Source organism: Vanacampus margaritifer, chromosome 13, assembly GCF_051991255.1.
Source record: "Vanacampus margaritifer isolate UIUO_Vmar chromosome 13, RoL_Vmar_1.0, whole genome shotgun sequence".
NCBI classification, from domain to species: domain Eukaryota; kingdom Metazoa; phylum Chordata; class Actinopteri; order Syngnathiformes; family Syngnathidae; genus Vanacampus; species Vanacampus margaritifer.
Window position 1 is genome coordinate 19,238,554 of NC_135444.1, and position 576,716 is coordinate 19,815,269.

Sequence of the window (576,716 nt, forward strand, 5' to 3'; positions counted from 1 at the left end):
AAGGTGAAACTGAAATCCACCGTGGCTGCCCTCGCCTACTGGTCTCGTCCATCTCAAGCATCATCGGAGACTCGCCCTCACATAGGCGCTCCCCCCCCCCCCCCCCCCCCCTTCCACGACTCGACAAATCAGCAGATCTGCAGCCTGTCAGCAGTAATGAATAGAGGGCTGTCTGCAGCTGCGGTTGCCAGCAGCGGCACAGATGGCTGCTGGCGGACTGGTTCGAGTGCTTGGTCGACATCGTCCAGGGCAAATGCAATGGACGTTGTTTTGTTTTCAAGTTGCTCATGTCTTGGCTGTGAGTGCGATTAACAAGTGATCAAACACAAATGTCGGGTTAAGCCCTGTTTTTGAACCTTGGGCGCCACATCCCGGCAGATTACGCCAACCTTACCGGCGTCCCGGTTTTTTGTCATGTGTATATTAATCACACAGTGATTTATACAATAAACCTATCAAAAGGAATTAAATTTTTTAAATTACAGTAAAATTACTTCCAAATTCACATTTGCATATTGAAGCATTCCGTTTTTTAATTTTGAAATTCTGGTCACCCGAGAATTTGTCCCAGGGGAATAAAAAAAAAATAATAATAATAATTTGCTCTTGTGTGAAGCTTTCCCTATCATAAAATGTAATGTGATGGTGAGTCACATTGCAAAAGTGTGACACTTTTTGCTGTTCAAATATATTAAATTATTAAATAAATAAATGGCAAGTGAACATTTCCAGTTTACAAAATCTGGATGTGAGAATTGGGCCAGGTGAGAAAAAAAACGTAAGCGCAAACAGGTGAATATGCCCATGACAACATCTGTCGCGTGTGTTCAAATGTATGATTGTGGATGTTTCCTTTGGATTCCATAAATAAGCACTGGTAAAACTGTGGCGAACAAGATGGAGATCAAATGTGTAAAATGGTTGCGTCTCCAAAGATTATCATTCCTTGTGAGAGAACCCAAGGTCACTATGCATCCAAGTTGGATTTGAAATTTAAATACCTTGGGAAAATATATCAAAATGGCTTGGAAATATAACAGTATCATCTCTTATTGCTGAAGCTGCCATCTGAGTTGAAGTCGATTAATTCCATTTCATTCCAATCTGTCAAAAAAAAAAAAATCCCTCAAACTGCTATTTTTTGACACTTCATAAAGAAGAGTTACACAAATACTCCTTATGTTTTGAAAGACTTAATTTGTGACAGTAATGAGGGGGAAAATATCTTCTGGCCTGATGAAAGCATGAGCACATTCATGGCGGGGCTGCCATCTGCCTCATCTCTTTAATTAAAACAGAAAAAGATGTGCTCTTAACACAAAGCGTTTGAATTTCCAATATATTTGTATCTCTTCATACTCGACTATGCTCTGCCAACACTGCGCATCTAAACAACCAATGAAAACATATTTATGACATCGAGTTTTTAACATTTGGCCGCTCCATTTGACAACGTGAAGATGGGCACGCCAACCAATAATAATGATGATGGACTATAAAGGTGGCACATTGATAACATTATGTTGTGTGTAAACTTGAAATACAATTGACTAAATATGCTCCTGCAAATTAAACGGCTGACTGCTGGCTACTAAAAAATGTCGATTATTATGCTATAATATGATGCTAAATTGATCCACCGGCTGCTGTTTGAGACACCAAGTAACAGAGCACTTGACTGTAAATTCTAACATAATTTCCAAAATTCGGATAGCTGCAGTTTACAGTGAATCTCACACCGCTAATGCAATTAATAAGTGCGATGATAATGACAGCAATATGTGAAGCAGTCCTGCTGACTGCAACTCTGGAGGCAGGAGCAGCTGCAGCGCGAGAGAGAGAAACTGCAGAGTTAGGAATAACCATTAACATGATATGAAAATGAACAGATGGAGATAAGGAGGGGGAGGGAGGATTTCAATGCATCATGGGAACTCCCCTGACACTTTCCGCCACATGCGTGCATATATAGGAGGATTCGACTGTAGCACTAACCTGTGCAAAAGCCACAGACAGTAGATGTAGTCGGCAAGTTATACATTGATAATTTGATTTGGGCTCAGACGTGTCAGGTAGGAGTCACGTTACGCATTTAGATGAAATGGCAAAAATCACTGGGGGCAAACAGAAACGCTAACGCCGTTGACAAGTTAAGCTTCACATTAGTTTCAGCGCTGACAAAAGTCTCACTGTGACAAAGTGTTTGATTTTGATTAAAATTGCTTGAGCGTGTGGAAGCAGAGCACATCTAGTGTATAACAAGAAAAAAAAAAAAATCCCTCTTCGTTTGGAAGGCAGTTTTTTATGGAGGTAAATATGGTGCAAAAGTCACTTGTATCTGTAGAAAAATATATAAATTTGTATGTGTAAAAGTCGATATTTGTACCTGTAAAAAAAAATTGTACTTAAAAAAAATTTAACCATAAAAAAAAATTCACCCGTAGAAAAAAAATGTTAAATTCGTATCTGTAAAAGTTGTGTTTTTTAAACAAAAAAAACTAATACTGAAACTAACAAAACTAAACAAAAACTAAGCATAAAAAAAACGAAAACAGAACCACCTTGAAAACTAATTAAAACTACCTAAATAAAAAAACTAACAAACTTGTAAATTTTTTATTGTACTTTTTAAAAAATTAACCGTAAAAAAAAAATGTGCCTGTAGAAAAAAATCTAAATTAGTATCTGTAAAAGTTGTGATTTGTACCTGTAAAAAAATAAAGAATGAAATTGGACTTTTAAAAAAAATAACCGTAAAAAAAAATCTAAATTAGTATCTGTAAAAGTTGTGATTTGTACCTGTAAAAAAATAAATAATGAAATTGGACTTTTAAAAAAAATAACCGTAAAAAAAATGTACCTGTAGAAAAAAATCTAAATTAGTATCTGTAAAAGTTGTGATTTGTACCTGTAAAAAAATAAATAATGAAATTGGACTTTTAAAAAAAATAACCGTAAAAAAAATGTACCTGTAGAAAAAAATCTAAATTAGTATCTGTAAAAGTTGTGATTTGTACCTGTAAAAAAATAAATAATGAAATTGGACTTTTAAAAAAAATTACCGTAAGAAAAATGTACCTGTAGAAAAAAATCTAAATTAGTATCTGTAAAAGTTGTGATTTGTACCTGTAAAAAAATAAATAATGAAATTGGACTTTTAAAAAAAATAACCGTAAAAAAAATGTACCTGTAGAAAAAAATCTAAATTAGTATCTGTAAAAGTTGTGATTTGTACCTGTAAAAAAATAAATAATGAAATTGGACTTTTAAAAAAAATTACCGTAAGAAAAATGTACCTGTAGAAAAAAATCTAAATTAGTATCTGTAAAAGTTGTGATTTGTACCTGTAAAAAAATAAATAATGAAATTGGACTTTTAAAAAAAATAACCGTAAAAAAAATGTACCTGTAGAAAAAAATCGAAATTAGTATCTGTAAAAGTTGTGATTTGTACCTGTAAAAAAATAAATAATGAAATTGGACTTTTAAAAAAAATAACCGTAAAAAAAATGTACCTGTAGAAAAAAATCTAAATTAGTATCTGTAAAAGTTGTGATTTGTACCTGTAAAAAAATAAATAATGAAATTGGACTTTTAAAAAAAATAACCGTAAAAAAATGTACCTGTAGAAAAAAATCTAAATTAGTATCTGTAAAAGTTGTGATTTGTACCTGTAAAAAATAAAATTTAACTTAAAAAAAAAATGTAACCGTAAAAAAAAATTCACCCGTAGAAAAAAAATGTTAAATTCGTATCTGTAAAAGTTGTGTTTTTTTAAACAAAAAAAACACTAATACTGAAACTAACAAAACTAAACAAAAACTAAGCATAGAAAAAAAAACGAAAACAGAACCACCTTGAAAACTAATTAAAACTACCTAAATAAAAAAACTAACAAACTCAAAACGAAATAAAAACGAACTAAAATGAAAATTCCAAAGCTATAGTAACCCTGGTGTCTGCAGGTATAGTTCACATATTTCATTTCAAGTTGAAGCTAGCCCCAAGGAACTGAAACATGTGTTCCATTTGGTGAGGATGACTTTGTGCCATTATTGTGAAGATTCCTTGTTCAAACGGTTCCAGTATTACCAGACATAAGGCAGGAGTCTTTTATTTCCCATGAGCCACTGCTCAGCCTCGCCTCCAGTAATAAGCAATAAGTCCTCTATTATATCTATTGAACTCATTTGTCACCAGTCGGGGAAATGGCCAATCAATAAAGTTAAAAGCCTTCACCTTCCCTGACAAGAATAACAGCTATGCAGTGATTCTCAACTGGTGGGTCGGGACCCAAAAGTGGGCCGCGGAGCCATTTTGGCTAGGTCGACGACAGGTGTTAAAAAAATTGCACGGGGTCTTTGGTTTACGTTGCTACGACATTTGACATTTTGAGGTTCCATTTTCACACGATACGAGAAGATGGGCTTTCATTGGAATGTTGTCATTTTTTGTTTTGAATACAAAAATGTCATTTTGTCTTCAGTCCTGCGCTAGGAATTGATAGATATTGTAACATTTTTAATACTTCCTTTTATTTTATTAACCATTGTTACACATTATTAACATTTTAATTCTTTATATTAACCTTGTCGAAATGTTTTGTGTCCTGTGCAGAGCAGATGGTGTTGATTTCGGTATAATCTGACCTAAACTGGGTCATACTATTTAGTCTAAAAAAGTTCCTTCTCAGCGCTTTGTGCGAAAACACATTTGGTCCTTGAGAACAGAATCTGTTTTGAACACCCACACCTGACTGTTTTCACCATCGCTCACGGAAAAGTACCAGAGAGTATGTTTTGTCTACAAATGAAAGAGAGGAGGTCTTTTCAACTATAAGAAACCGTTGTGCACGCGGAAGAGCCACATTTGACGCTCTGAATCCCACGATGTTTAAGTGATGATTAGAGGCAGTTATTTGTCCAGAGATTCTCTGTTTTTATTAAAATCATTTTTGCAAAGGTGTATTTTTCTTACATTAAATCTATCTTCATTTTTGGAACACGCAAAGAGGACAAAATTCATATATTCCTCTTCAGAAGGAACAGAGGTGGGCACTTTCGTCTCTCCGTTGGCCGTGTCGATGACGGGTGCCCGCATTTTTGGCGAGTGCTTTATGACGCAAAGCCTAAAAAAAAAATACACGGGCTGAGCACAGACTGGAGCCGGTATTTGTCCGTCGAGCCGGCTCAGTACAGACGGTCCTTGTGAATCCGTGTATATCTCCGGGGGTCGGCGGAGGGACAAGAGTGCTCACATATGGGACGTGGTGTTTCAATTTATTTGACCAAATGTGGAAGTTGGTTGCCTATGTAAAAAAAAGTTCACAAGAGTTGAGAACCGATTAGTGGTCCCCAACCACTTTGTACTCCCGGTTTATTAATTATTTGAGGGTAAACAATATTTTATTTTGAAAAGTGACCGGATTCTCTCTGTTACAATTACTAATAGCAACAAAAAAATTATGACATATTTCTAATATTTGTAATTTATTTGACCAAATGTGGAAGTTGGTTGCCTATGTAAAAAAAAGTTCACAAGAGTTGAGAACCGATTAGTGGTCCCCAACCACTTTGTACTCCCGGTTTATTAATTATTTGAGGGTAAACAATATTTTATTTTGAAAAGTGACCGGAGTCTCTCTGTTACAATTACTAATAGCAACAAAAAAATTATGACATATTTCTAATATTTCTAATTTATTTGACCAAATGTGGAAGTTGGTTTCCTATGTAAAAAAAAGTTCACAAGAGTTGAGAACCGATTAGTGGTTCCCAACCACTTTGTACTCCCGGTTTATTAATTATTTGACGGTAAACAATATTTTATTTTGAAAAGTGACCGGATTCTCTCTGTTACAATTACTAATAGCAACAAAAAAAAATATGACATATTTCTAATGTGTTTCTGGCTAAATTGAGTAAAAACAAACAAATATTCTGTATTTGTTTTGTATGTAGCTACTAGTTTTTAGCTGTTAGCTTTTTGTCTGTTTTCCAAACCCAACAAGTGTTTGTTATGTGGAAAGTAATATTCTGTGGTTACATGACCAATTTCTCGAGAGGAGTCATGTTAAAGCCGAGACGTAAAGGGAGCTTGTCAGGGCTGACTGAATTAACGCGTAGGAGGCTGATAGTGAAGGCAGGCACGTCTCGACTTCGCACACTCTTTCTCTGGGGACTTAACATACTTCTGTCAACCATCCTTCCTGTACCATTATGGACCTTAGAGAGCTGTACTCCCTTCCTGCTTTGGACCTACAGGAAAATCTGAGCTGAATTGTTACTAATTAAATACTGTATATAATTTATCTTCTTTTTTTATGCTGTCATCTGTATCTTTGAATTATACTAACCAGGCCAATAGTTATATCTTTAAATAATGTTGTTTTTCATTTTATTATTTTTTTACCTTGGTAATGGCAGTGACTTTCTTGGTTCCCAAAGAAACAGGTCTGATTTTACAGATTAGCATGAAACTCGGGAGGGCTGGAGAGCCCCTGCTGCATGAATGGCAGCTCAGCCAATATTGACTTTTGTTGCAACCTTTTCATGCAGTGAGAGTTGATTCGACAGTTCACTTGTAATGGAAGGCTGCTCGATTAAAGCTACTTTCATAAGACATCTGTTAAAGAATGGCTTTTATGCGATGGATTTTTATTTTTATTTTTTTTGCAGGTGCATGAGGAAAGATGTGAGCCTGAAATTAGGTTTGGATTCGGTTGTTATCAAGAGTCTGCTTAGACTACGAGCCTCTGATTTCATCATATTCGCTAAAGTTTAAATTGAGTGTAAACGGCTATTTTAAAAATGTAATTAAAAAAACACCTTTTTAAAACTTCATTCAAGTTATAATTTGCACTATTAACAATAAAATATTTAGGATACAGCTTACTTGTCTATGGCATTTTTTATTACGGTGTTTATTTTTGTCCCATATACTTTTAATGCTATTTATCTTATCTTCAAATATTTTTTAATAATATTCTTTCTTTGCAATTCTCTTTTTTTTTTTTTACAGTATTTTTTTTTATAATTTTCTATTACTAAACTCAATCACTCCCAGCCATTTTCACTGAAGCAACCCCCTTCACTCCCGGCTGACCCACAGAATATTGTGTTCTATTGCTATAAAAACATGGAATCTACCAAAAGAAAGATTAGAGTCTCTTCTTTCATCATGAAAAAAAAGTATATTTATATCTGTTTCCGTTTTTGCAGCAATTAGCATTAGAATATAGCTAAGTTTTATCATTATTCACAAATCTGTTGAAAGCATTGGGGAAAAGAGCTTTTTGCAACATGGCCCCGGTTGATCTCTTATGCTCTGTTGCCAACTGCTGGGCGTTTTTTTTGTAATAACATTGGTTTAAGTGACCTCTGCAGGTCAGAGGCTGCATCAAAGCCTTCTCTTTTTATGCTCGAGCATAAAAAAATAAAAATAAACGTATTGATATGTTTTTGGGACCATGACAATATTTAAAAATAGAACATTTTTATACGTTTTTGGGAGCAAATTAATTAATTTAAAGAATTTTCTTTTAATTATTCGTTTTACAAACATTTTGAAGAGCTTCTATTAACAAAAGATGAATCATAGAGCTAATTATGTATTGACAGTACAGATAGGGTTTATGCCGGTATTAGATGAGAGCTCACAGATTTCCAGTTGTAGATGTAGGCGGTATTGATATGACATATGGGGCATGAGAAAACATCCTTTGGCAAGCTGTCAGTCTGGATATTTTATAGGTTGATAACATGTGGATTTGAGACGTTTGGCTCATATGGCTTACGGGCAAAGTCAAAAAAATGTTCCCGATGATGTGATGTCAAGATTCACATCCGACTGATTGATTGAGGTTTGAGGAAATGCGCTCAACGTGTTCACAGTGCTTTTGGTGAATCCGTCCTTCGATGTGTTCATGAGACGTTGAGAGGAAAGGAGTGTGGATACTTCAGAGGCTGTTGGCAATGATGAATTATTTGATTGCACTCGTGTAGTTCGGCCACATCTCTTAATCATTGGAATCAGAATCATTTTTGGCAGCGCATGTAAAAACACACAAGGGATTTGCCGTCAGATGTTTGTTCGCACTAAGCTAATATGACAAAAATAATATTTTTGCAGACGAACATAGCTTGGCGCAATTTAAAACATTGTCGGCTTTGAGCGCTGTTGTGGGTGTGGACACCGCCCTTTAAAATTGGCATACCAAAGGTGGTCTTGATAGAAATCGACATACCTAAAATGGGCCTAAGATGCATCACATGCATTTGAGATGGCTTAAAAGCATTCTTCAAAATAGCTCTGCTGGCCAAGCTGATTAATTACCTTTCCCAACTCAAGATAATACCTTGGAACCTCTGCCCATTACTCTAAACCGGTGGCAGAGATCACTTGTTCTCTTTTGATTAATTAATAGAGACCCAAGGGTTCAACATTGGCGAGTTGATCCTTTGCAACCTGGCACTTCATTGTTAAAGCTGCCCTTGAAGCACACACGAGTCCGCTGAGGATGCTCGAGGTTGAGAAAATGATGCAGAAGTTAGTTGTTATGTCGGCTGTGACGGCAAACGCCTGGAGCTGCATTAGAGGCAGGCAAGTCCTCTCGCTTCAACATCTAACTTTGATCCTTTCACACTTGACTCCTCTGAGTGAATATGAGATTATTTGGAATGCATAATATACATAAATACATTTTGTTATGTTGACGGGGAAAATATTTGAAACAGCTCTGAGCATGTTGCAGTGTTGCCACTACATTACATTATATATATACATATATATCTCACATATTTAACATTTTGCATCACACTCCACAAATATAGATTTGTCTTTATTTTAAAACACAAACCCCAGCGAATCAATTTCTGCTTCCGCAATGTGCGCTTCCACCGCCCTGAATTCAAAGGGGACCCGCTTCGATTGGCCGGGAGTCGGCTGCGTTCCATCCCACAGCAACGCACAATATTCTATTCTATCTGGGCTAGTCAAGCACAATTCCAAAAGTAAGAAAACTCCACTAATGTGCACAATTCGACTGAGCTTTGTGCTAGACTTGTGCTGGGCACGAAAAACAGGGCCCAAAGAGGAATCAGAATGCCATGAGATGAGCATGTCAGTCCATTTGCCTTTATCTATGATTCAGACTAACTTTCACAAAGCCCTCTAATTCATTTTGACATAGTGACAGCACATGCCATGAAGCTGCGTGCATTCATATAGTTAGTAAAGTTTTACTCCCATGAGGTTTGATGCTCTAACATCAGATCGATGCAGTGAAAACTCTCACGTCAAAAAAAAAAAAAAACACCAGCAGAGACATGTCAAAAGAGATGATTTTTCCTGAGCTTGTTTGAGGTTCCCCGCGTAAAGGAAATGTTGCAATCTTTGAAACCGAGTCAAATTTTGTGCATCAGAAGTGCAATCAGGTCACGGAAATGGGCCTGCTCCTCTTATCTTTGATCATAACTCTTGAAAAATCTGGCGTCAGTGTGTGTGTGTGTGTGTGTTGCAATAGAACACACCTTTTTTTCACCTCCTTTGATGCTGCAAGGCTTCATCCATCCAACCATCTATCCATCTTATGTACCGACTCTCCTCACTAGAGTCACGGGTGTGTTAAGAGTCTATTGCAGCTGGTTGTCAGGGTTTTGTGGTGTGGAGGTAGCAGAGTGTTAAATGTGTTCACAAAAGGACAAGTCGTCGTGTGGAATTAGCAGATGCTAAAATATAGGGCTGCTTGATTATGAAGAAAATATTAATCGCGATCATTTTGGTAATAATTGGAATCACGATTAGGGCGATCATTTATTTTTTGGTACTTAACAACAAAAGGTTTAAAAGTAAGAATTATTAAGACAAATCTTTGAAACGCTATAATTATGCAAGTTCATTTTGGATGAAACTCATTTTATTAAATTAGTTATTTTAAAAAAAAAAAAAAAAAAGTACAAATGTATGAATTTAAACAACTCAAAATTATTATGTTGATTTTGTAATGGTGGAGTGTAAAAATTGAAATTGTAATGGAATTTTGATTAATTACACAGCCCTCCTAAAATAACAATGGCCAAAAATAAGAAACGGGTTAAAGTAAAGAAACACTGGGACGAAACTCAGAAAACGACACACACACACACACACACACACACACACACACACACACACACACATACAAAAAAAAAAAAAAAAAAGGGAGAACAATGATGATGACATGTCAAATGATCAATACTGAGCTCTCCCCGAAAGAAAAAAGAAGAAAAAAAAAAAAAGAAAACGACACATAACACAATACAAACAATGAACCAACCAAGACTGAAATAAATCAGAGCACTAAATACATGCAAACAGACAAGACTACGAGGCACACCTGGACAAGACACGAGTGGAAAAGAAATCCTTCTGAAAAAAATGTGCTGTGAAAAACAGGCAAAACAAAAAACGAAATCTAATCAAAACAAGATCGCAGTCGTGCTCAAACGAACTGAGGTTGGGCTCGTCCGATAGCAACTCTCATCCTTCTTCTATTTTATATTTTACAGTAGAAGCAATTCTACTGATCTATTTTGCACTTTACAGCACCTGCCAATTAAATTATTTTATAGTATTTTTTTTAGAGCATAAGAGAGGTTCTGATCGCAAACTTCCTTATTCCAAAAATCTGTTGGGCTTTGTTTGACTTATTAAATAGCACGTCTACAGGGCTCTCCATTCACTTCCAACAAATATACAGACGCTCCCCTACTTACGAACATTCGAGTTCCGAACAACGGTATATACGAACATGTCAAAAAATGTTCGGAAAGAGATGCTGTAAGTTCGATTTTTTATTGCGCACCTTTTTCCGAGTACTGTAGTGCTTCTTTCCGCCGCTAATACCGACGCTTGGCGCTGTGAGAGCTCACCCAGCATTGGAGGCTCAGCAACGTGTCGAGGAGGAGGAAGAAGAAGAAGAAACGCCTGTCGCTCATAGATAAAGCCATCGCACTCTTCGAGCAGCAAGACCCAAATATTGAACGTTGCACAAAGGTTGCAAATCGATTGAATGATGCCATACAGTGCTACCGCATCATTTATGATGAAAAAAGAAGAAAACTGTGCAATCGTCGTTAGATCGCTTCTTTCAGCCAGTTTCTAGTAAATCCTCCAAGGAAGATACTCATCAACCCTCATCTTCTTCTCCGCGACCCTCAACTTCTTCCTACATTGAAGTTACGGAGGAGGAAGTAACTTTTGAAGCCCATTCCAGCGACGACGAAGAACCTCTCATGATATAAAATCCTCCTCCTCCTCCATCAAATCCTTAAGCATCGAGTACATCTTCCAAAAGTAAGTTAGACTTCATTTTATTTATCTTATTACGTACATGTACATACGGTGTGTGTGTCTCTCGCTCTCTCTCTCTAACATACGTAGTACAGTACTGTACGTATTCTCTTTAAACATCAATTATAATACAAAATATAGCACTGAAGCAACTTACAGGGATGTGATTTGACCAAAGTGAAATTATCTGAAAATTTAGCCGGGGGTCTGGGGGCCGCTGGCACCCAGCTAGGTCCAGGGCAGTGCCCTGGTGGGGGGGACAAGGGGGGCATAGCCCCCCGGAGCTCATGGGTTTTCCGTGTTTTTAAGTACTTTCAATGCACTCACATGACAAAGAAATAGACAAAACAACAGCATCATTTTTCAATGTATATTGAACTATCCCATATAAAATGGCAGTTTTAGTCAACTCAAAATCAGTCACATTCAAAAACATTGGACTGCCTTTGCTTTTAAAAACTATCACTGAGAATATCATCATATCTAACTAATGTGATTACTAAGTTAACACATAAATAATGTTGAAGAGTTCAAATTTCATGAACAAATAATTGTATCATGACCAAATGAAAAGTAACTCATATTAGAGCATACCACAAATGTCTTTGTTATAGCAGAAGATGTTATCTGTCGGAGTCATGTGCATACACAATGAACTACTACTACTAATAAAAAAATAAAAAAATAAATAAAAAAATAAAAAATAAAAAAAATCGATTTTTTTTTTGGGGGGGGAGATAAAAAAAAAAGCGGAATTCCGCGAATTAGCGGAAAAATCACATCCCTGTATAATGTGCCAAGCGACAGGAACACAAAATTCTTAGCACCTGCCTCTTCCGCACATTGGAGTGTCATTACAGTGCAGACTGACAGAGACTTTTATGCTGCTCCCAACACCCTCTGTCATTAAACCCAGTGCCCTGCAAAGCCATTATCAAACAATAAAGCTTTAATTGTGCTGTTGCTCAGAGGAAGGTGGTGAATTGATTATGAAAGGTCCTGAAGAAAGCGCTGTGGTACTGAGCAACAAAAGGATGGGCGTCTACAACACAATTCCACAATAATACAAGCTAAATGGGCAGCAGTTAACTTCCTTGTTTATGCGACTTGAATCTTTTGCTTCAATGGATTCAGAGTTTGTGTCACCAAAAATGTATGTGGGAAAACAAGACCAAAAGGGAAAAGTGTACGCACCTCTCCAAACAAACAGATCAAGTCAAGTTCAACTTTTGTAGATTTAGAAGAAGAGGAAGAAGAACAGTTTCTTCACGCTCCAGAGGAACATCATAGAAAAAAATCATTTTTCAGTATGTTTAGTATATGAAGCATCAAAAGTGCATGTCAATGTCACACCCCAGAGACGCAGTAATGAAATGTTTGTTGACAAAAATCATTCAAACATAACATACCGACTGATTTGGGAATGTGCAAGTGCTCATTTTTGTATCAAAACAGGAAAGAAAAGAACGTTTTTCCACTTATACAATTATAACCAACCAGTACTAAGAGGACTATGTTGCCCTTGTCCCACCATACAATGCTGAATATTAGAAGGTAAGTTGACACTCTTAAAATTGCTGGGTAAAAAAGTTAGCCAAATTGGATGAAATAGCTAACCTAGCGCTGCGTCCAAAAGGAATTTCATCAAAATGTACTGTATCAGTTCAAAAATATTTTTCTTCTTAACTGTTTGTTTTGTTAAACAATTGTAACGTTGGCCACCTTGTGACGGCGCATAGGTCAAAACGTGTTGACATGTATCAGATCTTGTTTCCATCGCCAAAATTCTCATTTTCCTTTTTTCCATACGCTTCAAAATCCACCGCCTCGAAGCATAAAAACCGAATTTGCGAATTTTGGGCCCTTTTTTGAATTTCTAGCGTTTCCATTCAATTTTGTTTTGGCATTTCTTGAAAATCCATATAAAAATGGGTGGATGGAAACCCCACTAGTGACTCAGTCGAGTTGTACAATAAAGCAATGAGCAGTATTATTGACCTTTTGTGCTCCTGTTAGAAGTGGAACCATCCCTTTCTCGCACTGCTCGCTCTGATTTATAAGTGAACTACGACAAATGGAAAATTGTCCCATCAAGAATCGATACGAACTTTCTGGTCTCACCGTTTACAAGCCAGCCTCTCTTGAGTAACACAAGGCTTGTCTAGAGTTTCAAAACAGAAACAATCCCTCACATATTATTCAGCCATGGCTGATTCCAAGCTTTTCCATACCATTAGCCATCTTTTGAAAAGGCCACCCACTCATAGAAAATACAATAGAACACTGCAATAAATTCCTGACCTTTTTCTAACAAAAATCTACTCAGCTCGCTCTGTCCTTCATCCACCACTGCCCCTGACTGTCTGTCCGTATTCCAAACAAATCACAGAGCCCTTTATTGCTTCACAGCGCAATGTCGAAAATACCATCAGATATGTGAAATCTTTCATCTGTGATCTCAATGTTCTTTCCGACAGCGATATTAAAAGCAAACATCTCTGCCATAGGTTTAATACCACCAAATAAAAAGCCCACCCTTGAGCCAGCCGTATAACCTGTATACAGGGCCCATGTCAAATCTCCCAAACCTCGCCAAAGTCTTTGAAAAACTTGGCAGCCACTTTCAGCATTACCTCAAGCACAAGAAACTTGAAAAATGTCAGTCTGGATTTCACTCTGCTCACGGCTGCTGTGGCTCAAGTCTAAAAAAAAAAAAAAAAATTCCTGAAGTCATCAGACACGAGTTAACCTTCACAGTCTCTTTCTGTTGGACTTCGCTGCCTTTGACACATTGGCAGTGTACTCAACTGATTTGCATCTTACCTCACAGTTGAACGGAACAGCTCTTATTGGACTATGCAAGAGGCACAACCTCTGGGGTTGCCTAGTTGGTCAGTCCTCTATTTCATCTTTGAACGTCTTCGATATTAGGAGGTTGGTGTTGGATGAACAGAACCAGAATGATGCGCTCTACGAACAATTTCCACTTTTACCTGGAAGAAGTATTATAACTGGTTTGGTGGCCCTACGCTGAAAGTTATTCGTGTGGAAGATCGTCAGAACTTTAGCATTAGTGCAATGGAGAGAGATAAAAAAAAACAATAAGAGCACGGGTCCGAAGGAGAAACTAATGACAGAGGAGGTTGTCATGAACTCATTCACTCCCAAACATTTTCACTGAAGCAACCCCCTTCACTCCTGGCTGTTTTACTGTATTTTGACAGATTTTGCAAGGCCCACAGAATAATATTTTTTTAAAAAAAGTATATTTGTATCTGTTTCCGTTTTTTGCAGCAATTAGCATTAGAATATAGCTAAGTTTCATCCTCATTCACAAACCTGTTGAAAACACTGACAAAAAGAGCTTGTTGCAACATGGCACTGGTTGATCTCTTATACTCTGCTGCCACCCGCTGGCCGTTTTTTGCAATAATCCTTTAAGCGTCCCTCTTCAGTTCAGAGGCTGCATAAAAGTCTTCTGTATGCTCTAGCATAAAAAATAAAAAAATAATTAAAAAAACATAAATACGTTTTTGGGACATGGTAATATTTAAAATAGAAAATGTTTATACATTTTTGGGAGCAAAGGAGTTAAATGTTTTTTTAACTTTCGAAAGGAGGACGTTTCCATTGACAGACTGCAGCAGAAGACTGTCATCAATCTCCTTGAGGATGTAAGGGTTCTTTAGACTCAAAGGATGAAAGTATGATGGACCTGCAGCAATATAGTATACAAGCAACAAAAAAAACAGTGGCTGAAGACAACAGGCGCAATACTTGCTGCAGTCTAAAGGGATTCCTCCAGACTGTAGCAATACTGAGTCATGCCACCGACTGCCAAGGAGAAAAACAAGAAACAAAGCAATTATGTTGAAGGTTTATCAACACAGACCATAAAAGGGAACCGAAAGAAAAGGAGCCTTTCAAGGATCAAACACTAAATAATGAACACATCTCTTAAACAACATGCCCAGGAAGCACTTGAAGCAATGCAACAAATTGAACTAATAAACCAAACAGCTCACATGAGGAAAGTTATTGGAAAGATACAAAGATATACAAACATAACAGGCATGTCAATGCTCACTCAATTAAAGCAGGAGATCATTAAAAAGATAAGCGATTATTACAAACTGGAACCGGAAACATTTCAATAAACTGATTGCAATTTACAGAATTTGGAATATGAAGCAATAACTTTTTCAATTATATCTAACCGTAGAACATACAAGCAAAATTGCACAGCCCTAAAGAAAACTTAAGACAATAAAGTTTAAAGCTATTCAATATAACCATTTGAGCTTCATAAATCAACAGCCCATAGACAAACAAAAAAAAGATTTTGAGCTAAAAAATAATAATAAAAGACATCAACCATGACATCCTAATTGACAAAGTAGAACAATATGGCGCAAAGCAAATCAAAAGATGACAACGATGCTTGGTGCAGGTGGACGGTGTGCGCATTGAAAGGGTTCATGAAATGAAATGAGAGTCATCACAACACATAATTCAATCTGGAAAATAACAACTATAAGACAGCATCGGTAACCGGTGACTCTTGTGGAAGAAGAAAAAAGTTACCAAAGCTTGTGGAAAAGTTCCCAAAAGAGTACAAGTAGAACCTAATACAGTTGCAAAAGGTCTTACTTTACTTGTCACCCTTAAACTTGTGTCCATGCAGTCAGCATATAGCTTGTTTTTTTTTCGTCTGTATTTCCACATTTGCATCTACGAAATTCAACTGCAAAAGCACCACCAATAACGGCATACACAATCTGTCAACCTAACGTCATCATATTATTACGTTTTAGTACTGCCAGCGCACATGAAGGCTCACAATTAAGACTACAAAAGTACGAAATAACTGACAACAAAATAACACGCTATTTAGAAACCGAGGCTGACTTGCAGAAAGCGAGATGTGATTTGATGGGGCAATTAAGAGGCGGGAAACTGTGAAGGTGACACAAAAATATACTGAAGCAAGACAAAACAAAAACAAAATATTCCGACTAGAAATCAACTGGATGCAATGAGTATTCAAACATTAACTCATTCACTGCCATTGACGGCTATAGACGTCCAAAAAATATTTTAACTATTAGTTTAACATTTTTTTCCACTTTTGTTAAAAGTATGAAAACGTAGAATTTTTTTAATTGTATATTTAGAACAGATTAAAGTTAATTGAGATTGAGTTAACTAGTGAAGTCATGTGATTAATTAAAATTAAACATTTTAATCGCACGACGCCGCCAATTATTAATATATATATTTTTTTTTAAATCGCGTCAGGCAATTATTATTTTTTAATTGTAATTAATCACATGACTTCAATAGTAAAAACATGTTAAACTAATAGAAATAGTTCAAATGAATTTTTGTTGTCTATAGCCGTCGATGGCAGTGAATGAGTTAACAATGCAAAATGTATGTGCTCAGTTCAGCTGATTTCATTTTAAGATCGGCAGGAAGCATTGTTGAAGAAAATCATCAATTCATATTTGTATTTCAATTTGTATAAATTGAAATACAGTCAAGCCCTTTGTACCAGAGATGACCTATTTGGAGCATACTTGCAGGTAAATTTGACGTTGGCTGCATATTCAAGACTTCATTTTCAGGATAATGAAAGAGCGTGCTCTAATTTGCAGCTGACTTTACACTCTTAAAGCCTTTTATTGTAGTGCTACAGGCGTTAGAGCAGCCCAAATGCACTCTTGTAAAAGTGTGAATTACTCTTGAAAAACAATAACATGTGCAACTGCAAATCCTCCTGTGACCTTTTCAAAATTGTACTTCACCAATTCTCTGGTAATCCTGTGGCTAGAAGGGGCGGAGAGGAAGATAAGCAACTAACCCTCTCTGATTGATACGGAGAGATAGTTGATATGAAGTAGGCTAATCCTCGCTTGAAATTTGCTAGCCCTTTTATAACAATAATAATGCGTCGGATTTATATATTGCTTTTCTAGACACTCAAAGACACTTTACAATGGCATGGATACATTATTCATGCACACATTCACACTGTGCTGGCGGTAAGCTATTTATGTGTGTTACGTCATGTGTTAAAGGCTTTAAAAGCAAAGACGATACTGTATTGGCACACGAGTAAGGGTGCGGCAATTAACCGGTTTTACGATTAACCGTGGTTTTTAAAACGCAAGGATTAAATAACCGTAGCCGTTCAACAACACCGGTTATTTCCGCTCACGTGCGGCGCAAAATGAGCCATGCGGCGTAGTTCATAGCTCTTTTGTTTCCGCACGGCACAACAATAAAGGGCTCGGCTTTGAACGCTGCCAGGGGAGAGTTGCGTACCCGACGGCTGTGGGTGGGGTTCCGAGGCGGCCAGGACCAGGTTGAGTGGACGTGGGGGAAAAGTAGGCCAAAACGAGGCGGCGGCGAGCGTGAAGGAGGCCTTTTTTACTTTCAGCTATTTATTGTTATTAAAAATACAAATTTTCAAAGAATGCTGATGTGATTTTTTTTTTATGTCTACAATAATAACTGTAAAAAATGTAAAACCGTGTTTTTTTTTTCTCAGACTATAATCGTACACCAAAATCTGAAACCGTTGCACCACTACACGCGAGATAACAGAATGTTGTCCGTTTATTTTTCATGCTTTGGAGTTTGTAATAATTTACAGATTCAATAGTAGTAATGGGAATTACACTTAATGAAATGAGTTTTACACACAGCAGCAACTATTTTTTCAATTAATTGTACCTCATTTGTTTTTTTTTCCTTTAGGAACAACCTCGCTGAATTCAGCTATTGATCAAGGCAGTAACTCGCCCGTTCTAACAACTCATTTATCACACACAAGATTTTAGCCCGCTTGGCCACGTTTACAAACACAAAGTCAATTTATTCTAATCAGTTAACACACAGACAGCTCATCACGAAAATATGTGAAAATTGATAACACAAGAAAATTGGAGCCATTGACAGAGAACTGATGACGGAGGTCAACAATGGTTGGTAATTTTGTTTTAGGTCAACCCAGCAAGAACACCGTCATGCTCATTTCTTGCGTTCGATTGGTGCATTGATTCAAAATGTGTGACTTTTTCTCCCCAGCAACCTCTGTCAAGTATTATCAGTGTCTTGGAATACTGATAAGAAAAGAGTTCGACGTACAGTTGTGATGCAGTGAGTACACGCAAAAGTCTATGTCTGTTTGTATTTACATACTGCAGTGCGGTATCTGTATCTGAGCTCAGCACTATGCCAGTGTGTCAGATAGCAACTGCCAATGCATGTTGACACCGAAATCCATGAAGGCTGATACATTGATAGCGTATAATGAAGCGATAGCTTGAAAGGCTAATCAAGGTGTTTGCATGTAGGCTTGCTTCTACTGTTAGAAGGTCTTTTGGAGGCTTAAAGTTCTGGCTGGATTAAATAGTCTTAATTACACGGTCTACTTGTTGTGTTTGTTTATCATAGCCTCATTAGAATTGTGTTGGGAGGAGTAAATAGCAAGCGGAAGAATTGGCATCTTTGAACAAAGCCTATGTAGCAACATGCCAGTTGCAATCACCGCTAACAGCACTCAGACACACAAAGTCAATACCTCTTGGCGGTTACAGAAAGTCTGTAACCGGCAGTTGTTGTTGTTGTTTTTTTAAAGGGAGGACACAAATCCAGAGTTTAGGTTTAAATGGGAAAGCACTTTAAGAATAGATGTTATTTTTAATATCAGCATTGAGCATTACGGTGTTCTCTTATGAAGAAATGATTTTTTTTGGGGGGGGGGGGTGCATTTTTCCATTGGATATCATTCGTTCCACTTTTCCATCTGAATGAATGGAAGGTACTTTCAGATAACACTTTTCCTTATAAATTTCAACAAACTCAAGTGTTTTTTTTATTCATTTACAGTATCTTTCAACTACAACTAATACTTAGTAATTTTTACATATTTTATCTTTCAATTGACTTCATAAGCATTCAGCTTAGCATTCAGCTATTAGCATTCAGTTTTCAACATTCCCACGCAATTTCAGCAGAAATTGCACTTAGTCTCGTCCATACGTAGTATTTTTGTGTCATTAAGCAATGTTTATATATATATATATACACAGTATATATATATATATATAACCGTATATACACGTATATGGTATACCGTATAAAACCGTATACTGTATACCATACATACCGTACATACGGCATACTATATATATATATATATATATATATATATATATATATATATATATATATAACCGTATATACACGTATATGGTATACTGTATATAACCGTATATACCGTACATACCGTACACACGGCATACTATATATATATATATATAACCGTATATACACGTATATGGTATACTGTATATAACCGTATTTACCGTACATACCGTACATACGGCATACTACATATATATATATATATATATATATATATATATATATATATATATATATATATATATATATATATATATATATATATGTATATACATACAAATTGTCAATGAGGACGAATATATCGAGGTACCACCATGGGAGTGTGATCAGTGGCCTAGATGTGCCAGGTTGGCCAAGCAAAGTTTTTGTCCATAACTAATGAATAACAGAGGTGGAAATTTACTGTAGCCAATTGCTGTGGAGATGTGATCATCCACCCTGAACACATCACACTGCTCTGCCGGAGTGTAATAATGCTTGGTAGATGGCTGCCATTATGACCTTTGCGCTGAACAGCAGAACACTGTGAGCCACGTGAAATCAAATTACCGCTGCAGAGGAGGTTCGCTCTTCTCACCCCACGTTTCCGGCTTCTTTCTCTTTTCTCATTTTGCTGTTTGCGTTCTCTGCTGCCGCTCCCCTCCATCCTTCCTCCTTCAATCTCGTTCCCCCCCTTGACTCTGGAAAAGCAAGCAGGAAATTATAGAACGTGCGACAAACATTCTGAGATCTCATAAATTCAATATATTAATATTGCCCGGACTAGCCAAAAGTGCTTGTGAGTGCATTCAGTGAGTCCATAAGTCACAACATTGTCACAGAGGCGACGGTGATGCATGAGGACAACAACACTCAGTTCATTCCGGAGCAGGTATTCTTTGTCAGATAAGCAAAACTTTAAATCCTTCTGCTGGCCTAATGCGTTTTTAATGCAGCCACATGACTTATGTTGCTGTCAGTGGGTCGGCCTTATAGGGATGCTAGGATGCTTGTGGGCGGCAGACAGGGACCAGGAAAGGCGACAAAGATTAATCTGTGTGTTGCAGAAGCATCACACATTTTATCAGGGCTGCACTGACTGTGGGCCACTCAAGGGAATGCAGGAAGAAGACAAAAAAAAAAACGGGAGCCAAACTTGTCAAAACCGGAGGATAAATGGACGGAATTACCGTGATATTTATTCTATTATGTGTAATGTGTCTGGCACTAGGCTGAGGTAAATCATTTTTGTTTGCTATTTAGCTAAGTCTAACTGTAATAAGAGTCAGCATGTATGACAAAAATATCGGAATCAGCAACAGTTTGGTCTGTCCGCTTAATTGGATCGTTGAATGGCCTGATTTTTAGGCACATACTGTCTGTAATAGGTCAAAAAGTATGAAGGACCAAAACTGCCAAATTAAAAAAATAAATACATGAATAAAAAAATAAAAAATGATTTAAAAAATATAATTCACGAATTAAATAAATTTTTTCCCCCACTTGTAATCATTTATTTATTCATTTACTTACTTTTAATTTTGGCAGTTTTGGTCCTCCATAAAAAAAAATATGTCGGAGTCGGCAGTAAAATTCAACCCCTGAAATGTTTTTGATTTGATTTTTTGATTTTTTTATTACGAGTTTAAGTTGTCATGCCAATTTCTTATGGGTGGGCACTGCTATATATATATATATATATATATATATATGGTGTCAGTTGATTACATTTTTTATTGTAATTAATCGTATGACTACAATAGTTAACTCACGATTAATCGCAAATTTATATCTGTTCTAAATGTACAATAAAATGTTATACGATGAATGAAAACACTTTTTCTCATTCTGATTACTTTTTTTTTTTTCTCATTCTGCAGTAAGTCGTGGTCTACCATTGCCAACTACTACAGCAATCGGAATGAGAAAAGCCATTTAAATAGATTTCTGGTAACTATTTCGGACAATTTTGATATATCAACACGTTTGATATGCAGTATGCAAAGGTCTACATTTTAAAGCTACTACATAAGTCATAATAAAAAAATTAAAAAAATAAAAATCTGTTATTTGATTTATGGTGATTTGTGCTGCATTAACCATCCTGGATTATGTATTTTGTGGACGATCCCTAATGCAGACGGTAAGAGAAATACAGCATCTAGGGACATGCTGTAATCTTTTGAAAAACTCGTGAAGCAGATCAATGCTAAAAGTGAGGGCATTTCTCAAAGATCTACAGGTAAGCGTGAAAATATGGTGTTGGGACGATGTTTATGTCTGGTAGGAAATGAAGCCTTGTGCAGGCATAGGAGGTCTTCTTGCAGTTAATTGTATTTGCTCGGCCGATAAATTGGCCCTGTGGTCTGAAGAAAGCTGGTCAAGCTGCCACGGAAAGGTCACATGTGCTTGGGGGGAGCAAATATCGTGCTGCAAGCTACGTGAGGTTTACTAAAGTCCGATTTTAGTTTGCTGCAGCAGGATGACCATTTGCAAATTCAAATCCACTCGTTTTGAAAGAGTCATTTTGACCTAGCAACAGTGGGAATTTTTTTTGATTTTGATGCCATGACACCTTGAAGCTTTGAGCTAAATTGGTGACTGCATGTACAATATGTGAAACTATTAATTGAATATTTAATGTCAAACAAGAACATTCAAATTTCTTCAAAAAAACGTAAACATTTGTCTGGTTCTGCCATTATTTTTTTTATTTCTGCAGGTTTTGAGTGAAAGGCTGCTTTTTAAAGTAATGTGGGTGCCATTTATTTCTATTTTTAACAAAGAAAAGTATCTTATGCTATTATTTTTGTTGTTTTGCTCTTATTTCTCTCGGCCAGTCTTGTACTCCCAGGCTAGGCTGCAGATAAATTGCTGCATTCCCATTAGTGACAAATGCAAACTGTTGTGCTGCGACATTTGCAGGTAGCAATCTTTATAATAGTGGTCTTGTGTTGTTATTTCCCCCCTTTGTTAACCCCTTAACAGGTCTCACTGCGACCAAAGCTATTTCTGTAATCAACATGCGTTGTTTTACCTTCAGGCTATTTGGACTGTTGGTTGTTGCAAGCATTCTCTTCAGTTCAGAGGCTGCATCATCAAAGCTTTCTGTAGGCTTTAGCATAAATTTAAACATTTGGAAAAAAACGTATAAACACGTCTTTGGGAGCATGTTAATATTTTAAATTAGTTAATAATCGAGTAATCATTTGGAGCCATTTTTTTTTTTTTTTATTAAAAATGGTTCAAATCCTCTAACTTCACCATTTCAACAGTAATTGTTCACTGATTTCTTGAGTCCTTCATTTAACCAAAATAAGACATTTGCAAACATCTGTTTTTACTTGACCGGTAACATAGTCAAACATCAATCCCCCATTTTTTTAACCACTACACAAATACAAAGTAAGAAATAAACACCCATCACTGGTTAATAAACAGTAATCAGAGTAATGCAAAATTAAAATGAATCAGATTAGTTGATTAATCGATTGAATAATCAAAAGATTAATCAATTCTAAAAATATTCAATAGTGACAGCACTACTCAAAACACAAAATGACCAAACCATCAGGCATGTAAAAATAAAATAAAAAATCTTTAGTTTTGAGTCACATTGTTGAATTTTGTCTGGCTTGAGTCTGAAGTTTGTGTTTTGAGATGCTCGTACGGAATCATAATCAGCCCCCATGTAAGCACATGAATGCTTTATTGATACATGAAAACACAAAATGACTGTCGAAGGGACGTGTATGTAGTAAACAAGTTGTCAGTATGACATTGCTGGAGGCATGACTCTCCATTACCAAAATAGATCCTTGTTATTTCCGGTTTGCCATCAAATCACATCACAAGTGCCTAGTAGCAGGGAGGCCCAATTGTCATGCAATCTGTGTAGAAAATCATCATGACCTTTAAAGAGTTTCACATGGAGGCAAAAGGGGCACATGCAATACAAGGTGACTGTCTATATTATAAGCAAAGCAGGAAAATAATACACAGTTCACATATTGGCCAAAAAAATCGGAATTGACCTGCGATGTGACATTGCCTAAAGCAAATCCGACCCGGATAGAAGGTGGATATAAATCAGATATGTTGTTTTGAGTAACATTATTGACATAAATATACTTTTTTCTTGATGAAAGAAGAGGCTCTTATCTTTCTTTTGGTAGGTTCCATTTTTTATAGCAATAGAACACAATATTCTGTGGGCCTTGCAAAATCAGTCAAAATCCAGTAAAACAGCCGGGAGCGAAGGGGGTTGCTTCACTGAAAATGGCTGGGAGTGAATGAGTTAGTTGAGATTGAGGAGCGTTGTCACATTTCCACAAAAAATGTTTTACCTCCTCCTGCCTCGCTCCTTTGTCATTCTGAAATGAGCCTCGACACGTGGGGCCATATTTACTTCACTGTGCCATTTTTTTTTGTTTGTTTTTTTGTGCGGATCACTCAACACGGTGTCACAGATGCATTCCGTTCACATTAGAAATCACAAATGTGTTTGTATTGTGAGCAAGAACATAAAAAGATAGGGTTTAACAAAAAAATTCTAATTGGGCATTGTGTTCTGCAGTGTGAAAAGCAGATAATCTACGAAATACAAACAATATTACAAATTAGATCTAAAATGTAAAAGCCACATACAAAAAAAAAAAAAAATATATATATATATATATATATATATGTGTGTATATGTATATATATTAAATAAAAAAAAAAGAGAAAGAAAAAAAAATAAAATGTAAAAGCCTTTTTTTTTTTTTTTTTTACAAATTGTAATCACCTTTGTGCCCAACATGAAATGCATATCGACACCTTCTTAAAATAAATTAATACATTTTAAAAAATCCGATTTTTCAGGAAACACAAAAAAAAAGGCATAAAAACAATTGCAAAGAAATGACAGGCAATTATTTGATTTTTGGTTGTGTGAATATATCACACTCTTGTTTACCAATTACTGATTTATCATACAGTATTATTTACATATATACAAGTCCTTATAAGAATGGCAATATCACATAATAATGTATATGTGTTTATTTTTTAATGTCATTGACAATAAAATTATTTGATGTGTCCTATCGCAACTGTTTTCCAAACGTACTATGGCATTAATATGCCTCTTGGTAAAATGACATAATTGTTTAAAGCTTTTGTCCTCATCTCAGGACATTAAAATGACACTTGGTCACATATGACGGCGATCCCTGTAAAGATTGTGTTTTTAATTAAATTATTTCACGGTAGTAAATAAGGCCTGTTTTTGTAGAGCTACTTAGTGTCGCCCCCGTGTTCTTGGTTATATAAAATCCTATGTATAATTTAGCACGATTCAAAGTGAATAGTAATTAGCCCAGACCTGGTTTGATGTTGCAACTGGGGCCTGTTAAATTGATGCCGTGGAATAACTGAGACCAAAACCGAGTCGGTTCAAACCTGCTCATTTATTCATGTGAGGCTCATCAGCAGTATATTTGCTCAAAACTTTGCTTCCTTTTATCCCCACGGTCCTCAAGTGCTATATTTATGTGTTGGTATATGCAATTTTAAATTTGGAAAGTGGGGATACTCAGATATCAAAAAGTGTATGAGTGCAAGTTTTGCTTTCCTACAAATATGCAAAAAAGGATCATTAGCGATGCCCCTAAATGAAGCCATTAAAAAAAAAAAAGCAATCATAATTATAGCTGTAGAACGACACTTTTATAAAAAAAAAAAATCGTTGTTACTTTTATTAAGAGCTAAAAAGTTTAACTGAATGTTTTAAATGATACAGAGTAAATAAATAGCTAGTGAAATTTTTAAAGATGGAGAAGCTCTCATGGTTGCGGCCGCACATGGTGTTCATATTTGTCATCTCTATATGCAATACATTGAGAATAGAAAAGTTTATGGGGGGGAAAAAAAGCAATTCACAATGCAAAATGGTTGCACTTTATAGCAACTAAACCCGGGGACACGTTGATATTTAATCAAAAGTAATCATGTTAGGAGGCCACAAATTTAATGTGCACTAGAGTATTCAAAGACATGCACAATATGAAATGCAATGTGGTGGACTATTTGTGAATCTCAAATATTTTACTCCCTCATATTAGCTGTTTGCTAATCTGCAAATTGTATATTGGCAAGACTGTTGAAGGGATTTGCTTGGGGACAGTTCCAGTGACTGACAATAATGAGAAATAGTAAAAAAAAAAATAAAAAAAAAAAAGTACTGCAAAACGTCTTCATATTTTACTTGCCTGGTAAAACAACAAAAAATAAAAGGTCAGTGGGGGGAGCTACTACATAAAACACGCTCCATCAACTTCCCATAGATGCTCAAGTTAAAACATCTGCTTCGGTATTTTAAAGGGTACTAGACAAAGTAATTGCGTGGGAATGCTGCTAGCTGAATGCTAAGATTTGAATGCAAGTGCTTATGAAGTAAATTGAAAGATAAATTACTAAAGTACTAAAATGTGGTCCAAGTGGGGTTTGAACCAAGGCACTCTGTGGCAAAAGGCAATTTGATCTAACAACTGAGCTAACGTGACTTGTCTGAAATCATAGCACTTGTTTTGAACCTTCTAATGCTGAAAGCTAGCATGCGTTTAATCATTTCAGTGAAATCATAATGCATTGCCTGATATGGTAGTCAGTTGGCATGCATGCAAAATGACCACGGATACATTTGCAATGTGCAGTCGGAGGTGGGATTCTTAGACTCTGTGCGGCTCTAAATTAGCGGTGAGCGCCACAAATGTGTTGCTAGGAACCCTCAAAAATCTTCCATATGATTTTACGTACATATATCTTGCTTATTATTATTTAAAATAAGAACTACATGTTTGGTTGTAGTTCACAAAGTCACAGTGGAAAGTGAGTATTTTGCTGACTCATCCAACCTGCCTCCCATTTTGATTTTATGAAGATACCTGCCGTAATTGTTGACATGGAACATTGAAACCTTCGCCTCAGCAAAATGTCGGCGCTCCGTTTGCTGTACTGTCTTTGGGCAACATGTTACCCTGGTAACTGAATAATGAGCAGAGAGAGAAGAGGGATCTTGCAGGCCGACAAATATGGAGAGAATTTCTGCTTTGGAGAAGCCAGACTGGAAGCTCAAATCATCAGAGATCAAACCACAGTGATATGAGCCTTCAAACGATCCACCCAAAGAGACAGGAGGCATTTGAGGGCTAAAATCAACAGTGGCGTTTAAATCGGGATTTTTTTGGGGGGGGGGGGGGGGGCAAAGCCTCAAGAGAGGACTTTGCTTGTTTGCACACCCTCTGTCTTGTCGTTCTTACAGTCTGTCAATTATTAATTGACTAGGGCATCCATTTTTGGTAGCCCCGCCCCTTTCCCCGGAAACAGGAAATTATTCCACGTCCACCCAACGGACACGACTATAAATACAGTATCATCGTTTGTCTATAAAATTGTGCACTCTCACAATGAAAGCTCCACTGCCACCTACTGTAGTGGATGTGCAATTACAATTTATTCTGGTGTGGCAATAAATAAATAAATAAATAAAAACTGGGGGAAAAAAAAATACAAAATAAATAAATAAATGTTTCCTGGGGTCACACGCACCCTTCCTGATCTGCTAGCCCCTCCAGCAGCAACACCAAAGAAGACAACCATCTGCAGTGGACTCGTACCAAACAAATAAACTCCCAGTGAACCCTCACGATGGATTTTTGTTTAACGACATGACTCATTAAATGCTGCCGGCTCTGACTGTTGCGCAGGCTGCTCCTTCCTCATAAACAACGCAGCTGAGATAGAAGAGCGACTACACCCACCCATCTGTATGGAATCGATGAAAAACAGCTGGACACCACTGCCTACGGACCGACCCACAACAGTTTGCGTAGTTTTGAGTAGCGGTACTTGCGTGTACTTGGAAGTCAAAATAAGCGCTAGCGTAACAGACTGGCGGGTCTGCGAATGACTAAATATTTACAGAAACAAGTCAAACTGGCAAGATTCTTCACATTATGAACCGTTCGTTGCATTTTATTATTTTTTTTATTTTTAGAGCTCAGTATTGTTCATCTCTCCTTTTTAAAAAATTTTAAAAAAAAAGTTTTTTTTCTTTCTTTTTTTTTTTAAATATATATACATATATATACATATATATATATATATATATATACATATATATATATATATATATTTTTTTGTATGTGGGTGAGCATGTGCATGTGCGTGCGTGCGTGTGTGCGTGTGTGTATTCATCAGTTCACCTAAAGCCCATTAAAAAAAAATCCCATACTAATAATATAATATAATAATAAATTGCCAAATGCAGAAACATCAATGTAAGTTATCACGATGTAGTGGCTCTCGCTAACAAAAAGAATTAAGTAACCAGAATTAGGTTAAAAAAATTCTATATACGTAGACCATGTTTCTATAAATTTTGATATTTGGTTTTTATTTGAGGCAGATATTTTTTCCATTTTCCATCCCGCTCGTTGCATTTAATGTTTCAAAGACGGAATAAGCTGCGAGGCCTTGGAGGCGTGTTTTAAACAGACTGAAGAGACAACCTTCAGATGAAGCTCAATAGTCGTATTAGGTTGAGTTTAATGGTCAGATTCTAAAGTACAAGGATAATGATACGGTACGTACTTTAAAGAAAATCAAAAGACAAGGGTAAATCAAAAGCCGGAATGAAAGACTGACTTAATGTGAACTTTGTCACAAGTGTCTTAAATTACTGTTGATATGCTGGCATTAGAGGGTTTGGACCATTATGAATAAATAAATAAATAAATGGCTCCAAGCGATTACTCAGTTATTGAAATAGTTGTGAATTAATTTGATAATCGATTACTTGGCAATGAATTGATTATTTTTTACATATCTACAAACAAGCGGGAATGAAAAAATATATATATTTAGCAACTTCATCTCTAGACTCTCAAACAATAATCTTTATGTACCATTTAAATGGGAACATGCTAAACTAGTTAGAGGACATTTTAATTGGTCATTTGTATCAATGCTTTGTAATGAGTTGTGTCTGCTTGCCTTTGTAACAACATTCCATATCAGGAGTCAGACTTCTGGTTATGCGTTTCCTGGCACTAAGCTAGTTAACCCCCCCACCCCCACCACCCCTCCTCCCCCCATCTCCCTATTGACTTTGTAATTAAATTTCCTTGCCCATTATTTCTTCAACTGATTTGGCGTATATAGTTTATCTGTCACTCTAATGGGGTTTTCCTCCACCCCACGGGTGTATGAATGAAATTCAAATGAAAGTATTCAATGCTACTGCACATGGAAGACTAATGAATACAAGGGGAAATTAATTTGCAGGGACGAGAAAGTGACTTAGAGAAAAGAGGTCAACTTCTTTTGTGTGACGAAATGCTTTGTTTTTGTTGCGCTTACTTTCGGGTGCCACGGTGGTAATGTGCAGGATGCTAGAAATTGCAGTGTTGATTGTAGATTGCATTGTAACTTTACATGGACTAGCATTAGCTGCACTTCCACATAAAGATATTTTGTGTGCCGATCACCCGCCTGGACGCCAACATGTTCATTTTGGGAGAAGTCAGAAGACGTGTTTTTAATCAATTCAGAGAACGTTAACTCCCAAAACAAGCTTTAGAGTAAAGTTTAAATGCTGCTAATGCAAGTAAATTATATTGGGTGCTGAGTGAATGTGATGCATTTATTTATCTTAATTAAATCATTAAACAATTACTTTAATTATGCGAGGTTTAATTGGATGCTGTAATGTCCTTTGGGAATTGACTTTTGTTCATCCTTTTGTTTGTGTTTCTTCTCCTTATTTTTGTTGATCTTGCGTTGAAAATCCCCTGTTTGTCCATCATTTATATTTAGGAGCTGGTCTTTTTTTTTTTTCTCCCGAGATTTCTGCTGCCTTTGTCTGTATCCTTGCTCTCGCTGTCTCTGAAGTGCTTGATGATCTATAATTCTTTGCAAGAGCACTTCAGATGTATGAAGTTCAATAGATTTTACAGAATTGCTGCTGCTGCAATATGGTTGCGCTGTCAAAGGAATTCCAGCAAAGGACATTGACAATGTGAATCTGGCTTTTCGATATTCCGTTTTTATTGTGTAGGAATTTATAAGTAACTCTAAACTTTTCTGTCTTGCCTGGGGGCAGCCGAGGCCAAGTGGTTGAGATTGTCCCCTGCCACCGTGGGGACCCCGGTTTAGCTCCCACAACATCAGGCTGATACACTACTGCCGTGTCCTTGAGCAAGCACTCTAAAAACAGTTGGGTCGAAAATAACCCAACTGGGTCAAAAATGGACTGATCATCTATTTGGGTCAATTTGACCCAACTTTGAGTCAAAACTGGGTCATTTTGTATAAAACAACCCAGAAAGTTAATCTACTTGGGTCAGTTTGACCTGCTTTTGTGTCAAAAATGGAGGCATTTTCTATAAAAAAAAAACAAAAAAACAAGCAAGCAAACCTTGGGTTAATTTGACTTAAAAAAAAAATTGTTAGTTTTTTTTGTACCCAAAAAAAAAAAAAAAAAAAGTCATTTTGTGTAAAACAACCCAGAAAAATTGCCCCAACATTCTGGGTCGCCCCCCCCGCCCAAATAAAATTGGGTCAGATCCTCTACTTGGGTCAATTTGACCCAACTTTGAGTTAAAACTGGGTCATTTTGTATAAAACAACCCAGAAAGTTAATCTACTTGGGTCAGTTTGACCTGCTTTTGTGTCAAAAATGGAGGCATTTTCTATTAAAAAAAAAAAAAAAAACAAGCAAGCAAACCTTGGGTTAATTTGACTTAAAAAAAAATTGTTAGTTTTTTTTGCACCCAAAAAAAAAAAAAAAAAAAGTCATTTTGTGTAAAACAACCCAGAAAAATTGCCCCAACTTTCTAGGTCGTCCCCCCGCCCAAATAAAATTGGGTCAGATCCTCTACTTGGGTCAATTTGACCCAACTTTGGGTAAACAACAAAAAAAAAGGGTAATTTTGTATAAAACAACCCAGAAAGTTCATCTACTTGGGTCAGAACTTGGGTTTATTTGACTCAACTTTCTCTTTTGTTTTTGTTTGTTTTTTTCACCCCAAAAAAAGGTCATTTTGTGTTTGGAAAAAATAAAAATAAAAAACAGAAAAATAGACCCAACTTTCTGGGTTGTTTTGTCCCCCCAAAAAATAAGGAAATATCATTTTGTGTAAAACAACCCAGAAAAATTGCCCCAACTTTCTGGGTCGTCCCCCCGCCCAAATAAAATTGGGTCAGATCCTCTACTTGGGTCAATTTGACCCAACTTTAGGTAAACAACAAAAAAAGGGTAATTTTGTATAAAACAACACAGAAAGTTCATCTACTTGGGTCAGGTTTATTTGACTCAACTTTCTCTTTTGTTTTTGTTTGTTTTTTTCACCCCCAAAAAAGGTCATCTTGTATTTGGAAAAAATAAAAATAAAAAACAGAAAAATAGACCCAACTTTCTGGGTTGTTTTGCCCCCCCCCCCCCCAAAAAAAAGAAGGAAATATCATTTTGTATAAAACAACCCAGAAAGTTGAGTCAGATCCTCTACTTGAGTCACTTTGACCCAACTTGGGGTTAAAAAAAAGAAGAAGAAAAAAAAAGATAATTTTGTATAAAACAACACTGAAAGTCAAATTGACCAATAAAGTGGATCAGCCAATTATTGATCCATATTTGGGTTACTTTTGACCCAACTGTTTTTAGAGTGAGACATCAATACACCAAAGCGTGCTTAACTAGTCACAGTATTTGTGTGCTGTGCATTTTTATTTGTCGGTAAAACCGCCAATTGAAAGCGTTATTAAAACCACACCAATATAACTTGCAGTAGCATTATTTGAATGGGGGTGGTGGAAATCAATTTCCAGAACTCAAATTGCAACAGTGGAAAATTAACAGGACATCAAATGTCTTAAAAATATTACAACATTAAAACAAGTACAGTTGAATTGGACAGATAGCAAAATAGCATATATCATTTATGAATGCGCACATCCTGCAGCTGCTCACAGTGGAGGGCTGCTAATGCAACAGTGGAAATTCAGCACCTGAGACAGCAACTGTCACAAATTGCTCCCCAAGAGAAGAGGGCAGTCTTGTAAAATCTGCAGACACGGACATGGTCAGTGAACCACAAACAGCCAAGAGGAGGCGGGTCAAGGAGAGACGCTACGCAGTTTTCATGAACATTGTGCTCGCTTTTCTTGAACTCTCGCACAAAGTATGTGAACATTCTCATTTCGCTCGGGTTGCTGTAGCAAAAAAGGCTGAAAGAAAGAGAAAGGCAGTACTACCCAATACTCCATTCTGATTCTGTTTTACAGTATTCCTGATTTTGAACAACTGCTTTAAATTGCTGCTTTTTGTAAATTGTAACATATCAAGCAACATAACTCGATCTTGGCACTGAATGTTCAGATTCTCATGGACTTCGTAAGTCGTTTTTTGGCATTTAATGAATTGACTAAAACATTCATATTACAAATGCTCATTAGTTTCATACCCCTGACGCACAGAGAGAAAACGGTAATGAAGGTCTACCAGAGTCAAAAGTTGTGCTACATCATCTGCGCTCCAAACTGAAAGCATCAATAAGGCCACTTTGCGTTTTGTGTCAGGAAGTCATTCCGAAAATGTATATCACCTGCTGATCCTATTTAGCCGTCACAAGGGCCTGTTTACTGTCATGTACTTGTGCCCCCACCCCACCCCACTCCATACACACGCACACTATTTAGAATGCCAATGAGTGCTGTGCTGTCTGTATCTTACCTTGCATTACCTTGGACTGGATCGAACGCAACATCCAGTTGGTCTTGAAAATGTCAAAATGCTCTAAAATGGCTGCAGGTGAATGACCTCACCATTGTAGAAATAAAATAAAATAGGACAGGAATTAGAATTGTTTAGGATCATTGCAGTAAAAGAGGAAATATTACCGTCGACATTTTTTTTTAATTACTTTTAATTTTAAACATATTAAGAATTGACAACTTTGTTTAAAAATTATAACAAAAATTGCAGGGAGTTTCCAGGGTCTATAGCGTGTGTTAAGCTGAATTAAAAACTAAGCAAGAAAATAGTTCCATAAAATTTTATTTATTTATTTTATTTATTTTAAATTAAAGGTGTAGAGAGTTCCCAGTGTTAGCATCATTTTTTTTTTTTTAAATAAGTGGAAATTTAAATAACTATATAACTGAAAAGTTAATGTTACTGCACACTTGCCACTTCACACTTTTAATAAAATCAACTAAAACTAAAACTAAAACTACGTTCACAAGCATTCACCACTGCCAGATTTATCGGCCTTCAGATTCGCAAAAAGGCCGATGCCGATATTTGTCAAAATACCAATTATCAGCACCGATAATCGGTCTATCTCTATTTATTATCATTATTCAAATTTATTTTGCTAATAATCCATTTTCTAGAGTAAGATGGATCCTATTCCCAGCTGGCAAATTACAGTATTCAGGTAACCTATTGAGTTATACAACTCTTCTACGTTGCATGCTTGAACACGAATGAGTGTGCGAGACGAGTCAGCCATTATACAGCTGCTTTAATCTCGCACTTGACGCATGCACAACCCATTCACTCAACACTGACCACATTGATATTTTGATTTTGTAGCAATGCTGCATATCAAAGGAAGGCTTTCTTCACTTCCCATTTATAATTAAAGGATAAACTACCTGCGCTTTAATGTACATCAAAAGGGTTTTTTGTTGATAGGGCTTGTGTAACATTAAATATAGATGACCCTTTGCTTTAATGAACAAGAACAAGCCTTGGGGCTTTCTGTTGAAAGTCTCACTTCAAAGTTTATTCACTGGTGTAATGGACCTCTCGTCGGTTCATCTGACATGAGCAAAAAAAAAAAAAAAAGAACTTCAGAGAGAATCGAAACATTTCCAAAATTCAGCTTGAGAGCGTTCAACCCAAAGGTGTGTGCATCGCTAACAACACTGAAGTTGAGTTTGGAGAAAGTCACAATATAGTGGTTGGGCAAGATGAGGAGGGCTCTTACATTGGTAAGAACAGGGTTTAAAGCAACACTAAGGAACTTTCAGTTTATGTTGGTTATGGCGGCGCCATATGGACAAAAGAGGTAAAGTTATGCCTGAAGGAAGACCACATTTCCCATGAGGACAAGCGCATTGCATTCGCTCACGCCAGCAAGTGCAGGCCGGGCCAATGTTTATCCTTGACTGTCCTTTTACATAGCACCTTTCTTACTAAGGGTGTCGCCGAGTTACAATAATTTTATATTAAAATTAGCAAAACATCAATCCACAAACAGAAACAAACCAAAACACAATCACAAGTGTTACTAGTAACAGCAACAAAGCATGATAGGAAAGCCACCTACGATTACCGTTGCTCACTTCAAGTTAGCATCAGTCAGCTCAGTAGTGCATCAGAAGTGGTGAGAATACATTTCAAAATAAGAGTACAGTGTTGCCTTGCCTTAATTTTGCTGGTTTAAATTAATTTGGTAAGTGCGTCTTGTGAAGTGTAAAATGTTTTATCCTTTTTAATGTAAATTTGCTTATTGGTTTCTTTTTGTCTTTTTTTTTTTTTTTTGCCCATTTCATGTATATACATACTTGCTCAAATAAACAATGATCATGCTCTTCTTGTAAGAGCATGAAATTGTAAATTACTTTTTTGAACAAATGCAATATGAATATGAATATATTTTACATTGATATATAAACTGTAAAATTGTGTATGTTCATTAAAATGTGAACTAAAGTGAGCCGGTTTGAGCTCTAAAATTCCAGGGCTGAAAATGAGTCCCCAGTCCGGCCCTGCTTTAAATTAAATATAGTCGCAATAGTCATAGTAATGACCATAATTGTGCTTATTTTTCTTATACATATATTACCGGTAGTTTATTGATTGCTAGCGGTATAATTTCTTTCTATACAATATGTGTTGTTTATTTATTCACATACAGTTGGCATCCACATCTACATACTGTATACAGTATTTGTTATTCATGCACAGTTGACTGAACCACATGCGCTTTTTGCTCACTCTCATTACCTGATTCTGTAAATATGTATGTACACACTATGTAGCCATTTTTTATTTGACGTGCTGCTGTGCGCTTACTGTAATTGGATTGCTCCTGGCAAGTTATTAATGACAACAGCCACCTTGAATAATATGAATAAATACAATAACTAGAAATACGCATGCACATGGCTTGTCCTCTAATTAATGTGATGGCTTCTCTGCCACTTATTCATGATTACCGCCGCCGTGCACAATACTGTATAATTGAACTCTGGAATCCTAATAGGGAGGACAATGACATCTTCACAGATTTCATTAAACTTCGGAAGTGAAATGAAGTGACGGCGTGGCTAAATGCTAAAAAATGCTAGCAGGCGAGTCCGATGTTAGCCGAACGCTAACGACTTGAGGCTAGCCGATGCGAGCCTTAGCACATTCATTACAGTGACGAGGAACATAGGAAGCGACACAGTGAAACTTAATCATCACATTATTATGTCCAATAATACACAGACATTAACTGTGTGCTAACAACAACTTTTTTCCACACAAGTTAACAAACGCCATTACATTTTGCAGTACTGCAATGTTACTGAAGTAATACTTGTCGGAATATGCCTAGCTAATGGTGAATGATATTTTAAATCATTTGTTTTGTTTTTTCACCCCCATTTATTAATTAATTGTTGGTTAGCAATTATCCATAGCCTCCTACTGTGTATTTATACTGTAAATGCAGTAATAGCTTTTAATAGTTTTTTTTTGTTGTATGACTGGAGAATTCAACGAAGCGCATTCTAATGAGAATTAATGTTACACGAATGCGTAGTCGTTCTGCGGTAGACCCCTCAGCACTCTCTGAATTAAAGAGCCATTAATTTTCTCTAACCTCGGCACAAACATTAACTTTGAGCAGGATGAGGATCAATTGAAGACACTTTAGCAGAGGTGGCTGCTTTACTCTCAGCAGCCACTTCAAATTGAAGTGATACCTAATTCTTAAATAATTTCCTGAAATTATTAATTGGGGGCAAAAGAATCACTTGTATTTTTGTGTGAATTTTCGCAACGTGGTATATCAAACAGTCTTTTTTTATTATTATTTTTTAAATGCAGTATGTAGACAACATTGGTGGGGGGAGCACATTTTCTGTCAATTTGTTTACGCATCTACTGTATTTGCTTTCATGACTTTAAGCTAGGATTCAATTTCCTTTCATGAACGAAAGCTTCAACGAAAGGAGAATGGTAAGAACAATCGCAACAGATCTGCCTCTTATTGGCTCAAATTCAAAAACCAAGGTGAAGGAACTGAAAGCTTTAAAGACATCATTTCACTAAAAGTATGTCATGGGCTGGCTTCAGGTCAGCTGATGGTAAATGTAAGACCTATAATTTCAGTAACCGTTTGGAAACAGACAGAAAACGTGTGTGGCTGTGCACTTTTTGAGTGCTTTGATAAGCTCTGAGACACGTTGGGGAGCCTCTGTCTTTGTCTGGCAGTAATGGCTGATTAGTGGCAGAGCTCATCCCAAAGCATTGTGAAAGGTTCCCCTCCTGATACCGAGGACGTGTCTTATCTGAGCTGTCAAAGCGCCATCGACTGGCATGCAGACACTTCAGGGGGAGATCCAAGTACATAACGGCTAACAACGTGCCCTGCTGCGCCTGTTTGTAAGATGCTTTTCTGTTACTATAGTAGAAGCATTATCCTGCTAGTCTGAAAGCTCAAAAACATGGGACAATCTGGGAGTGGTTAGCCATATTGTTTCCTATGAAAGATGTACAGACGCTCCCCACCTTACGAACGAGTTACGTTGCGGACGATCGTTCGTAAGGTGAATTTGTTCGTAAGTTGCTTCAGTGCTATATTTTGTATTATAATTTATGTTTAAAGCCTATATAAGTATATTGAAGGTTTATATAAGTATGTTTAAGGCTTGTACAAGTAACCTGCATTGGTTTGTACTGAAAAAACTTTTAATAAAATGGAGAGAATACATACAGTATGTTAGAGAGAGAGAGCGAAAGACACACACACACAGTATGTACATGTACGTAATAAGATAAATAAAATGAAGTTTAACTTACTTTTGGAAGATGTACTCGATGCTTAAGGAGATGATGGAGGAGGAGGAAGAGGAGGATTTTATATCATGAGAGATTCTTCGTCGTCGCTGGAATCGGCTTCAAAAGTTATTTCCTGCTTCATGGGGACCGGCGTTTCTTCCTCCTCCTCCTCCTCGCCACGTTGCTCAGCCTCCAATGAGCTCTCACAGCGCCAATCGTCGGTATTAGCGGCGGAAAGAAGCACTACGCGCAATACAAAATCTAACTTACAGCATTTCTTTCCGAACATTTTTCGACATACTGTACGCGCAGAAATGTTCGTATGTACCGTTGTTCGTAACTCGAATGTTCGTAAGTAGGGGGAGCGTCTGTAATTCCAATTATGCGTTGTAAAAGAAGTTGTACCTACGCATTCACTACCATTGACCAGGGATGTGATTTGACCAAAGTGAAATTATCTGAAAATTTAGCCGGGGGTCTGGGGGCCGCTGGCACCCAGCTAGGTCCAGGAATGCTTTTTAAGTACTTTCAATGCACTCACATGACAAAGAAATAGACAAAAGAACAGCATAAATTTTCAATGTATATTGAACTATCCCATATAAAATGGCAGTTTTAGTCAACTCAAAATCAGTCACATTCAAAAACATTGGACTGCCTTTGCTTTTAAAAACTATCACTGAGAATATCATCATATCTAACTAATGTGATTACTAAGTTAACACATAAATAATGTTGAAGAGTTCAAATTTCATGAACAAATAATTGTATCATGACCAAATGAAAAGTAACTCATATTGGAGCATACCACAAATGTCTTTGTTATAGCAGAAGATGTTATCTGTCGGAGTCATGTGCATACACAATGAACTACAAAAAAAAAAATCGGATTTTTTTTTTTTTTTTGGAGGGAGATAAAAAAAAGCGGAATTCCGCGAATTAGCGGAAAAATCACATCCCTGCATTGACAGATATTAGACATCAAATCCAGAGCCGCCGTGTTTTCAACAAAATTGTGATTGGTTGAGGACCCAAGAGGCAAGGCAGGATTGCACACAAAAACATCTGGACAAGACACAAGTGGCTATGGCCCTGTCCAGACAAAAAAGCAAAGCCGGCTTCGTTCCTCAAACAAATCTCGTACGCACGGAAGCATTTCAAGACTTGCGTGTGTCCAAAAGGAAGACGCTGAGGACGTTTAACGGCTGTAATGCATATGCCAAGTCTGGGGTGGCGCTGTAGCGCAGCCACAGGGGAGTTAACGGAAAGCGTAGAAGAAGTGACAATGGCGGGTGATTCAAGTACAACACCGCTTGTTGAACGCGGGAATAAAGAAGCTAAATATTTTTGCTGCAAAAGCATAAGCAAGCTAAGGAGGCTGCGCAAAATGACTACGACGGGGTGTGAAGGGTTGTTTTTCTATTTGTGATTTGTGCAACTGGGAACCATTTGAGGGTGCAAGCTCCAACATACCCGTGACCCTTTTGTGAGGATACATACATCAAATGAATGGATGGATGCATTTTATAATCATGATTGAGGTTTGGAGTCAGACAGTATAATCGCAAGCTAAATACAAAGAAATGTGCATTGTTTTGTTCTTTGCCATTTGCTGCATGATGTAATGCAGCTGCTTGTCTTTCACCCCTTATTACCGAATGCACTACTTTTCTGGAGTCTGATGATATATGGGGACCTAAATATGAGACTCCACTTCTAAAAAAAAAAAATGTTCCTCTGGCAAAGCAGACCATGAAAAATGTGGGTTTTGCTCACTATTTGGGTGTATTTATAGCACTTAAGCTAAGGTCTGTCTGGCTATATGCCGAGCCAGTGCCTCTCGTTAGAGCCTCCAAGAAAATATTACTCATTACTGTACATCTTGTAGGTCATAATGCCGACGAGGCTACTTGGAAAATAGGTGAAAGTGCATTCAAACCACTACAGATATAAAAAATAAAAATAAAAAGGGGGAAAAAAAAAAGCTCTTATAGGTCTCTGGTGTGTGTGTATATATATATATATATATATATATATATATATATATATATATATATATTATATATATATATCTTATATATTATATATATATATATATATATATATATATATATATATATATATATACACACACACAATTATATACACTTTGTCCCAATTTATAGTATAGTTAAGAATTTGCTTTGTTTACGCACATTTGTGTTTTAACACATTTGAATGCGAGGTTCTCTGCTGCTGTAAAATGGTGTAGGTTGCCTTCTAATTACGTATCCTTGCAATGAATATTTCATGCACTGTTCTCATTCACTTTTGAAAGGCAACTAATTTGCTGCATAAATATTTGATGTGGATCTTTCATATTCCTTCCGCCCACATTTCAATTAACTGCAGAATGTATATTTTGGTTCACAAGTTACACCTCCGCCATGTAACCTGTTCTCATTATCCTTGCGTGTGTATTTTTATTTTTTTATACTGCCTTAAAACACAAAGTAAACATTTAGATTTTCAATTGAATAAAGTTTTAAATTGATCACGTTCAGCATATTGTACGCAAAACATAACATTTCAAATAACGCTGTGACAAGTGACCGCAGCTTTATATGAACATTGTGCGGCGTTTTCCCATCCTTTGATCCCACTTGTGTCGCTTTGCTTCGCCAAAGAGCGTGCGGCAACTGCACCTCATCAATCACACTGGGAGTAATCACACATATATTGCAGCAAATTGCCAAGGAGGAGCACGATCAATGTAAAGCAAATTTAACCGAGGGACTGAAATGACAAAGATGAAACAAGTGGCGCACAATTGGATATTAATTTCAATTATGAGAAAAGCCTTTATAGTGAAAGGCTTTGTTGGCATATTCTACCTCACAAGATTTGAATATGGTGTCCTCTTATGGAAAAATAATCAATTCATGCATATAATCTAGGCTTTTACAGTCACCACAGTGCACTGAAGATGATGATGAAGAGAAGAGAATTATGCATTGGCTATTATAATTGTCTATTCACTTGTGTTATATTGCAATAAAATCTCGTGAATAGCACTCGTGGGTATTAGATAGGTGGCGTAAAAAGAAACGCAAATGATTCACATTATTTAGACATTTGCGAGTACCTCGGGTGTGTAAACAAAAAACAAAAGAATTACTGATTCATAGCACATTTTATAAACAATGTAACTCAATATGCTTGCTTCCCATATTGTAATTAAAACTACAACATTTTAAATCAGTTATAGTGTGAAAGCGATTTAAAAGCAAAGTAAAGAAATACAAAATAGCTTACTAAAATGACTAAAAGAGAGTACAGTACAAGAACAAGATTTTGGAAAACACAATTTTAAAATGACTATAAAAAGACCTTAATCATATGTATGGGAAAATAGCATAGTTGTTAAGATGGTTGTAAAAGCATTTACACATTACAGCATTACTTCTCAATTATTTTCTGTTACGTAAGCACCCCAACCCCCAAAGGAAGAAGACAACATTTCGCATCCACCCAATCCTCCGCCGTGACTATAAATTATGACAGTTGTCTAGAAAATTGTTATAAGTACACCTCTGCATAACATTTTTAACCCTATTTACTTGAAACATGAACAAATATAGATACAGACGCTCCCCTACTTACGAACATTCGAGTTACGAACAACGGTACATACGAACATTTCTGCGCGTACAGTATGTCGAAAAATGTTCGGAAAGAAATGCTGTAAGTTAGATTTTGTATTGCGCGTAGTGCTTCTTTCCGCCGCTAATACCGACGATTGGCGCTGTGAGAGCTCATTGGAGGCTGAGCAACGTGGCGAGGAGGAGGAGGAGGAAGAAAACGCCGGTCCCCATGAAGCAGGAAATAACTTTTGAAGCCGATTCCAGCGACGACGAAGAATCTCTCATGATATAAAATCCTCCTCTTCCTCCTCCTCCATCATCTCCTTAAGCATCGAGTACATCTTCCAAAAGTAAGTTAACTCTTTGACTGCCAAAAACGTTAAATGACGTTTAGTAAAATCCTATGGAGGAGTGCCAAAGACGTTGAAAGACGTTTTTTTTCAAAACAGAGGTGAAACTAACCATTTTCTATTGATGATTACTGAAAAACGGAATAAGGTAGAAACAAACTTTCTTTTCTGATGAAAGATGAGAGTCCAATCTTTCATTTGGTAGTATGTGTGTTTCCATAGTCCAAACACATAATTTTCTGTGGACCTTGAAAGATCAGTCAAAAATGCTTAAATCGGCTGGCACCCACGGCATCCCTTTTCTGAAAACGTCTGGCAGTCAAAGAGTTAAACTTCATTTTATTTATCTTATTACGTACATGTACATACTGTGTGTGTGTCTTTCGCTCTCTCTCTCTAACATACGTAGTACAGTACAGTACTGTACGTATTTCTCTCCATTTTATTAAAAGTTTTTTTCAGTACAAACCAATGCAGGTTACTTGTACAAGCCTTAAACATACTTATATAAACCTTCAATATACTTATATAGGCTTTAAACATAAATTATAATACAAAATATAGCACTGAAAAAACTTACGAACAAATTCACCTTACGAACGATCGTCCGGAACGTAACTCGTTCGTAAGGTGGGGAGCGTCTGTATAAACAAAGTAAAAAAAAGTAAATTAAATAAGTAAATCGTTCAAGTAAATAAGACTTAACCCCGTAAGGCCAAACGCATCAAATCAAATACAAGACATTTTGAGCCCTCTATTTCATGAGTATAATATACCCCCCATTAAAACCCTGACGCAGACACGTGACACATGCATTGCACGGATAATCCATTAGAGGGCAGTATCACCCAGCTGATGGCTTTTCCAGATCTTTTTCAAGATCGCCCCAATTGAGAAAAGAGAGACACTTATACTTCTTAATAGTAATTCAGATTTTTTTGAAATACTAATATGTTTGATATGTCTGTTTATCATTATATTTCTGACAGTTATAAATGTACGAATTTAAAGCATTGTATTAAAATATGACACAAATTAAGTCATGTGGAAGTTGATTTTCACAAATCTTTTGTTTGTTTAAAAGGACCAATAATTGTGGCGGCTCAGGGTGTAGAGACGGTCGTTCAGTAACCAGAAGGTCAGCTGTTTGATCCCCGCCCTGCCCAAGTCATGTGTCGTTGTGTACTTGGGCAAGGCACTTCACACATTGCCTCCAGTGCTAATCACTAGTGATGGGAAAAATGAAGCCTCATGAAGCACTTGTGATATTTTTTGACTCCTCTAGATGGCACTATTGGTTTAAAAAGGCAGTGGAAATGTAATACATTTTCATTGCACTAGCCTTTATATTTGAACCAAGAGCACCATCTAGAGGAGTAAAAAAAATAGTAAAAGTGCTTCATGAGGCTTCATTTTCCCATCTCTACTAATCACAGTGGCGTATGGAAGGTGCGAGTGTTTGGTGGTGGTCGGAGGGGCCACTGGCAGCCACGCTTCCGTCAGCCTGCCCCAGGGCAGCTGTGGCTACTTAACTCTTTGACTGCCAAAAACGTTAAATAACGTTTAGTAAAATCCTATGGAGGAGTGCCAAAGACGTTAAAATACGTTTGTTTCAAAACAGAGGTGAAACTAACCATTTTCTATTGTTGATTACTGAAAAACGGAATAAGGTAGAAACAAACTTTTTTTTCTGATGAAAGATGAGAGTCCAATCTTTCATTTGGTAGTATGTGTGTTTCCATAGTCCAAACACATAATTTTCTGTGGACCTTGAAAGATCAGTCAAAATGCTTAAATCGGCTGGCACCCACGGCATCCCTTTTCTGAAAACGTCTGGCAGTCAAAGAGTTAAGTAGCTTACCGCCACCACAGTGTGAATGTATGAGTGCATGAATAATGTGTCCATTCCATTGTAATGCGTCTTTGAGTGTCTAGAAAAGCACTATACAAATCTGATGCATTATTATTATTATTATAAATACTCTATTTACAAAGAATCTGAATTGTCTCTCATGTTAATCACGATTCAGGCTTTTTAGGGTTAATAATAAATGCTACTCTGCTCTTAAAAAACACTATCAGTAGAAGACTGGCAGGCAGTACGTAAAAGTCCGTAATTTCACGGTGAGCCAGCTGCTTTGGAGGCTAACCAAAGTGTGAACAGAAGCGAGCCATCCTCCCTATCTGTGACAAGCCACTGAACCCCGACCAGTTGAAGTGATCTTTGCTAGCGCCGAGGTCTAGCCCCACTCCGATCTGAAAAAGTCTGTTGATGGGACTATGTCACGATAATGAAGTTAGGGCCAGAGATGCCTGTCTTAGTGAGTGAGTGATGGCCCGAGGCCCTCTGCCAACACTCTCATTCATCATAGTGATGATGGTTCTCTCCCACCCGTCTCTCGCTCTCTCTTTCTCTCTTTCTCTTCTACGCCACGTCTCCCCATCTGTCCCTCTTGTTCTCCAGTCCCAATTGCTGGATTTGCATTCATACCCTTTAGGCTGTTCATTAACACTTGATGAATGCTGCTATGTAAAAAAAAAGGTTCCCTTAAAGTCATTTAGTTTGTGAGTCATTAGAATTCCAAGCACCACACGCACAACCCCTCGCCGTATCCATGTCAGCTCCAAACAGGTACATGGAGTTGTCAAAGCAGCTCCTATGTCAGACATCAACGATTTTGCACCTTGGTGAATGTGGGAAATGTGCAGGGTATCATCACATTTCAGCTTCATGTAACACGGAGCCATTAAAAATTGAAATGGGCCCAGAGTGTTATCACTGAAATGTTCCCCAGACGACACATCATCTCCGTTTACACCCACCTGGATGCCACAGTCGCTCTATTTTCTCCACTTTCCTTTGACTGCTTTTTGGGACTAATACAACCAGATTTTTGCACTTTGCAGGAGCAACACCAAATACAATACAATAACCTGTAAACTCTTGATTACATTACAGTTGTCATCTGCCATTGTAGACCCGCTGCAGACTTCTGATGCTTTAGATAACAGCCACAAGAATGAAAATCATTTTGGGCTCATTAGAGTCTTGGGTTACCCCTTGTTCAATTACAGGTTTCCACATTTGAACAAGATGAAACACTCTGCATCACAAGCTTATTAACAAGTCGTGCGCTCATAGTGATCGGCTGATTTGCAGAACTTTAACCAGATAGAAGATTGATTGAGGCAATGAGACCTTTTGATGATGAAAATAAATATTCAATTATAGTTGCATCTAAAATGACCTTTACTCTCTCCCTCTGCTCCGATTAGCTCGCTCATTAGAAAATTGCTTTGATGTTTAACTTTTTGTAAATAATTCAAGTCTGCCATTTGTTGACGACCAGTCCAGAGTGTAAACTGCCTCTCGCCCCAACATTAACTCTTTTACTGCCAAAGACGTTAAATGACGTTCTGCAAAAACCTACGGAGGAGCGCCAAAGACGTTAAAAGACGTCCTCCCATTTTTATTTATTTATTTTTTGAAACGGGTGCTGGGAAGGCTTGCGGAGCTCTCCTGAAAGTTTTAAGCAGGTTTTTTGAGCCTAATGACTATTTTTGGCCCCTAGAGGGCAGCGATGACTCTCTTTTGACAAGATCGGGTGGGCGTCAGTAGAGGCGGAGCTAGAGCGTTGAGCAGGAGATCAGAATGGAAAACAAAGGAAAAATGGCGGCCGGTCGCGAGGAGCTAACGCCAGAGCCGTTTTTTTCAAAGACCAAAAGCATCGCTGAAAAAGCACATTGTTGACGACGATGATCATCATCGATGATGAAGATGAGGGTGGTGACTCTGTGGTTGAGAAGCATTGACGCGGCAGTAGAAGACGTTAGATGGAGCTAGATGGAGGAGGGAACGGGCAATGGCGAGCGTTTGCAAGCAGCTCTACACTTACAAGACGAAAGGCATCGACCAACGCTAAAATAGTACATTGATGACGACGGTGATCATCCTCGATGATGATGAAGGTGAATCCGAGCTTGACGGCGAAATTGGAACCGCTGACGCGGCGGCTATGACGGTGTCGTAACGCGGAACGCAACCGAGCACGCACAGGCGGACGTTCGATCGGACGACGGAGAGTGCCCCGAGTCCAATGCATATTCATCGGAGGAAGTGTGTACAGTCTGCTACTTGCTTTTTATTCCCCGGAAAAAAAGGCCGTCAAGAAAGTGTAACGTTTGCACGCAAAACGGACCAATGTGAAAGTGAAAGTAAACTGTTGTGCGAGTCCTGGCGTCTCCTTGCACGCAGGAGAGCGTTACAAAAGGAAAAACTGTATTTGAAACATCCACATAATTGTAAGTAGTACCACAGTTGCACACATTTGTAAATAGTTTGCGAAATTGTTTTGTCAAATTGTTACACTGTTGAATGGAAATAAACGTATTTTGCAATCAAAAAACACTTTTTCATTGTTGGTGAAATCGTTTTACAGAAGTAAAGCACTATTTAGGTGTTTGTGGCATCATTCATGGACAAAAAGAAGTGTACAATTCACTATCGTTTCACAAAAAGCTCTTTTTCTCCGTTTTTTGTTTCAAAAGAGAGAATTTCGGTGAAAGTAACCATTTTCTATTGTTGATTACTGAAGAACGGAATAAGGTAGAAACAAACTTTTTTTTCTGATGAAAGCTGAGAGTCCAATCTTTCATTTGGTAGTATGTGTGTTTCCATAGTCCAAACACAACATTTTCTGTGGACCTTGAAAGATCACTCAAAATGCTTAAATCGGTTGGCACTGGCGACAACCCGTTTTTGAAAACGTCTGGCAGTCAAAGAGTTAATGGGATTGGCCAAGCGGTATAGAAAATGCATGTATGGATACATAAATAAAGTCTTTCATTATCTAAGCACACTGAATGGTAGGTTAACTTTATAGGGGAGCGTGGGGTTGCCAATTTTTACTTAAAGTGTTTTTTTTACGCAAGGGGATTACAGGAATGCCTCCAACTAAAATATGTTGATACAGTTTAGGATGTTGCGCATCCCTGGGAGCAATCACTTTAGATCTTCAATACAAACTGTTTGACAAATGTAGCTTTAGAAGGAAAAAAAAAAGTGATTTTGTGGAACAACTTGCCCCCAGTGCGGGGTAGGTTGTGCCATTAATCAGAATTTAGTAAGGTAAAATTATGCCATTGATAATTGAAGTAAAAAAGATCATTTGAATCTCACAAATGATATTGCTATATAAAAGGAAGACTTGAGGAGGAGTTGAAACCCTGTCTGCATTCCTTTTGTATCTGGTGGCATGATGGATTTTGGTCAAAAATTAAGAATGGCACATACTTTTAGTGATCAAATGTAAGAATACAGTTTACAACAACAATAAAATACAATAAAGTAATATAGAGTAAATAATCTTAATTTAGGGAAGTTGTACCATTGGCACAAACCTTAACCTTAATCATAGAAATTTTACTTTGGAGGGCAAAAACATGTTTTTGGAACTTATATGTGCTTACCTCTCAAGCCATATGTCTCCCTTTTTTTTACCGGGTGAGCGAAATGGATGTCTCTTCAAAAATATTATTATTATAATATTATAATATGACCAACTTCTTCTATGGTTTTCTAAATAACAGGGGTGGAACTAATTGCCCCTTGGCACAAATTACCCCACTGTCCCCAACAGTCAGATAAAGCGATAGCGGTATCACAATTTGCCGTTTTACGTAAAGGTCACGAAACAGTGCATCAGTGAGTGTGTGAGTGTATGAGTGACACTCTCACAAAAACGGTATGAGTCACATGAACTGGCGCATTCACTTCAGGCATCCTGAGACATAACATTCACGAGAATACAAAGAAAGACAGCGATCAAATCAACTGTATGTGCCCACTACCCACACAGGTAGTAATCAATCTGAAAGACATGCGAAATGACCAATTGCCAGTGTGCCCATATTTGGAAGTGCTGATGTAGCAGGCTACCAGGAAGTTAAAAAAAAACCTCACCAAGATGTATATTTCATTGTTGAGCAGCAGAGAAAAAGAACGGCTCATCGGGAACTTGAGCTACTGTAGTGGCTGGGGTTGCATTAAGCATCCACTAGATGGAGCTTACTTAACCAATATCGATCCACATATAAGGCGCATTGGTTTATAAGGTGCACTGTAGGTTTTTGAGAAAATTAAAGGCTTTTAGGTGTGCCTTATAGTGCGGAAACTATGGTGCAATATCTGCAGGTAAAATCATCAAAACTGTAAAGATCTCAGGATGCTGTAATCTAAAAATCTAATTTTAAAAAAATCTGTAACCCGAGGAAGGTTTTGCATAAGCAATCAAGCAGCACTATTACAATCTGACAGATGGGGGACGCTACTGCAACGCCAAGGAACGATTATACTGTATATATATATATATATATACAGACGCTCCCCTACTTACGAACATTCGAGTTGCGAACAACGGTACATACGAACATTTCTGCGCGTACAGTATGTCGAAAAATGTTCGGAAAGAAATGCTGTAAGTTTGATTTTGTATTGCGCGTAGTGCTTCTTTCCGCCGCTAATACCGACGATTGGCGCTGTGAGAGCTCATTGGAGGCTGAGCAACGTGGCGAGGAGGAGGAGGAAGAAAACGCCGGTCCCCATGAAGCAGGAAATAACTTTTGAAGCCGATTCCAGCGACGACGAAGAATCTCTCATGATATAAAATCCTCCTCTTCCTCCTCCTCCATCATCTCCTTAAGCATCGAGTACATCTTCCAAAAGTAAGTTAAACTTCATTTTATTTATCTTATTATGTACATGTACATACTTTGTGTGTGTGTCTCTCGCTCTCTCTCTCTAACATACGTAGTACAGTACAGTACTGTATGTATTCTCTCCATTTTATTAATTTTTTTTCAGTACAAACCAATGCAGGTTACTTGTACAAGCCTTAAACATACTTATATAAACCTTCAATATACTTACATAGGCTTTAAACATAAATTATAATACAAAATATATCACTGAAGCAACTTACGAACAAATTCACCTTACGAACGATCGTCCGGAACGTAACTCGTTCGTAAGGTGGGGAGCGTCTGTATTGCCAAGACTAAACGCTTTAAGTTAATTGGTTGGTGCTTCAATAAAATATTTCTTTAAGCCAGTGATTACCATAGCATTTTTAGGGGGAGTGTTTTGTATAACACCTCTATCAAGTAGAGCAGTTTAAGATAATAGCTAGCCTAGCTTCTTTCGGATTAAACCACATGAAATGTGTCAAATCTGATGATTTTCGCAATTGAAATTGTCACTTCTGACGATCCGGGCCTAACTTTGAAATCTTACTTGATCAAACCGTTTGAATCATCTTTCCGAAAGACTGCGCAGCCTCGACGACATATTTTATGTATGACATAAGGCGCATATGGGAAGATTTCTATTTTAAGCGCTTGGTGCACTCGGTTGCTCACAAGGAGGATGTTTGTTTTTCCAGTGCGACTAAAAGAGTCTCTTTGAATCCCCAGAGGACACGCAGGCTTCCACTCTTCTTGCTTTGATATTGATGCAACTTGATGTTCACATCTGTGTATCTGTAAGGCATGTTTTTCTCTGGCTGGTTTCTTCCAGTACAATATACTGTATACTGTACTTCAATTTTCCTTGCTGGTCCAAATACAGTTATAGTATAATCTTGTTGCTGCAAATGCGCAGGATTTACTGGAGCATGCTAACATTAAAATCTCAGCGGTACTTTGGCTGCTCTTGTTTTTTTTATCCTAAGGAACAATTTTTCACAAACACATTTAAGAGTTCTATAACTAGACATGTCAATGATAAAGGATAAACATTTACAGAGAATATGATGTAGCAGTTGTGTAATTGTAGATTGAAACAGGGATGTGATTTGACCAAAGTGAAATTATCTGAAAATTTAGCCGGGGGTCTGGGGGCCGCTGGCACCCAGCTAGGTCCAGGGTCCGTGTTTTTAAGTACTTTCAATGCACTCACATGACAAAGAAATAGACAAAACAACAGCATCATTTTTCAATGTATATTGAACTATCCCATATAAAATGGCAGTTTTAGTCAACTCAAAATCAGTCACATTCAAAAACATTGGACTGCCTTTGCTTTTAAAAACTATCACTGAGAATATCATCATATCTAACTAATGTGATTACTAAGTTAACACATAAATAATGTTGAAGAGTTCAAATTTCATGAACAAATAATTGTATCATGACCAAATGAAAAGTAACTCATATTAGAGCATACCACAAATGTCTTTGTTATAGCAGAAGATGTTATCTGTCGGAGTCATGTGCATACACAATGAACTACTAAAAAAAAAAAAAAAAAAAAAAAAAAAAATCGGATTTTTTTTTTTGGGGGGGGGGGAAGATAAAAAAAAAGCGGAATTCCACGAATTAGCGGAAAAATCACATCCCTGTTGAAAGCACACAACCATGGCCTTAATAAAAGACATTTATCTGCAAAGAGTCCATAAAGTGACAATTAAAATAAACGTGACCAGTGATAGCGATAATGAGCCGACAAAGACTGAAAAAGCAGAGAACTAAATGCAAACATACTGACGAGACGACGAGGAACACCTGGACAAGTGAACGAGGGAGCTGATTGAAAGTCACAATTTACCGGACTGACGAGAGCAGGTGGACACAATAACCTAACGAGACACACAAGCAGAAAGATACACGGGCAGAACATGACAAAACTAAGGCCTCGTCAACGCGAAAGCCTGTTTCAATGTATCCGCAAAGGTTTCTTACCGTTAGGGCAGTTCGATTAAACAGCGGCGCCGTTTCAAAGCTTGAAACCGATCACTTTTAGAGCCGGGCTCCAGAGTGGAACGATTTCAAAACGCGCCCCCGTACAGTACGTTCCAATGTGGACACCATATGCGGGATACTCCTTCAGTGATGACGTAGTGGTCGCGGCACGATGACGACACATTGTTGTAGTTTGATGACGTATGCTCCAATTCTCGCATAACCAATGGTGGATAGCCGTGTTGTAGTCGTTTTGCGCAAGCTCCTTCGCTTTTACAGCAAAATAATTTGCGGGATGTTGTTGTACTTGAATCACCCGCCATTGTCACTTCTCCTGTGTTCGTCTCACTGACCTGTATATACTACTGGAAAGCCCATAACCCATGCACGCACTTGCAAGCAGTTGAAGCGAAAGGGCGGCCATTTTACTCCCATCTCGCGAGCAGACTACAAACGATATATTGACGTACAGATTAGACATGTAGAGCTTGTAGGCTAGTATATATATAGATAGATAGATAGATAGACAGGATTGTATGCCGAGAAACTTTTCTTGGGAAGAGTAATATGGCGGCCTCGCGGCTTGATTCTTCTTCTACTCTTTCCGTTAACTCCCTGTGGCTGCGCTACAGCGCCACTCCAGACTTGGCATATACATTACAGCCGTTCTCAGCCTCTTCTTTTGGCCACACGCATGTCTTGAAAACGTTTCTGTATGTACAAGATTCTTTGGGGAACAAAGCCGGCTTTGCTGCCTAAATCTAATCCAGACCAACTCAACGAGAAAGCAGATCATTGTAATTGTGACTTTGCAACAAAAGGAAAAAGTGGATCACTGTTGCGCACCACTGATCTTATAACATATTGAGTATGACGTCTTCTTACAAACCTAGAGTTCATTTTCAGCCATTTTAACTTTTAAAATGACATTCTAGGTTGAGTCCAACTATTCAGACACGCACAAGATTTATACTGTATCCCCTGTCAGCAGATTGGTTCTAAGAATAACCCATTTGCGTCATGCTTCACTAACATTGGATTGACTGACTATAGGGAAAATTCAGTTATCCCAACATCTCTGTTATGTCAATGCATTGAGAAAGAATAGAGACAGATTAAAGAGATTCCAACATTTCTGTCTCAAGTAATCCCTTTTACTCCCTTGCAGGGTTCCAACCCCCTTAGCTGACCTCTTCACTTTTGTTCTTTCGCTTACCTCTTCAAACTTAATACTGATTTCCAGAGACCTGACTGTGCATATAACCCTCTGTGGCGTAATAAGCCCCTGATAAGTAGTCTTTCTCCTCTCCTCTGGGGGCTCAGTGTTTGAATTTCTGCCTCTGACCTTTCTCTGAGAAGCGGGGTTCTTCCCTGTGAAAGAGCTCGGCCCAAAGCTCCCATTCAGTGACCCATCCCAGAGAGCCGCTCCAAGCTGACAGGATCAGAAGAAGAAGCACTAAGCTCGAGGGAACAGAAAATTCTGCGCATGTTCAGACTGGTGAGCAGGAACGAGACTCCCCACCAACTCAAGTTTTCTTTTCTCTTTGTCTTCTGGGGAATTGTTACAGTAAACACGTCCAGTCAGACGTGTATCTGCGTAGATATAAACCAAATTCCCCGTAGATGTGTCTTTTCTTATTCTGTTGTCCACTGACAGGTAGAATGCGCTTATCACAAGGTGGTGCTGCAAAATTTCAACCTGTGCCAAATCTGTTCTACTGAAGAAACACTGACTTGGATGAACTTTTTGCCCAAACCAAAAGCCAGACAATAGAAACTCCCTTCTGTCCTAATGACGTCGGCATCGTATTAGATCCCTGTTCACTTGCCTTTCCTGACTTAAGACAGTAAGCAGCTCAGCCATGCCCAAAATGGCCTCTGAGAGGACAAAGCATGCCAACAACCACTTTTCTTTTTCCAATTAGCTTCAAGATGAAGTGAAAGTGAGAATTCATTAAATATAAGGGTAAGAGGACTTATTGACTACGTTTACATGCTGTCAATATTCAGGTTATGGTCAAAATTCCGGTTTCTGATAACCCGTTTACATGCGTGAGCATAAAGGGTTACTCTCGGTCATCGTGCTCAATTGAAATACCCCATTTGAAAGTGCGACACATCGTCATTTCCGATTTTAACTTTCGACATTCAAAAAAAGACATAGACGCTCCCCACCTTACGAACGAGTTACGTTCCGGACGATCGTTCGTAAGGTGAATTTGTTCGTAAGTTGCTTCAGTGCTATATTTTGTATTATAATTTATGTTTAAAGCCTATATAAGTATATTGAAGGTTTATATAAGTATGTTTAAGGCTTGTACAAGTAACCTGCATTGGTTTGTACTGAAAAAAATTTAATAAAATGGAGAGAATACGTACAGTACTGTACTGTACTACGTATGTTAGAGAGAGAGAGAGCGAGAGACACACACACAGTATGTACATGTACGTAATAAGATAAATAAAATGAAGTTTAACTTACTTTTGGAAGATGTACTCGATGCTTAAGGAGATGATGGAGGAGGAAGAGGAGGATTTTATATCATGAGAGATTCTTCGTCGTCGCTGGAATCGGCTTCAAAAGTTATTTCCTGCTTCATGGGGACCGGCGTTTCTTCCTCCTCCTCCTCCTCGCCACGTTGCTCAGCCTCCAATGAGCTCTCACAGCGAGAATCGTCGGTATTAGCGGCGGAAAGAAGCACTACGCGCAATACAAAATCTAACTTACAGCATTTCTTTCCGAACATTTTTCGACATACCGTACGCGCAGAAATGTTCGTATGTACCGTTGTTCGTAACTCGAATGTTCGTAAGTAGGGGAGCGTCTGTATATCTCTGTCACTCACCACGCTACAGTAGTCGATTTCCTCCTCGCTCCAAAAGTGTGGTCATGTTTGTTGACCTCTGATTGAGTATTTGCAGTTGATTACATGCCTGAAGCACGGACTTATATATAAGTATATATGTGTGTGTATAGATACACACTGTGGCGTTTTCAGAAAAAAATTAAAATGCCACAGAGAACGCAATGTATTCAAAGAGGCTCTTTTAGTGAGTGGGACGGCGCTGGACATACAAATCGTTCCTGTACTAAGAAGAAGAAGAAGAAGACGTATGGTGCAAGCCAATGCCTCGTTCATTCGAGGTATTCCAAACATGTTTATATGAACAAGAATTCCGATTACGAAAGGGGTAACCGTGGTCTGAGCACATTCTGGGTGTTGCACGTGTCTTTTAAAACCCGTATATTGTCCATATTCAGGTTTTTAAAGCGTTTTGGACCGCATGTAAATGTACTCATTGACATTAAGTCAACTAATTTCCTGATGTATAACGACATTGAAATTGTTTTGTTTAAGGTTATGTGATGTGTACCTTACAAACAACGATACATTTGCACTCTTACGACGTTTTTTTTCTCCCAGTGGGATTTAGATTCAAGTGAACCAACTTTGAAAAAGTCCGAATAAAATAGCAAGTTTTCAATTTCCTATCATTCAAGAGAACGATGCTTTATTTTTATGAGCACGGACTGGAGATTCCATGTTCAGATTTAGTAATGCGTTCCCAAAGAACTCTTGCCTCCAGCTCAAAAGGCCGGGAGAAAGTTAAGCAGAAAGAACAGAACTTTCTGAGCCCTGAAATATATATTTTTTTTATTTGAAATAGTGAAAATTCATGAGGACAGACTTGCAGCATTGCTATGCAAGTAACACCGAGAGAGCAGCAGTGAACGCTGTGAGGAAATGTCAAAATCTTAACGTAAAATTTGAGGGAAAACAGGACAGGATTAGGCAGGATAAGAGAAATGTGAGTGCCGTTACGGTATAAGTATGCAAATAAGCATGCGGTAGCACATCTGACTCACAGTAGAGAGCCTGGGTTTGATGCCCTCGCTTATTTAATTGTGAGGCAAGAAGTGAGGCAGACAAACATTTGTGAATGTAGCTGTGTGTGTGTTTGTTAGCATAGGTAGGTGAAGGATTGTAACTGCATATTCGAGAGAGAAAAAATGATACGACTCATAGCAATGATGGAAAAATAACTAAATAATAATTTTAATGTTTTTATTTTTTTTAATGTACTGTATAAGAAAAAGGGACACGGTCCCAACAGCTCATTTATGTCAAAGGTACTCTGATGCAAAAACAAATGCAAGATTTGGATTCCTTGTGATTACTCCTTTCCAAGGATACTTTTGTTGGTCTTTGAAGTGGGACCAGTGGTTGCTAAGAAAATTTGAAATTCTGCGGCCACGCCTATTTTTGCTAAAAAGTCAAACCGGTTTTTGTTCCACCTCAAATGATGCCACAATTAATTGACATGCCACCGACTTATCACAATCAGAATTCTGGTTTGAGAAACCATTTGTCAGTGAACGCGTCTTTAACTCATTTGCTCCCAAAAACATATAAATATGTTCTATTTTAAATGTTTTAAGTGTCCCAAAGATGTTTTTTTAATGCAAGAGCATACAGAAGGATTTGAGGCAGCCTCACAACTGCAAAGAAGGGTTGAAGCAATGGTAGTTATTACACAAAAGGCCAGCAGGTGGCAGCAGAGCAAAAGAGGGCCATGTTGGGAAAAAAAGCTCATTTACCCACAGTTCTAAATAGATTTGTGAATAATGATCAAACTTAGCTATATTTTAATGCTAATTGCTGCAAAACGTAAACAGATAGAAATATACTTTTTTTTCCTGATGAAAGAAGAGACTAATTTTTCTTCTGGTAGGTTCCATGTTTTTATAGCAATAGAACACAATATACTGTGGGCCTTGAAAAATCTGTCAAAATCCGGTAAAACAGCCGGGAGTGAAGGGGATTGCTTCAGTGAAATTGGATGGGAGTGAATGAGTTAATTGTGCTGTATTGTTTTGCCTGAGTACACCAGCCACACAATAAGCATCTCTCACAAGATCTCAAAAAGGTGTGTACCCAGCTAAAGATGGCGGCGTCTGTTCTAGTGCCTCAGGTTGCTCTGCAATGTTTATCAGCCCACTGACGTGTGGCAGACATGACACCACCAGCAGGCTGCCATTTTTGCTCCTCCACCCACAAGCCTGCTATCACTCGATTGTCAAGTCCACAGAGGCACAACTTCCTTTTTCAAAGCCGCTATAGAAACATTCATGGTGAATTTTTAGATTTACACGTTTTCACATCATTGTGTCAAGTCACAGAAAGGCAGAATTTATAGTAATTTTACAACTGGATAACACTGGCATGCTGCATATTTATCAGGTTCTCGTTCTTCTGTCTCCCATCTGTCATCATAATCTATCCCAAAGTTTTTTTTGTTTTTTATTTTCGTCTTTGTCTATTTACAGATGATTGTTCATGAATTAAGACTCCCTAGTGCTTTTTCATTATCCACAATTGGACTGTGAGGGGAAAAAAACGGGACTGAACTCTGCAGCAACCTCCCGTTTCATCGCTCTGAATCATTCATTAGAAGAAAAAAGCAGTGGGAGGCCAAGCTGCATGGAAACAGTGTACGATTGGCGTGGAGCAGTCTTGTGTATCAACAGGGCTTTGTTTCTTGACAGGCAAATGTGAGGATAAAAGATGTGCTTGAACAAAAAAATGAGGATTGAGTGCAGAAAAGCCGCTGATGGCAAAGGAGAGGTATGAATATGGTGAGGGGACCAAAATAGGGCTGGATTATGTAGTTGTTCATATTTTGTTAATTGGACACTATTTTAAATGGTTTTGGGGGGTTTCCCCCATTGTTTTCTTCTTCTGAGAGCTCAGGATTATTCATTTGGCAGACTTCCCGAGTCAACATGTTATCATGGCTCTTTTTTTTTTGTGTGTGTGTGCGTTTGTGCATGCAAGTTTGTGCTCTTTAATTCACCTGAGACCTGTTATAAATCCAAGACCCTTCACCTTTAACCGTATTCTGTTCCGCTGTGGGTTTAGACATCTCTGATCATTTCATTGAGTCAACAAGCTCTGATTATCCTGGCAGACCAAGATAACATGCAAATTTCAGCACCGTCCCAACAATCATCCGCTGAGGCTCCTTGCGGGCATTAGGCTGTCTTCACTCAACGTTCACAAAGAACCTAACCAAGCCAACTCGAATTCTAAATGACAGAATAAAGGCCTGTATGACAAAATAGGAGTGCCTAGACAAACGAAGAGTGACTTATAGCATAGCAATTGACAACATTCTCATCAGAAGGGACATTTGCATAAGACTAAAAAAAAAAAAAAAACGAAAAATTGCTAACACATCATCAAAGATTATAATCCTAAAGGGCATAGCAAGTGTATAGCAGCTACAAAATAAAAATACAGTAGCTAGACAAATATAAGACTGACCAGTACCTCATCATCATGAGGTACAACCAGTGACGTGCCGTCAGGGCAGGCAAGGTAGGCACTGCCTGACCAAGGCTGAAATGGGGCCATTTAGCTCTTTGACTGCCAAAAACGTTAAATAACGTTTAGTAAAATTCTATGGATGAGTGCCAAAGACGTTAAAAGACGTTTTTTTTTTCAAAACAGGCGAAACTAACCATTTTCTATTGTTGATTACTGAAAAACGGAATAAGGTAGAAACAAACTTTTTTTTTTCGGATGAAAGAAGAGAGTCCAATCTTTCATTTGGTAGTATGTGTGTTTCCATAGTCCAAACACATAATTTTTTGTGGACCTTGAAAGATCAGTCGAAAATGCTTAAATCGGCTGGCACCCACGGCATCCCTTTTCTGAAAACGTCTGGCAGTCAAAGAGTTAAGTTCTTCTATTTATTTAAATTATTTTTGAATTTCAGATAGCCTACACTGCCTGTATAAGTTTGAAAGTGGCAACATTTGGTGATTTTCATAGTTCAATTAAAAATGACTCATGACTCACTCTTCTGGCCTGCAGGCAAAAATGCTGCAAAATTCTCCCTGCTGAAGGCACACGGCTCCGATGCCTTTACCAGCCCTTTCAGAGTAACGATGTGTGTTCGCTCACGCATGGTCCGTTTCCAAAAACAAAACTTCTTTACGCACATAGGCAGATCGCTACGCCGCCTTTTTATGTCGCTGTATTATTCCTATGCGAACGTACGTTCGCACAGTGTATTCGTGAATTCAAAACCCATCGCACAGTGTGGCGGTAAGATGACGCCACTCTGGAGAATATAAAAAACTATTTTCATGCCTTTCATTTGAGGAAAAACATCAGCTTTTGAAGGATGGGACACCAACGCCTTAGCTACCAGATCTTCAGCAAAGTAGGGGAAAGAGAATTATTCGTACTTTTCACAAAGAATGGTGCAAAAGGAAAAATTGCCCTTGTGAATGTGCTTCGATGAACTGTGTGTTACGTTACATAATGTTTGGTATTGCAATTGCTAGCTTGATTTTGTGAGGAATTAGGCTGTTTTACAGGGACATATCCCCTTTATATTACATCCTTTCCGGGCGTCCGGACAGGTTTTATAAATGAATGAAATTGTCTGTTTTTTGTGTTGCGACAAATGGGTGCACAGCAACGTGTTTACCGTAACGGGCAGACACACAATAGGCAGATGGTGGCCCAGAACTTTAGTTAAGTGGCAAAGCATTGAGCTGCTGTCCCGGAGGCAATGGGTACGAACCCCGATCGCCCCAGTAAGTTAAAAAAATATACGGAGTCATACGTTAAAATCATTTAATGTGTGGCATCTTGGAGTAAACTAAGTATCATTTAACTCATTCACAGCCATTGACGGCTATAGAAGTCAAAAATTCATTTTTAACTATTTCTATTAGTTAATTTTTTTCCCCCCACTTTTGTTAAGAGTAAAAAAAAAAAAATGTACATTTAGACCAGATATAAAATTTGTGATTAATAATGAGTTAACTATTGAAGTCATGCGATTAATTACAATTAAAAATTGTAATCGCCTGACGCCCTAATTTAAATTAAAAAAATTGGGGGGAAAAAGAATTTTAAAAATGAAAAAAAAAAAAGATTATTAAAAATTAAGTTTTTGAAAAAAGATAATTTAAAAAAATAAAAAATATATTAGAAATTAGGTCGTCAGGCAATTAATTTTTTCAATTGTAATTAATCACATTACTTCAATAGTTAACTCACGATTAATCACAAATTTTATATGTGTTCTAAATGTACAATAAAAACTTTTTTTTCTAGATTTTCATACTTTTGTCAAAAATTGGAAAAAATGTTAAACTAACAGAAATAGTTCAAAGGAATTTTTGACGTCTAAAGCCTTCAATGGCAGTGAATGAGTTAAGTATCTCGGTCGGGCCAATTGTCCTCTTTTTTTGGAAATGTAAATATGGTCACCCTCGGATACGTTGTACACACAGCTTCCGACACACAAATTTGTAATTGGTGTGTGCGTCTCAGTTTACGCCAGCCTGCCTATACAAGCCTAGAGCTCACTGCACGTCACTGGGTACAACATAATACAAGACTAAACATACTATACTGCAATTTACAGTGAAAATGTATCGTTCCCTCAAAATAAGTCAAAACACAGCCAAATGAACCCTCTGGTAACAAAAGTGAGCACAGCCCTAAGTGAAACTGTGAGTTAAGTTTGTGTTCTCACTTTGTGACAAACTGTTTCTTTCTTCGTTCAGGCAGTCGCTAATTAGCTTCCACATGATTTGAACCTTGCCAGCAGAATTTATGCTAATGGTGTGTATGCACACAAGATGAGAGCAAGCCGAATGGTAATGGCACAAATCTTCCATACTGTGTTAGAAGTTTCCCTTGATAGTCCCAATTGTCTTGGGAATGGTCCCCATTTAAAGCTTATGTCATTAATAATGTTCTTGTAAATATACAACAAATGATAAAATTCAAAATCAGGTTGTTTTGCTTGGTTTTCTACTTAACAGTAGTGATTGAATTGTTGGTTCAGACTATCAGACATCTGGAGCTTGTCCTCAAGAGGCTTATGTGTGCAACTTAGCGAGCCACTACAGTTCCATCTTGTCAAGCAATACCATTTATTTCCCCAAGAGGCCAAAAAGAACTTCGACCCAGACCAGACACTCTACAGAGGAAACTCATTTCAGCCTCTTCTATCTGCCATCTCGGGCGACAGTGTTTTCTCCATTTGGTTGGGCGGTTCATTTTCCCAAATCAATAGAGAAGACCACAGTTTCTCTCACTTGGCTGAGCGCACATTCTGTCTGTTGGTAAGACAGGTTAGTTAAATTCGACTTGAAGTGTTTTGTTGGGATGTGGAAAAAAAGAAATTCATATCAATAATAATAATAAAAGGCAGCTAGAAAATATTCTCCAGTTTTAGTAAACAGTTTGTTTAACTAGTTCAAGTAATCAGTACATTACTTTTAATGTCAGGTAATCCGTCCAGTAATTTACTTTTTCAAGGTTAGCTTGGCAACACTGTAAATTGCTAAAACAACATATTGAGAGCTAAAACAATACAACGCAGGGTCAATCTAGAGTCCTCAACTAACCTTTAATGTATGTGTTTTATCATTCAGGAGAAAACGTGACCGCATTACACAGGAAGGCCCGGATTCAAACCACAGCCTCGGGGCTGTGATGCGGATGTGCTAACCAGTCGACATCATGACGCCCCAGGCATTGCCATCCATTCATTTTTCTCAATATTCAATCAAAGCTCTGCAGCTGAACCAAATAGCTTCAAGTCAATTAAAAAAAAAAAATGTAACCCCTTTCCTGTCCAGCATACCTAAATAGGGGGTGATCCATCCATCCATCCATTTTCTTAACCGCTAGTCCTGATTGTAGGCTTGCCATTATTTTCTTAAGGATCACTTCTGTCCTCTAGTGGAGGAATGTGGAAATTAAGCATATAGCAACTTTTCCACAAGAGTTAATGAATGGCACAGTATGTTGTTGATTTATTTATTTGTATTTTTTACATGGCAACTAACAAACTGGTCCATCAACGTGTGTTTGCTGGCTATTAGCAGCTCAGAACCTCTGGAGGTCATTGCTGACAAATTCCTTGTGCAACCGTGTCCTTTTGGAAGTGCATTTGTCCATGCTGAAGACACATCAAATATTCATGAAATAGCAGCTATTGACCTGTAAGTGTTTTGTGTGACTGGCTTTCTATAGATTGATGTCTGCTGTTGTGAAGGTCTTTTATGTGTCCTTCTATGGACGCTATCCCAGAGAAGGAAATATCATTGCTTAGTTTTATCTCTCGGTAGGTAAACATATCTGCGGCTGTTGGATTTGTGATCTCCATTATGTAACTAGTGTCAGCAGGCTTGGGAGGGGCAAATACAAGATTGATGACACTATAAGACGATGATATACATATTCAAGATGTAACATTAGCTATTCCTTCTCCAGTCCTATAAGATGGGACACGGACAAAGAGACAGTGTGTGTTAATTTTGTCAACAAAAACTAAACAAAAAAAATTTCATCAACACACATTTTTCACCGGACTAAAACCTAGACTAGATTAGACTAAAACCCTCATTAATAATAACTGGGACTAAAGCAGTATGCGTTTTCGTCAACTAATTTTTGACAAGACAAAAATGTACTGGACTAAACTCTATGGACGAAAATTTGCTGAAATTTTTTAAATCTTGTCTCTGCTAATCTGTCACTGTGACACTGTCATGTGACACACCCCATTTCAAATCTGCAGCTAGTGAGTACAACATGCACAAAGCACATGGGACGGACAGGAAATGTATTTACAGTGAAAAGTGTTTAAAAAAAACAACAACCGTAAATTATAGTTAGAACATAACATTAACTCATTAACTGCCATTGACGGCTATAGACGTCCAAAATTCATTTGAACTATTTCTATTAGTTTAACTTTTTTTTCCCACTTTTGTTAATATGAAAACCTCAATTTTTTTTTTATTGTATTAGAACAGATATAAAATTTGTGATTAATCGTGAGTGAACTCATAAAGTCATGCGATTAATTACCATTTAAAAAATTAATTGCCTGACGCCCCTAATTTTTAATAACCTTTTTCTTATATAAAAAAAAATATTATTAAAAATAAAATAAAAATATTAAAAAAGAAAAGATTATTAAAAATAAAATAAAAATATTAAAAAAGAAAAGATTATTAAAAATAAAATAAAAATATTAAAAAAGAAAAGATTATTAAAAATAAAATAAAAATATTAAAAAAGAAAAGATTATTAAAAATAAAATAAAAATATTAAAAAAGAAATGATTATTAAAAATAAAATAAAAATATTAAAAAAGAAATGATTATTAAAAAATAGGGGCATCAGGCAATTAAAATTTGTAATCATAATTAATCGCATGACTTCACTAATTAACTCACGATTAATCACAGTTTTTATATCTGTTCTAAATGCACAAAAAAAAAATCCAGGTTTTCATACTCTTGTTAACAAAAATGGAAAAATATGTTAAACTAATAAGAAATAGTTCAAATGAAATTTGACGTCCATAGCTGTCAATGGCAGTGAATGAGTTAAACCAACGGCTATAACGTTCCAACAATAGTGTTTATCCAACCGCTAACTAATGCCGGCTAATTAACTACTCATGCATGAAGCCATAGTGGTCACTTGTTGATATACTGTAAAGTAATTGAGTGTCACTGTCAAGTTGTTTTTAATCAAAAAGATGAGAGCAAATTTTATGTGAAATGGTTTTGGATCCGAAATATTCAACATAATCTGCTGACAAAAAATATACAGGGGTGAAATGATTGTCCTGACTAAAACTATATGAATAAAATTATGTTTTATAGTCGACTAAAAATGGACTAAATGAAAACAGGATGAGGTTGGCTATAAAAACTAACATGCGTGATTGAAACTGGACTGAAACAGACTAAATTTAAAAATGGCGGATAAAATGAACACTACCTCAGAAACAATCAATCTTGTTACTAAAATAAAACTGCACAAAAAAAAAAAAAAAAAAGAGCTCTGTCCCAAAGTTTGCTCATTATTCTCCGTCTTAATCCTGACAACATCTGAAATCGCCAGGGAAGATTCCAACTCAAATAATTCACTAGACTTTAAAATTGACTATATTTCCATTTCCAAGAAGTCCATCACAATAAAAACATTATGTCTTCAAGTTCTGACCAACTGACTCACAGATCCCGAGAGCAGGGGAATGATTAGCAGTTTGGGCAATATTGGTTTATTCTGTGACACAACTAGTCAAAACATGCTTTACCGAAAACTCCATTTTCATCATTGCATTGCTCAAACAACCTTGTGGCGTTTCAAGATTAAATTCCGACGTGCAATTCATCCAACGTTCATAATTTTGTAAAAGATGTGAATAATGTAGCAGTAATCATACATTTGGCCACACAAGCAAACTTATGCGTCCTACTTCTTTCATTCTGTAAATCAGCAACACATTCAATGCTGAACTTTAACGAGAATATTGATCTCTGCCAATGATTACCAAGAGGGCAAAACAAAGGCAAATAAACAAAACCATACGGTTCCAAAATGGAGCAAACGATTAACTGCATTTAAAACCAGTGGGGTTTGTGTCATGACATTTAAAACTTTTTATTGAACTGTTGGATGAATGTTTGTAACATATGCAAATAGTGTGCAATGTTCAGGCGTTAAAGAATCATTCACCATGAAATGTGTCATTTAAGGTGATCTGTATCCCTTTTCTGCGTATGTATTTGTGTATGGATGAGTGTGTGGATCACATTCCTTCCTCTTTTTCCCTGTGACTGTCAGATTGGACACAACGGAGGACTTGCGTAAATATATTGCACAATCACTTTTTTTTTTTTGCAGCGTAATCCACCGTCTAATCTTTCTACGAATACTGATGTCCTGCAGTCTCCATTTTTAGTTGTGTTTGGTGGTTGAGAGTGAAGAAGACAAAATGAACACAATAACCCAAAGCTGTGTCCTATTATTGTGGATGCATGCGGTGACCTTTGTGAAATGTCAAGGTAAGACAAAACCAGCATACAAATAGATTCATGTAGGTTCAAGTCACTTGTGTTGCTATGATCTTTGTTTGAGATTGTGTTGGTGGAATTACAAGCGTGTTAATGGATTATTTGACTTTTGTCTTGCAGATTGTACACTTGACGATTTTAGGAATGGTCCCCTGCACAATTCGACTTTTGACACGACAAATATGGAAAGCAGCTATAAAAATAAGCAGGTAGTGAGAGTGAGCTGCGCTGCTGGCTACGTTGGATTTTTCAGAATCACCTGTGAAGATGGAACGTGGGTGTCTACTAGTAGGCCATGTGAACGTAAGATACCGTATTCTGCTATACTTTCATGTATTTACCATATTTGTTACGTACAAAGTTACGTACAGAGTTATTACAAGGTTATATTTAACAGGGATGTGATTTGACCAAAGTAAAATTATCTGAAAATTTAGCCGGGGGTCTGGGGGCCGCCGGCACCCAGCTAGGTCCAGGGCAGTGCCCTGGTGGGGGGACACGGGGGGCAAAGCCCCCCGGAGCTCATGGGTTTTCCGTGTTTTTAAGTACTTTCAATGCACTCACATGACAAAGAAATAGACAAAACAACAGCATAAATTTTCAATGTATATTGAACTATCCCATATAAAATGGCAACATTTTTTAGTTTAGTTTTTATTTTTAACATTTAGTCAACTCAAAATCAGTCACATTCAAAAACATTGGACTGTCTTTGCTTTTAAAAACTATCACTGAGAATATCATCATATCTAACTAATGTGATTACTAAGTTAACACATAAATAATGTTGAAGAGTTCAAATTTCATGAACAAATAATTGTATCATGACCAAATGAAAAGTAACTCATATTAGAGCATACCACAAATGTCTTTGTTATAGCAGAAGATGTTATCTGTCGGAGTCATGTGCATACATCACTGTTTTACAAAATGAAAGCAGTTATTTGCAAATGTGAAAATTACACACAAAAAATAGATCAATTCAAAATAAACATGACATTCAAATGATTCATGGAGTATCAAAATAATTGCAAATTAATTTGACATTGGTTAATTGTTGAGTAATCAAATAATCGTTGCACCGCCACACCCAATCGAACGGAATCAAATCGTAATCCTACTGAACCGAACCGAACTGAATCGTTCCATTTTAAAATCGAACCGTCCCTGTAACGGATCGCACCTCATGTATCGAGATGCGTATCGAATCATCATGCTTGGACAGATTTACACCCCTACTTTCCTGAACATCAATTTCACTCTTTGTTTGTTTAATAATTTCACAAAACGACTTTTTTATTTCTTTCCTTTGCTTTTAAATGTATCTTTTGGATGTAAATATGCCTAAATGTTGTCCAAGTCTGTCCTTTTTGTAATTTTAAAAGGCTCCTTTTGTTCTCATTGCTTTGCATAATGTCTTCAGTTGTTGGGTTGGTTTATGCCTTTAGATGTTGTGCGAAGCACTTTGAGTTGCCTTGTGTATGAAATGTGCTTTATAAATAAAGTTGCCTTGCCTTGCTACAATCAATGTTTTGTAATCTGGTAGTACTGGTATGCTATGTTTCTTACTACAACCTTACATCAAAGTAAAAAGGACATTAGCACACATTTTTGTCCGGTATACTATTACTATACAATATACGGTACGCATTAAATCTCTCTCTTTCTGGCTCTTCCTTGCATATTTAAGCAAAACCGTGTGGTCACCCTGGTGAATCCCAGCATGCAATGTTTAAATTGGAGTTTGGCGCCGATTTCGTCTTTGGCTCACAAGTCAAGTACACTTGCCACGTAGGGTATGCAATTATTAATAATTCAGTTTACTATACATTTACTTCTCATTAAATCATGTCTGTGTTGTACTTCTTGCAGTTATCAAATGGTCAGTCGGATCAACTACCGACGTTGCATGTCAAATGGGTGGAGCGGCTATATTCCAGTCTGTCAAGGTACAGGCTTGCAATCATGGAGCTACTCCCAAGTGTGCTCGTCAAGTGTCATGAAAGTGAAGCTTTCAATTACGTGATTTCTTTCAGCAATAAGCTGCCCCATTATCACCGTGGATAGCAATGTTGAAGTGATCGGGAAGCTAGAAGACGCAAACTTTGGCAACGTGGTTCGATTTAGTTGCAAGGATAGAAATGAAATCCTAACTGGTTCATCCGAGATGTCCTGTGATGAAAAAGGAAAGTGGAACAATGGTCCTCCAATATGTGAAGGTACATTTGCGCTAAAACAGAAAAGCTCCTTAACAACTGCTGACCATGGCAAAACATTTAACATGTTCTCACATCTCTATAAAAAAAAAAAAAGTGTTGTTGTATAAGGGTTTCTACAGATATCAGCAAATCTAATTTAATGTTGTTTTTAATGCAACAAAAAATTCATCTAATGCCCATGAAGTACTACTGCATGTTCACACATGCACACACATACACATACTGTTTATACATCATGTCAGTGGATAACATTTTTTAATCGTCATTAATTACATGATTTCCATAGTAAACTCGTGATTAATCGCAAATTAATTGCATGTTACATGTGTTCAAATTTACAATAAAATATATGTTTCAAGTTTTTATTACTCTTGTAAATTAACATAAAAGTGGGCAACTTTGGTGGCCAAATAACATTTTTGTTGTATTTTGTAATTTATTGATACACTAATTTTAGAGTCAGTATCTCATAAAGTTTTTTAAAGTTAAAAAGATATACTACACGGTTAAAAGCATTGGCAAACATTTGAGTCATAGATTTGTGTTGAGGCAATTTATTGCCAGTAGGTGGCATTAGAGTTTAATGTTGGATGTTGGTGACTTCTGTCTTTCTTTTTAAATTCAGAGCAATTGATATTTGAAACATGACGCAACTCGTGGACTCCAAGCCATTTTGTTTATCGTAAATTACAACTAGTCACCATTCCCCACAAATAAATATATTTTTATCCTATTTATTTTAGCTAAATTGTGTTATAGTGACTCCTTTCCAAAATGTTGGATGTAAAATTAAGCATGGACGTTTTTATATAAATTGTATTTACATTTTTAATGCCTCTGGGCATCATATTAAATGCTTTTAAAACCCATTTAAGGTCTTAATTTAAGGAAAATCTATTGAAAGTAGCACTAAGGAACTTTTCAACCTTAATAACATTTTATCATAACACTTCTGATGAAACATTGACCTAAAATTAGTTGAATGGTACATTTGCCATGGCCTGAGGGGGTCTGTATCATTTCTACTGACACTAAGCAACTTTGAGGAAGTTGGTAGGAACACTGCCACTCAAAAAACTACAAATGTGCCCACTGCTTTATGGCATACTGTACGTCACTTCCCCCTTTCCACATTCGTTATAAAGATGAAGTCAATTTGAATGTCGCCGCACGATTACTGCTTTCCTGGCAGAAGCTGCAAAGCAACTGAAAAATTTTGTCTGAGGAGACAAAAAAGAAAAAAAGAAGACGGGAAGCTACCCAGATAAAAGGACAGTCAAGGATCAACATTGGCCAGGCTTTCACTCGCTGGCATGAGCTTAAAAAGAACCCAGACACAATACGCTTGTCCTCATGGGAAATGTGGTCTTCCTTCAGGCATAACATTACCACTTTTGTCCATATAGTGCCGCCATAATCAACGTAAACTGAAAGTTCCTTAGTGTTGCTTTAATGACTTAATGACTCGTGGAGACCCTGTAAAGATTAGTAAAAACGGTTTGTGTAATTTCACAGTTGAATCTGCTGTCATTGTATTGTCTTTTCAAGTAAATATTTCAGGATATTTGTCTCTTTGTTTTCTTCATCACCAGCGGTCAAATGCGCAGCGCCACTGATTGAAAATGGTTTTGTGCCTAGAACCGTCCACGAGTACAAAGAACATGATATTCTGTATTATCAATGTGATCCCAAATACAAGTATGTGTCAGACAGACCTTCAACATGCTCAAAAATTGGAATCAGAGCCGAGTGGAACCCCAGACCCGAATGTGAATGTAAGAGTTACTGCTTCAGCTTGTGCTAACACAATGACAAGTATTGCCTGGCATCCCTTCAGTTATGTTACAAATGAAATAAACATATTATTTGCTAAATGTTCCTACCATTGCAGTGATTAAATGCCAAGTGTCGCTGCCAGCCATTAGCGGAACCAGCTACACACCTGCTCAAGCATCCTTGTTTTCATCTGGTGCCAGGCTAACTGTCACATGTGGAGACGGTTACTGGATTGAAACTCAACAGCAGACCTCAGCAGTATCAACATGCAAAGATGATGGACAATGGACCATTCGACCAATATGTCAAGGTAGAGTAAATTTTCATGCTGGTGCTGTCATTACAAATTCTTTGAACTCCAAAAACAAGTCGTGATGATGATGATGATGCTCTTGTCTTGGTGACTAAATATCTCCAATGTGTGTTTTTTTTTTCCAGAGGTGACCTGCAGTTGGCAAGAGCACTCAAGTGTATGGTGGTGGAATCGCAATCGGGGTGAAGCAACATTGGGTACTACTGTTAGCTACAGCTGTAGAAGTGGATACAAGAGAACAAGCAGCTCCTCACTGCTCAAATGCACCAGAGATGGCTGGATACCAGATCCACCCTGCCAAGGTAACGCCGATGTGCATGATTACAGTACTCATGTCTGTTGTACTAAAAAAATGACCATTCAATTTGATGCTGGTTTTTGAAAGAGAAATTCCATGTTTTTTTTAAGTACTTGGGAAAAAATGCCTTCCCTCTCAGTGCGTTATGTCAGTCTTCACTTTTTGTGCTCCTTCTGTATCAACCACTCAGCTCCCTTCAGCCTCTCTGGTCCAGGCGTCATTTATTCATGGTTGTCAGAGGAGTAATAGAACCTAACTGTATGTAATCAAGAGGGGGAATACATATCGAGTAAATTAAGTGCATCTCTCTCTCTTTTTTTCCTCAGAAATGACATGTGACCGTAGTGATATCCAGAGTGCAAAGCTTGTAAGTGGCAAGCAAACATACACATCGGGTGAAAGGGCCCATTTTGAATGCAAAGCTTCCCAAGATTCATTTGATCTATATTGTTATGAAAATGGTTGGGAAGGAAATGTGCCTTGTCCAGGTAAGGAATACTAAGATTTAGTTTGTTTTGACTCCATGTGAGATTGTTGAAAAGGCTTTTTTTTTTAAATCTTCTGAATTGAACAGCAATAATGAGAGTTTCAGCATTGCATAAAACAGTTTCCCATGTTGAGGAAACCCATTCAATGGACACAGGTCAGTTTTTTTTAATCAGCTATTCATTTGACTCGTTCCAGAACACCAATGTAAACAACTTGACCTCAGCAATGCGGACATTAAAAGCAATAAAAAGGACTATTACAGCAAAAATGAACATGTCCAATACACATGTTCAAATGATCCTGACAGAAATTTCACTGCCACCTGTGATTGGAATGGCTGGACCGGCATTCTGAACTGTTCAGGTAAAAAAAAAAAACATGCTCATGAAGGTTAAAAATGTGCTCTGACTGCCCTGGATTTTGATCAGATGGGATTCTTCTTTTCGTGGCTACAACAGAGTGTCTGCAACCGGAGGTGCTCCATGGCTTTGTTGTGGGTCCCTTACATGACACAGTCTACTATACGTGCAATCAAGGTTTTAAACTTGCCTCTAAAGGCTGGTGGGGTGTAGCGCAATGCATCGATGGACAGTGGTTTGGACTGCAAGAATGTGTGGGTAAGGGTTAACACCACTCAGTGTTAAGCACCTTTACAAACTTGAACCATAACTCATTTGCTCCCACAAACGTAAAATTACATTCTATTTTAAATATTACCATGGTCCCAAAGACATATTTACATATTTTTAAAAATGTTTTTTTATGCTAGACCATACAGAAGGCTTTGATGCAACCTCTGAACTGAAGAGGGATGCTTGAAGAATGGTAGTTATTACAAAAACGGCCAGCAGGTGGTAGCAGAGTATAATACATCAAAAACGGCCAGCAGGTGGCAGCAGAGTATAAGAGATCAACCAGGGCTATGTTGCAAAAAGCTTTCCCCACTGTTTTAAACAGATTTGTGAATAATGATGAAACTTAGCTATATTCTAATTCTAATTGCTGCAAAACGAAAACAGATTTTTTTTTTTCCTAATGAAAGAAGAGACTAATCTTTCCGTGTTTTTATCGCAATAGAACAGGATATCCTGTGGGCCTTGCAAAATCAGTCAAAATCCTGTAGAACAGCCGGCAGCGAAGGGGGTTGCTTCAGTGAAAATGGCTGGGAGTGAATGAGTTAATGACAATAGTGTAAAAGAAAATTGAGAATTAAATTTTTGTATCTGATCCTACCCTAATCTTACCCACATGCATGCCAACATTTATGCAGCTTTTTTACATTTGGTCGCTGTTTTCGTCAATCTAACATTTAAATGTGTTTCTAATGCAGCAAACGATAATTGTGTGGAAATACCTATGATTGCTCATGCCACTATCAAACACCAAATTAAGATAAATGGACAAGAAGATAGCCTCCAGATTATGTGCAAGGAGGGATACCAACCTCAGATTGAACGCTTAATGTGTGTGAAAGGAAAATGGGATTCCGATGGATTAGCCTTTGACTCAATCTGCACTAGTGAGTACAAACAAGTCATTTTTTTATAGTAAAAGTGAACCTACAGCATTTAAAAAAAAAAAAGTTCAATGTTTTTGCTGAAATTTCACAATATAATTGCCTATATGTCCTGCAGTTGTTGCTGGAACCTGCAATCCCCCTCCCAAAATTGAGAATGCCGTCATTTCGACTCCATTTCAGAGACAATACTTGCCTGACTCTAAATTAACTTTCAAGTGCCGCGAGCAATATATGATGGAAGGAAAAGACACAAGCACATGTGAAAATGGCCAATGGGACATAGAGGACATCAAGTGTATACGTAAGTGAAAGATGAGCATGAAATCAAAAAAAGAGATCATCCATAACTAATTGGTAGGCACTTTTTAGGGTTTCCATTGTCCGAAGACTTGTACAAAGTGCTATTTTTTTCACACTTGAGAATATCCTTCACTTCAAGTGCTGCATTGTTCCGACTTAAATTGCATCACACTGCCAAAAAATACAGTGCAAAGTGTACACTTTTTAGACATTCATTCATCTAAATTCTCAAGAGAATAATAGGCTGTCAACTTTTAACACCGCACCAAGCAAGCAAGCTCTAACTTGATGTTATCTTTCTTGTGTTTTCAGCATACTGCTCCAAGCCCAAACATGCGGAACTAATCATGACCTTCACTGACAATAAAGAAAAATATGTCAATGGTGACGTCGTAGAGTATAACTGTATCAACCCAGGTGGAAAAAGTGGAGGTTCTGCAACTTGTGTAAATGGCACGTGGAGTGAACCAATTAGATGTGAAGGTAAGGAGAACGCGTGAGTGACTTCTCCATCAGCAATTATAGTTTGGGAGGCATATGCATCACTTAAGTTGTTGTTCTTTTGAAGTACAAAGTAAACACCAATCACTGGTTAATAAACAGAAATCAGGGAAAATGCTTTTGTAACTTTAATGCAAAATTTAAATGAATCAGATTAGTCGATTAAATAATCGGTTGATTAATCGATTGTAAAAATATTCGATAGTGAAAGCAATAATTGTAACTAAGTACAGCGTGTGGAGGTGACACTGTGGGTGACAGTGGCTGATTTAGAAACATCCCTTTATTTTAGATAGCTGACAATACTTGAAGATAACCAACATTAACGTTAGCAAAATGATCATGAACATGAACTAAGATTCAGCTAGCATGTAGTAGAGTAGCCTTTCTTCATGATTAATAAAATCTCAGTAATAAATCATAACCATAAATCAAACCTGGCTTTATATATTTTTTTTTCTTCTCTTTCTTTTTTTCCCTCTCCGAGAAAAAAAAAAAACTGGCTTTATAAAATGAAGCCTAAAACAAAAACACTTTATGCTGTAATATTAAGTGACATCAATTTAGGTACAGGTTGTCCCTGAAGTTTACCCACGGGTTGATTTACGAAATTCTTGTGTAAATAGAATTTGTTCTCATTCCGGGATTGCTTAGTACACAAGTCCATTTTACGATGGACTTAGCACTCTTTCAGGCATGGATCCAGGATTTTTTTTTGCTCTGCTTGGGAAAAAAAAAGGGGGGCTCGACCGATAGAGGGACTGAGATAATCATTTATAAATACTGGTATATTTTGGAATACCAAATAAAATGCTGGAAGTTCTTAACTAGGTCTACAGGATTCCTGATGGCTATGGACTGAAAGTGAATTAATCATCAGATAATGTTGTTTGTTTTATGTGCAGATTTTCATAGTTGAATCGGTATAGTTCCTCAAATCCGTCTCAAAGTGTGGCATTTGTGAGTCAATAGGAATATTATACCATGTTTCTTTCCTTCTGCCCATGAAAATCTAATTATCTGTTGCTAAATTGTTTCTTGTGGATCTTGTTTTGCTCTTTCTTGAGATGTTGGTCAGCCTTTCAGTACGCATTTGGTGCAAAGACAGTCAGGATATTGATTACGATTGTGCCACAGTTGCCGTGGGTAAACTGTTGTTCTTCATTGCAGTGAAACCATGTCCACTTCCTGAAGACACTCCAAATGGCAATTATCAAATTATAGAGGGTGACGACTTTGTTTTCGGGGCAATTATTAAATACTTTTGCAACCCGGGGTAGGTGGATGAAGACAAATTCCTAAAAACATATTTAATAATTTTGCATGAAGATATTTTTAGGACGATTAATATTATCGTTAACACTCTCCTCTCCTCTCAACTCTTATTAGCTATCAAATGGTGAGTAAGATTGATACCAGGACGTGTTTGGGGAACAAATGGTCCGGCCACGTGCCAACATGTGAACGTAAGTTTTAGTAATTTAGGATCAGCTTGCTTTCGCTGATGATAAGTACAGTACAGGGCAACAGTTTGGACACGCTTCCCTAATGAATGCATTTGCTTTATTCTCATGAGTGGTTACTTTGTAGATTCTCACTGAAGGCATCAAAACTATGTATGAACTCATGTGGAGTTATGTACTTAACAAGAAAAAAGGTGGAATAACTGAAAACATGTTTTATATTATAGATTCATCAAAATAGCCATTCTTTGCTCTGGTTACTTTTTTGCATACTCTTGGCATTCTTACCTTTGGGAACTCCTTAAAGACTGTTGGAAAACCCTTTCAGGTGACTGCCTTTTGAAGCTCATCGAGAGAATGCCAAGAAATGTGCAAAAAAAAAAAGTCATCAGCGAAAAGGGTGGCTATTTATTTATATATATTTTTTCACCTTTTTTGTTAAGTACATAACACCAAATGTGTTCGTTAGTTGTCATAGTTGTCGTCATAGTTTTGATGCCTTCAGTGAGAATCTACAATGTAAATAGTAGGGGTGGAAATCTTTGACTGTCTCACGATTCAATTCCGATTTTTGGGCCTGCGATTTGATTCAGAATCGATTATTTTATTAAATTTTTTTCAAAATGATTTAATTGACAATGATTTCTGCTTCAATTTATAGATGTGCAAAGAATTGTCAGGATCTACTCCAGTCTGACTCGCTGACTAGCTAATTAGCGCGCTACTCGCGGCACTTTTATCACTCAAAAGAACGGCTATTCATACAAAACGCTTCAGGAATGTATACAGAGAAGCATCTTAAAAATACTCATCGGCATATGCTCTTCCTACACTGCAAAAAAACAACTTTTATTGGAATAACTTGATTGTGATTTTTTCCTTCTACTCTCTAACGTAGACTTAACAGTGTATCAGAACCACAAAGCCCCTAAGTGGCCAAATTGTGTACAACATGATCAGCGCTCCAAATAAAGGCGCGCACAAACAAGGGCAAGACAGAATAAAATTATTTAAATAAAATTGATTTTGGGACATTTAAAATTGATTCTTATTCAATTCTTATGAGAATCGTTTTTTTAAAGACACCAGTAGTAAATAATCATGAAAATAAAGCAAATGTATTTGAATGAGAAGGTGTGTACAAACTTTTGGCCTGTACTGTACTATGCATGATTAGAGAAAACCTATTTTTGAAGCAAAATGTATTGAATTTATGGAATCTACGAATGTCATAAGAAGCCGAGATGTTCAGATTTTTTTTTTTAAAGCACTTTAGTGTTACAAGTTAAAATTACACATAGGCAACCAAAACAACATAATTTCCAGCAGACAATAAACAATGACATCAAAGTCAAAGATATCTTGTATGTTAAAAATCAGGCACAATTTTGTCTGCCCTTTTGTTGAGCTGGCTAACTTGTTATGTCTGTACAGCTAAGAGATGTCCCCAACCGCCTGAACAGGACGGGATCACAATCGAAGGTTTAAAAGACAATGAAGAGGGCTTCCTTCCTCAAAACTTCATCACATTCAGCTGCAACGATCCTGGGAAGCAACTGAGTGGCAGGTCAACAGTAGTATGCGGTCAAGATGGACTTTGGGAGATGTCGTTCCCATATTGTGAAGGTAACCGTCACACAATATATGTTTATATGGTACAAGTTTATGCATAATTGATTGTGAATGTAACAATCACTCACCAACCGCAACATCAAGCTCATACAATTGATCTTTTATGAACGCTAAGTATGCTGAACCTCTGTATTCATTTCGATAATATTGCTCATCTTTTTTCCCCCCCAGACATTTCTTGTAAAGTTGAAGCGCTTGACCCTCACCTTAGCGTCGACAACGTGCCACCGCGGAATCAAGCAGTACGGATTGGACACAAAATAAGATTCCGCTGCAGTGATGAATATGCTTTGGTTGGATTTGAAGAAAATGAATGTTTGCCAAATGGGCAGTGGGACAAACTTTTCCCAACTTGCACAAGTAAGATCCTATTCCCATATTCAAGAATGCAAAAACCTATCAAATTTTAAGTAACGACACAATGGATCCTTCAAAGTCAGGAAGCGTGGAACTGCCAACGTGAGGTAAAAAAAAATTTCACTGGAGAGTACGTTAGAACGTATTTGCGAGTACTTTGGAGAGTAGTACGGTCCAACATACTCGCAAACACGTTTCAACATACGTACTTGCGAGTACGTTCGAACGTACTTGTAGGCTAATTGCTACAAACATAGCATTAGTACTGTCACTATCGAATATTTTTAGAATCGATTAATCTATCCATTATTCAATTGATTAACCAACTACTGTTATTATTACTACTTTTACTACTATTACTGTTTACTAACCAGTGATTGGTGTTTCTTTCGTACTTCGTATTCATACAGTCATTAAAAAAAGGGGGATTGATGTTGTACTATGTTACCAGTTCGGTCATTGTTTTCCAAAGTAAAAACAGATGTTTGTAAATGTCGTATTTAGGTTTAACACAGAATATAATCAGTCTTCTTTCATGAAGGATTACAGAAATCAGTGAACAATTACTGCTGGTATGCTGAAATCAGAGCATATTTTCCCATAAGGGTATTAATTGCGCATGTGCGAGTTCGGTTATTAAATCTTGACTTCCTGCTATAATCTGGAAGCCCAACGAGGTTGAATTGAGGCCAGTGCATGAGCGCACTTGCCAAAGCAAAAATCGGGTCCCCATTGTCTACATTGTCATAATTATATTATCAGATTTTGTGCCCCATAATTGATACAGAAATGTGTACAGTTTACTGAACAAACACCCACGAAATCTTTGTTGAAATTTAAACTGTATGGATAATTCACTTCAGTCTTGTATTTGACTACTACTGTACAGTACTATGTCTGAAGTCTGATTTACATTTTTTTTTCTTCTCCTGAGAATAGAACTATGCCAGATCACACATATACCTGCTACTATACGCTTGGACACTTATCTACAAGGCACACAAGCAAGACAAGGACAAAAGTTGACGTTTTCTTGCCACACGCGTAATCAGGTGCTTCAAGGCAAGGCAGAGGTTGAATGTCTTCCAAATGGGCAGTGGAGCGATCCTTTTCCAACTTGTGCAGGTAATATTGCCTTTTTCAATAGCCACGGAATTAACACAAACCAAACTTTTGACATTTGTGCTGTACTCAATGCTTAGGGGTTTCAGATTTTGGTGTACAATTATAGTCTGAGAGAAAAAAAAATGGGTTTTTTTCGGTTATGCATATTGACATAAAAAGAAATCACATCAGCATTCTTTCAAAATGTTTATTTAGTAATTTACTAAGCCCTCGTATGGAAAATGCCCAATATTTGGCTTTTTGTTTTTTATTAATATTAATATCAAATATAAAGCATATGAAGAAGAAAAAAAATCACTGAAAGAGCTGAAATTGCACCCAATTTTCCAAAACATGTTGAAATTCAAAAAGGCACCGTTCAAAAATTCTCAAATTATTATTGTCATTATTATGTGGAAACAATTTTTTATAGTGCACATAAGTGAAAATGTCCAAATATTGGCCCATTGACTCCCATTATGAATAAAAAATAATAATTTTTTTGATGCACTGTACACCTGATGTGTTATAATGCATTTTCTGCAATTACCCAATATATCACTGGGGCATCAACTAAACATAGACATTTTTTGGGGGGGGGGCTTTATAGTCATAAAAGCCTTAATACACCAGATGGCGCTAGACAGCTAATTATCCTTTTTGGTTGAGCTGACTGAAGTGCTTCCTATGTCCCCATTCTTGTACCAAAACAAGAAAGCATGGTTGGGATCGAGAGCTCAGGCCTGTGAGCGTGTGTGGACGCAGTAACAGTGTGTGCGCACGTGCGCGAATATTCCAATTTGAACGTGTGTGTGTGCGTGCGTGTGTGAATTGGAAAAAGACCAGGCAAACTGTCAGTGCAAGATATGAAGTGTAAAATGACAATATTTTTTTTTGCCCCCGACACCGCCACCCCTAACCCAAAAATGGTGGCAAATCCAGGTCCAGAAAGTAAAAACCCTGACAGTTTGGCTTTAGGCCCTGCTAGCTATTAGCTAGCTCCGTAGCAGGTAAACGAGCACCATGGCAGCTAGCTGTGGCAGGGTTTTTACTTTCTGGACCTCACCTCTGTCCCACAGTGGAAAAAAACACCAAAATAAACAGCAATGGTGTTAAATGTTGGTGCCTTCTTGTGCCGTGATGGCGTACTCTCTGGATTTGCTCATTGCCAAAATTCTGTCACCGAGCTTGACAGTTACTTTCATTTTGTATTTTGCCTTGATATTATTTGTTAGCTGTGAAGCTATTGTAAATCACCATGCCGAAAGAAAAGAGAAAAAAAAAAGGAGTTGAGTGAAAAGTGTATTGTTTTCGTGCAATTCCATTATGGAGTAATGAGGGGAATATTGGGTATAGAATGACTGGCGAGGGAAAAATGAAAGTGGTATTACTACTTTCTGAATCTACTGTAAATAAAGATGCACCAGTACACTGACCATCTATAGTTCTCCCAATTCTTCTAGGGGTCCCAAATCTTCTAGGGGGTTTGCGATGTGGGCAGCCACCGTACCTTGCTGGCGGGGACACCACATCGTCCTCCCAATCCAGTTACCAACATAATGAGAGGGTGGAGTACATTTGCAAGCAATACTATGTAATGGAAGGGCGAAACTACAAGACCTGCGAGAACGGGGAATGGGTTGGACAGCTGAAATGCCTCAGTAAGTCTCAAATTCACTCAAGGTCAACACGTTCATGCAAATGAATAAATCAAGCTCAAATGATAAATGAACTTGTATGATGACTATGAATGATACCTTTTCTTGCAGAGCCCTGCACCGTGAATAAAGAACTCATGAGCAGACACAACATTCAATTCAAACACTCGCGTGACAAGAAGATGTACTCTGAACATGATGATACCATCGAGTTCAGCTGTGTGTGGCGAAGAATACACGACGGCATACTGGGTATGCGACAGAAGTGCATCGATGGAGAAATAGAACTGCCCACCTGCCAGTAGCTGTTTTTTTGGGGGGGTGTCGAGACGGATGAATGTCATAAAATTGAGTCAATAATCATCATCCATTGTCTGCAGTATGTCGGTGCCTTTTCTGCTTATTTCTAATAAAAGGTTATTCGTCTGTTGCATCCACAAGCTAACATGCTACGGACACAGAGCGCTCAGATACATGTAAGGTCTCATACGCATTTACCAAATCCTTCTTTGGGAAAAGGCCTTTCCCAAATTGTTCTCACAAATTCAGATGCAGAAAATTGTCTAAACTGTATTCCACAAAAATAAAAATGTAAATCACTGTAGCTATTGTGAAAAATCGATAGAAGTTGAGCTATGTTCCATGGTTGCTTTGCTCCATTCCGCCACAAAAAAAAGCAATGCTTGACTTTCATTACATTTTTAGCGCCGTTTTAATATTCTTTGTACCAGAAAAATACCACCAAAAATACCATTTAGAGTCAATGTGGGTCAAGGGCAGCGGTGGGAGGACTAGGTATAAGAAAAAAAAAAGGGAAAAAAAGCAATATTTACGTAATTTTGCTTGGGGAAATAAAAGTATACATCACAAATCACAAACACAAAAATATGCTACAGAAGTAAATGTAACAAAAGTTTTTTTATTTCAAAATAATTTGCTCCCGTGAGGACTTTGGAGTTATATTATTGAACTTGACCTTACCTTAACACAGGACGGGGTTTCTGTGATGTTGCTGGAACGTAAAAGTTTCCATTGATTGATGCATCCATCTTGTGTTTTGTCACATTTCTTTCTGCATCCATCTTGTGTTTGCGAACGGTGAGGTGGTAAATAGTTCTGACCCTATCCAAAACCTTAGGATGTTTCATAACCTCCTAGAAAAGGACAAAAGAAAGGTTTGTACACAACTTCAAAATTTAGAACATCATTGTTTTTTTTAAGAAGACCAGACCTCGGCACGGCATTTGTCTTGCAGGAACAGAGCCAGAAGAAAGCAGGCTTTGGTGAATATGCCGCCAACTTTGTCTGCTACTTTATCTCCTGCTTTCTCTCTCTGTATCTCAGGATCGGGTCTACCAAAGTCTCCACTGAGTTTTCCACAATACACGACCTCCATGGTTTTGTGGTACTGTTGAAGACAGAATGCATAGTAACAGGCGATGAGACATTTTGCTTTTCCGTGCTGCACCTGGCAGTAATGAAGATGGTTAGCCTGAGATTTGACATTAAATTGCATAATTTTTTTTAAATTTGCATAAAAAAGTCAAACAATCAAAGTTCACATCGTAATCCACACAGATTTTTTTCATTTTTTCCTCACTAAAAATGAAACAAAAGGCTCTTGACTTTAAGTGCATATTAATTTGATTGGATTTTGAATTTAAGAAATACGCAGATAAGAAATGTTGCAAATCAGTAATTATGCAGCTTGCCATGGCTGATATTGACTGTGTGAGTGACTAATATTACTGTGGATGCTCAGTTCAACCAACGGTGTAAAATTAGAGCTGTCACTATAAAATCTTTTAAAATCGATTATCCTATTGATTCCTCCATCAAATAATCAACCCCTCGCCACCATCCCCTGAAATTTGAGCTTTAAAAAAAACTAACAAATATTTTTTCTTTCTTTCTTCTTTTGTGTTAATCCTTAAAGTTGAACGCGAGTTGAATTGAGTGAATATTATTATCTTTTGAGCAGGAGCATTATTAAACACCAAAGATTAGCCTATGCTAAACCTTGAGCATTAGCATTAGCGTGCTAGTGTTTACCATTTAAGGTAGACAAACATTAACCATCTTTTAGTTCACAAACATGCTGTTGGGTCTGATATTACAGATCCCCTTAGTTACCGACCGTGCACAAAGGAAAAACGAGGCAGAGGCTGTGCTTTGTTTCAATGCAACCGCGGCTGGGGAGAGAAGGGGAGACGTGAGACGTTAACTCACGCTCGGCTCTCCACAGTGTCAACATAATCCTCTACGCGTAGTAAGTTAGATTGATACATCTGGGCCACGAACATACGGGCGACTAACCTCTTAGACATTGGGACAATACAGCAGGAACAAATAACACATAATAAGATAAACATTATAATGATCACAAGGAAGGGGCCCAAAATTTTAAGGAGAACCTGGGACCAGGAGCCAGAGAATAACCAGTCTAACCAGCCAGGGGTAACCTGGTCTTCACGTGCCATGGTATCCCTAAGGTTCTTCTTCTTTTTGACAAGAATCAGGGGGTAATCCCTTATCTGAGTTCGGTGACCTTTTTGCAGTGACTCTGGTGGATCCACGTCTCTCTCTCAGCGATTTTGAGAGCGGTGGGTGTGGTCAGGAGAACAACGAATGGGCCGTCCCAGCGTGGGCTCGACCATGTTTTCCTTTTTATCACCTTCACCAACACCAGGTCACCCGGGGTCACCGTCTCCTGTGCAGGGGGAAGAGAGGTAGAGGGCAGATCATTTGCTCTTGACACAGTCCGTTCTTTAAACAAGTCACATAACCATTTAGTCAGTGGATCTGCCTCTCCTGTTTTGTCTGACCATGGCTGATTTTCCCATAAGGGGAGCACAAAGGGTCTGCCTGTTACTGCCTCAAAGGGCGTGATCCCTTGTGGGTTTGGCGTTATTCTCATGTAAGTTTTTACTAGAGATAAACACTCAGGCCATGGTTTTTTGGTTTCTTCCATGGTCTTTTTGAGTCTTAGTTTAATAGTACCGTTGGTCCGTTCAACTAAGCCTGCGCTCTGTGGATGGTATGTGGTGGTGTATGGGTGTTTACAAATAGCTTTAGCTACTGTGAGGGCGTTTGGATGTTTTGAAGGAACAAGTTCAACCCATTTAGTTAGTGAGTCTACTAACACTAAACAGTACTTGTGCTGAACACTTCTGTGTAGTTCAATAAAGTCCATGTGTAAAACTTCAAATGGGTAGGAGCCCACTGGGCATTTCCCTCTCTGTGGTCTTAAGTTTCCCTGAGCATTGTGACGACAACACACCATACATGACCTACAAAAAGTTTTAAAATAGGTTTGTAAGCCCTGTGGTATTGTCATTGTCTGTTCTACCATAGATATCATCCCTCCTGTTGAGACATGGGACTTCCCATGACTCAATGTGGCTACTGCGTGGAACAGACTGCGGGGGATGACTGGTCGGTCTTCTTTGTGGTAGAGGCCTTCTGGGGTGAGTTCAATGTTCATCATTTTCCATAGTGTTTTTTCTTTGTCTGGAGCGTTGTTTTGCATGTCAATTAGTACTTGTTTTGGAATGTTGTTGTGTTGTTGTGTTTCTTTGTGGTTGGCGAGCATGACGATCTTTGTTTTGACTTGGCCTGCTTGTTTGGCTGCCAAATCTGCTTTAGCATTTCCTACAGAAACGGCGTCTTTTGCTAAGGTGTGAGCTTTGCATTTGCATACTGCTATTTTGGAGGGTAGCAGTACAGCGGCCAAAAGGTCAGTGAGTAATTTGGCGTGTTGAACAGGTTTTCCTGTTGATGTTTTCATTCCTCGTCGAGCCCACATGGCGGCAAAGATGTGCAATGTCGAGTGGGCATATTGGCTGTCGGTCCAAATTGTTACTGCTTTGTCTTTGAATAATTTACATGCTTCTGTTAGCGTGATGAGTTCTGCTGCTTGTGCTGACAGATTTCCTATTAATCATCCGCTCTTCAGTGTCTTTTGTTGTGTGACCACAGCATAGCCTGTGTTGGTGTTGCCTAGTTCATCTTTGCTTGAGGAACCATCTACAAACACTGCTTCTCCTTCTTGTAAGGGTGTGTCTAACAAATCTCTTCTTGGTTTGCAGATTTCCTCGGTGGCTTCTGTGCAACTGTGTGGTGTCCCATCTGTCTCCACTGGGAGGAGACTTGCAGGATTGAGAGTGCTGCATCTCTTGATGGTAAGATGGGGTTGGGACAACAGTACAGCTGTTAGGCCAAGATGTCTTGCTGGTGAGAGAAATGACATTTTTTGTTTGAGTCAAAAGAACATCTACTGAGTGTGTTACTAGTAGAGTGGTGGGATGGAACAACACCAATTCGGCGGATGCTTGGACAGCCATTGCTGCGGCACACACTGATTGGACACACTAGGGCAGGGCTCTGGCGACAGCATCAAGTTTCTTTGAGTAGTAGGCCACTGGCCGCATTTGTGTACCATGTTGTTGGAGTAGGACGGATGTCATGAATCCGTCTTTGCAGTCCACTGTTTGGGTGAACAGTTTCTTGTAGTCGGGTAGGCCCAAGGGGCCTGTGCTTGTGATGGTCTGTTTTATCTGATTGAACTTCTCATTAGCTTCTTTCGTCCATGTGATGGGATCGGCCAGGGCGATGTCTTCTTGGTAAATTAAATCCACCAGTGGTTGCGTTATTTCGGCAAAGTCCAGAACCCATAGACGGCAAAAGTTCACTAGGCCTAGGAAGGCCATCATCTGTCTTTTGGTCTTTGGTTTGGGGGCATCAAGGATAGCTTGTTTCCGATCAGAGGTTAGTTTTCTTCCTTCTGCCGATATGATGTGACCTAAGAAAACTACTTCGGTCTGAGTCCACTGTAGTTTGGTCAGTGAGGCTTTGTTTCCTGTCTTTGCCAGGTGTTGACACAGTTTCACTGCTTCTTCTTGATTTTCTTCTTTGGTTGGACTGGCGATGAGAATGTCATCTACGTAAATCAAGATTTGAGTGGTTTCACTGTGTTCATGGAGGCTCAGACAGTTGTTGATTTCTTGAGAGAAAATGGTGGGGCTCTCTGCATAGCCTTGGGGTAGTCTCGTATAGGTGTACTTCTTTTGATTAAAGGTGAAACCAAACCAATGACGGGCAGACTCGTGCAATGGGATGGAAAAGAAGGCGTTGCTTAGATCAATTACTGTGAACCATTTCTTGATTAAATTGACTGTACCGTCCACTAGTCCATCCAGGAATGTTGCCCGCAGTAATGTTTGGTATGTGCTTTGTGCCTCAGTGCTTTCTTCGATGCCACCATGTAGTTTCAGTACGTCTTGGAGGCGGTCCACATATTTTTGTGCGCTTTCTTCAGGTTCTTGGCGGCATTGGCGGACTTTAGTTAAATCAGGTGGTTTCTTGAACACTGCGATGGCTCTTTCTAAAAGAGTATTTAGGGCGTTGTCTAGTTCTTGGCCTGGTTGGTAGACCTGGCCTCTTCCGACTCGATGTCCTGCGGTCAGACGTAGGACGCTTAGTAATTCATTGCCATTGAGGTGATAGGATCCATGTAGTTCTCTAATTGCAGCTGCCCATTTTTCAACGTTATCTTCAATGGGAGGAACTGATGCGCATGCGGCTACTTTTTCTTCTTCAGTCCATGGGCGATAGAGCAGCAAGGTCTGTGGATGGGCGGGTTGGCCAGGGTTTGGCATTCCATAAGCTGGGTTGGCTACAGCTACCATGGGATATGCTGCCACCTGCTGGATGTCTGGGTATAATTTTGTTGTTGCAGCCAGGACGTCTGCTGTTGGTTTGTTTGATCTTGTACGGCTTCCAATAGGAGGGGAGGCTACGTCCCCAAAACTCGTGGAGGTGGAGTTTGTGGAGGAGGTAGACGGGGTAGGCGGTTCCCGCTGTTGGTTGACGTTTACTTCCTCTTCTGGATCATTTTGCTGTTGCACTTCAGCTGGTGCATTTTTCTTTCTGTCTTTTCCTTTTTTCTTTTCTCACTTTCCAAAATGCTTTCTGCCCTCATTTTACACTGTTTTATCCACACTTCAACAGCACGTAGTTGTGCTTCCAATTTTTCTACATTCTTTCCCTTTTTAATCTTCTTTGCTCTTTTCTCCACTAAACTTTTCTTAACTTCCTCTTTGTTCCTGACATCTCTCAAAGACGGGTTAAAATCATACTTGGTCACCCAGGATTCCAGATACTTGCACGCATTAGCGTCAAAGCTTGCAATAAACTTAACATCCTGGTGTTGTTCTATTTCTTTTCTCAATGACTGGCCCATTGTTTCTACTCCGGAGCGGGCAGCAGTTACTCCCTTTCCTTATCACACACACACACACACACACACACACACACACACACACACACACACACATACACACACACACACACACACTCTTTTCTGTGGTGCACCATTTTCTAATTTAAAACCATAGGCGATTATTTTTAATCGCAGTCAGTTCTGTTCTGACCTGATAAATCTTAGTTATATTGAACACAGATATTTTGGTAAACAATGAGTGGGGAGGTGTAAATTATTACGTATTTACGGCAACGTTTAATTTCCTCTACCCGGGCACCTGAAAACTACACTTTTATTTAACAAGTTAAAAAATAGTCAATAAAAGTATTATGGATCTCATCTAATAAAACCGTGATCCCTTTGATGCCCGGATCATATATACCATGGGTTTTTCTATCTTCACGGGCCAACGCCCAAGCGCTTTGCTTTTACTCCCCACTTTTCTATTTTATGTTACTTCTACAGTATATTTAGTGTTCCTTTTTCAAACTTTTGTGTAAATCGTGATAATTAAACAGCTTAATACCTGTTAGTCCTCGGTGCCGGTCTGGTTCGCAGGACCCGGTGTCCGGGCGAACGGCCGGGGCCGGAGCGGGGAGACCCGTCCCGTAAGGGGAGACGCTGTCGACAGATTCTCGGTGTCCTCGGTTCGGCGGCGGTCGTCCGTCCAGATGCAGGTCCCGGGTTTCGGCACCAGTTAAATGTTGGGTCTGATATTACAGATCCCCTTAGTTACCGACCGTGCACAAAGGAAAAACGAGGCAGAGGCTGTGCTTTGTTTCAATGCAACCGCGGCTGGGGAGAGAAGGGGAGACGTGAGACGTTAACTCACGCTCGGCTCCGTCCGACTCCCTCTCCTCCCCCGGCCACAAGTCGCTTTTATTACAGTTAAGTTTCAGTTTCGTTTCATATAAACATGGCTAAGTTTCTGTTTTCATATGTCATGGAAAAACACAGAACAGTTTGAGCAAGTTGAGCCGCGCCTTAGGCGCCGCCTCTAAACGACAGTTGATAATATAAAAACATAAAAATATATACAGGATATTCTTTAAAATACACATAATGTTAAGACTACTGTTTTAAGCAACTTCACACATGCACACATTATTATATCAACATTACACGTGTAATTGAGTCTTAAAACTCACTTAAATATGACGCTTTAAGTTCCATAAGTAAATGACTGGAGCTGCCTGTGTTAGCTACAATGAGCTAACTTCCTGCGGTGTGTCTGCAAAAAATGTCCGTGAAAAACATGGACATCATCCTACTTCCAGCAGCGCCTTGAGGAAGACATTTCCAGGTGGACCTATTTTTAAAATCGACTTATCCGATGAATTGGTCGACTTTGTCACAGAAGTGACATATTATCTGAAACTAGCAGCCCCAGAAAAGATTTGAATGGATGCTACAAGAGCAGCAGTTGAAACTTTCTTCAATGGAAGAATGGAAACGTAAAGGGTCACGAGCTAAACTTCTGTGCCGCCAACACAGATCAGCACTGTATTTGAACGCTCCGCAAGTGAGATATCTAAAATGCTGATCTACTTTTCTCTTAATAAATAAATAAAGAAATAAATACCTCATTAAAAAAAAAAAGGTTTTATAAGCGGTTCGGAAAATGGATAGGTGAAGGGCAATAATAACACACACACAAATTTAGCCTCAGACGTGTCATTTAAGGTGATCTGATCTGTTTCCTGTGTGTGCGCATATGTTTGCGTATTGGTGATTGGTGCTCTTCTCTTCCTTTCCTGGGACTGTTAGATTGGAAACAACGGAGGACTTGTGTAAATATATTGTGCAATCACTATTTTGCAATATAATCCATTCCACAGTCTAATCTTTCAACGTACTGATGTCCTACAGTCTACATTTTTAAATGTGTTCGGTCGGCGGTTGAGAGTGAAGAAAACAAAATGAACACAATAACTCAAAGCTGTGTCCTCTTATTGTGGATGCATTCGTTGACCTTTGGGAAATGTCAAGGTAAGACCAAAACTAGCATCTAATAAGATTAGAAATTGATGATGTAATGGTAATGAGTTACTTTTGTTCTCTTTGTGAACGTCTTCAGTTGTTCTGTTTGTTAAAGCTTTGAGAAGTTGTGCTTTTAGCAAATCATCGTTTTATTTGCTCAATGTCCCTACCACTGCAGTGATTAAATGCAAAGTGTTGGAGCCAGACAATAGGGGAACCAGATACGAACCTGCTTCCAAATTGTCGTTTTTGCCTGGTGCCAGTCTGACTGTCGCATGTGGAGACGGTTACTGGATTTCAACTCCCCAGCAGACCTCAGCAGTATCAACATGCAAAGATGACGGACAATGGACCATTTCACCAATATGCCAAGGTAAAGTACATTTTCATGCTGGTGTCCTAACAAATGATACATTTGAATTAAAAAACAAGTCATAATAATGATGATGATGATGTAGAATAATTTTTGCCACTGGTGCAAGCAACTTTTTTTTCTTTGCTAATAAAAGCAAGTTAGGTGCACCCAAATTTTCCGCTGCATTGCATTCAACAATGCAGTTTTCTATACCTTTCGTACATTTTACACTTTTTAAAAAACATATTTAAAACTCTTAGTGCTCTGAAATACTACGGACAACTGAGACAGACACACTACACACTCGCACCCATCGACGGGAACGCGCAACCGAGGGGCACAAGGGCGGAAGCGCAAGCAGCGGCCCACACGTCGCAAACGGCAACCGGAAACAGCGCCGGAAGTCCCGCCTCCTCTGAAGCATGCAGTGTTGCCTCGTTTTCCGCTGGGGTTAGGTTCCAAAAAAATTCCTGCGATAAATGAAATCCGCAAAGTAGTTAGCGTTGTTTTACATTTATTATAAATGTTTTCCCCTCACCACTTTTCTCATCGAGGCATTTACATTTTCTCACATTTCTCTCTTGTTTAAACATTCTCAATGTTCAAATCTTTAGAAATTTTATAAAATAGGTACATTACTGTTAAAAAAAAAAACATGCAAAATTGCACACAAAACATGTGCGATATAGCGAGGCCGCGAACCGAGTTATAGCGAGGGGACACTGTAACCCCATTGGGAGTGTGATTCACTCACATACACCTTTCAAGATTATGACTGCAATTTATCAAACAGTTTCTCATATTTTCCCAGCTGTGTTTTTGTTAAACCATGTTTGTTTGTTTGACTCTAGCACGGACCATTTGTCTCCTTTTTTATTTATCATGATTATTGGCCTCGATTTGCTCATCATTGTCACAATTTTGTCACCGAGCTCTTCAAACAGATACTTTGATTTTGGCTTGTATTTTGCCTTGATATGCTTTGTTGGCTGTGGCAGATTGAGTATAGCATGGCTGTTTGGGGAATAAATGAAAGTGGTATTACTACTTCCTGAATCTACTGTAAATAAAGATGCACCAGTGCAATGACCGTCTATATTTCTCCCAATTCTTGTAGCACCATTGCAATGTGGGCAGCCACCGTACCTTGCTGGCGGGGACACCACATCGTCCTCTCAATTCAGTTACCAACATAATGAGAGGGTTGAGTACAATTGCCAGGCATACTATGTAATGGAAGGGCAAAACTACAAGACCTGCAAGAACGGGGAATGGGTTGGACAGCTGAAATGCCTCAGTAAGTCTCAGACTCACACAAGGTCAACACGTTCATGCAAATGAATAAATCAAGCTCAATTGATAAATGAACTTGTATGATGACTATATTGTCATGAAAATGGTTGGCAAGGACATGTGTCTTGTCCAGGTAAGGAATACTAAGATTTAGTTTGTTTTGACTCCATGTGGGAATGTTGAAAAGGCTTTCTTAAAAAATCTTCTGAATTGAACAGCAATAATGAGAGTTTCAGCATTGCATAAAACAGTTTCCCATGTTGAGGAAACCCATTCAATGGACACAGGTCAGTTTTTTTTAATCAGCTATTCATTTGACTCGTTCCAGAACACCAATGTAAACAACTTGACCTCAGCAATGCGGAGATTATCAGCAATAAAAAGGACTATTACAGCAAAGATGAACATGTCCAATACACATGTTCAAATGATCCTGAGAGAAAATTCACTGCCACCTGTGATTTGAATGGCTGGACCGGCATTCTGAACTGTTCAGGTAAAAAAAAAAACATGCTCATGAAGGTTAAAAATGTGCTCGGACTACCTTGGATTTTTATCGGATGGGATTCTTCTTTTCGTGGCTACAACAGAGTGTCTGCAACCGGAGGTGCTCCATGGCTTTGTTGTGGGTCCCTTACATGACACAGTCTACTATACGTGCAATCAAGGTTTTAAACTTGCCTCTAAAGGCTGGTGGGGTGTAGCGCAATGCATCGATGGACAGTGGTTTGGACTGCAAGAATGTGTGGGTAAGGGTTAACACCACTCAGTGTTAAGCACCTTTAAAAACTTGAACCATAACTCATTTGCTCCCACAAACGTAAAATTACATTCTATTTTAAATATTACCATGGTCCCAAAGACATATTTACATATTTTTAAAAATGTTTTTTTATGCTAGACCATACAGAAGGCTTTGATGCAACCTCTGAACTGAAGAGGGATGCTTGAAGAATGGTAGTTATTACAAAAACGGCCAGCAGGTGGTAGCAGAGTATAATACATCAAAAACGGCCAGCAGGTGGCAGCAGAGTATAAGATATCAACCAGGGCCATTATGCAAAAAGCTTTCCCCACTGTTTTAAACAGATTTGTGAATAATGATGAAACTTAGCTATATTCTAATTCTAATTGCTGCAAAACGAAAACAGATTTTATTTTCCTAATGAAAGAAGAGACTAATCTTTCCGTGTTTTTATCGCAATAGAACAGGATATTCTGTGGGCCTTGCAAAATCAGTCAAAATCCTGTAGAACAGCCGGTAGCGAAGGGGGTTGCTTCAGTGAAAATGGCTGGGAGTGAATGAGTTAATGACAATAGTGTAAAAGAAAATTGAGAATTAAATTTTTGTATCTGATCCTACCCTAATCTTACCCACATGCATGCCATCATTATGCAGCTTGATTTTTACATTTGGTCGCTGTTTTCGTCAATCTAACATTTAAATGTGTTTCTATTGCAGCAAACGATAATTGTGTGGAAATGCCTGTGATTGCTCATGCCACTATCAAACACCAAATTAAGATAAATGGACAAGAAGATAGCCTCCAGATTATGTGCAAGGAGGGATACCAACCTCAGATTGACCGCTTAATGTGTGTGAAAGGAAAATGGGATTCCAATGGATTAGCCTTTGACTCAATCTGCACTTGTGAGTACAAACAAGTCATTTTTTAAGTAGTAAGTAGTAGTAGTTAGTAAAAGTGAACCTACAGCATATTAAAAAAAAAGTTCAATGTTTTTGCTGAAATTTCACAATATAATTGCCTATATGTCCTGCAGTTGTTGCTGGAACCTGCAATCCCCCTACCAAAATTGAGAATGCCGTCATTTCGACTCCATTTCAGAGACAATACTTGCCTGACTCTAAATTAACTTTCAAGTGCCGCGAGCAATATATGATGGAAGGAAAAGACACAAGCACATGTGAAAATGGCCAATGGGACATAGAGGACATCAAGTGTATACGTAAGTGAAAGATGAGCATGAAATCAAAAAAAGAGATCATCCATAACTAATTGGTAGGCACTTTTTAGGGTTTCCATTGTCCGAAGACTTGTACAAAGTGCTATTTTTTTCACACTTGAGAATATCCTTCACTTCAAGTGCTGCATTGTTCCGACTTAAATTGCATCACACTGCCAAAAAATACAGTGCAAAGTGTACACTTTTTAGACATTCATTCATCTAAATTCTCAAGAGAATAATAGGCTGTCAACTTTTAACACCGCACCAAGCAAGCAAGCTCTAACTTGATGTTATCTTTCTTGTGTTTTCAGCATACTGCTCCAAGCCCAAACATGCGGAACTAATCATGACCTTCACTGACAATAAAGAAAAATATGTCAATGGTGACGTCGTAGAGTATAACTGTATCAACCCAGGTGGAAAAAGTGGACGTTCTGCAACTTGTTTAAATGGCATGTGGAGTGAACCAATTAAATGTGAAGGTAAGGAGAACGCGTGAGTGACTTCTCCATCAGCAATTATAGTTTGGGAGGCATATGCATCACTTAAATTGTTGTTCTTTTGAAGTACAAAGTAAACACCAATCACTGGTTAATAAACACAGGGATGTGATTTTTCCGCTAATTCGCGGAATTCCGCTTTTTTTTTATCTCCCCCCCAAAAAAAAAAAATTCAGATTTTATTTTTTATTTTTTTTTTAGTAGTTCATTGTGTATGCACATGACTCCGACAGATAACATCTTCTGCTATAACAAAGACATTTGTGGTATGCTCTAATATGAGTTACTTTTCATTTGGTCATGATACAATTATTTGTTCATGAAATTTGAACTCTTCAACATTATTTATGTGTTAACTCACATTAGTTAGATATGATGATATTCTCAGTGATAGTTTTTAAAAGCAAAGGCAGTCCAATGTTTTTGAATGTGACTGATTTTGAGTTGACTAAAACTGCCATTTTATATGGGATAGTTTAATATACATTGAAAATTTATGCTGTTGTTTTGTCTATTTCTTTGTCATGTGAGTGCATTGAAAGTACTTAAAAACACGGAAAACCCATGAGCTACGGGGGGCTACGCCCCCCTTGTCCCCCCCTGGACCTAGCTGGGTGCCAGCGGCCCCCAGACCCCCGGCTAAATTTTCAGATAATTTCACTTTGGTCAAATCACATCCCTGTAAACAGTAATCAGGGAAAATGCTTTTGTAACTTTATTGCAAAATTTAAATGAATCAGATTAGTCGATTAAATAATCGGTTGATTAATCGATTGTAAAAATATTCGATAGTGAAAGCAATAATTGTAACTAAGTACAGCGTGTGGAGGTGACACTGTGGGTGACAGTGGCTGATTTAGAAACATCCCTTTATTTTAGATAGCTGACAATACTTGAAGATAACCAACATTAACGTTAGCAAAATGATCATGAACATGAACTAAGATTCAGCTAGCATGTAGTAGAGTAGCCTTTCTTCATGATTAATAAAATCTCAGTAATAAATGATAAACATAAATCAAACCTGGCTTTATATATTTTTTTTTCTTCTCTTTCTTTTTTTCCCTTTTTTTCCCTCTCCGAGAAAAAAATAAATACCTAGCTTTATAAAATGAAGCCTAAAACAAAAACACGTTATGCTGTAATATTAAGTGACATCAATTTAGGTACAGGTTGTCCCTGAAGTTTACCCACGGGTTGATTTACGAAATTCTTGTGTAAATAGAATTTGTTCTCATTCCGGGATTGCTTAGTACACAAGTCCATTTTACGATGGACTTAGCACTCTTTCAGGCATGGATCCAGGATTTTTTTTGCTCTGCTTGGGAAAAAAAAAGGGGGGCTCGACCGATAGAGGGACTGAGAAAATCATTTATAAATACTGGTATATTTTGGAATACCAAATAAAATGCTGCAAGTTCTTAACTAGGTCTACAGGATTCCTGATGGCTATGGACTGAAAGTGAATTAATCATCAGATAATGTTGTTTGTTTTATGTGCAGATTTTCATAGTTGAATCGGTATAGTTCCTCAAATCCGTCTCAAAGTGTGGCATTTGTGAGTCAATAGGAATATTATACCATGTTTCTTTCCTTCTGCCCATGAAAATCTAATTATCTGTTGCTAAATTGTTTCTTGTGGATCTTGTTTTGCTCTTTCTTGAGATGTTGGTCAGCCTTTCAGTACGCATTTGGTGCAAAGACAGTCAGGATATTGATTACGATTGTGCCACAGTTGCCGTGGGTAAACTGTTGTTCTTCATTGCAGTGAAACCATGTCCAATTCCTGAAGACACTCCAAATGGCAATTATCAAATTATAGAGGGTGACGACCTTGTTTTCGGGGCAATTATTAAATACTTTTGCAACCCGGGGTATGTGGATGAAGACAAATTCCTAAAAACATATTTAATAATTTTGCATGAAGATATTTTTAGGACGATTAATATTATCGTTAACACTCTCCTCTCCTCTCAACTCTTATTAGCTATCAAATGGTGAGTAAGATTGATACCAGGACGTGTTTGGGGAACAAATGGTCCGGCCACGTGCCAACATGTGAACGTAAGTTTTAGTAATTTAGCATCAGCTTGCTTTCGCTGATGATAAGTACAGTACAGGGCAACAGTTTGGACACGCTTCCCTAATGAATGCATTTGCTTTATTCTCATGAGTGGTTACTTTGTAGATTCTCACTGAAGGCATCAAAACTATGTATGAACTCATGTGGAGTTATGTACTTAACAAGAAAAAAGGTGGAATAACTGAAAACATGTTTTATATTATAGATTCATCAAAATAGCCATTCTTTGCTCTGGTTACTTTTTTGCATACTCTTGGCATTCTTACCTTTGGGAACTCCTTAAAGACTGTTGGAAAACCCTTTCAGGTGACTGCCTTTTGAAGCTCATCGAGAGAATGCCAAGAAATGTGCAAAAAAAAAAGTCATCAGCGAAAAGGGTGGCTATTTATTTATATATATTTTTTCACCTTTTTTGTTAAGTACATAACACCAAATGTGTTCGTTAGTTGTCATAGTTGTCGTCATAGTTTTGATGCCTTCAGTGAGAATCTACAATGTAAATAGTAGGGGTGGAAATCTTTGACTGTCTCACGATTCAATTCCGATTTTTGGGCCTGCGATTTGATTCAGAATCGATTATTTTATTAAATTTTTTTCAAAATGATTTAATTGACAATGATTTCTGCTTCAATTTATAGATGTGCAAAGAATTGTCAGGATCTACTCCAGTCTGACTCGCTGACTAGCTAATTAGCGCGCTACTCGCGGCACTTTTATCACTCAAAAGAACGGCTATTCATACAAAACGCTTCAGGAATGTATACAGAGAAGCATCTTAAAAATACTCATCGGCATATGCTCTTCCTACACTGCAAAAAAACAACTTTTATTGGAATAACTTGATTGTGATTTTTTCCTTCTACTCTCTAACGTAGACTTAACAGTGTATCAGAACCACAAAGCCCCTAAGTGGCCAAATTGTGTACAACATGATCAGCGCTCCAAATAAAGGCGCGCACAAACAAGGGCAAGACAGAATAAAATTATTTAAATAAAATTGATTTTGGGACATTTAAAATTGATTCTTATTCAATTCTTATGAGAATCGTTTTTTTAAAGACACCAGTAGTAAATAATCATGAAAATAAAGCAAATGTATTTGAATGAGAAGGTGTGTACAAACTTTTGGCCTGTACTGTACTATGCATGATTAGAGAAAACCTATTTTTGAAGCAAAATGTATTGAATTTATGGAATCTACGAATGTCATAAGAAGCCGAGATGTTCAGATTTTTTTTTTTAAAGCACTTTAGTGTTACAAGTTAAAATTACACATAGGCAACCAAAACAACATAATTTCCAGCAGACAATAAACAATGACATCAAAGTCAAAGATATCTTGTATGTTAAAAATCAGGCACAATTTTGTCTGCCCTTTTGTTGAGCTGGCTAACTTGTTATGTCTGTACAGCTAAGAGATGTCCCCAACCGCCTGAACAGGACGGGATCACAATCGAAGGTTTAAAAGACAATGAAGGGGGCTTCCTTCCTCAAAACTTCATCACATTCAGCTGCAACGATCCTGGGAAGCAACTGATTGGCAGGTCAAAAGTAGTATGCGGTCAAGATGGACTTTGGGAGAAGTCGTTCCCATATTGTGAAGGTAACCGTCACACAATATATGTTTATATGGTACAAGTTTATGCATAATTGATTGTGAATGTAACAATCACTCACCAACCGCAACATCAAGCTCATACAATTGATCTTTTATGAACGCTAAGTATGCTGAACCTCTGTATTCATTTCGATAATATTGCTCATCTTTTTTCCCCCCCAGACATTTCTTGTAAAGTTGAAGCGCTTGACCCTCACCTTAGCGTCGACGTGTCACCGCGGAATCAAGCAGTACGGATTGGAAACAAAATAAGATTCCGCTGCAGTGATGAATATGCTTTGGTTGGATTTGAAGAAAATGAATGTTTGCCAAATGGGCAGTGGGACAAACTTTTCCCAACTTGCACAAGTAAGATCCTATTCCCATATTCAAGAATGCAAAAACCTATCAAATTTTAAGTAACGACACAATGGATCCTTCAAAGTCAGGAAGCGTGGAACTGCCAACGTGAGGTAAAAAAAAATTTCACTGGAGAGTACGTTAGAACGTATTTGCGAGTACTTTGGAGAGTAGTACGGTCCAACATACTCGCAAACACGTTTTAACATACGTACTTGCGAGTACGTTCGAACGTACTTGTAGGCTAATTGCTACAAACATAGCATTAGTACTGTCACTATCGAATATTTTTAGAATCGATTAATCTATCCATTATTCAATTGATTAACCAACTACTGTTATTATTACTACTTTTACTACTATTACTGTTTACTAACCAGTGATTGGTGTTTCTTTCGTACTTCGTATTCATACAGTCATTAAAAAAAGGGGGATTGATGTTGTACTATGTTACCAGTTCGGTCATTGTTTTCCAAAGTAAAAACAGATGTTTGTAAATGTCGTATTTAGGTTTAACACAGAATATAATCAGTCTTCTTTCATGAAGGATTACAGAAATCAGTGAACAATTACTGCTGGTATGCTGAAATCAGAGCATATTTTCCCATAAGGGTATTAATTGCGCATGTGCGAGTTCGGTTATTAAATCTTGACTTCCTGCCATAATCTGGAAGCCCAACGAGGTTGAATTGAGGCCAGTGCATGAGCGCACTTGCCAAAGCAAAAATCGGGTCCCCATTGTCTACATTGTCATAATTATATTATCAGATTTTGTGCCCCATAATTGATACAGAAATGTGTACAGTTTACTGAACAAACACCCACGAAATCTTTGTTGAAATTTAAACTGTATGGATAATTCACTTCAGTCTTGTATTTGACTACTACTGTACAGTACTATGTCTGAAGTCTGATTTACATTTTTTTTTCTTCTCCTGAGAATAGAACTATGCCAGCTCACACATATACCTGCTACTATACGCTTGGACACTTATCTACAAGGCACACAAGCAAGACAAGGACAAAAGTTGATGTTTTCTTGCCACACGCGTAATCAGGTGCTTCAAGGCAAGGCAGAGGTTGAATGTCTTCCAAATGGGCAGTGGAGCGATCCTTTTCCAACTTGTGCAGGTAATATTGCCTTTTTCAATAGCCACGGAGTTAACACAAACCAAACTTTTGACATTTGTGCTGTACTCAATGCTTAGGGGTTTCAGATTTTGGTGTACAATTATAGTCTGAGAGAAAAAAAAAATGATTTTTTTTCGGTTATGCATATTGACATAAAAAGAAATCACATCAGCATTCTTTCAAAATGTTTATTTAGTAATTTACTAAGCCCTCGTATGGAAAATGCCCAATATTTGGCTTTTTGTTTTTTATTAATATTAATATCAAATATAAAGCATATGAAGAAGAAAAAAAATCACTGAAAGAGCTGAAATTGCACCCAATTTTCCAAAACATGTTGAAATTCAAAAAGGCACCGTCCAAAAATTCTCAAATTATTATTGTCATTATTATGTGGAAACAATTTTTTATAGTGCACATAAGTGAAAATGTCCAAATATTGGCCCATTGACTCCCATTATGAATAAAAAATAATAATTTTTTTGATGCACTGTACACCTGATGTGTTATAATGCATTTTCTGCAATTACCCAATATATCACTGGGGCATCAACTAAACATAGACATTTTTGGGGGGGGGCTTTATAGTCATAAAAGCCTTAATACACCAGATGGCGCTAGACAGCTAATTATCCTTTTTGGTTGAGCTGACTGAAGTGCTTCCTATGTCCCCATTCTTGTACCAAAACAAGAAAGCATGGTTGGGATCGAGAGCTCAGGCCTGTGAGCGTGTGTGGACGCAGTAACAGTGTGTGCGCACGTGCGCGAATATTCCAATTTGAACGTGTGTGTGTGCGTGCGTGTGTGAATTGGAAAAAGACCAGGCAAACTGTCAGTGCAAGATATGAAGTGTAAAATGACAATATATTTTTTTGCCCCCGACACCGCCACCCCTAACCCAAAAATGGTGGCAAATCCAGGTCCAGAAAGTAAAAACCCTGACAGTTTGGCTTTAGGCCCTGCTAGCTATTAGCTAGCTCCGTAGCAGGTAAACGAGCACCATGGCAGCTAGCTGTGGCAGGGTTTTTACTTTCTGGACCTCACCTCTGTCCCACAGTGGAAAAAAACACCAAAATAAACAGCAATGGTGTTAAATGTTGGTGCCTTCTTGTGCCGTGATGGCGTACTCTCTGGATTTGCTCATTGCCAAAATTCTGTCACCAAGCTTGACAGTTACTTTAATTTTGTATTTTGCCTTGATATTATTTGTTAGCTGTGAAGCTATTGTAAATCACCATGCCGAAAGAAAAGAGAAAAAAAAAAAGGAGTTGAGTGAAAAGTGTATTGTTTTCGTGCAATTCCATTATGGAGTAATGAGGGGAATATTGGGTATAGAATGACTGGCGAGGGAAAAATTAAAGTGGTATTACTACTTTCTGAATCTACTGTAAATAAAGATGCACCAGTACACTGACCATCTATAGTTCTCCCAATTCTTCTAGGGGTCCCAAATCTTCTAGGGGGTTTGCGATGTGGGCAGCCACCGTACCTTGATGGCGGGGACACCACATCGTCCTCCCAATTCAGTTACCAACATAATGAGAGGGTGGAGTACATTTGCAAGCAATACTATGTAATGGAAGGGCGAAACTACAAGACCTGCGAGAACGGGGAATGGGTTGGACAGCTGAAATGCCTCAGTAAGTCTCAAATTCACTCAAGGTCAACACGTTCATGCAAATGAATAAATCAAGCTCAAATGATAAATGAACTTGTATGATGACTATGAATGATACCTTTTCTTGCAGAGCCCTGCACCGTGAATAAAGAACTCATGAGCAGACACAACATTCAATTCAAACACTCGCGTGACAAGAAGATATACTCTGAACATGATGATACCATCGAGTTCAGGTGTGTGTGGCGAAGAATACACGACGGCATACTGAGTATGCGACAGAAGTGCATCGATGGAGAAATAGAACTGCCCACCTGCGAGTAGCTGTTTTTTTTTGGGGGGTGTCGAGACGGATGAATGTCATAAAATTGAGTCAATAATCATCATCCATTGTCTGCAGTATGTCGGTGCCTTTTCTGCTTATTTCTAATAAAAGGTTATTCGTCTGTTGCATCCACAAGCTAACATGCTACGGACACAGAGCGCTCAGATACATGTAAGGTCTCATACGCATTTACCAAATCCTTCTTTGGGAAAAGGCCTTTCCCAAATTGTTCTCACAAATTCAGATGCAGAAAATTGTCTAAACTGTATTCCCCAAAAATAAAAATGTAAATCACTGTAGCTATTGTGAAAAATCGATAGAAGTTGAGCTATGTTCCATGGTTGCTTTGCTCCATTCCGCCACAAAAAAAAGCAATGCTTGACTTTCATTACATTTTTAGCGCCGTTTTAATATTCTTTGTACCAGAAAAATACCACCAAAAATACCATTTAGAGTCAATGTGGGTCAAGGGCAGCGGTGGGAGGACTAGGTATAAGAAAAAAAAAAAGGGAAAAAAAAGCAATATTTACGTAATTTTGCTTGGGGAAATAAAAGTATACATCACAAATCACAAACACAAAAATATGCTACAGAAGTAAATGTAACAAAAGTTTTTTTATTTCAAAATAATTTGCTCCCGTGAGGACTTTGGAGTTATATTATTGAACTTGACCTTACCTTAACACAGGACGGGGTTTCTGTGATGTTGCTGGAACGTAAAAGTTTCCATTGATTGATGCATCCATCTTGTGTTTTGTCACATTTCTTTCTGCATCCATCTTGTGTTTGCGAACGGTGAGGTGGTAAATAGTTCTGACCCTATCCAAAACCTTAGGATGTTTCATAACCTCCTAGAAAAGGACAAAAGAAAGGTTTGTACACAACTTCAAAATTTAGAACATCATTGTTTTTTTTAAGAAGACCAGACCTCGGCACGGCATTTGTCTTGCAGGAACAGAGCCAGAAGAAAGCAGGCTTTGGTGAATATGCCGCCAACTTTGTCTGCTACTTTATCGCCTGCTTTCTCTCTCTGTATGTCAGGATCGGGTCTACCAAAGTCTCCACTGAGTTTTCCACAATACACGACCTCCATGGTTTTGTGGTACTGTTGAAGACAGAATGCATAGTAACAGGCGATGAGACATTTTGCTTTTCCGTGCTGCACCTGGCAGTAATGAAGATGGTTAGCCTGAGATTTGACATTAAATTGCATAATTTTTTTTAAATTTGCATAAAAAAGTCAAACAATCAAAGTTCACATCGTAATCCACACAGATTTGTTTCCTTTTTTCCTCACTAAAAATGAAATAAAAGGCTCTTGACTTTAAGTGCATATTAATTTGATTGTATTTTGAATTTAAGAAATACGCAGATAAGAAATGTTGCAAATCAGTAATTATGCAGCTTGCCATGGCTGATATTGACTGTGTGAGTGACTAATATTACTGTGGATGATCAGTTCAACCAACGGTGTAAAATTAGAGCTGTCACTATAAAATCTTTTAAAATCGATTATCCTATTGATTCCTCCATCAAATAATCAACCCCTCGCCACCATCCCCTGAAATTTGAGCTTTAAAAAAAACTAACAAATATTTTTTCTTTCTTTCTTCGTTTGTGTTAATCCTTAAAGTTGAACGCGAGTTGAATTGAGTGAATATTATCTTTTGAGCAGGAGCATTATTAAACACCAAAGATTAGCCTATGCTAAACCTTGAGCATTAGCATTAGCGTGCTAGTGTTTACCATTTAAGGTAGACAAACATTAACCATCATTTAGTTCACAAACATGCACACATTATTATATCAACATTACACGTGTAATTGAGTCTTAAAACTCACTTAAATATGACGCTTTAAGTTCCATAAGTGAATGACTGGAGCTGCCTGTGTTAGCTACAATGAGCTAACTTCCTGCGGTGTGTCTGCAAAAAATGTCCGTGAAAAACATGGACATCATCCTACTTCCAGCAGCGCCTTGAGGAAGACATTTCCAGGTGGACCTATTTTTCAAATCGACTTATCCCATGAATTGGTCGACTTTGTCACAGAAGTGACATATTATCTGAAACTAGCAGCCCCAGAAAAGATTTGAATGGATGCTACAAGAGCAGCAGTTGAAACTTTCTTCAATGGAAGAATGGAAACGTAAAGGGTCACGAGCTAAACTTCTGTGCCGCCAACACAGATCAGCACTGTATTTGAACGCTCCGCAAGTGAGATATCTAAAATGCTGATCTACTTTTCTCTTAATAAATAAATAAAGAAATAAATACCTCATTAAAAAAAAAAGGTTTTATAAGCGGTTCGGAAAATGGATAGGTGAAGGGCAATAATAACACACACACAAATTTAGCCTCAGACGTGTCATTTAAGGTGATCTGATCTGTTTCCTGTGTGTGCGCATATGTTTGCGTATTGGTGATTGTGTGGCTCTCATTACGTCCTCTTCTCTTCCTTTCCTGGGACTGTCAGATTGGAAACAACGGAGGACTTGTGTAAATATATTGTGCAATCACTATTTTGCAATATAATCGATTCCACAGTCTAATCTTTCAACGTACTGATGTCCTACAGTCTACATTTTTAAATGTGTTCGGTTGGCGGTTGAGAGTGAAGAAAACAAAATGAACACAATAACTCAAAGCTGTGTCCTCTTATTGTGGATGCATTCGTTGACCTTTGGGAAATGTCAAGGTAAGACCAAAACTAGCATCTAATAAGATTAGAAATTGATGATGTAATGGTAATGAGCTACTTTTGTTCTCTTTGTGAACGTCTTCAGTTGTTCTGTTTGTTAAAGCTTTGAGAAGTTGTGCTTTTAGCAAATCATCGTTTTATTTGCTCAATGTCCCTACCATTGCAGTGAGTAAATGCAAAGTGTCGCTGCCAGCCATTAGCGGAACCAGCTACACACCCGCTCAAGCATCCTTGTTTTCACCTGGTGCCAGGCTAACTGTCACATGTGGAGACGGTTACTGGATTGAAACTCAACAGCAGACCTCAGCAGTATCAACATGCAACGATGATGGACAATGGACCATTCGACCAATATGTCAAGGTAGAGTAAATTTTCATGCTGGTGCTGTCATTACAAATTCTTTGAACTACAAAAACAAGTCGTGATGATGATGATGATGATGCTCTTGTCTTGGTGACTAAATATCTCCAATGTGTGTTTTTTTTTTCCAGAGGTGACCTGTAGTAGGGAAAAGCACTCAAGTGTATGGTGGTGGAATCGCAATCGGGGTGAAGCAACATTGGGTACTACTGTTAGCTACAGATGTAGAAGTGGATACAAGAGAACAAGCAGCTCCTCACTGCTCAAATGCACCAGAGATGGCTGGATACCAGATCCACCCTGCCAAGGTAACGCCGATGTGCATGATTACAGTACTCATGTCTGTTGTACTAAAAAAATGACCATTCAATTTGATGCTGGTTTTTGAAAGAGAAATTCCATGTTTTTTTTAAGTACTTGGGAAAAAATGCCTTCCCTCTCAGTGCGTTATGTCAGTCTTCACTTTTTGTGCTCCTTCTGTATCAACCACTCAGCTCCCTTCAGCCTCTCTGGTGCAGGCGTCATTTATTCATGGTTGTCAGAGGAGTAATAAAACCTAACTGTATGTAATCAAGAGGGGGAATACATATCGAGTAAATTAAGTGCATCTCTCTCTCTTTTTTTCCTCAGAAATGACATGTGACCGTAGTGATATCCAGAGTGCAAAGCTTGTAAGTGGCAAGCAAACATACACATCGGGTGAAAGGGCCCATTTTGAATGCAAAGCTTCCCAAGATTCATTTGATCTATATTGTTATGAAAATGGTTGGGAAGGACATGTGCCTTGTCCAGGTAAGGAATACTAAGATTTAGTTTGTTTTGACTCCATGTGAGAATGTTGAAAAGGCTTTTTTTTTTTTAAATCTTCTGAATTGAACAGCAATAATGAGAGTTTCAGCATTGCATAAAACAGTTTCCCATGTTGAGGAAACCCATTCAATGGACACAGGTCAGTTTTTTTTAATCAGCTATTCATTTGACTGGTTCCAGAACACCAATGTAAACAACTTGACCTCAGCAATGCGGACATTAAAAGCAATAAAAAGGACTATTACAGCAAAAATGAACATGTCCAATACACATGTTCAAATGATCCTGACAGAAAATTCACTGCCACCTGTGATTGGAATGGCTGGACCGGCATTCTGAACTGTTCAGGTAAAAAAAAAAACATGCTCATGAAGGTTAAAAATGTGCTCTGACTGCCTTGGATTTTGATCGGATGGGATTCTTCTTTTCGTGGCTACAACAGAGTGTCTGCAACCGGAGGTGCTCCATGGCTTTGTTGTGGGTCCCTTACATGACACAGTCTACTATACGTGCAATCAAGGTTTTAAACTTGCCTCTAAAGGCTGGTGGGGTGTAGCGCAATGCATCGATGGACAGTGGTTTGGACTGCAAGAATGTGTGGGTAAGGGTTAACACCACTCAGTGTTAAGCACCTTTACAAACTTGAACCATAACTCATTTGCTCCCACAAACGTAAAATTACATTCTATTTTAAATATTACCATGGTCCCAAAGACATATGTACATATTTTTAAAAATGTTTTTTTATGCTAGACCATACAGAAGGCTTTGATGCAACTTCTGAACTGAAGAGGGATGCTTGAAGAATGGTAGTTATTACAAAAACGGCCAGCAGGTGGTAGCAGAGTATAATACATCAAAAACGGCCAGCAGGTGGCAGCAGAGTATAAGAGATCAACCAGGGCCATGTTGCAAAAAGCTTTCCCCACTGTTTTAAACAGATTTGTGAATAATGATGAAACTTAGCTATATTCTAATTCTAATTGCTGCAAAACGAAAACTGATTTTTTTTTTTCCTAATGAAAGAAGAGACTAATCTTTCCGTGTTTTTATCGCAATAGAACAGGATATTCTGTGGGCCTTGCAAAATCAGTCAAAATCCTGTAGAACAGCCGGCAGCGAAGGGGGTTGCTTCAGTGAAAATGGCTGGGAGTGAATGAGTTAATGACAATAGTGTAAAAGAAAATTGAGAATTAAATTTTTGTATCTGATCCTACCCTAATCTTACCCACATGCATGCCATCATTATGCAGCTTGATTTTTACATTTGGTCGCTGTTTTCGTCAATCTAACATTTAAATGTGTTTCTAATGCAGCAAACGATAATTGTGTGGAAATACCTATGATTGCTCATGCCACTATCAAACACCAAATTAAGATAAATGGACAAGAAGATAGCCTCCAGATTATGTGCAAGGAGGGATACCAACCTCAGATTGAACGCTTAATGTGTGTGAAAGGAAAATGGGATTCCGATGGATTAGCCTTTGACTCAATCTGCACTAGTGAGTACAAACAAGTCATTTTTTTATAGTAAAAGTGAACCTACAGCATTTAAAAAAAAAAAAGTTCAATGTTTTTGCTGAAATTTCACAATATAATTGCCTATATGTCCTGCAGTTGTTGCTGGAACCTGCAATCCCCCTACCAAAATTGAGAATGCCGTCATTTGGACTCCATTTCAGAGACAATACTTGCCTGACTCTAAATTAACTTTCAAGTGCCGCGAGCAATATATGATGGAAGGAAAAGACACAAGCACATGTGAAAATGGCCAATGGGACATAGAGGACATCAAGTGTATACGTAAGTGAAAGATGAGCATGAAATCAAAAAAAGAGATCATCCATAACTAATTGGTAGGCACTTTTTAGGGTTTCCATTGTCCGAAGACTTGTACAAAGTGCTATTTTTTTCACACTTGAGAATATCCTTCACTTCAAGTGCTGCATTGTTCCGACTTAAATTGCATCACACTGCCAAAAAATACAGTGCAAAGTGTACACTTTTTAGACATTCATTCATCTAAATTCTCAAGAGAATAATAGGCTGTCAACTTTTAACACCGCACCAAGCAAGCAAGCTCTAACTTGATGTTATCTTTCTTGTGTTTTCAGCATACTGCTCCAAGCCCAAACATGCGGAACTAATCATGACCTTCACTGACAATAAAGAAAAATATGTCAATGGTGACGTCGTAGAGTATAACTGTATCAACCCAGGTGGAAAAAGTGGAGGTTCTGCAACTTGTGTAAATGGCACGTGGAGTGAACCAATTAAATGTGAAGGTAAGGAGAACGCGTGAGTGACTTCTCCATCAGCAATTATAGTTTGGGAGGCATATGCATCACTTAAGTTGTTGTTCTTTTGAAGTACAAAGTAAACACCAATCACTGGTTAATAAACAGAAATCAGGGAAAATGCTTTTGTAACTTTAATGCAAAATTTAAATGAATCAGATTATTCGATTAAATAATCGGTTGATTAATCGATTGTAAAAATATTCGATAGTGAAAGCAATAATTGTAACTAAGTACAGCGTGTGGAGGTGACACTGTGGGTGACAGTGGCTGATTTAGAAACATCCCTTTATTTTAGATAGCTGACAATACTTGAAGATAACCAACATTAACGTTAGCAAAATGATCATGAACATGAACTAAGATTCAGCTAGCATGTAGTAGAGTAGCCTTTCTTCATGATTAATAAAATCTCAGTAATAAATGATAACCATAAATCAAACCTGGCTTTATATATATATTTTTTCTTCTCTTTCTTTTTTTCCCTTTTTTTCCCTCTCCGAGAAAAAAATAAATACCTGGCTTTATAAAATGAAGCCTAAAACAAAAACACGTTATGCTGTAATATTAAGTGACATCAATTTAGGTACAGGTTGTCCCTGAAGTTTACCCACGAAATTCTTGTGTAAATAGAATTTGTTCTCATTCCGGGATTGCTTAGTACACAAGTCCATTTTACGATGGACTTAGCACTCTTTCAGGCATGGATCCAGGATTTTTTTTGCTCTGCTTGGGAAAAAAAAAGGGGGGCTCGACCGATAGAGGGACTGATATTATATTTTCCCATAAGGGTATTAATTGCGCATGTGCGAGTTCGGTTATTAAATCTTGACTTCCTGCCATAATCTGGAAGCCCAACGAGGTTGAATTGAGGCCAGTGCATGAGCGCACTTGCCAAAGCAAAAATCGGGTCCCCATTGTCTACATTGTCATAATTATATTATCAGATTTTGTGCCCCATAATTGATACAGAAATGTGTACAGTTTACTGAACAAACACCCACGAAATCTTTGTTGAAATTTAAACTGTATGGATAATTCACTTCAGTCTTGTATTTGACTACTACTGTACAGTACTATGTCTGAAGTCTGATTTACATTTTTTTTTCTTCTCCTGAGAATAGAACTATGCCAGCTCACACATATACCTGCTACTATACGCTTGGACACTTATCTACAAGGCACACAAGCAAGACAAGGACAAAAGTTGACGTTTTCTTGCCACACGCGTAATCAGGTGCTTCAAGGCAAGGCAGAGGTTGAATGTCTTCCAAATGGGCAGTGGAGCAATCCTTTTCCAACTTGTGCAGGTAATATTGCCTTTTTCAATAGCCACGGAATTAACACAAACCAAACTTTTGACATTTGTGCTGTACTCAATGCTTAGGGGTTTCAGATTTTGGTGTACAATTATAGTCTGAGAGAAAAAAAAATGATTTTTTTCGGTTATGCATATTGACATAAAAAGAAATCACATCAGCATTCTTTCAAAATGTTTATTTAGTAATTTACTAAGCCCTCGTATGGAAAATGCCCAATATTTGGCTTTTTGTTTTTTATTAATATTAATATCAAATATAAAGCATATGAAGAAGAAAAAAAATCACTGAAAGAGCTGAAATTGCACCCAATTTTCCAAAACATGTTGAAATTCAAAAAGGCACCGTTCAAAAATTCTCAAATTATTATTGTCATTATTATGTGGAAACAATTTTTTATAGTGCACATAAGTGAAAATGTCCAAATATTGGCCCATTGACTCCCATTATGAATAAAAAATAATAATTTTTTTGATGCACTGTACACCTGATGTGTTATAATGCATTTTCTGCAATTACCCAATATATCACTGGGGCATCAACTAAACATAGACATTTTTTTGGGGGGGGGGCTTTATAGTCATAAAAGCCTTAATACACCAGATGGCGCTAGACAGCTAATTATCCTTTTTGGTTGAGCTGACTGAAGTGCTTCCTATGTCCCCATTCTTGTACCAAAACAAGAAAGCATGGTTGGGATCGAGAGCTCAGGCCTGTGAGCGTGTGTGGACGCAGTAACAGTGTGTGCGCACGTGCGCGAATATTCCAATTTGAACGTGTGTGTGTGCGTGCGTGTGTGAATTGGAAAAAGACCAGGCAAACTGTCAGTGCAAGATATGAAGTGTAAAATGACAATATTTTTTTTTGCCCCCGACACCGCCACCCCTAACCCAAAAATGGTGGCAAATCCAGGTCCAGAAAGTAAAAACCCTGACAGTTTGGCTTTAGGCCCTGCTAGCTATTAGCTAGCTCCGTAGCAGGTAAACGAGCACCATGGCAGCTAGCTGTGGCAGGGTTTTTACTTTCTGGACCTCACCTCTGTCCCACAGCGGAAAAAAACACCAAAATAAACAGCAATGAGAAAATCATTTATAAATACTGGTATATTTTGGAATACCAAATAAAATGCTGGAAGTTCTTAACTAGGTCTACAGGATTCCTGATGGCTATGGACTGAAAGTGAATTAATCATCAGATAATGTTGTTTGTTTTATGTGCAGATTTTCATAGTTGAATCGGTATAGTTCCTCAAATCCGTCTCAAAGTGTGGCATTTGTGAGTCAATAGGAATATTATACCATGTTTCTTTCCTTCTGCCCATGAAAATCTAATTATCTGTTGCTAAATTGTTGCTTGTGGATCTTGTTTTGCTCTTTCTTGAGATGTTGGTCAGCCTTTCAGTACGCATTTGGTGCAAAGACAGTCAGGATATTGATTACGATTGTGCCACAGTTGCCGTGGGTAAACTGTTGTTCTTCATTGCAGTGAAACCATGTCCACTTCCTGAAGACACTCCAAATGGCAATTATCGAATTAAAGAGGGTGACGACCTTGTTTCCGGGGCAATTATTAAATACTCTTGTAACCCGGGGTAGGTGGATGAAGACAAATTCCTAAAAACATATTTAATAATTTTGCATGAAGATATTTTTAGGACGATTAATATTATCGTTAACACTCTCCTCTCCTCTCAACTCTTATTAGCTATCAAATGGTGAGTAAGATTGATACCAGGACGTGTTTGGGGAACAAATGGTCCGGCCACGTGCCAACATGTGAACGTAAGTTTTAGTAATTTAGGATCAGCTTGCTTTCGCTGATGATAAGTACAGTACAGGGCAACAGTTTGGACACGCTTCCCTAATGAATGCATTTGCTTTATTCTCATGAGTGGTTACTTTGTAGATTCTCACTGAAGGCATCAAAACTATGTATGAACTCATGTGGAGTTATGTACTTAACAAGAAAAAAGGTGGAATAACTGAAAACATGTTTTATATTATAGATTCATCAAAATAGCCATTCTTTGCTCTGGTTACTTTTTTGCATACTCTTGGCATTCTTACCTTTGGGAACTCCTTAAAGACTGTTGGAAAACCCTTTCAGGTGACTGCCTTTTGAAGCTCATCGAGAGAATGCCAAGAAATGTGCAAAAAAAAAAGTCATCAGCGAAAAGGGTGGCTATTTATTTATATATATTTTTTCACCTTTTTTGTTAAGTACATAACACCAAATGTGTTCGTTAGTTGTCATAGTTGTCGTCATAGTTTTGATGCCTTCAGTGAGAATCTACAATGTAAATAGTAGGGGTGGAAATCTTTGACTGTCTCACGATTCAATTCCGATTTTTGGGCCTGCGATTTGATTCAGAATCGATTATTTTATTAAATTTTTTTCAAAATGATTTAATTGACAATGATTTCTGCTTCAATTTATAGATGTGCAAAGAATTGTCAGGATCTACTCCAGTCTGACTCGCTGACTAGCTAATTAGCGCGCTACTCGCGGCACTTTTATCACTCAAAAGAACGGCTATTCATACAAAACGCTTCAGGAATGTATACAGAGAAGCATCTTAAAAATACTCATCGGCATATGCTCTTCCTACACTGCAAAAAAACAACTTTTATTGGAATAACTTGATTGTGACTTTTTCCTTCTACTCTCTAACGTAGACTTAACAGTGTATCAGAACCACAAAGCCCCTAAGTGGCCAAATTGTGTACAACATGATCAGCGCTCCAAATAAAGGCGCGCACAAACAAGGGCAAGACAGAATAAAATTATTTAAATAAAATTGATTTTGGGACATTTAAAATTGATTCTTATTCAATTCTTATGAGAATCGTTTTTTTAAAGACACCAGTAGTAAATAATCATGAAAATAAAGCAAATGTATTTGAATGAGAAGGTGTGTACAAACTTTTGGCCTGTACTGTACTATGCATGATTAGAGAAAACCTATTTTTGAAGCAAAATGTATTGAATTTATGGAATCTACGAATGTCATAAGAAGCCGAGATGTTCAGATTTTTTTTTTTAAAGCACTTTAGTGTTACAAGTTAAAATTACACATAGGCAACCAAAACAACATAATTTCCAGCAGACAATAAACAATGACATCAAAGTCAAAGATATCTTGTATGTTAAAAATCAGGCACAATTTTGTCTGCCCTTTTGTTGAGCTGGCTAACTTGTTATGTCTGTACAGCTAAGAGATGTCCCCAACCGCCTGAACAGGACGGGATCACAATCGAAGGTTTAAAAGACAATGAAGAGGGCGTCCTTCCTCAAAACTTCATCACATTCAGCTGCAACGATCCTGGGAAGCAACTGATTGGCAGGTCAACAGTAGTATGCGGTCAAGATGGACTTTGGGAGAAGTCGTTCCCATATTGTGAAGGTAACCGTCACACAATATATGTTTATATGGTACAAGTTTATGCATAATTGATTGTGAATGTAACAATCACTCACCAACCGCAACATCAAGCTCATACAATTGATTTTTTATGAACGCTAAGTATGCTGAACCTCTGTATTCATTTCGATAATATTGCTCATCTTTTTTCCCCCCCAGACATTTCTTGTAAAGTTGAAGCGCTTGACCCTCACCTTAGCGTCGACAACGTGCCACCGCGGAATCAAGCAGTACGGATTGGACACAAAATAAGATTCCGCTGCAGTGATGAATATGCTTTGGTTGGATTTGAAGAAAATGAATGTTTGCCAAATGGGCAGTGGCACAAACGTTTCCCAACTTGCACAAGTAAGATCCTATTCCCATATTCAAGAATGCAAAAACCTATCAAATTTTAAGTAACGACACAATGGATCCTTCAAAGTCAGGAAGCGTGGAACTGCCAACGTGAGGTAAAAAAAAATTTCACTGGAGAGTACGTTAGAACGTATTTGCGAGTACTTTGGAGAGTAGTACGGTCCAACATACTCGCAAACACGTTTTAACATACTCACAAGTACGTTCGAACGTACTTGCGAGTACGTTCGAACGTACTTGCGAGTACGTTCGAACGTACTTGTAGGCTAATTGCTACAAACATAGCATTAGTACTGTCACTATCGAATATTTTTAGAATCGATTAATCTATCCATTATTCAATTGATTAACCAACTACTGTTATTATTACTACTTTTACTACTATTACTGTTTACTAACCAGTGATTGGTGTTTCTTTCGTACTTCGTATTCATACAGTCATTAAAAAAAGGGGGATTGATGTTGTACTATGTTACCAGTTCGGTCATTGTTTTCCAAAGTAAAAACAGATGTTTGTAAATGTCGTATTTAGGTTTAACACAGAATATAATCAGTCTTCTTTCATGAAGGATTACAGAAATCAGTGAACAATTACTGCTGGTATGCTGAAATCAGAGCATATTTTCCCATAAGGGTATTAATTGCGCATGTGCGAGTTCGGTTATTAAATCTTGACTTCCTGCCATAATCTGGAAGCCCAACGAGGTTGAATTGAGGCCAGTGCATGAGCGCACTTGCCAAAGCAAAAATCGGGTCCCCATTGTCTACATTGTCATAATTATATTATCAGATTTTGTGCCCCATAATTGATACAGAAATGTGTACAGTTTACTGAACAAACACCCACGAAATCTTTGTTGAAATTTAAACTGTATGGATAATTCACTTCAGTCTTGTATTTGACTACTACTGTACAGTACTATGTCTGATGTCTGATTTACATTTTTTTTTCTTCTCCTGAGAATAGAACTATGCCAGCTCACACATATACCTGCTACTATACGCTTGGACACTTATCTACAAGGCACACAAGCAAGACAAGGACAAAAGTTGACGTTTTCTTGCCACACGCGTAATCAGGTGCTTCAAGGCAAGGCAGAGGTTGAATGTCTTCCAAATGGGCAGTGGAGCGATCCTTTTCCAACTTGTGCAGGTAATATTGCCTTTTTCAATAGCCACGGAATTAACACAAACCAAACTTTTGACATTTGTGCTGTACTCAATGCTTAGGGGTTTCAGATTTTGGTGTACAATTATAGTCTGAGAGAAAAAAAAAATGATTTTTTTTCGGTTATGCATATTGACATAAAAAGAAATCACATCAGCATTCTTTCAAAATGTTTATTTAGTAATTTACTAAGCCCTCGTATGGAAAATGCCCAATATTTGGCTTTTTGTTTTTTATTAATATTAATATCAAATATAAAGCATATGAAGAAGAAAAAAAATCACTGAAAGAGGTGAAATTGCACCCAATTTTCCAAAACATGTTGAAATTCAAAAAGGCACCGTCCAAAAATTCTCAAATTATTATTGTCATTATTATGTGGAAACAATTTTTTATAGTGCACATAAGTGAAAATGTCCAAATATTGGCCCATTGACTCCCATTATGAATAAAAAATAATAATTTTTTTGATGCACTGTACACCTGATGTGTTATAATGCATTTTCTGCAATTACCCAATATATCACTGGGGCATCAACTAAACATAGACATTTTTTTTGGGGGGGGGGGGCTTTATAGTCATAAAAGCCTTAATACACCAGATGGCGCTAGACAGCTAATTATCCTTTTTGGTTGAGCTGACTGAAGTGCTTCCTATGTCCCCATTCTTATACCAAAACAAGAAAGCACGGTTGGGATCGAGAGCTCAGGCCTGTGAGCGTGTGTGGACGCAGTAACAGTGTGTGCGCACGTGCGCGAATATTCCAATTTGAACGTGTGTGTGTGCGTGCGTGTGTGAATTGGAAAAAGACCAGGCAAACTGTCAGTGCAAGATATGAAGTGTAAAATGACAATATTTTTTTTTGCCCCCGACACCGCCACCCCTAACCCAAAAATGGTGGCAAATCCAGGTCCAGAAAGTAAAAACCCTGACAGTTTGGCTTTAGGCCCTGCTAGCTATTAGCTAGCTCCGTAGCAGGTAAACGAGCACCATGGCAGCTAGCTGTGGCAGGGTTTTTACTTTCTGGACCTCACCTCTGTCCCACAGCGGAAAAAAACACCAAAATAAACAGCAATGGTGTTAAATGTTGGTGCCTTCTTGTGCCGTGATGGCGTACTCTCTGGATTTGCTCATTGCCAAAATTCTGTCACCGAGCTTGACAGTTACTTTCATTTTGTATTTTGCCTTGATATTATTTGTTAGCTGTGAAGCTATTGTAAATCACCATGCCGAAAGAAAAGAGAGAAAAAAAAGTGAGTTGAGTGAAAAGTGTATTGTTTTCGTGCAATTCCATTATGGAGTAATGAGGGGAATATTGGGTATAGAATGACTGGCGAGGGAAAAATGATAGTGGTATTACTACTTTCTGAATCTACTGTAAATAAAGATGCACCAGTACACTGACCATCTATAGTTCTCCCAATTCTTCTAGGGGTCCCAAATCTTCTAGGGGGTTTGCGATGTGGGCAGCCACCGTACCTTGATGGCGGGGACACCACATTGTCCTCCCAATTCAGTTACCAACATAATGAGAGGGTGGAGTACATTTGCAAGCAATACTATGTAATGGAAGGGCGAAACTACAAGACCTGCGAGAACGGGGAATGGGTTGGACAGCTGAAATGCCTCAGTAAGTCTCAGATTCACTCAAGGTCAACACGTTCATGCAAATGAATAAATCAAGCTCAAATGATAAATGAACTTGTATGATGACTATGAATGATACCTTTTCTTGCAGAGCCCTGCACCGTGAATGAAGAACTCATGAGCAGACACAACATTCAATTCAAACACTCGCGTGACAAGAAGATATACTCTGAACATAATGATACCATCGAGTTCAGGTGTGGGAGGCGAACAAGACACGACGGCATACTGGGTATGCGACAGACGTGCATCGATGGAGAAATAGAACTGCCCACCTGCGAGTAGCTGTTTTTTTTTGGGGGGTGTCGAGACGGATGAATGTCATAAAATTGAGTCAATAATCATCATCCATTGTCTGCAGTATGTCGGTGCCTTTTCTGCTTATTTCTAATAAAAGGTTATTCGTCTGTTGCATCCACAAGCTAACATGCTACGGACACAGAGCGCTCAGATACATGTAAGGTCTCATACGCATTTACCAAATCCTTCTTTGGGAAAAGGCCTTTCCCAAATTGTTCTCACAAATTCAGATGCAGAAAATTGTCTAAACTGTATTCCCCAAAAATAAAAATGTAAATCACTGTAGCTATTGTGAAAAATCGATAGAAGTTGAGCTATGTTCCATGGTTGCTTTGCTCCATTCCGCCACAAAAAAAAAGCAATGCTTGACTTTTATTACATTTTTAGCACCGTTTTAATATTCTTTGTACCAGAAAAATACCATTTAGGGTCAATGTGGGTCAAGGGCAGCGGTGGGAGGACTAGGTATAAGAAAAAAAAAAGGGAAAAAAAGTAATATTTACGTAATTTTGCTTGGGGAAATAAAAGTATACATCACAAATCACAAACACAAAAATATGCTACAGAAGTAAATGTAACAAAAGTTTTTTTATTTCAAAATAATTTGCTCCCGTGAGGACTTTGGAGTTATATTATTGAACTTGACCTTACCTTAACACAGGACGGGGTTTCTGTGATGTTGCTGGAACGTAGAAGTTTCCATTGATTGATGCATCCATTTTGTGTTTTGTCACATTTCTTTCTGCATCCATCTTGTGTTTGCGAACGGTGAGGTGGTAAATAGTTCTGACCCTATCCAAAACCTTAGGATGTTTCATAACCTCCTAGAAAAGGACAAAAGAAAGGTTTGTACACAACTTCAAAATTTAGAACATCATTGTTTTTTTTAAGAAGACCAGACCTCGGCACGGCATTTGTCTTGCAGGAACAGAGCCAGAAGAAAGCAGGCTTTGGTGAATATGCCGCCAACTTTGTCTGCTACTTTATCTCCTGCTTTCTCTCTCTGTATGTCAGGATCGGGTCTACCAAAGTCTCCACTGAGTTTTCCACAATACACGACCTCCATGGTTTTGTGGTACTGTTGAAGACAGAATGCATAGTAACAGGCGATGAGACATTTTGATTTTCCGTGCTGCACCTGGCAGTAATGAAGATGGTTAGCCTGAGATTTGACATTAAATTGCATAATTTTTTTTAAATTTGCATAAAAAAGTCAAACAATCAAAGTTCACATCGTAATCCACACAGATTTGTTTCCTTTTTTCCTCACTAAAAATGAAATAAAAGGCTCTTGACTTTAAGTGCATATTAATTTGATTGTATTTTGAATTTAAGAAATACGCAGATAAGAAATGTTGCAAATCAGTAATTATGCAGCTTGCCATGGCTGATATTGACTGTGTGAGTGACTAATATTACTGTGGATGCTCAGTTCAACCAACGGTGTAAAATTAGAGCTGTCACTATAAAATCTTTTAAAATCGATTATCCTATTGATTCCTCCATCAAATAATCAACCCCTCGCCACCATCCCCTGAAATTTGAGCTTTAAAAAAAACTAACAAATATTTTTTCTTTCTTTCTTCTTTTGTGTTAATCCTTAAAGTTGAACGCGAGTTGAATTGAGTGAATATTATTATCTTTTGAGCAGGAGCATTATTAAACACCAAAGATTAGCCTATGCTAAACCTTGAGCATTAGCATTAGCGTGCTAGTGTTTACCATTTAAGGTAGACAAACATTAACCATCTTTTAGTTCACAAACATGCACACATTATTATATCAACATTACACGTGTAATTGAGTCTTAAAACTCACTTAAATATGACGCTTTAAGTTCCATAAGTAAATGACTGGAGCTGCCTGTGTTAGCTACAATGAGCTAACTTCCTGCGGTGTGTCAGCAAAAAATGTCCGTGAAAAACATGGACATCATCCTACTTCCAGCAGCGCCTTGAGGAAGACATTTCCAGGTGGACCTATTTTTAAAATCGACTTATCCCATGAATTGGTCGACTTTGTCACAGAAGTGACATATTATCTGAAACTAGCAGCCCCAGAAAAGATTTGAATGGATGCTACAAGAGCAGCAGTTGAAACTTCCTTCAATGGAAGAATGGAAACGTAAAGGGTCACGAGCTAAACTTCTGTGACTCCAACACAGATCAGCACTGTATTTGAACGCTCAGCAAGTGAGATATCTAAAATGCTGATCTACTTTTTTCTTAATAAATAAATAAATAAATAAATAAATAAATAAATAAATACCTCATTTTAAAAAAATAATAATAATTTTATAAGCGATTCGGAAAATGGATAGGTGAAGGGCAATAATAACACGCACACAAATTTAGCCTCAGACGTGTCATTTAAGGTGATCTGATCTGTTTCCTGTGTGTGCGCATATGTTTGCGTATTGGTGATTGTGTGGCTCTCATTACGTCCTCTTCTCTTCCTTTCCTGGAACTGTCAGATTGGAAACAACGGAGGACTTGTGTAAATATATTGTGCAATCACTATTTTGCAATATAATCCATTCCACAGTCTAATCTTTCAACGTACTGATGTCCTACAGTCTACATTTTTAAATGTGTTCGGTCGGCGGTTGAGAGTGAAGAAAACAAAATGAACACAATAACTCAAAGCTGTGTCCTCTTATTGTGGATGCATTCGTTGACCTTTGGGAAATGTCAAGGTAAGACCAAAACTAGCATCTAATAAGATTAGAAATTGATGATGTAATGGTAATGAGCTACTTTTGTTCTCTTTGTGAACATCTTCAGTTGTTCTGTTTGTTAAAGCTTTGAGAAGTTGTGCTTTTAGCAAATCATCGTTTTATTTGCTCAATGTCCCTACCATTGCAGTGAGTAAATGCAAAGTGTCGCTGCCAGCCATTAGCGGAACCAGCTACACACCCGCTCAAGCATCCTTGTTTTCACCTGGTGCCAGGCTAACTGTCACATGTGGAGACGGTTACTGGATTGAAACTCAACAGCAGACCTCAGCAGTATCAACATGCAACGATGATGGACAATGGACCATTCGACCAATATGTCAAGGTAGAGTAAATTTTCATGCTGGTGCTGTCATTACAAATTCTTTGAACTCCAAAAACAAGTTGTGATGATGATGATGATGATGCTCTTGTCTTGGTGACTAAATATCTCCAATGTGTGTTTTTTTTTCCAGAGGTGACCTGTAGTAGGGAAAAGCACTCAAGTGTATGGTGGTGGAATCTCAATCGGGGTGAAGCAACATTTGGTACTACTGTTAGCTACCTCTGTAGAAGTGGATACAAGAGAACAAGCAGCTCCTCACTGCTCAAATGCACCAGAGATGGCTGGATACCAGATCCACCCTGCCAAGGTAACGCCGATGTGCATGATTACAGTACTCATGTCTGTTGTACTAAAAAAATGACCATTCAATTTGATGCTGGTTTTTGAAAGAGAAATTCCATGTTTTTTTTAAGTACTTGGGAAAAAATGCCTTCCCTCTCAGTGCGTTATGTCAGTCTTCACTTTTTGTGCTCCTTCTGTATCAACCACTCAGCTCCCTTCAGCCTCTCTGGTGCAGGCGTCATTTATTCATGGTTGTCAGAGGAGTAATAAAACCTAACTGTATGTAATCAAGAGGGGGAATACATATCGAGTAAATTAAGTGCATCTCTCTCTCTTTTTTTCCTCAGAAATGACATGTGACCGTAGTGATATCCAGAGTGCAAAGCTTGTAAGTGGCAAGCAAACATACACATCGGGTGAATGGGCCCATTTTGAATGCAAAGCTTCCCAAGATTCATTTCATCTATATTGTAATGAAAATGGTTGGGAAGGACATGTGCCTTGTCCAGGTAAGGAATACTAAGATTTAGTTTGTTTTGACTCCATGTGAGAATGTTGAAAAGGCTTTTTTTTTTTAAATCTTCTGAATTGAACAGCAATAATGAGAGTTTCAGCATTGCATAAAACAGTTTCCCATGTTGAGGAAACCCATTCAATGGACACAGGTCAGTTTTTTTTAATCAGCTATTCATTTGACTCGTTCCAGAACCCCAATGTAAACAACTTGACCTCAGCAATGCGGACATTAAAAGCAATAAAAAGGACTATTACAGCAAAAATGAACATGTCCAATACACATGTTCAAATGATCCTGACAGAAATTTCACTGCCACCTGTGATTTGAATGGCTGGACCGGCATTCTGAACTGTTCAGGTAAAAAAAAAAAAAACATGCTCATGAAGGTTAAAAATGTGCTCGGACTACCTTGGATTTTTATCGGATGGGATTCTTCTTTTCGTGGCTACAACAGAGTGTCTGCAACCGGAGGTGCGCCATGGCTTTGTTGTGGGTCCCTTACATGACACAGTCTACTATACGTGCAATCAAGGTTTTAAACTTGCCTCTAAAGGCTGGTGGGGTGTAGCGCAATGCATCGATGGACAGTGGTTTGGACTGCAAGAATGTGTGGGTAAGGGTTAACACCACTCAGTGTTAAGCACCTTTACAAACTTGAACCATAACTCATTTGCTCCCACAAACGTAAAATTACATTCTATTGTAAATATTACCATGGTCCCAAAGACATATGTACATATTTTTAAAAATGTATTTTTATGCTAGACCATACAGAAGGCTTTGATGCAACTTCTGAACTGAAGAGGGATGCTTGAAGAATGGTAGTTATTACAAAAACGGCCAGCAGGTGGTAGCAGAGTATAATACATCAAAAACGGCCAGCAGGTGGCAGCAGAGTATAAGAGATCAACCAGGGCCATGTTGCAAAAAGCTTTCCCCACTGTTTTAAACAGATTTGTGAATAATGATGAAACTTAGCTATATTCTAATTCTAATTGCTGCAAAACGAAAACAGATTTTTTTTTTTCCTAATGAAAGAAGAGACTAATCTTTCCGTGTTTTTATCGCAATAGAACAGGATATCCTGTGGGCCTTGCAAAATCAGTCAAAATCCTGTAGAACAGCCGGCAGCGAAGGGGGTTGCTTCAGTGAAAATGGCTGGGAGTGAATGAGTTAATGACAATAGTGTAAAAGAAAATTGAGAATTAAATTTTTGTATCTGATCCTACCCTAATCTTACCCACATGCATGCCAACATTTATGCAGCTTTTTTACATTTGGTTGCTGTTTTCGTCAATCTAACATTTAAATGTGTTTCTAATGCAGCAAACGATAATTGTGTGGAAATGCCTGTGATTGCTCATGCCACTATCAAACACCAAATTAAGATAAATGGACAAGAAGATAGCCTCCAGATTATGTGCAAGGAGGGATACCAACCTCAGATTGACCGCTTAATGTGTGTGAAAGGAAAATGGGATTCCAATGGATTAGCCTTTGACTCAATCTGCACTTGTGAGTACAAACAAGTCATTTTTTAAGTAGTAAGTAGTAGTAGTTAGTAAAAGTGAACCTACAGCATTTAAAAAAAAAAAAGTTCAATGTTTTTGCTGAAATTTCACAATATAATTGCCTATATGTCCTGCAGTTGTTGCTGGAACCTGCAATCCGCCTACCAAAATTGAGAATGCCGTCATTTGGACTCCATTTCAGAGACAATACTTGCCTGACTCTAAAGTAACTTTCAAGTGCCGCGAGCAATATTTGATGGAAGGAAAAGACACAAGCACATGTCAAAATGGCCACTGGGACATAGAGGACATCAAGTGTATACGTAAGTGAAAGATGAGCATGAAATCAAAAAAAGAGATCATCCATAACTAATTGGTAGGCACTTTTTAGGGTTTCCATTGTCCGAAGACTTGTACAAAGTGCTATTTTTTTCACACTTGAGAATATCCTTCACTTCAAGTGCTGCATTGTTCCGACTTAAATTGCATCACACTGCCAAAAAATACAGTGCAAAGTGTACACTTTTTAGACATTCATTCATCTAAATTCTCAAGAGAATAATAGGCTGTCAACTTTTAACACCGCACCAAGCAAGCAAGCTCTAACTTGATGTTATCTTTCTTGTGTTTTCAGCATACTGCTCCAAGCCCAAACATGCGGAACTAATCATGACCTTCACTGACAATAAAGAAAAATATGTCAATGGTGACGTCGTAGAGTATAACTGTATCAACCCAGGTGGAAAAAGTGGAGGTTCTGCAACTTGTTTAAATGGCATGTGGAGTGAACCAATTAAATGTGAAGGTAAGGAGAACGCGTGAGTGACTTCTCCATCAGCAATTATAGTTTGGGAGGCATATGCATCACTTAAATTGTTGTTCTTTTGAAGTACAAAGTAAACACCAATCACTGGTTAATAAACACAGGGATGTGATTTTTCCGCTAATTCGCGGAATTCCGCTTTTTTTTTATCTCCCCCCCAAAAAAAAAAATTCTGATTTTATTTTTTTTTTTTTTTTTAGTAGTTCATTGTGTATGCACATGACTCCGACAGATAACATCTTCTTCTATAACAAAGACATTTGTGGTATGCTCTAATATGAGTTACTTTTCATTTGGTCATGATACAATTATTTGTTCATGAAATTTGAACTCTTCAACATTATTTATGTGTTAACTCACATTAGTTAGATATGATGATATTCTCAGTGATAGTTTTTAAAAGCAAAGGCAGTCCAATGTTTTTGAATGTGACTGATTTTGAGTTGACTAAAACTGCCATTTTATATGGGATAGTTTAATATACATTGAAAATTTATGCTGTTGTTTTGTCTATTTCTTTGTCATGTGAGTGCATTGAAAGTACTTAAAAACACGGAAAACCCATGAGCTACGGGGGGCTACGCCCCCCTTGTCCCCCCCTGGACCTAGCTGGGTGCCAGCGGCCCCCAGACCCCCGGCTAAATTTTCAGATAATTTCACTTTGGTCAAATCACATCCCTGTAAACAGTAATCAGGGAAAATGCTTTTGTAACTTTATTGCAAAATTTAAATGAATCAGATTAGTCGATTAAATAATCGGTTGATTAATCGATTGTAAAAATATTCGATAGTGAAAGCAATAATTGTAACTAAGTACAGCGTGTGGAGGTGACACTGTGGGTGACAGTGGCTGATTTAGAAACATCCCTTTATTTTAGATAGCTGACAATACTTGAAGATAACCAACATTAACGTTAGCAAAATGATCATGAACATGAACTAAGATTCAGCTAGCATGTAGTAGAGTAGCCTTTCTTCATGATTAATAAAATCTCAGTAATAAATGATAAACATAAATCAAACCTGGCTTTATATATATATTTTTTCTTCTCTTTCTTTTTTTCCCTTTTTTTTCCCCTCTCCGAGAAAAAAAAAACTGGCTTTATAAAATGAAGCCTAAAACAAAAACACTTTATGGTGTAAAGTGACATCAATTTAGGTACAGGTTGTCCCTGAAGTTTACCCACGGGTTGATTTACGAAATTCTTGTGTAAATAGAATTTGTTCTCATTCCGGGATTGCTTAGTACACAAGTCCATTTTACGATGGACTTAGCACTCTTTCAGGCATGGATCCAGGATTTTTTTTTGCTCTGCTTGGGAAAAAAAAAGGGGGGCTCGACCGATAGAGGGACTGAGATAATCATTTATAAATACTGGTATATTTTGGAATACCAAATAAAATGCTGGAAGTTCTTAACTAGGTCTACAGGATTCCTGATGGCTATGGACTGAAAGTGAATTAATCATCAGATAATGTTGTTTGTTTTATGTGCAGATTTTCATAGTTGAATCGGTATAGTTCCTCAAATCCGTCTCAAAGTGTGGCATTTGTGAGTCAATAGGAATATTATACCATGCGTGCGCGAATATTCCAATTTGAACGTGTGTGTGTGCGTGCGTGTGTGAATTGGAAAAAGACCAGGCAAACTGTCAGTGCAAGATATGAAGTGTAAAATGACAATATTTTTTTTTGCCCCCGACACCGCCACCCCTAACCCAAAAATGGTGGCAAATCCAGGTCCAGAAAGTAAAAACCCTGACAGTTTGGCTTTAGGCCCTGCTAGCTATTAGCTAGCTCCGTAGCAGGTAAACGAGCACCATGGCAGCTAGCTGTGGCAGGGTTTTTACTTTCTGGACCTCACCTCTGTCCCACAGCGGAAAAAAACACCAAAATAAACAGCAATGAGAAAATCATTTATAAATACTGGTATATTTTGGAATACCAAATAAAATGCTGGAAGTTCTTAACTAGGTCTACAGGATTCCTGATGGCTATGGACTGAAAGTGAATTAATCATCAGATAATGTTGTTTGTTTTATGTGCAGATTTTCATAGTTGAATCGGTATAGTTCCTCAAATCCGTCTCAAAGTGTGGCATTTGTGAGTCAATAGGAATATTATACCATGTTTCTTTCCTTCTGCCCATGAAAATCTAATTATCTGTTGCTAAATTGTTGCTTGTGGATCTTGTTTTGCTCTTTCTTGAGATGTTGGTCAGCCTTTCAGTACGCATTTGGTGCAAAGACAGTCAGGATATTGATTACGATTGTGCCACAGTTGCCGTGGGTAAACTGTTGTTCTTCATTGCAGTGAAACCATGTCCACTTCCTGAAGACACTCCAAATGGCAATTATCAAATTAAAGAGGGTGACGACCTTGTTTTCGGGGCAATTATTAAATACTTTTGCAACCCGGGGTAGGTGGATGAAGACAAATTCATAAAAACATATTTAATAATTTTGCATGAAGATATTTTTAGGACGATTAATATTATCGTTAACACTCTCCTCTCCTCTCAACTCTTTTTAGCTATCAAATGGTGAGTAAGATTGATACCAGGACGTGTTTGGGGAACAAATGGTCCGGCCACGTGCCAACATGTGAACGTAAGTTTTAGTAATTTAGCATCAGCTTGCTTTCGCTGATGATAAGTACAGTACAGGGCAACAGTTTGGACACGCTTCCCTAATGAATGCATTTGCTTTATTCTCATGAGTGGTTACTTTGTAGATTCTCACTGAAGGCATCAAAACTATGTATGAACTCATGTGGAGTTATGTACTTAACAAGAAAAAAGGTGGAATAACTGAAAACATGTTTTATATTATAGATTCATCAAAATAGCCATTCTTTGCTCTGGTTACTTTTTTGCATACTCTTGGCATTCTTACCTTTGGGAACTCCTTAAAGACTGTTGGAAAACCCTTTCAGGTGACTGCCTTTTGAAGCTCATCGAGAGAATGCCAAGAAATGTGCAAAAAAAAAAGTCATCAGCGAAAAGGGTGGCTATTTATTTATATATATTTTTTCACCTTTTTTGTTAAGTACATAACACCAAATGTGTTCGTTAGTTGTCATAGTTGTCGTCATAGTTTTGATGCCTTCAGTGAGAATCTACAATGTAAATAGTAGGGGTGGAAATCTTTGACTGTCTCACGATTCAATTCCGATTTTTGGGCCTGCGATTTGATTCAGAATCGATTATTTTATTTTATTTTTTTCAAAATGATTTAATTGACAATGATTTCTGCTTCAATTTATAGATGTGCAAAGAATTGTCAGGATCTACTCCAGTCTGACTCGCTGACTAGCTAATTAGCGCGCTACTCGCGGCACTTTTATCACTCAAAAGAACGGCTATTCATACAAAACGCTTCAGGAATGTACACAGAGAAGCATCTTAAAAATACTCATCGGCATATGCTCTTCCTACACTGCAAAAAAACAACTTTTATTGGAATAACTTGATTGTGACTTTTTCCTTCTACTCTCTAACGTAGACTTAACAGTGTATCAGAACCACAAAGCCCCTAAGTGGCCAAATTGTGTACAACATGATCAGCGCTCCAAATAAAGGCGCGCACAAACAAGGGCAAGACAGAATAAAATTATTTAAATAAAATTGATTTTGGGACATTTAAAATTGATTCTTATTCAATTCTTATGAGAATCGTTTTTTTAAAGACACCAGTAGTAAATAATCATGAAAATAAAGCAAATGTATTTGAATGAGAAGGTGTGTACAAACTTTTGGCCTGTACTGTACTATGCATGATTAGAGAAAACCTATTTTTGAAGCAAAATGTATTGAATTTATGGAATCTACGAATGTCATAAGAAGCCGAGATATTCAGATTTTTTTTTTTAAAGCACTTTAGTGTTACAAGTTAAAATTACACATAGGCAACCAAAACAACATAATTTCCAGCAGACAATAAACAATGACATCAAAGTCAAAGATATCTTGTATGTTAAAAATCAGGCACAATTTTGTCTGCCCTTTTGTTGAGCTGGCTAACTTGTTATGTCTGTACAGCTAAGAGATGTCCCCAACCGCCTGAACAGGACGGGATCACAATCGAAGGTTTAAAAGACAATGAAGAGGGCGTCCTTCCTCAAAACTTCATCACATTCAGCTGCAACGATCCTGGGAAGCAACTGATTGGCAGGTCAACAGTAGTATGCGGTCAAGATGGACTTTGGGAGAAGTCGTTCCCATATTGTGAAGGTAACCGTCACACAATATATGTTTATATGGTACAAGTTTATGCATAATTGATTGTGAATGTAACAATCACTCACCAACCGCAACATCAAGCTCATACAATTGATTTTTTATGAACGCTAAGTATGCTGAACCTCTGTATTCATTTCGATAATATTGCTCATCTTTTTTCCCCCCCAGACATTTCTTGTAAAGTTGAAGCGCTTGACCCTCACCTTAGCGTCGACAACGTGCCACCGCGGAATCAAGCAGTACGGATTGGACACAAAATAAGATTCCGCTGCAGTGATGAATATGCTTTGGTTGGATTTGAAGAAAATGAATGTTTGCCAAATGGGCAGTGGGACAAACTTTTCCCAACTTGCACAAGTAAGGTCCTATTCCCATATTCAAGAATGCAAAAACCTATCAAATTTTAAGTAACGACACAATGGATCCTTCAAAGTCAGGAAGCGTGGAACTGCCAACGTGAGGTAAAAATTAATTTCACTGGAGAGTACGTTAGAACGTATTTGCGAGTACTTTGGAGAGTAGTACGGTCCAACATACTCGCAAACACGTTTTAACATACTCACAAGTACGTTCGAACGTACTTGCGAGTACGTTCGAACGTACTTGTAGGCTAATTGCTACAAACATAGCATTAGTACTGTCACAATCGAATATTTTTAGAATCGATTAATCTATCCATTATTCAATTGATTAACCAACTACTGTTATTATTACTACTTTTACTACTATTACTGTTTACTAACCAGTGATTGGTGTTTCTTTCGTACTTCGTATTCATACAGTCATTAAAAAAAGGGGGATTGATGTTGTACTATGTTACCAGTTCGGTCATTGTTTTCCAAAGTAAAAACAGATGTTTGTAAATGTCGTATTTAGGTTTAACACAGAATATAATCAGTCTTCTTTCATGAAGGATTACAGAAATCAGTGAACAATTACTGCTGGTATGCTGAAATCAGAGCATATTTTCCCATAAGGGTATTAATTGCGCATGTGCGAGTTCGGTTATTAAATCTTGACTTCCTGCCATAATCTGGAAGCCCAACGAGGTTGAATTGAGGCCAGTGCATGAGCGCACTTGCCAAAGCAAAAATCGGGTCCCCATTGTCTACATTGTCATAATTATATTATCAGATTTTGTGCCCCATAATTGATACAGAAATGTGTACAGTTTACTGAACAAACACCCACGAAATCTTTGTTGAAATTTAAACTGTATGGATAATTCACTTCAGTCTTGTATTTGACTACTACTGTACAGTACTATGTCTGAAGTCTGATTTACATTTTTTTTTCTTCTCCTGAGAATAGAACTATGCCAGCTCACACATATACCTGCTACTATACGCTTGGACACTTATCTACAAGGCACACAAGCAAGACAAGGACAAAAGTTGACGTTTTCTTGCCACACGCGTAATCAGGTGCTTCAAGGCAAGGCAGAGGTTGAATGTCTTCCAAATGGGCAGTGGAGCAATCCTTTTCCAACTTGTGCAGGTAATATTGCCTTTTTCAATAGCCACGGAATTAACACAAACCAAACTTTTGACATTTGTGCTGTACTCAATGCTTAGGGGTTTCAGATTTTGGTGTACAATTATAGTCTGAGAGAAAAAAAAATGATTTTTTTCGGTTATGCATATTGACATAAAAAGAAATCACATCAGCATTCTTTCAAAATGTTTATTTAGTAATTTACTAAGCCCTCGTATGGAAAATGCCCAATATTTGGCTTTTTGTTTTTTATTAATATTAATATCAAATATAAAGCATATGAAGAAGAAAAAAAATCACTGAAAGAGCTGAAATTGCACCCAATTTTCCAAAACATGTTGAAATTCAAAAAGGCACCGTTCAAAAATTCTCAAATTATTATTGTCATTATTATGTGGAAACAATTTTTTATAGTGCACATAAGTGAAAATGTCCAAATATTGGCCCATTGACTCCCATTATGAATAAAAAATAATAATTTTTTTGATGCACTGTACACCTGATGTGTTATAATGCATTTTCTGCAATTACCCAATATATCACTGGGGCATCAACTAAACATAGACATTTTTTTGGGGGGGGGGCTTTATAGTCATAAAAGCCTTAATACACCAGATGGCGCTAGACAGCTAATTATCCTTTTTGGTTGAGCTGACTGAAGTGCTTCCTATGTCCCCATTCTTGTACCAAAACAAGAAAGCATGGTTGGGATCGAGAGCTCAGGCCTGTGAGCGTGTGTGGACGCAGTAACAGTGTGTGCGCACGTGCGCGAATATTCCAATTTGAACGTGTGTGTGTGCGTGCGTGTGTGAATTGGAAAAAGACCAGGCAAACTGTCAGTGCAAGATATGAAGTGTAAAATGACAATATTTTTTTTTGCCCCCGACACCGCCACCCCTAACCCAAAAATGGTGGCAAATCCAGGTCCAGAAAGTAAAAACCCTGACAGTTTGGCTTTAGGCCCTGCTAGCTATTAGCTAGCTCCGTAGCAGGTAAACGAGCACCATGGCAGCTAGCTGTGGCAGGGTTTTTACTTTCTGGACCTCACCTCTGTCCCACAGCGGAAAAAAACACCAAAATAAACAGCAATGGTGTTAAATGTTGGTGCCTTCTTGTGCCGTGATGGCGTACTCTCTGGATTTGCTCATTGCCAAAATTCTGTCACCGAGCTTGACAGTTACTTTCATTTTGTATTTTGCCTTGATATTATTTGTTAGCTGTGAAGCTATTGTAAATCACCATGCCGAAAGAAAAGAGAGAAAAAAAAGTGAGTTGAGTGAAAAGTGTATTGTTTTCGTGCAATTCCATTATGGAGTAATGAGGGGAATATTGGGTATAGAATGACTGGCGAGGGAAAAATGATAGTGGTATTACTACTTTCTGAATCTACTGTAAATAAAGATGCACCAGTACACTGACCATCTATAGTTCTCCCAATTCTTCTAGGGGGTTTGCGATGTGGGCAGCCACCGTACCTTGATGGCGGGGACACCACATCGTCCTCCCAATTCAGTTACCAACATAATGAGAGGGTGGAGTACATTTGCAAGCAATACTATGTAATGGAAGGGCGAAACTACAAGACCTGCGAGAACGGGGAATGGGTTGGACAGCTGAAATGCCTCAGTAAGTCTCAAATTCACTCAAGGTCAACACGTTCATGCAAATGAATAAATCAAGCTCAAATGATAAATGAACTTGTATGATGACTATGAATGATACCTTTTCTTGCAGAGCCCTGCACCGTGAATAAAGAACTCATGAGCAGACACAACATTCAATTCAAATACTTGCGTGACGATAAGATATACTCTGAACATGATGATGCCATCGAGTTCAAGTGTGTGTGGCGAACAAGACACGACGGCATACTGGATATGCGACAGAAGTGCATCGATGGAGAAATAGAACTGCCCACCTGCCAGTAGCTGTTTTTTTGGGGGGGTGTCGAGACGGATGAATGTCATAAAATTGAGTCAATAATCATCATCCATTGTCTGCAGTATGTCGGTGCCTTTTCTGCTTATTTCTAATAAAAGGTTATTCGTCTGTTGCATCCACAAGCTAACATGCTACGGACACAGAGCGCTCAGATACATGTAAGGTCTCATACGCATTTACCAAATCCTTCTTTGGGAAAAGGCCTTTCCCAAATTGTTCTCACAAATTCAGATGCAGAAAATTGTCTAAACTGTATTCCCCAAAAATAAAAATTTAAATCACTGTAGCTATTGTGATAAATCGAGGAAGTTGAGCTATGTTCCATGGTTGCTTTGCTCCATTCCGCCACAAAAAAAAAGCAATGCTTGACTTTTATTACATTTTTGGCACCGTTTTAATATTCTTTGTACCAGAAAAATACCATTTAGGGTCAATGTGGGTCAAGGGCAGCGGTGGGAGGACTAGGTATAAGAAAAAAAAAGGGAAAAAAAGCAATATTTACGTAATTTTGCTTGGGGAAATAAAAGTATACATCACAAATCACAAACACAAAAATATGCTACAGAAGTAAATGTAACAAAAGTTTTTTTATTTCAAAATAATTTGCTCCCGTGAGGACTTTGGAGTTATATTATTGAACTTGACCTTACCTTAACACAGGACGGGGTTTCTGTGATGTTGCTGGGACGTAGAAGTTTCCATTGATTGATGCATCCATCTTGTGTTTTGTCACATTTCTTTCTGCATCCATCTTGTGTTTGCGAACGGTGAGGTGGTAAATAGTTCTGACCCTATCCAAAACCTTAGGATGTTTCATAACCTCCTAGAAAAGGACAAAATAAAGGTTTGTACACAACTTCAAAATTTAGAACATCATTGTTTTTTTTAAGAAGACCAGACCTCGGCACGGCATTTGTCTTGCAGGAACAGAGCCAGAAGAAAGCAGGCTTTGGTGAATATGCCGCCAACTTTCTCTGCTACTTTATCTCCTGCTTTCTCTCTGTATCTCAGGATCGGGTCTACCAAAGTCTCCACTGAGTTTTCCACAATACACGACCTCCATGGTTTTGTGGTACTGTTGAAGACAGAATGCATAGTAACAGGCGATGAGACATTTTGATTTTCCGTGCGGCACCTGGCAGTAATGAAGATGGTTAGCCTGAGATTTGACATTAAATTGCATAATTTTTTTTAAATTTGCATAAAAAAGTCAAACAATCAAAGTTCACATCGTAATCCACACAGATTTTTTTCCATTTTTCCTCACTAAAAATGAAATAAAAGGCTCTTGACTTTAAGTGCATATTAATTTGATTGTATTTTGAATTTAAGAAATATGCAGATAAGAAATGTTGCAAATCAGTAATTATGCAGCTTGCCATGGCTGATATTGACTGTGTGAGTGACTAATATTACTGTGGATGATCAGTTCGACCAACGGTGTAAAATTAGCTGTCACTATAAAATCTTTTAAAATCGATTATCCTATTGATTCCTCCATCAAATAATCAACCCCTCGCCACCATCCCCTGAAATTTGAGCTTTAAAAAAAACTAACAAATATTTTTTCTTTCTTTCTTCTTTTGTGTTAATCCTTAAAGTTGAACGCGAGTTGAATTGAGTGAATATTATTATCTTTTGAGCAGGAGCATTATTAAACACCAAAGATTAGCCTATGCTAAACCTTGAGCATTAGCATTAGCGTGCTAGTGTTTACCATTTAAGGTAGACAAACATTAACCATCTTTTAGTTCACAAACATGCTGTTGGGTCTGATATTACAGATCCCCTTAGTTACCGACCGTGCACAAAGGAAAAACGAGGCAGAGGCTGTGCTTTGTTTCAATGCAACCGCGGCTGGGGAGAGAAGGGGAGACGTGAGACGTTAACTCACGCTCGGCTCTCCACAGTGTCAACATAATCCTCTACGCGTAGTAAGTTATATTGATACATCTGGGCCACGAACATACGGGCGACTAACCTCTTAGACATTGGGACAATACAGCAGGAACAAATAACACATAATAAGATAAACATTATAATGATCACAAGGAAGGGGCCCAAAATTTTAAGGAGAACCTGGGACCAGGAGCCAGAGAATAACCAGTCTAACCAGCCAGGGGTAACCTGGTCTTCACGTGCCATGGTATCCCTAAGGTTCTTCTTCTTTTTGACAAGAATCAGGGGGTAATCCCTTATCTGAGTTTGGTGACCTTTTTGCAGTGACTCTGGTGGATCCACGTCTCTCTCTCAGCGATTTTGAGAGCGGTGGGTGTGGTCAGGAGAACAACGAATGGGCCGTCCCAGCGTGGGCTCGACCATGTTTTCCTTTTTATCACCTTCACCAACACCAGGTCACCCGGGGTCACCGTCTCCTGTGCAGGGGGAAGAGAGGTAGAGGGCAGATCATTTGCTCTTGACACAGTCCGTTCTTTAAACAAGTCACATAACCATTTAGTCAGTGGATCTGCCTCTCCTGTTTTGTCTGACCATGGCTGATTTTCCCATAAGGGGAGCACAAAGGGTCTGCCTGTTACTGCCTCAAAGGGCGTGATCCCTTGTGGGTTTGGCGTTATTCTCATGTAAGTTTTTACTAGAGATAAACACTCAGGCCATGGTTTTTTGGTTTCTTCCATGGTCTTTTTGAGTCTTAGTTTAATAGTACCGTTGGTCCGTTCAACTAAGCCTGCGCTCTGTGGATGGTATGTGGTGGTGTATGGGTGTTTACAAATAGCTTTAGCTACTGTGAGGGCGTTTGGATGTTTTGAAGGAACAAGTTCAACCCATTTAGTTAGTGAGTCTACTAACACTAAACAGTACTTGTGCTGACCACTTCTGTGTAGTTCAATAAAGTCCATGTGTAAAACTTCAAATGGGTAGGAGCCCACTGGGCATTTCCCTCTCTGTGGTCTTAAGTTTCCCTGAGCATTGTGACGACAACACACCATACATGACCTACAAAAAGTTTTAAAATAGGTTTGTAAGCCCTGTGGTATTGTCATTGTCTGTTCTACCATAGATATCATCCCTCCTGTTGAGACATGGGACTTCCCATGACTCAATGTGGCTACTGCGTGGAACAGACTGCGGGGGATGACTGGTCGGTCTTCTTTGTGGTAGAGGCCTTCTGGGGTGAGTTCAATGTTCATCATTTTCCATAGTGTTTTTTCTTTGTCTGGAGCGTTGTTTTGCATGTCAATTAGTACTTGTTTTGGAATGTTGTTGTGTTGTTGTGTTTCTTTGTGGTTGGCGAGCATGACGATCTTTGTTTTGACTTGGCCTGCTTGTTTGGCTGCCAAATCTGCTTTAGCATTTCCTACAGAAACGGCGTCTTTTGCTAAGGTGTGAGCTTTGCATTTGCATACTGCTATTTTGGAGGGTAGCAGTACAGCGGCCAAAAGGTCAGTGAGTAATTTGGCGTGTTGAACAGGTTTTCCTGTTGATGTTTTCATTCCTCGTCGAGCCCACATGGCGGCAAAGATGTGCAATGTCGAGTGGGCATATTGGCTGTCGGTCCAAATTGTTACTGCTTTGTCTTTGAATAATTTACATGCTTCTGTTAGCGCGATGAGTTCTGCTGCTTGTGCTGACAGATTTCCTATTAATCATCCGCTCTTCAGTGTCTTTTGTTGTGTGACCACAGCATAGCCTGTGTTGGTGTTGCCTAGTTCATCTTTGCTTGAGGAACCATCTACAAACACTGCTTCTCCTTCTTGTAAGGGTGTGTCTAACAAATCTCTTCTTGGTTTGCAGATTTCCTCGGTGGCTTCTGTGCAACTGTGTGGTGTCCCATCTGTCTCCACTGGGAGGAGACTTGCAGGATTGAGAGTGCTGCATCTCTTGATGGTAAGATGGGGTTGGGACAACAGTACAGCTGTTAGGCCAAGATGTCTTGCTGGTGAGAGAAATGACATTTTTTGTTTGAGTCAAAAGAACATCTACTGAGTGTGTTACTAGTAGAGTGGTGGGATGGAACAACACCAATTCGGCGGATGCTTGGACAGCCATTGCTGCGGCACACACTGCTTGGACACACTGGGGCAGGGCTCTGGCGACAGCATCAAGTTTCTTTGAGTAGTAGGCCACTGGCCGCATTTGTGTACCATGTTGTTGGAGTAGGACGGATGTCATGAATCCGTCTTTGCAGTCCACTGTTTGGGTGAACAGTTTCTTGTAGTCGGGTAGGCCCAAGGGGCCTGTGCTTGTGATGGTCTGTTTTATCTGATTGAACTTCTCATTAGCTTCTTTCGTCCATGTGATGGGATCGGCCAGGGCGATGTCTTCTTGGTAAATTAAATCCACCAGTGGTTGCGTTATTTCGGCGAAGTCCAGAACCCATAGACGGCAAAAGTTCACTAGGCCTAGGAAGGCCATCATCTGTCTTTTGGTCTTTGGTTTGGGGGCATCAAGGATAGCTTGTTTCCGATCAGAGGTTAGTTTTCTTCCTTCTGCCGATATGATGTGACCTAAGAAAACTACTTCGGTCTGAGTCCACTGTAGTTTGGTCAGTGAGGCTTTGTTTCCTGTCTTTGCCAGGTGTTGACACAGTTTCACTGCTTCTTCTTGATTTTCTTCTTTGGTTGGACTGGCGATGAGAATGTCATCTACGTAAATCAAGATTTGAGTGGTTTCACTGTGTTCATGGAGGCTCAGACAGTTGTTGATTTCTTGAGAGAAAATGGTGGGGCTCTCTGCATAGCCTTGGGGTAGTCTCGTATAGGTGTACATCTTTTGATTAAAGGTGAAACCAAACCAATGACGGGCAGACTCGTGCAATGGGATGGAAAAGAAGGCGTTGCTTAGATCAATTACTGTGAACCATTTCTTGATGAAATTGACTGTACCGTCCACTAGTCCATCCAGGAATGTTGCCCGCAGTAATGTTTGGTATGTGCTTTGTGCCTCAGTGCTTTCTTCGATGCCACCATGTAGTTTCAGTACGTCTTGGAGGCGGTCCACATATTTTTGTGCGCTTTCTTCAGGTTCTTGGCGGCATTGGCGGACTTTAGTTAAATCAGGTGGTTTCTTGAACACTGCGATGGCTCTTTCTAAAAGAGTATTTAGGGCGTTGTCTAGTTCTTGGCCTGGTTGGTAGACCTGGCCTCTTCCGACTCGATGTCCTGCGGTCAGACGTAGGACGCTTAGTAATTCATTGCCATTGAGGTGATAGGATCCATGTAGTTCTCTAATTGCAGCTGCCCATTTTTCAACGTTATCTTCAATGGGAGGAACTGATGCGCATGCGGCTACTCTTTCTTCTTCAGTCCATGGGCGATAGAGCAGCAAGGTCTGTGGATGGGCGGGTTGGCCAGGGTTTGGCATTCCATAAGCTGGGTTGGCTACAGCTACCATGGGATATGCTGCCACCTGCTGGATGTCTGGGTATAATTTTGTTGTTGCAGCCAGGACGTCTGCTGTTGGTTTGTTTGATCTTGTACGGCTTCCAATAGGAGGGGAGGCTCCGTCCCCAAAACTCGTGGAGGTGGAGTTTGGGGAGGAGGTAGACGGGGTAGGCGGTTCCCGCTGTTGGTTGACGTTTACTTCCTCTTCTGGATCATTTTGCTGTTGCACTTCAGCTGGTGCATTTTTCTTTCTGTCTTTTCCTTTTTTCTTTTCTCACTTTCCAAAATGCTTTCTGCCCTCATTTTACACTGTTTTATCCACACTTCAACAGCACGTAGTTGTGCTTCCAATTTTTCTACATTCTTTCCCTTTTTAATCTTCTTTGCTCTTTTCTCCACTAAACTTTTCTTAACTTCCTCTTTGTTCCGGACATCTCTCAAAGACGGGTTAAAATCATACTTGGTCACCCAGGATTCCAGATACTTGCACGCATTAGCGTCAAAGCTTGCAATAAACTTAACATCCTGGTGTTGTTCTATTTCTTTTCTCAATGACCGGCCCATTGTTTCTACTCCGGAGCGGGCAGCAGTTACTCCCTTTCCTTATCACACACACACACACACACACACACACACACACACACACACACACACACACACACACACACACACACACACACACACACACACACACACACACACACACAAACACACACACACACACACACACACACTCTTTTCTGTGGTGCACCATTTTCTAATTTAAAACCATAGGCGATTATTTTTAATCGCAGTCAGTTCTGTTCTGACCTGATAAATCTTAGTTATATTGAACACAGATATTTTGGTAAACAATGAGTGGGGAGGTGTAAATTATTACGTATTTACAACAACGTTTAATTTCCTCTACCCGGGCACCCGAAAACTACACTTTTATTTAACAAGTTAAAAACTAGTCAATAAAAGTATTATGGATCTCATCTAATAAAACCGTGATCCCTTTGATGCCCGGATCATATATACCATGGGTTTTTCTATCTTCACGGGCCAACGCCCAAGCGCTTTGCTTTTACTCCCCACTTTTCTATTTTATGTTACTTCTACAGTATATTTAGTGTTCCTTTTTCAAACTTTTGTGTAAATCGTGATAATTAAACAGCATAATACCTGTTAGTCCTCGGTGCCGGTCTGGTTCGCAGGACCCGGTGTCCGGGCGAACGGCCGGGGCCGGAGCGGGGAGACCCGTCCCGCAAGGGGAGACGCTGTCGACAGATTCTCGGTGTCCTCGGTTCGGCGGCGGTCGTCCGTCCAGATGCAGGTCCCGGGTTTCGGCACCAGTTAAATGTTGGGTCTGATATTACAGATCCCCTTAGTTACCGACCGTGCACAAAGGAAAAACGAGGCAGAGGCTGTGCTTTGTTTCAATGCAACCGCGGCTGGGGAGAGAAGGGGAGACGTGAGACGTTAACTCACGCTCGGCTCCGTCCGACTCCCTCTCCTCCCCCGGCCACAAGTCGCTTTTATTACAGTTAAGTTTCAGTTTCGTTTCATATAAACATGGTTAAGTTTCTGTTTTCATATGTCATGGAAAAACACAGAACAGTTTGAGCAAGTTGAGCCGCGCCTTAGGCGCCGCCTCTAAACGACAGTTGATAATATAAAAACATAAAAATATATACAGGATATTCTTTAAAATACACATAATGTTAAGACTACTGTTTTAAGCAACTTCACACATGCACACATTATTATATCAACATTACACGTGTAATTGAGTCTTAAAACTCACTTAAATATGACGCTTTAAGTTCCATAAGTAAATGACTGGAGCTGCCTGTGTTAGCTACAATGAGCTAACTTCCTGCGGTGTGTCTGCAAAAAATGTCCGTGAAAAACATGGACATCATCCTACTTCCAGCAGCGCCTTGAGGAAGACATTTCCAGGTGGACCTATTTTTAAAATCGACTTATCCGATGAATTGGTCGACTTTGTCACAGAAGTGACATATTATCTGAAACTAGCAGCCCCAGAAAAGATTTGAATGGATGCTACAAGAGCAGCAGTTGAAACTTTCTCAATGGAAGAATGGAAACGTAAAGGGTCACGAGCTAAACTTCTGTGCCGCCAACACAGATCAGCACTGTATTTGAACGCTCCGCAAGTGAGATATCTAAAATGCTGATCTACTTTTCTCTTAATAAATAAATAAAGAAATAAATACCTCATTAAAAAAAAAAAGGTTTTATAAGCGGTTCGGAAAATGGATAGGTGAAGGGCAATAATAACACACACACAAATTTAGCCTCAGACGTGTCATTTAAGGTGATCTGATCTGTTTCCTGTGTGTGCGCATATGTTTGCGTATTGGTGATTGTGTGGCTCTCATTACGTCCTCTTCTCTTCCTTTCCTGGGACTGTTAGATTGGAAACAACGGAGGACTTGTGTAAATATATTGTGCAATCACTATTTTGCAATATAATCCATTCCAGTCTAATCTTTCAACGTACTGATGTCCTACAGTCTACATTTTTAAATGTGTTCGGTCGGCGGTTGAGAGTGAAGAAAACAAAATGAACACAATAACCCAAAGCTGTGTCCTATTATTGTGGATGCATTCGTTGACCTTTGGGAAATGTCAAGGTAAGACCAAAACTAGCATCTAATAAGATTAGAAATTGATGATGTAATGGTAATGAGTTACTTTTGTTCTCTTTGTGAACGTCTTCAGTTGTTCTGTTTGTTAAAGCTTTGAGAAGTTGTGCTTTTAGCAAATCATCGTTTTATTTGCTCAATGTCCCTACCACTGCAGTGATTAAATGCAAAGTGTTGGAGCCAGACAATAGGGGAACCAGATACGAACCTGCTTCCAAATTGTCGTTTTTGCCTGGTGCCAGTCTGACTGTCGCATGTGGAGACGGTTACTGGATTTCAACTCCCCAGCAGACCTCAGCAGTATCAACATGCAAAGATGACGGACAATGGACCATTTCACCAATATGCCAAGGTAAAGTACATTTTCATGCTGGTGTCCTAACAAATGATACATTTGAATTAAAAAACAAGTCATCATAATGATGATGATGATGTAGAATAATTTTTGCCACTGGTGCAAGCAACTTTTTTTTCTTTGCTGATAAAAGCAAGTTAGGTGCACCCAAATTTTCCGCTGCATTGCATTCAACAATGCAGTTTTCTATACCTTTCGTACATTTTACACTTTTTAAAAAACATATTTAAAACTCTTAGTGCTCTGAAATACTACGGACAACTGAGACAGACACACTACACACTCGCACCCATCGACGGGAACGCGCAACCGAGGGGCACAAGGGCGGAAGCGCAAGCAGCGGCCCACACGTCGCAAACGGCAACCGGAAACAGCGCCGGAAGTCCCGCCTCCTCTGAAGCATGCAGTGTTGCCTCGTTTTCCGCTGGGGTTAGGTTCCAAAAAAATTCCTGCGATAAATGAAATCCGCAAAGTAGTTAGCGTTGTTTTACATTTATTATAAATGTTTTCCCCTCACCACTTTTCTCATCGAGGCATTTACATTTTCTCACATTTCTCTCTTGTTTAAACATTCTCAATGTTCAAATCTTTAGAAATTTTATAAAATAGGTACATTACTGTTAAAAAAAAAACCATGCAAAATTGCACACAAAACATGTGCGATATAGCGAGGCCGCGAACCGAGTTATAGCGAGGGGACACTGTAACCCCATTGGGAGTGTGATTCACTCACATACACCTTTCAAGATTATGACTGCAATTTATCAAACAGTTTCTCATATTTTCCCAGCTGTGTTTTTGTTAAACCATGTTTGTTTGTTTGACTCTAGCACGGACCATTTGTCTCCTTTTTTATTTATCATGATTATTGGCCTCGATTTGCTCATCATTGTCACAATTTTGTCACCGAGCTCTTCAAACAGATACTTTGATTTTGGCTTGTATTTTGCCTTGATATGCTTTGTTGGCTGTGGCAGATTGAGTATAGCATGGCTGTTTGGGGAATAAATGAAAGTGGTATTACTACTTCCTGAATCTACTGTAAATAAAGATGCACCAGTGCAATGACCGTCTATATTTCTCCCAATTCTTGTAGCACCATTGCAATGTGGGCAGCCACCGTACCTTGCTGGCGGGGACACCACATCGTCCTCTCAATTCAGTTACCAACATAATGAGAGGGTTGAGTACAATTGCCAGGCATACTATGTAATGGAAGGGCAAAACTACAAGACCTGCAAGAACGGGGAATGGGTTGGAGAGCTGAAATGCCTCAGTAAGTCTCAGACTCACACAAGGTCAACACGTTCATGCAAATGAATAAATCAAGCTCAATTGATAAATGAACTTGTATGATGACTATATTGTCATGAAAATGGTTGGCAAGGACATGTGTCTTGTCCAGGTAAGGAATACTAAGATTTAGTTTGTTTTGACTCCATGTGGGAATGTTGAAAAGGCTTTCTTAAAAAATCTTCTGAATTGAACAGCAATAATGAGAGTTTCAGCATTGCATAAAACAGTTTCCCATGTGGAGGAAACCCATTCAATGGACACAGGTCAGTTTTTTTTAATCAGCTATTCATTTGACTCGTTCCAGAACACCAATGTAAACAACTTGACAATTCTTGTGTAAATAGAATTTGTTCTCATTCCGGGATTGCTTAGTACACAAGTCCATTTTACGATGGACTTAGCACTCTTTCAGGCATGGATCCAGGATTTTTTTTGCTCTGCTTGGGAAAAAAAAAGGGGGGCTCGACCGATAGAGGGACTGAGAAAATCATTTATAAATACTGGTATATTTTGGAATACCAAATAAAATGCTGGAAGTTCTTAACTAGGTCTACAGGATTCCTGATGGCTATGGACTGAAAGTGAATTAATCATCAGATAATGTTGTTTGTTTTATGTGCAGATTTTCATAGTTGAATCGGTATAGTTCCTCAAATCCGTCTCAAAGTGTGGCATTTGTGAGTCAATAGGAATATTATACCATGTTTCTTTCCTTCTGCCCATGAAAATCTAATTATCTGTTGCTAAATTGTTGCTTGTGGATCTTGTTTTGCTCTTTCTTGAGATGTTGGTCAGCCTTTCAGTACGCATTTGGTGCAAAGACAGTCAGGATATTGATTACGATTGTGCCACAGTTGCCGTGGGTAAACTGTTGTTCTTCATTGCAGTGAAACCATGTCCACTTCCTGAAGACACTCCAAATGGCAATTATCGAATTAAAGAGGGTGACGACCTTGTTTCCGGGGCAATTATTAAATACTCTTGTAACCCGGGGTAGGTGGATGAAGACAAATTCCTAAAAACATATTTAATAATTTTGCATGAAGATATTTTTAGGACGATTAATATTATCGTTAACACTCTCCTCTCCTCTCAACTCTTTTTAGCTATCAAATGGTGAGTAAGATTGATACCAGGACGTGTTTGGGGAACAAATGGTCCGGCCACGTGCCAACATGTGAACGTAAGTTTTAGTAATTTAGCATCAGCTTGCTTTCGCTGATGATAAGTACAGTACAGGGCAACAGTTTGGACACACTTCCCTAATGAATGCATTTGCTTTATTCTCATGAGTGGTTACTTTGTAGATTCTCACTGAAGGCATCAAAACTATGTATGAACTCATGTGGAGTTATGTACTTAACAAGAAAAAAGGTGGAATAACTGAAAACATGTTTTATATTATAGATTCATCAAAATAGCCATTCTTTGCTCTGGTTACTTTTTTGCATACTCTTGGCATTCTTACCTTTGGGAACTCCTTAAAGACTGTTGGAAAACCCTTTCAGGTGACTGCCTTTTGAAGCTCATCGAGAGAATGCCAAGAAATGTGCAAAAAAAAACTGCGGAAAAAAACACCAAAAAAAAACAGCAATGGTGTTAAATGTTGGTGCCTTCTTGTGCCGTGATGGCGTACTCTCTCGATTTGCTCATTGCCAAAATTCTGTCACCGAGCTTGACAGTTACTTTAATTTTGTATTTTGCCTTGATATTATTTGTTAGCTGTGAAGCTATTGTAAATCCCCATGCCGAAAGAAAAGAGAGAAAAAAAAGTGAGTTGAGTGAAAAGTGTATTGTTTTCGTGCAATTCCATTATGGAATAATGAGGGGAATATTGGGTATAGAATGACTGGCGAGGGAAAAATGATAGTGGTATTACTACTTTCTGAATCTACTGTAAATAAAGATGCACCAGTACACTGACCATCTATAGTTCTCCCAATTCTTCTAGGGGTCCCAATTCTTCTAGGGGGTTTGCCATGTGGGCAGCCACCGTACCTTGATGGCGGGGACACCACATCATCCTCCCAATTCAGTTACCAACATAATGAGAGGGTGGAGTACATTTGCAAGCAATACTATGTAATGGAAGGGCGAAACTACAAGACCTGCGAGAACGGGGAATGGGTTGGACAGCTGAAATGCCTCAGTAAGTCTCAGATTCACTCAAGGTCAACACGTTCATGCAAATGAATAAATTAAGCTCAAATGATAAATGAACTTGTATGATGACTATGAATGATACCTTTTCTTGCAGAGCCCTGCACCGTGAATAAAGAACTCATGAGCAGACACAACATTCAATTCAAACACTCGCGTGACAATAAGATATACTTTGAACATGATGATACCATCGAGTTCAGGTGTGTGTTGCGAACAAGACACGACGGCATACTGGGTATGCGACAGAAGTGCATCGATGGAGAAATAGAACTGCCCACCTGCGAGTAGCTGTTTTTTTGGGGGGGTGTCGAGACGGATGAATGTCATAAAATTGAGTCAATAATCATCATCCATTGTCTGCAGTATGTCGGTGCCTTTTCTGCTTATTTCTAATAAAAGGTTATTCGTCTGTTGCATCCACAAGCTAACATGCTACGGACACAGAGCGCTCAGATACATGTAAGGTCTCATACGCATTTACCAAATCCTTCTTTGGGAAAAGGCCTTTCCCAAATTGTTCTCACAAATTCAGATGCAGAAAATTGTCTAAACTGTATTCCCCAAAAATAAAAATTTAAATCACTGTAGCTATTGTGAAAAATCGAGGAAGTTGAGCTATGTTCCATGGTTGCTTTGCTCCATTCCGCCACAAAAAAAAAGCAATGCTTGACTTTTATTACATTTTTAGCACCGTTTTAATATTCTTTGTACCAGAAAAATACCATTTAGGGTCAATGTGGGTCAAGGGCAGCGGTGGGAGGACTAGGTATAAGAAAAAAAAAAGGGAAAAAAAGCAATATTTACGTAATTTTGCTTGGGGAAATAAAAGTATACATCACAAATCACAAACACAAAAATATGCTACAGAAGTAAATGTAACAAAAGTTTTTTTATTTCAAAATAATTTGCTCCCGTGAGGACTTTGGAGTTATATTATTGAACTTGACCTTACCTTAACACAGGACGGGGTTTCTGTGATGTTGCTGGGACGTAGAAGTTTCCATTGATTGATGCATCCATCTTGTGTTTTGTCACATTTCTTTCTGCATCCATCTTGTGTTTGCGAACGGTGAGGTGGTAAATAGTTCTGACCCTATCCAAAACCTTAGGATGTTTCATAACCTCCTAGAAAAGGACAAAAGAAAGGTTTGTACACAACTTCAAAATTTAGAACATCATTGTTTTTTTTAAGAAGACCAGACCTCGGCACGGCATTTGTCTTGCAGGAACAGAGCCAGAAGAAAGCAGGCTTTGGTGAATATGCCGCCAACTTTGTCTGCTACTTTATCTCCTGCTTTCTCTCTCTGTATCTCAGGATCGGGTCTACCAAAGTCTCCACTGAGTTTTCCACAATACACGACCTCCATGGTTTTGTGGTACTGTTGAAGACAGAATGCATAGTAACAGGCGATGAGACATTTTGATTTTCCGTGCTGCACCTGGCAGTAATGAAGATGGTTAGCCTGAGATTTGACATTAAATTGCATAATTTTTTTTAAATTTGCATAAAAAAGTCAAACAATCAAAGTTCACATCGTAATCCACACAGATTTTTTTCCTTTTTTCCTCACTAAAAATGAAATAAAAGGCTCTTGACTTTAAGTGCATATTAATTTGATTGTATTTTGAATTTAAGAAATACGCAGATAAGAAATGTTGCAAATCAGTAATTATGCAGCTTGCCATGGCTGATATTGACTGTGTGAGTGACTAATATTACTGTGGATGATCAGTTCAACCAACGGTGTAAAATTAGAGCTGTCACTATAAAATCTTTTAAAATCGATTATCCTATTGATTCCTCCATCAAATAATCAACCCCTCGCCACCATCCCCTGAAATTTGAGCTTTAAAAAAAACTAACAAATATTTTTTCTTTCTTTCTTCTTTTGTGTTAATCCTTAAAGTTGAACGCGAGTTGAATTGAGTGAATATTATCTTTTGAGCAGGAGCATTATTAAACACCAAAGATTAGCCTATGCTAAACCTTGAGCATTAGCATTAGCGTGCTAGTGTTTACCATTTAAGGTAGACAAACATTAACCATCTTTTAGTTCACAAACATGCCTTAGGCGCCGCCTCTAAACGACAGTTGATAATATAAAAACATAAAAATATATACAGGATATTCTTTAAAATACACATAATGTTAAGACTACTGTTTTAAGCAACTTCACATTCCCTCCTGTTGTGGATTTAAAAGGACATCAGTAAATACTAAAACAATTAAGTTTTCTCAGTATTACTTCATTAATAGATTCACAACATTTGAACCATTCTCAGGAAATGGCGAAAACCCTTAACTTAAAGGGAAAAAATTCCATAACTCCCCCACCGCACGGTGACGAGAACCTCTTGGTCTGAGAATGGAACTGAATTTGAAGTTAGGAAAACACAATAAGATGAGGGTCACACTTTTGTGTCGGTCTCCACAGTGTCAACATAATCCTCTATGCGTAGTAAGTTATATTGATACATCTGGGCCACGAACATACGGGCGACTAACCTCTTAGACATTGGGACAATACAGCAGGAACAAATAACACATAATAAGATAAACATTATAATGATCACAAGGAAGGGGCCCAAAATTTTAAGGAGAACCTGGGACCAGGAGCCAGAGAATAACCAGTCTAACCAGCCAGGGGTAACCTGGTCTTCACGTGCCATGGTATCCCTAAGGTTCTTCTTCTTTTTGACAAGAATCAGGGGGTAATCCCTTATCTGAGTTTGGTGACCTTTTTGCAGTGACTCTGGTGGATCCACGTCTCTCTCTCAGCGATTTTGAGAGCGGTGGGTGTGGTCAGGAGAACAACGAATGGGCCGTCCCAGCGTGGGCTCGACCATGTTTTCCTTTTTATCACCTTCACCAACACCAGGTCACCCGGGGTCACCGTCTCCTGTGCAGGGGGAAGAGAGGTAGAGGGCAGATCATTTGCTCTTGACACAGTCCGTTCTTTAAACAAGTCACATAACCATTTAGTCAGTGGATCTGCCTCTCCTGTTTTGTCTGACCATGGCTGATTTTCCCATAAGGGGAGCACAAAGGGTCTGCCTGTTACTGCCTCAAAGGGCGTGATCCCTTGTGGGTTTGGCGTTATTCTCATGTAAGTTTTTACTAGAGATAAACACTCAGGCCATGGTTTTTTGGTTTCTTCCATGGTCTTTTTGAGTCTTAGTTTAATAGTACCGTTGGTCCGTTCAACTAAGCCTGCGCTCTGTGGATGGTATGTGGTGGTGTATGGGTGTTTACAAATAGCTTTAGCTACTGTGAGGGCGTTTGGATGTTTTGAAGGAACAAGTTCAACCCATTTAGTTAGTGAGTCTACTAACACTAAACAGTACTTGTGCTGACCACTTCTGTGTAGTTCAATAAAGTCCATGTGTAAAACTTCAAATGGGTAGGAGCCCACTGGGCATTTCCCTCTCTGTGGTCTTAAGTTTCCCTGAGCATTGTGACGACAACACACCATACATGACCTACAAAAAGTTTTAAAATAGGTTTGTAAGCCCTGTGGTATTGTCATTGTCTGTTCTACCATAGATATCATCCCTCCTGTTGAGACATGGGACTTCCCATGACTCAATGTGGCTACTGCGTGGAACAGACTGCGGGGGATGACTGGTCGGTCTTCTTTGTGGTAGAGGCCTTCTGGGGTGAGTTCAATGTTCATCATTTTCCATAGTGTTTTTTCTTTGTCTGGAGCGTTGTTTTGCATGTCAATTAGTACTTGTTTTGGAATGTTGTTGTGTTGTTGTGTTTCTTTGTGGTTGGCGAGCATGACGATCTTTGTTTTGACTTGGCCTGCTTGTTTGGCTGCCAAATCTGCTTTAGCATTTCCTACAGAAACGGCGTCTTTTGCTAAGGTGTGAGCTTTGCATTTGCATACTGCTATTTTGGAGGGTAGCAGTACAGCGGCCAAAAGGTCAGTGAGTAATTTGGCGTGTTGAACAGGTTTTCCTGTTGATGTTTTCATTCCTCGTCGAGCCCACATGGCGGCAAAGATGTGCAATGTCGAGTGGGCATATTGGCTGTCGGTCCAAATTGTTACTGCTTTGTCTTTGAACAATTTACATGCTTCTGTTAGCGCGATGAGTTCTGCTGCTTGTGCTGACAGATTTCCTATTAATCATCCGCTCTTCAGTGTCTTTTGTTGTGTGACCACAGCATAGCCTGTGTTGGTGTTGCCTAGTTCATCTTTGCTTGAGGAACCATCTACAAACACTGCTTCTCCTTCTTGTAAGGGTGTGTCTAACAAATCTCTTCTTGGTTTGCAGATTTCCTCGGTGGCTTCTGTGCAACTGTGTGGTGTCCCATCTGTCTCCACTGGGAGGAGACTTGCAGGATTGAGAGTGCTGCATCTCTTGATGGTAAGATGGGGTTGGGACAACAGTACAGCTGTTAGGCCAAGATGTCTTGCTGGTGAGAGAAATGACATTTTTTGTTTGAGTCAAAAGAACATCTACTGAGTGTGTTACTAGTAGAGTGGTGGGATGGAACAACACCAATTGGGCGGATGCTTGGACAGCCATTGCTGCGGCACACACTGCTTGGACACACTGGGGCAGGGCTCTGGCGACAGCATCAAGTTTCTTTGAGTAGTAGGCCACTGGCCGCATTTGTGTACCATGTTGTTGGAGTAGGACGGATGTCATGAATCCGTCTTTGCAGTCCACTGTTTGGGTGAACAGTTTCTTGTAGTCGGGTAGGCCCAAGGGGCCTGTGCTTGTGATGGTCTGTTTTATCTGATTGAACTTCTCATTAGCTTCTTTCGTCCATGTGATGGGATCGGCCAGGGCGATGTCTTCTTGGTAAATTAAATCCACCAGTGGTTGCGTTATTTCGGCGAAGTCCAGAACCCATAGACGGCAAAAGTTCACTAGGCCTAGGAAGGCCATCATCTGTCTTTTGGTCTTTGGTTTGGGGGCATCAAGGATAGCTTGTTTCCGATCAGAGGTTAGTTTTCTTCCTTCTGCCGATATGATGTGACCTAAGAAAACTACTTCGGTCTGAGTCCACTGTAGTTTGGTCAGTGAGGCTTTGTTTCCTGTCTTTGCCAGGTGTTGACACAGTTTCACTGCTTCTTCTTGATTTTCTTCTTTGGTTGGACTGGCGATGAGAATGTCATCTACGTAAATCAAGATTTGAGTGGTTTCACTGTGTTCATGGAGGCTCAGACAGTTGTTGATTTCTTGAGAGAAAATGGTGGGGCTCTCTGCATAGCCTTGGGGTAGTCTCGTATAGGTGTACTTCTTTTGATTAAAGGTGAAACCAAACCAATGACGGGCAGACTCGTGCAATGGGATGGAAAAGAAGGCGTTGCTTAGATCAATTACTGTGAACCATTTCTTGATGAAATTGACTGTACCGTCCACTAGTCCATCCAGGAATGTTGCCCGCAGTAATGTTTGGTATGTGCTTTGTGCCTCAGTGCTTTCTTCGATGCCACCATGTAGTTTCAGTACGTCTTGGAGGCGGTCCACATATTTTTGTGCGCTTTCTTCAGGTTCTTGGCGGCATTGGCGGACTTTAGTTAAATCAGGTGGTTTCTTGAACACTGCGATGGCTCTTTCTAAAAGAGTATTTAGGGCGTTGTCTAGTTCTTGGCCTGGTTGGTAGACCTGGCCTCTTCCGACTCGATGTCCTGCGGTCAGACGTAGGACGCTTAGTAATTCATTGCCATTGAGGTGATAGGATCCATGTAGTTCTCTAATTGCAGCTGCCCATTTTTCAACGTTATCTTCAATGGGAGGAACTGATGCGCATGCGGCTACTTTTTCTTCTTCAGTCCATGGGCGATAGAGCAGCAAGGTCTGTGGATGGGCGGGTTGGCCAGGGTTTGGCATTCCATAAGCTGGGTTGGCTACAGCTACCATGGGATATGCTGCCACCTGCTGGATGTCTGGGTATAATTTTGTTGTTGCAGCCAGGACGTCTGCTGTTGGTTTGTTTGATCTTGTACGGCTTCCAATAGGAGGGGAGGCTCCGTCCCCAAAACTCATGGAGGTGGAGTTTGGGGAGGAGGTAGACGGGGTAGGCGGTTCCCGCTGTTGGTTGACGTTTACTTCCTCTTCTGGATCATTTTGCTGTTGCACTTCAGCTGGTGCATTTTTCTTTCTGTCTTTTCCTTTTTTCTTTTCTCACTTTCCAAAATGCTTTCTGCCCTCATTTTACACTGTTTTATCCACACTTCAACAGCACGTAGTTGTGCTTCCAATTTTTCTACATTCTTTCCCTTTTTAATCTTCTTTGCTCTTTTCTCCACTAAACTTTTCTTAACTTCCTCTTTGTTCCTGACATCTCTCAAAGACGGGTTAAAATCATACTTGGTCACCCAGGATTCCAGATACTTGCACGCATTAGCGTCAAAGCTTGCAATAAACTTAACATCCTGGTGTTGTTCTATTTCTTTTCTCAATGACTGGCCCATTGTTTCTACTCCGGAGCGGGCAGCAGTTACTCCCTTTCCTTATCACACACACACACACACACACACACACACACACACACACACACATACACACACACACACACTCTTTTCTGTGGTGCACCATTTTCTAATTTAAAACCATAGGCGATTATTTTTAATCGCAGTCAGTTCTGTTCTGACCTGATAAATCTTAGTTATATTGAACACAGATATTTTGGTAAACAATGAGTGGGGAGGTGTAAATTATTACGTATTTACGGCAACGTTTAATTTCCTCTACCCGGGCACCTGAAAACTACACTTTTATTTAACAAGTTAAAAACTAGTCAATAAAAGTATTATGGATCTCATCTAATAAAACCGTGATCCCTTTGATGCCCGGATCATATATACCATGGGTTTTTCTATCTTCACGGGCCAACGCCCAAGCGCTTTGCTTTTACTCCCCACTTTTCTATTTTATGTTACTTCTACAGTATATTTAGTGTTCCTTTTTCAAACTTTTGTGTAAATCGTGATAATTAAACAGCATAATACCTGTTAGTCCTCGGTGCCGGTCTGGTTCGCAGGACCCGGTGTCCGGGCGAACGGCCGGGGCCGGAGCGGGGAGACCCGTCCCGCAAGGGGAGACGCTGTCGACAGATTCTCGGTGTCCTCGGTTCGGCGGCGGTCGTCCGTCCAGATGCAGGTCCCGGGTTTCGGCACCAGTTAAATGTTGGGTCTGATATTACAGATCCCCTTAGTTACCGACCGTGCACAAAGGAAAAACGAGGCAGAGGCTGTGCTTTGTTTCAATGCAACCGCGGCTGGGGAGAGAAGGGGAGACGTGAGACGTTAACTCACGCTCGGCTCCGTCCGACTCCCTCTCCTCCCCCGGCCACAAGTCGCTTTTATTACAGTTAAGTTTCAGTTTCGTTTCATATAAACATGGTTAAGTTTCTGTTTTCATATGTCATGGAAAAACACAGAACAGTTTGAGCAAGTTGAGCCGCGCCTTAGGCGCCGCCTCTAAACGACAGTTGATAATATAAAAACATAAAAATATATACAGGATATTCTTTAAAATACACATAATGTTAAGACTACTGTTTTAAGCAACTTCACACATGCACACATTATTATATCAACATTACACGTGTAATTGAGTCTTAAAACTCACTTAAATATGACGCTTTAAGTTCCATAAGTAAATGACTGGAGCTGCCTGTGTTAGCTACAATGAGCTAACTTCCTGCGGTGTGTCTGCAAAAAATGTCCGTGAAAAACATGGACATCATCCTACTTCCAGCAGCGCCTTGAGGAAGACATTTCCAGGTGGACCTATTTTTAAAATCGACTTATCCGATGAATTGGTCGACTTTGTCACAGAAGTGACATATTATCTGAAACTAGCAGCCCCAGAAAAGATTTGAATGGATGCTACAAGAGCAGCAGTTGAAACTTTCTTCAATGGAAGAATGGAAACGTAAAGGGTCACGAGCTAAACTTCTGTGCCGCCAACACAGATCAGCACTGTATTTGAACGCTCCGCAAGTGAGATATCTAAAATGCTGATCTACTTTTCTCTTAATAAATAAATAAAGAAATAAATACCTCATTAAAAAAAAAAGGTTTTATAAGCGGTTCGGAAAATGGATAGGTGAAGGGCAATAATAACACACACACAAATTTAGCCTCAGACGTGTCATTTAAGGTGATCTGATCTGTTTCCTGTGTGTGCGCATATGTTTGCGTATTGGTGATTGTGTGGCTCTCATTACGTCCTCTTCTCTTCCTTTCCTGGGACTGTTAGATTGGAAACAACGGAGGACTTGTGTAAATATATTGTGCAATCACTATTTTGCAATATAATCCATTCCACAGTCTAATCTTTCAACGTACTGATGTCCTACAGTCTACATTTTTAAATGTGTTCGGTCGGCGGTTGAGAGTGAAGAAAACAAAATGAACACAATAACCCAAAGCTGTGTCCTATTATTGTGGATGCATTCGTTGACCTTTGGGAAATGTCAAGGTAAGACCAAAACTAGCATCTAATAAGATTAGAAATTGATGATGTAATGGTAATGAGTTACTTTTGTTCTCTTTGTGAACGTCTTCAGTTGTTCTGTTTGTTAAAGCTTTGAGAAGTTGTGCTTTTAGCAAATCATCGTTTTATTTGCTCAATGTCCCTACCACTGCAGTGATTAAATGCAAAGTGTTGGAGCCAGACAATAGGGGAACCAGATACGAACCTGCTTCCAAATTGTCGTTTTTGCCTGGTGCCAGTCTGACTGTCGCATGTGGAGACGGTTACTGGATTTCAACTCCCGAGCAGACCTCAGCAGTATCAACATGCAAAGATGACGGACAATGGACCATTTCACCAATATGCCAAGGTAAAGTACATTTTCATGCTGGTGTCCTAACAAATGATACATTTGAATTAAAAAACAAGTCATCATAATGATGATGATGATGTAGAATAATTTTTGCCACTGGTGCAAGCAACTTTTTTTTCTTTGCTAATAAAAGCAAGTTAGGTGCACCCAAATTTTCCGCTGCATTGCATTCAACAATGCAGTTTTCTATACCTTTCGTACATTTTACACTTTTTAAAAAACATATTTAAAACTCTTAGTGCTCTGAAATACTACGGACAACTGAGACAGACACACTACACACTCGCACCCATCGACGGGAACGCGCAACCGAGGGGCACAAGGGCGGAAGCGCAAGCAGCGGCCCACACGTCGCAAACGGCAACCGGAAACAGCGCCGGAAGTCCCGCCTCCTCTGAAGCATGCAGTGTTGCCTCGTTTTCCGCTGGGGTTAGGTTCCAAAAAAATTCCTGCGATAAATGAAATCCGCAAAGTAGTTAGCGTTGTTTTACATTTATTATAAATGTTTTCCCCTCACCACTTTTCTCATCGAGGCATTTACATTTTCTCACATTTCTCTCTTGTTTAAACATTCTCAATGTTCAAATCTTTAGAAATTTTATAAAATAGGTACATTACTGTTAAAAAAAAAAACATGCAAAATTGCACACAAAACATGTGCGATATAGCGAGGCCGCGAACCGAGTTATAGCGAGGGGACACTGTAACCCCATTGGGAGTGTGATTCACTCACATACACCTTTCAAGATTATGACTGCAATTTATCAAACAGTTTCTCATATTTTCCCAGCTGTGTTTTTGTTAAACCATGTTTGTTTGTTTGACTCTAGCACGGACCATTTGTCTCCTTTTTTATTTATCATGATTATTGGCCTCGATTTGCTCATCATTGTCACAATTTTGTCACCGAGCTCTTCAAACAGATACTTTGATTTTGGCTTGTATTTTGCCTTGATATGCTTTGTTGGCTGTGGCAGATTGAGTATAGCATGGCTGTTTGGGGAATAAATGAAAGTGGTATTACTACTTCCTGAATCTACTGTAAATAAAGATGCACCAGTGCAATGACCGTCTATATTTCTCCCAATTCTTGTAGCACCATTGCAATGTGGGCAGCCACCGTACCTTGCTGGCGGGGACACCACATCGTCCTCTCAATTCAGTTACCAACATAATGAGAGGGTTGAGTACAATTGCCAGGCATACTATGTAATGGAAGGGCAAAACTACAAGACCTGCAAGAACGGGGAATGGGTTGGAGAGCTGAAATGCCTCAGTAAGTCTCAGACTCACACAAGGTCAACACGTTCATGCAAATGAATAAATCAAGCTCAATTGATAAATGAACTTGTATGATGACTATATTGTCATGAAAATGGTTGGCAAGGACATGTGTCTTGTCCAGGTAAGGAATACTAAGATTTAGTTTGTTTTGACTCCATGTGGGAATGTTGAAAAGGCTTTCTTAAAAAATCTTCTGAATTGAACAGCAATAATGAGAGTTTCAGCATTGCATAAAACAGTTTCCCATGTTGAGGAAACCCATTCAATGGACACAGGTCAGTTTTTTTTAATCAGCTATTCATTTGACTCGTTCCAGAACACCAATGTAAACAACTTGACCTCAGCAATGCGGAGATTATCAGCAATAAAAAGGACTATTACAGCAAAGATGAACATGTCCAATACACATGTTCAAATGATCCTGAGAGAAAATTCACTGCCACCTGTGATTTGAATGGCTGGACCGGCATTCTGAACTGTTCAGGTAAAAAAAAAAACATGCTCATGAAGGTTAAAAATGTGCTCGGACTGCCTTGGATTTTGATCAGATGGGATTCTTCTTTTCGTGGCTACAACAGAGTGTCTGCAACCGGAGGTGCTTCATGGCTTTGTTGTGGGTCCCTTACATGACACAGTCTACTATACGTGCAATCAAGGTTTTAAACTTGCCTCTAAAGGCTGGTGGGGTGTAGCGCAATGCATCGATGGACAGTGGTTTGGACTGCAAGAATGTGTGGGTAAGGGTTAACACCACTCAGTGTTAAGCACCTTTACAAACTTGAACCATAACTCATTTGCTCCCACAAACGTAAAATTACATTCTATTGTAAATATTACCATGGTCCCAAAGACATATTTACATATTTTTAAAAATGTTTTTTTATGCTAGACCATACAGAAGGCTTTGATGCAACCTCTGAACTGAAGAGGGATGCTTGAAGAATGGTAGTTATTACAAAAACGGCCAGCAGGTGGTAGCAGAGTATAATACATCAAAAACGGCCAGCAGGTGGCAGCAGAGTATAAGAGATCAACCAGGGCCATGTTGCAAAAAGCTTTCCCCACTGTTTTAAACAGATTTGTGAATAATGATGAAACTTAGCTATATTCTAATTCTAATTGCTGCAAAACGAAAACAGATTTTATTTTCCTAATGAAAGAAGAGACTAATCTTTCCGTGTTTTTATCGCAATAGAACAGGATATCCTGTGGGCCTTGCAAAATCAGTCAAAATCCTGTAGAACAGCCGGCAGCGAAGGGGGTTGCTTCAGTGAAAATGGCTGGGAGTGAATGAGTTAATGACAATAGTGTAAAAGAAAATTGAGAATTAAATTTTTGTATCTGATCCTACCCTAATCTTACCCACATGCATGCCATCATTATGCAGCTTGATTTTTACATTTGGTCGCTGTTTTCGTCAATCTAACATTTAAATGTGTTTCTATTGCAGCAAACGATAATTGTGTGGAAATGCCTGTGATTGCTCATGCCACTATCAAACACCAAATTAAGATAAATGGACAAGAAGATAGCCTCCAGATTATGTGCAAGGAGGGATACCAACCTCAGATTGACCGCTTAATGTGTGTGAAAGGAAAATGGGATTCCAATGGATTAGCCTTTGACTCAATCTGCACTTGTGAGTACAAACAAGTCATTTTTTAAGTAGTAAGTAGTAGTAGTTAGTAAAAGTGAACCTACAGCATATTAAAAAAAAAGTTCAATGTTTTTGCTGAAATTTCACAATATAATTGCCTATATGTCCTGCAGTTGTTGCTGGAACCTGCAATCCCCCTACCAAAATTGAGAATGCCGTCATTTCGACTCCATTTGAGAGACAATACTTGCCTGACTCTAAATTAACTTTCAAGTGCCGCGAGCAATATATGATGGAAGGAAAAGACACAAGCACATGTGAAAATGGCCAATGGGACATAGAGGACATCAAGTGTATACGTAAGTGAAAGATGAGCATGAAATCAAAAAAAGAGATCATCCATAACTAATTGGTAGGCACTTTTTAGGGTTTCCATTGTCCGAAGACTTGAAGTACAAAGTAAACACCAATCACTGGTTAATAAACACAGGGATGTGATTTTTCCGCTAATTCGCGGAATTCCGCTTTTTTTTTATCTCCCCCCCAAAAAAAAAAAAATTCAGATTTTATTTTTTATTTTTTTTTTAGTAGTTCATTGTGTATGCACATGACTCCGACAGATAACATCTTCTGCTATAACAAAGACATTTGTGGTATGCTCTAATATGAGTTACTTTTCATTTGGTCATGATACAATTATTTGTTCATGAAATTTGAACTCTTCAACATTATTTATGTGTTAACTCACATTAGTTAGATATGATGATATTCTCAGTGATAGTTTTTAAAAGCAAAGGCAGTCCAATGTTTTTGAATGTGACTGATTTTGAGTTGACTAAAACTGCCATTTTATATGGGATAGTTTAATATACATTGAAAATTTATGCTGTTGTTTTGTCTATTTCTTTGTCATGTGAGTGCATTGAAAGTACTTAAAAACACGGAAAACCCATGAGCTACGGGGGGCTACGCCCCCCTTGTCCCCCCCTGGACCTAGCTGGGTGCCAGCGGCCCCCAGACCCCCGGCTAAATTTTCAGATAATTTCACTTTGGTCAAATCACATCCCTGTAAACAGTAATCAGGGAAAATGCTTTTGTAACTTTATTGCAAAATTTAAATGAATCAGATTAGTCGATTAAATAATCGGTTGATTAATCGATTGTAAAAATATTCGATAGTGAAAGCAATAATTGTAACTAAGTACAGCGTGTGGAGGTGACACTGTGGGTGACAGTGGCTGATTTAGAAACATCCCTTTATTTTAGATAGCTGACAATACTTGAAGATAACCAACATTAACGTTAGCAAAATGATCATGAACATGAACTAAGATTCAGCTAGCATGTAGTAGAGTAGCCTTTCTTCATGATTAATAAAATCTCAGTAATAAATGATAACCATAAATCAAACCTGGCTTTATATATATATTTTTTCTTCTCTTTCTTTTTTTCCCTTTTTTTCCCTCTCCGAGAAAAAAATAAATACCTGGCTTTATAAAATGAAGCCTAAAACAAAAACACGTTATGCTGTAATATTAAGTGACATCAATTTAGGTACAGGTTGTCCCTGAAGTTTACCCACGAAATTCTTGTGTAAATAGAATTTGTTCTCATTCCGGGATTGCTTAGTACACAAGTCCATTTTACGATGGACTTAGCACTCTTTCAGGCATGGATCCAGGATTTTTTTTGCTCTGCTTGGGAAAAAAAAAGGGGGGCTCGACCGATAGAGGGACTGAGATAATCATTTATAAATACTGGTATATTTTGGAATACCAAATAAAATGCTGGAAGTTCTTAACTAGGTCTACAGGATTCCTGATGGCTATGGACTGAAAGTGAATTAATCATCAGATAATGTTGTTTGTTTTATGTGCAGATTTTCATAGTTGAATCGGTATAGTTCCTCAAATCCGTCTCAAAGTGTGGCATTTGTGAGTCAATAGGAATATTATACCATGTTTCTTTCCTTCTGCCCATGAAAATCTAATTATCTGTTGCTAAATTGTTGCTTGTGGATCTTGTTTTGCTCTTTCTTGAGATGTTGGTCAGCCTTTCAGTACGCATTTGGTGCAAAGACAGTCAGGATATTGATTACGATTGTGCCACAGTTGCCGTGGGTAAACTGTTGTTCTTCATTGCAGTGAAACCATGTCAACTTCCTGAAGACACTCCAAATGGCAATTATCAAATTAAAGAGGGTGACGACCTTGTTTTCGGGGCAATTATTAAATACTCTTGTAACCCGGGGTAGGTGGATGAAGACAAATTCCTAAAAACATATTTAGTAATTTTGCATGAAGATATTTTTAGGACGATTAATATTATCGTTAACACTCTCCTCTCCTCTCAACTCTTATTAGCTATCAAATGGTGAGTAAGATTGATACCAGGACGTGTTTGGGGAACAAATGGTCCGGCCACGTGCCAACATGTGAACGTAAGTTTTAGTAATTTAGCATCAGCTTGCTTTCGCTGATGATAAGTACAGTACAGGGCAACAGTTTGGACACGCTTCCCTAATGAATGCATTTGCTTTATTCTCATGAGTGGTTACTTTGTAGATTCTCACTGAAGGCATCAAAACTATGTATGAACTCATGTGGAGTTATGTACTTAACAAGAAAAAAGGTGGAATAACTGAAAACATGTTTTATATTATAGATTCATCAAAATAGCCATTCTTTGCTCTGGTTACTTTTTTGCATACTCTTGGCATTCTTACCTTTGGGAACTCCTTAAAGACTGTTGGAAAACCCTTTCAGGTGACTGCCTTTTGAAGCTCATCGAGAGAATGCCAAGAAATGTGCAAAAAAAAAAGTCATCAGCGAAAAGGGTGGCTATTTATTTATATATATTTTTTCACCTTTTTTGTTAAGTACATAACACCAAATGTGTTCGTTAGTTGTCATAGTTGTCGTCATAGTTTTGATGCCTTCAGTGAGAATCTACAATGTAAATAGTAGGGGTGGAAATCTTTGACTGTCTCACGATTCAATTCCGATTTTTGGGCCTGCGATTTGATTCAGAATCGATTATTTTATTTTATTTTTTTCAAAATGATTTAATTGACAATGATTTCTGCTTCAATTTATAGATGTGCAAAGAATTGTCAGGATCTACTCCAGTCTGACTCGCTGACTAGCTAATTAGCGCGCTACTCGCGGCACTTTTATCACTCAAAAGAACGGCTATTCATACAAAACGCTTCAGGAATGTACACAGAGAAGCATCTTAAAAATACTCATCGGCATATGCTCTTCCTACACTGCAAAAAAACAACTTTTATTGGAATAACTTGATTGTGACTTTTTCCTTCTACTCTCTAACGTAGACTTAACAGTGTATCAGAACCACAAAGCCCCTAAGTGGCCAAATTGTGTACAACATGATCAGCGCTCCAAATAAAGGCGCGCACAAACAAGGGCAAGACAGAATAAAATTATTTAAATAAAATTGATTTTGGGACATTTAAAATTGATTCTTATTCAATTCTTATGAGAATCGTTTTTTTAAAGACACCAGTAGTAAATAATCATGAAAATAAAGCAAATGTATTTGAATGAGAAGGTGTGTACAAACTTTTGGCCTGTACTGTACTATGCATGATTAGAGAAAACCTATTTTTGAAGCAAAATGTATTGAATTTATGGAATCTACGAATGTCATAAGAAGCCGAGATATTCAGATTTTTTTTTTTAAAGCACTTTAGTGTTACAAGTTAAAATTACACATAGGCAACCAAAACAACATAATTTCCAGCAGACAATAAACAATGACATCAAAGTCAAAGATATCTTGTATGTTAAAAATCAGGCACAATTTTGTCTGCCCTTTTGTTGAGCTGGCTAACTTGTTATGTCTGTACAGCTAAGAGATGTCCCCAACCGCCTGAACAGGACGGGATCACAATCGAAGGTTTAAAAGACAATGAAGAGGGCGTCCTTCCTCAAAACTTCATCACATTCAGCTGCAACGATCCTGGGAAGCAACTGATTGGCAGGTCAACAGTAGTATGCGGTCAAGATGGACTTTGGGAGAAGTCGTTCCCATATTGTGAAGGTAACCGTCACACAATATATGTTTATATGGTACAAGTTTATGCATAATTGATTGTGAATGTAACAATCACTCACCAACCGCAACATCAAGCTCATACAATTGATTTTTTATGAACGCTAAGTATGCTGAACCTCTGTATTCATTTCGATAATATTGCTCATCTTTTTTCCCCCCCAGACATTTCTTGTAAAGTTGAAGCGCTTGACCCTCACCTTAGCGTCGACAACGTGCCACCGCGGAATCAAGCAGTACGGATTGGACACAAAATAAGATTCCGCTGCAGTGATGAATATGCTTTGGTTGGATTTGAAGAAAATGAATGTTTGCCAAATGGGCAGTGGCACAAACGTTTCCCAACTTGCACAAGTAAGATCCTATTCCCATATTCAAGAATGCAAAAACCTATCAAATTTTAAGTAACGACACAATGGATCCTTCAAGGTCAGGAAGCGTGGAACTGCCAACGTGAGGTAAAAAAAAATTTCACTGGAGAGTACGTTAGAACGTATTTGCGAGTACTTTGGAGAGTAGTACGGTCCAACATACTCGCAAACACGTTTTAACATACTCACAAGTACGTTCGAACGTACTTGCGAGTACGTTCGAACGTACTTGCGAGTACGTTCGAACGTACTTGTAGGCTAGTTGCTACAAACATAGCATTAGTACTGTCACTATCGAATATTTTTAGAATCGATTAATCTATCCATTATTCAATTGATTAACCAACTACTGTTATTATTACTACTTTTACTACTATTACTGTTTACTAACCAGTGATTGGTGTTTCTTTCGTACTTCGTATTCATACAGTCATTAAAAAAAGGGGGATTGATGTTGTACTATGTTACCAGTTCGGTCATTGTTTTCCAAAGTAAAAACAGATGTTTGTAAATGTCGTATTTAGGTTTAACACAGAATATAATCAGTCTTCTTTCATGAAGGATTACAGAAATCAGTGAACAATTACTGCTGGTATGCTGAAATCAGAGCATATTTTCCCATAAGGGTATTAATTGCGCATGTGCGAGTTCGGTTATTAAATCTTGACTTCCTGCCATAATCTGGAAGCCCAACGAGGTTGAATTGAGGCCAGTGCATGAGCGCACTTGCCAAAGCAAAAATCGGGTCCCCATTGTCTACATTGTCATAATTATATTATCAGATTTTGTGCCCCATAATTGATACAGAAATGTGTACAGTTTACTGAACAAACACCCACGAAATCTTTGTTGAAATTTAAACTGTATGGATAATTCACTTCAGTCTTGTATTTGACTACTACTGTACAGTACTATGTCTGATGTCTGATTTACATTTTTTTTTCTTCTCCTGAGAATAGAACTATGCCAGCTCACACATATACCTGCTACTATACGCTTGGACACTTATCTACAAGGCACACAAGCAAGACAAGGACAAAAGTTGACGTTTTCTTGCCACACGCGTAATCAGGTGCTTCAAGGCAAGGCAGAGGTTGAATGTCTTCCAAATGGGCAGTGGAGCGATCCTTTTCCAACTTGTGCAGGTAATATTGCCTTTTTCAATAGCCACGGAATTAACACAAACCAAACTTTTGACATTTGTGCTGTACTCAATGCTTAGGGGTTTCAGATTTTGGTGTACAATTATAGTCTGAGAGAAAAAAAAAATGATTTTTTTTCGGTTATGCATATTGACATAAAAAGAAATCACATCAGCATTCTTTCAAAATGTTTATTTAGTAATTTACTAAGCCCTCGTATGGAAAATGCCCAATATTTGGCTTTTTGTTTTTTATTAATATTAATATCAAATATAAAGCATATGAAGAAGAAAAAAAATCACTGAAAGAGGTGAAATTGCACCCAATTTTCCAAAACATGTTGAAATTCAAAAAGGCACCGTCCAAAAATTCTCAAATTATTATTGTCATTATTATGTGGAAACAATTTTTTATAGTGCACATAAGTGAAAATGTCCAAATATTGGCCCATTGACTCCCATTATGAATAAAAAATAATAATTTTTTTGATGCACTGTACACCTGATGTGTTATAATGCATTTTCTGCAATTACCCAATATATCACTGGGGCATCAACTAAACATAGACATTTTTTTTGGGGGGGGGGGGCTTTATAGTCATAAAAGCCTTAATACACCAGATGGCGCTAGACAGCTAATTATCCTTTTTGGTTGAGCTGACTGAAGTGCTTCCTATGTCCCCATTCTTATACCAAAACAAGAAAGCACGGTTGGGATCGAGAGCTCAGGCCTGTGAGCGTGTGTGGACGCAGTAACAGTGTGTGCGCACGTGCGCGAATATTCCAATTTGAACGTGTGTGTGTGCGTGCGTGTGTGAATTGGAAAAAGACCAGGCAAACTGTCAGTGCAAGATATGAAGTGTAAAATGACAATATTTTTTTTTGCCCCCGACACCGCCACCCCTAACCCAAAAATGGTGGCAAATCCAGGTCCAGAAAGTAAAAACCCTGACAGTTTGGCTTTAGGCCCTGCTAGCTATTAGCTAGCTCCGTAGCAGGTAAACGAGCACCATGGCAGCTAGCTGTGGCAGGGTTTTTACTTTCTGGACCTCACCTCTGTCCCACAGCGGAAAAAAACACCAAAATAAACAGCAATGGTGTTAAATGTTGGTGCCTTCTTGTGCCGTGATGGCGTACTCTCTGGATTTGCTCATTGCCAAAATTCTGTCACCGAGCTTGACAGTTACTTTCATTTTGTATTTTGCCTTGATATTATTTGTTAGCTGTGAAGCTATTGTAAATCACCATGCCGAAAGAAAAGAGAGAAAAAAAAGTGAGTTGAGTGAAAAGTGTATTGTTTTCGTGCAATTCCATTATGGAGTAATGAGGGGAATATTGGGTATAGAATGACTGGCGAGGGAAAAATGATAGTGGTATTACTACTTTCTGAATCTACTGTAAATAAAGATGCACCAGTACACTGACCATCTATAGTTCTCCCAATTCTTCTAGGGGGTTTGCGATGTGGGCAGCCACCGTACCTTGATGGCGGGGACACCACATCGTCCTCCCAATTCAGTTACCAACATAATGAGAGGGTGGAGTACATTTGCAAGCAATACTATGTAATGGAAGGGCGAAACTACAAGACCTGCGAGAACGGGGAATGGGTTGGACAGCTGAAATGCCTCAGTAAGTCTCAAATTCACTCAAGGTCAACACGTTCATGCAAATGAATAAATCAAGCTCAAATGATAAATGAACTTGTATGATGACTATGAATGATACCTTTTCTTGCAGAGCCCTGCACCGTGAATAAAGAACTCATGAGCAGACACAACATTCAATTCAAATACTTGCGTGACGATAAGATATACTCTGAACATGATGATGCCATCGAGTTCAAGTGTGTGTGGCGAACAAGACACGACGGCATACTGGATATGCGACAGAAGTGCATCGATGGAGAAATAGAACTGCCCACCTGCCAGTAGCTGTTTTTTTGGGGGGGTGTCGAGACGGATGAATGTCATAAAATTGAGTCAATAATCATCATCCATTGTCTGCAGTATGTCGGTGCCTTTTCTGCTTATTTCTAATAAAAGGTTATTCGTCTGTTGCATCCACAAGCTAACATGCTACGGACACAGAGCGCTCAGATACATGTAAGGTCTCATACGCATTTACCAAATCCTTCTTTGGGAAAAGGCCTTTCCCAAATTGTTCTCACAAATTCAGATGCAGAAAATTGTCTAAACTGTATTCCCCAAAAATAAAAATTTAAATCACTGTAGCTATTGTGATAAATCGAGGAAGTTGAGCTATGTTCCATGGTTGCTTTGCTCCATTCCGCCACAAAAAAAAAGCAATGCTTGACTTTTATTACATTTTTGGCACCGTTTTAATATTCTTTGTACCAGAAAAATACCATTTAGGGTCAATGTGGGTCAAGGGCAGCGGTGGGAGGACTAGGTATAAGAAAAAAAAAGGGAAAAAAAGCAATATTTACGTAATTTTGCTTGGGGAAATAAAAGTATACATCACAAATCACAAACACAAAAATATGCTACAGAAGTAAATGTAACAAAAGTTTTTTTATTTCAAAATAATTTGCTCCCGTGAGGACTTTGGAGTTATATTATTGAACTTGACCTTACCTTAACACAGGACGGGGTTTCTGTGATGTTGCTGGGACGTAGAAGTTTCCATTGATTGATGCATCCATCTTGTGTTTTGTCACATTTCTTTCTGCATCCATCTTGTGTTTGCGAACGGTGAGGTGGTAAATAGTTCTGACCCTATCCAAAACCTTAGGATGTTTCATAACCTCCTAGAAAAGGACAAAATAAAGGTTTGTACACAACTTCAAAATTTAGAACATCATTGTTTTTTTTAAGAAGACCAGACCTCGGCACGGCATTTGTCTTGCAGGAACAGAGCCAGAAGAAAGCAGGCTTTGGTGAATATGCCGCCAACTTTCTCTGCTACTTTATCTCCTGCTTTCTCTCTGTATCTCAGGATCGGGTCTACCAAAGTCTCCACTGAGTTTTCCACAATACACGACCTCCATGGTTTTGTGGTACTGTTGAAGACAGAATGCATAGTAACAGGCGATGAGACATTTTGATTTTCCGTGCTGCACCTTGCAGTAATGAAGATGGTTAGCCTGAGATTTGACATTAAATTGCATAATTTTTTTTAAATTTGCATAAAAAAGTCAAACAATCAAAGTTCACATCGTAATCCACACAGATTTTTTTCCATTTTTCCTCACTAAAAATGAAATAAAAGGCTCTTGACTTTAAGTGCATATTAATTTGATTGTATTTTGAATTTAAGAAATATGCAGATAAGAAATGTTGCAAATCAGTAATTATGCAGCTTGCCATGGCTGATATTGACTGTGTGAGTGACTAATATTACTGTGGATGATCAGTTCGACCAACGGTGTAAAATTAGCTGTCACTATAAAATCTTTTAAAATCGATTATCCTATTGATTCCTCCATCAAATAATCAACCCCTCGCCACCATCCCCTGAAATTTGAGCTTTAAAAAAAACTAACAAATATTTTTTCTTTCTTTCTTCTTTTGTGTTAATCCTTAAAGTTGAACGCGAGTTGAATTGAGTGAATATTATTATCTTTTGAGCAGGAGCATTATTAAACACCAAAGATTAGCCTATGCTAAACCTTGAGCATTAGCATTAGCGTGCTAGTGTTTACCATTTAAGGTAGACAAACATTAACCATCTTTTAGTTCACAAACATGCTGTTGGGTCTGATATTACAGATCCCCTTAGTTACCGACCGTGCACAAAGGAAAAACGAGGCAGAGGCTGTGCTTTGTTTCAATGCAACCGCGGCTGGGGAGAGAAGGGGAGACGTGAGACGTTAACTCACGCTCGGCTCTCCACAGTGTCAACATAATCCTCTACGCGTAGTAAGTTATATTGATACATCTGGGCCACGAACATACGGGCGACTAACCTCTTAGACATTGGGACAATACAGCAGGAACAAATAACACATAATAAGATAAACATTATAATGATCACAAGGAAGGGGCCCGAAATTTTAAGGAGAACCTGGGACCAGGAGCCAGAGAATAACCAGTCTAACCAGCCAGGGGTAACCTGGTCTTCATGTGCCATGGTATCCCTAAGGTTCTTCTTCTTTTTGACAAGAATCAGGGGGTAATCCCTTATCTGAGTTCGGTGACCTTTTTGCAGTGACTCTGGTGGATCCACGTCTCTCTCTCAGCGATTTTGAGAGCGGTGGGTGTGGTCAGGAGAACAACGAATGGGCCGTCCCAGCGTGGGCTCGACCATGTTTTCCTTTTTATCACCTTCACCAACACCAGGTCACCCGGGGTCACCGTCTCCTGTGCAGGGGGAAGAGAGGTAGAGGGCAGATCATTTGCTCTTGACACAGTCCGTTCTTTAAACAAGTCACATAACCATTTAGTCAGTGGATCTGCCTCTCCTGTTTTGTCTGACCATGGCTGATTTTCCCATAAGGGGAGCACAAAGGGTCTGCCTGTTACTGCCTCAAAGGGCGTGATCCCTTGTGGGTTTGGCGTTATTCTCATGTAAGTTTTTACTAGAGATAAACACTCAGGCCATGGTTTTTTGGTTTCTTCCATGGTCTTTTTGAGTCTTAGTTTAATAGTACCGTTGGTCCGTTCAACTAAGCCTGCGCTCTGTGGATGGTATGTGGTGGTGTATGGGTGTTTACAAATAGCTTTAGCTACTGTGAGGGCGTTTGGATGTTTTGAAGGAACAAGTTCAACCCATTTAGTTAGTGAGTCTACTAACACTAAACAGTACTTGTGCTGACCACTTCTGTGTAGTTCAATAAAGTCCATGTGTAAAACTTCAAATGGGTAGGAGCCCACTGGGCATTTCCCTCTCTGTGGTCTTAAGTTTCCCTGAGCATTGTGACGACAACACACCATACATGACCTACAAAAAGTTTTAAAATAGGTTTGTAAGCCCTGTGGTATTGTCATTGTCTGTTCTACCATAGATATCATCCCTCCTGTTGAGACATGGGACTTCCCATGACTCAATGTGGCTACTGCGTGGAACAGACTGCGGGGGATGACTGGTCGGTCTTCTTTGTGGTAGAGGCCTTCTGGGGTGAGTTCAATGTTCATCATTTTCCATAGTGTTTTTTCTTTGTCTGGAGCGTTGTTTTGCATGTCAATTAGTACTTGTTTTGGAATGTTGTTGTGTTGTTGTGTTTCTTTGTGGTTGGCGAGCATGACGATCTTTGTTTTGACTTGGCCTGCTTGTTTGGCTGCCAAATCTGCTTTAGCATTTCCTACAGAAACGGCGTCTTTTGCTAAGGTGTGAGCTTTGCATTTGCATACTGCTATTTTGGAGGGTAGCAGTACAGCGGCCAAAAGGTCAGTGAGTAATTTGGCGTGTTGAACAGGTTTTCCTGTTGATGTTTTCATTCCTCGTCGAGCCCACATGGCGGCAAAGATGTGCAATGTCGAGTGGGCATATTGGCTGTCGGTCCAAATTGTTACTGCTTTGTCTTTGAATAATTTACATGCTTCTGTTAGCGCGATGAGTTCTGCTGCTTGTGCTGACAGATTTCCTATTAATCATCCGCTCTTCAGTGTCTTTTGTTGTGTGACCACAGCATAGCCTGTGTTGGTGTTGCCTAGTTCATCTTTGCTTGAGGAACCATCTACAAACACTGCTTCTCCTTCTTGTAAGGGTGTGTCTAACAAATCTCTTCTTGGTTTGCAGATTTCCTCGGTGGCTTCTGTGCAACTGTGTGGTGTCCCATCTGTCTCCACTGGGAGGAGACTTGCAGGATTGAGAGTGCTGCATCTCTTGATGGTAAGATGGGGTTGGGACAACAGTACAGCTGTTAGGCCAAGATGTCTTGCTGGTGAGAGAAATGACATTTTTTGTGTGTTACTAGTAGAGTGGTGGGATGGAACAACACCAATTCGGCGGATGCTTGGACAGCCATTGCTGCGGCACACACTGCTTGGACACACTGGGGCAGGGCTCTGGCGACAGCATCAAGTTTCTTTGAGTAGTAGGCCACTGGCCGCATTTGTGTACCATGTTGTTGGAGTAGGACGGATGTCATGAATCCGTCTTTGCAGTCCACTGTTTGGGTGAACAGTAGTCGGGTAGGCCCAAGGGGCCTGTGCTTGTGATGGTCTGTTTTATCTGATTGAACTTCTCATTAGCTTCTTTCGTCCATGTGATGGGATCGGCCAGGGCGATGTCTTCTTGGTAAATTAAATCCACCAGTGGTTGCGTTATTTCGGCGAAGTCCAGAACCCATAGACGGCAAAAGTTCACTAGGCCTAGGAAGGCCATCATCTGTCTTTTGGTCTTTGGTTTGGGGGCATCAAGGATAGCTTGTTTCCGATCAGAGGTTAGTTTTCTTCCTTCTGCCGATATGATGTGACCTAAGAAAACTACTTCGGTCTGAGTCCACTGTAGTTTGGTCAGTGAGGCTTTGTTTCCTGTCTTTGCCAGGTGTTGACACAGTTTCACTGCTTCTTCTTGATTTTCTTCTTTGGTTGGACTGGCGATGAGAATGTCATCTACGTAAATCAAGATTTGAGTGGTTTTACTGTGTTCATGGAGGCTCAGACAGTTGTTGATTTATTGAGAGAAAATGGTGGGGCTCTCTGCATAGCCTTGGGGTAGTCTCGTATAGGTGTACTTCTTTTGATTAAAGGTGAAACCAAACCAATGACGGGCAGACTCGTGCAATGGGATGGAAAAGAAGGTGTTGCTTAGATCAATTACTGTGAACCATTTCTTGATGAAATTGACTGTACCGTCCACTAGTCCATCCAGGAATGTTGCCCGCAGTAATGTTTGGTATGTGCTTTGTGCCTCAGTGCTTTCTTCGATGCCACCATGTAGTTTCAGTACGTCTTGGAGGCGGTCCACATATTTTTGTGCGCTTTCTTCAGGTTCTTGGCGGCATTGGCGGACTTTAGTTAAATCAGGTGGTTTCTTGAACACTGCGATGGCTCTTTCTAAAAGAGTATTTAGGGCGTTGTCTAGTTCTTGGCCTGGTTGGTAGACCTGGCCTCTTCCGACTCGATGTCCTGCGGTCAGACGTAGGACGCTTAGTAATTCATTGCCATTGAGGTGATAGGATCCATGTAGTTCTCTAATTGCAGCTGCCCATTTTTCAACGTTATCTTCAATGGGAGGAACTGATGCGCATGCGGCTACTTTTTCTTCTTCAGTCCATGGGCGATAGAGCAGCAAGGTCTGTGGATGGGCGGGTTGGCCAGGGTTTGGCATTCCATAAGCTGGGTTGGCTACAGCTACCATGGGATATGCTGCCACCTGCTGGATGTCTGGGTATAATTTTGTTGTTGCAGCCAGGACGTCTGCTGTTGGTTTGTTTGATCTTGTACGGCTTCCAATAGGAGGGGAGGCTCCGTCCCCAAAACTCATGGAGGTGGAGTTTGGGGAGGAGGTAGACGGGGTAGGCGGTTCCCGCTGTTGGTTGACGTTTACTTCCTCTTCTGGATCATTTTGCTGTTGCACTTCAGCTGGTGCATTTTTCTTTCTGTCTTTTCCTTTTTTCTTTTCTCACTTTCCAAAATGCTTTCTGCCCTCATTTTACACTGTTTTATCCACACTTCAACAGCACGTAGTTGTGCTTCCAATTTTTCTACATTCTTTCCCTTTTTAATCTTCTTTGCTCTTTTCTCCACTAAACTTTTCTTAACTTCCTCTTTGTTCCTGACATCTCTCAAAGACGGGTTAAAATCATACTTGGTCACCCAGGATTCCAGATACTTGCACGCATTAGCGTCAAAGCTTGCAATAAACTTAACATCCTGGTGTTGTTCTATTTCTTTTCTCAATGACTGGCCCATTGTTTCTACTCCGGAGCGGGCAGCAGTTACTCCCTTTCCTTATCACACACACACACACACACACACACACACACACACACACACACACACACACACACACACACACACACACACACACACTCTCTTTTCTGTGGTGCACCATTTTCTAATTTAAAACCATAGGCGATTATTTTTAATCGCAGTCAGTTCTGTTCTGACCTGATAAATCTTAGTTATATTGAACACAGATATTTTGGTAAACAATGAGTGGGGAGGTGTAAATTATTACGTATTTACGGCAACGTTTAATTTCCTCTACCCGGGCACCTGAAAACTACACTTTTATTTAACAAGTTAAAAACTAGTCAATAAAAGTATTATGGATCTCATCTAATAAAACCGTGATCCCTTTGATGCCCGGATCATATATACCATGGGTTTTTCTATCTTCACGGGCCAACGCCCAAGCGCTTTGCTTTTACTCCCCACTTTTCTATTTTATGTTACTTCTACAGTATATTTAGTGTTCCTTTTTCAAACTTTTGTGTAAATCGTGATAATTAAACAGCATAATACCTGTTAGTCCTCGGTGCCGGTCTGGTTCGCAGGACCCGGTGTCCGGGCGAACGGCCGGGGCCGGAGCGGGGAGACCCGTCCCGCAAGGGGAGACGCTGTCGACAGATTCTCGGTGTCCTCGATTCGGCGGCGGTCGTCCGTCCAGATGCAGGTCCCGGGTTTCGGCACCAGTTAAATGTTGGGTCTGATATTACAGATCCCCTTAGTTACCGACCGTGCACAAAGGAAAAACGAGGCAGAGGCTGTGCTTTGTTTCAATGCAACCGCGGCTGGGGAGAGAAGGGGAGACGTGAGACGTTAACTCACGCTCGGCTCCGTCCGACTCCCTCTCCTCCCCCGGCCACAAGTCGCTTTTATTACAGTTAAGTTTCAGTTTCGTTTCATATAAACATGGTTAAGTTTCTGTTTTCATATGTCATGGAAAAACACAGAACAGTTTGAGCAAGTTGAGCCGCGCCTTAGGCGCCGCCTCTAAACGACAGTTGATAATATAAAAACATAAAAATATATACAGGATATTCTTTAAAATACACATAATGTTAAGACTACTGTTTTAAGCAACTTCACACATGCACATATTATTATATCAACATTACACGTGTAATTGAGTCTTAAAACTCACTTAAATATGACGCTTTAAGTTCCATAAGTAAATGACTGGAGCTGCCTGTGTTAGCTACAATGAGCTAACTTCCTGCGGTGTGTCTGCAAAAAATGTCCGTGAAAAACATGGACATCATCCTACTTCCAGCAGCGCCTTGAGGAAGACATTTCCAGGTGGACCTATTTTTAAAATCGACTTATCCGATGAATTGGTCGACTTTGTCACAGAAGTGACATATTATCTGAAACTAGCAGCCCCAGAAAAGATTTGAATGGATGCTACAAGAACAGCAGTTGAAACTTTCTTCAATGGAAGAATGGAAACGTAAAGGGTCACGAGCTAAACTTCTGTGCCGCCAACACAGATCAGCACTGTATTTGAACGCTCCGCAAGTGAGATATCTAAAATGCTGATCTACTTTTCTCTTAATAAATAAATAAAGAAATAAATACCTCATTAAAAAAAAAAGGTTTTATAAGCGGTTCGGAAAATGGATAGGTGAAGGGCAATAATAACACACACACAAATTTAGCCTCAGACGTGTCATTTAAGGTGATCTGATCTGTTTCCTGTGTGTGCGCATATGTTTGCGTATTGGTGATTGTGTGGCTCTCATTACGTCCTCTTCTCTTCCTTTCCTGGGACTGTTAGATTGGAAACAACGGAGGACTTGTGTAAATATATTGTGCAATCACTATTTTGCAATATAATCCATTCCACAGTCTAATCTTTCAACGTACTGATGTCCTACAGTCTACATTTTTAAATGTGTTCGGTTGGCGGTTGAGAGTGAAGAAAACAAAATGAACACAATAACCCAAAGCTGTGTCCTCTTATTGTGGATGCATTCGTTGACCTTTGGGAAATGTCAAGGTAAGACCAAAACTAGCATCTAATAAGATTAGAAATTGATGATGTAATGGTAATGAGTTACTTTTGTTCTCTTTGTGAACGTCTTCAGTTGTTCTGTTTGTTAAAGCTTTGAGAAGTTGTGCTTTTAGCAAATCATCGTTTTATTTGCTCAATGTCCCTACCACTGCAGTGATTAAATGCAAAGTGTTGGAGCCAGACAATAGGGGAACCAGATACGAACCTGCTTCCAAATTGTCGTTTTTGCCTGGTGCCAGTCTGACTGTCGCATGTGGAGACGGTTACTGGATTTCAACTCCCCAGCAGACCTCAGCAGTATCAACATGCAAAGATGACGGACAATGGACCATTTCACCAATATGCCAAGGTAAAGTACATTTTCATGCTGGTGTCCTAACAAATGATACATTTGAATTAAAAAACAAGTCATAATAATGATGATGATGATGTAGAATAATTTTTGCCACTGGTGCAAGCAACTTTTTTTTCTTTGCTAATAAAAGCAAGTTAGGTGCACCCAAATTTTCCGCTGCATTGCATTCAACAATGCAGTTTTCTATACCTTTCGTACATTTTACACTTTTTAAAAAACATATTTAAAACTCTTAGTGCTCTGAAATACTACGGACAACTGAGACAGACACACTACACACTCGCACCCATCGACGGGAACGCGCAACCGAGGGGCACAAGGGCGGAAGCGCAAGCAGCGGCCCACACGTCGCAAACGGCAACCGGAAACAGCGCCGGAAGTCCCGCCTCCTCTGAAGCATGCAGTGTTGCCTCGTTTTCCGCTGGGGTTAGGTTCCAAAAAAATTCCTGCGATAAATGAAATCCGCAAAGTAGTTAGCGTTGTTTTACATTTATTATAAATGTTTTCCCCTCACCACTTTTCTCATCGAGGCATTTACATTTTCTCACATTTCTCTCTTGTTTAAACATTCTCAATGTTCAAATCTTTAGAAATTTTATAAAATAGGTACATTACTGTTAAAAAAAAAAACATGCAAAATTGCACACAAAACATGTGCGATATAGCGAGGCCGCGAACCGAGTTATAGCGAGGGGACACTGTAACCCCATTGGGAGTGTGATTCACTCACATACACCTTTCAAGATTATGACTGCAATTTATCAAACAGTTTCTCATATTTTCCCAGCTGTGTTTTTGTTAAACCATGTTTGTTTGTTTGACTCTAGCACGGACCATTTGTCTCCTTTTTTATTTATCATGATTATTGGCCTCGATTTGCTCATCATTGTCACAATTTTGTCACCGAGCTCTTCAAACAGATACTTTGATTTTGGCTTGTATTTTGCCTTGATATGCTTTGTTGGCTGTGGCAGATTGAGTATAGCATGGCTGTTTGGGGAATAAATGAAAGTGGTATTACTACTTCCTGAATCTACTGTAAATAAAGATGCACCAGTGCAATGACCGTCTATATTTCTCCCAATTCTTGTAGCACCATTGCAATGTGGGCAGCCACCGTACCTTGCTGGCGGGGACACCACATCGTCCTCTCAATTCAGTTACCAACATAATGAGAGGGTTGAGTACAATTGCCAGGCATACTATGTAATGGAAGGGCAAAACTACAAGACCTGCAAGAACGGGGAATGGGTTGGACAGCTGAAATGCCTCAGTAAGTCTCAGACTCACACAAGGTCAACACGTTCATGCAAATGAATAAATCAAGCTAAATTGATAAATGAACTTGTATGATGACTATATTGTCATGAAAATGGTTGGCAAGGACATGTGTCTTGTCCAGGTAAGGAATACTAAGATTTAGTTTGTTTTGACTCCATGTGGGAATGTTGAAAAGGCTTTCTTAAAAAATCTTCTGAATTGAACAGCAATAATGAGAGTTTCAGCATTGCATAAAACAGTTTCCCATGTTGAGGAAACCCATTCAATGGACACAGGTCAGTTTTTTTTAATCAGCTATTCATTTGACTCGTTCCAGAACACCAATGTAAACAACTTGACAATTCTTGTGTAAATAGAATTTGTTCTCATTCCGGGATTGCTTAGTACACAAGTCCATTTTACGATGGACTTAGCACTCTTTCAGGCATGGATCCAGGATTTTTTTTGCTCTGCTTGGGAAAAAAAAAGGGGGGCTCGACCGATAGAGGGACTGAGAAAATCATTTATAAATACTGGTATATTTTGGAATACCAAATAAAATGCTGGAAGTTCTTAACTAGGTCTACAGGATTCCTGATGGCTATGGACTGAAAGTGAATTAATCATCAGATAATGTTGTTTGTTTTATGTGCAGATTTTCATAGTTGAATCGGTATAGTTCCTCAAATCCGTCTCAAAGTGTGGCATTTGTGAGTCAATAGGAATATTATACCATGTTTCTTTCTTTCTGCCCATGAAAATCTAATTATCTGTTGCTAATTTGTTGCTTGTGGATCTTGTTTTGCTCTTTCTTGAGATGTTGGTCAGCCTTTCAGTACGCATTTGGTGCAAAGACAGTCAGGATATTGATTACGATTGTGCCACAGTTGCCGTGGGTAAACTTCAGCGAAAATGTCAGAGTTGCAGAGTGCATTGATGCATCATGTTTGGTTCCTCCATTTTGTGCAATCCCACTGGGTAGTCCATGTTTTGACCCTCAGTGCTCCCAGAGGACTTCAGCTGAGGACAAACACATGAGAATTCAACATTTGTCAGAGGTTTTTAGCCCCTGCTCTGATTGTCACCACGCAAGCTGGAAGCCATTATGCGACTGTATTGGTTACTTTTGGTTCTAGAACTTTGGGCGAATGTGAGAGAGTCCGTGTCTGAAAATGGTAAGGTAGACTTTTTTTCTTGATCAGAATGTTGAAACTTAGAAAGGTTAACTGTTTTGATATTTCGAATCTAGAGGTCCTGGGAAATGGAGCCGTTTTAAAATCTTGCTACAATAACACCTGCTGTAGCTATTTGGCTTTGCTTAAAAAATACTTACGTATCAGGGCTCCCCATCAGATATAAATGCACGAGAGAAGGCTGGGCGACGGTCAATCAAGGAGATTGCTTGTGTGAGTCAAACGCCATTTTGTACTACTCTTACTTGTGAACTTGTTGCAGCGAAACAAGTGCAAGTGTGTCATTGGGTTGCTGACGACAATTTCAAATGAGTAAAGTAAGTCGCTGCAAAGTAACAAACCAATAAAATGGTTGCTGTGCAATGTGGTGTAGCAAAAGAAAAAAAGAGGGAAAATGATTCAATTCAATAACTAATCCCAAGAGTTTAAATCTGCAAACTGTTGTTCTTCATTGCAGTGAAACCATGTCCAATTCCTGAAGACACTCCAAATGGCAATTATCAAATTATAGAGGGTGACGACCTTGTTTTCAGGGCAATTATTAAATACTTTTGCAACCCGGGGTAGGTGGATGAAGACAAATTCATAAAAACATATTTAATAATTTTGCATGAAGATATTTTTAGGACGATTAATATTATCGTTAACACTCTCCTCTCCTCTCAACTCTTTTTAGCTATCAAATGGTGAGTAAGATTGATACCAGGACGTGTTTGGGGAACAAATGGTCCGGCCACGTGCCAACATGTGAACGTAAGTTTTAGTAATTTAGGATCAGCTTGCTTTCGCTGATGATAAGTACAGTACAGGGCAACAGTTTGGACACGCTTCCCTAATGAATGTATTTGCTTTATTCTCATGAGTGGTTACTTTGTAGATTCTCACTGAAGGCATCAAAACTATGTATGAACTCATGTGGAGTTATGTACTTAACAAGAAAAAAGGTGGAATAACTGAAAACATGTTTTATATTATAGATTCATCAAAATAGCCATTCTTTGCTCTGGTTACTTTTTTGCATACTCTTGGCATTCTTACCTTTGGGAACTCCTTAAAGACTGTTGGAAAACCCTTTCAGGTGACTGCCTTTTGAAGCTCATCGAGAGAATGCCAAGAAATGTGCAAAAAAAAAAAGTCATCAGCGAAAAGGGTGGCTATTTATTTATATATATTTTTTCACCTTTTTTGTTAAGTACATAACACCAAATGTGTTCGTTAGTTGTCATAGTTGTCGTCATAGTTTTGATGCCTTCAGTGAGAATCTACAATGTAAATAGTAGGGGTGGAAATCTTTGACTGTCTCACGATTCAATTCCGATTTTTGGGCCTGCGATTTGATTCAGAATCGATTATTTTATTTAATTTTTTTCAAAATGATTTAATTGACAATGATTTCTGCTTCAATTTATAGATGTGCAAAGAATTGTCAGGATCTACTCCAGTCTGACTCGCTAATTAGCGCGCTACTCGCGGCACTTTTATCACTCAAAAGAACGGCTATTCATACAAAACGCTTCAGGAATGTACACAGAGAAGCATCTTAAAAATACTCATCGGCATATGCTCTTCCTACACTGCAAAAAAACAACTTTTATTGGAATAACTTGATTGTGACTTTTTCCTTCTACTCTCTAACGTAGACTTAACAGTGTATCAGAACCACAAAGCCCCTAAGTGGCCAAATTGTGTACAACATGATCAGCGCTCCAAATAAAGGCGCGCACAAACAAGGGCAAGACAGAATAAAATTATTTAAATAAAATTGATTTTGGGACATTTAAAATTGATTCTGAATCGTACTGAATGAGAATCACAATTCTTATGAGAATCGATTTTTTTAAAGACACCAGTAGTAAATAATCATGAAAATAAAGCAAATGTATTTGAATGAGAAGGTGTGTACAAACTTTTGGCCTGTACTGTACTATGCATGATTAGAGAAAACCTATTTTTGAAGCAAAATGTATTGAATTTATGGAATCTACGAATGTCATAAGAAGCCGAGATGTTCAGATTTTTTTTTTTAAAGCACTTTAGTGTTACAAGTTAAAATTACACATAGGCAACCAAAACAACATAATTTCCAGCAGACAATAAACAATGACATCAAAGTCAAAGATATCTTGTATGTTAAAAATCAGGCACAATTTTGTCTGCCCTTTTGTTGAGCTGGCTAACTTGTTATGTCTGTACAGCTAAGAGATGTCCCCAACCGCCTGAACAGGACGGGATCACAATCGAAGGTTTAAAAGACAATGAAGAGGGCTTCCTTCCTCAAAACTTCATCACATTCAGCTGCAACGATCCTGGGAAGCAACTGATTGGCAGGTCAACAGTAGTATGCGGTCAAGATGGACTTTGGGAGAAGTCGTTCCCATATTGTGAAGGTAACCGTCACACAATATATGTTTATATGGTACAAGTTTATGCATAATTGATTGTGAATGTAACAATCACTCACCAACCGCAACATCAAGCTCATACAATTGATTTTTTATGAACGCTAAGTATGCTGAACCTCTGTATTCATTTCGATAATATTGCTCATCTTTTTTCCCCCCCAGACATTTCTTGTAAAGTTGAAGCGCTTGACCCTCACCTTAGCGTCGACAACGTGTCACCGCGGAATCAAGCAGTACGGATTGGACACAAAATAAGATTCCGCTGCAGTGATGAATATGCTTTGGATGGATTTGAAGAAAATGAATGTTTGCCAAATGGGCAGTGGGACAAACTTTTCCCAACTTGCACAAGTAAGATCCTATTCCCATATTCAAGAGTGCAAAAACCTATCAAATTTTAAGTAACGACACAATGGATCCTTCAAAGTCAGGAAGTGTGGAACTGCCAACGTGAGGTAAAAATTAATTTCACTGGAGAGTACGTTAGAACGTATTTGCGAGTACTTTGGAGAGTAGTACGGTCCAACATACTCGCAAACACGTTTTAACATACTCACAAGTACGTTCGAACGTACTTGCGAGTACGTTCGAACGTACTTGCGAGTACGTTCGAACGTACTTGTAGGCTAGTTGCTACAAACATAGCATTAGTACTGTCACTATCGAATATTTTTAGAATCGATTAATCTATCCATTATTCAATTGATTAACCAACTACTGTTATTATTACTACTTTTACTACTATTACTGTTTACTAACCAGTGATTGGTGTTTCTTTCGTACTTCGTATTCATACAGTCATTAAAAAAAGGGGGATTGATGTTGTACTATGTTACCAGTTCGGTCATTGTTTTCCAAAGTAAAAACAGATGTTTGTAAATGTCGTATTTAGGTTTAACACAGAATATAATCAGTCTTCTTTCATGAAGGATTACAGAAATCAGTGAACAATTACTGCTGGTATGCTGAAATCAGAGCATATTTTCCCATAAGGGTATTAATTGCGCATGTGCGAGTTCGGTTATTAAATCTTGACTTCCTGCTATAATCTGGAAGCCCAACGAGGTTGAATTGAGGCCAGTGCATGAGCGCACTTGCCAAAGCAAAAATCGGGTCCCCATTGTCTACATTGTCATAATTATATTATCAGATTTTGTGCCCCATAATTGATACAGAAATGTGTACAGTTTACTGAACAAACACCCACGAAATCTTTGTTGAAATTTAAACTGTATGGATAATTCACTTCAGTCTTGTATTTGACTACTACTGTACAGTACTATGTCTGAAGTCTGATTTACATTTTTTTTTCTTCTCCTGAGAATAGAACTATGCCAGCTCACACATATACCTGCTACTATACGCTTGGACACTTATCTACAAGGCACACAAGCAAGACAAGGACAAAAGTTGACGTTTTCTTGCCGCACGCGTAATCAGGTGCTTCAAGGCAAGGCAGAGGTTGAATGTCTTCCAAATGGGCAGTGGAGCAATCCTTTTCCAACTTGTGCAGGTAATATTGCCTTTTTCAATAGCCACGGAGTTAACACAAACCAAACTTTTGACATTTGTGCTGTACTCAATGCTTAGGGGTTTCAGATTTTGGTGTACAATTATAGTCTGAGAGAAAAAAAAAATGGTTTTTTTTCGGTTATGCATATTGACATAAAAAGAAATCACATCAGCATTCTTTCAAAATGTTTATTTAGTAATTTATTAAGCCCTCGTATGGAAAATGCCCAATATTTGGCTTTTTGTTTTTTATTAATATTAATATCAAATATAAAGCATATGAAGAAGAAAAAAAATCACTGAAAGAGCTGAAATTGCACCCAATTTTCCAAAACATGTTGAAATTCAAAAAGGCACCGTTCAAAAATTCTCAAATTATTATTGTCATTATTATGTGGAAACAATTTTTTATAGTGCACATAAGTGAAAATGTCCAAATATTGGCCCATTGACTCCCATTATGAATAAAAAATAATAATTTTTTTGATGCACTGTACACCTGATGTGTTATAATGCATTTTCTGCAATTACCCAATATATCACTGGGGCATCAACTAAACATAGACATTTTTTGGGGGGGGGGCTTTATAGTCATAAAAGCCTTAATACACCAGATGGCGCTAGACAGCTAATTATCCTTTTTGGTTGAGCTGACTGAAGTGCTTCCTATGTCCCCATTCTTGTACCAAAACAAGAAAGCATGGTTGGGATCGAGAGCTCAGGCCTGTGAGCGTGTGTGGACGCAGTAACAGTGTGTGCGCACGTGCGCGAATATTCCAATTTGAACGTGTGTGTGTGCGTGCGTGTGTGAATTGGAAAAAGACCAGGCAAACTGTCAGTGCAAGATATGAAGTGTAAAATGACAATATTTTTTTTTGCCCCCGACACCGCCACCCCTAACCCAAAAATGGTGGCAAATCCAGGTCCAGAAAGTAAAAACCCTGACAGTTTGGCTTTAGGCCCTGCTAGCTATTAGCTAGCTCCGTAGCAGGTAAACGAGCACCATGGCTGCTAGCTGTGGCAGGGTTTTTACTTTCTGGACCTCACCTCTGTCCCACAGCGGAAAAAAACACCAAAATAAACAGCAATGAGAAAATCATTTATAAATACTGGTATATTTTGGAATACCAAATAAAATGCTGGAAGTTCTTAACTAGGTCTACAGGATTCCTGATGGCTATGGACTGAAAGTGAATTAATCATCAGATAATGTTGTTTGTTTTATGTGCAGATTTTCATAGTTGAATCGGTATAGTTCCTCAAATCCGTCTCAAAGTGTGGCATTTGTGAGTCAATAGGAATATTATACCATGTTTCTTTCCTTCTGCCCATGAAAATCTAATTATCTGTTGCTAAATTGTTGCTTGTGGATCTTGTTTTGCTCTTTCTTGAGATGTTGGTCAGCCTTTCAGTACGCATTTGGTGCAAAGACAGTCAGGATATTGATTACGATTGTGCCACAGTTGCCGTGGGTAAACTTCAGCGAAAATGTCAGAGTTGCAGAGTGCATTGATGCATCATGTTTGGTTCCTCCATTTTGTGCAATCCCACTGGGTAGTCCATGTTTTGACCCTCAGTGCTCCCAGAGGACTTCAGCTGAGGACAAACACATGAGAATTCAACATTTGTCAGAGGTTTTTAGCCCCTGCTCTGATTGTCACCACGCAAGCTGGAAGCCATTATGCGACTGTATTGGTTACTTTTGGTTCTAGAACTTTGGGCGAATGTGAGAGAGTCCGTGTCTGAAAATGGTAAGGTAGACTTTTTTTCTTGATCAGAATGTTGAAACTTAGAAAGGTTAACTGTTTTGATATTTCGAATCTAGAGGTCCTGGGAAATGGAGCCGTTTTAAAATCTTGCTACAATAACACCTGCTGTAGCTATTTGGCTTTGCTTAAAAAATACTTACGTATCAGGGCTCCCCATCAGATATAAATGCACGAGAGAAGGCTGGGCGACGGTCAATCAAGGAGATTGCTTGTGTGAGTCAAACGCCATTTTGTACTACTCTTACTTGTGAACTTGTTGCAGCGAAACAAGTGCAAGTGTGTCATTGGGTTGCTGACGACAATTTCAAATGAGTAAAGTAAGTCGCTGCAAAGTAACAAACCAATAAAATGGTTGCTGCGCAATGTGGTGTAGCAAAAGAAAAGAAGAGGGAAAATGATTCAATTCAATAACTAATCCCAAGAGTTTAAATCTGCAAACTGTTGTTCTTCATTGCAGTGAAACCATGTCCAATTCCTGAAGACACTCCAAATGGCAATTATCAAATTATAGAGGGTGACGACCTTGTTTTCGGGGCAATTATTAAATACTTTTGCAACCCGGGGTAGGTGGATGAAGACAAATTCATAAAAACATATTTAATAATTTTGCATGAAGATATTTTTAGGACGATTAATATTATCGTTAACACTCTCCTCTCCTCTCAACTCTTATTAGCTATCAAATGGTGAGTAAGATTGATACCAGGACGTGTTTGGGGAACAAATGGTCCGGCCACGTGCCAACATGTGAACGTAAGTTTTAGTAATTTAGCATCAGCTTGCTTTCGCTGATGATAAGTACAGTACAGGGCAACAGTTTGGACACGCTTCCCTAATGAATGCATTTGCTTTATTCTCATGAGTGGTTACTTTGTAGATTCTCACTGAAGGCATCAAAACTATGTATGAACTCATGTGGAGTTATGTACTTAACAAGAAAAAAGGTGGAATAACTGAAAACATGTTTTATATTATAGATTCATCAAAAAAGCCATTCTTTGCTCTGGTTACTTTTTTGCATACTCTTGGCATTCTTACCTTTGGGAACTCCTTAAAGACTGTTGGAAAACCCTTTCAGGTGACTGCCTTTTGAAGCTCATCGAGAGAATGCCAAGAAATGTGCAAAAAAAAACTGCGGAAAAAAACACCAAAAAAAACAGCAATGGTGTTAAATGTTGGTGCCTTCTTGTGCCGTGATGGCGTACTCTCTCGATTTGCTCATTGCCAAAATTCTGTCACCGAGCTTGACAGTTACTTTAATTTTGTATTTTGCCTTGATATTATTTGTTAGCTGTGAAGCTATTGTAAATCCCCATGCCGAAAGAAAAGAGAGAAAAAAAAGTGAGTTGAGTGAAAAGTGTATTGTTTTCGTGCAATTCCATTATGGAGTAATGAGGGGAATATTGGGTATAGAATGACTGGCGAGGGAAAAATGATAGTGGTATTACTACTTTCTGAATCTACTGTAAATAAAGATGCACCAGTACACTGACCATCTATAGTTCTCCCAATTCTTCTAGGGGTCCCAAATCTTCTAGGGGGTTTGCGATGTGCTCAGCCACCGTACCTTGATGGCGGGGACACCACATCGTCCTCCCAATTCAGTTACCAACATAATGAGAGGGTGGAGTACATTTGCAAGCAATACTATGTAATGGAAGGGCGAAACTACAAGACCTGCGAGAACGGGGAATGGGTTGGACAGCTGAAATGCCTCAGTAAGTCTCAAATTCACTCAAGGTCAACACGTTCATGCAAATGAATAAATCAAGCTCAAATGATAAATGAACTTGTATGATGACTATGAATGATACCTTTTCTTGCAGAGCCCTGCACCGTGAATAAAGAACTCATGAGCAGACACAACATTCAATTCAAACACGCGCGTGACAAGAAGATATACTCTGAACATGATGATACCATCGAGTTCAGGTGTGGGAGGCGAACAAGACACGACGGCATACTGGGTATGCGACAGAAGTGCATCGATGGAGAAATAGAACTGCCCACCTGCGAGTAGCTGTTTTTTTTGGGGGGGTGTCGAGACGGATGAATGTCATAAAATTGAGTCAATAATCATCATCCATTGTCTGCAGTATGTCGGTGCCTTTTCTGCTTATTTCTAATAAAAGGTTATTCGTCTGTTGCATCCACAAGCTAACATGCTACGGACACAGAGCGCTCAGATACATGTAAGGTCTCATACGCATTTACCAAATCCTTCTTTGGGAAAAGGCCTTTCCCAAATTGTTCTCACAAATTCAGATGCAGAAAATTGTCTAAACTGTATTCCCCAAAAATAAAAATTTAAATCACTGTAGCTATTGTGAAAAATCGATAGAAGTTGAGCTATGTTCCATGGTTGCTTTGCTCCATTCCGCCACAAAAAAAAAGCAATGCTTGACTTTTATTACATTTTTAGCACCGTTTTAATATTCTTTGTACCAGAAAAATACCATTTAGGGTCAATGTGGGTCAAGGGCAGCGGTGGGAGGACTAGGTATAAGAAAAAAAAAAGGGAAAAAAAGCAATATTTACGTAATTTTGCTTGGGGAAATAAAAGTATACATCACAAATCACAAACACAAAAATATGCTACAGAAGTAAATGTAACAAAAGTTTTTTTATTTCAAAATAATTTGCTCCCGTGAGGACTTTGGAGTTATATTATTGAACTTGACCTTACCTTAACACAGGACGGGGTTTCTGTGATGTTGCTGGGACGTAAAAGTTTCCATTGATTGATGCATCCATCTTGTGTTTTGTCACATTTCTTTCTGCATCCATCTTGTGTTTGCGAACGGTGAGGTGGTAAATAGTTCTGACCCTATCCAAAACCTTAGGATGTTTCATAACCTCCTAGAAAAGGACAAAAGAAAGGTTTGTACACAACTTCAAAATTTAGAACATCATTGTTTTTTTTAAGAAGACCAGACCTCGGCACGGCATTTGTCTTGCAGGAACAGAGCCAGAAGAAAGCAGGCTTTGGTGAATATGCCGCCAACTTTGTCTGCTACTTTATCTCCTGCTTTCTCTCTCTGTATGTCAGGATCGGGTCTACCAAAGTCTCCACTGAGTTTTCCACAATACACGACCTCCATGGTTTTGTGGTACTGTTGAAGACAGAATGCATAGTAACAGGCGATGAGACATTTTGCTTTTCCGTGCTGCACCTGGCAGTAATGAAGATGGTTAGCCTGAGATTTGACATTAAATTGCATAATTTTTTTTAAATTTGCATAAAAAAGTCAAACAATCAAAGTTCACATCGTAATCCACACAGATTTGTTTCCTTTTTTCCTCACTAAAAATGAAATAAAAGGCTCTTGACTTTAAGTGCATATTAATTTGATTGTATTTTGAGTTTAAGAAATACGCAGATAAGAAATGTTGCAAATCAGTAATTATGCAGCTTGCCATGGCTGATATTGACTGTGTGAGTGACTAATATTACTGTGGATGATCAGTTCAACCAACGGTGTAAAATTAGAGCTGTCACTATAAAATCTTTTAAAATCGATTATCCTATTGATTCCTCCATCAAATAATCAACCCCTCGCCACCATCCCCTGAAATTTGAGCTTTAAAAAAAACTAACAAATATTTTTTCTTTCTTTCTTCTTTTGTGTTAATCCTTAAAGTTGAACGCGAGTTGAATTGAGTGAATATTATTATCTTTTGAGCAGGAGCATTATTAAACACCAAAGATTAGCCTATGCTAAACCTTGAGCATTAGCATTAGCGTGCTAGTGTTTACCATTTAAGGTAGACAAACATTAACCATCTTTTAGTTCACAAACATGCACACATTATTATATCAACATTACACGTGTAATTGAGTCTTAAAACTCACTTAAATATGACGCTTTAAGTTCCATAAGTGAATGACTGGAGCTGCCTGTGTTAGCTACAATGAGCTAACTTCCTGCGGTGTGTCTGCAAAAAATGTCCGTGAAAAACATGGACATCATCCTACTTCCAGCAGCGCCTTGAGGAAGACATTTCCAGGTGGACCTATTTTTAAAATCGACTTATCCCATGAATTGGCCGACTTTGTCACAGAAGTGACATATTATCTGAAACTAGCAGCCCCAGAAAAGATTTGAATGGATGCTACAAGAGCAGCAGTTGAAACTTTCTTCAATGGAAGAATGGAAACGTAAAGGGTCACGAGCTAAACTTCTGTGCCGCCAACACAGATCAGCACTGTATTTGAACGCTCAGCAAGTGAGATATCTAAAATGCTGATCTACTTTTCTCTTAATAAATAAATAAAGAAATAAATACCTCATTAAAAAAAAAAGGTTTTATAAGCGGTTCGGAAAATGGATAGGTGAAGGGCAATAATAACACACACACAAATTTAGCCTCAGACGTGTCATTTAAGGTGATCTGATCTGTTTCCTGTGTGTGCGCATATGTTTGCGTATTGGTGATTGTGTGGCTCTCATTACGTCCTCTTCTCTTCCTTTCCTGGGACTGTCAGATTGGAAACAACGGAGGACTTGTGTAAATATATTGTGCAATCACTATTTTGCAATATAATCGATTCCACAGTCTAATCTTTCAACGTACTGATGTCCTACAGTCTACATTTTTAAATGTGTTCGGTTGGCGGTTGAGAGTGAAGAAAACAAAATGAACACAATAACTCAAAGCTGTGTCCTCTTATTGTGGATGCATTCGTTGACCTTTGGGAAATGTCAAGGTAAGACCAAAACTAGCATCTAATAAGATTAGAAATTGATGACGTAATGGTAATGAGCTACTTTTGTTCTCTTTGTGAACGTCTTTAGTTGTTCTGTTTGTTAAAGCTTTGAGAAGTTGTGCTTTTAGCAAATCATCGTTTTATTTGCTCAATGTCCCTACCATTGCAGTGAGTAAATGCAAAGTGTCGCTGCCAGCCATTAGCGGAACCAGCTACACACCCGCTCAAGCATCCTTGTTTTCACCTGGTGCCAAACTAACTGTCACATGTGGAGACGGTTACTGGATTGAAACTCAACAGCAGACCTCAGCAGTATCAACATGCAACGATGATGGACAATGGACCATTCGACCAATATGTCAAGGTAGAGTAAATTTTCATGCTGGTGCTGTCATTACAAATTCTTTGAACTCCAAAAACAAGTCATGATGATGATGATGATGCTCTTGTCTTGGTGACTAAATATCTCCAATGTGTGTTTTTTTTTTCCAGAGGTGACCTGCAGTTGGCAAGAGCACTCAAGTGTATGGTGGTGGAATCGCAATCGGGGTGAAGCAACATTGGGTACTACTGTTAGCTACAGCTGTAGAAGTGGATACAAGAGAACAAGCAGCTCCTCACTGCTCAAATGCACCAGAGATGGCTGGATACCAGATCCACCCTGCCAAGGTAACGCCGATGTGCATGATTACAGTACTCATGTCTGTTGTACTAAAAAAATGACCATTCAATTTGATGCTGGTTTTTGAAAGAGAAATTCCATGTTTTTTTTAAGTACTTGGGAAAAAATGCCTTCCCTCTCAGTGCGTTATGTCAGTCTTCACTTTTTGTGCTCCTTCTGTATCAACCACTCAGCTCCCTTCAGCCTCTCTGGTCCAGGCGTCATTTATTCATGGTTGTCAGAGGAGTAATAGAACCTAACTGTATGTAATCAAGAGGGGGAATACATATCGAGTAAATTAAGTGCATCTCTCTCTCTTTTTTTCCTCAGAAATGACATGTGACCGTAGTGATATCCAGAGTGCAAAGCTTGTAAGTGGCAAGCAAACATACACATCGGGTGAATGGGCCCATTTTGAATGCAAAGCTTCCCAAGATTCATTTGATCTATATTGTAATGAAAATGGTTGGGAAGGACATGTGCCTTGTCCAGGTAAGGAATACTAAGATTTAGTTTGTTTTGACTCCATGTGAGAATGTTGAAAAGGCTTTTTTTTTTTTAAAAATCTTCTGAATTGAACAGCAATAATGAGAGTTTCAGCATTGCATAAAACAGTTTCCCATGTTGAGGAAACCCATTCAATGGACACAGGTCAGTTTTTTTTAATCAGCTATTCATTTGACTGGTTCCAGAACACCAATGTAAACAACTTGACCTCAGCAATGCGGACATTAAAAGCAATAAAAAGGACTATTACAGCAAAAATGAACATGTCCAATACACATGTTCAAATGATCCTGACAGAAAATTCACTGCCACCTGTGATTGGAATGGCTGGACCGGCATTCTGAACTGTTCAGGTAAAAAAAAAAAACATGCTCATGAAGGTTAAAAATGTGCTCTGACTGCCCTGGATTTTGATCGGATGGGATTCTTCTTTTCGTGGCTACAACAGAGTGTCTGCAACCGGAGGTGCTCCATGGCTTTGTTGTGGGTCCCTTACATGACACAGTCTACTATACGTGCAATCAAGGTTTTAAACTTGCCTCTAAAGGCTGGTGGGGTGTAGCGCAATGCATCGATGGACAGTGGTTTGGACTGCAAGAATGTGTGGGTAAGGGTTAACACCACTCAGTGTTAAGCACCTTTACAAACTTGAACCATAACTCATTTGCTCCCACAAACGTAAAATTACATTCTATTGTAAATATTACCATGGTCCCAAAGACATATTTACATATTTTTAAAAATGTTTTTTTATGCTAGACCATACAGAAGGCTTTGATGCAACCTCTGAACTGAAGAGGGATGCTTGAAGAATGGTAGTTATTACAAAAACGGCCAGCAGGTGGTAGCAGAGTATAATACATCAAAAACGGCCAGCAGGTGGCAGCAGAGTATAAGAGATCAACCAGGGCCATGTTGCAAAAAGCTTTCCCCACTGTTTTAAACAGATTTGTGAATAATGATGAAACTTAGCTATATTCTAATTCTAATTGCTGCAAAACGAAAACAGATTTTTTTTTTTCCTAATGAAAGAAGAGACTAATCTTTCCGTGTTTTTATCGCAATAGAACAGGATATCCTGTGGGCCTTGCAAAATCAGTCAAAATCCTGTAGAACAGCCGGCAGCGAAGGGGGTTGCTTCAGTGAAAATGGCTGGGAGTGAATGAGTTAATGACAATAGTGTAAAAGAAAATTGAGAATTAAATTTTTGTATCTGATCCTACCCTAATCTTACCCACATGCATGCCAACATTTATGCAGCTTTTTTACATTTGGTCGCTGTTTTCGTCAATCTAACATTTAAATGTGTTTCTAATGCAGCAAACGATAATTGTGTGGAAATGCCTGTGATTGCTCATGCCACTATCAAACACCAAATTAAGATAAATGGACAAGAAGATAGCCTCCAGATTATGTGCAAGGAGGGATACCAACCTCAGATTGACCGCTTAATGTGTGTGAAAGGAAAATGGGATTCCGATGGATTAGCCTTTGACTCAATCTGCACTTGTGAGTACAAACAAGTCATTTGTTAATAGTAAAAGTGAACCTACAGCATATTAAAAAAAAAGTTCAATGTTTTTGCTGAAATTTCACAATATAATTGCCTATATGTCCTGCAGTTGCTGCTGGAACCTGCAATCCCCCTCCCAAAATTGAGAATGCCGTCATTTGGACTCCATTTCAGAGACTATACTTGCCTGACTCTAAAGTAACTTTCAAGTGCCGCGAGCAATATATGATGGAAGGAAAAGACACAAGCACATGTCAAAATGGCCACTGGGACATAGAGGACATCAAGTGTATACGTAAGTGAAAGATGAGCATGAAATCAAAAAAAGAGATCATCCATAACTAATTGGTAGGCACTTTTTAGGGTTTCCATTGTCCGAAGACAAATCTTATTCAATTATTCAATTGATTAACCAACTACTGTTATTATTACTACTTTTACTACTATTACTGTTTACTAACCAGCGATTGGTGTTTCTTTCGTACTTCGTATTCATAGTTCTTTAAAAAAAGGGGGATTGATGTTGTACTATGTTACCAGTTCGATCATTGTTTTCCAAAGTAAAAACAGATGTTTTGCAAATGTCTTGAATTTTGCCTTGATATGCTTTGTTGGCTGTGGCAGATTGAGTATAGCATGGCTATTTGGGGAATAAATGAAAGTGGTATTACTACTTCCTGAATCGACTGTAAATAAAGATGCACCAGTGCAATGACCGTCTATATTTCTCCCAATTCTTGTAGCACCATTGCAATGTGGGCTGCCACCGTACCTTGCTGGCGGGGACACCACATCGTCCTCCCAATCCAGTAACCAACATAATGAGAGGGTGGAGTACATTTGCAAGCAATACTACGTAATGGAAGGGCAAAACTACATGACCTGCAAGAACGGGGAATGGGTTGGACAGCTGAAATGCCTCAGTAAGTCTCAAATTCACTCAAGGTCAACACGTTCATGCAAATGAATAAATCAAGCTCAAATGATAAATGAACTTGTATGATGACTATGAATGATACCTTTTCTTGCAGAGCCCTGCACCGTGAATAAAGAACTCATGAGCAGACACAACATTCAATTCAAATACTCGCGTGGCGATAAGATATACTGTGAACATGATGATGCCATCGAGTTCAAGTGTGTGTGGCGAACAAGACACGACGGCATACTGGATATGCGACAGAAGTGCATCGATGGAGAAATAGAACTGCCCACCTGCCAGTAACTGTTTTTGGGGGAGTTGGGACAGATGAATGTCATAAACTTGATCATCCACTGTCTGCAATATGTCGCTGCCTTGTATCCAATAAAAAAATTCTCCCTCTGTTACTTTCACACGCATAACATATTCGTCGACAGGTGGGGGGCTAGGAATAGGATCATCAATTCTAAAATGATTTGATAGCGACAGCCTTAAAATGCACACTTACACCAGTGATGAGATACAGTATGTAAAGAAAGTTTGGGTTTGGGATAAAATAAGTAAATAAATAAGTTATCTAATTTTGCTTGGGGGGGGGGGGGGGTAGGGCTATGTGCTCTGGCAAAAGGCTCCTCATGTGCAAAAAAAAAAAAAATCTAAATTAAGATAATGATATATTTAAATTCTGTACTTAATTCCCTTTAAAATGATATATAACACAGTATAAGTACCTAAACAATTGACAAAGTTAGAGCAATTTTTATGTTGGAAGGTTGAAATCCCTAGTTTTGAGAAAAAGGGGTTTAAAGTTTTGGTACTTGCATCTTTCAAATGTCCATAGCAACCAGTACACCTTTGGAAAAAGATAATAACCTGACATTTTAAGGAACTGTCAAAATATCAGTGGAAAGTCCATTCCTTTTTTTTTTTTTAAGAGAGAGAATGTTTACAATTCTCTTAAGTTTTGAGGTTGGAAGTGGGACAATTCGAGTGGGATATATCTGACTTCCCACCTTCCTCGGATGAATGCGGCCTCATCAACCCTTGTGGCTTGGGTTGCTAAATATAGATCTTTATCCCACAACATTTGAAGGGTCATCTACCATGTGTTCATCGGGCTTCTAAAGAAACCTAACACTCGGACAAAAATGAAATGTTCAAAACCGTTCAGGCACCAGAATGAGCGTGTTCACAAAAACGTCCATCAGGCAGAAATCTACTACATTCAGTTCACTTTCACCCAAAATATGGACGAGTTCATGAACCTTCGTTCACTCAATGTGGTACAACATTGCGCAAGAATAATCATGCAAACAAAAAACAAAAGGAGCAAACATATTCATTTAATGTGGCCCATCTGTAAAAACATGTTTACATAACAAATTTACCAAACACAAACATAAAATATGCTAACTGTGAGACACAGTAACATTTAAAACGTATCTACATAACTGAAAGCGTGTTTGCCAACATCTTAATAGCCGTGAGCGGGTCCACAATATTTTTAAGCATGTCCTTCCTGAGGACCCAGTCTGGTGCAAACCTAGAAAAGCAAAAATAATTGTCAGTCACCTGCAAACACCAATTGGATGTGAAACCATCCATTCTTACAAAGAAGTACCTCGGCACAGGACGGGATTTCTGCGGTGTTGCTGGGATGTAGAAGCTTCCATTGATTGATGCGTTCATCTTCTGTTTTGTCACATTTCTTTCCGCGTCCATTTTGTGTTTGTGAACAGTGAGGCGATAAATACGTCTGACCCTATCCATGACCTTAGAACGCTTCATAACCTCCTAGAAAAGGACAAACTAAGGTTTGTACACATCTTCAAAATTTAGAACAGCCTGGTTTTGTTTTTTTTTGTTTTTGTTTTTAAGTATACCAGACCTGGGCATGGTGTTTGTCTTGCAGGAGCAGAACCAGAAGAAAGCAGGTTTTGGTGAAGATGCTTCCACCTTTGTCTGCTACCTTATCTCCTGCTTTCTCTCTGTATATCTGGATCAGGTCTACCAACTTCTCCACTGAGTTCTCCACCAAATATACGGCCTCCATGGTTTTGTGGTACTGTTGAAGGCAAAATAGAATGGGATGAGACATTTTGCTTTTCCCTGCTGCACCTGGCAATAATTCAGATTTAGATTATTAGCTCGAGATTTGACATTGAATCACATATTTTGCAATACTATCTTGCAAGTCAAACAGTCAAAGTTCACATAGCAATCCACACAGATTTCTTTTTTTTTCTTAGTAAGAATTGACTTTAAGTGGAAAATTTGAAAAATTAGTCATCAAAAATTGCCATTGGCTGCATGTGACTAATTACTATTAGTGGTGCAACGGATCACTAAAGCCAAATTGTGGCAGGATTTTTCCTTTCAAGTGCTAGCTAGCTAGGTCCCTAACTAGCTCCCATGGTGCTCATTTACCTGCTAGGGCGCTAGCTAGCTAGCTAGCATCAGGGGCTAAAACCAAACTTTAAGTGGAAAATTTGAAAAATTGTTCATCAAAAATTGCCATGGCTGCCTGTGACTAATTACTATTAGTGGTGCAACAGATCACTAAAGCCAAACTGTGGCAGGGTTTTTACTTTCTGGACTTGGATTTGCCAACTCTGCTGACTTCTAACAACAAGCTGCTCCGTGTACCTTCGAGAGGTTGAGGAGGATCTGGATGGAATAGGTGATGACATCCATGCACGGCACGCTCCTGTTGCAGGAGAGGATGAGGGTGAAAATGACACTGGTGGCGCCGCTCTCTACTAGGTGCTCACAGCACAAAGGCGACAACCTGGTGGCAGTTTCTGGAAATGCAGACACAGAACAGCACAACGTCAATTTCAGTCAGAGTTTCGAGGTGCATTTATGCTGGTGAAGTGCACAGTATGAATTCCAATGCACTCGATTGTCTACATAAACTATTGCATATAAATGAACTTGTATGTGACAGTAGAAGAAACGTGCAACATCGATCACTCTTGTGTAAGTGTAATTAAAATCAATTTAAATTATTAATTTAATTAATAGCTGCTCTAGTAAATAAATTCAGTCATCTTAAACCACATGATGTATTCGAAAAATACGATTACTAATATTACTATTATATTATACTACTGTCAGTACTATAATATTACTAATATTAGCAATATACAAATGAAAATGTCACAATATTCACCTAGGTTTTTCAGAGCTTCGAGGAGGGAGGAGAAGTGTCTGTGTCGAAGGATACAGTCCAGAGCAGATGAGGTTTTGTTGCGCAATTTGTCCTCCTCTCGGGCGCCAGCAGAGACTTTACGCAAGCGGTGTCTCAACTTTATCACTTTGGCATTGTCGTTCAGGCGGCGGGAAACATGGCCTCTCCACAGAGCCTAGGGTCAAGAAATAAATAAATAAAACACTTCAGGGATTGACGAGATACTTTATAGGAAAAACAAATTAGCTCATTTAATTCCAGACATTTGCACTGATTGTGACCCGAGTCCCAGCAATTATTGAGCATGTTGACTGAAATGTTCAAATCCTACAGAAAATAAAAAGTTTGATTCTACCCTTCTCCGGTTCTCTAGTAATCAATCATTTTAAGAAATTCAGCCTCTTTGCCCAAAATCAAGAAAACTAATCTTAAATTGTTCAACCCCTGGTATGTAGTGATATATCCAGGAGATACTCATGGAGGGGTAACCATGCTAAACCTAAAGTATATTTGTATCTGTTTCCCTTTTGCAGCAATTAGCATTAGAATATAGCTAAATTTCATCATTATTCACAAACCTGTTGAAAACATTAGGAAAAAAGCGCTTGCTGCAACATGGCCCTGTCTGATTTCTTATTATATGCTCTGCCACCTGCTGGCTATTTTTGTGATAACAGGTCAGAAGCTGTAACAACGCCTTCTGTATGCTCTAGCATTAAAAAAAAAACGTATAAATACGTTCTTCGGGGTTAAATGAGTTAAATGTGCTGTAAGTCTATCAAGTAACTGCGAAGTGTAAACCGTTTCTGATGCATACTTTGTACATTAATCCTAACTACGAATGATACCTGAATTTTGACAATGCCCCGTTCAACTCTCTTCTGGCGTCTGAGGAGGAGGAACTTCCGAACAGCATGTTGAATAACAGAAGCCGAATTGTGGCGACGAGCTAACCAACGCCTGACTGCTCTCTGGGCTGTAACCACCTTCCTTCGTTCCGCCAGATAGCGTCTCCTTTGCAGCCTGGCCCGCACCAGATTCTAAGAAGCAGAAACAACAAAGCATTACCATAAATTCATATTTACCTTCTTCAGAAATCAAAATATCCAACAGTTGCTGCCGTACTTGTATCATGACGACAGAATGGATCTGCCTTTTTGCGGACTCCAAGGCCCGATGCGCTCGCAAAGCTCTTTGGATCTTTATGGCACTGAGGTGGTGGTAGACTGCACCAGCAAAACGAAGTCTCCTCTGTGCACGGACAGCCTCAACTTCCTTGATTATACAAACAATGAATCTTTGTATGATCATTCAACACTTTTTTTTTTTTTTTACTATGAGCAACAAAATTTTTAACCGTACCTTCTTTCGTGCAATCCAGGCTCTGCAGTGGATCTGAAGAGCAATTGCAGCCTTCCTTATTCGAACATAATTTTTCCTTTCTACTTTGCCAAGCCGCAGTGCTCTGATCCTCTGCTGCAACTTCATAGCTGCCTCTTTCTTCTTCTGGAAAATGCGCCTCTGGACTGAGCACCTCCAGTATGACTGGATCAAACTCGCAGCTCGAATTTGCTGCCTTAAGTCCCTCCTGACACAGTGGCCTCGATAAGCAGCCTGAAGAATCACAGCGGACCGTTTGATTTTCAGGAACTTGTTTCTTTCTTTCCTTTGACGTATAAAGGCCCGGTAGTACTTCTGAATGACCACCACAGACACAAACACGATCTCAAACTTGACAACTTCAACATGCCTCCTGTAAGCCGATTGGATTACAGTTGCAGCCTGGTGTAAACGAGCAACGTGCTTCCGGGTTTGCTGGCCTTTGTATGCCGCCTGGAAGATTATGGCTGCACGGCGCACTTCCAAGAATAGTTTCCTCTGAGATTTGGCCGCTGCAGTAGCACGAAACCTTAGTTGAATGGTTAATGCAGAGGATTTCATGTTCATATACCGCTTCAACTGACAATGGCCTCTGAAAGCACTTTGAATAGTAGTGGCAGCCCGATGCATTTGTTTGACGGATTTTCTTGATTTCAATCCCCGGAAGGCAGCTTGCAGACAAATCACAGCGTTCCTGATTTCTTCGTAATGTTTAACCTCAATGCGGCTCTGTCGTAGAGCCCTAAATCTCTGCTGCAAGACACAAACAGCCCAGTGTTGTTTCCTGAAAGTCAATTGCTGCAGGTGTCTCTTGAAGTTTGTTTGAATGATGGTCGCTGCTCTATGCATTTTGGCAATTCTCTTCCTCTCCAAACAACCCCTGCAAACAGCCTGCAGAAAAATTACGGAGGATCTGACTTTCAGGAAATGGTTCTTTGCTTTTTTCTGAAGAATATAGGCTCTGTAGCAACTCTGGATAATGATGGCTGACAAACGTTTGGCCTGGAATTGGACTTTCTCTCGGTGGCATCTGAAAGCAGACTGGATGACAGTTGCAGCGAAATGCATTTGTTTGATGGACCGTCTTGATTTCATTCCCCGAAAAGCGGCTTGCAGTCGAAAAGCAGCATTCCTGACTTCTTGATAGCGTTTTACCTCCAGGTTACGCTCTCTCAGAGCTCTAAACCTTTGCTGTAAGACAAAGGCGGCCCAGCGTTGTTTCCTGAAGAGTGCTTGTTGCTTATGCCTCTTGAAGTTTGCTTGTATGACAGCTGCTGCTCTGTGCATTTTAGCAATTCTTCTCCTCTCTGAGAAACCTCTAAAGACTGACTGAAGATGGATGACTGAGGTTCTGACTTTCAGGAAGTAGTCCCTTTCTTTTTTCTGAAGAATATAGCCTCTGTAGCATCTCTGGATGAGGATGGCTGACAGACGCGTAGCCTGAAACTGGACTTTCACTCGGTGGCATCTGAAAGCAGACTGGATTACGATTGCAGCCGCATGCATTTGTTTGATTGATCGTCTTGTTTTCATTCTCCGAAAGGCAGCTTGCAGACGAAAAGCCGAATTCTTGACTTCTTGATAATGTTTCATCTCAAAGTTTCTTAGTCTCATAGCTCTAAACCTTTGTTGTAAGACCGAGGTAGCCCACCGCTGTTTCCTGAAGAGCAATTGCTGTTTATGTCTCCTGAAATTTGCTTGTATGACAGTTGCTGCCTGGTGCATTTTGGCAATCCTTTGTCTCACGGAGTGACCTCTGAAAGCTGCCTGAAGAATGGTGGCAGAAGATCTGACTTTCAGGTAGTATCTTCGCTCACGTTTCTGAAGGACATGAGCACGGTAATATCTCTGGATGAGGATGGCCGACAGACTCATGGCCTGGTATTGGACTTTCACTCGGTGGCATCTGAAAGCAGATTGGATTACTGTTGCCGCCTCATGCATTTCTTTGATTGATTGTCTTGTTTTCATTCCCCGAAAGGCAGCTTGCAGACAAAAAGCAGCCTTCCTCACTTCTTGGTAATGTTTTACATCCAAGTTTCTCTGTCTCAGAGCTCGAAACCTTTGTTGTAAGACCGAGGTAGCCCACCGCTGTTTCCTGAAGAGCAATTGCTGCTTATGTCTCCTGAAATTTGCTTGTAAGACAGTTGCTGCTCGGTGCATTTTGGCAATCCTTTGTCTCACGGAGTGACCTCTGAAAGCTGCCTGAAGAATGGTGGCAGAAGATCTGACTTTCAGGTAGTATCTCCGCTCACGTTTCTGAAGGACATGAGCACGATAATATCTCTGGATGATGATTGTGGACAAACGCATGGCCTGGAATTTGACTTCTTCTCTGTGCTTTCTGAAAGCAGACTGGATCAAAGTGGCAGCCTGATGCCAACGAGCAACATCCTTCCTGATCCGCAGTCCTCTGCATGCCGCCTGAATGATGACTGAAGACTTGCGCATGCTTTGGTAGCGTTGCATTTGAGCTTTGGCTGCTACAGTGGCACGGTATCTACATTGTACGGCAAGAACTGAAGACTTTAAGGCAACGTACTTCTTGTGTTCATTGTGGGCTCTGACAGCTCTCTGAATTGCCGTGGCAGCCTGATGCTTTTGTTTGACTAGTCGTCTGGATATCATTCCTCGGAAAGCGGCTTGTAAGACAATGGCAGCATGTTTCTTTACACTCATAGCCAGCCTCTCCCGTCTCATTTGTTTGTTGGCTTTGTAACGTGTTTGCACAACAATGGAAGCCCATTGAAGCCTCTTGTAGTAAATGATCTGCTGATATCTCCGGAAATTTGATTGAATCTTAACAGCAGCGTGATGCTTGATGGTCAACTGTTTTCGGATCTTGTATGCTCTGAAGGCCGCTTGCAGGCAAACGGCCGCTCTGCGCTTTGACAGATATTGCAGCCGTACTTCTCTCATCAAGATCACAGCTCTGTACCGCTGCTGGAAAACCAAAGTTGCTGTCTTAATAGATAGGAATTTGTTCCTCTCTTTGATCATGAGAAACCGTCTCTGAATGACAATGGCTGCACAACGCATCTGTGCAATCTTCATCCGGGCACAGTAGCCACGATATGCGGCCTGGATGATAACAGCAGCAGATTTCATGGTCCTGTACGTCTTCAGCTGTTGATCCATGAGGATTGTGGCCCTGTATCGCTCTTGAATAATGATCGTAGCACACTTTGTAGCAAGATAAGCCATACGAACTTTGTACATTCTGAACATAGCCTGGATCACTTTTATGGCGTTGTTCTTCCTCTTAAATTCTTTTCTTACAATCCAGCCTCTGTAACCTGCTTGGATTTGTAGGGCTGCTTTCTTTTGCTCTTTGTACACACGTTGCTGTTCTCTGCAGCGGAGAAGAGCTCGATAGCGGCTCTGGATGATGATGGCTGCACTTTGAAGGAGAATGTATCGTTTTCTACTCAAATGCATCCTAACTGCGGACTGAATGACCGTTGCACCTTGGTGCCTTTTCTTGAGGTCCGTCCTAACTTTCATGCCTCTAAATCCCGCCTCGATGGTAACACAAGCTGCCCTCATCTGAAGAAATGCTGTCCTTGTTTTCTTTCCGACTACATAAGCCCTATAGTGACGCTGAATGACAACAGCTGCTGCCTTTTTTGACCTAAACTCCACTTGAGCCTTGTACCGGCAGTAGTGGGCCCGGATAAGTGTTGCACACTGGTGGTATTTTTCAATCCTAATCCTGACAGCTCTGCCTCTCCAGTAGGCTTGTATGTAGAGTACAGCTTTTCTCAGAGTGTCATACTCCTCCTTTGTTTTATGAGCTAAAATTGTGGCTCGATGCTTTTGCTGTATCGCAACTGTTGCTTTTCTTAGGGCGAGGTAGCGCCATTGAGCAGAAAATCCCCTGAACGCAGCCTGTATTAAGGTTGCTGCAGTGTGCTGTTTCTTCAGCAAGTCAGAATTCCGTTTCTTACGGTAAGCCACCTGAATGGTCCTGGCGGCACAACGCATCTTGACAAATATTTGCCTTTCCACATCCCTTCTTGCGGAAGCCCTGTACCACCGCTGGATTAGGACTGTGGCGTGTTTCCTTCTCATGGTCTGTTTCCTGACTTGGTGACCCCTGAAGGCACTCTGAATGACAATGGCTGAGTTGTGTTCTTGCTTGTGTCTACGAAAGCAGCACCTTTGTACATGACCTCTGTAATGGGCTTGAATGAGCAAGGTGCTTCTTTGGATGGTTCTGCATTGACGCAAGCACCTTTGCATTCTATAGAAGGACTGAATCGTTACAGCAGCAGCTGTTCTTTTGGCCATCTTCTCCATGTGCCATTTCTTATATGCGGTTTGTATTAATCTGGCAGCATGGTTTTCCCTTTGGGTTTTCTGGATTTTCCACAGTCTGTACACTCTCTGCATTTTCGCCACTGCAGCTTTGAGGGAGAGATAATGCTTGCGTACTTGTCTCGCACGAATCCAAGCTCTTAAATATCTCTGCAAAACAGTTGTCGCCCAGCAGATTTTTGCAAAGGCAGATGCGGCCCGCTTCATTCGCCACTGTGCTTGGACAATGATGGTGTTGTATCGAAGTTGCTGGTAATATCGCACAGCTGAAAACGTTCTCCACTGTGCCTGTGTAAAGAACAAGCAAGTATTTAAAGACCGATTCCACTATCACCTTTGCACTATATACTTGTGATGTAAACTGACAATATGGATATTAAATTTTTTTGGGGGGGTGGGGTGGTTGGTGCTATATACAGTACATATACTCACGGCACCTACGGTTTCACCTATTCATAGATTACACAAATAATAATAATAAATTAAAAAAATCCCCAATATAAAAAAATGGAGGGAGAGCAAACACCCATTTTTTATGGAATCACATATTCGAGGTTTAAGACTTTGTGTCCAAATAATTAATAAATTATACAAACAAATTGAAATTAAACAAACAAATGAGGCGGATTTGTCGCTATTCATGGGCCAGCCTGGTGCATATACGCCATGACTAGTGTGGGTACATTGCATAGTTTAAAATTGTAATATCAACATTCACCACTAGATGGCAGACATCCCCTAGTTGCGCTTGCATCGGGTAAAGCTGCTCTAACGTGAGTAGTAGTGTTAAGTTTATCCGCCTTTTTTAAATTTAGTCTCAGTTCTAGTCCAGTTTAAATCACAGGTGTTAGTTTTTATCATAGTCAACCTCACCCTGTTTTTATAAAGTCCATTTTTAGTCTACTATAAATCTAGCATTTTAGTCCAATCAATTGTCGTCAGATTATGTTAAACATTTCAGATCGAAAACTATTTCACATAAAATGTTCGCTCATCCTTTTGATGAAAAACAACTTGACACACAATTACAGTACATAAAAAAAGTGGCTACTATGGCTTCATGCTACAAGCTAGTAAATTAGCCAGCATTAGTTAGCGGTCAGATTAACATTATTGTTGGAACGTTATATAATTTTCGTCTCGTTTTTGTCCATGAACTAAAATATCTAATTTTTATTAAGTGAAGTACATTTTTGTCTCGTCTTTATTAGTCGACGAAAATGCATACTGATTTTGTCCCAGTTACTGTTTATTAATGAGGGTTTTAGTCTAGTCTAATTTTAGTCCGGTGAAAAATGTGTGTTGACTAAATTATTTTTGCTTAGTTTTCGTTAACGAAATTAACACTAGTGAGTAGGCCTAATAAAAAGAGGATTTGTAAAGACATGCAGGACGAACACAGTACATGAACAATATTAAAATTCTTGAGTATATCTGCAAAACTACTGTTAGCACTTAGAAGAAAATAGCTAAGAATAGTTTCCAAATGGGAAAAATGCAAATAAGTAGTGGTTCACTGTATTTGTGTGCTACCGGTATCTTTTTCTGGCTGTAAAAGCAGAATCATAGGAGTCACAAATAGTAAAAAAACAGTCACGGTACCTGGATGATCGTTGCTGCCCGATTCCGTTTGATCTGGAGCTCTCTCTCTTTGTTCATCCGCAGTTTTTTGCGAGTAAGAAAGCCTCTCCAGACTGACTGTATGACTATGGACGCTGCATGCTGCTTCTTGGTCCTGCGTTGTTGGAGAAAACGTCTCACCAGCGCCTGAATTTTCACCGCAGCCATGTTTCTCTCCTATCCCAAATAAAAGCAAGGGATGCCACCATTTACTTTCATGTAAGACATTCAAAAGTTTTTACGTCTCTACACAGAGAGAGAGTGACAGATGTCGAACTTGCAATAGCCATTTACTTCCCACATGTGACCAACCTTGTAGAGTTGCAAGTCTTTCTTTATTCTGTAATTTCTCCAGAAACTTTGTATGATCCGAGCTGCTCTGGTTTCATTACGCAGGTCCAAGAGACGAACACACAGGAAAGACAGGTAAGTCATTACAACCTGTTGAAGAAATATATAAAGATAAAACGTCAACTTTTCTCCCGCCTTTAGACATTTTTCAAGCTTACTTTCAGGTGACACTGACTCGCACAGTAAAGATCTGAATTTTTTTTAATCTGGAGTGCCAGCAAATTCGTAACGACATCTTGATCCTGGAGTCTGACTATGTCCATCTATACATACAGGGATGTGATTTGACCAAAGTGAAATTATCTGAAAATTTAGCCGGGGGTCTTTTTCAATGTAGATTGAACTATCCCATATAAAATGGCAGTTTTAGTCAACTCAAAATCAGTCACATTCAAAAACATTGGACTGCCTTTGCCTTTAAAAACTATCACTGAGAATATCATCATATCTAACTAATGTGATTACTAAGTTAACACATAAATAATGTTGAAGAGTTCAAATTTCATGAACAAATAATTGTATCATGACCAAATGAAAAGTAACTCATATTAGTACATCAGGGATGGGATTTGACCAAAGTGAAATTATCTGAAAATTTAGCCGGGGGTCTGGGGGCCGCTGGCACCCAGCTAGGTCCAGGAACGGCTATTCATACAAAACGCTTCAGGAATGTTTACAGAGAAGCATCTTAATATTACTCACCGGCATACGTTCTTCCTACGCTGCAAAAAAACAACTTTTGTTGGCTTATGTTGATTGTGACTTTTTCCTTCCACTCTCTAATGTGGCTACAATTTAACAGTATACAGGGATGTGATTTGACCAAAGAAATTATCTGAAAATTTAGCCGGGGGTCTGGGGGCCGCTGGCACCCAGCTAGGTCCAGGGCAGTGCTCTGGTGGGGGGACATGGGGGGCGAAGCCCCCCGGAGTTCATGGGTTTTCCGTGTTTTTAAGTACTTTCAATGCACTCACATGACAAAGAAATAGACAAAACAACAGCATAAATTTTCAATGTATATTGAACTATCCCATATAAAATGGCAGTTTTAGTCAACTCAAAATCAGTCACATTCAAAAACATTGGACTGCCTTTGCTTTTAAAAACTATCACTGAGAATATCATCATATCTAACTAATGTGATTACTAAGTTAACACATAAATAATGTTGAAGAGTTCAAATTTCATGAACAAATAATTGTATCATGACCAAATGAAAAGTAACTCATATTAGTACATACCACAAATGTCTTTGTTATAGCAGAAGATGTTATCTGTCGGAGTCATGTGCATACACAATGAACTACAAAAAAAAATATATATTTTTTTTTTTGGGGGGGGGGGGGGATAAAAAAAAGCGGAATTACGCGAATTAACGGAAAAATCACATCCCTGGTACATACCACTAATGTCTTTGTTATAGCAGAAGATGTTATCTGTCAGAGTCATGTGCATACACAAAAAAACAAAACAAAACAAAAAAAAAAAGGAAATTTAATTTTTTTATTTTTGGAGATAAAAAAAGCGGAATTCCGCGAATTAGCGGAAAAATCACATCCCTGTACATATGGTTAGTTGGTAGAGTTTGGATAAAAAATCTGGTATAGTCACACCTTCTCATTGGGAATGGTGTTGGACATGTCAGCTGGGTTGATCATGGCAGGCACTCCACCCAGGAAAGCCACTGCAGTATTAACTAGCTTCAAGTTGCTCTTCTCATTTTCCAGTAGCTCTTTAAACTCCGCAGAGGGAGACTCAGGGCCTGTGTCGGTAAAGGGCAAACAACAAAAACCTTCACATATACAGTACAATGGGTATATGTAAATAAACACATATACTGTAAATGGATGACTGACTCCTGTACAGACGCTCCCCCTACTTACGAACATTCGAGTTACGAACAACGGTACATACGAACATTTCTGCGCGAACAGTATGTCGAAAAATGTTCGGAAAGAAATGCTGTAAGTTAGATTTTGTATTGCGCGTAGTGCTTCTTTCCGCCGCTAATACCGACGATTGGCGCTGTGAGAGCTCATTGGAGGCTGAGCAACGTGGCGAGGAGGAGGAGGAGGAAGAAACGCCGGTCCCCATGAAGCAGGAAATAACTTTTGAAGCCGATTCCAGCGACGACGAAGAATCTCTCATGATATAAAATCCTCCTCTTCCTCCTCCTCCATCATCTCCTTAAGCATCGAGTACATCTTCCAAAAGTAAGTTAAACTTCATTTTATTTATCTTATTACGTACATGTACATACTGTGTGTGTGTGTCTCGCTCTCTCTCTCTAACATACGTAGTACAGTACAGTACTGTACGTATTCTCTCCATTCTATTAAGTTTTTTTCAGTACAAACCAATGCAGGTTACTTGTACAAGCCTTAAACATACTTATATAAACCTTCAATATACTTATATAGGCTTTAAACATAAATTATAATACAAAATATAGCACTGAAGCAACTTACGAACAAATTCACCTTACGAACGATCGTCCGGAACGTAACTCGTTCGTAAGGTGGGGAGCGTCTGTATATAAATTGTACACATGCAGATTTTCCTTAATGTCTTGAATTAAATGCCCCGCACCGTTTGGACTTTCGAGAGCGTCGTCAAAAGAGCTGTCAGACTCGAATGCTGAGCAGTTGAGCTCCAGGCGACCCCTCGGTGAGCAATCTACAGTTTGCGTGGTGCTGTGATGGACAGCCTCCTCTGAGATGAGACTGGGATGGTAGTGGTGGATTAGGTGGCAGAAGACACGGCCATCGGAGAATGTCACTGTGAAGTTCTCCAGCTAAACGAAGACAAAAAAGACTTAATTCATCATTTTGTTTGCCCTGCAAGCTGGTTCCACCCTGCCTTTTATTCCAATTCCAACTTTTATAAGCTCACGTGCAAAAAAGGAGCACTGGCACGTTGCAAACAGTCAAAGACAAAGTAAATGTAGGCGTGCTGTCTTGTCTATACCACCATGTGAAAACAAGATTTCACAAATTCACCGTCAGATTGTAGAAGTCACACACAGCTCGGGCCCACTCCATCAGCAGAACAACTTTGGTGCTGCAGTGCTCATACGGCACCCTGGTCTTTTGTGCCCTGGGCTCAAGGGCCTGACCAGCTCTCAGAGAGGCCAACCTCTGCTTTGACCTCAGGGTCCTCCTCAAGAAGACAATCTCTTCCCTCAACTGATCCTCATTTAGAATCACCTCCACCTAAACAAACAAGAGATTGAGGAGATTGTTACAAATCATTTGACTTGGGTTGCACCATGTGTCAGATACACACCTGAAATGAAAAAATGATTTTCCACAGGAGGCTCAAGGTTTTCTCCCTGTGTCCATCCACAATGTCTCTAGAATCTATGATGGAGCCTGAAAATAGAGAGAAGATCCCTAACTCCATCATGCATGATTTTGGTTTTCAGTCTTGGGAACACGTTTATTAACTATTTGACTGCCAAAAACGTTAAATAACGTTTAGTAAAATCTTATGGAGGAGTGCCAAAGACGTTAAAAGACGTTTTTTTTTAAAACAGAGGTGAAACTAACCCTTTTCTATTGTTGATTACTGAAAAACGGAATAAGGTAGAAACAAACTTTTTTTTCTGATGAAAGATGAGAGTCCAATCTTTCATTTGTTAGTATATGTGTTTCCATAGTCCAAACACATAATTTTCTGTGGACCTTGAAAGATCAGTCAAAAATGCTTAAATCGGCTGGCACCCACGGCATCCCTTTTCTGAAAACGTCTGGCAGTCAAAGAGTTAAGTAACTTTGCTCATCTGTTCCTGTACATTAAAACGCTTATTTCCGCTGACTTATGGTCATGTTGATTTGTTTTTTTTTTGCTTAATTAATTCCATTCACTCTTCACTTGCTGCAACCTTGGGTTCAGTTGAGAGATCATAGTTACCATGTTCATCCTTGAGGTCAACCCCTCTGATTTTGAGGACTTGCAAGGTAATATCCATGTTGTGGATTTTTTGCAGGCGGCTGATGGCGGGCAGTCGCAGCTTTGCCGACAAGCCCCAGTGCTTTGTGAGGAGCTCTATGACTCTCCTAGACGAGACAATTAAAAAAAAAACACACACACACACACACACACACAAGCCAATTACGATCCATAAAACTGGGCCCGGTATGACATTTAAATTCTGTCACTTACACAAGTCGAATTCCACATCTCAAGTCAACTGCCAAATTCAACACAGCATAGTTGAATTCATCAAGGGGAGCTTGAACGTGAGAGACTGGTAATCCGAGGTAGCCAAGATGCCGAGGGAGGATCCCCTCGCCGCTTAAGAAGTCCCTTGAGAAGGCCAGCAACAAGTCTTTACTTGTCTGAAAAAATAAATTCACAACAGTTCACATGTACCTCAAATCCAAAAACAAAATTTAGGCATACATGAAAGGAAAAACATTAACTGTTTGGAGGCAATATTCTCTTCATCAAACATGAAGCTACATGGAAATGCTAGTAAGCAGACCAATGACAATAAAATATTTGAATAAATTTTGTCTCTGCACTCCCATACATGTATTATTAAAGGTGTCCAAATGAGTGGGTGCAGTATTAGCTTTGAAGCTTCTAGTTTATTTATAACATTAGAGAAGTCAAGAAAATGTCCCAGTACAAATGCTTTGAAGAAAAAAGAAAAACAAATGTCCACAAAAGATTGTCCAAAAAATGCCGATAAAGATTTCACTACGTTCCCTATGAAAAACGTTGGGGGGGAAGAAAGAATTTGTTGTAAATATTGGAATTTTAATTGTCAGCAAGTAAGAAGCTAATCACAAAAGAAAGTTAAAAGTAGAATCATCCGCTATTGAAGAATAGATTGATATTGTTCATGAAGTTTACATTATGGAAAAGTTGTCACCCCCCCCCACACCCACACACTTCCAGTCTAACGAGAGATTTTTATTTGCAGTGGTAACCGATGTTTACTAATATCACCGAGTCCTCTCGCCTACCTTGAACTCTGCGTCAACACAGAACAGACATGGGTCATGCTCAATCAGGCGAGACTCTTTGGCCTTGTCCAAAAAACACACCAGCAGGAGCAACTTCTTTAGAGTAAAGCTAGACAGCGCCTCCTCATGGCCTGGAAGGAAAAGAACAATTTCTATTTGTGCCTAGTTCACCAACATGTCACTAGAGAGTAACTAACATGTGCAGCGCACTGGCAAAAAATAAATGCATTTTTATATAGTATTTTTTTCCTTTACAATCAATTTATGAAGTTAACTCATTCACTGCCATTGACGGCTATAGACGTCAAAAATTCATTTGAACCATTTCTATTAGTTTTCCACTTTTTCCACTTTTGTTATTAAGAGTATGAAAACCTAAAAAAAAACATATTGAACATGTAGAACAAATATAAAATGTTTGATTAATCGAAAGTTAATTATTGAAGTCATGTGATTAATTACAATTAAAGATTGTAATCGCTTTACAATCTTTAATTGTAATTTAATTATAATTAAAGATTGTAAAGCGATTTAAAAAAAAGAAAGAAAAGATTATGAAAAATTAGGGGCGTCAGGCGATGAATTTTTTTAATTGTAATTAATCACATGACTTCACTAGTTAATTCACGATAAATCGCAAATTTTATATCTGTTCTAAATGTACAATAAAAACAATCTAGGTTTTCACACTCTTGTTAACAAAAGTGGAAAAAATATGTTGAATAGAAATACAGACGCTCCCCTACTTACGAACATTCGAGTTACGAACAACGGTACATACGAACATGTCTGCGCGCATGTCAAAAAATGTTCGGAAAGAGATGCTGTAAGTTAGATTTTTTTATTGCGCGCCTTTTTCCGAGTACTGTAGTGCTTCTTTCCGCCGCTAATACCGACGCTTGGCGCTGTGAGAGCTCACCCAGCATTGGAGGCTCAGCAACGTGTCGAGGAGGAGGAAGAAGAAGAAACGCCTGTCGCTCATAGATAAAGCCATCGCACTCTTCGAGCAGCAAGACCCAAATACTGAACGTTGCACAAAGGTTGCAAATCAATTGAATGATGCCATACAGTGCTACCGCATCATTTATGATGAAAAAAGAAGAAAACTGTGCAATCGTAGTTAGATCGCTTCTTTCGGCCAGTTTCTAGTAAATCCTCCAAGGAAGATACTCATCAACCCTCATCTTCTTCTCCTCGACCCTCAACTTCTTCCTACATTGAAGTTACGGAGGAGGAAGTAACTTTTGAAGCCCATTCCAGCGACGACGAAGAACCTCTCATGATATAAAATCCTCCTCTTCCTCCATCAAATCCTTAAGCATCGAGTACATCTTCCAAAAGTAAGTTAAACTTCATTTTATTTATCTTATTACGTACATGTACATACTGGGTGTGTCTCTCGCTCTCTCTCTAACATACGTAGTACAGTACTGTACGTATTCTCTTTAAACATAAATTATAATACAAAATATAGCACTGAAAGCAACTTACGAACAAATTCACCTTACGAACGATCGCTCGGAACGTAACTCGTTCGTAAGTTGGGGAGCGTCTGTAGTTCAAATGAATTTTTGACGTCAATGGCAGCGAATGAGTTAATTGTCACATGTCCACTATACTAGGGGAAGTGAATTGAATGTTGTTGCAGACTAGAGCATAAAAAAAAAAAAACTTCAAATGAATTCTTTTTTGGCTTAGGAAGCTGCAATAAAACACTCCTGTACACCATTTCAATCTAAAATAAGGAAATGCAGACAATTGAAATATTACCATCTTTGTAAAGATGAGGAACTTTAGGATGTCTGAAGTCGGCTGCGAGGTCAGGATTCCATAGAAGACGCTGGAGGATGAACATAGCCAGGCCCATTGCATCACTGTTACTTTCCAGCGAGATCAGCTCCCCAAAGACGGTCTAAGGATAAAACGTGTTTTCTTCAGCATTCACTTGAACGGTGACAACAAACAATTTATTTTACAAAATATAACAACAAGCTAAGACGTACCTCGAGGCCAATTCGCAACCACAGAGGATTGTAGGAAAGAAGCCAGTTGAGGACTTTTTGACGCTCACCTGAAAAATGACCCAAAAAAATGAAGAAAAATAAATAAATAAAATATATATATATATATTTTTTTTTATCCAGTCAGTGTTAGGAGTTGTACCTATATCTTTCCAAAGATGGCGGTCTTTGCGAATGAGCAGCCTCTTTGCCTCCACTTCAATTTCCAACCTCTTAATGGCCTTGGCCATGGTCTCTGAGGTGAAGAGCTGACAGGCAGCCCGGCGGAGGCGGTTTAACTTTCGCCGGGCTGTGTACGTGCTGAAAGACATCTCCTCTTTGGTGGGAGCTTTGGGAACACTGAACTTGTTGCTGCAGCCCATTGTCAGAGGTGCAGCGCTCACTACACAAAGACAATGTAAAAAATTTTTTAAAAAAAAATGTCACTGAAAATATTGTCATAAATGTCAAATCCCCTCAGCAGAAAAAAATTAAGCGTCAATATATGAGAAAAAGATTTCGTAACGGACACCACCTTTGGTAATTTCAGTGTTGACTTTAAAGTCATCCGGCGTTAGGACATAGTTGAGCCACCATGTGAACGCCCTCTCCTGCTTCTCAATCCATCTCTCGTCGTAGAACATGTTTTTGGCAGCAAAGGGAAGTGGATGCCTGGGTATGGCTAGGGGAAACAACATAATAGCTGCTTCTTAATAACCAAAATCACATCATGAATCAAAACAATTGACACCAAAATAAATACCTGTCTGAGCCGGTTTGACAAATATCAAGTTTGACTTTGCTACTGCAGCCATCTTCACACACTTGGCACGCTCTGCTTTAGATGACCTCAGTGAGACGGCGCCTGCGAATAAAGCGATGCCAGGATTTTGAAGTTTGTCGTTAGCATGTACAAATAACAAGGAATTATTTGTGATGATTGTCCTGGAGAGAACGTATAAATACTAATAGACCATGTTATACCTCGTAGGGGGAGTTGGGCACTGGGTGGCTTTGTCTGAGCAGAGACGGACGACTTTCTGGTCTTTACAGATGTTTTCATTGGATGCAAAGAACCTATGTAGATTATATATATATCAATTTAAATTTAAATTAGAGAATAATCACAAAATATATATCAGTTACTGCACACTGAACACACATTTAATTGATGCCCAGTGAAACGCATCGGGGCGTTGATAAACCTCAAATTCACGTTTCCCATGAAAATGGGGGTTGGCCCCGCCCACTCCTACCAGAAAAATATTGTTGGGAAAAAAATATATATAGGTGAACATGCGAGTGCCAAACCACGAATATGTGGGGTCCACTGTAGCCTACATACTTCAATTATCATCATAGTCAATAATCACCACATATATATATTTTATTTTTTTTATTTGTGTGACTGTGAATTCAAAATCATTAATAAGTGTCAACAGCAAATATTTGTCACCATGGGGAATAACGTGATAATGGCTTTTTTTTCAAATTAAATTTCAATCTCAAGTGGTGTCTTATCTAACAAAACATGTTTACAGTCTAAATTGTATGCACAACAATAAGTAGCGGTGAATTATTTTTTGGTCAATAAGTCAACCCTGACAAAAAAAAGTATTTACGATAATGTGGTGCATGTACCCCCATTAACCCAAACACAACATTCTTATTATTATTGCATTTGCATTTATCAAAATCCACAGGGGGCGGCCATTTTGTCACCGGTTGTCAACTGATAATGACATTACAGATGTCAGTGAGATGGATAAAAAAAATGGGTGGATTTTGCTGCTTAACTCATATTCCACAGACATTATTAACTCATTCACTGCCATTGACGGCTGTAGACATCAAATATTCATTTTAACTATTTATATTAGTTGTTTTTTTTAAATCCACTTTTGCTAACAAGAGAATGAAAACCTAGAAAAAAATATATTGTAAATTTAGAACAGATATAAAAATTGTGATTAATCGGGAAGTCGTGATGAATTACAATTAAAAAAATGTAATCGCCTGACGGGCCTAATTTAAAATATATATATTAAAAATAAGGGCCGTTTAATCGTAATTAATTGCATGATAATTTTATATCTGTTATTAATGTACAATAAAAATATATAGGTTTTCATAAGAAATGAAATGAAAAATTGTTTAACTAATAGAAATAGTTCACATGAACTTTTGACGTCTATAGTCGTCAATGGCAGTGAATGAGTTAATCAGAATACCATGCTGCATAGAACATATTGTAATAAAAATATTTTTTTTAGTTCACTTCCTCTTTGTATTTGCCTTTCTTGGACTTTTACATTCAGTCGGGTTTGTGTGTGTGGTATTGCAAACTACCTTTTGATTTGACTGGCTGCCTCTGCGATGTGCTCCTCCTCTCTGTTGATACCATATGCTCACTTTTCCAAGCCACTCTTTTAGTCTTTTTAACCAGCTCGGGTTTTCCACAATCCTTGGTCTTCACAACACCTTCTTCACTCTTCCTTTTTCTGCTCTTCGTCACGATGTGAACGGGAAAGAAGTCCTCCTGGGCGGACAGATTAGCTGAGACGATCTGGGGAAGGATGTCCGTTTCCTGAGGTGGTTCAGGTAAGGGATGATTTGATGTGCGGCTGCAGTGAATTGGAGAAGACTGGCCCAGGGGTAACGGGGAGGAGATGGTGAAGGTCGTGGGAGGGATATTGTGTGCGGGGGAAGTGACTGAGAAGGAGACACTTAAATGAGCTGGAAGTGGAGGTGAGTTTACATGTAATTTGATGGGCAATTCGAGTCTTGGCGTTAGTCTGTCATTAAATTCTTGGACTGTTTTGCTGTCGACGTTTAGCGAACCAGCTCCCCTCGATTTCTCCGTCCTTGTGTCTAGTTCTATTACAGGGTGGAGGGGGGTCCCTGGTCCAGACTCAGACTGGCTGCTGATTTCCGACAACTCAAGTGTTTTCTCCATGAGACGCCGCCTTGACTTTTTTATTTGTCGCCCACTCTCACAATTAGACACTGGTGCTTTGCTTTTGATCACCGTGTCACAGTTAAAAGATATTGTTTTAGGGCTTTCAGGCTTACCAACCTTTTTGCTGACAAGAAAAGTAAGTCTGGTCTCTGCTGGCTCAAACTGTCGTGGGCTATCAGGGCGGGTTTTGAAACAGTCCTGATCCTCACTTTGGAATTCCAGAGAATCAGAAAAGCCACAACTAGAACTGGTGTCTTTCGGACTGCTGTTGATAAGCCCGAGATCAGAGTCAATGAGTGCCAGCGCATCAGTCAAAGACACCGCTGGACCTCTTGGCCCAGCCTTGGAGGCCTGAATGCGAGGCATGAACTTTTTCAACCTCGCTGGCGTCCCAATCGGTGACAGTGTCTTATTTAGCAGTTTAGCGAGCTCCTTGTTTTCTAGCTTCCCAGCCAAAGAACCCGAAGTATTATTTATCTCGTTCTCGTTTGTGGTTAACACAAGAGAAGAGTGCCTCTGAACATGGAGCATATTCTCCTGGTCCACCGAAGACCACTGCTTTCGAACAGGATTTAAAGCCTTTTGCTGCTCTGATTTCACATAGTGATCCTCAAGGAGCCCGTGCTCTCCAGCGGACTTATCTCTGCCTGTTTTTCCATCATTGAGAGACGAGAGAGGACTGCGGAGTTTACGCTGTTGCTTCCGGGAGACATGTGCCGTTTTATTGGGACCCGTCTTCTGTGGCGCTGTCCACTTTCCCCTGTAGGGAGATCCTTTTTCACCTCCTTTCTTGTTTTTAATAGTATCCCATAAGCTCCTCTAAAAAAACAAGAACAAAGAGCATAGGTGGTTAATTATCAGTAAGAGTGATCAATGTAATGAATAGAAAGCCCCAAAATAGAGTGTAGCAAGGGATGGGCATGGGTACAGACTAGCAAACTACTAAACCGGACCCCGGACTAAATTATCAAGGACTGGAAGTAGCTGCAGCCTGCCAAGGCATGCGGTCATGTATGTTAGGGTAGCTTTATTTAAAATAAGCATTACTGTGACTGTAGGGCCAACGTCTGAACAGCTTGCTTAAATACATATTTTCTGACCAGAGCAGCTGAGTAAAGTGATTGATTGTGTAGTTATAATGTTCTTTCAACCTTTCAATGTAAACTATTTGCTGATTGTTGCTAATTAAGCTACATTTTGCCCCAGTTGCTTCATGAAGTGACTGATGACAACAACAGCACAATCAATTACCGGTAAATTGATCATTATGCCCATGGAATGATATTTAAATGTCACACAACTGTGGTAGCAATGACACTAATATGCATATAAACTGCACCGGCTCTGTTATAAATGAATACAAAATTGCTTATTTTATTTTAACATATTCAACTACCTTTTTCTTTTGGGGGGCTTCTGCTTTCCCCAGCAAAACTGCCCGGTGCTTGAGGACCCCATTGGCATTGAAGATAATCAGCTCTCGGATTCCACCCTCTTCTGTTGGAGTCCAGGTGATTGTCAGGGTAAATGAGTCCTGGGGCTGCAAAGAACATTTTAAATTATTCAATCACAGGCCACTTGTAAACCATGAGACACAATTCAATTCAGCAGCTTTATCAGGAGTGATTCTTAGGCAGTATTTTTATTTTTTTTTTAACTTTCTGTTGATAACGAGTAAAATACATGTACAGGCGTATTTGTAAAGATGATAGAATTACAAATAGGAGAACATACCCGAATTGTTAATGTGCTGTTATCCACTGAAAAGCCTTTGCTTGATGGGAGCTTGTCAACAGTCACCACAACCTCTGCATCCTCTAGTGGGTTTTCAATGCGCAGAACGGTCGACTTGGAGGTGCCTATCTTCACTGTCCCAAATGATACAAAAGGAGCCTTTGAAAACAGGACCAGGCTCAAAACAGCAACATCATTTTCCTTGTCGGTGTCGCTATTCCTCGTCGGACTGAAATCCATGAACCCCCTTTGGACGGGGGGAAACGCAACAGTTCCAGACATAGTCGTTACCGTAATAACGGGCTACATTCTATCCAATTTGCTGCTTCGGGAAATTATCTTGTAATCGATGTACACCGCTATTGACTGTTTGCAAAAGTAGCTCCACCTCGCTAGCCAGCTACAAAACGAACGTTTGTATCCTCACAGCTATGGTTAAGTTTTAAATTCGCATGTGTTCAAGCAGCCAATGATGAACGAGGAGTGGTGTTAATCTCATCCAATAGTAACCGACTTTCTGTCAAATCGAAAAGAGTAAACAGCATTCCGCCAATCAGGTGGCATCTATGAGCTACATCCGTCAAACTGCTCAACGCTCATAATATCGTTTTGTTTTTTGAATGCAAATTTATTGAACAGGGATGAATAATACGATATCAGGCAATCCAATTTTACAAAAAAAAAAAAAAAATGCAACAATGAAACAAAAGCAAAATATATAAGAACTAAAATAAGGGGAAACAAACATATTAAAAAAATATCCATGGGGTATTTATTATTTGACATTTATATTCGTTAACTTATTAGTTTAAGAGAGTTAAAATACGTGTCTATCTCAATCAAAAATAATTTGAATAAAGGTCTTGAATTTGCATTTGTGAGTATGAAAATTTCCGAACAAAACATACAGGTTAACAAAGGTCCACAATATTTTGTTCTTGGACTCAAAACAGGGTGATATATACAGTATATAGTTTTTTTCTAAACATCGAACACAATCTTTAAAAAACATGATTTTGAGAACAGTGTTATTTTTTATTGCCAACGTCATCTCCCTGGATGTGAACACGTGATTATGTAATTGTCCAATCCCGTGTCAGAAACTCACGGCTCGCAATTTTGAACAGACGGCTGAAATAAGATTAGCATTGTTGCGCCTCATTAATGCTAATGCTGCTACCCACAAAGTCAAGTCGTCATACAATTGCTTGCTTAGTAATGGATACGAATTATCTGTCGCCGAATTGAAATGATCGGTTCTGTCATTCTGGGATAAACATGAGTTCACATATCATCACCCCTGGGCCGTATCGAGCTACGAAGCTGGTAAGTAAACGTTAACAAGCTAAATGCTTTTTAGGGAAACGGCGAAAAAGACTTCCACATTAGTTTGTACAGCAAATGTATTTTATGTCGTATTTAGACAATATATGACGTTTTGAAGGTCACAGTATTGTCAAAGGTTAAGTTAAAATTTCGGACAGCAATATATGAACGAAAACAAACAATTTGAACTTCTCAAATTAACTGTACGTGGCGGTTCTTCGTCAGTCATGTAGAATTTATGTACATTTTGGTTGCAAGAAAATGAAGGGAATGAAGTTCTTACTTTACTCTTGCACCAATATTTTTAAAAGGCCAACACTAGAAGTAATTCAATGTGTCAATTGGATTTGGGTTGATGACTGAGCTGTGATTCAAATGTAAGTATTGTGTTGACCGTTTAATCATCATCAATTACTATTTTTAGCTTGTAAACCTTGATGAACTAGAATTAAAAGAAAATTGATCACTTATTTTTTATATCTATCTTTATATCTTTTTATATCTTCATTTCAAGCAGCCTCCTTTGCACTACAGTGTAGTTCAACTAAAAAAAAAAAAAATATATATATATATATATATATATATATATATATATATATATATATATATATATATATATATATAAAAAACATTGGTACTAAACTACCTGTACTTAGTTTGTCTTGTCTGGTCTTAGTGGAATGAGATAACTCGTCTGTTCCGGGCTGGTATGCCCCTGAAGAAGCACCGGCAGAACTTGAGGAATTACAGTTCTTGCTTCACGGCGGTTGCTGCTGTCGATTGGCTGCACCAAATGCTTTGTAGCAACAGCAACTTTGGGCCCGATGTCACTCGACAGCAGACAGTCCAGCTACTCAAAAAGTTTCTGAAGAACCACGTGATAGAAGATGTAAAGGGTCGTTGGGGCACAGAGGATCTGGAGGACAACAACACACTTTATAGGTAATAATTCTCCTAAATGATCCTGTTTTCTGTTTTGGATTGTAAAATAGATATTGCATTTGCTGCCATGACATTATTACACTGTCCACTGCCTTTCTTATTTCAAAGATTTCCGTCCACCTCTCCTCTGAAGCCCATTCCGTGTGCAGCTGTGCCCTCAGCTTCTAAAGGCGTTAAGAAAAGGCCTTCACTTCGAGACAAAGAAGGTTTCTTCAGGTTTAAAAGCATGAAGAAAAATCAACAAGAGACTGAGGTAAGCTAAACTGTTTACAAATGCCTTCCTGTTGTCAGCGGTCTGCTATTTAAATATTGCATGACAAGCAGTAGCAAATATTGTCACTTGTTAATTAATTCAAATAAAAGTGCCATATAGATTTTTCTGATAATAATCCTGTGAACGTTATTTAAAAACTGATGGTTGAGGACTAAAGAAACCAAATGAAACATAATGGGCTAATTCAGTCTGCGCGGTTCTTTCTCAACAAATACAGTACATGCACATCACATTAAATAGTCATGATGATGGTATTTGTCACTTCTTCTTTTCTTTTTTTTTACTTATTCAAAATATCATTCTAAAGTTGTCATCCTCAACAGTTCTCACCCTAAATATTTAGTGTACGTAAATACATTGTCTCTTGATGTTTTATAATTAGTGCAACAACAAAAAAATAGCACCGGGATGATGTTATTCTTGTAAATTTACAACTTATTTCTTATAAAATTACAATTTCAGTCTCTTAATTTTATTTTATCATTCTTACAATTTCTCATACCTAATACAATTGACCCTAAAAATTCATTTGAAAGGTTGAAATATGGCATATAGGAAGTTAATTATGCTAAGTATGCCTTGGAAAGGGGTATTTAAACCCTGCTCTGGTATTAGCGATGCAACTAAAGCAAGAAAACATAAATCTTGTGAATTTGCCTTGCAAAAATTCAGTTAAGTGTATAAACTGCAGTACATGCCCTGACAGTGGGGGGGAAAAAAAATCAGAATTTCAAACTCTAGATCTACCGTATCCGTCTCGTCCAGGAAAATCACCAAGCAGAAGAAGAGAAAGATTCAGGAGAGCAACACGTACATCGACGAGAGCTGACTGGAGATGACGAACGGAATATCTGGAGAGACACCACACTGACTCGGTAAGAACACACGCCTGTCAAAATACGGAATTCATGATGACAGGACCATCCGCTTGAGGAATTGCCTTTCTCTATTGTGTTTCAGTCTGCAGAAGATTCTGGGTGTTGCATCTCTTGATGAAGTCTTAGACCACCGTTCCATAAACCCTCACAACATCATCCATAATATGACTCAAGTCAACAAGCATGGCGTGGTCACCCTGCATGACAAGACCAGTAGGTTCTAGCTTTACCCGTGATTATTCACATTTGTATTTACTCGCTCTGTGTTGAGTGATTATAGTTTGCTTGGTAGTTTATTTATTTATTTGTTTTTATGAACAGTCAACCCCCTGTTCATTTTGGGGGATAATATCCCATAACACCACTTTATGAAAACGAAAAGAAGAGGCAAAACATTTTTTGCTTCAAACTGCTTGCCACTCCCAGCCTGTAAAATTGACATGTACAACAAAGAGAATCAAGCATTGTATATTTAAACAACAAAAGCTAAAGCATATAATTTTGCTTAACTAAATTGATAGTAACATATATTATGAAACTCCTTGGACCATTGGACAATTTAAAGGAAATTACCATACAGTCATAGAAATGTTTTTAGACCTCCGTGTTTTCCTTATTTCTTGTTCATTGTAATGCCAGTACCACTAAGGGTGTATATGATCAAGAACACCGTGGAAAATGGCTTGATATATAAGCTATTCCAAAGCCCCCCAAATTTTTCAAAAAATGCTGCTAAACATTCATTATAATTTCACATACGGAAATTGAGAAAAGAAATCCGGGAAAATGTTCAAAATGTTTCAAGAAAAAACACTGAAGAAAATGTGTGAATATTAGAATCCACAGGTGCAAAATCGGCAGTATGCAGGGGCTAAGTTTTAAATTGTAATATTACCATTCACCACTAAATGGCAGACATGGTTTAGTTGTGCCAGAGCCGTATGTAGAGAGAGTTTGGCCAACTCGGTTTCAGCAGGGTAACAAAATGGCGTCCATATGTCATGTGACCAGCAGTTAACCAATCACAGTGTGACAGCGTGATTGGTCAACTGCTGGACACATGAAATATGGAAGCCATCTTGTTACTCTGCTGAAATCGAGTTGGCCAAACTATATACGGCTCTGAGTTGTGCAGTACTTAGAGTGCGTCTTATACTGGGCATCTCTGATCTATGATTTTGTCTTATTTGGTTATTTTTACAGTTTTATTCTCTTTATAAATGTCACATTTTTAAAATGTTTTTTATGTCAGCAAAATGTTTACACATATGATATAAAAGAGATAATAATAAATGTGATAACAGCCAATCCAAACTTTTGTATAGATGACCTTCCTCACTGGGTTTTGTCCGCTATGAAGAGCTTGGCCAACTGTGAGTAGCAGCAACCTTTACTATGAATTACATGTAATTTATCTTGTTTTATGATTTATTTATTAATTTTTTTGGAAAGCTGCTACACGCAGAATACCTTTCGCTTGACCATTTTTGATTTCGTGTTCCCTTCCAGGGCCAAAATATGACAGTGCGCAGGCGTCCTACCCGGGTTTTGAACGGGACGTTTTCAAAACGGTGTCCGATTACTTCTACAGCCTTCCGCAGCCATTACTCACCTATGAATTGTATGAACTATTTATCAACGTGCTGGGTAGGTACTGTTCTCGTTGGCGCTTACTGTTGACTATTCAATAATAAGATTTATGGATGTGGTTAATGTGGTTTTGGTTCTCTCTTCCCTTTGTGAAAAGCTAACATTGTTATTAGCATCTGTGCTTGCCGTGTTGCCTTTTGGTTCTGTTTATGTTCAGTGAAAGTTTGAACTAACTGAAGCTTCTCACTCTCCTTCACCATCTGCTTGCACTGACTCTCTGCCTGCAACACTCGACCCTGTGTCTACCTCTCTGTCTAGTGTACTGCGGGTATGTCGCAGCGCCCACCGCGCACCAAGGCGGCAAACGCAAGAAGCACGATCTTCCCTCGGCGCCCCCTCCGGCCAAGACGTCATTTCGCTCCACCGAATGTCTCCTCCTCTCACTGCTGAGACAGGGAACGTGCGATGAGACCGACTCTCCCATGAGTGAAGTGCTCGGCGGAAAAGTTCAGTCCCACCTCGCCGTGCTGAGACGAGGCCCTGCCGGTGCCGATGGTGGCCAGTTAGGAGGCAGCTACATGAGCCTCAGTACTACTGGGTCCTCCTTGAGGTGCCAAACTAGAAGCTCCTCATTGGAGACAATCCTAGATGACTCCGCCCCTCTGACCAGGCAACCGATCTTTTTATCCAATGACAGCCTGGCATCACGCTTCTCTAGCAACAGGAGCCAGGATAGCAACTGTAGGACATTTCGCAGTTACTCAGACTTTTCTTCGGCGCCAACAAAAACGTTGGTTCCATCTGTAATTGCGCCATGGACAGCCCCACGGAGGCTGCACAATTTGCGAGCAAAGAGCGTGGGCAGCTGTCTGGACATCGTTGTGGAGACCAATGAAGAATCCTTCAAGGAGACCAAGCGGCAAGGCCGAGCTGCCAGCTGCCTGAACATAAACAGCTCAGACGACCAGCATCACTCGCGCGCTGCCACACACCCTCCCTCGTCATCCTCCCCGCCTCACTCCAGCTTCTCTTCATTTCCTGCAACCAAAGCACCCTCACCTCACGCTCCCTCGGAACTGGGCGGCCCCCAACTGGCTTCCAGTACATCCGGTCTTTGGACCCTGCCGGCGCCTGCCGTTGCAGTCCGTCGCTGCCTGAGCTCGCTGGATGTCCCTAAGTTGCCTCGACCCACTTCACTGTTCAAAGCGTCTGTTTGTGTGCCCACCGCCAGAACGCAGCACCCCCAACCAAAGTCCGAGCACAGTAAGACCTCTGACTCTCCCTTTTCCCTGTCTGCGTGTCTGCGAATGTCTAATCAAACTAACAGCATCTAACATCTAATAATAGCTAGTCTTCCAAGTCCATCTCAGGAATGCAACTTTTGCTCATCTTGTGGTAGAGATGTTTAACCCTGGAGAACCCACGGGGTCAATTTGGCCCCTATAAATTCTGCTACTCAAATAACAAAGACCTTTTTTTTTTTTTTTTTTTTTTTACAAATTTAACTTCAAAAGTCCAGAGTGCCACTTCTGACCCCTGCATGGGGCCATCTAGTGGATGAATATTGCACTTGCATGAGCCAGAGTGGTGGTGGCAAGATGGCTGGCAACATGCTGTTTTGTTGAGCTGGAAATCAATCCAAACAAAACCATCTTCTCAGCAATCCATCAGATGGTAAAATTGTGGGTTTTTTTTGTTAATATATTTCATATCATGTTGCAGAATGCCTGGGAGTATGTTTTATTTATATATATTGATAAATTAGCAACCCTGAGCAAGTTCAAAAAACAAGGGTTAAAATTGAAAAAACATATATTTTGGTGTTCAGTGAACTTATAGCAGTCATTTAATGTATAATTCATAATTTTCCAAAGAAAAAAAGGGTTCTTGGGTTCTCCAGGGTTAAGTTGCAGATTGCTTTAAGACTGTTGTACATTGCTTTTATGGAACAGTTGCTAGGAACCAGAGAATGCAGCTAATTAGCAACTCAAACTTCTACTGCATAATGCTCCAAAAACATTTTAGTGTGTTACACAAAGAAATAAATTTAGATGCTAAGTAACAAGAACGTCTGATCTTCCACATCTACTTAATAGTTAATAGCATCCTACTCAACTCATCATTGACTGTAGTTGTAGCCTGTCGTCCATCAACCCACCTGTTCACGTTTTGTATCTATCGATGTGGCTTTGTGTTTAACTGATGATTTCTGGCTGCAAAAGATGAAACGCAAAGGCTGCAATTTTGCATGTTTTTTCCTTCAGTCGTGCTACTTTCCTTTTTCAAGGCAATCCAAATGACCCGGATTTTTTTTATCTCCGTGCGTGTATGCGCTTAGGGCTTCTCCAGCCTCAGAGTGAACGTATGGCCATTGAGGCTCTGCAGTTATGCACCCTCCTCCTCCCCCCTGCCTCACGCAGGAAGTTGCAGCTACTCATGAGGATGATGTCTCGCATCAGCCAGAATGTGGATATGCCTCGCCTCCACCCCGCCATTGGAACCCGGACACTGGTGAGCGAGACAACTGACACCCTCTTATTTTTTGGTTTTATTTATTTATTTTTTTGGCTTGCAAAAAAAAAATTGACAAAGCGATCGCTGGTGAATTCAAAACACTTGTAATTTGGGGCTCTCAAAGTACATGTGCAACTTTTTCAGCATTGCAGCATCTTTTTGAATATGATGCTACATGCTTGGCACACCTACTCCAATTTTGAATAAGGCTGTGGCATAACATTTGGAAGAAGTGAAGTGCAGTGCATGCTTAACATAATATCACCTTCTTAAAACTGACTTAAGTCATTTTGACAAAAAAACAATATTTTTTTTGCATCATGATTAGCTCATTCACTGCCATTGACGGCTATAGACGTCAAAAAATTCATTAGAACTATTTCTATTAGTTTAACACTTTTTTCAATTTTTTTTTGTTGAGTATGAAAACATAGGAAAAAAATATTGTACATTTAGAACAGATATAAAATTTATGATGACTATCATGCCATTAATTACGAAAAAAAATATTTTCTTCTTTTTAAAAAAAGTATTTTTAATTATTTTTAAAAAAAAATAATAATAAAAGATTATTACAAATATTTTTTTTAATCGCATGACTTCACTAGTTAACTCACAATTAATCTCAAATTTTATATCTGTTCTAAAAGTACAATAAAAAATATATAAGTTTTCATACTCTTGTTAACAAAACTAATAGAAATAGTCCAAATGAATTTTTGACGTCTATAGCCGTCAATGGCAGTGAATGAGTTAGAGATAAACCGATGTTTTTTTCAGGGCCCATACCGATTGTTATTAGTCAAGGACGCCGATAACGGATATTTATAGTTGATATTCATTTTCACTAAAAGGGAAATTATTGGCATCAAAATTTGAACTAATACAAAATCCAGCTCTTAATTAAATTTGTTAAATTTTAAATCATATGTTTATTGAACAACTTTTAGGATTCATAAAATATTGTAGTTTAAAAAAAAATTCCCATCTTCTTTTTAAAAATCTAACAAAAACTTCAGTTATCCCAGGGGCAGTAGCATGTCTTCAAAAGTGAAATAAAATATTAAACAAGTAAATAGCTCACTATAGTTTTCTACAATAAATAAAGATTTCCAAAGCGCCTAAATATCTGAAGTATTACATTTTTTTTACTTACCGGTATCTTAGTTTTTGTTTCAAACAATTATTGGTCTGATATTGATCTATTATCGGCCGTATGATTCTTCAAAACGGCAGATGCCGATATTTGTAAAATGCTGAATACCGGCGCCAATAATCGGCTCTGCCGATAATTGATCCATCCCTAACCTTGATGCTGGCCACCTCTACTAAAATCAGATGCATCCTTAGTTAAATATCATCCCGTCCTAACTTCTAATTCTGAAATGAAATTATTAATAAATATAATATAATCAGTATTTCAGTTTCCTTTGTGGGGAGAAAAAATGACTTAGGCTATTATTTTAGGAAGGTGATGATATGCACCATATAGATAGAACTGTGTTAAAAATCCTGGGCATATTTGTCATCCGTGTTTGTCATTGCTTTTTCAGATGGTCCACACCTTTTCAGGCTGCATTCTCAGCAGCGCTGAAGAGTGTGATTTGGATGAGCTCCTCGCCACCAGATTGGTTTCTTTTTTCATGGATCATCAGCAAAGCATTCTGTCGGTTCCCGAGTATCTGCTCGGTGCCATTAATGATCATGTCCAGTACTTGCGCTCAGCACAGGTACAGTCATTCAAAAAGTATCATAGCACTTTGGTTTTGTGTTCCATTAATTGCTTTAAAGAATTCCCTTTATGGTAACAAAATGCCGATGAGGGAAAAATGTAGTTTTCCTTCTGTTGTTGAATTGTATTCATCCAGTGGTGCAATGCTGCTTGTGGAAAGGGATGAAGCCACACGCTTTTCTTCCCCACAGGTACCAATGGAGGACATCGCTAACGTTCCCGATGGCGAGCGAGTGTGCGCGCCGCTGCCTATGTATACCTTCTGCCGTCAGATTAGCGGTGCCGAATTTGAGCAGCAGAAGATGTCCTGTTCCCAGAAGGCCATGGAGGACTTACTGGAGATGTTGGTGACGGACCAAAACATGACGGAGAAGGACAGGCGCAAAAGGTTGAAGCAGGTAAAAAAAAATTAATTAACAAATTAAAAATATTAAAAATAAACAATTCTTGTTAACTGGAAAAATAAACAAACTCTGAATATCGACCAATGGTCTAACCTCCTCATAAATCACATTTTAATGGAAAAAATATCTGCCTCAAATAAAAACCAAATATCAAAATTTATAGAAACATGGTCTACGTATATAGAATTTTTTAACCTAATTCCGGTTACTTAATTCTGTCTGTTAGCGAGAGCCACTACATCGTGATAACTTACATTGATGTTTCTGCATCTGGCAATTTATTATTATATTATATTATTAGTATGGGATTTTTTTTTAATGGGCTTTAGGTGAACTGATGAATACACACACGCTTGCACGCACGCACGCACACACACGCACACACACACACATACAAAAAAAAAGGTATATACTGTATATATATATGTGTGTATATGTATATATATATATATGTATTTTTAAAAGAAAAAAAAAACATTACATTTTTTTGAATTGATTTGTTGGATTTTTTTATTTTTTTTTTAAAAAGGAGAGCAATGATGATGTCAAATCGAATGAACAATACTGAGCTCTAAGAAAGAAAAAAAAATTTTTTTTTTAATTAATTAAATTAAAGTTTGTTGTCCCTTCATATAAATGTTGGTCTCTAATAACTGCTGTAATGCTGCAAAACATCTTTGGTTTTGATTAACTGTTTTTATCTAGTCATTTGTTTGTACAGTATATGAAAAGTGTAAATGGGTCATCCTAGAATTTGATGACAATTTAGGCAACAACAGTTTTGTTGTTTTTTTTCTTGTTATATTTTAGTGTTCAACAACTATTAACTAAGGTTTAGAAATCACTTTTAATATAGCTAGAGTTGCAATAATAAATTTGTATCATTTATACGATAAGTGATGTTTCTTTATTTTGTATGGAATGATTTAGAAAGTAGAGTGTATACAGGTAAATTATATTATTATTGTTTTTGTTTTGGTTGAAGCACTAAAAAAACAATATATAAAATACCGTAATTATTATTATTACAGCCCTATATCTATTTTCCATCAGCAGAATGTTTGAATGTGGTGTTGTTCAGTTTCAGAAGCAGTACCCGGACATCTACGGTCAACGGTTCCCTTCCACAGAAAAAGCCAATAAGACTGACAACAAGCCAAAGATTAAAGCGCCACTGCTCATCAGGAAAACCAAAACTTTCAGTATCAGAAGCTAAACTGGTTGGATTGTTCGCTGCACTATGAACTGCACTCACACTGGTAAACACAGAACAGTATGTTACAATGGGAACTATTAATTCTCTTTTTTTTGGGGGGGGGGGGGCATTTGTGATACCGCTGGGAGTTATGAAGGCAAATGTTTTTTTTTTTACACAGCTTTACAATTTAAGCACAACTGTCTACTGACTAGGTAGTGTGTGCATGCATGTGTACATTTGGGAGTTAGATTCTAGATTTCTTAATATAAATTAACGATGCTAATACTAGATATCTTTGCTTGTTTTTATTTTATTTTTTTTAAAAGTGTTTTTATTTGCTAAACTTGTGTAATAAGACTGACCCATTAAAAATATTCAGTTGTGTGTTTAGGATTTAGGTTTGTTTGTTTTTCCATTACAGAACTGAGAAAGGATTGAAGCTTTATTATATTTTTGCAGTATGCTCGTATATGTATCGTTATAGCTTCTTGGGTAGTTGAAATGTATGGTTTTTTTTGTTTTAAATAGGCGTGAAAGCTGTAGTTTAAACTGTTAAAAAGGATAAACTAATTAAGTACTCTTTATGGTTTCATTAGACACCTACTTTTCTTTTTTCTTTTTTTTACTGTAACATTATTGCCTAAAGTGTAACCTTAAATTCAAAACTCAAGTTCAAATTTCATTATATGTGATATTTATTGGTCCTACCCTACGTGAAGTATTGTTTGAACTTAGTAGATGTCCTGTATGCACTGTTTATAAAGCCCTACTCACTTGTGGTTGTTTGTTCCTCTCCAACTATGCAAATTCCAGGGAAATAAACACATTCAGCTGTTACTTGAGTGGTCTTTCACTTTTTTTTGTGGTAGTTGTTGTATTACGGAAAACTGCTCAATTTTGGCGGGTAGTCTATAGTCAGTCGCTCAGTATTTTTTCTGCAATACTACTAACTAAGAAAGAAAGTCCAATTTTGACTCATGCTAAACTTGCTGTCGTCCATTTTGTGCAATATGTTCCCTGAAGTTTAACTTTATCCTCTCCTCTTTTGCAGCAGATGATGTATTCTTTCTCTCCGTGGTTGCTGCCGTTTTACCCACCACAACCAACCGGTTGCATACTTCTTCCTACTTTTGACGTTCTCCAAGTTGTCTGGAACTAATTACAACACATTCTTTCACGTGCACAACCACAATCAAACAGCTGAAATCTGGGCCCACATCCTGCTAAGAGTATGCGTGTTTTTTTTCCTCCCCCAGGTAAACAAAAGAGCTTGTTTTGGAGGCTTGGAGAACATTCGGCTTGAAGCCATGAGCCAGCCGGCTGAAAGACAAAGCTGGCTTGTTCGGCTCGGCTTCACGCCGCATGGAGAAAAGGTAGAAGCGGAAGAAAAGCGAATGGAGGGAGATGCATAGGAGGGGGGAGTGGGGCTGAGGAAAGGAGTAGGAGGAGAATTCTCTCATAACAGGAAATCAGTGTGTGGTTTAAATGCAGCCTGGATTGCTTGTGCAAGTGAAAAGAAATTTTCAAGAGCGTACAGCAGTATGGTCAGCCCGTGAGTAAAGCTTTTCCATTCTGTAATGCTTTTTTTTTTTTTTTTGGAGTGCACGAATATGAGCTAATACAAATGAAATATACTTTGAGTCAAATAAACATCTTGCATTTTCCCCCTGAGTGGAATGGGTTAGATGAGCCAAGTTGGTTATTTCAGGAATGCAAAGTATTTTTTTTTCCCGACTTCTTAGTATGTCTGTAAAAGTCACCCAAATCCAGAAACATGGTTTAATCAAATGGATCACTTGCAGAGCATATTTGTCTTCCGTATAAATACTCTATGGTAGTATGGACGAATATGTGCTGCATAAAGAGTTGTGCAGCAAATGGGTGTGTTGTCATACTGAGCGAATTAACTAAATGTTATACAAAACTGCCAATCAAACCTTTCTATCTTTAATCTGAGCAAAATGACCTTGTTACAATCGCAGGATGATGGATACGCTGGTAGCTCTTTTGCAATCTCCCCGACCATCATAATGACCTGCCCCGCAAAAGGATTTCATTAATTAATCTCAATTTCAATATAGACTAAAATTGTCAAGTTATTTCTAGCCCTAGGATTTGACTGGCAGTCGGTCAAAAGTTAGGTTCCAGTTCCCAGTGATCCCAATGAGGACAAGCATTCCACAAAATGCACTTACATGTTTCCAAATAAGTCCATACGCTTTTTCAAAGCTTAGAAATGTATACAGTGGAAGCTCAACTTACAAACTTAATTGGTTTTGTCACCTTGTTTGTAAATTAAAAGCTTCTTAAATGGAGGTAACTTTTCCCATTGAAATGGAAATTCAATTAATCTGTTCCAGCCCCCAAAATGACATTTTATGACATATATAATATATATATTTCTAATTTTAATTGAGATGTGGCTGAAAATAAATATACTACAACTTAAACTAAGTGAAAATATACTTCATTGTTCTCCACATTGAAAATTGTTTTGAAATACATCTTTTGTAAGACCTGGGAACCTTTCTGATGCATCTCATGGTATATCAGTGTATGAATTAATGATGCAAATTTTTGTCATTACGGATTGCAATTTACGAACTAAAATTCTTGTCCAGTGTGGAACATCCCGCTGCCGGCTACAGGAAGATTTTTGAGACAGTAGAGGAGCTGAATGAACCAATTCCAGCCAAAGTCACTGGTAGGAGAGAACATTCCTTCAACGTGTATTGCTGTCTCGGCAATTTTGTCTTTTACAGGCGAAGCTGAAAATGACATCACAGTGCCTAAGCAAGAGCTCACCTAGGTTTGGTGATGTCATTGTCAATCGCCAGCATGTGTCAGTACAAGGCAAAATGGCCGCCCCATGAGATGGATCAAAATCGTTGGATTTTTCTGCTGAATTCATGTTCCACAAACGCAATATTAATCAGCATATCATGTTTGCAAAACTCATCCTGTCTGTGAAGGCCTTTTGCCAGCATGGCTGGGCGGGAGTCTTCTCAGGATGGGACCAGGCCTTTTCGAGGTCGGGGACCAACCTTTCCACCATCTCTTTGACGGCCAGGCTCTCATGCACAAGTTTGACCTGAAGAACGGTCATGTGACCTACTACAGGAAGTAAGAATTAAACAGTTCCAAATCACGGACGTTTGATCTTGTCCTGAAAATGACAATGTCTCACTGCCACATCACGAATGTCTCGCTTCTTGCTTAGGTTTTTAAAAACAGACGCCTACGTCCGTGCGATGACTGAGAACAGAGTGGTCGTCACCGAGTTTGGCACGGCGGTGTACCCTGACCCCTGCAAAAATATATTTTCCAGGTGAACGCGACTGTTGTTGCTGAATTAAACATTTTGCAGCTCAATTGTGTTTAATTAAAGGGGTCAAAATTAGTGCGTTAAAAGTTTCTTTAACGCCATTCTTCTTCTCTTTTTTTTTTTTACTCGCGATTAATGAGCGCCCCTTAATTGGAAAGCCTTTACTGGGGGAATTCCAGTCGCAACGCAGCAGGCACGGCCACATCAAAATTCAGCAGTAATAAATTTAATAATAATGCATATATTTGTGGAGACTGGTCAAGCTGTATTTTACAAAATGTGCAAAATTTCACAATTGGCTTCATGTTGAAGTTTAGATAGCTCTTAATTTGAAAAGAAAAATGCACTGAGCTGTCACCAGCGTCTTACAAATGCAATTATGCCATCTAGTGACAGAAAAATGACCAACACAAATCAATATCACACTTGTTTTTTTTTGTTACAGTACATTGCATCTTTTTAATTAAATTATTATGAAACAGACATATTTCTATTAGTGTAACAACAAGACTATGAAAACCTAGGGGAAAAAAATATTTTATTGTACATTTAGAACATATATAAAATTTGCAACTAATCTTGAGTTAACTATTGAAGTCATGCGATCAATTGCGATTACAAATTTAAATTAACAATAACAGCCACTTTATGACCACTTTCACACACAAAAAAAGATTTAGTACAAGAGTGGCAAATATTAAGCTTACTAAAAAAAAAGAAAGTTATCAAAGACAGTTACTAATGAATAAGCCAAGGCAACTTTTCCATTTTAAAATCATATTTCATACACAAGCATAACCTAAAAGCAATTACATCTGTATATCTGTGTAGATTTTTCTCCTACTTCCGAGGCATTGAGGTGACTGATAACTGCGTCGTCAACATCTATCCAGTTGGGGAAGACTTCTACGCCGTCACAGAGACCAATTACATCACCAAGGTTGATCCCGAGTCACTAGACACTTTAGAGAAGGTGCGAAAGTCGACACAATTAATAAATGTTTGTACTTTTAAATACACTTGAGCGCTTATCATGTACAATATGACATCTTAACATGACGTTACATTATTGGTGTCCCCGCAATATATTCAACTTTAACCTAATGGAGTCAAACCTTTGATGGTTTTGATTGATTTATTATATGCTAATATAGTATCGTATATAGCTAATGTATGTTAATGTGCTATTTTTGTCAATGTGCTGAAATTAGGTGGACCTGTGTAAGTACCTGTCAGTCAACGGCGTAACAGCTCACCCCCACTTTGATGCAGATGGTACAGTCTACAACATTGGCAACTGCTTTGGCAAGAACATGAGTCTCGCTTATAACATTGTCAGGATCCCACCTGCTCAGAAAGGTGAGTTTGCGAACGTTGTGCTGCACTATGGGCCAAAAATAGACCGATACTCTACTTGGGTCTATTTGGCTCAATTTTGAGTCAAGAAATTGGTCTTTTAGTGTAAAACAACTCATAAATATTGGTCAGATCCTTTACTTTGGTTAAAAAAAAATTTTTTTTTTAATAAAGGGTCATTTTGTATAAAACAACCCAAAAAGTTTGGTCAAATTGACCCATAAAGTGTATCGGTCCATTTTTGATCTATAATTGTGTTACTTTTGACCCAACTCTTTTTAGAGTACCTATAGTACACACACCAGAAGAAATTTTTTTTTTTTGTTCTTTACTTTTGCCACCCTGTGTTTCTAGACAAGTCTGACCCCTTAAAGAAATCCCAGGTCATCGTTCAACTCCCAAGCAGTGAGAGGTTGAAACCCTCCTACATCCACAGGTACCGAGGATGGAAGATGTTTCTCGAAATACTACGGCATTTAGTTAAGACCTCACAATTGGATGCCCCTAAAATGTCTGTCTCCGCCCCCCCGTTTTGCCCTCTGCTTGCGTGCCTGTCTGCAGTTTCGGTTTGACCGACAACTATTTCGTGTTTGTGGAGCAGCCGGTGAAAATCAACCTGCTCAAGTTTCTGTCGGCTTGGAGTGTCAGAGGAGCCACATACATGGACTGCTTCGAATCCAATGAGAGCATGGGAGTAGGTGGCCTTGAATAGGTCCCGCCCCTCGTCGGGATAGCTTTCTGTTCCCCGAAAACAGGATTTGTGGTGTAGAAAATGGATGTTTAACCCTGGAGAACCCTTTTCTTCTTTGGAAAATTATGAATTATACATTAAATAACTGCTATAAGTTCACTGAACACCAAAATATGTTTTTTTCAATTTTAACCCTTTATTCCCTAATTTAGGATTAGGGCGAAATTTGACCCTTTTGGAATTTAGGGGTATCATTTCGAAAAATCTGAATAACAAAAACTCAGTAAACTATTTAGAATTTAAGAAAATAATCAATCAAATACACAGCTACACTGAACAATATAATTTTTGTGTTTTATTTGTTGCATTTTAGAACTGGATTTTGAATGTACAAACACACTTTGGCCAATGGAAACAAGAACACAGGGACAAAATCACTGCTGGAAAAAAAAAAAGGTCTTTGTTATTTGAGTCGCAGAATTTATAGGGGCCAAATTTGACCCCGTGGGTTCTCCAGGGTTAAGCAAATGTATTTAACAATTGCTTTCATAGAAAAGAGTTTAGTCTTCAATTTGTGCTGACTACAGTAAAATCCATTAGTGAGTGTTGAATTTATTGTCCCATTGACTCTTGTGCATCAGCGTTCACGCATGTTTTTTTTCTGTAGACATGGTTTCACTTGGCCACTAAGGAGCCAGCGGCACATCTGAGCAGCCACAAGTTCCGAACATCGGCTTTCAACATCTTCCATCATATTAACGCTTATGAAGACCAGGGATTTATTGTTGTTGACCTCTGCGTATGGAAAAGGTAAGTGTGCTCATCAAGTGTGTGTTGGTAATGACGACATAACTCTGCTTTCAATCCGTTTGTCTCCGTATGCAGTCATGACTTTGTGTACAACTACCTGTATCTGGCCAACCTGAGGGGGGAGTGGGAGGAGGTTAAGAAAGCAGCCATGAGAGCGCCTCAGCCTGAGGTCAGAAGATACGTTCTGCCGCTGGATTTACACAGCGTGAGTAACAAGGGGTTATTATAGTTTTGGAATTTTCGTTTTAGTTCGTTTTGAGTACTGTTTTTTAAATGTAGTAAGTTTTCAGGGCAGTTCTGTTAGTTTTTATTAGTTTTACTTATTTAAAAATGCTTAGTTTTAGTTAGTTTCAATATTTGTTTTCTTTCTTTTAATGTTTATTACTGAAAAATAGTAATGCATTTCTTATCTAGCGTTGCATTTCGGCTGATTTGAAAGTCAAGAACGCAAAATTGTCGCCTCGGAGCGACGTCATCTGAAGGTGCGTTTCTGTTGGCTGCTGCAAGATGACGTCTTCTGTGTGACACTTTAAAACATCCTTATTCCAGTTTAAATCACATTTACAATCAACCTCAATAACTCTAATAATGTATTCAATTAATTGCCAAAAGACTAAAATAAAGGAAATTTTTGCTCTAATTATATATATATATATAATTATATATTTGTAAATGTAAAATATAGTTTCAGTTAGTTTTTTGTTTTTAAAAAAGCATTTTCGTTTTGATTTGATTTTGTTAAAGAAAATGTTTTTTTTTGAATTTTAGTTTTAGTCATTTCATTAGTTTCTATTGACTAAAATAACCTCGGTGAGTACGCACACATAACATACGCGAGGATACACGAACAATAACAATGATTAAGAAAATCCAAAAGATGATCTCAGCCCATTTGAATTGAACTTCATTGTGGCAATTGTGAGTCGGGCAATGAAAGAGCAAACCCAAAAATGAATCCTCTAATTTAATGCTAACATAAAAAATGCATAACACCTTAGACGAGCTAGCAAATAGCATCAGTGGTGTTGTGGTGTAATATATCTCAAGGCACCACAGTTTTTTACTTTATGCGCCTTTCCTACTGAATTCTTGTAATGACACAATATTTTATCAAACGTGTCAGTGCACTTTCGTAAACCAGTTGATCTTTTAGGAGGAGCAAGGAAAGAACCTGGTTTCTCTGCCATACACCACAGCAACTGCTGCTCTGCATAGTGATGGAACCGTCTGGTTGGAACCGGAAGTCCTCTTTTCTAAACCCAGACAAGGTGCCACCTTTCTGTTTTGATGTACACTATCTTTCCTGACTAAAGTGCTACAGTATTTAAAAAATAATAATAATAAAAAGTCTTCAAACACAACTGGCATGACTGGATATGGATGGACATGACTTATTTATTTAAACACATTTTTGATATTTCTTCAGTGATGCTCATACGACTTAATTTATAGTTCTCTTTGCCTCCCAGCCTTTGAGTTTCCGCAGATTAACTACTCTCAGTGTCGTGGCAAGAAGTATTCCTTCACTTACGGCCTTGGACTCAACCATTTCATCCCTGACAAGGTGGGAACACTCGCTTTGCCCAATAAAGACGCTTCAACTAATACAAGGGCCCATCACTCACACAAGAATTGTTTCATTTGACAATTGAGTGCAGATTGTCAAGTTGAACGTGCAGACCAAAGAGACGTGGGTTTGGAAGGAGGATGAGTGTTATCCATCAGAACCGCTATTCGTACCAACACCAGGAGCTACACAGGAGGATGATGGTATGAATATAGTCCAAAATAAAATAAAATAGTGGCTTCTAGGCTGCAGCAAAAAAATAAATACATAAATGTGGATATTCTTTTTTTTTTTTTTTTTAAATCACACTTGCATTAGTGTTCATTTTTAATATGAAAATAATATATACAGGGTGTCCATAAAGTCTCTTTACCATTTAAAAAATTTATTAAAAATGCAATTGATTAGATATTTTATTCAGATTTTTTCTATTGTATTTAGCGTTTATTAAAAATTTTTTTACCTCTTTTAATACACTTCTACATGGGCACCATTAGTTGCACGAAGCACATCAATCATTTCTTCCATACTTAGTTCTGTAGTTTCGCTGAGTCTGCCTATCCGATTTTGTTTCAATAAACCATGAGACACATTTGCGCCTTCTCTTGAGGGTGATAAAAAAACTTTAATTAACACTGAATACAATAGAACAAATTTGAATAAAATATCTAATCAATTGCATTTTTAATAAATTGTTTAAATGGTAAAGAGACTTTATGGACACCCTGTATATCTCCTGCTTAGAAACATAATTGGACAATTAACTACAATAAGTACAAGGACGTCAATGAGAATAATAATAATAATAAAAATAAAAATACTACGACTGCAAGAACTGAGGTAAAAATGGAAGAATAAAAAATGGGATGCATGCTTCGAGTGCCATTGTGTGTGTGTCCTGCAGGTGTGCTGCTGAGTATTGTTGTGAAGCCAGGAGCAGAGAGGCCAGGCTTCCTGTTGGTGCTGGATGCCGCCAAGATGACCGAGATGGCCCGGGCAGAAGTTGACAGCGTCTTCCCAGTGACTTTGCATGGCTTCTACAAGCCATGAGCCTCACATCCAGCCCAAATTTTCAAACGGGCATTGTCAAGTAGCTACAGGTTGTCGCTACCGGGTGGAATCTGTTCAGATCTGAAGATAGATAATACTTGTAAATGCTACAGGTGAGGCAACTTCAAACCACTTTATACTGTTTGCAGTTTTATAGTTAGAAACAGCTTCACAATATTAAAAAAATATATTGTTTTTAAAAAGTATTTTTGTGGTGTATTTGATGATTTACTTTTTTGTGTGTAATCCAATAGTTTAAATGTATATGTTTCTTCATCAGGTTATAACTACAAAGCAGCAATTTATTTATGTGTTGCAGTACATTTTAATCATCACAAAAAATAACTGACACCTATAAAAATGACAGTCACTCATTTGGCTTTTGTACAGGCAGCGTGATTTCAGTTCCCACGGACTGAATTTAAGAAATTCCAGGGATTATTTTGTATCACCGTTGAAGGCACCAAGCATCCAAAGGATAAGTCCATTTTAGCGTAGCTGTTGGAAAACCTTTCAGGTATGTCCGATGGCCAGAGACCTGCATCATCTGCTATAACATACAATAGGAAGAGGCACTTGCTCACTAGAAATAATCACATTAAATAATTCATTCAAATCCAAATGAATTTTTTGTGCATCCGAACATATTGGTAAAAGTGACTGCTGGACGTTTTTAAATCCGTAGAAGTGCTGACTGCCGTTTCTGTGTTGAAAGTTGATACTGCTGCTGTTTGATGATGTCCAGACAGTCTCGAAGAACCTGCACATGCACACATATTTGTATAAATGAATCGTTGTGTGCATTACAGATTAAAAAGTGTCTTTAGATGGAAAAAAAAATGTACACGAAAATTTACCCTTCGAGTGTTTTGAGGTAGAACGACTCCATCGTCCCAAAGCCGTGCAGAGGAGAAAAAAGCTGAGCTCTCCTCCTCCAATGTCCTGTTCAGATTGTGCTCCATCTTGTTTCTGTCCTCCTCCCGCGGCAGCTCCTCAATGTCAGGGTGAAGCAGTGGGCCAGCGTGACCCGCAGCCGTCACCGACACTCTGGCATTGGGCCACAGGAACAGGAAGTTAGGGTCAAAAGACCGTCCGCACTGGAAGCCAACCCGGAAGGAAAAAATGTGAAAGGTAAACGAGAATTATTGTGTAGCTGGCCACAAACATGAACTGTAAAGAAAATAACAAAACAAAAAGAACGATGTATTTCAACTCAAGGTGTCAGTTTGTGTAAAACAAAATCTTCTCAGTCGATCTGTATTTAAAAAAAAAAAAATTATATAAAAGCACAATTACTGGAAAAAATATATATAGCACAAGGACATGCTGTTAAATTATTTTATAGAATTGTTAACAATGTTGAAAACGTCCTGACCGCTCGCTGTAATTCATTTTGTGTTTATTTTATTTTTATCAGGGGCAGATATAACAAGTTTTTACTTCTTTCTGTCCCCTTTCATTTATTTTATTCTAAAGGGTGGAATAAATTTCAATTGAATTGAACACATGAAAAAAAAAAAACTGAAAACAATGCAAAAGCTAAATCAGGCGTCACCTACTTTTTTGAAGCTTCTTGGCTACTGATTAGTGTGAAGGGCTACCATTTTGATACGTTATTACTATCGCACTCACATTGTTTTTTTATTATTATTATTTGGCTTTGTTTTTTCAAAATAATTATGGTATGGTTGTTTTTTGTATCAGGGAATTTTCTTCTGTTTTTCTAAAAAAATAAATAATAATAAAATCCAAAAAACAAAAAATCAGTAAAACTGAAAACAAATATTACATAAAACTGAAAATAAAAATTGGGGGGGGACAAAGCCCCAAAAAATTAGCCAGAAAATTTTTTTTTCAACTGAATGCACCAAGCATACATCACTAATACAACATTAATAGAAAATCACAATGTACTGGTGAGCTATTTTTGGAACAAGCTCACAGGCTACTCATGTGGTCCTTGAGGGCTACCCACGTTGGTGACCCCTGTTAAATGACAACAATACCACAGGCGGGCATCTTACCATTGCATAGCTGTCGGCACCATGGCAACCACCTATCACCACGGTGATTTTAGGTACAGAGGCACAGGCCACCGCTGACATCATTGAACCCTGAGCCTTTAGACGGTTGCTGTTCATCTCTGCCTAAAACAAAAAGAAGAAAAACACATTATCTGCAGGAATAGTGCCATTGTGATCAGGTTTTTTTTCCAAGATTTGACCAGAGCGCGACACAGCTACAGGTCTAAGGTCAAATGACTTGGTGCTTAACTTATTTACTGCCATTGATGGATAATGACATCATAAATTTATTTGAACCATTTCTATTAGTTTAGATTTTTTTCCACTTTTGTTAACAAGAGTATAAAAACCTGTACATTTTTTTGGGGTACATTTTAAACAAATGTAAAAAATTTGTGATTAATCACATGAGTTAACTAGTAAAGTCATGCGATTAATTACGATTACAAATTGTAATCACTTGACACCCCTAATTTTTAATAATCTTTTCTTTGAAAAAAAATAATTATTTTATTTTTTTTCAAATTTTTGATAATCTTTTTCTTTTCTTTTTCTTTTTTAAATAAAAGATTATTAAAAATTAGGGGCGTCAGGCGATTACCATTTTTAATCGTAATTAATCGCATGACTTCACTAGTTAACTCATGATTAATCACACATTTTATATCTGTTCTAATACAATAAAAAAAATCTAGGTTTTCCTACTCTTGTTAACAAAAGTGGGAAAAATGTTAAACTAATAGAAATAGTTCAAATGAATTTTTGACGTCTATAGCCGTCAATGGCAATGAATGAGTTAATATGTTATAATCAGGCCAAGGTCTTGGCCATTGAAGAATATTTAATTTCCGTTAGGGATGTGTGTGTACCATTGCCACAGAGCGAGTGCAAGCGGCGGATGGTGCGGTGTTCTGCAGGAAGAGGAGCGGGATGTCTCTTTGGTCGCACAGTTGGACAAAGTGACTGCCTTTCAAGGCAGCCTGATATGACAGCTCTCCATTGTTGGCAACTATTCCGACCAGGTGACTGAGTGCAGAAACAGAAAAAAACAGAAGAAACAAATCAAACACATGCAGAGTTCTGCAGAAATGAGTTACTGTGCACCCAAGGCTATACCAAATCCTTCTCATGGAAAAGTTTTTTTTTGTTTACTTTTTGATTAAAATTGTTTAGCATTTCTAGTGTAGCACAACTAGATATCTAGCAAAGCTGCATGGAGGTGGAGAGGGGATCGGTGAATTTGTATGGGATTTAATTTAATTTAATTTAAATTATTTTATACTGTTTTGCCCTTGCTTGTGTGTGCATTTATTTGGAGTGTTGTTCATGTTGTATACGATTTGGCCACTTGGGGGCAGTGTGGTTCCACAGGTTGTGATATACTGTTAAATTGTAGCCACATTAGAGAGTGGAAGGAAAAAGTCACGATCAACATAAGCCAATAAAAGTTGTTTTTTTGCAGCGTAGGAAGAACGTATGCCGGTGAGTAATATTAAGATGCTTCTCTGTAAACATTCCTGAAGCGTTTTGTATGAATAGCCGTTCTTTTGAGTGATAAAAGTGCCACGAGTAGCGTGCTAACTAGCATTAGCCGGTCAGGCTGGAGTAGATCGCGACGATTCTTTGCACATCTATAAATTGAAGCAGAAATCTTTGAAAATCAAATCATTTTGGATAAAAAAAATAGTTCTGAATCGCAGACCCAAAAATCAGAATCGAATTATGAGACTGTCAAAGATTCCCACCCCTATCAAGAACCATTGGTATAGACATTTTCTAGTACCTTGTAAAATAAATAAATAAAAACAGAATCACTGGTTTATACTGGGGTGTAATAAACACAGGTGTGTATTATTAACAGGATTATATGGTAAGGAATGATCCAAAACCATTCAGACACTTTTGCATATCGCAGAAACACTAAGTTGTTATTTTAGTCGTGCGTTTATGTATGTGCGTTCCATTTACATACCCACATATCTTTGCAAAGCCGGTGATGAGCGTAGTTCCAAAGAGAGCTTTAAACTCTTGGAAGCGGCTGCCGTCTGTCAGTCGACTTATAACCTGGACAAACAACGGCAACCGTCTTAATGAATGTTTGTATTGAATGACATCATGAGGTTGCTAAGAACGTTGCGCCCGACGTACCATTTTAACATCCAGGCTGTAGTTGTAACTTTTGGGGGCGAGGCCGAGTAGCTCCTCGGAACTGTAAAGTGGCTTCTCGCCTTCTTTCCTCTTCCTCATCGTCTCTTCATCCTCCTCATCCTCTTCAGGCAGCGTGAAGTTGAGGGTGGAAATGATGTTTCGGGTGTACGCAAAGGCCTCCTCCTCTTCCCAAGCAAAATGATCCACACAGCCACTCACCCTGGAATCACATCATTCACTAGGGATGTAACAATATCCAAACATCACGATACGATAATCATCACGATATTGTGGAGAGGTTAGTGGAATAAAAAAAAAGGTCCCAATATTGTAAAAAAAGAAGAGCTCATACTAAAAAAAAAAAAAAAGCACAATATTGTGTTTTGGTACATTACAGCAATGCATGTAAACAACCTACAATCTCTAATAACATTTAATATTGAGGAACTCACTTGCTAATGCACGCACACATCGAGTTCCTCCACATATTGATATCTGACCATTAGTGTGGATTTTAAACATAGAAGGGCCAAAACATGCCTTGTGAAAATTAAACTGCACTAAAAAAAAGAAAAAGATCCACCAGAGGGTGCTAGAATTGCACAAATGAAAATCAACCTGACTTTTTTTTTACATTTTTGCTGCTTTTAGTGTCGTGACATGACGACGATATTTTGGCAGTTTTAATATCACGATATTGCCGTTGTCGTTACATCCCTATCATTCAAATCAAGTCAAATATATCCATTTATACACTACAATTTAGGGCTGTGCAATTAATGGAAATTCAATTACAATTTCCATTATTACAGTCTGCAATTACAAAATCAGCATAATCGTAAAAAAAAAGATTATTAATACTAATTTTGAGTTGAGTTTAAATTTATACATTTGCACCTTTTTTAAATTTTAAAATAAGTACTTTAATGAATTTTGTTTCATATTATTTTATTTGTCTTTTTAAACATTTTCTTGTTTTGTACCAAAAAATAAATGGTCGTCTTATTTGTAATTTCAATTATTACCAAAATAATTAATATTCTCTTCATAATCGAGTAGCCCTAAAACAACTTGTTTTGAGTGTAAAATTAACACTGACCAGTGTTGACTAGTGTTAAATTTGAGCTACCATCAGAGTTGTTTTTACTCCATCACAGTGTAAAAAAATGTAACACTTTCAAAAGTGTTGATTCAACTATAGTGTGGACCAATATCGACGACACTTTTCAAGTGTTAAATTGAACGTTTTTAAGTGTTGAATTAACACTGCCGTTTCTGCTCTCACATTTGTGATGCAAACCGTAACCATGTGATCCACTAGTTTGGTGAGGCTTTGCGAACATACTCTGCATGAAGTCTGGCTCCTCCAAGGTTCTCTGGTGTGACTTCCTCTCCCGTGGCAGCCTTGACCAGCGGCGGGCCCCCCAGGAACATGGTCCCGATCCGGTGCACCATCACCGTCTCCTCTGCCATGGTGGGAATGTAAGCTCCGCCCGCTGTGCACGAACCGCACACCACCGACACCTTCATCAGGTGGGGACTTGACGATTAGTTTACATCACTTTGCATATCTTTTAATATTTCTGATGAATGGGTCGGTTCTAAAAACAAGGACAGACTGACGTTTGTTAACGGCTGGTAAAATGGCTTATTAGCAAGTACAAATGTGCACAACTGAGTAGATTCTTGCTTGCCGATTTGAACAATTGGGCCTCTTAAGGCATATTAGGGCTGCTCGATTATGGGAAAAATAATCATTGAAATCACGATTATTTGTGGGTACAAAACAAGAAAAAATACTAGGACCAATTAAAAAAAAACATAGGAACACTATAATTATGAAAGTTCATTTTTGACAGAATTCATAATATATATTTATAGTAATTAATTCATTATTTATTTATGTTGGCAAAAACTTGAAGTTGGAGTGCAGCAGGACCATCATTTATTTTTTGGGTACAAAACAAAAAATATATATTTAAAAATATAGTTTAAAATATTCAGGCAAATAAAATAAAAAAGAAACACTATAATTATGTAAGTTATTTTTGGACCAAACAGAATTTATAATAATATATGTTTATTTATTTATGTTGGCAAAAACTTGAAGTTGGAGTGCAGCAGTAGGATGAACATTTATTTTTGGGTACAAAACAAGAAAAAGTTTAAACATTAAAAATAAAAATATTAAGACAAATACAATTCTTTGAAACTATAATTATGCAAGTTCCTTTTGGATGAAACACAATTTATTAAATTAGTTATTTTAAAATGTTAAAAAGGTGCAAATGTATGAATTTAAGCAACTCCAAATTTAGTATTAATAATCTTTTTTTTACGATTATGCTGATTTTATAATTGTAGAGTGTAATAATTGAAATTGTAACCGATTTTCGATTAATTGAACAGCCCTAAGGCCTATTAAGGCCAACTGATGCAATAAGCTGATGAATACTGTAAATTTTTGGTAAATTAAGATCATCTATTTCTGAATTCAAACCATTGGAAAACCTCTGGTTAAGATTACTTTTTTTTTTTTAATTAAAAAGTACAGTAATAGAGTATTTTCTCATGTATAGTGTGAGCCTTAGAAGAGTTCTCAAAACAAATGTTTACATTTTCTCTTTAAAAAAAAAATGCTACCAATACATTTGAATGTATGTAGATAATCATAAATAATACTAATTTGTTGAGACACTTTCATTCTGAGGGTCATATAAAGTTGAGATGACCTTACCTGCGGAATCTTCATCGCAGACATGACGGCTTCATTATAAAATGTCCTCCCGCCCTGGTTCTTATCAGGAAAGATCTCCGACTGCGGATGGTGACGTAAACTGTAAGATCCAAATTTGACAAAAGGGCAGCGCGTGAATAATTACCTGCAGCGGCAGAAAAGCTCCTCCAGAGTCAACCAGATAGACACAGGGCAGGCGGTTCTGAATTGCCACCTCCTGCGCTCGCAGTTGCTTCTTAACCGTGATTGGATAAGCCGTCCCACCCTTCACTGTGGCATCATTGGCAATGAACACACACCACAGGCCGTTGATCCTTCCGACACCTGCACGCATGTCAAACGCACACAAAGTAGGAGCAGTAATTATAATTAGAATTGTTTACTATTATTACTTTTAATTTTACTTTTTTTTTTAAATTAAATAATTATACAAGAAAATTAAATATTAATAAATATAAAAATATATATAATAAATAAATCATAATTAATTATTTTAATTACTTTTAATTATTATTATTAATTATTACTAATTACATTGCACTTTCTAGTACCAAAAACACTCCTCTAGTTAGTGCTTCCTGACCCGTCAGGCAGCCGGCCGACGGAATATCTCCATATGGCAGGCCGAGACCCGCAAAGCGTGACAGCTCCAGGAAGTCCTCGTCATCCAATAGTAGGCGCAGTCGATCCTTCACCAACAACTTCCTGTTCCTCTGAGTGTGTCTGGCAACGGCGTTGTCACCCCCTCCTTTGGTCACCTTCTCGTTCAGTTCCATGTAACTGGAAGTCATTTCAATTATACAACGAAATGGAACCGAATTGCCAATTGTACGCAAGTCTCTTACTTTTTGTGGCAGTTGTTGCTGTTTCGAAGGTTAGCTTCATAAACGTGCTTGTGGATGTCCCGGAGGGGCAGATCCAACACCGGGAAGGCGCTTGGCAGGGTTCGCCTCTTTCTGGCTGCAGTGCTCATATGTCGGAATAAACGCCGCTCATACACTGCCATCCTGCGCCACACAATTCATGCATGCACAACAAAGTATTTTAAAAAAACAACAACAACTGGAGATTAGAAAACAAAAAATAAATTAAGTTTAACTGTACTTGTACAGACAACATTATTCTTGATCTTCACCCTGATTGCTCCTCCTCAACCCCCCCCCCCCCCATTTTTTTTTAAATTGTGAAATTGTCTATTATTCACACAGTTGTCTTAAGTTGACTTACGATGTTATGTTTTACAGTGACAATAAATGTCTGATATGATATGCAAATATAAGATACAACTTAACACGTTCAAGACATGTAAAAAAAAAAAAAGGTTTTTTTTTTTTTAAATCAGTGATCCTTGAAGTTGGGCATCAATACAGCAAAACTAAAAAAAAATCTATTTGAGAATGTTTGATTTCAGTGCAGCCCAAGAGAAATGAAAAACCCATAAAACCGAACGGCTAGTGTGCGTAAAAAAAAAATATATATATATATATATATATTAAATAAATAAATAAATCATACACATCGACATCGTTTTCAGGACGGTGCAAAATATGTAATGTAAAACGCTTAAAAAATAAATAAAAATAAAATAAATAAACTTAAACCGCGACGTAGGGGCGGGAATAAATAATAATAATAATGATAATAATTGCCAATATTTCGTGCCAGGGGATGTAAACTTTCACAGCTACATACATGCTCGTATTACTATTTACACAATGCAAACATACGTTTAACACATTTTCGTACGTTTTGCTAGTTGACTTAAAATAAACATAAAGTGCATAATGTGAGCATAGCCGTTGTCTACAACAAAAGCAAGAAAGAAATGTACTGTACTGTACCAAAGGTCATTTGTGGATACTCGTCGTGTGATCGTACGAAACGTGACAATAGGTGATGATATGACCGTTTTTACCTTGCAATGGAGCGGTACATGTCTGTGGTTGTCAGGTGCACTGCAGCTAAAAAGTCGATTGCAAAGAGAAAAGCCAGTGCAGAAACATAATCAGCGACTTTCTTGTAGGATCTCGTTCTTCCTTTTCTGCATGTTTTTGTTTTTCCGGCCATTTGCAATTACATGGAACTACCGCCACTTAGCGGTATGGGGTAGGTACAGCGCTGTATTGAACATATAACCCGTCACATGACCAAGCTCAGAAAATAGGTGAAGGCGCATAGAACATGTGATTGTAAAGAATATTTTGGGGTTGGTTTCCACTTTTAGTTTATGTTTGTTTTAACGGTGACATTTAAGAATAACGTTTGCCTTTATTATCGGTAAAATAGGCAATCTTTTTGACTTAACATAATTATTATTATTTTTAATTTAATAAAAACAAAATTCTTCATAGTAAAATTTAAAAATAATTATGAAAATTCTGAAAAATTTGGGTTTTCAGAATAGTGTGAAATCACAATACAAGCTTACCAAAGTAACTCAAAAGTATTCCAATGCATTTCAGACTGGATTCTTTAAAAAATAATAAGAATAATTGAACACCTTTAATTGTGTCTGCTGACGGAGGTGACAAATCAAGTTCTGAACTGAAATAAAATTATTATTATTTTCACATATTTTATTTGCAACTCGTTCCTTTTTACATGTTTAAATACCCAAGATTTTTCTTTACAAATATTTATGAAAATCCTAATGCTACAATGTACATTTAAAAAAAATAATTTAAACGTCCCAAATTCCAAGGAGAAGATGGATATACTGTATGCTATTAAAATAAAAATAAAAATAAATAACTAATCAGCGAAATTAGCTCGTTTAGGAGAACTGTCTTGTATTAGCCACAAGAGGGCGCCACTTATTCACAAACGATTAAAGTTCACACTGTTGCTTGGGACAGCGTTATTAACAGGGGGGGAAAAAAACATTCAGATTAATTTTGTATTTGCACTTCAAGTAAGATGGATAACTGCAGATAATGGATGGGTGGATAATAGTCTTCACAGTACACTAAATTAAAGAATATTAAATATGAATATGATCGGTTACTTTTTAAAACAGTGTAAGATTGAAACACTTGCAGTTGATTGACCCTTGCTGAGACGGCTTGGTTCGGTTTAATAATGTTCATTTTTAGGGATGATGACGAGCGTCATTGTTTTCGAGGAAGCAGCCCCCCCCCCCCCCCTTAACCCCCCCTCCCGTTTTAGTTGGGCGGAGGGCAGGGCGGGAAGGAGGTGGAGTGTATGCGCGTGCGCGTGCGAGCAGACAGTTTGTACACGGGCTCGCCTTTGGCAGCAGTTTGAGGAAAACCGGAGTGGGGGAAAAATAGCGTCCGATCCCGGCGAACTCACAAGGGCCAATCCGCGATGAGTTGGGGAACGGAGCTCTGGGTATGTCTTATCAACTCTTTATCAGCACTTTGGAAGTGTTCCGTTTGTTTATGTTGCGAGTTCGTCGTTGAACTCGGCGTGTGGGCATGGAACGGAAGAAAGGTGCTGTGTTACCTTTTTTTTTTTTTTTTTTTGCTTGTGTAAATGACGCGCGGCTAAAGCTAGGCGAGTGGCTAATGCTAATGCTAAAGCTAATCCGCGGCCGGCGCACCTCAAGGTTTGTGACAGCGGCGGAACAATAGGCAGGTCTCCGTCCGTCCGGCCGCGGGTCCAACCCCGCCGGCTCGCCTCCGCTGCCTCTTCCGCAGAGTTGCATGTCGTAACACTTGTGTTATTTATTTGCAATGCGCGGACCGGCAAGTTGTATCTTGACCTTTTTTTTTTTTTTTTTTGGGTGTCACACCCAGTTTGTTAAGGAAGCTGGCACGGATTGCTTGTGGCAGGGCGGAGAAGAACTGAGAAGACACACCGAGCGCCCTTATAACTCGTTGCGCCTCAAATGATCCTCATAAGAAGCTCAATCAAAGTTAATAACAAACTGCTTGTTTTAACTTGCAAAGTGGTGCTGTTAGTTTTACCACTCATCTAAACCTAAACATTATGTTACTGGACATGAGAGGAGCAGGAACATGTTGACTCCAATACAGAATATGTTTGTGTGCAAATTGAATGTGTGTTAGGTCATTTTTCATGGGCATTCATGTAATTAAAATGGTATAGAACTGGTGTTAAACCTAAGGCCCAGGGGCCACATCTGGCCCGCCACCTCATTGTATGTGGCCCGCGGAAGCAAATCATTTGCGTCATCTTCCTTAAATCTAGCAAATTTTCGAAATTGTCATATGTAATAAATAACGTTGTAATGTTGCAAAAAAAAAATTGTTAGCAAAACACCTTTTTTTAACTCTTTGACTGCCAGACGTTTTCAGAAACGGGTTGTCGCCAGTGCCAGCCGATTTAAGCATTTTGACTGATCTTTTTCTTTTTGTAATGCTCTCCAGCGTGCAAGGAGACGCCGCTGGACTCGTTTACAGTTTACTTTCACTTTCGCATTTGTCCGTTTCGCGTGCAAATGTTACACTTTCTTGACGGCCTTTTTTCAGGGGAATAGCAAGTAGCCGACTGTACACACTCCTCCGATGAATATGCATTGGACTCGGGGCACTCTTCGTCATCCGATTGAACGTCCGCCTGAGCGTTGTGCTCCGTGTTTTCCGGTGTCAGCATCGCTCGCCCGTGAACCTTTATAACGTCGTCATAGTCGCCGCGTCAGCGCTTCCAACTTCGGCGTCACCATCATCATCATCGATGATGATCATAGTCGTCATCAATGTGCTCTTTATCGTTGGTCGATGTCTTTGAAAAAAACGGCTCGACCGTGAGCTGCTTGCAAGCGGCCGCCATTATGGCTTCTTCAGCCAATGTCCCCTCAACACTCTAGCCCCGCCTCACGTCTTCTACTGACGCTCACCTAATCTTGTCAAAAGAGAGTCATCGCTGCCCTCTAGGGGCCAAAAATAGTCATTAGGCTCACGAGACCTGCTTGAAACTTTCAGGACAGCTCCGCAAGCCTTCCCAGCAACCGTTTCAAAAAAAAAAAAAAATGGGAGGACGTCTTTTAACGTCTTTGGCACTCCTCCGTAGGTTTTTGCAGAACGTCATTTAACGTCTTTGGCAGTAAGAGAGTTAATACAGTAGCTTGATCTAACAAACTTGATTTCTGATTTCAAAACTAGTTATCCATCAAATTGCTACGTATTTGTAATACTATGATCACAAGACATTTATATGTTTTTTTACGGAAACGAGTCATGTGCTTCATCCGGAAATTATTTCAGCAGTGTTTGTTCAAGTCAATATGATTGCAAAGGGGCGTTGTTGTTGTCTCAAGATGGAATAACCCAGCAGCATCCTCGTGCGTACGTGGGCGTGTGAGTAAGTACGACTTGGGAATAATTCACATCCCCAAAATGAGCTCAGTGGTTATTAACCACAGTTTTAAAATAGGCTAATTGTTATCTCGCTCAGCCCCCAATGTAACATAAAAATACAAATGAAGACAGCAAGATTAGAGATCGTGAACTGGAGTAAACAAGGGAGCAGATTGTGTTGGCTTGAATCGTTTACTCACACTGACCACAACTATGGGATGCAAATTAATGTGGGAATAAAGTGAGTGAACTGAGTCATTTTGCATCCCCAAATGAACAGACAGACTCGAACAGCAACATTTGAAGAGGAAAGGATGGATTTACTGTTTGTCTTTGAATTTCAAATGACCCGTTGGGATGTTACTTTGAAATCACAACTATTGGTCAAGACACCAAATCCTCCAAATGTAGACGACCTATTTTTAAATTAAAATTAATTAAATTAATTAATGTTTGTTGATGTTGCTTTCTGTTTGCATTAATTGAGTGAGACATTCAAGCTAGATGTGAAACATTTGGTATTCATTTCTAGTAGACTAGTGATGTCACTGGCGAATATTTTTATAAGTGTCGATTATTCAGTCGATTAATCGACTAATCGGATTCATTTTAATTTTGCATAAAGTGTATTACAATTTACAAATGCATTTTTTTCCCCCGGTTACTGTTTATTAACCAGTGATTGGTGTTTATTTTGTAGTTCATATTCATTTGTGATAAAAAAAAAAAAGAAAAAGAAAAGAAAAGGGGTGACTGGTATACCATGTTAGCAGCTCGGTCATTGTTTTCCAAAGTAAAAATAGATGTTGTCAAATGTTTTATTCTGATTAAACACGGAAGATAATCAGTCTTCTTTCATGAATGACTACATAAATCAGTGAACAATTATTGTTGATGTGCTGAAATCAGAAGATTATAAAATAGCTCCAAACGATTACTAGATTATTAAGATAGTTGTCGATTAATTTGATAATCGATTACGTGTCGATTAATCGATTTATTTTGACAGCTCTATAGATAAAGACCAACATTTTATTTTCTAATACTACATTCGGAATCTGAATACAACATTTGAGAACTAGCTCAAAGAGCCAACAAAGAAAACGATTCAATTAAACAAAAAATTTTAACACAGCGCTGGAAACGCAAACCTCATTTTGAAACCAGCAGACAAAAGCACACGATGATCTTCCGAGTGGACACGACAAGACTGACTGACCATCATAATCCTCTGATGAGATTAATGTGTTGGCTGTCAACATGAAACCTGATTGGCTACTAAGAAGTTCACTGGCTCCGTACTGACAGGTCGCAGCCTGTTTAGTGACGTGTTTCTGGAACATATTCAAATATTGAAAGATGGGAAAGAAATTTGCAATGAAATACTTTGTGTGCCGTTATGTTCTTTCATCAAATTGCACTCGGAAACAAGCCATTCTTTCATCTTTTTCCTCACTTGCTATTTATGGCCACTCTTGCACTTTGCATAGTCGCCCTGCTTTCCTCAATGTGACTCTGTGCTTTTTCCCGTGTCTTGGCCATATTCCAGCAGACATCGCAAAAAAAGCGACAGAGGAGCATCCTATTAGCCGTTGTAGAAAGTGCTTGTGCGCGCTTTGCTCTGTCTGTCTGTCTGTCTGTCTGACTGAGGTTTGCCGAGGACCAGCAGAGCGGCCAAGTCTGGCTTAGGGATGAGCGACAGACAGGCAGGAGGTTTTTCTGTGCCGACTGCTGACGCTTAAAAGACAAGTTTAAGTGGATCGACGGTGGCAAAGTGGCCCAAAGGCTACCGACTTTTATTGGCCGGCTAGACTTTTGATTTGAGTTTAACCGCCATCAGCCGATTACTTGGAAACAGTCAGTTGGAATGTCAGACATGCTGTGAAGCAATGGAACATGTTTTCATCCTCATATTTCATATGGGAGCCGGTGCGCGGGGTGTGGAAAACATTTGATACCCCGAAATGCTTAAATATTTTAGGACGCCTCAGGTCTCTTATTGAGGATAGCTAGAGTATAAACCACACTCCATAGTACTTCAAGGGAAGGAATTTGTCCTTGATGAATAAAAAAAACAACTTGAATAGTCACCATAAAGGTGTGCATTTTTATTTGACATGTTTTGACCTAAAATGGTTTTGTTGATTGACCAGTCTGACTCGCTAATGCTAATTAGCATGCTACTCGCGGCACTTTTATCACTCAAAAGAACGGCTAGGGAAGGAATTTGTCCTTGATGAATAAAAAAACAACTTGAATATTCACCATAAAGGTGTGCATTTTTATTTTACATGTTTTGACCTAGAACGGTTTCGTTTATTGACCATGTGCCTCAAAGTGTCGAGTTGGTTTTTAATTATCTGTAATTGTGTCTTGAAGCAATCGAAGAAAAATTGAGCGCACTGCATGGGTAAGCATAGGTGCAAAACCTGGACACGACAAACAGTTGAACGCTGCCATATTAGCAAATCAATAGGGGCGGGAATCTTTGAGTGTCTTAACGATTCGATTTCGATTTTTGGGTCTGCGATTGAATGATTTGATTGACAATGATTTCTGCTTCAATTTATAGATGAGCAAAGAATCGTCGCGATCTACTTCAGTCTGACTCGCTAATGCTAATTAGCATGCTACTCGCGGCACTTTTATCACACAAAAGAACAGCTATTCATACAAAACGCTTCAGGAATATATATAGAGAAGCATCTTAACATTACTCACCGGCATATGTTCTTCCTACACAGCAAAAAAAAAATATTTTATTGGCATAACTTGATTGTGACTTTTTTTCTTCTACTCTCTAAAATGGCTACAACTTAACTGTGTATTAGAACGTGCAGAATGACACTGCCCCTAAGTGGCCAAATTGAGTACAACATGAACAGCGTTCCCAGTAAAGGCACACAAGAATATACCGTATAAAATTATTTAAATCGATTCTGAATCATGAGAATCGCAATTCTTATGAGAAGCAATTTTTGGGCACACTCCTACTAATCAATCAAACATCAAGATACGATAATTTTTTTTTTTCCAGAAAAAAAAAAGATACGATAATTATCACGATATGAACCTCACAATATAATAATTGGCGCGACATTGTGGGAGGTTGGCAATATAAAAAAGTACTTTTTAAAAACTGCCTATGTTAAAAAAAAAAAAAGAAGCTCATATTGACGTACATAAACGGATAGCACTTCATATTGAGGCACTTACTTGCTAATGCACGCACACATTGTGAACGGAGTCCATTTTTGGAGGATCTCAAATGTGTTACATTCCACTTCCTCTGGCGATTAGCGTGGCTCTTCAATATATGTGGCCAAAAACATGCCTAATTGAAGTTAGACTGCACTAGTAAAGTAACCACCAGAGGGTTCTGGAACTGCATAAATGGAATACAACCTCACCTTTTTTAAACAGATGTGCTGCTTTTAATACCACGATGATATCGTGGCAATTTTAATATCACGATATTGCCGCCATCGTTACAACCCTAGTCTGTACATGTGATTTTATTGATTATGTCAGTGTGTTGTAGGAACTAAAATATAAGAGTAAACATAATCATTAACCACAGGCATGTTAGGTTGAAATGTTATCGTTTGGCACCATTGAAAACAATCATGGTAGGATATATTATTTGTATTCAAAAATGACTGAGAAGAATTTTTACTTTTCCCATATCAGTTAACTTTATTTCATTTTATTTTTATATGAACTCTTGAGTAAATTTCTGCAACAGAAGGTTCCAGTGCTGAATGTGTGAAAAGTTATAAAAAGGCCACGTCGACCTGTGAGGGCGATAGTCTTTCGTAATTAGACGGTGCTAAAACACAGTCCTAGTGACAAGAAGGAGGAGGATGATGATGGTGAGGGAGGAAGATGGCGCGATGAGGAAAGGAAAACCACAAAAAAAAAGGAGAGCAGGTTCTTTGAGAATGAGATGCAAGTTTGTTTTGTAAAAAAAATGTCCTCATTATAATATTTCATATAGATTTATTTATTTTCTTTCTGGACTGTTTGTTGCTTTATAGTTGAATAATCCACTGGCAAACCTATTGTCAAGAGGGGGGGGGGGGGTTGCTTGAGGACCCAAATGCGGGAAGACAGGGCGAGGAGGCAGAGGTTCAATCGAAAAGAGGGATTTTAATTTCTACAAACAAAAGCGATCTCCAAATTACAAGGTAAAACATAAACGTGGGAAGAAACAACAAGGCAAAAAACGAGCAGCATGACATTAGGAAAGACAACGAACCGACACAGACAGAGGGGAGACAGCACACTAAAGACACAGACGTTAACGACACAACAAGACACACCTGGGGCAAGACACACCTGGGGCAAGACACAAGCGGCTGAGGGCACTGATTGGATCACACGAGGAAGGGCAGGATCACACTTAACAAGACCAAGGAAGACACACAAGGAAAACAGAATCCAAACATGACACTATTAATTCTCCCCACTTGCCTTGCAAGGCATTCTGTTCCAAATAATTAATAATTTTTTTTTTTTTTTTAAATAAACGATTATTAAGTTATATAATCGTTACTGTAACCATTAAACAAACAGGGTTGAAAAAAAGTCTGTCGAGTGTCATTACATCCATACTTTGCGAGGGTTTGATGACATCATCTTTCAAGCAGGGATGTGATTTTTCCGCTAATTCGGGGAATTCCGCTTTTTTTATCTGCCCCCCAAAAAAAAATCCGATTTTTTTTATTTATTTATTTATTTATTTATTTATTTTTTTTAGTAGTAGTAGTAGTTCATTGTGTATGCACATGACTCCGACAGATAACATCTTCTGCTATAACAAAGACATTTGTGGTATGCTCTAATATGAGTTACTTTTCATTTGGTCATGATACAATTATTTGTTCATGAAATTTGAACTCTTCAACATTATTTATGTGTTAACTTAGTAATCACATTAGTTAGATATGATGATATTCTCAGTGATAGTTTTTAAAAGCAAAGGCAGTCCAATGTTTTTGAATGTGACTGATTTTGAGTTGACTAAAACTGCCATTTTATATGGGATAGTTTAATATACATTGAAAATTTATGCTGTTGTTTTGTCTATTTCTTTGTCATGTGAGTGCATTGAAAGTACTTAAAGACACGGAAAACCCATGAGCTCCGGGGGGCTTCGCCTAGCTGGGTGCCAGCGGCCCCCAGACCCCCGGCTAAATTTTCAGATAATTTCACTTTGGTCAAATCACATCCCTGTTCAAGGTGAAAGATTTGCATCCATCGTTTTTCAAAATGTGTTCTGAAAGATTGGAAACTGCCGTGCAAATTTTCTAATCAAAATAGACTGTAAGGCCTCTCACGTAAACCTCTGGTTAACAGTTGAGCCCCGGACTGACCCATCGGAGCAGGTCAAGTGACGGGTTGGGGGGAAAAAAAATAGGCATTGCAAACATTTGGAAAGTTGGATACATTTGCACGTTCGTTTTTGATGTTTTGAAAGCCAAAGTTTACAAACAAAATACAGCGACAATGGAGGGCTAATTCAGAGTCTTCTATAACTATCGATTTTATTTTATTCCGCTGTGGATGAGAGATCCCAGAAAGGACGATCCCCCTTGCTCGGTCCTCTCCTTTCCGCTTGTCCCTTCCTGTGTTCACATCTGTATCCTTGCAGCTGTTTGGCAGCCGATCATATGTTGCTCATAGACACTTTTGTATACTTTTCTAACAACTGCAGTGACCAAGGTGTCTTTTCTGACCTCTTCTGATCAGGCCAAATTGGTGCTATTTTTGGTGAACGGAATTCTGAGCATAGGAATACAATCCCCCCTCAGCGTCGCACCTGGATCATTGTTGACCTAAAGATAAAGCAACCGGTGGAAATGTTGCAAAATGATCTAATTGCTCCTTTTAAGATCCTCATCGTGTGCTACAGTTTTTATCGAGATGCTCATCTTGAGTTTCCTCATACCAGCCCACGGTAACTTATTTTATACTCAATCCCGTCTTTCTTCATCGGCAGCGTTTAATCATTTCTTTCCAGGAAGTGAAACCTGTCTCACTGGAGACAGGAACGCTTCCAGACTCCTCGTAGTCATGACTTGGCAGGATGCGGAGCTTCAGTCAGACCTGCAGCTGCGTTCAGTGGGTTGACGGCAGTCGCTTTTTTTTTTTTTTTTTTAAATAGTCACTTATTTCATCAGCCCGTGGATGTAAATGTCGGCTTTTAGACACGGAAAACTGGAAAATGTTGTGACTTTTTCTGGTGCTCGCAGTTGTGAAACCTAGTAATTAGACTTTGAAACCTCTGCTGGCTACTGTCATTTTCAGTCCTCTCTTCAAGGGTGAATACCGTCAGTCGTCAGACATGGTTTCATCTCTTTGAGTGACCTCATTAAGTTTGAAATGGGGCGCATTTGAAAATCTCTCTTGCTGTTGAAGTAGTAAGGGAATGCTGTTTAAGAGCTTCAGAAAATCACATATTTAGTATGCGAGTAAGAATTTCATCTGGTTGTGTTTGTGCTCCAAAAGTTTCTTCTAAAACCCGCTGTTTACGAGGTTAGCGGATATTGTTTTTTCCTTAGGGTTCTTTCAAGGTCACAAAGACGTTTGGCAGACGTTTGCCAACATTTTAATTAGGGGGGTGAATTGCCTAGTACCTGGCGATTCGATTCCTATCACGATTCATAGGTCTCGATTCGATACCGATTAATCCCGATTCGAATCTATAAATTCATTATTGCGATTTTTTTTTTTTTACCTCAAATTTAGAAAATACTAATCAGTAAACTTGTACATGCACACTGTAAGATTTGTATGAAAATGTATTTATTTATCTAAAAATTCTGGCTTATAACTGAGCCACTGCATTTAACAAACAGTCTGTTTCATGTTTGAACAGCACTGAAATCAAATATTAAGGCTTAATGTTCCATTAATATAACATTCTCCCATGCTTAATGTGTGAATCCAAACCCTAAGTAAGACGTTTTGTTGAATATTAAAAATCGATTCGGCCACATATCAAATCGATTCAAGAATTGCGCGCTTCAATATCGCGATATATTGCCCAATTTTTTCGAACACCCCTAGTTTTAATGGTCGCCGATATTTTTTTCTGCCGCAAGGACATTAAATTTTTGAACATTTTCAAGATTTTCCCGCGACAAGAAAAACCTATTAAAAAACTTTTGCCGAATGCCTGACGAACGTCTAGCAAGCATTAGGCCAATGTTTGTGACCTTGAACGAACCCTGATGAGAAAATCAACATTCGCCACATCCGCAAACTCTCACAAACGTCCCCCACTCAGTGGGATACGTACGACTTGAAGCCGCTTCGCTTGTTGTTTACCGTTCTGTTGATGGAAATACTGGTGGAGCTTCCCATACGAGCGCTCCTTGAAGCAGGTGTCCACTTTCTGTTGCTGTTTGTTTGCTCTGGCACAATGTGTGGTTCGAAATGGGCGATATGGAGAAACAGACATCTCCACAAAACCGTGTGAGATTTTTTTTTTTTTTTTATGACTTTCGGTCCATCTCTAAAATGTATCACTACTCCGGCATCAGTGAGTCAATGACATAATTCATGGAGTCTCCTTACGAGTCCCCTCTTGTGGGAGCACTTTCGGTTTCAAAGTTATAAATTGTCCCGTCTCTTCTAACTTCCCTCGCTGTAATTGTCTTGACGGCGTCGGTCGCTGATGAGGAGTCCGTGTCGTGCGCAGGCACAACAAAACCGCGTCATGGTGTGACCTTATCGGCCTGTAAAATCCATTAGTGGTGCGTTTTTCCTGCTGTTGCTTGTGCTAAAGTGTGTGTTTGACAGTAACACTGTTTTTTGTTTGGAAGCATATTGCGCCATAAATAACACAATGGTGACTGGGGAGAGAATGTATATACATGAGACGTGTTTAACTAGGACAGCCTCCCCCCTTCCTCCTTCTCCCCTTTCTCCCGTTTCTGCCTTTGAGACAAGTTGTTTTGCATATGAGAAAACAATGTTAATTCTCACATGGCAAGACTTTTCCCAGGGTCTCTATTTGACAAGTCGAGTCCCAAGGCCTAATAAAACTGCTCCGTGTTGCCCTTAAGTCTGTACTGCTCTTTTACACACTTAACTAGCTTGCCAGCATCGAGGTCTTCTAGTTACCTTGGTAACCTGTCCATGAATTACACATTGTCGTACCTTCAAATCGCCGCTTTAGCGAAATCACCCAATCGTGAGGCTGCCAGGCGATTGTAATCATTTGTCAGTCCCTCTAGGACTAGGACAAGGGCCACCATTCTTTTTGAAACCAAGAGTTGCTTCTTGGGTGCGGAGTAATGCGAAGGGCTCCCAGTTTGATACACACTGATAATGAATAATGTTTGTAAATGTGAAAACACTGATCATTGATTGGCTCTGCCGAATAAGACATTACAGTCGCAGTGTTTCACACATTTAGTTATTACCTGTGGTAATAATTGATTAGTTATCCTGATTGTGTAAAACTGACGTTTTTTTTTTTTTTTGTGGGCAACCTCTAAAAACAAACACAGAGCTTATTTTAGTCTTGGATGTTTTTTTTTGTTTTTTTTTTCAAACGGACAGTTTTGAGGAAATTCTCATCTGCCGTCTGGCGCCTCAAGGGGGGGGGGGGGGGGGGTTAGCTGAGCATCATCAGCAATGTGTATAGTGGCAGTAGTGCGCTGTTGACCTTGAGCTGAGACATTGCGAATCGGCGCGGACAACCCTTCAGAGACCTACTCGATTCCACCGACACACCTTCCGATGAAGTGACGTCTGGCCTAACACTATCAATTGATTTTCCAAAGATTCGAACCCCTCCCCACACACTGAATGCGATGAGCAGCGCCCCCGCCGACATTTACCGGTCAAGATGAGCGCAAGTGTATCAACAGTAATGGCAAAGTTGTCAAATCTTCTTTGTGATTTCTCGGTCAGGTATTTTCAGGATGCCGATATTTCTCTTCAAAGCAAGCTGGGTGGGGGGGGCTTTAATTTTTTTAGTGAAGGGTCTCGTCACTCCCTCACCATGCAGGTTTGCCCAAAAACAAATCAAAGGACATACACATCGCTGCCTGCTGCTAAAGAAGTCAGAAAAAGATAGTCGCCTCACTCACTTACGTATTTTGGACATCGTTCCTGTCAAGCAGGGTAAAAATTAATTTATATTTCCTCCTAGTTTCAATGTTTTGTTGGCATTAATAGTAAACAGTAAGTCAACAAACGCGTGGAAGGTTAGCTACCCGGAGCTATCGTTAGCCTTTCATTTTGGAGGGATTCAACTGGCCGTGTGGACTTCCACAAAGTTGGATCCAGCGTAGACATTTTTCGTAGTTGGTAAGGGAAGGGAATACACCGACATCGACCTTCCAGTCGATCGGGATGACGGTTCGCACTCTTACACAAGCCGTGACTATTGCGTTTAACCATTTTTATTGATTATCTCCGGCCTTTGGATTACCATGCATTGCAATGCACCGCCGGGAGCTGGACTGCTTTGTTTGTCCGCTGCACGTGCCGACGCGGAGTCGCAGGCATGACGTCTTCTTACGTCTTGATTGGTTTACTAGGTCATGCCGGTGTGGTTTACGGTAAGGTCAATTGTGATTACTATTTTTTTTTTTTTGGACGCGTTGAACCGCTGTGGTTTGAAAGAGGGGTTGACAATAATAATGATTGTTATTCTTTTTTCCTTGTAGTATGTTTGGACATATAGACAGTTCTGAAAATTAGCATGTAATAACCAAGTGGCCCCAGGTTGTTAGTTATGCTTCAATTGTGATCGTGTTGTGTTGTGAGGTAGTGTTGTTTTCCCCCGACTATATATTCCAACTTTCACTTGTGTCACCACTTTGTTCACGCCTTACGATGACAGTTGTTGTATGACACGCTCTCTCTGAGTTGTTTTCTCCTAAGTAGTAATGATGATTACACCGTTTTTTTTTTTACTGTCAGTTTGCTTGTTACATCTTCCAGGATGTCAAATGCATGTCTTGTCGAATGTCTTTGAAGCTGTTAATGTTTTTCATTTGAGATGTGTGTGTTTTAGTTTGTTTGTTTAAGGATTTTTTTTCCCCCTCCAAGGTTAGTTGTATCAGTCAATATTGGCACACTGAAACAATATAACCTTTTTTTCTGATTATTCTACGGTCCAAATATTATGGTAATGTTCCACAATTGTAGGCAGTCAGGTTGGTAAACAGACGAGAGAGTTGTGAAACCAGCCTCTTGCCAGCAGCAGTTTGTCAATGTCGTAGCTTTCCCCCACTTCATTCCTTTTCCCCGGCTTGACCCATAAAGCTTTAGAATTGCTCACTCAGCATAAATAAGTACAAACCAACAGATTTGTTACAAGATAATGATTCTGATAGGAAACCTAAATGTTTGCTTTGGCTTGGTAAAAATACTACAAATGTGGGCCATCAATTCAAATAATTTAGTCACATCGGATGCAGAAATGTGATGTTTTAAAGAAATAATCATTTGATAACAGCAGATAAGTTTAGTCTGTTTTTGCGCCTTCTTCGAGTCAAACCAGTCTGTCGGGTTGTCGCTGTCAACCGTGACAGGAGCGTAACAACAGACGGATCAGGTTGCCATGAAGCCTGACGAGCTAGCATGACGCAGGGTGACCATCTTAGTAGCGTTTTGGAGGATGGGAAACGTTGAACGCATGTTGGACTTGGCAAATCTTGATCAATTTGGTCCTAGTTCGTACTTAACTTGAACATAAAGATAAAGCATTGATTTCGGAATTTGTGGGTTGACTTTAAGAGGTTGTTGTGCAAGAGGTGTTTTAATTTGTTCGTCGTTTCTGTAAAATTCTGCATTTTATGCATAACATTACTAAATTATTATTGGTTTTTTTTAAGTCTCAGTTATTCATCTTTGTCTAATATTCAGAAAACTTTTTGACAAGCCTGTATCCAATGTCTGCAACCTTATTAGCCCGCCTAAGACTGGATAAGCTACATTGGACCACCTAGTCCACCGTTGTCCCCTGCATATTCATTCTTATTCCAATGAGTTTAGGATAGAGTTCCAGAAATGAATTCAACTATATTAGTGAACAGTGATACATTGCCACTAGCAATTAGCCTGTTAGCATCCGCGGTGGCCAGTGAGTATAGTCCACTCATTTAGGTTCTAAATGTAGGTGTGTGCTTCTGAACTTCACACCACTGGTTAGCATTCTAACTTTTTGTCTTTGTTGCTGTTACAGCAGTGAGATCCATCATGTGATGTATGGGTGTGAAAGTACCATGGGATTAGTTACATCATACCGATCACTGATCAACCTCAAAACTTGCCGATTCCCGCAAGTTCCGTTGAAGTGTCCCTTGTTAAAAATGCCATAAAGTTACGCTTTAATTCAACCCTTTTACTACATCTGTCATATATATGTTTTGTTTTCATTTGTTGAATGTGGTCTTTGTTTTTAGCAGAGTGAATGATGTATTGCTTTGTTTATGTGTTTTTATTATCTTTACGTGCAAGAAATATTACCACCAGGTTATTATTGGTCAGTGGCCTACATGCTTTGTGCTGCAACAACACAGGAAGTTGACAACATTGTGCCTGAACACACCTTGTTTTTAGGTCAACAGGTGGGCACTGAAGTACATATGCTGTTCAAACATTTTGGGATTTCACACAGTTGGGGGGGGCCCACCGGTCCATGTAGGGCCATTTTGCTGGGCCCCACAAGTTTAGACCTATTTTTGAGGGTCAAGACTTGGTTTTAGAGTTTAGGTTTGAATTGGGTAATGGTTGAGGTTAGGGTAAGGGGTACGGGTAGGGGTAGGCAATCTTTTTTGGTGGTTGGGGTTAAGGGAAGGGGCTAGGAAATGCATTATGTCTATGAGATGGCCCCACAAAGATAGCAAAACAAACGTGTGTGTGTGTGTGTGTGTGTGTGCAGTATGTAGGCATGCTTTTAAGTTGCATTAAAATGTCATTTATACCTGCACAGGATGGACGAACAACCTTTTTAAAATTGTTGCTGTTTTTTTGTGTGTGCGTGAATCTATATTATTTTGAGCAGTAAAAAGATCACATCTTGTTCGTGACATGTTTTGAAAAAAACGATTTTGTTTATTCTCCGACGACCGAGTAAGCTACGTGTTGAGTGTGGTATCCAGTTTTATTGGTCACAGACAATAAATAACGGATTGAAATAAATTTGATGATTAATGACTCAAGCATTACAAAACCTACAAAACATGCTTTAAATGCACTCATCAATGGAAGTGACTCAACAATGACTAGTTATTTATTTTAGTCTGAGTGTTTTTATGGTAATGAATCCCATCCGTCCTCCATTTTGGGCATTTGGTCGGGTGTGTGTCACGTTCTGCTTCTGTGTTGCATGCGTGTACAAGAGTGTAGAAGCAATAATTGATCAGTCACACAATTCACTTACAAGCATTGTTATTGCACGAGATAAAAATGAGTCGTATGCAGGATGCACATTTTTCTTAGGCTAGAAGACAGGCATGCTGATGTTGTCCTTGATCACACAATTAACAAAATATTGTTATCCTTCTTCAACCGCAGCCCGACACATACACACAACACACAAGAGGGAGCTGGGTGGGAAATGTCAACTTGTCTGAAATACTGACATCACTCTAAAAAAACCTCCAGGCTCTCTTGTACGGAGTGTGTGTGTGTGCTGTCTGTTATCGTGTATACCAGTGGTTCCGAAACGCTTTACGTCAAATACCATCAAGTACCACCGTTATGACAGAACCACTGGTATACAAAATCGCAGATATTAAAAGTTCAAAACAACGGAAATATTCTGACCGAGGCAATGATTCTTTAACCTCTAGTGGTCACTAGCGTAATACGTTTCGTATCGCTGGTCCTCATAAGCGAGCAGAAAAATAAGGTCTTTTCCCAAGAATGCAGCGGAAGGGGGAAGACAAACTGTGTTTGTGCGTCTGCCCTGGAATGCAACAGTGGGTAATTAGTCTTTTGTCCCACCAGCATATTCGCTGCCAATTAACGTTGCCTCGTCCCATGGAATGCACACAGGATGTCTGCTACGCTAATCTGCCGGGTTTATGGCCACATACTGTAGCTGTTTGATTGGCTGTAAAGTAGGCTATGGTTGTAAAATGGAACATTCACGTGGGATACTGTATCTGCAGTTTAGCCAATGCTAGGTGAGCTTCATGCTAACACTCTGAGGTAGATGTGCGTACACAATCACGGTTGTGGATTTGCATCGTTTTAAATGGCAAATGGAATTTGAGATAAAAAAAAAAATTTTTCAAGCAATAAAAAAAAAAGAAGAATAACTACAAATATGTCAAATAATTCATTTAAAAATAAGTAATTCAATTTACATTTAATTGAAAGAAATGTATTCTAACGTTCAAAATAAATAATATGAGTTAAATAAGTAGTGCAAATAAAACAAGTGTTAATGCCAAATCTAAATCAATAAAAATAAAGAAATGCATGGAGGAACAACGCAGTATTTAAAAGCTACACAAGCAGCTAAACATTTTAAATAAAAGTCAAATGATTAACCCTTAAACTTAATACAAACTTTGAGTAAAAACTAAAGAATTAATAACAAAATAAAACTAGACCAAATAATATTTAATTGGATTAACTAATTTACTCCCAAAAACGTATAAATACAATCTATTTTAAATATTGCCATGGTCCCAAAAACGTATTTATACCTTCTTTTTTTTTTATTTATTTTTTTTTTATGTTAGAGCATACCAAAGGCTTTGATGCAATTAGATTCTTGCACAGTATTTGGTTGCTTGCGATTACAGTTCTACTTTTTTTAATGTTGGAGAAGCACATAGTAACAATTTGATGTTGCACTTTATCAAGTCTTGGCATTTTAAAGACAAACCAGTACGTCGAGTTACTTCTGCAGTATTGGACCAGACTTGATTGCATTTGTTTGAATCTAATTTCAATTTAATTCAAATGTTTTTATTTCATTCTTCAAAAAAGAAATGAAAAGGGAGAGAAAGAAGTGAAACTTGTGGTATCTGCCCCCGATCAAAAAGAAAAAAAACATACAAAGTATAAATTAAAAGTGAGTAAAGAAAAATAAAACGACAGATAAACATACGAAGCTGGAAATAGCCTCGCATGTCGTCATTTCTCTATAGAGCTGAGCTTGCCGCAAAACTACAGGATGAGCTCATTGACCATTACTTATTCATACGGTCAGAGAGGCTCATACAACCATACATGTGACATTTTAAAAAAAGGGGGCTGGACAACATGAACCCAACCAGCACGGAAGCTACTGTATGATAATAACCAACCAACCACACTGGCATGTTTTGTTACAATGCCCTGGTAGTGCGATGGCCTTTTTAGTGTTGTTACTTTTTCCCTTTTGGCACTGGTAATCATTTCTCTCTTTAATGATTATAAATTGCAAGTTAGACACATGGTAGCCAAATAAGAATGTTCACAACAAATGTGATATTACGCCTCTTCAAACAAGCTGGCTGTTATGCGATAGAATCTTGAACGCTAATGTACAATTTGCTCAATCCTAATTTTCTGGAATTGAGAAGATTTGGTGCCAGTGTTTAAGTTTCACATGAACTAAAACCAGATCAGGCCTACCACATCATTTTATACGGCCCACTAAAGAAAATAAATACATGATATCTACTTAATATTTAATGCAAAATGCATTTGTTGTTTTCATTTTACAGGGATGTGATTTTTCCGCTAATTAGCGGAATTCCGCTTTTTTTACCCCCCCCCCCCCCCAAAAAAAAAAAAATTCGGATTTTTTGTTTTTATATATTTTTTATTTTTTTTAGTAGTAGTTCATTGTGTATGCACATGACTCCGACAGATAACATCTTCTGCTATAACAAAGACATTTGTGGTATGCTCTAATATGAGTTGCTTTTCATTTGGTCACGATACAATTATTTGTTCATGAAATTTGAACTCTTCAACATTATTTATGTGTTAACTTAGTAATCACATTAGTTAGATATGATGATATTCTCAGTGATAGTTTTTAAAAGCAAAGGCAGTCCAATGTTTTTGAATGTGACTGATTTTGAGTTGACTAAAACTGCCATTTTATATGGGATAGTTCAATATACATTGAAAATTTATGCTGTTGTTTTGTCTATTTCTTTGTCATGTGAGTGCATTGAAAGTACTTAAAAGCACGGAAAACCCATGAGCCCCGGGGGGCTGCGCCCCCCTTGTCCCCCCACCAGGGCACTGCCCTGGACCTAGCTGGGTGCCAGCGGCCCCCAGACCCCCGGCTAAATTTTCAGATAATTTCACTTTGGTCAAATCACATCCCTGATTTTAGCACAGAATTAGTAATACCTAAACATGACCAAAATAAACTCGACACCCGTGCATTGGAGTAGCAGTTCTGCTTAACCGTCACTCAGATCTGCCACGCTATCTGTGTTTGGAAAATACTGACTAAGGAACAAATCAGCTCGCTTGTATTCCCTTTGCGGCTCATGTTTTTTTTTCCGCTTGATTGACAGAGCCTGCGAAGAGGTAGCTAGGGAAGTAAACATTATTTTTCATACTATATTAAGAGATTGTATTACTGACATATCTCCAACTTTGGAAAATGTGTAGCTGACCCAAAAAATGAGCAACATTCAGATGAATATAAGAGTTGAATATTTATAAGCAGGGTCACAGTTTGCTAGGACCACCAAAAACATAATAGTTTAGCACATACAGTGTAAGCCTTTCGTTTTAAACCACAACCCTGACAACAATTCACGTGATATTTTTAATTTGTGAGTGTTTGTCTTTTGTGTGTTTGCGTTCATATTCAGGCACTTGGAAATTACTTTTTTTTTTCAGTTGAACTGTGGCTTGGTGACGGTCTCAGTCTTATTAAAGATACATAAACATAGTCTGCCTCACAAACAATAGAAGACATTTACTAATCTTTTTTTTTTTTTTGCGGACAGTTTTGTAGCTTTTCTGAAAAGAAAAGAAAAGAAAAGAAAAGCTCCATTAGCCCACCTCAAAGTTTGAGCCATCAATCATCTGTCAGTGACAGATCAACTGACAGAAGTTTAACATTTCAACATAGCACCTCGGATTGTCCATTTGGGCTCACTTTTCTTTTTTTTTTCTTCTTTGGCAAAGCATAGCACTTTATCAGCACAAAATACACTTTCTTGAACAAAAAAAAAACGTATTTCTGTAACATTGGCATTGAGACGTCTTAACATGTGATTGTGATGTAACAATTGTGTGATGCTGTATTACAAATCACAATTTAACAAAAGTTAAATTGAATCTCATTATCTGGCAAAATGATCACAAATGTATTTCAGCACTATGATCTTGGCCTTCATATTTGTCCCCTCTTTGTGTTTTTTTGCTGTGTCATCAGGACCAGTTTGATAATCTGGACAAGCACACTCAGTGGGGGATCGACTTCCTGGAGCGTTATTCAAAATTTGTCAAGGAAAGGTTGGAAATTGAGCAGAATTACGCCAAGCAGCTCAGGTACAAAAATTCACACAAACAACGCAACATGTTACAGACGATATGTCTTAGAATCATGTTAGAGTGCATATCAGGACATCTATTGTACATTCCCCAAACAGACATTTTGACGGGGATGATGTGATGTGAGAATAGAATTAATAGGATTAAAAAAAAAAAAAGTCTCATTTAGCCATGGTGTGATAATCCAAGCAATTTACTGTACACTTTGCTGATTGTGTTTTTCTTTTCTTTTTTTTCTAAGGTCAAATGTTAATCCTTAAGCACAGGCACACTTTTTGAATTTGCAACCAATCTTTCATCTACGACCAAAAAATAAACAAACAAAAAGCATTTATGATTAGGATCCAAAAATAACAGCAAGCTCATTACTTGTCTCTTGTGCATTAGGAACTTGGTGAAGAAATACTGTCCAAAACGCCCCAAAGATGAGGAACCAAGGTGAGTCTGCTGAAAATATGTGATTTTTGCTTGCAGTGTGCTTATTACAATGAACATACATGAACGTAGTGGTAAGAATTGGCTCTATTGACTGTTTTAATATGGAAAATTGTGTGGTCACAAACACAATGCGAGAAATTTACGTAGGATTTTTTTTTAATTATTTGTATGTAATAAGTGCAATATATTACTGTAAAAAATATTTTAACAATAAAACATGGCATTCAAAATTGAAATTGACCGATATGTTTTTTTTTTCAAGGCCAGTAACGATTATTAGTAGGAAAGGACGCTGATAACTGATATTTGGAGCCGATATTCATTTTCACTAAAAGGGAAAAAAGACAAACTCCAGCTCTTTTTTTTTTTTAAAGCATAATAATGTTTAATGTTTACGGTTTAAAAAAATCTTAGTCAATCATCAATAAAAACTTAAGTAAATAAATAGCTCCCTGTTGTTTGCCACAGTAAATCAAGTTTTAAAGTTTCAATTTCAAAATATCTGAAGTATTAGCATTTTACTTAGCTACTTTTAATTTCAAACAAAGAAAGAGGGTACAGAGAGTTCCCAGGGTAAAAAGCATCCATGAAAATTTAAATAATTAGTTCCCTGATTATTTTTCCCCCCCCTGAACACTTTTTGAAATGGATCTATTATCGGCAGTATGATTCTTCAAAATGGCCGATGCCGATATTCGTCGAAATGCTGAATATCGGCGCAGATAATCGACCCAGCCGATAACCGACCCAGCCGATAACCGGTTTATGCCTAAAATATTCAGTCCAAAAAAAAAAAAAACTGATCTAAGTGCACTTGAATTTCAACTCCAGATGAAACGTGCAAACGACCGCGTCCGTCCGTACGTTCATCCCTTGCAATCATTTTTTGCAGGTTCACGTCCTGCCTGTCATTTTACGGCGTACTGAACGAGCTGAACGACTACGCTGGTCAGCGGGAGGTGGTGGCTGAGGAGATGGGCCACAAGGTTTACGGAACTCTGATCAAGTACAGCCAGGACCTCAAAGCAGAGAGGAAACACGTGAGTCCTGCACGCCACTTGGACAACATGAAGCTGCCAAGGAAACTCTTTCAATGGGGGATTTCGACCCCTGGTCGCCCGCCTTTCATTTCAATGGGGGATTTCGACCCCTGGTCGCCCGCCATTCATTTCAATGGGGGATTTCGACCCCTGGTTGATTGTTGTCATGTTGATACTTTTCATGTGCTCCTTGTCTCGCCTCGCATTTGTTTTGTGTTTGGACTTAACGACACAAGAGGGTACATATGTTGAGCATGATGTTAAACATCTGCCTTTCGCTAACTCTTCACATTCTTTGGAAGAACATTCCTCGCTCTCAGTGGAATACTTAAGCCACTTTCCAAACGTAGGGATGGTTGGACCCAAAATAAGACACAGACGTGTTATTTTTTTCTTAAATACAGTTGTCAGCTGGAGGAGTAATATGCATAACTATTCCTGGAAAAAGACACTAGGCAGCGTAGTGCACGGTTGCTTGCGGTGATTAATTATTGTATGTGAATCTTTGCTATGCGTTATCCCTCACACTTAAATTTCAGTCATTCAGTTATGACATCTTATTGCTCCAGTAAATCCGTCGTGGATGATTCACTTTTCCGTCCTGCATTTGTACTGTGTTGTGGATATCCATGTTTTCTTATATATATGTTATGTGTTTCTTTTCCGTATAAATGTTTGGGCGCGTTGTGTTGTGTTGTGTGTGTTTGTGCGCGCGTGTGTCTGCATTTGAGAGTGCAGCATCTGCAGGAGGGCAGGAAGGCCCAGCAGTATTTGGATCACTGCTGGAAACAGATGGACAACGTAAGTAAGGAGAGAAGGAGAAGGGGGTGGGGGATACTTTTTTTATTTTTGCATGAGAAATACATACTAAGGTTACTCTAGGTCGTATGGTTATCAATTCCCCTTTCTTCTTTATTTTTATCATTATTTGATCATTTAATACAGTTACAGTACAGCATAGCTTTAATAAACACACTCAAGGTTTGCAACTGTGGATTCACTTTTTCATAGATTTTTTTTTTCAATATTTATTTATTTCGGTATTTAATTTTTTTTTTTTCTTTTGGGTTCACCCCAAAGGCACCTCCAACTTTGTGTACGTACAAATAAGATTTCAAAAGGTTGTACATCTCTCTTTATTATCTTGTAAGTGCGGAAGCGTTTTGCATTCACTTGAAGAAAAAAAAAAATCTCCTTTTTTTCCTATTTTTTGGAGCGAGCTTTGTTTTTGTTTGTACTTTTTTCAAATATATTTTGTTTTTCTGAATTTGTTTCTGTTTTACTGAATATATTTTTTCTATCGTAAAAAAATCTGAAAAACAGGGGGGAGGGGGTACTCCAAAAAATAGAGCACCAGCTTCTGTTTCTCAGAGTAATTTATTTATTTTATTTTTTTTAACCTCTTACCACCAAGTAAAATTACTGGTGCTGTTTAAAAAAATACTAATCCCCCCGCGGCTTCTGTTTTTCTGAATATTTGCTTCCCTGTTTTTCTGAATGTGTTTTTTATGAAATGATAAAAATACAAAAATCTGAGAAAAAAAAATAAAATAAAAAATGCACAAAAAAAAAAACTCACCCCTCCAAAAATCTGTCAGAAAAACGAGTCCTTTTTCCCAAGTGAATGAAATACGATTCCGTAATCCGTATGCAGCAGAAACATTTTTTTTTTTTTTTTTATGAGGGTAAAACCACAGCTTTGACACACTCAGTCATTGGTGATTAAGGCAGCGACAAACGGGCCCAAAAATGTACACCAGCCCCTCCCTAAGCAAGTCACATGTGCCACATTTGGCCCTTGTCAACTTTCCTTTTGGCTTTCAAAATCCCCCGGAGAGATTCCATTTGCTAATTTTTGAGGTCATTTAATTGGATTTACCCAATTAGTACAACATAAACCAATATGCAAAATTATTTCACAATGTGGGGAAACTAAGGACTTCAAATTCTAATTGTAAATTATTAAATAGTTCCTGACACCAATAAAAGTATGTTTTTGTGTGTGGGCTGTAAAGCTTTTAATAATGACCACCAAGTGACCTGATAGTAACGTCTCAGCTATTCAATGTGTTTCCTTCACAACTAATGTGACCCAGATGGCCTGTCAGGAAGGAAACCATCTCCGTCTGATTCAACTCACTTTCTTTTTTCTGTGGCTCTTTTAATCTTGAGTCACAAGTGTTGGTTGTTTTTATGGTAGGAAGTGAAGACATTTTACAATCATGCATATATTTCACATCCTCTTGACATGGATAATGTATTATTTGTGTGTGTGTTTTTTTTTATCAACAGAGTAAAAAGAAGTTTGAGAGAGAATGTAAAGAAGCAGAGAAATCCCAAACGAACTATGAGAGGTTAGACAATGACATCAATGCTACAAAATCGGAAGTTGAGAAGGTAAATTGTGCACTAATCAAACTGTCAGTGTGATTGTCTTTTGTGTTATGCTTCGGTATTTTGTATTAACAACAATACTAGCCAATGAAAATGTTTACTGACATTATTTTTGTTTTTACCTTTAGTCATATAATACATTTTTAATTTAAGTTAAAGACACTACTACTTCCTATTGACTGTCTCATGCGGTACGCACCGACGGATTTGTAGCATTTTATAGTCCAATTTACTAAAATTAGAACAATTTACTTGTAACAGACTAGAAACAACACCACTTAACTCATTCACTCCCAGCCATTTTCACTGATGCAATCCCCTTCGCTCCCGGCTGTTTTATTGGATTTTGTCAGATTTTCCAAGGCCCGCAGAATATTGTTATATTGCTATAAAAACATGAAACCTACCAAAAGAAAGATTAGAGCCTCTTCTTTCATTATTCACAAGTCTGATTAAAAAGAGCTTTTTGCAACATGGCCCTGGTTGATCTCTTATACTCTGCTGCCACCTGCTGGCTGTTTTTGTAGTAACTACCATTGCTTCAGTCCAGAGGCTGTATCAAAGCCTTCTGTGTGCTCTAGCGCAAGGTTCACCAATTCCAGTCCTTGAGGTCTGTAGTCCTGCAGGTTTGAGATGTTAACGCCCACTAGTACACCCGATTCATATAAACAGTCCATCAGCATGCCTGAGAACAATCCTGTTCTTTATTATCAGGTGTGTTGTTAGGCGGAAACATCTAAAACCTGCAGGACTCTGGACCGCAATTGGTGAACCCTGCTCTAGCATAAAAAAAAAAAAAAAAACATAAATACATTTTGGGGACCATGGTAATATTTAAAATAGAACGTATTTATACGTTTTTTGGGAGCAAATGAGTTAATTACACGTCCGTGCAAAAGAACACATTTCATTAAAGAAACTTGTAAATTGTTACTACAGCAAAGCATGGTCCTCTGATTTCCGAACCTGTCACAGTATTTTTTTCTGTTTGTTTTTTTAATGCTTAAAATGCTCACAATTCCGCCCAGTTATCGTTATGTGTGTAGCCTGCTTCAGTGGGCATCTCCGGTCATTTATTTGATGTTCATGTTTTATACTTGACATTTGGTGAGATTTGCTGTGCATGACTGTGACCGTTCAGGCCAAAGCCCAGTTATATATGCGGACTCACATGGCCGATGAGAGTAAAAACGAGTATGCTGCCCAACTGCAAAACTTCAATGCCGAGCAGTGGAAACATTTCAACAACTCCATACCACACATCTTTAAGGTAAGAGAACCTTTATAAGGATCGAAACAAAAGTGTGCAAGAACAGTAAACCGCAAACATTGATGCTTAAAAAGGAGAGAAACAAATCATTCTTGGGTTTTTCATTTGAAATGTCCTACAGTTAAGTTAAGTATGGACTTTGTGCCTCCTTCCTGATAGGAGCTTCCTCTTCCTCTTTCAAATTGAAGCATTTATACAAATGGGATGGTGGAATTGGAGGTAAACCTGTAAATTAGCCATGTAGAGTTTTCTTTCCTGTTTGCTAGTTGTACTAGTACCGTATGTGATATTGAATTTAAGAATGAATTGTGCAAGTGACTGCGAAATCTTCATTTAAAATACTTTTATTGGCATAAAAAAGACTGAGGCACTGGAGTGCTTGATTAAGTGCTAGGTTTTTTGTTGTTGTTTTTTTGGGGGGGAAAGACGGTCTTGTGTCCACTTGTGTCCCTCCCCAGGTATATGAAACACTCCACCTGTTCAACCTGTTCTCCCTCAATAGACAAAGATTGAACAATCTGAGCAGTAATTGTTGCTCGCATAGCACATTTCCTTTCCTTTCCATTTCCTGAAAGCCTCCATTTTGTGCACATCTGCTACCAGGGCCATGTCATCTGCATATTAAAAAAAAAAAAAAACACAGAGGAAGAAATGAAATCACGCACAACTCTCAAAATGCATTTGCAACACAGACCTGAAGTATTTAATGTGCATCGTATTTGGGGAAGGGCATTTTTAAGAATTCCTTCCATTGGCTTACAAAACAACCAGAGTCGCATTTCACCCAGTGGCCTGTCGCTTTTTGTACGCAGAACACAGCTGACTATTTGTATCACACTCAATATTTTGGATTTCAGTAGCAGTCCTTGACTTTGGAAAAATGGGCAAAAATATATCTCTTTGTTCAATTTGGATGACATTTTTGTCATATATAATCTTTTTTTTTTTTATTGAACTTAATTTGAACAGTAGGTGGCAGTAGTGTGCATTACATGGGGTGCAAGGGCCTTTGACCTCAGTGCAAGTGAGGTAGCAGGCATCTGCAGCGTAACCATGACTTTCAATTCAATTACAATTTCAATTATTATACTTCACAATTACAAAATCAACATAATCGTCCCCCAAAAATAATTAATAGTACTAATTTTGAGTTGTTTAAATTTATACATTTACACCTTTTTTTATTTTATTTTTTTAATAACATATATATTTTTTTAATTATTTTGTCCAAAAAGAACTTGCATAATTCTAGTGTTTCAAAGAATTTTGTCTTATTTTTAATTTTATTTTTACATGTAAACATTTTCTTGTTTTGTATCAAAAAATAAATGATCGTCCTAATTGTGAAAATAATTGTGATGAATACTTTCTTCATAATCGAGCAGCCCTAACTTAAGTGTAGATTGTTTTTTGCTACGTTCATATTGGGAATGAATTGGTATAACCCCCCTCCCCACAACAAAACACTCTTCTGTATTTTTGCTCACATGCCTGTGATGTGTTCCAGAATCTGCAAGATATGGATCAGCGCCGAACGGTGAAGCTTGGGGAGACGTACCGAAGCTTTGCAGAAGCAGAACGAAGAGTCATTCCCATTATCTCCAAGTGTTTAGAAGGAATGGTTTCAGCGGCCAAAGCTGTTGATGAGCGAAAGGTGTGTGAAAGATATGATGACAAGAATAATTCACTCATTTGTCTTTTTTTTTTTTTTTTTTTTTAATATATATTTTTGTACTTCCTCCAGGATTCTGGAATTGTGGTGGAGTCTTTTAAGTCCGGCTTTGACCCTCCGGGCGACTTCCCCTTTGAAGACTTCAGTCAGAATCTAAGCAGAACCGGGTCAGACGGGGCCATCAGCAATACGCCCAAAGGAGAGCGAGATGGAGCCCCGGCACCACGATCAGACCCGAAACACACAATCAGCAAAAGCAAGAATAAGCTCTGGCTCTTCGGGAAGAAACCAAAGGTACCTGAAATTGCTGCCGGCTTCTCGTCAAGCAGTTCCTGTTTATGTATCATAAAGCAGCAACACACACAGAACATGGAGTTAACACTAGGTTGATAATCTACAAGTTAATTTCAAAATTCATGTTCCGATTTCCCAGCCTTAACTCACACGCAAGGTAAATGAGGTGCATATTTTGTCGTATTTGTGTAAAACATATTTCACAGTTTGGCAGTTTTTTTTTTTCACTCGATCAGTGTTTGTGTCAAATCTTTGGTACGCTCATGGACCTTGCCCTTCTTCTTCATAAGGACAATGTTGGTTAATTATTATCTCTCTGTCGCTGGTTTATGTTCGAGACATCAGCTGCGTTGCAGGAAACGGTGACGTGAGGTCTCCGTTAATGATTAAACACTACGTTATGGTACATACATTTTTCTTGCGTGTACCTTACTACTTTAAAAATCAATTTGATTATTTGACTTGGGCATATTTATGACTTATGTACGCATCATTTGACTTTATGAAGAAGAAGATGAACAAGGTTAGTTTATCAGTGATGTAACAATCCCCTTTATTATTACCTAAAACTAAGTTGATGAGAAAGTTTTATTCCTATTGATATATATATTAATTATTAGTAGTCAAGGAGGCCAATAACCGATATTTCAAGCTGATATTCATTTGCAGTAAAAGAGAAAGTATTAGCATCATCAACATTTTAAAAATTTAGCATGCTTGTTAAAAAAAAAACCTTTTCAAATTTCCAACACTTAGATGTTTTTTCTTTTAATTTTAAATATATAAAAAATAGACAGCTTTGTTTAAAAACGATTTTAAAAATTGCAACAACAAAAAAATCCCACGTCTTAACCATGTGTTAAACTAAATTAAAAATTAAGCAAATAAAAGGCTACCTAAAGCTTTCGACTGTAAATGTTTTTCAAAAATTTAACATAATTTCTTAATTTTAATAAAAATGTAATAAAAAATGAATAAATTGTAGGAAGTTCCCAGTGTCTTCACAATCTTTTATGAAAATGCAAAGTTCCCTGTATTTCATGGAGCGACAAATGCATGCGAATTTTGGGTTTTCGTCAGGGTTCGTAAAAGGTTTCAAAAGATCTTCGCAGACAGTGAAACATTGTCTCAATGTGTTCAAAATGTCTGTGAACATCTTACAAATCCTGCTGAAAATCCAAATTTGCCAGCTTTATTGGCTTTCAGATTTGTAAAAAGGCCGATAATCCCTACCATTAATCGTCATTATGTTTGTTTTGTTCTCAGTCACATGTCATGATCATGTAACTTTATCATAATGCTGAGCGTCCCAAAAAAGATTTTGAATAAGTTACAAAAAAAAAGAAAAAAAACTTACTGCAGCAGAGAAAAAATGTGCCATCCTGACTTACGGTTTTATCATTTCTCCCTGCTCCCTGCCAGTCTCCTTCTTCCTCTCCTCCTCCACCTCCTCCATCCTCCTCCCGCCCACGGCCCACCTCGCATGTTTTCCCTCCGAATCGGTTCAGCTCTGATCGAGTGAACCAGTATCTGTCTGAGATAAAGAGCACAGTACCCAGAATCCCCCAGAACTTGAAGGGTCTGAGACGAGGGGTGAGCCAGGAAGTACCAAGCCGTTGTTGTCGTTGAAGTTTCTTGAGGCAGATCATGTTGCCTTGATGATTTAGTGTGATTCTCGACAGGATGTCTGCAGGTCATGAAAATGCTTTTCAATTATAAAGTGATACTTAATTAGGGGTGTCAAAATGAGTGCATTCATTTTGAGTTCATTTAAAAAAAAAAAATTAACACCACTTTTTTATTATTTTTTTTACTTGCGATTAATGACTGCCCCTTACTTGGAAAGCCTCTACTGGAGGAACACGTCCACGTCAAAATTTAGCAGTAATACATTTTATAATAATGTGTATATTTGTGGAGACTGGGGTCAATTTAAAAAATGTACAGAATTTCACAAGTTACTTATGTTAAAGATTAGATAGCTCTTAATATGAAATGAAAAATGCACTGAGCTGTCCCCAACGTCTTACAAATGCAATGATGCCATCTAGTGGCAAAAAAATGACCTCAACACAAATCAATATCACACTCGTTTTTTTTTTTACAGTACAGTAAATCTTTTTAATTTTAACTAAATTTTATGAATAATTATGAAATTATTGAATCAATGACTAAAAGATGCAGTCATATTTCTATTAGTTTAACATTTTTTTCCACTTTTATGTTTACAAGAGTATGAAAACTTGGAGAAAAAAAAACATTTTATTGTACATTCAGAACAGATAAAAAAATTGCGATTAATCATAAGTTAACTATTGAAGTTATGCGATTAATTACGCTGACAATTTTTAATCGCCTGACACCCCTATTCATAATAGATTGCTGCAAACTCAAAGCTGCAGCTATCGACTTTGATCATTTCGAAATTTTATTATTTTATGACACTTGCAAACACCTTGCTCTATTGTCTTCGCTACTTACTTTTTTTTTTTTTTTTGGTTTCTATTTCCTGCCATGTCTTGTGTTTTTCTCCAACTACAAATGACAGATTTCTGCCACAATCACAACAGAAATGAGGTCTGATGATTTTTAGGGGTTTTGGCGTTTTGGGTTGCAGTGCTGATGTGCTATGCTGTTGTTGGTCTCGCAGAGGTTGCAGTGGCGTGTGTTTGGATGGTTGACTTAGTTCAACCGAGAGTCCCGTCTCAAATGTACAGCAGCGCTCAAGAAAAAGCATTGTTTGGCTTTTTCTCTTGTCATTTGTGTCAAAGTGGCTCTCCGTTGAAAATACTTCACACATGAATGACTCATATCTCATGTAGAGTTGTTCAGCACAGAACATTTTGCAGTAATTTGGCTATCTCCTCCAATTGTAAAACCTTTTAGAATATTATGCAAACATGCATCCGAAATTGATTCACATAATAAATATGTTGATCATGCAGTATTAGTCATCATCGGGTTTTTGATTAATCAACCGTTTGTCAACTGCATTCAACTAACCAGCATCCTGTGTTGTCTGCTTGCATTTCTGGAATTGGTAATGTTACATCCCAGTGGTCTGTCAAGATGGTAAGTGGAAAGTTAACAGTAGCTAATACAGTGAAGATAATGCCGTGTAAGTTCAAATGCATGTGTTGTAGATGTCCCAATTGTATCTAACAAATGACCCTGTAGTCAAATGTTTGCCTTCTGCCCATTGTTTTCATCCATAGATTAAAATGTGTTGAACCCGCAGAAATAGCACACACACGTACTTTAGTAATCCCGTGAGGGTCATGCGGATCCTGTTTGAGAGGGTCCCGGGACATCGCAGCATTCATTCGTGAATGAAGTCCTAGCAGTGACATTTGTCGTGCTTTAATTTGCCTGCAGGCTCCATCAGTGGAGGATTTCAGCCACTTACCCCCTGAACAGAGGAGGAAGCGGTTGCAGCAGAAAATTGATGAACTCAACAACAAGCTCCAAATAGAGATGGATCAGAGGTACTTATTCAATTGTATTGTTAATTCTCTCATGCCAAAAATGTTTTACGAAAACCTCTGATGTATTCAGAGTGGCTCCAGCTTTTTATTGCCAACGTAAACACTAATAGATTCACAATTATTGAGTTAACAGGGATGTGATTTTTCCGCTAATTCGCGGAATTCCGCTTTTTTTATCCCCCCCCCCCCCCCCCAAAAAAAAAAATCGATTTTTTTTTTTTTTGTTTGTTTGTTTTTTTTTTGTAGTTCATTGTGTATGCACATGACTCCGACAGATAACATCTTCTGCTATAACAAAGACATTTGTGGTATGCTCTAATATGAGTTACTTTTCATTTGGTCATGATACAATTATTTGTTCATGAAATTTGAACTCTTCAACATTATTTATGTGTTAACTTAGTAATCACATTAGTTAGATATGATGATATTCTCAGTGATAGTTTTTAAAAGCAAAGGCAGTCCAATGTTTTTGAATGTGACTAAAACTGCCCCCAGACCCCCGGCTAAATTTTCAGATAATTTCACTTTGGTCAAATCACATCCCTGAGTTAAGTTCTTTGACACTCTGAGGCTTTGATATTGATTTGTGTTGAGGTCATTTTCCTGCCACTAGATGGCATAATTGCATTTGTAAGACGTTGGTGACAGCTCATTGCATTTTTTCTTTTTCAAATTAAGAGCTATCTAATGTTTAACATGAAGTAACTTGTGCAATTTTTTTAAATTGTAAAATACAACTTGACCTCAGTTTCCACAAATATATGCATTATTATTAAATGTAATGCTGCTAAATTTCAACATGGATGTGTCTGCTGCGTTGCGACTGGAATTCCCACAGTACAGGCTTTTCCAAGTAATTGGCGGTCATTAATTGCGCGTTAAAAAAATTAGTGGCATTAAAGAATTTTTTAAGGCGACACCCCTAGTTGACACAAATTAATATCAAATTAATAAAGCCAATATAGTTAATGAGAAATAGATGTTTTTTTTAAGTTATGTGTGATATTATTGTGGTCATTTATATTTGTGTGTGTTGTCTGTTACATCAACACTGTGATTTTTACCTGTGCTAGGGATGCCCTAAACAAAATGAAAGACGTGTATGAGAAAACTCCACATATGGGTGACCCCAACAGCCTGCAGCCCAAAATATCAGAGACCATATTCAACATGGAAAAGCTGCGCTCTGAAATCCACAAGCATGAGGTCAGAAAAGAACAAAGTGTATGAGGTTACCCCAAGATCACCTTGAGATGAGACAGAATGTGTGCGAAATGCGTTGTTGGATATGTTGATGGCGCCATCTGCTGGTCCAAATTGAAAAGATGTTGAATTTGATTGTTCTTTCAAAAGTGTAATTTGATTTTGCCTCACTTGTGCCAATGGCAGGCTTGGTTGTCAGAGGTGGAAGGAAAGCAGGCCTCCAGAGACAGGAGGCATAGTGCCGACAACCACCATCCCACTCCCCAAGGCAGAGAGAGGTAAGACAAAAAAGTGGTTCCGAAAATGGATGGATGGATTTTTATCTAGTAAAAACTGCCCTTTTAATCCACTAAAAACTTTTCATAAAATCTTCTCCAGTGTACTTTTGTACTCCAACAATACATTGTTACTATTATCAGGGATGTAATTTTTCCGCTAATTCGCGGAATTCCGCTTTTTTTATCCCCCCCCCCCCAAAAAAAAAAGTCAGATTTATTTTTTATTTTTTATTTTTTTTATAGTAGTTCATTGTGTATGCACATGACTCCGACAGATAACATCTTCTGCTATAACAAAGACATTTGTGGTATGCTCTAATATGAGTTACTTTTCATTTGGTCATGATACAATTATTTGTTCATGAAATTTGAACCCCTCAACATTATTTATGTGTTAACTTAGTAATCACATTAGTTAGATATGATGATATTCTCAGTGATAGTTTTTAAAAGCAAAGGCAGTCCAATGTTTGTTGAATGTGACTGATTTTGAGTTGACTAAAACTGCCATTTTATATGGGATAGTTCAATATACATTGAAAATTTATGCTGTTGTTTTGTCTATTTCTTTGTCATGTGAGTGCATTGAAAGTACTTAAAAACACAGAAAACCCATGAGCTCCGGGGGGCTTCGCCCCCCACTTGTCCCCCCACCAGGGCACTGCCCTGGACCTAGCTGGGTGCCAGCGGCCCCCAGACCCCCGGCTAAATTTTCAGATAATTTCACTTTGGTCAAATCACATCCCTGTATTATTATTATTGTTATTGAAATGTAGGCTTTTTGGAGTAGAGTAGAGTAGAGTAGATACCGTCTGTGGAAACGAGGCTAAAGAGAGTACCAATACCAGCCATAGATATCGAGGCAAAGAAAATCTGAAAATCAAGTAAGTACTCCTCGGCAGTAGTTGGCGCTATACTTCGGCAGTTTGCCACATCTGTGATTCAACATCTGCAAGACACAGAGCAAGGTTTTCTGGACAAAATGTTTTTTAGTGTTCAAATGAAATTTTATATATCAAAAGTACTATAAGTATCTGTACTGATATCAGTCTGAAGAAAAGTGGTACCTGACATCCCTTTTTGAAAGTGTAATATAAAATTCACAGTATTGTCCTTTGTATGACCAGATATGATCTATACAACTTCATGAATATGTGTCTTAATTCCCAATCCTGAGATTTTCTTCAGAGTAGACCGCTGCGGCCAAATGAGCAAATGGGCAAAGCGATGTTGAAATAATCACATTTGTCAATGTGGAAAAAAAATGTGTCCAGGTTGAGAAATGTTTGTCTTGTTTGCAGTCCTGAAGGCAGTTACACAGAAGACACCAGTCAGGAGCAGCACACACCTCATCACCAATCCAATCCCCCGCAACCCGGACACCCCAGCACCGACCCGCACGAGTTTGATGATGAATTTGACGACGATGACCCGTTGCCGGTCATTGGACACTGCAAAGCTTTGTACTCTTTTGACGGTAAGGTCCGACGGATTGGACCTTGAGCGTTCGTACTTTTGCTTTTAGCATTTGTGAGAATAAATCCAAATTTTGATATGCACATTTAACTCGTAATGGAAATGTAGTTTTAAAAATATGCAAGTGTAGGCAACCGTATTTATGCAAAAATAATTGTAACTAAATACCTACATGTGTTGCTTTTATTTTGAATACATTTGTTATAACGATGGCCTTCTTGAATTTACCAAATAAGTGTATTTGTTTATTTTTCTTCACTTTTAGGTCAGAATGAGGGAACCCTGGTCATGGCTGAAGACGAGGTGATTATCTTCATTTTCTCCCATTTTAATTCACGGTTAAGCATCGTTTAGCACTCCTTTTTTTTTTAACTGTAAAAAAGTGTTTATATAAAACTTAACTTACTGAATTACGCATTCAAAAACATGTAGGACAGTGATCATTTCCTAGACGAAAAATATTAATTTTTTTCGGTTTTCAGGGTTTTTTTAAAGGCAAAAATGAAACGAAAACTAAAAGAGAAACCATTCACTGAGACGATGACATTAACTCAAATTGACTGACAATTTCGTTAATGACAAAAACGAAAACAACACAGTAACGAAAATTCACAAATTCCAATCAGAAGAAGGAATAAAACACGGGTGGGAGAAAAGAAGCGCTCAAGATGTTCACTGCACTTTATTTAATGTTCAAACATATTTACATTCATTGTGCAGCTATAAGATTAATCTCAGGCAATTGTGCACCTTTTTTTTTTATTTAGGTGAAAATAAAAGTTTTAAGACGGCATATTGTCAATTTCATTGACACAAAGTTTAATAAAGACACCTTTGTGTTATAAATGTGTCTCCCGTGTTAAACTACAGTTACAAATTGGTGTTCTATAATTTTCTGTATAAAAGTTGAAATGTATGCTGAAGGAAAACATTGATTAAAATTGCTCTTTATTTCGTCGGCTAAAATTGGATTTAAAGTTTTGATCCAATTTTAATAATAAAAAGAAAAATGCACTGAGCTGTCGCCATTGTCTTACAAATGCAATTATGCTATGCAGTGACAGAAAGATGACAAACACAAATCAATGTCATACTCGTTTTTTTTTTTTTACAGTACATCTTTTTCATTTTAAAAAGATTTATGAATTGTCATGAAATTACTGTATCAATGACAAAAAAATAAACTCTGTTAGGTTAACATTTCTTCCCACTTTTATGTTAATAGTATAAAAGATTATTTTTTTATGCCATTTGTTATTATTTGTTCCACTATTCTATCTAAATAAATAGAGGGTACTGCATGCCGAGGTGGCGCTATTGAGTGAATTTTTCTTTTTGTATTTTCCCCATTGGATATCATTAGTTCCACTTTTCCATCTAAATGAATGAAGGCTACTTTCAGATAACACTTTTCCATATAAAAATTCACAAGTGTTCTTTTTATTCATTTATCTTTCAACTACAATTAATACTTTGTAATTTTCACATATTTTAACTCTTTGACTGCCAGACGTTTTCAGAAAAAGGGATGCCGTCAGTGCCAGCCGATTTAAGCATTTTGACTGATCTTTCAAGGTCCACAGAAAATTTCGGGTTTGGTTGTGCTCCGCGCTTTCCGGCGTTAGCATCGCTAGCCGGTGAGGCTTTATGACGTGATCATAGCCGCCGCGTCAACGCTTCCAACTTCGGCGTCAACCTCGGAGTCACCATCATCATCATCATCGTCGTCATCAATGTGCTCTTTAGCATTGGTCGATGCTTTTCGTCTTTGAAAAAAATGCTCAAGCGTGAGCTGCTGGCAACCGGTCGCCATTATGGCTTCCTCAGCCATTGTCCCCTCAACACTCTAGCTCCGCCTCACGCCTTCTACTGACGCCTACCCAATCTTGTCCAAAGAGAGTCATCGCTGCCATCTAGGGGCCAAAAATACGCATTATACTAACTAGATCTGCTTGATACTTTCAGCACAGCTGGCCAAGGCTTTCCTCCACCCGTTTCCCAAAAAAAAACTTGGTTAACGTCTTTGGCGCTCCTCCGTAGATTTTTACTAAACCTCATTTAACGTTTTTGGCAGTAAAAGAGTTAAGCATTCAGCTATTAGCATTCAGCTTCCATCATTCCCCTGCAATTTCTGCAGAAATTGAACTTAGTTTAGTTGCATGATGCTTTTTGTCTTGTCCGACAGGTTTTGTACATTATCGAGGAAGACAAAGGCGACGGCTGGACGAGGGCGCGCAAACAGAGCGGGGAAGAGGGCTACGTCCCCACCACCTATGTGGAAATCACCATGGAGAAGAACTGTAAAGGTGCCGTCACCTATATCTGAAGCTCCGTTTGCCGTCTGTCCTGTCAACCGTAACCTTTTTTCCCCCATTCTTGCCGTGCTCACGTTCAAGAGAACAAAGGCAGAACGTGTGTGTTCGTTCACCTGCATGGATTTTGTCACGTGTTCCTCTATTTTGCTTTCTGTCACTTCCACTAACTATGTGCTCACTCATCCCTTCCCCTGTTGTAGCAGATGCTGTACTCGTGAGTGTCAGAGACTTGAATTGTTAAAAAAAAAAGAAAAAGAAAGAAAAGACATTTCTACAGTATATGCACGTGAGAAACTATATTGCTTCTTATCGATCAAAGTGTTCAAGATGTTGAGTGTAATATATTAGAAATTGATCTATTTTTTTTTTTATGTTTTCTAAATGGGTATTATATTGAAAAAAAAAACTGCATGATTTTATGCTCTCTGAATTCACCTCATAATTTAAAGTTTTTGTGAGTGTTTGCGTGCGCACGCAAAAATCAGTTTTTGTTTTATCTGTGCCATCACAGCCGATTTTGTTTAATTGCAGTCACGAGAATGTCTTAATTTGTTACTGGTGCACGATGCAAATTGATTTTTGGAGTTTCTAGAGCTCAGATGATAGAGTTGTTGTCGTGTGTGCTAGGTACGTTTTATATTTGTATGATATTCTACATTTCAAAAAAAAAAACTTTCGACCATAAACAACACATTTGTCATTCCCTCCGCGTTCTGTCCTCATTAACCTTTCACCTATCCGTTAATTTTCTTGTTCCATTGAAAATGACAACAGAAGCTCTAAAAAATGTCTGGAGTGCATACAAACGCTACTGCCTCTTTATTTATAAACACCCGGCGCACTGCTTTGTAGTGGGATGCAGCTACTTGCTAGAGAGAAAAAAAATGCCGTGTAGAACATCTGGGTGACTGAAGACAAAATTAACGGATCATATTGTCACATTCCATAATGTCAAATGTACAGGATGGTTAAGAGGACAGTAGCCTACGACAGGGATGGGCAACATATATGCTGGAAGGGGCCACAATTTGTCATCAGTGGGACTTGGATGGTGCATAGGAACACATTTCCTAACCAGATCTATGCTTACATGCAAAATATGTTGTCTTAATAATATATTTATTTTTTCTTAATACATTTCTCAATGCAAGAAAGGGTTATAAACCAAAAATAACCATACTGTGCAAAGGGCTGTCCCATGACCATTCAAGGATGTCACAAAACTGCTGAACAGCAAACCAACGTTAACTCATTTGCTCCCAAAAATGTATAAATACGTTCCATTTTAAATATTAACAGGCTTCCAAAGACGTATTTTTACGTTTTTTTGTTTGTTTTTTAAATGCTAGAGCATACAGAAAGCTTTGATGCAGCCTCTGGACTGTAGAGAATGCTTGAAGCAATGGCAGTTATTACAAAAACGGCCAGCAGGTGGCAGCGCAGTATAAGAGATCAGCCAGGGCCATTTTGCAAAAAGTTCTTTCCCCCACTGTTTTAAACAGATTTGTGAATAATTATGAAACCTAGCTGTATTCTAATGCTAATTGCTGCAAAACGGAAACAGATAGAAATGTGCAATGTACTTTTTTTTTCCTGATGAAAGAAGAGACTCTAATCTTTCTTTTGGTAGGTGCCATGTTTTTATAGCAATAGAACAGAATATTCTGTGGGCCTTGCAAAATCTGTCAAAATCCAGTAAATCAGCCGGGAGCAAAGGGGGTTGCTTCAGGTACTGTTTGTCCAGCATATCATTCCAAATTCGCAAAAAAAATAAAATAAAATTAGGCTTTCTCGTGTTGTTGTATAGGGCAGCATAAGACCCAGTGTAAGTGCAATTTAGCCAGGTCTGCCCTCTAGTGGCTAGTGGTGACATTACAACTTAAAACTACAGTTGATGCATACTGTAAGTTTGGCACCATCACATTTACATATTTGCAATTTTTTCCCTCAAGTTATTCTAGTTTTTGGGGCGGGGGGTAAAAAATGAAGAAAGAAAAAAATCAAGGTCCCACTTCGTTGCCCATCCCTGGCCTATGATGTGAAATGATTGTGATTCTGTGTCTCAGTGTTTGTGCGTCTACTTGCCTTTCCTTAACGGCGTCTCTCCTCTGTATGACTGTGCAGGTTCCTGAGGGCTGCAGAGTGGCCAGGTGGTTTGATTGGCCAGGTGGAGGGCTCTCGCTGGTGGCTGATTTTTGGTGGTGGGGGTGAAAGAGAGAGATGAGAAGGAGAGAGAGAGGGAAACAGAAGGGCAAGTTTGCATGTCGGCATGCTCTCACATACGTAACGGCTGCGGCAGTCCGAGCTTTTAACTGAATAACGGCAGGCAGTAAAAGTAAATTTCATTTCTTAAAATGATTGCAACAACTGCACGAGGAGGTCCCACTTCATACCACTGGGCTTTTTAACAACGAATTGGATGGCAGAGTCTGCTTTCACTGGCCACTAGTGGACGTTTGCCATGTTCCCTCAAAGGGAATAAATATTTCAGCTTTTCTCTAATAAACGGCTCGGTCATTTACTAATTCTCAGGCCTTGTAATATTTAGAGTAGTGAAATCACTCATCAATCTCAGTATTTGAAGAAAGTTCCTTTCATACCTTTTTAAAGACCACCTGCAATTCTAAAACACGACATCAGATTGCAACTCATTCTAATTACTTTAGCTGTACACTAAAAAAAAAAAAAAAAGAAATTAAATAGTGTTTGCTAGTGCAGCATTTTTCCCATTCTGGAAATTAAGAAAAATAAGGTTAATAAATTGCAAGATATGTAAAAAAAAAAAAAACTATTTAATATACACTCTTAAACTGAATTACTAGAAATATCGCATGGAAACCCTTTGCCTTAAAACTGCTTTAGCTATTACTAGGAATGTCAAAATTAGTGCGTTCATTTTGAGTTAATTTAAAGTTCCTTTAATGCCACTAATTTTATTAACGTGTGATTATAGGAGAAGCCTGTATACTGGCAAAGCAGCAGACACGTCCACGTCAAAATTTAGCAGTAATAAATGTAATAATAATAATGCATATATTTGTGTTGACTGGGGTCAAGTTGTATTTTACAATTTTAAAAAAATGTGCAGAATTTCACAACTTACTTAATTTTAAAGATTCGATAGCTCTTAATATGACCAGAGAAATGCACTGAACTGTCACCGTCTTACAAATGCAATGATGCCATCTAGTGGCAGAAAAATGACCACAACACAAAACAACGTCACACTCGTTTTTTACAGTACAGCATCCTTTTAATTTTAACTCAGTTTTATGAATTATTATGAAATTACCATTTCGATGACTAAAAGATGCAGCCATATTTCTTCCACTTTTATGTTAACAAGAACGAAAACTTTTCTTGTACATTTAGGACAGATGTAAAATTTTAACTAATGAAGTCATGCGATTAATTCTGATTAATATTTTTAATCGCCTGTTATTATTTACACATGGTAAAAATTCCTAATTATATACAGTAATGTACAATCAATAGTTTTGCTCTTTTTCTTTCAATACAATTGTTTGTATGTTGGAGTTTTTACCATGCATAAAAGCTCAAGTGGTTTAAGGCAAATGGTTTCCACGGGAATTTTTAGTAAACTCTACTAATTTCGGTTTAGAGTGTATGGAACCTCTGAGGTTTTTTTTTGTTTTGTTCATGTCTCTTTTGAGGTTGTGTCGATTTTGAGTATTTGCTGCCACTAACTGTCAGCGCCGCACTGTTTTCAACTCATCCCTTTCATCTGTGCTCTGTTGATGATGCCTGCCTGCCTGCCCGAGCCACTCTGCTCCTCATGCCTGCCTTCTTCACGTGTCATCCACATGAAGTTGCATGTTCCTAACATGTTCCACTTGTGGACTAAGCGCTACTTCCTGTCATCATATGTTACAAGCATGAGTTGTCGTTTTACGTGCGCGTTTCCCCAAACAGCTTTTGGGTTTTTCATCAAGCTGATAGCAGGACTATCCACCACCTTCTCCCCCGCCCTCCCTCTCGGCTCCGGTTTGGCACCTTCTGATTTTAACCAGCAGGTGGCAGACTTTCCTCACCAAAGTCAAGCAAGAGTGCTTCTTTTGGAATGAGAGCAAGAACAAGTCCTTCGTCAGCTGCCGGCTCACGTCTGGCTGGACTATCAAATCATTTCTATTTTGGAATGTGATGACACATTTGATGGAGCAAGTAACAACATTTTTTATTTTTATTTTTTTAAACCGACCAGCGAATAAGTGCGGACGTGTTAGTTTTGAATTGAATGACTTGTACATATGAACATGTTTCGATGTCTTGCTTGAATGTGTTTCCGTAGTGATTGTGCTCCGGTTCGTTTGCTTGACTGATTGATTGACACTCTTCGGAAGACATTAAGGTTTGAAATCGAACCGATGCACTTTGCCCCGAAGTTGTACAGCATTTGAATTGGATCAAACGAAAGAATGAATGACTTAATGCGGATCCGCGTTGTGACTGTCTGTGTACAAATGCAGAACAAAAAGCTCTGGTGAATTATTATTATTATTGTTTTTTAACGTCTTCGAGTTTTCTACTCTTTTTGTAACGGCTGTCGTAAACAACTTTTGCATGATTTTATTCCATCTTTCGAATCAATTTCTCATAGTTATTTCAAAAATGTGTGTGGTTCAGTTGACATTTTAGGGCAAACTAAAAATGGTAATCAGAAGATGTGACCACACCTTAATCTTTTTTTTTCTTTTTTTTTATGAAGCTGTGAAATGTGCAGATTAATGTTGCTGTTGCTAGTTAAACATCCCTTTGCCCCATTAATTGTGTAGCCATCCCTGTCCAATACTGTTGAATTTTAACGTTGAGGGGACAAAATGTCTATTTTCTTACAGTGCCCCCTAATTAAGTTCAAGCAACATTGCTGTTTAAGCCGTAATTAGACCCCTCCCAGTTTTGTAGCACCCACATCTATCTACCAAAAAAAAATGCCCAATCAAAACTCATAACGCTATTTATCAGTTTAGGAAGGGATTTATACTTTTAAAACTACTATCCCCATTCATTATGGCCCTTTTGTTTATTAATAGTACCAAGTCTGACTGCTCTGCTGCTTTCTAATAGCAATAATCATTGCTTCATTTATCCATATTCAAGATATTTGTTTATTATGTGTAACACTGAACTTTAATTGCCTTTCAGTCTTCCAGTTGCTAATTTTGATGTATAAACTGTGTTAAAAAAAAAAAAAGAGCAAAAAATCCAAAGAGTTGATCAGTGATAAGTCAGGGAGGTTCAATACATTCAATTTAAAATTTGCACTTACGAATTAGAAAGAAAAAAAAATCGGAATCAAATACTGTACACTTTAACGTCTGTTCTATTAATAACCTCAATTGATGCAGTAATTGGAAAATGTCTGTCCCATAAACCTGTGGATCAAAGAGAAACTATTACAAGTTTTCATTTTTGCCCGCGTTCACCATCTGCTACTTAGTCTTCCAACCAAATATACATCATGTACAGTATATGTATGTGTAGACGACATACCGCGTTATATATATATTGTGCCAAACACAAAACTGAGCAGACCAGGTTGACGAAACGTGTTCTGAATTCAAGCAAGTTCTCATCCAAACTGTACTACTTTGTGAATTGCTGCAAGTACTGCAACTATGCGGTAAAAACATTCACCATCCTCTTGACGTTGCTTTTATTTGAAGTGTGATCGTCCTGTTGTTTCTCCTGCGGATATTAAAAAAAAAAAAAAAAAAAAAAAAAGTCCATGTACAGATATCTGTTCACTAACTGTAAAGAATTTAATGAAATCACTCTAAAAAGTGAAGTCTGAGTAATAAAAAAACATGTCGGTACACTACGAAATGTTTCTACAGGTTGTCATGTCGTATCCATGCTGGGTCTCGTATTTCTTGTAATAACTGACGGCTTTACTTTTTCCCAGCACCGCATTCTCATGCACACTCGGTTTGTCTTTTACACTTTGAATGTTGTCAGACACTTTGTGGACTAAATGCCTTTTTTCAACTTGTAGAGTTTTGCTGAAATAAACAATGAAAAGTCGTTTTGGTTTTCCTCTTTGCTCTTGAAAAGGACTACTCCTTGTTAAATGGTTTCACGTAACCATTTAGGAATTACACATTGGTACTTTAAAAAAAAAAAATCCACATTCCGGAGATGTTACACGACAACCTTCACTTGCTACTTGTTTGTGTATCTGACTGCCTTCACTTCTGTCTTCAGTGCAAAATGACCGGTTTGAGAGGAGGACACTGATTTGCCCATGAACTCATTCACTGCCATTGACGGCTGTCGACGTCAAAGATTCATTTTGACCGGGCAGTGACGGCTCTAAAAGTCAAAAAGAAAGCAGCCCACATCAGGCCAATCAACATGTAAGTCGATTATCCACATACTTCGAACCCATGACCTATGACAGACATGCACAATCATATCTTGGTGAAATTATTATTTTTTTGTGCTAACCTCTCCGACAGCTGCACATTTATTCCTAACGGTCAGTGTCCGTCATTCACATACAAGCTCCACAGAACATGTACCATATTTATTTAAACCGCAGTAGTTCAGAATATAAACATTCAAATGAATTGACTTTTTTTTTTCTTATTCCTTAATTATATACAAAACAAAGGGACCAAGGCTTCACATATGTACAACTTTAGTGACAAATTAGCATACAGTACTTGTGTGTACCTTCACTTCTACACACAAACACATCCTTCTGTTTTAAATACGTTGAACTATTCACGTGGTTGAACTTCTTAAGCAGCCCACAGGGTCACTCCAGAACTTCTTAGTATGAGGCCGATTTATTTTGAGGTGGTTTTGTGTAAAGAGACTGAAATGAAGAACTTCGGCTATCTATTAGTTTTGTTTGTTTACAGGTACTTCTATCGACATAGACACGTCTGCTCTCTTATGAAAGTGCAAGTTTCATCCTCATTTTCATCATTCTGCCCTTCTTTAGGGGACACGACACCCAAACGTTCGTCTGGAAAAACACACAGGAATACGGAAGGAGATTAGGGCCAGTGAAGACAGAGGAAAAAAAAAAAAAAGGTTGTCAGGATTCTCACTTAATTCTATGGAGTCGTTCTGGTGCCAGGGTATGAAACATAACATTTGTGTTGCTAAACTGTACCTACAGTTTACTAATCTGTCACAGATTAGTAAATTTGTTGGTACAGATTACTAAACTGTGGAAACAGATTAGTAAAATGTGAGTTCAGATTACTAAACTGGGTACGGATTAGTAAACTGTGGGAACGGATTAGTAAACTGGGAACAGATTACTAAACAACGTGAACAAATGAGTAAACTGGGTACAGATTAGTAAACTGTGGGAACAGATTAGTAAACTGTGGGAACAGATTAGTAAACTGTGGGAACAGATTACTAAACAACATGAACAAATTAGTAAACTGGGTACAGATTACTAAACTGTAGGAACAGATTAGTAAACTGTGGGTACGGATTACTAAACTGGGTGCAGATTACTAAACTGTGGGAACAGATTACTAAACAACGTGAACAAATTAGTAAACTGGGTACAGATTACTAAACTGTCGGAACAGATTAGTAAACTGGGTACAGATTAGCAACAACAACAACAAAAATCATACCCTGGCACCGGAGGGGCTCCATAAAATTCTGCTTTTTAAGTGAGAATTTTGACTTTCATCTCAGAATTCTGACTTTAAAGTGAGAAGGTTGACTTTAAAGTCAGAATTCTTGAGAATAAAGTGAGAATCCTGCCAACCTTTTTTTTCCTCTTTTCAATGGCCCTAATCCTCTTGTAAGTATATAATACACGAGTGCTGCTCAAGTTGAAGCAGTTCTTAATCTGACACATCTTTGAGATGATGAAAGTACATTTTGTGATGCATCATGTGTACAACATTCGAAGTGGAAATATTGAACGTTCAAAATACTATCGAGACTCAGTATCTTTGCGTCACTGAGTGGTATTTATTTGTATTTACAGCTGTTTTGAGATTGCCTTGAAGCATTGTATAACCTTTCATTGCTTCTGAGTGTTTGGTCTCATGGTCCCTTATAAACCCATGTTTATGACTTGGTTACACGGCTGAATTGAAACTGCCAATCGGAGGTCAAATTAAAGTGTGTATTTTGGGCAGGGGCTCCAGCTTTCTTGACAACGCAGTCAGGATGAGGTTGAATTTGCCGTAGCGATCCGATTGGTTGACCGAAGCGCCGCGACTCCCCCACAGCAGCCGCAGCTGAAAGTCTGTTTTGAACACCTCCAGCAGGTCTTCATCACACTGGAATCCTGAAAAACATACAGCATGTCTGGTTTCAAACTCATTCACTGCCATTGACGGATATAGACGTCAAACATCTTGTTTTTACTGATCTGGCGGTGAATAAGTTAAAATACATTCATTTTATTCCTTGGCTTTTCGTTCAGAGTGAATTGTATGGTCCTTGGAGTCTTTTCATGTTTATTATTATTATTTTATTTATTTATTATTTTGTATTTATTTTTATATTATTTTCTGTTAGTTGTTTAAATTTTTAAAAAATATATTTATTTCTTTATTTTACTTATTTTATTTTAGTATTTTATTGACTGTTTAAATTTTTTTTTGTTGGTTTCACTAGATTTTATGTGCATGATTTTGAGCGGATCTCAATGTGCAGCACTTTGGAAACGCTTGTTTATAAAATGTGCTATAGAAATAAAGTGAGTTGAATTGAATTGGATACACTGAAATCTAATGATCTCATTTAAAACTATAGAAGCTCAATTGAAGTTAACCTGTAAAGGTTTATATGTATTTTAAGTTCATCCTGAAATTTCACCCGCAAACCGAATATCCCGAACTGTTTGTGAGAAATGTTATTTTCCTTGTGCTTTTACCGTGCATGATTCTCTGCGCGTTCTCAGTGTAGCTATGCGCGTTGTGTGCGACGTCGCGTGCCGCTTGGAGGTGCCGCAGCATGATGTCACAGCCCTGGTCACTGGTCTCCCAGAGCTCCGCCCCCTCCGGCGAGACGGACGGACGCTCCATCAAAGTGAGAAGCGGCAACAGCAGGGGAACGCACACCACAGCAGGACAGCAGGCTGAGGGAAGGTCCAAATAAGAATCTCAAAAATTTCGATAAGAACAAAATACGTTTATTTTTTATTTTTATGTACCTGTTCCTTCGTAGAGATTTTTGTAGAAAGGTTTGAGCGTTTTCTCATAGCTGATGGCAGTCTGCGTGTAGTTCCTCCTCAGAGTCGTCCACGTTTCCTCCAGACGACTAATCTGAATAGCGCACAACAAATTCTGTGTAATATGCTTGATATACTGCTTGTGCGTGTGCAGAGGTAGCAAATCCAGAAAGTAAAAACCCTGCCACAGTTTGGCTTTAGCTCCGGGTGCTACTTAGCTAGCTACCTAGCTAGCTCCCATGGTGCTTGTTTACCTGCTAGGGAGCTGGCTAGCTAGCTAGCAACAGGGGCTAAAGCCAAACTGTGGCAGGGTATTTTCTTTCTGGACCTGGATTTGCCATCTCTGCACATGTGTGACTGTGTTTGTTACCTGTGGCAGTTCCAGAGCCTTCATCAGGGCGGTGAACGCAAACAGGTCGCCCACAGTGTCCTTCAGCTCCAATGCAACCAGAACGATGCGGTTCAAAGTGCACGCTCGCTCCTCCACGCTGCCCGTACACCCGAGAATATCCACCGCCACGCCGATTGCCATGGTGTGGTGCCTGGCAGGACGAGAAGAGGGAGAAATGCGTTTGCAGCACAAGTTGATGACCAGTAAGACTGCTTATTTGGCACACAACTGAAATCCTTCCATGTTTGCAAAAGATTGCTGAAAATAATCGTGGTTTATCAAAGCATCCATTTTCTCAAACTTTTATGCAGGTTAAAGGTCACAGGTGAGCCGTAGCCTATCACAGCAATCACTAGTGTGAGTGGGACACTGATTGGGAAAGATCTTTTTTTAAAGAGAGTTGTTGTTGGCTAGAATGTGTGAAATTAATCCAACCAGGGAGAGGAGATAACCAAATGCCGGCCAGATTGCACAAACCTCGGCCGAGAGGTTCAGCAGCCTCTAGAACCAAGTCAAGAAAAGGTAAAAATATCTCTAACCCTCCATATCCTGGTCACCACCTCTTCCAGCTCCTTCCCTCAGGTAGGCTCTATCAAACTACCCCTCCTTAACCATCAATTCCTTACTCTTTGACTGCCAGACGTTTTCAGAAAAGGGATGCCGTGGGTGCCAGCCGATTTTAAGCATTTTGACTGATCTTTCAAGGTCCATAGAAAATTATGTGTTTGGACTATGGAAACACACATACTGCCAAATGAAAGATTGGACTCTCAGCTTTCATCATTATTCCGTTTTTCAGTAATCAACAATAGAAAATGGTTAGTTTCACCTCTGTTTTGAAACAAACGTCTTTTAACGTCTTTGGCACTCCTCCATAGGATTTTACTAAACGTTATTTAACGTTTTTGGCAGTCAAAGAGTTTAAAAAAGTTGGCTCCAAATTTCACAGTGACACCTTGCAAAAAGATGATTCTTGATCTTTGCAGTATTTTGATGAAAACATGTCACGGACACCTTATAATATGTTGGCGTTGCAGGGCCACATATGTATATATTTTTTACGAGGGGGCTAATATTTTGAGAAAATAACTCACAAATATGCCATTTTATAAAGTCACAAATTTGCGCCTTTATGAAGTGGCAAATTTGCAAGAAAAAAAACCTCTGAAACTTACGACAAATGCACGTAAGGTAACAAAAGTAATGTGAGGATTCGTTGGTGGTTAATGGGACACTATTTGTAAAATGAAAAGGCAGGATGGAAACAGACAACTTTACTCTTCATACACGGCAGCTAGAGCGACAACACTTCCTGATCCACTATCAGCTGACTAACACTAACCAATCACAAGCTAGCATTCTTTAGGTAAATGCAAGTGAATGACAGAGCAGCAGATTTGACACATCAACTTAGCTACTTGTAAAAAAAAAAAAGTACCAAAATGTATGAATGTGTAAATAATAATTCTGGAAACATAAATGTACAAGAAAAGATACATTTTAACAAATTAACTCAAATACTTGATCTAAAAAAATAATAGTTATACGTGGCCCTAATATGCCGTCGTATTACAAAGACTGTTTTCAACTGTGGTAAAAAAAAAAAAAAAATTATTAAAAAGAACCGTCCCAAGATACATACCGTTCCATCAGGTCCAATCTGAGCTGTCGACCGTGTGGCAACGTGATCAACTCCAGGCCAGAATTGACACCCATCTGACCTCTCTGCTTAGACGACACACCGAGTATCCTTGCCACCTGCAACGCAAAACGTCTGCGCTTAACGATGTACCAGCAGCTCGTAATCGCGCTTGTGTTAGAGTATCTCATTTAGTTTATGTGAATTTTGTTGACTCTTGGAGGATCATTCGAGGATAAAGATTACATTCATGACACCGTGACTCTCAAAGTCATCCAGGATTGGAGAAGGATGGATGGATTTAACAAAAAACAAAAAGAAAACCTCAATTTTAATCAGAGGTGGCAAATTTAGGTACAGAAATGAAAAACCCTGCCACAGTTTGGCTTTAGCCCATTGTGCTAGCTAGCTAGCTAGCTAGCTAGCTAGCTAGCTCCCTAACGGAGCACCTGGGGAGCTAGCTAGGGAACTCGCTAGCTAGCACCTGGGGCTAAAGCCAAACTGTGGCAGGGTTTTTACTTTCTGCATGTGGATTTGCCACTTCTGAATTATTTAAAAAATAATAATAATTTTTGACGTGGACGTGTCTGCTGCGTTGCGACTAGAATTCCCCCATTGCAGGCTTTCCAAGTAAGGGGGCGGTCATTAATCGCACGTTAGAAAAATCAGCAGCATTAAAGGAACTTTAAATTAGCTAAAAATTAACGCGCTAATTTTGACACCCCAAGTTACAAGCGTTGAAGAAAAAAGTAGATGCAGAAGTAGAAAAAATGTGATTAATCGCGGAAAACTGTGCGATTAATTACTTTAAAAAATGTAATCGCTTGACAGCACTAATTATAACTATTTATGTAGCGCACGTATTTCTTACCAATAAATCTGGCAGCAAAGTAAACAACATACAAATTAGTCATCTGATCTGGACTTTGTTGTCCTTGCTTTGGTACCAGTGGGACATGACGCAGAAGCGTCCTGGAATCACCCCTTTGCGGTCGCACGGTTTTGTTGTGGCTCAAGAAAAAAAAAAAACACATCGCATCTGCGACGCTAAATCTTCCTTTGGTCCGCTTTCAAAGGGCGGTTCGAAAGTTAAGATGTGGTTTGAAGATCAAGCTCGCGAGGGTTGAGGTTAGACGCCAGTGCGTGTTTGTACCTGGCAGTCGGCCATGAGCAGGTGTCGGGCTATGCTGTGGTGGTTGTGGCTCAGCAGCAGCTCTTTGGCCCGCTTCAAAACCAACATCTCCAGCGGTTTGTTTTCAGCCGGCAGAAGTCGCGAGTTGAACTCCGTTGGCCGAAACGCCGACTCCGTCTCCGCCAGCGGCCGGAGGAAAACCTTCCTCCTCTCGCCCTCCTGCTCCTCCCTCTCCGTGTCCTCGTCTTCTTCCCCGCTGCTGTTTTCCAAAGCCTCGATGGCGTGATGGTAGGAGCTTCGGTCCAGGCCTCTGTGCGCTCCCGTCTCCTCGGCCGCCTCGCCCTCTTGCCTCAACCTCCCAACGTAGCTGCACGGCAGCTGCTCGAGTTCATGGGCGTTGTCTGGGATAAAGTTGGGAGTGTTTGCTTCATTCCATTCCAGCGGGCTGCAGGACCTGACGTCTGCGGGAGTCCGTGCCAGGCATTCAGTTCGTGCTGGTTTGGCCTCAGAGTCGGGATACTCAATCTGGGGATGTGCGCAGCTGGGAGAGGTTTGCAGGTCCGCGTAGGTAGACTTCACCGGGGTTACGGGAGGACCTGTGGCAGAACGGTAACGTCTATTACCTTAGACATCACCTGGACTGATCAACAAATTATTTTCTCAAAACAGATGTTGGCTTTTAACTTTGTGCTGTTAACAATCCGGATGGTCCTTTTCCTCTTTGGCCCCGATGACATAATGACCATGATTTTGAAAAATAATTTGGACTCGTCAGACCACAGAACACATTTTTACTTTGTGCCAGCCCATCTCAGAAGAGCCTAAGCCCAGACAATCCGGTGTTGCCAATTTTTTATTTTTTATTTTATTTTATTTTATTTTTATTTTTTTTATTTTATTTTTTTTTTCAGGAGAGCTCAGTATTGTTCATTCGATTTGACATCATCATTGCTCTCCTTTTTAAAAACAAACAAACAAATAAATTAAAACAATTTAATGTTTTTTTTTTTTTTATATATATATATACATATATATATTCATCAGTTCACCTAAAGCCCATTAAAAAAAATCCCATACTAATAATATAATATAATAATAAATTGCCAAATGCAGAAACATCAATGTAAGTTATCACGATGTAGTGGCTCTCGCTAACAGACAGAATTAAGTAACCAGAATTAGGTTAAAAAATTCTATATACGTAGACCATGTTTCTATAAATTTTGATATTTGGTTTTTATTTGAGGCAGATATTTTTTCCATTAAAATGTGATTTATGAGGAGGTTAGACCATTGGTCGATATTCGGTGTTGCCAATTTTGATCCTCCTCCATTCGGCATTTGTCAACAGTGGGGGGACACCTTTCCGTCTTCGTCAATCCGTCAATATTTCAAGCCGAACCGCATTGTAATCACGTCAGGTCAATTCGTCAGCAAAAATGAGTGTCCTTCAATGTTTCCGTCATTCGTCAATCCGTTAAACAAAATGGGACGACCGTCATTGACAGATTTCCGTATTTATTGACGGATTGACGATTACATTGATGGACGAAAATCCCCATATAAGTACATTTTTGGGACCATGGCAATATTTAATATATAACTTTTTTTAAATATGTTTTTTGGGAGCAATGAGTTTGGGAGCACTACAATTCCCCAGTGAACAGAGGTGTTGTTATTTTTCAAAATATATAATTTTTGAAGCATATTTGCCTTTTGTCCTTCATAATCAAAACATGACTGCATGTAACTTGACCCCCCCCCCCCCCCCAAAAAAAAAAAACCGCACTTGAAAAACAGGACTTACCTCCCATCCTCCATGAACAAACCGGGCTTTCCCCACATGTGGCGTCCAGAGTGGGTAAAGGGCAGGCGGGGTTCGGGGGGAGACCTGGTAGCTGAAGGCAGGGGAAGCGAGGCAGTCGTGCCAACGGAACCTTGCTGGGTTTGGGTGGAGGTTTGGGACACAGCTGGCTGTCAGAGCCCCGGATTGGCTGACCTAAAATTATTGACAAGATTTTGCTGCTAGTGATCTGAATAATATGAACGGGCAGAAGACCTCATCTTCTGATAGAAGATCAAGCAAATGAGCAAAAAAATACAGTATGTAACAGAATATTGCTGGGTATGTTCATCATATGAATCTTCTGTCTCATCTTCTGACCTGCTAGCGGCTCTGCCAACCTCCGGGGAACTGACGGGCTCAGCAATGGCTCGCTTCCTGTCCGAAACACTGGAGACTTGCTATTCGGGCTGAGGGGGTGGGTGTCCGAGTCCCGGTGGTTCTGGGGTTTGGATCCTGGGTTTCACAAATAAGTCTTCATTATTGCTGAGAGAACCTGACACATCATTACTGGAAGTACACACCGATAATTTTTTTATAGCAAGATGATAAAATGTCATCTTTACTTACCAAGTGGTAGAAAGCTCTCTGATTGGTGCGCTTTTAGCGGCCGCCGCTTCTCCGGGAGTTGATTTAGACTTGCTGGTTGACTGCCGCAACGATCCTTCAACCTTTAATGGGAAATAATTACCGGTATGAACACACAGCCAGACTTTGGATATTATTGAGACTTCCAAAAAATGCATCGCTGTTTCCATACTCGACCAACCTGAGCTGGCCTCCTCTCCCCATGCCGTTATTGTGGTAGTGGGTGCCATCATGTCCGCTGTGTGTGTTGTCTTGTATGTGTCCGTTGGTGATGTTGAGGCTGAGGCGCTTCTGCCGCCGCCGTTCCTGCTCGATTAGCCCCGCCTCTCGATGGTTACCCGACAAGCCGTACTTTTGCTCCAAGCAGCGCAACGGCAGCGTGCGGTTGATGGGCTGGAAGATAATGGCGCCTACCACCTGTAAAGAATTTCTTTTTTTTTACCTTATTTCCAATTTGTGTTATTATTTTTTATAATTTTTTTATTATGTCATGAATAAAACTCACCTGGGAGACAGGTTTTCGGTTGCCGACATAATATCTTATTAGAGCGGGAACGCTGTCAAAACCTTCTCGCTCCACGCGGTACTCAACTCTGGAATAGGCTTCGTTCAGCATCACAACCTAGCGGGCAAATGGTAAGAACTTTGTAATACTGTGTTACATTTTTGTGGATATTAATTCTGTGTAAACTACAACTGTCTATTGTGAAGCTCTCATCATTGAGCGCATTCTTTTTGGGTTAAAGTGACTGATCAGGTCCAAAAATACTGGCAAAATGTGTGATATAATGCTGCAAAAAAAATAAAAATAATAAGTAGCCTATTTCCATAGTGTGGGCAGTTAAACTTTAAAATGATAAAAAAAAATGTTTATAGATTAAAACCTTCATGCCTCGGCATTGTTTCAAAACGTGATCAGGCTAAAATATGTCAAAATTACAAACAAAGAAACACACACACACACACAAAAGAATAATGTAGTACTATAAAAATGTTTCATGATTATTTATTTATCTGGGGCTTGTTGCCGTGAAATAAATATGCACACTAGATAAATAAATAAAAATTTTAAAAAACACCTCACTTACCTTTTTGTTGATTTTAAAATGTTGCGCTGTATTACGCCATTGACAAGTTAGAACGTAACTTCCGGGACTGGACAGCGAATCACGAATCAGGAAATCTCCATCTCGCTGCACAAAGTTTTCAGCAACCTTTAGGACGATAGAGCGAGTTAGTGAATGCGAGAAAACATGCGCTAAACACCTAATTTCATATGGCTGGTGAGAGCTTGCCACAATTGTTCCTTCTTTTTTTTTTTTTATGTCCAAAAGTACCCGTAAAAAATATAATCATAGTCAAATGCGGGAGCAGTTATGCAATATGATTGGTCTCTTATTAGGGTTCAGCTATCAAATGAATGAAGATGATTAATCAGTAATTCAAATAAATAATATGTCCTAAATGGTTCCTAAATTCGTGGCCATTTTTGCACGTGCAAATTTTCATTGGATTAAGCTTAATGTAAAGTAAACCGTGCCTTCTAATTGCTGGTCTAGTTGCTCAAGTTCATGACGACTGACTGCCACAAAATCTTATGATGCGATACCTGCCGGGGTATCGCTCCATGGTACCAAGCGTGGCTTCTCGGCTCTTCGCAGTTCATCTTCAGTTCTTCCTCCAACTCTCTGCGGAGCTTCTCTGATGGACCGTCCAGGATGAAATGATCCTGGGAAAACTGTAATATCAATACAAAAAAAAAAACACGATTTGAGTAATTAAAAAAAAAAAAGTTTTGGACTTTGACCCAGTAAATAAAATAAAATAATAATAACAATAAGGTTATGTGTTTTTATTCTTATTCTTATTATTTTTTCAACTCGACTGCTCATTCGCGTATGCGCACGTCGGCCACCAGGGGGCAGTATAAAAGAGACAGACGGACATTGAGGCATCTCAACAGCACATCAGAGAGGCGCTAATATTTGCAAAGGATTAAGCATAGTTCTGTGAGTATCATTATATGGTCTGTCTATATATGTTCCAGCCATACTTACATTTAGACGTTTGTTGCTTAAAGGGTTTCAACACTGCCAAATAGATGCTAAATGTTAGCCTGTCTTATGTTAGCATTTAGGCAGAGGAGGCTAGGTGTGGTCGTTTTAAATACACAATGTGTAATTGTCTTTTTTTTTTTTAATGTTTGGTTCCATCCACAGTAACATTCAGCTGAGAAAGACATAAGCTGTTTGACGCCTTAAACTACTGTTGTGAAGTAAGTTGAGTCACCGGCTGACACCATGCAGCATATTCAAGTTTAAGCTCGCAAGTCAAAGCAAGTAAGTCTGGACACTTGTATCGCAAGGCACCACTGTATTTAAAATGTCTGCAAATGTGAATAGTCTTAAAGTTATGCTAAAATGATTAGTGACCTGAGTCATATTTTCTGGTTGTTTTTCATTTCAAGGTTGACATATGATAACTTATGAATCAAGTCACAAGACCTGAAATTTTGGAAAAAACAGTGATGGACAGATATACTGGTAAGAGTCACCCGTACATATAAACATCCCGAACACACGCCAAAAACACATTAACACGCTATGCTGTACTAACACGATGTTTAATGATCTTCAGAGGCCATATATGCCCACAATTATAATATAAAAAAAAAATCTAGACTACAAAACACTAAATCACTCTTAACATCAGTCACTTACGTGGTAGCTATTGGGTCTCTGCATGCTTTCGGCCTTCTCACTTTCTGAAACAAGCCCTCGCAAAATCTGTCCCAATAACTCTTCTGCCTCCTTTCCAACACACACAGTACACACAAACAGTACACACACCCTTAGGGCTTTTCTCTCCTCCCTGGTTTTCCACCTTCTGCTTCCTACGACATGAGTTTGACACCGCGCTCAACGACTACCCGGACCTGTCCTCCTACACGCCCTCACCCGACGGCTAACGCACGTACAGTATACACACTTGCACACACAAACACCCACAGACCCTAAACATAAACTCTTGGGTTCTTTACAGTTTCCGTTGCGTGATAAGGTTGTATACAGCATTTTATTGTCATTTAAATGGTTATCCTGTTTAACTGGGCTCTTAATCAGAATATAAACAACACAAAACAACAACACAATTCCATAGTGTAAGATGTAAAGATAAAAAACGAAAGTAAAAAAAATAAAAAATAATCCTACACTGCAAAAAATGTTTGTATTATTTACTTGAAAAGCCTTGTAAAGTTTTTTCAATCAGAAATTCTATGTCAATTTTACAAAGAGAAAGATTTGAGTGCATTCTACCAGTTTATTCAACAAACAAACAAAAAAAGCTACCCAAGCATTGAGGAACAAATCAAATTCATGACTGTGTGTCCAAAATGAGACAAAAAAAAAAGGGTATTTTGGAGCATTTTATTGTCATTAAAATGGTTATACTTGTTTAACTGGGCTTTTTAATCAGAATAGAAACAACACAAAACAACAACACAATTCCATAGTGTTAAGATGTAAAGATAAAAAACTAAAGAAAAAAAAATAATAATAATCCTACACTGCAAAAAATGTTTGTATTATTTACTTGAAAAGCCTTGTAAAGTTTTTTCAATCAGAAATTCTATGTCAATTTTACAAAAAGATTTGAGTGCATTCTACCAGTTTATTCAACAAACAAACAAAAAAAGCTACCCAAGCATTGAGGAACAAATCAAATTCATGACTGTGTGTCCAAAATGAGACAAAAAAAAAAGGGTATTTTGGAGCATTTTATTGTCATTAAAATGGTTATACTTGTTTAACTGGGCTTTTTAATCAGAATAGAAACAACACAAAACAACAACACAATTCCATAGTGTAAGATGTAAAGATAAAAAACTAAAGTTAAAAAAAAAAAAAAAATCCTACACTGCAAAAAATGTTTGTATTAGTTACTTGAAAAGCCTTGTAAAGTTTTTTCAATCAGAAATTCTATGTCAATTTTACAAAAAGATTTGAGTGCATTCTACCAAAAAACAAAAAAGCTACCCAAGCATTGAGGAACAAATCAAATTCATGACTGTGTGTCCAAAATGAGACAAAAAAAAAGGGTATTTTGGAGCATTTTATTGTCATTAAAATGGCTATACTGTTAACTAATCAGAATAGAAACAACAACACAATTCCATGGTATAAGATGTAAAGATAAGGGGTATTTTGGGGGGTATTATTTACTTGAAAAGACTTGTAAAGTTTTTTTCACTCAGAAATTCTATGTAAATTTTTACAAAAAGATTTGAGTGCATTCTGCCAGTTTATTCAACAAACAAACAAAAAAAGCTACCCAAGCATTGAGGAACAAATCAAATTCATGACCTTCAGCTTGGGAGGCAGCCACTCTATCACCTGAGCCATGCCATTCTTGCTGTGTCCAAAATGAGACAAAAAAGTACAAATAAAAAATATCGGGTATTTTGGAGGTACAAGGATTCCACATGACACCATCAATATACTAACACACAGCAGGAGTGACATGGCTCAGGTGGTAGATTGGCTGTCTCTCAACCTGAAGATTTTGCTTTGTTCCTCAACCCTTGAGGTAGCTTCTTCTTTTTTTTTTAAATAAACTTTTACTATGTTTTTTTCAAGTAAATATTACTTTCTTCTTTTTTTTATACAGTGCACAGTACAGTATGTAGCAAACAGTGTTGTCCACAGCTCTGCCGGCGGAAGCGGCTACATTTGGCCCTCTCACTTTCCACGCTAATATGATTATATTCCGCTCTAGCTCCAAATGGAATCATATCCCCGCTATCATTGCGAGCAGGTACAGCAGCTAAAATAAAACAAGCCGGTCGATGTTTAAGAGCCCGTTCAAAATGGCTTGTGTGCTGACACACACGTCCCGTGTGCAGGCATCAACGAGTATTTGGGCCCCCTACTAACTTTAATTAGACAAAGTGCAATTTCTGGAAAAAACGCTAATAGCTAAATGCTAAGATTTGAATGCATGCTAAATGCTTATGATAAATTATGTGAAAATGACACATTTTTAATTGTACTTGAATGATAAATGAATAAAAAGAACACTTGAACTGCAATCTGTATAAGGTGGGATTCGAACCATTGCCACCAAAAATGTCAAAGTTTGTCCAATTGATAATTAATGGGGGAAAGTTGATATTTAACATTAAATTGTGAGAAAACTGTAAGTAATGTGGAAGGAAGCTATATATTCCCAGGAAGGCGTAATTTTTGAAGCAAGATGAAGATTTTACACGGCAAAAAAAAGTGGAGAATAAAAAGTATGTGGTTAGTAAGTAAAGGTTAGGAAAAATAATGTTTCTAGCAGCCTGGAAATGCCTCAATAAAGTAACCTCTTGCCTTTGGGTCATTTTGGTTATTGTGTCTCACTGTTGCTCTAAAGTTATTCTGGCCTTGATTATCCACATGAATGCATGTGACAGGAGACTTACTGTATTCTATTACAGCTAGTTGACAACAAAACAACACAGCACAACATAACCAACTAATGTTGTTTGTTTCCTGTGTGACGCCGCTAACCAGTGTGCCGTGATGACTCCGGGAGTTGAGCTCCGCGTTTTCTAGAATTGGAGAATTATGCAGAAACTTAAACGGCAGCTTTTTACAAAATGCTGCGCTGGGATCTAAGAAAGTGCCCATTAAATCTTGGAGTGGAGCCATTTAATGAAGACTTATTTTTCTTTTTTTATTGGTTCTGTGCAAGGCCGTGCACTCTTCCAGTGTGCACTTCCAATCTTGAATCTGCATTAGTTTAATCATAGCATCATGTGAAATCACCAGAATTGGGAAAATTGTTAGTAAAAAAAAATGTTAGTACAAGTAGGAATTAAGCATTGGAGTCTTTGTGACAAAACATGAATAACTTTAGTTACTGTTGTTTCACCGTTCACTGTTTTCACCTGTTTACGTGTTGCAGCAGTTAGCATTCGAATATAGCTAAGTTTCATCATTATTTGCAAATCTGTTTAAAACAGTGGGGGAAAACAGCTTTTTGCAACATGGCCCTGGTTGATCTCTTATACTCTGCTGCCACCCGCTGGCCGCTCTTTGTAATAATTACCATTCTTCAAGCATCTCTCTTCAGTTCAGAGGCTACATCAAAGCCATTTGTATGATTTAGCATAAAAAAAAAAAATAATAAAAATGTATAAATACGTTTTTGGGACCATGTTATTTAAAATAGCACAACCGTTGCTGATGAGAAATCTCCATACTCCAAAGCATCACCAATTACATAGCAAAATCCTTGATTTGACATGATGATTATTTTTTGTTCTTCAAAGCTCAAAAGAGAAACAAGCGCCCCCCCCACCCCCCAAACTAACCGCTAGCATAGCAGATAAGCATCAGACATATTTTCACATCCTCCTGATCATCATCATTTACAACAACAACTCTAAGCTTGGCCGTGTCTGTGTCATTTCCTCTTTTAGCCTCATGTAACAATTCTTTCCTGTTCCTGTCTCCGACTTTCTGCAGGGCTCCAAAAGTTTCTCGGCTATCTCCCCAGGAGTTTTCTACCCAACTGTCACGAGGAATTGAAGGTGACGTTGGGAAAAGTCGCACACAGTGAAACCAAATGTCACATCACATGACATAAGTTTTTGGAGAAACTTTTCAGTTTTCAGAGAGTTTTAGATTAGAAATCTTGCCATCCTCAAAATGTCCCACCCTTCCTGTTTACTCACAAACAAATGAAGGCGTCATCTTTTTTTCTTTTTTAGCTATCTGATTGGCTGAGGCTTCTTTCAAAGGAGGCTCGGCTTCTAAGATTGCTTTTCAGCCACATTAAGCTTCTCGTTAACTAGCATAGCAAAAACTAAATAGTTTCATTCGGCTTCCTTTTTTATTTTTTTTATTTTTTATTTTTTTTAAGGAGAGCTCAGTATTGTTCATTCGATTTGACATCAACATTGCTCTCCTTTTTAAAAAAAAAAAATTAAAAAAATGTTTTTTTTCTCATGTTTCTTTCTTTTATTTTTTTAATTTATTTTATTTTATTTTTTAAATATATTTACATATATATACATATATACACACATATGTATATATATATATATATATTTTTTTTTTTTTCATTCGGCTTCCTAAGTCACGTTTCTGTTTCTCTCCGGAGGATTACCGACAGGGTCCAATCAATCATAAATATGACAGCTTTCAGTTTAAAGACGTGGAGATTGAGATCTGTTGAGTACGAGTCCGGAAAGCCATCGTAATTATCTGCTTTGGGAGTTTGGGGCTTTTAGATGTTAGGCCATAAATAGTCAACAAAGAGGATTCTTGTGACTGGAGAGAGGACAAATAACCTCTTAGTGAAAGTATGTGGACATAGATTGGGTACACAATGAAAATGTATCCAGGACAATCCGCTCAATCTCAGCATTTGTTTCCTACAATATAGGAGCGAAAGCTAAACGGGTCGCAAGCGGTTGCGGCCGTATGTGTTGAGATTCAGGCAAGGGAACAAGCAAAAAAAAAAACCTTTTAGGATAAATGGCGACCTCCCAGACAAACAGATGGCGGTTACATGAATATGAGGAAAAGGAATGGAAGAAAGCCAGAGCTTTTTGAAACCCAAATGATAGTGGAGAAATACAGAGCAAAAAGGGAGAGTATTTCAGATTGACAGTTTCTCTAACAAACACGTTTTGATTATTTTCCATTATGTATAAAATCCAAAATCAAATCATTTTTAACAGTGATATTTAAGAATTACGTTCAAAACTAAACAAAACACAGCAAGGCGGTCCATGGGTGGGGTCTCTCGTATTTTATTATTTGTTAATGATTATTTTTGTTGCATATACCAAATTAGGAGACACTGTGATTGGAAAAAATGGATGATTCCTATTCAAAGTGTTGTCAAATGTTTCCACTGCACACAAGATGCTATTCGTCAACATTACCAGCAACGAAATATGACTTTGCAAAGTAACTGTAGTCAGATTACTCCACTGAGAGAAGTAACGCGCTAGATTAGTCGTTACAAGGGTTTTTTTCCTGGCGGTACTACCGATACTAGGTATCTAATCGGTGCTCATGTTAAATCTCATGTTGAGGTATTTACGATCAAGAACTAGAATTTAGAAATGATAGGGATAAAAAGTTGCCATTTTTTTTCATGCAATTTATGAAGTGGGGTGGGGTGGGGGGTGAACGAGGTTTTTTTCTACAATGATTAAATATTCATCCACTAGTTCATTTTAAATTGTAAATATAGTTCTGCGTTGTTGTAAAACCATCATGTTTATTGTATATACTGTATTTTAATTACTTAGGTGGCGGCCAGAGGACGCCTCCGCCTCACTTGAAACCAGGTGTTGTTACAGCGCCCCCGTAGTGGCGCTACGCTGCAACTGCAGATAAAGTATGTCGCTGCCGTGCTCAGTCAACGCAGCTGGAGCTCCGCGTTGAGCGATATCAGTCGCGCTGGCAGGAGGCTGCACAACAATTAGCTAGAGGCGGCCGCCTCCGATTTTTGTACACAGGAAAAACCCTAGTTACTGTAAAAGATGGACATTCTAGAGTAACGCGTTACTTTCTAACGCATTAGCGGCATCACTGCATGTGCATGACATTGCTGGAGCATGTGATCGGACAATCGTTCAGTCACCTCTGACTATTACCAGTCATTCACACCAATAAATAAACAGACACTCGCACTGCCAAGTAAATGACATCATCGTTTCCAGCATCCTCACGAGTACAAAAAGGTCTTCGCGTCTACTGGGTAAAGGAATGTGACATTTCTGTGCAGACATTTATTGTCCTTTCTGGTTTAACTATTAACTTAGGAGACCTTAATTTGAAATGGCAACTCCCTGCAGGACCAATTACAGTACATTGTGGTTGGACGTAGCCTCACTTAACATTTAGCGGCCGTTTCACAACAGACAATGAAAACAGCCTTGGAGTCAATGTTATTACCAATTAGTGAATGCTCTTCTTTAATGTCAATTATTTTATTATTTGACTATTGTCCGACTGGTCAGGATGATCTTGCGTTTATTTATTTAATGCGTCTCCCTTGCTCAAGAGCAAGGATGGTCGCCAAACAACTAACCACGCCAGAATCTTGATTCTTGAATTTAACCGGGCCTTTTGAAGATTATAAAGTGCTGAAAAAATATTTTATTTTCTTTCTTTATTTGTCTATTGCATATTTTCCATTCTTTAAGTTCGTCAAGCAAATGAAAAGATCAGACAGAAAAAGTCAAGTCAACACAAAATAATAATTTTATTTATTAAGAAAAATAATTAAAGCTACCAGGCCAGAAAGATACAGTAGCTACTTCCCGTCAAACTTTTTGACAGGTGTGATGTCACTTCCTGTCACGCCCCTTCATTTCCGGTCTAAGTCACACCCCTTCACTTCCGGTCTAACTCCCACACCATTCACTTCCGGTATAAGTCCGCCATTCACTTCCCGTCTAAGTCCAGTATTTTTGATGTCATAGGAAGTCCATATTTGGGTTAAAGGGGTGGGGCCGGAAGTGGGTGGGGCTTAGACCGGAAGTGAAGGGTAGGACAGGAAGTCACACCTGTCAAAAAGTTTGGCGAGAAGTAGATAGTATATCTCTCTTCCCAGGCCGTTAGTAAAATAGTAATTGCTCCCTAAACGTAATAACGGAAAGAAGAAATTATATAAAACTGGGATGGAATCTTTCAGTTCAGATCTATGAGGAGATATTTTGGCCCGCTCTTTTTTTGTTTCAGTCTGCCAACATTGGAGGCTTTTTAAGCATGAGCATCTTTTTTTCACATCATAATTCCAATCTGGACTTTGACTGTGCCACGCCAAACTCTTGACCTTTAGGTCACAAACTGATGGCCAAGCAGTCCTTCAGATCTTGAATTAGCAAAGCAGCCCCAAACCAACACATTACCTTCTCCATGTTTGACTGTTGGTATTGGGTGGCAAAATAATTTTTTTTCCCCCCCGTAGAACGCTGCCATGGATGTTATTTTTGTCCTGTCTCTTCCTTATTGGTGAGTGACGAACACTAACCAAAACTGAGTCTTTGCTCTTAGGGTAGTTTTGGTTGGCCGGGAAGTTTCACTAAAGTTCCATTTTTTTTTTCTCTATTTGTGGATAATGGCTCTCACTGTGGTTCGCTGGAGTCCGAAAGCTTTAGAAACGACTTTGTAACCCAAGAGAGATTCCAACTACTTGAATTTATTTCATCGCAGCATTTTAAGATCTTTTGACTAACTTCATTTTGTCGGTCGGGTTCTATTTAAGAAAGATTGTGAGCTTCTGACCTTGCAATATTCTTTTAAATGAATGAACATTCCTGCACCTAAATATTGCAGAAAAGCCCTTTTTTTTTTTATAGACGTATTCCAATGCTCTTAATCCAGCATAAATATAGTATATTATACTTTACTACTACTAGTAGTGCTGTATGCAACACATAAACACGGGAGCTGACCATCTCGAGGGACATTTTGCCGCGCAGTGGCCGCGCCGCCGCCGCCGGCTCCATCAAATCAAGTTAATGGCATTGGTACATTTGACTGACGTCATAAAAAGGGCCAACTATCATAAGTCAGTCATGAATCACACTCACCTTCATTCTGCGCCAACTATCTGTGTCTCACCCGTGCCATCACACACTGCCTTGTCTGTGTGCCAGCGCCACTTATGGATAAAGCCGGTCATATATCTCACGCACGCACACACACACAGTCGCTCATTTATGCGGGTGTCTGGTCCGCATAATAAAAGGCCAGTGTTCAAGTCGCAGACAGAGTGAAGGAAAGAGGAGGACCATTCAAGCGTGATTTGATTTTTGTTCAGTCTGAAAGCGTCACCAGGCACTTTTTGGGAGACTCGGCGACTTTGGACCCGGCCAGTTTTCCTTGAACAACAACAGATTAGCTTGCCTTTTTAGTTCATGGGAATCGGAAAACAAACCATGTTCCCAAATCTCTCAAACATCCACAAGGACATCATTCACTTTTTCCGCTCACCTTTGCGCTGATGACGGAGTTGTTGTGGTAAAAGCAGCAAAGAGCTGCTTTCAGGCTCTTCAGGTGACATCGTTGTGACATTTTTCGTCACTTTTTTTTCTCCAGCCGCGGCCCCTCAGCTGCTAATCGCAGATACAGTCGCCTCCACTATACAAAGTATTCGAACTTCCATTGAATGAAGGGAAGGTCCGCCGGCGACTCGCAGGAAAGCAGTTATCTTAAGTGGACTTCATGGCTGTCGGCATATCCAACAATAACAATCGGCCTGACCTCAGATCAGCGAGCAGCATGGTGACAACGACACAATTCATCACCATGTCCACTGACTCTTTCCTCCACAGTCCCCTGCAGAGTGAGCCATCCGCCACTCTTGCCTCCTCGCTAAACATTTTCCATGACTCCACCCTAAGCTCCAAATAAGGGTACGGGAAAGAGCCATGTGGCCTGCGATCAACCAATCAGATGTAGCAGTGTTGGGAGTGGCCCAAAGGCAAACACTCCCTCCCTTTTTCTCTGCTCTAAGGACGCATGGATGATGCTGGCTGGATGGAGAAATCAATACACAAATGATTCTCTCACCTACCGTGCATACCACCGCTGCTTTCTACGTCCATGTTTTTGTACTGTTGACATAAATGGCACCCAAGTTATGGGTCGAAACATATTGCGGGGAGGGCTGGACTGGCCATCTGGCATTCAGGGCACATGCCCGGCGGGCTGACGTCTTTTGGGGGCGATGCAGTGCTTTTTAGTTATTATTTTTTTCTCTATTTTACCACAAAAGACTGGCCCATTAATCAATTTTAAATATAGACAGCAAACTGAACCAACATCAGTCAATACCAATGGCAGAACAATGGTGTGCCGATTGGGCATAATTTTTTTGGTACCAGTCGAGCCCCATTGTGTTTTTTTCTGTTTTAATACATATGACCTGATTTTGATTCATGCTCTTTCCGTCCTGCCTTTTAAATTATTATTTATTTTTACTGGTTTTATGTGTTTCTTTTAGGTAAGTTGAGGAGTTTCATTTTGAAAAAACTAGTGCTTTGTCTACATTTTGTAGCAGGCACGTGCACAGGTAGCTAGTGGTGCAGCCCAGAATGAGAAAAATGTCAATTTTTTTCTTTATTCATCAATATTTGGAAACACACGCACACACGTTTGTTTTACTATCCCCGTGGGGACATCCCATTGACGTAATGCATTTCCTAGCCACTTACCCTAAACTTAACCATCACAACTGATTGCTTAACCCTAACCGTTACCCTAACCCCAACCAAAACCCAATTCAAACCTAAACTCTAAAACCAAGTCTTGACCCTCAAAAACAGGTCTGGACTAGTGGAGACCACCAAAATGTCCTCACAAGGACGGGTGGTGGACAGGTAGGTAAAACCCAGAATATGGTCCCCACAATGTAGCAAAAACAAGTAGCAAAAACAACTGAAGAGAATGCTTGAAGCAATGGTAGTTATTACAAAAACGGCCAACAGGTGGCAACAGAGTATAAGAGATCAACCAGGGCCATGTTGAAAAAACTGTTTTTAACAGATTTGTGAATAATGATGAAATTATTAATTATGTTCTAATGCTAATTGCTGCTAAACAGAAACATATAGAAATATACCTTTTGGCGGAGACGTCAATTACTCTTGGATTTTGATAAACAGCTCTATTTAAGTTTCGCCTCCTGTGATTGGCTAGCGACCATTCAGGGTGTAGTCTGCATTTCGGCACGATTTCGCCAGACAGTATAGGATAAGCCAGGGGTCCCCAACTCCAGTCCTTGAGGGCCATTATCTTGCATGTGTTAGTTGTTTCCCTCCTCCAACACCCCTGATTCAAATGATCAGGATCATGCTGCTGACACCCCTGATTCAAATGATCAGGATCATGCTGCTGAAGAGCTAATCATTTGAATCAGGTGTGCTGGAGGAGGGAAACCTCTAAAGCGTGCAGGATAGGGGTCCTCGAGGACCAGAGTTTGTGACCCCCTGGGATAAGCGGTATACAGAACATGGATGTCCTGATGAAGCCTTGCTTGTGGTGGCGCTAATTAGTTTCATCAGCGCTTTGCCTCACCTGATGTTCTGCACAACTGCGTTTCATCGAATTAGTCTGTGGGAATTTAATCTCCTCGTTTTAGTCGATCCTTGCTGAGCTCACTATTTTTGGATTTGGCCTTCCTATCATTGTTTTTTTTTTTTTTTGCAGTGACTTTCGCCTCTGGTATTTTTCTATTTTGAAAATGAACTATTTTCATTTTTCATGGCCGCACCCATGGCTGTTTTTGTGCGTTCCTAAGGAGAATCTACAACAACTGTGACAACTTTATGAATACCGGTAGCAAGTGTTTCCAGTTAAAAGCATTTGAAGCTATTTTAATTTCAAATATTTGCATAATGAAACCTCATTTTGGTGTACTGTATTTGGGATCAAGTAAGTCAGTGTTTTTCAAACAGAGGTGGCAAATCCAGATCCAGAAAGTAAAAACCCTGCCACAGTTTGGCTTTAGCCCCCCCAAAAAAAGAAAAAAGATTGGCTTTAGCCCCTGATGCTAGCTGGCTGGCTAGCTAGCTCCCTGAAAGATAAAAATGAGCACCATGGGAGCTAGCTAGTTGGGAGCTTGCTAGCTAGCATCCAAAAGTAAAAACCCTGCCACAGTTTGGCTTTAGCGCTCCCCCCCCCCCCCCCCCCCCAAGAAAAAAGATTGGCTTTAGCCCCTGATGCTAGCTGGCTGGCTAGCTAGCTCCCTGAAAGATAAAAATGAACACCATGGGAGCTAGCTAGTTGGGAGCTTGCTAGCTAGCATCTGAAAGTAAAAACCCTGCCACAATTTGGCTTTAGCCCCTGATGCCAGCTGGCTGGCTAGCTAGCTCCCTGAAAGATAAAAATGAGCACCATGGGAGCTAGCTAGTTGGGAGCTTGTTAGCTAGCACCCGAAAGTAAAAACCCTGCCACAATTTGGCTTTAGCCCCTGATGCTAGCTATGGCGCTAGCTTGGAAGATAGCTTGCTAGCACCTTGGGCTAAAGCCAAACTGTGGCAAGGTTTTTACTTTTTGGACCTGGATTTGCCACTTTTGCTCTCAAATGGGGGGGTACGTGTACCCCTGGGGTGTGGGGGTACGTAAAGGTACTCCAGGGGGTACGTGAGATTTTACAAAGAATAATTAAAACGTCACATCCACGCAAAAATGCTTTTCAAAACTTCATTTAAAATTAAGGTAGTTATTTATTTTTGAAAACAGATCTTTACTGTGACCACAAATGAGAACAGTTGGTGATTTTTTTTGGTGCACAAATCTATAATTATATTTATTTTATAATTAGAATTATATTTTATATATATATATATATATATATATATTATAATTATTATTATTATTTATTTATTTATTGTTGTTGTTTTTTTAGTAACATTGTTTATTTCCAAAAGTTCCAAAGTTAAATTAAAATTGTTAAATGCTCTATTTTTTAAGTCTTTTCTGTTTTTTTCAACCAAAAATGTTTTGCGCTGTTTAGGGGGTACTTGGCTGAAAAAATATTTCATCATTGAAAAAAAGGTTGAAAATTGATTTTGTATCCTGCACTGGAGTGCTTTTCGACATACAGTATATATTTATGTTCGATTGTAAATATATTAAATTAAACGGTATTATGTTCATGTATCCTTAATCAAAATTCTAAATGCCACTTTCGTCAGAGAGCCCTGACCTCAACCCCATCAAACATCCTCAAGATAACCTGAACAAAGCTAGCGCGACAGACCCTCTCTTATCTTAATAGCACGATCGTGTAAACGGAAGAAAACGCCAGCAAATGCAAACACGCGCGCGGGTGCGGGCGGGGGCGGGGGTGACACCCCAGCAGTTTTCAGAATTTTCTGCCACAGGGGGACTAAAGACGGTAATTACAGTGCGGGCTCCCGGAGGATCCATGGAGGAAATACATGTCGAATGTTCCCTGGAGCAACACGTACAGCATCGCCAACCACACTGGCCTCAAATCACCAGCTAGCGTAAACGTCCACCTTAAAATACACGCGTCCGTCATTTCAGGAATGCTGGGGAAAACAAGGGACAGGAAACTTCTAACCTCCTTTGGGGGGTTCCAAACGGTATTTGTTTGTTGTTTTTGTAATACAAGCTAAAATAAGGCCAAAGAAAGCACACAACATCAACTTTATAGATGATAAAATGGGACAGGGTTGTCGTTTTTGAAAATAGCACACTGTCATTATACGGTATTTATTTTAAGAATGTGAAGCGTAATGCAGTCCGAAAAGAATACATGTGGGCTAAAGAATCTTAATTTTACATTTTCATGTGAAAATTACGATTTTAAAAATCGTCTAATATGCCACTTTTTTTATTATTATACATTTTTGATTGCCAGTTAAAAATGGAAGGAATAAAGATTACATACAGTGAGTGAGTCGGTTCTAGTGCTATCTTTATCGAATATTTTTAGAATCGATTCATCTATTGATTATTCAATCGATTCATCGACTAATCAGAGTCATTTTAATTTAGCATTAAACTATTACAAAAGCATTTCATTGCTGTTTATTAACCAGTGATTGTTGGTTCTGATTAAAAAAAAAAAAAAAAGGGGATTGATGCACTATGTTACCGATTTGGTCATTGTTTTTCAAAGTAAAAACAGATGTTTGCACATTAAGACTACAGAAATCAGTGAACAATTTCTGTTGATATGCTGAAATCTGAGAATTTGGACAATTCTAAATTTAAAAAAATGGCTCCAAGTGATTACTTGATTATAAAAATACTCTTGATTAATTTGATAATCGATTACTTGTTGGATAATCGATTTGACTGCTATAGTCGGTTCCCAGTGATAGTGGGAAGTTAACACATGTACGAATGTACGTTATACGTGAATGGTTGTTTTTAGGTTGGGGGAATTTTTTACTGTTTCACGATTCGATTCAAATTCAGATTCTTGTGTATGCGATTCGATTCAGAATCGATTTTCGATTAAGAACGATTTTTGATTCAAAATGATTTGATTGACAAAGATTTTTTCTTCAATCTATAGATGTGCAAGGAATTGTAATGATCTACTCCAGTCTGCCTTGCTAATGCTATAATTAGCGTACTACTCGCGGCAATTTTATCACTCAAAAGAACGTCTCCACGCTGAAAAAAACCCCCAACTTTTATTGGAATAACTTGATCGTGACTTTTTTTTTCTACTCTAATGTGGCTACAACTTAACAGTGTATTAGACCGCGTGGAACCACACTGCCCCTTAGTGGCCAAACCGGGTACAACATGAACAGCGCTCCAAATAAAGGCACACACAGACAAAGGCAAGACAGTATAAAATAAGTGGAATAAAATCGATTTTGGGACATTTAAAATCGATTCTGAATCGTACTAAATGAGAATCGCGATTCTTATGAAAATCGATTTTTTGGCACGCCCCTAGTTGTTTTTTCCCCAAATCCGCTCGGATCGGTAGAATCGATTTCTCCCGTTTTTATTTCAATTTTTATTCTACCTTAATCTGATTTATGCCAACGCTTAATTTTGTTGCCCAGTGACAGAGTTGGCATGGATGTTGGGGCGTGTATTGTTTGCGCTGGGTCATCGTCATCCTATTAGACAATTGTCAACAACAATTGTTCTGGTGAGAGTCAAGTTGATTAGAACAACGTCACGCCTGAACTGTATGAAGCGCCTCAGGCCCAAACAACATTTATTCCATCTCACCCGAGCGACTTCCGTGCTTCCCGAACAGACGAACTCATTGATCGATTGGCTGTCATTCACATGAACACGCACCCACCGTCGACTGGGCGGAGCGTGAAAACCGCTCGATGCTTGTTAGTGGAACTGCCGTCGACTCACTAACGAATCTTGTTGAGCCTCAAACTGACAGTTGGATTCTATGACCTCACTTTGTCATACCAAAGTCTGACCACCGGGTGGCAATAGAGTCCGTCGCCTAGTTAATGACTTAATCATCTAAAAATGGGTCAGCAGCAAATGGCGTTATTATTATTTTTTTTTTTTAATACAATGAAAGGATCATAGAATTATTTTAGTAAAGGAGCAGTGTTCCACAGGCTTATGACGGGAAGCCAAGACCACACAAGATCATGATTGTTTTTGCAACGTTTTGACTTCAAAGGGAAGCAAGAGAAGCAAAACGGATTTTAGGGAATACTCGGTCGAGGATTTTTTTTTTTTTTCTCTCTTAAGCCACAGATCTCTTGTCAGTGCTGCTCTCCCATATCCTCCATTCACCCAAACTCTCGTTCAAAGCACCAATTAAAGCCGTCCAACGGTTCAAAAGGAAGGACTTTGACTTCTTTTACATGAAATCATCCGACTGAAGACAATAAGACTAAGTTTGGTCTCGGACGATTATCGGTGCCGATTTTTGGCTTTTTTGACAAATATCGGCATCCTTTTTACGAATCCGAAGGCCGATAAAGCTGGTATCTCATGGATGCTTGCGAACGTAGCGAATGTAGGATTTTCATCAGGATTTGCAAGATGTTTACAGACAGTTTTTATTTTATCGCAAAGAGATTTCAAACACATTCGGACCATTTTCACTGTCTGCGGAAGATCTTTTGAAACTTTTTAGGAACCCGGACGAAAACACCAAATTAGCTTACATTCGCATGCATTTGTCGCTCAGTGAGATGCTGGGAACTTTTCAGTTATGGATTTATTCAAATTTCCACTTTATTAAAAAAAAAATGATGCTGACACTGAATTAAAAATGAAAGAAAAATGATGTTGAAATTTGGGAAAACTTTACGGCGTAAAACTTCAGAGAACTATTTACTTGTTAGCTTAGCACATGCTAATGACCCTGGAAGCTCCCCGCATTGAACAACACTGTTCATTCTTTATATGTTTACAATATAAAAAAAAAAAAAGTAACATTTTAAAATTTTGCTAATATATTCTCTTTTACTGCAATACTGAAATATCGGTTATCAGCACTTTTGACCTGGCGGAAATAAGAGGCGAGAGACCCTTTTTGTTACCTGTTCGGCTTTTGTATTATTATTATTATCGTCCACAATGCAAATGCAAACACACCTGGAATTGTGGCTGACAGCTACACTTTGGCACCTCTTATATAAGAGCTCGGATCCAGACCGGCTCCATGTGCGCTCAGCACACACTGTTGACTTTTGCTCACAGTCCTGATTTGACCCACAAAACAGCAGAACCGCATGTGTGTGTGTGTGTGTGCTTTTCACACTGAGGTGTCAGCATCCAAACGTTTGTGCTAAGAGATGGGAGGAAAGAGTGTGAGATGGGCGGGAGAAGTGATGATGGAGTGGAAGAAATGATATAGACGAGCGAAGAAAAAAAAAAAAAAGTCGCCAAATCTTTTTTTGTCTGCAATTTTGGAGCTTGTCGAAATGAATTCATGATTAGTTTAGTTTGGGCATTTCCATCATCTGATGTATGTTTTGGACGACGAATGAGCTCATTTATGCGCCCGCGTACGATTTCATTGTCGCACTCTTCTTAAATAATCGACAATAAAAATTATGACGGACCGACGATAGATATTTGATTTTTGACGTTTGTCCTGTGAAGGGATTTGATCAAATGTTTGAAAGTAGACTTTGCACCGATACGATCGGAATCGGACAGTATTTAGCATTTTATCCATCAATGACATCATTATATGTTATGTTTAATGTTTATCTGTGTTTTCGGAATATTTTTTATTATTATTATATTTTTTTTTCCCCATGCATTTCATTGGCCGTCAATTATGCGTGAGTTTTTGCCATTCGTGGGCCGGTCCAGTCACTAACCTCGCGAATGGCGACATATAAAGTTTTTTTTAAATAGATATATTTCTCCATCTTCTGATCGAGTTAGTGATCGGTTATTGTTATTGATTGTGTAAAGCATATTTGAGAGGTTCTTTTTCGAAAACAAAATCTTCTCACTTTTTGACTCACCAAAGCATTTGTAACAAATTGTGCTGCGCTTCACTTGGTGACACAAGCCTTACAGTATACCACTTTTTTTTTCTTTTTTTTTTTTGGTTTATACTTGTAATTATCCATCCAGCTGTCAGTTTCCTACAGAGCTGAAGGTCACGGGTGAGCTGCAAGCCATTTCGTGAGAAGCAGTATACACCCAAAAAGACAGTTTTTTGCCAGCCAATCGCAGAATCTTATACATCATTTGATATATTCTGTGTATAATGCAATGCAATAAACAGTGAGTTTGGATATCAGTAACAGATGTTTCGTTCCAACAACAGAACAAAAAAATTGATTATTGACACCTGAAGGGGTTGGATTGTGAAGCACAAATCACACAACGACCCATTTTTTTTTTAATCAATAGTAAATAAGTTAGCAAAAAAAATTTTTTTTCAAGACTAAGCTGGGACCCAAAAGTTATTATTATTATTATTTAAATGTATTTTCTGTCATTTTTATTTAATTATTTTATTTTTATTGTCATATGATTTTTTTTTACTTTCAGTCCAGTTACATTAACATTAGATTCACGTTTTGTACGATTTTGACAGAATGTTTTCACCTTAATTGAACCCGTTTTATTTTCTGTGGTTTCAAGCAAGACAAGAGCTTCTGACAGTGCACAGAAACAAACTCTAATCTTATTTCAGGACTGTACGTTTACGTGCAGATAGTCTCGAGAGAATAACAAATATGTGGAACTACATAAACGCAATGTGATACAACAAAAAACAGGCATTGCTTAAAATGAACATTTCTATACAACGACATCTTCACACCTGAGTCGCGCTTACCTTGACATAGTCCACGGCGGCATCCAAAGTGGCTGCGGGCTCCCTGGGGAACACAGACAGAGAAAAAGCCCGGTTGAGTGAGCACATCTTGTCCTTGATGGTGTTTTTTTCCCCCCACCAACAAGCTGTCCTTGTTCTCTTGCTTCCTCCTGACTTGCTGACGTTATTCCTCAAACAAGAATTCACCAAAGAGGCATTTTTTTGCAAAAGGGGCAAAATGCTAGTTTGATTTGCGCCAACTGATATATACGGCATGCGGAGAAAAGGAGTTCATGCTGAGCTGCTTCGAACTCAAGACTTTCGGTCCCATTCCCTGACTCGCTCACTCTCTCTCCACCCCCCCCCCCCCTCTCTCTCTCTCCTCCCCATCATAACACACATCCCAGCCACACGCCCACCCTTGTGAGTCCACTGACAATTTCACACACAAGTTACGGTACACAACACTCGGAAAACACAGATGAATGCCCTTTTTTTTTTCTTTTTTTTCTCAGTAGCTTCAGCGCTTTTTAACCCCTGGGTGTTATTTGTCCATTTTCTGGCTTTTTTCTGTTTTTCTGTTTTTCATCAAAGAAAAAGCATTTGAAAAAAATACACTAGGGACCTGACATTTTACCAGGATTGTTTAAAAATGTAGAAGTTCAAAATGGCGCCATGCTGTAATTTATAATTATTACCAAACAGGAGGGAGAGATTCACACGAAGTTGTTGTAATAATGCCCGATTTTGGCTCATTGACTCCCATTATAAATCACAGTTTTTGATATGCTGTAAACCTGATGTGTTATAATGCATTTTCCGTGATTACTGATGCAATTGCTTCTTTGACGAGTCATAAACATGAAAATAGAGGAATTTGTGTGTTTAGAGTGTTAACACAAAAATCCACTAGGTGGCGCCAAAGGCTAATAAATGAATACAAAATGCATGCATAAAAAAATTATATTGTTATGACTTATGGACTTGTTTGAGCCTCTAACTATGTCATATGAAATATATAAATTATTATTTTATTTTATATATACAGTATATATACACCATAGTTAGTCTTGCTATTAGCATAATACTGCTATTGTTGTCCATAGGGGGCATTTAAAAAAAAAAAAATAATAATAATACAAACTATATATGTGTAGATAGGTCTGATGCCACTGAATATTTTGAGTGGTTGAAAGTGAAAAAAATATTCATAAATGACTAAGTTATCTCACTTGCCGGATTTTGGCAAAAATTACAAGAATTTAATCAAACTATAATAACGCCCAGGGGTTAAACACGCCAAATAATTGTACGCTTTGTTTGGCCACATTCTGCGCTCAACAACTCGAGTTAGTAAGTGCAGCCATCCTCCGCGAGGCTTAGAGACCAAAAGAGGTCATTAATTAGCTCAAATCCTGGACTACGTGAACAAAAGTTGCCGGTTAAAGTCCTTTAAGCTTCCCTTGGTGTTCCCGTGGGAATATTAGCGCAGGCCGGGATTTAACAAACCAAACATGTTTAGCTGTAAACCCTTCTCAGCTTTATTATGGGCTCCAAATATCGAGTGGGATTTCATTACGTAATCAAACACAAGGCGACATTCACAACAATTTATGGTCAGCGTTCATATTCCCTTCAGTGCTAGATTCTATTTCGGTGCTCAAAGGATCTGACTGTAAATTCGTCCAAAATTATATTTACAATCTTTCTTACAACGATCCCAAAAAGAAGACACACTTTATGTACATATGGATTCAACTAGTGCGGGAAACTTGCGTAATTATATACGCGCTGGGAAGCTTTCTCACAATCGCCGTTCCGTAACTGCACCACAAGTGGGCTGAGCAAAGGAGTGGAGACTGAAGAGTTATTTTCGCGACATTTGCGTGCAGGCGTGAATTACGTGCGCATATCATTTTTAATGCTGGCACGGCATGTTGTCATTATCACCTGCAGTTTAGGATGCCTTGTGATAGTTTGACACTCACATTGGACACTCCACAGGCTTGACCTGCCCAAAAGTAGGAAAAAAGAGTTTTGCTTCTTCTCGTTTTCAGTTGTAACTTGTAAGAGGGTTTTTTGTATTTATGACATTGGGCAACACACATTTTAGTGATGAGAAAGTTTCAACGATTTTAGCGTAATTTGATTTCGCTGAATTCCATAAGGCCATTTTTTTTTTTTTTTGCTGAATTGGCTCGTGAGATATTCCATTTTGCTAAAACATGCACATTTGGACATTTTTATTCTCTATGCTACAACTCCATAAAATATTCTTTAATTTTTTTTTTTATAAATGATCGTGAAAATGATTAAATGATTGAAAAACACAGCAAATTCAGAAAATTGGGCCAAAGGTGACGTCAAAGCGCAAACACTATTTTTAGGAACGATCAAAGTGTATTTTTTAACTGTGAAAGCAAATTAAATATGAATTAGTTAATTGTAAAAAAAAATATATATATATATATATATATACAGTATGTATATCAGAAACTACAGCCAACTTGGACTTAGCCCAAGATTACCCATGATACCCTTAAAATGTTTTTGGTATTCAAATGTTTTTTTGGTGTTCATTTTATTAGATTATTGAACATAAACACATTACAAGTATAAAATAAAAGGAAGAAAGAGAAGAATTTGACACATTTTGAAAAGGAGTAGGTAGAAGTACAAAAACTTATCTCGTCCTTAATACTCCTATCATGTTAATATACTAATAAGTTGTTTTTATTTAATAGCATAAAAATGAAACCATAGAAAATAAACAAAACATGCTTATCTTAAATGCACAGATAATGTTGATATGAGTTGTAAGCCCTTATATAACCCGTTACATAAACGCAAAGATGAGAGACAGAGAAAGTAAATCCCTACAAATACAAAACAATAAATTCCCAAACATTTATTGTTTTTGTTTATTTCTCGGTGGACGTTTGGAAACAGAAGGCCATACTGCATTTTTACACTTAATAAGTTACAGGCTTCCTGTAAATGACAATTCAGCATGTGGGAAGCATCACATTGCATAACGCCACACGACACAACCCCTGACCACACGGCACTGCTACATTTCTGTTTCGACCTCCCTGGATGTCCCCGAACATTCACCAAATAGTCCTCCTTGCCCCTTGACCTCTTCGTCCTAACCATTCGGACAACACCCACCGTGTAAACATTACTGGTGGTAACCGTGTTCTGACTGGTCGGGGGGGTCCACATTGATAAAGAACAACATCCTAAACGTCAGTCAGGTGTAGACTAATCTCAAACTGAATAAAATCCAAATCCAAGCATAGCTGAGCACGTTTTACAAGAGCGGCGACGGAACGGACGTGAAGTGCGGTTGGAATGCGGAGGCCGAGCGAGCACCGGCCTTGCAGTCTGCGCAAGCTAACCACAGCTAACTTTGACTTTTTTTTATTCTGCGTGTTTTGCTGAAACAGCATCGAAACCCTTTCTGCTTCCGTGACCACCAGACCGACCCGCTACACAAAGACGCGCAGAAAGCGAGAGCGCCAGAGAAAGAGTCAAAAGTGGAGAGGGCAGGCCTCTCGCACCGCAGTCTTTTCCTGGCTTCTGTTGTTCTTTTGCTTGCCCACATGACATTTAGCATCACCACATGTGGCCGACTTCACTATGGGAGTGCACCGTCTGACGTTGTGTGTGTGCGTGTGGGTGTCTAACTGTGGAACTCTGGAAAGATGAGGCGTTGTAGTGTCAGTGGGCAGCCACTAGATGTCAGTATCAAACAAATCCCAGTACTGTTGACTGTCTCGTGCTGAGCTTGAGTCAAACAAGTAAACGTGTGTGCTACTCAGATGTAAAATGTCAAAGCTGGGCACTGGGCGCTACCCCCCCCCCCCCCTCTTCTGTTTGAGTGAAAATTAGTTCAGGCCGAGTTAAATTGTCAAAACAAACTCAAATGAAGACATGACTGACAATTGAAACGCATCATTTAGTTGATTTAAGAGACAGGCGCATATGGCATGCCCCGCCCTCCCTCCCTTGCTTTTCAATCTGCTGTCTTCCGACTCCTCCTTATCTTCCCGACTTGGTGGTCTGCTACGGTGCCCGCTGCGGGGGTCAACAGAAAGACAAACTGGCCAATCAGGAGCTAGAGCAACAAAAGGTCAGGAGTCGAAGGTCAGCCGACAGAGAGCAATGGAAAGTCAAGATGGACTGACCAGTGCTCGCATGTCAACATACGCGCTCTTATCTTTTGATTGAAAGCCAATTAGTGTGAAGTAGCGGTTTCAAATCAGCAAGTCAGATGGTCGAAAGGGAGATAGGGAGGAATTCTGAGCATTTCGTTCAGCTGCAACCGCAAACACATTCTCCTTAAATTGGATTCAGATTACTATGTACAACTTGTTTTACTAAATGTTATGAAACCAAACAAAAAAAAACATAAGATAATAGAGAAATATATTCATTATCCAGCTATAGGCTAATAAACAGCCACTCTTGGCAGACAGGCTAATGTGCTAGCTAGCTAGCATGCTATACACGTTTTTTTTCTTCACATTTTTACTTCAATTTTTTTTTACTTCAGCTGTTTCAGCTTCCTCACCCTAAACCCATACGGTGAAAGGCAGAACATTTAAATTTTCTTCCACTAGATGGCAAAAGCATTTGAAATATTCATTCTCCAGCTATAGGCTAATAAACAGCCACCCTTGGCAGACAGGCTAATGTGCTAGCTAGCTAGCATGCTATACACTTTTTTTTTTTTCACATTTTTACTTCTATTTTTTTTTTTTTTTATTTTCTTCCACTAGATGGCAAAAGCTACAATGTTTTTATCCACATGTTGTTATTCTGAAAAAATGGCGAGTGATATTTACTTGAAAAAAATTACTAACGTTTTTTTTCCACTCAAAAATTCTTATTAAACTCCTTGCGAAATTGCCTTAGAATTTTTGAGTGAAAAAAACTTTACTAGGTTTTTCAAGTAAATATCACTCGCCATTTTTTCAGTCATGGCTTCCTTGCAAGTATATCACTTTTGTGTTCAACTAATCAGTCACACATTTCCAACTGAGTAATTCAATTTATGAGTCAACCGAAAGTAGATGATCATTTAGTGTTTTTTATTTGGCGGCGTGCCGTAAGATTTTGTTGTAAAATGGTTGCCTCGTCTCAATAAAAGTCGAGAAACATTGATACGAAACGTGCAAGATTTTTAGAGAAAAAATCACCAAACCAAAAAGCTGGGAGAAAAATATTGTTCACTGGACTAACTGTCAGCAATGTATGAAATGTATCCAGAGTGGAGGCAGAAAGATGGGAGTCTGCAGACAAAGAGTTCACAGTCATCTGTGATCTCTCCTGCCCCACCCTGACCTACAAAGGTAACCCAGATGCTGGGGGGCTGCCAACACGCACGCACGTATGCCGGCTGCATCAGATACAGTTGGCTGTAATTCGACACTAGCCAAAGATGGGAAGACCCGATGAAGGATGAGAAGCGGTTTTGTGTGCGTTCTCTCTGAAGTCGAGCTGAGCTTCTACACCTCCAGGAGTTTTTCTTATTTTGTAGTAGTCTTTATCTTTATGCAACAATTACTTGGTGGAGGTCAATGCTCTGCCACAAGCACCGTTCCCGGTTATCTTCTTCTGGCGGAATCACGTTTGTTTTCGCAGGTGTGCTTCATGTTGTGGTGAGTGAGTGCATTTGGAAGTATACGGGATTCTTTCATTTTTGCTCACCCGTAACTGTGGAAGTCCTCGATAATATTTTGGACCAGTGGCGAGGTCATGGGCTGATGGATCTGAGTAGCTGCCGATGTTGAGCTCTTGCTCAGCGCTGGCAGAGTATGATTGGCTGTGGGGTGCCAGGTGTTGGTGGACCCTCCCTTCTTGCGTCGCGGCAGAGTTCCATGAATGGAGATATGCTGGTAAGACGCCACAGGGAACTCGGATCCATTGCATCCTGGAACCAGACTAAGGACGATAGAGGAAAATAACATAAACAAATTTTTTTTAGGCTCGTACCAGATCTGTTCACATGAGCAATCATCTTTGTATGTTTTTTTTTTCCAGTTTATCGCAACAAAACTAGAGTTTTCATTTGTCTTTTATATCCAAATTTTTTTTAACTCTTTGACTGCCAAAAACGTTAAATAACGTTTAGTAAAATCTTATGGAGGAGTGCCAAAGACGTTAAAAGACGTTTTTTTCAAAACAGAGGTGAAACTAACCATTTTCTATTGTTGATTACTGAAAAACGGAATAAGGTAGAAACAAACTTTTTTTTCTGATGAAAGATGAGAGTCCAATCTTTCATTTGTTAGTAACACATAATTTTCTGTGGACCTTGAAAGATCAGTCAAAAATGCTTAAATCGGCTGGCACCCACGGCATCCCTTTTCTGAAAACGTCTGGCAGTCAAAGAGTTAAAGAATAACTCATTTAATCCTAAAAATGTATAAAAAATTTCTATTTAAAAAAATGCCATGATCCCAAAAACATATTTATACGTTTTTATGTTGTTTTTTTTATGCTAGAGCATACAGAAGGCTTTGATGCAGCCTCTGACCTGAAGAGGTCGCTTAAATCAGTAGTAGTTATTGAAAAAAAAAAAACGTCCAGCAGGTGGCAGTAGAGTATAAGAGATTAATCAGGGCCATGTTGCAAAAAGCTCTTTTCCCCAATGTTTTCAACAGGTTTGTGAATAATGATGAAACTTTGCTATATTCTAATGCTAATTGCTGCAAAGCAGAAACAGATAAACATATACTTTTTTTTTCCTGATAAAAGAAGAGACTCTAATCTTTTTTAGGGTAAGATTCATGTTTTCGGCGGGTCTTGCAAAATCAGTCAAAATGCAAAGTAAAACAGCCAGGAGCAAAGGGGGTTGCTTCAGTGAAAATGGCTGAGAGTGAATGAGTTAAATGAGACAATTTGGATCATCTGGCCCACCTTGGTCTAGAGCTGAGAAGGTCCATGGAGGAGGCAACGGAGGCTTGGAACTTTCTTGAGGGGCAGCTACTCCCGCTGGGTGCACCAAGGGCAGGAATGTGGATGTGGGACGTCCCCCCTAGTGCGTGATGTCCGTGGAGAGACCTGGGCAGGCTGGCAAAACGCCCCTCGGCCATCATCCTCCACTCTGCCAAAGCAAGAAGAAAAAACATTGAAATGTGATGAGAACAAGTCTTCATAATGATAAGATGATAAAAGGTACTGGGACATCTGCTCATTGTATCGATAGGAACGCAAAGCTGGCTTGTGGTTCAGGGAGTGGTTCATCATCTCTGGAGCTCATCCCAAGTAGTTTGATATGGTTGAGGTCAGGGCTCTCACGTAAAACCATACTCTTGCTTTGCACATTGATTCCAAAAAGATGGAAGAATAGATTTGTCTATTCCGTGTTAAGATAAACAATAAATTATGATGTGAGACTAACCTTTATTCCTATTACTGTTCTGGCGATTCGATTCGTATCACCATTCATAGGTCACGATTCGATACCGATTAATCCCGATACGAATCTATAAATTGATTATTGCGATTTTTTTTTTTTATTCTCAAATTTAGAAAACTAGACGTTTTGTGGAATATTCCCATTAAAAAATGGATGTTTAAAAATCGATTCGGCCGCAAATATCGAATCGATTCGAGAAGTGCACGCTGTAAATATCGCGATATATTGCCGAATCGATTTTTTCTAACACCCCTAGTCACCAGGGTTGTTGATGTTTTTCATAGTGAAGAAAATACCAGACCCGGGGTAAGGCGCTTATTAAAACTCTTTGACTGCCAAAAACGTTAAATAACGTTTAGTAAAATCCTATGGAGGAGTGCCAAAGACGTTAAAAGACGTTTTTTTTTCAAAACAGAGGTGAAACTAACCATTTTCTATTGTTGATTACTGAAAAACGGAATAAGGTAGAAACAAACTTTTTTTTTTCTGATGAAAGATGAGAGTCCAATCTTTCATTTGGTAGTATGTGTGTTTCCATAGTCCAAACACATAATTTTCTGTGGACCTTGAAAGATCAGTCAAAAATGCTTAAATCGGCTGGCACCCACGGCATCCCTTTTCTGAAAACGTCTGGAAGTCAAAGAGTTAAGTGGGAAGCATTTGATATTTAATATTATGTAATCCATCCATCCATTTTCTATACTGTGCGTCCCCATTCGGACCGGAGTCTTTCCCAAATGACTTCAGGCAATGAAGACAAATATGAATATATGAACACATATCATTTTCCAACAACCTGAGGCCCAACACTAAGTAACGTCATGCTGCTTTTCATCACATATCTGATCTGAAATACACACTGCACGGTCAGTACTCCCCGAGAAGAAAAAGTAAGCACACACGAAGAGAGAATGAGCACAACAGGTGTCGGCGCAGCTATCCATACGCTCACACACCCTTTCACATTGTCATGCACATAAAGCACACATTCCCCTCAGGGTGATCATTCCGATCATGACATGACATCACGGCGGCCGTTTGTTTCTAATGTTGTGTCCGCGAGTCACTTTCGAAGGGGGGCTAAAAGGATTCAAGCGTTTATTGGATGTTAATCTGAATGTTCAATATTCTTAAGAATGCCGACGACAGACGAAACTTAACAATGGCTGTAGAAGATGCAGGGCACGACTTTATGAATTCTACATTTCAAATTGGATGTCTATAAATAATCCACAAAGGGTGGTGAGGGAAAAGAATGCAGGAATTTTAGACTTGAGGCTGATAAATGTCAGTGTCAAACCGCTATGATTATTGTCTCATTACAACTTCATTGGAAATGGAATTTGTAGTTTAATACAAGTGTGACAAGCTTGTATAGTAAAAAAAAACGACGACTGTATTTACCCACAAGGTTCTTTCAGCTGATAACTAATGGTGGCAACAATTTGTTTGGCACTGATTTAAATCTGAACATGTTCCTGATAAATTCCCCTGCTGCATGATGATGAGTAGACTCTGCTATGACTTGCACGGAATCACTTCATCATACTGGACACGCCAAATTATCGTTATTTTCCAGACATACTGACTTGATGGATGGTCAGAGATTCCACTGGTCCTATGTCCACTACCGCTTGAGTTAGACAATTAAAATAGTTTGCATTATTATTGAGATATTTGCCGCTCTCAATTTTAACATCAGTTAAAAATAATTCTGGTAAAACTTTAGCTAAAATAATAACAAGGTAAGGGATTGACATTTGTCAATTATTGGTGAAATTAACTCATTCACTCCCAGCCATTTTCACTTGAAGCAACCCCCTTCGCTCCCCGCTGTTTTGCTGTTTTTTGACTGATTTTGCACGGCCCACAGAATATTGTGTTCTATTGCTATATATAGATTAGAATCTCTTCTGTCATCAGGAAGAAAAAAAAAAGTATGTTTCTATCTGTTTCCGTTTTGCCGCAATTAGCATTAGAATATAGCTAAATTTCATAATTATTCACAAAAACTGTTTAAAACAGTGGGGGAAAGAGTTTTTTGCAACATGGCCCTGGTTGATCTCTTATACTCTGCTGCCACCTGCTGGCCCTTTTTGTAATAACTACCGTTGCTTCAAGCGTTCGCTTCAGTTCAGAGGCTGCGTCAAAGCTTTCTATGCACTTGCATAAAAAAAAAACATAAAAATACGTTTTTGGGACCATAAAATAGAACTTTTTTTTTTTTTTTGGGTGGTGCAAATCAATTGTCTACTGCCATAGTTAATGATACTGTTTGATCCCTTGGGAATGTTAACACAATGGCTAGTAAAAATGGGAGTTCTTTTTTTGTGTTTTTGTGTCTATTTTGCATGCGAAAAATGCAAAAAGGTAACAACAGTGCAACATTGCCAAAACAATCGCCCAAAATTGAAACTTAGTAATCGCAAAGTGTCAGTACCGTGGACCAAACATACTGCCACCTCCAACGACAATATCAACAGGAAAGAAGGCAACGGGGGGTCTCCGAGTCCTTCTATTGAGATGATGATGATGCCAATGAAAATGCAAACACAGGTTTATAGTATCAGGCACAGCTGACCCCTCCGGGCCTTTTCAGCATGACAAGCAAAAGTTGATTCAGCCACAAAAACCACTGTAAAACCAATTCAGGTCCAGCTGAGGCACGCCGGGTCCGAATGGGGATTCCTGCGAGGGGCACGACGACGACAAGGGGACCTATTATGAGACCCTCAGGGATTGGTCAGCTGTGTGTGTATTTGTGTGGCCCTGACCATCTGCTAGACACACATCCCTTCTTTAGGGAAGAAAGGATCACTTTCATTGAATGGCTACACAGCTGTTTACCTCTCAAGTCCAGATATGCTTAGGTCAAGCTTGTTTTAAACTCTTCATTTGGCCTCATCCCAAGTTATCATGCACACAATATTTGACTTCATTTAATTGAGTAAACCAGCTTGGCTTTTTAGTTGCCTTATAGAGAAACCCCCACCCTACCTACCTCCCTCCCTCCCGTGCTGTCCATCATTTTTATTTTTTTTTCCTGGAGAGCTCAGTATTGTTCATTCGGTAATTTTACCGATTTGATATGTCATCATTGCTCTCCTTTTTTTTTTTTTTTTTTATATATATATATTTTTGGTATTTTTATTTTTTTTCCTGGAGAGCTCAGTATTGTTCATTCGGTAATTTTATCGATTTGATATGTCATCATTGCTCTCCTTTTTTTCTTTTTTTTTTTATATATATATTTTTGGTATTTTTATTTTTTTTCCTGGAGAGCTCAGTATTGTTCATTCGGTAATTTTACCGATTTGACATGTCATCATCATTGCTCTCCTTTTTTTTTTATTATTATAATTTTTTTGTATTTTTATTTTTTTTCCTGGAGAGCTCAGTATTGTTCATTCGGTAATTTTATCGATTTGACATATCATCATTGCTCTCCTTTTTTAATTTTTTTTAATTTTTTTAATATATATATATATTTTTTGTATTTTTATTTTTTTTCCTGGAGAGCTCAGTATTGTTCATTCGGTAATTTTACCGATTTGACATGTCATTTTTTTTATTTTTTTTTTTATATATATATATATATTTTTTGTATTTTTTTTCCCGTGCTGTCCATCATGATGTCAGCTCTCTTTTTTTAGGTCTTTTTTTTTTTCTTCATACAAATGTTATCCTAGAGGCGTAGTACACTCGATTACACGCAGACAACCAACATGTGAACGGGGGAGGTCATGCAAACTCCTCAACAAAGGGCCTCAGCCAAGAGCCAAACCCAGAGTATCTCGAACCCGATGCAGACCTGCTATCTACTACCAACCGCGCTCCCAAAACGGTTCGTTATAAAGCATCTCATAACGAGTTCCAATCTCATAACCACAATAATCTTTAGTGAATTCAGTTGCATTTTTTTTTTTGAATTTTTTTTAAGCAAATTTACTGAAAATGCGCAAAACGGAAATGCGATTTATGCCGTTTCCATCTGTTTCTTTTTTTTGCGAATATTGAGAGGGGACTCCGCCGCTGTAGGTGGCGGTATACACCATAGAGATGTGATCCACCGGTAATTTAAAAGAAGAAGAAGAAAAAGAGGAATCGACTGCGCCGTGCGATGACGTCGTATGAGTTTTCGTTTGTAAATCTTGATCTTTTGCTGTTTTCCGTCTAAAATTGCGTTAATATTTATTAATAATTCCAAAAAGTTTCGTCGCCCCCCCCCCCCCCAAACATACCTTAATTTATCTTCCAACATTGCTTTGTGACTACAAATATCACGTCAAAACGTTTCCATAGCCAAAATTCCTTTTTTCGATATGCTACCTCCAAGCGTAACGTTTTTTTTTTTTTGCGAATTTTGGGCCCTTTTTCGAATTTCTCGTGTTTCCATTCAGTTTTATTTCCGCATTTCTTGAAAAAAATAAAATAAAATAGGTGGGTGTAAACCCCACGAGTGTGGACTGTGGAGTCTCCCTATTTATGGCTCTGGCTGTGCATCCCCTGAGGGGGTGGTCACAATATGGTTGTCGTTGTTGTTGCCAGGTGTGGCCGGCGAACGACGGTCCTGCATACCAACCTGTCGTTCACCTGCCCGGTGGCAAAACAGCTTCGTAGTGGCACTTCCCACCAAATCTCATTACACCACCTGGTCTATAGTTTGGTCTGCTTTCAGTCACCAAATGGTCAGGTTTAAAAAAATAATAATAATAAAAATAAAAATAAAACATCGGCCCCCCGAACGGCAGTCTAACAAAATCCCCAAACACGGTAAACAAAAACGTGTCTGCAACACTTTAAAGCTGCTGTTTAATGTTTGGCCGGATCTACAGTATGTATTATGGTGGCACTCGTTTTTTTTTTTTGAGACATCTGGGCTTCAAGAAGCAAAAGTCAGATTTCATTTCCTGTATAGACAAGTTGAGGACGTGAAACCGTTGAATCACCGTTTGGGTTCAGATGGATGACAACAAATGTGAATCCATCTTTCAATTAAATATGGTGTTGTGTACGGTCATGAGTGGTTTTGGCACGGTGGCCACCGTCGGAATTGCAGGTCGAGAAGGTCGACGACATGACGTCCTTCTAACAGATTGCAGCTCTTATTCTTAAAAGCACAACAGTTTGCCGTACTCGTAGCTCCTTTTAGTTCATAGTTCATAACTAATGAAGCATTTGACTCGGTTAGAACATCCAATCAAGGTCTTTAGTTGGGGGAAAAAAAACATCCACAGTACAAACAACACTGGGTGGGAAAAAAAAGTCCACTTAACAGGAAGAGGAAACGGCGGAGTAAACATTTAGACAGCAGGCAGCTCATTATAGAAGATGACTTGCGATAAAAGGCTAATACAACAATATCTCATGCATTATTATTACAGTTGTGACTCAAACCCGCTCATGACTCCCATCAAAGCATTAGTGACGGTGCAAGGTGTCATAATTAATACTCTGAATTTGTGATTTCGTAATATGGGGATGTACCGAGCACCTCAGAGGATTTAATAGGTTTCTAAGGCATCTAATTAAGCCACATCGCAATGTTTTTGTGTTTAACGGTCTCAGAGAACACAATAGGGAAGACCAACACAAACAAGAAGAGCATGCTTGGGAATACGGGGTTTCCTCTGGCTGGACCAAAAAAAGGGTCTTCCTGCTTCGCCGCGCACGCAAAACATTTGCACGCACACACAAGTGCATTAGTCAATCCACCCCTGGCCTGAAGTGAACAATGGGAACAACTGTCACATGACTGCGGCTCAGAACGAGCCTTTTGTTTGTAGACAGAAAGAGGTGCCCTACTGCGCTCTTCAGTATGTGGGCCCACCAGCGTGTGTGTTATATTCATGTGGGCCGCTATTAAAGCCCACAGCAGTAGCCGCCATTTAACTTCGGCGTGAACCTGGCCTCAACTCATTCACTCAGCTTTGTGCAAAGATCTTTCCTTGTTGACACGAAGCTAGTCTGTTTATTTAGATGACATCCATTGTACCTGTCTTTCTGCTGGCTAGCTAGTAAAACTGTTTCAGGCCTCAGTATGTTTGCCGGACTTTTTTGGTACAAGCAGCGTGGGTTCAGTTCCCACTCGGTGTGACAGTGATTCGTTGTTTGTTTCTAAACGTTGCCCACTTGTGACCGAATGGGTCAGTCTGCCTTTGGCCCAAACTCGGCTGGAAAAAAAGGCTCCAGCTCCAACATATTGGTAAAGTCGTTTGAACGTATTGCTAATGCCACAATTGGCAATATGGGGACAAATGCTATGTTGTTAGCATTTAGCCTACATTTGACTTTTTCAAAGCATTTCAACAACTCTTTCAAAAAAAATTCGACCGACTTTACCAAGACGTTCGAACAAGTTTATCAAAACGTTCGAATGACTTCGCTGTACGTTCGAATGACTTTGCTGTACGTTTGAATGACTTTGCAGTAAGTTTGAAGGACATGGCCCAGTCAAAACTGATTACTCCAAATTGCCACTTCCACGCTTTCATGTTAAAATGCTTTTTTTTTTGGGGGGGGGGGGGGGTGAACAAGAATCAAAATGCTGGGAATAGAAGTGGCAAAAGACTTAAAAAAAATACATTAAAAAAATACAATAAATACATTCTTCAAGTTAAAAGTACAAAAGATTGTGTCTTCTCGCAATGTCCAAACAAAGAGCAAATATACTGATCATTTTCAAAATGTCAAAAAATCTGCAAATGTAATAATTTACAGATATTCGATACCACATTTTTTGCAGAACCATGTGCCGATACCAGATACCGATACCACTAGTGCATAAAATCCCCCCAAAGAACTGACAGATCATTTTAAATAATGACCTATATATCCCAATATACTATTTTCTCTTTTATTTGCATGAAATTAATGGCAATTTTCTAATCTAATTTCTATTGAATTTTGATTGAAACGGCCACTAGAGGACCGATACCTTAAAATATGGCTGGTATCGGCACTGATACCGATACCTGGTATCGGTACTCGCCCATCCCAAATATTTTTCATTGATGTCTCTATATATCTTTTGGCACTTTCTTGCCTCATTTCCAGTCATTAAATATATATAAAAATGTGCGTATAAGGATTGTCATCATATAATGGGTGGCTCAAAATTGTAGCTATTGTAGAATTGTTGTCAGTGTTGATGGCTGGTTGAAATATCAATCACCTCATCCCATCTTAGCCAGAAACAAACACACACACACGCCCAACAACTGCATCATCCCTCGGGTGGCTCTTCAAGACGTGTTCTCATAATTGAGCGGTCAAAGTTTTACTCACAGTCAACGAGTCAACGAACAAAACACTGGCGCTTTATTAACTTCAAATCAAAAATGATAATAGCCCGGTTTTCAAAACGTTCATCATATTGACATTGTGACTGTGCACATCCAAAACAAATCAGCCAACAAATAAAGATCAAGGTCTTATCAGTATTCTTGTAATGATTTCCTGCTGGTGCCGCTACACCCAACGTCTTGGGATGGCCACTTACTGCCCTAAAAAAAAATCCCTCAGTAATTATAAAACTCATTTTTAGGAAAAAAAACGTACTTTTCATTTGGTCGTTGCAAGAGCTGCAAAAGTCAGGGTCGCATTCACAAGAAACGTCTTCATTCCTACACACGCTAACAGTCGGTCGGCAAACAACTTACCGGTTCTCAGCCGCAGTCCCCTTGTGACACTTTGCTCTTATCCCCTCTCTAGATTCTCCTCTCAAACTTTTTCCATGCTCGCAGTTGGTTTGAATGAGCGGCCGAACTCTCACGCTGCCTCGGACAGGCAACAACAAGCAGTGGTGCACTATGGCAAGTTCTGCCCTCCTCTTTCTCCCTCTGGGGAGTGATTTGTGAGCCCACGGCCCCCTCCTCCTCATCTACTGTGCGGGAGGAGTTTGGTCCTTTCTTTTTTAGCCAAGTTGCGTCTTGCAACGCACCCCCCCCCCCCCCGCCCCCGCCCCACCAACAACAAATCCTGCCCCCCAGCACTGAACACCCCCCCCCCCCTCCTCCTCCACCTCCTCTCATCTCTTCTTCTCCGTGTTGCCCGCACAGTCTCATATTTCATTGCTCTCTGTCTTTTTTTTTTTTTTTTTTGTGTGCGACCTCTTTAACGCACAGCAGCGCCAACTCTCCCAAAAAGATTGACATGTGACCTCCTGTTGCCATGTGCAGCCAAGAACGACGCCGTTTGGACTTGTTTGGGTTGGCACTCAAGGAAGTGGAAGCACTTGACTCAGTGTTGACTATTAGTCAGCACCGAGTGTATTCTTATCGCAAAGGCGTTAAAAGTGGAAGGATGATTTATATTTCGCTGGGTCGAACCGGTAAAACAAATTCAAGAGAATTATTTCAAGTGCGAGTGTCAAGAGCCCCCAGGACAACACTCTCTCCTGCCTTTGTCCTCCAGTTCCTCTGTTTTGTCTAATGATGTTAACACATTGATGTGTGAGTGTGTGTGTGTGTTTCCTTTAAAAGGAAAGCCCCCCCCCAAAAAAAAAAATTGCATATGTTCTATGCAGCCCCACTAGTCTAAATATGACATTCAGATTAATATTACTTTTGTGTAATATGAGTTATGAAGCCTAATCCAGCCGTTTTTATCCATCTCAGCGGGCGACCATTTTGCCACTTGCTGTCGGCTGAAGATGACATCACAGTTGCTCTGAGCTGAGGCAACGACCAATCACAGCTCACCTGTTTTCTGAAGCCGAGCTGTGATTGGTTGTTACCTGAGACCGGAGCAACATTGATGTCATCTTTAGTCGACAGCAAGTAGCAAAATGGCCGCCCCCTGAGATGGATTTTTATCACTAGTCTAAATATGACATTCTGGCTAATAATACTTTTGTGGAATGTGAGTTATGAAGCCTAATCCAGCCGTTTTTATCCATCTCAGGGGGCGGCCATTTTGCTACTTGACGTCGACTGAAAATGACATCACAGTTGCTCTGAGCTGAGGTAACGACCAATCACAGCTCACCTGTTTTCTGAGGCTGAGCTGTGATTGGTTGTTACCTGAGACCGGAGCAACATTGATGTCATCTTTAGTCGACAGCAAGTGGCAAAATGGCCACCCCCTGAGATGGCTTTTTATCACTAGTCTAAATATGACATTCTGGCTAATATTACTTTTATGGAATGTGAGTTATGAAGTCAAATCCAGCCGCTTTTATCCATCTCAGGAGGCGGCCATTTTGCTACTTGACGTCGACTGAAAATGACATCACAGTTGCTCTGAGCTGAGGCAACGACCAATCACAGCTCACCTGTTTTCTGAGGCTGAGCTGTGATTGGTTGTTACCTGAGACCGAAGCAACATTGATGTCATCTTTAGTCGACAGCAAGTAGCAAAATGGCCGCCCCCTGAGATGGATTTTTATCACTAGTCTAAATATAACATTCTGATTAATATTACTTTTGTGGAATATGAGTTATGAAGTCAAATCCAGCCGCTTTTATCCATCTCAGGAGGCAGCCATTTTGCTACTTGATGTCGACTGAAGATGACATCAATGTTGCTCCGGTCTCAGGTAACAAACAATCACAGCTCGGCTTCAGAAAACAGGTCGAGCTGTGATTTGGCTTCAAAACTCATATTCCACAAATGTCATATTAATCAGAGTGTCATGTTTAAACACATATAACATATTATTGTCAAAAAATGTTTAAGCTGGCAACATATACGTGCCAAATGAGACTTTTCTAGACTATATAACACATTGAAAGGAATTCCTCCGTGTTCTGGAATCAGATTCTCTGGACTGAACCAAGATCATCTTGTATCTTAATGATGACAAATGTATGATGGCAATGACAGCAGAAAAAATATTGCAATCCAATAAAGTATGCTTTTTCACCGATGCCAAAATGTAAAGGCAGAATATCCCCAAAAAATGCAAGTGAAGGTACCAAAGAGACATGAATTTCTTTTGCTCAGTAAACACGGAACAAGTTGAAGTTCCAAACATTGCTCAAGGATCTCTTACTTCTCTAAAAGTGGTTTGAAATAGAAAGAAACTTGAGTCCATATTTCCAAAGCATCTCTTTACAGACTTCATACAGACGTGCTAAAAAATACCTGACATTTTTTGTGTGTGGGAGACGCTGCTACTTCCAGGAATCCTATGATGAGTCAGGTTGTAATCACCAAGACCCCCCCAAGCCCAAACCACTTTGCTTGGATTCCATAAAAACTTCATACATTCATGACACCTTCTATGTTGTCTCGTGCGCTTTCATAAAGAGGAAATTCCATAATATAATTAATATAAAAAATAAATACTATATTCTAGGGTTGGGAATCTTTGAATGTCTCACAATTCGATTCCGAATCGAACCGTAATGATCTACTCCAGTCTGACTCACTAATGCTAATTAGTGCTCTACTCGGGGCACAAAGAACGGCTCCATGCTGCAAAAAAAAACTACTTTTATTGAAATAACTTGACCGTGACTTTTTCCTGCTACTCGCTAATGTGGCTACAACTTAAATGTGTATCAGAACCACACTGCCCCTAAGTGGCCAAATCGGGTACAACATAAACAGCGCTCCCAATAAAGGCACACACAAACAAAGGGAAGACCGTCTAAAATAATTAAAATAAAATCGATTTTGGGACATTTAAAATGGATTCTGAATCATACTAAATGAGAATCGCGATTCTTATGAGAATCCATTTTTTTTCGCACACCCCTACTATATGCGTGAGTGATTGTAAACAATTGACTTTTACCATCACAGATGGAAGCCCTTCCACCACCACAACAAAATGTGACGTCACATTTCCTTCACATATGAATCGACCGCTGTATTTTTAGACTTTTCATGCTCAATCTTGGCTCAATGCCACACAACACAGGAAGTCAGCAAGTTCAAGGCTTTATCCTTAATCTGAGAAAAGTCTCAAGACTAAAATATTATTTCCCTGCATTTTTTTACGCAGACAATTTTTGTCGGAAGCTCACGCCATTACAGCAGTTTCCTGTCCTTCCTGCTAACGTACGTCCTTCGGTCAAGCCCTCCTTTAGACTCAACATAAACTTCAAAAGCGAAGGGCGCAGGCGCTTTTCAAACAATTAAGTCAATAGAGCCGCAAGTATTTTGAATGGCTTTTCAATAGGCAACCAAAAGTGTTTTGACCTCACTTGAGTGTAATTCCAATTGCCAACTACGGCTATGTAAAAAAAAAAAAACGGTCATACTACTGTGAGGAACAAAATTTCTAATTTGGGTTTTGAAGAAGGTATGGGGAAACCCTGATCCACATCCCAAATGTTGTGGCTAATCAACATCCTACGAGTCATTTTTTTTAATTTATTTTTTTTATTGTTCATTCGGTAATTGTACCGATTTGACGTCATCATCATTGCTCTCCTTTATTTTTATTTTTATTTATTTTTAATATATATATATATATATATATATTTTTGTATTTTTTATTTTTTTTGTATTTTTTATTTTTTTGTGTGTGGGTGAATACGTGTATGTGCGTGTGTATGTGCGTGTGTGCGAGTGTGTGTGTGTGTATTCATTAGTTCATCTAAAACCTAAAAAAAAAAAAAAAAAAAAAAAAAAAAGAGTCATTTTTGTTGGCATTCCATGAGTTACTCTGTGGGATCTACTGTACCTCCTTCATTTAATCTTGAAACCATCCTCCCCCGTTTTCTCTCCCCTTGTGGCATTCACGCCCCATCACGCCCCACAGACCGGGTCCTCCTCCACCCCGCGCCGCTGCCTTGAGAACGGACCGTATGAACATCCTTGTGTTTTCCGTGTTTTTCTTTACTATCACAGAACAACAAAAAGTTTGGCCGCTCCTCATTCCTCTTACGTTTCTCAAAATTGACTCAAATCAAAGTCCACAGTCAGTTTTCATGACTCATGTAAAAACCTTTTCAGCTCAGGACCTAAATTTGGTTCCTCACAATAGCTTGGATTCAAGCCTTTTCTTTTTTTTTTTTAATCCTTCTGCCACTGTAGCTGTCAATTGCCATGGCTGTGACGCACTAGGATTTTTAATGTGACGGCTACTTCTGCTAATATGATTCATTATATTTACTTCTTTGAACATGTGCAACGCTATCTCCAATTTGTCTAATTCCAGGGAATGGATAGTTCAGTTTTGACGGATGCCACATTTTTTGACTGGATCTACTCTGTTTTGACAGATGCCAGATTACAGCAAGAATGTCGATGACATCATCGGTGGTACCAATACACACAAACTGACTGAGGAAGATATTTACAGTATATACAGAACTCATACTGTAGAGCTAACCACAGACCATGTTGACAAATCTATCCCCGGGGTCCAGGAAATTATCTTAGTGGAGCTTTCCTCCTCAACAGCAAGTAATCTAACAGCTTCATCAGCTATCGGGTGAACATCCTGTGGGTAAACAAACATATAATATCAATTTAATAGGCACACAGTCCACATGGCGGGAGATTGACATGCCCAAAGGACATTTGTAAAGAAGCCTCGATCAAATTCAACAAAATCGCATCACATCACCTGCGCCACAATTTAGACCTGCTTTCAGCAAATTTAATCTACTTTTAACCCCCGAAAAGTCAAGTGAGCTAGAGCTGTAAAAGAAAAACCCCTCTGACTGTCGGAATGCCCAGTGAAAATTCCCAAACATGCTAAAGAAGGCTTACCCCGGGATTACACCAAATGTCTTGACTGCGCGCTCCAAACACGTCAATTTTATGGACAAAACTCACCGGCTGCTATGTTCGCTGGTGTTTAACCCGTGAATAAGCTACCTGGCCCGTTGACTCCAGGCCTGGCTACGCCCATTATAACGTTTACTGACATGATTGCCAAATAGGATCTGGCGAGCGTTTTATTCTGAAAAGTAACGAGAAACTTTATTTTGAAACTGCGTGGGTCTTCCTGTCCTGCTCAATGTGTTCTGTGTAGTGATGGGAAAATGAAGCCTCATGAAGCTTCATGAAGCACTTATACTATTTTTTTTTTTTTTACTCCTCTAGATGGTGCTCTTGGTTCAAATATAAAGGCTAGTGCAATGAAAATGTATTACATTTCCACTGCCTTTTTAAACCAATAGTGCCATCTAGAGGAGTCAAAAAACATCACAAGTGCTTCATGAAGCTTCATTTGTCCATCACTAGTTCTGTGCTAGTTCGCCATTTGACGGATGCCGACGGATGCTACTGCCGCGCACACGCAGCCGGTGTAATCCCGGGTTTACACCTGCGGAAAAATCAAGATACGCCAGTTTTTGCGCCCAAGCATACGCATGCTGTACACGAAAATAGTCCCTGAGTGTTAAAATGACGCTCCAACACAAATGCGTCTGTCATGTTTAGATTCTGTTTTCCTTGGTCTTGTTAAAGTGTGATCCTGCCCTTCCTCGTGTGATCCAATCAGTGCCCTCAGCCACTTGTGTCTTGCCCCAGGTGTGTCTTGTTGTGTCGTTAGCGTCTGTGTATTTAGTCTGCTGTCTCCCCTCTGTCTGTGTGGGTTCATTGTCTTTCCTCTTGTCATGCTGCCCGGTTTTGCCACCCCATGTTTTGCATTTGTTTGCCTCCTTGGAGTTTGTTGTTTTTGTTTGTAGAAATTAAAATCCCTCTTTTCGATTGAACCTCTGCCTCCTCGCCCTGTCATTTGGGTCCTCAAGCTCCCCCATCCTGACAGCGTCATGCTACCAACGTAGCAGCCGTGACTAACGTTAGCTTGTTTACATGGCTAATGCTAGCTTAGATGTATTGCCAGCGCTGCTATTTTGTTGTAGCTCGATATTTGTTTCATGTGCTTGCTGTATGTCTTCTGATCCGACCTCTTAATTGAATGCGCGTGTACGATAATAACGTATTTTTAAATACAGACACAATCGTGAACTCGTGTTTTTCCAAAGGTGAAAAAAATCAGCCTTGAGGATAGAGTGTGAATATAGATGCGGGTGTTTAATTCTGAAGGTACTCTCGCTGGAATGCTCTTATCAGTCTGAAATGTTGACTTGACATTTTCCTGCGTGCATGTATGTGTGTGTGTGTGTGTGTGTGTGTGTGTGTGCTTTGCCGCTGCCCAAATCTGGCCTCTGTGCTTAATGACAGGGGTGGCAGTCTGCCAGGCAGACAGATAATAGTAGCTGGTGACTGAGCGACTTGAAGTCGAAGCCATTTCACCTCAGCAACGGTCCTTTAAGTGTACGTCGCGGCACTGGCGGTCGCACTGCGATGCCAGGAATTTTAAAAAGACATGTTTTTGACAGGTAATCTGTGAAAAACCTCATGGCAGAATTCATCATCGGCTTATGAGTTATGTTACTAAAAAAATCTGCATCTTATAAATATACTGTGATTTTTTTGCTTTTAATTGCAGGGATGGGAAAAGTATTGACATTCTCTACTTGAGTAAAAGTACAATTGTGTAAAAAAAACAATTTTGGTAAAAGTACTCAAATATTTACTCGAGTAAAAGTAAAAAAGTACAGGCTCTGAAATGTACTTGATGAGCATTCGTCAAGTACATTTCTTAAAAACAAAAGTAACGACCTTGTTTTGAAAACGTATAAAGTAAAAAAGTACAGATGCTCATGTTAAAATGTAACGGATAAAAGTAAAAAGTAGTCTAAAAAAGAAATACTGATAAAAATACAAAGTACTCTAAAAATTACTCAAGTAAAGTAATGAATTATTTGTACTTCATTAGTTACCATCTCTGTTTAATTGCCACAACAGAAAAGTCCTCCGTCCATCGAAATGGAGGCTCACGATTAGTACTTATCATTTTATCCCGCAGGCTCGCATTCCAAATCGAAGCTCATTTCCTTTATTTGAAACAAAAATGTCTGATGCATTAATGAAAACCCAGACAACACTTACAAGTCACGGAATAATGCATGGGAAAGACACACATGAATGCACGCTCCAGCGGTTCAGCCCAGCAGGTCTGTGCATTTTTACAGGCTACATTGTAGGGTTTAACTACCATTGTGAGGACATTTTGGTGGTCCCCACAAGTTCACACCTCTTTTTGAGGGTCAAGACTTGGTTTTAGAGTTTAGGTTTGAATTGGGTTATGGTTGAGGTTAGGGTAAGGAATGGGGGTAGGCAATCATTTTTTATGGTGGGGGTTAGGGGAAGGGGCTAGGAAATGCATTACGTCAATGACATTTCCCCACAATGATACAAAGACAAGTGTGTGCGTGTGTGAGTGAGAAAGAGCGCCACATTGTCTTTCGACAGACAAGCACCCTCACGTCCCCCCAGGCATATGCGTGTCTTTACATGACGCTTGTGCTATACATCTCCGTCGAGCTCCCAGCGCTTTCTGGACGCACGTGAGAAAGGCAGAGACGGGCGCTTGGGGACTTTTGGAGACCGAACAGATAGGACGGATAATGTTTGTTCATTGTGCGGCCATCAAAAGTGAACACTTTGGGAGTTCAAATCAACTCCCCAAAATTCTACTCTGAGATTTTAACTCAGAATTTTTGTGCTCTTTCTTTTATCCAAATCCAATCCATTTTATTTATATAGCACATTTTTTTTTATAAACAAGCATTTCCAAAGTGGTACATACACATAAAATCTAGTAAAATCAACTGAGAAAAAAAAATGTCAATAAAATATTAAAATACAGTAAGTAAACTAAAACAATAAATAAATAAATTAATTAATTAGTAAATTAATTGATTAAATTAATTAATTAATTAATTAATTAATAACAGCTAAGTCATAGCCACTCCACGGCAAGTCAAGGCAAATCAGTCACGTCACGCTCGTTGCAGTCGTGGCGACCAGTCTACTCACGTCCTGTCCAGTCATGGCGACCAGTCCCGTTCCACTCAGTCACTGTGACCAGCCCCGTTCCGTCCCGTCCCGTCGTGGCGACCAGTTCCGTTCCGCCCAGCCATGGCGACCAGTCCCATTCCGTCCAGTCGCGGCGACCAGTCCAGTCATGGTTGCCTGCTTACTTTTCACCCTATGGTTAATAAAAGTACCACGCATTGCACTTGATTCCTGTTTCCCGGCATTTGGGTCCACCATCCCTCATCCACTCACGTTCCATCCTGACATAATCCCGCAAACTCCCTCTTCCTTAATAGTGGAGGAGTAGCTAGAATTGGCGTCCTGCTATCTGCTGCCGAGCATCATTTTTGCTGAAGTTGCCCCACCCTATTTGGCAGAGAGTTGGAGGGGATGCCGTTTTGTCCCGCAATGACAGTCGAACCATGCAGCCATACTGTATATGAGTTGGAGGTAGTCCAAAATGTACAAAAAATATACATCACGACAACCACAGACCTCATGTCCCGTTTGTCCCCTTTGTTTACATATTCAGGGACGAGCGAGTCTTTCTGTGGAGTACCTTTCCGCCTCTCCCGCTCCAGGAGGAGGCGTAGGGAGGTGAGAAGGTGCAAACGATGGAGGTGATTGTGAACGCCGATGTCCAAGAGGTCGCATTCTGAGAGGTGCAGCAGGTCCTGGAGAACACAAACAAAAAGCCGAAAGCCGCATGTGAGTCCTTCGAAAATCGTTGGCATTTCTGACCATTTTTTGCTCTGTACATTTGAAAACTGACATCTCTATATCAGCTTTTCAACCTACAATAGGAATTCACATGTATAACGGAACGCATGGTGTTCCACAGGGTTCAATTCTGGGGCCTCTGCTGTTTTCGTTGTATATGCTTCCCCTGGGTTCCATCTTAAGAAAACAGCGGTACTAGCGGGTACGCTACATCTTAGGACAATCTAAGTGTACAAAATACGTTTCTTAGCGTAAGCTGCACACGATGTTTGGCGGAAGATAAGAAACTCTTAAGTCTGTCTAGACAAGTTGCTGGCTCCAGCACAGAATGTAAACCTCAGAGACCACCGCATGGTGACCGACGTCCTGTCTCCCCAAAAAGTGTGCCGTCCCCTCCCCTCATCCCGATCCTGTCATTACGGCATTGCTTAGCACAGCCCGCCACGCTTCAACCTGCACTATGCTATTAACTAAAACGATGCCCGGATAGATGAATGAGGGAGAACAAGAGCAACCTTGGACAGGACTGGACGTACACAAGTGTACATGGAGATAAATTACGCACTGCGTCATCACGGGACCTTCAGAACTCACAGCCGCACAGCTCAAGGACTTGTTGTTTTGATGATGGTAGTTAATACAAACACTTTTTCGACTATGCATGCGCACAGCCTGGTGTATTTCTATCCCCCCCCCCCACCCCACCCTTCTTTTGTCTAATCTCCATTTGTGTCCAAATCCAATTTGACATGTTTTTCTTTATCTGGTCATCCAAAGCCAAACTACAATATAAACTCTCAATCCTGTCCAGCAGAGTTGATTTAATGGATGTGGATGGGGAGATTTTTTTCTTTCTTTCCATGTGAATGCATGTTTTGTGTAAGGTTCCTCAACAGTGAAATGATCATCATTTATTCATGTCAAAACAATTGCTTTTATGAATTTATATTTTCCAATAACCTACACAAGTTTCTTTCCTGACTTTTCTCGGTTTAATTGATACATAAAGTGGTCAAATGTAAATTAGGAATCAGAATTACTTCGTGTCTGGCTAATGTTGGTGGTGTCTACAAAGCGAAGTCATGCAGTACTAATCTGGATGGTTAAGAACTAATGAGCTGGACATTGTTGATATAATATCCTGAAAAGGGTCAGTGATGTTTGAATCCATTATGGAAGGAGGATAACGCTGGAAATTCCTTCAATGACACCTATTGAAAATATCTACACAATAACGGGTGTCATGTCACATAATCAGACTACGATGCAATTTAAATCATAAAATATCTTGTTGGGGACCACAAAAAAACTCCAGGTAACTGCAATTGTAGTTAGATCCAACTACAGTTATTACAAAAACGGCCAGCAGGGGGTAGCAGAGTATAAGAGATCAGCCAGGGGCCATGTTGCAAAAAGCTCTTTTCTACATTGTCCAATTACTCTGATCAGGCTACTTTTGGGTTTTACAGCTGTGCTATAACTACTTTAACTACACTTGTAGTTCTAAATGTCCTTATTCGTACAGGGTGGCCCTCAAATGCTGTCAAATTGTTGTTGTCCTCATTCCAAAGTTCACATTCACCACTAGTATTTTTCTTCATCTCTATTAAGATCGCCTCAGTTTTACAGTAATTGGCCAGAATTTAGCATTAACTCATTTGCTTACATTGACGGCTATAAACGTCAACAATTTATTTGAACTATTTCTATTAGTTTAACATTTTTTTCCACTTTTGTTAACAAGAGTATGAAAACCTAGACTTTTTTTTTTTTAAATAATCTTTTTTTTTTTAAAGAAACGATTAGGGGCATCAGGCGATTAAATTAATAAAAAATTAGGGGCGTCAGGCGATTAAAATTTGTAATGACTTCAATAGTTAACGATTAATCACAAATGTTATAATTTTATATGTTCTAAATGTACAATAATTTTCTTCTAGTTTTTCATATTCTTGCTAACAAAAGTGAAAGAAAAAAAAAGTTAAACTAATAGAAATAGTTCGAATGAATTTTTGACGTCTATAGCCGTCAATGGCAGTGAATGAGTTAATAGCCAGAGAAGCAAAATAAAACATTGTTCACAAGCTAGTTTTGTGGAAAATGTGGCTAGTATCCACGTTAGCTGTAACTCAATCAAAAGATCACGTGATTTATTTCAAAAGACTTTGTTCAAACAGAAAGTGGATCGCTGCCCAAGAATGAGCAGCAACACGTCTTACGACTTCAACTTGTGAACTTTATTGCCATAATGGCATTTAAAACAGCTCCATGCTTTTGAGTGCTCTTCCCAATAGTATATATGGAAATGAATCCGATGTTGTTTAGTCTACACAGAAACGCAAAAAGGAATCATAAAAATGGTCTTGCAAGTTCTCGTCCAATTTCTTGGCAACTCGTCTTTTTTCTATTGAGGTTAGAGTTTGAGGACACTCTACAAACACCACGTCACTAATCTGTATATGTCACTGGATAGCCGATAGGCCAAGCCTTTTGAAGCCGCGAGGCCGCCATATTACTCCTCCCAAGAATTTATTTCTCGGCATACGATCCTATACATTTACAGCATCGAGATTTTTCGAACATTTGGGACAAGACTTGGTAGATTTATGATGTTTTCAATTTAAATGATATGTTTAACCCTGGAGAACCCAAGAACCCTTTTCTTCTTTGGAAAATTATGAATTATACATTAAATGACTGCTATAAGTTCACTGAACACCAAAATATATGGGTTTTTTTTTTCAATTTTAACCCTTTTTTTTAACTAGCTCAGAGATGCTAATTTATCAATATATATATATATATATAAAACATACTCCTAGGCATTCTGCAACATGATATGAAATAGATTAACGAAAAAAACACAATTTTACCATCTGATGGTTTGCTGAGAAGATGGTTTTGTTTGGATTGATTTCCAGCTTAACAAAGATAGCATGTTGCCAGCCATCTTGTCACTCTGGCTCATGTAAGTGTAATATTCATCCACTAGATGGCCCCATGCAGGGGTCAGAAGTGGCACTCTGGACTTTTGAAGTTAAATTTGTAAAAAAAAAAAAAAGGTCTTTGTTATTTGAGTAGTAGAATTTATAGGGGTCAAATATGACCCCGTGGGTTCTCTAGGGTGTGGTTTACAGGAGGAAATTTGTGTATATTTTTTTTTATTAATGGGTGTCTTTAGACTATCGTACCTCAACACCATCATATTCTTGTTCCAGCGCAGTGCAGTATTGTGGCAATCCCAGCTGACTCAGCCATCGGGAGATAGACTGGTGCTTCATGGTAAACACACACAGATGAATCCTGAAGGGATAGAAGATCACCCAGAAAATCAATCTTTAAATCTTTAGGGAGTTTTAATGTTTTTTTTTTACAGCCAAAATGTGACTAATGATGGTATTACAAAGACGCCCACACAAAGTTGGGAACTGACTTGTTTAGTTAACGCTTGGAAGTTTTATGATGGTCGAATGGCTTACTCAAATCCCATTGCGTCCTTTGGGGGGGAAAAAAATTTCTAAATCCGGTTTACTATGGAAACGGTGGGAGGAGCCATTGCGTGCTTTTCACGGGTGTCTTTTCATTGCGCGGTGCGTGTGCGAGGGATTGTGGCGACACACCGTTGCCAAGGACAGGACGCAGAGAACATTAACAGGAAGAGAGGCGGTGACCCCCACACTCACGCAATTACATTGAGTGAGATACAGGGATGCCACTGACGGTTATTAACTCATTCACTGCCATTGACGGCTATAGACGTCAAAAATTCATTTGAACTATTTCTATTAGTTAAAAAAAATAAAATAAATCACTTTTGTTAACAAGAGTATAAAAACCTTTTTTTTTTTAATTTATTGTACATTTAGAACAGATATAAATCGTATGATTAATCGTTAGTTACCTAGTGAAGTCATGTGATTATTTACAATTAAAAAATTGTAATCGCCTGACGCCCCTAATTAAGAAATTAAATAAATAAAAAAATGATGTGCGTCAGACGATTAAATTAAAATTTTATGATTAATCACAAATTTTATATTTGTTATAAATAAACAATAAACAAATGTTCCTAGGTTTTTATAGAAAATGAAATGAAATTAATTATTTATTTTTTTAACTAATAGAAATAACATGATTTTTTGACATCTATAGCCACCAATGGCAGTGAATGAGTTAAATTGAGTCCAATCCGACCCACTCTACAGGACTCCTCACGCAATCCCATCAAGCCAATCTCTGAGCGTGTCATTGTGCAGGTTAAAGGAGTCCTTTATGATCTTGATGGATTCCTGTCGGTGTCCGAGCTCATTTCCAGGTTAACCCGGTGAAGGGCTGCGGTACAGAATGTACATAAAGACAGCAGGCATCTGAAGGAGGATTCTGCACTTGAATACAAAATTAATGTCATAATATCCGACGTCTGATGGAGGAATCGGACGGCGAGGGTTTGTCTTGCCATCTTTTAGCCAGATGATACTTTCGACATCCGAGCTGCCGGGACTGTCTGCTACACAGATGTGTTTTGTTTTATTGTGTTGAACCCCCAACCAAAATAATACGAGCAGTTTAGCTGGTTACAATTCCAAAGGGGACAATATGAATACGGGATTGTTCTTCAAAGAAAAATAAAAAGCTGCATTTCAGTGGCAAAGGATTCAGAAATTGCAATAGCTTGTTCCTCAGGTTTGATTTACCTGACCAATATAGAAAGTAGGGATAGACCGATTATCGGTCAAAATGCCAAATATCGGCATCTGCCTTTTTTTACTAATCTGAAGGCCGCTAAAGCTGGTATCTGAGCGGGGAATGCTTGCGAACGTAGCGAATTTAGGATTTTCATCAGGATTTGTAAGATGTTCACAAAACTATTTTGAACATATTCTGACCATTTTTTACTGTCTGCGAAGATCTTTTGGAACCTTTTATGAATCAACAAAAAAATTATAATTAGCGACATTTGCATACATTTGTCGCTCAGTGAGATACAGGAAACGTTTCATTTATAAATTTATTTAAATTTCCACTTTATAAAAAAAATATATGCTGACACTGGGATCTACCTACACTCCTTTTTTTTTTTTTATATAAAAAAAAGAATAAAATTGAGAAATGATGTTAAAATTTTGGAAAACTTTATCCATCCATCCATTTTCTCAACTGCTTAGTCCTCACAAGGGTCGCGGGGGGTGCTGGAGCCTATCCCAGCTGGCTTCGGGCAGTAGGCGGGGTTAATATAAATAAAATAAAAATGTTCTTGCTTAGTTTTTAATTTAGCGTAACACATGCTGATGACTCTGAAAGCTCCCTGCAATTTCCGTTAGAATTTTTATGTTTAAGATTAAAAGAAAAACTAATTTTTTCAAATTGTGCCGATAATATTTTCTCTTTTGCTGCAAATGAATATCGACTTGAAATAACGGTTATCGGTCTCCTTGACTACTAATAATCGGTATCTCTCGTGGCCTTGAAAAAAACGAATCGGTCTATCGCTACCAGAGATGTTATATGAGTTAATTAGAATCACCAATTCACCAAGAGCCCTTGAGCAAGGCACCTGAAAAATCCCACAACCGGGCACTTGCAACCTGGCAACTGCTCTGGGTTTTTAACACCGCTTGTTTACAAGTCCGAACACATTCCGAACAGCGCTAACAGGAACGGAGAGCACAAAGTCCGTCTCCCGAGAGGGTTCTTCTTCTTCTTCTTTCTGTTGAGCCCGCTTCAACTTTTCTCCGCCGCTGTGACCTCTGCTGTTTTCCCATGACCACATCTCTCCAGAGTGCCGTCACAGCATCCAATTTCTCATTGAATACGATTCTATAAATAGACTCATCTCGGTCCTGCCTGCTGAGCGAGCCAAACAAGCTTGGCTATTTAACAACATGTAACAAAGTGTGAATAATGGATGGACTTTTAGGGGGAAACAAACTTCAACGCCACCAAGACTGCATCAGAGGACAATCTCCTCTTCACTCAAGTCACCCTAATGCCTTTATTGGCTGCTGTCTATAGACCAAGGGTATCCGTTTTACCAATCACATTAGACCCACACACACAATCCAACCAATTGAATTAAGCTGCAAAATAACATCAGCGCCAAGCATCTTCCAGCAAACTATTTTTAGGAGACCCCTTTTTTTTATGGGCATGCAACACCACATATTTTCAGTGGTGATCCAATGAGTGTTTGTTTAATGGCCTTACTCCGAGTTAGGCAAAATGTTTGAATCCATCCAACTATTTTGTAGCCTGCTTTTTATCCTGTTTAGGGTGCTGGGTCGCTGGAACCATTTCTCGGCTGAACAGTCAGTCACAGGGCACATAATAATAATAATAATAATAATAATAATAATAATAATAATAATATAGTAATAATAATAATTCTCTCCAGAGGAAAAAAAAAAATAATAAAATATATAAATAAATAAAAATATTAATAATAATTAATTACATTTGGAAGCACCTTTCAAGACCTTCAGGGACACAGTAAAGTACAACAGTTAAAAACTAAATTTAAAACAAAATTCTACAGATTAAATAGAATTTTGACCGAAAATAAAATATATATATATAAAAAAATAAAATGTTAAATAAATAAATAATTATAATAATAATTAATTACATTCGGAAGCACCTTTCAAGACCTTCAGGGACACAGTAAAGTACAACAGTTAAAAACTAAATTTAAAACAAAATTCTACAGATTAAATAGAATTTTGACCGAAAAAATATATATATTTATATAAAAAATTAAATGTTAAATAAATAATTATAAAAATAATTAATTACATTTGGAAGCACCTTTCAAGACCTTCAGGGACACAGTAAAGTACAACAGTTAAAAACTAAATTTAAAACAAAATTCTACAGATTAAATAGAATTTTGACCGAAAAAAATATATATTTATATAAAAAAATAAAATGTTAAATAAAAAAATAATTATAATAATAATTAATTACATTTGGAAGCACCTTTCAAGACCTTCAGGGACACAGTACAGTACAACAGTTAAAAACTAAATTTAAAATTAAATACTACAGATTAAATAGAATTTTGACCGAAAAAAAAAAATATTTATATAAAAAATTAAATTTAAATAAATAATTAGAATAATAATTAATTACATTTGGAAGCACCTTTCAAGACCTTCAGGGACACAGTAAAGTACAACAGTTAAAAACTAAATTTAAAACAAAATTCTACATATTAAATAGAATTTTGACCGTATATATAATTAAATTTTAATTTAAAAAAAATAATAATAATTAAAAAAATATGTAAAGAGTCAGATCACCATTCACACCATCACAAAATGCCAAAGTCGAATAGCATCGAATAATATCGTATGTTGGTCTCGGTTATCTTTTTTATTTATATCTACAAAGAAAAACTGTATATAAGTCAGTTGAAGACCAGCATTTGGATTCTGAATGTTATCTGTTATGCTGCAAAAAAGTTTGCAGTCAGGCATGTCTCACGCTCTATTGTCCATAATTCAATTATTTCAGTGTTACTGTATATGGAGCCATAAATGTTGCAAGAACCCGTCATGCAAACTACACAACAGCAAAAAATACCATGCTTTAGAATACACAAAGCTGTCTTTGTTAATTGCTTTGACGACGTTGAGTACACTCTATGACTATAACATTTATAGTTAGCAAACCATATTTCCCCCAAAACTTTAATATAAGAAAAATTGACACCTACCTTGCGAATTGCAGAGCCGGTGAAGTTTGCAGTGGACTGCAGCATGCAAGCAGTCTGCAAGCCAGCGCACTTGCTGCACGCACCGCTCACAACTGGGAGCCTGCAGTACACCAGTTGCTGTCATGTCATCCACTTTAACTGTCTGCAAAGCCATCAAAACACAGAGCGAGAGAGAGGAAGGGCGAGAGAGAGAGAGTAAAATTCATGCATTGCATGAGTACGTCTATCGGTGAAAATGAATTAGTTGTTATAGTTGTTACATAATATTATTAATGTGTGTCATACAATGTAAAATTAGAACAGCAAGCAAAATTTGCAAAAGTCGAGTACACGTGGATAATCTGAGGCCAATTCCTCCAATCTCTCCAAGTGATGACTGATGCTGCATGTGATGTGGGGGTGTAAGATATATTTTATATAAATGTTAAATAGAAGAAAAAAAAGATGTATTTAATTATCTATACTCAATAATGTCCTGATAAATGCGTACTCTTGAATGCTAATATTAATATTGGACACAAGTTGAGCTACAGTTAAAAAAAAAAAAAAAAAACCTTTATGCAGACTTAAGTATGGAAGTGTATTGCATTCATTGAAAAAAAAGTCCTGTTTTTCTGACAAATTTTTGGGGGGAGCTTTGTTTTTTTTTAGTATTTTTTTCTGTTTTATTGGATTTTTTTCCCCTGTTTTTTTTTTTTTGGACTAACCACCAGTACATGCCTTTGCCCAGCGCGCCCCCTGGCGGGGCGTTAAGTACACTACACAGCGCTGTTCTTCAAATGGAGCTGCACGGAAAAGAAATACTAAACAGCGTATGATACTTAGAACAGTAGGTCATTAATGATAACACGTAGTCGACTACTACTACAATTAATTGCAGCTCCTTTTTAAGTTAAAATTAATTAACATGAGTTCAACGAAGAGCTTCAAACTTTATGTGCACTTAAGTAGTCCATAAATATGAGATTTAGGGGTTCTTGTTTTGAGCTGACTGACTCTATGGCTAAAAGACAAGTCAAATCATAGGAATATATATATATAAAAAATAATAATAATTGGAACTAAAATATCAAATACTACACGGGAAAATAAGCCAATGAGAGCAGGGGGCGTGTCCACCGTTATTGTGATCGACATCGACTTCCTGCTTCGAGGCGTGAAAGCGTTCGACTGCGGCTTACGATCATGAGAGGATAAACACAACTAAGCAGGTAGCGTACATACATACGACTTGTGTTTATCATTATTATTTTGTAAATGCGCTATTGTGTAAGTGGATTGTGAGCGAGCGGAGAGAACGCGAAACGAGCTGAAGTCAAATGTTTCAGCCCCGGATTCAGCTCACAAGACCGCAGCATGTGATATCGATTACAAAATGTATAACACACATTCGCCTGTTCTTCGATTTTGGTGTGTGCACTGTACATTGTCGACAAAACAAGAGTTAAACATTGTGGTTCTTCATTTCCGCTATGTTTTTTTTTTTGTTTGTTTTTTTGTATTGTAAGAACTGAATGACGACTTTGGTGGATGTGTTCTTACAGGGTGCTCCACCTTGTTTCAATCAATCAGCTGTGAGTCCTAACGGTGGATGAAACATGGTGCACGTGTACAACTGCCATCCTTACGCCTCACAACAGATAGTGCAGGTCAGTTTTGCTCTCCTTTGTCAAGCCATCCGACCTACATGCCGTTTTTCATCAAATATCTCGTGTCCCTGTGACCCAGGTGGAGCAGGAGCCTGGGTTGGTCTGCTGTGGAGGCGGGGCCTTGTTTGTGGTAACAACTGGAGGATGCAAGGTTATTACTATTATTATTATTATTATTTTTTATATATATATAATTGAATGAATGTAGCAGGTGTCTGGGTCAGTTGGGATGAAGTCCATATTGATCACATTTAATTACATTATATTAATTGCTGTACAATTGGTACGCAATGTCTATGCACACCCCTGTTCAAATGCCAGGATTTTGCGATACATAAAAAAAAAATGAGACCAAGATAAGTCACTTTAAAATATGTGAAGGGGTGCCGTCGTGTTTAGAATTAACCAATCACATGGTTCTTGGTTCATAACTCCTGTGACTAACTATGGAACCTGAGTTTGAATTGTGCAGGCTAATCTACACAACATATATGTAACTAATTGGAGTGTGCCCCAAAAATCGATTCTCATTAAGTACGATTCAGAATCGATTTTTAAATGTCCCAAAATCGATTTTATTTCAATTATTTTATACTGTCTTGCCTTTTGTTTGTGTGTGCTTTTATTGGGAGCGCTGTTCATGTTGTACTCGATTTGGCCACTTAGGGGCAGTGTGGTTCTGATACACTGTTAAGTTGTAGCCACATTAGAGAGGAGAAGGAAAAAGTCACAATCAAGTTATTCCAATAAAAGTTTTTTTTTTTCAGTGTGGAGTCGTTCTTTTGAGTGATAAAAGTGCCGGGAGTAGCTCGCTAATTAGCATTAGCGAGTCAGACTGCAGTGGATCATTACAATTCCTTGCGCATCTATAGATTGAAGCAAAAATCATTGTCAATCAAATCATTTTGAATCAAAAATCGTTCTTAATCGAAAATTTGTTCTGAATCGAATCCCAGACCCAAAAATCGGAATCAAATCGAATCGTGAGACATTCAAAGATTCCCAACCCTAGTAACTAATATGTGATATTATAATATTAAGAGTGTTATGGTGTTTTGAAGCTTTCAACAAACAGGAAGGAGAAAGAGGGAGAAGTTGAAAACAGGAAACACGTGTAAAAGTTAACTGCTTTTACCAGTGAATCTAAATGGAAAGATTTAAAACATGCATAAATGAGTAAACATTTTCAAATTTGATTTTGTTTTTTCATGGAGATATGTAATGTTACTTGCAGTATGTTGTGGAAGTGGTGCAGCAGGTGTTTTTTCCCCCTCATTATTGTTTTTATAAATGTTTATTTAAACATATGCAGTTGTGCTTGAATTTATGCAAACGTTGCTTAATGACACAAAAACACTATGAATCGTCACCAAAATTCACACGCACATCTTTACTCATGTCAACTTCAACGTCTGAAAATATCCAAACAATTGCCACAGTGTTTTGGGATTGTATGGCCATTTTTCTCATCATACAGTGCGCTCATAAGTTTACACACCCCTGAGGTCTTCCATCATTAGCGCTGACTCATAGAATGGAGGCGGGATTGTGTTGAATTCAGGTGGAAGCCTACAATCTGGAGCAGGAAGGCTGCCCTCTGATCTGCCGCTTTGCTACCATGGGCACCGTGAAGAGCATCCTGCATAGCGACATCGGTATGCAAATTCATATTTGTTCTTCATCCACTTTCTAGCGAGAGAATACGAAAAAAAAACTTGTTTAATTTCCTGGGTTCTTTTCTTATCCCAATCGCATGTAGGAGACTATCTGGTCACTATTGAGGAAAAGAACAGCGCCACCTACCTGAGAGCCTACACCAACTGGCGTTACCAGGTGACGTAGAAATCCACTTTTGAAATGCTTCTATGTAAATAGTGGTCTGGCGGGAGTGAGAATTTGAAATGAAACATTCAAAGTCCTCATTTGTATGTAGCATCCGTACGATATTTGGTTCACTGCCCGCGTTTGTTCTCCTCGCGACTTCAACAGGCCGAGGAAAAGGCTCGCGTTGGGGTGCGCTTGTTGGGCCACCTGCTTCGTGGGGCGTCTCAGCGGGGCGGAGTCCAGATGGAGATCATCGAGATCCCTTTTTCGGAGCGTCCTGTTGCCGTCGCGTGTTGTTCGGTTACCGGTGACCTCCTCGTTGGATGCGACAAGACTCTGGTTCTGTTTACTTTGAGAAGGCAGAACCATCAAAACATGGTAAGTATAAAACGGTTCTAGTACGCCTTTTTTTTACACTGTTTCATATTGTTTTTTTGGGGGGGGGGCGCCGTTTTTGCTAAACAGTCTGTGAACAATTAGTTTAGCTTCTACTATCAGGGATTTAGTGACCAAACCGACTGCAATGACGCCAGTAGTTTTTGGTGCATAAGGGTTGTAAAGAGCACTTAAGAAAATAACAATCCTTTTCTTTTTCTTTTTTAATACAAGAGCTTCAGATGATGGATAAAAATTAGGGCCTGACCAAACATCAGGCAAAATTATTGTCTAATTGGGCCAATTGGCCAAATATTTTCCCCTTAAAACGTTATCATCGAAGAGAGCCAAAGTTTCCGACGCTGTGAAAGTACCCTGAATGCATCATTTTGCTTGCGTAGCATTAGCAACTAGCAAGTGTGTAGCGTATCTTATGCTGGTTATTCTGTTGTCCCTAAGCGTCCTTTAAGGTGTTTAATGACACCCCAGTCGGAGTTAACTGTAAAACTAAAAACAGGACCATAAGAATTACATCCACCCTATATTTAAATACAAAACATGCTACATTTTTAAAAAATCGCTAGCCTAGCGTTAATGCTAAAAGTGAAGGGAAGATCTCATTCAAATGCTAACAGGAAGTTATCCGATATCATGAATCGTTTCTGCCTGTTTCTCGTTTGAGGATGTAATAATTGAAAAAAAATGCATTGTTCGTGAAAAAAAATCATCATTAATTGAATATCAAATGTGGTATATGATTATTTTTTTTCTCACTTTAGCTCGTTTTGTTTAAAATGTTTGCTTTGTGATTTTCATACCCAGCAGAACATACAACATCCTTCAAACAGCCAGCAAAGCGCCAGTCAGAGTCAAGGTTTGTTTTTGTCAAACTGTTTTGGATTTACAGTAATTGTTAGTTTTTCACTCTGACGTCTCTTGTTTTGCTCCTAGATCAGAGCTCGAACCAAAACGGTTCCTTTCTTGACTTTGAACGCTCTGTCATTCTGCATCTTCCGGGGACTAAACCCAAACAGGTGTCTGGCCTGTGCTTTTTTTTTTTTGGTCATGATTAAATTGATTCTGTTATCTGTTAATGTAATTAAGTAAGTCGCCACCCCTCCAGGTGGCGCTGTGTGCAGGATATGTGGCTGTTCAAGCTGAGCTGGAGGTGCTGGTCCTAAAGCTGTATGCTAATTATGAGCCAAAAGATCCGGTGCTGGAGGAATCGTCTGAAGTACCAAAAGATGGTGATTAAATGCAACGATCTAAAAGCAGCTAAGCTATAAAAAAAAATAGATAATAATAATTATATATTTTTTACATTGCTGCTGTTGCTGCAACATATTAGGCAGCACTCAGTTTTACAGTCTGCTTGTAACCTCGGGGTCACCAACATGGTCGCCCGTAAGGACCAAATGAATATTCTGCGGGACATTGTGATTTCCTAGTATGTTGCCAAACGCGATCTTTTGAAAATGTTTGTTTTGTTTGTTTGTTGTTTAAAAAAAAAAAATCATTAACATGATACTTTAACTTAACATTAAATTGTCACCTGAGAAGTGTGTATCAAACTGGTAGCCCGTCACATTAATCAGTACGGAGGAAATGCCTCTCAGTTCCAGAAACTTATTGACCCGTGTTTTAATCAGTGCAAACTACAACCACAGTAATACAGCATGCATGTTGTCAAATTCAACGCTTCCCCCCCCGGTCAAAAATCAATGTTTTTGCGCACAGATGTAGCTGAGGAGCAGGTTGACTTCCTCTTCCTGCCAAGACACCAAGAGTTGCTGGGTGAGCGAGCGAAAGACTGCGGCATCCCTGTCAGCATCGAGAAAACAGGACTGGACGATAGAGGACAAAACACGTTCAAATATGTTCTCTTCAGGTGTGTGTGTGTGTGTATTGCTCATAAGAATGTTCTAGTAGGTTTTTTTTTAACTAACTGAAGCAACCCCCTTCGCTCCCGGCTGTTTTACTGGATTTTGACAGATTTTTGCAAGGCCCACAGAATAGTCTGTTCTATTGCTATAAAAACATGGAACCTACCAAAAGAAAGATTAGAGTCTAAGTTTCATCATTAGTCACAAACCTGTTGAAAACACTGGGGAAAAGAGCTTGTTGCGACACTGCCCTGGTTGAGCTCTTACTACTCTGCTGCCACCTACTGGCTGTTTTTTGTAATAACTACCATTGCTTTAAGAGACCTCTTCAGGTCAGAGGTTACATGAAAGCCTTCTGTATGCTCTAGCATTAAAAAACAAAACAGGGCAATATTTAAAATAGAACGTTTTTATACGTTTTTGGGAGCAACTGATTTAATAAGATTAAAGTTTGTTTTTTGTTTGTTTGTTTTTTCCTTGTAGGCGTTTCGCTCCAGACTACTTTCAGGGCTGCAGTGTGGAGGAGACGCAGCTTCACTCCCTGAAACTCCAACCATTATTTACAAGTGAGATGAGCCAATGAGATGATGTGTTTACAAATCCCAGAAAAGCCATTCCAATATTCATCCGTTATTTCGACTCCTTGACTCTATATTTGTCCAGGCTGCCAGTCTGCGGTTGAAGAACCGACTTGCGTGGTCTGCTTCTTCTCCCTTCCCACCGCTGGCTACCTGTACAGCCTGAAAGGTGGAGTTGAGCTTCTCTCAACTTATCAGTATCCAGAGAAGGTCTTGGAAGCCGTGTTGACAGACCACCTCTTACATGTCATCACCAAGTGAGTCCCAATTCCTCAGTCACGTCACGTGCTCAGTTTGCTCAGTTCTGTTACATAACCCAAATTTGTATGCGAGTCCGAATGCACCGTTGTCCATCACTAACCTATGAAAACACAATAATGAAGTCATTTGTATGAAAAACTCGGGATAAGCCGATTATCGTGCAGATAGTTGGCATTTTGACGAATATCAGCAAGTCAGAAGGCAAATAAAGCTGTTATATCGCTAAACGGTGAATACTTGCCAACTTAGTGAATTTTGGGTTTTCGGCAGGATTCATAAAATGTTGAAAAAGATGAAAACAGTTTTCTTTTTGAACATGTTCAGACAGTTTTTCACTGTTTGTGAACACCCAACAAATAAACAAATTTGCTATGTTCGCAAGCACTCGTCGCTTAGTGATCTTCAGAGAAAAATAAAAAAAATTGGTTAACTTCAGGGAATTTTTATTTATGAATTTATTTAAAATTCCACTTTATTAGAGATGCTACCGAAACTGGGAACTCCCTGTACTTTTTGTTTTTGTTCAAAATTTAAACTTAAATAAATAAATGTTTCAGTTATGGTTTTGTTAAAATTTTAAAACATAACTATTCTTTATATGGTTAAATTAAAAGAAAGAAATATAAATATAATCAATGGCATTTTAACAAAATTATGTTTTTTTTTTTTTTTTTAATCCTATCAGCACCAAATATCGGTTATCAGCCTCCTTGACTACTAATAATCATTCTCAGCCCTGGAAAAGACATATCGGTCTATCACTATAAAAAACCCTTGTAAGCTAAACATAATAAGTACAGTGGTAACTAAGCCTGCTTTTTTTGTATTCTCTAACATATTATTACGCTGAGGCTCCCCTAGAACGCCTTCTGGAGATAATACTGTGCTGGCATTTGCATTTCTGTCACAGGCACAATCATCAACTTGAAGTGAGATTGAACGATGTCACTATTATCAACTGTTAAGTCACATGAGCACACCTGTCTGATTGTGTTGTTAGGAATGCACTGCAGTGCTTCACGGTGCGTTGCGCAGCAGTCGCGGCCAGATTTGAGGACCCCTACATCGACACCACAATGAGGGTATGAGTCTGATGACAAGAAAAGCTCCCATGGTAACATGAAAACCAAGAACGAATGAATGAGCTGCGTTGGTTACTACTGTCACAGTCACAAGATTAGATGTCAAAAGGACCCAACGGTTCCCAATTGGATGTAAATATACCCCAGCCCCTTAACGCATTCAGTCCCAAAAACGTGTAAAAACATTTTAAAATACTTTGTCCTTCCCTCCCAAAAACGTGTAAAAACGTTTTTTTATGCAAGAGCATACATAAGGATTTGATGCAGCTTCTGACATGAAGAGGTGGCTTAAAGCAAAAGTTGTTATAAAAATAATAAAAAAGGCAGCAAGTATAAGAGATCAACCAGGGCCATTTTTGTCAGTGTTTTCATCAGGAATGTGAATTCTATTGCAAATTGCTGCAAAACGGAAACAAATGCGAATAGACTCTAATTTTTGTTTTGGTAGGTATTATTGTTATTATTATTATTATTATAGTTTTAAAGCAACAGAACACAGTGTCGTGTGGGCCTCGCAAAATCAGTCAAAATCCAGTAAAACAGCCGGGAGCGAAGGGGGTTGCTTCAGTGAAAATGGCTGGGAGTGAATGAGTTAAGCATGCCAGTAAATGCACCTAAATGCATGCGTGTGTTTGCGTGTGTTTCTAGGCGTGTCCACCCTGCAACCTTGAAGTGTGTGCTCTCAGGATGCAGCTGTTTATCGGCCTTCGCTCGTTGTGTGCGTACGGCCGCCACGTCATCCTCTTCTCCACCGCTGACACCGAGACGCCAGAAGAGACGGAACGCAGCGTACAACGCCGAGGCCTGTATGTCACTTTACGGAAAAACACTGCACAAAGATCAATACATGCGCAGTTTTCACATTGTGTTCCAAATGCTGATGTAGTTAGACGGTCATCATCCCTGGAGGTGCAGAAAACGATGGACAAGTTGAGCCTTGTGTGCGTTTAGTGTATCAAACAATTTACTGTGTGTTATGCATTTTATTTAGCATGTTGAAAGAACACACCATGCTGACTGGTATTTTCCTGGCGGTGGGAATCGATCCCACCACCACGCCAGCTCTGGAGAGCCTTCTGTCACGCCCCTTCCTGTAAGATTCACCCCGCCCCTAACAGCCACTCGCTGTCACTTTCAGGCTGAGCTGCAACGCCGAGACCGTTAAAGCGCTCGCAGAGATCATTTCTGATGGACTCAAGTAAACCTTACTTTAAAGGAGAATGACCTGACAGAATTGGAGCCAGCAAATTGCAGTTCACAAAAAGTCACACAAAGGTCATGATTTGTTAACTCATTTGCTCCCAAAAACGTATAAATATGTTCTATTTAAAATATTACCGTGCTTCCAAAGACGTATTTATATGTTTTTTATTTATTTATTATTTTTTAATGTTAGCTCATAGAGAAGGCTTTGATGCCGCCTCTGAACGCTTGAAGCAATGGTAGTTATTACAAAAATGGCCAGCAGGGGGTGGCAGAGTATAAGAGATCAACCAGGGCCATGTTGCAAAAAGCTATTTGCCCTTTTGGATATTCACAGATTTGTGAATAATGGTGAAACTTAGCTATATTCTAATGCTAATTGCTGCAAAACGGAAACAGATAGAAATATACTTTTTTCTGATGAAAGAGAGCGAAGGGGGTTGCTTCAGTGAAAATGTCTGGGAGTGAACGATTTAATTATACACTTGAAACATCATGACCAATTAACACAACTCTAATGTAATGACAAAACAACATAGTTAATCAGACTAGCTGTCTTTGCGATATCAATTTATTTGCATTTCATCCACTTAAAAATGTAAACATTCATATTACTTCAGATATATGTGACCAATGTGGTTTTGATGAGAGTTTATGAGAATTGGTTGGTGCATTTGCATTTTTGTTGATCAACCTTCCTTCAAACAAAATCCAAGCATGACAGCCTTTAAATAAATATGTTAATGTTATGTGGAAATTAATTCCTAATTAAGGACACCCTCAGATGAATTTCAATGCTAATTCTTCCTGGGTCCAATTCTGTCGATATGATTTTGTTTTGGTTGTTACCTTTTTCAAATGTGTCCTAATATGCAAACACAATATTCCAGTTTGACTTTGCAGCTTCGTCTGAAAGTGACAGCAGGTTTTGACGTAGTTCCTAAACCAGTTCACCCTTAACCTACCTAACTGCCCTCAGAGTGTGTGCCTCTGCTCACAGACTAATAGTTTCAACTAAAATTGAATACATATGACACTTTTTGGGTCGACATTAACCTACCACCTAATTTAGCAAATAGCAAATAAACTCGGGGTGCCCAACTTTTTTTTTTTTTCAACAAAATCTACTTTTCAAGTAGCCAAGCTCCTGAGATCAACCAGTTCAGTGTCAACGTTGCAAACCCACACGCCTTTTCTAGTCTGCAGTTACTAACCACACAACATTTTTTTTTTTTTTCTGTCATGAGTCTGAGAACGTTTCGACACGTTTGCCACACCCGTGTGGGGCATGGATTGTCTCGGCAAAGGAGAAGTGCTCACTAACCTATTAAAAGAGATTTGTGAATAATCGAGATCAGCTCATGAAAATTGTTTGTATTTTTGTTCAGGTCTTGTTAATGCCGTGGCTGGCAAGTTCAACTCCCTCAAGTTAACATCTTGACCTTCCGCATCGAAGCCTTTCTTTCAAATTTTTGATATTTTGACCATATACCGGGTCGGCATATTCTATTTGAGTATACTTCCAATATCCTATCTCTGTGACCTTTGAACTCAGGAGCAGAAAGTGGACGATGTCTCCTCCCAAGGAGACCAGCGCTGTCGGACACGGATGGAACCTCTATGTGGTTGATACGGTCCCTCCGCTCACCCTTTACCGAGAGATGGTAACACTGACGACATCATCCAGTTAACATCAACCTTTTCGTCATCAATGTGTTCGCATGTCAGGTCGAATACAGTCAGCATTACGCACAGAACAACCAGCAGGCCCAAAGTCTCGGGCACCTCCTCAGTGAAGCTCACCTCGTCCTGCGCGCGGCCTTGCTCCAGTCTTCACAAATGCAGCGCCGCGACAACGAGCGTCCTGACACAGCAGAGATAGAGGAGGCGTTCAGGGAGAACTGCGCTCAGCTGGGAGACTGTTTCAGCAGGTAACCCGCTCTCAGGTCAGATCATCTCAGATCAAACTATTACAATCCAGAGTATAAGAGATCAACCAGGGCCATGTTGCAACAAGCTCCTTTCCCCAGTGTTTTCAACAGACTTGTGAATAATGATGAAACCGAGCTATATTCTAATTGCTGCAAAACTCAAACAGATAAAAAAAAAATCCTGATGAAAGAAGAGACTCTAATCTCTTTTTTTGGTAGGTTTCATGTTTAATAGCAATAGAACACAATAGTCAAAATCCAGTAAACCAGCTGGGAGCGAAGGGGGTTGCTTCAGTGGAAATGGCTGGGAGTGAATGAGTTAATCAAATTAATAATAATATTTGTTTTTATATCAGATATATTATAGTTTGTTTTGTTTTGTTTGTTTTATTAATTTTTTCCTTTCGGACACATTATTACAGGTTACATCGTTCACACACAAGTTAATGAAAAGTAACAAAAAAGCTATAAAAAAACATTTTGGTTAACAAAATGAATTAAGAAATACTTAAACTTACATCTTATGTAACAAAACTAAAAAAATATATGTATATATTAATTAATTATTAAATAATTAAAATTATTACTATAATTATATACTAAAATTCATAAAAAGTAAACTAAAATGAAACATTTTCAAAAAATAAAATAATATATATTTTTAAACTAAGTCAAAACTAACTATAATGCAAAATTCTAAACTATTATTAGCTTGCTATATGCTTACTTTACATATATGAGTGGCAACAGCCCATTCTATAAAGATTTGACTTAAGGGCGGTGGCCTTGCCAGTTGCAATCTCGAGTGAGCAAATGGTAAAGGGATCTTAAACAAGGCCCCGAACTCCCCGTACCAGTTTTCTCCTGGGATCAGAAATCTTAACAAATTATCGTAAGGACTTCATGATTCTAAACTCTTCTTAATCCTACAGAAAAGCATTTAAATGGTACTCGTGTTTTCTTGTCATAAAAGGGGGAGCCAGAGACACTGTCACCAGGCTTTGCCTTACTACAGGATGTCAGGCCTGTCAGTCATTGATGTCATGGCAAGGAACCGCCCCCTTCCCGACAGCCCACACTCCTACGGTCCAGGCTTTTTGTTTTACCTGAAGCATTATCTTTTAGAAGAGACCGATCAACATCTCAGTCAGGTAACGTCATGTAGACGAGACTCTTACCACAATACTTCACACAGTTCCACAAACCAAACCAGGAAATGCCGTCGACATATACATACAAAGCCCGCCCGGTCAGTACGACTCACTTTTGTCTTGCTAGGAAGCAGCGGATGAGGTCATCGACATTTTCAGCCAATCGGAACCCTGCCAGCTGATCAGCGTGTGCGCCAGCCCAACCATGACAAATGTCAACCCGACCCGCACACTCCAAATCTTGCAACGTCTGGAGGACAGCGCGGGCGTGTCTGTTGCGCTGACAATCACCATGGCAACCATGATGCTGCGCTTGGATGACCTGCCACAGTACACGCAGATGATGGAGAGACATGCTGAGGTTAGAGGGCAGGGGGAGTGTGGCGTGTTTGAGGTTTTTTATCATTTAGCCATATGAGTAAGAAATTCATGTTTTGTCTATAATTAATTTGATAACGTGAAGGTCACATGACCAAACCCAGAAGACAGGTGAGCCGTGATCGGTCGTCACCTGAGCGCCTGTGATGTCATTTTCAGTCGACAGAATGTGGCAAAATTTGTTTTTAAAGGTGTTACTTGTACATGAAGTTTTCAAATTAATTACAGACAAAAATAATGTTAACTTTTTATTGCTGAAAATGGCTAAAGCAGGCAAAGGCAGTACAGTGAAGAGCACTCACAGGCAGCTCAAGATTTAGCTACTGTAAGTAAATAAATTATTACTTAAGGGATTAATAGATACTCTTGTGTTTATGCACATATCTGTTTTAGTTTTTTATTCTATTACTATACTCATGTACTGTTATTATGAGCTGTTTCTATTTTATTTTCTGTGTATTTTCATCAGAGGTAGCAAGTCCAGGTCCAGAAAGTAAAAAAACTTTGGCTTTAGCCCCAGGTGCTAGCTAGCTAGTGCTTGTTTACCTGCTAGGGAGCTAGCTAGCTAGCATCAGGGGCTAAAGCCAATCTGTGGCAGGGTTTTTACTTTCTAGACCTGGATTGCCACCTCTGATTTTCATTTATGCATTTCCATCTATGATGTCATGAAAAGTTTCTTCTTTCAGATGTTGAGTTAAAAAAAAAAGTGAAGCTCATTTTCTATTGGAGTTGTTTCAGAAATGTTTCGGGATACAACCGAGTATTGATTGCTATATGAACCAACATCATTTTTCTGAAGGCCAACATTTTTACATCAGAAATTATTATATATACAGTATAGGATCGCTTTTTTTATTTTTTTCAGATGCTGTTGGTGTACGGCTTCATTGAGGAGCCAAGGCTGTTGCTGCACGGAGGAGGTGGAGGTCAGCACACAAACGTCTGCCCCACAGCGTTGAGCCAACAGATGGCCAAGTCCCAGCCCGGCCTGCTGGTGGCCTCCATGGTTGCTCTCCATGAGAACAACAAAGTTCAACTTGAACAGGTGGACCATGTCTTTCAGGTATGGCCTTCATTAAGTCATTGTAAAGTTGATGATCTGTGTCAGGGTGGTCACTTGATTGAAAAGAGCCCAGTTTAGGATATTTGACCAAGTCCGTAGAGTCCATTTGTATGACAAGCCCTTGTTTGTTAAATGTTCAACACACGAAGCGATTGGTGCCATTCTGATGTGTACGTGTCTGTAGGTGCTGGGCTGCGGGAACAGCTTACAGGTGGATTTTTGGGAGGCGATGCTGATGGCCTCATCGCAAGAAGTCGTCATTCAAGAGCTCCTCTTCCGATTGTCTTCTGTCTACATCGACCGGCTGGTACACACAAGTGCAGACGAACGTCTGCACAAACCTCCAGCTCGCAAGTCACTGAAGAGTGCCGACGATCTGGTAAAGTTGCTCAATTTGTTGTGGTTTTTCCCTCCTATAATAAACTTTATAGATAGAAGAAAAACATGACAATTGGAAAAAAAATGCATTGTAAAAACGTTCAATCCATTATTTTTGCATGTAGCTAAACAGCTATTGCTGCTAAAATCCCTGCACGGTGGATGTGTTTCAGATCAATTCCTGCTCCCATTATGGTGCTTTGTATCCATGGCTTTTTGTTCTCAGTCCACCTCACAGTACCAGCTTTCAACACCAGGAGGCCTTACACAAAATGCAAGTAAGAATTCGGCTCATATACAGTATTACAAGCTGTCACTGTATTAAAGGTACTGTACATTCACCCCATTGTGTATTTTCTGCAGTCGCTCCTATGCGGACCGTCCCTGTCTGCGGGCTCAGTCAGCCCCTTGTTGGAAAGTTTGTCAGACAAAACGTTATGGGGCTTCAGCCTGCACCTCCTGTGTGCCACCAGAAGGGGGCAGTACGATCGCAGCATTGAAGAGCTTCTGGACCGATGCCCGCAGGCTATTATAGCCTATGCAAATCACCACTTGCAAGATCAATACATGGTCGGTACTTGTGTGGAAATGATTTCCATCAGTGGCTTTTTTATATATATATTTTTTTTACCGTCGTGAAAGTTTGTGGACGGTCATGTCAATCTATACGCATGTGCAATGTTGTCTAGCCAGTTCATGAATTTCCCTCTCGGTCCAAACTTTAGGATTTGTGGTGGAAGAAGCTGCTCCCAGAACTCTGCAATCGGACGCGAGCTGCATCGGACAATATTATTCTGTTGGCTGCTCTCAAAGGTAGAAGCTTACCCACAAATTCAGTCTGAATAGACAAACAAAGTAGCCTTCATTCTGTTTATCAGCTGCAATGCATGCTATATCCTGCTTCTCTTTAAAAAAAAAAAAAAGTACTTCATACATAATATGCTAATTTTAGAGTGTTTTATTGCTCTCTGCCGTACCAACAGAGACTCTGGTGGTGGTTGCCATGGAGACAAGTCCTACACAGTTCCTGGAGCTGATACCTGATGACGGAACAGCTTCGTACTTTTTACCTCACTTGTTGACCTGCAGCCAGAGACACTTGTTGGCCTAACACACACACACACACACACACACGAACATACAATGTTGCAGTTGATACCACGATGTGAAAATAGTGAATAGGAAAACTTTTGCCTAATAAGTTAAGAACTGAATTAAAGATTTTTTTGTAGTCGACCTATCATGTGATGAAAGTCAAGTCTCATCCACAACCAGCTCAGCACAGATGCATGAAGACAAAAAAAGTTTTTTTAAACTAACAAAAAACAATTGATTTGGCCTCAATCACAATAACCAATTACTCTATTACATTTTCCAAACATGAGATATTCATAACTCTGAAAAAGATTTTTAAACTAAGTAACAGGAAAGTATTGCTCAGCCATCATTGATTATTTTGTTGATTAATTTTGTTGCCCAATCAGAGATTAACAATGATCCTCCCCCTCTTGTTCACTTGGCCAATCAATTTGTAGTCCACGAGTACAAATGTGGACCAATCAGAGCTGACCGTAGATCTCAGCTGGTCTAATGAGCTTTGGCTTGTTTTTAAAATGGAAAGGTGAAAAGCACCGACTACGAGTCCAAATCTTAAGTGAGGCGTAAACAAAAACTAGATGAGCGCCGGGAACACGAGCAAAAAGCGTAGGAAGCAAAGGAAAGATTTCAAAACAAAACAAGAAAGCAAAACTATTAGCATTTCGCAGGCTAATCAGTCGCAGTTGCTGCAGATTAGAATGAAACCAAATGAAAGGGAGGAAACTTTGTTGGCCATCAAGGAAAACATCGAGATGGAATCGATCTTTCCGGAAGAATCCTGTGAGCTTCTCTCAACGCAAGAGCTGGAGGAAGAGGATTGCTTTTACCGGGTAGGAGCTCACTTTTGACACCTTCAACAATGTGGAAATGCTCACAAATCCATTTTCATGCACTGCTACAGTTGAAACAAGTACATGCGTCTTTAATAGTCAAATGGCCATGAAACATTTTTCATAGCTTTCATAGAGGAGCCGGGTCATTTCAAGCTAAATATGTGTGCAATATCATAACATTGTATTCAATGTTTATTTATTTATTTATTTATTTTGGCAAAAACGTTTAAGTTTGAGTGCAGCTTGTGCGCTTGTGCAGTAGGACGAAAATGTTTAAATATAAAAAATATTAAGACAAATAAAATTCTTTAAAACACTAATTATGCAAGTTCTTTTTGGATGAAAAAAAAATTATTAAATTATTTTAAAATCTAAAAAAGGTGCAAACAACTCAAAAATAAATATTAATAATCTTTCTTTTCCGATTATGCTGATTTTGTAATTGTTTGAGTGTAATAATTGAAATTGTAATTGAATTTCGATTCATTGCACAGCCTTAGCTCAACAATTCTCTTTTTAGAGTGTAGCCTATTTTAGGGGGAATCCAATATTGCGGCTTTCTGGTAAATGCTAAGTGGGTCTAAAACAGAGCTTGTATGTGGCCAGTGGGACACTAATATTGATAATATTTTTTCCCCTCATTTTTTGTGGTGCTTCAGAACTTGGAGCATCCTCTTGTGTGTGTTTGCGATGAAGAGGCAACACTGGAGGTCCAAGCCCAGCAATTTAGACTGCAGAAGGCCAATGCTAAACCCAACACGGTGACGCCTGCCAGTGAAAATAAAAACGGCGAAAGGCAACCCCGTCCCCCTGTCTTCATGGAGGACATCGAGATAGAAATGGAGGTACGTTAGGATACGGTCAGCTCATGATGTAAAAAGAGATCGGCCATATTGTTGTAATTCATCCAATGTTGACTTGCTTTCTTTCTTTCCTGTCTCAGATGTTGCCTCAACACAGGAAGTCTGAGGCTCAGCTTGTGGGGGTCATGACCCCGGTAGCAACTATCTTTTTTTAATTAATTTTTTTATTGATGCTGTTTTTTGAACACTTCCACAATCTTAATGTATTGCACATGCTGATCGCTGATAATCTAATCTAAACCCAAAGGAGCACATGTGATGTAATCAATCACTCAATGCAAATTGGATTTCCACTGCTGTCTGTTTCACATTTTAGTTCAGAGGTGATTAGGAACTCACAGATCTTAAGAGTCCAATTGCATTGTGAAACCAAAATGCAAATAATTCTTTACTTAGATACTCCAAATGGAATTTTATTGTCCCTTTATAAGGCAAAGAACCATATTTGTTCAATGAACTAGAGTCCGACCCATTATTCGGCCAAAACTATCGGCAATTAGGCCAAATGGACGATTATTCTCCCCTTAAAACGTTATCATAGAAGAAAAGCGAAGTTTCAGACGCTGTAAAAGTACCCTGAATGCACCATTTTTCTTGAATAGCATTAGCAACTAGCAAGTGTGTAGCGTATCTTATCCAGGTTATTCTGTTGTCCCTAAGCGTCCTTTAAGGTGTTTAATGACACCCCAGTTGGAGTTAACTATAAAACTAAACACATGACGATAACACTTACTTTCCCTGTATATTTAAATACAAAACATGCTTTGTTTTAAAATATCGCTACCCTAGCGCTAAATGCTAGCAGGAAGTTAGCATCGACTTCGGGAGCCTTTTTCTTTTAAATAACAAATACTCACACACAAATGCTGTCGGAACCCAATTTTATGGGCAATCTGTATTTTTTTTCTGCCAAAAATCGGTGTCGGCATCGGCATCAGCCTAAAAAAAATGCTTATCGGTCAGGCCCTAATACGTACTAGCCACCCTCTGCCTTATTATAAGGTGAGTGATACAAGATAATATTGAAAAAGAATATAATGAAGAAAAATAAGAAGAAAGAAAAAGAATATAATGAAGACAAAATATATATAATGGTATTTTAAAACTGAATACCCAAGTTGCTAAATCAACTTCTGGACTTAAAATGTATATTTGTAATAACTTCACGCCGGTGATATATAGAGTTGAGATAAATTGACGACGTACCAGAAAAGATTCAAAATAATAAAACATCCCAATATGAACTTTTTTTGCCACCAGGATCAAAATTTGTTTCGTACGTGAGAAATGATCAAATTGTTGGTCCCCTTTTGCAGACATTTCACAAAGCAAGCCGAATGAAATGGAAGCGAGTGCCCCAACAGTTAACTAGGCTGGTGGTCAAAGATGTGCTCTGTTTACCACGAGGCCGCTACGGCGAAGAAATCCCTGGGTGAGAAGATGAAATCCATCAAATATTCCCTGATAAATAATGCACTTGATGTGTCCATTTTGTGCATTGATTAGTATTTTTTTTCCCATGACCAAATCACATGTATACATATTGTAGTGACTCTAAACTGGGCTCAGTACCCGGTCCTTGCCCCAGAGACAGCTGAGCTCCAAAATTGTAAAAAAAAAACGGATGGATGGATACGGCAGTGTGACTTTTGTGTCTGCGCAGAAACACTGCACCGCAAGGCACAGAGCAAGAAGCTCTTTCAGCCTTGGGACTGACGGCCAGGATCACCATCGATCGGCAATGGTCCGCCAAGCAGATGGAGAGTCGCTTGGTGGCGCTTTTCCAAGGCCGAGTTGCAAAACGGGCCGGACAGAGGTTTTCCTTTACATATTTGCAGGTGTGTGGGGGGGGGGGATTTTGTTCTTCTTTTTAACGCTTCGTTATTATGACAGCTACACTGAACAAAAATAAAGCGTAATACCTCTGTAAGGTTTTTGTTCATTTAAAGTTTATGTATTTATTTATTTTTTACTCATTCACTCTCAGCCATTTTCACTGAAGCAACCCCCTTCACTCCCGGCTGTTTTACTGTATTTTGACTGATTTTTGCAAGGCCCACAGAATATTGTGTTCTGTTGCTATAAAAACACAGAACGTACCAAAAGAAAGATTAGAGTCTCTTCTTTTATCAGGAAAAAAAAAGTATATTTGTATCTGTTTCCGTTTTGCAACGATTAGCATTAGAGTATAGTTATGCTTCATCATTATTCACAAACCTATTGAAAACACTGGCAAAAAGAGCTTGTTGCAACATGGCCCTGGTTGATCTCTTATACTCTGCTGCCACCTGCTGGCCTTTTTTTGTAATACCGACCATTGTTTTAAGTGACCTCTGCAGGTCAGAAGCTGCATCAAAGCCTTCTGTATACTCTAGCATTAAAAAACATAAACACTTAAGTTAGTTTTTGGGAGTGAACGACAAAGTATAAAAATAAAAAAAACATTTATATATATTTTGAATGAGTTAAAAGCGTATGAAGTGGGGGGAGAGAATCACTTGAAAAATCTTCACTTGCAGATACTATACTGAAGGTGTAATATTTTATTACTGACTTGTTTTAGGGGTTTGGCCTCCATTTTTGAAATGGATTAGTGTGGCTGAATATGTTTTGCAGTGCATCCAGCGGGTTTTGTTTGTCCCGGTGGCCCCTGCAGAAGGTTGGGCCGGAGCTCAAATCCTCAGGATCTCAGGACCAGGTGCTCTGTATATCCTCACCCACCATGACCACTTGCAGGCAAACCTGGTTTTTGATTATTCCATTTTCATGTGTTTTGAATTCAATTTTTATAACCATACAGTTTGCTATCCATTATGTGTTCCTCTTTAAAATGTTCGACATGAAATCAAATCAATGCTCTCTTACCAGGTATCAAGTCAGACAGTTGTGGATGACAGGTAAGATTTAGAAAAAAAACTAAACAGATCATCGAGCTCAACTATGGTAGTTTGTTCTTAGGTCTTCTTTGTAACTCCTTATAGGAGAGAATTATGTCTAGAGGAAATTGAAGAGAGCTGCCAAAATGGAGATAATCTGCAGGACAGATGGAACCAGCCGCAAATCTACGAGACCATAGAAAACAATGTGAGATTCAAGATTTTTTATTTTTTTCTACATTTGACAATTATTGGGGGAAATTAACTCTTTCACTCTCACTAAAGCAACTCCCTTCGCTCCCGGCTGGTTCACTGGATTTTGACCGATTTTGCAAGGCCCGCAGAATATTGTGTTCCATTGCTATAAAAACATGGAACCTACCAAAAGAAGTCTCTCCTTTCATCAAAAAAAAAAGTATATTTCTATCTGTTTCCGTTTTGCAGAAATTAGCATTAAGATATGGTTAGGTTTCATCAATATTTACATTCCTGGTAAAAACACTGGCAAAATAAGCCTGGCCCGATCTCATATACTCAGCTGCCACCTGCTGGCCGTTTTTTGTAATAACTACCATTGCTTTAAGCCACCTTTTCATGTCAGAAGCTGCATCAAAGCCTTCTGTATGCTCTTGCATTAAACAAAAACGAGCATAAAAACATTTAAAAAAATGTTTTGGGGAGTGAAAGACAGAGTATTAAACGTATTATTTACACGTTTTTGGGTTTGAATAAGTTGAAGACTTAACACTCACTGAAACATCCTGCTATTCATAAATGTGAAATATGCATTCTAAAACATATTCACTCGCATAAAATGTACCAACATTGAATGGAAATGAATTCAGAGTTCTAGTTGGCATTTGTTGAAATGAAATGTGTGTTACTTGTAGGCTTCTTCTGCGCCTGGATGCACGGATGTTACTTACGGAACTGAAATGTCACACCGCTAATTTATGGGCAATTCCTGTCCATATCTCACCAAGAATGGTTGGTGCAAACTGCTTTTCACATCATCATGGGTTTGTCAAATTATTCCGATGCCGCTCGCTAAATTGATTGTTTCAGCGTTGTTTTTAAATCTAGCTAATATGGATGGATGCTGTCTGCTATTTACGCAACTGCTCTTTCTGGTGCCTTTTGTGAGTGTCGGCAGATGGTTCATTCAAAAACTTTTTTGCACGAAATGGCCCTCAAAAAAGGCAACTGAAAGATGTTTGTGTATCAAGATGATTGAATACAATCAGACAAAAATAATTGGAATTTACTGGGATTTTAAGTTAAAGTACTGCGACTAACCAAAGTTTGGCTTTAAATGTTTTCAATTGTTCTTAATTGTGTTGTAAATTAAACTTTTGAGTTGAACAATAAAATCTGTATTTGGTAATTGATACAATAATGCACAAGTACAATATTACGTTGTTGTTGTTGTTTTTTTCGGGATAAACCAAAAATGCACTAGACTAGAACCTTTACAGGTGAACTTTAATATTTTTTTTAAAATTTACTGTACAATAGTGAACAACAACTTTTTTTTCTCCTCAATAATATGGGTCATAACTACAACGTGTCTGTAGATCTTCAACAATGCTGTCACAGTGGAAGTCTCCAAATGTGAAGATTGTGGGTTTGATCCTCAGCCCATGTGACCATGTCGAAGTGTCCTTGAGCAAGATACGGAACGCCCCCCAGTTGAGTCCTGATGCCGCGTCATCAGGAGGGCAATGAGGATACGGCGTTAAAGCAAAGAGCTATACAAGTGAAAGCCCATTTCCCAATAAACTGTAATGACTATTAATGGCGAAAAACAGTGCTGTCTTGATAGTACAGCCTTGACTTTTACACAATGATATATCAATTGAAAAAACATTTAGGCTGGTTGAGAGTTTTTTTTACAACCACATTAAAAGCTGAGGAACAGTTAAGTCATTCGTTAAGTAAGCCTTGAACCAGGAAACGATACTTGATATTGATAAAAAGAAGTTTATTTATTAACTAAACGGAAGGGGAAGTCATTCGGTTATATGTGAACATACAGTGCAATGTAACATGTTCAAATTAGTAGATTCTCGGTAGCAAAACAAAAACTTTAAAGGCCCGTTCTTTGGACTTGAATAACGTTGATGGTGTAAGACGTTCCATTCAGAAGCTGTTCTCTAAAAAACTGAATCAAAAGGACAAAGTAAAAATGACAACACGTTTTTCACCATTGCATTGATCTGATTTATATTGCGAGAAGCAACACGTGAATTCCACTTACCGCTTCAACTAATTTAATGATGGTGTCATTGCTAATCTCATGAAGCGCTTTTAGCGTCATCTTCAAATGGGCCAGAGACGAGGGGCCTGCTGGGATTAAGGAAAGCAAACAGAATGGTTTTACACAAGTACTAGTAGCCTAGTAACACATTGGATACGCAAATATATCATGAGATCAAAGGAGTCACTTACCATTGGTAGTTGTGGTGTTTGGCAACGTTGGTATGCTAGGTGTTGTGCTAATTGCGGAAATGGTTGTGTTCAAAGGATGTTGGGTTGCGGTAATCACAGGTTTACTTGTCATTGTTTCAGGCGTTTGTGATATGGTTGTGTTTACGTTCAAGTGTTTGGTAGTCAGTATTGTGCTGTGGATGGTCAGAGGTGTGCTTGGTGGTGTTGTGGTCGGGGTAGTTGGCGATGTGGTCTCTACGGGAGGACTTGTCTCCGGGAGGCCTGGCGATGTGGTCTCTACGGGAGGACTTGTCCCCGGGAGGCCTGGCGACGTGGTCTCTACGGGAGGACTTGTCCCCGGGAGGCCTGGCGACGTGGTCTCTACGGGAGGACTTGTCCCTGGGAGGCCTGGCGACGTGGTCTCTACGGGAGGACTTGTCCCCGGGAGGCCTGGCGACGTGGTCTCTACGGGAGGACTTGTCCCCGGGAGGCCTGGCGACGTGGTCTCTACGGGAGGACTTGTCCCTGGGAGGCCTGGCGACGTGGTCTCTACGGGAGGACTTGTCTCCGGGAGGCCTGGCGACGTGGTCTCTACGGGAGGACTTGTCTCGGGGAGGCCTGGCGATGTGGTCTCTACGGGAGGACTTGTCTCCGGGAGGCCTGGCGATGTGGTCTCTACGGGAGGACTTGTCTCCGGGAGGCCTGGCGATGTGGTCTCTACGGGAGGACTTGTCTCCGGGAGGCCTGGCGATGTGGTCTCTACGGGAGGACTTGTCCCCGGGAGGCCTGGCGACGTGGTCTCTACGGGAGGACTTGTCCCCGGGAGGCCTGGCGACGTGGTCTCTACGGGAGGACTTGTCTCCGGGAGGCCTGGCGATGTGGTCTCTACGGGAGGACTTGTCTCTGGGAGGCCTGGCGATGTGGTCTCTACGGGAGGACTTGTCTCGGGGAGGCCTGGCGATGTGGTCTCTACGGGAGGACTTGTCTCCGGGAGGCCTGGCGATGTGGTCTCTACGGGAGGAGTTGTCTCCGGGAGGCCTGGCGATGTGGTCTCTACGGGAGGACTTGTCCCCGGGAGGCCTGGCGACGTGGTCTCTACGGGAGGACTTGTCCCCGGGAGGCCTGGCGACGTGGTCTCTACGGGAGGACTTGTCTCCGGGAGGCCTGGCGACGTGGTCTCTACGGGAGGACTTGTCTCCGGGAGGCCTGGCGACGTGGTCTCTACGGGAGGACTTGTCTCCGGGAGGCCTGGCGATGTGGTCTCTACGGGAGGACTTGTCTCCGGGAGGCCTGGCGATGTGGTCTCTACGGGAGGACTTGTCTCGGGGAGGCCTGGCGATGTGGTCTCTACGGGAGGACTTGTCTCCGGGAGGCCTGGCGATGTGGTCTCTACGGGAGGACTTGTCTCGGGGAGGCCTGGCGATGTGGTCTCTACGGGAGCACTTGTCTCCGGGAGGCCTGGCGATGTGGTCTCTACGGGAGCACTTGTCCCTGGGAGGCCTGGCGATGTGGTCTCTATGCGAGGACTTGTCTCGGGGAGGCCTGGCGATGTGGTCTCTATGGGAGGACTTGTCTCGGGGAGGCCTGGCGATGTGGTCTCTCCGGGAGCAGTTGTCGTCGGGCGGATTGGCCCTGTGGTCTCTCCGGGAGCAGTTGTCGCCGGGCGGATTGGCCCTGTGGTCTCTCCGGGAGCAGTTGTCGTCGGGCGGATTGGCCCTGTGGTCTCTCCGGGCGGAGTTGTCGTCGGGCGGATTGGCCCTGTGGTCTCTCCGGGCTGAGTTGTCGTCGGGCGGATTGGCGATGTGGTCTCTCCGGGAGCAGTTGTCTCTGGGATGCCTGGCGATGTGGTCTCTCCGGATGGACTTGTCATCGGGCGGATTGGCGATATGGTCTCTCCGGGAGGAGTTGTCTCTGGGTGGCCTGGCGATGTGGTCTCTCCGGGAGGAGTTGTCGCCGGGCGGATTGGCGCCGTGGTCGGAAAGCCTGGCGCTGTGGTGTCTCCGGGAAGAGTTGTCGTCGGGCGGATTGGCAAATTGGTCTCTCCGGGCGGAGTTGTCGCGGGTTGGATTGGCGCCGCGGTCTCTCCGGGAGTTGTCTCTGGAAGGCCTGGCGATGTGGTCTCTACGGGAGGACTTGTCTCGGGGAGGCCTGGCGATGTGGTCTCTACGGGAGCACTTGTCTCCGGGAGGCCTGGCGATGTGGTCTCTACGGGAGCACTTGTCCCTGGGAGGCCTGGCGATGTGGTCTCTACGGGAGCACTTGTCTTCGGGAGGCCTGGCGATGTGGTCTCTACGGGAGCACTTGTCTCCGGGAGGCCTGGCGATGTGGTCTCTACGGGAGGACTTGTCTCTGGGAGGCCTGGCGATGTGGTCTCTCCGGGAGCAGTTGTCTCGGGGAGGCCTGGCGATGTGGTCTCTCCGGGAGCAGTTGTCTCGGGGAGGCTTGGCGATGTGGTCTCTCCGGGAGCAGTTGTCGTCGGGCGGATTGACCCTGTGGTCTCTCCGGGAGCAGTTGTCGTCGGGCGGATTGGCCCTGTGGTCTCTCCGGGCTGAGTTGTCGTCGGGCGGATTGGCGATGTGGTCTCTCCGGGAGCAGTTGTCTCTCGGATGCCTGGCGATGTGGTCTCTCCGGATGGACTTGTCATCGGGCGGATTGGCGATATGGTCTCTCCAGGAGGAGTTGTCTCTGGGCGGCCTGGCGCCGTGGTCTCTCCGGGCAGAGTTGTGGTCGGAAAGCCTGGCGCTGTGGTGTCTCCGGGAAGAGTTGTCATCGGGCGGATTGGCAAATTGGTCTCTCCGGGCGGAGTTGTCGCGGGTTGGATTGGCGCCGCGGTCTCTCCGGGAGTTGTCTCTGGGAGGCCTGGCGATGTGGTCTCTCCGGATGGACTTGTCTCTGGGAGGCCTGGCGATGTGGTCTCTACGGGAGGACTTGTCTCTGGGAAGCCTGGCGATGTGGTCTCTATGGGAGGACTTGTCTCGGGGAGGCCTGGCGATGTGGTCTCTACGGGAGGACTTGTCTCGGGGAGGCCTGGCGATGTGGTCTCTACGGGAGGACTTGTCTCCGGGAGGCCTGGCGATGTGGTCTCTACGGGAGGACTTGTCTCGGGGAGGCCTGGCGATGTGGTCTCTACGGGAGGACTTGTCTCCGGGAGGCCTGGCGATGTGGTCTCTACGGGAGCACTTGTCCCTGGGAGGCCTGGCGACGTGGTCTCTACGGGAAGACTTGTCTCCGGGAGGCCTGGCGACGTGGTCTCTACGGGAGGACTTGTCTCGGGGAGTCCTGGCGATGTGGTCTCTACGGGAGGACTTGTCTCGGGGAGGCCTGGCGATGTGGTCTCTACGGGAGGACTTGTCTCCGGGAGGCCTGGCGACGTGGTCTCTACGGGAGGACTTGTCCCTGGGAGGCCTGGCGACGTGGTCTCTACGGGAAGACTTGTCTCCGGGAGGCCTGGCGACGTGGTCTCTACGGGAGGACTTGTCTCCGGGAGTCCTGGCGATGTGGTCTCTACGGGAGGACTTGTCTCGGGGAGGCCTGGCGACGTGGTCTCTACGGGAGGACTTGTCTCCGGGAGGCCTGGCGACGTGGTCTCTACGGGAGGACTTGTCTCCGGGAGGCCTGGCGACGTGGTCTCTACGGGAGGACTTGTCCCTGGGAGGCCTGGCGACGTGGTCTCTACGGGAGGACTTGTCCCTGGGAGGCCTGGCGACGTGGTCTCTACGGGAGGACTTGTCTCCGGGAGGCCTGGCGACGTGGTCTCTACGGGAGGACTTGTCTCGGGGAGGCCTGGCGATGTGGTCTCTACGGGAGCAGTTGTCTCGGGGAGGCCTGGCGATGTGGTCTCTCCGGGAGCAGTTGTCGTCGGGCGGATTGGCCCTGTGGTCTCTCCGGGAGCAGTTGTCGTCGGGCGGATTGGCCCTGTGGTCTCTCCGGGAGCAGTTGTCTCTGGGATGCCTGGCGATGTGGTCTCTCCGGATGGACTTGTCATCGGGCGGATTGGCGATATGGTCTCTCCGGGAGGAGTTGTCTCTGGGCGGCCTGGCGATGTGGTCTCTCTGGGAGGAGTTGTCTCTGGGCGGCCTGGCGATGTGGTCTCTCCAGGCGGACTTGTCATCGGGCGGATTGGCGATGTGGTCTCTCCGGGAGGAGTTGTCTCTGGGCGGACTGGCGCCGTGGTCTCTACGGGCAGAGTTGTGGTCGGAAAGCCTGGCGCTGTGGTGTCTCCGGGAAGAGTTGTTTCCAGGAGTCCTGGCGATGTGGTCTCTCCGGGCGGAGTTGTCGCCGGTTGGATTGGCGCCATGGTCTTTCCAGGATGAGGTGTCGCTGAGTGGATTGGCGCCGTGGTCTCTCCGGGAGGAGTTGTCTCTGGGAGGCCTGCCGATGTGGTCATTCTGGGAGGAGTTGTCTCTGGGAGGCCTGGCGATGTGGTCTCTCCGGGAGGAGTTGTCTCTGGGAGGCCTGGCGCCGTGGTCTCTCCGGGCGGAGTTGTCGCCGGGTGGATTGGCGCCGTGGTCTCTCCGGGCGGAATTGTCGCCGGGCGGATTGGCGTTGTGGTCTCTCCTGGCAGAGTTGTGGTCGGAAAGCCTGGCGCTGTGGTGTCTCCGGGCGAAGTAGTCGCCGGGAGGCCTGGCGCCGTGGTCTCTCCGGGAAGAGTTGTCGTCGGGCGGATTGGCAATTTGGTCTCTCCAGGCGGAGTTGTTTCCAGGAGGCCTGGCGATGTGGTCTCTCCAGGAGGAGCTGTCTCTGGGAGGCCTGGCGATGTGGTCTCTCCGGGAGGAGTTGTCTCTGGGAGGCCTGGCGATGTGGTCATTCTGGGAGGAGTTGTCTCTGGGAGGCCTGGCGATGTAGTCTCTCCGGGCGGAGTTGTCATCGGGCGGATTGGCAATGTGGTCTCTCCGGGAGGACTTGTCTCTGGGAAGCCTGGCGCCGTGGTCTCTCCGGGCTGAGTTGTCGTCGGGCGGATTGGCGCCGTGGTCTCTGTGGGCTGAGTTGTCGTCGGGCGGATTGGTGCCGTGGTCTCTCCGGGCGGAGTTGTCGCCGGGCGGCTTGGCGCCGTGGTCTCTCCGGGCAGAGTTGTGGTCGGAAAGCCTGGCGCTGTGGTGTCTCCGGGCGAAGTAGTCGCCGGGAGGCCTGGCGCCGTGGTCTCTCCGGGAAGAGTTGTCGTCGGGCAGATTGGCAATTTGGTCTCTCCGGGAGGAGTTGTCTCTGGGAGGCCTGGCGATGTGGTCTCTCCAGGATGAGGTGTCGCTGAGTGGATTGGCGCCGTGGTCTCTCCGGTAGGAGTTGTCTCTGGGAGGCCTGGCGATGTGGTCATTCTGGGAGGAGTTGTCTCTGGGAGGCCTGGCGATGTGGTCTCTCCGGGAGGAGCTGTCTCTGGGAGGCCTGGCGATGTGGTCGCTCCGGGAGGAGCTGTCTCTGGGAGGCCTGGCGATGTGGTCTCTCCGGGAGGAGCTGTCTCTGGGAGGCCTGGCGATGTGGTCTCTCCGGGAGGAGCTGTCTCTGGGAGGCCTGGCGATGTGGTCTCTCCGGGAGGAGCTGTCTCTGGGAGGCTTTGCGATGTGGTCTCTCCGGGAGGAGCTGTCTCTGGGAGGCCTGGCGATGTGGTCTCTCCGGGAGGAGCTGTCTCTGGGAGGCCTGGCGATGTGGTCTCTCCGGGAGGAGCTGTCTCTGGGAGGCCTGGCGATGTGGTCTCTCCGGGAGGAGCTGTCTCTGGGAGGCCTGGCGATGTGGTCTCTCCGGGAGGAGCTGTCTCTGGGAGGCCTGGCGATGTGGTCATTCTGGGAGGAGTTGTCTCTGGGAGGCCTGGCGATGTAGTCTCTCCGGGCGGAGTTGTCATCGGGCGGATTGGCAATGTGGTCTCTCCGGGAGGACTTGTCTCTGGGAAGCCTGGCACCGTGGTCTCTCCGGGCTGAGTTGTCGTCGGGCGGATTGGCGCCGTGGTCTCTCCGGGCGGAGTTGTCGCCGGGTGGATTGGTGTCGTGGTCTCTCCGGGCAGAGTTGTGGTCGGAAAGCCTGGCGCTGTGGTGTCTCTGGGCAGAGTTGTCGCAGGGCAAATTGACGCCGTGGTCTCTTCAAGCGGAGGTCTCAGTAAGAGGCCTGGCGCCGTGGTCTCTCCGGGAAGAGTTGTTGTCGGGCGGATTGGCGATGTGGTCTCTCCAGGTGGAGTGGTCTCTGGGAGGCCTGGTGCCGTGGTCTCTCCGGGTTGAGTTGTCGTCGGGCGAATTGGGGTCATTGTTGGCTGAGAATCTGCAACTGTGACAGTTTGACACAGTCATTACAATGTCCATTTGAATGACATCAATACAGCAATACATGTATTGTTAATACAATCATATAATTCTAATAGAAATAACCTTTGCCAAACTTTCACCCATACACCTTTACTAGACAGGCCATGTATTAGCAACATTTTGAATTTTAACAGATATAAGTCAAGAGCAGGTTAAACCACTGTTAATATTTAACCCTGAAAAACATTAAACGTTTTAATATTCTCCACTTCCTGGATTTCACCGCTCTCCAGATGTACTTCCTGCTGCCCTATACAGCAGTGAGATCAGCAGATGTTCTATTCACTCATCCATGTGGCTACCGAGGATCACCTCCTGGCTTCACTTCGAATCATCTTCATCTGGTTTGTCATGAAATTGCATCATTATTGTGTGCTTACATAGAAGTCCTCAACACAACTACAAATCTATTTCGCTCACGGTTTTAAGCAAACAAAAAAAAAAAGTGCTGGCATTCATACGCTTTTGTCTCACTGGCAGAAATCACCAAAGCGGCTCATTGTCATGAAGCCATCAGTGACCGCTCAAACAACACACTAGTCTGTTATCCCCAATACTGTCTTTATCCTATTTCATGTTTGCATGACCTTTCCTTTTAACATTTTGGGAAATGGAGATGAGGACTGAGGGCTTACAGAAATATTCAGGTTTTAATCTAATTGACATGTCTCTACTATATAATATGACCTTAGTTCCTGGCAGCGCTGCTATGCTGATGTATGTGTTGTGTATGAATGAAATTTTGTCGTTGCTTTTCAGCATCATAAATAACGTTGCTGCCATGTGAAAAACACTTATGTCCATTTATCATTTTAAAAAAAAATAGTTTTTCAGTTTCATCCCCGAAACATATAAAAAAAATTTAAAAAATGACAAAAAATTGACATAAGTGTTTTTTCACATAGCAGCGACGATAAGTGATGGAAGTTCTATGGGTTCTACACCTCTTATCTGGAAGAAAGAAAAAAATCAACCAAAAAGTTAAAGCTAGTTACCTTGGAAAGATACATACAAATATCCATACAAATATATCCAAGAAAGGATTTTTCTTTTCATCTTCATGGTGACAACCGGGTTAAGTCTCTCCAGCAAGTATCGGTGTTTAGTACTCGTCTTACTTCCAGGAATGTGTGTTTGTATTTTGCTCTTTCCTTATTCAAGCTCCACCCTTAGTTACTGAGCAAGCAACATGAAGAGGGAGGGTACAGTTCTTTGGCGACTACAGCCTATAAAAATGGTAAAACATCTTCATTGCAATTATGTTTATTAGCAGACGGAAAGATTTTTCTGTATTTTGCTGTGCAATATTTTATTGCAGCAGTCTATCCAAAAAAGTAAATGTATAATGTACATTGCTTTAACATCCTTTCAAGGCCAATTTAATCCTTACCTAATTTATTTATTTTTTAATCATTTAGTTTCTTATAATAGAGATGGTGAGTTTGGCATTTTGATAGCTGTCAGATAATGATGAATTAAAAAGTGTATATATATTTATTAGTCATATGTATATCTTCTTTGCTGTCAACTATACCCAGTCTGTACAGTTAATATAAATACGTTTTCAGTGGAGACGTGTACAATTGAATGTCAATCTATTTTTCTTTTGCAACTACATTGTTGTTCACTATGTTATCCAACAAAACTAAAGAATAAAATAAATTGATTGAAACAACACACACACAAAAAAACTCTTAAGACTTTGTATGAACAGACAATAGCCCTTTTTCATTGACTATCACCAACTGGGTGTTGGTATCAGGTGGCTAGTAATAAGTAGACAATACACTTAACTTAATCAACAAAGAACAAATTCACATTAAGGTTGTCAAACAGGTTTTGAACATAGTGAGGGTTCCATTCACCAGCTCTTCTAGTTTTTACTCTGTAAGATGATAAACTTGAAGTTTTACAGGCATTGAACTTTGTTTTTGTGTTTTTTTTTTAAATTGCTGCTTCTCAACTCAAAATGCATTTCTGACTATACTTGTTTGTGGTTTTACTACAGTAATTTTGGCTTCTTTTGCAATATTCACTCTGTTTCTGAATGCATGATAACGTATTTACTTTTTTATTTGCTTTTGGATTGATTTTTTTAAATAAGCATTTCCCAGCTGCTGGAGTGAAAGGCAAACTACACCACGGATTGGTCACCAGTCAATCAGAGATATTTATAATCGTTATTTAAAATGTATTATATTTGAATCCATACCTCTTACAACCTGGACTCTGGGCAGAGTTACTACATCATCCACACCTAATGTAGCAATAAAATAATTCAAATCCACATTATGATTGTTGTCATTGACTACAAATTCCGCACTTTTGGCCCTTCCAAGACTGCCTTGCACCCAGGACGTTTCATCGAAAAAGGCCTTTATTTAGCATATTTATTTTTTTAATCACACCTGCTCTAAAACAAATATGATGATGATAATATAGCGTAAGATTGATTAATTTAGCTAAGAGTATATTGTTCATGAGCATTTGTGTAAGCCTGCATTTATTGATTTATTTATTATTATTATTATCAACCTATTAATATTTACGACGGCGTATTAGGGCCGCGTATGATAATATTTTTGTAGAGGACGGGGGCAATATAATTTGCCACTTTATAAAGTGGCAAATTTGCGAGAAAAAAACTCGTAAATTTGCGATTTTATAAAGTGGCAAATTTGCGAGTTTTTTTTCTCAGAATATTGCCCCTGCCCTCAAAAAAAAAAATAATTATACGCGGTACTATTACGTCGTCGTAAATATTATTATTATTATTATTATTATTACTACTACTGTACTTATTTATTTACACGTTTAGAGAACTACGGTTCCTAGTAGGGATTTGTTTGACACGTGCATTTTTAGTGCTACACGTTATGCGCATGCTCAGTCTCATGGCTGCGTGTGCGCTCCCTTGACATATGAGCAGAGAGCACTCACCGTAGCAGTGTGGCGCTGGGCAGGGGGAAAATGCATTTAATTGTGGGGTAACCTGTAGTCTAGTCTTGTAAGACGCGTTTATTATCCGAGTGCTCGTACGAACAAACAGAAACAAAATTCATCATTCGGTTCTATTTGCTTGGAAGTTTGCGTTTGCGCTGCTAGTCATCAAGCTAGTTTCAGCTGTTGCTCACTCGAAAATCAGCTGCATAGTTAGCTTCATTAAATGCCGTGCCAGTATCCCGTTTATTTCGCACCGATTATTACATGGTCTGTTTATTTTTCCGAACAAAATAATGTAAGGCCACCTTCCGTGCAGAATGGACAGAGACTTGTTGAGGCAGTGTCTGACGTATCACGGAGAGTCGTTGTTCAACAAATTGAAATGTGAACAGACTGAAAACCCCGACTTTCAAGCGGTGGTGGCTGACCTTTGCAAGGCTCCGTATGAGGGGTAAGTCATTCCAAATAGTTCCAGCATCCTTCTACCAACGTATCCACTGTGCACTCCATCCTCGCCACACCTAAAGAGAAACACCAATACCACTCTCTATAAAAAGCCAGTGTATGAATGTGCTTGTTACGTGTTTATTTATCTACAAATAATTTTGGTACTGCTTTTTGACTGGCGTGTACAGTTTAACCCCTAGGCGTTATTGTGACCATTTTTTTGGGGGCATTTTGTTGGTTCTGACCAAGCCATTTCAAAATAAAATACTGCCCACGGTTTGTACCAATATTTTTCCCCATTATGGCAACAGTGCTGATAAGCATACAGTCAGCAACACAGTCCCACAGCTCTACTTCTATTTATTTATTTAACACAAATGATTTTCCATAGTTTCCTTGCAAAAAATATGCAAGTAAAGTAATTGATGCCCCCACAAAAAGTTTGTAATTTCCTAACAACGCCACAAGATGGCAGCAAAGCATATTTATTCTGTTGGGCAAAGCTATACAAAACATACTTTTTCGATATGACATGTTTGTGCACTTTCACAGAAACGGTGAAGAGCAGAGCAGCCCGCTGGTGGAGCAGTTCATTGCGAGGAAGGCTGACATTCTTTTCAGTCCATCATGGAAGACTGCAACGCCGAAAGAAGAGGAACCTGGAGAGGAGGAGGCTGCAGGTTGTCCACGCTTTGCACGCCGTTGATGTCGAGATGCAACATTGTTGAATGATTTAGCTGTTGATGATGACGGTCCAAGTTATTTGCATCCATCACTACATTTAAACCTCTTTTTTTTTTAAATTAGTCTTAAAATATTATCATAACTTCATGAATGAATTGGCTGACTTCTGAAAGAAATCTATATTATTTGACACTTGATTAGCTGCCATTTAATTTGTAACATAGTCAACATTTTAATTACCTCCCACCCCATGAGTTATTAAATGTCTTTGGGTTCCTTGAAACATGCTACAGTAAATCCAAACCAAATTATTAGCAGATTGTGTGTGTGTAATGTGAATTATTAATTGCACCTGATAGTATTTAGACAAACTTTATAATAATTGTCTTCTAATCTTCATTCCAGAGGCTTATGCTGTCATGCCACCTCTGGAGTTATTCATGGAGGTGCCTTTTGAGGAGAGGCGGGCCATGCTTTACAGGGATTTAGAACGAGGAGACATTGTGGTGGGGAGGATCAACAATATTCGAGAATATGGATTCTTTCTCACGCTCATTTGCATGGCAGGAGGGCTGAACAGAGACATCGAAGACCTGGAGTTATCAGTAAGATAACAGTCTCAATGGATTGTACACACAAGAACCAATCAGTGTTAAGCGCTGTAGTGTCGCCACAACGTCAAGGTGTCACATGACTAGTTAGCCTTAAAGTCACTATGATGTCTCGGAATAACCAACAAGTGTACCAGGCTACATTTGTGGGGATTTGATTTTGCAATGCGCAGTATTATAATGTATACAACATAGCCCTTAATTATTATTTTTTTATACCAGAATTTTTTAACCTTTAAGGGTCTACAATTACTGGAAATGAGAAGACAGCAAAAATTTTGATTTGTAATACTTGTGGAGGCAAGAGCCTTCAAATCAAAACATAAGATTGTTTCAGTTTAATTAAAGCATTTCTCTGATTAATTTCTCTAATCCAATCCTGCCTTTACCTGGCTCAGTTTCAGGTCACCATAAGGGATGGGCATCATAAATCAACGGATTAAGTGTTTGTTGATTCACTTGTTGGTGAATTTTATTTTCTTGACGCAAATGATGAAATGATTCTATATAAACTGGAGCTACTTCCTTGCGATGTCTAAACTCCTCCAGGCTGCATTATTCTCCTCGATGTGACACTGGCATTAAAACAGGAATTTAGAACATTCCCATCGGTTTAATGGTAGTCGAAAGTGGAAATATAATCAAATGCAGATCCCTCATCATCATCATCATTCACATTTGTCTTTAGATCTTTAAAATCTCACTAAACAAATCGAATTTCTTTTGCATCGCAGGCTCTTTGTCACATTAAAGAAATTCCTTCAGCCAGCAGCCATGATGATCCTTTGTCCTACTATCAGATTGGGGACTTAATCAGAGGTGATGATCTTTTTTTTTTTTTTTACATGTTTTTTTTTTTCAATTTTTGAAATGATTGACAGAGCGTTAATGTTTCATTTATCAACCAATTCAATGTTCAACTTCAAATATTTGCTTGTGTCTGTTTGACTCGAAGGATTACAAGGAGACTGGGGGGGGTAACAAATATCACAATAAAAAGAAACACAATAACGAATGCAGTACATGTTGTAACATATTTGTGTTGTTTTGCAGCTGGTGTGAAAGATATTGACCGCTACCAGGAAAAAATAACGGTGTCCCTTCTGCAAGCGTCCATTTCTACCAGATCAGACAGCATCCAGCTAGGAGTCATGACTAGGGAGGAACTACCTTTACACTACGAGTAAGAGCACCAGATGACTATTAAAAAAATAAATAAAAGGCAAACTAACGTAGACAAATACAGTGTGAAGTAAAGTTTGAATAAAATGGTATCCGTTTATTTTTTTAACTCTTTGACTGCCAGACGTTTTCAGAAAAGGGATGCCGTGGGTGCCAGCCGATTTAAGCATTTTTGACTGATCTTTCGAGGGCCACAGAAAATTATGTGTTTGGACTATGGAAACACACATACTACCAAATGAAAGATTGGACTCTCATCTTTCATCAGAAAAAAAAAGTTTCTTTCTACCTTATTCCGTTTTTCAGTAATCAACAATAGAAAATGGTTAGTTTCACCTCTGTTTTGAAAAAAAAACGTCTTTTAACGTCTTTGGCACTACTCCATAGGATTTTAATAAACGTTATATAACGTTTTTGGCAGTCAAAGAGTTAAATAATCAAAATCATTAAAAAAAAAATTATCTTTCTAATTACCTACTGAAACGTTCAAATGTTTACGTTGGGTAGAGACGCAAGTGTTCGTTAATCATGGCGCCCTTGTCTCAGTCGTAGCGTCACTGCGGCCAGTGACTCCACAAAGACGTACGAGCGTATACTGAGTGGTTGCCACGGTTACCACAACCCCTGCGTGGTGGACTACACGCTGGAGAAGATCGGCGTCAGTGACGTCCATCCGCCGTCAATGATGAGAGGACTGCAAAGGTTAAAACGTGTTCTTCACAAAATCTCATTTTGGCTTTCGTCACCAAAATATGATGATCGGTACAATGATGATGTCATGTTTCTCTCCTCTACAGTAAACTGTTTGAAAAAGAAGACTTTGCGTCCGTCATCCGGAAGCAGCAGTCTGCATCCTGGGCATTGAAATGGTACAAAACGCACAATCGTGATAGTTTTGTCTTTGTTGTGGCTCCTGCAAGACACAATGTCTTTTTTTTTTTGTCTTTTTTTTTTCTTGCCCCTCCTTCTTTTCAGCGTTAAGGCGGGTGTGAGCCACTTTAAGCAGGGTCGCCATGTGGAAGCCATGAATGAGTACAACAAAGCTTTGGACATCGACACAAATAACGTGGAAGCCCTGGTAGCACGCGGAGCTCTGTGAGTTCATCTGAATTCGTTGCCTACCTCCACAATGTTGAATTGGGATTTTTGCAAATATTTTGTATATATATTGACTGATGCAATATTTTGTTTTTTCAAGAACAATAAAACAAGATTGTTGATTCATTTGAATTGTTTGGGTTCTGTTTTCAGGTATGCTAATAAAGGCGTCATGGTGAAGGCTATATCAGACTTTGAATTGGCGCTGGAAACCTGTCCAGACCACCGCAATGCTAAAAAGTACCTCTGCCAAACACTGGTTGAGAGGGGGAAACAGTAAGTTGGCCATTTTGGGTTTTTGCTTTAGGTCAGCACTAATATTCGTGAAGAATATTGCTGTGGGAATCGTTCCGATTTTTTTTTCCAGCAACAGGGGAAGACTCACAAGCACACGTGATGTTACACACGTTTGCCTGAGCATCTCTGAGAAGTGAAAACGCTAAACGACTTGGGTTTTTAGCGCTGTCAGAACCGACCAGTGATTCTCAACCTTTTTTGAGAGACGTTCCGCCTGTGAAATATTTATTCAGCCAAGTACCCCCTAACTCGTGCAAAGCATTTCTGATTGGGAAAAACAACAACCACTTGAAACCGAGTGCTGTGCCATCATTGTCTCATTTATGAAACTTTGGAACTCTATTTGTATTTATATGGCCTCTTAAACTTTTTGGAAATAAAAAGATTATTATTAATGATAAATAAAGATTTGTGCACATACAATAAAAAACATAGTGTCATCTTTTGGGATCATCGTAAAGCTGAATTTCAAACTGAATTTTAAATAAAGTTTTCAAGTGATTGACAAATGTTTCAGGTGGCATATGACAAATTGGGTCGAACCATTTTGCTATCGGGGAGATGCGTTTTTAGGACACTGAAATTGAATAGCCTACTGAATATAAAATACATTTTCTGAAACAATTTTTCTGACATATTTACATATACTTTTAAAATATATCTCACGTACCCCCATTAGGGTCTCAATTATAGCCTAAGTTTGAAGCCCAACTGAATTGTTGTGAGAATGTCAGACGTGACGGGAGGACGGCCCAATCGCATGTGCCAGGAATGGAATACTTTCTCGTGCAAATCGTTTCATCTCACCTGAATTGTTTTTCCTCTGCAGACTCGAGGAACAAGAGAAGCTGGTAACGGCCGAAGGAGTGTACCGAAGAGCGCTTTCTCTGGATGATGCGAACCCTGAGGCCCAGGAGGCCTTGAAAAAAATCACAGACACCATACAGGTGGGTGGGCCTCAACACACCACAACTTCCAGGTGTGTGTGCAGGCATGTTCGATTGAGCAATAAGTCCTATATTGAAGTGCGGTGGCTGTCGCAAACAAACACCCACTGAGGTGCTCATAAGTGTGAGTAAGGGTCAGCAAAAAAAGAAATGGCGATATTCGATAATGTACGATTTCCCAGTACTTTATTTTATTTTTTATTTTTATTTTTATTTATTTTTTATTATTATTATTATTATTTTTTATTTTATTTTTTTCTTCTGATTTCCGATTTCCGAGTACTGACATATGAGCGATCTGTCTTATAGCATTTACATTGCTACTTATTTTAAGGGAAGACACTTGGCAAGGTCTTTTCTCTTCCAAGAGTTTATTTTGTGGTTTGTAATACTGATGAGATTTTCGTGTGTGTTTGTGTGTGTGCATGTTTTGGCGAACCTGGGACTTGACCTTCTGACTGACACGGCCTTTGTCACCCGGCGGGGAATTCACTCTGCAAAATGGCTCCTCCTCCTCTGCATACGGTTGCATCGCTCGTCCGTCATCGTCAAATGGTAACATCGTCACCTTTCATATCTGCTGAAACCTGTCTGACTCTCGCCCATTTCTTGGATGGCACCACTTTGTTTTTTTTTTTATGGTAAACACAAACCTGGAATGACTTCCTGTACATACTATTTACATTGCACTGTGCATTACTATTCCTACATAACAAATGGGCAATTAAATGACTGAATTCCATCTTCGGGGCGACCGTTGCATGTGATGGGTCATGGTGATTTTACATCCCTATATGGATCGCCAATGTTGTGCCTCGAATTGTCTCGCCTGGCGGCTGTAAAGAATTCCATTCGCTTGCGGGAAGAAGCGCTGGCGAAAGAAGAGGAAGAGAAAGCTAAAAGCAGCCAAAGCAGTGCTGAGAAATTGCGTAAGATCTTAAAAGAGGAAAAGAGGTGAGTTGTTTCTGTGCCTCTAAATTGGAGGCTTGTTAACTCATTTGCTCCCAAAAAAACATATGAAAACGTTCTATTTTAAATATTACCATTGTCCCAAAAACATATTTATACATTTTTTTTAAGTTTTTTTTTTTTTTTTATGCTAGAGCATAGAGAAGGCTTCCTAACCTGAAGAGGTTGCTCAAAGCAATGGTAGTTATTACAAGAAACGGCCAGCAGGTGGCAGCAGAGTATAAGAGATCAACTAGGGCCATGTTTAAACTAGCTCTTTTCCCCAGTCTTTTGAAAAAGTTTGTGAATAATGATGAAACTTAGCTATATTTTAATGCTAATGGCAACAAAACTGAAACATATAGAAATATACTTTTTTTTCCTGGTGAAAGAAGAGACTCAAATCTTTCTTTTGGTAGGTTCCATGTTTTTATAGCAATAGAACACAATATTGTGTGGGCCTTGCAAAATCAGTCAAAATCCAGGAGCGAAGGGGGGTTGCTTCAGCAAAAATGTCTGGGAGTGAATGAGTTAAGCGTACTGCCACTGAAGAAATAGAAACATCACATGTAAGTATTTCACCAAGTAAAAAGTTCTCAGCGTGTTTCTTTTTTGCCAGGATGAAACGAAAACGAAAGCAATCCACCTCCTCCTCCTCCTCCTCCTCCTCGTCCTCTCCCTCCAGGAAATCTTCCACCTCATCGTCCTCGCGCAGGAGATCCAAAAAAAAGAAGAAGAAGAAAAACAAGTCGGCGCGCGAAAGCAAGCGCCATCGCAGCAGGAAGAGTGACGAGGGTAAGCGTGCGAAAAAGAGGAAGGAAAAAGAGGTGGAGGAGTTGGAGTGGTACCCGGCGCCTCCCAACACCTCTGCCACCTTCCTCAACCAGAAGACGTGGGAGGCTTTCCGAGCCATGGATGAGGAGGAGGAGGAGGAGGCGGGAGAGACGAGCAGGAAGACCAAAGACGGCAACGGCCCGCGGATCTGCGTGTATTCCGTGTCAGAATCCTCAGAGGGTGACGAGTGCGAGTGGCCGTCGCACGGGGGAAGGGAAACAAACAATCGAGAAGAAGGGAGGAGGAAAAGTAGCAGCATCAGTTCAGACAAAGAAGATGGAAGAAGTAAGAACAGTGAAAATCATCGTCATACGAGCAAGGAAAGATGGAGCGAGGATAAGAGGAGGATGAGTTGGCCCGAAAGAAGTAGCCTGGATGAGAGGAAGCGCAACGTTTCCTGCTCGTCGTCCGAGTCGGCGTATTCCAGAAAATCTTTTCAAAGTAAAGATTTTCCCAGACGGAATTCCTTCCGAGGCGATGAAGACCAGACGGAGAACGACGTCGGTGAGGGCAAAACTGATGAGAAGCAAGCAAGTTGCAGCCAGCCAGCGGCAGCTGAAATCCAAGCGGAGTCCGATGACGAGATCGCGCTACCCGACGGAAGGTCGAAGAAAGACCTTCCGCCGAACCTCTTGCAGATCTTTAACCAGATTGCCAAGTTTCAGAAAGAGAAAGGCATCGAACCCAAAAAGTAAACAAGTTCCATTTGAAAACGGAAGAAATAGGAATGTAGCGCAAAACTAAAATGGAAAGAAAGTATGGCGCGTTCTTCTCAACTTGTGTTCAGTTAGTCAAGCACAGACGTAAAAAAAAAAAAGAAAAAAATTATGCATACAATAAATTACCCACAATCTCTTTCAACACTTGCTGGAAGAGAGTTTTGAAGTTAGGGTTGTGTCGTTAAAGGGATACTTTCAGCAGTAAGAACATAATATTTTCTCTAGAACTGTCAGATTTTTTTTTTTTTGTTAACAATTAATACCTTTAAAGGGATACTTGACTTGTTTTCAACAGTAGAAGATATTTTGTTTATAACTGAAGTGATAACTTATTTTTTTATAAATACGGCAGAAGATTAGGGCCAGTAGAGAGAAAATTTTTTTCTCCGAATTCGGACTTTAATCTCAGAATTCGGATTGTAAAGTCAGAATTGTCACAATTCTCACTTTAAAGAGAGAATTCTGACTTTTTTCTATTATATTTATTCTCACTTTAAAGTGGGAATAATAGCACAAATAGTCAGAATTCTGACTTTAAAGTGATAATTCTGACTTTATTTATTTAAGTGAGAAATCTGAGAATAAAGTGAAAATCCTGCCAAACTTTTTTTTTTTTTTCTCTCTCGCTTCACTGGCCCTAATCCTCTTCCGTACATGATTTTTTTTTTTAAATGTTTTTTTTAATTCACTCATTCACACAAACAAACATGGTCTCCCATGCGGGAAAGCGAACCCACGCCAACCTGCATCGTACAGGAACAATTAATACTTTTAAAAACTAATTTTGCCGCTAGCTGTCGATTGAAGATGACATCACCTGTGTCACTGTGTGACAACCAATCATGTATCACCTGTTTTCTGGGTTTAGTCAACAAACTGAGCTCTGATTGGTTGTGATTTTTAAAGGTATTATTATTTCTGAAAATGAATTGAGTGATCACAAAATATTATCTTCTTACTGTTAACAATGGCTCAATGAGTCAAGTATCCCTTTAAAAACTAATTTTGCCACTTTGTGTCTACTGAAGATGACATCACCCGTGCTCAGGAAACAAGTATTGACCAATCATGGCTCAGTTTGCCGACCAAACCCAGAAAGCAGGCGAGCCGTGATTGGTTGTTACCTATTTCCTCCACTACGCGTGAGGTCATCTTCAGTCGACAGCAAGTGGGGAAAAAAGTGTTTTTATGAAAACGAAGGAAGTTATCAAATTAATTTGGGACAAAATATGAACTTTTTACTGCTGAAGAGGGCTCACTGAGCTAAGTATCCCTTTAAAGACAGCAAGCCGTTTTCAATACTTCAGATGGGTCAGTCATTTGTAAATGAAAAATCAAATAAAAAAAGGACATGTGGCGTGACCAATAGTTAAAGTGAATGTCCATAAAAAAACACCAAATCTGAATCTCTACATGACCTTTCCGCATGGATGGTGCCTTCAAGTTGTGCAAAACCACCCACAGTGCCATAGACACCGATTTGAACTTGTGCCTGTGCACACCTTCCAATTTGTAGATGTACAAACAAACGCAAAAAAATGTATTAAGATCTTAATTGACTTTTGTTCTTGAAAGAATGTGAACGCTTGCTTGTGGACGTGTGCCCATGCGATTGTCTAGCGACCAGTCCTGGGTTTTTGCCCATCTCTGGCCCAGTCAGCTGGGATCGACTCCAGCTCATCCGCAACTCAAGCGCAGAATAACAGACGGTACGGAAAATGGCTTGACGGGTTGACATTGTGCATTGAGATGATACAGGTCAGCCATTGTCCACAGGTGTTTATTATCACATTCGTTTTGTTGGTGGAATTTTGGGCTTATGGTTTATTTTCTTCCCTGAGAAAGACCGGACAATATGAATAAAGTCTCACATGAATAATGCAAGAGTTTTCTGCCTTTTTTTTTTAAACTGAAGCAAGCATATGCAGAATAATGCATATTAAAAGCTAGATGTGTTTACCTTACTATTGTAGCTGATAACAAAAAAAAAAATCAGCCCTGGCATTTTTGACTTATGCCCATGTTGGTTCAGTTTGCTGTCTATATTCAAACTGGATTAATGGACTAGTCCCTCTAAATTGTGGATCGGTCTATTGGGGGTAAAATGGAGGAAAATGACTAAAAAGCACTGCATCGGCCCCAAAAGACGCCGGCCCACCGGGCATCTGCCCCAAATACCAGATGGCCGGTCCAGGCCTGCTGATGTTTGCAGTGATGAGTTTTTATTTTCTTCATGTGGTCAAATGTATTTAATAAAAATGCAACCTACTGCAAACCTTAAACAGGTGGTTGGTTAGACTAAAAAGTGAAAATATATAAGCGTTGCATTTTTCAGTGAGGATCGAACACAGTTTCAAATAAAACAAAATCATTTGAAATTCAAATCTTCTGCTCCAAACTAATGAATTCAAATTGTGCAATTTAGGTACACTTTTCAATTAGTCAAGTTGAAAAATAAAATGATTCAAATTCAGTTTCTGCAGCCCACATTTGTCAGCCCACAGTTTTTGTTGTGTTTTTGTGCTGGTGTTGCAGGTGTCCTCACAAGTACGGCACAAAAATGTATCCTTTATTATGTAAAACCTAAACAGTGCGTGGGAGTTTTTTGTTAGCAAGATTGTGAAACAAAAAAAAAAAAAAAACACAAGCATGGAAGTTTGTGAAAGGATCGGCCGTGACGAGGATCCAACTGAAGGTGCAAACACGAAAACTTGCAGTCTTTTCCCCCTCGATGGTGCAAGAGTGGCGAAAACCTGAGTCACGGCGGAACTTCTTTTGAGCGCTCTCAAATTTGACTTGCATTTTCAAGCCGTGTTTTTTCTCCCTTCTGGCTCAGCATGTGCGGACCAATCCTTTTCAGGCACGATATTGATCCTGAACAAGCATGGAAGTGAGACTGTTTGAAGTCCAAGGGGCACCAAATGCATTCTGTGCGTGACAACCTAAAAACGTCCCACAAGACTGGTTTCAAGTGGTGAGAACTGCAAAGGGCAACCAAACACCTCACCCAGTTTGAGTCAATTGAAATGACATCACTTCTGGACTGTTTTAATACCCGGACACAGTCATGCAGATAAGTCTGTAATTATTCCTTGAATTTGTCCTTTCTTTTTTTCCCCTCAGTGGACAGTTTCAGCTATCGGATATCAGTGTGGGTGTGTTCTGAGAAACGAGGACAGATTTCCTGGTCAGGCGTGTCACAATGCAGAGGTAGTATTCAAACTATTTCCCAAACCTTTTTTTACATGAGTCTCGACTATCGGGTTTGAGAGTAACCCCACATAGGCTTTATTGGCTTACTGATTGCCTTAAGCCACTTGGTGTCACATATTTGATTCAATAATCAAACACACAGCGTGTGCGTGCGTGCGTGCGTGTGTGTGTGTGTGTGGCTCAACTGTGTATCACCCTTTGCCAAAGTAGCTTACGTTCAGGCTTAGCTGCCAAACCCGGGATCATTACTGGGCCCATCACGAGAAACGCAGCACAGCGGACGGGTTATGTCTTTCACTATATCTCGTACGGCAGCTTAAGCAGCAAGTTTAATTCCGAATAACTCCGTTTTGTGATTGTTGCTGTTCTGTCACAACCATCTGTCCCTTTTTTTTTTTAATCGTTCTAAGTGCCAACTGTACAGTAGAGCATCTCTGTCGGTTTTATTTGATACATGAACTCGTTCACTGCCATTGACGGCTATAGACGTCAAAAATTCATTTGAACTATTTCTATTAGTTTAACTTTTTTTCCCCCCACTTTTGTTAACAAGAGTGACAACCTAGATTTTTTTTTTTTTTTAGAAATGCAGATGTAAAATGTGTGATTAATCGTGAGTTAACTATTAATTAATTACAATTGAAAATTTTTATCGCCTGACGCAACTTAAAATTTGTGATTAATTGTGAGTTAACTAGTGAAGTCATGCGATTAATTACGATTAAAAAATTTAATCACCAGACACCCCGAATTTTTAATAATCTTTAAATCTGTTCTAAAAGTACAATAAAAAAATATAGGTTTTCATACTCTTCTTGTTAACAAAAGTAGAAAAAATGTTAAACTAATAGAAATAGTTCAAATTAATTTTTGACGTCTACAGCCGTCAATGGCAGTGAATGAGTTAAGTGTAACCAACCTTAAAACTATCGAAAACTACTCTAAGCGTGATAAACAAGCCACTGTGGAGATGAAAAAACAATCCAAGCTGTTTCACATTGTCCATATAACCATTTGAAGATTTCTGTCTTAAAAAAAAAAAAAAAAAAAAAAAAAAAGCTTCACAAGGCACTTAAAATCCATTTCAATTTAAATCCACTGTATTTTAAGCCTATCTATTCCAGAAAGTTGCGTATCTGATAGAAATGCACAGGTGAAAACCGCACCTGAAAATAAAAGCTCCGTGAACGTTTGACATCAAACATTTCACAGCAAAAGTAAGTCATTCACTCTTCCAATGTTTTAGTGGGGAATTTTTGTAAGAGGCCTTCAAACGTTCACTACCAATTGCCATCCTTTGGTGCTGCCGGTCGGTTTGTGGTGCACTTCACAAAAGGGGATGGAATATTGAAGCAAGAGGACAAACAACAAATGCACATGAAACGTTCAAATTGGTGCTGGGATGGATACATCATCCTCAACATTGGACCATTTGGAGATGTAGAAGTACAATTTTTGTGCTTGTGTGTATCGTTACAAAATAGCCATTTTATTTTATTAGGTGGGGATGTAAACAAATGTATGCAGCCCCTTCACATTACCATCACTCCTTACAAATAATAATAATAGTAATATATAAGCAAATTCGAAATTCCACCCTTGTTGACTATTACCAGAGCGCATCAATGACCTCTTGTTGTGCACTTCCAGTTTTGTCCACTGGAGGGCAGTGCAACACTGCGAGAAATCCAGTGTCTTTTTTTTTTTTTTTTTTTTTTGCTAGGGGGACAGCATTACTTCACACAGACACCGAGCATTCTTTCCTTGATTTTGTAAGATGCAAATGTATGTTATCCATGTATGTAAGTATGTACTATATAAATATGTACAGTATATATAACACTATTAGACAAAAAGGTTCAATGAATACGTATAGAAATAACAAATACTTTTAAAACGTTATATGAAGAGCAAGATTAATTTAAATCATAATGTGTAATGGACCCCAAATGACAATATACTGCATTTAGTTTATTAATAAAAAAAAAAAAGGTAAGATCATTCTCAGCATGACATTTTAACCAAAAAAAATTTGAGCAAACATTTGTTATATTTTCTGCAAACTTCAGTTCAATTTGGTACACTTGGAAAATCAGCCAAATCAAAAATAACACATTTAATAAATTGTATTTGTTCTAAAAGAAATTTGCATAATTATAGTATTTCAAAGACATTTATTTGTCATTTATTGTGAATAAATTCAATAAAAATGAATGTATTTTTTTGTCCAGGGTTGCATCCACTGTCGTTCTAGTGCCTGCATTGTGCTCAGGATTTGACATTGGAGGATATTTGCCTTTCCTCTTCCATCTTAATCCCAACAAGCTCACAGAAGAAGTTGTGTACTGCATTCCAACAAGAGTCGATTTCCCAATCCAGGTTCGAATCCTGACCCCGCACCGCAGCAATAAGCCGAGAGTGTAAAAGTGTTGGAGGAAGAAAAGAAAGAGACGGAAGGCCAGAGGGAGGCGGCTTCATATGTGACTGCTGGAGGACGGAGCCAAAAAGAATGAGCGAGCCTTTTTGTCCTTGAAGGTGAGGGTCTCGCCGCTCGTTTGTGAGGTCAGCGGCGGCGGCGGCAGCTGTCCTGCTTGACCGACTCTGATGAAGCTGCAGATTCTAACCTTCGTGAATCATCCTCCCGGGCTCCCACCTGGACGCCTTTTCATAAAGAGGGATTCCTCCTGCTCGGGCTTCTTTCTTCCCCCGTCCAGGCAATCAGACTGTTGAACGCGCGCGAGGAGATGAGACATTTTAAATTAGTGTTAGCGCAGCGTTCTGGTGAGCGAAGGGGAAAATGACATTTTTCATTTTCAACAATGAATGGTACTACATTGAATCCTGCGAGCACGACAATGCGGCCAACGTAAGTAATGGAATAGGATCACACGTGCTGTCGACGTGTTGGGCCATAATGAGGAATTTAAAGGTCTACGGTCGCCCCGTCGCTGTCACTTTTCTTGTCTTCAAGCTGCCAGATTGCCGCAGAAAAGCTTCTCACTTCTTCAGCAGACAATTTCAGGACTAATTCAGCGCTGGCACAAAAGTTGACTTGAGAAGTTCAGACGGACCGTTCAACCAAATCATTGTTGCTTCTTGAACCACTTGTCCAATGGTCTGCTTGAACGGCTCTTGAAAGTTACGTCCTCCTTATTGATTTCTGGTTGGTGACATTTTTTCAAGTTATTTACTTAGCTGAAGTCCCGAAACACAAACGACTCATAAGATCTCACAACTTCTTTTGAGGCTGCTGGTCTAATGCTGCATTCGAGGAAGGTGGAAAGTCGGGCTTTTCCCCCACTTCATAACAGGAAGTGTGTACGGGAACTGACCTTTGAACGCTAAGATCAGAGTTTTGAAGCTAGGGGTAAAAAAAAAAAAGACCCTGAAATCACCGACGTCACTCGACAATGGTGACCCCCTTTTAGAGACAAAGACTGAATGGCAAAACATAATTTACACAATTATAACATATATTTATCTTTTAATATTTGTAACATTAATTTAGTTATCTGAAATAAAGTCACTTTACGTAAGCTAACGTGACTTGGAATGACTGCGTTAACCAGAACAACAAACAATTGATCAGAATCCGCCATCTTTGTTGTTTACATTCACCTCAAACGTAAACAACAAAGATGGCGGATTCCGATAAATTGTTTGAATGCAGCATTAATATTATCACAAGTACTGACCCTAAACTTATTTATCTTTTAATATTTATAACATTAATTTAGTTATTTGAAACAAGTAACTTTGCATAACCTATCGTGAACAACAAAAAATTTATCGGAATCCGCCATCTTTGTAGATGGTGGATTCCGATATATTGTTTGAAAGCACCATGTTTACAAACTGAATTCTAGTATTTTCTCCATTAAACTGTTTTACAGATTTTTTTTTTCTACGGTGGTCCCCTGCTATTGGTTGGGAGTTGGGACCGAGCCCCGCCACCATTACCAAAAATCCTTGTATGTTGACAGACACTCAAAAAACTTTGCAATTGCCTGTAGATGCCACAAGATGGCGGTAAAGCACTTTTTTTTTCTCTATTCGACAAGTCTACAGCTGGACCAAATGAAGCTCCCTACACTCATTTCAACATAGTTCATTGGCCCCTAGATACCACAAGATGGCGCCAAAGCAATATATTTTAATATTAGACATGACTTTGGCCTGAGCACAAAAAACGATTCCCCAATAAATTTGAACGTTCTCAGAGGTGACAAATCCAGGTCCAGAAAGTAAAAACCCTGCCACAGTTTGGCTTTAGCCATTATTGTTAGCTAGCTAGCTCCCTAGCAGGTAAACGAGCACCATGTGAGCTAGCTAGGGAGCTAACTTTATTTATAATCCAGGTCCAGAAAGTAAAAACCCTGCCACAGTTTGTCTTTAGCCCCTGATGCTAGCTATCTAGCTCCCTAGCTAGCTCCCATGGTGCTCGTTTGCCTGCTAGGGAGCTAGTTAGCTAGCATCAGGGGCTAAAGACAAACTGTGGCAGGGTGTTTACTTCCTGGACCTGGATTTGCCACCTCTGAACGTTCCAAAAGAGGACGTGAATGTTAGATTTGTTAGATTTGATCTGCACATTGACAAAATATAGCTTGCAAAGGCGTCAAATCGTGTTAAACGTAAAGACAATAATATGTCTTGAGAGGTTTTGCTCACTCCTCCAACAGTCACGATAGCAGTCGTATAGACGACGTAGCATATAATTTACAAAGACGTACGTGGAGACAAAATGACAATAACGCCACACTAATTTCAACTTCCGCACTCGGGCAGGAAGCAAAACTGTCAAGTACCAGAGGATCCGTTTCCACAACGCAGGAATATGCTTTGCTGTTGCTATTATTAACACCATATTGACTTAATTGCTTCCTTAAAAGGTCATGAAATTCATAGTGAACTACATCACTGGGGAGAGTTTTTTTTTTTTTCTTCAGTGAAGAATCCAAGCAGAAAGGAATGCAAAATGTAACATCGGTAATTAATTGAATTCAGTAAATGTGTTTATTTTATCCATGTGTTTTAAATATTGCTTTAATCATGTCCCAATTAGGATTCCTTTATTTCATGTTTTTCTCTAATCCAAAAGCGGCGCTGTTTATTTATTTTTTTGCCTTTTAATTGAAGGCCGCTGCAAATTCTCTCTGTATATTTATGAGCCGGTTATTTTTTTTATTCATTCCACCATCTTCAATTGTTCCGTTTTATTTCCATCAGACTTCCAATTTGGATGTTGTCATCATATTTCATTGAGGAATCAAAGTTTTCAGGGCCCAAGGCAAAACTGAACAGAATTGGTTGATTTTTGCAAATAGTCAATAGTTCCAATCTGCCTTCTGCTGTGAACTTTTCAAATCCTTTGTTCTCTATCTAAGCCGATGGAAATTGTAGTCACCACTTTTGCTTGATTCCCCCCCCCCATCCCACCTTTAGCATTCCGTTTTTACATCCTCAGCTCCTCTGAGGCGCGCGTCGCATCCTCAAAAGATGTCTCTCTCTTCCCACAACAAAATTAGATACAAAACAAGTGTGCGCTCTCTTTCACAAATCAAATTGAACAGAATGTACCGCGGCGCGCGCACACACGCATTGTCCCGTTGCTACGCTAGTATTAGCGAGTAAATAGACAACCATAGGGACGTTCGCCAAAAGCTTGCAAATTCCATTACTCTATTAAACTCTCCAAAAAAAAGGATTTGGGTTAATTTAGTAAACACTGGGTCATAGCCGCCACAAAAGCTGAGAGGGAGTGAGGCTTGGCTGCATTTGCGTGCGTGCGTGCGTGTGTGTGTGTGTGTGTGTGTACGCAGGCACGTGTGTATGCGAGAGAAACGCTGACTGTGTGAAGCCGAGAGCCTTTGCTGCAGAGGCAGCAGCAGTCTTAAAGCCAGCCACTCTCCCTCCAGAGATAGCGCTTCTTTCTCATTTGCTCGGGCCCTATTTTAATAATAGCTGTGCATAAGTAATTTCTAAAAGGCCAAGCAGGCACACCAGCGCGGGTGGGGGTGGGGTGTGGGGGGGTGTTGGGGGTTGGAAATTAAACTCATTTTATCTGTGAGCAGGTGGATTTCTATTTATCATTAACATGCATAGAATTTGCACAATGTTATTTCTTGCTGCTGCTACTGATGGAACGTCATCCAAATAATGTCGGAGGAGGGTCTGCCCCCCCCACACCCCCGCCCCACCCCCAACCACGTTTGCTTATGCAGGAGTGAAATTCATAGATAAAGTGGTAGGTTTTTTTTGGGGGGGGGGGGGGGGGTTGCAATTTTCTGCAAATGAAAACTAATTCTGGGAAGCTTCTTATTACTGTGCAGGCTCATTTGGTTTGCATTAAAAAGGAACGACGTGAGGATTTGTGCCAGATTTCCGAGAGATGCTCGCACATTTGCTCTGATATCATTAGCGACGCCCCTCCCTCCACTTACAGGGGCCTCGTCCTTCTTTTCGCTGCTCTTAAATATGTGGACTCATTGATGGTCAAATCATACAACGGGAATACATTTCCACTTGCTTCTTTAGATTGTATCCAAAATATTGGAATGTAAAATGTGTCATTTTAAGAAGAGAATATGTAGTAGCCGAACAGGCTAAATTGCCACGCAGTTGGTTTTGCGTCCTGTAGAGGGAGTAAATGAATGAAGAAAAAAAAAAATGCACAATGTGATTTGTTAAACGTGCAAGCAAATTTTGCATCTTCAGACAGCTGGCGTGTTAGCGTGTTCCGCTGACACTTCCGATTCTATCACTTCACGCTGGGGCTGGGCAAAAAAAAAAAAAAAGAATTAATTCGATACATTGTCGTTTTAAAAATCGAATTGTTGAAAATTTGCTAAATCGGGAAATGGTGTTTTGTCATCTGGATTATTAAAAGCTGTTGCTTTTATGTTCCGTTACACCCAAAGCGACAGAATGCTGTATGGGTGGTTTACAACTTAATTGTGGCATTTAATAAGCGCAAACTATGAATGTTAGGTTTATGCTAAAACTGATTTAGAATCAGTATAGATTATTGTCTGAACATTTAATTTTCTATAAATGAAACCTTTAAATAAATGTTTGTTGAGTTCATGAGGTTAAAATGTAATCATAGTTGTCCCGAATGACAGGAAAAAAACGGAGATTTTATTTTTTGGCCATATTGCCCAGCCCCACTTCAAACTTCTTTTTGTGCTTGTAAAACGTTGAAATTCAAGCGCTGTTCGCCACTAGTTGCTAATCTAATCTGTTAGTTTTAACACACAATTCGGCGTCCGCTATTTGGGATCTTGGTAAAAGATCGCAATCTTAATTTAAGATTGCGATCTTTTACCAAGCTCTAATGTTGGCACTCTGGGCCCGGCAAGGTTTACCAGTAGCACATTATTGGCTAATTTTGAAATTAAGCGAAATAGTGACCTCTGGTGGGCCCACCGGGAAACTGCCCGCTGGTCCCACCTTCTCAAGCCGGCCGGGCTTGATCTTCACTAAAGTATGCACAACACGCTCACCAACGGCAATCTTGTCAAAATTGAACACTGAGTTTTAGGAAATTCAATCTCGATCTGAGGAATCAAAGCAACTGAGAAAACTAGGGGTGTCAAAATTAGTGCGTTAATTTAAAGTTCCTTTAACGCCACCATTTTTTTTAACGCATGATTAATGACCGCCCCTTCCTCAGAAAGCCTGCAACTGGGGCAATTCCAGTTGCAACGCAGCTGACACATCCATGTCAAAATTGAGCAGTAATTAATGTAATAATAATGCTTATTATATTTGTGGAGACTGGGGTCAAGTTGTATTTTACAATTTAAAAAAATATATGCAGAATTTCACAAGTTACTTCATGTTAAAGATTAGATAGCTCTTAATATGACAAGAAAATGCACTGAGCTGTCGCCAACATCTAACAAAGGCAGTTATGCCATCTAGTGGCAGAAAAATGACCAACACAAATCAATATCACACTTACAGTACATATTTTTTAATTTTAACTCAATTTTATTGACTAAGAGATGCAGCCATATTTCTATTAGTTTAACATTTTCTCTACTTTTATGTTAAGAGTATGAAAACTTAGAAACAAATATTTTATTGTATATTTCAAACAGACATAAAATTTGCAATTAATCACAAGTTAACTATTGAAGTCATGCGATTAATTACGATTAAAAATGGCAATCGCCTGACACCCCTAATATGAACACATCCGCCCAGTGTCAACCGCAAATCACATTATTGGCTTGAATCGAACCCCGAACGACACTTTTCAATGTCGCCCATTCTCATCGCATCTTCTCACCTCCGCATGCGGATCCACAACGTCCTCTTACAGTTACAACATCACACATTTCAAAGGAGGATCACGCGAGATATGTCTCCAGGCGGGATTAGATGCTCTGTTGACCAGTTTTTTTTTTTTTTTGGGCGCCGGTGTTTACATTGCGAGCGAGATGATGTGTGTGTGTCTCTCCCCCTCGCCAAACATCAGCACGGGCGGCTCATGGCAGCTCCCGTCTCTTGACAGGCAGCCAAGCAAGCAGGCAGGCAGTCAGCCATTGTTTTGTAATGTGTTTCACTCTGCCAGCGCTGATCCTTGCTAAGGTACTTACCACGCCATTGTTGTCTAAGTATGCTATTTTCTGGCTGGGCACCTCCACTATAGAATAGGCGGCTACCCCCCCCCCCCCCTTTCAAAAGAGAGGTTTGTTACAGTGAGTGTCATGCTAATCCTGCTGTGTGATATGTATATGTGTCAACACAGAAAGAGAGAGGGGATCGAGTCTCTGAGCCCAAGCAATAAAGGTCGAGGGATGGCAAAAAAAGACAGCGAGACGAGTCCCGCTCAGTCCTCGCTGTCCTCCCTGACACTAAATTACGATTGATCAAAATAAACAAAACTAAATGAAACAGTTTTTTTTTCTTAAGATGGAAGCCAAGGGCAGCAGGTCCAATGAGAACAGCAGAGGCCCCAAAATTGAACCCTGTGGAACACCATTTATTATAATTGTGATCTATTGAACATATTCATCCGAGCAATTACCTTTTTTTTTTTTTGCTCGACATATGAAGGGATCCACACGACTGTCTAGACCTCCGCTGAACCCCTAGGGTTCAATCAAAGCCAGGTTAAAGGGGAAGTCAACCCCCCCCCTAAAAATTCTTGACAATAATATGTTCTATGCAGCCTAACTAGTCTAAATATGGTATTCTGTTTAATATTGCGTTAGTGGAATATGAGTTAAGCAGCAAAATCCAGCCGTTTTTATCCATCTTAAAGGGGCGGCCATCTTGCCACGTGCTGTCGACTGAAGATGTAACAACCAATCGCAGCTCAGCTTCAGAAAACAGGTGAGCTGTGATTGGTCCTGAGCCCTTAGCAACATTGACGACATCTTCAATCGACAGCAAGTCTTTTTCTTCATAATGTTAGATATTATAACATTTTTAATACTTCATTTTATTTTATTAGCCATTGTTACACATTATTAACATTCCAATTCTTTATATTAACCTTGTCGAGATGTTTTGTGTCCTTAGCAGAGCAGATGGTGTTGATCTCGGTATGGTCTGACCTTAGGCTGGTACACACTGATTGGTCCAAAATTCCTTGTTTTATTTTGTACACGCACATTTCGGTCTTGAAAACAAAATTTGCTTTGAAATAACACACACACACACTCTTTACTTTCTTCATCAGTCACGGCCACCGGAAATTTGGTTCAACTTGTTTGTGAGATTTTGTTGTGGGGAAAAATAGAACCTTCAACTATATAACATATTCAATCCCGAACACACACCCAAATCTGACCTTGTTTACGGCATCTGCTCTGGAAAAGTACTCAGAGATATGTTTTGTCTACAAATAAAAGAGAGGAGGTCCTAAAATTATAAAAGCCGTCCGCCACCCGGAAGAGACACATTTGACGCTCTGAATCCCACGATGTTTAAGCGATGATAGAGGCTGTTATCTGTCCAGAGATCTCTGATTGATTAAAAATCATTTTTGCAAAGGTGTATTTTTCTTACATTAAATCTGTCTTCATTTTTGGAACACGCAAAGAGGACAAAATTCCTTAATTCCTTCAATAACTCATATTTCACAAATGTAATATTAATCAGAATATCACGTTAAGACTAGTGAGTTTGCATAAAAACATGTTATTGTTAAGAAATGCTTTTTAAGAACCACAGTGTTATGCGAAGAGCTGTACGATCTTTTATTTCTCCAACGACTGCGCGCATATTTCGCTCGCCCGTCCTGAAGGTGGGACAGAAAATCTTTAGGCGCATTATTAAGCCCAATATAGAAACATATTTGAACCCTGCTCCTCCACTAAGTAGATTATAAACATTTATTATAGCATGTCATCATAATATCCCGCACACTGCAAAACTTCTGTGGGCCACTTTTTTTTCCTCCCCTGTGCAGTCGAAGATGATAGTTAATTCAGCAGCGGTATGGTAATGTGGAGGTCGCTATCAGCCGCCGCATCACACATACTAACAAGCTTAGGATAAGCCCGGGCTGGAATGGTTTGAGTTTCTGGAACCGGTGCGGTCCCCGCAGCCAAATCTCACTTCAGCAGAAACCGCTCGGGTGATTCCTCTGCTTAAAAAAAAAAATTAGTGCTAGAGCATGTATATTTTTTGCAAGGACAGGAAGTTTGCACCTTAACAGGAAGAAATGCGCTGTATGTAAAAAAAAAAAAAAACATCTCAGGGATGGCAAAAATCATCTGGAGAACGCTAATCAGCTGGCAGCTCTGAAAAGCTTGTAATGTGTATTAGGAGATTTAGCAAGCGCGCCAAGTTAAAGCCTTACAACATTGTTGACTCATTTAAGGATGCTAACATCTCAACTTTGCGCGCAGTTAACAAACGCACGCATGTTAAGATGGTGTACCCGGCACTTCTCCTCTGGCTGTAAATCGCGACGGATCTGCCGTAAGCACGTTATGCCCCGGGGCTCATCAGTCGGCAGCGTGTGATCCCGGGGCCTGGCCTGCCTCTTGTCAGACAACATGCGAAATCCTGTTTGTGTGACTTGGCTGCTCGCAGCTGGAAGACTAATCTAACCAGCAGCCTCGAAAGCCAAGCACCGCTGAGGGGGTCCATTCCAAAAAAAAATGATTTTCAAAACAAAGGTTGCTTGGGATATTCTAGCAAGTATGTGTGCAAATATGACACAGTGGTTGAGTGGATATTGCAATCCGCTTCACACTTCTGAGGGTGATGGTTCAAATGTGTGGTGAGGGCCTTGCTCAAGGGCATCTTGAAAGTGGAAGATTATTTTTTTATTTTCAACATTTAGTAGTGCTTTTTTTTTTTTCTGCAGTGAGACTTGAACCGTCGTCGTGCGGTTCCAAAGCTAAAGTCTGATAGATCGCCATTTTGAAAATTCATGCGTTCATTTAAAGTATCTTTACCATGACTATTTTTTTTTTTTTAACGCACTATTAATGAGCGCCCCCTTACTTGGAAATTTGGGGAATTCCAGCTGCAGACACGCCCACGTCAAAATTTTGCAGTAGTAATAATGCATATATTTGTGGCGACAGGAGTGAAGTTGTATTTTATAGATTAAAAAATGTGCAGAATTTCACAAGTTACTTCGTGTTAAAGATTAGATAGCAAGAAAAATTCACGGAGCTGTCACCAATGTCTTACAAATGCAATGATGCCATCTAGTGGCAGAAAAATGACCTCAACATAAATCAATATCGCACTCGTTTTTTTTTTTTTTTTTTTTACAGTTACAGTACATCTTTTTTTATTCCAACTCAATTTGATCAATTATGAAATTACTGTAGCAATGACTAAAAGATGCAGTCATATTTCTATTAGTTTCACATGTTTTCCCACTTTTATGTTAAGAGTATGAAAACTTAGGAAAAAATATTTTATTGTACATTTAGATCAGATATAAAATTGAGTTAACTATTGAAGTCATGCGATTATAATTACGTTACATTAATTAGTCATGTGATAAATTACGATTAAACATTTAAATCACCTGACACCCCTACTCGTAACATAATCTCGGAATTGTCAATTGATTATTGGTATAGAAAACTACTCGCACTGGTATCGATCTGAAAAAAAAAATTGTATTGAACATCTCTAATTATTACTCATATCATGTTTGTACACTACTAGGTTATTCATATACAGTAATCTTAAAATATACAATTAAAATACTCTCTGAGAATTAACACAAAAGAGGCTATGCTGACAATTTCCGGATTTTCGTTCTTCTTCTTCGCCTCAGTGTAGGTTGTGCGCCACCATCTAGTGTTCAGGAATAGAATTACACTCGAAATAGGTGAGATTTAGAATTGATAAATTATTACCAGTACAAAAGAATACATAAAAAATCTACAAAAAAAGGGGGGGAACCGGCAACTAAAACTTCATTTTGTACCTCCTCAAAGTAACTTTTGTCTTCGCGTCCATCCGTCTCTTCTTGTCGAAATGCTAATTGAGAGCATCAGAGATTGGGCACTTGTAGCAGGCTTGTCGGGAAATTAATTAATATGTACTTCCAAGTGCTATGGAAATTATACGTTTGGAGCTGGTACAGATACAGAGAAAGCAAGTGAGCGAGATGTGAGGATGTTCTGCTCTCATTAAGAGAGCGGGCAGAGTGGAATTAGTCTGAATATAATGACAGGCCACACTATCTCATGTAAAAACAGCCCTGTTTTCCTCTCTCATTCATTGGCACTAGTAATTAGTTTTGGCCCTAAAACTGTCACCCTTTACTCTAGCAAAGGCAGATGTGATTTGAGGTGCAATTTAATCTTGCTTTAATGAAGAACTAATGGACGCATTGCAAATTACTACCCCCCCCCCCCCTCCTCCTCAACCCTGCGTGTGATTGAACAGGAGCTTGGGAAAAAAATATCCATTTCCTGCTTTTGAAAAGATCAAGAGTATCTTTGATAATGGTGAGAGCGTCACCGGCAGCTTCGTCGCATTGAGCCAAAAAGCTCTTTTAGCCAAATCGCAATTCATTGCAAAGACGAGCACAATTAGCGACAAAGCCGAGGGGGCGCTTCAGGGCCCGCCGGAGCAAGCAGAAAGCCTCTCGCTGCTTTGCCGGGCCGGCCGGCACCTTGTTAGAAACAAGCCCTGGAGGTGTCATACAGGAACAATAAGGCCTGATAAATTACCCTATGAAGGGGGGGGAAAAAATGTAACACTAATTTTCAATTACACCTTTCCAATTGGAGGGTGAAATTGAACATGTGTGGAGGAGAATAAACAGCCGGCGGCTCAATACACTTCTGAGGTGTGGGTTGAATTAGCCGCAAATGACATGATGTTTATTCTCGCGCCGTGCTGGTGATTTGACTCGACAAAGAGAGGCAAAATGAATATTGATGTGCCAGATGATGTTTTGCCGTTATGCCGTTTGAATTTGGTCATTTGTATCCTTAAAAGGAGACCCCGACTGTCATGATGACACGTTTTCTTCTATATTATTTATTTGGTTGTGACTAAACATAACTGTGAGATTCATCTTTGAAAAATAATTTCCAGTTGAATGCATTTTGTAGAAATTTTATTCGGACCTACGCCGCATTCCGTGCGCAGTGACGTCGAATGTAGTGAAAACGCCGTTAAAGCAAAACAAGGTAAGCCTCCGTAGCGTTCCTAAAGGAACGGTCAAAACTCTTGAACGTGTCTGGTGAATGACGAGAGCACAGCGTGGGGGGGCGGGGCTCTCCCGATCGCGTGTTGTTTCTTTAGGAACGCTACGACGCTTACCTTGCTTTGCACGGAATGCGTTGCGACGTAACTAACAATGGCGTCCGTACGTCCAAATAAAGTTTCTACAAAATGTATTCAACTGGAAATTATTTTCCAAAAATGAATCTCAAAGTTATGTTAGTAGCAACCAAATAAATAATATAGAGTAAACTTGTCATGACAGTCGAGGTTCCTTTTAAGCCATCCATTCAGCTGATATATATATATATATATATATATATATATATATATATATATTTATATATATATATATGCAAGATTGTGATGTATGCGAGTGTTTATAAGCAATGTTGTCTTTACTGATTGCTTGACTTTAAAAAGTAACTTATTTACGTTACTAATTACTTGACTTTAAAAGTCGCTAAATTAGATTACAAGTTACTTTATTAGTTGCCGAAAACCTGGCTTAACATACGGTTAACAACTGGTTTTGCCAATACTTAATTGAAGTACATTTTTAACAGTGGCTTTTATGAATAATGTTTTTTTTTTAAATTAAACATAAAAAAAAGACACTTTTTTTTTTTTTTTACTTAACAAGTATATTTTAGTGAGTCTATGGATTTCACATGAATTGCTACTTTTAAATAATAATACAAATTTCAGGCAATCTGGCCTGACATGTTTAACAGTTAATATTGTCATGGCAAACATTTATAATTGACATTGTTTTATACTGCTACTGTACTGGTAAGTTTTTTTTTTTCCGTGCCTTCATATTTTCTTCAACTGACACAAACTCAAAATCTCGAAACACGAATCTCTCTGTGACGTGTTCTACTTCTTTATTGTAAAAAATGTGATTCCTTTTTCAAGTATTGTCAAATCTCAATTAGTGCTGCACTTGAGCTGCTTTCATCATTAGTAATTGCCACACAGTAACAAAGTAACTGTAGTCAGATTACTTAACAGAGAATATGTAATCCGTTATGATTACTATAAAAAAAAAAACATCGTTGTGGAGGCGACAGAACGTCAAGGCCAAATGTTAGTCCTTGAAACGGGTGAAACGGGATGCGAGAAGTGCAGCGTTTCAGACGTGCGGAACGTGTGTATCTGTGTTTGCGTGTGCGCGAGGACTTGCGTGCGCGCGCGCGTGTGTGTGTATTGGACTACAGCGAGAGCAATGCAGCAAGCCTAATGGGAGTGAGCTTAACTTCACACGGGCTTGCCACATATCTGATTACTGGGACCAGTAATTTTCTCTCCTCAATAAGGAAGAAATTGGATAGGATGAATGAAATTTGGCTGTCATATTGCAATGATGGTGCAGCAGGGAGATTATGTGTTTCACATAATCGTTCATCATTTCTCAACCAGTGTTCAGGCTTAGCATAATGGAATTTGTAAACTGGTTTAAATCTCAACGTGAGGGCCGACTATCAGGCAGACTGTGAGGGTCTGGAGTAATGTCTTCAGAGCGAGTGGAATATTTTCACCCCGTAGCCACACACATTCACGTACACGCCACACACACACACACACACACACACACACGCTTCATTCCAAACCGGTTGTCCACTCGGGCTCTTCAAAGTCACACTATAACAAAAATGAGGCCCACGAGATGGTATGTATATGTTTGCACGTTGTGTTTTGGGATTCATAAATTGGAGGAAAATACAATGACAAGAACATGTTTTATAATACAAACAAAATAACATGTTTTGACTTCAAAAAAAATTTTTTTTTTCATGTGCCTTTGAAATAACTAAAATAATGATGATGATAATAAGACACTTTATCATAGAAATAAAATGAAGCTAAGGTAAGCATAATAGTGATGTTCAATAATCAATCAAATCAATATCATAAATATTTTATTAATTTAATTTTGCTTCGCTGTCAACTATGTATATATTCTAGTCGACAAGAAAAGCTGTTTGCAAATTTCTTTGCAACAATTTGCGACCTTTAACGAACCGTGACCAAAAAAACAAAACAAAAACATTTGCGCATATTAATTGTGGTATTGTTGTACTTGTCTATTTTTTATCTTTTTTTTGGTGCTGCTTTTCCTGTTCGTGGTCACAGGGCTACCCCAGTTTGGACTAATTGCCAGTCAGTCACACTTATCGTCAATTAGCCTAGCATGGATGCATTTTTTTATTTTATTTTTTATTTAGTAACCGAAAGAAAAGCAACAAGACAAACTACAAACCAGAAGCTGAGAGAGACTTTATTGCTGCTACCTTATTGCTTGTCATTTTGTAGGCCTTTATTCTAAAAATGCTTACCTTCTTCCCATTTTAAGATTTGTTTACATTTTAAGATTGTCTCTTATGAGCTAAATATGGACTAGATCTGCATAATGTCATTAAAATGGGAGAGTCGTATTGCAGCAAGGATGTGGATTTTGTCTCCATTCCGTCCCAGGGGTGGCGAATCAGGATGAACATGACTTTACAGTCCACATCCAGCAAGAGGATTCCCCAGGAGGTTAACTATTGGCCACTAGGTGTCACAGTGGCTGTTTGGAATTCATGAGCTTGTTGGTCTGCATGAGGTTTCCTTTGCCCTTCATTACGACACTCCATTTAGTAAAGAATTACAATGGAATATAAGAATTGCTGCTAAATTTTGTGCCATCTGAATCATTATTAGGAAAAAAAACGTTCTGGATGGTTTAGTTGTGGTATTTCTTTCATATATATAGTGAAGACTTTCTGCTTTAATTTGAAGATATTTACATTCAAATCAGGTGAATGGTGTAGGTAAGTATTATTGTTTTTTGTTTTTTTTGAAGGACCAAAAATAATGGTACAATTGTTTGCAGCGGATGTGTGTAGGTGATTCACTCATTATATCATTTAGAAGGAACAGATAAAAGGTCATTTTTTATTAAAAGTTAATTTCAAGTGTGCTATTTGCAGAATCTATTTTCTGTCAACTTTATAATTATCAGTAAACTGTTGCAAATTCATCGCTTGATGTCAAATAGCATGAATGCACACCCAAACATCATTTTTTGTTTCTAGAATAATCTCGTTACATAAATGACGTCATCACCATAAATAATCTTTCACCAGATTTGTCTCGGTTCATCTCGCTTCATCTCCACGATTCCAGAGTGTCCTGTAAAAAGCGTACGTCAATGTTTAGTATCAGGATCCGAACTTGCCTTCACAATAAGAGCCAGTCTGTTCGTTTACCCATCCTTAGCCTGAAAGCAACTTCCATCTCTCTTACTTTGAAAGGACCAACAGGAATATGCTGTTGGCGGTGACGTAATTTGACAGAGAAACGTCTGGAAGTGTCCAGATTGAAAGCTTGTCAAGTATAAAAGCGACTGTGGGACATCAGAAGACACAAGAAAATCCAGAGAACACATCGAGCACTTTTCTAACTGTAAGTTGATGCTTTCTTTCTACACAATACAAACTTTATTCATACAATCTATATATATTTTGATTGAACTTTTAGGAATGTTGTCATACAGTACATGTTATGTTATGTATGTTTAATGTCTTTCTTGAATGCCGTTCCCCTTACAGACAAGCATTTTGACAGCCAAGCGAGCAAACAAAAATGGTATCAGCGAAAGGCGTGGCCATCGGCATCGACCTGGGCACCACGTACTCCTGCGTGGGCGTTTTCCAGCACGGCAAAGTGGAGATCATCGCCAATGACCAGGGCAACAGAACCACACCCAGCTACGTGGCCTTCACCGACACCGAGAGGCTCATCGGCGACGCCGCCAAGAACCAGGTGGCGTTGAACCCCAGCAACACGGTGTTTGACGCCAAGAGACTGATCGGAAGGCGATTCGACGATCCGGTGGTGCAAGCGGACAGGAAGCACTGGCCCTTCCAGGTGCTTGCCGACGGAGGGAAGGCCAAAATCCAAGTGCAGCACAAAGGGGAGGACAAAACCTTCTACCCAGAGGAGATCTCCTCCATGGTGCTGGTTAAAATGAAGGAGACGGCCGAAGCCTACCTGGGCCAACAGGTGTCCAGCGCCGTGGTAACGGTCCCCGCCTACTTTAACGACTCCCAACGGCAGGCCACCAAAGACGCGGGTGTCATCGCGGGACTGAACATCCTGAGGATCATCAACGAGCCCACAGCCGCCGCCATCGCCTACGGTCTGGACAAAGGCCAGTCGGGGGAACGCAACATCCTCATCTTCGACCTGGGCGGCGGCACCTTCGACGTGTCCATCCTCACCATCGAGGGCGGCATCTTCGAGGTCAAAGCCACCGCCGGGGACACGCATCTGGGCGGAGAGGACTTTGACAACCGCTTAGTGGAGCACTTTGGAGCCGAGTTCAAAAGGAAGCACAAGAAGGACATCGGCCAGAACAAGAGGGCCCTGAGGAGGCTTCGCACCGCCTGCGAGAGGGCCAAGAGGACGCTGTCCTCCAGCTCCCAGGCCAACGTCGAGATCGACTCCCTCTTTGAGGGCGTCGACTTCTACACCTCCATCACCAGGGCTCGCTTTGAGGAGCTGTGCTCCGATCTCTTTAGGGGAACGTTGGAGCCGGTGGAGCAAGCCCTGAGGGACGCCAAGATGGACAAGGGCCAGATCCACGACGTTGTTCTCGTTGGCGGCTCCACGCGGATCCCCAGAATCCAGAAGCTCCTGCAGGACTTTTTCAACGGCAAGGAGCTGAATAAGAGCATCAACCCCGACGAGGCGGTGGCTTACGGCGCCGCCGTCCAGGCCGCCATCCTGACGGGGGACACCTCGGCCAACGTCCAGGACCTGCTGCTGCTCGACGTGGCGCCTCTGTCGCTGGGCATCGAGACCGCCGGAGGAGTCATGACGCCGCTCATCAAACGCAACACCACCATTCCGACCAAGCAGACGCAAGCCTTCAGCACCTACTCCGACAACCAGCCCGGCGTCCTCATCCAGGTGTTGGAGGGCGAGAGAGCCATGACCAAGGACAACAACCTCCTCGGGAAGTTTGAATTGAGCGGAATCCCGCCGGCTCCGCGAGGCGCGCCGCAGATCGAGGTCACCTTCGACGTGGACGCCAACGGCATCTTGAACGTTTCTGCCGTGGACAAAAGCACCGGCAAGGAGAACAAAATCACCATCACCAACGACAAAGGCCGACTGAGCAAAGATGAGATCGAGAAGATGGTGGACGACGCCCAGAAGTACCACGCCGAAGACGAGCTGCAGCGTGGCAAGATCGCCGCCAAAAACGCCCTGGAATCGTACGCCTTTAACGTAAAGAGCAGCGTTCAGGACGAGACGCTGGCGGACGAGTTGAGCGAGGAGGACAAGAAGACGTTGACGGACAAGTGCGAGCAGACCCTCTGCTGGCTGGAGGGCAACCAGCTGGCCCACACAGAAGAGTTCCAGCACAAGCAGAAGGAGCTGGAACGGGTGTGTCAGCCAATCATCAGCAAGCTGTATCGGGGGGCGGGGCCTGCGGGAGGCTGCAGGGGGCAAGCCCGGGCTGACACCCAACAGGGGCCCACCGTTGAAGAGGTGGACTGAGGACTTTTGTCACATCTCAGACTCAAGAACATTTGAAAATTTTTGCGTTACAAATGTATATACACTTTATGTTGTCAACTCTTGTCATGCCACTAAATAAATATTTATAGATTCATTCTATTTGAGTCTTAATGATGGTGTTTGTAAGCAGTGACCTCATGGTGGGGGGCTAAAATTTTGTCAAAAGAACATAATATCCAAGACATATCAACAAAGATTTTTTTTTTTAATGCTACATAAAAGATGCAATATCAAAGAACCGAATGTGGAATATATAATTTAGAATGATAACAAGGGAACATTACTGCAACATTAAAAGATAACCTTTATTAGTCCCACAATGAGCACATTTTCAATGACGCAATAGATAAGAAGAAGGAAGACAGGCCCCATCCATGGCCTTAATTTTATGGAATGCATGCTGGCACATTTTAATAATCACACTTTTTTGTTGTTTAAATATCACATTTGAACAAATTAAATTTCTCCTTTACTTACCATGACAAACTCTTAACTAGAGTGAAAACGCCCCAGATTGGCACCAGTAGACTAGATATCAAATATTATTCGACCTCCGTTTCATTATTTACATTTATTTATTTATGTATTTATCTTGACTCAGATCGAGGAAATTCAGCGGCATGAAATAAAATGATAATTTTTTTGTTGAAGTGATTTTATTGTCATGATAGCGTTGGTGCTTTAAGGAGCACCTGTCATCCCAGCATCCTTTGCGTGTCCAACATGGAAGAACTGGAGGTGGAGGTTCGTGGCTCCAACGGGGCTTATTACAAGGTAAATGCCGGCTTATTGTTATGTTACCACCACATCACAATGTCATACGGGACAGGATGTTAGCTGGAACCTCGAGGGCGAATTTCTGCGATGAGTTCAAAGCCGAAATGTTTGCTAGCGACCGGCATTAGCTTCGCTAGCTACAATTAGCTAGCTAAGCTAGCACAGCCGCCGAACCTTCGTCACTTCTTCGGTATCTGATTTTAGCCAGTGGCGCAAGGAACCTAATTATAAACGATAGGCTCGCCTTTATTTCTCCTGCTTGACATTTTATCGATCGTGCTATTTAACTGTGTGTGTGTATATATTTTTTCAAGTTGGCCAACTTTAACCGCTGACGTCAAAGAATGAAGTCACAGAGGAGTTTGGACGTATGAAATGATATTTGTGGCTAGCGGAAGCTGTATCAATTGTTCGCCCGGAATGTGCACTATGAGAGTCGCGAAAGCATAATTGTGAATTTCGAATTAGAGTAACATTAAGGGCTGCAGCTTATTTGATGACCGTCGAGGCTATTTTTTTCCCCCCTCGCGTGAGCCAGTTGCTCCTTGTCAGTCACGAGCAGCTGACGGAAGAGGGGATGGCCGCTGATACTGAAACCTTAAATGCTATTTCTAGACGAGCTGCTCGAGTAAAATTGCCGTCTGTCGCCCCACTTTCATGGCAACCCCCAACCCGTTCTGCTCCAATTCAACATGACTGAGCCGTTTTGACTTTGATCGTTTTCTTTCAACGTAGACAAGAAGTCATTTTTGAGGAGAAACAGAAAATATTTGCAAAATGACTCACAAAAGTCCAGAATAGCAGACTTTCAGTAGTTTCAATGGTTTAGGTTTTCAATTCCAAGACTCGTTGGCTTCCTATCATGTCCAAAAACTTGCAAAGACTGTAAATGTGAACTGGTGTTTTGCCTGTGAGTAATTTGATGCATGAATTCTGCAAGTCTTTGTAGCATTGACCATTGATTGTAATGAAGTAAAACAGCAAAGTGATTCTTCATCATTCTGGATATTGTTTATGTCCACTTCTTCAGATAGTTAGAAAGCTCACATTGTTTAGATGTGTATTTATTAACATTAAATGCATTGATGGAGTTTGTTTAAAGTGACACAATAAATATGGTTTAAGATTGCAATCACTTGATAGTTCGAGACCCAACTGGCCATATTTACCTATTAAGTTTTCCAACAGCAGTTATTGCTTACGATATTTATAATTCCACTGGATAAAGATGATACAGACACGGTCTCCATTGCCAAAATGCACAGAGCGGTTCGTGATGCGTTTTTAAAATGTGCACGCACACCATCTTTTATAAAAAGCAAATAGTGAGTTAAGTTAGATGGCCGTAAACTTGGCAAAGTACACGTCCAGACTTGGGTATTGATTTATTTATGCGGGAAGGATTTAACCTGATGCTTGTCACAGACGGGCTGACACGCTGAGCGAATGGCATAGCAACTACTTTTTTTTCCTTCTCCCTAGCACCTGTATTCGGATATTATGGTATCGTGCTATTTTTGTCCACGATACGGTAGTGGTACCAGTACTTGGTGGAACACATAATCAATATTTTTGTTCACATTGACTGATTTCCTGCGTAACGTGACCCATGTGCGTTTCTATTTTCAAAGGGCTTAGTCAAAGACATCCACAATGATTCTCTCACCATTGCCTTTGAGAACAAGTGAGTGTCCGAGTTTGGGCTGCCATCGGTATCTGTTTTTAAAGTGGATTCTGCAACCTTCATCAGCAATATAATTGCTTCTTCTTCTTCTTTTTTTTTTTTTTTCAGCTGGCAACCTCAGCGCCAGGTGCCCTTCAGTGATGTCAGGATGCCACCACCTGCTGATGCCAAGAAGGAGATTAGAGAGGGTGAGGAGGTGGAGGTACGGATGATTCACATTTATTTATTTTTTGTTGTTGTTGCTTTTACACTGTGTGTGTGTGTGTTAATGTTTATGATCTCGGCAGATCCTTTCCAGGGCCAATGATGTGGAACCTTGTGGTTGGTGGCTGGCTAAAGTCTGCATGACGAAAGGAGATGTGAGTTTTGCCTTCCCGCACACCAAAAACTCACACAGTAGCCTGGTTTACATGGAGCCATGTATTCCGATTTGGAACGAATCACAACGGGCAAACGGAATGAAAATGCTCCATATAAACACCTCAATCGGAATGAAAAGGCTGAATCTGAAATGGGATTTCTTTTGGAATCACAGGGGTGGTTATATTCCTTTCGTCAATCCGAACAAGCGTCATGCATACACTTGACGTCATCGTTTCCACCCACTAAAATGGCGGCGTCTCCCCAGAGTTTGCCTGCGAAGGGAGAACTTGTTTTTAAGTACTTGAAACGTCTTCTTTTTTTTTTTTTTTTAATCAAGATGTTGCTTCAATAAGTGTTAGCGCTATCACAACTACTGTGCTAAATGACGAATGAACTCCCATCTTTATAAATCACGTGATCAAAGTCCATGCGACCCGCGGCTGCCAACGGGGCTGACATGATTAAACGGGGGAGCATATAAACGGCAGATCGGAATGGATCACATCACATCACATCACATAAACACGTAAACAGGTGACCAGAGATCTTGATTCGGAATGACTAAAAGTCTCCATGTAAATCCAGGCTAATGATTGACCAGCTCATATATATTCATATGTGTTCTCTTTATCCACTTAACCTGTATTGTTTTTCAGTTCTTTGTTATTGAGTATGCGGCCTGTGACGCCACCTACAACGAGATTGTGACATTTGAGCGCTTGCGGCCGGTCAATACCAACAAGGCGATCACCAATAAATACTTTCACAAGTGCACCATTGAAATTCCTCAAGATCTACAAGAAGCGTGAGTACCGTAGCGGTCGGTGCATTGTCAGTTTGGGACAAATGAATGTATTGGTCATTAAAGTGGAAGTCAATCTTAACATTTCTTGACAATAATATGTTATATGTGACCTCACTGGCTAGTGTAAACATGACATTGTGATTAATATGACATTTTTGGAATATGAGTTATGAAGCAAAATCCAGCCATTTTTATCCGTCTAAGGGGGCGGCCATTTTGCCACTTGCTGTCGACTTAAGATGACATCAATGTTGCTCAGGGCTCGGGCAACGACCAATCAGAGCGCACCTGTTTTCTGAAGCTGCGCTGTGATTGGTTGTTACCTGAGACCTGAGCAACATTGATGTCATCTTCAGCCGACAGCAAAATGGCCGCCCACTGAGATGGGTAAAAACATATTCATTCATTCATATTCCACTAACACAATATTAACCAGAATACCATATTTAGACTAGTGGGGCTGCATAATATATATATATATTTTTTAAATGGGTTGACTTCCCATTTTAAATTTTTTACTTGAATTCTGTTGATTTTTAGCTAAGTTTCCTTGAACAATTGATTAATCAGAGAATTGTTGTTTAGGGTGACTTTGCAATTTGTGCCAGGCAACTAAATGTGCGTTGCTAAATATTATTTTAAAAACGTTTTAAAGCCAAATAAGCACAAACCCTGCTGGCGGCGACTGAAGACGTTTCACTACATCACAAGAAAACAAGAATTCTAATGAGAGTCGAGTCTCGCAGATTTCTCAAACTCAATTATTGTTGAATGAAATTGAGAAGGAAGCTACTGACAACAGCTTTTTCAAATATTTCCGTGCTGATACATTTCAGGTGTCAGACTGATAACGCCCATAAAGACTTTAAGAAAGCTGTCGAAGCCTGTCAAGTCTCGTACTGTCCTGAGACCAGCCAGTTGGTCATTGTGGTAACACATTTTCTTCTCTTCTCTTAATTGTATATCTGCAATTGCATAAATAGGTCACACAATAATGCAAACACTGTATATAATGTCGTTTTTGTTTTGATTTTAGTCCACCAACGAGTCCACGGTGAAGCGCGTGTCTTTGCTGAGTGACATGCACCTCCGCAGCCTCAGAACCAAACTTATGCTCATGTCTCGCAACCAGGAAGCTACAAAACATCTGGAGGTCAGTCGCTTTCCGTCGTTGACTCTCGAGGGGTCGTTGGAGAAGGCGAAAGGATTTGGCCGCTAATTTTGTTTGTTTGTTTAGAACTCCAGGCACCTGGTGTCATCTTTCCAGGAAGAGTTTATGGTGAGGCCAGATTTGATGGGACTGGCCATCGGCAGTCACGGCAGTAACATTCAGCAAGCACGAAAAGTTCCCGGCGTCACAGCCATCGATTTGGATGAGGAGACGGGTACCTTCAGAATTTATGGAGAGGTAGTGTCCGTCGCACAAAATTAGCTTGTTAGCATGCGTATGAGCATGAGCAACATATATTTGAGTTGTTGGCCATTTCAGAGTGTAGGCTGCTTTTGCCCGATGTTCACATTCCCCTTCAACTTTGAACAGGATGAGCTGCGCGGAAAATGGATTTTCCGAAATGTGGATTACATTTTGCACTTCATGTTGATAATCAACACATTTTGGTAGCCAGCGATTTACGCTATACAGACGCTCCCCACCTTACGAACGAGTTACGTTCCGGACGATCGTTCGTAAGGTGAATTTGTTCGTAAGTTGCTTCAGTGCTATATTTTGTATTATAATTTATGTTTAAAGCCTATATAAGTATATTGAAGGTTTATATAAGTATGTTTAAGGCTTGTACAAGTAACCTGCATTGGTTTGTACTGAAAAAAACTTTTAATAAAATGGAGAGAATACGTACAGTACTGTACTGTACTACGTATGTTAGAGAGAGAGAGAGAGAGAGAGCGAGACACACACAGTATGTACATGTACGTAATAAGATAAATAAAATGAAGTTTAACTTACTTTTGGAAGATGTACTCGATGCTTAAGGAGATGATGGAGGAGGAGGAAGAGGAGGATTTTATATCATGAGAGATTCTTCGTCGTCGCTGGAATCGGCTTCAAAAGTTATTTCCTGCTTCATGGGGACCGGCGTTTTCTTCCTCCTCCTCCTCCTCGCCACGTTGCTCAGCCTCCAATGAGCTCTCACAGCGCCAATCGTCGGTATTAGCGGCGGAAAGAAGCACTACGCGCAATACAAAATCTAACTTAGAGCATTTCTTTCCGAACATTTTTCGGCATACTGTACGCGCAGAAATGTTCGTATGTACCGTTGTTCGTAACTCGAATGTTCGTAAGTAGGGGAGCGTCTGTAGTAATAGATTTGTGTACCTAATATGTTAGTTCGTATTCGTATATGGTACGCCTCTTTACTGTTCTGAAAACTGAAAAATGTTTTTTTTTTTTTTTTTTTTTTACCGGCTGTCCGCAACCCACCCTAAATAGGTCAGCAACCCAATTTTGTGTCCCGACCCTCCAGTTTAGAATTCCTGCCCTAGATGTTGCCAGTCCAGTTGGAATATACTGTGGAAAAAATATATATTTTTAGTTTATTATAATTATTTGCCTCCTCCTGATTTCTATGTTTTTCTCTTGCTTATGTCACACTACGATGTTGAGAATCATGACACTAAATGTAATATCGCAAAAACAAACAAAGTCAATATGAAATGCAGTTCTACAAAATCCAAACCTATCTGGTGTGAATAAATATCGGATACAATTTTCGGAAAGCAGAGTTTAATTTCATTGGCCACACCCAGGCCTCAAAATCTCCAGATTTGTTAAATAAAAACATCTCTTAAGTAGCACCTGAGACCAAATGAAATAGGCTACAAGAGCTTATTGTAAAAAGAAAAAGAAATAGACAACAGTGTCTTGAGTGTTCTTATACGAAAGCTCTCCCGTGTCGTGTTTCAGACGGCAGAAGCAGTGAAAAAGGCAAGGAACTACTTGGAGTTTCTGGAGGATTCTGTCCAGGTACCAAGAGGCCTTGTTGGTATGTACATATCCTTGGAAACGGGTATTTAGCTCCGTTTTTGTTGTTTGTTTTGTTTTTCTTGGGCTTCATGCAAAAGAAAAAAAAATGCAGATTTCAAAATGCCAGAATCTGCAATTGGTTTGTTTGCCGTCTGTCCTCAGGTAAAGTCATTGGTAAGAATGGAAAGGTCATTCAGGAGATTGTGGACAAGTCTGGAGTGGTGAGGGTCAGGATAGAAGGAGACAACGACAACAAGCAACCTCGACAAGAAGTAAGCTGCTTTTCTGCGTTTGCTTCTCGTTGTCCCCGCAAAGCGATTGTCCGGTTGATGTCCGTACGGGATTTGGGGTCCACTGACTGCCCATATACTGACCTGCACATTGTTTTTGTTTGGTTTTGTCGACACAGGGAATGGTCCCCTTCACCTTTGTCGGTACGAAGGAGAGCATCGGCAATGTCCAGGTCTTGCTGGAGTACCACATCTCGTACCTCAATGTAAGAGCATCCTTGTATGTGTGTGTGTGTCACATGTTTACACCACCGGCTCACTTCCTATCATTTTTGTGGATGCGTTTTGAATTCATCCATTTTCAAATCGGTGTAAAGGCCTGTGTCCACAAGATGCTTTTTTGTAATGGTATTTTCTCATTGAAATTGAGAAAATAGTTGTGATGTTAACATCACGGCTGGAGAGAAAAAAAAGCAGGCAGTAGAGTTAGTGATTGATAACGTTTTAAATCAAGATTGTTGCGTGGATTTTCATTGTTTCAAGTGACTTAACACGTACTGTTCCCAAATGTTTTGGTTTGTCTTCACAATAAAGGAATATGTAAGGGGCAAGAAGAAGGATTTTGTACCCTCGCAGCCAGGGTGCCTAAGCTTTGGGGGCAGCCCTACAGTTTTAGGGGTACGCCCACCACGTGCATGCGCACGCACACAAATACTTTGGAACGTGCACACCAAAACGCAAATGTTTCTTCTTCTTATGAAACGGTCGATTTTCATCAGACTTTGGTTGCAGTTCCGGAAACTGGAAAACATTTTTTTTTTTTTTTGCGGTTTTTAGAAACTATCATGTAACTTGTCCAAAAAACTAAAATTTGGACATCTTATGGCTTTTTTTTTCTTTTTTTCTCTACAAAATGTTGTTATCCAGTGTAAACGGCATGCCTATTTGTCATTAACATGAATATTACTTTTTACATTGACAGTGCAAATATTTCACATACGGAATCAGTTCAGAAAATTGATAGATGTTAGCGATCATAAAAAAAAGACCACAATATCGATTACCTTATTGTTTTTTAGAGAGCTCGGACGATGGCACCCGTTGGCGCTCATTTAACGCAAAACCCGTCTTGTAACTCAAAACTATTAACCTGTGAAAATAAGGTGGACCTTCAGATCCCAAAAAAACAATGTTGTGGATACTGGCCCTGTTATCGAACGCAGCATTCCAAGTCAAAAGTGCACACATTTGGAAATTGTCTGTACGTCAACATTTGCTCGCCGCCAGCATGTCAGCGGGGATTTTTGTGGCCGTTGCAAAGTGTCCACTTGAGCACCACTTCACCTTATCAAATATTTTTGCTGTTGAAGAAAAAAAAAATAATGTAACTGGCCAATTGTGTGGCATGACAGTAATTGGGCCAGGTGGTCCTATTTTACACAAACAGTAAAAAAATAAATAAAATAGGCCTACACTGGGCTCAAAAGCCGTTTTGCTGGTTTTACCAGCTTTGTTCATCTTATTTTATTCTAAAACGACATTCTTGCAGACTTAGCATGGTTGAAGGTGCCATTGTGAATGCTTTGTTATGGACTGAGTATTAATAACATCATCTTCTGATTAGTGATGCACCAAAATGAGAATTCTTGGCAGAAACAGAAACCCCCAAATAAGCCGAAACACAAAGAAATTATAATACTTTAGAAACCAAAAAAAAAAAAAAAAAAGGAATACTACCTTAAAAGGTCTTTGACAAAAGTCTTTTGGACCAAAATCCTAAAATGCACATTTGATCCATTTTCAGCCCAAAAATATTAGTTGGCCGAATTTTTGGTGCATCCCTACTTTTGATTTATTGCTTGGCTTGGTTGCTCTTTGCTCTTTTTGTTGTTGTTTTCTTTGCATACCTTTCGTACGTGTTGGTTTTCACTGTGTAGGACATGAAGGAGCTTCTTGTGCAGAGCCAGCAGCTCGAGGAAATAACGCGCAGAGATGCAGGCTAGCACGATTTAAGTGGCACACAGGATGTGTGCACGAGGAGTATAAATGTGAAAGAGTTCCATAGCTTTGTGCTTCATTTTTCTAATAAGCCATGTCATTAAAAAAAAAAAAAACAGTATATTATTTTTAATGACGTGCTTTTTCCTCCTGTTTTTGTTTTCATCCACGTGACGTGTCGTATATCCAACCAGGAGGTTGAACAACTTCGTCTGGAGCGGATGCAGATTGATGAACAGTTGCGTCAGCTGACGCAGGGCCACCGATCTGGAGACCGGGAGAGAGGAGAGAGGGGGGAGCGAGGAGGAGGAGGAGGAGGAGGAGGAGGAGGAGGGGGAGGAGGAGGAGGATATAACACAGACGGCAGCGCCAACGCTTCGTCTTCCTCGTCACACGTCGGCCGTTCCTACAACAGTCGAGGTCGCGGGCGCAGAGGCCACGGCTACGGTGCCGGATATGGTAGGAATGCAACGCTTTTGCAAATCTCCTTTCAGATCTTTTTACATTTACTTTTCTGTACATCTGTAGAGTTTTTTTTTGTCAGCTTTTAACCATTCATGATTGTCTTTTTTACCTTTTAAACCATTCTGGGATGTAGAGCTGTCAAAATTAATTGATTAATCGCGAAGTACTATCTATCTATCTATATATATATATATATATATATATATATATATATATATATATATATATATATATATATATATATATATATATATATATATATATATATATATATATATATATATATATATATATATATATATATATATATATATATAATTGACTATTTTAATAGTTATCATTTGAAGCCATTTTTAAATAAATAAAAAAGTAAGACATTTGCAAACATTTTTTTCTTTGGAAAACAATGATTTGTACCAATAACATAGTACAACACCCCCCCCACACACACACACACTCTCGACAGTTTCTTTGGGGAGAGGTAGAGTGAGTAGCGGACATGTGGCGTGCACTTAACTCTTTCACTGCCAAAAACGTTAAATAACGTTTCGTAAAATCCTATGGAGGAGTGCCAAAGACGTTAAAAAACGTTTTTTTCAAAACAGGTGAAACTAACCATTTTCTATTGTTGATTACTCAAAAACGGAATAAGGTAGAAACAAACTTTTTTTTTTTCTGATGGAAGATGGGAGTCCAATCTAGTTTTGGCAGTATGTGTGTTTCCATAGTCCAAACACATAATTTTCTATGGACCTTGAAAGATCAGTCAAAATGCTTAAAATCGGCTGGCACCCACGGCATCCCTTTTCTGAAAACGTCTGGCAGTCAAAGAGTTAAGATCGTGCTTGTACTCACGCGCACCATGAACGAGCCTGCTCAGGTGCTGCAGTTACGCTTTGGGCCAGAGGTGGCAGTCGTGAGTAAAAAAAGTGACAAACTGCACAAAGATTCTTACATTTAAATGAATCCGATTGGTTGATTAATCGATCCTACAAATATTCGATAGCAACAGGCGACAGCACTACTAGGCTAGCTTGTTTGAGTGTGAGCGCTTACTTTGCTATTTTACACTGCTCTGTATGAAATTCTGTTTTTCCCCCGTTTTTTTTTTCTTTCTTTTTTTTCTGTCATTTCTGCTATGTGGACCGTGGATGAAATTGGCTCACGGGGCCCAAACAAACTCAAAGTAATAAATGTCATGTTTCCGCCAGGCACCAACTCTGAGCACTCCAACGCATCTGAGACTGATTCAGAGCGTCGAGAAGAAGTCGGTGACTGGTCTCAGGCTGGCGAGGAGCAAATGAGGTGAGTGTTGAGCTTACATTTTTCTTTGTGGCATTGATTAATAAACGGTAATCTTTTGTAATACACTTTAAGGCGAAATTAAAAGGAATCCAATTAATCGACAGATCTTAAAAATATTCAATAGTGACAGCACTAAAGATTTGGATCAATGTCTGCCCAATTTGCAGGGAGAGGGAACGAGGTCCACGTCCTCAGAGGGACAGTCGCAGGAGGCCAGGACCTGGCAGAGGACGAGGAGGACGAGGAAGAGGAGGATACAATAACAGCTCCGGTAAACAGGCTTCCTTCCAAACCAGCTTGCCAGTAAGAAGAATTGCAGTATGAAAGCAGCCACTTTGCAGCAGGACCTCGAGGCGACAACACGGAGACGGACCAGACGGCCGACACGGACGCCAGCGAGTCCAACTTGCTCGCCACCCGCCAGCGGCGGTCTCGGCGACGTCGGACGGATGAGGACGCCACGATGATGGACGGCATGAGCGAATCGGACAACACCTCCATGAGCGAAAACGGAATCGGTAAGGAAGCCATTCGATATGGAACGAGCACATGCTGTTCGATTATTTATAAAAAAAAATTTTTTTTAAAAAAGTGCTTAGCCTCAGGCATCAGCGATACAAACGGCGAGCCTGAATGCTATGTTTGGCATCTCGCCACCCTTAGATGACGCCGAAGCTCAACCGCAGCGTCGTAACCGTAGTCGCCGACGTCGTATTCGTCTGCCTGAAGACAGGCAGCCAGGTAACTGCTGGCTGCTAATAGCAGTTGCTCGCATTGCCTTTGCTCAAAGGTTATTCGGCAGTTGTGGCTTGTGTGTGGCACATCATGTCATAAAACAATAACAAAAAACCCATTTGTGCTGTAGATAGTGATGGTGATATTTTAACTCTCCCGGTAGCTAGTTCAAAATGATTGAATATGGCTGTTTTTAAAAAAAAAAATTTTTTACTTGTGATCATCAAGTACTGTAAGACCTTGACTAATAATGTCGTGGCATTGGTTTTCTGGCTGCCGTTTACTCTGACAGACTTAAGTGGTTGTGTCTCAAGAGCATGTGCTTGTTAGTGCCGATATGCTGCATGGGTAAGAAAAGAAAAGAAAAATAATCCTTCGGACAGAATTTCTGTGTGAGGTGAAGATTGTTTGTTTTATCTGGGTTCAATTCAACTCCCAACTTTTTACTTCCATGTCAAGTTCAACTTAAGACCAACTTCTCAATGTGAAGTCACTACACTATAAAAATGATGTGCATCTGCTCTTAAAGGGATACTTGACTCATTTAGTTCATATTTTGTCTCGAATGAATCGGATAACTTCATTTGACCCGTGTGTGCTTAGAGCTCAGGTAACAACCAATCATGGCTCAGTTTGCCACATGACCAAACCCAGAAAACAGGTGAGCCGTGATTGGTCGTTACCCGAGCACTAAACGCATTGTGTCATTTTCAGTCGACAGCAACACTATTAAATGCACATGAAATGTAATGTTATCCAATTATTTCTGGACTAAATATTAACTAAACTTCTTACTGCTAAAAATGGCTAAATTAGTCCAGTATCCCAGTACTCCCTCCGTCCGTTTTGCCGTTCTGACACTTGCGTCGTCTGAAAATGACATCACAGTTGCTCAAGTAACCGCCAATCACAGCGCACATCTTTTCTGAAGCCGAGTCGTGATTGGTCGTTCCCTGAGCAGTTGTGATGTCATTTTCAGTCACCAGCAAGTAACCCCCCCTATACAACATATTGTAAAGAAATATTGTAGGTTGGCTTCCCACTTTAAGAGTTGCAAGTAAAACCTCGCCGATGGTTTGTTGGTCCTGCTATCGTGATTGCACAATGTTACAACAAGACTTGTTTGGTATTATTATTTTTAACTCATTCACTGCCCTTGATGGCTATAAACGTCAAAAATTCACTTTATTAGGTCGGACGCCCCTAATTTTTAATAATCTTTCTTTTCTTTTTTTTTAAGAAAAGATTATTTAAAAAAAAATTACAATTATTTTTTTAAAGACAAGATTAAAAATAAAAATAAACATATTTTTTTTAAAATAGAAAAGATTATGGAAAATTTTAAAAATAATAATAAATTACATTTAAAGAAAAGATTAAAAATATATATATATATGTTTAAAAGGATGACAAATTTACAATTTAAAAAAAAAAAAGAAGAGATTAAAAAATGTTTTTTTTAAAGAAAAGATTATTAAAATTAGAAAAAAATATTTAAAATTTTGTTAAATAGAAAAGATTATTATTTTTTAACTCTTTGACTGCCAGACGTTTTCAGAAAAGGGATGCCGTGGGTGCCAGCCGATTTAAGCATTTTGACTGATCTTTCGAGGTCCACAGAAAATTATGTGTTTGGACTATGGAAACACACATTCTACCAAATGAAAGATTGGACTCTCATCTTTAATCAGAAAAAAAGTTTGTTTCTACCTTATTCCGTTTTTGAGTAATCAACAATAGAAAATGGTTAGTTTCACCTCTGTTTTGAAACAAACGTCTTTTAACGTCTTTGGCACTCATCCATAGGATTTTACTAAACGTTATTTAACGTTTTTGGCAGTCAAAGAGTTAATATTTACATTTTTTTTTATAGAAAAAAATTTAGAAAATCCTTATTTAAAGTTTCAATCCGCAAAAGTCCAATTTCTAACTTCCATGTCAAATTGGCTGGCTGATACAGTTGGTCATTGCACCTTTTTCACGGTACAGTTAATTAGTTGAGGAAATATTATTCCCTTTCCAGCATGTTCCTTTCTCACAGCTAGTGGATATGTCCCAAATAAATGCCCTAGCCAAATACGCCGTCTTTACCGGACAGTGATGGCCAATGTCTCGTCTCGTCTGCTCTGTGCGCAGTGACGGTGGCGGACTTCATGTCCAGGGCCGACTCTCAGAGCCGACAGATGCCGACCAAGGACGAGGAGATTACCAAGGATGAGGTTTTTGCAAGACCATATGCTCTTTTTTTCCTGAGAGAACAAATTGATGTTTGACCATTATGCGTGTTTTTTTTTTTTTTTTTTTTTTTCCTCCTCCTCTCAGGCTCAGGTGGATGCCAGAGCAGATCGCAGCCCCGAGGCTCCCACCACAACCACCAATGGTTCCGACAACAGTGCCACCGCAGACGTCGTGAGCGGCACCGCCGACCCCCAAGAGCCCGGCGCCCCCGCCGAGGGGGCCACCAAAGTCTCGGACAAAGGCGAACCACAACCCGTCGTCAACGGCCTCTCGTAGTCACACCCACAAACACGCTTTCAAGTATTTCCGCTTCTCGGGCGTCGTTTGAAACCTCACGCTTTTTGTGTGAATCTGTTTTTATTGCAGCAACAACTCTTTTCTTTTTACTTTGAAATTTGAAACACATTCTAGTGGTCTGTACCGACACCACACCTTTACACTCTTGTCCTACTATCCTTGCAGTTAGTCTTTTGACAGTAGTTCTTCCTGTATAAGATGGCCAAAGAGTCGAACACACACTACTGTTATGTCAATGTTGATTTTTTTCATTTGGAGGAATGACTGTGAAAGCAGTATTTAGGGGTGGGGAAGAAAAAAAAAAAAAAGTAGTCAGGGATTCCCCTCAAACTCATACTGTGGTATTAATGCAGCTGTTCTTTTCGGTGACATCTTAGCAGGTTTTAATTATTTATTTTTTTTTGGTAAACGTCAGGCAGACTCCCCCCAAAACATTTTCTGGAGATTTTGTGCATCTGAAGTCGTTTGTACTTCCTGTTGTCGTGCATGAGCAATACCACAGTTGCAAGGCAGATTCATTGGAAGCCCTGCGGCGTAGACATTGACGTGATCAGCTGTCGTGCCTTGAGAATAGATTGAACATGTTGCCTGAACCGCACAATATCTGACATCTGTTCACGTGTGTTTTGGCGGTGGTTTTGCCCGCCACAGTTGATGACCGGATGAGCTTTTTTCTTCTTTTTTTTTTTCTCTCTTTCTTTCGAAAATGCTCTCTCGCCACTGCGAACGGACAAAAAAAAGCAACCACTGAAGACCCCGGAAAGTCATTCAGATACATATCGTTTGAGAAGTCAGGTGTGACTGTTCGTAATGTTTATCTGTTGAGTTTGGCATAGCTGCTTTCTCTTTTTCAATATGCAACCACTTTGTTCATGAGGAAATGTTGCAGCGTACCTGGAAAGAGTCATTTCCTTTGCACTGAAACATATTTTTCTGTCGAGAGTTAATTGTAGTTGGAAACTGCCTCGTGTGCTCAACAGAGATGTAGCCAATTTCTTGATTTTTTTTTTTTTGTTCTGCGGGAAACTGATTGTAACTTTCCCAAAAGAAGGCTTATTTATTTTAAACATGTACAGTATTTAAAAAAACAAAAACAACAAAAAAAAACCTCGATTTTAAACATGAAACGGACGCAAATGACAAATTTGGACTACTGAGAGTTGTGACAAGCGCATGTTTTTCTGTTGGATCGACAACAATATTTTGTTTTTTTTCTAAAGGATCATTCTGGTTGGTTGATGTGCAATATGTTTTGTATGCAGGTAGTTCTTAAATAAACTTGATCTTTCATGTAGATCAAAAACCAAACTGCTTTTGTCTTGAGTGAACTAAATGACTGTTTTTTTTTTTGTTTTTTTGGGTGATACTCAACCTAAAAACCACAAGGTTGTATTTACAATGCAATTTATTTGAAAACAACAATCCGATGAGCTCCTTGCTTCAGTCTTGTCACTTCTTTGCTTGGCCTTCAATGAAATCTTTAGCCTCGTTAATCTTTGCCGCAAGATAAGGAGAGCCACCTGCAAGAACACAAGAATATTTTGTGACATTTACGGGGAAACTTGAAATCACTCTCCTGGAAACGAGTTAAGCTTTCCACCTACCTCTGTCCGGGTGGTTTAGTATCATCAGTTTTCTGTGGGCTTCTCGGATCTTATTCCAACTGGCAGTGGGACTGAAAGTCATGATAGTCATTAGTTACTAACTCCAACCCCCAAACCTTAACATACTTAACGTACCTGACACCTAAAACCAGTGTAGCTTCTCTTTTAGTCATCTTTGGTTCAAAACCACCTCGATAGTAACCCCCTCCGAAGGCCTACAAAATACAGCATACATTTAAAAATAACGAGCCCAGTGAATTGTCCAACTGCATCTTAATGTCTCACCTGCAACACTATTTAGAGAAGGTGACGTATTCTTTAAACGAGTTAAGCACATTTTAAAGAAATAAACCTTAGTTGCTGCCTCGTGAATTTTGCTGTACTTTTATCGACTGCGAAACGTAATGTGTGAGATTCTCACATTCTTAGGGAAGCTCTGAAGGGCCTGCTTCACTTGGGGCTCCACCTGCTTCATGGCCTGCATGACATAGCGACCTGGGTGACGGAGTAAACAAGACCATGCCAGGGTCGAGAACGCAAGTGACAAAAGTAAGGATTTGATAAGAGTTCACGTCTCCAATTACTTGCCTGCAAATCCAGCTGCAGCCAAAGCTAGCCCCGCTGCCACCACGGAACTGGCCTGAGCGTGCACACGTTGACAGCAGGTAAGAATCACGACAAACAAACTTATGACATGTCAATACATGGAAGCGGATTCTCAAAACGTAATCAGAACACAAGCAAAATTTGTTTAGTCGACATAAAAGTCATCGAGACGTTCACGTAGGTTAGCTTGTTTTGCACGCTTGACTAGAGCTAACGTTCGCCTAACCGGCTCGTCGAAACAGTTCGTGACGTTACAACGGTGTTTATTTTTTCGTCTTAAAGAGTAATACAAAGTGATACTTGCCATAGATCCGAGTTATGTTTTGTTACAAAACGATGAGGGGAACAACTTTTGACCTCATGTTTTCTGGCGTCCGTTTGTTTGTGTCGGAAATCGATAGAAATTGTCGTAAAAAGCCGGCAAACAAGATCAGTCGCCAAGTTGATTTTTAGTGATACTTTCATAAAAATAAAACGTTTAGAAGCGTTTATTTAAAACAAACGTATCGTATGGTTGACTTGATAATTCTATGAATAAGAAATTAGCAAAACCTATCATAATAGCTTGAGAATTTCAAACATTTACTTAGCATTTAAATTACAGTTTGTTACTGACATCAATGTACACTATTAATTATAAATGTTAAATTCACAACTGACAATTGCCAATAGATTTTTTCCCCCTAATTTGTGGCAGTGAAGTGCTCGGCTTCATAAACTGTATAAACGTGTGTCTCCTAATGCTGTCTACATGTCCTGGTCATTATTTTTGACATTTAGTGCATGTTTGTTGAAAGCTTGAATTTGGGGCAAAAGCCATCTGTTTGGCGCCATCTTTAGGTTAAAAACTGAGATAAACACAATGTGTCTGTTTGTCCTCTCATTGGACGAGAAGTCATTTACTACATCGCTCCTAGAATATGACGTAGTCGCTCTGCCCTACCAAAGTCTTGATTTATGATCATGTGATCGGATCAGGATCAGGAAATCTACTACTTCCTGAATTCAATACTACTCCTTCATTTCCTGTCTTTCGCGAGCGGACAAGCTGATTAATCCAGGTGCGCCTGACCTCAGTAACCACGCTAGACACACCTGGATTAATCAATTTCTCCAAAATGTGTTAATTTCAGGAAGTAGTCAAGCTGTGCAAAGAGGCCATTAAAAACGTGCTTGGGGTAGGACATGTTTGTTTTGATTTACGGTCACTTCCTTGTTCCTCAGTCAGTTTGCTTCATTGATTGGCTACTTTCTGTTCCGCTGTAATAATGGGAGATGGCGCAATTTCGGTCGTTTTTGACTCCTGTCAATGCCATGTGGCTTGAAATCGAGTGTCAATTTGTCAAGAAAGCTAGAGATTTTGGAACGGGTAGCGGTTTTCGAATCAGGTGGTACGGTACGGTATAGCTGAACTCGCCGCCTCCCTTGAGACTCCCAAGCTCTGTAATATCGATGTCGTCCGTTTCGAGATGATGGCTAGTTCTAAGAACGAGGAATGAACATCTGCAATCCGTATGGAGTCATTAAAATCGAAACGTGCCGTCTTATCTCCTACCAGTGGACGAAAACATGTCAGCAACGTACACAATAGGACAGCGAAGGGCCTCATTATCAAACCTATAATCTGCATAGTTACAATGTATTTTTATTTTTTTTTCCTAAAGCAGACACAGTATAGAAATGGTAAATCGTAGTGGATGACTTTCCAATTTTTGGAAGCCATTTCTCAGCAGAGAGAGCCTATGCTAGCCTAGCCCCCAAAAAGTCTGACAAGCCGTCCCAATCAGCCGGCAGCACGGACGGCTTTTTTTCAATAGGATTTAAAAAGCCAACTGTGTGGAGAAATGAGAGTTTTGCCCCCTAAATCATATGGAATTACAGTGCTTGCTTGCATACGGGCCAGCCAGTGGCAAGCACAAAAGCCCACAGGAAGCTGCGATTTCTGTGTGTTTTATGAACCCAACCAAGCAATTTAATTCTTTTGTTCGCTGGAGTTCTACTTCATTGATTAACAAAAGCGGGGATATATTTTTTTTCCCAGCCCCTTTTGAAAAGCCTGAAATGTCAAGCCTTTTAAAGGAGATTATTCTGCCTGCGCGCAATGAATAGAGCCCAGAGTAACCTTTTGTCTACAATTAAATATTCCGGCATAAATATAAAAGGAAATCAGAGATGGGGAAGATTGAGTCAGGAGAGATCGGAGAGGTAGATCCTGCGCCAGATAGCGGCGAGAGCCGAGCTCTAATTAGATATGCCAGCCAGCCCGTGAGCAGTCACTCTCGGCGGCACGTCGAGAGAGGAGACAGCCCGAGAGAGGACGGAGGAAACCTATCTGCTCATCTGCCCGTCCGCCGTCTTCCTCGGGGCGTCCGCAAGGTATTTTGCAGACTTGCTTTTTGTTTTCTGATGTTGTTTGTTTTGCCTCCGCCGGAGTGGGAGAGGAAGCGAAAAGGCAATGCCTTCTGGGAAATGCGTCAACAGAGAAGCATGCTCGGAAAGTTGTCTTGACTGTTTAGGATTCAGATGGAGTGATTAGGGATGACTTGAGGGAACCGTCGTCGGGGTGAGCTGATGGCATATTAAGTGTTGATGAAAGCCGCGCTGCTTTTTGATGGTGTTTTGTGAGATGCTGTTTGACAAGGTATTTGGACTCGGGTGAGAATGAGCGGTAGCTTGTTAGCAAGGTGCTCTTCTTATTGACTTAATTGAACTTGGTTTATGTTTTCCATCAGTGTCACATCCGCAGACCCCCCCCCCCCAAAAAAAAAACAAAACAAAACAATGTGACATCTGCCAATGTGACTACAATATTGCACTTAATTCAAAATACAACAACAAAAAATTTACGGAGCTCATCCAGTGTGACAATCCAGAAACGAACTGCATTTAAATACAATGTGGAATGAGTCAGTCCAACTACGTTTCATTTCATAAACTCATTTGTTATTTTCATTAGTTAATGTGTAACTGTAGTAAGTCCAACTAGCATGTTTATATTGCAAATTGTGATTTGCTACTGATTCTGTTGGCTACAAATTATCATGTTGATCATATAAGTTAGAAGTTTAAATTTGACAATGGAGTGCTACTAGCTAGTTAATCTTCAGTAAACTAACAATGCAATTGAGAGAACAATTAAACATGTTTGTTTAAAAAATAATAATATATATCTATTTGGTAAACTATTGGTTTGTGTGTGGCAGCTAACGTCGCAGTGCCTTCCAGAACTTTTAGCAAACATGTGTGACTCGGGTCACGTGACTTGACTCAAGTCTGACCCGAGTCGGCAATTTTAAGACTTGGGACTTAACTTGACTTTGAATTGACACCTGACAAGTCATGTTTCCTGTGAATTATTATTTTTTTTTTCAGATCAAATTCTCAGATTTATTTCCTTCTATAACAGCCATTTTGTTGTTTTGTTTCAATTTTAAACAGATTTTCAAACTATTCAAGCGGAGGATTATGATGCCCAACAACCTTGAGTGTTTTTCTCAGCATAATTAATCAAGAGCAAATCCTGTTGCGAGAAACTTGTGAAGCGTGATGGCCATAATGCTTCTCAAGCTGGCCCTGAACCGCGGTCGGGGACGGAAAAAGTATTTTTTGCGAGGCTGTTCCCGTGTCCGTTGACGAGCAGGCAGACGATGGATTTGCTTACCAAAAAAAATGGCAAAACCCAAGATGACGATGCAAAGAAATGGAATAGAAAACAGGAAGTGTATAGTGACCTATGACCTCGCATGTATAAAAAGTGAAATCTATTCATGAGAGGAAGTAAAGATAAACAACAGTGATAATGTGGTTGCATAAGTGTGCACACCCTTTTAGAACTGTGGATGGGGCTGTGAGGTGCTCAGAATCAACCAATCGAATTCCATTTCATGTCAAATGGGAGTCACGTACCACCTGACACAATTTAAAGAGCCCCGGATTAACCCCAAATAATGTTCAGCTGTTCTAGTAGGCTTTCCCTGACATGACTGATTTATTTTTGCTTTCTAGGTGGAACCGTTCATAATTCCTTCCACTTCGACCAATGTCCGAGTCCATCGGAAGAAAAACAGGCCCGACATGATATGACATGCCCGACACCGCGATGTTTCACTACAGGTATGTTTTTTTTTTTTGTGTGTTTGCACCAAACACACCTTTTAGAATTGTGGCCAGAAACTTTTTCATCGGATCATAACATGTTTTGTTTGGGAGATTTTTTTTTCTTTGTCAAAAAGGCTTTTCGTCTTCCATTGGCAGGCATATGAAAAAAAAAAGGGGTGATTGTTGTCAAAGAGGGGAGATTGTTGTCACATACTAAACAGCCAGTACTCACCAGAAATTCCTCCAGTTCCTCCAATGTTGCTGTGGGCGCACACACACAAATCAAATGTCACCTCTACCCGAGTGCTTTATCAGAGCTTTCAGGGCCGATTGGAGGAGTCGGCAGTAATGACTGCAGGTCGTGGGGGTTGCGACCCTGTTATGATAAGTCAACTCAAAGGTCAAATGTCTGGATGGAAGTCTGCTGATGATTATGCTTGATAACAACAAATGAAAATGGCGATTGCTTTTTTTCCCATTCCATATGTATTTGGAAATGAAAATTGGTTTGACTTTATTGTAGTCAAACTGCGTTTTTGTCCAACGTGACCAATTTGTGTACATTTTGTCTCTCTCACACCCAGACAGGTAGTGGAATAACATCTGGCTTTGCTGGACACATTTCTACAGACAGTCAGACTCGGAGCGCAGGTGCAAATCTGGCATAATGCTGATTTGTGACTTTCTCCAAAGAGGACCGCTTGCTTGGCAGAAAGGAAACAAGAATTATTGAATCAAACATTTCTCCCTCTAGATCCAGATTTGGCTTTGGCTGCATAAAGCTGGTTGCGTAATCCTTTTATCAAACCTGCCGATGGAATACTGGAAATAGCCGCAGGGAGAGAAATATTAAGGTCATTTTCATCTCTAGTTTACGTTCCTTTTTTATTTATTTATTTTTTTTGCCATTTATCGGCACCGATAGTCAGCATTTTGATGAATATCAGCGTTACAAAAAGATAAATTAAGTTATAACTGTGTTAACTTGAGGGGACTATTTACAGTATGTATTTTTTTTGGTGTGAATTTTGTAAGAGATGCTGCTGACTTGTGTTTTTGTTAGAAATTAAAACTAAGATAAGTAGAAATGTAATATTTCAGACATTTTGAAATTTTTGAAATCTTTATTTATTGTACAAAATAATTGGAAGTTTTTTCCCCTTTCACTTTTAAAGACATGCTGACGACCCGGGGAACTCCCTGAACGTTTTCGCAAGAATTTTAAAACAAAGATGTCTTCATTTAAGAAAAGAAAACAACATTCAAACCAAATCACAAAAACATTTTTCCAAATCTGAAAAGTTGTTCAACAAACATGCTTTAAGGCATTTAAATAAAGTTAGAGTTGGTATTTTCTAAAATATTTTGCCAATATTATCCCTTTTAGTGAAAGTTAATATCAGCTCCAAGTATTGGTTATTGGCCTCCTTGACTACTATTTATCGGTATCGGTATCGCCCCTGAAAAAAAGCATATGGGTCGATCTCTATCACGCACATTCAATAATTCACAAACAGCATAAATTTGTGTAATAATTTAGAGACAAATCTCTCCCCATAGTGGCTGCTAATTTGTTTAAATATGTTTCCAATACTCCAGATATAGTTTTTACATATTATTATTATTATTATTATCATTGTTCACCTTATATTCTACGTAAGCAAGCAAGCAATCCTGTGACTTCAAAGTGATAAAATGCTGCTGCTGCCTACAACCCGGCCGGACTTTTGGTCAGTGGATGGACGGCAGAAAGAAATTGAGTCTTGTCCATTAGTGGCCTTGCAAGATTTGCCTTACATTAGCTTTTCATTTAGGTGACCCTGCGTGATGGCCTGGTAATGGGATAACGAGTCAGAGGTCATGATGTCCACGCCATTCAAGGTGTACGTGCGTGCGTGTGTGCTCAATGTTGAAAGTGCTATCATTATCCTCCTGAGCAAAACAAGTGCTGAATGAGTGGCCCATTGACCACGAGGAAAGCAAATGCTGGACGTGACGTCTAGGTTGGTGTCCATCTTGCGTGTTTTGTCAGTGTCCGAAGTCCTCGAGTTACGTCGCTTCAACTTTTTACGACGCCCGTGCCTCGTCCGTATCACCTTCTTTTTCGTTAATCTCCCACAGTAATAACGGCATTTTAAAGTTGTGTTGTTGTTACTTCTAGCAACGGACATCATCCAGCGTGTGGGCTCGCCATCGGGCGCGTCACATTTAATTGTTGACGTAAATGTTTGATTAGCTTCTATTAGCTCCGCTTTGCCGTCCGTCAGCAATGAATGTCCGTGCGGAAACACGAACTAGTGTTTTTGGGTCGCGTAAATATGTTGTTGTTGTTGTTGTTATTACTGTACAGGAAGCCCATTACACAAATTATTTTTTATGTCTAAACACCTCACCTTTTCATGATTTTTTTTTTCATTTTATTATCATTATTTTTAATTTTTTTATGAGGATGTTAATTGTATATTTTTGGTGTTATTGTACGGTTTGATTTATGTTAAGATGCTAACCCAAGGTGTATAAAGTGGCTGTATTCTATACTGCCACGAGAACTGAATCTGAATCTGTTTTTGTACAGTATATAAAGTGAATTGTTATGAGATTAGAATACTGAGAGCTGCACATCTCTTTGTTGAAATACTGTACATAGTATTTTGATGTAAATATCGACTTTACCGGTGAAATCCGACTCAAGTCCAAATTCGTGTTACAACGCCAGCGTAGGAACGGAACTCGTGCGTAACTCGAGGACTTCCTGTATTATGACAGCACACTTTAACAACGCCTCATTTAGTGTTCTTAGGTCAAGTTGTGCGCCTCTAAAGCGGATTAAGAACCAAAAATGCAGGATTTTCTTTCTTGCCGCTCCTCTTGTCAGTTGTCTGAGGAAAGCGGCGAAACATTTTTTTGTCAAGCAGAGCGACTAAGCCATCTTTGGATTGCCACACTTATAAAGGCAGCCCATAGAAAAACGGTGAATGAACATGCCATCTGTGGTCCTTTCTTATTTCCGCCTCTCTTTTCTTCTCTTCCTTTTTCAAGCCTTGTAATCAAATTTGAGCAAAATCAAATGGCGGCAGGATAGAAGGAGAGCAGTAGGGGGGTGGAGGGTTCAATGAAAGTACCTTTTGTTGGTCTGAAACGAGCAAGTAATTTACAAAATGCCCTCCTTTTGTACAGAGGGCTAAAGGAAGAAAGAAATCAGTAGCTTTTAGAAGCTAGGCCTTGCGCTGCGACGGGCAAGATAATGAAAGCCGTCTTGTGTTTGTGGGATAGAAAGCGTCTCAAAGGCTGACTGGGCCCGGGCTCAGGGTTAGCTTCATAAAAAAATAAAAAAAAAGGAAAAAGAAAAGGAGCATAAAACACAACGGTCTCGCACATACAGAGGAGTCATGTGGACTTTTGTGGACTGGTGTGTGCGGGCGTGTGTGCGGGCGCGCGTGTGTCTTTTTGTGTTTGGCAAAACAGCATCGTGGCTACTCTTGGCTGAGACGCGGCGAGGAGCAGTCAGAGTTGTGGATGCTGAAGGAGGAGGAGGAGGAAAGGAAAGATGCTGATCTCCTCTTACCTGTCGTGCCGTTGCAGGTTGGCCTCGCTCTCACGTGGAACGTCTCCACGCCAACCAGATCGTCGTTGAGCTCAAAGATTAAGAGGGACCAGGAGATTTCCCCCCCCCCCCCCCCGACTTTTTCTGCGCTTGTCCTGGAGTGGGACGCTTGGATACTCAAAGATGGATTATCAAAACTGCCCCCAAGATCCTGCGATCGTCATTTTGTAGGTTTGATTTGTTTGTGTAACTTGTTGGTTTAAATGTTAGAAATATCTCAAACTAAATACGTTGATGTTTTGTGAAAAGTGACATTGAGATATCTGTTGTGTGTATTTGGCCTGCAGACTCGTTCCCGCTCCGTCCAGTCTTGATGCAACCCGGTAAGTTATGACAGACATCATTACAAGAATTGCAAATGCTTCTCTTATTTTTTTCTCTCTCCCCCGCTTCCTTCAAAGTTGCTTATTTCAAACTAGAGTGCCTTAATTGCATTGGTCTCACCTTTTTCAATTTCACATTTTGTTCGGTGGTTTCTGTGACCTCATAGAAAGAAGTTCAATCGTTAAGTTTGGTCCGTAATGACTGTATTTACTGTACTGACCTTATCGCTATGTGAAATATGAAAACATGCATTTATTGAAGTTACGAGTACAGCATGAAAGGGTTGGAGAACTTGTGCCTTTTTAGTTATTCACTTTTGTGTGGTTCATGTTTTAGCATAATGCTAATTTGTGACATCAAGTGTTGAAAGTTGTTTTGATTGTTTGCCACATACTACTTGCTGAGGATGTATTTTGGGATGTTACAGTCCACTTGCATTTGGGCCATCCAAATGCAGCAGGTGTGGAGAGTTTGGAGACGATCGAGTCACGATCGAGTCACTGACTATGTTGCGAACAAAGGCTGACTGATGTCCATAAATGTCGTGAAATGCCGTACGGCGCTTGCAAGTTCATATTTTTAAGTGTGCGCTACATCATACATTACGGTACTGTAGTTTTCATTTCTGCTACAACACCGTCGAGCAGCACCACAGCGCTCTCTCTCTCTCACCCATTTTGCCTGCACTATAGTGAGCATCTCGTCGGGTACAGTAATAACTTTTATTTGTATTTAATAAAATTGGATTTTACAACAAAAGTAAATATCTCTCGACTTACAAACAATTCAACTTCTAACTTCGCATTGTGTTTATATTTTAGGAACCGAAATGTACTTTTTGTCGGCTACTTAGTATCAATTGATAGCAAAATCTCAGCAGCGATCAGGGTTAGCATCAGTACATTAGCTTTTAGCTAACGTTGGACTCGTTCGCTTACTTCCTCTGCCCATGAGTGAGCGGTGATGAATTATGTCAGCGTGAGTGTCGGAGTCACCAAATCCACATTGCAATTACCGATCAAGTATTTTTGCTAATTTCCAAACTGTTTGAGCAATGTGAAGTCTCGAAACGCAGGCTAATTTGTTAGCTTGTTGGTTTGGCCCTTGACAACCGTTTGAGTTTCTCGTAAGGCCCCTTTGGAAGAATTGACAACTTCTAACTTGGAATATGAGACCATGTGATCAGTTAACTGTGCCTAATTAATCTTGTATTTTGACGTTTGATTTTTTGGAGAGGATGAATTTCTTCTCGTGTCCCACTCCAAATGTTTAAAAAAGGTAAACATTGCACAAACAAAACAAAAACGTGATTAATTGTATACAATGTACTTCTTGGGAGAAATTCTTGGTGCTGCCTTCAATTTGAATCTTACTCCCTTTCATTGGTGCCCAAATGGGGGACGGGTCCGGAAATAATGATCCAAGGCCCTGCTTTTAATGTTATCGGTCTGATATCATTTGCCTGAGATGAGCACAAAACAGTGGCAGCCATCTTGATTGGTGTGAGAAGTTTGACAAAGTCCTCAACAGTGTTTTTGTACCTGATCGAGTTCAATGAACCAAAGTTCACAAACGTGTTCATATTTTGGTGGAATTTGAACTGAGCTCATGATGATGGATGAACGTTTTTGTGGCTGCGCTCATTCTGGCGTCTGTGAATAGATTTTAAATGGCGGTTCGTATTTTTTGGTTTGTAGTCCACTTCATTCATTATATCTTAAAAACACAGAACAGACCAAAAATCGAAGTGCAGTCTTGGACTAAGATGTCAATTTTGAGAAACAAGAACATATCTAAGAAAAAATGACTGTGTCTATTTAACAAGCTGCTTTTGTTGTCCGAACTCAAACCAAGAAAACGGATCACATCGGTCCAATCCTGAGGTCCTCAACTCGTTCACTGCCATTGACGGCTATAGACGTCAAAAATTCATTTGAACTATTTCTATTAGTTACATTTTTTTCTTCCAATTTTGTTAAAAACAGTAAAAAACAAAAATTTGTGATTAATCATGAGTTAACTATTGAAGTCATGCGATAAATTACAATTACAGTTTTTAATGCCCTAATTTTAATATTCTTTTATTTGTTGGGAAAAAAGATTATTTTAAAAAAGAAAGAAAAGATTATTAAAAATTAGGTTTTTGAAAAAAGATTATTTAAAAAAAGAAAAGAAAAGATCATTAGAAATTAGGTCATCAGGCAATTAAATTTTTGAATTGTAATTAATCACATTACTTCAATAGTTAACTCACGATTAATCACAAATTTGTGTACAAAAAAAACTTTTTTCTAGGTTTTCATACTTTTGTTAAAAGTGGAAAAAAAATGTAAAACTAGAAATAGTTCAAATGAATTTTTGACGTCTAAAGCCGTCAATGGCAGTGAATGAGTTAAACTGGACCCTTGTGTGTCAGAAGAAAATGCACCTGCTGGTCTATGAAGCTCCAAATGGTTTAGACCAGAGAGTATGAACCATCTCTGAGAAATGTTGGTCATTTGAGAAATATTGGACATGTCTTCCTTCCTTAGCATTTTAGCAAAGAGTCCACGTACCGCCTTCAATTGCCGATTCAATTTGACAAGAGTGACATTAATCCAAATAATAGTAGAGATTTGCCGAAAAACGGCCGCCATGAGGGAGCGATTTGTTGACAATTCTGTTCCACCGAGAACCATTAACATCGCGACTCCGCAAGCAACCATAACAGCGATAAAGAAAAGATACCGATCGATAAGTCTTAGCGACACGCTCGCCTACTACGCCACTAATTAACTGCCATAAATTCATTTTTAAAAAAGATTATTAAAAATTTGGGCGAAAAAAGAGGCGATTACATTTTTGGTATACAATAGATATAATATAACGTTAAAAAAAATGAAACGCTGGGCAGTTTTAGTTGAGTTAGTTTTTTTTTTCCTCTATGGGTGGTGTTGAAAATGCACCTGTCCAACATTGCTCAACTTTAACTGCAACTTTTATGTTCAACCCTTTGAACTTTTAATTCTTATTTCTGTTTAAATATCTGAATGGTTGGTTTTGATGATTTGTGAAATGTTTTTTTTAGAATTTTTGTTTTGGAATTTTTGTTTTGGAATTTTTGTTTTGGGAATTTTTGTTTTGGAATTTTTGTTTTGGAATTTTTGTTTTGGAACTTAGTACCAACTATTTGGAATCGACATCAGGCACCTCCTTCATCTCATGTGTGAACTTGGTAGGGAAAGTTTCTTTCCTTCCACGTTTATCGCAAGGAAATTAAACAATTGAATGGCATTTCAATATACCGATTTCACTCTTGACATATTTAAATGTCAAAATTTGCACTGGAACAAACGCACTGGTTCCAATTCCAGTGGAAAGGAATGCGTAATGAGCTTTGGTCTTCGCCATGCTCTTAACAGGCAAAGTCCCAGTTTGCCCTATACGTTATTGTGCTGAATGCATCGCTGCTTTGATTATTTCTGGCAAACGACTCAAACCCCTCCTCAGCGCGGGCGCGCGCACATGTGTGTGTGCATGTGTGTGTTTGTGTGTGGGCACATAGATCGTTTTAATAATAATAATAATAATTTATTAGTTAATGTTAATAATAATACTAATAAATTATTATTAATTAAGGATAATAATAATAATTTATTATTATTATTTTTTATTTTTTATTTGCCAAGGCTCATGAGATTTGAACTGCCATTTATAGAAAATAGTTCACTAATTATCATTATTATTATTATTATTTAATTAAATTAAATATATATAAATATAAATAAATAAATAAATATATATAAACAAATAAATTCATATATATATATATATATATATATATATATATATATATATATATATATATATATATAATTGTAATGTATTTATATATATTTAATTTAATTAATGTATAAATAATGCATTGTTATAATAATAATAATAATAATAATAATAATAATAATAATAATAATAATTATCATTATTATTATTATTAGTGTACTATTTTCTATAAATGGCAGTTTTGTTAAATTTTTTGTTTGTTTAACATTATTTTAGTATTTCTAACTTCTCTTTTCAAACATGTCAGTGTTGCATTCCCCCCCAATCATTCCTCTTCATCAAATGTTTTGTGCGTTTTGATATGTGCCGGGCAAGTGAGTGGGATGTGACCTGCACAGGTCCCCGAGGACCCTCCAATAACTGTTAATGGGCTGTTAAAGGAGCGGGTGTGGCTTGCACGGGACTGGATGGTTCGCACCGCCGATTACGGCTCATTGAACAGGAGGGGCAAAGCATTGATTTCATCTGGGAGTGTGTGTAATTGCTCCTGCGTGTGCGCGAGTCTGTCAGTCACACGCAGACATTTGCAGCCGTGTAGGCTGTTATTAAGAGCAGTAGACGGCCATTAAGCCTGTCATTTCCTCAATCTACTGGATGACCTACTCACTTGGACAGCTTCTGTGCTTAACCTGTGACCGCTGATTGCCCAGTGTATTATTGTGAAGGCAGTTCAGGTGTGCGTGTGTGCGTGTATCGATTGCATTTGCGCAGTAAGTATATAGTAGAATGGGGATGTTTGTGTGTGTGTGTATTTTTAAATGTGCTTTTTGTTTCCTCTCTTTCTGTAGTGTTTGTAAGTAGCTCACCATTTTTTGGGGGGTTAAAATAAAGGGGCTTTATTTTTTTAGACAAACAGTACATTTACTTGAGACGTAGTAAAACTGCAGTTTTAATTTATTTTATTTTTTTATGTTAAAACAACCCCCATTCATACAGAATATCATAAATGTTAGAACAAGGTTCATTTTTTACAGCGGTGACCAAAGCCAGATTTCTTTATTTTTTATGTTAGAATGCGTTTTTATACGGACCTACGCTAATGCCGTCGTGTTAGTCATGGAAAATACATGTATGAAAAACATTATTACATCATAAATATAAGTTAAAGAAATGTAAACAGTAAGCATGACAGTAACTGAGCTTGCCTTCTTGTTTCCACGTCACGACGTATTTTTACACATTTGTGGAAACTATTATTTGAAACGTATTTCGTCCTTCCGGTCTTATGAACAGTTTGGTTTACGGGCCCTACATTCGTAACGTGACCTAGCTACGTGGTCTCGGCGTAAAAACTGGCACATCTTCATTTTCACTCTGGGGGCAAGTCTAGTTTAACATATTTAGACCAGCTGAAGTCAGGTCTAAGTTGTGGTGCAGGTGACATAAGACGATTTTGATGGATTTGATCAAGGCGGAGGCAGACAGATTCTGGATTTTATCGTATTTCCTACATAAATATGACAACAGTGTGTGTCAATTTCTAGGAATCGTTGTAAAAAATCTTAAATCTATTTTTAAAAGCACCTCCTCTGAATCGCGGTGCAAATATGAGTGGGAGAAGTTGCCACACACACAAGACACATGATTGGGGGGTAGAAGGCAAAAAATGTTACATCATCTGCAATGGAGATCTTCTTCCAGTTCCTTTGAAATGTACTTAGCTTTTTAAAGATGTAAAAGTGGAAGTTAACCTTAAGCATTTCTTGACAATAACATGTTATATGTGACCTCACTCGTCTAAACATGACATTCTGATTAATATTACATTTTTGGAATATGAGTTATGCAGCAAAATCCATCCATTTTTATCCATCTCAGGGGGTGGCCATTTTGCCACTTGCCGCCGACTGAAGATGACATCACAGTTGCTCAAAGCTCAGGCGACAACCAATCACAGCTCACCACTTTTCTGAAAACCAATGACCAAGACCTGATGACCAATCACAGCACAGCTCCGCTTCAGAAAACAGGTGAACTCTGTTTGATCGTTTCCTGAGCCCTGAGCAACTGTGATGTCATCTTCAGTCGACAGCAAGTGCCAAAATGGCCGCCCCCCTCAGATGGATAAAAAATGGCTGGATTTTGCTTCATAACTCATATTTCACTAAATCAATATTAACCAGAATGCTGTGTTTAGACTAGTGGGGCTGCATAGAACATATTATTGTCAAGAATTTTGGGGAGGCTTGACTTCTCCTTCAAAATTTTCAATCATAATATGGAAAAATACAGCGATGCACTACCTGTGTTGTTTGACTATGTGTGCTTTTAGTATACAGTGCATTTTCCTTTTTGGTTATTATGATCAGGCACACGCGGTTTTAATACAGGTGTGTACAGCTCTTTGATTTGGGCCCTAATACCTCCCGACTCCTCCATTGCCGGGATTAACTTTCACGCGCTCGGCGAGCCACGCGGAGCCCTGCTCGAGGTGATAGCAGCTGAAATTAGCCAGCTTTCTGCCTCAAAGCTGCTTCATTAAGACAGCCATCACCTTGGCCTGCATTAGCTTTGCTGCTAATCCAAAAGCTAGCAAAGTCAATCATGCAGACCTTAAGCTAACTAAAGCTACCTCTCCTCTGCCTTGTCTTCGGAGATAAGGTAATGAGGATCCGGAAGGGGGCCTAAGGTGAAGTCGGCTGCCTGTGTATTGGAAAGCCCGCGGCACGCCGTGTAAATGGATGACCAGCGGATATCGGCGGAAATACACGAAATGTGAGCTGGCAGGGCAGGAATCCCCGAGTATTGTCTTAAGTTGATAAGGCAATGAGAGGCTTACTGAGGTGTATCAGTAGACAAGGACGGGATCCTCCCCCAGGTACGACCTGCTATCTAAGATGTGACACCCCGGCTTGGCCCCCGAGCAGGCTTGCTTGTGTTAATATCCACTATTGTCTTGTCCTGATAAGCTAATGAGGGTTGTAGCGAGAGGTGATGAGAGTATTAAGAAGTGCTTTAGTGGACAGACCAGAAAAAAAAAGAGGCTGTCAAGTTATTAACCCGCTGTTAGCTTCGGCGCGGCACTTCCGGGAATCACAGGTTGACTTGGTCTAATAAGGTTAGACACGGAAAATGAAAACACGCGGTTGAACGTCAATTTTCAAATTTTTTTTTTTCTTCTCTCATGTGTCTAGTTGCCCAAATTCTGAATTATCACCATCATTTTATAGGTCATATCTAGGTTTAATGGGGGCAATCCCGGGTTTTGAGCCGCAGTTAGTTTGCTCGCAGGCTTGTTTTTGGCTAAGAATCATGGGAAATGTAGTCCTGTTAGCCTAATGCTGTGGTTGCCAGTCAGATCCAATCCTTGCTGAGCTTTTTTTTATTTATGACGGCATATTTCCAATGTTACAATGTGGCACCAGCGGGAGGTAAACGACACAGCCAGCCTCCAAAAGTTAACCGGATCGAGAAAAACATTGAGTACGTACTGTTGAGTGAGTGCATTAGCTTATTTACAGCTGTTGAACTGTCAACCAAGATTGATTTAGTATTAGCTAACGTAATAACAGCCATATTGACAAGCGATTAAATTTGTTATAAATAGTTTCTTTATTGTATATTTGATGTTCAGCGAAATTTTTGTGTCCTGGTTTTTAATTTTGAAAATCTGGTCACCCTGGTCAAATAGTTTTTTTTCTTTCATCAGGAATTTTCTTTTTTTAATTGTTGGAGCAATTAGCATTAGAGTATAGCTGACATTCATCATTATTCACAAATCTGTGTAAACCAGTGGGGAAAAGAGCCTTTTGCAACATGGCCCTGGTTGATCTCTTATACTCTGCTGCCACCTGCTGGCCGTTTTTGTAATAAATACAATTGCTTTAAGCGTTCTCTTCGGTTCAGAGGCTGCATCAAAGCCTTCTGTATGCTCTCACATAGAAAACATAAAAAACGTATAAATACGTCTTTGGTAATATTTAAAGTAGAAAATATTTAAGAAGAATTGATGTGCCATAACTAATCTATATCAGATTGAATTGAAGTGAATTGAATCCGGAAAAATCGAAATACAATTGAACTGAACTCTTGTAAATTTCAATCAAATTGATTGAGGAAATTAGAATCGATACCCATCCCTAATTTGCATTAGCACGTAACACAGCACATTTGAGGACATTGCTAAATACAGCTGTGTATCATTAGCGTTCTGAAGCTTTTGACCCAAAGGTAACATACAGATTGAACAAAAGGGGATCTAGGATTGACACCTGAGGGACTCCAAATGTCACGGCTGTCCGGTCAAATTCAAAACATCCTGCGGTCACCAAGCGAGAATGCTCTTGACAAAATGTAAAAAAATATATGTATATATAAAAATTGTGACAAATTGTTTTGTGATTGAATAGCCATTGATTGACAGCTCTGTATTTAAATAGATATTGTCAGTTGGAATGCAAAATACTTTCGATTTGTTCCAAAAATCGATTGGAATATGTACATCTGCGCGTTTAGCTAAGATATGGCTTGTCAACCAACGGCGGCATTTCCAAGCCTCTCAAGGCCTCAAGGTCCCGCACAAAGACACAAAACCTGACAGGCGCACGTCAACGGTCACCCCTGGCTCGGCTTTTAGAGCCATTACTGTCAAACAGCTGTGAGCGCGCCGCGAGAAGTGCCGTTGATGAAGGAGCGAGAGAGAGGCGGGAGGGATAAATGCTCAGGGCCAATAGATAGACAGACTGATGGACAGATAAGTGGGTGGCGAGGCAAGGGGAGGGGGCCGCAAGAGAGCCGGGTGTTTAAAGGATGAATGGAGGGGCGGAGGGGAGGGGCCCGGGCGCCGGGCTCGGCGAGGCCGTCTCTAAGTGAAGACAAATTGATGGGGGTGTCAAAAGAGGATTCCAGAGAGGAACAGCCCTTTTATTTGACAGTCAATTATCAGATAGACCCGGTGGCCTGGCGGTCCGTGGCCGGCGCCCCCCCCCCCCCCCCCCCCCCCCGTACAGTAAGCAAGCGCTTTTCAAGCACGGGTTCAGAGGTGGACAGGTACACAGGTGGACGCCTGAAAGATTTAATTAGGCCTGGAGAGAAAGAAAATGGCGCTTTCATGTTTGTTTTCTCTCGAATGTGCCTTTTGTGAAGATGTTTCGAGTTCTGCCGTCAGAGTATTTAGCTGGGGAAGATAAATCGGATAATTGGGCTTCAAAAGTTCGGATGGCACTTTGTGAAACTGTGGGAAAGCAAAGGGTGCGATCAAATCAATAACGGCGATCGCGTCTGGAACTTGACTAGCAAACTCTAAAACGATGAACTGTAAGCGCGCTTGTAATCCGCTAACATGACAAATTGAGCGTAAATGTTTGGATTTTTGCGATTCATGTGTTGCTCGTGTCATCCGCCGTCCCCATTCGACAGATCCGAACCCGAACCCAAAAGCCATTTCTTTTTTCAAGAATTTCAGAAAGATTCGATTGTCAGTGCGTGAATCCGATTTTTGGGGGGAGTTTTTGAGCTTTGTGTTGTCGCCCCAGCTCAGCTGCAGCCTTTCATATGAGGTCATTTCATTTTTTTATTTTTATTTCATTCTTTAAAAAAAAAAGAAAAGAAAGGGGAGTCAAATTTATATCTGCCCCTCATCAACACAAAATAAATGACAGCATGCAGTCAAGAAGCTTTCAATGTAACAATTACACAAAATCATTCAACAGCATGAAATTGCGCTATATATATTTTTCCAGTAATTGTGCTTTATTACAATTATTTTTTTTTTTTAAATACAAAGATTATTTAGTTTTATAATCCAGATTGTTCCACAAACTGACACCTTGAGTTGAAATACATCACGTTTTGTTCTGTATTGGAAAAAAATATCTGTTCCTTTTAACTCATTCACTGCCATTGACGGCTATAGACGTCAAAATTTAATTAGAACTAATTTTGATTAGTTTAACATTTTTTCCACTTTTGTTAACAAAAGTAGGAAAACCTAGATTTTTTTTCCTGTACATTTTGAACAGATATAAAATTTGTGATTAATCGTGAGTTAACTAGTGAAGTCATGCGATTAATCACAATTAAAAATTTTAATCGCCTGACGCCCCTAAATTTTAATAATCTTTTAAGAACAGATATAAAATTTGTGATTAATTGTGAGTTAACTAGTGAAGTCATGAGATTAATCACAATTAAAAAAAATTATCGCCTGACGCCCCTAAATTTTAATAATCTTTTTTTTTAATTAATTCACTGTCGTTGACAGCTATTAATGTCAAAATTTAATTAGAACTATTTTTTATTAGTTCCACTTTTGTTAACAAGAGTATGAAAACCTTGATTTTTTTATTGTACATTTAGAACAGATATAAAAATTTGGATTAATCGTGAGTTAACTAGTGAAGTCATGCGATTAATCACAATTAATTTTAATCACCTGACGTGATTAAAAAAACGATTATTAAAAATTAGGGTCGTCAGACGGTTTCTGACTTCACATTTTTGGTCATGACAAAATCCATCTACGTTTTTATTAGTATACTACGAAAAAAAAGACAGTAGAAGAAATATTGTAAAATAAGACAATTTGTATTTCAAATAAGCAAAATTATCTGCAAACAGAAGAGGAAATTTTTACTTCAATTAATTAATTAATTAATTAATTAATTAATTAATTAGTCATATTGTATTTTTTTACAAGCTGTACCATATGGAATTTTTTTTTTTTAAATATATACATATTCATTGATGTTCGGCCAACTTAGCAGGTCCCATTTTTATTGTCATTGCAATGACCCAGCCTGGGATTGAACCCACAACCTCCCAGTCTGAGGGTTGACACTTTACCACCGAACGATCTTAGTAACTAGAACAAAAATGTACCACTTATAATAAAGAGTTAGATTGCAATTTTGTCTGACTGTTAGTTATCATACTTGTATTTTTTCTCTCCATTTATTTTATTACTAGATTTTGCAAAATCTTAAAATAAGAAGATTGAATTTATGAAAGCCCAGTTCAGAGGCTTTGATGTTGGTTAGTAGTAAAATAGTAGTAGTAGTAAAATGTGGAAAATGTTTGTTTTAAGCCTCTCAGTACTTAAATGTGGCTGTGAACCCTCAACGCCAAGGCTGCTTGACAAAATAAGATAATTAAGTGATAAGTATCTTAAAATAAGCAGAATGATTTTGTCTGACAATTTTATTTTAAGTAAAAAATAATTTGTCAAAGCAAAAATAAGCGCATTTAGGTTCATTTAAAAACAAATGATGCCTTACTTAAGATTTCATTTTTTGCAGCGTTATAGTCGAGACCACAACACCCGACACTCAACATGGACGCTGTTGTCGTAATCGGTCGGATGACAAAAAAAATGAACTGGCTTGAAGATTCGTATTCTGAATTTGTGACTCACTTGGGATGAGATGTTGGAGAGATCAATCTAATTTGTCATTGACAGAAATTGTTTGAGTGCACTGATGCTCTTATAAGGTTGGGCAGAAAAAATACAAACTTGGGGGTATCGGCATTTATTTATTTTTGTCCTGCCCATTTTTGTGTGTGTGTTTTAATGATATCAGAATTAGTGCTGTCACTATCTAATATTTTTAGAAACGATTAATCTATCGATTATTCAACCGATTAATCACCTAATCAGATTCATTTTAATTTTGCATTTAAGTTTATTAAAAAAAAATAAAAAATCCCCCCCTGATTACTGTTTATTAACCAGTGACTGGTGGTTATTTCATACTTGTATAGTGATTTTTTTTTAAAAAAAAAAGTAGAGGGTTGATTTTTGTACCTTGTTACCGGTTCAGTCCTTATTTTCCAAAGTAAAACCAGATGTTTGCAAATAGAAGATAATCCGTCTTCTTTCATGAAGGACTACAGAAATCAGTCAACAATTACTGTTGACATGCTGAAATCAGCATTTTAAATAAAAAAAAAATGGCTCCAAATGATTACTTGATTATTAAAAGAGCCGTTGACTAATTTGATAATCGATTACTTGCCGATTAATCGATTCATTTAGACAGCTCTAATCATAATAATTCTGATGACCTAATTTTCAGTATTTTCTGTGTATTTGTTTTGATCACTTTAACTATTGTGGCTTTTTCTTTCTTTAACAAAAGGGTAACAATCATTTTAATTCTAATTATGCTGAACTGAACACAAATACGTCTCATGACATTTTTTTTTTTTTTTTACAAACTGTTACAGTGTTGTCTTTTATTAATTTCCCCGCTTAATCATCTATTTTGTAGATTTCCTCATTTGAGTCTTTGTTGTCTTTATGGATAAAAAAAAATAATATCTCTGTTAAATATGCTGATTGTTTGAAAGCGATTTTTCCTTTTCTGTCTCTGCTGCCGCTTTTGAGAATCTTTTGCTGGCTGTGCCGGCAGCACGCGCGGCTCCAATAGATGGCATCACAGCACCAGACTTGGCTGCTGTGAAGAGCCGCGCCTCCGAAACGTCTGCTCGGGTCGCAGCTTTCAAACCATCCCCACTGCTCGCCAGCGAAACCAAATAGCAAGATTTAAATGGTATAAATCTCCCTGAAAACAATACTTTGAGGAGAACTGCAAAATTCCTCTTCAAATATCATTGAATGCAACCCAAATTATTTGCTGATGTTTTTTGGGCATTCCTCTGAGACTCGAATCAAAATTTGGCAGGATAGTACAAAGTGGATGAGGAAAGTAAAAAAAAACAGTCCTAAATGAGCTCGCGTACTCCCGAGTAATTGTCGTGTTCGTTTACATTGGAGTGGCCCGTTGAAGCCAGTCAGCTGATGGAGCCGGTACAAGGTTGACAGTTATGACTCGGGGATTATATTCGAACCTGAGCGTCTCCGTAATGAGATTAATCAGACTCCTTTGTACTGACCTCATTTGTGCCACAATGCGCTCTTTTATGGGGAATTAACTCACATTCATTTTTATTGGCGGTAATAAATCAACATGAGCAGCATCTTGCAAGGGAAGTGCTTGCCATGCATTCGAACCGTCATGTGAAACGGCACTCCTGTCATCGGGGCTTCAAAGCGGCCATCTTGAAATCTCTCTCTTTTTTTTTTTTTTTATATCCTGGTGCCTGTAATGTGTTTTTGTGTGTGTCAATCCCCTGCTGGTTTGTTTGCTTGCTGGCTTTTACTGCGGATGGAGAGGATGAATTTGTGATTGCAAATACACAAACAGAAAGGAGATGTGCAGGAGATTGTATATTTAAAAAAAAATAATAATAATTCTTCACACCAGTTTTTCCCTCTATGACACTTTACTTGCATAGCACACAATGTGTGTCAAAATCAAGCGATTAATCGACAATAATCGATGATCACATTAATCAACAAATATTTTAATCATCGGCTAATCGTTTAGAGCCATTTTTTTCCCTGTAGTCCTTCATAAAAGAATCTTCTGTTGAATCTAAATAAGACATTTGCAAACATTTGTCTTTACTTTGGAAAACAATGACCGGAACCGGTAACATAGTACAACATCAACCCCCCCCCCTTTTTTTTTTTTTTAAATCACTATACGAATATGAAGTACGAAATAAATACCAATCACTGGTTAATAAACAGTAATCAGGGAAAAATGCTTTTGTAAAACTCAAAATGAGCCGATTAATCGATTAATAATCGATAGATTAATCAATTCTAAAAATATTCAATAGAGAGCACTAGTGTACTTTATTTTATTTTATTTTCTTAATCTAGGGGTGTCAAAATTAGTCTGTCAATTTTGAGTTAATTTAAAGTTCCTTTACGCCACAAATTTTTAAAACTAATTAAGTCGCAATGCAAAATTTTGCAGTAGTAAATTGAATAATAATGCATATATTTTTAAATTGTGCAAAATTTCACAAGTTACTTCATGTTAAATATTAGCTAGCTCTTAATATGAAAGGAAAAATGAACTGAGCGCAAATTAACTGAACGCAGCGATGCCGTCTAGTGGCAGAAAAATGATCTCAACACAAATCAATATCTCACTCGTTTTCAACTTACTGTCTCAATGACTTAAGACACAGCCGTATTTCTATTAGTTTAACATTTTGTGTCCACTTTTATGTTAACAAGAGTATGAAAACTATTTTATTGTACATTTAGAAAACATATAAAAGTTGCGATTAATCGTTAGTTAGTTTTATAATCCACCATGAGTTGAAATGTTCCTCTTAACTCATTCACTGCCATTGACAGCTATTAATGTCAAAATTTAATTAGAACAAATTTTTATGTATATATATATGTATATATATTAAAAAAAAAAAAAAAAAAGAAAGATTTTTTTTTATTATTATTATTTTTTTTTTAAAAAGGAGAGCAATGATGATGTCAAATCGAATGAACAATACTGAGCTCTCCTGAAAAAAAAAAAAATAAATTTTTTTTATTAGTTTAACATTTTTTCCACTTTTGTTAACAAGAGTATGAAAACCTAGATTTTTTTATTGTACATTTAGAACAGATATAAAATTTGTGATTAATCGTGAGTTAACTATTGAAGTCATGCGATTAATTGCGATTAAAAAATGTTAATACACCCCTAGTTTAAATCACATATGATTGTGGTTTAATATGAATATGGTTCGGTATCATATCAAAACGTCGGCTGCTCCTTTCCAAATCTCCGCTTGTTGTGCGCAGACTGATAATCGTCGTCTTTGTGATTGTTGGACTAATGAGACCTCGCCTCTCGTCCCCATGTGGTCATTTCTCAAGGCGGAGACACAAAGACTTGGCTCGGTGGAGCTTCCACGATTTGATTGAATAAAAGGCTGAAAATATGGAAAGCGAGCGCAAAGTGGGAGGAGCCGCAGAGAGGGAGCGTTTTGAAGGCCATATTGATGAAAGGCCGTCATTTGAGCCAATTAAAGGGATGCGGCGAGTCGGAGGGGCGACGCGCAGGTCGCACTTTGCATGCGGGAGGGAAGACAAAATCTTCTGTTGCAGTCGTGTCGCAGAACGAGCGGCGGAATCGGCAACGACGTCTTCCGGCAGACCTTTTCCACAAGCGCGTTCGCTATCCTGCTGCCATCGGCCGGCGGGGAGCGTCGACGCAAATATGAATATTCACGTAGGACCCAAGGTCAGGTTGGAGATGAAGCGCCGGTTCCAGGGTCGGCGTGTTTACTCCCTCGTATCGTGAATACAAAATGTGAGACGAGTCACAACATGCAACCAAAATTGTAAATGCAAAAAACACTCGCCACACAATATGACGATTATGCGTTACGATTTAACGATCGGAACGTTTCGTTTGTGGCAAGATTATTTCGTCAGGTCTCATCAGACCGTAGACAGGTAGAGTCCTCACCCATATGCTGCTGCAGTTTTTTTTTTCTAAAAATAGTCTGTCATGAGTAGGGATGTTCGATACCACTTTTTTGGAGACCGATACCAACTAAAATATTCAATACTCACCGATACCAAGTGCCGATACCATTACTACTTATGATACATAAAATAAAAAAATGACAGATAAATAAAAAAACAACAACCTATATATGCCAATTATAGCAAATTTTCTTAAAAATCCCTTAAAATTAATGTCAATTATATAAATTCCCCTCTACATTGCGGCCTTGATAATCAAATCCAATATGAGCACTTCTTTTTTTTCCTCGTCATGCGTCACAGTTGGCACCGGCAACCCCCCCCCCCCCCCCTTCCCAGGTCCCAGAGGTACTTTCTGCTTAACGAGGCTGGATATCTGTTTCATAAAATCAATCGTCTGTCTTAAATGAACATTTACGACCATCTGCTTCAAGGGTTTGTGCCCCCCCCTCACCCCCCCATCCCCTTTCCACATACACATTACCCCCCGCTAGAGCTCCAATCCCAATATTTGTCAAGTCTATGATCATGCGGGCTGGTTGAGGGTCCCAAAGGGCTAATGTTGGGGTTCCACCGGGGGCCCAACAAACAGCCTTGCCTGGAGGAGGGGGGTGGGGGGGGGTGCTTTCCCTCCTGCCACTTTTCTGTTTGATTAAACACTAAACCTGTGGGACACGCGGGCACGGCTCTGAAGAAGCACTGCCAGAAATCTGAATGGATGTGTGGATTTTAATAAACAAGCCTTTTTGCTGAGTCGGCTGTTTCACAGAATTTGGACAGATTTTGCAAGGCCCACAGAATATTCTGTGCTCTTGCTATAAAAACATGGAACCTACCAAAAAAAAGATTAGAGTCTCTTCTTTCATCAGGAAAAAAAAAGTAGAATTCTATCTGTTGCAGCAATTAGAATAAAGCCAAGTTTCATCATTATTCACAAATCTGTGGAGCTTTTTGCAACATGGCCCTGGTTGATCTCTTCACATTCTGTTGCCACCTGCTGGCCGTTTTTCGTAATTACTACCATTGCTTCACTGTTTTCTGCTGTTCAGAAGCGACATCAAAGCCTGCTGCGTGCTCTGGCATAAATTTAAAACATTAAAAATAGAACGTATTTATATGTTTTTGGGAGCAAATGAGTTAAAAACTGAACTAGTAAAATCAAAACTAAAATAAAGTATTTTATAATGGGCATAATTTGGCGCTGGGATGATTTCAAGAGTAATTATTGGTAGAAAAAAAATGCAACAAATTCAACCAGGTGTCAAGAACGAACGACTAATTTGACGGAAATCAAAATGTCTTCAGTCATAGTATAAAATGCGACTTTTGTCAGTTTTAATCCAATTTAGACACAATTGTTTTGAATGCCGTCTTTGCTTTTGATGTCTAGACTTGTGAGTTGGATCCCATTGAAAGGAATGAATTGCAATCGTTTTCTTCCATCATTAATTACTTGCAACAAAACTCTTGCCTTCCGCCTTTCAAAATTGGGCTCAAGCGCAGATTCCGCCTCCTCCGCCCTCACATTTCTATTGTCTTCTTGCGTTACCTCCCTCAAGCCCCCTTTCATTAATTACATCCAAATCAAAAGAGCACCCTGTCAATCAAACACTCAACTGTCACTCGCACCCGCTTTGTCTTTCTCGTCTCTGTCAGTCTCCGTCTCTGACGACTCCGCAGCGGCTGTCAGCGCCGCGTTTTCATTCCGCTAAAATTCTAGTTGATTACGTTTGTGTACGATTTCAATGTTCGGTGCGGGCTTTGTGTCTTGTTAAAATGGCTTCTAATGTGGACCCGTCAAGTTTTGGATTTGGATGTTGTTATTGTTGTTACTTGAATTGAACCCCAAAAAAATGTTTTGGTAAGCAAACGTACAAAGTCGCTTGTTTGATAAAAGACGTTTCACGTACTGGATTTCATAAATCCACTTGAGATTATTTGAATAGAACCGATGCAAAACAAAAAAAAATATTTATCGTGGCATTCTCGCTGTCCCGTCGATCACCAGCCAATTGGTCATTATCGGTAAATAAATAGTAAAAGAGTAAAAATGGTCAAATACATAAGAAAGCCACAAGTTTCTCGTTTTTCAGTTGAGTCCGTAAAATCCCCCCCCAAAAAAAAAAGTCGACTTCTTCTTCATTCCAAAAAGTCAAGTGCGGACAAATTGAGACATTTGTTGCTGGGCAGAACTCTTCATCGTAGCTGTACAACTGAACAGTTTAGAAAAAAAAAAGGGGGGTGGGGGTTGAAGTATGTGACCCAAAAAAAGAGAATAGAATAGAATATTACTCCAAAAACAGCACCATTGAGAACGGTTATGAGCCACATTATTAGACACACTTCATCCCCCTTCCCCCCAATTAAATTACTTTAAATTAAATAATTATTTATTCCTAGGCAATTTAGAAGATATTCTCATTGACGATGCCATAATAATAATAATAATAATAATAATAATAATAATAATAATACAGACTCATTGCTGGAAAGTTAGATTCAGAGTTGGTTTAAATAAACATTTCAAGACAGATCTCGGACCGCAGTGTTAAAACTAAGGGGTGTCAGGCGATTAAAATGTGTAATCGTAATTAATCGCACGACTTCGATAGTTAACTCGCGATTAATCGCACATTTTACATCTGTTCTAAATGTACAATAACATATTTTTTTCATACTCTTGATAACATAAAAATGGGGGGGGGGGAGTTAAACTAGTAGAAATATGGCTGCATCTTTTATACAGTAATTTCATAATCATTCATAAAATTGAGTTAAAATGACAAGGATGTTCTGTACTGTAAAAAAAAACGTGTGATATTGATTTGTGTTGAGGTCATTATTCTGCCACTAGATGGCATCATTGCATTTGTAAGACGTTGGTGGCAGCTCAATGCATTTTTCTTTTCATATTGAAATCTAATCCTTAACACGAAGTTTTGAAATTCTACTCATTTTTAAAGTTTGAAAATACCCCAGTCTCCACAAATATATGCAATGTTATTAACCGGTAAATTAATTACTGCTACATTTTGACGTGGACAGGTCCGCTGTGTTGGGAATTCCCAAGAAAGGGGCGCTCATTAATCATGCGTTTAAAAAAAAAAAATGGTGGCATTAAAGGAACTTTAAATGAACTCCAAATTAACGCACTCATTTTGACACCTCTAGTCAAAACTTTTTTTTTTCTTTTTTTTTTAAATCTAATGACGCAATCATTACCATGGTGACATTTCGGTGTGGTTGGTGCGTATGAGGCCAAACAAAATCCTGGTACGGCAAGCACGAGTCATTGCAAGGCTAATAGGGTTAATTGTCATGTAAAACCATCAACTTCACGGCCAATCACACAAATCACAACCACTTTCTCACCAGCCCCCCCCCCCCCCTCCCTCACACACACACACATGCACACAACCGCTCCTCTTCACATATTTACACTTTCCCATGGTCCCATGGGATCATTCTTTGCCCAGATGGCTTTTTTCCCGCGGCTGTGTGTGTGCGTGTCTCCGATACCGACTGGCAAGGCGGCGAGGGGCCAACAAGGAGCATCTTCACCATCTAATGAATTTGCTATTGAGCACCTGTTTCTGGCTTGATAGAGCGGCCGGCAGCGCACACGCTGGTTGGCAAATGTGAGAAGGAAGGGCAGGGATGGACAGATGATGAGTGATGAGACAGAAAAAGAACGCAGGTCGACGTGATGTGAGGAAGTCGACCAAAAGGGGAAAATCAGAAAACGGGCAACAGTTGGGTTTGGCGAATATTCGACTTTTAGGAGGAAACCGAGCCTGCAGTGGTAAAGAATCGCATCCTGAAACATGTATTGGAATTGTTATGTTATGTAGAGGGCCTTGCAAAAGTTGTAGCCCCCTTTGAACTTTTTGACCATTTGTCACATTTCAGGCTTCAAACCTAAAGATACGCAATTGGATTTTTTTTGTTTGCTCAAACAGTGCTCAGCGAGATGTTTTAAAGGTTTTGAAATCTTTTTTATGTCCTTAAACTTCTTGACAATTTTATGCCTGGTGTGTTCCTTGGTCTTCATGATGCAGTTTGCTGCCCGATATTCTTTTAGCTCTTTGACTGCCAAAAACGTTAAATAACGTTTAGTAAAATCCTATGGAGGAGTGCCAAAGACGTTAAAATACGTTTTTTCAAATCAGGTGAAACTAACCATTTTCTATTGTTGATTACTGAAAAACGGAATAAGGTAGAAACAAACTTTTTTTTCTGATGAAAGATGAGAGTCCAATCTTTCATTTGGTAGTTGTGTTTGTGTTTCCATAGTCCAAACACATAATTTTCTGTGGACCTTGAAAGAACAGTCAAAAATGCTTAAATCGGCTGGCACCCATGGCATCCCTTTTCTGAAAACGTCTGGCAGTCAAAGAGTTAACAGACCTGTGAAACCATCACTGAGCAAATACATTTATACTGAGAATTTATTAGTCACAGTCTGACTCTTAATTATCAACATCAGTCATTTAGATCAACATTGGATCGTTTGGAAATCAGGGAACTTCTAGAGTTAGTTGGCTGCACTGAGTGAAAAGGGGGTGAATCATTTCACACATCCTACTTCTCAGTTTTTATTTGTAAAAAAACCCCACAAAGTTTCTTCCTACTTCCCACTTGGTGTTGATTCTTCACACACACACACAAAAAAAAATAAAATCAAACTGAAATGTGGCAAAAGATCAAAACAGTTCAAGGGGGCTAATACTTTTGCAAGGCACTGTAAATATTCAATTAGTGTTAAAGCTACACAGGGACAATTACATACATAGCCCCCCCCCCCCGAATGTTGTCATCAACATGTTCAGTTGTGTGGGCGTGATGTCAACACTCTTCTTGTCAAAATCAATAAAGTTTTTTTTATTGAACATACAAAACCAGCAACAGAAATACTGCAAAAAAAAAAGATTTAAAATAAAAAAAAATTTTAACATACATAATCATCATTAAGCACAGCTAGCATGTTCAAAAGAGAGTAGGAAGAAGTAAAAAAAAAGTTTATTTGAGCAATTTTAAAATCAACTAGATCAAAAAATGTCCTTGTTTTAATGAATTTGTTGGTTCTTTATATTTCGATCCGTTCATAATTCTTATTGCTCTACGTATTTGTTTTGTAAGCATTTTCAAAATGTTATGTATCAAAGATACTAGCGGTATTGGTAAGCACAACCTCAACAAACCCAATTCTTTTTTTTTTTCTGGAATAAATAAATAAATAAAAATCAACAAACCCAATTCTAGCACCAGGCATACTTGACAGCTGCTAGTGTTCTAGCAATTGAGGTTTCTAACTACATAAAAGTAACGCTACAATTTATACAGTATTATGTGCTCGTGTCCGCTTAAATCTCGCAGACCAAGTGAAAGTCAAAACTCATTCGGAAGCTGAATGCGCTTTGATTAAACACGGCTCAAGTTGTTTCCGTGGAGGAAATAAAAGCATCAATGATACAAGAAAAAAAAGTGCAAATCCAATCTGTGATACAGCGCTGGCTCATCTCATTCCCTTCTTTCTCTTTCCGAGTTCATTAGTTTCCAGACCGGTGCTCCTCCTGGATTAGCATAACCCGTCAGCCGTGAAACACCACAAAACAATTTTCTGCTTGTTTAAAAAAAAAAAAAAAGAGAAGAGGAGGGGGAGAAATCCGCCTACTTGGCTCTGTGGCAGCCACGGAGGGCGGGAGGTTACGTTACCTGCACCTTTTTTCAACCAACAGCACTAATAAAGGCATGTCAGCAAGGGTGGGCTGCTTGGGGGGAAAGAAGTGAATGGAAATGGATGGCAAGTGCAATCAATGCTAAAACAATACAACGCCCCCCCCCCCCCCCCCCCAGCTGTGAGTAGTTAACATGCTGCTTGATGAAATATAATAAAGTCAAGACAACACTGAAAGGGATACAGTCGTTTTCAAAGGGTCAGTCCTTTTTTTGTTGTTGTTATTTTTGTTTTTATAGATTCTTTTTTTAAGGCTGACCGAAATGCCCCCCCCCCCAAAAAAAAATCGTGTTTTTTTTTTTTCTTTTTTCCAGTCAGTCTAGATGATTCCGATTTAATCGATTTTAATGAAAGAAATAAAACCTTATTTAAAGGTTTCATTATTCAAGAATACATCCTGTGCAATATATTCAGAAAACAATCATGCATACCAATTTTCAAGTTCCAAGTTCAAATGTAAACAAAAAAAAAAGCGAGTCATATCTGTAACGACCCATTTAGCATTCTGCCACTTTTGCAAAATCACGATATCATTTGGAAATAACACAATTTAAGAACAGCAGCTTTTAATAATCCAGAAGACGACAAGAGCGTATTTTTTATTAGAGCTGTCAAACTATTACATTTTTAATCGTATTAATCACGTCGTCGAATTTTGATTAATCGCGATTAATCACTTAATTAAAAAGGCTTTTTTTTAATCAACATTTTTTGCCTGCCAGCTGTTATGTGTTAATTTTTTCGTCATTTAATGTTATGAGGAAGCGTTCCAAAAAATGTTATCCACTGCACATGCTCTTCTTCCTCTTTTTCTAATAAGTTAATTACTTGCATAATTTAAAATGAAAAAAAAAAAATGACCCCGATAGTTTGACATGAACAAATATTTAGAATGTCATACGCTAACATTTATAAAATGCTTTACTTTAATGCATGTAGTTATGTTTATTGCTCACAACCTGTGCTAACTTTAATGTAACCATCCGCTGTCAGCGAATGGATCATCTGTGGTCATAATTAATAGTGTGATTAATCGCCGTTAATATATGATTTTTTTTTGTGATTAATCAGTTAACGCTTTAACTCTGACAGCACAATTTTTTTTTATGCTAGAGCATACAGAAGGCTTTGATGCAGCCTCTGAACTGAAGAAAATGCTTGAAGGGCAAAAACGACCAGCAGGTGGCAGTAGAGTATACGAGATCAACCAGGGCCATGTTGCAAAAAAGCGAAGTGTTTTTAACAGATTTGTGACTAATGATGAAACTTCGCTCTATTCTAATGTTATTTGCTGCAAAACAGAAACAAATACAAATATATATTTTTTTCTGATGAAAGAAGAGATTCTAATCTTTCTTTTGGTAGGTTCCACGTTTTTTTTCAGCAATAGAACAAAATATTCTGTGGGCCTGGAAAAATCAGTCAAAATCCAATCAAACAGCCTGGAGCGAAGGGGGTTGCGTCAGTGAAAATGGCTGGGAGTGAATGAGTTGAACATTTGATTCATTACGTCTGTATTTTCTGGCAAATGTTGCTCTTCTTCTTCTTCGTCATCTTTCCACAGTTTCATGCTACATCCTAATTTCACATTTCTCAGTCTGTGCTCGCGTGTCACAAAGTGCTGTTGCAACAACACAAAGCGGAGTAAGTCTTTATTATCTTTCGTATATTGCAACCTATACTCTTGATGTCATTACATACCTCCCCCACTCTCTCGGGCTGGTGAATGAAACCCTCTGCATAGTAAGATTAAGCCTGTAATTATACAGCCAGCAGCATATGCATTGTCTCCATACATCTCACACGCACACACACACGCACACACACACACACACACACACACAGAAAACAAGGTGAGCGGCTGGCCCTGCAAGGCCATTATAGTAAAGCACGTGCAGCCTCTATTCACAGCTCGCTATTGTTCACTCCAAGGTAAGTAGAGGAGCCTTCAGACTGTAATCACCTGCGCACACGCACACATATTGATGCGAAAATGAAAGGAAAGAGAAAGTGAGAAAATAAATATTAGGATGGAAGGCAGCTGCTAGTAAGAGCCCGCACGCAAGCGGATGCATTTGTTTAAGCGCGCGTCTGTTTGTGATCAAATTTAGAGTTGCTTTTTTTTTTTGGTCGAAAGTTTAGGTCGACTGACTTTAGAATCTGGGTTTGGTCGAGCTGAGGATTGCCCTCTAAATCCCGATTTGCTATTCGCGTTAACATGAACAGTTGACTTCTTTCTTTTCTTTGGTCCTCCCTCGGGTCTCCTGACGGCCTCACGGCTCTGGCTGGGTTCTGAAGTGTTCGGTTTAGGTGAACGGTATGGGATTTTTTTTAATAGGTTTTAGGTGAACTAATGAATACACACTCACACGCACGCACATACACATGCTCTACCACATATAAAAAATAAATAATAATATATATATATAAAAAAATAGAGCAATGACGATGACATGTCAAATCGGTAAAATTACCGAATAAACAATACTGAGTTCTCCAGAAAAAAAAAAAAAAAGAAGAAACGGTTGACTTTTTTGCGAAATGAATCCATGTCATAGTGCAACAAATTCAAACTCCAATTTGATCCAAAAAGTAAACGCAGGGCACTTTTACAGCATGCAGTGTCAAAAATAGCCTTACAAGGCCTCACATGCACTTACTTGAAAATTATTATTATTATTAAAAAAAAAAAAAAAATTGTTACCCTCTTTGAATTCAGGTTCAAGTTTTGTGCTGTCAAAGTTAAAGCATTAATTAATTAATTAATCAATCACAAAAAAATGACCTTATTAATGATGTATTAGCGCAGATTAATCACACTATTAATTTTGACCCCAGATGATTCTTTATTGAAATAAAAAAATGTTGACGTCCTCATAACATTAAATGTCGAAAAAATTAACACATAACAGGTGCTCTTTAAATTTGGTGCGCAAAAAATGTTGAATGTTGAATAACGACTTTTTAACTCATTCGCTGCCATTGACAAAAAAAAATAAGGAGCGTCAAGCAATTATATATTTTTTAGCGTAATTAATCGCATGACTTCACTAGTTAACACACGATTAATCACAAATTTTATATCTGTTCTAAATGTACAATAAACAAAATCTAGGTTTTCATACTCTTGTTAACAAAAGTGGGAAAAAAAAGTAAAACTAATGAAAATGGTTCAAAATTTTTTTGGACATCTATAGCCATCAAAGGCAGTAAATGAGTTAATTAAGCAATTAATTATGATTGATCAAAATTCTAAAATGTGATTAATCTGATTAAAAAAAAGTTATCATTTGACAGCTCTAATAAAAAAACAAACATATGAATACGTCTTTGGGAGCATGGTAATATTTAAAATTGAACGTATTTATACGTTTTTGGGAGCAACTGCCTAGCTGGCACCTCTCAACGCGGAGGAGCAGCGGCTCAACTCTGAGTCTCTCCCGGATGACCGAGCTTCCATTACTCTCAGAATTGCGCAAATTGCGCAATGGCAAGCTGATAATCGAAATTTCGGAAAACTTGTCAAATGTCGCAAAAACGTCTTTACGCTCTCATGAGGTGCATTTCCACGAGTCATGTGACTCCGCCCTGTCATGTAGTACAGGAAGTAACTCGCTTTAGTGTCGGGGGTAGCAAGTCTTTTTAACAACAAAACATTTTCGCTATCAAGCCAACGAAACATACAGTACAAGAACTTCCTGTACTCCAAAAAACAAGATTCATAAAAAACAATGATAATTTCAAACGACATATTCCGATTTGATTTATATGGCCAACTTTTTCGGTTAACCCGAAAAAGAGCTCTTTTTTTTTTTTGCGTGTGTTTAAATGGCCTTTCAACATATTCGACTTATTGACTGCATGTAAATATGATTTTTTTTTGATTTTTTCCAGGAAGCCATTTCATGGAAGTAGCACATAGAGTCAAAGAGATTTCCTTTTTTTGTATGTTGGATTGGATGATAAAAGCTTATCTGGGTGACTTTGGACCCATCTCCAGCCTAAAGCGGTTCTTAATATCCCAACGTCTGCTTTCAGATGATTGGTGACCACTTGAACGACAGCACACGCTCTTCATTATACGTTTCGATTTTGTTTATAAGACGTCGGCAATCTCGTGTGGTTTGAACATCATCAGTGTCGGGCCTCGGCGCGAGATAGCGCCAAAGCCAATAATGCTGCCGACAGACTTGCTGCACGCGCTCGAGTAGCCGTCGTGCTCCCTTGTCCGTCTCCCCTTCTCCATATTGCTTCTTTTGCGTATTGTCTCCAAAAGATTACAGTGGGGGAGAAATGTTGGGAGACAGAAATGGGAAAAGGGAGGAGAGTTGGAATCATCCAGCTGAGTATTTAGCAGCCAGTTAATGTACTGAGGGATAATACGACGTGTCCACAGGCAGCGTCTTTATGTCCGATGTGTTTTTAGAAGCTTTTCAGCAGCTTGGCAGTGTTTACACACTCTTAATAACAAGTGGTGTCTTTCAGGGACCCTTCACGATTCAACCGCCATTCCAGCTTTGGACTAATCCCCCCCCCCCCCCCCCCCTCGGCACACCACTCCCAGACAAAACATAAGATTTCCCGTTTTTTTTTTTTCTCACTGTAATTGCCTGGTTTTTAATTCCGTGCAAGCCATCAAGCCAAGATTGGGGCTCCGGCAAGATTTGAGGGAGGGGAGGGTCATCGGAGACGTTTTGGCCAGTGAAGACTTTGGTTTGGGAGAAGGAGAGATTTGGGCGGCTTGGAAGTACAACTGGGCAAAAAAAGGGGGAGTGGACGGAAAATGGTCTGCATGGCGACGATAAAAAGTCCGAAACGTCTTTGAACGGCGGCCGCTGAAACCCGTCGTAGCGTTTTGCGCGACGGGTTCTGGGAGGAATGGCCGGAGCGGCGGCTCAAAATGGACGATGGCTTTGTGGGGGATCGGTCGAAACGTTCATCCACGCAAAAGTGCTGCTGTGTGGTCGCTTAAACATTTCTTGACAATAATATGTGAAATCCACCTCACTAGTCTAAAACATGACATTCTGATGAATATTACATTCGTGGAATATGAGCTATGCAGCTAAATCAAGCCGTTTTTATCCATCTCAGGGGGCGGCCATTTTGCCACTTGCTGTCGACTGAAGATGACATCACAGTTGCTCAGGGCTCAGGCAACGGCCAATCACAGCTCACCTGTTTTCTGAAGCTGAGCTGTGATTGGTCGTTACCTGAGCAACTGTGATGTCATTTTCACTTGACAGCAAGTGGCAAAATGGCCGCCTTCTGGTATGGCTAAAAACTGCTGGATTCTACTGCTTATGTATTTAGACTAGTGGGGCTGCATAGAAGAACATATTGTCAATAATTTTTTGGGGGGTTGACGATCAAAAAGTAGAAATTAGAAATGACAAGAATAGACACTTGCCGTTAATTTCATGGATTTTTAAGGAAAATGCTATTTCGAGTTATGTAAGTCTTTCTTAAAAAAATTGTTGTCATTCTTTTTTGTTTTGGGGATATTTTATAGCTCAAAAGTTGTAGTGGTTTCATTGACCCAATAGTTGAGTACTCGTACTGGTATCAGTCTAAAAAAAAGTGATATCGACATCTTTAATTAAAACTCAAACTCAGTCCTGCGGTCTATTTTTCTATTTCATATTTTTGTGAACATTTTATGAGGTATCAAATCATCCAGTTTTCACAAGTGAACTGTGATTTGTTTTGTTTTGTTTTATCTAAAAAATAATTGCCACTTTTTTGTTTAAAAAAAAAATAAAAAATTATAATTGAAAATGGAACAAAATGAAAAAAGCATGCATAATTATGCCCCCAACTAGAAATCTGACAAGTTGAATCAATGGTTGCTATCCCCCCCCCCCCCCCACACACACAAACACACCCGATCATCCAGCCATCTTCTCCTTTTCCCAAATGTTCCCAAATTGAATTATTTAGCCAAAGTGCAGCCAGTTGCGTGATCTCTTTCATGCTAACAGCACTGTTATCTTCAAGTGCGCCTGGTTTTCGTTTCAATTTGGCTCCCGTGTGCTCGTGGGATCACTTTTTTTTCTTTTTCTTTTTTTTGCACGACCTCTAGCAGCAGCTCTCCTCTTGTCTCATCCACACCTGTTAGTGGCCCGCGCGTTCACAATCGCTGCTCCAACAGCACGGCCTCCATTATCGCAAGTGAAACAATCACCAAGCGTTTAGGCTGCGTGCAGGCCAGCTGCACTGCCTGCTACCTACAAGCACGTGCGCGTACACGCACGCACGCACGCACGCACGCACGCACGCACGCACATTCAACGGCGTCCGCCACCCATGAGAGGAGTCGTTCTTTGTTTTCCCGTCACTCGTTACGGTTCCTCTCGCTCATCGTTAAGCTGCTGTGATCACATCTTGACAGACATAAAAAAATGAAAACTGACCAAGTATCAATATGTATTTAGCAAGAAAATGATCGATCTTTAGTTCAACAAATTCAAAAACATCTAAAAGGGAAGAAGATTTAGATTCATAATTCCCTTTTTTTAGCAGTTCATTCACTCCCAGCCATTTTTTTACTGAAGCAACCCCTTTCGCTCCTGGCTGTTTTACTGGATTTTGACCGATTTTGCAAGGCCCACAGAATATTGTTCTATTGCTATAAAAACATGGATTACAGTCTCTTCTTTCATTAGGAAAAAAGTATATTTATTATCTGTTTTGCAGCAAATAGCGAAGTTTCATCATTATTCACAAATCTGTTGAAAACACTGTGAAAAGAGCTTTTTGCAACACGGCCCTGGTTGATCTCGTATACTCTGCTGCCACCTGCCGGCCGTTTTTGCTTCAAGGATTTTCTTCGGTTCAGAGGCTGCATCAAAGCCTTCTGTATGCTCTCTAGCATTAAAAACAACATAAAACGTATAAATACGTCTTTGGGAGCAAGGTAATATTTAAAATAGAACATATTCATACGTTTTTGCGCGCAAATGAGTTAATATAAGGTCAAGGGACAAAATTTTGTTTGTTAAAAAAATGTGTGGGAAGTTATGACTTCCTTTCTCGCCCATTTATTTGAACAGGAAATAGGCAAATTCAGCTATTTTATTAATTTTGACAGATTTTGCAATGCCCACAGAATATTGTGTTCTAGTGCTATAAAACATGGATTGGAGTCTCCTTTTTCATCAGGAAAAAAAGTATATTTGTATCTGTTTTGCAGCAAATAGCATTTGATTTTTTAAATTTAATTTTCCCAAGTTTCATTATTATTCCCAAATCTGTTTAAAACACTGAGGAAAATAGCCCTTTTGCAACATGGCCCTGGTTGATCTATTTTACTCTGCTGCCACCTGCTGGCCATTTTTGTAATGACTACCATTGTCTTAAGCGTTTTCTTCAGTTCAGAGGCTGCATCAAAGCCCCCCCATTAAAAAAACGTATAAATACGTTTTTGGGACCATGTCAATATTTAAAATAAAACGTAGTTCTACGTTTTTAGGAGCAAATGAGTTACAGTAAGTTGACCCAGTAGTGGTAGGCCTTTTTTTTTGTTGTTTAATGTTTTGATCGAAATTTTCCTAAGTTTCATTATTATTCCCAAATCGGTTTAAAACACTGAGGAAAAGAGCCCTTTTGCAACATGGCCCTGGTTGACCTATTTTACTCTGCTGCCACCTGCTGGCCGTTTTTGTAATAACTACCATTGCTTTAAGCGTTCTCTTCAGTCCAGAGGCTGCATCAAAGCCATCTGTATGCTCAGTTTGCCGTCTACGGTATATTGTGAATGAGTTAATGGAATCCTCCAATCTATAATTAATAATACAAATAATGAAATAGCATCGCATCAGCCGGTGTATGCCTGACGGCCAGTCCGGCCCTGACTGTGATAACTCAACTCTGTAATGAACAAAAATACCAAGTGTAAATGTGGTCTGCATAATTCCACATTACTGCATTCATTATCGGCAGGTCATAATCTGTGATCCTTGAACAGCTTCACGGACCTTAAAGGTTAATAAACTATCTCGGCTGTGTGTCGCCTCTGACACACGCGCGCGCACACGGCCACACTTGATGGCATCCTGATGTTTTTCCCCTTCCTTTTGTCCTCGGAATGCATTTCTGCCGGCATCTTTTCACCTGCCTCGGATTTCCTAGCGGCGGCGGTAGAAAGCCTTGGCGAAACTATCAGTGTTATCTTGCAACTTTACCACCTGTGTGGCAAATTGGAGGCAGTGATGTGGAAGATGCGTTGCCGCTTCTTTTCTCTCCTCCTTCCTTCTTTCTATGCTTTCCCCTCATCCTGTTTTTGTCTCTTTTCTCCGTTCCATTTTACCCCACACCCATTGCCTCTCTCCGCTGCCGCTTTGTATCATCATCCTATTAAAGTGGGGGTTTTGCGGTGTGTGCGTATGTGTGTGTATTTTCATATGTGTGATGTAGAGTACAGTTCAGGGAGGTTGGTCGGCTCAGCTTTTTATGTTTAACCCGTAAAATTGCCATATTTACAGGTTGGCTTTACAGCTTTACCAGCGGCCAAGGCAGTAATTGGCTATTTTTAGCTTGTATTTGTGAAATCTGATATTGCCGCTACCAAAAATGCTTCCATCATTATGTCGAGTATCATTCGCTTATTATTAGTAAGAAAAAATTATGACATTTAAAAGATTTCTAAAGTAACTCAAAGACTGTAGGCTACGGTGAAACTGTAAAATGTTTAAGCAAAAAAAACGGCTTATCCCATTTGTGTGCAGCATAACAGTTAAATGCTGCCTCACCACGTTTGCTTTGAACTCTGGGCGGCCCTAATTGACCCGAGTCTGCAGACCTCAGAGCCCTGCTGGGTTTTATATTCAATCAGACGACCTTTCTCACAGGCACTGACACCAAAAAGTTTGGCTATCTTGAACCAAATGAGGATTAGAATCAGCAAATGTTTTTTTTGCAGTTCATCTCTAAAGAATAGCAAAAAATCCCCCGTAAAAATTCTCCATTTACATTTCTATATACGTTTTAGTACTTTAGAAATATTTGGACCATTCTAATGCAAACAGTGTGCCATGACATACAAACTATTTAATTTTTTTGTCTCCACAAATTTTGACCTGCATTTAGCTGCAAGGGATATAGAACTGAAAACTGCTGCATTTTTAACTACTTGGTTAAAGCTGCCAATATTGAAAAAAACTTTATTTTATGGACTTAAAAAAAAAAAAAACACTGAAATTGGATGTGACTTTTTCTTTTTTCTTGAAAATGTTGATCAAACTATAAATTGGCAAGGAGACAGCCACGTGATTGATTAAAACCACCTCCTTTTGTGAAGATCGCGACAGTCTTCAGATCATTCTTAACGGTTCATCTCTGTGGTTACGGAAAGCTTTCTTAAGCCTTTCTCAACATGGTCATACACACGCAGACACCCTCCCGGTTGAGTGTATTGTTTCCAGGCTACGGAGCAGAAATGCGCTTGTTGTGTCTGCTGTGATGGAGCATGTAGCATGACTCCAACCAAATTGATCTCTCCCCTTCACTTCCTTCACCTAATGATGAAAACAATACCTCGGTCTCGCTTATAGAGAAGGCATATTTATTTTGATATGAATTCCTCCCGGCGTCCCTTGCGACGATTAATCATGATAATGTATTATTTTGCCGTTTGTAACTTTAAAATGTCATCAAACGAGGACCGAAGTGTAATCTAACTTTTAGGTTTATTGTGTGAATGCTGAAATTGTACCTTTTATTTTTCTATTCCGCCTTTAACTACTTCTACATTTCTCAGTCTATTCAAACCATTCCATCTTCAACACATTCCAAAAATTCTTGCGTCGCGGGCTATTATTTTTCTCATTCACACTCACAAATGACACTTTTCCCACCAATATCATTTCACCTAATTCCACATTATTCAATATCGTTCCACATCATTCCATTTTTTTAACCACTACATTTCAAGAATGTTCAGTATCATTTATTATCATTCCAAATCATGCAATGTTATTTTGACATCATTCCATCTTTCAACAACATTCTGTTATTATATTTTTCATTCAGCATTTTATTTTCTCCAGAAATCGCCTCATCTATTTCAACATGTATCTTAGTGAAATAAATTTTTTGAATCATGAAAAATGATCATATTAACCTTTCGTCTGATGTCACCAATTGATTTATATAAAGGTTTGTAAACATCATAAATCCTGAAACTTTTTTCAAGACTCTGACTTTTACTGCTATTTAATGTGTGTGTGTGTTTTTGGTAGTGCTGATTTACATATAGATGTATATACTCGCAATCGGCACAGAGAGGAAAACGAGAGACGCGGGGAAGCTATTGAAGTGGTTCTGTAAAATAGACTTGGTTCAGGTAGTCACTTTGTTTTCATGCTGATAAAATTCATTTAAGGAGGGATATCTCACTTTTCTTCTCCACTCCTCTTGCACTCTGCGCTCGAGCTCCTGGCTGCAGGATTAGCTGGCAGAGAAAATGCGGGGTAAAATTAGCCTCCGACTGTCCTCGCAGGCCGCGACTATTGATTTTCTGCCACAGATGGGAAAAAAATATGCTAGTGCTTAATATCCTTAATACCACCACAGAGAAGGATTATTTTATTCCATTGCTTTTTGTTTAGTTCTTCTTCAAAACTGGCCAAGAATACCGTATTTAAAAAAAAATAATAAAAAAAATAATGTATAATAATAATAATAATAACTTGCGTGCATTACGAATGTCACAGCTTACCTGTTTTCTGGGTTTGGTCACGTGACTTATGCAATGCGTGCCCGAAGACACTTTCATGTCAATTTTCATGGACAGCAGGGGGCGGTGCCGGATAATATGTCAGACCCCTGAGATGGATGAAAACAGGTCAATTAATCCACTTAATTCTTATTCCTCAAACACAAGATTAATCACAAGTCATTAAACATTAATTTTGACTTAATACTTTTTATAATTTTTTTGCTATTTCTCTATCCTGTGTAATGTGTTTGTATTGTTTCAAAAATGGTATTCATAAATGTTCTAAAAACATGCCCAGGGTGCATTTACACAAGGGTATGTGGATTTGTAAGTACAAATTGTTGCACTAGCCAAAGGTTATGCAATGACTCAGATTGAATTGCCATTTTCTCACAGTATAAGAATTGCTTGTTTTTCACCCATAGAAAGTGTTTTTTTTGCCCTCCATGTTGCTAACAGTACACTTCCATAATTTCAATGTAGTTTTCACAGGCGAATCTCCAATCTGAATCTGAGTTTAGCCACTGCAATTTGTAACCTGGGTCAAAAAACATACTTTCAGTCACATCCGTTTGCCGTTCATAAACATAGGTGCTATCTTCTATCTTCCATTCCAAATGTATTGTGTTGAATCTTGACTTCTTAGTGCATATTTTGTCCCATTTCAATTTGGAATGAAAATAAGAATAAATCAAATATGTTGATTGATTATTATGAATGATTGCATTTTCCTGGTTCATAGCCATGGATGTTCTTATAATACGAAAACAAGACCATTGTCACCAAAAGTGTGGCAATTAGCTACATTGATTTGTGGGTGCAGCACAAATTAAACTGATATAATTAAAACTTTGTGTTGGTCAAGTAATTGAGGATGTAAACAACACTTGCCATTGTATTGATGCATGCTGCAAAGATATTTACAAGCAACCATATGTGGGCTTTGAGATTAGATAGCAAATGTCTAACACAATTTGCCATTGTTCTGGCGCCGTCTGGCTATAATTAAATGGAGTATGGTAGTTAGAAAATTATTTGCGGGCATTCTAAATTTACCTAGATGCATGTATTCATGAGTTAAATTAATTTCTGTTATTGTGACTTTGATCAAATGTGTCGGTCTGAATGTAAAAATGGGAAGCATAAATTAGCTGCATTTGTCTTGGCCCTTAGAATCCTAGAAACTGTGTGATGATGATGTATTAGCCAATAGCCACTCTTAGTTTGTCTAGTTTTTGGCAACTATACAGTTGCTTGTCTAGTCTTAGGCGACTATTCAGTTGCTATGTCCCTTATGATGTTGGATATGTGACTTATGATAATGTTTGACGATGTATTAGCCACTCTTAGTTTGTCTAGTCTTAGGCAACTATACAGTTGCTTGTCTAGTCTTAGGCAACTATACAGTTGCTATGTCCCATATGATGTTGGATATGTCACTTATGATAATGTTTGACGATGTATTAGCCACTCTTAGTTTGTCTAGTTTTTGGCAACTATACAGTTGCTTGTCTAGTCTTAGGCAACTATTCAGTTGCTATGTCCCTTATGATGTTGGATATGTGACTTATGATAATGTTTGACGATGTATTAGCCACTCTTAGTTTGTCTAGTCTTAGGCAACTATACAGTTGATGTGACCCTTATGGTGTTTGATATGTCACTTATGATGATAGTGTTTGATGATGTATTAGCCACTCTTAGTTTGTCTAGTCCTAGTAACTATACAGTTGCTTCAGCAACTATACAGTTGCTATGTCCCTTATGATGTTTGATATGTCAGTTATGATGATTTAGTTTGATGATGTATTAGCCACTCTTAGTTTGTCTAGTTTTTGGCAACTATACAGATGCTTGTCTAGTCTTAGGCAACTATACAGTTGCTATGTCCCTTATGATGTTGGATATGTCACTTATGATAATGTTTGACGATGTATTAGCCACTCTTAGTTTGTCTAGTCTTAGGCAACTATACAGTTGATGTGACCCTTATGGTGTTTGATATGTCACTTATGAAGATACTGTTTGATGATGTATTAGCCACTCTTAGTTTGTCTAGTCTTAGGCAACTATACAGTTGCTTGTCTAGTGTTCAGCAACTATACAGTTGCTATGTCCCTTATGATGTTTGATATGTCAGTTATGATGATTTAGTTTGATGATGTATTAGCCACTCTTAGTTTGTCTCGTTTTTGGCAACTATACAGTTGCTTGTCTAGTCTTAGGCAACTATACAGTTGCTATATCCCTTATTATGTTGGAAATGTGACTTATGATAATGTTTGACGATGTATGAGCCACTCTTAGTTTGTCTAGTCTTAGGCAACTATACAGTTGATGTGACCCTTATGGTGTTTGATATGTCACTTATGATGATACTGTTTGACGATGTATTAGCCACTCTTAGTTTGTCTAGTCTTAGGCAACTATACAGTTGCTACTTATCCTTTGCTCTCATCCACCTTCTACATTGTACTTTTGAGTTCTGCAGCCAACCCATTCAAGGTTCTTAGTCAAGGTTTCTCCTTTCAAGTGTTGTCTTCGAGGCCATCTGAATCACCCTTGCTTTCTGATTGTTACTTTATATTTTTGTATATAATGGACCCTATTTCCGCGTTTGTGTCCTAATTGCACATCTCACCTGACACTTACAGCATTTAAGCATACTATATATTGGCTTTGTGTGTGTTTTTTTAGGTCATATCCTTTGTGTTAAAGTCTCGATAAATTTGAATTTTTTTCCGTCTCTCTCCCCGTTTTCCAGTTTTTGCACTCAAACTCTTTTGCTGACCTGCTTTTGCCAGCAGTCTTACCATCTTGTCCATGGCCCAACTATCTGTTCGGCATCATTGCCAAGATGCTGTAATTTCCTTTGCCCGGCTTGATGTTTATTGTGAGGCTAAAATTGAAACTGGCCTGTAATGGAGCGAGCCCCGCAACCCCGGGACCAATTCACAATCTAAATGACTTGCTCCTTTTCAATGGCATCGACTGGAGAGCTCTTTGTGCAGCCTCGTACCTAATCAACCTCTGGTGTGACCCCCAGCTCTCAGGGGCTGCTGTCGGATTAATGATAAAATCGTTGCTTCAAACAATTATTCGCCCTGAAATGGCTGGCCATTTTATTCGGAAAATTAAAGAATGTGAAATTATTAGATTTTTTTTGTACTGTGTTGTAGCAGCTCCACTTATGGATGAACTCTGCCCCCCAAACTCTTGGATTTCAAATTAAACAGTGATTTTACTTTACCTATTTTCTCTCCTGTACCGTTTTTTCTTGCCCTCCCCCCAGCCTCCCCCTCTCCCTCTTTGTGTTGTTGCAAATTACCTCCCGGATGTCACAGTAGCAAGGCCTCAGCAATGTGGCTGTCTGCTGATTTTTCCATCTTCACTATATGTCGACTTATTCGTTATCAGTATCTGGGAGCCAGTCACTTTCTCTGTTTGTTAAATCTGTTTTTAATGTCATACATTTTATACATACGTTTCAGGAAATCAAATAACCTTTTTGATTAAAGTGCAGATACATTTTTTAAATGTTTGAGGCATTCTAAAATAGAAGCATTTCGCTGTGACCGCAATTCTCTCGGACTAAAATGGAATCAAATTATACTCAACAAAAATATAAATGCAACACTTTTTTTTGTTTTTGCTCCAATTTTTGAGAGCCGGACTGAACACAAGCTTTCATTCATTCAGAGGAAGCACACGCTACTGACCGAGGTGTGTGTGATGTCTGCGCGGGCAAAATGTAGATCCATCAGCAAAGCAAGTAAAAGTAGCGCAAGTTCTTCTCAACAAAAATACTCATGTAAAAATAAAACACGGAGAAAAAAATCAGCGAATATGTGACTCCACCGGTGCCACATTGCGAATATGCATCGACTGTAGTTTTAAGTTGTAATATCACCAATCATTCTCATCTGATTGTTTTTTGTTTTACAGAAAAACATTTACTATGATCTATAGGTGGGGGGATAATCAATTACAACAAAAACAAATTTGGATAATATTTTCGTCGTACATGTACACATATATTAGGGTTGGTCAATATACTCAAAAATATAAACGCAACACTTTTGTTTTTTCTTCCATTTTTTTACGAGACACTCAAAGATCTAAAACTTCCACATACCTGTATACGATAACACAATTTCTCCCAAATATTGTCTAAATCTATGATAGTGAGCACTTCTCTTTTGCCGAGATAATCCATCCCACCTCACAGGTGTGCCATATCAAGATGCTAATTAGACACCATGATTAGTGCACAGCTGTGCCTTAGACTGCTCACAATAAAAGGCCACTCTGAAAGGTGCAGTTTTGTTACATTTTCTGGGTTTTCGGAGTACTACCCCCCCCCCCACCCCTAACAAAAACTGCACCTTTCAGAGTGGCCTTTTACTGTGGGCAGTCTGAGGCACACCTGTGCACTAATCATGGTGTCTAATCAGCATCTTGATATGGCACACCTGTGAGGAGGGATAGATTATCTCGGCAAAGGAGAAGTGCTCACTATCATAGACTGGTTTGTGAACAATATTTGACAGAAATGGTGACATTGTGTATGTTGAAGAGGTTTTAGATCTTTGAGTTCATCTCATAAAAAAATGGAAGCAAACACAAAAGTGTTGCCTTTATTTTCCAGAGTATAATGACCAATCCTAATATACGTGTACGTGTACGCCGAAAACATAATTTGTTTTTGTTGTAATTGATCCCCCGAAAATTACTAACCTATATTTCATAGTACATAGTTTGTCTGGAAAAACAAAAAAACAATCAGATGAGAAATATGGTTTGTAAGTGAGCGGGCCTTCTTGTGCAACTTGTGAACTTAAAACTAACTGTCGTAAACCCAAAACTTCCAGGCCGGACTGGGACTCATATTCTGCTAAACTAATTGGCTGGCTGTAATTCATCACAATTTCCAGATTTGTCACTCCGGGTCTGGTGACAAGGATGTGCAATATGCAAATCATATAGAAACTGATATCCATCCATCCAAGGTGCTTGCCCGTCTCTCTCGATGCATTCTAAAAACGGCGAGCCGAAAGATAAGAAAGCCTCACGGGTAGATGGATTGTCATCATCACGATCTTTCAAAGGTTCGGCACTTCCCAAAACGGAAGGATAGATTGTAGACGTGCTGTCAGTGAGCATCTCAATTCCCCCGCTGTGCACTTGTGTCCCTCAAACCCCACTTGATGACTGGCCGTGTATTTGTCACCATTGTCATCTTGGTTACCATGATCACGCCCCTCCCCTCTCTTAAGTCTGAGACAGTGGGCATCCTTAAGAGGCTCATATCGAACTGTAGCTCACCAACTTCCGCAGCCACAGGTCACACGTCGTCCTCCTCACATGCCGGCAGTGCGGTTCGTCATTACGGAGGGATTGATTTCCCTAAAAGAGAATATTTCACAGAATCACTAAGAGGCTTTTCATAAGTCCTGCTCACCTTCATTGCTTTCAAGCTAATGTCTCAGCAAGCTTCTATTGACTTGTTGATGGAGATGCTGGGGATGGAATCTCTCTCCACTAGTCAGAAGCACAAGTCAAAGATTATTCTAGACTTAAAACAATCCGAGACCTTTCGGGGAGAGCTTCTTAAGTGACTTTACACACCAATTGCACTTTTACTTTTGAACCGCAAGCAAAGTGAAGAACTCCGAGTTCTCGAAAAGAACACAGGCGTCAGTCAGGTGGTCAGGAAAAGCAGGAAGTTTGACTGGTTTCCTTCAGACAAAACCGCCTTCAAGGCTTTGCTGATTATCATTCGGAGGACGTGGCAATTTGTTACTTCAATTGCAATGAAGAGGGCTGAGAGCCAGACTCAACACAAGCTTTCATTCATTCGGAGGAAGCACAAGCTACTGAGCGAGGTGTGTGTGATGTCTGCGCGGGCAAAATGTAGATCAATCAACAGAGTAAAAGTAGCGCAAGTTCCTCTTCACAAAAATACTCATGTCAAAATGAAACATGGAGAAAAAAAATCTGTGAATATGTGACTCCACCGGTGCCACACTGCGAATATGTATCGACTGTAGTTTTAAGTTGTAATATCACCAATCACCACTAGATGGCAGGCATGTCTTAGTTGTGCTTACATTGGGTCTTATATTGCCCTATACGACAACATAACATTTTTTTTTGCACATTTGGTATGATATTGAATTTACAAAATGAGTTCTTGCCCTCAATGTTGATTTGCTGTCCAGCAGTTTTGTGCCGTCCTTGAATGGTCATTTTTAGAAAAAGAAAGAAAGCACTTTACACTGGAAAAAAATAAATACCGTATGTGGTGATTTTATTGTTTGCTTCAAACTCTTGGTTGTTAGGTTAGGTTGGCCGACCTAAAACATTTAATAAACAGCAGACAAGGAAGGAACACAAGAGACTTAGATTCTTTTTGCTCGCAAGGAGAACTGACAGAGATGTGCACAGATTACAATCTCCGACCCGCTCTCAGGCACTTTCCGCCGAGCCCTCTCTTTTTATTGGGTAGTCCCTAGTTACATAGGGACATCTTTTTCTCCGGCGCTCCAACAACAAAATGTTTCCGTCCTTATCTTGTCATAAGGGCACAGTTCCTCTCCTGCAGCTGCAGGAGTCCTGCTCTTTCTCACGCTCTGCTCTTCTTCACAGACAACTTCAGGATTCAAACAAGGTTATACTGCTGAATAAATGCTTTGCAATACTATTAAAGTATTAGTATGTACATTTATTCTAACGTATACATGCTTTGAATTGTCACATATTTGTTTAGGAAGTGTGTGGCCCCAAGAGTGACGCTAAAAAATTGTAACTGCCTCTAGCATTTCAGTTGCTATAGCGCGTAACTGTTTTCTGGCTGACGAGCAAGTGTTTGTGTGAAAATGAACTCAAAGTGGCCATTGGGAAAGAATTTAGGAAAGGAATGGACATTTCTAACCTTGGAGTCAGGAAGGCAATTCTTCCATAAAACCATAAAAAATCAGTAGGTTTGGTAAATATAAGTAACATGGAAACAAGCCTTAATCATGAAATAGTGGGGCAATAGATGAGGCAAAAGGAAGTAGAAGAGGAGGAGGAGGAGGAAGAAGAATGTATAAACATTTGTTAAGACAGTCCTCAAGTGTAATTAGTTGTGCAAATCTGACATCCTAACATGCCCCACCCCCAACGTTTTTTTTCTTTACAGTTTCTCACCCGTTTCACCTTCCCAACTGGGACAAATATTTCCCTAATGAGGGTGTCAGTTGGGAAAGCTGTGGGGAGTGGAGCATGGATTGACCTCTGCCATCGCTCAACACTTCTTATTCATGGCACAAGGACCCGTTTGTGTGCAAACGCACTCTAACTCTCCATACGTGTGGGAAAAGTGCAATTATATTTGGACGCAGAAAGTGCTACTTTCCTATTGTTTGTGTATGTTTAACTGGCTGTTGTTATGTTGTGTGTGTGTGTGTGTGTGGAGGCCCTCAGCGGGTTTCACAGGCTGCTCTGCCTCTGTGACAGAAGCACATTGTGTTCCACTTCAAGGGATGGGAAAAGGGCCTTTGGCAGCACTGGCAACAAGTACACACTAAAGACACACTTGTACAGTATGTGTGTGGCAGTCAGCTGGCACCGGGGTTCGATAATAAAACACAGATGCTGAGACACGCTCATCAAGCTGTCAAATGAGTTTGTCTCATTCCTTTCTTCCCCTCCTGCGTCCCTCATTTGAGGTCTTCTGTTTTTATATTTCTGATGATATTGTCCCCCCCCCTTACTGGATTGAAGATTATAGTCTCTTCTTTGCCGAAAAAAAGTATATTTGTATTTGCTTCCGTTTTGCAGCAATTAGCATGATAATATAGCTTAGTTTCATCATTATTCCCATATCTGTTTAACGCAGTGGGGGAAAAGAGCTTTTTGCAACATGGCCCTGGTTGATCTCTCATACTCTGCTGCCCCCTGCTGGCCGTTTTTATAATAACTACCATTGCTTCAAGCATTCTCTTCAGTTCAGAGGTTGCATCAAAGCCTTCTGTATGCTCTAGCATAAAAACAACAACATAAAAACGTATAAATACGTCTTTGGGAGCAGGGTGATATTTAAAATAGAACGTATTCATACGTTTTTTGCGAGCAAATGTGTTAATACAAGGTCAAGGGACAAAATATTGTTTATTAAAAAAAATTGTAGAAAGTTATGAATTCCTTTCTCACCCATTTATTTGAACAGGAAATAGGCAAATTCAGCTATTTTATTCATTTTAATTATGAAACCATTAACATTAGATTGAAAAAAAAATCAATACAAAGTGCGGCCCAGATAATAAAATTGGAAAATAATTGAATGTATTTTATTTATTTATTTTAAGTCTTCACATGTAGGGGCGGGGCCAGGGAGGCTCTGCCTTTCCTGCCTACCCTGACCTCATATTCCCGGCCGTCCCAATTCTTGCATGGTCAGCATGTCAGTTCTCATGTTTGGGATGATCTGGATCAACGTGCAGTACACAACAGCGGGTTCCACTTCCTTCCAATATCCACCCCGACGGCCATTGAGGCAAATGACGGTCATATCAGATACCGTAACTTTTTTCTCGTCAGATTTGTCCAGGGTGTTCCCCATCCAGGCTCCAGCAATTGATTGTTTGTTTTTTTCCAGCGTGAATCACAAAAGCCAAGCCTGGTTTGTTGGTTCCGGCCCCCCCACTTTGTCACATGGTTATGGACAGGTCAGCTGTGGGTGGGCCGAGTAAAGGTCAGCTGGCTTAGCAAGCAACCAGGAGGTGTGTGTGCTGTGTGTGTGTGCGTGTGATCCGGCCATTCTTTTGTGTGTGGATGTGTCAGGCCTTTGAACACAGTGCTTCCTTTCTCCTCCCGGAGCAGCAGTGGCTTGAGGGTAGGCCGCTGACTCAACCGAGTGCCCCAAACTTTGTTGGAGGAAAGTCACACGCGCATTCATGGACACACACACACACACACACTTCACTTCCAGTAATCCTCTCACAACAACGATGACCGGCAACATGTCCGCCGTTGCCAGGGTTTTCTCTCAGTGTTCTGATGGCAGCCTCGTTGACCTATGACAGCATCAGGAGCGCTTGCAGTTGATTTGTACTGGCTTGACGGGATGATGCAGTGCCGTTGCTAACCTGTAGGGAGGTGACTCACTCGCTCGCAAGTCATATGGAAGAGGAACAAGCAGATCAAATATCACAGTAGTTCAATGTAGGGATAGACCGATTGCTGATTATCGGCGCATATATTGGGCATTTTGACGAATATCCGTATCGGCCTTTTTTTTTTTAAATCTGACTCCCGATATAAGGTAAATCTAAAATCAGTTTTTTCAATTTACATTTTCAGTTAACTTTATGAGATGCTAGTGATCCTGGGAACCTTCTGAACAATTTTTTTTTTGTTCGACATTAAAACAAAGATGTGAAAGATTTCAGGTATTTTTAAATTCTGGGAAAAAATATTTATTGTAGAAAACCATAGAGAGCTATGGTATATATTTGCTTAAATTTTTGTTGAACTCTTTAAGACATATTGATAATCTTGGGAGTTCCCTGAAGGTTTTGTTAGAAATATAAAAGGATGTCAATTGTCTAAGACTAAAAATAAAAAAAAAACGTAAATTTTTTTTGAAAAGAATTGTTCAATAAAAATGCTTTAAAACATTACAACAGTCAAGATTTGACACCAATATTACACCCGGCCCTTTAAAAAAAAATGTTTTACTCAAAATGAATATCGGCTTCAAATATCGGTTATTGGCGTCCTTGACAACTATTAATCAACAACGACACAGAAAAAAACGTATTGGTCTATCTCCAGTTCAATGATTTAACACACTGATTCCATTGACACAGCATCCATGATTTTTCCAAATCAATTTCAAATGTGGACTCGTCAGACCACAGCACACTTTTTGTCAGTCCATCTCAGATGAGCTCAGAAGTCGGCGGCATTTCTAGGTGTTGTTGGTATGTGTTTTTTTTTTGTTTTTTTTGCTTTGCATGTTGATTTTAAAATGAATTTGTAGCTGCAGCAAGACATTCTGACAACGATTTTGTGAAATGTTCCTGAGCCTGCGGTGGTAATTAATATCCTTGACCCGACGTTTTAATGCAATGCTGCCTGAGGTTTCGTCGACCTTGCTGCTGAGGTGCAGAGATTTCTACAGATTCTCAGAATCTTTTAATGCTGTTATGGACTGTAGATGATGAAATCCCAAAAATTTCTTGCAATTGTGTGTTGTTGTTTAAAAAAGTGGTGAACCTTGTCCCTCAAATTGACACATTTGCAGACCCCCCCCCCTCCATCATTTACATTCAATATTTTTTATTCAGTATTATTTATTAATTTTTTTTATGTTTTTTTTGTTGTGTTGTAGTTTTTCGTAAAAAACACGTCTTGAATGTTTATTAGCGTATTTTTTTGGGGGGAGGAATTCTGGTTGTTTGAATTTTTTAACTGAATTTGTTTGCCACCAGTTCGCAAGGATTTTCACTATGATCGATGGATCCGATCCGATTGATCCCAGTGGGTGAATAAGAGTTGAACCTCCAAATATCCGATCGACACGGGAGGAGTAAAAGAAAACAGCGCTTCCCATTTGAGAAAATGTATCAATAATTTTGACATTGGCACTGAAATTCGTTCGAATATTGGTCAGCATCTTCACCCACAATTGCCAAGTTGTATTGTTTTTGGGTCCCCCCCCCCCCCCCTCTCATGGTGATGGAGACGGGAGACAGTGGCGTACTGGCAGGTGCATGGTATTCACACACACACACACACACACACATATACACACACATTCACACACACACACGCACATGCACAAATATAGTGAGCCTCTCCTGAGCCGAGAAGGCTTCCATTATCATATCAAAGCGTCTCTCACAGACGTGGCAGTGCTTCAATTTAAGCAATTAATGCAGAGAGACTCTGTCACACAGCCCTGCGCCCCCCCCCCCCCTCCCCCACCCCCCCTCCATCCTTCATCACAACACACACACACACACAGCTCTTTTCTATGGCACTCTGTGACAAACAACCGTCATCCGTGTTCTCAAGGCCATCGTGTTTTTTTTGTTTGCTTTTTCTAGATCCTGTTCTCCATCCTTCAATTCTGGCCTTGAAATAAAAATACTTCATGTATTTAGGTGTGCTAGATTTCAGCAAATCGTGAATAAAAGTGCTCGAATGACGGCATGGAGTGTCGAATATAACCTATTTATTAGACATTTACGTTCCATTGGGAATCAAACATTTACTGTGCATATAAAACATCCCACAATGCAATAAGATTCGCTTCAATTTAGATGACATGAGATTTGACAGAATCGCAGGATTTAAAAATTTTTTTTTTTTACAAAGCAACCGTCGTAAGATAATGTTGGATTGAGCCAAGCTACTTTCGGGTGGAGTGTCGAAAACGATGATGATGCAACTTGCTTCACTTTTCCACTTTGGTCCAGTGAGCATGACGTCCAACATTTCCAAAAACATTTTGAAATGTGGACTCGTCAGACCACAGACAGCCCTGTTCATAAAAATGTTCCATCGAGTGTGAGCTCTACTGCAATAAAACCAAAAAAAAGAGGAGGAAAAAAAACAACACACCGGCCTATATTATTGGTCCAATTAAAATATTACTTTGTTATAAACCACAAACGTAACAGAAGTCATATGTATAAAACTTTTTTCTTTAAAAAATAAATAAATAAATACATTTTAAAAAAATGCTCTGTTCTTATATTGATTAAAAAATGATGCTGCTGTTAGAAGAAAGATTAAAAAAAAAATAAAAGATAATGATGTTTTCTTTATTGCTAATTTAGTTGTTAATTACCCACAACATTTCCCAAGGCTTCATGACGACGACAACCTCGTAAAAACAGGCAGCTTTTGTAATTGCATTTTGGAAAACTTTTGACAGATGACAAATGATCCCTGTTGACATGGACCTGTACGAAGATGAATTCATTCCACGACGCTAGTTTGCAATGTCACGAATATGACACACTCAACACTCAGCACCTCTCTTTTCACTTTGAGACACCTTTTTTAACGATTTGAATATTTTAACATTAAAGAAACATTAAATCGTAGCCAATTTTGTGTTTTGGTTAGTTTTTTTTCTTCTTCCTGTTGCATAGACAGAAATTCATGCTGGGGAAGTTTCGCCAACATTTTCATTTTTTCATTTTCACATTTGCCTGCTACTCCAAGAGTTGGCAAACGGTCCCAAAGATTCCTAAACAATGGCAAAGGAGTGGCAAATAATTGCTAAGTTGCCATCTGTCTATGGCAAAGACTTTCCCAGACATTTTTCGTGAATGTTGCTACTTGTTAGCTAACAGTCGCTAAATGTCGCTAATGACAGAGACGATGTTCGAGCACATTCATGAGGAAAGTCGGCAAATCCAACATTGGCTACCTTCGCAAGCGTTTGCCGCTCGGTGTGATACGGCCGCAAGAGAAGAAGCCAATCAGTCAGTCGAAAGAATTGGAAACGGTCTTGTGTCTTTTACGCTTTTCAACAACATCTCCTCACTCTTCATCTTTCATTTCTCCTCTGTTTGTTGCCTTTCTCTTTCGCGCTGGATTGTTGTCCAGTACCAGTTTTTCTTTACGGCAACACACTTTACGAGACACAGCTGCTCAAATGAATCCAGCAAAGGCAGGATCCTCCGCCAAGATGCCGTCTCCTTCTGTTGTCGCGTCTCTGTCTTAGTGTCGGGGGGGGGGGCTGGATGAATGGCCAGTGATGGGAAGGACCGATGTGAAGCTGTTCTGGGGACTCTGGAAACGTTGGCTCCTTTGCTCATACTCATCATTCTTCTTTTTTTCTACTACAAACAAGCCTGCTCTTTCAATGGTAATTAAGCACTAAAAATGAGTAAAAGCTCTTATAAATGACTGATAATGAATGTGGAATTAATGCTGGCAATGATGAAGCATCCCTGGTGTTATTTTCAAGGGAGGAAAAAAAATCCTCAATTGCACCTACAGAAAAAAAAAAAACATTTACAGAAACTTTGGTGAAATTTTCCATGGTTGTTATTTAAAGTTTGGTTTACTTGTGAATTATTCCCATGATTGGCGATAATCGGCCTAGAAAAGTAGATCTAAAAGCATTTTCATTTCTGGGAACTATTTATTAAAATTTTCAGTGAGCTTTATAAGAGATGCTGTTTTTTATTTATTTATTTATTTTTTTTTACATTTTTTTCCCCTGGAGAGCTCAGTATTGTTCATTCGGTAATTTTACCGATTTGACATGTCATCATCATTGCGCTCCTTTTTTTATTTTATTTTTTTTATATTTTATTATTATTATTATTATATATTTTTTTTTGTATGTGGGTGATTATGTGCGTGTGAGTGAGTGTGTATTCATTAGTTCACCTAAAAGAGATGCTGTTGACCTTGGGAACCTTCTGAAAAATGTGTTTTTGTTCAACGTTTAAACAAAGAAATGTGAAAGTTTAAGATTTCATGTATTTTTACATTTTGGGGAAAAATATTTACTTTAGAAAACTATATAGAGAAATGGTATTTACATGTTTAAGTTTCCCATGTAACTTTTTAAGGACCCGCTGATAATCTTGGGAGCTCTCTGAACATTTTGTTAGAAATTTAAATTTTAATGTCTATTACGTTATTGTACGACAAAAAAAAAAAATACGCCAATATCCCCCCCCCCCTTTTTTTTTTTTTTTACAAAAAATTTATATCAGCTCCAAATATCGGTTATTGGCCTCCTTGACTACTTATAATCGGCATCGGTCTATCTCTAGAGAGTAACCTCTGGACAAATGAGACAAAAAGTGGAGCTTTATAGCGGGTTTAATCTCTCTGTATTTACAGACGCAGAAATTAGGCATTCAAAAAGAGAAAAAATTGGTGAACTGTTCCTAGTGTGAAATAGTGAGAAAGCTTGGTTGTGATCTGGTGCTGGGCAGGTAAAACTAAATCTTAAGATTAGAAAAGCGTTTTGGGAGAAAAATGTGCTGCACAGTTTTAGAAAGTTCTGGGAGATATGGCATCAAAATAAAATATGAGAGTTCTCTAAAAAAAAACGATATCCGATTTAATCGCTTACTAAAAAGCAAATAATGACATCATTCAACAACAGGTTGTGTTCTTCGTTTTTAGTTAGTGTCATTAGTTAATCAAAAATAGGACTGCGAAATAAATCTTTCTTAAAAGGGGGGGGGGGCACCATAATTTTTTCCTTATATGTATTTGTTATCTTTCTTTAACCCCCCCCCCCCCCTCCTTATTTATAGATCATCTTTGTAAAAGTCTCCTGTTGGTCGCAACAGCTGCTTGACGTTTGTGACAGGCGCCGCGATAGCGCTGGAGACGGTTATCGGTGGCGCTACGCCGAGAGGGGCTTCCGCCGGACTAAATTGAAAATTGCAAATGAAAATCCTGCTTGCTGCATTTTTAAATTCATCAGCCATTATGTCAGATGACCTTTTGGCATGGGGCCGCGCTGATAAAAATGCAAGCGGCAACACTCGGCTCCGATCCAATTTTCGACGCCAGCCCGTTTCCTCCCGTTACCCTCCCTTCTCCTCCTTCCTCCTCCTCTCAGTCGCCGTCCGACCCGCGGCCGGTGAAAATGATAGGCTTTCACGAGAGGCTCCATTGTGTTGGAGATGAAGAGGTTTTGTTTGGAGGAGATGGCCGCCCTTGCGTGTGCGTGTGCGTGTGCGTGCGTAGGTGGCCGGGTTGAACGCACAGCATTCGGGCCGGCTCGTGCGGCCCTGCCAGACCCGGTCCGGGTCATCCCGTCGTTGTCCAATCACAGCTCAGATCAGGGGCCGCGACCATGCAAGCGTTTAGAAATGAAGGGTGTGTTTGAGGGCAGACAGAGAGGTGGAAGGTTTAATAAACACCAAGAGTAGATGTCACTCTAAATGGCTTTTCCTGGCGGGGTCAGTGTGTGCCAATATTGACTGACGTGTGTGTGTTTGTGTGTGTGTGTGTTTAAGCCTTCTTATCATCTCAGGAGAGCAAAAAGAAAGGCAATGATCAGAGCTGATCCTCTCGGTCTATCACGAGCTCTCCTTCAGTAATTGAATTCTCTCCCTCTCCCATTGTTGTTGGCTTTGCCGTGAGGTGACTGGACAGTCCGATTATTTCAAAGAATACGTTCTTGTATAACAGCCACTAAACTTGTAGTTTACAGATAAATTGTTTAAAAAATGTCAACGTGAGGTTTTTGAGAGCACGTCTCATTGAGAGAAGGTCTAACGGTAGATTGGGATTTAAGGGTATAAAATGACTGCTCTGCATGCTAACTCCTGAACATCCAATATTCTAGCAAAAAAAATAAAAATACTATATATATATTTTTTTAATTTTTTATTTTTATTTATTTATTTATTTTATTTTATTTTTTTTTAAAAGAGAGCAATGATGATGACATGTCAAATCGGTAAAATTACCGAATGAACAATACTGAGCTCTCCATAAAAAATAAAAAATAAAAAAATAAAAATACTATATATATATATATATATATATATATACATATATATTTTTATTTTATTTTATTTTATTTATTTATTTATTTTTAAAGAGAGCAATGATGATGACATGTCAAATCGGTAAAATTACCGAATGAACAATACTGAGCTCTCCAGAAAAAAATAAAAAAATAAAAAAATAAAAATACTATATACAGTATATATATTTTATTTTTTATTTTTATTTATTTATATATTTTTTTTAATATATTTTTTAAAGAGAGCAATGATGATGACATGTCAAATCGGTAAAATTACCGAATGAACAATACTGAGCTCTCCAGAAAAAAATAAAAAATAAAAAAATAAAAATACTATATATATTTTATTTTATTTTATTTTATTTATTTTTTATTTATTTTTTATTTTTTTTAAAAGAGAGCAATGATGATGACATGTCAAATCGGTAAAATTACCGAATGAACAATACTGAGCTCTCCAGAAAAAAATAAAAAATAAAAAAATAAAAATACTATATAATATTAGTAATTCGGATCACGCTCCACGGTTCGGATCACACCCGATACGCAGATTGTTTGGTGGGGAAAAAACAAAACAAAAACAAAGTGCGCATTCACAGTCGATACCATTCTGACATGTCAAGGAGGCCAAAACATACTCAACGTAACGCCAAGCCGAGCTTCAAAATAAAGTTGACCAAATGCAGTGATACATTGACGACAATGCAAATAGCCTTAGTGCACTCTTACTTTGAAATCCGTTGCACCGCTACTACATATTCGTGTGTCCACTGAAAAGTTGGGAATATTTTGAAGAAAGGATAGCATAATGTTCTGAAACTCTGCAGACGAAAATAGTAAGCGCTCATACGATCACAGATCACAGAGTTAAAAAAAAAAAAAATCGATCATCAATCCGATCAGAAGATTTAAACAATTTGTTGTATTTAGTGCAGACGATCCACGCTTTTTACATGGGATTGGGCCCGGCCCAGCCCGTAAATACACAAAATTTGTGCATAATTGACGCTAATTGAAATGAATTGGAATTAAAAAACGTAAAATTACTGCCCAAAATGTTGATAACTATTCAATACACGGAAAATGGGCGGAAACCCAACACCCACCGAACTTCCGCCCAAATTATTTAGAATATTTGGGCAAAAAAATCCTACTATATGATTACAAACCTTGAATTATTAACGACAGAACGACGACAGAACAATCCTGGCGTGAATGAGATTGTGTTTGCCGTAATGTTTTATTTTGCGGATTAATAAAATGCTAAATATCGACCAATCTGACCCAGCTGATCGGATCTGTGTGAGGTACTTTTACCTCTTGTATGTTAGCTATGTGGTTCAGTATTTTTTTTAATTTTTTAAAATAATTTTTCAAACGTGATGCTCCACTTGTTGTTGTAGTACCAAGACTGACCTATTAACTCTTTGACTGCCAGACGTTTTCAGAAAAGGGATGCCGTGGGTGCCAGCCGATTTAAGCATTTTTGACTGATCTTTCAAGGTTCACAGAAAATTATGTGTTTGGACTATGGAAACACACATACTACCAAATGAAAGATTGGACTCTCATCTTTCATCAGAAAAAAAAGTTTTGTTTCTACCGTATTCCGTTTTTCAGTAATCAACAATAGAAAATGGTTAGTTTCATCTCTGTTTTGAAAAAAACGTCTTTTAACGTCTTTGGCAGTCCTCCATAGGATTTTATTAAATGTTATTTAACGTTTTTGGCAGTCAAAGAGTTAGAGGCAGCATGGCGCCACGGGGCAATCATATTTGATGGAAATTACAAAGAAAGAGTTGGAGAAGAAGAGATACAAAAAAAAAGCCTTTTCACACTGCACTTAGCACAGCACACGGTCCACCAACATTTACTGGGTATGTGCTGTTCAAATAAAAAAAAAATGCAACATTTAGGCGGCAGTGTGCTTTGATGGCATCTCGCCGCGTGAGTCACAAGCACCGGGCTACTTCCTGTTTGCTAGCTAAACAAGTAGCGGCAAATAAGACATCAAAGTTATTGTATTGTACATGTGTGAGTGCTTGTATGTGTGTGTGTGTGTGCAGCTGTCAAAGGTGGGTCTTATTAATCAGTTATCAGGGCAGTTTATTTGCTGAGTGACAAGTTGCAATTTCCCGCCAATTGAAGGCCTCTTTGTCAGGTTGGAATTAGACTGGGGGGCACATGACAAAACATTTCACCTCTCCGCTACCTTCCCTTGCTTCTAATTCCTCTCAAGGATTTCCACTTCTTTTTTTTTTCTCGCTTGTTCGCTCACTCGGTTCTCTGTTGGTGTCCATTTTTGTCTTCTCCAAGTTGTCTCCCTTATATTTTCTTCCCGTATCTTCTGTCTGTATTTTCCCTCTCATCAACATCCTCAGCCCTCAGTGTAAAAAAAAAAAAAAGGCGGACTGTATAATTAATCACACAGCTTGGTCTAATTAGAGACGTATACTCGTTGTTCCTCTTGCCACGCCAGCTGACGCACGCACACACATTCACCTCGGCCTCTGGGGCCTCATAGCCGTGGACGCTGTTATAACGGCAAATGGTTTTATACCGCAAGAGGCCCTCTTGCCCTGATGAATGTGACAATAATTAGTGAAGACAGATGAGAGGTAAATTACCAGCGACCGTGCGATACTATCCTGTCGACCGCTAGAGACCGAGAGAGGGTGCGATTGCCGGGAGAACAGTGGGAGTGGGCAAAAGTCCGCCAATCGGGATTTTGTGTTTCAATATTGGCATACTCGGTGATTTAGCTTGATGTGTAACATAGTTAGAAATATTGTCATTTCTGGTGTCGGCAAATTATACTCAAGTTGTACAGTACAGATGAACCTTGGGATACAAATGACGTAGTTAATGAAGAAATCGGCTAACACGCAAATTGAAATTTTAGGGGCACACACTGTAAATCATTTTTGCAAGTAAATATTCACATTTTGACGATATTATAAATAAATGGGCTGAAGTGTGGAGGCAATGTTTTTCAGTAACAATATATATATATATATATTTATTATTATTATTTTTTAATCAGCAAATGTATTCGTCGCACATGTGCAAGCACAGGAAACCCCCTACCGTCATGGGTTCTGGGTTTGCAGATTTTTTAATTATTATTTTTTTTGGTTCAGTCAGAACTCCATAGTTGTTGTTATTGGATGTGATTCCACGTTCTGCCACTGGGGGGCAGCACAATATTGCTCGCCACAGTGTAAATTTGGAAGAAGAAGGGAAATTTTTCAAGATCAGCTTGATGAACCTTGGGATACAAATTACGTAGTTAATGAAGAAATCGGCTAACAAATTTTAGGGGCACACACTGTAAATCATTTTTGCAAATAAATATTCACATTTTGACGATATTATAAATAAATGGGCTGAAGTGTGGAGCAGATGTTTGTCAGTAACAATATATATATATATATATATATATATATATATATATATTTTTTTTTTTTTTAATACGCAAATTTATTTGTCGCACATGTGCAAGCACAGGAAACCCCCTACCGTCATGGGTTCTGGGTTTGCAGGTTTTTTATTTTTTTTTTTTTTTTTTTTGGTTCAGTCAGAACTCCATAGTTGTTGTTATTGGATGTGATTCCACATTCTGCCACTGGGGGGCAGCACAATATTGCTCGCCACAGTGTCAATTTGGAAGAAGAAGGGAAGTTTTTCCAAGATCAGCTTCCTTTTTGCTGATTAGAAAATTATTGTAGAAAATTATTCTCAATCCTCTGCCGCCTTCCTGGAACTTTGTAACATCAACAGGATCCTAAGAACTTTCATCAAGAACTCAATGAGGAGGCCAACACTTCTTCTTCATGGATGATATCAAGCTGTATGCTAAGAACAAGCATGACGTTTTACTTCCTGATGTCACGTGGGCGAGGGAAGATGATCACAACCGAAGGGATTGACCTGAAAGGTGGCATAACAGATGTTTAAGACATCGACAAACACCGTCGGAGTTCCACAGGCAAATAGCAGCCGTGAGAAGGCCAGGACTAATTACTGCCCCCTGCCAAAGCAAGCACAAGGGCTGACGAGGGAGAAGAGAGAAAGAGAGGTGAGGGGGGGGGAAATGATAATTGTTTTCGTCAGAGGCAGCGGGGCGCTATCGGCGTAATAAAGTTAATTAGCGGAACAAAAAAAGAATGAGAGAGAGAGAGGGAGGGATGACGAAGTGCAGAGGTAGAGATCTGACGGAGATAAACAGCGCGCAACTGTGGATCGGACTCAAAACAGAGAAAGACGTTCTTATCCATTTCTTTTGCTGATGTGGGAAAATGCGTTGAACTGCTTGAGTAGAATCGAACGCGCGATTAATAGGCTACGTTTACGTGACAGTTTGTCGTAACGTTTTGAGACCCAGTTGTTATTTGTTACAAAGATGAAATTATATTATTTATGTTTTGTCTTTTTATTCATTGCTATTCCGAGAAGGTCCGAATGTTATGAGAGTAAAGACCGGACATTTTGGTGACATCACTATTTCTGTTTCTTTCATTCCTAGCATACTGTGTAAAGTGCAGCGTTTCCGCGTCTTCATATGGATGTACACATTTGAAATGATACCCTGTTCATTGGTAAACTTTTTTAAAATGGATAAGGAAAACATCTGCTTGTTTCCATGTGGGCGGGGCCTAAACTTATACCATTGCCTTCTCATCTCAAGCAGCTGACATAAATGAAGTTCAAATTCACTCAAAACCAAACATCACCATAATACTTTTAGAACATTAGTACTATTATGATTAAAGTTTTCTTGCCATCCACAGTACAGTATGTACTTAATAATATCAAGTCTGGGGGACTCTGGTTGGTGGCCTGGTGGGTGGTGTCTGGTCGGTGCTGGATTTCACTTTCCTTTCTTTTCTTTGGTCCTTCCTCGGGTCTCCTGACGGGCTCGCGACTCTGGCTGGAAGTGTTCGGTTTAGGTGAACGGTATGGGATTTTTTTAAATAGGTTTTAGGTGAACTAATGAATACACACACACTTGCACGCATGCACGCACACACAGAAATAAAAAAAATAATAATAATATAAATCCTCATCTCTTCTTGTTTCCAAAACTAAGGACCTCCTGATGTAGGTTTTGCCACGGAATTCTTAACTTTGTCTTTTTCCTCGCATTTTTTACGGTATTTAACACACAGCTCAAATCTTACAGTCGAGAGCCAAAGGTCAAATGTCAAGCTCAGAGTCATATCACAACATCAATGCAAGAAATTGTGAGTCTTTTTTTTTTCAATCTGTGGCCATTTTGGGTCCATCTGAAATGTATTTGGAAAGCACACTGATTCCATTTTCTGAAGTTGCATCAAAATTTACCGAATGAAACAAATTTGCTGCATCTATCCTGACATCACAAAAATATTAGTATACCAATACCTCATTCTGTTTGTAGCCGACGTGTGTCTACTCGCGTGATTCGATGGCTTTTACAGCCAAGGATAAATGGTGCAACAAGCATGATTCTAAATTACAGGCTCTTACCAAGAAAAATTTTTTGGAGGGGTGGCAGGGGGGGCAGCCCCAAAAAGCCCTCTCTTCCTTTCAAATGTGTTTGAGTGAAATGTATGTTTTGTGTAGTATACTGCCGGTTTGCATTTGTTTGGTTTTGGTTGCCATGGCGTCTGGTCTGGGTGCGCTTGATTTGGTTGTCACGCAGTGTTTTTGGACTGATGTGCAGTTAGAGACCATTGCCCGGGATATGTGATAGCTTATCAAAGTCTGAGCAGCCCCTCTCCTGAAACACACACACACACGCAAACACACGCTCACACCCCATGCGACGTGTGTTTTGCGTGGGTGTGTGTTACAACTCATCAAGGGCTCCTCGTTTGGAAGGACTTTTTGACGTCTCGCTTGGCATCATGGGATGCGGCTGTCACCTGACAATGCTGCCACCATGGAGATAACCTTCAGGGTGACAGGCAAGACAAAGACGCACGTACACACGCACGTATGGAGCCACACATACATGCATGAGTGCCCAAACACACACACACGAGACTTCACCTGCTGAGTTCAACACGGCGGAATGATAATTAGTGCTAATCGATATGTTGATTTATGGTGCATGTATACTGTAACAAGAATCTGACTCAGGATTTTTGGTGTAAGAAAATACTCGAGTTCATTTAAAATACACAAATACTTTTACAGTAGGCTACATATTAAATGGTATTTCATTTTTTATAGCGCTTTCCACTTTACAAAGCCCTCAAAGCGCTTCACATTCGACTACCGATGACGCAACATAAGTAGCAACTGGGGGTTCAGTGTCTTGCTCAAGGATACTTTGAAGTGGTCACAATTATGGAGGACCAACACTGCCAAAATTAAAAATAAATAAATAAAAATGAAAATAAAAACGGATATAAAAAATATATTTCAAAATTGAAATGCAAAAAAAAAAATAATAATAATAAAAAAAAAATATATATATATATATATATATATATATATATATATATATATATATATATAGACTAAAAATAATCAATAAAAAATACAATAATAGAAAACAAGAATCCAAAATAAAAATAAATGTAGAAATAAATATATAATTTGAATTAAATATCAAGCAATAGAGATCTTGTCCGGCGAGACGTCCTTGTTCGCCGACCCGCTCACTCGACCATTGAAATGCAGTTTGCAACGACTGAGTCCAACCTAAGACACGCCTAGGCCCGCCCCCTCATTTGAATAACATTTCGACATGACAGTCTGCAGCATGAAATAAATAAATGTTTGTATTTTTTTTTTTATCTTTGTATTTAATTTTTGAATTATATTTTTATATCCGTTTTTATTTTATTTTATTTTTTTATTTTGGCAGTGTTGGTCCTCCATAATAGTGACCACTTAAAAGTATCCTTTTTTTCATTTATTTATTTAATTTATTCATGTATTTATTTCAAATTTTGGCAGTTTTAGGTCCTCCATAATTGTGACTACTTCAAAGTAACCTTTTTTTTTCATTTATTTATTTAATTTATTCATTTATTTATTTCAAATGTTGGCAGTTTTTGGTCCTCCATACACAATGGCATGGGATGGACCCCACAACCTCTGGGTTGGGAGACAACCACTCTACCACTGGAGCCACGCCGCCCCACCATGTTAGCAGGACTCAAATTGCATCAATAATTTCTCTATTACATATTTGAGTGCCGGTTGTAATAGTATGAAATCTCATTCATGCTCTGTCATCAACTTCCGGCTGTCTGTCGTCACAGCTCCCTTGCTAAGAATGTTAAACCAGGTGCTGATGTCAGTGATTTATGCCGTGTGAATTCCAACATTAAAGGTAGTTTGAATTTGAAATGCTCCATTCTTTAGCTAACAAACACATACTGTGAGAAGAGTGTCCTGAGGGCTGGCAGTTGTCCTTCCGGGGGATTTAAGAAGGCCCAACGAGCTTCTGCTGTGCGGCACTATCATGTAAATGCTTGCCAACGATCATCTCCTGCATTTAACATGCCGCTTTTGTCTTACGTCGCCGCCCGTTGTGTATGAGAGAGTGAGTCAGCCATGTGTGCCATGTAGTTGCATGAGTGTAAGTACATAATTCATTAAGTAGGCGCTGTAAGTATTCCTTCCAGCACTTCCTGTCTTATGGGGATCAGATGGTGTTAGCGGGGATAGTTGAGGCTTTAGCACCTGCTGTCACTTCTACAACAGCTTTAGCTTGATGAGGATTACTGCTGGAAATGTTTATTAAGAGCATCAACGCGGGCCTTGTTGGGTAATTGATTGTTAGAAAGGAGTAGACAACATCAGGAAGGACCTCCAGTTGGATAAACTTTTTAGAAGTCGCTAACTAGTGTATGTATGCCAATGAGAAACTTGTGGTTGAAATGAGCGGGAAGTGGATTAGTTAATCCAAAAATCCCGGAAACAGGATTAGCAGATGCAGTGGATATTTTGATGACCAGGTTTTATTTTTTAGTGAGCGGATACAGTATGTGCAGCTCAAATGCACAACATACAATGTATATCTCGTTTTTCATGAGTCAACTAACTAGTTCAGGGCATACGCCACCTCTCACCCATAGACAGCTCGTGATAGGCTGTAGCATGCCCGCAACCCGTCAGGAGGATCAGCATTTCAGAGAATGAATGAATTCCTCTCTGGGCCCTGAAGAGGAATACATTTATTTGTCCTCTTTGCGTGTTCCAAAAATATGAAGACAGATTTAATGTAAGAAAAAACACCTTTGCAAAAATGTTTTAATAAAAAACAGAGATCTCTGGACATCGTGACAGACTCCAAACATCACGTAACAGGTGGAATTTCAGAGTGCCGAATGTGTCTCTTCCGCGGGGAAGATGGCTTCTTATAGTTAAACAGACCGCCTCTCTTTCATTTGTAGACAAAACATACTCTCTGGGTACTTTTCCGTGAGCGATGGCGCAAACAGAGTCAGGGGTGTGTGTTCGAAGCAGATTCTGTTCTCAAGGACCAAATGTGTGTTTTGAAAGAGGAATAAAATTATTTTGTCCTCTTTGCGTGTTCCAAAAATGAAGATAGATTTAATGTAAGAAAAATACACCTTTGCAAAAATGATTTTTAATCAGTCAGAGATCTCTGGACAGATAACAGCCTCTAATTCATCACTTAAACAGGTGGGATTCAGAGCGTCAAATGTAGTTCTTCTGCATGTACAACGGTTTCTTATAGTTAAAAGACCTCCTCTCTTTCATTTGTAGACAAAACATACTCTCTGGTACTTTTCTGTGAGCGATGGCGAAAACAGAGTCAGGTGTGGGTGTTCAAAACAGATTCTGTTCTCAAGGACCAAATGTGTTTTCGCACAAAACGCTGAGAAGGAACTTTTTTAGACTAAATAGTATGTCCCAGTTTAAGGTCAGGTTATACCGAAATCAACACCACTTGCTCTGCACAGAAAACATTTCGACAAGGTTAATATAAAGAATTAAAATGTTAATAATGTGTAACAATGGTTAATATATGAAATGAAGAAATTCAAAATGTTATAATATCTATCAGTTATCGCACAGAACACTGAGAAGGAATTTTTTTAGACCAAACAATATGTTCCATCTTAGTTCAAGGTCAAATTATACTGAGTTCAACACTATCTCACATCTATAAAACATTTCGACATGGTTAATATAAAGAATTAAAATGTTAATAATGTATAACAGTGGTTAATATATGAAATAAAGAATTTAAATGTTAATAATATCTAACAGCCCAAACACACCTGAGATGGACTGACGCAAAGTACAAAAGTTGGCCGTGGTCTGACGAGTCCACATTTCAAATTGTTTTTGGAAATCATAGATGTCATGTCCTCTGAACAAAATGGACGGATGGATTGAGTGATTTTTTGACACTTGTCTTGTGGCGATCATACTACGACTGGCAGACTGGTCAGTATATATACATACATTTACTGTATTGCACTGTGGGTGGCAGGTAATGATGGCTTTTTCAAGCTCCTCTGAAAAGATTCCAGCAACTTCACACTGTGAGACGGACAAGCTCCCCCCTCTATTTTCTTGTGTATCTGTTATAATTAACATGCTGAAAACAAGACGTCGCATAAAGAAAGGCCACATCACAGGACAGTATGTTGAAAAAAAAAAAAAGTTTTTTTTTTTTTTTAACAATTATCACCTGACCTCTCTACAAGTTCCGAGAATAGAAGCAAAAAGAAGCATTCAGATTCAACCAGATTTAAACTCATTGTTTTTGCCGGTCCACTAAAATATACGCTCAGTTGGGGAAGAGCTGAAAAAGTACACACTTCAAAACAGGGTTTACATATTCAGGTATACATTTAGCTCTAATTTCCAAGAGGCGACATGATTATTATTCTACCTTATCAGCTATTTCTATAGCTACTCGGCAATGAGTAGGAAAAAGAGGAGTTTTTCTCTGTTTGCTGCTTAACTGCAACGCATCTCTGTGTATCGAAGACACAAGCCTAATCACTCTCATTGTAGCCGAGTCCCATCATGGATCTGCACCAAGCAGTAATTTTGCTACCGTAGCTAACGACGCAGAGTGAGTCATTATCTTAGCGCCAGGCTAGGGCCCCTATTTAAAGATTCTCACCATGAATGAACAATTAGAGAACAGATTGCTGGCCTAAGTGGGGGAGAGGCAGCAAAAGACTGAGGGAGAGGAGATGCAGTGTGTGTGCTCACTAGTAGGGGAAGATACGGCCTCCAAATGTTACCACAATAGTTCAAGTACATATATCATAATTATATTTAGGGTGAGATGGAACAAATTCTTTGTGCATCCATTTAAAAAATGGATTCTCAATTGCTTTCCTAAAAACTATTGTCACAAGGTGTTAGCGGCAACGGCAGCAGTGTTTCTTCAAACACAAAATAACTGCTGACATACTACTGACGAATGTGTCATCCAGTAGCTCTCACTAGGGCAATGCAACTGCATAGCAACTGACAACCTTAACGTCATAAGGGGCATCGTAATTGCATAGCAACTTCAAAACAAGAGTGACTAGGCAAACTAAGAAGGGCAGAGAAATCATTATAAGGGACATAGCAACTGCATGGAAACTGACTACATTATCATAAGGGGCATCGTAACTGCATACCAACGTCAAAATACAAGTGACAAGACAAACTAAGAAGGGCTAACAAATCATTATAAGGGACATAGCAACTCCATAGTTACTGACAACGTTATCATCATAAGGGGCATAGTAACTGCATGGCAACTTAAAATAAGAGTGATTAGACAAACTAAGAGTGGCTAATTAATACATCAGCATCATGAGGGACATAGCAACTGCATATTAACTACAAACATCATCACAAGGGACATAGCAACTGCATAGCAACTTACATTAGCATCATAAGGGGCATAGTAACTGCATAGCAACTAACAAAAAGAGTGACTAGACAAACTACGAGTGGCTAATTAATACATCAGTATCATGAGGGACATAGCAACTTCATAGCACCTGACATTATCATCATAAGGGGCATAGTAACTGCATATCAATTAACAAAAAGAGTGACTAGACAAACTACGAGTGGCTAATTAATACATCAGCATCATGAGGGACATAGCAACTGCATATTAACTACAAACATCACCACAAGGGACATGGCAACTGCATAGCAACTGACAACATCAACATCATAACACGATGACCCCATGACCCATCCCAAAAACAGTCACATATTGATACTGATTCCTTATGTGATGTGTTGCGGCTTTTAAGGTCTGAGTGAATTCCTGACTGGATGACCACTCGGGGGTTCCAATTGTTTTTATTGCTGCAACAGACTAAAGAAAATATATTAGAGTGAAGGAGGTGCCTTGCGAAAGGGCATTTTGGCAGTGGGAAGCTCATCATCACCCACGACCAATTTTCTGTGTGTATGTGCATCTCCGAGTGTGTGCGTGTGTGCATATTTGTCTGTATTCAGGCCTTTTGTGAGTTGTCTTTCAAAAGAAACTGTCAGACTGTACTGAGCTCACAGAAGAGACAAGAAGCAGACTTTGTTTTGTTTTGTTTTCCTGCCTTGCTAGTTTTGGTCTGAATGAGAGAGTGTGTAACGAGGCAGCGAGAGAAAGAGGTAAGGAGTGCAGAAAGAGAGGAGCAGAGGTAACATGTAATTTACTGTTTGGCCCAATTGTACTGTACATGGCTTTAGATATGCTAATGATGCTCTTTGTCAGGCTCCACAGATAGCCATCAATCAGCTGTCAATTGGTCTTTTGCAAAGGGGAAAAAACGGAGAAAGGAATTATCCCCTCCCTTGGTTCTCCTCTTCTTCCTCTTCTGTGCTACCTCGCAGAATTGGGGGTACGGGGAAAGCCTGGCAAATGGATCTTTTTAGGATTAGGAGCCCAAGTCAGGGTAGTGTCTTCAGAAATAAGAATCATATTGCGGTCTTTAAAGTAGACTTAATTATTAAAATTCAACGTCATCCTTCTCATGAATGCTGCTGTATAGGAACGCAGTGGAATAAAAAAGATAAAAGAAGTTTGATATCAGTCGTAGCCTCGAGTGAAGTCGTGTCGCACGCAACATGGCCGCCTCTGTCAGGAGAGAATGAGCCGGTGATGTCAGAAGCTAGTGTACATGCTCAGATAAGCTAACAGGCCCATTAGTGCCAGTTCATTTAGCTCGTTAGCTGAAGCTTGTGGGCTGATGACATTCATTACATATCATTAGCACACAATTACGACGTCTCATTCTGACTCAATGGGTCCTAATGTTGGAAAACATTTGAAATGGTCTTTTATGAAACGTTTCTGTCCGCAGCACAAGGTTTTATGAGCACGACAGTTTTATAACCAGCTTTACTCAGATCGACTGACTCCATGCTGGCTCGTGTTCTTGGGATGGAGTAAACTGGGCTACTGTGTAAGTTCATCCTTTTTGTCGTTGATATTCCAACGTCAATTTCGCACCACGGTCAAATGTGTCAAGATAAATATTTGTAACGCGGTTTCTTCATCTTCAGGATATTTTAATTAAAGTACGTTTTTTGGAAACTTTGCAGACAGCAAGAAAACACTAACCAGCCATATGCCTTTGATCATATTTCTGTTTTATAATATAGATATAGGCACCACACAACAAATACAAAGTCCAAGAATAACTGACCATAACGCGAAATCGAGAGCCTGCTTGCAACATATTGTGAAGAAATCCATATTTCAAGTAGGCCTCCTGTGAAAGCACTTTTCTTTTTCTCTCTCGTCTTGTCTCGCTGACTGTTTCTTTTGCCCGTTGCAAAGAAGCTTTCCAAATACTGTAAGCCAGTTTGTTTGTTTTTTAACTCATTTTGCTATCTTGTGGATTTAATATTAGCGTTAGTGACTGCGCTAATTAGCATTTTGACATACGTATATAGATGGATGGATATTATAGGGATGGATGGATGATGGATAAGTAGATAGATAGATGGATAGGTAGATGGATGGATGGATATTGGATGGATAGATGGTGTTAGATATTAACATTTAAATTCTTTATTTTCATATATTAACCATTGTTATACATTATTAACATCTTAATTCTTTATATTAACCATGTTGAAATGTTTTATAGATGGGAAGTAGGTAAAGTAGTTTTGAACTCAGTATAATTTGACCTTAAGCTGGGACATATTATTTGGTCTAGAAGTTCCTTCTCTGTGGGAAAACACATTTGGGCCTTGAGAACAGAATCTGCTTCGAACACGCACCCCTGACTCTGTTTTCGCCATCGCTCATGGAAAAGTACCCAGAGAGTATGTTTTGTCTACAAATGAAAGAGAGGCGGTCGGTTTTAACTATAAGAAGCCATTTTACACGCGGAAGAGACACATTTCGGCACTCTGAAATTCCACCTGTTATGTGATGTTTGGAGACCGTCACGATGTCCAGAGATCTCTGTTAGATCAAAATCATTTTTGCAAAGGTGTTTTTTCTTAAATTAAATCTGTCTTCAAGTTTTGGAACACGCAAAGAGGACAAATAATTTTATTCCTCTTTCAATGGATAGATAGATAGATAGATAAATAGATGGATAGACAGATATTGTAGGGATGGATGGATAGGTAGATAGATAGATAGATGGATAGATGGATAGGTTGATGGATGGATGGATATTATAGGGATGGATGGATAAGTAGATAGATAGATAGATAGATAGATGGATGGATGGATGGATATTGGATGGATAGATAGATAGACAGATATTATAGGGATGGATGGATGGGTGGGCTTGGATAGATAGATGGATATTATAGAGATGGATAGATGATAGATGGATGGATGGATGGACAGATGGATAGATAGATAGACATTACAGGGATGAATGGATGGATGATAGATGGATGGATGGATATTGGATGGATGGATGGATGGATAGATAGATAGATAGATGTCCGAGGTTATCTTTTTGTTATTCATTGGTGGATGGTGTGACCGCAATCTTTTCACAAAAAGCTTTTCACAATGTGCACGTACAATGCAATACCACACACAGCTACACGTGGACACACACACACACCTATGAACACACACAAACACAAAGAGCATTCTCTTTATTCTCCCTATCACACTCACCCACCCACTGATCCAAACGCAGACAGGCATTATTGATTTTACCGTCTCCAAGATGCTGAAAGTGTGTCTGTTTGTGTGTGCGTGCGTGCGTGCGCACAAAAGGATTAAGGCCCTCACTGAGCTCTTGATACCATCAGCCACCAGGCACCCAAGTCCACTTCGTGCTTTCCCGACTGCCACATTGTCTATTCTGCTCCGCTATGTGAAAAATGTTGAATATCAACAATGGCTTTCAGTGGCGTATTGTTGAGTTTTTGTATGAACTAATCTTGCCTCAGTGAAAGAGACCTCGGGCTTGGACAAAACGTCTAGAGCCACAGCATTCCGAGCTGGCTCTCCCCTTGAACACTGAGCAGAAAGCTGCGGCTGAGGGAGGCGGGCGGGCGGGCGAGGCGAGGCGAGGCGAGGCGGGCTGCGGGAGAGGCAGGGAGGCACGGAGACCCGGGCCCGCTTGAGGGATTCGCAGGCCGGGCTGGAGGTGAAGGGGGAGGACCCACATGGCAGCAAGGTAAAGGAGACGGACGCTAAGAATGATCAGGAAAGGGCACGCAGAGAATACACAGAGTGAAGAAGACATTAAAGCTTTCCTTAGAAGAAAAACAGCATCGCTTCTTGTAAAAGGTCGGCAGAAAGTCCGGAAAGAGATTTCCGTATTCCGTCGTCAGAGTAGTGGACTGTTTTCATTTTCCCGCAATGGAATGCTGGTGGGGAAGTAGCTGACGTCCAATCAGAGAACAGGATTGCGGGCCTTGTCAGAAGAACTGAGATGACATCACTCAAAAGGTAAGATGACGACGTTGTGTTGTTACTAGGGCTTGGTATCGATCCGGATTTCCTGAATCGATTCCATTTCTATTCACAAGAGTTCAGTTCCATTTGATTTGGATTTTCTCCAATTCGACTTACAAGAGTTTAGTTTGATTCGATTTAGATCCAACCGCCCCCCCCCCCCCCCCCCGCCCTCGATTCGATTCGCTTTACTTTAATCCAATATTGATCAATTATGAAACATATTGTTTTCTTAAATATCATGAGACAAACTCCACAAACATTAAATTCCCAAATAAAATTTCGATTTTTTTCAGATTCAATTTGATTCGCAAGAGGTCAGTTCGATTTCAATTTTTTTCCTGATTCGATTCGATTCACTTCAAGTCCACTATTGATTAATTATGGAACATCAATTCCTTTTAAATATCAAGGACATGATCAAAACTCCAAATAATAATAAAATAATAATAATAATAATAAAAAATTTTGCAAAGACAGTAACTGGTTAAATTATTTCGTTTATTAATGAAAGTAGCATATTATAATTACTCACATGTTACACAAACATTGACATCAGCAAGGATGAGATGAAAATATTTTCATAATTCTAATTCAATAATTGTAAATATAAATTAAAAAGAGTCATAAAGTGCAATAAGTCAAGTATTTTATAAATGTAAGAAAATACTTTTAAATTGTACGTGAACAGTAAATTTCAAGAAAACAGTGCAATACCCCCCCCCCCCCAAAAATGTACAATTCTATTTTCTTATTAATTTATGGGGAAAAAGATACATTAAATAATCGATTCATGGCTTTATGAATCAATATCAGTCTCGAAAAGGAAAATCGATTTGATATCGATTATTCGATTTTTGAAACCCAGCTCTAGTTGTTGTAGATTCTATATGGGCCTTCAAAAGTGTGTTCGAGTGTGTTCGTGTATGCAAAACAGGCATTGGCATTTCCTCTCCGCGTGAATCCAGCCTGCCGAGTCTAAAAGAAGCAAAGTGTGATGATGAGGCAGCAGAGTTGATGTTAATCCGGCTTTGCGTCATCAGAGTTGTCAAGTCTCGCGTGTGCGCAACATGCAGGGAGATCATCTTCAATTAGCAAGTACAAATAATATCACCTCTGTCGCTACCTCGCTACGCTAATTTCCATATGCATCCCGCGCACAAGCTCACAGTATGTCATGATAATTCAGTATAAGCGGATATGCGCGTTACCTTTGACCTCCGCGTGGTAAATGTGTGCATACATGAATAGATTACAAACTGATACTGTTTATTAATGTGCACTTCATTTTCAACAGTAAAATGTAGCGCCAGTCTGATTTGATGTGTGGCTGTTTGAGGTCAGTGCCACAGAAACCCGGAATTGAGTGATGTTTGACTTAACCCTTCACCCTCTCCACACACACACACACACACACACACACACACACACACGAACACACACAGGCATCGTAATCGGCGGGCCCTGGTGATTTGTCCTCTCAGCTTGAAGCCCTGTCATTCCTCTTCGCTCTCTCTGCTCACAATTACAGCCTTGAACTGAACAGGAAAATCTGCTTCAATCTAGCAATTAGCCCCAAGGCCACTAGCTGTGCGCGCGTGTGTGTGTGTGTGTGTATGTATGTGTGTGTGTGTGTGGGTGTGTGTGGACTGTTCCGTGTTCACCCTCTTGACCATAAACTGCGGCAGGAATGACACCCTTGTGGGGGAAAAAAAAAAAAGTATATTTGTATCTGTTCTCGTTTTGCAGCAATTAGCATTAGAATAAAGCTAAGTTTCATCATTATTCACAAATTATTATTAATTAATTATTAATTATTATCTTATTTAAAGCAGGGCTAGTACCAGATATTAACCAAGATAATTTGGCCAAACGTCATTTTGTCATGCACACTCAACAAAAATATTTTATAAACGCAACACTTTTGTTTTTGCTCCCATTTCTTATGAGATGGAACTCAAAGATCTAAAACTTTTTCTACATACACAATATCGCTATTTCGCTCAAATATTGTTCATGAACCAGTCTAAATATTTGATAGTGAGCACTTCCCCTTTGCCGAGATAATCCGTCCCACCTCACAGGTGGGCCATATCAAGATGCTGATTAGACACCGTGATTAGTGCGCAGGTGTGCCTAAGACTAACCACATTAAAAGGCCACTCTGAAAAGTGCAGTTTTGTTTTATTTGGGGGGGGGGGATTCCGAAAAACTGTCTAAGGCCCCGTCCACACGCAAGCCAGTTTCAATGTATACTCACAAGTTTCTTACCGTTTAAGTAAAAAAAAAAAAAAAGGGACCGTCTTTTTCGCTGATTCTTCTTCTACGCTCTCCGTTAATTCCCTGTGGCTGCGCTACAGCGCCACCCCAGACTTGGCATATGCATTACATCCATTAAACGTCCTCAGCGTCTTCTTTTGGACACACGCAAGTCTTGAAATGCTTCCGTGTGTACGAGATTTGTTGGAGGAACGTAGCCGGCTTTGCTTCACATGTGACATAACTCTCACTTTTGATTGGTTGAAATTTGTCCTCTGGAAAAGTCCCCACAAGTACAGCAATCCAAATGTCGATGTAAAGACGAGGAAAAGTCAGCCGGCAGTCAAGGAGCGATGCGGCGCGAGGATGCAGGAGGATGATTTTAGTGGCCTCGGGGACAGCAGGCCTGACTGGGCAGCAACAGAGACGCTTAGTGCCGCCTGGCTTCCTCCTAAAGACTCGGCCTCCTTTCCCGTGCCCCGCTCATCTCCTCCTGTGTGTCCTCTTAACTACATCAGCATCCTTCTGTCCTCCCCTTGCCTCTCTCCTCCTTTTGTCCCTTCCCTCCTTCACCCTCAAGTCGCTTTCGCTCGCTCTCTTTGCCCCACTCAATCCATCCATTTCGCACACTTTCTTAGTGTATCGCCTGTGGGCCGTTAAAGATGCTCATCAGTGGGTTTTGAGGCTGAGGGGGGGGGGGGGGTAATGTGTTCTCTGTGACCGTTCAGAGTGGCTGCGTCTGAAAAGAAGCCGGACATCAGCTTAATGCGGCGAGTGGAGAGACGGACTCAGGCAGACAGATAGAACGGACTCGGGCCTTTATCACCATCCTTTAGCCTGCTTTTGGCCAAAAGAAAGCATCATCTTCCATCTCGTGGCCGTCCTTGGATGCCTGATGTTTTATCAAAAGCAAAAAGATGGATAGATGGGGGTGAAGAGGCTAATATCGTGGAGTGGCAGATACTTCGGATGAAGAAAACTTTGCTGGGAGGATCACATTGTTGGGTCTCTTGCATTTCACATTAGTGGTAAAATGTTTCTGCTCCAGATCATTTGTCAGTTTTAATGTTCCAGAATTGCGGCTGTGGTATCTGATTACTGGCAGGGTGTATGTTTTGTATATGTATGTATGTATACATTCTTGGATTTGAAAGTGGAACGATTCAATTGGGTTCGACTCTTGGAGGATTACGATTTGGTTCGATATGGTATGACTCGATAAGTATCTCAACATATATCAAAGTGGAACGATTCGGTTTGATTAGATGCATTTGATTTAAATCCAAAAATCATTTTCCGGTTTAAACCGGTTTTTGTTACACCCCTAGTAGGATACTGTAGTACAGTCAGTGGTATAGATGGAATTTTGGAAATTGGGGACAGGCATCAAGCTAATAGAAATAATAAATATAATCTAAAATGTATGTATGTATGTATGTATATAAATTAAGTGCACAGCTTATTAGCAGCTTATGACAATCACATTGTGCACAAAAAATATCCAATCCTGACTGCCTTCATTTGTTTCAAGTGTTACACTACAATGCATACATTTAACTCATTCACTCCCAACCATTTTCACTGAAGCATCGGCTGTTTTACTGGATTTTGACGGATTTTGCAAGGCCTCTTCTTTTACCAGAAAAAAAATACATTTCTATATTTTTCCGTTTTGCAGTAATTAGCATTAGAATATAGCTAAGTTTCATCGTTATCCATAGATCTGTTTAGAACTTGGGGTAAATTAGCTTTTTTTCAACATGGTCCTGGTTGATCTCTTTTGCTCTGCTGCCACCTGCTGGCCGTTTTTGTAATAACTACCATTTCTTTGACCATTCTCTGCAGTTGAGAGGCTGCATCAAAGCCTTCTGTATGCTCTAGCATAAAAAATATATATATAAATACGTCTTTGGGACAGTTAAAACACCTAAAATAGAACGTATTTATACGTTTTTGGGAGCAAATGAGTTAAAAGCACTACAGCATCACGGGATTCAACTTTCCAACTTCAGAGCTGTTTTCTTATCCGAACGGAAAGGAAGTTGGCTTTATGTAATAGTTGCCAGTCTGTTGCATGGTGCATATAGATAACAGATATGCATGTTTTTGGAATGTGGGAGGAAGTTGGACCACGTGAAAACACACAAAAACAGACAGAACATGTAGACTCCACATAGGAAGACCTTGACTACACCAACAAACTCCCAACTTTGAGACAGACATGATAACCACAAACTGTGCTGCCTCTCAATAAAAAATGATATTGAATTTTATGAAAGGAATACCAGGGAAAAAAAAAATCATAATAGAAACGGGTCAGCAAATGTCCCTCCCGCCATTAAAACGTTACGTTATTAATGCCTACTTTCATAACACCGCTGTCAACACAACCACAGCAAACATTTTTAGTTCTATAAATGCTTTCCGTTTTGTTCACAGCAAATGTTTTCCATTTGGCTGAAATAGAAAAAGTGAGCGATAGCGGCGCAATGTGTTCTTCTGCTGGCAACACTGTGTATTAGACCTCAGTGCATTTGCATATTAGCGGAAGCATGGCTATATGCATTAGCAAACAAAGAGGTTCGAAAAGATGAGAGAGCGAAGAGGGGGCTTTTGCACAACAATAGGTCTGGAAGGCTTAAACTGATCCGCAGCATACCTACAACAGCAGCCAAACGCAAACGCGGGGACATACGTCAACCTGAGAATAGGCCGGCATGCGCCATGCGTGCATGTGACGCGGATATCCAAATCCAGCTGCTCCTCTCCTAAGTCCGACCGAGGGTATACGACGTGGCCACAAACGTGCTCGCAATTCTCAAGTGCCAAAAACCCCAACGAGATCCAAACCCGCTCCCCGTTAACAACATGGGCTCGGACACATGTGCAAAGTGTGACCACACAGATTAGCCCCCCCAGGAAATGTGTGTGTGTGTTGACAGCGGTCAGTACTGAGGCATTTTCTTGCAATTGGGGAAGGATGATGGTGGGATGCAGGGAGGAAGAGAGGCAGAAAGAGGATTAGAGTGATATGGAGACAAAGAACAACAATAGTTTGTCACATTTTGTCAGAGAGGGTTTTATAGAAAAGCTGATTTGGTGTATGCCACCAGCAAACCGCAATCACAACCACAGGATTTAAGACTCAATCAGAATTTGCAGTAATATCATTGCTATAATGTGGCGGAGACTTTTCAATGCAAAAAAACACTGAAACAAAGTTTTAACATTTTCAAGTACAACCTGTGGAGCAGTTAACAGAAACTGGACCGAATACAGATATTTTGTCAATATCTTGGTCAAGGAAGCCTGGGACCGTACTTATTTGGCAAAAAGGAGCACCTGCGGAAAATCCGCCTCTCACATTCTCTCATACTGGTCACTGAAAGTTCAACATGGCATCTCATGGTAGAGATGGGCACAAGTCTCGAAGGCCTGGTGCAAGTCAAGTCGCAAGTCTTTGACCCACAAATCTAAGTCAAGTCCAAGTCTTAAGGTGTCAAGTCCAAGTCTTTAGGTTCCAAGTCGTAGTCAAGTCACAAATCTTTGACCCACAATTCCAAGGCAAGTACAATTCTTTAGGTGTCAAGTCAAGTTGAAGTCTTTAGGTTCCAAGTCACAAGTCTCTGACCCACAAATTTAAGTCAAGTCGAAGTCTTTAGGTTTCAAGTCAAGTCTCAAGTCTTTGGCCCATAAATCCAAGTTAGGTTCCGAGTCAAGTCTCAAGTGTTTGGCCCATAAATCCAAGTCAAGTCCAAGTCTTTAGGTGTCAAGTCCAAGTCTTTAGGTTCCAAGTCGTAATCAAGTCACAAGTCTTTAAGTGTCAAGTCACAAATCTTTGACCCACAATTCCAAGGCAAGTACAATTCTTTAGGTGTCAAGTCAAGTTGAAGTCTTTAGGTTCCAAGTCACAAGTCTCTGACCCACAAATTTAAGTCAAGTCGAAGTCTATAGTTTTCAAGTGAAGTCTCAAGTCTTTGGCCCATAAATCAAAGTTAGGTTCCGAGTCAAGTCTCAAGTGTTTGGCCCATAAATCCAAGTCAAGTCCAAGTCTTTAGGTTCCAAGTCGTAGTCAAGTCACAAGTCTTTAAGTGTCAAGTCACAAATCTTTGACCCACAAATCCAAGGCAAGTACAATTCTTTAGGTGTCAAGTCAAGTTGAAGTCTTTAGGTTCCAAGTCACAAGTCTCTGACCCACAAATTTAAGTCAAGTCAAAGTCTTTAGGTTTCAAGTCAAGTCTCAAGTCTTTGGCCCATAAATCAAAGTTAGGTTCCAAGTCAAGTCTCAAGTGTTTGACCCACAAATCTAAGTCAAGTCCAAGTCTTTAGGTTCCAAGTCGTAGTCAAGTCACAAGTCTTTAAGTGCCAAGTCACAAATCTTTGACCCACAATTCCAAGGCAAGTACAATTCTTTAGGTGTCAAGTCACAAGTCTCTGACCCACAAATTTAAGTTAAGTCGAAGTCTTTAGGTTTCAAGTCAAGTCTCAAGTCTTTGGCCCATAAATCAAAGTTAGGTTCCAAGTCAAGTCTCAAGTGTTTGACCCACAAATCTAAGTCAAGTCCAAGTCTTTAGGTTCCAAGTCGTAGTCAAGTCACAAGTCTTTAAGTGCCAAGTCACAAATCTTTGACCCACAATTCCAAGGCAAGTACAATTCTTTAGGTGTCAAGTCACAAGTCTCTGACCCACAAATTTAAGTTAAGTCGAAGTCTTTAGGTTTCAAGTCAAGTCTCAAGTCTTTGGCCCATAAATCCAAGTTAGGTTCCAAGTCAAGTCTCAAGTCTTTGACCCACAAATCCAAGTCAAGTCCAGTCCAAGTCTTGAGGTTTCAAGTCAAGTCTCAAGTCTTTGACCCACAAATCCAAGTCAAGTCCAGTCCAAGTCTTGAGGTTTCAAGTCAAGTTTAAGTCTATAGGTTCCAAGTCCATGTCAAGTCTCGAGTCTTTGGCCCATAAATCCGAGTCAAGTGCAAGTCTTTAGGTTCCAAGTCAAGTCCTAGTCTTCAGGTTTCAAGTCAAATCCAAGTCTATAGGTTCCAAATCCATGTCAAGTCTTGGGTGCACGGAAAGGGAGGGAGAGAGAGGGACAACCTACGAGCCGGCATACACACACATAGACAAGCCGCACCATAGACTTGTCCGAAGAGTCCGAGTCAAGTCTCGAGTCTTTAGTGGTCAAGTCGATGTTGCAAGTCTCGACAAATAGTCACTTAAGTCTCTCACAAATCCAAGCCCGAGTCCCATTTCTCTGCCTCATGGAAAAGAACTCTGAAGATTTCCCAAGAAGAAGTGTTGCTCTACACAAAGATGGCCGAGGCTTGAAGAAGTTTGCCGACACCCTGGAAAGGACAGGTTCCACTCGGAACAGGCCTCACCACGGTCGGCCAAAGAAGCCGAGTGCACATGCTCAGTGTCAGCCTGTCAGCGCTCACTGCATCAAACTGGCCTGCAAGGTTGCCCTCAGTTTGCGGAAGACAATCTGAGGAAGGACATGAATTACTGGAACCATGTCCTGTGGTCTGATGAGACCAAAAAGCTTATTTGGTTCAGATGGTTTTAAGCGTGTGTAGCGGCAACCATTTGATTTTCGCTATTCTACCAGTTTTTTAGGAAGTGTGTATGAGCATATACAGTACATAATTATTTGTTTTGAGATCACATTTTAATCTAACAATCAAATTGATCTTAAAATCATGAAATCGAACATTAGACAATATCTGATATGTCCATCATTTGTAAATGACTTTTGACTAATATTACTATAAAATACAGTGTTTTGGCGTTGTTTTGGGTTGTCACTGCTTACAATCAAGCGACTTTTTTTTTTTTTTTAAACAAAAATGTCTGCAAAGCAGCAGGCAACCGAAGCTTTTAGGCACGCGAAGGGGGAAAAACAGCATGATCAGTCCAAATGAATGAAATGATTTAATGTTTCAGTCTCCCTCGCCCTAGGGAATGGAACGATACGGGCTCCCTAATTGACACCGGGTCAACTGGCTCCTGACACACACACACACAAACTCACACACTTGCACTGTTTGACACAGTTTCAGCGTTCTGTCCTTCCTCTCTCATACACACATTACAGTCCTTCCAGTAGCCATCCAGACTTGTCCAGTGCGGGCCAGAAGGGGACAAACAAAGGCCCGTGCTGTCTGGCTATAATGATGGATGAGCACGACTCTGATATTTGGGAGGGATTTTGCAAGAGTCAGTCCATTCCCAGGCTGGGCTGCCGGTCGACGGCTTTCTATCACACGTCTTTCAATGACACATTTTTGGGGGAGCAAAACAAAACACGGCATGTTCTTGAATTTGAAACTTCAGGGCAGCGCAGGAAAGCACAATTTCATTAGAAGAGAATGAGATATTTGATGTTTCTCAGTGTTTTTACTGTCACAATGTGAAGTATATTTTCACCATTTAACTCATTCACTGCCAGTGACGGCTATAGACGTCAAAAATTCATTTGAACGATTTCTATTAGTTCATTTTTTTTTCTTCACTTTTGCTAACAAAAGTATGAAAACCTAGAATTGTTTTATTGTACATTCAGAACAGATATAACATTTGTAAAAATTGTTAGTTAACTAATGAAGTCATGTGATTAATTACAATAAAAAAAATGTAATCGCCTGACGCCCCTAATTTAAAAATTTTTTTTTTTTTTAAAATGAGGGGCGTCAGACGATTAAAATTTGTAACCAAAATTAATCGCATGACTTCAATAGTTGACTATTCAATAGTTTTATATCTGGTATAAATGTACAATATTTTTTTCTTCTAGGTTTTCATAAAAAATGAAATGGAAAAAACAAGTTAAACTAATAGAAGTAGTTCACATGATTTTTTTACGTCTATAGTCGTCAATGGCAGTGAATGAGTTAATGGGAATGCAGCGTATTGTATCTTGAAATTGAACCTCCTAATGGAGAAACACGACCACTTGTGTTGTTGTCCTTGAACGCATTGATAGAGATTGGGTCGATTCCGGTACATTCCCGGCTTTTGAAGTCCTTTCACCATAGCAACATACACCTTCATTTTGTTCATGAGGACCCGAGACAGAGTATTTAGAACTGTGATCGATTTGTAGTCCTGATGCTGGGGTTGATCGTTGGTTAGCTTTCACTCTGCTGGCATCACTTTATTTTTGTTTACTGGGATGGCTGGATTTGTTTCCACAAAATTTCAAACTCAGAAAAAAGTAGTCGACCAGTTGACGAGTCAACTTTGTTACTCCATAGGCCACATCACCGTTTAAAGCTTGAAGTTGACAATTTGCTAATCACCTTTTTGGCATCTCGTCTTCCAATTGACCAGTTTAATGAAGACTTTTCAATACTTTTAGTACTATAAGCATATTAACTATCCGGGCCCACTTGTTCAGTTTTCGGTTATTTTAACCACTGGTTAACCTCTACTGGTCGGTTAAATTCTTAGCCCGATGTTAGCTAACCGACCATTAGATATGCATTGTTCAAAACGTTGTTAGTTAACAGCACAGTCAATCTTAACCGCATGGGTTAAACTAGCTGTTTAGCACTAATATATCCCACAATTGCTGCTTTTGAAAAAATAAAAAATAATAATAAAATAAACGATGGCCAGATGATCCTGAGCACTCCTAAGGAAAAAAATAAGCAGAATTATTTATTTATTTATCTATTTATTTATTTGTTAGTTTTTACAGATATCACATGGATGTAATATGCTTCTGTCAATATCTGATTTAAATGAATTACTGACAAACTGACTTCTTTGTGAAACAAAATAAACTGCTCTAAATAAGTCCATGAGCTCATCATTTTTGGGCTTGTTACGTCTATTTTACATCTGTATTATTATGTCTGATCGAATCCAAGTTTAGATTGTTATTGAAGTGACTGTGGACATTTCCCAGGTGATTAGTAGAGACGTGATGCTCACCGATATTTTTTGGACTTCATTTTGTAAAAAGGATGAAATGTCCAAATAGATCACAGTCACGTCTTATATATTGAAAATAATCTAAGAAGTGTTATTTTTCCCAACTTTATAAAAGAGTTTTAAAATGTGGATAAATTAGGACTCATTTCAATTTAGTTACTACGGTTAAACGGTCGGTTAAGATACAACCGAGTTTTAAACAACCGGACCTGTGTGTAAATGTTATGTAATGTTAAATAGTTGCAATCAATGACATCAGGATCTGCATCCCGCTTTGTATAACGCTTTACGATTTATTAATACATTTTTAGATGACTTTATTAAATACGGTGATCGAGCCAACATTGATACCTGACAAGGAGAGAAGTGCAGACGTTAGTGGAGACGCAAAAGAGTCAAAGGCCATTCCGGCACATCTTTACAACTTCAATCCTCTCATTTACGGCGTGCTGCAAAAAAAAAAAAAAAGTGTCTGTATTGACTTCTAATCAGATGCCAGTCGAGACGATGGCATAAGAGAAAGCGCTCTGATTCCCCACCGGCTGTATTGTCACTAAACGTCTCGTCTCTCTATGGACTGTAAATGATTTAATTTGAGCAGCAGATGTGGCGTTGAGATGGCGCTTGCACGCGCCGGTTGAGGGAGACAGGCGGAGGAAGAGCGAGGGAGGGCCGGAGAAGGAGGAAATGACAGGAAGGAGAGGAAAAAAAGCTTGGCAAAGTGACAGCCAACGGCAGCCCGGGTACTTGACGCAGCTTTCAAACGCCGTCGTTTTCGGTGTGTGCGCGCACGTGCGTTCTTGCGCACGGGTATCATGACAGTTGAATGAAAATCAATCTGCTTCTGCATCTGCCGTGCCGGGAGTAGCGTGAGGGCACACAGATGGGCCTTCCTAGTGGCGGCGCCGGCTGGCAGGCGACCAACTCGGGTCCCGCCACTTCTTCCCTCCACTCGCTTCTCATCCTCTTTATCTCCTCCCCGTCTTCTCTTTTGCTAATCAGATGGCAGGCTGTGAAGAGGAGCTCCTTTTCCTGCGCTGACATCTCCAAGTCACTCTGGCAGCAGATGTTTGGGCCCTCCGAAGCCGCAATCGGGGCTCTAATCACCCTCATTGACAGCTCGGAGGGCCCCTGTTGCAGCTCTGAATGGCAAATTAAAGCGTTTTTTTAGATAACGTCGGTAATTGGCTAAATCGTTCCTAAGCCCGGAGATCACACTTGTAATCTGCGTTCCGACGCCGCGGATCACGAGAGCGAGATCTCCGCGCCATCTTCCCTTGCTCATAAGTCTCATTCCTGACGCGTCGCGGGATGTTTTGATGCTTGATGATTTTTTGCCATCAGATTAGCAAATACTAATCGTTCTCGCCGCTGTAGTTTGTCTCACTGTCACGCGTGCTCGCGATCCGCTTTCCTCTCATCTCATGGCCGGCATTAACTCCATTAGACTGGTAATTGGCTCTTAAAGCGGCGGCCGCCGACTCCGAATGCCACTTAATGTCCATCTCTTTGCCTTCCTTGGCTGCGCTCGCCAGTCCATCAGCTACCTTCGCCAGTGAATGGCATTAACTAGTCCTGCATAGAAATCGGCGGCCATATTAGTGTTATCCTCCCCTCTCAGCCTATTGCTTGGCTTATGAGTCCCGATCAGTCAAGATGATATGGTTAAGTGGATATTTTTCCGCTCACATCGCTCCAAAATGGGGCACCAAATAACCCCAACTGTCACAGATGAATATGCAAATTCTGCATATGGAGGTCTACTTCTCATTTTTTAACCAAGCCTGAGAAACTAAATCTGTATTGAAAAAAATGCGGTTGTGGAAATTCAGTTTTGGTCACAACCTCACATTTGGGGTCCTTTGCATTTCATTTCCAAGCAAGAGATGAAATAAAATGTGAGAATAGTTTTACTGACCTGTGGAATCAAAATAAGACGACTATTTATATTATATTATGTATCCAATTGCAATATAGTTGGCAAATAGGAAAACAGTGAGCTAAGGTTCTTCTACTCATTCATCCTCGCCAAAGTTTGCACGTGCACTTGTTTTCATAAATCTGTTTTCATGAATGTACTTCCAATCTTCATGAGGACAAAAAAAAAAAAAAAAAAACTTGAGAAATATAGCAACGTCATAAGATTACACTGAGGAAGAGTAGATTATAAAATAAAATTGGCATGCTGATTCCAAAATTGCAGTTTTTTTTTCCTAGCATGTCAAGTTTTTACTCCAAAATTCCACTGAGGAGCTGTAGAAAGACTGTAGTAAGAAGAGCTGCTAAATAAAACAAAATGGCAAATAAACATTGCAGGCACACTTTCTTTCATATTTCATTGAATTTGACTATTTTATAGAACTTTCAAGCACATCTGTCAAGTACAGTATGTTTCATATTTGTTAAACGTGTCAAAAGTTTGAACATGTGACATGATAAAGAAAAATTGAGATGAGTTTTGGATTCCACTCCCCAAATTTTTTGGGTTAAAAACAGCGACAAAAAATCATGTTCCACAGCGTTATCAATTCTTTTTGACACGTTGATGCACTGGTTGATTAAAGGCACGAAACCTGACATATGCCATTAAACTCGAGGTCTGACTTCACCACTATTAGGTCAAATCCAGGAAATGATGGAGTCAATCTTTTGACTGTGTGCTTGGCTTCCCTTTCCTGGGTTCGAGGGATGTTTTTTTTTTAGATGAGAGGCACCAAATGAATGTGAGGTTCACCGGCAGCTTCCGGGGGCAATTGTTAAGATGAATGACTTCCTGACATGATCATGACGTTAACACCGATGGGGTGCGACGGCAACATCAGGCACGGTGACAAACAATCATGTCATCGTTCAGCTAGTGCAGCGGAAAGCACCTTCAATCCTTCGAAACAATTCTTGTGTTCTGCAGTCATTTGTATGAACGTATGTTATTTCAACTTGAGGAAGCAAGCTTTTATTTTTTATTTTATTTTTTATTTTTTATTTTTTATTTTTTATTTTTTATTTTTTATTTTTTATTTTTTATTTTTTATTTTTTATTTTTTATTTTTTATTTTTTATTTTATTTTTTTTTTTTTGAGGCAGAGAAGCCACCGCCATGCTCCATCCTCACCCCAAGAGAGACAAATCATTGACTTGATAGCATTAACCATTGCATATTTCATAGCATTGGCAATTTCTTTTATACATTATTGATTTTTGCCTGCAACAATCATGACAAAATGCCCACAAAATCCTGGAGGGACTGTCTAGGATTGTCTACAAATGACCTATAGATGACATATGTGCCACAAATATATCCAGTACTTATTTTGTTTTTATTATTATTCGGATTGCTGTAGTAATTGGCAGGGGTAGAACATACATCACCACTCCAAATTTAATGAATTATTATTATTATTATTATTATTATTATTATTATTATTATTATGGAGTGAGGCATTTGTGTGACATAAATATTCACAAAAATAAATGAAAACAAACACCCCATATTGCCTGGATATTATTTGAACTATTCGCATAATAATGATAATAATAATAATAACAATAATCCAAAATATTTGAAATTAAGCAAAAAAAAAATTAAGTAGTGAAAATAGTTCCTTTGCCTGGTAGCGAGTTACTTTTATTATGAAGTATTGTAATTCAATTACTAACTCAGTTACTTTTTTAAGCAACTAATGAGTAACTATAGGTAATTACTTTTTTAAAGTGACGTTCCCAACACTGCAGATCAATTAATAACTTGCTAATTAATTTCACCTCCTTATCATCTTATGTCATTTCTGTCCTTTTTTTCCGTGTTGGACTGTGAAGTGGAAAGAGAAATAAATGAAGAGAGCGTGCAGGGCTGCTGAGGTGGAAAGGTGTAAGAAGCTGTCTTATTTTTTATTTGTTTTTGTATTTGGCTTGTTTCTTTCGCGCCGGTGAGCGGCGGCGTTTTGTGAGGAGGCGTTTCGAGCCGCGCGCCGCTTTTGACTGAAGCAATAAACACTCACTCATGCGTGCGAGAGAACGAGGGGGACGAGCCCTTCCATAAATTATACCGGAAAATTAATTAGCAATATAAATGCCGGGCAGAATGCATTATGCGCAATTGTCTTGCTATCTTTTCAGAAATTAGTCTTTTAAAATGAACGTCGTATTAATCATCTTGCGGAATATTTTGTGATCACTGAATTAATAGTTGAGCATCGGGGAGGCCGCGTATTTTTCGGTATTCATCGGCATAGGCGATTGCCTCTTAATTATGACAGCGTCCTCCTCTTCTTCGCACCTATTAAATCCTGTTTTGTGGCCTGCTCGCCTGGCCCTGTATCTGCTAATTACTTCTCTAATTGAATTTGCTCTCTGTTGCCAGGTTGTTGTTTTTTTAAGTGGCTGCAGGGCCTCATTGTGTCCTTGCGAGCCGCCTCGCTGACAGTAACAGGATGCTCTTCCTTCCCCCCCCCTCCCTTGCTCGCCCTCTCCATCTCTCTTTCTGTATTCAAGTCCCTCCGTCTATATCGTTACCTTTAGCTCCGAGGCATGTACCGAGTATGAATGAAGAAAATTAATTAACAAGAGTCATTGGGACACTTGCTGCATTTCTCCTTTGCTGCCTTCTAGCCTCGTTTTTGAGCCTCTAGCAGGGGTGTGACAAAAAAAATATTTTTTTGTCACAGACCATTTCATAGTCATGTTTGCCTTCAGACGGCTGTTATGACGATGAAAAAAAATGTGTATAAATACCTCATCAAATTATAAATAATATGCTGTTGGCTATGCGTATATGATGTGTGTGTTTTTTGTTATTCATTTGAAATCAGAAGTCTTGAAAAAAAAGCAAAAACCAAATATTAAAGTTTACAACTATTGCTCAGTTTATGTTAAGAGTGAGATTTAGTAAAAAAAAAAAATAAATAATAATAATATCAGTTACATCTTCTGTGAATATTTTTTCAAATTTGGTGCATATTTTCTGCCAAAATGAAATGAACACATGCAATTAGCAAAAAAAACAGGAAACAGACAAACTATTTGTTTTTGTGGGCCACATAAAATGATATGGTGGCCCAGATTTGGCCCCCACGCCTTGGGTTCGACACCAGCATTCTGTATGTGTAGGCTAATGGATCTTTGACACACTAATAGCGTTACTAATAACTTTGAATCATAGATTATAACAAAAGAGCCCCTATTGAATCAAAACTTGCTCATCCAACCTTGACGTACACATTTTTCTGAGTCAAGACGAGGTTTTGATCAACCCTGCAACCGCAATAACTTTAGAATTTTGTACTTAAAAGTAACATACTCAAATCAGTAGTAAATCAGTATACAAATAAACGTACCTTGCCTTGCCTAAGGACCACTTATTTGAAAAAAGCAAAGGTTTTAACCTGGATTTAAAAGCATTTACAACTCGAGGCTGACTTCACTTCTGTTGGCAGCTAATTCTATTGCTGTGCAGCATAACAGCCAAATGCAGCTTCACCATGTTTACTTTGAACTCTGGGTTCGACGAGTTGGCCCAAGTCTGTGGATCTCAGAGCACTGCTGGGTTTGTATTCAATTGGCATTTCTTGAATCTATTCAGAATCCTTTCAGTTGAATTTCTAATTCATCAATGTTGTAAAAGTATCATGTCTAATGAAGTGACAGCAAAAGTAATTAGCATTAAAACAGCATACAATCTATGAGATGTTTTGGGATTACAAATTGCGGCGGTTTTACTGTAATGTTAAAAAAAAAAGCCTTTTAATTTCCAAATCATCAGTATTAAAAGGTTTCAAAAAAAAACTTGAGCTGACTGAATATATAATTATACGGCTCTTTTTTCGTGCCCAGTGCAATGCGGCTTAAGGCGTGATCTAAATCTGCGCAGGGGCAGGCTAAACTAAGATTTGGTATTTTTGCAGAGCCATCCATAATAATTGACATGTTAAATGAATACCTATGTGAGATAATCCTTCAAAAATAAGCATTGCGAACTTTTTGCTGCATCTCATCGTATTTGATTGATGAAATGAAATGAAATGTGTGAGAGTATAAGGCAGTTGCTGAGAATTTGAAAATAATTTTAAAGCAAAAAAAACAACAACAACATGATCACTTCTTGGTAAAAGCGTTGATGCTCGCTGAATCCCAATCCCGCCTCCATCCTCCCTCAACCTCTTCCTCCCTCAACCATCTTCAGCCAACTCCTTTGTGAAAACTTTCTCTCCTCACTTGGTATTGATCCGCTCTCTCCACATCATCCATCCATCCATCCATCTCGCCATTGATCCTTTCCTCCCCCCCCCCTCCCTCCCCCGCGCTCCTCCCAGCGCTATCTCACTCATCCTTTGTCTTCTTATCGAAGCTCGGCGGTTTATTCTGGCCCGCTCTTATTGACAGGAATCTCGCTGCAAGGCCAACTAATGCATCCCTAATCCCACCTTTGTCACTCTGGAATGTTCTGGCTCACTTCAGACACACACGCACACACACGCACGCGTGTGCGTCCATATACGGGTTTTGCCGGTGTGTGTAAGGGGGGGGGAATAAAGGCCACACGGATGTTGATCCCGGCTTTTTATTTGTTGGCAAAGCCAGCTATCAATCAAAAAAGGCCCACTCGTTGCGTTCCCGCGTGTGTGTGCGTGTTGGTCTTGAGTGACAGGTGGAATCAAGGCTGAGGACGTTTGATAAGCTTGTATTGTCAGTCCCTCCCCCCGCCTCCCCTTCCCAGCGCCACCTCGATAAGAAATACATTGGAATAGAACTGATAACGGTGTCGGAAACAGCAAAGCCCCACTCTAAAACGGCGCGCACGCACGCTCGCGAGCGACGCCATGGGAGGGGTGTCTTTCTTCAAGCACCTCGGCTGTAAACGATACCGTCAACAAACAGCAACACGCCGGCTCTCGGCGAGAAAGACGGTGCCGATATTGTGCGCGTGTTGGTGCGTGACGTACAGTGGAGTGTGTTTTGCTGGCGCGAGGATACGCTCGGCTTACTGAAAAGGTCCCGGCGATAGCGGCGCGTGTTTGTGTGTGTGTGCGTGTTGTGAACAGCGGCGAATGAATACAGTAATAGGCTTAGAGTGGCTTCGGCGCGGTGTCAGACTTAAGCAACAACACGGGCGCTCTCAAAAGGATGACTGACAGCTGTCCGCGCGTGATCTTCAGATTTCGGGTCAGACAGACAATATGTTGTCGGGCATGTTTTCTTTTTATTTGATGCTTGACAATAAAACCGGCATCAGCGGTTGAGTGAAATCGGATCACTGACATCAAAACGGTGATCAAGACGGGAAATGTCATCGGTGCGAGACGATTTAGGTCGCCGAGAGCAAATTCAAGGTCACAAAGGCCTTTTCGTTAGTGGTGTGCGATACTGCAAATGTTGGTATCGATACGATACCAAGTAAGTACAGGGCTGGTATCGCTAATAATGATATCGATACTTTAAAAAAAGTATGATATATATATACATATATATAATACAATCCACACCCCTAATATATATATATATATATTAGGGGTGTGGATTGCCTAGTACCTGGCGATCTATAAATTTTTTTTTTTTTTTTTTACAAAAATTTTGAAAATACTAATCAGTAAACTTGTACATGTACACTGTAAGATTTGTATGAAAATGTATTTATTTATCTAAAAATTCTGACTTATAACTGAGCCACTGCATTTAACAAACAGGTGGCAGTCTGTTTCATGTTTGAACAGCACTGAAATCAACTATTAAGGCTTAATGTTCCATTAATATAACATTCTTCCATGCTTAATGTGTGAATCCTAACCCTAAGTAAGACGCTTTGTTGAATATTTCCGTAAAAAAATTGATGTTTAAAAATCGATTCGGCCGCATATCGAATTGATTTGAGAATTGCGCGCTGTAATATCGCGATATATTGCCGAATCGATTTTTTCTAACACCCCTAATAAATAAATAAATAAATATATATATATATATATATATATATATATATATATATATATGGATCAATACGAAGTGAGAAACTTAGCAATCTCAGTGATTGGCACTTGAGCTTGGCAAAAGTTGGGGGGGAAAAGTGCCACACTCAACATTTGCAGAAGTCGTCCATTATAGAGAAAGAACAGTGACCTGTGAAGAGATTTCCAAGCACAAGATTAAAGATGAACAAGAAAGAAAGCAAAAAAAAAAAAGATAAAAGAAGGGCTGACCAGAGGGCAAGTGAAAGTAGGGTTATTGTGAATGTGCATTAGCGGCCAATGTGATGAACTTAGATTTTCTTTTTTTGTGTGTGTTGTGTGCAGTGACTCCGGGGCTAAGGAGGCAGGAGTGTGTGGTGGCGGCGGCGGCGGCGGCGGGGGGAAATCAATGGGAAATTACACACGCTCGGCTGGACCATTGTACAGTATGGTCGCTATGTTCCACACAAGCCACTTCCAAGATGATGCGGCTGAATACGGGTGAACTTCAAGATCATTTTTATTGATTTTTAGGGGCTGTCAATAAAGACAAGGCCTCAGTGTGTGTGTGTGTGTGTGTGTGTGTGTGTGTGTGCACACATGCGTGCACGTAAGAGAGATGTTGGGATATGTGTCACGGGGCCCGTACAATACCCTGCGACGCTGGCTTTGTCCCTGCCCACACATTAGCAACTCCCTGTCCCGCTGCTTTTCATTTACATGAGTGACGGGCCGGGCGAACAAGGCTCACTGATCATGGAATGAGAGCGAGAGAGGGCGAGCGAGGGCTTTCCATTACAGAATTGGCCTGGCAGCAGATGCCGCCATTGTTTGGGATCAGGATCCAAGAAATAATTTTTTTGCTGTTGGGAATGCTCATGTGAACATCGTTCAAGTCATCGCGTTTCACAGATTTTTAGTATTCAGAGTACTCAGAGTGTTTTAACTCATTCACTGCCATTGACGGCTGTAGACGTCAAAAATTCATTTGAACTATTTTTATTAGTTTAGCATTTTTTTCCCCCACTTTTGTTAAAACCTAGATTTTTTTGTATATTTAGAAGATATAAAATTTGTGGTTAATTGTGAGTTAACTAGTGATCTCATGCGATTAATTATGATTAAAAATGTTAATCGCCTGATGCCTCTAATTTTTAATAATCTTTTCTTCAAAAAATAAATAAATTAATAATTATTTTAATTTTTAAAAATGTTTTTTTTTTTAAAGAAAAAAATATAAAAAATTAGGGGCGTCGGGGGATTATAATTTTTATACATAATTAATCGCAGGACTTCACTAGTTAACACACGATTAATCACAAATTTTATTTCTGTTCTAATACAACAACAAAATTCTAGGTTTTGATACTTTTGTTAGCAAAAGTGGAAAGAAAAGTAAACTAATAGAAATAGTTAAAATGATTATTTGACGTCTATAGCCGTCAATGGCAGTGAATGAGTCAAAAAAAAAATTAAAACAATTGGATGGAAACCTGATTAATTATGCGTGGGTTTTCGCTATTCGTGGGTCTGTCCCTCACAAATGGTGGCGGTTGACTTTAGAGTAAATATACAGTATACGTTGTTTAAATAGATATGTTGCGGCATCTTCTGCGCGAACGGGTGATCGGTTATCTTTTTTTTTTTTTTTTTAAATCCTGATCGTGTAACGCTTACGTATATATTTTAGTCTTTTTAGTTTAGCCACAATTTGACTTCCATGCACCCCCATTTGTTCTTTGCCGTCAACTTTCTGTTGTACAAACACACAAAATGTATTTTCCCGTGAACGGCAGCACGTTTCTGCGTCCTTTATGGGCTTGTTGTGAAATTCAACAAGTGCTGTTTAAATAGTAAGCAGACGGATGTGTGTGTGTGTGAGCGCGCGCGTGTGTTTGGCGAGTGCAAAGTCACGGCTCACACTGTTGAAGAGAGCGCTGAAACACACGCGCACATTATCAGAGAGGTGTGAGTTTTCTCAGCCCGAAGATAAACAACTGAACCTTTACGGCGCCTCGACTTTATTGCGTCTGTTGGACATTCTGTGCGTCCTGCTGACGACCACGTCGGTCCAAGTCACTTTGTGTTTGCGTGCGAGTCATTGCCGACAACGTATCTCTGCCGCGTGTTGGAATGTCACGGAAGCCTTTCGAGTTGCTGCTGCATTTATTGGCGGTTTGCTGCGAAATGCTGCCGAGTTGTGTACAAATACGTCAAGTTATCCAATAGTCATGTTTGAAATATTCATTTGAAAAATATTGTTGAAATTCTTCGCCGATTATTATTAATGACTTTTTTTGGTGTCATTTTGACTAATTCACTGCCATAAATTAATTAAAAAAAAAGATTATTAAAAATTAGGGGCAAAAAGCAATTTTTTAAATCCTAATTAATCGCATGACTTCACTAGTTAACTCACGATTAATCACAAATTTTATATCGGTTCTAAATGCACAATAAAAAAATTATAGGTTTTCATACTCTTGTTAACAAAAGTGGAAAAAAAATGTGAAACTAATAGAAATAGTTCAAATGAATTTTGGACGTTTATAGCCGTCAATGTCAGTGAATTAATTTAAAAAAATATATTAAAAAAATTAAAAAATTGGGGCGTCAGGCAATTAAAGTTTTTAATCGTAATTAATTGCATGACTTCACTAGTTAACTCGCGATTAATCCCAAATTTCACATCCGTTTTAAATGTGCAATAAAAAAAATTCTAGGTTTCCACACTTTGTTAACAAAAGTGGAAGAAAAATGTTAAACTAATAGAAATAGTTCAAATTAATTTTTGACGTTTATAGCCGTCAATGGCAGTGAATGAGTGAATCATGTCGAGTCCTTGAAATGAATTCTTCCATGCATCTCTCAGATACTGAAGAGCGCGTAGCAAGTATCCAGCATGTTCTCGAGGTGCCGTCTTGCAGTACCGTTGACACCAGAGTGAGACAAAAAACAAGGCTGCACTTTACACGTGGATGTAAAGGAGAAATGAGTGCAGCGGTCACCAGATACATTCCGACAGCTAAATCCAGTGCAAGAGCAAACATGGGGACCCTACAAAGATAATAATGTGTACATAAAAGCAACAAGAAGAATTTCCAGAAGATATTTCTCTGGTAAGTTAGTCAAGGTCACGGGAATGTCATCTGATGCAAAGTGGAGGTCGAATGGAAATGAAAAATAATTTCCGTGAAGTCTTTTTGAAGTCATCTGAGAAGAGAACCTGGCAGGAGAAACTCATAACGTAAAAGAGGACGGATCTGATCAACCGAAATTTACAATTGACCAGCAGCCCAAAGACATTTTCTGGGTTTTGGTTTAGCAACAAGACTTTGCTTAACTGCATGTAACGAGCGCTTCATTACGATTTCCGTGCCTTTTTTTTTTTTTTCAAAGGTCGACATCTGACCCAGCCATACTGTAGATTAAAACTGGTTTGTGTGCACTTTTCTAAATATATGGCATTAACACAGCTGGGATTTACTTAAAAATACGTTCCTATGTACTTGCAAATACGTACTTAGAGGCTAAATGCTAAAAACTTAGCATTTTTTTTCTAGAGCTGTCAAACAATTACATTATTTATTCAGATTGATCACATTTTAGAATTTTGATGAATCACAATTAATCACTGAATTATCAACATTTTTGCCCGCCAAATTTGAAGAGCACATGTTTGTGTGTCAATTATTTTGAAATTTTTTGATCCATTGCACACTTTCATCCTCCAATTTTTCTAATCAGTTAATTACTTGCATAATTAAAAATGGAAAAAAAAAGTAAATAGTTTGACAAATATTCTGAATGACATTTATTCAACTCAAATTTTTTAATATTTTCTTTTTTGTCTAATTACTTAATTATTCAAATTTTATATCTGTTCTAAATGTACAATACATTTTTCTAGGTTTTCATACTCTTGTTAACAAAAGTGGAAAAAAAATGTGAAATAGAAATAGTTCAAATGAATTTTTGACGTCTATAGCCGTCAATGGCAGTGAATGAGTTTAAAAAAAAAAAAAAAAGTTAGATGTCTCCCTAATACGCCGTCATACAAACATACTTGCAAAAATGTCACAAATAAAAAAAATGTTCACTCCACATTGGCAGTTAGTTACCTGTAGTGATTTGTTGTCAGCATCACTCAAAAACGACACTACTGATTTTTATGACGCCGTGTGGAGGTCAGCCCCCCCCCCCCCCCCCCCCAAAAAAATCCCTCGATCCTTTCTGGAAAATGCCAGGCAGGCTCTTTGTCAGAAGAGAAGCCAGCATACTCTCAGTGCGGACGGCTGCTATCCGAGTGTGCGTTTGCCAAGCCAAAATCGTTCTGGTCATCCTGTTGCCTCAGTGCCGCTTTACCCCAGTGACGTATATTGGCTTCCACCTTTCCAAACGTTCAATCATTCATTGCATGCATGTTTTTTTCACATAAGTGACTCAAATTGTGTGTGTGTTTTTTTTATTGATTGTTGGGAGTGAAGTGCAAAAAAAAATTTTTTTGGGGTCAGTTAGCCAGTATTAATATTAATTTGTAAATAAATTAAGAAAATGTGCATATTTACATTTGACATCATACATGGTGATGAAAATCCTCAGATGGTAGCAAATGGAGATTCAAGTGGTGCTGACATTTTAGCAAATGTGATCAATTTAGGTTTCCCATTTGTAGTGGAATTTGCGCGTACGCGAAGGTATCGTTTCCGCTCGGCGGCGGCGGCTAGCTAACGGCGAAATAACTCGCCACAGTTCATTAGCGGCGATGAGGTGAGCTGCTCATCTCCACATTGTTAGCCGGCGCTAAGCTGCAGTAATCCTAAACAAAAGGGCCGGGGGGCCTCACAGCAGCCTGCATGGATTAGAAGCGCTTTCGAGAAACGTCCGAGAGAGATTCATTCACATTCAAATTGGCCGGTAAACAAAACGCGGAGTGGTCAGAAGAGAGGGGCGAGCGAGTGATGGAGCGAGTGAGAAGCATCTGGGATGTGGACGTGTCATAAGAAGGAATTTGGGTGCTGGGCCATGTGCTCCGTTACTGGTCAACGTATTTTTCTTTTGCGAACGTTTAGAGCAAGCTTTGCAACGTTCTCACTTGTCAGTTCAGAGGCTCTCCTAATGAGACTTAGATCATCCAACATCATCAATCAACTCATGGAAATTGAGTTGGAAATAAGACTGTCACTCATTATATAAGATCTGATGATATTTTTCCCCTTTTAGTACTGACCAACTATTTTTGCCCTATTCACTGCCATTGACGGCTATAGACGTCAAAAATTCATTTGAACTTTTTCTATTAGTTCAAAAAAAAAAGTTCCACTTTTGCTAACAAGAGTATGAAAACCTAGGAAAAAAATGTTTAGTGTAAATTTAGAACAGATATAAAATTTGTGATTAATCGTTAGTTAACTAGAAGTCATGTAATTAATTACGGGCCTAATTAAAAAAATAAAAATAAGGGGCGTTTAATCGCATGATAATTTTATATCTGTTATTAATGTACAATAAAAAATATAAGTTTTCATAAAAAAATGAAATGAAATGAAAAATGGTTAAACTAATAGAAATAGTTCACATGAATTTTTGACGTCTATAGTCGTCAATGGCAGTGAATGAGTTAATGTGTTAAATGATTATTTTTTTCTCTCCAAAAATTCAGAGGGGTCAATACATGCTATTGCCATATTTAGGAATGGAATACATGCACCGCACATATCAGCAGAGCGCAGAATCTGTCTGCCTGCCTGCATCTGGATCAAATGCACCACAACTTAGACCTGCTTTTACCTGACCGTGTGTAGACTGCGACAAATCCATTTGAAAATGCTTTTACATCTGGAAATGTGAAACTGACCATACATGGTCAGAAATGCTCAGCTGGCGTTCAGTCTAACCGCAGTGTGAAAGTACAAAGCAAGTGGAATGAACCCCGTGCGTTTGCTAGCTTTCTTTTCATGATGTCTGCCTGCAGTGTACTTAACACTGATTTGGGTATAAAGTCTTCAACGCTCCCTGATAATTGTGATGTTTCTCAAAGCTCCCATGGTGTCCGTCGCTCTGCTAGCAACCCAGCGATCACATTGCGTAGCCTCTTGCGGATGGATTTATAATTAAAGTTGCTCCACTTCCCTAATATGAGTGGCATGCCTGTGATTTCCACTCTATAGCCCAGATTGATCAGATAGCAAGTCGAAGTCTTATTTCTTTCCCACTAAGCCTATTGAGAGTGAGAGCGCTGATCCTCTCAGCCCGTCTCGGTGTCATCCACTCTGTTTGTCTCTCAGGCTTAAAATCTCCAGCAGCACTTCGATCCCGCTGCTTTTCCTCTCCCCCCTCCGCTTCAATCTGCCCTTGAGTCTCAAGATCACGCTGGTCATTGCAGAGGTCGACTTTGCAGATGTAGAAGCCCGGTGACGTATCACCTGTTGATTCTGGAATGAAACGCTCGGGGGGGGGGGGGGGGGGGGGGGGGAGATGTACATCTTGTTCTAGTGTGAATGCGTTTGTAAGTAAGTTTGAAGGTTATGCACATTTAATTAATGAACTCATAATGACTTTGATATGCCACCTATCCTTTAGAACAAATCCGGGCAAAGTACAGCCCGGGGGCCAATCACAGTCTCCGAACGGCCTTCAAAAAGATCATGAAGTCAAAGTAAAGCGTAAAATACAACAATCATATTATACTTCCTACTGATCAATATATTTGGAAGTACTGATGTGGAATAACACGAGTTGGTGGTTTGGTGCAGAGATGTAATTTTTTACTTTTAAAAACATTGAGATATTGCAAGCATATTTTTTGTTACCAGTCCCCTGGTTATGACTGTTTTGGGTTGACTCATTGGCCTCATATGATGATAATGTAGGATGATGATGTACTAGACACTCTTAGTGTAACTCGTCTTATGCAGTTACTATGTCCTTTAGTATGTTAATGTGATAATAATGTCAGTTTGTTGTCAGTTGTTTATGCGGTTACCATGTCCCTTATGGTGATAGTGTGATAATGTTTTCAGTTGCTATGTCCCTTATGATGACATCGTATGATGAGATGTCTCATATGATGATAATGGATGATGATGTATTAGCCACTCTTAGTTTTTCTCGTCTTATGCAGTTGCTATGTCCTTTAATGTGATAATGTTGTCAGTTTATTGTCAGTTGCTTATGCAGTTACGATGTCCTTTATTATGTTAATTTGACAATGTTGCCAGTTTGTTGTCAGTTGCGTATGCAGTTACTATGTCCCTTATGGTGATAATGTGATCATTTTGTCAGTTTCTATGTCCCCTATGATGACAATGTATGATGAGATGTCTCAAATGATGATAATGCAGGGTGATGTATTAGCCACTCTTAGTTAGTCTTAGTTTGTTATGCAGTTACTGTGTCCATTATGATTATGTGATTATGTTGTTAGTTGCTATGCAGTTGCTATGGCCCTTATGGTGACAATGTATGTATGATGAAATGTCCCATATTATGATAATGTAAGATGTTGGTGTATTAGCCATTCTTTGTTTGTCTATAGTCTTATGCTGTTACTATGATGAGAATGAATGACGAGGTGTCCCATATGATGATAATGTAGGATGAGGATGTATTAGCCACTCTTAGTTTGTCTATTTGTATGCAATTACTACCTTGTGATGATGATGTGATAATGTTGTCAGTTGCTATGCAATTGCTAGGGTTCTATATTTGTCACTCTACCACTCTTATTTGTATTAGCGAGGCCTTTATTCTGCCCTATAGAATTGTGCATCCTAGTGAGAGTTACTGAATGACACTTTTGTCAGCACGTCGAGGTTTCTTAGCCGAGGTTTCCTATTCCTACCCTCCCATGTTTTCGAAGTGTTTTCCATGCATCCAGCACTGCTCTCTCTTATGTGCTGGAAAAAAATCAAGACATTTTTGATACAATTCAAAAATACATTTAGTGCTACATAACGCCATCTGATTCAAATTTGCCGTTGATCCTGCAACTGTTTCACAAATAAATGAAATTCTTTCCCCAAACTTGTCTTCACTGTTTGCAACTGTCTTGTCCTTGTGATGAGAATCAACAGCTGCAGTGAGGATTTATTAGCGGTGTACGGTTAATGACATGATTGTCTGTGATTAACCACAATTAAGGGCTAAGGGTGGCGGTCCTGCGCCCTCGCATATGTGACACACACACACACACACACACACACAAACGTATGGCGCTTTGATAGACAGGCTGCGCTCACATTGTAACGATCGCTGACATCCAATACGTTTGGCCTGGGATCATCCTGTGCGCCCATTGTGTTTGCTGCTCAACACTTTATTGATTAACCACGAGTTAATTACAAACGACATCAACCGTGGGCCGTCTGAAGCTCGCTTGTCCATGACGGCGCACCTGTGCGGGCTCCGCATCTTCAACCTCAGCAGGACCTTCGTCGCATCTGCACAAGCATGACATTTCGTAGTGTACGCGATGTGCCACGTGATGAGGGGATCGCCCTTAAATAGGTGGGATTAATAAGCAAAGGTTTGAAGGGTCTTTTAAATCTATTGAGCTCAACTCGAGGGAAATTTGTGTCAAATGCACGGCGGACCTTTGGAGGGTAATCTAGGCTGGATTTAAGCGCCATTGTAAAATCTATGATACGCCCTCCACTTGAGGGGCATTGCAACAGCCTCTCACCTTTCTAATAATAATAATAATAATAATAATAATAGCAGAGTTGAGCCAGGCAGAATTTTCCCTACCATGCTTTTTTCTCTTGTGGCAGTCTCACTTTTTCTCTTTGCCATCGCCTCGTACTTTGTGCAAAAAGGAGGGGTGGGGGGGGGGGGGGGTAAGGAGCGAAAAGAATCTTTATCAAATCCCTATTCTGGAGCTTTCAATAAGGCAGGCCATTACCTCACTGGCGCTTTTGTTCGGCCTATACAAGGAGAACAAAATGGTTATTCAGGAGGACGCTTTAGATTTTTATTGTGGGCTTGCTATTCACAAAGAGCAGCGTTATTGTATTAAAAAGAACCATCTGTGGCAGAAACAATGGCTTCAAATTATCTGTGAATACCCAGTGAACAAAATATAAAGCTTTTTCCTGCTCATTATGTGGGCTAAGCTAGGGGGTGGAAGATAGGAGAGGAGCGGCATAGACTTTGCTATAACTGACTTTTGTTGTTCTTGCTTGCATTCTTCTCCTTTTTAAATCGGCCCCTTTTTCACATTGTGTGTCGCCATCAACGGCTTTCCTTGTTGCAGGGCGAGCCGAGAGCAGACGTCGGAAGCGAAGCGCCGGGGACGGATGTTGGAGCCGGATGACGGCGCGCGCCGACGCTCGGACCCGAAGCCAGGCTCCGGACCGGTGCGGAGGGAAGGCTGCATGCCGCTCGCTCGGACTCGGCTGCCGGAGCTCGGCGGCGGCGGCGGCGGGCAAACTGACGCGTCGTGCTCGGCGTGCAGCCGGAGAAGATTTGACGGCGCTTGAAGGGGGAAGATAACTTTTTCTTTTTTTCTTTTTTTTTCTCCTATTCTGCCAATCACGACGAGAGGAAGACAACGCTCCCCCAGAGCCAGTAAGTTGGAGCGTGGACAGGAGAAGCCTTTAGTTAGTGAGTGTGTGTGTAGCCGTGCGTGTGTGTGACACTGGTGGGGGGGGGGGGGGGTGTCGTGCTGCCCTGTTGTAGAATGGCGCTCAATGGCATCATAAAGACCGGCGGAAACCTTTACAATTATTATTATTATTATTATTGTTATTGTTATTATTATGAATTCCTTATTTCTGAGGTGCCGTTTACTTTAAAATAGTAAATTATAAATGTATTTGAAAGTATAGTATTCATTTTTAAACATCACTTTAATAATAATATCACACTGCGCCTTAAAAAACGTCTTTCTCGGTTTTATTTTTCATTTAATCCTATTATACGAAATTTGTTTTCACAACTTTTTTGTAAGTTTATTTGATGACTTTTTGGATTTAATTTGAGTTTTGCGGCTGCCGTGTATCCACACATATATTTTTTTTCCTTGGGCTAAATTTTATTCCATATCCATTTCAAGAGGAAAGCAATCAGCAATTAGCGAGGCAATAAAATTATTATTTATAAATGTTAGTGCAATTTAGCATAGCCCTTTAAAAATCTACACAATATTGTTGGAGTAAGAGTGGTGATGTTTTGATTATTTTTAGTGCGTCTCCAGTGCCTGGTACGGCCCCTAGTGGCAAAAACATCAAACTTATTATGCCATGCATATTCCAATCGCCATAAATCTTTACTGTCTTAAATAATCACATTCGAATGTTTTTAAAAAATATATATTATTATTAGAAGCACATGATGCTGCATGTGGTCCTTATAGTTCAACCATTTCACATTCGTATCCGTGGCATTTTTTTTTTTATTCTATGAAGAAGTTGTTTTTGTCACATAATGTCGATGCTGATCCTATCACTTAGATTTGTCTAACCACAAACATTTGGATATCACGGCTTGCTACATTAGTTACATCCATTGAAACCGTGGGGGCTTTATTTTTTTTATTTTTACAAGTGCACTGCGAGTTTCTCCTTTTTTTCTTTTCTTTTCTTCTTTTTTTTTTTTTTTTTAAAAATTCGCAATGATTGTGGATGCAGGGCCATTCCCGGCTGGCGGGGCCCCGCTTTCAGGGAGCCGCAGGTCCCCGCTGTTCCTTTATTATCCTAAGCAGATTAGAGGTAGCGGGGAACACACTCAGATGCAGATAGCAGCCGAGCGGCCCATTTCAAGCTTGCATTATAATGGAGCGAGCTGCATGTGTCGCCTCTCACAGCCTATTAAGCGCCAGATGAATCTTATGTAAGGTTGCAGGGCCGGCCGTAATGAGAGCACAGGCCGGGGGCCTCCATCCGCCCCTCCAAATAATATCAAATGGCTAACAACAAAAATAACAAGGCTTAATCCATTCCATTTCAATTATGATTTCATCTATCGGCACTCGGGTTTAATTTAATTAGTTGAGGGATGTGATCTCGATGTTATATGTTGAAATAAAACCTCAAGTTGAACTATTTGATAAAAGGGGCTTGACCGACACATATAACGGCTTAGGGATGAATTTATAAATATATTTTAAAATGTCAAATCAAATACTGGAGGGGTTTATTTAACCTCATAAAGATACCCCTTTTCTTTTTGTTTCCACCAAATTGTTTTTGAAAGAACTCCTAGCAATTTCCTTTCCTCCTAGTTTGAGAAAACCCCACTTGAGGCTTTTGCTTGCAGTTCTTCCTCTTGCCAGTAGACGGCACTCGTGCCACGCGGCAGGACAACACGCACGCGCGCACGCGCGCGCGCGCCGACAAGGCTGCAGATTGAACCGCAAAACAAGTGGCAGTCGCTTGTGGCTGCACACTGAAACTTCTGGGCGGGGGTGTGGTGGTGGTGGTGGTGGGGGGGGGGGGTTTAACCCGTATGACGGAATTATTTGAATGGAAGTGTGTGAGGAGGCTGCACGCGGCCTCATGTCGTGATAATTGGGCCTCGGGTTTAGTTTGATCGTGAACATAAGAGAAGCAAGCAGGTGTACGTTGCTTTTCATTCACTAATTGGCCGACAGCTTTAAATCAATCGCACAAGCTTTTACTCCATCTTTAAAATATTCCTCACCTTTATTCCTCGTCCACTTGTAAACCCGGTATGCCGTGTATGAGGGATATGGGTGGGTGAGGGAGGGTAAGGGGGGGGGGGGGGTCGTGTCCTGCACCCCCCCTCCCCCCCACCACCACCACCCCCAAAGCCCCAACAACAACAGCAGCACTGTGGCAGTGGAAGTGGAGTGGAGTTGCGTCTTTGTCCGGACAGATGTAGCGACAACATCCCAAACAAAACGCGCTTATTTGTGCTGAGATGAGCCCGTCTGCCTTCTGTGTGTTGGCATTCAACTTGCACACACAAAAGGGCTGCGTGCAGGGGAAACATCTTGGATTACCTTCTACTCTCTTTTCAACGCTAAAAACCAAGCAGACGCACCACAGTGATTCAGCGCTTTGAGTTAACAAACAAAGTTTATTTAGGTGTTACTGACTGACTTTCTACGGAACACTGTTGGCCTTCTGATATTCTTTTTGCACATTTGCCTAACCACACATTTGTAGCTTGAAAATTAAGTTGACAAACAATATTAAGGCCAACCCAGGGATGGCGCTACAGTGGGGCTAGGAGGGCGATAGCGCCCCCCGCCCCACCCCCCCCCCCCCCCCCCCCCCCCCCGCGCCCTCCAGAAATCTTTGCAGTTCCTCCAGCACTTAAGGCCCAAACATTGTTTTGTTTTTTTGTATTAAAACAAAAAAAAATTGAGGTTGTTTATATATATATATAATGGGTTGTTTTGGTCAAATTAGATCAGAAATGGGATCAGCCTGTTTTACTATACTGTGATATTTTGTACAGAGAGAGAGATTTTTATTTATTTATTATATATAGTGTATAAACTGAAAACTTTTTTTTTGGTTAGCTTGAAAATTTCTGAAACAAACTAAGGTAAATGCTGAGATGGTGCTACCCCGTCAGAAATCTGCAACCCTCAAAATTACTGGGTCAAAAAGAACCCAATTTGGGTCACGAAATAGACTGACCCCGCTACATGAGTCAATTTGACCCAATTCTGTTTTTTTTTCGTAACCCAATCTTTTGGATTATTTTGTACCAAAAAATTGTGTTGCTTTGTTAAAAAAAAACAACAACAGAAAGTTGTGTCAAAGGTTGAGTGATGGCAAGGTTGGTCCTATTTTTGCCCAAACTTCAGTTATTTTTGACCCAGTAGTTTTAACAGTGATTTCCCACTTAAGACCTTCCAGCATTTTATTTGATATTGTAAAATATGTTTAGAAATTGTTTTCTCAGACCCCCGTCGATTAAGCCCCCCTTTATCCCCGGGGAGAGAGAGAGAGAGAAAAAAAACCCTGGAGGTGGCCAACGTTTTAAATACTCTACCACGAACCTAACCCAGCTTTATAGAATTATCTCATGTTGCGACAGTGCTTCCACGTATGTTTTTTTTAAAAATGGTATTTCACATCTTCAAAGAGTAAATATGTACTTTGTATTGGCTCATCCGAGTGTGCGCATGTCTGAGTGCGTTTCTCGGTGCAGGGCAGGCCACGCCCCTTTATGCTAATCAAAGCCTCCCATTGGTGCGTCGGGGGGAGCAAGTCGGCTGCGATTGGCCAGGTCGAGGCCATTTATTTGCTGACAGCCGCGTCACTTGAATGGTTGTCTATTAACTTGTTCCCAAACTATCTGGACTTGTCACGGCTCGGGCGGACAGGGGAGGAAAAAGTACACTTTGTTGATGCCTTTTTGGAGAAGCGACTGGCGAACAAGTTTTGTGGACACAACATCGCGGGGACCTTTTGGGAGAAGGCTGTCTGTGTGTGGCACTCAAATACACACCCACGCACACGCGCGCGCGCTCGCCGAGCCGGGGAGAGAGAGGCTGTGAGCTCGCCTTGTTTTTTGTCCACACAAAAAAGTTGCTGAGAGAATCGACAGGTAACTTTTTTTCCCCCCTTTTTCTTTTTGGGGTTGTTGTTGTTGTTGTCGTCGTCGCCGGCGTGTCCTGTTTGGACTCCTCAGTGCGCGCGTTCACGTTTCACCTGCTCGGGAGCAGCAGCCCCGTTCGTGATGTATAACATGATGGAGACAGAACTGAAGCCCCCCGCTTCCCAGACCAACACGGGGGGCACGGGCAACAGCAACACGCCCGGCGGCAACCCGAAAAACAGCCCCGAGCGGGTCAAGAGACCCATGAACGCCTTCATGGTGTGGTCCCGCGGCCAGAGGAGGAAGATGGCGCAGGAGAACCCCAAAATGCACAACTCGGAGATTAGCAAGCGACTCGGCGCCGAGTGGAAACTTCTGTCGGAGAGCGAGAAGCGACCCTTCATCGACGAAGCCAAGCGCCTGCGGGCCCTGCACATGAAGGAGCACCCCGACTACAAGTACCGACCCCGGCGGAAGACCAAGACCCTGATGAAGAAGGACAAGTACACCTTGCCCGGCGGGCTGCTGGCGCCGGGCGGCAACGGGATGGGCGCGGGGGTCGGCGTGGGCGTGGGCGGCGGCGTCAACCAGCGCATGGACACGTACGCGGCGCACATGAACGGCTGGACCAACGGCGGCTACGGCATGATGCAGGAGCAGCTGAGCTACCAGCACCCGGGCCTGAACGCGCACAACGCCGGCCAGATGCAGTCCATGCACCGCTACGACATGAGCGCGCTGCAGTACAACAGCATGAGCGGCTCGCAGGGCTACATGAACGGCTCGCCCACCTACTCCATGTCCTACTCGCAGCAGGGCACCCCCGGCATGACCGCCCTGGGCTCCATGGGGCCCTCGTCAGTGGTCAAGTCCGAGTCCAGCAGCTCCAGCCCGCCCATCGTCACCTCGTCCTCGCACCGGGCCGCTCCGGGCTGCCAAAGCGGCGACCTGAGGGACATGATCAGCATGTACCTGCCCGGGGCGGAGGTCGGCGAGCAGACTGCCCAGACCAGACTACACATGTCCGGCCACTACCAGAGCACCGTGCCCGGGACGACGATCAACGGCACGCTGCCATTAACGCACATGTAAGACGACAAACGAGCAAACTTTTCTAAAAACCGAACCGTGGACTATACTTAACTTGGACTATTTTTGTACAGGAAAAAAAAATGGGGTGGGAAAAGTTGTAAACGGACAAAAACGTCTTTTTTCCCCTTTGATTTGTTTTAAGGAAGCTCTAGAGGAGCCACGCACGCAGGAGGGAGGCAGGAGGTGCCCTCTTGAACCCTCGTCACTGCTGGATCAAGTTTGCAAGACGACAAAGTGGGAGTCGCAATCAAATGTTTTATTATTGCAATCATCTTTTGTACAGTATTTATCAAAGAAACATTACAATCAGATGAAATTGTTAAACTGAGAAGTTGCATCGTTTTTTTTTCTTTTATATACAGTAGAGCTATATATCTATATTAAAAAAAAATAAACATAAAAACAAAGCCAGTTGAGTAGAAAATATTCAAATGATGGCAAAACTAATTGGAGCGATCACAAACTGGAAAGAAAAAGGGACAAAAAAAGCAAACAAGTTTTATCCTAAAGCTCAATATTCATCAATCGATTTCATTTCGTTAAGAAAGCAATGAGACTTTTTTTCCCCCCCTCCAGCTCAATTCATCTTCAAGTTAATTTATATTCCCGTCTCCCACTTTTCATCCCTTTGAGGTATGATGCTTGTGCTCTTCATTTTCTAATTGATTTGTACAATTTCTGTATATTGACTGTGATATTTTATGTTTTTATCTCCAAATTCCTTCCTGTAGTTGTATTTGGAAAAATGGAAAGCCAACCACTCCGTGTAAATACTGAAACTAATACCATCCTTATAACAGCTACGAGTTCAACTGAGTATATTTTTTTTCCATATGCAGTTTGAAAAGAATAAATTTTGGAAATTTGGATACTTGAAATGCTTTGAGTTTTGATTGTATTTAACGTGTCTTGATTTTGTGCCTTTCAATGCGAAATGTAAAATCCATTTGAATGAATTTAGATCGCGGTGCGTTTAATTTGCCTTTCAAATTTCTAACTAGCGACTTTTGTGTTTGGTGGTTAACCGCGTTTGTGTTTTCTAGTGGCTGTCGATGCCCCCTCGAGCCCCATCAAGTCAAACTTTGTTGGGAAGATTAATCCAACAAAACGTTCGAGACGTTCCAGGTATTTTTATGCTCTTCTAAAATTAACGTTCAACATTTTCAATGGCCTTTTAATTCAAATAATAATGATTTAAAAAAATAAATAAAGTGTTAATATCAAAAACTTGCTCTTTTTATGATGGGAGATGAAGATAATTTATATGCCAGTAATCAATTCATCAGTTTACAAATGGATAACAATTTAGTTCATTTAAAAAGAGAAAAAGAAACAGTCTTTATTGTATTGTTTGGATTTTACAGGCCTTCGTATTTTTAATTTAAAATGTATTTCAGCTGTTTTCGAATATACCTTGCGTGTGTGTGTGTGTTTTTTTTTTTTTTTAATGCAATGTTTAATCAAACTGCTGTTTTTGGGGCTTCTCGGGTGACTCTCACTTCTCCCATGCAAGACCTTCTTGTCTTTTAATAAGCTGCTCCTAAATGCGTCTCAGGCGCAGCCAGCCTGCAGCCGGCACTTCTCTTCTCTCCTGGAGAGAGAGAGAGAGAGAGAGAGAGAGAGAGAGAAAAATAATCCTTAAAATGAGCTAACAGCTCGCTTTGAATTACTAACGGTTTTAAATCTGGTCTGCTGTATGTGTGTGTGTGTGTGTGTGTGTGTGTGCAGCGAGGTAGATTAAGATTAGGGCCGTTGTGTTTTGCGGGTTTTGGTCCCAGGGGATCTTGGCTCACATTAACCGGCAGATGAATATTTGAAGAGGGCCCCCTCGGTCCGCTCCCGTCTCCGCGTGTCTCGTCTCGGTCCCAGAAAAAAAAAAAAAAAGGTCAAGGGATCGTTGGTCGCTTCATTATTTATTGATCCAAGACGCTGAATTGTTTGTAATAGCCGAGCGCACCGGTGATAAACAATTTGTGTCTAAAAGGCTGAACCAGAAAGCCTATTAAAGTGTCTCTGGTTTCCTCCCCCCCCCCCCCCCTCGCAGTCTTTGTAGCGACATCGGGTCCCTGCTTAGTGGCCCCGAGGACAGAATAAATTATGTTGTCACCTTTGATGTGGCGAGGTTGAGTGAAATTATGCAACGTGCTGTATACGTTTCATTTATTCGAGACTCGTTTTAAGATGTGCGATGTTGGATTAAAAAAAAAAAAACGCAGGGTAATAATTTGTGTTATTACAAGAGGCCTGTCGCGCATTGATGTCGTTTTTATGAAATTGCTGGCGCGGGTTGTTGGTTGCCAATGTGTTGTAAAAATGTGTTTTCGATTTCCCGTTTTCACAAACTCATTTTTGTGTGTGTGTGTGTGTGTGTGTGTAAAATGAAAATATCTAAAAGGCCTATAACATTTAAAACAAAATCAATTATTGTGAAGTGACGCTGGGCCCAAGAATTTTAGAAAAAATTATTTCGTTGATGAAATTTCGGAGGGACCGTGAATGCGCCAAAATGTTTTCGAATCCACTTGGCTCGTATTGTTTTGACCATCCTAAATGGGCATATTGGTGCGTTTGGTGAAAGACGAGGAGCTGGTAAAGGTGTTCCTCCATCCTTACCTCACCTCCCCCCACGCAAGCAGAATCGTCCCAAGCATCGATCCCCCCCCCCCCCCCCCCCCATGTACTCACTTCCGGTGCGCGCGTGCTGAGCGTGGTCGTCCTGCAGGCGCTCGGGGATATTTAGACTGCAACAGGTGGGAAGCGCGCGCCGCTGCTTTTTTTTTTTCTTCACCCCGCCTGGGGATGAAAAAAAAAACCCTCCCAGATGTTACGCGTGATAAGCTGCTATGGCGTGTGGTTATCCAGAGTTGGGTGTGCATGGGTTGCTTTCAAGGGGGCTTTAATCACCACAGAAATTGGAACCGCTCAAAACGTCACGTTTAAAGGTAGCAAGTTTTTTTATTTATTTGAGCTTGAATTGAGTTTGACCATTTGCATTTATTACATCTTTTAAAAAAAAGAGCTGGGTCAAAAATAACCCAATTTGAGTCAAAATTGGATCAATCTGCTTGGGTTAGTTTGACTCAGCTTTCAACTTTTTTTTTTGTACAAAAAAACCCAACAACAAATAATTCAACTTTTCGGGGGTGTATTATACAAAATGACCCATTTGTTGGGTTGTTTTAATTATCAAAATATTTGGTGATAATATGTAAAAATAATAATAATTGCATTGATTTGTACGAAACCACACAATTTTTGTTGTTGGGTTGTTTTAAACTAAATTACCTTCTTCTTCTTTTTTTGCATTGTTTTACATAAATGACACACAATTTGCACAAAGGAACCCAGAAAGTTGGGTCAAAATGACCCAAGTAGTGGGCTGATTTAATTTTTGACCAAAATTGGGGGCTCTTTTTGACCCAACACTTTTTCAAATAGTATGCAGATTATTAGCGTATAGTGTTATTGATGATATGATTGTTTTTAAATTAGGTCAAATTATATATATATATATATATATATATATATATATTAGGTGAAATTATGACACCCTCTATTTTTCTAATATCCCAGAAGCAATCCACTTTTTCTTCCTCGCCATACGTCAACCAAATTTGACAATTACCCTTGTAAAACGTTCCCACAAATCAAGCGAATTTTCCACATTTGAACATTTGAACTCATGTAGACTACAAAAACGGTGATGCTAATTCTAATGCATATCCAGTCATTAGTCACAGAGGGCAGCTTTTGCATATGTTATTGCTCAGCTTAAAGATGATCTTGAACACAGCTAAAGCGTCAAACCAGAGGCCGGCATGTCCTCTGTGTGTGTGTGTGTGTGTGTGTTCGAGAAAGAGAGCACACGGCCTGCTCCTCTTCCCTGCACCTGCACTTCTTTGGCAAACACACACACAGAGTGAGTAAGACCACACACTGACACAACAGCATGCCATCAGCCTCGCAGTGCTCCCGGCCTGTGTTCTAGGTGGCTCCAGGCCTCTGTGAAGCCCCCCCCCCCTCCACTACCCCCCACCCACCCACCCACTCACACCATCACGTCACCAGCTAGCAGCTCCAGTTGCGTTGATCATCTCTGCTCATTGATGCTGACAGCTTTATAAAGCTCCAAAATGAATCGGCATGCACGCTTCACAGCCGATCACGATTTCCAAACCGACCACAGTCAACGGCTACATTTTTGCCATGCTATCAGCGAGGGAACAATATGTGTTGATGTGACACATGAACCTGTTGTCGTTAGAAACAATACATAGCATAACTTTCAAGATGTTTGATACCATTCAAATGTCGCCACCTCAGCATTTTTTTTTTTGTTTTTTATGATGTACAAAAATATGACAGCCTAATGACAAAAAAAAAAAAAAAAAGCTGCGATGTTCACGCTTCTGTGAACATATTCCTGTTTTGCCTCTTGATGAGATTAGCATAGGCCAGGAGAAAGTGCCGGGTTTTGGGGGGGGGGGGGGGCGTAGAAGGGCGCTGGGGGGTGCAGAGGATTTGTGAAAAGAGCCCAGCAACAACAATAAGGCCTGTTGTCGTCCAGCCAGCCTGCCGGGGCAATCCTGCTCTGTGGTTACTCTGCTCTCAAAGCGGCAATAAAAATAACTCGGGCCGCTTGATGAGGTCATTTCAATGCTACATTACTACAAAGATTCCAGTAACTCGGCTACATCCTTTGATCTCTTCTTATGCGGCACAATTTTATATGATAAGTCATTTCATCATGACTAATGATTGTCAATATGGCATTTTAAACGTTGTTTTGAGGTCCAAAATCCTATTACTTTTAAACATGTATCTAACTTTTATATGTAATAGTTTTTTTCCTCAAGACTGTTGGTATCACATTTTCATTTTACCGATGAGATTTACTGTAGAATCCTGTGAATAGCACTTTTTTTTTTTTATTATTAAACTGAGTTAGAGATTTAAAAGCAAAGTAAAAAAAAAAAAAAAAAAATCCCTTAAAGAGCTACAGTGCAAAAACAAGATTTTCAAAAACATGATATTAACCCCTGGGCGTTAGTTGACCATTTTTTGGCTTTTTCTTGGTTCTGACCAAGCCATTTCAAAATAAAATAACGCCCAGGGGTTAATCATACTTTGAAAGCCTGTTAATCGTTGATAAGGGAAAAGAGCATCGTTTTGAACCTGGATTGAAAAGCATTTACACTTTATTGGTATGTTTTTGAATTTTTATTTAGTCATATTATTGTGTCTCGCCTTTTTCTGTCTCTTCTTCCTCATGTTTCCTTTAAACTCGGGGCGCTAACAAAGCGAACCACCAGGCTTCTCTGCCGGTTATTGTTTGTATTTTTCGTGTTTCTCGGGCGGGTTGTGACTGCGAAGACAAATTCCTTGTGCGTTTTCTCATACTTGGCAAATAAATCTGATTCTTCACTGATACGGTAATAAAGGGTAGCAGCAAATTGGGGGAGCGTACAAGTACAGAGAAAAAAACTAGGGGTGTCAGGTGATTCCAATTTTTAACCGCATGACTTCATTAGTTAACTCTAAATTAATCTCAAATTTCATATATGTTCTAAATGTACAATAAACTGCACAATAAAATATTTTTTTCCGAAGTTTTAAGTTTTTACTCATTAACATAAACGTGGAACAAAAGGTTAAACTAATAGAAATATGGTTGCATCTTTTAGTCAGTAGTAAATTCATAACATTCAATAAAAATAAAAGTACTGTACTGTAAAAAAAACAAACGAGTGTGATATTGATTTGTGTTGAGATCATTTTTCTGCCACTAGATGGCATAATTGCATTTGTAAGACATTGGTGACAGCTCAGTACATTTTTTCTTTTCATACACTCTAAAAACAGTTGGGTCAAAAGTAACCTAATTATAGATTAAAAATGGACCGATCCACTTTATGGGTCAATTTGACCCAATTTTCTGGGTTGTTTTATACAAAATTACCCATTTTTTTGGACCCAAGTAAAGAATCTGACCACGATTTACGAGTTGTTTTTCAATTTCTTGACTCAAAGTTGGGTCAAGTAGGGAATCGGTCCATTTTTGACCCATAGTTGGGGTCGACTCTTTTTAGAGTGTATTAAGAGCTATCTAATCTTTAATATGAAGTAAATTGTAATATACCAACTTGATCCCAGTCTCCACAAATATATGCATTATTATTACATTTTTTACAGCTACATTTTGACGTGGACGCGTCTTCTGCGTTGCAACTGGAATTCCACCAGTACAGGCGTCTAAGGAAGGGGCGGTCATTAATCGCACGTTAAAAAAAATGGGTGGCGTTAACTCAAAATTAACACACTCATTTTGACACCCTTAAAAAAAAAAAAAAAAAAAATTAAGTGATTTTTTTCCCCCTGCATTGTGTTGAGTGAATGTTATTCAAGGGATTTGACGGTTTTCCTCTTGTATGGCTAAAACTAATATGAGATATTACATTGATAATAACAGCATCCAAGGGCACCCTAATTGGTCTTTTCTGCCATCAGCGAACAGCATCTCTTTATTATTTGAATAAGGTCAAACGCTTGGCTGACTGCGCTGGAGGCCGCTCATGCAAAGAGGACAATGCGGCTCAAATGAAGGACCTGCAGTCAGTGGGGAAAGGCCGAGGGGATGACCTTTGCTGTAATTGCAATGCTTATCACCACATATTTGGAGGAATGACAGAATCCGGTTGCGTTCCGAATGAATTATTTGAGAGTGAAACCCAAAATGTAGTGGGAGATTCTGAGGAAAGGTTGCGAGCAGCTGCAAGCAGCATGAGGCAACAGGTGACCGCAGCTACAAGTGAAAGTGCTGCACGGTCCGCTGCTCTTTTGTTGTCCGGAAATTTGGCGGCTGTGGTGAGGATTGGCCCTCCTCGGGCCCGGGGAGCGGGCGAAGGCACAGGAATATTGCGAGAAAAGAAAACAAAAAAAGGACAAAGACTCATGGTTGGATTTTGTAGGCTTATACACATCAGGAAGTAAAAAAAAAAAATGGTGTGACGGATAATGTTTATATGATTTATTTATTTTTTTCTTCTGGGGAGCTCAGTATTGTTCATTCTGTAATTTTACCGATTTGACATGTCATCATCATTGCTCTTTTTTTTTTTTTGTGCTTCGTCTCCTTTGGTCTCTTGAGGTCTCCTTGATTTGTTGGAATTTAGATGTTTCTGGGGTTGGTGAAGGACTCTGGTTGGTGGCCCCGTGGGTGGTGGATTTCACTTTCCTTTCCTTTCTTTGATCCTTCCTCGGGTCTCCTGACGGCCTCACGACTCTGGCTGGAAGTGTTCGGTTTAGGTGAACGGTATGGGATTTTTAAAATAGGTTTTAGGTGAACTAATGTAGGTTTTAGGTGAACTAATAAATACACACTCACACGTACGCACACATGCAGATACACATTCTCACCCGCATACAAAATAAAAAAAAGTAAAAAAAAAAAAGTAAAAAAAAAAAAAGTAAAAAATAAATAAATTTTGTTTCATCATCCTGTACTATCGGTTTGTCTGTGGAAATGTTGCAGAATGAACAATACTGAGCTCTACAGAAAAAAAAGAAGAAGAAAAAAAAGGAAATGATTTGATTGACACTTTAAGATCTTAATGATCATTGAAATGTTGAGATGTTTTAAAAGTAATATTAACAACTCCGGGCGTCTGTCTTCCGTAAACATCATGAGCACCTCCTACAGAACTGCCAGACAGGACATTTCAAAAATTACCCCTCAGAATCAGAAACGCTTTTCAAAGTCGAAATTCTACTTTATCGAAAAAGTACAATATCGCTTTTATTTTTGCGAAAAACTGTCACGGAAACGCAGCTACTGATTACGTTTACATGCGGTCAATATTGGGGTCAAGGTCAGAATTCCGGTTTCTGAAACAATGGAGGTTACGTGTTACTCGAGTTTACGTCACCACCAAAGTTATTTTTAGTTCACACAAACTGACAAAGTAACTAGAACTAAATAGGACCAAAAAAAAGTTAACAAAATAAAAGCAAAAATGATTTTTTTTTAAACTAAAAAACGAACTGAAACTACAATTAGTTTTTCCAAAAAGTAACCCAAACCCGCTAGGTTTAAAAAACAAATAAAAAAAAAATAAAAGTAACTATTATGATAATTCCATAACTTTTATACCACTGATTGTATACACTACTATGAACAAAAAATATTAAACTAGTGAACAAATGCTTCTTGAAAATGTCAATCAAAATTGTCCTTTATTATCTTTATGAAAGCACAACTTGTATTGTGTCCTGGCTGCTGAGCATAATGTTGAGGGGGAAAAAAAATAGATCTTAAATTGTATGGCTTGAAAGATGAAATGCGATTTGAACGTATTCGACACCCAAAATCCTTCAAATACGGATGGAGGTGTCAGAAAGTGAAAAGTGGTACAAAGCGCCTTGTGTTTTGATTGTATCCGATCTTTGTGGAGGCCTGGCTGTGCAGGATGCTGTTTGTCGTCATTCGGAGCTTCCTTGATCGGGAAGCCTGTTGAGCTGATGGGACGGCATCATCATTAACAAGCCAACAGACACACAACACCCCCCCCCCACTCTTGCTCTCAATTCCCAGCATAGACACTAACCTCTTTCACTCTGTCATCGGCCCGACTCTCTCGCTTACCCTCCACCGACTGCGGCTCACAACAGCACCGGCCATTGTTCCAGGGCTCCCACCCTCTCCCAGGCACCACCCCACCCCACCCCCCAACCCAACCCAACTGTTGACCAACAACTCTACTCGCACATTAAACGGAGAGGGGAGGGGGAGGGGGGGGGGATTCAACGGGGGTTGTCCTAATTTAGAATATGACACATCCAGAATTGTATGTTGAGAAAAGAAAGGCCAAAGGGGCGCTTGAAATGTTTGAAAAAGTTGCGAAAAGACGGCCATTGATGAGCAATGAGATGGAACAGGAACAGGAACTGACCATTTAAAAAAAGTTGCTATGACTGTTTATGACAAAATCCTGTGCATTAAGAAATAAAATAAATCTTCTTTCCAATAATACGTTCTATGCACCCCCGCTAGTCTCAACACGGAATTCTGATGAATATTCCGTTTGCGAAATATGAATCAAGCCGCAAAATCCACAAGTTTTTTTTCTATCTCAGGGGCGGCCATTTTGTCTTGTACTGACACCTGCCGCCGACTATAAATGACATCGCAGTGCCGAAGGGCTCCGTTTACAAATGTCACATGACCAAACCTAGAAAGCAGGTGAGCTGTGATTGGTCGTCAGGCACTGTGGCTTTTAAAGTCAAGTAAAATCTTTTCTGCTAGAAAGTAAAGTAAGTAAAAGTACAAATTTGCTTCCCCTGGTAACTAAATTTATTGAAGTACATTCTGTGTAATTCAACCAAAGAAACGTATTGCAAATAGAGGTGTCAAAATAAGTGAGTTAATTTGAAGTTTATTTAACGCCACTCATTTTTTTAACGCACGATTCCTTACTTGGAAAGCAGACACGTCCACGTCAAAATTGAGCAGTAATAAATGTAATAATAATAATGCATATAATTGTGGAGTTTGGGGTCAAGTTGTATTTTACAATTTCAAAAATGTGCAGAATTTCACAAGTTACTTCATGTTAAAGATTAGATAGCTCTTAAAATGAAAAGAAAAATGCACTGAGCTGTCACCGTCTTACAAGTGCAATTATGCCATCTAGTGGCAGAAAAATGATCTCACCACAAATCAATATCGTTTTTACAGTACAGTACATCTTTTTAATTTCAACTCAATGACTAAAAGATGCAGCCATATTTCTACTAGTTCAAAATTTTTTCTCACTTTTATGTTAACAAGAGTATGAAAACTACATTTAGAACAGATGCAAAATTGGCGATTAATTGTGAGTTAACTGTTGAAGTCCTATGATTAATTACATGTATTAACTTTAATCGCCTGACACTCCTAATTGCAACATATAAATAAAATAAAAAAGACACAATGTCAACAAAATAACTGCTGTGACAGTAAATATTGACCCAAAGTCAATATTGTTAAATTTGTCAAATTATTGTGCGGCCTTTTCAAGTAACCCCACAAAATATTCTTTTGAGTTACTGCTTTCCTTTTCATAACAAATGTATCCACATTTTTCTGTGAGACTAAATGACCCTTGCTCAGGCTCTACTCAAGAAAAAAAAACAAAAAAAAAAACATGACAATTTGCCAGTTTGTGTGTAGATGTTTCAATTTCGGACTTTTCATGACGCACCCGAACGCGTCGCCATGCGGCGGTGTCGACGGCCGTGTGGATTTCTATCGATTGCATCAGTTGCTATCAAACTATTCTGGAGCTGGTGACTCTGAGGTCTCCCTCTCCGATTCTCTGACAGAAGCTGTTGTTGGACGGAAGAGTGGTCTCTTTCAGTCGGGGTGTCCCCCCCGGGGCCAACTGGGTGAGATAATCAGACAGGACAGTTACAGACTGGCAGGCGGGCAGATGCCGTATAGACTCAACTTGTCTCCGGCGCACACAGTAAGAAGCTCTATCTCCAAAAAAAAAAATGATTACATTCACCCTTAAAGTCAAGCCCATTTCCTTTTCACTTTTGCCTGTAAACAGGAGTCGGTCTGTCTTGGCAAATTGGACTGAAAATGTCCAAATAAAATATCATCGCAAATGACGTGGTTGCGTAAACATGCTTGGAAAACGTTGTCAGCCGAATGCGCAAAATTTAGGTTCCCGCAAAGTGTTTTTGGAAAGTTTCAAGTAAAGATGGAGATTTCTATCTTTTGTGAGCAGATGGGACCAAAATCCTTTTTTGGTGCTGCAGTCTTTTCTTTTGCCGTAACATTCTACTCCCGTTTTTTGACACTGTGACGTAGTGTTATTTTTGCCTTCTCCAGAAAATGACAGCGTCGTCTTCTACTTGGTTAAAATGGGCTTTTGATGGGGAGGTTGTTTTGGCATGCAATTGAAATGTGGACCAGAGTTGTTAAAAAATGAAAAATGTAGATGCATTAGAAGCCTGATTTCACTTTTACATCTACAACAGAGGTCAAAAGTTTGGAAGCACTTTGTCATGCGATTCAATGCAAAAGTGAGACAAAATATATGAATCGAAATCCAGCAAAGTTGAATACGTTTGCCTTTATCAATTCCAGTTTTGCATCGACTTAAGAATGACCAAACGTTTGAGATTTCTTTTAGATATCATTAATCGCTGGGTCGATTGTTTTCCTTTGACTTGCATACTAGCATACCATAACATAACAATACTCACAGGCATTTGTTCCTTATCTGTGTTAAATAACTAGACGGGAAATTTCGATTAGGAAAAATGATTTCAGATGAGTGTTTGACGTTACGATGCCACAAATTGAACTTGTTGTGTTATTATGTAGAGTTGTGCTTGAAATTTACATACCTTAAGAGTCTCTAAACTTACGAGCACACTGTATGGCAAGGAGCAGGCGTGATGCCAATTAAATCCAAAATATTATGGCAATTGTTTTGATATTTTCAGAGTTTGATGTTGAAATGAGTAGCGATGTGCATGTGAATTTTGGGGACGATTCATAGCATTTTTTGGGTCATTAACTCATTCACTGCCATTGACGGCTATAGACGTCAAAAATTCATTTGAACTATTTCTAGTTTAACATTTGTTCCCACTTTTGTTAACAAAAAGTATGGAAACCTAGAATTTTTTTTTTGTATTAGAACAGATAGAACAGATATAAAATTTGTGATTAATCGTGAGTTAACTGGTGAAGTCATGCGATTAATTACGTTTAAAAATTGTAATCGCCCGACGCCCCTATTTCTTAAAAACATTTTCTTTAAAAAAAATTAAAAAAAATTAAAAAAATTATTATTTTTTATTTTTTATTTTTTTAAAGAAAAAAATATTATTAGAGGTGTCGGGCGATTACAATTTTTAAACGTAATTAATCGCATGATTTCACTAGTTAACTCAAGATTAATCGCAAATTTTATATCTGTTCTAAATGTACAAAAAAATCTAGGTTTTCATACTCTTGTTAACAAAAATGGGGAAAAAAAAGGTAAACTAATAAAAATAGTTCAAATGATTTTTTTACGTTTTTAGCCGTCAATGGCAGTGAGTGAGTTTAGCGACACTAAGCATTTGTAGCCCTACTCATAAGTTTAAACTTTCAAGCACAACTGTACTTTGTAATATATTGCTTTCATGTATGGCTTTTCCCAGCTCACCTGAATGAGCGCGTGGGAGACTGAGGTGTTAAATATAGGCTAGCGAGGGAGAAGTTGCGGCCCGGCCGGGTTGGGCAGGTCAGCGAGTAGCATCCGATTGTAAATAAGAGAGGAGTCAGTTCACACGCCGATCAAGTGACTGCCGGGAACAAGCGAGCCATTTGAATCAGGTGGCTATCTTCCTATCTGAGAGATCAGAGCCCTGTCACGCTCAGCCCCCCCCCCAGCAAACCTCTCACCTGCCCCCTCCCTCCGCTCTCGTCATTGTGAGTCGCACAGTGAGGGACACGTACACACACACATGCACAAGTGAAATGACATGTCCCTCCCTGCTGACTATCAGCGCCGGCAGAATGGCTGGATGAGATTTCACTGTCTCACGTCAGGACGGGGGGGGGGGGGGGGGGGGTCGAGAAAGAGGAGAGGGATACCCCCCGCAGTCGTTTCACATCCTGGAACTTGCTCGGGTCGGAACAGGACAAGGGAGACAAACTTGTGTTTGGAGAAAATGCGCCCCTACTTTCCTCCATATTTATTTATTTTTTGCCAACAATGACCTTTCAGATGAGTTGAAATGAGAAATATGATATTCTGGTTAGTATTGCGTTAGTGGAATATGAGTAAAGCAGCAAAATCCAGCAGTTTTTTAAATCAATATCAGAGGGCGGCCATTTTGCCACTTGCCGTCAAGTGAAAATGACATCACAGTTGTTCAGGTCTCAGGTAACAACCAATCAGAGCTCAGCTTCAGAAAACAGGTGAGCTGTGATTGGTCGTTGTCATTTTAAGCCGACAGTGGCAAAATGGCCGCCCCCTGAGATGAGAACTCATATTCCACAAATGTAATATTCATCAGAATGTCATGTTTAGACTAGTGAGGTCACATATGACATATTATTGTCAAGAAATGTTTAAGGCTGGCTTCTACTTTAAGCAATCAGTCAATCAAGCCCATCGAGGCAGACGTTTGTCTTTATTTGGCTGTTGGCCTCTGATGCCGTCCTCTAAAAGGACAAGAGAGATAAACCCTCCTCGGTTAGCTTAGCGCTAGCTAGCTAGCTACTACAACACAAAATGCTCTTGGTACACTCCAATATGTTTCCCAAAAAAGTGAACATGAGGCTTGAGAAAGTGCTTTTGGACAATATATGGTGTGAGTAATGTTTTTTGGAAAAAGTACAATTAGTAATCTAGTCAAGTTGATACTGCGTTACCTAAATGGTAAACAAACAGCAAATCTCCATTTTAATTTACCGGGCAGCTCAAGTCCATCAGATAAAGTCTAGTTTTCTTTCACATGACATTTTTCTTAGTACTGTTTGTGTTTACTACGTTTGTTTGGCCTTGGTGGAGGTCTGCACAATTTCCATTCAACTTGTGGCCAAATAATCTAAAGTAACAAAAGAGAAAACTTTTCTTATTTTTATAATTGCAAGTTTTCACCTCAAACATGAAAACATGATTTGACTTTGGTGTTACAGCAAAGAAGCGCTCACCCGGCTGCCCGCTTCAATAAAAGCTTGCGGGGGGATAAAAAAAAACGTATCGACACACTTGGGCACACCGAGCGAGCCATATTTTTTCATCTTGTGTTGACAATGACCCCCAGGGGAGACAATGATGTGTGACAGCTGCTGCCTGTTCATATTGATTAAATGACAGCCAGGATCATTTACCGATTTACCAACTGACGGAGCTTGAACGGGCGGCCACGCGGCCCCCAGGGAGGACTCAGGACTGTTAGCCTTGACAGCCTGCACTTGATGTTCACATGCCCCCCCCCGCCACACTTTAATGTGAACATCATCCTCCATCCCCACTGTGACCCCGGAGAACGCTGTTCAGTTTTAAGGCAGAAATTATCATATATACACATATACTGTATATATCAGTATATACAGTTACTGTTCATTTATGTCATTTATACCGATTTTTACACATTCATTAATAATAAAAATAAATTGGATTAATTTGTAAAAATCCCTTTGATTAAAATTAGGGGTGTCAAAATTAGTGCATTAATTTTGAGTTCATTTTATTTCTTTAATGCACGATTCATGGATAAGTCTGTAGTGGGGGAATTCCATTTGCAACGCGGCAGATTCATCCACGTCACAATTTAGCAGTAATAAATTTTAAAATAATGCATATATTTGTGGAGACTGGGGTCAAGATGTATTTTACAATTTTTAAAATGTGCAGAATTTCACAAGTTACTTCATGGTAAAGATTAGATTGCTCTTAATATGAAAAGAAAAATGCAGTGATTTGTCACCATCGTCTTACAAATGCAATTATGCCACCTAGTGGCAGAAAAATGACCTCAACACAAATCAATATCACACTCGTTTTTTTCCCCTCTTTTGTTAACAAGAGAATGAAAACGTAGATTTTTAAAAATTGTATTAGAACAGATATACAATTTGTGATTAATCGCGAGTTAACTAGTGAAGTCATGCGATTAATTACAATTAAAAATATTTATTTATTTTTTTTTCTTAAATTTTTTTTTATTAAAAATTGGAAAAAAATCATTACAATTATATTATTTTTTTGTTTTTTAAAGAAAAGATTATTAAAAATTAGGGGTGTCTGGTGAATATTTTTTTTAATTGTAATTAATCTCATGACTTCACTAGTTAACTCACGATTAATCACATATTTTATATCTGTTCTAAATGTACAAAAAAAAAACAAACATTTTTTTCTAGGTTTTCATACTCTTGTTAACAAAAGTGGGAAAAAATGTTAAACTAATAGAGATGGTTAAAATGAATGTATGACATCTATAGCCGGCAATGGCAGTGAATGAGTTAAAAAGCACTTCATTGGCCCGAAAAGAGGCCGGCCCACTGGGCATCTGCCCTGTATGCCAGATGGCCAGCCCAGCCCTTTTTCAAGGTATCAGCACGTGATTTCTCGATCATGAACTAGAAATTTGAAATGAAAAAAATAGAAAACTGTCATTAATTTCATGCAATTTTGAGGAAAAATGCCATTTTGGGATATATTGGTCTTTTTGGAAATTATGTCTTTTTTTTTGGGGCGGGGGGGTATTCATCAAAAGTACTGGTGGGATTGGTACTTGGTATCAGTATCTGTGACTACTCAAGTATTCATAGTGGTATCGTTCTGATAAACAGCTCAGTCTTGAACATCCCTTCAGAATTCCGTAAAAATGCCGCAACATGTTCCCATCATCTCTGTTTGATGTTATGAGAGTCATTCGTTGTGGGTGAAGGCAAACGTTTGTCACTCAACTTTATTAGTAGCAAACAAATGGACGCAACACGGAAATGGGCCAAATATTTGAAACGCGTCCGGTGAACAAAGGGGCGAAATACAAAAGACAAACAAACACAAGAGGCCTCAGTAACGTTGTTGATGACGGCTGGCGAGCAGTGGCCTAATAAGGCGAAATACCAGACTGTGAATAATCTCCCACTAAACTGTCTACTCATGAAAAACAGACATGCAACAGCAGCAACTCTCGCTTTCTGCATGGTTGCTGCCCCACAGAACCGCCCCCCCCCCACACACTCCCCAAACCCTCCGCCCCGTTTTCTCTCGCTCTCCAGCCATATCCGTCTCTCGCTCTTTACTTGCACACCTTTCACCCCCCCCCCCCACCCCCCACGCCCCACCGCCTCCCGCTGCCCTCCTCCTCCTCCTCCCGCTCCTCTTCCTCCTCCTCGTCTTCCTACCTCTCCTCACTCCTCGTCTCGTCTCAGTAAGTAGGATAAGGCTTGGGGAGCTCTGTCGTCGTGGTAACTGCCAGAAGCATTCAGTTTGAAGTTTGAGGAGGTCAGTTTGCGGGTCACGGTTGCCCCCCTCCCCACCTGACACCCCCCCCAGCCCTAACCCAGCAACACACACACACAGAGGAGTAGGGGTGCTGTGGGGAGCCCTTTATGGGCCTGGGCCCATATACACAAGATGGGGAGGGGTGAGGGGTGAGGGGAGGGGGGGGGGGCACTGGGAAGATCAGCATCTAAAACTTTTGTGACAACAACTTCTTGGATTTAAAGGACTGAAGAATGAATTTTAATGACATCCCGTGTAATACAAATATGTAACTGACTGTGTACGTTCAATCGGCCATGATCGGTCAGCCACTGTTCTCATGCCGCCATTGTTCAATGTTTAAAATATAAAAATTTTTTTTTAAAAAAATGTAACATTGAAGGTTTATGCAGGTGGTTGTGAAAAATAATCAGGCTTTTGAAAGATTGGTAATTGGCAAAAAAAATTGGGGTGCTGCGGCCCCTAATATACATATATATGTGGGGGAAATTAACAAAAGTATATTGTTTAGAGTGATGTCACCAAATATGTAATGATATCATTTTGTAATCATTTTAGTTGTTTAACTTTTATGGCGTTTATAAAAAAAAAAAGATCTCATGCCAAGGCAACGAACTTCATAAAAAAAATGTAAGTTGGGAAATACAACAAAATATTTTGCTGCTGTGAAAATTGTCTTTTCCTACATTTTACAATGACAAAAAAAAAAGTATTACTGTTTTCGCTTAAAAGCTTAAAATGTAAATATAAATACAAAAAGAAGCTGCAAAACAAAATTGGATGAGACTGATCAAATTCTTCAACTTAAAAAGAGACAAACGTAACAATGCATCCCGTCTGCCGAGCATCATATCCAAACCAAGATGAATATTTTATGAATTTTGAGTTTTATTATGAAACTCTGATTTGACACCCAAAAAATTTCGTCAAGGCCAGATGAACTTCATAGATATTCACGAAAAACGAAACCTTACATCCTAATCTTGCAGGTGACGTTTTCAGCCCGATTTCAAATCTGATGTCTTTTGATTTACGTCCCTCCTGTCTCCATTGCAAGGGGCTTCTGATGTAAATGTTTTCAGTCACTTGGTGGCTGAAACTCAGCAGGTGGTCCGCCAAATCCACCGTAACCCCCGGCAACCTCTGTCCAGCCAATCCAAACGCCGCCTTGCCGGCCACTCCGCTTAGTTAGCCCTGACAGGACCCCGCGCGCGTGTGTGTGTGTGTGTGTGCGTGTTTCAATAGCCCCCGTTGATGAGCTGAGACTTTTGAGTGGTCATTAAAAGTTTATTGTAAAGTTGTTAAAAAGACGTTTACGTAGAAATCTCGTCTGGAAACAAGTGTATATGTGCATGTTTACATATATGTATTTATTACTGCATATTTGACATTAGGCTCTTTTTAACTGATACATGGTCTTTTTCTTTTTTTTTAGAGTACATTTTACTCTAAAAAGAGTCTATTTGGTCCCACTCTAAACAGAGTACAATTATTTTGTGTACGAGAGAATGTTTTTGGTCTCCTTTTGGATATCAACAAACAGTAGGAGTGGCATAGCTCAGGTGGTAGAGTGGCCGTCCCCCAAGCTAAAAGTTTGTTCATCAACCCTAATAAAATGCCCAAAAAAAAAAAAAAAAAAGAATTTCCGAGTGAAAAAAACGTTACTAGTTTTTTTGGGACAGGCCAATCCTCTCATACACCGTAAAAATATTTTTGCGTAAAATTTCATTTCATTTGATTTGACAGGGACAATGCACACGAATGAACAACAAATTAACTCATTCACTGCCATTGACGGCTATAGACGTCAAAAATTAATTTGAACAATTTCTATTAGTTTAACATTTTTTTTCCCACTTTTGTTAAGAAGAGTATGAAAACCTAGAATTGTTTTTATTGTACATTTAGAACAAATATAAAGTTTGTGATATAATCATGAGTTAACTAGTGAAGTCATGTGATTAATTACTAAAAAATTTAAATGAATTAATTAGTAAAAAAAATGTAATTGCCTGATGCCCTGAATTTTTAATCATCTTTTTTTTTAATGGATTTATGGCAAAGAATGAGTTAAGTTATAAATATGACAGATTCTAGCAGTAGTTGCTAATTTGCATCTGTAGTCCCGTATACATAAATACATTAAAATGCACGTCACAAAACAATACAAAGTCAAATTTACTCTGAATATTTTACTCTCTCCCAAGTGTAAATTTTACTCTTTTTAGAGTGGAACCAAATAGACTCTTTTTAGAGTAAAATGTACTAAATGTACTAAACATGAAAATCTTTCAAACATGTCTAATTCGTAGACGTAAATGTTTTTAAGTATTCGAGGGTATGCAACTGGTGGCATCATAAAACTTTTATTCGCACTAAGTGAAGTTTAGCGGAAGTTCTTTTTTTTTTTTTCTTCTTCTTCTCTCGTCCCATTGTTGACGCAGCTCATCCTTTTTGTATTGTTGAAAAGTGAAAAGAAAAAATCAATCTTAACATCTCCACACTTTTGCTTTTGAAAACATTTGACTGTTTGCGGTTTTTTTTCTTATCTTGTATCCAACAATTTCTCCGAGCTTCCTACAAAAGCGTTGTGCGAAAGTATTTTGGAGACGCGACACCACATGACATTATATCAAGCGTCTCCTCTTGAAAGCCAAGTCCAGCAAAATCAGGCTTTTCATTAAGGTGACAATTTGTCCTACTCGATATTTTTTTTTTTAAATGACTTTCACCGTTGCTGCCTCATTTTCATTCCATCCATCCTTTTTTTTTTTCTTTCCCTTTTCTATCCCGCGTACCCTCGCCAGGGTTGCCGATAAGCTGGATCGCAGCTGACTCGGGTGAGAGGCGGGGTACACCCTTGCCCGTGCCATCGTCATCATTCCTAATTTTCCTACTTATGTAAGTGATGGATAGTTGTGTGTGTGTGTGTGTGTGTGTGAGAGCGCGCGATCGAGAGAGGGGTTAGAGAGAGGTAGTAAAAATGTCTGCACTTGCATCCGATTTGATTGGCTTGGAGTGCCTGTGAGTGGCGGGTCCATCCCAGCCACTTCCCGGGTCTGTGAAGTGAGTGCTTAGTCATGTGGGCATGTGGATGCTTGTGTTCTTTAAAACAAATAGATGGAAAATACATCAACAGTTAACGGGCAAATATAATGTGCCCAAAAAATCGATTCTCATTTAGTACGATTCAGAATCAATTTTAAATGTCCCAAAATGGATTTTATTTTTATTTTTTTTAATTATTTGATACTGTCTTACCTTTGTTTGTGTGTGCCTTTATTGGGAGCGCTGTTCATGTTGTACTCGATTTGGCCACTTAGGGGCAGTGTGGTCTGATACACTGTTAAGTTGTAGCCACATTAGAGAGTAGACGGAAAAAGTCAGGATCAAGTTATTCCAATAAAAGTAGTTTTTTTTTGCAGCGTGGAGCCGTTCTTTGTGCCGCGAGCAGAGCACTAATTAGCGTGGGAAATACTGTATATTATATTGTATCGTTTGTGTAATATTGGCTCACTTTTCAAATCAGTATTTTTTATTTTATTTTCAAAAGTACGCGGCCACAAAACTCTGAACTGTAACATTAGTTCTGACACTTGCGCTAACAGCTAACAGTGCTAATAGTTTTGGAATTTTCATTATTGTTAGTTTTTACTTCATTTAGATTTTTTTTTTATTTAGTGAGTTTTCAGAGCATGTTTGTTAGTTTTATTTTCTCAAAAATGCTTGGTTTTAGTTTTGTTTTTATTAAGTTTAGTATTAGGGTTGGTTTTAGTTAAAAAAATGGTAGGTATCACGTAAAAACTCTAAAATATGATTTAAAAAAAACAAAGCTCGCTGCATCACAACCTTAAAGTCTTCAATAAAATTAGAATGGACTCACTTTCCATCCTTTCTTTGCCAAGTTTTTCAATTTTAAGTGCAGTTATTTCATTACTTTAAAGTGGAAGTCAACCTTAAACATTTTTGGGACAATATTATGTTATGTGTGACCTCACTGACTAGTGCAAACATGACATTCTGAATAATATTACATTTGTGGAATATGAGTTATGAAGCCAAATCCAGCCGTTTTTATCAATATCAGAGGGCGGCCATTTTGCCACTTGCTATCGACTGAAATATCACACAGAAATATCGGGAAAAAGTCCGATTTGCAATTGAGAGTCCAAATGAAGCTGAAAGTGACAACAGTCATCATGTGTTGCCTTTGCAGAACATGAGTGCATACGTTGGTGTACGGTGTTGAGCGGGGCTTTTTTTTTTTTTTTTTTTTTTGGTCAAGTTGGCATTAGCGTTAGTGCGCGCGTGTGCGCACGTGCTGGTGTTTTGTATAGAAAGTGCTGTGTGCAGTAGAATGAGGATTTGGTGCCATCAGCACAGTGATGTCAGCACACACGGACAAACAAAGCCAGAATCCAAAACCTTTTCCAACTACACACAATCCCTCTGCACACGCTGGGGGGGGCCCCCCACTTTTGGCCACACACAAAACCAGCTGAACACCTTTAGCATAAATGTGTCTCTTTTTTTTTTCTTCTTGAGAGCTCAGTATTGTTCATTCGGTAATTTTACCGATTTGACATGTCATCATCATTGCTGTCTTTTTTGTTTTTATTTTATTTTTTATTTTGTATGTGTATGCATTTGGGTAGCATGACATATCGTCGCAATTCCACTTGATGATGATTTGGATTCTCCAGTCAATCATCCTATAGATTTTTGGCCAAAGATAAGTTAGGGTTCAATTTGATCTAAAATAGGCGTAATTAACTCATTTACTGCCATAAATTAATTTTTAAAAAAAGTTATTAAAAATTAGAGGCCAGAGGCGATTTTTTTTAAATCGTAATTAATCGCATGACTTCACTAGTTAACTCACGATTAATCACAAATTTTACATCTGTTCTAAATGTACAATATTTTTTTTTATAGTTTTTTTTTTATTATTGTTAACAAAAGTGGAAAAAATGTTAAACTAATATGAATAGTTCAAATTAATTTTTGACGTTTATAGCCGCTAATGGCAATGAATGGATAAAAAAATAAATAAATAAAAGCTTATTAAAAATTTGGGGTGTCAGGCAATTAGAATTTTTAATCGTAATTAATTGCATGACTTCACTAGTTAACTCGCGATTAATCACAAATTTTACATCTGTTCTAAATGTACAATATTTTTTTTTATAGTTTTTTTTAAATTATTGTTAACAAAAGTGGAAAAAATGTTAAACTAATATGAATAGTTAAAATAAATTTTTGACGTTTATCGTAATTAATTAATCGCATGACTTCACTAGTTAACTCGCGATTAATCACAAATTTCATACAGTATCTGTTCTAAATGTACAATAAAAAAAAATCCAGGTTTCATACAATTGTTAACAAAAGTGGAAAAAATGTAAACTAATAGAAATAGTTCAAATCAATTTTTGACGTTTATAGCCGTCAATGGCAGCGAATGAGTTAAATTGTTCATTTCATCCATTTTTAGAACAAGATTCCAGCCACGTGATCATTGGAAATAACGATATTACTATATAGCAACTGACGGCGAGATCGGGTTCAACTTCATTGACCGTGTCCAAAAACAGACAATGTCGTATGTTGTGTATTGTCAAAAGATGATTTGTTGGTGGTGTCGAGTCGTGCCCAATCGTGCCGTGTCAGCTGATCTGTGAGGCTTTATGTTCTTATTTCATCTTCTTGTGACATTTTCAACTATTGCCATTTGTGTCTTTTCCTTGAATGAACTTCTGTCCCAAAAACATAAGAGCTGGTCTTCGTATTGGTGTGTGCGTGTGTGTGTGTGTGCTCTCTGTTTCGTTGTGTTGTTGTTTTGCTTTTTTTTTTGTGGGGGGGGGGGGGGGCAGTGAGCTGCGGGTTAGAGGAGGCAGACAGGTCCTCATTGTACTCAAGGAGGAAGATTTGACTTGTACTGCCCCCCCCGTTCACTCAAGTTTGGAGTCAGAGAGGCACTATGTGTGTGTGTGTGTGTGTATTCATGCTTTTGTATGTGCGTACTGTACGGTGTGTGTACAATGACAGTATAAACTGTTGAATGAATTGTTGGTGCTGTATCTGGAAGCAATTGGGTGAGATGGACAGTGTCCTCCTTTCACCCATAAAGGGGGAGGGGGGGGGGGCTTTGCCTGATACAATTGACTTCAAGTCATGAATTGCTACTATGTGATTATTTAACATTTCAAACCTTTTACTCAGGGAAAAAAATCTCAGACAATCAACAAGTCCTTCTAAAAAAAAAAAAAAAATCACATTTAATTAATTCAACTCTCAACTTTTTTTTCTTTCTTTTTTTCTTTTTTTTTTTGCCAGGGAGGCGATTGAACTGGATGGCAAATGAGTACTGCAGGATTTACGGTACGTGCACACACACACACACGCACACACACACACACACATGGTCCCATAGAGAGAGGCAGCAATGCCCCCGAGGGTGCCAGTCATGCCCAGCTTCCGTTACGCTCCAAATTGAGCGTGGCACAGAAAAGTGTATGAAGTCAGCCGTCTGGAAGAATGCCAAGCATTGTTCCTCGCAGCAGCTGGATGATAATTACTCCAAAGACGGGACGGACGGACGGACGGACGGCAGCGGGAGAGAAATAGTCCGATAAATAAATGGAGTCAGCTTAAGAGGAGCTTTGCTGCCCCCCCGGTTTGGTTCTTTCTAAGCAGCAGACGAGTAGATCTCATTTTGATTCTTGAAAGTCATTTGAACCTTTGAAGTTGGACAAGGGTTTGAAATTCGGCTTCGAGTGCGGTGGTTCTTAACCTTATTGGGGTTCCTCACCTGTTTCCTATGCGTATAGCGAATCCTTTATTGAAAAATAAAATGTGATTTTTTTTCTTCGTCTTTGAAATTCAAGTCATTGCTTGACTTGGTTTATTGGCGAGCAAAAGGAATTACGATCGACGTATCTTGTATTCCCCGTCTCCGTGCTTGTGTTCTTTTAATTTTGCTCGATAGCAAGTTGTGCTGTACTAGAATTCCTAAATCATCCCGGCACTCAACCCAAGTCTATAAATAGAGTAGCTTTAAAACAACCATCGCTGTTTTCTTAACATGGAAGCCGGTGGCAGCAGTTATAATGGAAACAGCAGAAGCCCCAGAATTGAACCTTGTGGAACGCCATACGTGTGAATTCACACTGCACATATATTCATCCGACCACTTTCTTTCTATGTGACAAGGATTAATGTCCTTAACTTAATGTATTCATTTTTTATTCCTGCCACTGGATATTTGTGTTTCATTGTATTTATGTATTTGCTTTTGGTTCATTTTATTGTATGTTCTTTAGGGATATGGGAGAGTACCGATACCAGGTAACAGTATCGGTGCTGATATCTAGCTTGTTTCAAGGTATCCATACTCATGATGGCGGTCGATTGCACAATTTTGGCTGACCTCTTGAAGCCATTTTACAATCGGGAACTAGAAATGACAAGAATAGAAAATTGCCATTAATTTTATGCATTTTTAAGAAGAAAAAAATCTATATTGGGATATATCAGTTTTTCTTTAAAATGATCTATCATTGCTTTTTTTTGGGGGGGGGGGGTTATGTATCAAAATACTAGTGGTATCATAGTTGGTATTGGTATCAGTAAATACGCACAATGGTATCGTATCGGAAAAAAAATCGGGAAAAATCGAGAAAAAAAAAAAGTGGTATTGAACATCCCGTCACAAAATATTTATTTTGGGACCAAATGGGGAAAAAAAGACAATTGCCTTGCGTTCCATGAGATTATATAGAAAAATGATCTGCTATTCGTGGAGAATGATGACCAGGTCAGCCTGCAAATATTGAAAATCTGCCTAAAATTGACACCCATTCAAAAAAAAGTGATTTTAAGTGTTGTCATTTTTGTTTTTTAATTAATCGGCAATTAGCATTTTTTTTTTTCCTGCCTAAAAACAATCCATATAGTGTTGTTCAGAAAGGATTGTTGTCTGTGAGAAGGTAATGTTCGCACCTTGCTTTTGTGACAAGTGTATTTTTTGGGGGGGCCGGTCGTGTTTTGGTGTACTTTTTCTTAATCTAGGGTGTTTTGCGCTTGCACGAGAAGATGTCGCGAAGGTGGCGAGTGGCTCCGCCTCCCGTGCAGGCGTGAGGAATGTGTCAACTTGTTGTCAACTATGCCTTGCTTTGTCATCCAACCAAAGAGCGTAAAGTTGGCTTTTTCGCACCTTCCTCCTCCTCCCACTCCACAAAAAGTACACACTCGTACGCACGCTGGCAGCAGTGGCCGGGTTCGAGCTACTGCAGCTGTGACCACAACAATAGCATTCCTTGGGTTTTAAACGCTTGGCACTTAGATTCCTAACAGTCAAAATTCCTGCCGGGGAGAAAACTGGGGGTTGCTAGAGGATGCGGAGAGCTCGGAGAAGAAGGAGAACCTGCGGCTGCGTGATTTGTTGTTTTAGACGAGTGGGACGGGATGACGATTACACCACGACTGGTCGCTTGAAATGCGGGAGTAACTTACACATGTAAACAGGTTATCCCGAAAAGGAAATTAACCCAAATATTGACTGCATGAAGTCACGTGACGCTATTGAGTCAGCATGCTGGCCTCTCATTGGCTCACATCGTGTTAAAAACGGCGTGTTGAAATTGGCTGACATTGTCAGTGAATACAGAAAAAACTAAATAATGTAAAATTTTTTCATTTTCCTTTTAAATGAAATACGCAGAAAATGAAATAAGTCACAGAATTGGGCACATTAACTCATTCACTGCCATTGACGGCTATAGACGTCAAATATTCATTTGAACTATTTCTATTAGTTTCACTTTTTTCCCACTTATGTTAACAAGAGTATGAAAACCTAGAATTTTTTTTATTGTACATTTAGAACAGATATGAAATTTGGGATTAATCGCGAGTTAACTAGTGAAGTCATGCGATTAATTACGATAAAAAATTCTAATTGCCTGACACCCCAAATTTTTAATAAGCTTTTATTTTTTTATCCATTCACTGCCATTAACGGCTATAAACGTCAAAAAATTATTTTAACTATTCATATTAGTTTAACATTTTTTCCACTTTTGTTAACAATAATTAAAAAAAAAACTATAAAAAAATATTGTACATTTAGAACAGATGTAAAATTTGTGATTAATCGTGATTTTAACTATTCATATTAGTTTAACATTTTTTCATATATATATCACTTTCATATAACATTTATTTATTTATTTTATTTTATTTATTTATTTTTTTTTCAGGAGAGCTCAGTATTGTTCATTCGATTTGACATCATCATTGCTCTCCTTTTTAAAAAAATAAAATAATAATAATTGTTTTTTTTTGTTTTTTTTGTTTCATATAACATATAAAATTGTGATTAATCGTGAGTTAACTTGTGAAGTCATTCGATTAAATACGATTATTTTATTGCCTGATGCTCCTAATTTTTAATAACCTTTTTTCTTCTTCTTTTTTTAACTCTTTGACTGCCAAAAACGTTTAATAACGTTTAGTAAAATCCAAATGAGGGCTGCCAAAGACGTTAAAAGACGTTAACTATGTTTTTTTTTGGGGTGGGGGGTGGAGGAAAGCCTTGGCCAGCTGTGCTGAAAGTATCAAGCAGATCGAGTTAGTATAATGACTATTTTTGGGCACTAGATGGCAGCGATGACTCTCTTTGGAGAAGTGCATGAAATAATATCGTTTCACAAAAAGCTTCATTTTTCCATATTTTGGTCCAAAATAGAGCATTTGGGTGAAACTAACCATTTTCTATTGTTGATTACTGAAAAACGGAATAAGGTAGAAACAAACTTTTTTTTCTGATGAAAGATGAGAGTTCAATCTTTCATTTGGTCGTATGTGTGTTTCCATAGTCCAAACATAAAATTTTCTGTGGACCTTGAAAGATCAGTCTAAATGCTCTAAATCAGCTGGCAAACACAGCATCCCTTTTCTGAAAACGGTTGGCAGTCAAAGAGTTAAAATCACGTCAGGCGATTAACATTTTTAATTGTGATTAATCACATGACTTCAATAGTTAACTCCCTATTAATCACAACTTTTTATATCTGTTTTAAATGTACAATAAAAAAAATCTAGGTTTCCCTACTCTTGATAACAAAAGTGGAAAAAATGTTAAACTAATAGAAATAGGTTCAAATGAATTTTTGACGTCAATAGCCGTCAATGGCAGTGAACGAGTCAATCGGAGCGTCCATGTTGACGTCATTTTCTCCAAATGCTGTTGATCGACAAATCAAAGAAAACAATAGCATCTAGCATTTTGTTGAAGACTTTCTTCCTCAAATCATTTGTCTTTCCTCGACTGACTTGAGTCCAGTCAGCGCCGAGCCGTCCAATCATCTCATCTGGAAGAACCCCTAAAATAACAATTTTCTCATTAACCACGGCTGTTTCACAATTTAAATATAAATGAATCTAATTTAGCAAACCTCAGCCCCGATGAAGGGGACTCATTTAGAGGCAATCTAAAATTAATGAGGGCATCTGGAGAGAGGGAGCGTGTGTGGCTTAACAGATACAAGCGCTAACAAGCTACTGTACTTTAAACACTGGCAAATCCTCATTAATTTTCAACTTAATGCACTACTGTACTCGCCGCAGTTGGGAAAGAGCTTTCGTGGTAGTTCAAACGCACCGCAGCGACATGTTCGCGGCGAGTCTTGGCCCTCTCGTTGTCAAGCAGCTTTTGTTGTCAACAAGCATTTCAGAAACAGCTTCTAGATGTACACAACTATAATTTTCGTTTTTTTTTAACTAGGGGTGTTAAAATTTGTGTGTTCATTTTGAGCTAATTTTAAGTTCCTTTAATGCCACAATTTTTTTTAACGCACGATTATTGACCGCCCCTTACTTGGAAAGCCTGTAGTGGGGGAAATCCAGTCGCAACGTCCACGTCAAAATTTAGCAGTAATAATAATGCATATATTTGTGGAGACTTGGGTCAAGTTGTATTTTACAATTTTAAAAATGTGCAGAATTTCACAAGTTGCTTCGTGTTAAAGATGAGATAGCTCTTAATATGAAAAGAAAAATGCACTGAGCTGTCTTACAAATGCAATTATGCCATCTAGTGGCAGAAAAACAACCTCAACACACATCAATATCACCTATGTTCTTAATTATAACTCAATTTTATGAATTATTATGAAATTGCATGTTTTTTTCAAGAGTACAGCAACCAGAACATGAAACTTAAAAAAAGGGCATTTTATTGTACAATTAGAACTTTTTAAAATGTTTAATTCACGTTAAAGATGAGATAGCTCTTAATATGATTTTTTTTTTTTTTTTTTTACTAATGCAATTATGCCATCTAGTGGCAGTAAAACAACCTCAACACAAATCAATATCACACATGTTCTTAATTATAACTCAATTTTATGAATTATTATGAAATTGCTGTATAACAGACTAAACGATGCAGCCATATTTATATTAGCTTAACATGTTTTTTTCAAGAGTACAGCAACCAGAATATGAAACTTAAAAAAAGGACATTTTATTGTACATTTAGAACTTTTTAAAATGTTTAATTCACGTTAAAGATGAGATAGCTCTTAATATGATTTATTTTATTTTTTTTTACAAAAGCAATTATGCCATCTAGTGGCAGTAAAACAACCTCAACACAAATCAATATCACACATGTTCTTAATTATAACTCAATTTTATGAATTATTATGAAATTGCTGTATAACAGACTAAACGATGCAGCCATATTTATATTAGCTTAACATATTTTTTTCAAGAGTACAGCAACCAGAATATGAAACTTAAAAAAAAGGACGTTTTATTGTACATTTAGAACTTTTTAAAATGTTTAATTCACGTTAAAGATGAGATAGCTCTTAATATGACTTTTTTTTTTTTTTTACAAATGCAATTATGCCATCTAGTGGCAGAAAAACAACCTCAACACAAATCAATATCACACATGTTCTCAATTATAACTCAATTTTATGAATTATTATGAAATTGCTGTATCACAGACTAAACAATATTTATATTAGCTTAACATGTTTTTTCAAGAGTACAGCAACCAGAATATGAAACTTAAAAAAAGGACGTTTGATTGTACATTTAGAACTTTTTAAAATGTTTAATTCACGTTAAAGATGAGATAGCTCTTAATATGATTTATTTATTTTTTTTTACAAAAGCAATTATGCCATCTAGTGGCAGTAAAACAACCTCAACACAAATCAATATCACACATGTTCTTAATTATAACTCAATTTTATGAATTATTATGAAATTGCTGTATAACAGACTAAACGATGCAGCCATATTTATATTAGCTTAACATATTTTTTTCAAGAGTACAGCAACCAGAATATGAAACTTAAAAAAAAGGACGTTTTATTGTACATTTAGAACTTTTTAAAATGTTTAATTCACGTTAAAGATGAGATAGCTCTTAATATGACTTTTTTTTTTTTTTTACAAATGCAATTATGCCATCTAGTGGCAGAAAAACAACCTCAACACAAATCAATATCACACATGTTCTCAATTATAACTCAATTTTATGAATTATTATGAAATTGCTGTATCACAGACTAAACAATATTTATATTAGCTTAACATGTTTTTTCAAGAGTACAGCAACCAGAATATGAAACTTAAAAAAAGGACGTTTGATTGTACATTTAGAACTTTTTAAAATGTTTAATTCACGTTAAAGATGAGATAGCTCTTAATATGATTTATTTATTTTTTTTTACAAAAGCAATTATGCCATCTAGTGGCAGTAAAACAACCTCAACACAAATCAATATCACACATGTTCTTAATTATAACTCAATTTTATGAATTATTATGAAATTGCTGTATAACAGACTAAACGATGCAGCCATATTTATATTAGCTTAACATATTTTTTTCAAGAGTACAGCAACCAGAATATGAAACTTAAAAAAAAGGACGTTTTATTGTACATTTAGAACTTTTTAAAATGTTTAATTCACGTTAAAGATGAGATAGCTCTTAATATGACTTTTTTTTTTTTTTTACAAATGCAATTATGCCATCTAGTGGCAGAAAAACAACCTCAACACAAATCAATATCACACATGTTCTCAATTATAACTCAATTTTATGAATTATTATGAAATTGCTGTATCACAGACTAAACAATATTTATATTAGCTTAACATGTTTTTTCAAGAGTACAGCAACCAGAATATGAAACTTTAAAAAAATTTGGGGACATTTTATTGTACATTTAGAACAGATTTAAAATTTTGGATTAATTGTGAGTTAACTATTGGAGTCATGCGATTAATTACGATTTAAAAATGTAATCTCCTGACACCCCTTAACATATCAAGAATGGGCATGAATGCACGACAGAATTAAAGTGGTGCCGTATGTGACCACCTGACTTGAAGAATAAAATTTGCTCTATCCATCAGTTCTCTATAGCGGGTGAGATTACCAACATGAGTTCCTTTTCCTATTTCCACCCGTTTCCAATGTTTGTGGGCATAATTTGCAAAGACCTTTGGCTGCTCGGCCCAGCAGATGCCAAGCAGCTCCCACAGCGACTGTTTGGTTTTGCAGTTTGAATTCCCGACGGGTTTGGATCCAGAGTGGTTAGGCTGAGCCCGAAAAGCCAACGGGCTTGTCAGGTGTCTCCACACATTAACGTTGCTCTGCTCACACCCGGAGCCGACAGCACAGTGAGGCAGAGCGTGGGGGGAACCCAAACGCTAATCTGGCATGGTGGGAGGTATGGCGGCAAGAAAAACTTTTCCTATATTGTCTTTTTAGGGCCACTGTTGTGAGGTCCCGATTGTTTTTGTAGGAATTCTTCTTTTTATTATTCTATGCAAACAGATTTTTGAAACGTTTGAAAAGTTGCAATACACGAGTGGAAAAACATGGCTCTGTATTTTGCGCCATTTTTGCCCTCTTGTAGAGGATCTAGTTTAACTAACTCCTCCCACAAAATGTATCCAATCATCTTCAAACCTCAGGTGTTTCATCTAAAGACGTTTAAGATAAAAAGTTATTGAAAAGTTTTTTTTCTTGTTGAACACTGTTGCCGTGGCGACGCGCTGTTTGCAAAAACTACTGATGCTGTTTTGGAGGGTCAAAATATGGCAGTACCCCAACGTGGTCAGGGTTGCAAAGGCTCTAGTTGTGGGAATGCTGACAACTTTTCCTCATTCATTTTCAATGGTACTGACATTGATCTTTTTCTAAGTCCACGCCCACTTTCATACATACAACTTATCATCATTACCAGCTCACTGATACAACTCGGTGTCGCAGTTGGTAAACTTGGAGGTCGCAGATTCGAATCCCATGATTTTGGATGAATCAAGTTAGCCCATTGGTTTGAGCAAGTGCCTGCCACCACAGAGTACTTGGGTTCAAATCCCGCTTGGACCACATTTTAGTATGTTCGATAACATCTGATTATCATATCAGGAAATGGATTGTAATTTCACTGAAATGATTTAAGCACATGCATTCATCTTTTCAGCATTTCCACGCAATTTCTGCAGAAATTGCACTTTGTCTAGTTTATTTTGCTTTTTTTCTATTATGTTGTTGTTGAACTACAATCCGGCTTTTCCTATTTATAGAGCATTTCAGAAAAACACGCACCTCCGTAAGAAACACAGGAAGGACATAAACGGGAAAAACACATTTGAAAAACGTCAGTAATGTCGACATTCTTCAAAAAGACGAATTAAAGCAAATGGTATATTTCCATTCAATGTTTTCAAATGAAGCCAGCAGGGTAAACAAACAGACGCGCATGTAAAAAATTTCCCATCATACTTGAAGAAATGAAATGGGTGCATATTTTCGCTTATGAATTTCTGCCTCTGACCTTCCAAGTGATTTTTTTTCTTTCACTTTCCTTTTAGTCCCACCGGTTTCCTTGCGCTAAAAGCAGCCCGCTGATGGATGCTGCCTCAACATTTTCTTTAACCTTTAACCCTCACGCCAGCTGAGTGACAACGCGGCCATTTTTTACCCCGGCAGGATTCAAATCAACTTGCATTGTCTGTGCACAAACAACTTCCTGCATGCGAACCTTGTTAATGGGGGCGGGAAGGAGGAGGAAAAAAAAAAAAAAAAACCTCCTTCCTTCTTGTGACCTCCAACCCCGTCCTACCCCACCCACACCCACCGCTTCCACAGCATGGTGCATCTATAGGAGGGAAGGTTGTGGCGGGGAGATGGCGTTTGGGGGGGGGGGGGGGGGGGGTGGTGGGTCAGCCACAGGAGGTTATGTGAGGTTTTAGAGGTGGGGGACAATTTCTGTCCTGGTCCAAAGTATTGTAGGATGTTGGGGGGGGATGAGAGGACATGCTGAGAGGACTGCCTATATATTCTCCCTACACCCCCCCCCACACCCCCCACAACCCCCCTTGTGTCTCCAGCTGTGGGGCTAAAGTACATTACATGCTTGCTAATCAAACCTCCATTACGAGTCTAGCGGGAGGCTCGAGTGGGTTCATTCTTTCTTATTTCTTCTCGTCTTTCTTCGGGCCCTCCTTAAGTATTTAATGCCAGGAAATGATCCGTCCCTCACGACATACTACAGATGCACCGAAACAGAACTAAACTTAAGGTTTGATGGTAACAAGAAAGGCAATGTAAAAAAAAAAAAAAGACCTGTGGCGTACAGTGTCATTGTGGATTACTCAATACCGCATTTGGGAAAACACGATAATCTCAGAGGGCATCTGATGATTCACACAAGAGAAAATAAAGATATGATTGCACTATTTTGCATTGTTAGACGTTAAAGTTTGCTTTGATTTTGGGTCTGATATGTTTCATTGTTCGTTTTTTTTTTATTACAATGAAAGCATGCAAATGCAAAGCAACAAACCATCCTAAACAAATGCATACCAAATGGATTTTACATTTTCAAATCAATTCCTAACCTTAAATGATCATATTCAGTTAGTTCCGACGATGATGCAGAAGAGTACAAATTTGTCAAAAATACACGTATTTTGCAGACCAATACCAATTAGAGTGCTCAACTCTTGAGTAGTCAAATACCACTAGTACTTTTGATACATAAAATTCCCCACCATTAAAGTTGTAATTGCCCAGAATGACTGAAAAGAATTGAGATGAACCCCTAATATCGCATTTTTCCTTACAATTGCATAAAATGAATGGCAATTTTTCTATTCTTGTCATTTATTTTATATATAGGCCTACTTTCTATTAATGATGATATATGATAAAGATGAAGAACAAAATAATATACAATATTGTTTTCTCACATGTATTTCAATATACAAAGAACACAATCATTGAATTAAGTCTTCTTGATACTTTATACCATCACTAAATTATTATTTTTTTTAAATGTCTTTTCCACCTTCCATGTCTTGAAGACGAACCAATGAAACGACACGATCTCGAAAATGAAACCCGGGTGCAGCGCCGCGCTCGTATTGTTAAGCGTAAGCAAATAAAACAGCACGACTGGCTGACTTTTACTGCAGCTTTGCACATCTTTGTGCTAAACAAACTTGTAAAGTCTGCTTGCCTGCTGCACGCGGGGACCACCGCCGTCCCGTCATGTGGGGTCAGGAATGTCACATTCTACTTACTTACGTGCAAACAGGATGTTTATATATTTGATATTTGACTTCCGTGGTCAAGCCCGTTTAACGGCTTTTCTTTCCCCTCCTCCTCTCTTTGCCTCCTCACTTGGTAATTGGATTTAGTGAACACCTGTACGAGTGTAGATTTTCAGGGGATTATCGTCACACAACCCTGAGTCACCACTAATTATCATTTCTTTCCTATTTCTTCATCTCTCTCTCTCTCTCTCTCTCTCTCTCTCTTAGATGTGCACACACACATATATTTTATTTTTCCAAGTTCCTAATTCAGTACCGTGAAAAATTATTTGGCACCTTCTCAAATTATTATATTTTGCTTAGTAACCTCACTTTAATATTTAAGATCATCAAAACAATAAACAATAAATAATAAATAATCGACAAAGTCCCGTCTTCAACTAGGTCACTATTTTGCTTCTTTCTTTTTTTTTTACAGCCAATAAGAAGTTGACTTTTTTTTTTTACCCAAACACGTTTCAGCTTGAGGTTTTGAACTGATGGTCAAACATTTCCTTCAAGATTTTCTGAAAAATTGCTGGTAAATATCATGTTTCTGTCAATTTGAGCAAGTCGTCCAGGTCCTGAAGTAACGAAGCAGCCCCAGATCTCACCATGTTTGACTGTTGGTGTGACGTTCTACGCCCGATGTAACAAGACATTCCAAAATATTCAACTTCCTCTCAAGAATATTCTCACTAGTGCTAGACCGACATGTATTTTCAAGATCAATACGATACCGATGCCGATTAGTATTATTATTATTAGTAGTAGTAGTAGTCAAGAAGACCGATAACCAATATTTCAAGCCGATATTCATTTGCGGTAAAAGAGAAAATATTAGCCACAAAATTTTCACAAAACATATAAAGAATTGCAAAATATTCTCTTAATTTTAAACATATAAAGAATTGACAACTTTATTTAAAAATTATTTTAAAAAAATTATAATTCCCTAAAGTTTTCTACTGCAAATTAAGTTTTCAAAAACATATATATATATTTTTATTCGTTTTTTAAAAATAAAAAGTGTAGGGAGTTCCCAGTGTAGAATCATTTTTATAAAGTTCCTTGTATCTCACTGATCAATAAATGCGTGTGAATAAAAGCTCAATTGGAGTTTTCGTCAGGGTTCGTAAAAGTTTTCAAACAATCACTTGATTTTTCATCTGTTACCGAGTTTTTTTGCATCGTGACATCTTGTTGCAGCTTTTTGTGTCGACCTGTGACATCCCCCCCAAAAAAATCAAGTATTGGGAATGAAACACCTGAAATGATACATTTGAATAAATAGACAAACACCTCAAAGATAGAAAATGTTGTTCTCATGCCGCATTGAAACTTGAGCTGCGAGTGTCACTGAGCTGACCAGAGAAGAGACAAAGCTTATTCTCAAGTCAAGGTGCACAAGGTGCTAAAACCCTCGCTCGCGCGCACGCACACAACCGCTCGGACAGGTGATATATGACAGATGCGGGAGAAGGAGGGGGGAGGGGGGAGGGGGGTGCACGGGAATCAGCAAGTGAAAAGCCGGACCGGACAGATGAGAGGGTGGTAAAGTGGAGGAGGAGCGGGATGGAACAGACGGGTGAAGGGGGGGGCTCAGCGGGAGAGCGGGAGCAATAAAGGCCAACGGGCAGTTGACTCAGTCCGGCTCATATTTATTAGTGGCACTAAACGTACTTTCAAACCATCAAAGAGATCATCTGGCTGTGTTGTCACAATTATTGATGGTTGCATTCACACTTAATTAAGACTATTTTCTTACAAATTCACTTTGCGGCTACTGCCGGATATCGACTCGGAGATGTCGATTATCCTGGCGTCCACTTTAACACATAAAAACATGAGATAACCCCAAAAATTGTTATGTGGGAAAAGAGTCAAAATCAGTAAAAAATAAATAAATAAATTGCCCTGCAGAAAAAAATGCGTGTCTGAAGGGTTTAATTGTTGTTAATAAACAACAATAATTGGTTGATAAACAATAGAGAGGAAAAAACGGGTTTTATAATATACTTTAAAGCAACACTAAGGAACTTTCCGTTTACTTTGGTTATGGCGACGCCATATGGACAAAAGCGGTATTGTTAAGTCTGAAAAAAGACCACATTTCCCAAGCGCATTGCGTTGTTTTTTTGTTTTTAGCTCACTCCAGCGAGTGAAATCCGAACCAATGTTGATCCATGACTTTTGACGTATGCCATAAAGCAGTGGGCACATTTGTAGTTTTTTGTGTGGCAGTGTTCCTACCACCCTCTTCAAAGTTGCTTAGCGCCAGTAAAAATGATCCAGACTCCCTCAGGCCATGGCAAAGGAACCATTCAACTAGTTTTAAGCCGATGTTTCATCAGAAGCGTTATGAAAATATTTTATTGAGGTTGAAAAGTTTCTTAGTGCTACTTTAATGCAAAAATAAAAGTCCATCTAATTATTCAATTAATAAATGGAATAATCGATAGAAAAATTGATTGTGAAAATAATCGATAATTACAGCCTTAGTCCTTCCTTATACTTTTACCGATTGGATTATTTACTAATGGATTTACTGGCCACATTGATGTATGGAATGCAGACTTTTAACTGCGACCTTATTTCAAGATATCGGCACTTGCAACGGCCGATTTTCGATCAGGAAACAGAAATGAGAAATTAGAAGAATAGAAAATTGACATTAATTTCATGCATTTTTATGGAAATATGCTATATTGGGATATATATGTCATAGTTTCCATTTGGAAATGTTATGCATCAAAAGTACTTGTGGTATCGGTACTTGGTATCGGTAACTACTCAAGAGAACTCACTCATACTAGTATCGATGTGGCAAAAAAAGTGGTATCAGACATTCCTAAGTTGTCTAACTACAGCCCCCCCCCCCCCCCCCCAAAAAAAACAGCACTATGCTATTTGTTAGAACTGTCCTGACGTGACATCTCAGTGATCCAAACATATCAACACCAAACTACAAATCCAAACTTTGACCAACTGGTCTGTATAAGCGTTACTGTAGATCTAAAAAGTAGCGGGCAGCGCATGTGAAAAGTATTTAGTGCAAAATAAGTGCGGATGACGGACAGCTACGGCGGAGCGAACGCTGATGGAGGGATGGAGGGATGGAGGGAGGAGGTGTGTAGTGCAGCAGAAACTTCCCATGCTGGCCTCCCAGTGTGGCTACGTAATGAGGGCAAGGGACACGCTCACACACACACACACGCGCGCACACGCACACACACACACACACACACACACATTTGGGGCCGAGCACGGCCCCACGGCTGATTAGCGGCACACAAAGGCCCCAAACAGAAGTAGCAGAGGGCTCACAATGGGAGCAGGGCCTCAAGGCGTGGCTTACTTCTGCCCTGAGGGAGGGGGCGAGAGAGGTTAAGAGACAGGGGGCGAGAGAGAGAGAGAGAGAGAGAGCGGGGGTCCCACTGAGCTGGACAGGGAATCAACGGGGGGAGGGCTGAACCATGGGCTAAGAGAAGTGACAGACGTCGACAAGAGTTTGTTTTTTGTCCTCGTGAAGGCAAAGTGACGAAAAGTGGACGGGTTTCGTCGTGTTAATGACTCGGCAGTGGCCGATAGCGCATCCAGGGGTCGCTTGCACCTGTTCAGGAGCAATCCATGTTTGGAAAAGTCGGCTCATTGAGAAAATCTCAACATTCACATTCACTCAGCCGAACCTGAGCCGACCGGCAGGGGCGGAACTACGTGGTGGCCATGGCCACCCCCCGTCACACTCTGGCCACCCCCACACCGAGAGGAACCTTTTGATAACTGTAAAAAAATAAAAAATAAAAAAAATTATTTAATAAAAAATAAAAAAAATAATTTAATAAAAAATAAAAAAAATAATTTAATAAAAAATAAAAAAAATTAAATAAAAAATAAAAATAAAAAAATAAAAAATTAAGTAAAATAAAAAAAAAATATATATATAGCTATATTATATATTTACTGTATTTTGAGATGGTTTTGTTGCCACCTACAGCCAAGCCCCTCACACAAGTTTCACTATCCCACACCAAATTGGGTGGATGTTTATCACCACAACGATGCGGGAGAAAGTCTCAAGGACCGATGCAAGAAATTGAACAGGAAGGCGGCCATTTTGCCTTGAAGCAGCAGTTTTCGGGAAAATTCCAGGCTTACTACTACTGGGGAATGCGTCCAAATGAGCCACAAAAAAATAAAAAAAAATAAATAATGATAATAATAAAAAGAGAGAGCAATGATGATGACATGTCAAATCGGTAAAATTACCCAATGAACAATACTGAGCTCTCCAGAAAAAAAAGAAGAAAAAAAACACAAAAAAACACACAAAAACAAACAAAAAACAAATGAGCCACAACCCAAAGCAAGTACGTTTCAAAATCCAGCAAAGTCAATTCTGAAGAATTTTAGCCTATGACTAAAGATGTGTTTTAACCCATTCTGGAATCAAAAAGTTATTTTGGGTCTTTTCCAAGGCTTTTGACCACTGAAGTTTGTTAAATAAAGCCCTGACCAGGATCAAGTTGACAAGAAAACAGTGAAGTTATTCTTCCATTTTGATTTGAAGACATTTCAGGTGAATGACTCGTACCCTGATCAGAACCAAGTTTGCTTTTGGTGATTCACTATTACGGAGGTGGTCCGTGCCCTCTGGCCACTTGACATCTAGATAGTTCTACAATAATATGATATTATTATATAGCAGTGACTAAGTGAATGTAGTGCGAGGTCTGCTGTAATCTTCTCTCTTCAATTATTATTATTATTTTTTCTGTCCAGGGCGCCACCTACACTTCATTAGCAAAAAAAAAAAAGCTATAGATTTGTCTGTCTGTAATTTTTTTTCCATTTCCCTTCCCTCTTTTTAGAGTCACACAGGCATGAAAAACAAAAGAATTTCAAATGCTTCTGTGTAATTATGAACAGAAAATCGTCTTAACTAACGGCTTATTATAGTTTCATATTATACAAATTTCAGCGGGAGCAACGTGAGGATGAGTGAGAGTCTATTAAATAGGGGAGTGGTTGAGCAATTCTACAAAGACAATTTTTTTTTTTTTGGTCTCCTGTCCTGTTTTTTCCAATTACTTCATGCTATTTAAACACACACACACACACACATGCTAATGGTCCACTGAAATAAGCCTCACGATAATTGTATTTGATTAACAGTGAAGGCGATTAAAGCATCAGGAAGACGCCAGCCAAACTAAAATAAGAAAATAGACAATTATATAAAGATGATACGAATAATTGGAGGCCGTTAAAAATCCTAAACACACTCAAGGGATGTTTTTTGGCAAGATGTTCAATATATTGTTTCATTCCTTTTCGACACTTTGCCCTGTGAAATATTCGAACCTTGCGTTACATACGGTGCCTTGCGAAAGTATCAACAAGTCTTCCATATTGGACACATTGGCACAATAAAAACAATCACTGGACAAATAGCTCAGTCAGATAAACACTCGTCTTCCAACCAGATGGACCGGGTTCGAGCCTCACTTTTGGATTTTTGCGCTATTTAACATGGCCGATAGTGGTCGCTAAACTCAAATATGTACCATTTGGTCGTAATTTGGCAAAAACGACCTATGTGGTCATATTTATAGGAGGACTGTCTCAAAAGTATTAGTCCCCTTGAACTTTTTGACCTTTAGCCACATTTCAGGCTTCAAATATAAAAATAGAAAATGTGATTTTTATTTATTTTTTGAAGAAGCAACAATTGGAACAAAATGTATTAAACTTTTTTTTTATATATAAATATATAACTGAAAAGTAGGACGTGCAAAATTATTCTAATTTAGTACGATTCAGAATCGATTTTGAATGTCCAAAAATTGATTTTATTTAAATTATTTCATACTGTCTTGCCTTTGTCTGTGTGTGCCTTTATTTGGAGCGCTGTTGATGTTGTACCCGGTTAGGCCACTGAGGGGCAGTGTGGTTAAACGCGGTCTGATACACTGTTAAGTTGTAGCCACATTAGAGAGTAGAAGGAAAAAGTTACGATCAAGTTATTCCAATAAAAGTTGGGTTTTTTTTTCAGTGTGGAGCCGTTCTTTTGAGTGATAAAAGTGTCGCGAGTAGCGCGCTAATTAGCATTAGCAAGTCAGACTGGAGTAGATCATTACGATTCCTTGCACATCTATAGATTGAAGCAAAAATCATTGTCAATCGAAAAAAATCGATTCTGAATCAAATCGCAGACCCAAAAATCGGAATCGAACCAAATCGTGAGACATTCAAAGATTCCCACCCCTATTGTAAATATTATGTGGTCACGTCGGGGTCACCAATTGTGTATTCCACATTTGCTTATTGTTTTCCCATCAAAATGCCTTTTCTCCCTCCATGATTCCTCAAAAGTAGACGATGCGAGTCTTTCATGGATGATTGCAGGGAGCGAGAGAAGACTTTCATGTACAGCGCATTGACTGCTGCCTTTAGAACTCTCACGCAGCATCGCACTGACTTGAACTTTCTCTTTTGTGCGTAGGAGCTGGCCAAGGTGTTACATCAGACCGGCGAGCCGCTCGAGTCGCCGACAATGATGACATCACACAGACGCACGTTTGAACGACCGTCACGCGTGTTCAAGTTGGAGCACCGTGAAGTAAAGCCGAACTGGACTGAGATGGAACAACTCGCATTGGAAAAAAAATAAATAAATAAAAAATAATACAATTTTAAGTAGCATAAAATGGAACTGGCGTGTTCAGTATTTACGAGCAAAAATCTTCACGTGTGTTTGGGGAAAGCCGACTACTCGCAAACCATTTGACTTGTGAACTGTGAAGCGAATGGAATTAGCCAATCAAAGAAGCGCCCAAATGTTTGTTTTTTTTAATGTTATTATGTTTACCAAATGCCAAGAAGTATTTACCAAAGCAAATTCACACACAACATAACCCAAGCTGTTAAAAGCCAGATTTTCAATCTTTATTTGTTAGGTCTGTTTAAAATTTGAAAAATCCTTAAGTGTGTCTAGCAGGCCTTAAACAGGCTTGAAAATGCAGCAGGTGGACATGCTTCTTAGCTTGCTATGTTAAAATTGAAAAGATAATCAAATATCAACTCATTCACTGCCATTGACGGCTATAGACGTCAAAAATTCATTTGAACTATTTCTATTACTTTAACTTTTTTTTTCTTTTGTTAACAAGAGTTTGAAAACCTAGATTTTTTTACTGTACATTTACAACAGATATAAAATGTGTGATTAATCGTGAGTTAACTATTGAAGTCATGCGATTAATTACGATATTTTTTTTAATTGTAATTAATCGCATGACTTGTTAACAATAGTATGAAAACCTAGACATTTTTTTTAATAATCTTTTTTTTATTTTTTAGATTATTAAAAATCAGGGGCGTCAGGCAATTAAAATTAATCGCATGACTTCAATAGTTAACTCACGATTAATCACACATTATACATCAGTTCTAAATGTACAATAAAAAAAATTCTAGATTTTCATACTCTTGTTAACAAAAGTGGAAAAAAATGTTAAACTAATAGAAATAATTCAAATATTTTTTTTTACGCCTATAGCCGTCAACGGCAGTGAATGAGTTAATCAAGACTCTCACGTGTTGTTAATGAAATATCTGTGTACTGCTAAATTAATAAAGGTTGACACATTTGTTGAAACAAAATGTGGAGTTTAAACAAATGGATGCAAAACATGGAAGGTCAATAAGAAATGCAATTTATCGCAAATCTAAAATGGAAGTGTTGTATAATTAATATAACAATGTAAATAAAGGTGACATTTTCTGCTGAAAAGAGCCTGTGACAACTGTGGACCCCCACCATATGTCTCACAACTTCAAACATTGCAAATACCACGTACAAAATTGCTTTAAAAAAAAAATTGAAGCTAAAGCATGCATATAAAATTATCAAAAAAATAATATTGGTCTTAAATGTATTCTTTCAATAAATCGAGTCAAGCGGAGGCCACAGTGGAGGTTCACCAACTCCGATGGAATGACACAGAGACCCCCCAAATCTCTACAAAGCTAACAAGTTTAGCTTTGTCTTTCACGTTACACACACGTGCGCACACACACAAAGTGAGAAGCTGGAGAACAGTAGCCACTGGTTATCTGTTGAAATGTGTGTAAATGATCACATGACTGCGGTCATAACTCAAAGCTCTGCAGGCAACTGATGGAGGCTGACAGTGTGTGTGTCTGTATGTGCGTGCGTGCGTGTGCCGAATCATTTTAGACTCTGTTTGGTGTCTTCCTGCTCATCCTCGTTGCCTCCGGAGATGAAACGGATTCTGTTACTGTCCGTTACGCTACAGTACTGCTTTCTACACACACAAGTACACACACACACACACACACACACACACACACACTACCCCGCGCCCTCTCTACCGCCTCTCTCACACACACACTTTCCTGCTCTCGAAAATCGCATGAGTGTGTTTAACCTTATTGATTTGGTCTTGCCTATATTGACCCAGATCAAGCTAATCAATCACTGATATCTGTGTTTACTTGGGGGGAGATGAGTTGAGGGTGATGAATTGCAGATTAGTCACTAAAGTGAAGAGCAATAAGAAGTGTATATATATATATATATATATATATATATATATATATATTAGGGGTGTGAATTGCCTGGCGATTCGATTCGCATCACGATTCATATGTCACGATTCGATTCAATTAATCCCGATACAAATCTACAAAAGCGATTTTATTTTTTTTTACTCAAATTTAGAAAATACTCATCAGTAAACTTGTACATGTACACTGTAAGATTTGTATGAAAATGTATTTATCCGTCCGTCCGTCTTCTTCCGCTTATCCGGGGTCGGGTCGCGGGGGCAGCAGCTTTAGCAGGGAAGCCCAGACTTCCCTCTCCCCAGCCACTTCAGCCAGCTCCTCCGACGGGACCCCAAGGCGTTCCCCAAGGACAGCCGAGAGACATACAGTAGTCTCTCCAGTGTGTCCAGGGTAGGACATGCCCGAAACACCTCCCCAGGGAGGCGTCCAGGAGGCATCCGAACCAGATGCCCGAGCCACCTCAACGTGGAATGTATTTATTTATCTGAAAAATTCAGACTTATAACTGAGCCACTGCATTTAATAAACAGGTTGCAGTCTGTTTCATGTTTGAACAGCACCGAAATTAAATATTAAGGCTTAATGTGTGAATCCCAACCCTAAGTGAAGACGCTTTGTTGAATATTCCCATGAAAAAAAATGTATGTTTAAAAATCGATTCGGCCGCATATCGAATCGATTCGAGAATTGCGCGCTGTAATATCGCGATATATTGCCGAATCGATTTTGTATAACACCCCTAATATATATATATATATATATTAGATATAAATAAAATAGTGATACAATAAATATCGAATCGTTATAGAAATATGTAGACTCAAGTACTCGCTCAATGTGACCACATTTCTGTGTGGTATTGCAAATGATTATGTAAGGTGTCATCAAAAGTGTGTCATTGCATACATGTACTGTAAGTGCGTGTCTGAAGTCACATTCACTCCCCTCACCTAGTTAGCATACGCGCACGCACACACACCGGCAGACAGCGTAATTGAAAACCTCCACCTTTAACAACGTTGAAGGCCCTCCAGGTCTGTGCCAACGCCGGCTCCATCTCAGCTCACAGGAACAAGGAAGAAATCATTTTACAGTTGACTTTTGAGGTCAGCGAGAAGGCAGCGTCGGCTGGCTTCTCTCGGCCTCTCCGGGCGTGCATGTTGCCTTCATTACATAAAACCGCAGGGGGACTCCTTCCAATATTTTTTGTATTTTTTTTTTGGGGCTTCCTGGAAGATGATTTTGAATCACTGCTTGCGTTGAGCTCATTAGGATGAATACAATCTTGTTTTGTTTTTCTATTCTTAAATCTTTGACTGCCAGACGTTTTCAGAAACGGGTTGTCCCCAGTGCCAGCCGATTTTAAGCATTTTGACTGATCTTTCAAGGTCCATAGAAAATTATGTGTTTGGACTATGGAAACACACATACTACCAAATGAAAGATTGGACTCTCATCTTTCATCAGAAAATAAAGTTTGTTTCTACCTTATTCCGTTTTTCAGTAATCAACAATAGAAAATGGTTAGTTTCACCTCTGTTTTGAAACAAACGTCTTTTGACGTCTTTGGCACTCCTCCATAGGATTTTACTAAACGTTATTTAACGTTTTTGGCAGTCAAAGAGTTAAAAGGAATTTCATTCGCTTGTGAGTATAAGCGCTTCATAATTCGTTAACATTTTTTGCTACAGGTGAGCTTTCTAATGATCACTGAAAAAAAAAATGAAGAAAATAGAACCGCTAAAATGTCATCAATGCATTTACGTTTTGCATTCAATACTGTCACGTCTTTGTGACAATTTTCTTTTAGGACCTCGAGGGTCCAATCTTCACTGACAAGCTCACTTTACACATTTTTTTTTTGCTTAGGAAAATGACATTTGGAGCAATTTATTTTGGAGCAATCTGTAAATAACTCGTAGACACGCCACCATGTTCAAAAACGATTACAAAGGAATGGACTTTACTATCAAATGGCAATATTTACTCGCAGTTTATAAACCTCTTAAATGATCACTTTTTTTTGCTTTAGTTTCTAAATCAACAACAATCCTGCCAGGCCAAAGTTTTTCCAGGTTCAGACTGTGCCTCCCTTTAAAGGGTCAGAACTTGAGCCTTGTTTTTCCTTCTTCCTCCCTAATGATTTTCTTCTTTTTTTTCTCCCCCATCTAAGAAAACTTGGGGCGCTGAAAGGCGACCTGCCAGGCTTCCCATTCCACCGTCATTGTTGTTCTCATGTTTTTTTTGGACGGATTGTAAACCTCAAAGTGTAGCATTGTCATTGTCGAGCGTCTTAAAGGTGAGTAAGGATGAAGTGTGTGCGTTTTTCTTGTGTGTGCTTAATTCTATTTGCGAGCATGAAGAACAAAGTGAGTTTCCAGATTAAGGGACACCCAGGGGACTTCGGCCGTCTTTTTGCATATTAGTGATAGCGAAGGAGAACAGAAGACGCTATGACGGTCTTGGCTCCGAGATCAAGAAAAAGCCAATCACTCAACATTAATTCAACATCTTACATGCACAGTCAGCAGAATTCCACGTAAGGTACCAATGCCTCGACACGGGTGCGTGACTTGACAATGATCCAATAAGTACTGAAAGAAACTAAACGCAAACTAAGTGATGAGGCGTAAAGTGGCCGAGGGAGCTGATTGGGAAACGGGATAAAACTAAATCTAATCCAAAACCAATCTCTTGCCAAATCAAATAAAAAATGGATTTTATGTTTGTTTATCTCGTCCCTTCCACTTACACTTCCAATTCCATCACTTCATTCACAAGCGTCAAAGTATCCTTTTCTCCATTACTTCTTACATACAATTTAGCACCTTTTTATTTATAGTCTGTTAGAGGGAACAATTGAGATCAAAGTAAATCCGTCCCTTGAGTATGACGGTCCAAAATGGAAGGTTCCAAACTGTTGCAACATTCTCGTTCATTCTTCCGTGATTCATTTCTCTCTTGATGACCCAGCGAGTAACGTCGTCACACCTTTCTCTTCCTATGCCTGACCTCATTTACAAACAATGGTTTTTTTTTTTCCCCTCATTGATGTTGCGAAACCTTGAAAACTTTGAAACTCAATACATATTTCTTTGCATTTCCCAAATTGATTGAAAATGTGATTTATATAAAAAAAAAAAATCAACTGCTCAAAACTGAACTAATTTGCAGACAACAGGAGCGTAAATTAGGGCAATGGCTAAAAATAAATGACTTCCATGACCAAACCCTGTGACACACGGTGAAAATATGCTTGCCAGCCGAGTGCAAACACAGGCAACAAAGTGGTTTTCTGGTATGACGACTTCATCCGTCACCTTTGACATTTCGCATTTATCTTTCTAAATAAGAAAAACATCAACATGGCTCGTTCTCTTTGGCCAGATTACAAACATCGCACACTTGTACTTTAGCTTCTTCGAGTTATTTCTGCTCTCACGAGAGTATTTCTTCCCACTATTGGTAGATTCTTTCTACATTCATTTTGAAGTACTGGTCCGATGTAGGCATGATAAAGGAGTTGAGATGATGCGTTTTCCTCATTGGACCGTTTCAAGAGTTACCGTTGTGGAATCTTGGGCTCTCTCATACGCATCTCTTGCATAAAGATTGACAGCATCAGTCATTTTTGATCAAACATAACAAAGCAAACAAACTGTATTAGTCAACTGGTTGGACAGGATGCATAGGGAGCTCCTCACCACCAACAGACCGTACATCTACGTCACTCTCTATAGGAGTTTTAAAGAATTTATTTGGTAATAGAATTATCGGTGAAAATCAGGAATTTGGCAGTTTCCCGGAGAGCCAGGTCCATTTTCGGGCATTTCCGTTATGACAAATAAAGTTAAGCGTGAGATCCTAGAAGAGGATTGGGTGAATGTCATGTGGTCGGATGAAACCAAAATAGAACAGAGCTCATCGCGTTTATATAAAGGGGTGTCAAAATTAGTAGGTTCATTTTGAGTTCATTTAAAGTTTCCTTTAACGCCGCTATTTTTTTTTTAATGACCCCTTAATGGAAAGCCTGTGCTGCGGGGAATTCCAGTTGCAACGCAGCAGACACGTCCACGTCAAAATTGAGCAGTAATAAATGTAATAATAGTGCATATATTTGTCAAGTTGTATTTTACAATTTCAAAAATGTGCAGAATTTCACAAGTTACTTGTTAAAGATTAGCTCTTAATACGAAAACAAAAATGCACCAAAGTCTTAAAAATGCAATTCTGCCATCTAGTGGCAGAAAAACGACCAACACAAATCAGTATCACTCTCGTTTCTTACAGTAAAGTACATATTTTTTATTTGAACTCAATTTTATTAATTATTATAAATTACTGTATCAATGACTAAAAGATGCAGCCATATTCCTATTAAAAAAAATTGGGCCACTTTTATGTTAACAAGAGTATGAAAACGTAGAAAAAAACATTTTATCTATTTTATTGTACATTTAGAACAGATATAAAAATTGCAATTAATCGTGAGTTAACTATTGAAGTCATGCGATTAATTACAATTAAAGATTTGAATCACCTGACAACCAATATATATATATATATATATATGTATATATATATATATATGTATATATATATATATATATATGAACATAAACCTTTCATAAATAGAGGTAATATTTGTATTTGAAATGAATGCAAAATAATTAATCCGTTGTAGGTCCAAAATTAAGTGATACTTACTTTTTATTTATTAATTTAATTAATTTTTTTTATTTATCAAAGTGTGGTTAAAAATGTATACAATGCAATATTTCAATGTGTTAAAAACCTCTGTTATAAAGAAATAACATATTTGATAACTATCTATTGCTCATTGACTAAAAAAAAAAATCTGATTAAAGTGTTTCATATTATATCATTTTCTTTTCTATTTTCCGATGGGTTTCACGCTGGCGGCTTGCACCTTGTACATAACGCCGGCCATGCGCAACCTTGTGAATCTGATCTGCGGAGTGCCCTTTTCCACACAAACAAACACGCAGAGAGCACAGAGGGAGAAAGCAGACACACCTGAGAACCAGCATGTTCTGTTTGAGGAGGGAGACCTGTTGTTACCTGCCTTTAGGCTGGGCTCACACTCACGCACACGCAACGAGAACACACTCGCTCTGCGGCTAAACAAACCGACCGCCCCAGCTGTGTTCCACCGTGTGTGTGTTTGTGTGTGGACAGGCAGACCCTCCATCAGCATCCTGTCACACACAAGATGTTTATCCAATTTGTCAAGATAATCTTTCCTCAAACTGGCTGCCAAGTAGCCTGCCTGAGCACTCACACACACACACGCACGCACGCAGTAAAAAAAAAAGAAAAAGTCACACACCTGGGGGGGAAGGTTCACCGATATCCACTGCTTGGCCTGTAATGGAGTCCCGCTCTTCCATGTTGTTAGCTACGAGCACCACACAAATGATGATTTACTTGAATTTTGTGAACACAATCTTCTTTGTATGAAACATTTGTCAGGCTGTTAGCATCAAAGCTAATTTCGCTTATTAAACTGCCTTTGAAAAGTAGTCCGTTGTCTTCTGTGAGCCTAGCAGGGATTAGCCGCTAGCAAGCATAAGCTAGCTGCTAGCCGCTAACACCAGCAAGCTGATTATATCATACATTAAATGGCAGCATAAGTAGGTAGCATTTTTTTTTTTTTAGCATATTACATTAGTGACTGAACATGATTCGGCGTCGTGTTGCGTTGATGTTGTTAGCAATACATTAGATTGGCAATATAAAGAAATAAAAGCCTAAAAAGGCGTTGATGTCCATGTACAAGTTGTTGGGCATGTTACAGTAATTTATAGTATAAACAATGGTTGTGGCTTGACTTGTCTTTTCCAACTCAAGTCACGTGTCGGTTATTAGCCGGCTAGATAGTAAATCCGACTGCCATGTAGTTTGTTGTTGCTTAATATTTGCCAACTCGGCCTGTTTTTATTAGCCAATAAGATGAGAACGAAGGGCTAATATTGTCACAAATTCACACTTGCGCAAAATTTAAACAACCTAAAAAGATTTTAGTTGCCTGTGACTGTTTCATCATTACAAAAGACAAATATAATAAACAAATAAATGACTGAAAAGTAAAACTATGATTCATTTGACATTTGACCGCGTTGATGTTGCGCAATACTTTTAACGTTGCCGCTCATTCTTGAATTTTATTTAGGTGACCGACGTTTTCAAGACTAAAGTCTCATATCCAGGATTAAAGCTAATGTTGTCATTTTTACCCGTGTAAAAATGGCACAAGTGATTTGCATAAATAAGCAATAAACACGGCAAGGCAACACATGAACACACAGACACCAACGCATAATTGCAGCTAAGCTCCATATGACACACTCGTATGCTTAGATGCCACACACACACACACACACACACTGAAAATCCTGGAATGAAGCAAAGCTGATGATTTTCTAATGAATAGTTTCATTGGCCATGGTCCGGATTAGTGTAAAGGGATTGGTTGGGTATATTTACGTGCTTTTAATGATTTCACAACTTTATATTTAGAGCTTTGCCTTATCAATGGCAATCATCTCTCGGCTTGGAAAACAAACCTTCGAGCCGGGCGACGACACAATTACACGCCCCTGCCACACACACACACGCACACACACACACACATACATCGGTCTGTCACCTCCGACACCGTCTGCAAAGTTAATGTGCAACATATTAAAGCGTCGCCGGGTGGGAGAGATGAAAGTCAAAAGCTCGTCCTTCATCAAACGTATTAAAACTCTCGCTTAAAAAGTTGTGAACTTTTACAAAAGAGCGTATGCCTTCATCTGGATGCTAAAACTCACTAAATGCTTGGCTGGAACATTCCGAGCAAGTATGAAAGTGTCGATTTACTTGAGATGAAGTCGAGGCAGCGCTTCTTTTAGCATTAAAGCTGCGTAAGCTAAGAGTTCATAAAGCGGGACTGTCGAGTGTGGAATGTGGTCCTCCATCTTATGGTCTGGAAAGGTCTGGAAGGTCCTTTTTATTAAGAATATGGGCACACGTCAATGTTATGATGCCAAGGAGTGAATTCATCTGCTGATGAAGTTAGGATACTTTTCAGTTCTGTTAGAAAAAAATAATAAATCGACAGTATAGTACAGGCCAGGGGTGTCCATACTTTAAAAAAAAAAAAAAAAAAAAAAAGGGGAGGGGGTATTATAAGACAGAGGTGTTAAGATGTGATTAGAAGAAGAAAAAAATAATAATAAAAAAATATATATATTAAAAAATAAAAATAAAAAAAAGAGAGCGCAATGATGATGACATGTCAAATCGGTAAAATTACCGAATGAACAATAGTGAGCTGTCCAGAAAAAAAAAAAAAAAACGAAAAAAAGATCCGCCCCAGTATTATGTTGATCTTGATGTAGTAAGTTGACATTTCTTAGGATCATCAATTATTAGGGGTATTCACCTTAACAAAGAAAAATGTTGCTAGTAGCTAGTTGTGACTTTGCATGTTGTTGGCATAACAACTTTGTCAAAACTCACACTTTTCACACCTCCTTTTTTGAAAAGTAAAACACAATGAAATAAAATAGAGATGCGGGCCATACCAAAAGATATTTTGAGTAAATGTTGTGGGCCGCTAAAAAATGAAAGGCGGGCTGCAAATAGCCCCGAGGCCACAGTTTGTGTATCTCATGTACTTCACTTATGAAACTCTCTAGCAAATGACATTTTAAGAATGTTTTGTTTATGTGCAAGGCAATCGTTAAAATCTCAAAATTATTAAAATGAGTTAATTGTGTGTTGTGATCATGTGTGCTAAACAAATTGTATTAACATTAATGCTAACGCACACGATGGGAGACACTCAATGAAATGTATTTTTGTTCAAATCAAACTCATTGGTGGTTAAGGACGTATGAATAAAGCATTAAAATGAGTTGAGATTTCCGATGATGATTATAGGAATTCCATTTTTCTTGCCGCCAACAGGAACAAAAGGCTGCAATTTATTTTCATTCGCGAATTTGTTGAAGCTAAAGAAGCTAACTGAATCAATGCCAGTTTTAAAGATAACTATTGTGTAGCAATGGAGCATAATAATAACAATTTGAATTCTACAACAGTTATCAAAAGAGTAACTGAAGTCGGAAAATATGATGTAGAACAATAACCTTCCTTCCTTCCTTCCTTCCTTCCTTCCTTCCTTCCTTCCCCAAGTATTTTCCATCCTCCTCAGGTGTGCTTACCAGATTCAACACGACGTTTTTTCTTTCTGTTCTTCCCCAAGTTGAGCAGAACGAACGTGAAATGTTGCAGGGCCGGTAATTTTCCACAGCGCGTTTGTGCGGTGGGCGCAGCGTGGACAGGTGCGCGGCAGCTCACCTGCAAACATCACAAACGCAGATTGCACGTCAGCTTTTAGAAGAAACACAGAACGCGTCACTAAGACAAACCACTGATTGATATTTCTCTTTCCGAAGAGCCCAAATTCCCCACCTTCCATATTTTGAGCTTGTTTTGCCCACCTACGCTGTTCAAAAAAAAAAAGAAGCTGGGGCGGAACTCCCTTTTAATGTTATCAGAAGCGAAAAGCATCTGGCCACATCAGTGATGCCGCTTTTCTTATCTGCCCTGCGCGAGCATTCCAGTCAAAGGCAGACATTTGACCTGGTGGCAGCGCGAGGCTTGAAGACAAGTCGGGACTTGCGCTTTGTCCCTCCCAATCACCACTGTAGGTCGTGCCTACCGTCTTCAGATACGCACACGGAAGACCCGCTTTCTTCCAGGGGGGAACACGCACCCAAAAACAGACGTGTCATACAAACAGGCCGCCTGATCTGTATCTGTGTTTTTACTGTTTTGATGAATGTTCGGATGTTTTTCCACAGCAACCAGTGAGGTAAGTAGCCCACACACGCAGGCGGTGACATAGCAGAGGGACGAAAAGACAGGTTCGGCCAGTTTTTTTTTTTTTTTTTTTTCTTCTCCACTAGGCTTCAACTAAATATGAGCTGCTTGCTTTGCTTGCATCGTCGCCGCCCACCTCACACAAGACCTGCTGGGAATCCCGACATCACAGGTTACCTTTGTGTCACCTTATCAACAGGCAAAAAGTTGGCCAACAAGGAGAACGAACGGGAAGGAGTAAAGTAGAGGAAAAGACACTTTATTGAATGATAATAGATAATCATAAAAATAACTCAATGAGTCAAAGAATACCGCATCTATGTGAAAATGACGTGAAAAATCACAGATATCAAAATATGCTGTGTGGGGTTGACACAGGATGTCTATGGCCACCTTGTAGCTCCGCCCCTGGTCTGGAGCCACAGAATTTGCCTGCAGGTTACCTGAAATATCTTTCAAGTATCTTAATTGCAAGGCACCTTGCGCATTTTATTTTTTTTTGAAAAATAAAAAGGTTGGCAAAGTGAATTTATAAAGTTTGTAAACAAAATCTGCTTAAACTTGTAATAAAAAATGTGGCTTCCATTTTTTTCCCCCTTACACAATATCACCTCTTCAATGCGACGAAGTAAAGCAATCATTTTAAAAATGTCAATTATGTTCTGGAGGGTTTTAGGACGGAGTTCCATTTCCGCGGCAGTGACATAACCCAAATTTGTACGTAAATTGAAATGCCGCATTCAGTCATTAACCTATCCTAGGCAGTAGTGAAAACATAATTAGAGGGAATATTTGTATGAAAAACACTTGAATAAAAAACACTCTCAGTAAAAAAATAAAATAATAATAAAAAGTGCAGGAGTAAATGCCTTCTTGTATTGCCTGATGACGTTTTCATACGTAGCATACCATTCGTGGCCATGGCTCGTTGGAATAACCCTTTAGCGCAACCAGGTTAAGTAAACTAAATAAAAATACAGGCAGACGATTCAAATAAATAAAAAAAAATGGGAAGAAAAGCACATCTGACGTTTTGAATCAGGAAAGTAATTGGACCGTTAATGGTAAATTCTGTCTTGTGTCTCACCAATCACGTCTTGTTTTAAGCACGTGCGTTGTACATGCACGCGCACACCTGTCGCGTGTGCCATCGTCACACGTCTTCTTGCAGAGTGAGCGGACGTCAAGCCGGCCGACCTGTTGGAGTGACGAATAGACTGCGGACAGCCCAGCGCACCTTCTTGTCAGGGAAACGGCCCGTCTGCTGGTGTGAATCGGGTTCAAAACTCTCAAATCGACATTCTTCACTGGTCATTTTCAAGCCTAGGGGCTGCGCAACCTGTGACATGTCATTTTGAATGCACGTATGCGCCATTGCCAACAGTTATGGTTCGAGTAAAAGGGGTGTGTACGGATGGCAAGACAACAAGAAGGCCTACTCAGTCCTATAACAGTTTTTTTTTCTTTTTTATACAAATGTTCACAGTAACTAGCCATTTGGAATTTCGGGAGCATTGAAATAATATGGAATGATTTGGAATGTTTGGAATGGTTTTAATTGGTCAATATATGTGGAAACTGGAGTTGAATAAGCAAATATTTGGAGTTTTTGAAAATGTTGTGAATGAGAGAACTAAATGAGAGATGGCTTGAAAGATCGGAACTTTTGAATCGGTCAAGCAATGTTGAGGGAAGAGTGAATAATGTAGAATATGTCCTAATATGGGAATTTGGGGTGGTTAAAAAAAAAAAAAAAATTAAAAAAGGAACGGAATTTTTCTACATGCAAAATTTGGGCATGTTGAAAATCATTCAAATCTAAATCTGTTATTTTGAATGTGCCAATGGAAATTAGTCTTAATTAAGTACCTACGTAAATTCAGTCTCAATCAGAATGAATGCTGAATTTTTAGGTGAAAAATGTGCACATATAAGAAAACCATTTATTTTTGGAATAACAAAATTAAAAGCCCTCATGCAGTGATTTTTTTTTGAATATTTTGAATTTAGAATGATGTGAACCAGATCAATTATGTAAAAGGAGAAGTGCGTCAAAAAGTTGAAAAAAAAAAAAAAGCCTTCACACAATTATGACCTTATGTTAGCACATCTTAGTAAGAGACAGCAACATCCCATTTATGTGCAAATTTGGTTTACGTCACTGCCATTGAAAGTGAACTGAGGGCCCTCCAAAGCGAAATGCCCCAAAGGTAATACAATTCAATATTTGACCAAAATCGTTGAAGAAAAAAAAAAACTGCACTGCACTTCAAATTCCATCCATCTGTCATGTATGATGTCACACGGGAGGCAAAAAAAATGGACCAGCAATAGCATGCATGAGTTAAAGAATTTGTGAAAAGACGGTAAATATGCAGACTGACTACCATTCCAAGCAGCGTGTTGTCACTTTGTGTCCCATTGCAGCCACAACACTTAAATTTTTTGATAGTAAATGCAAATTATTATCACATTGCACATTTCGGGTTAAGACTTGTTTTATCTTTTTTCTTCTCCAAAATGAACAGTGATAAATCCATGTTTATTTCCGTTTGACAGGAAATGGGAACGCTCATTTCAGCATTTATTAATGCCACCACTATACCGCGCGCATTCATCCAAATTTGTGCAAAACGAGGCCGCTAAGTGAACTAAATCGTTTTTTAATTCGCTGCACTGTTAGCCGTGTCATGTAGCACCATGTAATGGAGCATGACAGCTCCCTGGTTCCCTGGTGACCCTTGACCCCAATCACAGTGGTGTGGGACCCTAGCCTCCCCGTACGCTATTCTCACACAGACACACATACCTCATCACATTGTTTCAACAGATTAGAGGAGATTGCGCTGTCAGACGTGCAGCTTGTGTGCACAGCGCAACGAGCTGGAGACGACCGCCAAGAAAAAGTTGACACTTCCTGTCTGGCTGAACGCATCCATCTTTTTTCCCCCTCGCTAATTCTTTTGTCATGTTGACGTGTGATATCATTTTAGGCACCTCCGTAATATCGTTTTGTTGGAAATGGAGCAAAAACTGAATTGCTTGCTGTCTACTACTCATGATGCAAAACTTGAGCAACTTGAGTAGTTGGCGGTTGTCAGCGTGCGTGTTCGGGAGCCGCCTGCGATACTTGTGACGGGAGCCCAACCGAGCAGAAAAGAGGCCAGCGCGCTCGTACCTCGGTGCAGACACTCAGGCTCTTGAATACGCGCGCACACACACACATAAACTGTCAGACACACAAGTGTGTGTGATGCAGATGTCCAATGACAGCTCTCTGCTGGGGGTCATCTGGAAGCAGCTACCGAAGGGACATTGGGCCGCATGCACGTACACACACTATGCCCATTAAGGAGCATGTCATCACGTGTAGTGTGCCACGTCGTCGCCGACATTTTCCAGAATATTCTCAGCGGAATGACGGGGAAAAAAACAACAGATGAACGTTATTATTAATAACCAAATTAATTAATAAATAAATAAAATAATTAATTAGTTAAACAGAATATTCTCAACAGATTGATGGGGAAAAAAAACAAAACACATGAATGCTATTATTATTAATAACTAAATTAATTAATTAATAATAAAATAAAATAAAATAAAATAATTAATTAGTTAACCAGAATATTCTCAATAGATTGATGGGGAAAAAACAGATAAATGTTGTTATTATTATTAATAACTTAATAAAATAATTAATAAATTAACCAGATTATTCTCAACAGATTGATGGGGAAAAAAACAACAGATGAACGTTATTATTAATAACCAAATTAATTAATAAATAAATAAAAAAATTAATTAGTTAAACAGAATATTCTCAACAAATTGATGGGGGGGAATTTTATTAATGTTATTATTATTAATAACCAAATTAATTAATTTATTAATAAAATAAAATGAAATAATTAGTTAACCAAAATATTCTCAACAGATTGATGGGGAAAAAAAACCAAAACACATGAATGCTATTATTATTAATAACCAAATTAATTAATTAATAATAAAATAAAATAAAATAAAATAATTAATTAGTTAACCAGAATATTCTCAATAGATTGATGGGGAAAAAAACAGATAAATGTTGTTATTATTATTAATAACTTAATAAAATAATTAATAAATTAACCAGATTATTCTCAACAGATTGATGGGGAAAAAAACAACAGATGAATGTTATTATTAATAACCAAATTAATTAATAAATAAATAAAATAATTAATTAGTTAAACAGAATATTCTCAACAAATTGACGGGGGGGACATTTTATTAATGTTATTATTATTAATAACCAAATTAATTAATTTATTAATAAAATAAAATGAAATAATTAGTTAACCAAAATATTCTCAACAGATTGATGGGGGAAAAAAAACAAAACACATGAATGCTATTATTATTAATAACCAAATTAATTAATTAATAATAAAATAAAATAAAATAAAATAATTAATTAGTTAACCAGAATATTCTCAATAGATTGATGGGGAAAAAAACAGATAAATGTTGTTATTATTATTAATAACTTTATAAAATAATTAATAAATTAACCAGATTATTCTCAACAGATTGATGGGTAAAAAAACAACAGATGAACGTTATTAATAACCAAATTAATTAATAAATAAATAAAATAATTAATTAGTTAAACAGAATATTCTCAACAAATTGACGGGGGGGAAATTTTATTAATGTTATTATTATTAATAACCAAATTAATTAATTTATTAATAAAATAAAATGAAATAATTAGTTAACCAAAATATTCTCAACAGATTGATGGGGGGAAAAAAAACAAAACACATGAATGTTATTATTATTAATAAGCCAAATTAATTAATTAATAATAAAATAAAATAAAATAAAATAATTAATTAGTTAACCAGAATATTCTCAATAGATTGATGGGGAAAAAAACAGATAAATGTTGTTATTATTATTAATAACTTAATAAAATAATTAATAAATTAACCAGATTATTCTCAACAGATTGATGGGGGGGGGGGAAACAGATGAATGTTATTATTATTATTAACCAAATTAATTAATAATGTAAATAATAAATAAAATAAAATAAAATAAAATAAAATAAAATAAAATAAAATAATTAGTTAACCGGAATGTTCTCAACAGATTGATGGGGGAAAAAAACAGATGAATGTTATTATTATTAACGCAAAATGTGTTGGACCTAATCGCAAAGTTCAAGAAATCTTTTCTGTACCCCAGGGAGCAATTTTTTGTGTAGTAAGATGCAAATCAACTTTAATTGGCAATAAATATGTATCAAAAGTACTTTTGGTATTGGTATCGGTGTCTGCTCAAGAGTAAAATAGTCGTATTAGTATTAGTCTGAAAAAAGTATCGAACATTCCTAAGATTCAGAACATACTTATAGTTTTCTTTTTATATTGATTTGAAGAAAATTGCAAATCAAATGGAAATCGCAATAAAAATGGCAAAGCGATCTTTCCCTGCAATTGTTCATCCCTAAATGATTTTGTACACTTTCACCCCTCCCATCAAAGCTCTGCTGCAGCTGGAAGAGGAAGGAGGGACAAGTGAGATGAGGTAAGCGGTGGTTCGGGGCGGGGGGAGAAGACCCGCCACCCCCATGGTGAGTGCCTCTCCATTCCCACACCACAGGTGACTGCCCTCCATTGCTCCCCACATCCCTTCTGGCCTGCCTCCCTCTTTTTTTGGAGGGCGGGGGGGTCGTCTTCCCTCCTCCTTCGCCACCCCAGTGTCTCTCCTCAGCCATTCATCGTTCCTCTTAATAAACACAAGAGGCCCTGCATGGTGCCAGCAAACTATACTTGTCAACGTGGATTAAATGTAAATAGAAATCAAATAATCAAATAAATATCGGACTGACATTTCAATACACAAAAAAATATAGTTTGAACAGGTTGCTGTATATGTAACTTAATGAGATTCATAGATATCATTTTTTTTGTATGAACTTATTAGCGGCAACAAAACCCCTCGCAATAACACATTCGTCGTAATACATTTTGTTTTTATGATTCGTTATGGAAGTTCAAAGCAAACATGGTGCATCAACATTTAGCTGTTATGCTGCATACAAATGGTTTGGCTTGGTTTGATTGATTGAACATGTAAATGCAATACAAAATATAAAATACAAGTGAAAGAGAGAAAATAAAAATGAAAAAGGAAAATAATTCTTAGTAAAGCCATAATTCACATGTTCAAAGGGAGTAGGAAGATTTATCTAGTCCTACCCCCACTAATTTATATCATGATAATGTTCAATAAATTATTATATTTATTAATAAAATATTAGTAAAATAGGAAAAAATAATTAAAAGAAGAAAAAAAATTATATTAGAAAATAAACAGAACCTGCACTTTTCTTAAATGCACAGATATTAGTTATAAACCCTTAACCATTGCTTACGCAAAAAAATTAAATAAAAATAAAAATCTACAATCCATGCTCCTACGCTGTATGTTGTTTATAATAATTCTAATAAAATTCTTTATATTTCTGTAATTTGATTTTAAGTCCTAAATTCTTCCGTTTTTTTTTTAATTCACTGTATTTTGTGGTTAAAGTTGTTTCACAACGGGTGGCCAAGGGCATCACCCGCAAGGCAAGATCTTGCCGTTTACTTGCAATGACCCCAGTGAGTCAATTTCTTCTTCCACAATGTGTGTTCCCCCAAACTGTCCTGATTTAGATGGTAATGAGGGGAGCCACTTCGATTGGCCAGGAGTCGGCTGCATTCCATTCCCTTTATGCTGAATTCTACCTGTGCAAAGTCTAGGAAAATACCAAAAGGAAGAACATTCCACCCATACACACAGACTGTGCTTTGCAATGAAATTCTTATAAATACAAATTGATTTATTGCAGGGCTGCATTTTGGACTGAATCAGTCTAGTTTTTGAGACCCCCCCCCCCCCCCCCATGTTGTTTCGAATCATAATGCTTGTCTGTTTCTCCACCTCTTATTTGGGCAAAACATGAGCTCACCTGCTAGTGAGACATAAGGGTTCAAGTTCCACAATCGGCCAGCGTCTCCCATCCGAGTGTGTGTGCAAGTGTGTCTGCATTATCGCTGCAATCTGCTGTTTGGGTTTCAGTGGGTTACACACGGCTGCTGAGAGGGGACTGTGTGATTACCATTCATGGAGCTACAATGAGCTCATCTGGCTCACATGCACAACATGCACACGTTTGCCATCAGTCAATGCACACACTGTATGCGGACACGCCGCGTGTGAATGAACTCAGTGGCACACACACACGCCGAGACCACCAATGTCACAGGTTGAGCTCACCTTTGTTGTTGTTTCACGTGCACGTTTTTTTGGACCCAAATATGGCTGACGCCGTTTCAGAAGTCACTGTTTGACATTAAATAGACTTTTCTTTTATAGCTAAGCAGTTTTGGTGAATTTTTTTTTCTCTTTTTTTTCTTTTTTCTGGAGAGCTCAGTATTGTTTATTCGGTAATTTTACCGATTTGACGTCATCATCATTGCTCTCTTTTTTTGTTTTTTTTTTGTTTTGGTGAATTCTAAACAAATGACGTAATTCATTTAGAACTGATCCATTGATCAGCTGAGGTTTTCAGTAAGTTGGTATTTGCGCCGTTGTGGGAGAGAACACATCCACTGAGGCGGAAGTAGACTCGCTGGAGTTCATGCAGGAGATCAAGAATCTCTCCGCTAAGATTTGCTATATGATGTTTAAGCTAGTAATAATAACTTGTTGAATTCATTGATTTCAACAATGACTAAGAGGGATTTGTCCCGCAATGTTGTCATATTCCTGAATGAAATCCAATGACATGCACCACACGCGTCTGCAGAATCTGTCTGCATGCGCCTCGATCAAATCCACCAAAATCATGTGACAGCACCTGCACCACAACTTAGACCTGCTTTTAGTTGGTCTAAATTTGAGTGTACTTTTCGTCACAAAATTGTCAGATGCGCAAATTCTCAAACACAGTAAACTAGTCTTGCCCCAGGACAAAAATAAAGTTTTTACGCCCAAGCACATATGCACCTGTTTACCAAAATACGGCCTAATGTGTATTGATTTTATTAAAAATATGGATGGATGTCATCTACTGAGAATGAGATCTTTACCTAAAGGCACTAAAAAGTATTTTCTAAAATGTGTGTTGATTTATTCTAAAATATTGCACATGTAGTTGGCAAAAGGCATAAAAAAAATTCACTACAAAACATTTGGCAAAGCACCACAAGTGCAAAATACTGAAAAGTGATGGAATTGGAAGTGTTAGTGGAAGAGGTAAACAAACTAATTACCGAAAAGGAAATTTGTTGCTCCAATTATTCTGAGGAAGCCGGCAACAGCATAAAAGCCATGTTTGGACATTTGTATCGTATCTACTCATCCTGTTGAACACTTGAGACAGACCCAAAAACTGCTGAAATCAAACGACCCAGAAACGAGAAAATGTACAGTTGTTGTTGTTTTTTTTGTTAAGTTCTGAAGTGGAGTGAAGTGAGGATTGCGACAAGTGGAAGACTTCGAGCTGTGCGGTACATGTAACACCTTGTCAAACAGTCATAAGTCATCTGGAAGTGTCACTTGAAAGCTACGTGCAAACCTTATGAGGTCAGTGGGAGGTGGAGCTAAAAAGCTCCAGCGTGTCCCATATATTATGTTGCCATGGAGACCAGAGTACACCCGATTCTCACCGAGAACCACTAAACCCGGCGTGGCCTGCTAATTAATCGGACACACGCAGGTCGGCATGGAGGGAAGGTAAAGAGGCGGACCGGTACCGGCCAATCAATGTTGACCCCACCCGCACACACACACACTCACAAACAGAAAAAAAAATACTTTTTATACTCTGCATGTTTTTGCAGTTCCCGAGGAAGTCGGAGTACACGGAGAAACATGACGTGCAAACATCACACCGCTCGAGAGCAGAACTGTGAGGCGGCTGGGCGGAGCACTCATACAGTTTGTCATGAAGCCCCGCCCCCTCCTCCCACTCTCTGACTAACTAGCTGTCATGAAAAGCGAAAATTACCACCTTGGTGGAGGCAATTATTGAATTAGTTTCAAAGTTCCGTCCTCGTGTTTCACACTGTGGATAATCTTCGGAGTGAGACATAATCCTGTGCCTGCAAGGCCTGCAAAAACGGACACGTTTGCGTGTGTGTGTGTGTGTGTGTGTGCGTGTGTGTGTGTGTGTGTGTGTGAATGAGAGAAAATTAGATGAGCGTGAGTGTTTATTTTTGTACATGTAAGCGAGCGGTTGTGTTTTCTCTTTGCCCTCCCTTCCACGCCTCCTATCCGCCTTTTCCCCACAAACCCTTGTCATACACGCACACGCGCACACACACACACACACACACCTGTGTGAGTGTTTTCAGGTGTATTTGGTTCGGAGGGAGGTAGCGGAATTGGCAGCATTATCGCCCTGAGAAACCTCTGATCTCTAAATGCACTTGCTAAAACCCCGCTGCTTGGAGGAGGATTTGGGCGCACACACGCACACACACGCACACACACGCACACACAGGTGTGCTGTATGTACCCAGTGTGAACACAGCTGTGGTGGCACAAAGTGTCAAACTGTACAGGAAGCTCGGGTTTATGCGAGCAAGCGAGTGTGTGAACCTCGGCGGAGGCTCCTTTGATGAGGACGACTGAAAAGGTTGTTCTTGTTGTCGCTGCGGTGGATCTAATCCCGCCTGCTGACAGAACCGCGTCCGTACCACTTCCTCGTGTACAAACGCACACGCACGCACGCACAGCACAGCAGCAGCTGGCTAAGGCTTCGAAAGGTTTCATTCTTATTTGGCGCGTTACAGAATGTACACAATTTATGAGCTAGAAGACGTGGCAAATTTGGGTTGTTGGGGCAGTTGTATTCTTATACTAAAACATAAGAACTCACTGACTACAGTAATGAAAATAATGCTATTTACATTCGTTCTTATTATTGTTGACTCACAGATAATGTAGTGGTTCACATGCTGACTTGATCCCATTCAGTGTTCGTGACAGTGGATCTGAGTAAGAATGGTTGCCTGACTTCCTAGATTATCAAAAAGTCTAGGTCAGGGTTATGATCATTTTGGTATTTTCATTATAGTTGTTTTGTACGTTAGTTTTAATTAGTTTTAGTGCCTTTGAAAATGCTTCGTTTTAGTTTTTAAACTTTTTTTTATTAGTGTGGGTATTAGTTTTAGTTTTCTTTATTTGTTGTTTGCGTATTTCATGGGTGCAAGTTAAAAAAACATAATCAATCAATCTTTTTTTTTTTAAAGTGCAAAATCCAAACGCAACATGGTCCTAATACACTTTACAATAAAAATCACGCACAACTGAAATACATGGTGAATATTGTGTAAAAGCGTCTGGTTTGACTTTGGACCGGTCACTTTTCCACTTCAGAACCGTACCTTGGGAAACCACCAGGTGTTATGTAACTTTTCAGCGTGAGAGACTTATCAAAAAAATAAAAAAATAAACTGTGTAAGCCTAAAAACTGTATCGCCCAATGTCTGTGATTGTTTTGTCATCAGGCATCTGCGTACGCTTTCATGGAAAGAAATGTGGAACAATTGCCTTCCTCCTCTCTCAACACTTCAACCTCGACAGTATTGTAGCGCGCGCACACACACACATACTACATTCACATTGAGACAGACAGAGCAGACGCATGCTTTCACGCACACACATACATGCACTTGAATTAAGAAAATACAAAGAATGAGAACGGAGATTGAACTTGTGAGTTTGCACCAGCGTAAACTTTTTTTTAAAAAATTCATTATTGACCACTGAGCGGTGAAATATTTAGTTTGATGACGTTTACACGTGTAATTAACTTGCATCTACAATTGTTTTCACAACAGTATACATTTTGGGTTTGTGTAGTTTTTTGTTCTTGATTTAATTGAGCAAAAAGAGAACGTTTTGCAACAAAAACTCATTCACAATCAGGGGCGTGTAATGGGTCTACATTCCCCCCGGTTTACAAACATTTTAAATGATAGCCCACTGTTTTTGCACCTGCAACCCCCTGTTCACAATTATTATTATTATTTATTTTTTTACTTTTCTATTTTTTTTTAAATAAAAAAACAACCGTGCAGCTAGTGAGCTTTGCACGCCACTGTTTTAGATTACAATGATTGACTGATAATAATAATAATAATAATAATATTTTTTTGGGGGGGGGGGGGCTAAGTAACAAGCTAGTAAAAAAAAAAAAACAGGCAAATGTGTTGAATCCAAAATTCAAGGTCTCAGATTAAGTGTTTTTTATGTCATTTTTTTGAAATCTTCACATTAGATATAAAAGTGAGATATGAAATAAATAAAATAAATATACGACAACAGAAGGTCATGAAAATCTATATTTGTGTGCTCCACATTGATATCCAGAATAGATTATTTTACAAGATCCCATACCTGAACATTTCCACCCATTTTGACCTTTTCAACTGCATTGAAAAAGGTCAAAGCCAAACTACTGAGGGGAAATATTTACACAAACAAATCTAATATTAGCAGAACAGAAGGCGTCTTCAATCGGGTTTTGTAAATATCCCGCCGTAATGAGAAAACAGGCTGAACGAACGCATCCGCAAGCTGTAACAAAAATAATCCAATAAATGTCGGATGTTTTTAACACTCTTAATTTTGAGCTCCCAGGTGTACGTATCCGTGCATACCTGGATGAGTGTGAGTGCGTGAAATGAGTCACGCAGATCTCTGTGGGTGTGTTTGTCTTATCTCTGTGCTGATGGAAAGCGGCGGTGTTTGGAAACGACTGTGTGTGCATGTGTGTGTGTGTGTGTGTGCGTGTACATGTAGAAGGTGACTGGTCTCTAACACCTGGTATTAGCTTTAGTAATCCTCCCACTACATGAAACTCACGCAGCCGTCCCCTGTAGTTCACATCCATTTTTTTTTTCTTCAGTTACGCTTCTCAGAGTTCCCCAACTGGATTGTGGGAGGTGGGAATGACCGGTTGGGAGATCTCGGTCAAAATAAGATAACCTTTGCTAAATGGGCTTAGAAAATATTCCATTGTTGTAATGCATTAAAGAATCCTGTAGTATAACAGTAATAGGATTTTCATACAAATATTTCATCATTTTTAATCGTTCACTGCATAGCGAGCCGTCATGAAAAGTAGATTGTTTATGTTAAGAATACTGTCTTTGATTTGAGCGTTTCCAGCGAGAATGGCCATTAATCTTCACTTCTATTATTAATTCTAGGAATATTTCTTTTTTTTCGCCCAGCCCCCAAACATTCTATACCTTTACTTTAACATCACGTGCAACGTGGTAAAATGTCATTCATTTGCCAAACCTGTTTATATAGCCAAAATTCACACATTTCTTTTATCGATACGATGAAAAATCCACCCCCCACCAAATGTAAAAAGGTTTATGCAAATGTAAAGCCATTTTCAAATTATGAGCATTTGCTTTGGCAATTCTGGAAAATTCAAATAAAAATAGGTTGATGGAAATGATGTTCTTGTTTTTTGAGTGCTTTTATTTTGAAGGCCGGAATTTAATGTGGAACTAAACTCAAGACGACAAAGCTTTCGTTTATATTTTAAATCTGCATATCTTCGTTATCAGCTGCTTACTTAAAGCAACCAATTATTTATTGGGGGAAAAAAATGATTTAAAACACCTTACATCTTTTTGATTAACTTGCTCACAAATATTACCATGCTCCCAAAGACGTATTTAGAAGTTTTTTTTTAAAAAATGTTTTGTTTTACTAGAGCATACAGAAGGCTTTGATGCAGCCTCGGAACTGAAGAGAATGCTTGAAGCAATGGTAGTTATCACAAAAACGGCCAGCATGTGGCAGCAGAGTATAAGAGATCAACCAGGGCCATGTTGCAAAAAGCTCTTTCCCCCACTGTTTTAAACAGATTTGTGAATAATGATGAAACGTTGCTATATTCTAATGCTAATTGCTGCAAAACTGAAATGGATAGAAATAACTTTCTTTTTTTCCTGATCAAAGAAGAGACTCTAATCTTTCTTTTGGTAGGTTCCATGTTTTTATAGCAATAGAACACAAATATTCTGTGGCCCTTGTAAAATCTGTCAAAATCCAGTAAAACGGCCGGGAGCGAAGGGGGTTGCTTCAGTGAAAATGGCTGCGAGTGAATGAGTTAATGATATTTATCTATGTGAAGACGCAGATCATGATTTCTTGCATTAAATAATAATGACTAAGCAAGCAACTATATAACAATAAATCTCGAATTGTTTTTAAATGATCACTTCGACAACATTGCAAGGAATTCATAATGTCAAATCACTGGTGATTTTATTTTTTAAGAAGAGGCCCACTTGATCCTTTCTTGGTCCTAACCTCCTGACCTCCATTAACTGATTCTTAGGAGAGGAACTTGTAATGTACTTGTACTCAGAACCAGATCTGGTAGGAACCAGGTGTTTAGTTACTGTAATTCATTCTTCATTCATCGGCCTGTTACTTTCAGTCCATCATTCCGTTTGTGTCACTCTGGATTTTATCCGTTCAATAATTCACGCAGGAGACGTTTAGTACAGCTGAAGGCCGGCAATTGTTGGTGTCAAGTTCAAAATTAGTTCCTTCTCTATAATTAAAAAGCCTGAGGGCAACCAGGGGCGCTCGGAAAGGCAGACAGATGCTCCGATCGCTCGGCGGTGGGCGGGACGAGCACGTGCAGGACTCGGGGGTGGGCGGTTTAATATCCAAACTGGTGACAAATACGTTTTTACGTCTTCTCTTAGAAGCACAATCCCCCAAACCGGAAGGATCTTTAAATGAAATGTAATGTGCTTAGCCTTCATCACAGCAGCTGTTTGAGTACCGCATAGGAAATCAAGCTAAAAAAATGAAGCGCTCCCATTTGAGCCTTCGGTAGAAAACGAGGCCATTGTAGTTGAAGTTGTCAAGGCAAGATGGTGCGAGTGACCGTTAGACATGACCGAGACACCAGAGACCAGGAAAACTCCCTCGGGGGGAAAAACAGACGAGAGCGAGGGAAAAATGCTACACAGAACAAAGAACTTCATTGCTGTCAGTCGTTTTCTGTTCGAAGTTCTGTTCATTCTTTTGTCTCATGGAAAACTGTAAAATTCAGGAGGCCCTGAGCAGCAGCTGGCAGGTAGGACGGACGGACGGACGGGCCGGCGGGCA

The 576,716-nt window shown here is 39.2% G+C and overlaps 15 protein-coding genes and 2 long non-coding RNA genes across 38 annotated transcripts; 13 read left to right on the forward strand and 4 right to left on the reverse strand.

Annotated features, from left to right (window-relative positions):
* The first annotated feature begins 61,880 nt into the window (after positions 1–61,880).
* LOC144062151 (sushi, von Willebrand factor type A, EGF and pentraxin domain-containing protein 1-like) lies at positions 61,881–154,913 on the forward strand. Its single transcript, XM_077583187.1, has 42 exons — positions 61,881–62,234; positions 62,364–62,546; positions 63,934–64,039; positions 64,116–64,192; positions 64,280–64,462; positions 66,055–66,237; positions 66,354–66,548; positions 98,537–98,713; positions 99,036–99,197; positions 99,396–99,563; positions 99,658–99,816; positions 100,532–100,720; positions 100,836–101,021; positions 101,333–101,503; positions 102,640–102,825; positions 104,320–104,425; positions 104,539–104,615; positions 106,046–106,237; positions 106,415–106,603; positions 107,580–107,765; positions 118,234–118,339; positions 118,453–118,529; positions 119,960–120,151; positions 120,329–120,517; positions 121,472–121,657; positions 134,130–134,235; positions 134,349–134,425; positions 135,194–135,391; positions 135,500–135,692; positions 143,979–144,214; positions 145,314–145,493; positions 145,818–145,985; positions 146,080–146,238; positions 146,952–147,140; positions 147,272–147,457; positions 149,243–149,348; positions 149,462–149,538; positions 150,969–151,160; positions 151,338–151,526; positions 152,503–152,688; positions 154,137–154,316; positions 154,425–154,913. The coding sequence occupies exons 1-42, from the start codon at positions 62,165–62,167 to the stop codon at positions 154,616–154,618; spliced, it is 6,711 nt and encodes a 2,236-aa protein (XP_077439313.1). The 5' UTR covers positions 61,881–62,164; the 3' UTR covers positions 154,619–154,913.
* On the forward strand, positions 83,956–95,465 carry LOC144062869 (complement factor H-related protein 5-like). Of its 2 annotated transcripts, none has more exons than XM_077584648.1 (15): positions 83,956–84,123; positions 84,293–84,487; positions 85,587–85,766; positions 86,091–86,258; positions 86,353–86,511; positions 87,225–87,413; positions 87,545–87,730; positions 88,042–88,212; positions 89,999–90,104; positions 90,218–90,294; positions 91,725–91,916; positions 92,094–92,279; positions 93,216–93,401; positions 94,844–95,041; positions 95,150–95,465. In XM_077584648.1, the coding sequence occupies exons 1-15, from the start codon at positions 84,054–84,056 to the stop codon at positions 95,341–95,343; spliced, it is 2,457 nt and encodes an 818-aa protein (XP_077440774.1). In that variant the 5' UTR covers positions 83,956–84,053; the 3' UTR covers positions 95,344–95,465. The 2 variants fall into 2 exon arrangements, with proteins under 2 accessions (XP_077440774.1, XP_077440775.1); XM_077584649.1 differs by having other exon boundaries at positions 94,862–95,041.
* A 7,292-nt stretch (positions 154,914–162,205) lies between the features above and the next one.
* LOC144062152 (complement factor H-like) lies at positions 162,206–179,760 on the forward strand. The gene is made up of 21 exons (XM_077583188.1): positions 162,206–162,536; positions 162,706–162,900; positions 164,000–164,179; positions 165,817–165,922; positions 166,036–166,112; positions 167,555–167,746; positions 167,924–168,112; positions 169,089–169,274; positions 171,500–171,605; positions 171,719–171,795; positions 172,563–172,760; positions 172,869–173,061; positions 175,879–176,114; positions 176,243–176,419; positions 176,742–176,903; positions 177,104–177,271; positions 177,367–177,525; positions 178,239–178,427; positions 178,541–178,726; positions 179,175–179,354; positions 179,463–179,760. The coding sequence occupies exons 1-21, from the start codon at positions 162,467–162,469 to the stop codon at positions 179,654–179,656; spliced, it is 3,420 nt and encodes a 1,139-aa protein (XP_077439314.1). The 5' UTR covers positions 162,206–162,466; the 3' UTR covers positions 179,657–179,760.
* Positions 179,761–180,675: 915 nt separating this feature from the next.
* aspm (assembly factor for spindle microtubules) lies at positions 180,676–202,268 on the reverse strand. The gene is made up of 26 exons (XM_077584253.1): positions 201,878–202,268; positions 201,540–201,683; positions 199,534–200,962; positions 198,169–198,261; positions 197,948–198,049; positions 197,720–197,866; positions 197,348–197,587; positions 197,188–197,255; positions 196,955–197,096; positions 195,185–195,315; positions 194,376–194,551; positions 194,124–194,269; positions 193,497–193,582; positions 193,211–193,423; positions 192,801–193,005; positions 191,825–191,973; positions 190,173–190,301; positions 189,843–190,037; positions 183,906–188,528; positions 183,669–183,818; positions 183,392–183,583; positions 182,526–182,718; positions 182,000–182,154; positions 181,242–181,418; positions 180,975–181,147; positions 180,676–180,896 (listed from the first exon to the last, which is right to left on the reverse strand). The coding sequence occupies exons 1-26, from the start codon at positions 202,157–202,159 to the stop codon at positions 180,797–180,799; spliced, it is 9,840 nt and encodes a 3,279-aa protein (XP_077440379.1). The 5' UTR covers positions 202,160–202,268; the 3' UTR covers positions 180,676–180,796.
* A 729-nt stretch (positions 202,269–202,997) lies between these two features.
* On the forward strand, positions 202,998–213,925 carry LOC144062605 (DEP domain-containing protein 1A-like). 2 transcript variants are annotated; one of them, XM_077584155.1, is made up of 13 exons: positions 202,998–203,203; positions 203,880–204,145; positions 204,254–204,398; positions 205,185–205,294; positions 205,380–205,510; positions 206,623–206,670; positions 206,807–206,944; positions 207,206–208,150; positions 209,226–209,398; positions 210,955–211,131; positions 211,325–211,531; positions 212,619–212,796; positions 213,787–213,925. In XM_077584155.1, the coding sequence occupies exons 1-12, from the start codon at positions 203,156–203,158 to the stop codon at positions 212,751–212,753; spliced, it is 2,523 nt and encodes an 840-aa protein (XP_077440281.1). In that variant the 5' UTR covers positions 202,998–203,155; the 3' UTR covers positions 212,754–212,796; positions 213,787–213,925. The 2 variants fall into 2 exon arrangements, with proteins under 2 accessions (XP_077440281.1, XP_077440280.1); XM_077584154.1 differs by lacking the exon at positions 213,787–213,925 and having other exon boundaries at positions 212,619–212,834.
* Positions 213,926–213,977: 52 nt separating this feature from the next.
* LOC144062607 (retinal Mueller cells isomerohydrolase-like) lies at positions 213,978–227,122 on the forward strand. Of its 5 annotated transcripts, XM_077584165.1 has the most exons (18): positions 214,029–214,108; positions 214,227–214,287; positions 215,357–215,439; positions 215,708–215,858; positions 215,956–216,063; positions 216,892–217,033; positions 217,272–217,419; positions 217,771–217,852; positions 217,978–218,110; positions 218,775–218,917; positions 218,993–219,122; positions 220,071–220,185; positions 220,387–220,481; positions 220,576–220,687; positions 221,389–221,647; positions 221,925–222,051; positions 222,524–222,665; positions 224,414–224,666. In XM_077584165.1, exons 2-15 carry the CDS (start codon positions 214,277–214,279, stop codon positions 221,532–221,534), a joined length of 1,599 nt encoding a protein of 532 aa, XP_077440291.1. In that variant the 5' UTR covers positions 214,029–214,108; positions 214,227–214,276; the 3' UTR covers positions 221,535–221,647; positions 221,925–222,051; positions 222,524–222,665; positions 224,414–224,666. The 5 variants fall into 5 exon arrangements, with proteins under 5 accessions (XP_077440292.1, XP_077440291.1, XP_077440289.1 ...); XM_077584166.1 differs by lacking the exon at positions 214,227–214,287 and having other exon boundaries at positions 213,978–214,108; XM_077584163.1 differs by lacking the exons at positions 214,029–214,108; positions 224,414–224,666 and adding an exon at positions 227,110–227,122 and having other exon boundaries at positions 214,132–214,287.
* On the forward strand, positions 224,917–272,126 carry fnbp1l (formin binding protein 1-like). Of its 5 annotated transcripts, XM_077584157.1 has the most exons (19): positions 224,943–225,040; positions 225,835–226,004; positions 227,028–227,239; positions 250,098–250,213; positions 250,604–250,654; positions 251,547–251,694; positions 252,433–252,495; positions 253,987–254,091; positions 255,230–255,358; positions 256,866–257,012; positions 257,103–257,324; positions 258,747–258,917; positions 260,700–260,809; positions 261,886–262,018; positions 262,202–262,293; positions 263,595–263,770; positions 264,035–264,072; positions 265,955–266,075; positions 268,209–272,126. In XM_077584157.1, exons 3-19 carry the CDS (start codon positions 227,057–227,059, stop codon positions 268,214–268,216), a joined length of 2,013 nt encoding a protein of 670 aa, XP_077440283.1. In that variant the 5' UTR covers positions 224,943–225,040; positions 225,835–226,004; positions 227,028–227,056; the 3' UTR covers positions 268,217–272,126. The 5 variants fall into 5 exon arrangements, with proteins under 5 accessions (XP_077440282.1, XP_077440283.1, XP_077440284.1 ...); XM_077584156.1 differs by lacking the exons at positions 225,835–226,004; positions 268,209–272,126 and having other exon boundaries at positions 224,917–225,040; positions 265,955–266,787; XM_077584158.1 differs by lacking the exons at positions 224,943–225,040; positions 225,835–226,004; positions 258,747–258,917; positions 268,209–272,126 and adding an exon at positions 260,382–260,396 and having other exon boundaries at positions 227,036–227,239; positions 265,955–266,787.
* A 487-nt stretch (positions 272,127–272,613) lies between these two features.
* Positions 272,614–332,371, reverse strand: bcar3 (BCAR3 adaptor protein, NSP family member). Of its 5 annotated transcripts, XM_077584145.1 has the most exons (19): positions 332,287–332,371; positions 327,767–327,878; positions 324,415–324,529; positions 307,562–307,748; positions 306,350–306,583; positions 300,656–300,698; positions 282,465–282,593; positions 281,944–282,069; positions 281,361–281,477; positions 281,037–281,272; positions 280,838–280,938; positions 280,589–280,723; positions 280,232–280,423; positions 278,446–279,020; positions 277,296–277,411; positions 275,633–275,804; positions 275,245–275,356; positions 274,966–275,169; positions 272,614–274,374 (listed from the first exon to the last, which is right to left on the reverse strand). In XM_077584145.1, the coding sequence occupies exons 2-19, from the start codon at positions 327,854–327,856 to the stop codon at positions 274,196–274,198; spliced, it is 3,063 nt and encodes a 1,020-aa protein (XP_077440271.1). In that variant the 5' UTR covers positions 327,857–327,878; positions 332,287–332,371; the 3' UTR covers positions 272,614–274,195. The 5 variants fall into 5 exon arrangements, with proteins under 5 accessions (XP_077440271.1, XP_077440274.1, XP_077440273.1 ...); XM_077584148.1 differs by lacking the exon at positions 332,287–332,371 and having other exon boundaries at positions 327,767–327,872; XM_077584147.1 differs by lacking the exons at positions 327,767–327,878; positions 332,287–332,371 and adding an exon at positions 324,654–324,736.
* hps3 (HPS3 biogenesis of lysosomal organelles complex 2 subunit 1) lies at positions 324,388–347,276 on the forward strand. 3 transcript variants are annotated; one of them, XM_077584151.1, is made up of 24 exons: positions 324,388–324,563; positions 333,831–333,935; positions 334,015–334,086; positions 335,497–335,590; positions 335,695–335,768; positions 335,925–336,137; positions 336,957–337,008; positions 337,086–337,168; positions 337,258–337,381; positions 337,872–338,022; positions 338,501–338,583; positions 338,681–338,852; positions 339,857–339,938; positions 340,587–340,744; positions 342,697–342,805; positions 342,870–343,072; positions 344,046–344,223; positions 344,351–344,584; positions 345,467–345,664; positions 345,849–346,043; positions 346,216–346,320; positions 346,406–346,612; positions 346,768–346,855; positions 347,026–347,276. In XM_077584151.1, the coding sequence occupies exons 2-24, from the start codon at positions 333,885–333,887 to the stop codon at positions 347,151–347,153; spliced, it is 3,054 nt and encodes a 1,017-aa protein (XP_077440277.1). In that variant the 5' UTR covers positions 324,388–324,563; positions 333,831–333,884; the 3' UTR covers positions 347,154–347,276. The 3 variants fall into 3 exon arrangements, with proteins under 3 accessions (XP_077440277.1, XP_077440276.1, XP_077440279.1); XM_077584150.1 differs by lacking the exon at positions 324,388–324,563 and adding an exon at positions 333,395–333,497; XM_077584153.1 differs by lacking the exon at positions 324,388–324,563 and adding an exon at positions 333,395–333,497 and having other exon boundaries at positions 336,960–337,008.
* Positions 347,277–347,414: 138 nt separating this feature from the next.
* LOC144062608 (uncharacterized) lies at positions 347,415–353,123 on the forward strand. 3 transcript variants are annotated; one of them, XR_013296421.1, is made up of 9 exons: positions 347,415–347,970; positions 348,633–348,818; positions 348,917–348,970; positions 350,153–350,268; positions 350,500–350,674; positions 351,453–351,534; positions 351,705–351,733; positions 351,818–351,920; positions 352,603–352,647. XR_013296421.1 is itself a non-coding variant. In XM_077584167.1 (9 exons), exons 1-9 carry the CDS (start codon positions 347,719–347,721, stop codon positions 352,660–352,662), a joined length of 1,095 nt encoding a protein of 364 aa, XP_077440293.1. In that variant the 5' UTR covers positions 347,415–347,718; the 3' UTR covers positions 352,663–353,123. The 3 variants fall into 3 exon arrangements, 2 of the variants coding, with proteins under 2 accessions (XP_077440293.1, XP_077440294.1); XM_077584167.1 differs by having other exon boundaries at positions 351,453–351,572; positions 352,603–353,123; XM_077584168.1 differs by lacking the exon at positions 348,917–348,970 and having other exon boundaries at positions 351,453–351,572; positions 352,603–353,123.
* Positions 353,124–353,176: 53 nt separating this feature from the next.
* LOC144062609 (uncharacterized) lies at positions 353,177–354,454 on the reverse strand. The gene is made up of 3 exons (XR_013296422.1): positions 354,161–354,454; positions 353,970–354,058; positions 353,177–353,873 (listed from the first exon to the last, which is right to left on the reverse strand). It is a non-coding gene; the product is annotated as an uncharacterized LOC144062609 (long non-coding RNA).
* Positions 354,455–363,307: 8,853 nt separating this feature from the next.
* ttc14 (tetratricopeptide repeat domain 14) lies at positions 363,308–373,020 on the forward strand. 2 transcript variants are annotated; one of them, XM_077584937.1, is made up of 13 exons: positions 363,308–363,820; positions 364,369–364,496; positions 364,906–365,105; positions 365,846–365,930; positions 366,165–366,294; positions 366,840–366,995; positions 367,091–367,162; positions 367,269–367,388; positions 367,545–367,667; positions 368,518–368,635; positions 369,480–369,589; positions 370,203–370,378; positions 370,471–370,646. In XM_077584937.1, the coding sequence occupies exons 1-13, from the start codon at positions 363,687–363,689 to the stop codon at positions 370,500–370,502; spliced, it is 1,584 nt and encodes a 527-aa protein (XP_077441063.1). In that variant the 5' UTR covers positions 363,308–363,686; the 3' UTR covers positions 370,503–370,646. The 2 variants fall into 2 exon arrangements, with proteins under 2 accessions (XP_077441063.1, XP_077441062.1); XM_077584936.1 differs by having other exon boundaries at positions 363,310–363,820; positions 370,203–373,020.
* Positions 373,021–391,317: 18,297 nt separating this feature from the next.
* LOC144063035 (heat shock 70 kDa protein 1-like) lies at positions 391,318–393,687 on the forward strand. Its single transcript, XM_077584940.1, has 2 exons — positions 391,318–391,464; positions 391,611–393,687. The coding sequence occupies exon 2, from the start codon at positions 391,645–391,647 to the stop codon at positions 393,565–393,567; it is 1,923 nt and encodes a 640-aa protein (XP_077441066.1). The 5' UTR covers positions 391,318–391,464; positions 391,611–391,644; the 3' UTR covers positions 393,568–393,687.
* Positions 393,688–394,198: 511 nt separating this feature from the next.
* On the forward strand, positions 394,199–408,776 carry fxr1 (FMR1 autosomal homolog 1). 2 transcript variants are annotated; one of them, XM_077584938.1, is made up of 17 exons: positions 394,199–394,362; positions 395,997–396,049; positions 396,158–396,251; positions 396,337–396,408; positions 397,069–397,217; positions 398,054–398,147; positions 398,254–398,370; positions 398,455–398,625; positions 400,141–400,219; positions 400,363–400,472; positions 400,604–400,696; positions 402,623–402,887; positions 404,105–404,198; positions 404,366–404,469; positions 404,540–404,716; positions 407,070–407,152; positions 407,256–408,776. In XM_077584938.1, exons 1-17 carry the CDS (start codon positions 394,312–394,314, stop codon positions 407,445–407,447), a joined length of 1,998 nt encoding a protein of 665 aa, XP_077441064.1. In that variant the 5' UTR covers positions 394,199–394,311; the 3' UTR covers positions 407,448–408,776. The 2 variants fall into 2 exon arrangements, with proteins under 2 accessions (XP_077441064.1, XP_077441065.1); XM_077584939.1 differs by having other exon boundaries at positions 394,203–394,362; positions 400,610–400,696.
* A 79-nt stretch (positions 408,777–408,855) lies between these two features.
* Positions 408,856–410,131, reverse strand: dnajc19 (DnaJ (Hsp40) homolog, subfamily C, member 19). Its single transcript, XM_077583896.1, has 6 exons — positions 409,983–410,131; positions 409,661–409,712; positions 409,494–409,567; positions 409,208–409,287; positions 409,073–409,143; positions 408,856–408,988 (listed from the first exon to the last, which is right to left on the reverse strand). Exons 1-6 carry the CDS (start codon positions 409,983–409,985, stop codon positions 408,918–408,920), a joined length of 351 nt encoding a protein of 116 aa, XP_077440022.1. The 5' UTR covers positions 409,986–410,131; the 3' UTR covers positions 408,856–408,917.
* On the forward strand, positions 409,444–512,723 carry sox2 (SRY-box transcription factor 2). Of its 2 annotated transcripts, XM_077583894.1 has the most exons (8): positions 409,444–409,737; positions 413,684–413,791; positions 417,359–417,547; positions 417,668–417,703; positions 498,131–498,286; positions 507,039–507,352; positions 511,394–512,388; positions 512,535–512,723. In XM_077583894.1, the coding sequence occupies exons 7-8, from the start codon at positions 511,442–511,444 to the stop codon at positions 512,542–512,544; spliced, it is 957 nt and encodes a 318-aa protein (XP_077440020.1). In that variant the 5' UTR covers positions 409,444–409,737; positions 413,684–413,791; positions 417,359–417,547; positions 417,668–417,703; positions 498,131–498,286; positions 507,039–507,352; positions 511,394–511,441; the 3' UTR covers positions 512,545–512,723. The 2 variants fall into 2 exon arrangements, with proteins under 2 accessions (XP_077440020.1, XP_077440021.1); XM_077583895.1 differs by having other exon boundaries at positions 409,448–409,737; positions 511,394–512,723.
* A 10,024-nt stretch (positions 512,724–522,747) lies between these two features.
* Positions 522,748–552,831, forward strand: LOC144062490 (uncharacterized). The gene is made up of 3 exons (XR_013296407.1): positions 522,748–522,897; positions 534,739–534,783; positions 551,542–552,831. It is a non-coding gene; the product is annotated as an uncharacterized LOC144062490 (long non-coding RNA).
* The last annotated feature ends 23,885 nt before the right edge of the window (positions 552,832–576,716 follow it).

Excerpts from the sequence above, each read along its gene's own strand:
- dnajc19 (XM_077583896.1), bottom strand. Across the intron at positions 409,568-409,660 it reads GGCTGCAGCTGGATTTGCAG|GTCGCTATGTCATGCAGGCC; the intron begins GCAAGTAATTGG and ends TCCGTCACCCAG. Across the intron at positions 409,288-409,493 it reads TTCAGAGCTTCCCTAAGAAT|GCCTTCGGAGGGGGTTACTA; the intron begins GTGAGAATCTCA and ends TGTATTTTGTAG.
- LOC144062607 (XM_077584166.1), top strand. Across the intron at positions 217,034-217,271 it reads CACTAGACACTTTAGAGAAG|GTGGACCTGTGTAAGTACCT; the intron begins GTGCGAAAGTCG and ends TGCTGAAATTAG. Across the intron at positions 218,918-218,992 it reads GACCTCTGCGTATGGAAAAG|TCATGACTTTGTGTACAACT; the intron begins GTAAGTGTGCTC and ends CTCCGTATGCAG.
- LOC144062608 (XM_077584167.1), top strand. The coding sequence starts at position 347,719 with ATGAGCGCCGGGAACACGAGCAAAAAGCGTAGGAAGCAAAGGAAAGAT. Across the intron at positions 347,971-348,632 it reads AAGAGGATTGCTTTTACCGG|AACTTGGAGCATCCTCTTGT; the intron begins GTAGGAGCTCAC and ends GTGGTGCTTCAG. Across the intron at positions 348,819-348,916 it reads ACATCGAGATAGAAATGGAG|ATGTTGCCTCAACACAGGAA; the intron begins GTACGTTAGGAT and ends TTCCTGTCTCAG.
- hps3 (XM_077584151.1), top strand. The coding sequence starts at position 333,885 with ATGGTGCACGTGTACAACTGCCATCCTTACGCCTCACAACAGATAGTG. Across the intron at positions 336,138-336,956 it reads GGCAGAACCATCAAAACATG|CAGAACATACAACATCCTTC; the intron begins GTAAGTATAAAA and ends TTTCATACCCAG. Across the intron at positions 345,665-345,848 it reads AGGTGGACCATGTCTTTCAG|GTGCTGGGCTGCGGGAACAG; the intron begins GTATGGCCTTCA and ends ACGTGTCTGTAG.
- fxr1 (XM_077584938.1), top strand. The coding sequence starts at position 394,312 with ATGGAAGAACTGGAGGTGGAGGTTCGTGGCTCCAACGGGGCTTATTAC. Across the intron at positions 396,252-396,336 it reads GAGAGGGTGAGGAGGTGGAG|ATCCTTTCCAGGGCCAATGA; the intron begins GTACGGATGATT and ends TGATCTCGGCAG. Across the intron at positions 404,717-407,069 it reads CATGAGCGAAAACGGAATCG|TGACGGTGGCGGACTTCATG; the intron begins GTAAGGAAGCCA and ends CTCTGTGCGCAG.
- LOC144063035 (XM_077584940.1), top strand. The coding sequence starts at position 391,645 with ATGGTATCAGCGAAAGGCGTGGCCATCGGCATCGACCTGGGCACCACG.
- LOC144062152 (XM_077583188.1), top strand. The coding sequence starts at position 162,467 with ATGAACACAATAACCCAAAGCTGTGTCCTCTTATTGTGGATGCATTCG. Across the intron at positions 167,747-167,923 it reads GTCGTTCCCATATTGTGAAG|ACATTTCTTGTAAAGTTGAA; the intron begins GTAACCGTCACA and ends TTTCCCCCCCAG. Across the intron at positions 173,062-175,878 it reads GAACTGCCCACCTGCGAGTA|CAAATCATCGTTTTATTTGC; the intron begins GCTGTTTTTTTT and ends TTGTGCTTTTAG.
- fnbp1l (XM_077584156.1), top strand. The coding sequence starts at position 227,057 with ATGAAGTCTGGCTCCTCCAAGGTTCTCTGGTGTGACTTCCTCTCCCGT. Across the intron at positions 250,655-251,546 it reads CCCAAAGATGAGGAACCAAG|GTTCACGTCCTGCCTGTCAT; the intron begins GTGAGTCTGCTG and ends CATTTTTTGCAG. Across the intron at positions 255,359-256,865 it reads CCATACCACACATCTTTAAG|AATCTGCAAGATATGGATCA; the intron begins GTAAGAGAACCT and ends GATGTGTTCCAG.
- aspm (XM_077584253.1), bottom strand. The coding sequence starts at position 202,159 with ATGTCTGGAACTGTTGCGTTTCCCCCCGTCCAAAGGGGGTTCATGGAT. Across the intron at positions 183,819-183,905 it reads CCTGGATTGCACGAAAGAAG|GAAGTTGAGGCTGTCCGTGC; the intron begins GTACGGTTAAAA and ends TGTATAATCAAG. Across the intron at positions 181,419-181,999 it reads TCCTCCTCAACCTCTCGAAG|TACCACAAAACCATGGAGGC; the intron begins GTACACGGAGCA and ends TGCCTTCAACAG.
- LOC144062605 (XM_077584155.1), top strand. The coding sequence starts at position 203,156 with ATGAGTTCACATATCATCACCCCTGGGCCGTATCGAGCTACGAAGCTG. Across the intron at positions 206,945-207,205 it reads ACTATTTATCAACGTGCTGG|TGTACTGCGGGTATGTCGCA; the intron begins GTAGGTACTGTT and ends CTCTCTGTCTAG. Across the intron at positions 209,399-210,954 it reads CCATTGGAACCCGGACACTG|ATGGTCCACACCTTTTCAGG; the intron begins GTGAGCGAGACA and ends TTGCTTTTTCAG.
- LOC144062869 (XM_077584648.1), top strand. The coding sequence starts at position 84,054 with ATGAACACAATAACTCAAAGCTGTGTCCTCTTATTGTGGATGCATTCG. Across the intron at positions 87,414-87,544 it reads CTTTGACTCAATCTGCACTT|TTGTTGCTGGAACCTGCAAT; the intron begins GTGAGTACAAAC and ends TATGTCCTGCAG. Across the intron at positions 88,213-89,998 it reads TGAACCAATTAAATGTGAAG|TGAAACCATGTCCAATTCCT; the intron begins GTAAGGAGAACG and ends TCTTCATTGCAG.
- sox2 (XM_077583894.1), top strand. The coding sequence starts at position 511,442 with ATGTATAACATGATGGAGACAGAACTGAAGCCCCCCGCTTCCCAGACC.
- bcar3 (XM_077584145.1), bottom strand. The coding sequence starts at position 327,856 with ATGAAGCACCAGTCTATCTCCCGATGGCTGAGTCAGCTGGGATTGCCA. Across the intron at positions 280,939-281,036 it reads GGGAGAGGAGGCCAGCTCAG|GTTGAAGGATCGTTGCGGCA; the intron begins GTTGGTCGAGTA and ends TTCCCATTAAAG. Across the intron at positions 280,724-280,837 it reads AGAGAGCTTTCTACCACTTG|GATCCAAACCCCAGAACCAC; the intron begins GTAAGTAAAGAT and ends TGTGAAACCCAG.
- LOC144062151 (XM_077583187.1), top strand. The coding sequence starts at position 62,165 with ATGAACACAATAACCCAAAGCTGTGTCCTATTATTGTGGATGCATGCG. Across the intron at positions 104,616-106,045 it reads CCACGTGCCAACATGTGAAC|CTAAGAGATGTCCCCAACCG; the intron begins GTAAGTTTTAGT and ends ATGTCTGTACAG. Across the intron at positions 120,518-121,471 it reads ACTTTTCCCAACTTGCACAA|AACTATGCCAGCTCACACAT; the intron begins GTAAGGTCCTAT and ends TCCTGAGAATAG.
- ttc14 (XM_077584936.1), top strand. The coding sequence starts at position 363,687 with ATGGACAGAGACTTGTTGAGGCAGTGTCTGACGTATCACGGAGAGTCG. Across the intron at positions 364,497-364,905 it reads TGGAGAGGAGGAGGCTGCAG|AGGCTTATGCTGTCATGCCA; the intron begins GTTGTCCACGCT and ends TCTTCATTCCAG. Across the intron at positions 369,590-370,202 it reads ATCTTAAAAGAGGAAAAGAG|GATGAAACGAAAACGAAAGC; the intron begins GTGAGTTGTTTC and ends CTTTTTTGCCAG.